General features: G+C 39.7%; 2 protein-coding genes across 4 annotated transcripts; one reads left to right on the top strand and one right to left on the bottom strand.

The window, feature by feature from the left end:
• The first annotated feature begins 144214 nt into the window (after window positions 1-144214).
• SEC61G (SEC61 translocon subunit gamma) lies at window positions 144215-148086 on the top strand. The gene is made up of 4 exons (XM_054059846.1): window positions 144215-144306; window positions 145832-145931; window positions 147109-147211; window positions 147979-148086. The coding sequence occupies exons 2-4, from the start codon at window positions 145838-145840 to the stop codon at window positions 147986-147988; spliced, it is 207 nt and encodes a 68-aa protein (XP_053915821.1). The 5' UTR covers window positions 144215-144306; window positions 145832-145837; the 3' UTR covers window positions 147989-148086.
• Window positions 148087-148222: 136 nt separating this feature from the next.
• TPK1 (thiamin pyrophosphokinase 1) lies at window positions 148223-451332 on the bottom strand. Of its 3 annotated transcripts, none has more exons than XM_054059842.1 (8): window positions 451142-451330; window positions 394574-394648; window positions 335383-335452; window positions 306694-306766; window positions 273785-273880; window positions 255594-255740; window positions 210025-210136; window positions 148223-149710 (listed from the first exon to the last, which is right to left on the bottom strand). In XM_054059842.1, exons 1-8 carry the CDS (start codon window positions 451182-451184, stop codon window positions 149592-149594), a joined length of 735 nt encoding a protein of 244 aa, XP_053915817.1. In that variant the 5' UTR covers window positions 451185-451330; the 3' UTR covers window positions 148223-149591. The 3 variants fall into 3 exon arrangements, with proteins under 3 accessions (XP_053915817.1, XP_053915818.1, XP_053915819.1); XM_054059843.1 differs by lacking the exon at window positions 451142-451330 and adding an exon at window positions 450912-451002; XM_054059844.1 differs by lacking the exon at window positions 273785-273880 and having other exon boundaries at window positions 451142-451332.
• Window positions 451333-492657: the final 41325 nt, after the last annotated feature.

Raw genomic sequence — 492657 nt, 5'->3', positions numbered from 1 at the left:
CGGAAAGTATTTGTCTGTTGCAAGTTATTTATTTAGTTGATTCTCTGAATTTATAGTCTACTTTGGTGGTGGGTACATTTTCATGTAAATTTTAGCTTTCTGTGAAAAGCACAGAATAGGCTGTACTGATAAAACACATTGTTTAACTTTTTTCCAGAAACTGTGTTTTGTTAAAAAAAAAAAAATCCAGAACATTCTTTCCAATCTGTTTGGATATTTTGAAGTTGAAACAATTAAACTTATATTCGTTAAGAATTATTTTTATTTCTAGGCTTCTTTTAATATTGTTCCTAAAGAAAACATCTTACAGACAAAATGTGTCACTCACAGAAGTGATTCTTTCTAAATTTTTGTTCTCTTAAAAAATTCTGGAGAAAAAACTGTTCTGCAGGAAAAAAAATTCAAAACCTGGCAGCTGCCAAACAACCAAACCATCAGCTCTTCAGTAACCTCTGTGTACTAACCAAAACTAATCATTTCAAGAAAGAGCAATCATTGTAAACAAACCTGCAGCAAAGCAGAGGGCTGGACTAATTGTCAGATCGGGCCATTGGCATTCCAGGTCGTAATTGGGTCTGTGGTCACTGGAAATGAATGCAGCTGGTCTTGGCAGGTCACTCTGTCAAACATTTGCTAAGAGATGCACATGAGTGCTCTTGTTAGCTGTTATTTGCAGTTCAGGCTTTAGTCAATATATTATAAATTGTTGCTGAAGTCTCATTGTTGGTAGTTGCATGGGGCTTTCTGAACACAACAGCATGAACGCGTGCTAGATAATTTACAATTCATAATGCTTTCTAAACAGAAGAGGCACAAAACATGGCTTAGTAGGAACTGCAGACAGAAGCTTGGTGTCCTGGTCACATCTCTGCCAAGGATTTGCTTTGTATCCTTCAGCAAAGGGCATAACCTTTGATCCTGTGCTTTGGTTTCCTTTAGATAAAGATATATACTTACACTTTATAAAGTATTTTAAAATATATGTGAAAGATAGGTTGGATCACTACAGGGTAAGCACACAAACAAATATATACACACCCAGACAAGCCCTAGTGACACACAAAATGCAGACACTCCCATGCACAGAAATGTACTGATGACCTTAGGCTAATGACTGAAGTCTGGGTGGTGCTGCCAGTATTTGCAGAGCACACACTCAAATAGCTGTGCAGGTCTGTGCAGGCAGCCAGTGAGCACTTTTGCATGACATTGGCTAGTGTGGATGTTCCTGCGTATGCTGAGCCATTCGGGGTAACTGGCAGCTTCTGGGATGCTGCTGGGTGAGCAGCAGTGCTAGCTCTTCTCTAGAGTCAGAGGGGAGGGTTAGAGTCACAGCAGAGAAAAAGGGCAAACATTTCTAGAGAGCTGAGATTTTTATGTACTTACTTATCATAGCTGCTGCCTCCCTTAAAGCCCTTATGTAACTAACAGGAGCCTTGCTTAACACAGTGCAGCTGGTGGCCAGTTTCCAGAAGTATATCTTGTTTAACACTTTCTGCAGCAGTGAAGGGCCTGACTTCTTCCACATAGTTTTAAATTACTGTGTTTAGAAACACTGAAATGAAAAGCCTTGGGAGGAAAAAAAGGAAACAAAAGGAAAACCAGTCATGGAGAAGACAGATTTCCACAACCGTAAGTGCAGTTCTAGAAGCAATCTGAAAATAGTTCCTTCTAGATGGGCCCACTGTTAGTAGTTTTCTCACTTCCAGAGTCCTCTCACAGGTTATTAGTATTATTTATCAGAAACAAATCTCCCAGGCATACCATATCCTGAGCACATGGCACTGCAGCTAGTTCTGCTGAGAGCTTTACCCAAGCAATAAACCCTTCACTGACAGACACCTCACAGCTTGAAGGCTTACAGCAGCACGTGTGTTGCACAACCAAGTCTTGTTTCATGTATGGCTTGCTAGATCACCTATAGACTTGTGAAGTTATGCTGTTCTTCTTTAAAACTAATAGCTTTACTGATACTCCTGCTGCCTATGCACGGAGCCCTTCCTCCAAACTTCATGCAAAGTTCCTGTCCAATCTGAGGCAGGTTGTTTCAAATCTTTGCCATCCTCGCTAAGCCAGTTAGCACTGACAGAACAGTGCTAGCTGAATCACTTAACCTGCAGTGTTCTGTTTGGAGCCCTCAGCTAAATGTTACTAAATCCATAAAGGAACAGACGTATGATAATTTGCCCCCCTCCCCCATTATTCTGCCTGGTCTGTACTTTTACCCAGATATGAGTTCAGTCACTTGTGAACAGTGCTATTAGTGAGCAGAGACAGTATTGTGTAACTTTGGACCTATCCTACCTCATAATCGGGGCTCAAGTCCAGAAGTTATTCAGAAACTTTTTATAGCAGTACTGTAAAATCAAAACAAGACCAAAAACACCCAAACAACAATCTATGCCTGAACTCAACTACTCCAGTATGCTTCTGGCTATTCCATAACCGGACAAATCAGTCTAATTTCTCATTGTAAATATTCAAACAGGAAGCAACTCTGCAAGCTACCAGGTTGCATTTGACCCTGAATAAAACTGCTGCTGTATCAAGTAATTCAATCCTAAGCAGACTTATAGGAGACTTAAAGTTCATTTCATATGCAAGCAAGTAACTTTATCACCAACTTGCTTGATTGCTTTGTCTTTTAACATGTTAGACATTATGGTATCTTCCCAAATTTCTCTTCCAGCAGCACCACCCTCCCTGCTACTACTAACACGTCAGGCACTGCTTCTAGTTTGGTGACTGCTAGTTACCAAAAATAAAAGGTCCTTTTAATCTGGTTTCTGAGAAGAAACAGACTACGTACATTAGGCTAACTTTAGTGTTCTGTGTCCACCTGTACCCACCCCCCCAAACCTTAGTAAATAAAGGTTCATGACCAATTTCAATCAGATTGTCTCAGCAGAGAAAGAAACCCCACTAAGGTGTCTGCAGAAACTAGGACTGTGGTTTAAGTCTTGTTAAATACTAGAAAGACCCCTCAGTGAGACAGAAATGTTCTACAATGAGAAAGCTTTCCCCTGAACTTGTCCTCTTCGAACACCAAAGACTAGAATAAGGAAACAGATTTAACTCCTATTGGATTCCTACATATTTCTTTAATAAAATATAAATTTATAGGAAATTATGCTTCATTAGTTCATTTGTTCTTGGAACTACTCCTTTTAATGTCCTCAAGATACTCATGAATTTTTCAGATTTGTCAGAATTGCTCAACAAATGTTTGTAATAGTTGAGAAAAGTTCCATTTCCAGAAGGTCTTTCAAGCAAAGGCTCCTCTGCGTTTTTTGATGATTGGCATTCTGCATTTGCCCAATGTGACTCAGTGTGGGAGTATCTCTCTTCTCTGAATGGATGACACAATCTGTACATAGGACAACAGTGCCTGAAGAGAAGATATCACGTCACACAGAGGAAAAGATAAAGAAAGGAGAATGCTCTAAGAGTTAATCTGCTTCAGAAATGTTAAGCATGCTCTGGAAATATTATTGACTATTTCTATATAGGAATATAAAAGGTCTGAAACTTTAAGAAATGAAAATAGTGATCAAATTCACCAACAGATCTTATACTCACACCTTCTTGGCACAAAATAATTTCCTATTCTTTTAATAAATTCATTTAATGAATGGATTAGTATTTTTATCTAGAGAAATAAACCTCCCCTCAAATATTCCTGCACAAGTGTGATAACTAGTTGAGTTGCTTAATGCATTGCAAGAAGAAATCAGATGGTGAATACGGTACAAAGAACGCAAGTAGACAATCCAGTGCACTTACTCATGAGAAGTCAAGTGAAAAGGACTTAGCAAACATGCTTGCCAAAACCAAAACAAACATTCCCAAATTACGTCAGATCCAATACTAAGCCCACAACCTCCAAGAAATGGGATGACTGCAGGACTGCAGAGGGCTGGCGCTAAGCCCAAAGAGGCTTTTCCCATTAAGCATCTCAACAGAGAACTCATCTCACTCATAAAACAACTCACATGAGGGTTACTGCCTTTACAGAACACACAAGAAAGCTTTACCATTCTCCAGTCTTTCACTCCAGGAGGAATAAATGGTTATGGAAGCACGGCTTTAAGTCCGTAGAAGTGCTTGATCGACATCTCCTATATTTTAATACTTCAGCCATAAGGTTTTATAGACACTGGAAAATGTAGACACACACACACAAAGGGTTAAAGCTAGTATTTTTCTGTCCAATGAGACTATTGTAAATCATGCATTTTACTCTATTCACTGCATAGGTTGTTACAACCTCCTATGGTTGACCACTTGGTCACTCCAGACAGACGAGCCCAGTGGCTATAGAATATGCCTAGCAGACAAAACGCATGGGCAACTAAGCATCAGCCACCCCACATTCCCACTGGGGCCAAAACATCACAGCCTCTGTTTGCCAAAGTGTGTAGGTGCCATGGGGTTCTAATTGCCTATGTGAAATTAGCCTCTTGACTTCCCAGAGCAAAATGTACCCGTCTGTAAAACCAGTCATTAATTCTTACTTCACAAGAGTTTTGTGAAATTTTAAGGATGCTACTTAAGGCCTTTACCTGAAAAATGCTCTCAATGAATTATTATGGTTCATTACTAGGCTTGAATTTCTAAATAACAAAAAAGAAACCTTGGTCACTTAATTAAAAGGTGATTGCATACCAGCACAGACAAATAATTTGCTTCCCAGAAGCTAAGTCACATGAATTAGGAATATAGAATGCTGTGGCTCTTGCACAGGATCTATTAATAGACCTGCTTACCTCATCAAGAAAATTTAGTCCTTATCTGGCTTCTTTCTTGTCAGGTTGTGGTAAGGTGGACACATCTATTGAGTGTTGGTCGTCTTCTCCTGAACTGCAAAGTGTCAGGAGGATGGAAATACCCGCTTATCATGGCTTCTTCTGGAAGTCCCGGTTGAGAAAGAACAGTAGGCAAATGAGGTGCCCAGTTGTTTAGAGGCCTGAACATGGGCCCATGAGACCCAAGAAAGTCTTTCCTCTCTGAAAGAGCAGCAGACTTTGAAATCCATAGAATCACTTGCCAGCTATACGGGCATTTAAAAAAATTTTGTCCAAATGGTACCAACCTCCATGTTCAATCCAAAACTGCAACTCAAAGGAGATAAGTGAGTCTCAGGAGGTACAAATTATTCATGATGGTCTGTTTACTGAGTCTGTAGCATACACAGATAGGATTCTTCTAGTCAAGCTTTTGCAGGTTGGCTATGCCAAGTACCCTTTAAGTTGTTTCGGCCTCTAGAGCATCCCCTAACTCTCTTCTTGGTTCCCATGCTCTAATTTCTTTCAGTACTTCCTTATATATCTTGCAACCTTGAAGTTTTTCAAAGGTGTTCAGTACTCCAGGGCCTTGAAACTCTTCCGTGAGGGCATTTTATGATGCTGTCATCTGATATGGGAATTACTTGATGTCTGTCTTGCTGTCTGGCATCCTTCTGTGAAGCCTATATGATTCTGATGCATGATATCAATGTTGTACTTTTGCTATTCATTGGACTTTGTCCACATTTATGAATAATAGTTTCAACAATACTTCTAGTGTGAAACCCATGATATTTGGTATCTTTCTTAAATTCTGTACCTCAGTTTAATAGGGAATTCCATTCCATGCATTTTTAAAGAAAATGCCGTGCTTATTGATGTTGTAGGAAAATTTCAATATTCATATTGAAGTGGCTGGTAAGTAAATAAATAAACAAAAGAGAGAGAATATGATTCCTAAAACCAGCCACACTAATTCTGTATGACAGAGTTTTGAAAGTCTGAGGCTTGCAATACCAGATACAGATTTATTTGTACAGATACAGGCAGAAGAGGGAGGAGGGAAAGGGAATGTTGTCCCTCATCCCTGGGATCTGGGGTTGCCCATGGTCATCTTCCACACAGAGGCTTCTTCACCTGATGCATAAAGTTCAATTTAGTCGTGGGACAACTACAAGGATGAATTGTGGGAGGCGCCCCCATGCCATTCCATTCATTGCTTCTCTGTGAGGACTGCATCTAGAGGAGGCTGAGAGAAGGGCATGCCGAGAAATGTTCCCTGAGAAATGTTCCCTGCTGAATCATTGCTCAGTTTCAGTAGTGCCAAGCAGGGAATCAGATTGCCATGCACAGTTCAAAGCACATTTTATACAAGAATAATTGAAATCTGTGGCCAGGTAGCCTTTGAAACTTTTCTCCCACAATATAGTAAATCTTTTTCTTCTGTTAGCAACTATTTGTACTACATTTATCTGTGAGAGATGCAGCTCATTTTTCTGTTAGTCATTTTACGATTTGCTGCATTAGAGAATGCCACCAGAACAAATGCTGTTTAAAATCCCATGGAGTTCATGATATGATTTGGAGATCGGAAAAACCCACTTTGCCTGTGCTTTGCCAACTCTACAGTAGCATAAAGCTGAAAACAGACATCTGAACATTAACTGAGAGAATGCAAAAGACAATATTTTGCACTTATCAGAGGCTTACTCAAGTTTGGAGAGGTAAATTTTCTCATAGCTGCTTTCAGAAATGTCTGCAATGAACTCAGCTGTGCATAAGTACTTAGTGCTTTCGATACTCAAACTTCAAAGAAAGGAAGTAGGTCCACAGATATCATTCAGAGTTAAACATTGCCATCCTTGCTCTTATGCCTAACAAGCATTGTACAGGTCAAGGTGAATTTAAGCAGCTGATTCTTACCTTCTGCAGTTTAACCTCAGTAGCTTACAACCACACCAGACAGAACTGCAGATTTCAGTTGACACCTATCCTAACCCCTAAACATCGAAGCCTATTGAATGCTGGGGAGGAATTCTCTGCTAAGTAACTCACCCAAAAATAAGCCTGGCATGAGGCAAAACTTGGGCACTAGGAACAGCATCTTGTCCTAGTCTAACATCCACACAACAACTCTGGAGCAGTGGGAAATTCTGTAACCACGTTGTAACCACTATGACAGTGCATAGGTTAGAAGAGCAGCCACAGCATCTTGTTCCATGTGAACCGAGGAGTGGACTCAACCATAGCCTATAATCATCCATAAGGGGATGCTTAGGACAAATCAACTCGGCCATGGTTAGATGGTTGCGTTTTGGACATTTGAAAAGGATTCCTTTTCTTTCAAAAGAATACATCGTGGAAGGGCTTGCTGTCCACTATAGCCAGGACAGTACTCCCCTAGGTAGGTTAAAAATGTAATTCCACCACGAATCTTGAATATCTTATTCCTTTTTTCTGCAAGGAGAATAAAAGCAATTCTGCTTGCATTAAGTAACATACCTTCAATAATACCCACTGCTCAGTACATCTGTGTGTGTATATTTCGTTACAAGCACATCCACACTTCAGAATTATGGTAGCACTTGTATATTCTTTCAAGGTGGGTTTCCTTTGTTCCGCTGATAACTTTTTCTCACTGTACATACACATGTATGTGTCCAGATATCTCTGAACCACTGATTATCCAAAAAACCATAACTGACTGTCTCGCTATGTGAGAATAATACCATTTTCCACATAATCCTGCTATATCTCATACTATAGTTTCCTAAGGCAGTGAGATTAATGTAATCACACACTGCCTGTATGTTTATGTGTATGCATAACTTGAGTCAGTCTCCTCCTGTAACCTTTAATCCTGCAGGCCAACCAGTTCAGTTTAACCAAGACACGGCAGCCTCAGATGTTTCAAGTTCTTCCAGCTAGGCAAATAGGCAAGCAGATAGGGAAAAGAAAACTGCCATGAACTCTCCCACTGAGAAGGCTACAGCATGGAACTGTGCCTGGGTACAGTGTCAAATGTTCGGAACTCTGTAGTCCTGGGGAAATAACTGGAATTTGCATCTAATTAGACCACAGAGAACACTACTGCAAGACAAAACCATAGAAAACCAGACTACATCACCTCCACAGCTCTTGGTTGAGTTGGGTATAACCTAAATATGGGTTAAGGTTTAGGTTGCCTCTCTCTCGAGCCATGGACACTGCTATGTTCCTTGCTCAGGGGACACTTAACCCAATTTTTACATCAATGAAGCCTACTGAATGTTCAAGGAAAATTCCTTGCATAGCAATGCACCCCAAAACAACTTTAATGAAGCTGTGGAGCCTTTCTGTAGGCCTAAGGGTCATCATAAAGTTTGCCCAGGGAAGTTGTGGATGCCCCATCCTGGGAGGTGTTCAAGGCCAGGTTGGATGGGGCCTTGGGCAGCCTGATCTAGTGGGATGTCCCTGCCCCTGGCAGGGGGGTTGAAACTAGATGATCTTTGAGGTCCCTTCCAACCGTAACTATTCTATGATTCTATGATTCTGTGATTCTATGCTTTGCAAATTAACCTCTGATGGTACATGCCCTTTTCTCTCCTCTTTATTTAAGGTGCTCAGTAATTTACTACCTATCAACGACTGAAAATTACAGTATGTTCCAAGCTGTGCTTTTGGATTCAATGGTGGAAGAGGACAGAGCGAAGCTCGTTGAACCCTGCCTGCTTTAGCTGCTGGTGGCTACTATTAACTTAGGTCTAAGATAGCTCACACAGGATACTCAACTCCTCCTTTCACTCTGCTTTGTTCTGCAGTCCAGGACGCTACCAACATTATCAAGGCTATAGAGGCCCTATGTGTAAACAGATGCGTTTAAATGTCCTTTTCCCATTTCCTAAGCAACAGTCCATTTTTCTCTTGTGCTATTGGGCTGTTCCACCCCTTGTCAGAGGCCATGTTGGCCATTCAGCTGCACAGCCAACCCATCTGCAGGCAGCTAAACCCGTGAAAAAAAACATGCAAGAACTCCTACCAACTCATCAAGCAGCATCACTTCCTCACACCTAACTGGCTATGGATTGCTCTGTCTTTCTAAAACAAGTACTAGAGTTAGATCAGCAAATGTGGCCTTCCATCAAGGGCCTTGTTCTTATAACAGCACTGCCTCCATACAGCCAGTAGGAAGTGTTCTGGACTTTGTAGATCACAGATTATCTCAAGCTGGAAGGGGCCCGTAAGGTTCATTGAGTCCAAATGTGGCATCCAAAGAGCATCATGCAAATGTTTCTTGAACTCTGACAGGCTTGGTGCTGTGACCCTGGGGAGCTTGTTCCAGTGACCAACCATGCTTTCAGCGAAGAACCTTTTCCTAATATCCGGTCCAAACTTTCTCTGACACAGGTTCATTCCATCTCATCATGTCATATCACTGGTCAACAGAGAGAGAAGATCAGCGCCTCCCCCTCCGCTGCCCTCCTTGAGAAAATTGTAGACTGCAATAAGGACACAATAAGGTCCTCAGCCTTCTCTTCTCAAAGCTGAACAAGACAAGTGACCTCAGCTGCTCCTCCTAAGTCTTGCCCTTGAGGCCTTTCACCATCTTGGTCGCCCTCCTCTGGACACACTCTAATAGTTTGATGTTCTCCTTCTATGAAGAAGCCCAAAACTGTGCACAGTACTCAAGGTGGGGCTGCACCAGTGCAGTGTAGAGTGGGACAATCACCTCCTTCAATAAGCTAGCTATATCATGCTTGATGCACACCAGGACATGGTTAGCCCTTTTGGCTGCCAGTACACATTTGCCATCAAGCCAGCCCCCCAGATCTTTCTCCGCACGGCTGTTCTCCAGCCTCTCATCCCTCAATTTGTATATATAACCAGGATTACCCTGTTCCAGGTGGAGAATTTTGCACTTGCTCCTGTTAAACTTCATATGGTTGCTGATTGCCCATCTGTCTAGTCTATCCACAGAACAAAGTTATCTTTGTTCCTGCTTTTGCTGTTAACATATCTTACAACCCCCTTTTGTCCTTCACAGTACTGGCCAGCTTGCAGTCTAATTGCACTTTGGCCACATGAATTTCTCCCTACAGTGGTCAATAGCATCTCTGTTGTCCTTCCGTGTTGCCTGCCCTTGCTTCCAATGTCCAGACATTTTCCTTTTCTGCCTAAATTCTAGAAGATCCCTGCTCAGACAGACTGGCCTACAGCCTTGCTAGCTTGACTTCCCACACTTCAGAGCTGCCTGCTCCTGCGTTCTTAAGAGATGGCTCTTAAAAAGTGACCAACATTCATAGACCTCAATACCTTAAAAAACAGATTCTCAGGGGACCTTTCTATCTAGCTCCTTCAGCAACCCCAAATCTGGTCTTCCCATATCCAGGGTCAAAGTTTTGCTGGCAGTTTTTCTCTTGTTATCAGTGATTTGAAAGTCAACTACTTGGTGGTCATTGACCCAGACAGCCACCAATCACTGCTTCACCCATGAATGTTTCTCTCTTTACAAAAAAGAAATCTAGGAGAACATCTTTTGAGTTGGCTCTCTTAGTACTTTCACCAATAAGTTATCTTCAACATGCTTCAGGATTTTTCTGGACCTGTTTGTGTCCACTGTATGATGTTTCCAGTTGATTTCTGGGAAGTTAAATTCACCCCTGAGGGCAGCTGATCTACAGATATTCCTTAATTCCTTATAGAATAAGTCATAGGTGTCATTGCCTTGATTGGGTTGTCAACAGTAGACTCCCACAACATTTGCTTTCCCCTTCATCCTCACCCAGAAGCTCTCAACCAAGTTGTCCCCAGCTGCCAGTGCAACCAGCTGCCAGTGCCAATACAACCCATCCCTTACATCCAGGATTGCCACTCCTCCACCTCACCTGCCCTGCCTATCCTTCCTGAAGAGCCTATAATCATCCATCACAGTACCTCAGTAACAGGACTTATCCCAGTAGCTTTCATTTATGCCTGTGATGTCGTACCTCTGGGACTGGGCCAAAGTTTCCTGCTCCTCTTTTTTTATTCTTCATGCTGGGCGCATTGTTATAGAGACTTTTCAAGTGTGCTCCAGTGTACTTAGCACATTGTGGAGCAGGCTGAAGGACCCTTGAATACTGGCAGGCCATCCCATGGCTTATCACTAGTGAGCTTGGTTTTATCTATTTCTCCCTTCAAATCTAGTTAAAAGTTCTTTCAATGAGCCTTGCTAACTCTTACACAGAGATCTTTTTCCTCCTTTCAGACAGGTGTAACCTGCCTGTTGCTAGCAGGCCTGGTGTCTTATAGGCCATCCCATCATCAAAAAAACCCCAAAATTCTGCCAATGACTCCAGTCATGGAGCCAGGTATTTATCAGCTGTGTCTGCCTATATCTTCCAACATCATTCCCTGCAACTGGATGGATAGACAGAAGCACTGCTTGCGCTCCTGAACCCAAAGTCCTCAAGTCTCTTTTGATTGCCATTGGACTTCATATTGTAACTTTGTCACTGCCTACATGAAACGCGATAACGGATAATAATCCAAGGGCTATACCAGGATAGGAAGCTTTCTTGTAACATTTTTAACTCAAACCCCAGAGAAACAGTGGACTTCTCTACAAAGTAGTTCCAGTCAGCATGTTGGGCATTCTGTTGTCTTTAGAAGAGTCTCCTATGCCAATAACCCATCTCCTTTTCTTAATAGAAGGAGTTTTGATGTGGGGTCATAGGCTGAATTAATCTTGGCAACACCTTTGATGATCCTCAAACCTGGATCATCCTCGTTATTGTTTGCTTCCGATTCCAGAGTCTCAAATACGTTCTATAAGTGAAGAATAGAGTTTAAATATTGCTCTATGATAAGTACAACTTCATTTTTTCTTAGCAAGATACCTAAAATTATATAGCCAAACAACACGCAAGATAATCCCTTAGCAAAATTTCAAATGAACGTTCCTGCCAAGACCCATGAGAGGGTCAGAGAACAGCAAAAGAAGGCTTGCTTCATGAGAGAGGATAAACAAGGGTGACCCCAGTGCAAGCAATGCTCTTAACAACTAGGGTGCCGTCCTACAGGGCATGAACAGGGTGAGGATCACATGCTCCAGTGACAATCTCCTACAGTACAAGGTGATGGATTGGGTCCAGGGGACATTCCAGGCGCCAGCAGCAGAAGACAAAGCTAGGGGCCCATTCAGGACACCAGGTCAAAACCAGAACTGAATGCAAGCATACCCACAACATGGTTGAAGTAAGAACTAATGGCCTAGGACTGCACTTAAAGAGGCCTCCTGTGCCCTTTGGCAGAGGGTGTGTATGGGGTCCCAGGTGAGGCTAGTCTGGGATCTTAAGGTCTATTAGTGCTTTAAGGGCACTGAAAAGAGCTTGAAAATTTGCCCCCAGTCTGTTATCAGGACAATATCTATTGCTGCTTACACAGTTCCCTCTCTGTCCGCTTATCTCTCTTCCCAGAAGTATCTTCTGCACAAAACCTTCCATGGTCCAAGATTAGGAGTATGTGATGGAGGATCACAGTGTGTGCCTGCACCAAGGAAAAAGGCTCATCAATACAATATGTGGAGCCATAGAAGGTGGCATCAGTTAGGAAAGAATGATTCAAATGTAATGGATCACTACCCAGCACTAGAAACTATCTGCAGGACAGAAACAAACCCATAGCTGATAAATTTTGTTTTCTGGGTCAGCAAAGCAGGTCTACTACAAATAGAACCAGTTAATTGATCAGCTTTTTAGTACAAAACCAAACCAGCCTGCACACCCAGGTTATCTTGAAATGGAAAGCATCCTGTAGATGGGAGGAAAGGGGAGCTGGAGGAAGAATACATGGATGCTCATGTCTTGCTGGATCTTAGTGTTAGGACCTTTCTAGGGCTTCTTTCCACCCCAGGGAGATAGGCAGTGCTCCCAGGGCCTGCAGTCCCCACAGAGATGGCTTATTCCATGACAGAGTAGAGCAATCAGCAAGAAGTAAACCAAATTTGATTGCCAGTAGTGCTCCCCAAACCATGGATGCCCAACACGCCCATCTACTGCAATCTTCAAAGTCAACAGAGGGGCAAGAAAATTCGCAAGAAAACAAGCTTACATATTGTACTTTGATACCATACCAATACAGAGTGAGGAATAATACCTGTTGAATACCTCCAACATCCTGAAGCAACACAACAAAATTCTTCGTAGTGTTTGAACTTTAAAGGGACCATAGGATAAAGTGGTACTGCTGTGAGGTTAGAAGGCAGAACAGGAATTAACTTTTTGGCAACATTATGTTTGCTTGATGATAAAAGGTCTTTGCTATCTCGGACCTGTGTTTGGCAAAACCATACATCTAAGTAGACATATATTTTTCCCCCAGAAGGACCACCTTTGTTGGAGTTTTCTGCCACAATGGCTAGTGGTACTAATATATTTGTGTGAATGCAAGAACTCTAAAGGCAGAGAAAAAAATTTCCCATTTAGTCTATTAGGAAATTTCTATAAAGATGCTACCTAGAGGAACTGCAGAAGAAATTTGCCTTTTTTTCTTGTTATGGTGTGACACAGTGTAGGGTCATGCTGGCTTCGCCTGTAAACTTATCAATAATATGTCATCCTTTTGGAATCTCTGCTTCAATTTTGGTGGAAATACCTTTCTGGAAAAGAGGACTCTTGAGAAAGAAAAGCAGTTGTACAAGATGACCTAATAGTTGAATAATCTTTTCCCTTTAGGCAAAGCATGAAAGAACATGAAAGCTACCAAACAGGGTAATCAGAAATAACTGGAAATATGTGTCCTGAAGGGTGGTACGTGATAGATCCCAAAGGTCACTCAAAACCGCACTGCCAGTTATTTACCTCTTCTAAACTTGGGGGTCTTTGGAGATTCACACTCCCCTTTTCTTTACTTTATTCTCTTTGAGACATAGACACACCCTCTTACACGGACATAGTGCCAGGACATACACAGGTATGTACCATTGATGGAAAATAAATGGCAATATATGAGGCCTAGAGATCCAAGAACTTTCCTGTTCTTATTTGAGGGTATGTTACTGAACTGACGCTCTGCCTTCAGGTATCTACCATACATATGTTTCCCAAAGATGCACACATTATATCTTACTTTGCTGAACATGTGTTCAAGTTGTCTCTGCAGTGCTAATTCAGCATAATGATAGTGGACTGCAGAGACCATGACTTAAATAGGACAATATTAATAAATATTTTGTTTAATGGAGCCTTGTTACCTCACTGCCAAAGAACATGTAAGCAAATCATCATTCATTAGGGAAGCTTGAGTAACATCATAACCTCTAGGACCCAATTTTGATTAAGAGTCTGAAGTTATCTCCAGGCACACATGCAGTGTTTCTTCAGATCTGCAGAAGCACAGAAAGAGTAGTCTTTCCTGAAGTTACTTTTGTGTCCTTCTGCTCTTTCAATGTGTATTTAAATACCAAAATTCCCATGAAAACCTGAAAAGTGACTTCTTAAAAAAGGAACTGGGTCAATGGCTGATCTCATTTACAACTTCATTGACTTCTGAGGTGTTTAATGAGCCAGCAAAGATAAAAATTTGGTTCCATATTCCCAGAAAGGGTTATTGTTAGGAAATCTGAAACCATGTAACCTTTGTGCAATTACCAGTGTATAAGTAATAGAACTGCTGGTGTACAAAATGCTTTTGGACTATGCCCCTGAGACTGTCAACCTTTTCAGAGAACAACTTTGCCTCTTCCCTCTCTTTGAACTGGAATGCAGAAAAATACAAAAAACCCAGAAGAGACTGCGTAGGATATGGGGTAGAGTTAGGGTGAGGGGAGTCAAGCTCAGGCTTTCCTGAGACAGATTAGCAAAATCCTTCCCCCAATACTTACAAGATATCTTGGTAGTCTGGGGGATCAATGGTCTTGTACCAGTTACCAGACACATTAAGGGGGGAGCCAGAGCATCCAGTGGAATAAATTTATTGCAGGAGGGAAACTGGTTTGCTGTAATGGTAGCAAAGGAGTAGACAGGCTGGAGATGGCTTTCGGGGGAGATCTATGCTGTGAGACCACTGCACCACACCTGAGTCAAAAGGACTGCAACATAGCTTTTTGGACCAGAACTCCAGGCTGGCTGGTAGTGGCTGCCATAACATCAGGAAGGGAAGGTACCTAAAGCTTTTATGCAGAAGAGACAATTTGTGGCTGAATGAAATCTCACCTCAGGTGCCAGGATCTGTTGCGAGACTGACAGCTCCCCAGCTTGGAAGTAACAACTGGCAATGTGTACTCACAGCCCAGAAAGCCAAATGTATTGTGGGCTACATAAAAAGAAGCATGGCCAGCAGGTCGAGGGAGGTGGTTCTGCTCCTCTACTCCATCATGGTGAGACCCTACCTGAAGTACCACGTCCAATTCTGGAGTCCTCAGCACAGCAAAGACATGGACCTGTTGGAGTGAGTCCAAACAACAGCCACAAAAATGATCAGAGAGGCAGAACACCTCTCCTATGACAAAAGGCTGAGGGAGCTGGGAGAAGACAAGGCTCCCGGGAGACCTTGTTGCAGTTTTTCAGTACTTAAAGTGAGCCTATAAGAAAGATGAGGGGAAACTTATTGGCAGGGCCTGTTGAAATAGGACAAGGGATAGTGGTTTTAAACTAAAAGATGGTAGATTCAGGCTAGGTAGAAGGAAGAAATTTTTTACAATGAGGGTGGAGAAACACTGGAACAGGTTTTCCAGAGAAGTAGTAGGTGACCCATCACTGGAAACATTCAAGGTAAGGTTGGATGGGGCTTTGAGCCACCTGATCTAGTTGAAGATGTCCATGCTTATTGCAGGGGGGTTGGAATAGATGACTTTTAAAGGTTTCTTCCAATTCAAATTATGCTATGATTCTGTGAAACAGGAATGCTATAACAACAAAACATCTGAAAGCCTTGCAGGGGAATGGTTTTGGTTTGACAGGTCTTAATGAGTCTGCAAAGCTGAATAACTCAAGACTTTCAAAAAAAGAAGCACTTAAGTAGTCTTAAATTCATTTTAGAGTTTGCCTGATTTACAGTGAGACCTGAAGAGCAAGTAAAATATATCTGCTATGCCTGTGTCAGCCCATCATGAAATGCTTTAAAGGTATGTAGTCTTCTATATGTGAAGGGCAAGCTTTCAAAATAAGTCTTTAACCTGTCTTGGAGATGTCTTGGAGTCTTCTTTTCTGCTTTCCTGATGCCCCACATCGAGTACAAGACCTTTGAATAGTAACAAGTCACAGGATATACTGGCAATTTTCCTATTCTGAGTCAGGAGAACAATTTCTTTAACAACGATCACAATGGGACTAGGACTGGTTCCATCTTAATTTGTCACTGAATGCAGCACTCAGAAAGTATATGTTATGATACATATTGCATTCTTATGACAGGTATATCAACTTTCAGTCACATGACAAGAGCTTTACAGAATGATTGCAGTGTACGTGTTCTGAGTTGCATTATTATGTACATACTCGCACATGTAAATATGTTACATTGTTTTTGTGATCATTAACAAGATGTTTATACAAAGCAGACACCAATCGCACATTCAGGCACTGGGGCAGAAATTTCATTGCAAAAATAGGTCAGGCAGGTGTTGCATAGGGTTGTCAGGTTCTCAAAAGCTGTACTTCTAACAGTTAGTGTCTCAAAACCACCCTCTATAGATGTTTGATTCCACCACTGCTGCCTGTATATATGTGTCTAAGCACACAGAGCATGTCTTGTGCAAACAAGCACTATGAAAGAAAACATATCCATGACACAAGTACATCCTACATGTACGTGCAGAAGAAATCTCTTTTCTCATTTATATAGAAAAGTAAGTATCATTAGGGCTTCTTGTTGCTGTTGGACTCTAATCAGTAAAGTACGTTTATAAAGTAGCAAAGAGTACCAAAGGAATATCTACAAAGTGGGATGGAGACTCACATATTTTAGATCTTTCTGTTGCTTAGGTAAGAAACACTGAAGATGAACTCCTAAAGATATTATTTTGAACACAGGTAAAAATGATGTTTTATGGATCATTTCTTAATTTCTCTAAAGTTTAAACAAAGATAACTTTTCTACTTCTTGAAGGCTTTTCTCCTCATATACACATTTTTGAACTGTTTTACCCATGTCTGTGGATAGTTTCCTGTAGCAAAAGCTGACTGATTTGAATACATCTAATTGCAAACATTGAAGAGGTGAAAAGCCAGTGATTTTTTTTTTTTCTTAGACCTGACTGAAATTATTCCATTGAGACTTTTCTTTTCCTTTAGTGGAACAGCTAAGAGCATGTAAACAGTCATGAACTTAACTCTATGTTTAACCCTCTGTAAAAGAAGAGCCTTAAAATTCCACCTGTGAAAGCATAAGAATCCTGAATAATCCATTTTTATATGCATATATATATATATATATACACTCACCAGAAGCTTTGGCTCATCCTCTTTACAGGCAATCAATTATTTGAGCCTTTTGATGAAATGATCTGTGAAAGATCAGTGTTCCAGAGTCCCAATGCTTTAATAGAGATCTAATTATATCTTTTGGGTAAGTGCTAAAGTGATGGATGGAGTTATCAAAAATGGCATTATCTCCAAGTGAAATCACCGTCTTTTTGGTATGCTAAACAGCACCAAATTGGCCAGCTAATGGTTAAGTGGTGTTAAAATCAAGGAACTGATAGGAGCAAAATCCCCAAAAGTACTGAGCTTGCATTTGCCTTTTGGGAGGACAGCGCAGAGTCCAAATGCTTGAGGAACTGAGGTTTAAAATATAATCAGGTCAGAGGTATTATGTTGGGTATTTCTGGTGTAGATCAAACGGAATTCTAAAGAGCTGAATTAATACTTCTGTCCCAGCATGATGCCTACCCCCACATGAGCAAAATCCTGTGAGCCAGTGTTCATTATGCTAAGGTGGTATCCTTTTAACGGCCAGTTCACACGCATTGTTGAGGATGTGCAGGAAGCCCCATGAAACGTGGATTATTTCGTATGAAATGGTAGATTAGACTATTATTAAACATTAGATAGTTTCTCCTAAACTATTTCCTACTTTGACGAGTTCTTGTTGATATACACACATGCAATTATCTTTCATACCCCTTTTCTGTCTGGGAATTCAATCCTCTATGAGATAGCATGCAAGTTGTGGGTGGGTAGGGCTAATGAAGGTGATAGCCAATGCAATGTATTCTTACTGAAGTTCTGTTGTATAAAATAATCTGGTCTTCTATACAAACTCATGAAGTTGTCTAGAGATGTGTCCTGTGTGCAAGTGCTTACTTCACTGGGAAGAGGCTGCCATAGATGCAGCACAACTATGCTAGAAGAAGGGAAACACAGCAAAAAAAGACATTCAAACTCTTCTGTTAAGGTACAACTCCCCTCTCCTGACACTTGGTTCTCACAGCACTAAGTGGAGCAGGCTCTCCAGTTCTCTTTGCCCACTGGCAGCACACACCAAATCAGTGGTGTGCTCTACAGCTCCAGCTACTGCTTCTGGCAGGTCCCCTGACCTCTGGTCTGAGCAAAGCCAACCTCAGGAGACAGCAGAAGAGGCTTGGTACAGCCTTGGATGAATTTTCCTTCCATTCTCACAGATATTTTGTATCCTGTCTTCGTTTGGAGTAGGCAGAGCACTGCTCAGCTCAATCTCATAAAAGGCATCCCATGCCTCTGCCCTTGGACCCTTCCTCATATTAGCACTGAACATCTCCTCAGCCTTTGAAAACTACAAGTTCTTGTTGTAAGAATCAAAACATTTGAGTCTCTACTAAATTAATGCTTAAAGTAAATAGTATATACATACATATTTTCACTTTTTTCACTGTAGTGCAACTATCAGAACAGATTAAAAAGTGTCACTGTCCCATGGGAACTCTCAGACCATTCTGAGCCAGCATTTGGCAATTTCTGATACATAAATTACTCTATTGCTTCCAAGCCTTAAATCTATATTAACAAACACAGGGTTTGCATACATTCATTTTCTAGATCCACAGATTTCAGTCTCTCGCAGAAGTTGTATACTACCACAGGTCCTGTCCTCATCTTTGAGGATGTGCCTCCATGCTTGCTACCACCACAGTCCCCTAAGGTCTAGGGGCAGAGCTGCTCATTGCCATATTTCAGGAAGGCTCGTTGTGTCTTACAAAGATGCAAATTAGTTAATCAGCATTGGAAGTTGGACAGCTAGTTATAAACTTCTTTACATACTCTTTGGCTGTATTGCACTATCTACGTGAGACAGACAGATCTAACTATGATAAAAAAATCTGACCTAAGGCATCAAAGAAGTTGCTGTTGATTGGACTAAGACTGGACTGTCAGTCTGGAGTGCCAGAAGTTGTCTGGGGTGGGAAGAAGGCTACAAGACCTGCATCCTCAGCTGACGTCGTGTCATTGAGGCCAAGAAGAGAGACTAGTTCGCATACAACCTTTTGTAAAGGAATACTCTAGCTGCCAACTTTAAACTCCAAGGATTTATTTTAACTGCTTCTCTGTTATTATACGCTCTGCAAAAGCACACTCTGTAATGGGATCCCTGAAAGAAACTCCAAAGGGAGAAAAATTCCAGCATATTTTTGTTTGCACTCACAGATACAGGCAGAGACCAAGCAGGCCATATGGTGCAATTTTGACAACTCTCATCCATCAAACCAGTTAGTCCCTCTAGTACTTCATACACAAATCAGAAAAACCACAGGCTGGGCAGACATGAAGCTTCCTGCCCAGGAATGTTTGGGCTGCAGAGGAGTAAATCCTGGCAGTGGGCAAGCAAAAGTTAGCATTCAAACAGAAGTCTGAGATGTGAGGCTACTTGCCATTTAAGGAGTTTGGTGTTTTTAAGTATGTCTGAGAAGAAATGGAGGTCAAACATCTTTCAGGTATACCAGTATAACTCCACTGACAGCCCTGGGTTGCGCTGGTGTAACCAAGTGTAGCCTTCTAATTACACATGCTAAGTAGTGCAACAAAAGGCTTCATTCGTCCTTACTAAGACTTAGAGAATATTAACTAAAAAGTCTATTTGTTTCCAAATGAGTTGGACTTTCTATGCTATTTGTCATCATGTGTGGGGCACAATAACAGACCTGCTACTAATTTTTGCAAATATAATACTATCATTCTACCTGGAATTTCTTAGAGGACTCCAACTCGCAACTTACTTTCTGGTGGAGAGGAGTTACAATCAGTCCACTCAGGTATATTTCGATGCAGTTCATGGAGACAGAAATTGCTTTTTTTTGTTGTGTTCCCAACCTAAGGTGTCTAATGGGTGAGCTTTATGAATTATCATCAAACACGGGTGAGCATAAACTCTGATTAAACAGTTTGCAGATGCCTTCATTTAACAGTTTGCACAGTATATCCCAGTAATGCGATATGTGAGTTTTTTTTCTAGGAATTGGGAAAAGAGTATGAAGTCAAATAGAACTGAGCAACAAAATGCTACCCAGTCTTTTTTTCTTTTTATTGCACTGGATGACCTCCAGAGGTCTGTTCCAATCTAAATCATTCTATGCTAATGGTTCCTTCCATGAGGTTTGGGTTCTGTCATACACATTCAAAAACACAGAAGAACCAGTGTTTCAGCCTTACTCATGTCCTTTAACTTTTCACCCAAAAATCTCTATTAAAACTAGCAAGACTGTTGATGGAGTGAAATTCTACTCAAGGTGAGTGAGGGTGTCACAGAATCCAAAATTTCCTTTATGCTTCTAAAATGTAGTTATGCGTATTTGTGCACCAGTCCGTGCTCTGTGTTTGGAGGTTGGCAAGATGAAAGCAGGTGTGTTACCTTTCAAATATGCTCTGTGACTAAACACGTTTCCCCAAAGGAACCAGCCCAGTTTGCCATGAGTTTGTTATGACTGTTAGCCATGACTGCAGCAGAGACACGTCTTTTGGGTTTGATCCAAGGCCTGTGGAAATTGGTGGAAAAATTTGCCCACTTCCAAAGGTGTTCAGAGAGAGCTTTCTTCTCCTATATAGTATGAATAGTATTCTACAGTATCACGCTTGAGGCAGATAATTTTTAGGACATGCACTGCTCTTTTGTCCGTACAAGAAGAATACAAATTTTTGGCATTTACTTAATAAATCATAGCTGGGTGGGGGGAGGTATGAGGGGAAAGACACAAGGAAATACCAGGTGGAAGAAGTGGTCAGAAATGAAGAATTTCTTCAGAATTGTCATTGGAATTTCTCTTCACATACTAAGACAAATGATCATACTGTTTTCGCCCTTCCACTTTGCTGAAGAATGCCCCTTAAAGCACTGTTTACTTTCGTGAGGGAGAGGTGCTTCACAGGAAAAACCCAGGACCAGCGCAAACAGGAAAAAGGTGAGAATGAGCAGAAACAGTTGTTCAGACTTGCAGAGCTAAAAACCCCCATACAAACCCAAATAAGACACATGATTAAATATGTGAGAACTGTCTCAACTCTTTAATAGGTTGTTTGGATTAACATACCCACAAGGAAGAAAAAGACACCATTTGTGTCTGCAGTCCAGGTGCTCGACCTCCCTTAGCACTGCTTCATGGGAAAGAATGTCTCCACAGATACTGTAGCTGTAGCAAAGGGCTCTGTCTGGAGAATGCTGAGGGAGATCTACTGAGATGGAAAGGCCTGAAAAACAAGAATAAGAGAATAACACAGGGGCCCTGTCCTGCTCTCGCAGACACATGCCCCAAATTTCCTCTGCCCACCAGTACAGCCCTGAGGTCAGCTTTTGAGTCAATCAGCCACCAAACCAATTAAATTCAACTGAAATCAAAACAAGAAATAGGAAGTTGTCCATTTCAACAACTACTTTAAAAACAGACAGGCCATTAACCCTTGTATTTCAGAGACATCCTTTCTTCTTGTGTAGTTTGTCCATGACTACACATATTGCTGCCAACTACAGTTAAAATTTTTATGTCATTCGAAAATCCTGATCTGTGCTCCCTGAGAAGGTCTTCAACAGGCAGCAGTTGTATGGCACTGAGGTATGTGAAACTTGGCCATTCAAGCCTCAAAAAATCAATATATAAATGGACAGTTGGACATGCCCTTGGATCTTTTCTGCCTCACAGCTCTTGCCATCCCTCTGGTACAGACAATGTTGTCCGTGTGCTGCTGAGCGGTCCCATCAGAAAATTGACTGCTCAAGTCCTTGTTGTGCAGATCCTAGAAAGTAAATAAAGCTGTGGATGATATCTCTCTAACTGCTTTCAGGTCAATTGAAGAGCAGCATAGGCAACCACTTCAACGTTGAGGCCATCTGAGAACATATAATCACAATCCATTATCAAATCTATAATTCTTCAGGAGCTACCCATGGTATCAAAGACTGAAACATTCTGACTATGAATCTTCTAATTCTGCAGTAAGAAATATTTTTTTAGTAAGTATAAGGCGTGCCATTTTTTTCCCTCACAACTTTATGTACAGGAATCCCGTGCAGGTTTCATTCAGACCTTTCACACCCTACAAAACTCAGAGATGCTAAAGAAGCTGCATATAAAACTTTGCCAGGATGCATTACCCCTCTAACATTTATTCTCCACAGCTCTCAACTGAGTTTATGGAAGTCCAGCTCTACACCACCAGAGCCACTCCAGCTACCAGCTACTAGCGACAGTAAGTCGCTTGTTTCCAGATGTCTGCTTTTCAACTTGGATCTTTTCAGTGGCTAAGCACAATCTTTCCTTCTGGCTCTCTTGTGGTAAGAGATAAGGATTTTCATCTCCTGAGCAGGGATTCAGAGTTCTGCTCAGTAGATTCAACAGCATATTTTTTTATGAGTGGAGGCTGTTTTCCCTCCTTGTAGATTTGTTAATCCACCTCTTCCACATGGGTTTCTCTTTTTCTGGACTGTTATAACTTTTCTCAGATCAGAACCCATGTAGAAATAATCACTGAGCTGCATTAGCTCAGCACAAAATATTACTGCTCAGATCCAAAGCAGGTTTGTGAAGGAAATTTCTCTGTGTGCATGCTTACAATTCTTTCTGACAGTGCCTACAGAGTCATTAATTATGATCAGTCTTTGCATGAGCAGCCTGCAGAAAAAAACATCTTGGGCAGTGCTGGTGTTTCCCCTGTGTTGCGGACATGAGTGTGATTAAATATATTCCCAGAGCACTGTAGCCTGATTTTTTTTTCATAAAAGCAGCCAATAATCTTAGATGTTTCATCTGAGACATCTGACTTCCAGAGGGGAATGTCAGGAATTTCTGAAGAATCAAAACACCATAGCCAGCATATGTTTTGAACTGGGCACCCAAAACAAATGGTCACTTGGAAGTAGGCTGCTGTTTTCTGAACACTCCCTAATATCTCTGAATACTCTGACAAAGAATTGATATGTCCACTTTGTTTTGCAGAAAACTACAAACTTATTGGAAATACAAGGCATCAGAAAAGAACAATAATAAAAGCCTGTTTGCCTATTTGATATCCAATTGTAACCAAAAAAAAAACCCAAAGGCAGTCTTAGCTCTTAAAATAAGAAAAAAGTTTCCAACTCATCCTGTCCAGCAGCATGTCCCTGGCAGAGCTGGGGTTAAGACAGGCCCAGCCAGAGGTACAACACCAGCTCCCAGCAATCAGCCACATCAGTATTTACTGCCAAAAATCTCTGGGATCACTACGCCTGTATATTTGCTATTCTGCCTAGATGGCCCTCAGCGAAGGACTGAGATAGAGCGCTAGAGAGGGGAGAAGGGAATGCATTACACACACACCCAGACAGGACATGATACCTGGGCTCCACCAACTGGTTACCAGCTCTGGGAAGTTTGACCTTTTATTTTAACTTTTGCTGACTCAGACCTTACTACTGACAGTTCTGCACCTCCTGAAAGCAGGCTCCGGACTTCGCGAAAGCTAAAACCGGAGCAGGGGAATTCTTGCCCTTGGCATGAACAGCAACCACAGCAGCTGGCCAAAAATATTATAATACATGGGAATCTGGCAGGTGGCTCAGCACTGCATAGTTTTTGGGAATATATTCTGTATTGCCCAACAAAGCAGGAGACAAGAGAAAGTACATTTTGCGAATGCTGCAGAGTGATAAATGAAAGATTTAAATAATATAAAAGATACCATCCATGTTTAATGTTAAACATAAACCTCATAAATTACTACAAAATCTTCCTATTTCCCAAAAGCAAAGCAAGATAACTCTCAGGGAAGGGATACCATGTACATACCACAAGTTCTTCAGATGGCATAACGGTTCAACAGGAGATCATGCTGCTGTGAATACTAGAGGAGGCATTTAGTGGTCTGTAGGCTCTGGAGCTCTGTTAGCAAGTGCTGTTTTCCATGCAGAAGATGAGGAAAGACCTCCTAAGTGGGCAGGGTTACCCCAAGCCTTTGCAATGTGGACAGTACTCTTTGAAGCCTCGTTGGACTTCTCAGGTATTCCTACTTCTCCAGAACCACTTTGATACTTACAGATTCTGATCTAATTGTACTTAATGTAACAAGTTGGATTAAAATTCCCTGAGCTGAAGACAGGGCACTAAACCATCATCGAAAAGATTCACTTTTCCCCCCCATCCTGCTACATACTTCTAGAGAACTTCTAGAGCCTTTGAAAGTAAAGAGGAAGAATAGTGATAAAACTTACTAAATATCTGTGTATACCATCAGTTTCTGAAGAATTCTCTCCAGAACAAATACTACAAATATTTTGGCGATATTTTGTGATATTTCACTGGTGGTGATGCTCACCATTTAATACAATGATATTCTTAAAATCAGCACTACACCATAACGTTTTGTGCTGGTATCAGCCCCAAGAAAAGCCAGCTTTCTACAGCCCCCATTCTTTTGAACAGAACATTAAAAAGACACTGATATAAATTCTGTGAGTTTGTCTTGCCTCAGCAATGGGTATATGTGAGTAGATAGAACAAAAAAATTAAATTATATCCTGGAGAAATGGATTCACCAAAAGGATACATCCTTTAGTTTTTAATTATTTTTAAAGCCCTTCAGTTAGAATTAGATTAATACAAAATCAAATCCAATAGTAGGTCTGTGATCAATCAGTGAGCACTTCCTATACGTCAGCATACATACATTTTTACACATGCAATGTTGCAGTTAGTCAGTAATTTCAGGGTTAATTTTTCTGTTGCCTAGATGATGCCTGCAAGACTCAGTTCTTGAACTATCATCGCTGCTTCTGTAACTATATTTATTAGCATGTGAGGGTTATCATAAACATCTTTAGTCAGAGTTACAGCTTTTTGGACTTATTTTACCCCATTTCTCATTTCTGAAAAAAGTGAGGGGACTTCTAGGCAAAAGCAGGGAAGAAAGGCTGGTTTGCAGTGTAATGACGTGCTTCCGTTCTCCTTGGCTTTGTTACTTGCAAGACAGAACACACTGAGTCTTGCCACAGGCTCCATTTTCAATCGTATTTGGATGCTTTGTGATTCTGAGAGTGTTTGCCTTTTACGAATGAGGCCTAAGGGACTCTCATATATCACTTAACGCTTCATACAGGTACATGCAAGATACTACATTATGTTGCAAGACACTACATTATGTTCTAGGTTCAAGCACAGGCTCTGTGATTTTTTTTTCATGTATGTCTCCTTTCTGCTCTTTCTATAAATGTTTCTGTAAAACCAATGCCTTTAATATCACCATGTGTTTGGACACAGAGATTGCAAACTCATTGAGAACCAAGGAAATGCTGCTTATAATTTAACTGTTTTACAGTTATTTGTTTCAACATTTTACCCTTATTCAGCTTAATAAAATAATTCTATGCAAGTCTGATTTTTTCAGACATTTGATCAGTCCAGCTTGCCTGCTAAAAGTGATGTTTGACTCACATCCTGGCAACAGTGTTTATTTGACGTGCATTGGTGAAGCACTCTAAAACTCAGACTATTCCAAATTTAGCCTCCTACATCTGTGTGTATTAGTGTTTGGGTGAGACTGAATTATCAGCTTGTGTTAAGTGGGTGACACAAGATGATCAGTGCACCTTTGTTGTTTAATTACAAGATTAATGCTGAAGAAGCCTTTAGAGGGAAAATATCCATGGTCCTCATGAGCTTTTTTTAGATCTGTTTACATTGGGCAGCTTGTGCTACATGAAAAATCCAAGTTACTTTAGACTGTGTCCTCAGCCAAACACCAATTACCTTTGTATTTCTCTCCAAATAAAACTACTTGCCATAAATCCAAACCTATTAAACATGCACAGCTGTGAAGTTACAACCATTCCTACACCCAGAAATATTAAACCATTGGGCCAAATTTTTTTTTTGAGGGATGCATACCTGAAGAGTAATCAGCAAGGAGGGAGGCTGGCCACATGCTAGGTTTCATATGGGAATGCAGTAGCAGGACACTGTGGAGAGGGGAGTTTCTCATTAAAAGTAGCTGTGCTAAACCACCTGAATCGTTCTTCCAGGGCATAATGGGTGAACTGCAATGCAAGAATCTTGCCAAGGAGGAACCTTCAGGATCACAACAGCTTCAGTGAGAGCAGAAGCATCAGGAAAAGGCTCCAGCCAAGCCTTGGGCTGGGATTGTCTATTACTGCTAGTTTCTAGCAGTTTCAGGTCAGTGATGTATTCCTTGCTCTTACTGCCAGAGGTGGAAAGATCTGGGCGTTAGTTCATCCTTCAAAAACAGGAATGAAATTCTCTGGTTCATCATTATAAGAAGTTAGAAAACATGTAGCTTCTTAAAACAACAGTGGCTAAATTCGCTTTATAGGCATCTCCTCAGTGGCTCTATGACCCTACACAGGTTAACCTGCATGTCTTATGGTGCTGTGTGCCACCGCTAATCGGTTTTGCTCATCGGTGGAAGCAGCAACCACACTGTTGCAGGCAGCAAGAGGGGGCAAACATCTTCACCATCACCCTTTCAACATTACCATTGCTTAAGACATCTCAAATGACTCCTGTGTGTCTGTGAGTCGGTGGAGTGCAGATGCAGGCTAAGAAGACATCTACTTTCTTACCACATATATGGTAAATTAGGCTGTATTATCACTGACCAGTGGCAGTTCTGCCCCATGTTGTGAGGAGAAGGCAGCATCTCATCCCTAAGAGCCCATTGCCTTGATGATGGTCTCTTTCTTCTGGTTGGATGAATGCAACTGCTTCAGGAGACCTAACCATTCCTGTTTTTAGTGTATACAAAGACATGGAGGATGAGGCTGCTAGAATTCACTTTTGCTAATCCATTCCAACCCAAGACAATCTATCTTCAGGTCTCAGCGTCAATCTGATTTTGGAATACATAAGATTTTGCCAAAAACCAAAGGATGGGTAAATGGCAGGGAAACAGCCTGAGTTTTTAAATGAAACTGCTAGCCCAGTCTCTGCATACACTCTCATTTCACATGACACAAGCAGGGTGACACACAAATGCCTTAGTGCATTCAGAATATTTCTTTTCAGGATGAAAGTTTAAGTATTTCAAGCCAGAACAGCAAACCTGGGTTTCTCTGCCAAGATTTGTTGCATTTTTCTTTAATTAGAGCAGCAGCCAATAGGTTTAAATGTAAGAACCAATGAACAGCTTCCCTACCTCTCCTCCCTCTTTGCTGATGGTCTGAATCTTCAAGAAACAGTTTCCTGGTCTTAGTCTGCAGAGCCTTTAAGCACACACTTATCTCCAGCTAATGCATTGCAGTCAGTTGTGTGGTGCATGTTTGCCAAGTTTAGCGTGCACTTAAGTGCTTTCTGGGGTGGAAGCTACAATGTACTTGGTTCACAACTCTGAAAGTATGTGATTGCAGTGAATTTATCTCACATCAGAGAGGATTCTTTTGGGGAGGTCTCCTGTTTAAACAAGGGTCCATTGGTGGTTTTGAGGCTTCCAGATCAAAGCAGTTATAAAAAAATGCAAGTATTTCAATGTTGCACAGACATAACATTATGTGTTGTATATGGTTTGCAAAGTGTGGGAGCCTTTTGGATGAAAGGTACTCTGCATGTATACAATATCACCATCATCATTATAAATGCATCAAAGGCATAGAAGCCTAAGTTGATTTATTATGGGCACCTGTCCCCGTATAATTTTCTAACACTGCCTGCCTGGGTGAACTGATGAGATCTCCACTAAATTGGGGTAGCTTGTCATTTTATTGAGATTGAAATGGATTTTCTTGCCTTGAATTCCTGGCAGAGAAAAAAACCATGATAAAAACGTAATGGCTCACAGATAATAAGGTTGCATGTCAACTTAAGCATAACAGACACACAGCTGTCAACATTTTTCTTGTGCACATTTACATTGTTTAATTATGAGATGAGCAAGGCCAGGATGAAAGACAGAACAGGGTCAGGGTGTTTCCCATTTGGCCCCCCAGAACACACTTGGGATGCTCCTAATAAACGTGGTTCCCCTCATACTTTACAACAAAGAGAGAGATGGGCTCCCTGGCAGAAGGATATGCAAATAGTTTGCCTTCCTTCAGATGAGGAACACTGATTATGTTCCGCTGAAATGGTATCTAATATGGGCGTTTGTATATTCTGGCATCAATGTGGAACCACATGTCCTGCTGTCATCTCTGGAGAGTTCTTAATCTCCAAGTGATGCATTTTGTGGAGATTTCAAGAAAAATACAGGCATCTTGGCCAGCTTTCCCTCTCCCTGCCTACATGGGAAACTGTAACTCAATACATAATGGCTTGCCTTGGTCATCAACAGCGTCACACTGGCCCAGGACAAAGACCTGCTTGAGCCTTATGGCTCCATGATGCTACTTTGTCCAAGGCATATTAACTCCACAGCCAGCAGCAGCCAGTACAGGGATGTTTTTGTCACACTGGTTTGACTCCAATTCTCCAGCCTGTATGACCAGGTACCCGTTTTGAGCAAGATGTGCCTGCAGAGACTTGGCTATCCAGCTCCAGAGCCAACTACTTCAGTTACCTGATTTAGACTTATGTAAAGTCCCTTAAAAATTATTCTTAGGGAATGAAGGATATCCCGTCTATGCTCGATTCCTTCCTCTCTTGCTCTGTCCGCAAATCTGAGAGCAGTGGAGTGAGCAGCAGCTGCCTGCAGATCATCTGTTGGCAAGGCTGGAGCTGAAATCACATTCTCCAAGTGCCAGAAAGATAGACCTTCTGGAAGGAAGTATCGGGTGAAAGAGCAGGAAAGCAAGTTCGTTTCCAAACAATAAACATGCAGATCGGAAATAATTGAGGCACTAGAACAAGAGGGAGGGAAAACAAAACAAACAATAACAACTGAGCCTCAGATGAACTGGTTTTCCCTAGTAATAGGGAAAGGGAAGGAGGGGGAAGAAGAAAACAAACAAATAAACCAACTTCAGAAAACTCAGAGCTGACCAGAAAAAGATTTTTCACCTTGTGATAAAACCTGAGGAGTTGCTAACTCTTTATGTCCATTCTCATGGTGACAAGCTGGCATCATGATGGTTCTGGCAAAACAGACAAAGTCTTTCAGGAGCTGCCTACTTGCTGGCTGACCTACCAGTGAGCCAAGCAGCTAGTTGCTTTGCCTGGTTTCCTTTTAAAACGCCAAAAAATTTAATGTATTTCAACAGAGCATTCAAGTTCTACAAACTCACCATCTTCCAGCAGATTCTTGTCTGATCGGGAGATTTCCAAATGTCTCTGTGATGCCAGACAATTACAGCTATAAATATTTTTATTACTGTATACCATGATACCATTCTGTAGAGAGACATAAAGACAAGGAACAGAATAACCTAGCTACTACAAGAGAGCACATAGGCTGTATATGAATGATAACCTCCAGTCTGCTCAGTGGATGACTTCTAGGTCTCTTGGGATGCAAGGGAAAGAGGGACAAACAATGTTGGGGAGCAAACACACAAACTAGAGGAAAGTGGGAAAATTGACTGCGGCTTCATGGGATGCAACATACAGACATAAAGATACATGTATCACGGGTTTTCTACAACACAAGAGGTATTTTCAGAACAACAAATTTAGGCACCCAGCCTAGCTAGTTAAGTTACCTGACTTGCCTCCTTAAACTCTCTTAAACAGAGTAACTTTCCTAGAGGCAATTCAGAACAGGAGCCTGGCACAGACTTACCGAGTTGCTCCTGGAAGCGAGTGTCTCTCTCCCCTTCTCTGTTTTTCTATTGACTGCAGAAGGAACCTGGAGAGCCTAGCCAGCTAGCTCAACCAGCCAAGATGGATGGCTAAATTTGGGTGGTCTGAGCACCTCCACTCTGCATGGGGCCTGGATTAGGATTTGACATTTTCTTTAACATCTGCATTTGCTGAAAAAGGACACCATTGCTCTTCCGTCTTAAGGTTGTCATGCTTCAGATGAAATATATATTTATGTATGTTAGACATACTTTGTTTTGCACTTGCATATAGGGCATGGAAGTGAAAAATCTAGAAGTGTGATGTGTTCATGAAGTGAGATGAGGGTTAAGTTCATAAATAACCTAGGAATGACCAGAAGTTCACATTCACTTTGGGTCATTGCCTGTATCGGAGAACGCATCTTCCTGCCTTCTGAGTCACAGGAGTGAATAATGAATATCAGTGAAAGCCCTGTGGGACTATATGAATGATCTGGTATTGTTCACTTGTTGTTCACCAGCTTTATAATGATTTCTAAGTCTGTCTGCTCTCTGTCTGGTTTTTGCAGCCTTCCAAATCTGAACATGCTTCCCCAGCTTCAGCTCACTTTATTGCATTCCAGCACACCCACTTTGCGTGACATACCAGTTACCTTCAAAAAAACTTTGGGCTAAGTCTGCAAATACTAATTCAAAAGTTGTCATTTAAAGAAGCAAAGCATTTCACTGCTAAGAAGTCTGAAGCTAAGGTTTCAATAAACATCTAGTCAGAAGTTTCTTTCAGACCAACAAAATAATTTGCAGGTGGCTCTCTCCTGCCTTTCTAAAGCTGGCCTTCAACAACGTAGGCTCAGACTAGATTAGGAAGTTGAATCATAAATTATTCCTGAAAATTAAGCCAAGTCACTTTCCCGTGGTCCTGAGACCCCAGTCCTCATTGCAGCAGGGCAAGCTGCCTTTCCTGTGCCACAGGTAACAGTCTGAACACAGTGGTAACCTCCAATCACTTGTCACACAGAAGGAAGACCGCTGGACAAACCAAGATGTGGACAAACCAAGCATGTACATGGGAGAAAGATGATGCAATCCTGCATCTGGAACCTCAGTCCCTCCCAAGGTGATGCAGAATCACCAAACGAGTCATATTTTTGCTGCCCAGACCTCTTGCCACCTCTTGAACAGATGAACCTGTTAAGGATAAATACATATTTATCATCAGAACAATCCAAGCATGAATCTAAAAGGTCAGGGAGGGTAGGTCTGTTGATGAAGATGGACTTAAGGTTACTAACTAATTTTTCGAAACAGAATCACAAAGATTCTGTATCTATGGGTGGGAAGAGAGACAGAAATGTTTTCCAGTCTTGAAAGAAATGCTATTGCATACTGTTTCTTCCCATTTCCCCCAGCTCAAGAGTCATAAAAGTATCCATGTGTCAGAGAGGAATAATAATAAATTTTCCCGTGCTCTTTTCACCTGATTTTCATTATGGGGAACACAAGACCTGTAACTGTGCTAGTGTATAGTCCTCAAATAGGGGTAGGTCTGAGAACATCTGGCCTAGTCATATCATGCTTGGCACTCATGAAAATTCATATATAAACTCTAATAACCAAGATCTACTGATAGGCAAAAAATGCTGAGATTGTGTTGTGTGTACTTTGGAAGAAGTAATTACATTCAGTTATATAATCAGTTATACAACAAACGTTCTCCTCAAAGTAAATGGTAGCTCCATCCATGAAGACTTCTGATGTGGATTCCAAGAATTTACAATAAATCAAGGCAGAAACAGGCTTTTTTTTGGTGGTGCAGGTTGGAAATCTCACAAGGAAACAACGTTTCCTTGAAAAAAAACCGCACAGCTTCAGAACAAATCCTTTGTTTTTACTGAAATTCTACTGAAACCAAGACTTTGAGTCACACATGGGTCCTTGGAGAGTCTGAGGCCAGTGATCCCCAGACCCTTAAAGCAGCTCACATATTTATCTGCTCCTCAGCCACATCCCTCAGCCCCAGAGTAGATGGGCCCAAGGGTTGCCATCCTGCTGCCAGAACAGCTAAAATTAGAGGTTTTCTGGCTCCAAGGCTCACACGCTCAACAGCTCTGCCATAGGAAAAGGGGCTCTGGAAGCTTCTTGCAACCACCCTGAGAGATTAAAGTTTTTGAATACTGCTAAAGCCTGGAGAGCTTCCACGTTGATTGCAGAAAATTAAATAAAAGTTGGATTCTCATAAGAATCCAAACAAGCTGAATTAAAATAAGAAATTTACCTGCAAGCCTCTGCCTAGTGTGTGGCATTCTCAGCACCACTTGTCTCAGCTTCCTCCAGCCCAGGAAACTGTTCTGTCAGTACACAGGACAGGACGATCAGCAGGTGTCCGTTCAAACCAGAGAGGGCTATGTCTAACCGTATCAGTCAAGGATGTAATCAGAAAGATCAGTTTTGGGGCCAATTAGTGTTATATAAAAGTAACTTTCCCCTGTCACATCTGGGAAGGTTTAACATATTTACTGTGGTCAGTGCTCAAGATCTGTACCATGCAAAAAGGAGTAATGTAAGAAAGAGAAGCCAAATCTCATATTTTAATCCAAAATCTTGTGCCTTTCCTAAAACAAAGTTCCAAAAAATGAATGAACTATTAAAAAGTTCCAAATAATGAATGAAACATTAAACTACTTGAAATAAAATGTGAGGACTTTGGGAGGAGGAAAAAAGGGGGGGACCTTGTCTAAAATCTAGCACAGGTAGCTTGATTATCAACAGAGTTTCAAGGATAAAATGTGCTCATTCCCTTCTTGTGCTACATGATTGCAAGATCTGGCCTGCCATTATCTTAATATTCAGTCTGGTGACCAGCAGCCAGAAATATTAGACTGAGGGTTTGGTGAGAAGTTTTAGGCCAACTGATGTCACCCCTCAAATCCATGCAGAAGAATTTAATTAATTTTATTGAGGTTATTCTGAAATTCTGTTTCTTTTGTTAGTGTGTCCTGAAGTCAGTAATACACTTGAAAGCACATGCATACCTTTAACTTTGAATGCTTGAGTAGCCCCATTACCTTCAATGAACTCGTATGAGTACTATATTGGGTCATGGGTACACTCTCACTGGCACAACAGCACTGGCTAAAAGAACAGACTTAGTTTCTTTTTTTTTTTTAATTAACAAGAGCATGACAATAAATATTCTCTAAATTACGTCCCTCATTAACCAACAGAGGCATTCATTTTGGTGCAGTCATTATTTCTACTTCATGGTTCCAAATTGAAGGAACGTTGTTCTTGCAACTTCCATTGTTTTACATAGTTCTCCATGGTGACCTGATATATCTCGAGCTGTAATACAGGGATGTATTTAAAGTCTTGCCTTGTTTTGGTTATTGACATACATCATTGCAGAAGCCTAGAAGACCGCCTGTCAGAAGAGCATCCTTCACAGGCTTAGATCCCTGGCAGTCCATCAGGATTAAGTAAAACTGAAAATTTTCATTGCAGTTATCATATAAATTTCTCCTGGTGCCTTTAACGTTTCTCTCAGAGGCAACATTTTTACAATTTATCTCCTGCAGATCAGCCTTCTTCAAAGAAATATACAAAAACCCTATTGTCACCTTCAAGCTTGAAGCCTTATAAGTTAACACAGTAGTTCCCAACATTGTGAAAATATCTAATTCAGTAGCCACATTTGTAAACCAAAGATTCTTCTTTCATACCAAAGCAATAACAAATGTGTTTTCTTGCTGAGTGAATTCCACAAAATGGGCTACATCTGTTTATGCAAAGTTGATTTACTTCTCCTGTTCACAGATAAATGACTTATTATAATGAAGTTTTGCCTTATTTCCAGTATATGAATTTAAAAATACGCCGGTTAAATATGACTTTTTTTTTTTGTGAGATTTTAATTTTATGACAATAGTGGGAAACTTAATACATTTTTTAGCTGTAGCTTTTCAGGCATCATCCTTTTTTTCATGGTAAGGTGTCCCCTCTTTCTAATGCTGAATTACATTCTTGAATTTTTGTTAAACATATGTTAGGGCTTTTTAAAAGACTAAATACCTCAGTTTATAAGTATGCATCATGCAGACAGTATACTACGTATTTTGATTAAAAAATAAGTATACAGAGACATTCAGTGGTTCTGAAGTCTACAATAAGTCTGGGCTTCGATCAGTCTGAGTTAGTGGGAGGTGTCCCTCCCCATGACAACAGGGTTGCAACTGTATGATCTTTAAAGTCCTTTCCAACTCAAAACATTCTGTGATTTCATGAATAAAAGGACAGAAAAGCACATCGTGGATCAGAGGTGGATTCCCTGTTACTGTAGAACTGTATAGTATAATCTGATAATAATAGTATAGTATAATCTGATAATAATAGTATATAATAGTATACTGTATAGTATAATCTTGTTTATAAAACTATCTGTTCCTGTTATGAAATTATTTGTTCTAACTATTGGAAGCCTGGGCAGGAAAATACCTTGTAATTTACATGTTAAATGCATTCACAGATACGTACATATCTCTCTTTCTCCATAAGCACGTGCATGTATATATATTTATGTAGCACTGAATAACATTTGAGAAAGTGCCAGTCTATATGGACTGTTCTTGATGCCAAGAAAATAGTTAAAGAACAGTTACAGTTATTTTCTGAATTGTAATTACAATAATAATACATGGGCTTGAAAAGGGGCTATGCTAATGTTTTTGACATAGTGTGCAGCTCTTCTGTTCACTTTAGGCCTGTAACAAAGCTCTTAAACATATGCATAAATCCCCAATAACCTGAATTGAACTCCAATGTATGTTTAAGGGCTTTGCATAATGGGCCTGGAACTTGAGAGGTCAGAAATGGCACTTCTACTTCCCAGAAAATACTGATATTTTAATATTTTTCCTGTTTGTAGTGGGGCAAAAAGATGAAAAAGTTTTGCAAAATAAACACTCCAGAATTAATTCTTATAGCCAAAACTATCGATTTCAAAGAGATTTAACAGCTAAACCATTCTAAAATAGTAATACAGAAATTCAATTTCATCTTCATAAGATCAATAGAAATAGAATATCTAGAACAAAATATATTGATTCTAGCCAAATAAAAATTAATAAATTCCCAATTTAAATATCTTCTCAACACTATAAAATCAAGATAAATTCAAAACCACTTTCAGTTTCAAAAAAGTACAGACTTCAATTTAATCTTTTCTTGAGGTTTTTTTTTAAACAAACAAGCCAGTATTATTTGTAGGTTTAATCATGAAAAACAAATCTCAGTATCTGTCCTACCTCCAGCATTCCCACTGGGTTTCTACAATGCCACAGAAGTTGAGCTGTGTGTTTCTTTACATAGTAACTAAAGCTCAGGATGCACTTTTTGTGGCTCCAAGTTATGAATCAGTGGCTGGGTAGCTTTTACAATGGAGTTCAGGTGACATTGTGCCTAGAAATGCTGCATGTAATTTTGAGAATAACAGAATACTTGAAATATATCGACTTTGTGCAAAGAAGAGCAATGACAATATGCACTGTTTGAGCTGGGGAATCACACGCAATCAAAATTATGTATTAAAAAAGTGTGATTCACCCAACTCTCATGAAAGACCAGGCTTGCTCACAGCAAGGTATTCATCCTCCTGTTATTATTTATGCTGCAGTAGTCCCCACAAGCCCCAGGTTCCCATTGTGCTACATACTGCACAAGTACACAGCGATCATACATTTATTTATTTATAGGGCATTAGATTTCCCTGCTCCTGAGTGAACAGGTAAAGCAGTGGTTACTGACAATGCCATGTATACCCAAGCAGCCAGCCACAGAAAGTAATTTCAGCCTCAGCCTTTGTTTTAAATAAACACCTGCATTTTCATATGGAGAAACACATTTGTTTCACAATGAGCTGTCACAGCATGTTTGCCTGCTAATGAACCAAAAGCTCTCTGAATTCTGTCTCCCATCCTTCCTACACTGCAATTTTGCCAGCCCTGACTGTCCCTTTTATTGCTTTTTTTTCTGTTTCGTAATTTGTTCGGCTTTTTTTTTTTCTTGAACAGCATATTCTTGCTGAGCCCTGCAGTGACTTTGTAATTCCCTCATCATTTACTCCTGTGAGTGGCTGTGTCTCCATCCACAGCAGAAAGCAGCAGATGGCTATTGCTGCTATGTGCAGACAGGTAGTCTCTATTAATATATAATAACTTCTCTATATAATAATGATAATATAATAATTTCTCTATATAATGGAAAAATATATTTAGTAGGCAGGACAGAGAGCTCAAGACAAGGCTGTTTGTCTCATCCAGGACCGTGACAGGGTACCATGCTCTGTGCCTCTGTCTGGCACATGGCAAAACACTCCTCACGCAAACCAACCCTTGCTTTTAGTGTCATAAAACACAGAGTCAGCCTCTGCCTTTCTGTATCATCTTGAACTGCACTCCAGAGAAGTTTTATACAAGAAAGTCTGTTTTCTTTGGGCTCCTTGATCGAGACAAGTCCTTTGACAATTGTAGCATTTAACCTTTGTGCTCCCTGAGCTGCTCACAGGGGAGAAGCACATATTGAAATAGTGGTGTTATGCAAGCACAAAGTTTTGTTAACCTAGGAAATTTCTCACGGGGCCTATTATACCATGCGAGGAAGAACAACTGAGTCATTTTTCAGTATAGGACCTAAAGCATAAAAATAGCCAAGAAATCCTTAGCTGGAGAGCTTGCCCCAAAGTCATACCTCCTCCTTTCCCTTCTGCTTTCCCATTATGTGTGGGCTTTCCTCTGCGCTCATTAGAAGTGTTTTCCTTGCCAGCGTTTTGATGCACATATCTCACCCTGGACCTTACATGACAGCAATGTAAAGGGGCTCCACTGGCTCCCCCTCCTTCCTCCAGCTTAACAGAGCAGATGGGTCTGCCTGGGCAGCCCCTGCAGAGCACTGGGGTTATGGAGGCTGTGAGGGATTCTTGCAGCTGGGTCTGGGGTATGGTAAGCAAGCAACACGGGGAGGGGATGGGGAGATGCTGTGGAGGCTTTTGCTCAGTGGTGCAGGGACATACGGGCACAGCGGTGTCAGTGCCACCAGGGACATACGGGCACAGTGGTGTCAGTGCCATCATAGGGCATCTTTATGGGGTTGCCTCATGAATGCTCATCACTTCACAATAGGAAGTCAGAACCACAGGTACTGTTTGAGCTACACAAACAATAGAGAAACAACAACAAAGAAAAAAAGTTCAGCAATTGCTTGGCAGCTTTTCCGAGAAGGGTACTGAAATCCGGTAAAGGCAGAAGGGATGGCTGAAGAACCTCTCTCTCCATCCCCCCTGCTCTTCTCAGGAGTCAGCCATGCAGCCCTCAGGCAGTCAGCATGAGCATCCCATGTAAGTTAGCACCCAGCAAAACACCCACCTGGAGAGAGGGCAGGTGTCAAAGCCCTGCCCTACCTTGCAGGACTAGGCAAGTGGGAGGCATGCTGCCAGCTGCCAAAATCCTTAAGCTGGCATGATGGTGCTTCTGAGGCATCACATCTGCCTCCAGTGTAAGGCCACCAGCATCATCTCCCCAGAGGGTTGCCTCTCAAGAAGCCCTCCATGGGACAGCTCACAAAACCAAATGTCTTTAAACTGAGACTGTATCAAGCATGGACTTTGTTCCTGCAGCAAAGTTTTCCTCTCAGCAAAGTTACTCTCCATTTTGTCAGTCACTCCTTGAAACTAAAAGAACTTCATGAAAAAATAATATGGAAGAATATAGCAAGCAAGAAATGTCTGTGCGCACATCATGTTCCCTTTGAGGCTAGACTGCTGTTCCACTGCGCAGACCTAGGGATCAAAAGAACTCCTGTATTAATGTTAAAAAGAAGAGGAGGGAGGTGCTTTTGGCTGGGAGGTATAGGATGCAGGGCTGTGACTCAGTCCTCCCTCTGCCCTGTTGCCAGCCAACAAGTTACCCCTAATCCATGCTCCCCAGGGTCTGCTCTCTGCCTTCGTTTCCAAGTCTTTCAGGCAGACCCGACACATGGGGATGCCAAGTGCAGCAGAGGCTTTGAGACTCCTCCTCTGTGTAGGTAAGAAATTAAAAGTAGAATATTTCCTTTAATCCTCACCATGCCCCAAACAGAATTACACCAGTTTACAACAGGTTAATTGAATGTGGAAGAGAGAAAATAAGACAGAGATATCTGATCAAAGTTCTCAGCTGGAGGTCTTTTAGACACTCCGTGCCATTTTTACTGTACCACACACCCATATTACACTTCCAGGGATATCAAACAGCTAATATTAACAGCATATAGTGTACAATTCCCACAGCAGATTTTAACCAAGAAATTAAATAAGAATCTGATTTGCTTTGAGTTGTGGCTGAATTTAACCCTTGGACTTCAGATTAAATTAAAAAAAAAAAAAGAAAATTCTTTATTCGCAGCTAGATATACTGAGGCTCATTGAGATTGAAAGGATTGGAGTGGTTTTCTTGCTACTTGATGAAAAAGCCAGAAAACCGTTTTTAAGCTGCTTTGAAAGACAAACTTAAAAGAAATACTTTATTACCAGAGGGGAAGGTGGTAGGGTGGGATAGGATTTTCTTCGCCTGTTTATTAAAAACACACCTTGGGCACCATTCTAATCTGATTTAAGCATCACGTGAGGTGCATTTATTACATGGGAAAGTTGCCTCAGTGCTTTCACTGAAAGAATTTGGACCCCGCCTTCAAAAATTACTCTGCATACAGAGGAATCTCCAGCACATGGGTATTAAGCACAGGGAAGGGAAGAGCAGCCAAGAAGTAAAAAGGGGAACATCTCAGGGAAAGTCATCTGAAAAATAGCAGGAGGTACCTCAAGACTCAATGAGCAAAAGGATGTCCCGCTCTTGAAAACTGCAGAGCAATGGCAACCGAGAAGGGCAGGACCACTGTTAGAAGGAAAGGGAGAGGATGAAGAGAAACCAGTGGGGTCTGAAAAATCTTGAAGCCGTGCCATAAGACTGAGCATATCATAGTCATCAAAATAATACGTGAAACAGCCAGCCATTCCTAAATGTGCTGAAATGCTCTACTGCACAGTTTCAAGGCCTATAGCCTGGAGGTGCAGAAACCTCAGAACAAGGGATAGGCAGCATGACTCTGGTCTTCCAGCTACAGCAAGAAGCATCTGTGTCCTCAGGGTGGTGGGACTCCTGTTTCACAATAAAGGCAACTGGAAAACAACTTGCAGGGGATAGGCAGGGAATAAAAGTGCCTGGTGATAACACAAATAGGGAGCATCTAACTGAAGCACCTCGTCGAAGGTACAGCAAGTGGAGGAGAGCAGCCTCATGCTGCAGGGTTAACAGTCACCTGGTGAAGTCTCCTTCCAAGCAGCCAAATCCATGATGGAGCTATGAGACTTGACATCAACAAGCTATGCGCGTGGGATGGGGAAGGCAGTGCAAGAGAAACAGCCAGGTTCTCATGTAATCGGCAATCTCTGCTCCAAAAGAAGGAGTTATTATTAAAAAATAGCCAGTTTTCTGGGCAACAGCCCAGGGCATTACTTTGCTAGATGTTGGTGGAAATCGAATCCAGCTTTTTCCCTTTGCTGCCAGCCAAAGGCATTGTAATAGGCTTCCCATATCACAGTTCCTCCTCTGTTCAAGTAATACAGTTTGTTAAATCATCCTAAATGTCTCCAGAGTTAAATCCCAGCCTTTCAGAACAGATCAGTTGATTACCAAAAGACTTGGCAGGTTCAGGACAGCACTGCAACCTTAGCTGTAAGTCTATAGTAACTGTCTTGAAACTGAAGGGTACTCTAGGTTCTTATGAACAGATATACTTTCTCTGGAAAACAATCCCTACCAACCTCTGTGCTGCATGGAAAAACATTTAGCCCAGTGTCATCCTTACTCACAGCTGGAATGAGTCTTTTGCGGTGTCAGAAACCCGTTGCGTGGAAGCGGAGGTGGAGAGGCTGAGGTTATGCCTACAATAGCCAATGAAGGAGGGGCACGATGCATGCGAGGGAAAAAAATATCACAGAAGTATCATTTATTATTAATGTTCACCAAAGCTCCTTAGGACCCAGGGGGAGCTGGGACACCAGAATGCTGAGTACAGCACAAGGCTCTGCAAGGCGATGGGGTGCTACGTAGCAATCCCCAAGGTTCTACAGAAACCAAACACACTCTCAATGCAGCACTATCCTCAGTCAATAACTGAACAGCTTGATTACCTTGAGCAAGGTACTCTGGTAATGTGGGATCCTGCAGCCCAGTCTGTGCCACACCAGCTGCTAAAGCCCTTGCCAAGGGTGCTCAGCCTGGAAAACCACTGGCAGCAGCAGCGTCTTAGACTGCAGCATTAGAATTAATTTTCTAGTTTCCCTCCCTCTGCCCAAATCTACAGTTTTTTAGCCCAGCTAGCAATGGAAGAACTCCCTGAATAGCCTAAGCAAGAAGTGCTCAGGTGAGGATGCACATTCTGCTCCCTGCTGTTGTATTAAGCAACTGAATCAAGGTCAGACTAAGTGAAATCATGCCCCTTTTGACGTGATACCTACTAGAATTAGTTCTAAAATTGGCCAAGTCATTCTGGAACTTGGTTATGAACTGTAGACTGTTTTGGATTTATTATTCATGGGCTTGCTGCACCATTATTGTCCATTTATCAAGATCAAACCTAATAATCCATAATACGATGTGGAAATCCCACATCTCAGACAATGGAAAGCTATTTCAACAGGTGAGGTGATAATAGTAGCAGCATTTTATGTCAGCCGCTGAACTGCATACTACCTCCCCAAAAAGATCCTCTATTTACCCTAAATTAGGTGCAAAATATTTAGCCACTGCCACATTAGGGTATAGGATTCCTGCTTCAGGGATAGAAATCCAAAGCCAAGTCTACAGATGACCAAAGTACCACCTAAACGTTGGCAATAAGACATATATGTAGGAGATATTGATGACCGTATCTGTTGCCAGCTTCTAGTCCTGTAGACACACTCCAAAGGTGAATTCAGGGCAATCATTCATGCAAAAATATTGTTCTCACTTCAGAAGTCATGTGTAAACAGCAGAAATCCCAGAAAACTCTGTTAGGAAAGAGCATCAGGAAGTGATCTACATTTCCTCTTGCATTGAGGAAGAATAGCGTGTACCTAGCTATCCTGGTTGTTGATTTTGTGACTGAGAAATGCATATTAATGTGAAAGAAACCACATACTGACATTTTATATTACCAAGTTACTACTTATAAAGCTAAATGGTCCAAAAGGGCAGGTTGTGGTTGCGGCAGCCAAGTGTATTAATTACATCTTTGTCTGCAGCTTAAGGGATGCATTCTATCGCACAGGTCAGACTTTCCTGCTGCTAGTGCCATCAAAGAATTTGTATTTGTCTCCATAATTCACTTAATTTTTCTGGCAAAACACTGCATTGAGAATTACCTAACACTTCCTCCTACATAAGTTCCTTACAGTGTACGTGGTAATAACCTACCCTTTGCATACAAGCATTTCCTTTTCTGTGCATAGATCATCCTTTGAAATCCAGCCTAATGTTTTCTCCATTGAAAACAACTATCTTATGTTTCACATGGACTTCACTGTGACTGCAAGGCATCCTGGAAGAAAGCAGCAATGCAGAGACACTTCCAACTCGAAGTTGCTTCTTTCTTACAATATGAAATTAATGATTTATTATGAAACTAGTTCTTGCTCAGCTAATCTGACTGTCAAGGGGAGAACAGTGCCTTCCAGTCTGCTGCATCCCATCTTTATGTAGGTACTCCAAACAGCTGAATCACACAGGGGAAGACCTATGGTTTCAGCAGCTACTGGGGAAAACTCAACTCATGAGCTGTTTACTGCTCCACCAGGCAGTTTGGTGAAATATACTGTGGTACAAGTTCCATGAATTAGTGTCTGAATGCTTAATGGCAAACTGCATGAAAATGAAAAGGAAAGAAACGTAATAAAAATAATTAAAGATAAGGAATAATAATAAAAGTGTATCAATACATTATAGTCCAAACACACATCACAGTTTTTGACAATCAAAGCTAAATGGATTTTCTTCAGACTCTTCTCAGACACAGAGTATTCCCCTTCTGATCAGAACCAAGTACATGTAACACCATAGCAGCGCTTTGCTGTGTTTCAAGATGATGATATGAGCACAGAAATAGAAATCACAGCTCTGCTATGGAAGGATTCATTCTCAAGGATACTGTTACCCCTCCAACACATTGCCAGAAAGTGGTCATGCAACGGGAAGCTAAACTTACAAACGCTGTATCACATACACTCTGACAAAACATTGGTTCATTTCTGCTGATTCAGCTCACTGTCTTAGCCTCAGCTGCTATATCAGCTCCTGTAATGACAACATGACTTATGAAGAATTCTCATTCACCGTTATCTTTAATATAAGGAATATTTAAGAGAGCTATCTCTGTGAGATAAGTGCTTCATAAGATTGGTTTCCTGAGCTGGAAAATGACAGAGATCTCTTTTGAGGTGACTCTGTTCCATGATGACTCAATATATCACCTTCGTTTTATACAGAAGAAATCAAAGATTTTCAAAATAAGGTGACTTGCCTGAAGTTACACAGTGCTAAAAATAAAAAATCCATATGTCTCAAATATTGGTATTTTGCATAGTACTAACATGCTTCTTCTCCAGTCAAACAATTCCATCAGCAAGAGAAGATATATGGGCTTTATGAGATACTGGCTCCTCACATTTGCTTCAGATGAGAAAAAAAGCCATGGTCTAGCTATGAAAAAACTCAGTCCTCCCCACACCTACCACCGTCCTACATACCTATATTAGCACAGAATACACCAGGTTAATGATTTTCCACTAAAACGATTTCCAGCCTTCTAACTGTTTTTTTTAGTGATGGTTTAGCTTTCTGATCAGTGAAATTTCACTTTATTGACAGTACCTTGCTTTCTTATTTACCTGTTGTCAATTCCCTAGAAAGTAGCTTCTGGACCATGAAGGCTCTGCCAAATGCAGACTGAAACTATTTCTCTTCAGACCTGCTTGTCAAGTGAGTTTATGCCCCAGTCTTTTACACTGCAACATAAATCCTACAATAAATCCGAACCAAACTTGTACACAAGTCGACCGGCTTACTTCCAGAGTTTATCACTTCCTGTCTTATCATATCTTCGCTATCTTTGATTTACATAGCACTTGTCATCCATAAGGATTTTATTCTAAGATGCTTCTGGGTCTGCTGCAGACATGCCTGCTCTCCCAGCACAAAAACCATAGCAACTGTGTCTCCACAAACATTGCCACAGAGAGGAAAAAGAAAATAATAAAAAAATAGAGTATTGTTTTTTACTAAGGTTATTAATTCTAAAGCCATGCTTCAAAATGGCAAATATCATAACCCAATTATACCTGTTAAAGGCTCCTATGAACTACAAAGAAGCAACCAGTAGGCAACATTTTTGAGCTGATACCTTAAATGCCTTAAACAAATACCTTTTTCTCCCTAACACAGACTGCTGCAGAAGGATGTCCCTGCAGTACTTTCCTCAGAGAGGCAGCAAATCTTCTCTGCTTTCATCCACTGCTGAAATGCAGCAAGCTGCTTTTGGGAAGAACCAAACTCTTGGGCATGGTTTGCATGACTATCACTCTCATCCCTGCACCATCTCCCAGAGCAACCCCGAATGAAAAAAAAAAAAAAAACCCAAAAAAAGATGCTTGCTGTGCCACCAGCTGTATTTCATCTGCAAGATGAAGAAAATAGTAACTTTTTATCAACGTAAAATGTCTGAAGGTCTATAAGAAGACCTGCAGATCTACAGTTGTTAACACAGGCCACAGAACAACCATCGCTGACTACTGATTATAAAGCAAAACTGCTCTGGGAGAAGAGCCAAAAATAATCATAATAACTAAAAGTATATATATAAATATAGCACGTATGCATGATTTTTTTTTATTTAAACAAAATCATTTTGTAATTATTTGATGTTTGGATTTTGCTCAAGAAATGAGGAAAACTTCATCTTGTTGTTTCCCCTTTCTAAAAATATGCTTAATTTGGAAATGAACAGATAAAACTGAAAAGCTACTGAATGCTGAGCAAGTCTCATCTCTTTGACATTACATCTTCCATACTGGTGCTTCCCCTTCTGACTAAACATCAGTCTTCAGCTTGAGATCCCAGACATCGGGTCTGGCTAAGCAGCTGCCAGTTGACCAGATACCAGGTACTGGTAACCTCCAGTGAGGGCTGTAATGGCACATGCCTTCAAGCAAGGGTCCTCCTGGGGCAAGATGCTGCTAGGAGCAACGTGCTTCTAACGGCCCTCCCAGCACAGCAGGGTCTTGTGTGCTCCTCCCAGGGGCAGATAGGGAAAGAAATGATTTCTCTCCCTCCTAGATGTCACTTTTAACATCTAGCATGACAGAAGAAAAAAGGAAACAAGTTTTAAAAACATTTCCCAAGTCCGAAGTGCAACATTGCTTCAGATAAGAGTCTGGAAGTCTAGTTCTATCTAAACTATCCAGATCTATTTGGTTTGTAGCAAATGAGCTGTGAGCTTCCCAAGAAAATTGCTTGTTACGAGGTTATCACTATTACAGGGAGTGGAAGTAACAATCCAAAGTTGTTAGTCCTGAATCCCATGCACACAGGTTCAGGAGGCACCTACTATTTGATGCACTGACTGCCATTAAAGAAACCCCAAGAAAACAACAAAAAAGTCTGCCTATCTTCTTTTTTCTGCCTTCTCCTCCCACTTCCCCAGTCCTCTCATCTCAGTTTGGAGCCTTGTGTTGACATTTAGATTCCTGTGCAGTGAGCGTAAATGTGCCCCTGCAATCTGGTAGCACCGTACATCCACTTTGCACAAGAATAAATTATTTAGCAGGGTTCCAGACAGTAGCAATTAGACCATGCACTCTCTCATGAAGACATTGCTTTTTGCTCTTGTCTTGTTTGCTTAATCAAAAGATTACTGCAACTAGAAGCATGTGTTTGTTCTTTTATATAGGAAACATAACACTACTTATTTCCTTCCCAAGAAGCCACAAATGCTGGAACAAACATTTCTTTCACAAAATTATTGCACTTCTGTTTCTTGTCCTGTTTGCGGCTTGGAATTTCTAAAGGGCATAAAATAATGGAAAAGCTACAATGAACACTTCAGGAAAGTAAAAAAGGAAAACAGTAATTTGAATTGTCTCTGAAAGTAAAAATTATTACACATTTTAAATCTCTTCAGCCACCTTGCCTTTCTTTGCAGTCACAGAGACTGTCACTCAGGGCCACCCCTAAGGCTTCACAATTGGCACTTTTGAAAGGATACGACATTTTGATCAGCTTTGACATATCACTGCAAAGTGGTAAGGAAATAAATCTATATTAACGGTATATACTGATACGGTTAACCTGTCCTCTACTTTTAAATCAAGGTATCAGAACTTGTGGCAGAGCTGTAAGCAGTTCAATAAACTCTGTATTTGTGTAGTTCTTCTCTGTGGATCCACCTAGTTCCTTTGCCAGAACCCAAACAAAGCTCAGCTTCTAAGGTGGCAATTGCATAGGTCTGGGGAAAAAAATTTCCTGATCTGTGACAAGACGACCAAGTTTGATTCATTAGTGAGGTGAAAAAGCAGAAAAAACAGGCTTTGTACCAGAACCATGGTTCTGCAAACCATGATTTGAGTTTCTGAAATCTGTTTTGCACAGTCTAATCTTGAACTTATTTTAGCTCTGAGTCTCCCAGGGGGCATTTCTGGTTATTTTGAGGATTTCTTACGGGTAACAGCCTTGGCATTACCCTGTTTTCTATATTACTCAGTGACCAGGAAGCTCTCTATTGAAAAGCTTTTTGCTTCAACAAAAATAGAAGCAGAATTTGATGCATGCGATAACTGGAGACCAAGGGTGAAACTCAGCACTTGTGGGTCTTTATGGAGTTTTGATCTCAGTCTTATCCATGTGATCAACAACATTCCTACTCAGGAGTGATGGGTGAAAGGAATGAGAGGCATGAGGAAAAGTCTTTAAAAGAAAAAACCCAAATAGGCCAAGTTTCGCTCTTGCATGTGACATCCAACATGCCAGAAAAAAAAAAAAAAAGAAAGCTTCTCCAGACATACTCAGACTACTGCAATGAAGATAAATCAAAATGTTTTATTTAGCCTTTCATCTTTGTGGTTTGTTTTCTTTTTTTTTCCCCCAACTAAAAGCTTAAAAATATAAATTCTTCAAGGCAAAGAAACGATTCCACGGTAAAATGCGATAGATCTTTTGTAGAAGTACCTCAGGTATACCTGCTCTATTTTTATGGAACAGATTGCTCTTTCATTGTCTTATACAGCATTTCTTTCTCAACTACGTGCTGAAAATGGGTAGCTGTATGGTAGCTGAGTGAATGGCAACACCAGAACTAGAGTAAGAAGCTCAGGCAACTACACAAGCACCATGAGCAGAGTTTTTTTAACCTATGGTAAGAGCTCGCAGAGCAAGTACCTGAATTCAGTCTAATAGGAGTACCAATATTCTTAACCACAAGTCAGAAACCACTAGATAGATCAGTACACTGTAAAGGTACTGTCAGTGGTGACTGAGTATTTTTTTTTCTGAGGAGTTTTGGGTTTTGTGGTTTTGATCTTTTTGATACATAGATGCCATTATAGGAGAAAGTTTTTTTTCTCCACTGGAATTATCAAAAAAAGTCTGTCTTTATTCATTATTTTTACATTTTTCTTAATAAAGAGGTCATCTACAATTTCTTATTTTATATTTTTCTTCCACAGAAAATCACTTACAAGACATGAAGAAATGACCTTCGTGCTCCGTAAATCAATATGACAGGTGATTCAATCAGCCACATACCTTCCTTGATTTAAGCAGCTGCTGACTCCTACAGAGCATGCTGAGTGCAGGTCCCAGTGGTCCTACAAGTGATGAAGAAAGCAGCAGCTCTGCACTTTTAAAACCACTGAAGCCTGGCTGAGGAAATCACTGACACAAGTGAAACAAAAGGGACTGAATTTGCATGAGCTGCTGGCACCGCACACACCTCCACATCGCACTTTCTCACTCTGCATGGTCCATCAGTATCACTAGAGAAGCTGCAACCTCTATGTAGTTTTTGTTCCTATGAACTGATACTTGAGTCCATGCCTGCAATTTTTGTGTGCTTCCCAGGAAAGCACCTCATGAACTTTAAAAGGAAGAACTACAATGAGGGTAGGGGAAATACTGTTTAATTTCAAATGGAAAACCAGACAGGCTGCTGAGCAGCGAAGAGAAATCTTCACCTGGCAGGACAAATTATCTTTAAATTCAGAGTGGCTCATTATATCAGAATGACTCACTGCTGAATTTTTATGGCATTGCTATGGGTTTATTCACGTAGATATAATAAGAATATTCAACAGAGCTGCTGAAATCTAAGCCAAGATAGAGTTTATGCCTGCAACCAAGAAGATGCACCTCATCTACTCAGGTAGTCCATATTTTTCCCCTCACTTGAACTTTATTTGCGCATTGCTGCCTCAAAATACCCTGACAGTTCCACAATTCACAGTGCCTTTTCTAGACTCTCTTAACTTTAACCCTTCAAGCCACTAAAGGATGCAGAAAGAAAGATTAATGAACTTTCCTATGAGAGCTGAAAAGTCCCATCTTTGAAAGCAACTCACCAGTATGCTCCTAACACTGCAAAATGTACTTTGAACAGTATTTAACAAGCTTTGAGGACTGGCAGGTTTTATGCAATTCCCTAGAATCAACTCTCTGACCTTCAGTACTGTTTTTTTAATAAAGGGCATTGTACCGATGAATTCCCTGAAAGGAAACAAAAACACAGAAGAAAACCCAGAAGATTATCAGGCTTATTTCCATAAAAATATTTAAAGTCACCTTTTTCTTGGGAGAAAAGCAGTGGAAAAGCTCTGAAAAGAGTATGGAGTAATTTCCCTAGATCCTGTAACATGAGATCTGGCATACTGCCTCAGACAAAAGACCTGTCTAGCCCAGTGTCCTGATTTAAAAGTACAAACAGTGGAAGCACAGTGTAAAAGCCCCATCAAACAAAACAGATATTTATATAAGGTATTTGTCAGAAAACAATTGTGATCACAATGCTCTCCCAATTATTAGAAAACTAGTGCTTCAGGGGAACATCTGTACAGTGCATCCTGATCCACAGCATTTGGTAACTGTTAACAGGCCTACTCTTCATGAACTTCCTAATTTTTTTTTTTTTAAATAATTTACAGTTCTGTACTCCAATATGTCCTGCAGCTATGAGGTATGAGAATACTATCATAAGTTTCGTTGAAGGAAAAAAATAAATACATTCTTCACTGCACCATAATTTCATAAAAAGCTTTTCAGTTTAAGACAGAAATATTAAACTAAGTAAAGGTAAAGGGATTCACCATTCATTTTCCCTGCACCATTCATTTTCCCTGCACCATACATGAATTCACAGAACTACTTCCCCACATCATCTTTCATCGGACCTGAAAAGTCCTAGTCTATCTGTTCTTCCTTGTTTTGAAGACATCTCATACCTAGGATAAGCCATGTTGCACTCATCCATATTTATTCTACCTCTATTGCCTGTTTGAGTTGGGTTGTCCCAGCATCACATGCAACTGCTAAGCTGTAAGCACAGCATAGCTTTATCTATACATTTACATAATTTCATGTCTTCCTTTTGTTGACAGACCTATGCCCACACATGCAGAACAAGGGACAACCCTGCCTCAGGTGGCTGCACTGCTGTCAAACCTCCCTTACCTTGCCATCTCTTGTCTCCCTGCCTCAACATGCGGCCACCATCCTGATGGAGTGGCAGCCCTCCTGCCATCACTCCACATCTGTACCAAATTCAAGCCTTAGGGTGTGCCGATGGCACGAAGAACACACATTTTGCCAAGAAGGAACAACCGAGATTTCATAGCATGGGTCCTTCTGCCGGCTCCCCCACGCATGATTTTGATCAAGGCTTAATTTGGGGAAGTTTTGTGGCTAATACTACAAAGGAAATCAGGCTAACTTACTACAATGGTCCTTTTTGGCCTTGAAATGGAAAACGACTGTGGTTCACGGGAAATTTGAAGGACACATTCCTCCACCTGCTGGAGGGAAAAAAAGAAAAGAAAGGAAAGGTCTCTAATCCCTTTCTCTTACGAATTGCTTTCCTTCCACTCACCATGTTTTCCATCATCATTATTTTTCCATGGAGCTGCTCTTTCTGATACCTTATTATGATCTTTTCTCCCTCAAATAAGCCCATTTGGCTTCAAAAACTAACTGGCAGAGGTGAAAAAAAACCCACCGACACAGACATGAATATTAATAGTGAGCAATGGTGAACATGATTTCATGCTTTTCCTCTTTAATTCCAGTGCATCAGCTGTATTACTGTATGCTGTTTAAACTCTATTCCACAAAATGATCCGGACTTTAGAGGAACAGTTGCCCAGTCCTGATTGTTTTAGGCATGCTTCTAGTCTCTTTCAAAGTCATGGGTTTCTGCTGGATCCTCAACTTGCAGTGGGAAACATGTAGGTATAAAAAGCAAAATATTGAAATGAACATTGGTTCCTCATTTGGGATAAAAGATTCTCACCTTCAGTGCATCGTTTGGGCAAGAAATCTCTGGAACTAATCTAAGATCAGATAGGTTGCATGAGTACAACATTTCATGCTTTTTTTACTTGGACAAAATTAGTATAAAACATACACAAAAAACCCACGGAAAATATTTAGGAAGAGCACATGGAACATGCCTCCCAGCTGGAAAGCTGACTTCCTTATCAACCCTAATCCTCAAAGACAAGTTTAAACCTTGGAAGGAGAAAGACTGCTAGTAGGATTGAGGGTGGGAGGGTAGAGAGGAGAAGAAGTGGAAAAATAACAGAGAAAGGATTTATGGTACATTTGCATTTAAGTCCATCTGAACCTCAGGCAATAAATGATTCTTGATTATTCCATTTTAGTAGTTGTATAAGGGATTAAAGGCTACATTCTTATTTGGATCAAATTAATTTAGTTTTATGGATGTAAACAGAGGTTTGTGTGAGGCAAGGACCAGAGCTTTCTATTTTTCTAGGTGTGTAGTGGATTCAGTAGTTTTCCCATTTTAAGCCAAAGAATGGAATAATTTTGGGGTGAATCATGAATGGATTAAAGGAAGAACATAACATGGGAGCTTTTGCCAATGCTCCAGCTGCTCTGAAATGACAAGTTCTCTGGGCTGAAGCTACAGAGAAACATTCCTGTCTATCACTTCATCTGCTTCAAGGATTCCCGAAGAAATACATCGCTACATTCCAAAAACTCAGTCATTTGTCCTGTATTGCTTAATTTCTTGGAATATTTTTGAAAGCTCTCTCATAAAGTAACACTGAGGAAATGAGCAGATGAAAGAGAGAACATATTTCCAAGGACTTAAATCACAAAATTTTTCTTGGAACCATGGAGATGATAAAGACTCTGCTTTTTCCATAAAATCTGTAAGACATTAGTCGCAAAAAAAATCTAGTAACTGCAGTGGCATAATGAGCTGTCCAGACGTGGTACTTTCTCCCTTTAATCTTTTTTCTTTAGCTAGCAAGATCCCCACTAGGAAAGAAACACACACACAAGGAGACAACCTTGTGTCTCCAAGGCCCTTACTATGCATTGTATTCAGATGTGTCTTTCCTCTAAAATAATCAGGTGTTTGGTAACTTAGCATATATATGCAAGTCATTTGAGATGGGAATGCCTGTTGCAAATGGGAAGCTGAGACACAGCTGGAGCCTGGAAAAGGTATTTAAGGGCTTAAATACCCTTGAAATTAATTATTTCATTGTGTAATCTTTTGGTTGATCTCTGAGTGGCAGTAAAAGGAGATTAATCTGAATGTTAGGAGTCACTAGTAACCACTGGCTCCAGCTTCTCCCAGAAACCTGGGAAAATTGAACTGTTCAGTGCTCAGAGGAGATAATCTTTCTCACTTGAGAAGGATATATTGGGCAACTGTATAAAGGATTCCTTATGAAAGAACAGAAAAGGACAAAAGGAAGAAAATCAGATTATACACAATACCAGCTTCTCCTTTTCCAAAACTTGGAAATAAACACGTGAAAGTCCCCCTCTAGTTTTCTGCTGAGGACTGGCTAGGACAGTTGGCTACTTCCTCTCAAGTACAGGCATCTCAAGTGCAGCTGGAGGTTGCCAAGTCCCAGGACACTGTCACATCACCTCACAGGACCTCAGCCCTAGCCCATCCTACATAGCTGCTCCTTCTCCGCTGATCACTCTAGATAACTTCCCACTCCTCTGGCTCTTCAGGAGATGTAAAGACTAAGACCAGCCATTTTGCAGAAGTAACATTTTACAAAAACTTACTCTTTTTATGTTTTTTTAGGGTCCAATTTTTGCACTCTATCGGTACCAATGACAGCCCTGCATTAAGGTGACTCCAGCATTGCTTAGAAAGTGTTACTTGGCTCTCATTTTTACCCTCGATATTGCTCTGCGTGAGGATGTGTTTACATTTACAACAAATTTGTTCCCAAATTTGATAACACAAAGAAATGCAAATCAGACGTTTAAGGCCTACCCATTCTTTTAATTTACATCACTCCTCTTGATGAGACATCACTGGACTCTTTGCCAACTCCAGGAATTGGAAGATCAAACACTGGACTACTTTTTCATCTGAAACACGCTTTTCACCAAAGTAAAGGCAGCAAATGGAAACGCAAGATGTAAGCCACATATTCTCTTCCTCTGCAAATATAAGTAGCTTGTTCTGCTGCCTGGTAAGTCAGGTAGATATTTTTTCTACCAAGCAAAATATTAATTACCTCTTTCATTATTTGAAATAAAAATATCCTTCTTTCATTGTAAAAAGCAAATGCTTCCACACATTTGATCATGGGTCTTACAGAAGGGTTTTAGGGGAAAATGGGAATGATCTAACCATCCTGAACTTCTCAGAAACCTTAAGGATTATATTTTTCTTTCTTGATCTCAGCCCACAAACACAAGTACAGCTCAATCAGCTGATAAACGGTGTAATAAGAATAAAGGGACAATAGTCTCACAGATTAATTCAACCACACATTGTTAAGAAGAAACAAGAGAGGTTTTAACTTGACTTGGATTTAATCCTCATTAACATCTTTATTTGGTTTGGATGCAGTATGAAGCAGGAGCATGGGGACAAGGAGAGTGCTGGGGTGATTCTGATCGCTATTCTCATTAGAGATGGAAAAATTAATTTTTAAACACGGGTGTTCTGGGCATCAGTAGACAGCATATAACAAAGCATGCTTTTCAGAGCTGGATGAGAGGTTTTAACAGTAACTCCACTCTTTTGTGTGGCATGTCAAAATTCATCATATTTGTCTGAAATTTTAAATACCTTAGGCTAATCCATTTTAAGAAGGCTTATATTTCTTTCTTTAAAAGCTCATGCAGGATACTTTTTTCTACTTTTATTTCATCCCCTTAACAACTTGAGAAATAGGGGATAGTGACAGTAAATATTATGCATGGAAGCGCAAATGATCAGGAAATGTAGGGCTTTTTCAATCATGTCTGGGCTTCTGGAAGTAATTGTCAATCTATTTATTTCAATATAATCCCTGTCAAACATGCCGCACTTCTTAAAATTCAAAACCTTATTTTGGGACTCTTTAGGTCCAAGACAATTTTAAAAGCCTAGTATCAGTTTGAGAAATCCTGTCCTGAAGTGGTATTAGCTATTTAATCCTCCAAACATCTGATAGATGGATGGTTATATGCAAGGTCTTCTAGCTTTACAGAAGAGAAAAGCAGGGACAGAACATAAAACAACATGTTAACAGGTAGGTGGTGCTTCAGAGAATTGGCCCACAGGCCTTGTCCTGTGAAATTGGTACCCACCAAGTGAGTTCCCAGCCTTCCTCCATACTGTCACTCTTCCCAACTTAAGTATGCATGGGCTGGGATCAGGAACCATGTCAATGAACCACACAGCAAAAGAATAAATGAGGTTTATTCTAGCCTATTTCCAAGTTGCAATTGGTTTACAGCAGAGAAAATACACGTGTGCACGTGAAGGGAGGAAAGACAACGTAGGAAGAAGCAGGAATCAACAGTAACAGAAGGGAATAGTTTAGAAGAACATTACTTGCAGACAAAAGATCTGAGCTGTCAATGCCAGAATGAGAACATGTAATTTCCTGACATTCAATCCCAGGGGCTTGCGTGATACAGGTTACTTTTTGTTTCTCCCAGTTTACCACCTGACCTTTCTACTCTGTTCTTAATATCACTCTCAAACACAAAAATTTCTCTTCTATCTGTCCTGTACACAATTCTCCTCATTTTCACTGAGGACATCCAGAGGAAGTCAAAAAAAGTGTGCCACAGAGCTGAAGAACAAAGAACATCTTGGAGGAAAGAAAAATTGCCTTTTCATACGGCAATCATACGTGGAAAACAGCACATGGTATACACAATTAGAATCAGGTTTCCAGAGTTTGTGAATGAGCTAGGTAAACTGGGGCCAGGTCCTGACCAAATCTGGGCTGAAATTCCAGTGACCTCATTCCCTTTCCAAGGGCTCCACAAAAAGGTTTGTGGATTATTTCAGTATTGTCTGGTTAGATACAGTGAAGTTAGAAGTAAATGATGTCAGCAGATGGATTTTATTTTGCTTTTAAATTAGGAAATATCTTAAGGGATTAAAGTTACAAGTGCTCCAAGGTGCATGTTATCCCATGAGGCTCAAATCAGGTTTTTATGTAAGAAATGCTGCAACACTAATTACTATGATATTCGAATGGCCTGTTTTCTCATGTATAAAACACAAAAAGTTACCCAAAATGATGAAATAGATGTGCAGTATTTCTCCAAGAAACTTTCAGCCTTCAGGCAGAGACAGGAGCAACTGTGGGATCTGAGAGTAACGAAGGGGGAATTCAACAGCGAGTGTAGTGAGATGCCTGGAATTTTTCAGGTGGAGAGATTAAAACACCGCATATATGGGGCCACTGACACGAGCAAGACAAGCTGCTAGTCCTACCCATGCCAAAAGATTCATGGTCCTGCTCTTGGTTCTCCAGATAATCAAATGACTTCAATTCCGAGGACTACCAGGCTGTCGTTGCCAAGCTGGATGTTTCTGCAAGGGCAGCCATAGTTTTGTGGACTCCCTCTGACCATGTACACTTTGACAAACCTTCTAGTTTTCTTGGAGGCCTTTGTGGGCACAACTGAGGCAGGGAAGATACTCCAAACCTCAAAACAGACTTCAAATAACAGCTGTGATATTGCAGCAGGGACCCAAACCAAGCACATTCAGAGATTTGGGAACAAGAGTCACTCCTTCAGCAGCTGACAAGGAGAAAGCAGAAGAGACCACAACACTGAGAGCAATGTCATCTACAAGTTTCCCATTCAAAAAGTCCTCCAGAACACACTCAAGCCTTTCAAACTGCAGTCCTTTGATGGTTACAAACACTGTTGCACCTCAGTTTTCTATCACATTTCACAAGGCTTTAAAATCTTTTTCTATAGAAAGCTATGTATTTAATCCTTTTAATCCCTTCAAGTATATTTTCTGTATTCATTATCAGTTCTGATCCTTGAATCTGAGATTAAATTTGTATTGCAGAAGGGTCTAAAGTGTTGCTTTTCAGTTGTATTTTATTGGGAGCAGGGGGGAACTCAAGTTTAAATCACTAAAATAAATAACAAATGACCCAAGCAGCAGTTCATTAAGTTCACAACACTAGAAGTTAGATTAAGCTATGGATTTTCAAAGGATGAAGCATGACAAAAATTGCAACACAGATCCAGTGAAAACAGTCTGCTGAGTCCCTAAAGAATTGCACAGCTGTTTCAGGTGGTCTACATCTATCTTCCCTGGATGCATACTTTTATCATTTTCCCACAATGGCATTTCATTTCAGTTTTTCGACCTCCTCCCTAATTCTTTGCTGCCTCACTCCTTAAATGCCTGGTTTCTTCTCATGCTCTATGAAAAGCAAGTCTGAGGTGGTCGTAAAAAGTCACTGAATTGAAACAACTCTACTGCCCACGAGACATTCACTTTGTATAGGAGTGCACAACTCTCTCCGTAGTTATATGTGGAAAAAAAATAGGGGTGCTTGCTAGGTGGTTTTCTGTTCTCCCCCAGCTCACTCCCTGCCTTTTTTAAAACTCAGTTTACAATATGATTCATGGCCCAGCCTCAAACATAGGTTTACTGCTGCAACTCAGGGAGAAGCATGGTGGAAACTGTGGCCTTAGTGGTTAAAATACAGAGTAGAGGAAACTGGGATCTGTTGAGTTACCTGAAATTACTTTTTAAATGATAGGGAATAAAAAGTTAACTGTCCTGACTTTAGCATGAATATATCCTGTAGGTTGAGAATCATAGATAATATGTATTATATTGCCAAGAATTTAAAAAAAAAAAATCCAAAATCCAAAAAAGGAATTCCTTTACATGGGAGAAGAGCAATTTAGGATAACCCAGTGCAAGCATGAGGGGGAAAGATGCTTGGTGAAGTTTTATTCTCAATTCTGTCTTGGTAGTGGGCATGTCCCACTTGGCAAAACAGAGAGACAAAGTTCACACACTTTACGTTGTATTTCAGAAGTAATCAGTTACCAGGCCAGCTGACACAAGGTAACCCATTTATTCATGAAAACACTTCAGCTGCCTCACCTCGGAACCTGAGGTCACCAATCAACATCTTGCTTAATCTCACATCCCACCAAGACCTCATACGTACCACCCTCACATCCCTCTCTCTCATGGTTCACTCTGACCGAGCACAGCTAGAAGAAAAAGACAGTGTAGTGGGAGTGATTATCATGTTCCCAGTCCCCTTTTAAGCAGTAATTCAGCAGTCTGAGAGTGTCTATTGTGTGAGAGAACTGGATTCAGTTCCTTCTGAAGTTCCATCAGAAGAGTTGTGAGGCTACCTTTCCTGATGCATGGAAATCTTTTAACCCAGACTAGGAGACTGAGGGGAGGGTATTCCCTCACTCCTCTCTGCTGGAGTGGGCTAGAGAGGAATCAGACATAATTGTTCCAATTATTAGTAAAAATGACTCAAGAGTTCTGAAATCAGTTACTGGAGTTCTTAGAAACACACATAGAACTCTAAGCCTCACAATAAAACAATACAATGTAAGTGTACCTGTGTTAACTGGAGCATCTGGCTCCAATGCATGCACTTGTTCAGAAGTCACGCTTCTTCTTTTGCTGGAAGAGCTTAGCTATTTGCTTTGAAGCTCAGCATGCAGCTAATGGAAGCAGTTATCACTAACCACTGCATGGTCACAAACTCTTTACACATTTTCTCTACATCCCTCTTATAAAATATTCCATCCTCTTGTAAGCTGCTGCTCCAGCAAGCTGCAGCAAGGTTTTGTGTGAGTGTGTGCTGTGCTTTGAATACAGAATAAATAGTTGAGTTACTGTGTCAGTGTCTCAAGCATGACAGGTCTTAACTGCATATTCAGGGTTTGCTTCATTTATTTTCAAAAGCCAAATAATATGCTAGCAAGTCATTTTAAAAAAAACCCTGATGACAAATTAGCAACAAAGAGTAAGTAGCGTCATGAATAGGAATCTCTGAACTATACAAAGTTTAGTCTCACAACTTAGTTTAACATGCTATCCATCATAGACTCTGTGAGGGGCATTAGTCATGAGCAGTATTTTCATCTAGGACTCTGAATGTCTGTTGAAATTATCCCTGGCAGCTTGACTGGAAGAAGATGCCTTTTAAAAACTGCACTAAAGACGTAAGATACTCAGTAAACACAGATGTGTGTTTTGACAATTGTAGAGTTGCCCGATTTAACTTCAAACACTAACAGCACTTCACGGGCTCCCCCTTGGCTCCCTCCTTTTTAAAATAAAATAAAATAAAAAAACCAAGCATCTTAGGCAGCAATTAGTAAAATCCCAGAGCCTCAAAGCACAGTAAAACAAACCTGTTGTTCTTAAAATCCAGCCATTCCAGATAATGCAGACCAGAACACATCCTCATCAGTAGTAAGAATAGATGAAGAATAGGTCAGAAGCAAGGGAGAGCAAACACACCTTTCAACCGGATTTTAACCTCGCACTCAAAGTAAGAAAGCCCCAGCAGTGCTAACAGCCTCTGAGAATGAAGAGAAGCTGTCAATAGAGCAGAGGACACCTTGCAAATGCCAAAAACGGGCAGCTCCACCACAGTGGCAGCTTAGAATAGACAGTCTCTCAGATGGATGCCTTTCCCCAAACATCTCTCAGCCTCACAATGCCATACCTTGCTAAATGGGATCTGCCTTGCCTTGTAGCTCCTGTGTCTTTGACAGCACTATTTGCCCAGCTGGTGACAATTACACCTGGGCACGTACTGGGACACTCCAGCTGGAAGCGTGTTTACTGCTCTCTCGTAATGCTGCACAAGCCCCTGAAGGAGAGTAAAGCCAGTTGTCGTATTGACAGCAGTTCAAAAGAAGTTGGAGAGAGGATGGTAAACCACTGCCTTCAACACTGCCACTGTAAGCACATAGGAGGCCATCTAAGAACCTACCCTTTTATGAAACGTACACAGCTCCATAGGGAGGATGAGCCAAGACTTCTTGACACATCCATCATAATAATCTCCTAAAAAGACTTAAGTGGTTGTTCTCTGTCTTTACACTCAGGGTAGGAAGCTGCAGCAGGAAGAGATGCAAAACTCACAAACCTAGAAGAATGCGCGAGCGCTGCAAGTGCAGGGAGAAACATGGGTGTGTGCAGGGTATTCTTGATGCTCAAATACCAATGAATTGCCCTTTACTATTTATCCTCAGTGAAGCCTCTCTTACAACCAGCAATGCTATAGCAAAATGGAATGCAGGAGAAAATCCGATGTTTTACAGATTTTTATTGAAAAGAGATTGAAGAAGCAACCAAGGTTCCATAGAAATTTTTCAGTCTTTTTTTGATCAGAATGTGATGTGGAGATATTTAACTGTATTCAGTCTGTGGGGTTTGCCCTTCAGTGCTGCTCTGAAAAAAAAAATCTTATTGAGAACTGAATTTTACCATTTGTACTGGCCCAACTTCTCCTGCTTTTCAGAAAGTACTAATTGCACACAGCTTGTTTTACTTAGCTTCAGATCACTCCCCAGGGAACCAATACTTCTCATTTCAGTGAACAGAGCTGAAGCTGAGAAAACGAAGCCTATTGTTACTTGAGCTCAAGAGGCAAAAGATGTTTGGAAGTTTTATAAGTTTGGCTTAGAAGACGAGAATCTTTCCTACCCTTACCATCCACTGGGACCAGCTGAACTACAGGCTTATGCTTTGATAACACGGAGAAATATTTCTTTCACGACTGCAAGGGCACCACCCTTCTCAAAACTCCTCTGTCCATTAACCAGAGCTTCTTGGCAGATTTGTCAGTGCAGTTACAGTCCATCTTAGTACAATATACCATGTGTCCTAGATGTTCAATTCAGACCAAGTATAAGTGAGCCAAAATTACATCTCAGCTGAAAAACTATCATGCCGCTGGGAAAAGTGAATGCAAAAGGTTTCATTATTTCTAACGCACAGTTTGACCCAGCATTCCCTAAAATTAGAATAGGTGCTCACACAGCTGTGAGGTTGCTGCTCATGACATCTCTTCTATCTCCATGGTATACTAAAGAATTTCCACAAAGCAAGGTACAAAAGTAAGCCACTAGGCTGATGCACTGTGCACAGCATTAACTTGCACTCACTACAACTGTATCTCCATTTCCTAACAACCAGGTTTGCACTTACTGGAGAGCTGGAATAGGTAAATCTTCTTAATCCAGTGGAAAAATCACATACACCTGGGAAAGCACAGGATTCCACAAGATATGTTGCTTAAGTCCATCTTCTGATCACCAAAAAGCCATAACTTTTGCTGCAGACCTTTATCTTTGCTTAAGCTAAGCCATCATGAAGCTGCAGGACACCCTCTGTAGTTCACAGAATATGCTTGGAGGAAATAGTGGCAGAGGAGCAATGAGTGGGCAGCACTTCTTCATCAGCAGGTCTTCCTCCTGTTTCTGTGTTACCACTCCTCTTACCTTCCTGTTAAAGGGGCATCAGTTGAGCTTTTTCTTTTTGTATTCCCTGCTGCCCACATTTCTCATTTGCATACAGATGGTTGTTATCCTGTGGGACTCATGACAGGTGAAGCAAAATGTGGGTTATCCTGGGAGACCAGATCTGGTCACACTGCATCTCAATGCAGGTCTGGGGTAGGATGGAGCCTCTTAGTTACAGTCCCTCTCTTTCACAGCCCTTCCTTACTTGGGAAACTGCCATGAGGAGTTGAGGAGATGCACGATCAGACCAAAGGTGTTTTTTATTCACGTTCTGGATCCTGTTAAAGCTTTTCTCTGATCAGCAGTTGATTTAAGACATAGCATTTGGTTTAAAGTATTCTCAGGGCTTGATAGTTATCTTCTTGGCTTGTTTTGAACCTGCCACAAAAATAAATGGTATTAGCAAAACCTGGAGGTGTCTTCAGTGCATTTGGAAATTGAGCTTTAAAATCTGTAACTGTTTCTCACTTTACTGTAAATCAGCCACCACTCACATCAGCCTATTATACTGAATAACTAGCACTGGTAGTTCACTTCTCTAGCGATGAATCAAGTATGGCTTTCCACCAAAGGCTTCAGATGCTGTATTCTATCTCCTGAATACTCAATAATTTTGACACACAAAAATTTTTAGGAAGTTTATGTATTAAAGCTGAACCAAATGGAGAAACACCTTTATTAGTGCTAGAAATGGCAAAGAAATGGTGATTACACTAGCACAAGCAAAATGTTGAAAATAGGCTCTAACATGGTATTTCTACCTTTACTGCAGAAAGGCACCATTTTGAAAGCTTTTTACAATTATAAGCAATGAAATTTTTCAAAATGCTGCTCAGGAAATACATCCTGCCAAGAAAGCCCTAACTTAGGGATTTTGAAAAACATTTCTCTGCACATGGTGAACTTTGGATTTCTGACAGCTCATACATCAGGCAATTCAAAGCTTAGAGGTCCGCCTCGTAAGAATTGTTTTCGTTCCCTTTTTTGGCTTTATTATCTGGCTTCTCATATGAGATTTGTGATTTTAAACAAGCCTTTCTTTCAAAACAAGACATTTTTCCTGCTGGAATTCAAACAACAGTCACACAGCACTACAAGAATTATCCCCTTAGACAAATGTCAAAATTTATAGCAACTCAAACCAAAACAGTGTCTACAGTCTTCAGTTCAGGATTACAATAAATAAAACCCAATGAGGCTGTGTAAAAGAACCTGATTGTGTATTTTATATGGGATAGCATAAATACTTACTAAGCAAAACACTAGTGTTCTGCATAAAACTGTACCTCTGTTGGTGTTGATAGGGATCAGGCAAATGGGCACATGTAGCTAAGGGGATAAAAACTTTATTTGCTATAAATAATTCAGCAAAACTAGAATAATTTTATATTAGAGCTTTTAAAATAAAATGTCTTTAAAATGTATCTATGTCTTTTGTCAAAAAGTAAAATTTTTAGTTTTTGAAAGGAAGGTTCTTCCCAAAGATATGAGAAGTGTATCTTTAGCATGACAATTACTCACTAAAATTTTGGGGGTTTTGTTATTTTTTCCTTCTCTTCTTCTGTGAGAACAACACTTGTGAGAAAAGTCAAAGCAGTATTTGGTGGTTTTGAATTATTTTTCTTGATTTCCCATAGCTTCAAGAGAGGTATGAGGTATAGAATTAGAAGTGTCAGAGAGTGAACACATTCCCCCCCAAACCATTGAGATTGAGGTTAAAATTAGGGAAAATGTCTTTCAGTACATAAATCAGAGGCTTTATATATAGCTTTCTACAGACGTACAGAAAAGAATATGTGCAATGTGATCACTGAATACTGTAGAAATTGAAGTTAAATTTACCTTTTTCAGACAGTGTAACCTTAGAGTATCATCACTGAAGATAAAATGTTTATAGCTAATTTCAGTGTGGCAATAAGCACAGCTTGGTCCATTCTCTCTTAAGGGACCCTATACTACATCTTCTCCATAACGTGCTTGTAATTACTTTCTGGCCCTGATTTTGTCCTTTGAAACTAAGCAGATGGTCCTGCCACCCCACTGTCCCCTTCTCCATGAAACACTCATGTTGGCAAGTGAGTCCTTCATAAATTGAGCCCAGGACAGGGTGCTCACGGTGACAGCTGTGGGACTAGCTAACCCTTGACTAATGGGGCATTTGTGATGGCTCTGGTTTCTAAAGACATTGACAGGATTGGAACCACATTGACAGCCCTGGAGGGAGGTCTGGTGTTTCACACACATTGTCCAGTACATCATTTTTACATTTGGGTATCATGCATGGATGCACATATGGCTCTCCCCTGACATATTTTGAGCCATCATAGCGCTTGGTAGTGCAGGTGCATTCCCTCTATACACTTTGAAAAGAAACAAAACCAAAACACAAATCCAGGTAATGGAGGTCAGAAGCAACAAAGTCAGTGCTGAAAAGCAACTGTTAAAATAACGTTCTGGGATACTGTAATTCTGAGGCAAAAAAGTTTGCAAATGGCACTCTTTCTTCGTGATGCCAGGTTTCTGAACTGCCATCCAAGAGCCAGGTCCTTCTGTCTGGCCACCTGTCACAAGGTGCTGCAGACTGAGTGGTGGCCTCAGAAGAACTTGTGCACCATCACTCGTTTTGCCAATTTGCCATGTACTGCTGGTTAGAGTTTGGTGGTTTGCAAGAGAGATGCTGAATGCCAGTAGCAGGAATAATGCATTTCTCATCAAGCAAAGTGAGCAGAGAGGACAGAAACCAGCTCTGTCAAGTATGAAGATGCTATTTTAAAATAAGAAATACCTCAGAGGAGGACCCATTTTATGACTTTGTGTAAGGGTGTTTTGATAAATGTGGTCGAGAGACAACCTGGGGGTTTCTGTTCTTTAAGTAACCTGTTCCAGCTGTTGCTGAGCCTTATTTCCAGGTCTCAGGTACCTAACAATTGACATGTATTAGACCATCTGTTTTTAGCATTGTACCAGAAATTGAGATAATGGCCTTGTTCTACAGGGAGCACAACCTCTGAAATTCTGCCTATCTGTAGACAAGACCTGTACAATTGACAAGGCATTCCTGTACGCAGTAGCCAAGTAAAACTTCACACATTTCAAATACTATTGCTATGCAGAGTCACTCTTTAGTTGAGGGCAGGCCTGTCCCATCTCTCCTGCCTTCCAGCTGCTTGACTCAGTATGTTAGTCGAGTGAGCTCTCCTAATTAATCAGATGCCAATTCACCAAAATAATGACTTTCTTAGCAAGAACTAAGCTTAAACTAAACATATTTTGCAAGTTATTTGTCAATGCACTAGATCAGTTATTCATTAAATGCTTTTCTGTTGTTTTATTTTTTATTCATGGTTTTCTGCTGCCCAACCACAACTCTTGGCACTTCTACAATTAGCGTTTTCTACACTAAAAAAAAAAAAGTGACTTTTCTGAACAAGTGTTCAGTTAATCATCTTTCTATCCTTCTTCACAGAGGAGCAGGAAGCCTACTCAACTACTATGTAACAGTCAGGGAAGCAGAAGTAGGGAATTGAAAGGTTTTGCTCAGACTTACTGAAAACAAGAGACATCTTTTTGGCTTCTGTGATGCAATTTTCTTGTAATTAGAATAAAGTCCTATTTTTTGATATTGAAGGGCACTTCTCTAAGAGCTCTGAAAACTATAGATATGCAGACTGTCCTGAAACCTTTTTTACATTCTAAGGAGATAGGGATGAGAGGTGAATGCCAAGTGATTTGTTTTTGCAGTGTGTGACCCATATATACAGAGAGAGAGCTTTCCTCTCCCTAAAACAGAGAAGGGCTTTTTTTAAGGCTGTTAAGTTTGAACAGACCTTTCTGAGATCAAACTGCAGCCTTAAACTTGTTCAAAAAGGGCTTGACACCCCTTCTTAAGCTTGTCACATGTGCTCCTTTTGGTGGAAGAAAGTTGATAAGAGTAACTAAAGAGTTTATAAGAAAGAACCCAAACATAACGCACTAAACAGGCACCTGCTCTACACACACAAAACAGATGGATTACCTGACACATGCACAAGCTGTACTGCTAACGTTTATCCTGCTAATTTTGATCGTGAGCTGATAGCTCAAGGGGACATGCAGAATGTCTTGAACCTGGCCTACAACCAACCTGTGTCACTCCAGATCCCATTCTTGGCAGGAAGTTGAACAAATTAAAAAGCACAGTGCTGCTCCCTGCTTCATTTTATTTGGAAAAATATGATCTAAGGCTGACCAAAAAAATCTAGAAGTTGCTAAAACCATTGGAAAATGTATATATTTGAGTGCTTGCTAGAAGGGGCAGGAGATCAAAGTACATGGGAGTCAAGAAAGGATTTGTTAGAGCAGGTGAGTGAAGAAGAGGACAGAACAGGTGAGATGATCAAGTCAGGGGTATAGATTATGAGATATGAGATATTTCCTGAATATTTACATCCTGAATATTAAGACCACTGAGGCCTCTGGACAGACAAAGGCCACGGCTCAGTAGATCAGAACACAACAGGGGCTGGATGCCTAGTCCTGGAGAACTGCTCATTTGGGGGTACCTAAAGAAAGATGTGCCATCACTTGGGCTTGCAGTAGAACACATCAAGAATACATGAACAGCATCTCACTTGTGAATAGCTTGGATTAAGAAGCTGGATCAAGAGGAGAGTAGCTGGAACTGATAGCTGATGGAGGAGAAGGAACACACCTCTCCCATGCTTTTGGTTTCTGTAACCACTCTGGGATAAAATGTCTAAGGCTTCGCTATACAGCCCAGGACTGTAATTCTTTTTGGTTAGTAAGTTATGAGGAACATACACTGATTGCTTCAAAGCACAACTATAATGACTATTCAATGTCAAAGGGTAGAGGGTAGAGAAGGAGAAGCAGATATAGGAAGCAATGCATTTTCTACCAATAGTAGTGTCTTGGCCATATACATTCAGTTCCCATTTTTCTGCAACCATTTACCCATGGCAAGAAGTTTGCTGAGACCTGCTGCTGCCACCACCACCTCTGCTGTGCAGCACAGTGAGGAGGCATGATGGAGCTCCTTCACAGGCATCTGGGGCTCTTTCTTCATACATGGCCAGGTGAGACAGCAGGGCTCTCCCATCTGGCACAGAAATATGGCCCAGCCACATCTTCTTTTATTGTGTCTAAACTGTGCTCCCTTGTAAGTATAGCTCTTTTCTGAGTGAAACCACAGCTACAAGTCAGTCCAGTGAATGTAGCCAGAAAGTTATCACTGCTGGCTCCAGGGAAAGGGCAGCAGTAGAATCATAGAATCATAGAATGCTTTGGGTTGGAAGGGACCTTAAAGATCATCTAGTTCCAACACCCCCTGCAGGGCCATCCCACCAGACCAGGCTGCCCAAGACCCCATCCAACCTGGCCTTGAACACCTCCAGGGATGGAGCATCCACAGCTTCCCCGGGCAACCTGTGCCAGTGCCTCACCACTCTCATGGTGAAGAAATTCTTCCTAATGTCCAGTCTAAATCTGCCTCTCTCTAGTTTGTACTCCTTCTCCCTGGTCCGATTTTCACAAGCGTTTATGAATAGCCCCTCCCCAGCTTTCCTGTAGCCCCTTCAGGTACCAGAAGGTCGCTGCAAGATTTCCTCTGAGCCTTCTCTTCTCCATGCTGAACAAGCCCAACTCTCTCAGCCTGTCCTCATACAGAAAGTGCTCCAGCCCTCTGATCGTCTTTGTAGCCATCCTCTGGACCCATTCCAACAGCTCCAACAAGTACACCTCAAACTACTTTACACGTGCTACAGTTCTGTTATCTCCAGGTTTTTAGAGATGCAATACTGAAATATCTAGCTCTTCTACCATTCCAGAGGTGAGAGGTTTGCTGAAAGGGCTGTTTCAGAAGGCAATGAGACACTGTGGAATAGCTTTAACTTATTGGTAACGAAGTTTACTGCTAAAAAGCAAAGTTCTGAGGCTGCAAACCCACGTCACAATGGTTACTGTACTTCTCAAGCCCGCAGGGGAGATACTGTCTCTGCCAGCCCTTCCTTGGCTTCTACAATTCCAGAGGCCTCATTTTATTAGCAGAAAATCACATCTACTTTGCCAGTTTACAGAGTCAGAGAGCCAGTCGGTTATTTTTCTCTACTGCACCAGCTGTATCCTCCACAACATAATAACACAAGTGAAGGTTTGCTTCTACTTTTCGTTTCGTTTATAGATTGTGTATAAATACAATGCAAAGAGAAGCACTGCCTATGGGAGCATTGATTGAACCCCACAACAGCATCTCATTTGCACACACATGTGACTGCAGGTTGGCTCATACTGAAGGCTACTTGCGGTAATTAATTCTGTCGTATTGTTTACAACTCTGTTTCTGCATTTTGCGTAATAGCCTGCGTTAGCAACTACTGCTTTGGATTCTTAATGTGTGTCTGATTTAAGGAGACAGATACCTATATGAAAGAAGCCGGAAGTGTCAATAGAAATTGTTGGTGCTTATACATACTGAGAGTGAGAACCACTGTTGCTTCTGCTGCTTGGAAGAAAACTGACATAGGTAAAACCAAAGTATTAATCAAAGAACAAGGACAAACTGGATTTTCTTCTGGACTGATCAAGAAGTATTGGTCAAAACTAAAAGTTCTCACTCCCTCTTCGCTGCCCCCACACACCCCACTATAATAATCCAGTTGGCCTGTTAAAAATGTTTTATGAGAAAGCCTAGATCTTGGTCACATTCAAGTGCTACATGAAGTCTCAGACCACTTTATCATTTGCCCATATGTTCTTTATTAGAGGGCTTGCACTGAAATGCTTGTGCTCCCTGGCTTCTCATTTCTACTCCACTTCAAAGCTTCTTAATTACAAAATTCTTCTGCTCTGAAGATTTGAATTTTGCTGCATTTTAAAAGAATGCAAAATAATTATATATCAACTAATGAAAGATTGCTCCTTAGACTCTTGACCCCTAAGGAAGTACATGGTATTCATTCTGTTATTGAGTCTGAAGTCTTTTATATTGTTTTGAGCTTAGCGTAAGCAGCTGTCTCAGAAATCCCAGTGGGAAGAACTAATAAGGGAGGCAGTCAATACAAGATGCTGTTGATGAAACCAGCATTACCAGAAGAATCCCTGAAAATGAAGTTCAAAACTATGCACTCTCAGCTTGGTCTCACTGCCTTCTGGCCAGCTCACCCCAAACCCACAGGAGACGAAAATGTCTTCAGAAGGGGACATCTCTGTAAACTGGGCTTCTCCTGCACAATTCCTGCTATGGGCATGCCTCATAAACATTTTCACCAGGTGTGGCTTCCATCTCCTGTCACTGCAAACGAGGATATGTTTCCTGGGGGGCTAATGAGTAGATGGGGATTGCAATTTCCTTCTTATACGTCCACCTGTTTCTAGCGACAAAAGCAGTAATGATCAGAAGACCATCATTAATGGTCAGTATAAAAAAGGACAGAATTAATTGTTCCTATTTTAGAAAAATCAGACCCACACAAGAATTCCTTCTTCAACAGTGGAAAGCTGAGAAATGCCTGTGTGACTGTTTAGTTTCTTCCCCAAACCAAAGTGAAAATTTTAAACCCAAAGCCATTATTTGCTTCCATTTACAGTAAAGACCTTTCTGAACTTTTCAGGCTCTTAAAATTCTCTCCTTAACAGTGAGAAATTTAACAATTTTCAGGATTATGAAAACAGAAGGAACTTACAGAGTTATATCCAAATGATAATACAATAATTTCAATTCAAGGGAGTAAATTTTTCCGTTTTAGCATCCTGCCCCATAACACACCCCACCCTTTTCTACAGACTTGCCAAAATGTCATTCCTTCCATCTGAGCTACTCCAAGAAGAAAATGGAAGTAACTATTTCCCTCTGAAAAAGCTGACTCGGGAGAAAATGTTATCCTTTTGAATATAGCATGCAGCTTGCTATCTTATCAGAAGCTAGATGAAAAAATGTCTTGGAGACATTTCCTTTGTTCAGTACAGTTACAGGGAGCTTCAAGACAGCTCCAATCCAGTCACTGACAGATTGTGGGGTTTTTTTCCGAGTTCTCACTGTCTGCCTTCCATTTGATCCCACACTACTCTATAGAGTATTGACTTGGCCATAGTCTGATGACTGTGGTTCTCTGGTCTTGTCAGTTCAAGGGCAACCAGAAGTGCTCGGCATAGCATTAAATAAACCTTTATCCTTTTCACTAAAGTAAGTGACTATCTTATAGTCATTAGTATAGCCTAGAAATAGAACAGGGGGTTTTACAGCCTGGTACCTCCCCCTCAGTCAATGGAGGCCGAAGTCAGGCATCCCTCAGGGATTTGCGCTGCTGGTGATGTACACATTTTGACAAGCGCTGCTCTGGTAGGTCACCCCAGCCATTTCCAGGTAGCCCGCTTATGAGGGCTGAAGTGCCAATATAAACATTGAAAAGAGCACGTGGTTTACTTCTGCTGGTGTATGGAAGAGGAAAGAAACCTCACAGCATGAGCTAGCCAAAAGCCAGAATTCATTCTGTTGTTTCAGCTATTTATTTGTTTTTGATCAAAGTTAGTACTTCATTTCAGGAAAGTGTCCAATGAAACAAATGAAACATTTGTTTCAAAATAAATTGCTTTTAGACCAAACTTTGGATAACAAGCTTCTGAATGAAGTGACCTTTCCTAGCAATTGGTAAAAGAACTGCCAGCAAGCATTAAAATATATTTTTCAGCTATAATTTGAGACACAATAAAGTAAGATACCTTTGGAGTGTACCTGGTTTTAGTCTGGAAGGACCCTTGTATCTGAAAAAGCTGTTTCAATGTGAGGCCGAGTGAGGGAGTACTGATAAACCCACTCTACCTTCAGAGTCTGACAGTATCTACAGAGTCTTGCTCTAAGCAGAAAATTCGACCCCAAACAGAAATATCCTAGGAGCTCACAGTCTACTGGGGACTGTGTTACTGGTAGAGAGGTTAGACTAGACAGATAGATGCTACAGAGATGAGCAGCAGTATCTAAAACCCCAAGGTACAGTTGGACAGCATCTACGAGTCAATCTGATCTACCCAGCTACTTCTAAAATGCCATGAACTCAGTATCAGGATACCAGCTCCATAACAATGCTAGAAGGCAATAAATTCAGCCTTTGATAATCAACAAAGAAAGCCATTATACAAAATTCATAAAATCTCAAAAATTATCAAAATTCATAATGTATAACAGGAACATGTGGGTATGGAGGTTAATCTAAGTCTTGTGCATCATAAGGCTCTGCATCTTTCTAAATCAAGATGCTACTCATTTCTCTTTTCTTTTCAAGTAGTTCATCTTTATGCACCAGCTCTGGTAAAATGTGCTTACTTCCTCATGCCCCCTCTCTCCCACAATGACTTTCACTGACTGATTTTGAAAGGAAATGGTTTTTTTCAGGGGCAGAGAGCACAGGATTGGGGCTGCCAGCTCTACACAGCCCTCAGTTCCCTCATGTGTTTCCTTGGCTGGAGGCAGATGGTGGTGGGGCTCTTGGACAGCCAGCGAGCAGATGATGAGCTCAGGGTGTGCTGTCTGCTCCAGCACACTGCACGGGAGCCAATCTGAGTTCCTCAGAGTCAATCCTCCCGTGGCATTTTGAAGCTTGCTCTAAATCTGGGAAGGAGATAATGAGGCCATAGCTGACTGTGATGTGTTTTCAGCCTTAGAAAGCTGATTAATATCTTCTTCAGGAGTGAGACCTTAATGTAGGAACTCTTGGCAACCTAATGAACATCCATTTATTTTTAAAACGCTCCAGCATAGGATATCAACAGCATCCAATCTTATGTTAACAAAATGATCTTATCGGGCTTTTTAATATTCACAGAAGCATTAAAATTCAAAACTACCATCTGCACATCAAATTGTAAAAGGCACCAAGCCATAAATTGTATTTTGACCTGGTTAATATTCCAAACTGTGTGAAGTCACAAGACCTTTAGATATGCAAGAGCAGGGATGACCCCACTGTGGAGAGACATGGGAGGTGATTGCAATGGAGAGATTTTAAATTTGAGTTTCCCAGAAGTCTGGAAACTGTGAAGACTGAACATTGCTTCGGAGTCATCATTCCCTTGTGTGAGGCATTTAGTTCAGCGCCCTGAGCAGACACTCTGTGCTTCTCATTCCCAGTGGCAGACCTTTCACACTCGGCTAGTTTGGAGAAAAAAAAATGGAATATATTTGGTGGAACTTTCCACATACATGAATTCTTGGCTGGAGTTAAAGCAGGAGGAAAAATCTTAAACCATTGAAAAGGGGGTCTTCTAATAAAAATCATGATTTAATGCATAACAGCAGGTTGCCTCTAACTGGGTTGTACAAGTGTCACTGCAAAAAAGTCCAGTGTGAATATTTTAGTCTCTGGGTCAAATGCATTAGGGTTTTCCATCATCTTCCGGAGCACATTGCGCAGTTCAGGGGCTGTGGCAATGGAAGGATCTCTCACTTTCAGGTGAGGGCATAAAGCATCCTCAGCCTGTCCTCCACAGGCGAAAGGGAGTCAGAGCCCACCCAGAAATCACTGCCAGTGAAGAATGCAGTCTAGGATGCCCCGCTGTGAAAGTGGTTTGTTTTGCACAATAGTATTATGAAAGATGGCATACTATATAACTGTTTCATTCTTGATCTTCTATGGCTAGTGGGGAATTTAACCTTTAGGTCCTAAGCTGCTCCCTGGTGCAACAGTCTTTGTCCTCAATAACCTCATTGGCCATTTCTCTCCATCCAACAGACATTTGGAAATTCCAGTCTGATTTCTCAAGACCTCCTAAAAAGTGACTGAAGCAATAGCCCCAAGTCAGAGATAATGACAAACGCCTTCCTGGCTTCAGAAAGGATTTTTTTAACTTAGTCACAGTGTAGTTCATGTAACTTGGCTACTTGTGGGAGCAAAAGGAAGGAAAAGCCAACCTATATAGTGGTTTAACATGGACAGGAGGAGAAACTGTTGGAGCAGCTGCTGGAATATGTCCCAGAATCATTATGCTGCCTGAGAAAGGTCTTGTGCACCCCCTCTGAATAGTAAGCTCTGGAATGACATGCCCTTTAGCCTTGGGCAGGCAGGTGAAAAGTGCAAGACTGGTGCTATCTGCCTGTTGGTCTGTGCAGTAAGATACTTCGCTGGACTAGCTGAGGAATGTGCCCTGGAGTACATCGAGCAGAGATGAACCCACACTGTAAACCGTAGTTCATCCCAGCCAAGATGATTTAATTCCTTCAGAGCTTGCTGAGGTTTCTGCTTTTTGTATACCAGACAATGTCACCCTTTCAAGTCACAGGCAGAAGCTTCCCAGAATCCAGCAACATTTCCTCCCTCTCACTGGTAAATGCACACAAAAATATCTTCCCACATGTCTGGTGCAAGGAGAACCAAGTATTGGGTTGCTCATCCTTTTAGCTCTGCTCTTACACAGCTGAACACGTGCTGTCACTGCAGCTCTAAACACCACTTCAATACACACTGCTTCCCAGATTCAAAAGCCATTCACAGTGGGGCTCCAGACAGGTCTGTGGATGCTTGCCAATGCTCAGGTAAAAGTTAAACGAATTGAATAATGTTTCTATGGGTGCTTTGAATAGTTTTTATTTCAACTGGTTAGGCTAAAAGTATCTTTCCTTTAATTTTAGGGCACGTCTACTACCTCAGCATAGATTTAGAACGTTTTCCACATATACATGCCTGTGCTTTTATTGGAGAGTTACATACCTTATACAAGGCTAAGAGAAGCAGATGTAGCAGGTATTTTCATTCTCCAAGCTGTTAAATACATCAAGCTCTAGACAAAGATTGGTATTTTTCAACATGTGCATAAAATTAATAGGATTCATGGGAAAGAAGTCAAGGCCACATCCAAGTTTAGATTCATGCTGCAAATTATACTTGAAACTTGATGATGCTGGGACCCCCACGATTAGTTCATTCTTACTAGGGAAAAGGCTGACTGCAAAGGCCATTTGTGCCAGGATTTGACAGAGATTTCGAATGGCTTTGCTGGTCGGCTTGAAGGAACTAAATTGCATCAATGGGAAAGTGGGGGAAATAGGGGAAGATGGCTGTTGTGGAGTAGTAACTAAGTAGGAAACCTCAAAACAGTCAAATCCAAACAGCCAAAGTTGCAGAATCTGTGCAAAATGGCATTGAATTTGGACCGGGGGGAGTGAGGGGGTGGGGTACATTCAACGTCTTTCCCCTCTTCACTCTTAGGGGCTCTAAATCTTCTGTTTCCTAGTGCTGTGCCTAACAACACTTTGTGTTTAGACACTTTGAAATGAAGATTACATTTTGCTCTAAGTAACATAACTTAGAGCAAACACTAATTTATGGGAAAAGCTTTATCCCCTGTTATCTAGTCTAGAAAATAGCTCATATTTTAAGATGTAAAAAGAAGTGTTTTCTCACCATCCAGAAATATTGTGCCCAGTCCAGAATTCAGGAAATCCTGTTATAGAACACATAGGAGATGAATGTCAGCTTGACCTTTAGGAAGTAGATTTAACAGAAGTCACATCAGTCAGAAACATTTTAAAGCAAAATTAGCAGCATGGAATCCTGTGGAGTGACCTGATGGGGAAGCACATGTTTCTTTTACAGCCTGACCTTCCAGCACTGGAAGTTTAAACAAGTTCAGACATTTTCCCTGGCCTTGGTAGTTAGCTTCTGTTATTGTATGTCATTTCACTATGAGCTGTACAAAATATTTTCATGAACGAAAGAAAACTGCAGTTTTTCTTCCATGTGACTTTTCCCCCATAATATAAATCTGCTATTTGTCTAAAAACCATTAGGGACCAAAATTTATGTAAAATCAGATTCTAGTTTCCTTTTTTTTCTGTTCAGAACAAATTAACCAAACAGAAACAAAAGCCTATTAAATGAGCTTCTTCTGAACTCATTTTTACTGTAATCACATATGAGATGGTAGGGAACTGTCAAAACTAGACAGGTAAGTAAATGTACAGAGCTTTCAGAAGACAGCAAAAAGCTGAGCCACAAAGAAAGAAGAGATCAGGAGCACAGTATCTAACAACTCTCCTGGGAAAGGATTAGTGACGAAGGTAATAGGATTAAAGAGGAGAGGACCAAGCATCTTGAGGATTATTTTTCACACTCATTTTCCCTAGACTTCCGGGGAGGAGGAGTGGGGGAGGGCAGGGAGCGTTTCTGAAAGTTTGAATAGACTGAAAGGGATGGGATGTGGAATCTGACCTGGCATCCTGTTCCGAGGGCTATCTATGATCTATGGAGCTGACATGAAAGGTCCCACACATTACATCTTACAGTAATGTTATTGCAGCTGTGAAGAAATCCCAGTGTCTGAATTTCTGGATGATTACAGATAGATATCATGACCTGGATACAACCTTTTGGTATGACATTTAGTAAACTGTGAACCTACCACGGCACTCAGGAACAGAATTTCAAATCAAGAAGTGCTAGTTTTAATTGCTCAGCACCCATTGACGCTGATAGGGATGGGCAATTAAAGCAGAATATAAAGCTCTGGAAATATGCCAGTCCTCAAGTCCTCACTATGTCAAAATCATCATTAGACTGAATTCAGCATTGGCATGGATGACCAAAGTCATTTGGGTACACACTCTTAAATGCAATTTAATCTGAGCAATGACTGCAGTTTAACCCATAGGCTTTCCATTAAAACATATTCAAAAGAGAGCTCTTATCTCTTCTTCTGGCATGTCTAGCAGCAAAGCTAGACATAGTAGTTAAAATATATGCATGTGTCTCACTAAAATAATCAGATACAGTTATAGTCTTGTTTCGTAGAATATGCAGTTAGCTGGAAGAAAATGGTCTTTATTTTTACCATTATCATTGGACCTTCTCTGGACACCACATTCATCACAAAACCTATTCTGAATGAGGAAGAGAGATTGTCAGCACACTTCTGATGAATAGTTAATAACATACTAAGAACCAGCCGTCATATTTTTCCCCCCCCCTTTTAGCTCATGAATTGATTTTCTTCTCCTGCTTTGACTTTCTTCCATTAATAAATAATAATGATTTTGAGCCACTGGGAAAGCTGATTGAAAAAAAAAAAAATCAGTATCCCCTAATGACTGTTTTCTCAGCACTGATAACCTCTCGGAGTTTAATTAGGCATGCTGCAGACATGTAATGAATAACCAGGAAAACAGACATGACTTTTCTTCTTGCAAGGTGTTCACACACACACAAACACATACACATGGAGAGGAGAAAGCTCATAGCTTGTCTCTGCTGCCTTTCTCAGAAATGTCATTAAGCATTTCCCTCATCTGACTCTGAAAAAGATTACCTTCTCAGGCAAGAACAGCAAAGATGAAAAGAACAGCTGTTCTCATCTCTTAAATGCCTGTTGTGAAAGCAGCCTAAAAAGTACTGTCTAGAAAGGGCACTTTTTTTTTCAGCATACTTCTGGCACCATCACCCTGATGCGTCATTTCCACTTGCCTGCTAAAACAGAAACACAATGTGCTAACGCACTTCACGTGTACAAAACGAAGAGGTCCACCGGGCAATCAGGACACAGGATAGCCATCACATCTAGCCTATGATCTCCTTTTCTCCTGGGAGAGGTCAAATGATACAACTGATTTTCTAGACTAGGAGATCTAATTGCATCACTCACTATTATCATTGTATAGCTGCTCCCTGTTGTGCCTAGCATCACTGAATTAAAACAATTGTTTCCAATCTTATTCCTCCAGCTTCCTCTTTTTTTTTTTTTTAACAGTTAATTGGTCTAGCTATCAGCAATTTCAGGGGTTCATTATTATTCAAAGTGAAGTTTCGCACATAAGATAGAAGGCTATTTTTCTTTTTGAAATAAATCCAGCTGACATTTGCTTAGCCAGTTCTCAGCTCTACAAGTAAAACAAGAGAAGTAGCTTTGTTATTTCAGTCTGGTTTTATCATCTCTCAAGGCCAGTTTGAACTAAAAAACAAACAGGGAGTCTATATACTGGACTTTGCAAATAAAAAGGCCTTTGAATAGCAAAACCGGTAGGCCAAATTCAGTGGTTAAATGTCAGATGGTTCAAGGTTTTCATAGTTGCAAAAGTCTGAAGTTAAATCCAGCTCTGCTTAAATCAAAATCAAAGACTACAGATGACATCAATTTCATGTAAAGCAGTCAGCAGGAAGGAGAAACTCAGCTGAAAGTTAAATTGGAATTAATCTAATGTAACATCCCTGGAGGATTCTTAACTGTGAAAGACTGTTCCAGAAAGTAGGAAACAACCTCAAATGGAGCTAGGGCTTTAGAGAGATCAAAGGTCGATGGAGTTTTATAGATAATAATACTTTTTCCACAGAATCTTGTAGGCACTTCTAGAGCATGCTGATAATTGTATCCTGTTACAATATCCTACACATAGATTTAAAATTAATAGAACTATGGAGCTTTCTATTACATGCCATAATTCTTCCACAATGCTCTTATCTAAGTCATTGGATTGGGCTTGGTGACTCACAAACACTGGAAGTGACTCATGCCTTCCACTGAGATCACCATTACAACAGGTAAGCCCTGAAGAAAGGTACTGCTGGCAGGTAGGCAGGGACAGGGATTCACGCATGAAGACAAGGAGACTTCTTTCATAGCTGAATGCTTCTGATCATTTTGGCTGTGTCAGAACAAGATAATAGCAGTGATGACAGTGCAGAGACCAGCCAGGCAAGGCTCAAATCTGGTTGAAAAGTGGATAGGAAGGTTCATATCCGCTGTCATACAATAGCGTCCAATATCACTTTGACAGTTTTGATACCGCCATAGAATCAGTGACTACTAATGATCGAGATTTTCACTAGAGATAAATGGTTGAGACTACCTCCTGAGGACAGTAGTAGTCACAGCAGGGAGAAGAAATATTCTACCACTGCACTGCTTGCCTAGGCATTGTACTGGAAACCCACTGAAGATAACATACAATGAGAAAGATGCTCTCCTTTCCTCTTCTTCCAGTAACTAATGCAGAATCATGATGAGCCCTAATGAGTTAAAATATGGACTGTATGGAAAATGGCACAGTGCAGGTGGTCTGTAACTTGAGATAACTTTTGTCCTGGCTGTTAAAAAACGGGTGGCAAAACAAAATGTGAGTAGAACTATGTTGGTTGCTGGAACATGCATCAGGAGTTAGGTACTTTCCTGTGGTGTTAAAAGGGTACTTCTACCACCTATGCTGGATTCCCAAATGGCAGTAACTTGAACGATTTGCACCAGAGGTACACCACTTAGAGATCTGTCATGGAAAACTATTTAATTTTCTTACTGTATCAGTGGTACATGGGCAGTAAAAACCAGTTAAATATGTTAAAAAAGCAGTGAAAATATGCTCACATAGCAACCGAGAAATGGATTCAAGGGAGAAAGAGGAAGGCACATGGAAAACATATTTTCTGCATGAAGTAACTGTTCTTCCTGCTTAAAAAAAAGTCTTCGGGGTTCAATGAGGAATTTCAATAGAAATCCCAAACGTTGTATTTCCCTTGAGCATGTTCATTAAGCAAGTACAGGCAGATTTTCAAAAATACTAATTTCCCAACAACGACTTCTATTAAGGATAATAAGACTTGCTATATGCTAAACAAATTAAAGATGTAGCAGGAACTGGATAAGAAAGCAAAGCCTTCACAAACATAGAAGTGCCAGGGATCTGCCAGTGAGCTCAGTGTGGCCACTTCTCTGCCTCTTCTCTTATGTCAGTGCTACTGGAAACATTTGTTAGATGAGGCAGACATTGTGGGCTTGTTTCTCGTCATAGTCATACAGCACCTAATCCTGAGAACTATGGAAAACCATGTCATTATTTGGTTTAATCATATCTACATTGATCTGACACATACATAGAGGAATAGGAACCTGGCCCTGAAACTCCACATGCCATGTGGAAAGAAAGTCACTTGTTCAGCACCAACAGCATGCTCAGAAAGTGCCAAGAATCACAATATATTAATAATATTTTCTTTGTGGCATTAAGAAGCTTGGAACTAGATCCAAAATAGCAAAGAAGTGCCTTGGAAAAAATGTCCTGCACTTTCACTGCCATCATATGTCATCCTGCCAGCATGATTGATCCTACAGAAAATGAGCCAAAATAAACAGTGGGTGATTTCCTTTGCAATGAAGACAATAAAATATACTTGCCATTTGAAGCAAGAAATAAAGATGGAAAGAAATAGCAAAATTTAAAAAAGGATATTACGAAGTAAGTGAATTTCTTGCAAAGACTTGAAAATAGAATGAAATAATTAATCTCTATGATCAAGATTATCTCAATAAGTGGTAGGTAAGGTAGTCTGATAACAGCAACTGTTGTTCCTAACTAAATCAATAGATGCCTCATTTAAGCCAAGACACTGCCTACCAAAATTTTTGCATTGTCTTAATTAAGCCCGGTATAAGGAGCGAAGGGAGGAGAAGAAGAAGAAAAGATAATCACAGTTTAATTAAATTGACACAACTATGCTTTTAGAAACCCCCAAAGGCCCTGCATTTAATGCTTATTCCTGTTGTGCCTCTGTTTGGAAGAATATCTCAGTTTATCCCATCCAGTATACAGACACAGGTGTTGCCGAGGCCCTTTAACAGGCAATCTCTCTCTCAGTGAATGCTCAAAAAAATACTACAGCTCAAGCCAAGCCTAAACAGGGTAATAAACTGGAAACAGGAAAAGGAGGCAGAGGATTAACGATAGGAATACGTGATTGAAAGCAACAACTAAGAAGATAGCAGATCACATGTTTTGGACCTGATGACCTTAGAAGTCTTTTCCAACCTAAATGATTCTATGATTGTATAAAGATTCTAAATACAGATGTAAATAAATAACAGAGGAGCCAACAGTGTCAATGAACGGCAGCAATAATATCTTCTCTGTGATCCCAGTCAATGTGTTAAATCTCCTTTTCCTTGGGGAGATGGGAATTAAAGCGTCTCTTGATATCACAAGTTGGCTGTAAAGGTAAGCATATTGCAAACTGCAAGGCGCTCGTATACAGGAATGATGAAGGTAACTTATAAGACAGGTAGAGACCAGACAAACCCCCATATATAGGCCAAAGTCTGGCAACGTAGAAAGAACTCCCAAAAAATGAAAGACAACAGATCTGTGGTCGCAGCTGGTATGGGGCCTCCTTCGTAGTTACAACTTTCTCTACAAATTAGGAGTCTAATACTGCCATCATCTAATGCTTGCAGACATCTCCCCTGTCTTATACATTACAAATACAGATGATTATGAGAGGGCAGGTTGCAGCAGCTTTAACCTTTATTGTCCATTCTTAGCTAGGCTCTACAGCTATCATAAAACATGTTAGTGTAAAGCTGCTTCAACAGACCATGATATGTGTAGTAGAAATCCTTTAGCTCCTGATGTTACAGACACTGCTGCCTTCCTGATAGTTTATGCTCCCGGATCCCAGCCTGCCTTGGAAACTCGGAGTGGTTTAATAAAAGCACTGAACCAGTCTCATTGACTGAGCTATAGAATATGCAGCGTAGTGCTATAACATCCATACTCCAACACAGGAACTTCCTGTAAGGTTTTCCTGGAATCATGTAGGTTTATAATTGCCAGTATATATGCCATACATATGTAAATGTATATATGTATACATATACACAGGGAAATCCATCTATAGTATTTTAATTTAAAATTTTAATTTAATTTTAATTTAAAAATTAAATTAAAATCCTCTTGCAGATCCAAGCAGCTGGAAGACGTTCTTTGGTTTTTCCATTTTCCTTTATTTTATTGGTTGGGACATCAGGGTTACATACTGGTTTTAGCCTCTTCCTCTATTAATTCTTTTTCTTATATCTCAGTCTGTCTCCTCCTGCTGCATATTATATGAAGGACAAACATGTTAATAGCATCAAGAGATACCAAATGGATACTTAAGAAGATTAACAGGCATGCACTCACATTAACCTATATCAGCATATTCCATAAGGTTCCATTTTACAAAGTTCTGTAAAATAAAGTTACCAGGCCAGAAACTAAATTTCTAACTATTTAGATCAGATACTCAGCTGTAATTCATGCAAAGTCAAAATTCAGTGCAGGAAACTGAAGCAGGGGGAAGGAAAAAGGAAAGACAAAGAATTCAGTAGAGCCACTAATTACCTGTTGTATTTCAACAGGGGAGGCACATAGGAAGGGAATTAGGTTACATTCAGAGAATTTGGATTATAACCTTTTTATAAAAGGCCATAAGATACTATGCAGAAAAATCAAGAAAAGGAAAGCTCCATAATGAAGTCATTGTGATATTCTGGTTTGGTTTGGGTGAGGAAAGGGGGAGAAGTATCTCACGGGAAGTTTCAGCATTTGTCACAAAAAATTATTTAAAACCAAGATGAGTTTCAACTGCAAAGCTGAAAACATGGACCTGGAGTTCTGCAAAGCTCACAGATGTTTGGCTCCAAAGTTTGGTTTAAGCTCATCTGTATGTAAAAAGAGTTGAATTAACCCATTAAGATTCACTCTAGCTGCTATTATAAACTCGTTTTGAAAAACAAAAGAAAAAAAACCCAAATGAACAAAATAGGGCATTTGAGATCTCTAAATCTAATTGAAATGCATCCAGATAGGTTTGAATATCCACAAAAAATTCCACCTGACCTTCTAAAAGTCGCTTTTAGACAAAGAACTTGGTGTGGAGTCACCCATTATTTTAATTTGCACATTAAGCTTTCCATGGTTGCTTTGCAGAGCAAGAGTTGCTGTAGTGTTTGATAGTCTTTCCACTATACCCCTCACACTTCTGTTTCCTGTATTGAATCTTAGTGTATTCAGGCCACTATCCAATTCTTCTTATTTGTATCTTTCTTTGATGCAAAACAGGAGCAAAAAGCAAACTACCACAAACATGGTTGATGTACTGAAGAACAGGAGGTTGCACCTGGAAATGTTTGGAGAGGAGTGAGGAGATGATGCAGCAGGAAATAACCATAACAGTACTCTTTCTCACTATGCACTAAGCCAGGCAGGGCTGTCAGAGGGACTCCTGAGCCCAGGAGATTGCAAACAGCTGATGATCATCAATGCCGATACCATTCAGAATCTCAGGTCCGCCCCAGCTGCTACAGAGATGAATGCAATGGCTCACTGCTGCCCACAACAGAAACAGTGTGTGCTCTGTATTCAGAGAGAAGAAATCTAGACTATCAATCTGAAATATTTTGAATAAAACAACTACTGCTTGTTCAGTGCTGTGGGATTAAAATCTCTCTGTTCAGGTAACCATATAAACAGCCTGTGGTAATGGAGCATGGGTCTGTATATACTCTAAGTTGGTTTGAGTCCCGAAGGGCTAGCTAGACCTAAGGATTTGTCTTCTATTAGCCATATCATAGACGTACGTCAAAGCCTTTCTCCAAAAGTAAGGCACATACATGAGTCAAGACCAGCCTTCTGCATCCTTCCATGGAATTAGTAGAAGCCTTTTGTTTAGCTAGCAGATTATTCAATCAATAGCCAGATGCAGTTTGCCATTCCTTTCTCACTTTGCCATTCTCTTTCCTTTTGACCCAGTCCTGACCTTAGATACTCCCAGGGCTGACAAATGTAGCAAAATGTGTGGCCTAATCCTCCTCTGCTACCTAGGTGCTTTGAAAGACCCATCATGGCATTTCACTTCTGCACCTAACACCACATGTTCCTATGAATATCAGATGACCCCACTGAACACCTGTGGCCCATCTGCTGGTGGCCTTTTACTCTGCAGATTTCTAAACCCAGAAAATATCACCCAAACAACTTGCAACTTAAAAGTTTTTAAGAAAACAGCATGATCTTTGTGGCCACAACTGGTTGAGGTCAAGAGAGATCATAGGATCATTGCATAAATGAAGTTAAAAGGAATATAGTAGCCTATCACTCAGTTTTTAGTGGCTCAATCCCACGTCAGCACTAGAATACTCAACATCTCTTAACAGGAATTGTCAAAAAGTATTCAGGTAACACATTGTGCATACGTGCCTGTTTCTGCAGATACAGCTTCTCTTTTGCGGTCAGGCTCTGGTAAGCGTAAGGATCTTGTGTATTATCCTTAATCTTCCCCTGTGTGACAACAGGAATAGGTCTCAATCCAGGACTGTGAGCCACATTAAGAAGTCAAAGAAATAGAGATGAAGTTCTGGACATCGATACAACCCTGCTAATATGCTGAAAGCCATATAGGCACTTACCTCATACCAAAGAGGATGGCACTGAAGCTGTCAGCTCATATTTCTCTGACACCATCAGTCTCAGAGTAGTAGCTTTGATTTGTCACATGAAAATAAGCCTTGGAGAACTGGAGGATGGCCAGACCTGAAGGCTTCCATTCCTACTTGTTCAAGGCTATATTCGGCTAATAACCTACCCAAGGTGCACGTAGCAGCTTTTTCTGCACAGCACTGCTCTGCTTGAGGGCTATTTGCTGTTGTCTCATAACTGCCTTCAATGTCTGCATAATTTATCTCCACTAGCAAGAGATATAATCTTTACTTGATACCTGACCGATTTTTTCAGTTTCTTCATTCAATACCAGGCAGTCAGAGGTATTTAGAAGAGTACTCAACTAGTGGAATGGTGTCAAGCTCAATAAGTCTTTGTAATTCACCTCTTGGTAACGTGTGTGGCATACTGCCTGATCTGGAGAATGCACAGACACGTGGATCATCTCTTGGAGAAAGAAAAGATGGTTAGCTACCAGTAACTTGAATTCTTTGAGGTATGCTATCTACATGTTTGTTCACATGCTGTCTCACTCACCTAAACTATCGCTTGGATTGCACATTCAAAAGAGCTCAAGGCAAGGAATTTCTCTCCTGGCCCATGCCTATATCCATAAGTTGGGGAGAGCCTCAATCCACATCCACTATTGCTAAGGATAAAGAACTCAAGTCCTACATCCTCTTGACTCACAATCACACACATAAAAAAATCTAGACACAGACAACACATTTTGAAGAGCTTTGATTGTAGAAAAGTGCCACCACTTGGGCCTGAGACCACCAAATGGACTTCTTTATAATTTAATACAAACAAGGCTGCTTAGATATTCTCTAGTTTAATTAAATGTATTGATTCCTACCCTATATGAAGGAAAAGCTATAAAAGGTTGCCAAACAATTGCAGTCTATAACTTTGTCCAGGATTGCTGTAAATTTCACAGATTTGGTTAAATAGCTAAGCTCCATGAAGTAATCCTGGTTTACATAGCTAGATAAGCATAGATTTTGAAGAAAGTACATTATATCTGGACTCACTCAAAGTCTTTTTTTGCAGTGGACCGGTCATTTCTGGGAGAAGGAACTAAAATAGAAAAGTAGCGTGCAAAACTGGCAGCATTGCTGACCCGCAATGAATATGCTTACAATTATTTCACCGTTACATTACAAGTATTTTTAAGTGCTCCTGTGAAAATCCTGTATTTCGGAAACATCAGGAAATCTTTGCATTTTGAGTGAAAACTGAATCCGATTTTTTGATTACTGAATGAGTAATGGAATTCGAGGAAAACAACCCCTCATATGTCTTCTTTAGCTTGAAAGAAGCATTGGTCTGTCATTGGCCAGACTTTCAACTTCCAGCTTCTCCTGCTGACATGGATTACACTCTGAGAAGTATAATTAGGAATATGCTCCTGTGGAATCATCTAGGGGTATAGCAGCCTACTGAAAAGTATCTTGAGCTTCAAAAAAATCAGAACAAGATGGCATTTTTAAACCAGAGCAACATGGCAAGACAGGCCTTTATTGTTACCTTTTCTTAGATGTTATCTGGCCATGCTTTCTTCCTTTCCAACCATCCTTGGCAAAATAGCACAGTTGATCCAGGCATGGAGTAAATCTTGAGAGCCTCAGACATTTTCTCAGAGGAATGACACTGCAATCTGGCTAAGGCATATAAACGTTTGGGTACCTTGAGGGCCTCTGCATTCCAAGATAAACAAAGCAACAAGCTCTTAGACACACCTGCTGCACTCAAGTGCTGGCAAACTATCAGGCCTCTCTTCCTGTAGGGAGACTTGGATAAATAGCAGCCTTCCACAGACTGTAGTTCTTCTGTAGGGAGAGGGTAAAGACCTCTTCAGCTGCCCTTCCCAGCTGCTAGCCTAGGAGCTGTGACCTCAAGCTTCCTCCTTGAAGCCTGCACCGATAGGTTTTTCTGCCTGGCTACGGTTTAGTCAGCATCTTATTTATACTGTTGATGAGTAAATGGATTTTGTTTATATCAAAGCTATCTCCCTTGCTATGAGCAGTAATAATACACACCTATCAGAAAATATGGGCATACCTTTCCTCAGGGTGAAAAAACCCAGCTTGCTGTTGACGCCTCCTTATAATGTCAGTTACTTAATTGTAAATATCATGCCCAATCATATTTGCAACAGACTTTGCAAGCTGCTGATCTTCATGTTCTTGTAGGATAAAATCTCTGCTCAGAAAGCAACTCTGGCTAAAACTATGTAAATAAATGGATTCTTTATTTTAATGCCTAATTTCAGTGCCTTGCCCCATGTTAAAAAGATAAAAAAATGACCGCATTAGAATGTGAGTTAGAAAAAAATACCGTGTTTCTTTTCTGGGTAGCTTTTAAATCTCCTTTCTGAAATCACAGATTTTGAAAAAACTGGTTCAATGCCTTAATTTTGAAAACACTAAAAGCATATTTTGACATTTGAGATTTTAATTTTCTTTTTTTTTCTAGTAACAATGAATAGTGAGAATCCTATCTGAAGCAGTAAATTTGTTTCAAAATACAATTAATTGAGGAAGAGTTTCCTACGTGCAAACTTGCTCAGTGCAGGCTTTTGTGCAACAGCAGCCTCCCAGTGGACCATGCTGATTGATTTTTCCCAGTTCATACAGTTCCCACAACAGAGGCTCATCACTGACTCAGAAGCCTTTTAGTCTTTTTGTTCTGGAAGATTGTTTCATTTCTTTGATGCTCATGTGGTTACTTTTGATGCATTCAGTAGTGTGCTGGCATTTTCTTCCTCTCAATTTTCTAGACCAGACATAACTGAACAACTCACTGCCGAGTAGTATGTGACATTCTCTGTACCCTTCAGACAATTCTCCTTGCTATAGAAGTTACATTCTGTTTTCTTCCCTTCCAACTAGCATATTCACTTCTTGTAAGCTACAGCTTTTATTTCATTTCACTCTTACCAGCTTGTACAAGAAGTCAAAGAGGGACCTACACTTTGGGGTATCCAACCAAGAGGGTCCAACCTTCTGATCTGAAGTTAACTCACTGCCAGTAAAATCAAACATACACAATGAAGTGTGCATTATCATCCTTGAGAGGTAATTACATTAAAAATGTCAATTTCTGTAAAGCACAAGAAAAGTTGTGAAGATCTGTCACCAAGCCAGAGCAGACATTCTATCATATTTCTTTCTTATGAAGAAGTAGATATACCATAAAATCTTCTATATGTTTCACTGACAACTTCCCTGGCAGAACAGGTAACAAACATGAGTTATGAGATTAAATAGAGATTGGCACCATCATCTACTTTCCTTTACAGCACAGCCAAATTAAATTTTGTGCTGTTGACCCTTGCAGCCAAAATAAATGTACAGCTGGGCCAAAGTTGCCTGGTGACTTGAGTTTGCTTAGCTTTGCGGGGGTTAAGGTTGCTTGGAGTATTGCAGAGGTGTGTCCTTCAAGTCTGCAGGGCAAATGCCTTTTGCAGAAGCATGCTTGTGTGACACACTACACTGAGCACCAAAGAAAGCAATGTGAAATTACAAAAGAGACATCTGGAAGAAGGAGAACAGATCTGGACCTGAGAAGAGATACTTCTTTCTCCTCTTCCCTTCCAGTGTCTATGGTGTTCTCTTTCTCCAGTAGCTAAAAGCTGGGTGTAGTAAAGTTAAAACTATAGCTAGTACAATGTTTGATTAATGTTCTGTGTGAACTTTTTGCTTTCTTTAGAGAACATCTTTTATGCTAAAGGAAAGAAACTACCTGACAGAACCTGATGCTCAGCTATGGTCTCCTGATCTCAAATTTGTGACAGAGCTGATGTACCCAGAGCACTTGGGAATATAAATACCACCTGTGTCCATGCAGCTTTCACAAATCATATTGCACTGCTTTCACATGCCTCTTTTCTGAAGGCAAATGGGCATGAGCCCCAAACCAAATTCAATTTTCAAGCAAGCCGTTTACATTCACAAGAAGCAACTTGCTTAATTGTTCTGCCTCATGCATATTACAATGAATTCTGGAAAGCATCTGGAGCCACCTGTATTTTAGGTAGCCAAATAATAAAGACTCTCTAGTACTTTCCAGTGTTGAAGAGAGTGTTAAAAAGAGAATCAGACAAAGGCCGAGCAGATCTCATGATGCTATGTCCCTCTGTAGTCTTGTTTAATTCCTCACTTCCCCTCCAGCCCACTAGCTAACCTATCCACTTAGGTTAAAATGCTTTGCCAGTCTGATACTGCAATCACAGACAGAGCATTCCTCTTCCTTCTCCCCAGTAATTTTGCAATAGCAATTCCCCTTCAACTGTGGATATGGTGAGTACATGAAAAATACTCAACATTACAGGTTCTTTACGGTGCTGATTAGAAATACAAGCGATGCTATTGGGATTCCCTGAGAAAGTCTTTGAAAAGGCAGCACTTTCTTTAGGTTGCAATCACAAGGTAGTGAAAACAACAGGCAGCAGTACTGTATGCAGCTGTAACTCACTTAGAGAGCATTCTTCCTTTCCTTGGAGCTAATGCTAGGGAGAAGCTGTTCCATCACTCTTTTGGATTGGTTTATTGCAATGCCCTTTTCTATTTTGATCAAGTTTATTGCCACAGAGTGAGTTATTTCAGATGCCTAGTTTATACAGCACATGTTGAAATGTGTCTTTGTTAGCCTGTAGAAGCTTCGTTACAGCTCTGAGTATTATATTAGTTGTCCCTATGAGTACTTTTGATCAAGAAGAGTTCACATCTTGTCTTACATATGTATGTATCTTGAATAGTAATGTCATTGAAATTAAGTAAAGAAGGGTAATATGTGTTACTCTTCCTCCCTCTTTTTTTCTGCTTGGTTCTTTATTTTGAAGGTGTAGAGTTACTCTGTTACATGGTCCTGGGTAGAGATCAAAAACATGTCATCGTTCCCCCTGGTTCTCCTGATGATAGACATCAATCTTCCTAGACCCAACAAGCCCAGCAGAGAAGCAGAGCTCTCTAATATCGGTTTTTGTTAGAATGCATGGAGTACAGCGGTGCAGATCTGGCTCTGAACACGTCAGTCAATAACAATGGAATGAGGTCTAGTGCCTTCTCTTCTCCATCTTCCTGTGACGCTTACCTTTCCTATGGTGCTGTTGGTAAGTATTCACGTCGGATTTAAGCTGATTGGACACTGAAGTCAGTGATGATACATGCAGGTGTCAGATCTCCTGGAGTCCTTGCTGTGAAGTACATGCATTTGCCTTTTGCAGCCAGCAAAACTCCCCTGAATAACTGTATCCATGTTGTTGCTGTAGCTATTACTGAGTTATTACGGTCACTGAGTTTAATGGTCACCTGCAAGGAAGGACAAGCTGTTAAGGCAAGAAGGTCAATATTAATTACCTTGCAGCAATCCTCTGAAGGTTATCATTGGACAAGACAGAGCCTGGGTTAAGGTACTGCTGAACTGGTTTCAAAGAGCAGGGTAAAAATCCAAGAAAGCACAAAACCAAAGGACTCTTGCTTTATTGAGGACATCAGGCTCTTGGCCAAGTGCAGAGACTGTGTCCATGCTTTGTATTGTGCTAACAGATATAAGCCCTTGCCTCTGTTTCTTTTGACCAGAAACGCTGCAGCAAGAACACATCAGTAAGAAGTCTGACAGATGATGGGGAAGGGACATGTCCCAGCATAAAGTACAAGAGCAGATGATAGAGAGGGAGATTGACAGAGGGCTTATTCAGCAGCCTAGGATTCCAGATTAGAGGACCTGGACTCAATCTGTTGGTCTTCTCTTCAGTTCCTGTGTCATCTTGGACTAGTCAGACATTCTGCCTCCCCGTTGAAAAAGGTGGCAGACAGCACTTCCCAGCCTCACTGCATGTTTGTGAGGATGTGCTCAGGCAATATGTAAGGCCACAAAGATGGTCTCCGAGTTTGTTGGGAAGTGCCACTGCTAGAGCAATGGACCTGCGTATCACACAGCACTACCAAGCTGCAGCTTTAATAGTCCCTTCCCTCCCTCCAGCCTTCAAGGTATCTATCAAACTGAAGATACAAATACCTTTCTATTTAGGTCAGATGCTGTGACTGCGTTAGGAGCTTACAAAGGATTCAGACAGCATATCTTTAAAACTAGAACATAAAACTCTGTCAATCAGCCACTCACTAAAAACCAGTAAATGAAGTTATAAGACCCATCTTTTAATTACCAAGAAAACCCAAGTAAGTTACCGGTAATCACAGTATATCTTCCAGTAAATGAATGTCTTTTAGCAACCAATGTATCTTTACATTCTCCACTGGAACTTGGTATACCATTGGGACAATAATTCTGGAAACAGCCAGCTACAAGATAATCACCAAAGACCACTGTGCCATGTGAGATTTAAGCAAGTACCGGTAGTTGTGTCTCACTCCTAGATTACATGCACACTTGCTGAGATTAGTAGCAAAAGCATCATCAAGGGTAATGACATCAGGATTGAATTTTGCTTGAAGATCTGACAATGCTTTGCAGTTTAGTTGTGAGCCAGTTCCCTGAGGGCCACAGCTACAGAAAGTCCAGCTTTCTGTCAAGTCCTTGCTCTTCATCCAGAGCATGGCACAGTGTGAGTGGTGAGAAAGCACATAGTCTTACAGCTCTGCCAGAGATCACTGGCGAAGACCAAGAACACTGCAATTGTCAGGCAATGACAGCAACTTGTCAGGTAAACGCAATGGAGTACCTTTTCCTAGGCAACATTTTTAATTCAAACTAAAATGGATTCACGTCACTCAGATCCAAAATTCAAAAGCAACACAGAAATCCAGCCTATCATTATATTGGTTTGATACTACTGAGGATGTATGCCCTTTCTTAAAAAAAAAAAAAAAAAAAAAAGCCTTCAGCAGAAATTAATACCATGTAACACTCTCAGGATGAAGATCCTGTCTTCTCAGTACTTCTCAGTACGAAAGATGCAGAAAAGGAATAACTTCACACACAAAAAAATCTCTCTGCATTTGTCTATGTATTAGCTTGCAGTAAAGAAGCACGCATTGGATATTTGAAGCAATTCATCCTGGTAAGGCAGAAAGAACTAGCTCACGCTGAGCATGTGGTCACATCAACCACCTTCAGAAATATGCGATGGCCAGCTTCCTCAGCAAGGTCTGGTGTATGGTGAGGAAGATATCAGATTGCCCATTAGGTAAATAGATAAAACAATACAGCCACCATAATATCTCATGTTGTGTTGAAAACAAGCCTTTTTTCAGTCATCGTTTTTTCCCAACTATTTTGGTTGAACCACAGCTGGCTACTGGCTGGCCCACTTTGCCTGCATGATATCTAGGCTCTCGGACAAAATTTTGTGGTCTTTGGCAATACATCTGTGTGGAAAATCAATTCAATAAGAGGAGACTCTCTTCCTGAGTATCTTAGAGATACCCACATTTAAATGTTGGGCATGTCAAGACTGCAGAATACGGGCACAGGCAGCTACACACAAGTACCTTAGATGAGCAGCCTTGGCCAGGTCTCAGAAAAGAAACAGTGAGGCAACTTGCAGTCCCCTTTGCAAGGGCTGATTTATGTGGAGTACAAAAAAAAAAGCATGCCCTCTGTTTCATAAGCACAGTTCTCCTCTGCTTTCTCCTTCAGTGACTCCTTGTGTGCACGTCTGTGGTTTGCATGTCCCCAGCCAAGCAGCGGGGCTGCAGGGGGGCATGGAGCCGGCTTCCCCCTCCACTAGCAGCTTTGGCCCAGAGATGCCAAGACAGTAACTCCTAAACAGCTCAGACTATTCATAGACCTTAAAGACTGCTTTTATAGACAAAGCTGCATGTAGGAAGCTGGTTAGCCAGCTTTAACTATGAATAAATTCTATGTTGCTGTATTTCCTCTAGACAATTCACCTTTGGGGCAAGAATGCTGCATGGGAGTTTCAGCTTTCAATCCACATATTTGATAAGAGATGGTGTATGGAAAGAGGCTTCTCTTATGATAATACCACCTTTTCACCCCTTCCCCAGGGCAGCTAAGCTCACGGTGAGAACTAATGCTCATCCTGCAAGGGTATCGGCACGTTGCAATGAAAAAGAAAACGTAAATTCAGTTTTCTCTTTTTACACATGCCTAAGCTGTTGCCTGCGCACACCAAAGGAAGACAAGATTAATTTTCTCCCAGCCTACACCACATAGGATTTTGTTATCTCCAGACAAATACTGGATCCCAAACAATTCAACCACAGTGAATCTCCAGAGCCACAGGTGCAATATCAACCCATCTGTACAACTAAAACAGGGCAGAAGGCAGCCATAAAATATATACATTTAACTTCATTAAGCTCTTCCAAATAGCAACGTGTTTAAATAACTTCTGTCTAAGCTTTTGGCTGCTAGGTCCCATGAAACATTAAACCAACCCTTTATTAAAAAAGAAAAAAACATTTTTGTCTAAATTGCCTGTTCTATTTCCCCCAAGATGCTTCAGTTCATTGTGTTTGACCTTCTTTAGCCACTCAACAAATCCTTATATTTTAACTTTCATAGTCTGACCTTTCTTATTGTCAGTTGCTTGCTTGTTAACACTGACTGCACCACCCAAAGGCCTCTCTGGAAAAATAAATACCAAATCAAACTTTGAAGGACTTACAGAGAAGAGATGTTTTGGCATATATTGTATAAATCTCTATCGTGCCATCAAAGGTACAACAATTACAGAGGTAATTTCCTCACCCCTCCTCAATTTTTCTGCACCAAAATCCGTAGGTAGAAATCATTTATCACTGGTTACATCTGCCATATTTCTTGTTCATGTCAAAGCAGCACGAAAAAACTTGACATGCCCTGTCATGAAATTGTCTGATATTTATCCTGTGCAAGAAGGGAGGAAAGATGGGAAAGGCTGCTATTGATCATTCATGAGGACAGCATCATCTCCTGCCTGGACTAGAACACTTGGGATTTATTTATTTATTTATCCACCTGTCTATTTATTCATGTAGGATACATTCCTATCATCCTATCTAATCCGTGGCCGCACATAATTGTTATGTTGATATCATAACAAAAAAAGAATGAAGTATTTGAGGAATGAAAGTTGGATGTGAATGGATGCAAGAAGACACAATCATGGGACATTCCTTAGATCCTTTCTAACAGTTCTGAGCAAAATTATTTTCACATTCCTTTGGAGTTCAAGTGATATCTGTACTATAAGTTATACAATTCTATGACATGGAGGGTAACTAGGATTTATGCAGTCTGCTAAAATCTTGCAGTGGGTGTCAAATCTACATTTAAATTACATAAACATTCAAATGTGCTTACTTATTAAGTAAGGGCTGAACCTTCTGTGTTTTTTCACCTAATGCTTCCTCTGTGTCTGTAGCAAGAAGCAAATAATTCGTGGCTTTAGTATAGATATATGTAGAAGCTGTACTTTGGTTTTTTGAGAGCAACAGCTGGGAAAAGACAGTATCTGTCACCCAAGCAAATATACGTATTTCAATATAATACATATAGAATATATATTTTCTTTTAAAATACTGTGGGGAATTTGGAATATATAGTATGAATAGAGGAAAGAGGAGCTTGCCAATAAGGAGCAGTATTTGCACAATTTGAATTTCTGACACTCTTGTATCAGAATGAATTTTTCTATCAACTGAATTTTTTAGTGCAACTACATGCAAGACTCTGCAAGTTAACATTGATAGAATTTCTTCCCCAAATACTGTATTAAGTCACTGAAAAGAGGTTGAAAGCAAAGACATAGTGAGGAAATAATTTTCCAGCAAATTAAAGTGTAAGTAATACGAAATATTGATCTGAAATCACAAGCCCATGAGAATCTTATTTAAAAAATCTTCCTGAACTGGACAACACATCTTTTCACATAAAGCCGTACAGTCTTCTATATGATACCTGGTCTCATCAACCCCAGTCTAGTTTATTATTAATTACTCCTTACAGATGCAGCAATAGCTGGGAAAGCTAAATGAGGTAGTATATCTGCTAGGTTTTTCCTTCGTATTAATCTCTTTTATGTCTGAATTAAAGCCAGAGGCTATGGAACTTAATTCTATGCTGGCCATGCCAGAACTGTAACAACCTGTGAAAACTGCAACCTTGACAAAGAGAATTAATCACTGCTTACATGCTTGGGCTTGTGAAACCGAGCAGAGGTTTACATCAGTATGAAACATATTTTTCTTATGCTGATTGAATATGTGAATCTATGTGCTCTCTCGTCATCTTGGCACCATGAAATAGGGATCGAAAAAACCAAAACTTTTTACCACCTTTCCAGAAGAAATTATACTTGCCAAGCCATTTGAATTACAAAGTCAAAAGATTTATTTCTGAAAGATCAAATGAAGGAAAGGAATTTCAATCCAAGTTGTTACTGAGCCACTGAAGAGAAAGCAAAATCTGGCCACGAGGCTGGCAATGTAGTTACCCCACATTGTGCAGCTATGTTCCTACCCCACTCAGTGCCACTAAACTCGGTGCAGAGACAGTACGGAGTCAGAGAAGACTGCTGATGGTTCAGAAAGCCCACAGTATGACCTGGAAGCTGGTTACTAGCAGTCTCTGAAGCTAGGTCAGGATTGTCATCTCTCTAGCAGGCAGGATCCTCCACACAATGCTGATCCAGAGCACTAAGCCCATCTTGGTAAGCATCCAGCTCAGCAACAAAATAGTCACTCAATGCTGCTTCTAAGGTCATAGTGGTTAGAGCAGCCAACTGGGGACCCAGTCTCAGCTCCTTCTGCTACAAATTCAAACTACTCTGCCATTTCCCAGGCACATGCATTCATCTATCTACTCAATGAATAATCCCTGTTTAGGCTGTGGGATGAAACCAGGCTGTTGTGTAGCTGGCAGGAGCCGTGGGGCAGAGGCAGCTGAACTAAATGGCAGACTGATGCTAGCCTAGAGCACTTAGCTGGAGCAAAGTCCTAGGGAATCTGGTCTGAGCTGTCATTCCTCATACAATTGTATGTGTTTAACTCATTTTATCCCACGTAGTAAAACTTGAAGAACAGTTTCATGTGGTAAGGACCACATTGCTTTGCACCTTCAGTCTTTGCTTATTTCCTTCTCCTTTCAGCCTGCTGTTTACATCCCTTGCTGTCTGTTAGTCAAAAGCAACCTGAAGGTTAGGGTACTCTTTTATGATCTGTGGGAAGCAGGAATAAATCTCTTTGCCCTGGGACAGGAAGTGATGCAGATGGGTCCCTTCTTAGGTAAATGCTGAAACAATTAGACAATTACACAAAACAAAGGAAACAGAATTCCTTTTGTAGTCAAGAAGCTATGGTTGTTGGGCTTTGTTCTCAATTACTCTCTGCCTGCAAACACATTAAGTCTATTCAGAAACTTCAGCATTAGACCAGATCCCTCTCTGTCTCATTTCTGAACTGCTGTTGTACTAGGTAAGGTGCTAATCGGAAGATCGTAAGTTTTTAAAGTAAGTGTTGCCTCTTGCTCTGTGTTTGGGCTGCATTCACACAGAGATATTGAAATACCCTTGAGGATCTGGATCTGAGTGCCTGTTCAATATCACAGAAGAATTTGCCTGGTGGAGGAAAGAACCAAGCAGAAGAATTTCCAGTCTTTAGTCAATTATTAATCTGTAAAAACCTCTACTCCTAAGAGTATCAGTTTCATGCTACACCCAGGTTCATATTTTCAGTAATTTACTTTAGATTAAAGAACTCTAAATTATTAAAGTGAGACCCAGTTTTAATTCTCTGCACATCTATTGAGGACTGCTTATTTTCACTTTCTCTATTAATTATTTTCACTTGTTTTCATTTAGTAGTGCAATAAGTTAAATGGTTTACATAACCTCGACCATTACCCCTACACTTCCGTTCCAGTTCTTCCAAACATTCAACATTCTCCTTACTCAAAAATCAATAAGGACATGCTTTTTTTTTTTTTTTTTTTTTTGGAGGGGGGGATTGCTTTGGGGTTTTGTTTTTTTCTTTCTTTTTTTTTAAGTTAGGGAAACAAGAATAATATACAGCCTCTACAAGACATTATGTTTCTAAGACAGCACTTCATAGGTCTCCTTTCTAGTCACTACAGACACTGCAAAAACTATGTTGATTATCCCCGCGGTCAGAGAACATTCATTGATATTTAAAGCAACAGATACAGAAAATTTGATATCTCAAATCCTCAGTGACAGACCAGGCCAGTAAACTGCTACAATGTACCCATGATCCTTTATTTAAGACAATATTTATTTTAAAGGAAGATGCCTTAATGGATAACTGTGAAATGACAGAACTCTATGAAACATTTTTGGAAACTTCACTTACAGCTCTTCAGCTGCTGGGGTTTACTGACAGCCTTCCCAACGTGTTACAGTGCATTAAACTGCACAGGGATTTGCCCATGAGTTGCGAGAGCATGTGCCGTTCTGCAATACAACAATTACCATAGTCAGGTCTCAGTGCCATGAGCAGAACACTGAGGAGGACTGTGGTTCCTCTCAGGTTAAAATTGAAAATCTCTGCCTGTAGGCTTAGGCTTAAGATAACTGAAGCAGCTCAGCTCTCAGCAACTTTGATATACAGGCTTTTTGTTGTTGTTTTGTTTGTTTGGTATGCCTGTGTCTTCCATAAAGCCAGCCCGTAAGTACACCTCACATCAGTCACGAGGGAGAAAGTTCAGAGAGGGGGTTTACTCATACTCTTAGGGCTGTTTGTCCTTTTCACAGCCCCTAGGATAGCTTCATTTCTGGACAAGTGACTAAGGTGTGAGACATAGGCAAAGAGCTGCCAGCTTGTGAATGGCCACCAAAAAAATTGGGGTGAGTAACCGTGTGGATGATGATATTAAAGGAAATATGGAAGGGGGCTGAAACGAAGGACCCTCTCTCCTAGACTGAACCATCCAGCAACCCGGGCAATTATATGAAGCAACAAAGTCTTTGCCAGACTTTTCAATGAATTAGCATGTGACTTCCTTTGTGACTCAGAGTAAGCCATAGAAATCACAGGAAAACTGTAAAGCAGGAGAGTGTCTTCTAATGTAGTCTCCTGGCACATCATTCAGTGAAAGATACAACAAAATATCTTTTCATATTCTTATAGGAACACCCACATTTAAAAACAAAACAAAACTATATATGAACAGACCAAAAAAAAATCCAAAAAACCAACCCAGTTCCTTTTTAATCTTAAAGTGTTGGCAGCTGCCTCATGCCACAATGAATGAGGGTTTATACCTTCTATACATAAGTAAAAATATCATACGTGCTCTCATTACACCTATAAACATCCAATACTCCTTCAATTCCCTCTAGTCTTTGCTTTGATTCAGGCTCAGAGCTTCCACTATTTAGTTAAACTCCATGTTGCACTTCACCTGTAACAGGATCTTCCCTGTCAGGGAGGTTTTATATGGGATGGGCATGTTGTGGCCATGTCGAGGCAACACCGAGTCTCTATGTCTGCTGAATGAGAATACTTGCAATCAGGCACACCACCAGGCATCACATCTGCCAAAATGCAGGGATGACACTGCATGACCACACCTCTCACTGCAACAACATGTTCAGTTTTGCTGAGTGTTGAAAAGCTTCCTTATATTCTTTAGGGTATGTTTACACTGTATCTGTAACTTAAGAACCAGACTCAGAATATGCCTCAGAAAACAATGCCTTTGATGTGACAAGTCAATCAAACAACAACATTTATCTGATGGATTACAAAGGAGGGCTCTTAAGGATCACAAAGTATTTCCCCAATAGCCAGCATTTATTTGGAGAGGGTTAATTTCTGGAATTACACTTTCCCAAAATGGAGTCACTGCTTTTCTAGTTTAATAATTTACACATTTGGAAGTCTTTACTAATACTTATTATTTGTAGGCTGATCTAGCAGAAGAGGATGAGCCAGTGATTAGGATGCTGCCTGAGACCCAAGACTCACAGAATGCCAACTGTGCGACAGATTCTTTCTGGATTTTAAGCAAATCACTGGATTTCTCTATTTTCTTGTAATGCATCATAATCATAAAGTGCCTAGTGGACAGGGTTGCCACAAAGACATATTCTTTGGATCAGTTTGGCAGCTATAGTCACATAAAACTGCAAGATATGTTTAGGACACAGAAGGAAAGAGAACCAGTAATCATTACACAAGAGAAACCAGTTTCATATGCAAGTGATGTTCGTTGCTTACTGGAAATCTAGGAGGATTCACAAGAAAAAAGTCCTGATCCAGCTGAAATCCACAATGTGGCTGAGCTCACTGGGGTTAGGATTTGATTTTCTGTATTTAAAATAAAAGCAGCACCGTCTGAAGTAGTTTTGAAATCTTGTCCTCGGGACAGGGCTCTCAACTGGCAGGTGTAGAATAAACCTGTGTAGCCCCAAATGACCTTACACCATTATGTAACGTTATAAAACATATTTGCTTTTCCCTCCGGAGAATGGAGTTGTAAAAGAACCGATTTCCCCACTGCCAAGGCATTGCATAGCCCTGCCTGCAGTTATTAACTGAGATTGTGTTTCTGTTACATGTCCAGGCTTTTCCTTTCTCATGTGGATGGGTTTGATTCCCACAAAAGAGTTTGTGAGCAAATGATTACACTCTTTACACTTTGCACAGAGGTATGGAAACCAGCCTACTCTGTCCAGGCTGAGGAGTGTGTGGGAACTGGGCAAAGTGGACTCATATTGTCCTTCACAAAAGTTTGGTGCTGGGTGCAGTATTAACCTCCAGGATGAAACATGGCAGTGAAAGCCATGCAGGCATGACCTTGAATAGAGCTTTTTTTTTTTTTTGCTTTTTTTTTTAGTATCTTAATCATCTTCTAATTCAAAGATAATGGACTGACTTACTTCCTCTCCTTCCCCCTCCTTTATTTTTAAATAAACAAAGTTTTATGACTCTTGGGAGAACTCTACAGGTTGAGTAATGACCACAGAAAATTAACTTTTAAAAATGTTGTGGAAGTGCATTCCAGGACACTATCTAACTGGGTCTGCCATTCAATTGGGGTTTCATTTAAGAAGTACAGTGTCCAGCCTTCACAGATTTCTGATTCTTTTAGCCATAAATACTTGGATCATCTTTATCCTTGCATTATCTAGTTATATGCACTCTCCCTACCCTAAATATCCCACCTGCATAGCCTCATGATAACCCTTCAGACACTTCATAGCCCTAAGGCCTTCCTTGGATAGGTCAACTCTATCACCATCAAAAGAAGGAGCTCAGCAATGCTTTGCAAGATGCAGAAGCACTAACTGCTTAGCTCTGCATTTGCAGAGCTAATTCCTTTCCCAGATCCTATTATTAAAACATGGCATTAAAAGTGCAGACTGAGTGGAGTAATTTTCTTCCAACAGAAAGATCAAAGCTGGGAAAACATTGGCTACAGTGATGTGCAAAAGTTATTGTTACAAATACCGCTTGCTAACTAAAGATTTGGGGCTTCTAATCACATCTACTGGAACAACTCTGTTGATGATGGGAGGAGTCAGGTTCATAAAACAATCTCTCAATTAAGGCACAAGCAGTCTTACACAGAAAATAAACAATAAAGGGAAGCCTTACTGTATGGAAGATGGAAGTAACATAAAAAAGCATGTGTGTCTCCAGCCTTGAAGGTGAAAGTGGGCCACCTCTACCTAGTCTGATTACCACAAAAATAGGTGTCTGTGTCAGTCTTTGTGAAACATGCCATGAGGAGTTCAGTCTTTTGGATGTGAGAATATCATCATTTTTTTTGCAGTTTTATTCTCAGTAGGGCCTCAGCTCTGGAACACAAGTCATTATGTGAGAAGTTCAGCTCGCATTTGGAATTATAGTCTTATAGCTATACAGAGAAAAAATGGGAGGGGAAAAAGATAGAATCATGAACATTCAAAATCAGGAGGGTAAAAATGTCCAATCCCAAATATAAGCCTGCTCTTCAGTTTTTTATATCTGGGAGCGATAAAACTAATGACATAAAATTACAGTAATGCCAGCTACAATCAAGAACTGTGTGATACTTTTGTCAAGACAAAGGTATTAACGCAGCTGCCCTGGCACATTTTCCAGCTTTCGTCCTCCCAGTCCTTAGCATTTAAATGCTTTCCATTAGAAACAGGCTTTTTCTTCCTTCTGCCAACAGAGCCTGGAAGCTGACTTGGCAGAGCACCGTACCCACCATGCTCTCCCTTTTGGCTATAGGTGAAGAGACCTCTTTACACACAGAGCCAACTTCTCCATTCACTTGATTTTCCACGGGTTTAAGTTACTCTGTGTTCTCCCTGGTGAAAGAGCAGATGTTGGCACAGGGCTGCGAAATACTTTGCAGCTCTTTAACATGAAAGATACTGTTAAAGATGAGGTGTAATTATTAACCCGTGAGCTAGAGGAGACTGTCTGAGAATTTGGAAGGAAACCTAAAACTTGTAAGCAAGATCAAACTAGTCACCCGAGGGAGGGTAGAGAGGGACAATAAAAATGTATTTCACAGGGCAAAAAGGCAACTGCAGTCTTGTTAGCGCATGCTAGCAAATGCACCCATTTCTTTCATTTTCCATCTGAAAATTAAGGTTATTATGAGGCACATATTTCCTTTGTCATACTTCACCAAAACATCTGGAGCCAGACTCTACTAAATGATACTCAGAATCTCAGCTTGTGCCTCTAGGTATCTTATTAAAATTGGTCCCACGTTTATTGTTTTACTCTCGCTGTGGTGTGAAATGCATGTTCTCGCATATCTGACTAACAACTGATAAACAATGTGAACAGAGTGAGCCTTTGTGCATGAAGATGATTTGTGATTTATCAGGTACATTTATCTCTTGTGTTTGCTATAGCTCAGTTGTTCTCTCCAAGGGCTGAGAAATAGCAGTTGGGTGCCCTGAGGGCTGGACAGGTCCTTCTCCGAAGCCTCTGTCTTGCACACTGAGTTTCTCCAGCCACCTCAGGCATGGGCAGTGGGCTTTCCGATGTCTACCCATTCCAGCCACATTTGTACATCTCCTCCCGTTTGTTTCCGCTCCTCAACTGCACACATCCCTGCTGCTTCTCCACTGGGGAAAAACAGCCACACCACTGAAAAAACACAGGCTCTAGGCGACTAACAACTGGTCCAGCCTCCTTGCCAGGACCCGTGGGGAAGGAGGCACATTCCCTGCAGGGCTGCATGGGACAATGAAACAGGGATTTGTAAACAGCACTTTTTAAAATGCAAAAAACCACCACCACCACCAACAAAATCTTGATCACTAGCATCCAAAAGGAATATTTAATTTCCCATCGAACTGACGCTCACCTATGCCTGCAGCAAGAATACCACATCCTTAACACAGCATAATCAGCACCAGGACTGTAGCTCCTGGGAGAGGTCACGGCCATCCAGGTAGATGAAGACTAACTGAGTAAAAACATTTAAAATAAAACAAACAAAAGGAGCCTATACTTCAAAATGGAATATAAACATATGTTGGAAAGGATAATTTGCTGTTATTTAACCTGCTGTAGTAACTTGCCGGGCTGGCTGTACCTTTTAAAGTTGCTGCATGGGTAAGTTAGAAGGGAGTTGGATTCGAAAGGTGAAGTAAAACACAGATTGCATGGTACAAATTTCACCTCGGGCAAAACTTTATGGGAATCTGATCTGTTTCATTCCCCATCCTTTATTCTGTCCTTCCTAACATATGGGAATCAGACTTAGTTGTTTTGCAATGAGGTTTTGATCTAGGATGAATGATACTTTCAGCTTTGTCACTGACCCTGTCAACTGCACTGAAAGGCAAATTTTTCAGTCTCTCTCTGCTTCAGTTTCTTTGTCTGTCCAGTGATGATAGTTTTGCCAGCCTCATTTGTTCAAGCCTCTAACTTGCCCCGTGATATCTTTACAAGAAGGCTTGTTTCAACATGTAGCAGAGTCTTTTCCCCCAGTTGCAAGTGGCGTGCTGAGGGTTACACTTGCCGGTTGGGTGGCATTATCACAAAAGGGCACTGAAGACCTCTGAGCTTAACCTACTGTAGACCTGCCATTATAGGGGAAATGGGCAGTTGAGTATGGTACTACAAGCCTATCTGAAAAAAAAAACAACTCCCTTTCCAGCAACACAAATCTGCCCTTTCTTCTGCATCTGAGAGCAGGAATGTCTCCTATGGTTACACTGACACAGACAAAATTAAATAGTAGCCCTCACTGTTTTCCATAATTAATATTCTTTCCTCACACTGCCTCTGCCTCCTTTGATGACTTAAACACAGCTGTAATGAAACACCCTCTATGCTTTGGCTTCTTTTTCAGTCACAGCCTCAGAAAACCCCAAACCTTTAGTTTGTTCTATGACTTTCAACCATATTCTCCTCCTTCCACAACATACAAAAAAATCAGTCAGCAACCATGACCTGCTCTTTTTGGGCAGAAATATTGTCTCTTGACACAGTTACAACACACTTCAACAGCTCTTCTTACTCACTCATTGAATTCAAATAACATTTAAACAGAACACATAGAGGAGCAGATCACCAAAGGTGGCAATTCAGCAGTGACTTCAGTTACCATCCACTGTGATGAAAGAATAGTCAGCCATGTGCAGACGTGAATCCTTCCCACTGAATCCTTCCTTCTAGCAGGATATTTTGGAATTAAGCCACTGTTGCTTCCCTATCACCAATGCAGCAATACTAAAAAAATTAAAAAGAAAAAATCCCACCCACTGAATGAACTCCCTTAACGGGAACCTCTGCCCATTTGGACAGAGCTGCCTCTCAGCACAAGCAGCTTTTGTTTCATGGAGGCTGCCAGGTATTGTAAAGCTAAAATTCCTGTTTGTACTTATTTGAGGCACAAGTCCCAGGACAGCAGAGCAAGGGAAGAAAAAGTAGCAAAAATACATACTCCAAGGGGAAAATAGCAGTTGATTCATAGCTATTGCATATGCACTTATTACTATTTATTAATAAACAAAAAAATCATAATAAATAGTGCCTCTTTTAATTTTTGTTATTCAGATCAAAAAAAATTATACCACCGCTCAAGGCAAGATACTAATATTGCTGTGTTATCTTCTATTGTAAGGTACTGTTACCCTTCCATATCTCTTATTTGTTCTTAAAATTTTGAAGGTTGTATCACGAATACTGATTGAAAAATCTTATAAAATCTATAAAGTGAAAATGAGACCAAGCAGGAAATAAAGGGTTTTTTAATAAGCAGTGATGATTTGCTGAAGAGCAAATAAGGGTAAGTAACAGCGATGCATTATGCCAATGCTCAGCCAAAGAAAGGGTACGAACATTTTGGCACAGGAAAAGGTACACTTCCTAGGAGATGTACAGGAAAGGGGAAAAGCACAAAAAGAATTTCCAGGCCAAAAAGAAACTACTCTCACTTGCCTTTCCAGATTTTCTTCCTGCCTCAGCAGAAGTCTTATGCTTTTTTTTATCACTGTTTTCATTAATTTTATCTACCCTCTTAATATTCAGCTCCTACATTGCCCTTCACGCTATCAGACATGATGAGTCTCTCTGTAAAGGTGTGGATTAACAGGTCAAGGGAAATGGAAGACTCGGGACATTTGTCTCTGCTATGGAAGATACTGACAATTTTTTTCAATTGTTCAAGGACATAAGGGAAAAAAATAATTAAGTAAACAAGGGGAAGCTCCTTGTTAGGTGTTTCACAGATCAGTACCTATGTTCAAGTATCACAGAAACAAGACAAACATTATCAGCCACTGGTGAGCACAGATGTGAAAAATGGTATGCAGGCATGTTGTGAAGGTTTACAGTAGGGAAGAAAGCTATTCTGTTTATATGGACACCTTGTGTGATTTCCCCAGGCAAAAAGCTTTCCCCTCTCATGAATGCCTAAAATATTCATCTCCCTTTTCCTACAAACTGGGATAGATTGATCCAGCATACACAGTTGTCATGAAAAGATGGGTTTTCTTTTAATTTTCCTAAAGCTGAGCATACATTTTCAGATGTGTTGCATCCAATAACACTTAAGCAGTAATATCTCTTTTCTTTGGATTGCTGATAAAAGTTGCATCTGGTTTAAAATACACTCTAAGGAGGTTGAGTGTGCTTTTCATCAACAAACAATAAAAAAATGTAATTGGACATTTTCTTTCCTAAAACATGCAGCTGTTTTCATGTGCTACTCAAATCTGATAGTTTAATGATATAACTTGTAGTATGTCGTTTAGTAACTACAGATGCCCAAACATTGTGGCAGATACTGTTTGTACGTTTATTACACAGATCATCACGTCCTGATGAAGCTGTCTTTAATACAAGTCTGACAATGCTGATGTTAAAAACTAACAAAGCCCTGAACAATATTTGGGAGAAACAAAAATATCAACAAGGGTGATATCTAACATTTTTTAAGAGTTGGAATTTCTTCTGCCTAAAATATGCTTGTACATCGAGAAAAGGTTCATCCCAGATGAGTACAGAGGTATATCATGCAAGGTCTTGCAAATCATGCTCAGAGGTACTTCTGCAGCTAAAGAGAAAAAATGGCTTTCAAATTGCTATGAAACCAGGCTGTTCCCAAATGATGTCTTCCCAACGACATTCTTTTAACAAAACATGTATTTCTCAAATCAAAATAGCCAACTGGAAGAGCTTAGTTGGGACAAACAACAGTACATTTCTACCTCAGTGAAGGTAGACATCTGCAGCTCTACATTGTCAGCAGGGAAGTTCTCCAAAGCCGTACCACAGTGAAAATGGGCCAGGATTTATCTCTGTTGAGACTGTGTACTGAGGTGGCATCTTTGGCTTGTAATTCTGGTATCAAAGTGGTCTTGTAGCACATATAGGGCTGAGAAGCCACCCCAGATCCTATCAACACAGTGCTTCTCACAGGAATTTCAGTCCCGTGAGAAAAGAAGATTGAGCTGTGTGTGTGTCCTTCACTATGATGATAAACAGAAAATGATGTGCAGCCAACCATATATATGATTGCTAGCCTGACAGAAAAATAATCCACACTCAGTAATGAGTTGGACTTGAGGAAACTGTGCATCTAGAAGGACACAAGACTACAGGATCAGGGAAGAAAGCAGGGAGGGATGTTACCTAGAAATTTAATGCCAGTAGGAGGATGGGACATAATATAGGCCAGTTGCCCTGGTAGCATCTGTATATCAAATATTTAAAATGACTGTTCGGTAGATAAGAAAAGAGCTATTCTTGGAATTGCTAAGATCTTCAAATATGCATTGCTGCTCACTGTCTCTTCCTTCAGGGCCCAGGTAATAGCCCTATCCTGGCATTTCTCTACAGTTTCACAAGTCTAAATTAATTTTTTTTGTTTGGCAGATGACCCTTAATAAAAGGGCCATACACAACATGAATGAGCACAGCTGAGGAAACTGCAAATCACATACACTGAGCTGTCAAACAAATGCTCTGTAATAAACTTCTCAAAGCAAAGTAAGCCTAAGAACAGCTTGTATGTTTTATGCGGGCCCCTTAGCGTGGGGTATCTTGTACTGGAATAAAGAAATGTGCAAAAATACCTTAATTTGTGAACTGATCGCTTGCCCAATGTGAGTGTAGCAAAAAGTCATTGTTATTGAAGAAGGGGAAAGACATACAGGCTGTTTTTTATTCACATTTCTAAAAGAAAGAATATTTGCAGACTTTAGATGCTTACTATCCTGCAGGCTGACATAGGATCTGTAGTCACAGCTTACAGAAATTGCTGTAGGACTTGTCTGCCATCATCTCCATGGACAGATCCTCTGTTAGCATTACCCAGAAAGAGGCAGACATAGCTGGTGGTAGTGCATTCAGAGCCCCTCATCTAGCATCAAGAGTCGTATTCAAATAAAGCCTTTTCATCTGGTCATTGGTGGAGGTAAGATGTTCAGCAGGGCATGCATCAAAGCTAACATCCACAGTACAGCAGTAAAAGAGAGTTAGAAATCCTTTCCAGCCTCCAAACAGAATATTTGTTTTCCCAACACCATCCATGGACAGCTAACGCAAAGCTGAGGTTTGTCAGCTATGTCTGGGTTTCAGTCTGCTCACACACTCTCTTTCAAGCTGGTATTTTGAATATTGCACTTCCCCTTCATAACCCTGCTCATTTTTTGATATATTTATTGCAAGGGAAGGTGTCTTGCTGCTGGTGTAATTACAGGTGCTGTGAGAGGGGCAACAATCCTCTCAGAGGCAAGCAGATGAGCACTTCAAGATTGCTTAAAGATCATTGCTTCAGGGTATAAACAGAGGGCAACTGCCAGACCACTTCAAATTATATTGCCCTGTGGATGGAGGTGACTGTGTAAACCTTTTCCCTGGTACCTGTAGCTGTGACTCCATGCGCAAGAGATGGTGGTCAGGTTTGCCCTGGTAGCAAAGAAGTCAGGGATTTGGTGTGTCAACAGGGAAAATCTCAAAACTTGATGCTGTGTTATGTTTCATATTACCTGCTGAAGCAGATGGAAGGTATTTATTGCATTAATCAGGAATTCCTGGATGATTTTTTTTTCACTTTGTCATTAAGAATTAATTAAGTTTCTTTACCAGACCACAGTCTCTTTGGTTTTTGTCTTGAGAGTAAGTATCTTGCTCTGTTGATACAGGGATGAAAACACAGAACCCTACTTTGACTGAAGACCTGATCTTCAGAATTTTTATAACTGTATCCAGCAGTATGAATCAGCACCACTCAGTCAGCCTCTGAAGTGAAGGGGAAAAAAGCCCATCCTAACTCTTCCCCACCCACTTCCACCCTCCAACGCATTAACGTTTGACAGAATCTCAGTCTAGGCACCAAAACAGCTCTTGGTTGTGGAAACATTAGCTCTGCTCTGCTATGCTATACATAGTAAATACAGATTATAAAAATATCAGTATATTAGTAATGCAATGAAAAATATATTATAATATATTATTTTATATATAAAATGCAAATATATTAGGACTGCAGTACCTTCAGGCTATGTGACATATATATGAAAATTAAAAATCATGTCTGTGTGTGTATATATGCACATATATAAAAAATCCACACAACCTTGCCTGGGGAATTTCACAACTTGCAGTTTGATCTGTAGGTCTCACATTGGACTGAGCTTTTCCAAATGCTTGGGGCTGTGCAGGGAGCGTGCAGTTGTGTGTACAACCTGGGGATCTCCAGTAACACCTAAAGGCAACTATGTCACTGGGAGCCAACGGACATAGCTAGTTTGGGTTTAGAGTTTTCAGCAGGTTAAAAAATTTTCAGAAGTCACAGTTTTGAGAAGCAAGAAAAAAAAAGAATTAAAAATTTCTGAGTCTGGTAAATGCTTAAATGAAAATTAAACTTCCTGGATAGTATTTATTCTTTTCATTATATGTGACTTTCCATTTGCAATTTTATTGTAATAGTCTTCACAGAGTCAATGGAAGGGGAAAGTGTTATGTATAAACCCCAACTCTGTTGTCAGACTCGGGGTATGACGTTTTTATCTTTAGGAATCAGGAGGAAAGGGTTGTGTCCTTATTCTAAAGAAGCCAACGAGTCCCATGGGAACACAGGTCTGCTAACTTTCATTGCTGTTTAGTTTGGGGTCACTCTTAATTTCCTGATCTTAACAAGGTTCGAAAAGAAAAACATAGCTGATCAAGTAAATTTCATCTGCACTAAGAGATAATATACACATAAGTATATATTAGAATAGGACACAACAAAACCACACATATTCACGTATATATATTGTCCTACATTAATAAACATCTTTGTTTCAGAGAAGGCCAAACAGCTATAGGATACACAGGCTTTTGATAAATTTGTGTAAATATCTTTAGATGTTTTTGTAGTTAACATTGGTTACATAAAACTGAGATTAAATAAAGAAGTAGTTTGCAGAGGGTTTGATTTTTCCCTTTTGGAAGACAAATGAGCAGGATTTCTGGTTTTGAAATACTAGCAATGGGCTAGTCATGGATAAACTTTCCATTGAGATAAGAGGACTCTGAAGTCCAGTTTCCCAAGTGGTGTGAGAACAACCAAGAAAAACTATGAAACTATGAAACTCAGTAAATAATGATAGATGAGAAAAATCCTGTTTGGGCAGAAAAGGCTGGGGACGAGGTGGGAGTTAAGGCCTGAAAAGTGACCAAATGCGAGATATAACAGGTTTGAAGGGAATTTCTGACAGCACAGACAAGATTTGGCACAGCAGGGACTGCTGGTTTTAAAGCTTTTTAAAGAATAACACTTCTAGGGAAGAACACTACAGCAATAAAACACTCACTTGTAGACAAGGACAAACTTACACTACACAGATACATGGTCTCTGAACCTGCTTTACCTGATCTTTACGACTCTGAACAACAGCCTGTGTTATCATAGCTTTTATTCTGCCAGACACATATCTTCATTCAACCCTTTTTTTGGAAATTCATGCTAAGTCTAGGCACTGCAAAGACACGATTTCAGATCGGTGTAGAGACCTGCCTTTCTCATCTCATCACCTGAAGGAAGATATGTCGCAGGTAGGTGTGCAACAACAGCAGCCTGAACACAAAAGTTGGGTAGCTTTGGCTTTAAATGGAAAATGGGACCAAAAATAAAGCCAATGTATGCATCCTAAAAGCATAAGTAGGCATATTTGGGGCTCAAAACCCAAAGGCAGATCTGCATATCTGAATCTAGGTACACACCAAGTTTGCAAAGGTTTGGAATAACATAGGGCATTGCTGAAATACTTTAAAGGGCTCTGCAGTGCTCAAGCAGAATATCAACAGCATGACACAGCTGTGACCACAGGACTTTTCCGGATGCTAATATGAGACTTGCTCTTTAAAGAAACATAAATCAGAAGGCAGATAGTATTTGGCAGGGATTCATATGCTCTCAGAACAAGAAATACTTATCACGAGTGCATAGACTTTGGAAAGATGTAAAAATTAAACAGAAGTAATGTTTGCCAGTTTACAAAATGTTCTGTTTAAATATTAACATGAAAGTACTATATATAATGAACGTGCTAGGATTTGAATTTCAATACAATTTAACATTATGTTGTGATTTACACCAGGAGGCAAAGAGTTACTGAAATAGTTAAGCAAAACAGATCAATGCGTTTTATGAGGCCTGGGAATTTAATAAGCCACAGGATAAATATTGACAAGCTGCAGACAGGTGGAACAGGTTTGTAAAAAGACATAAAATGACTGTTCTAAGGTTCAAGAAACCTTGAAGTTTACTAACGGGTTGTACAAGATAAGTTCTTGGTATGCTGTCCTCCTGCTAAGTAAGGTCAATCAGGCTCAAGCCATGCAAAACAGGGATGGCTTTTAATGTTCTTCTGAAGTAACACTGCCATCTAGACGTAACCTCATTACCCAGGCCTGCTGCTGCTGCTCATCTCTTATTTAGGAGATGCTGCCAACCGGATTAGAGCATAACAAGAGCAAAGCATGCTGTGCAAAGCTTCTGTAACTGAAGGTCTGAGTCCAGCCTCAGGCATGTGCTACTTCAGAGGGAAAACAGAACCTCTTAAGTTCCTCAGTCTGGTGAGGTAGGGGAGGGCTGAGGTACCGATGTGCAGTGGAGAGCTGGGTGAAACTTCAAGCCAATTACATAAATGGACTGAATTCCATTTCATGCTAAGTGTATGTAAGGAAAGATCAGGCTACTCTGCAGTCACCATTAGTGATTGCAGACCATCACCTTGGGATATATGCATATGAGACTATGAAGTGCTTAGAGTATCAGTATTGGCAGCCTCTCTTGTGAAGCAGGCAAGTACTTTTGCTACCTGGTCCCACTGAAGAACTGAGGGCAAGGCAGTCTGGTTCAGCTCAGGGGAAAAAAGTTCAGACAAAAAACCTCCTGTAAGACTACACGAGAATGAGACACTAATAGTTCATAAGAGTTGGACCTGTTCAACTCTGAGTCTGTACAAGAGCGCAGACTCACCACCTGTGAGCTGAAACACCTGCCAATGGGACATTTTCATATCTACATAAGGTGCTGCATTTTACCCATGAGCTGTGGGTTGTGGATCCTGAGAAACTGAAGATTCTGTTCAAGCTTGGCTTTTTAGATTTCTTAAAGCCTCTCTAGCACCACACTTTAACCAACATGCTCTTCCTGAAGTAAACTGTTTTCATTCCAGGCACACGCATACTCCCCAAATAGGCATATATCTAGATCTAGATGGGAGAAGGAAAAGGTTACGTTGATTTTTATAGCCCTTACCCTTTATCTAAAGGGCATGTAAGACGACAAAGCAAACCAGTAAGAACTTCTGTTATGAAGCTCCTACGCTGAATCCCTTAATGCATGTTTGCTTTTTCTCACTTGTAATACGGAAATAGCATTTAATCTTTTAATGCCTACAGAAGCAACTCCAATTTGCATTGCTTAGCAGAGGGAATAGAGCACTGGCCCATCCACTGAGCCTCACTCTGCTTGTATGTAGAAGATGAGCTGGAAATGCGTCACTCTTCTTACATAACACTTCTGATTCATGTACATAAATAAGCAATGTAGCTGGCTATTCTATTATTTTTATTCATTGTAGCTCTTAAAAGAAAGCAGAATCGATACAACTATGAAACAGTATGCTAGACTTTAGCTGATCAGCCTCTGAATATATGACTTACACTGTCCTTAGCCACAAACAAGGTGTATTGATCAGCAATTCCAGGCTTTGCTTGAATGGGTAACAGTTAGAAAAACCATTCTGGTACATGTTTGATGCAGACATTAATTCAAAAGCATAACCAGGTAGGCAGACCCCGCACAGAAAGTCTATTTAAAGGCATACCCCTTCAAATGCACAGCAGAATTCAAATTTGCAAAAAAGGTAGGAAACACAAAAGCAGAATTTCACTAATGTCGAAAAGGAAAAAAACACACACAAAAAAAAGGATGGTAGCCTTTCACAGAGCCTAGGTCTTTACTACCTCACAGCACTGTTGCAGAATTGAATGTAAAAATGTTATAGCCACCAAGAGTGAAATTATTCAGGATTAGCAGCACTCTACAGAACCTCAAAATAACATTGGAGCTGAAGGACAAGGCAGAATAAACACACAAGACACCAGGAAATCAAATAGATTGTTGAATCTAATTTTTTTGTGCCTGCAGCACTGTGTAGTTTCGTAAATAAAAAAAGATATCCTCTGTTCCCAGGCCAAGGGCAGTCACCTTGCTATGACTTCTGATCTCAAAGGTCTTTTCCAACCTGGTGATTCTATGACTCCATGCCTTTTTTTTTTTTTTTGGCATTCAATAGAAAAAGCCTTCAAAAGGGCATGATCCCTTTATTGAAGAGCCGATATGTAATACTTGCCCCTCAGCCGCAAATAGGGCTCTCTGCCTCCCTTCCTGCTCAGGAGTAGCCTTACAGGCAGATTTCCTGCCAGCGTGGTCACACTCAATGTGGGAACATCAGACGCAGACAATGAGTGTTTAATAAAAGCTTACGAGGTTTGTTGTTTTTTTTTTTTTTTTTAAATTGGGCTCTTTTCATTGTTAATGCAATAATTGATTATAGTTCAAGTCAAATGCGGTCAAAATTTAAAACAAATCCTATAAAAGCCCTTTCTGGGAAGTTACAAGGCATTGGAGCAGCCAAACATTTAAAGAAATAATCCCCCGTGTTTCTCAAGACAAACAAATGGCTAGCCCAAGGGTTGCCAGAGAATTCAGGGCAAGGCAGAGCAAGAGTGGCTCAGAGCTCTGTTAAAACACGGAGCAGATTTTCTACTCCTGAATTCTGCTCCCAGCCAGTGCATTGCTTTTACCTCCCATCTGCTGTGACCACGCCTGGGAAGTAAGCATCTAGAGGACAGTCTTTGTGTAAGCTGTCCATTTTTCAGAGAGAGAAAACGTGCATCTTCCACATTTCAAGATGAAGAGGTTAGAGAGAGAATTAATGATAAAGCACAAATAGCATCCATTATCTCCAAGCATTCACCAAGGCAAGTGCCATGCAGAATATCCCAAGCATTACACTACTTCAAGTGTTACAAACCTAGCAACAATGTAAACTACAGATTTCTTGGTTTATAATGATTTCTTTCTCCAACTCTCTGTATGGCTTCAGTGGAAAGTTTAGGATTTTTCTCCTTATTTTGGGTTTGTGATAGTTTCTGTCCTCCGTTTTAACTGCTTCTAGCAAAGTTCTTTAATCCTCTGCTCCCTTGCTGCATGTAGAACCATGAAATCAAGCTAAACAAGGACAACGTCTTTTCACAGGTTTTAAAATGAGTAAGTTTCCCATAAAAAGCAAGGAAGAATCTGTAGAAATCTTGCACCATTCTTTCTTGTGGTTATTTGAATGTATTCAGATATTTAAAGAATGTGTCTTCAGAGAGCTTGTCTCTCCAGTTTTCCTGTCACAATCACTTGTTTTGGCAGCTAACATTTTTCATGCGAGTAAGTTCAGTGACCACTGTTAAACAAATTAAGGACTGCGATCGCCTGTGCGTAACTGTCCACATCACTAAACCCACAGCTCTGACTGGTATTGACACATTAGCCGGAGACTACAGAAATAAAAAACATTGTCTGTCCAGAAAATGGTTTTAAAAAAAAACAAATAACAACATCAGGGTAGTATAGAGAAGTCTGTATTTTTTACTATTGAGATAATGGGGGAATTTTCTTTCCATCAGTTGATTTTTCTAGATACGTTCTTTAACGTATTATTGAGGTAACAATGGTCAAGCTGGCAAGTTCCTACTAGTTACCAATGCAAACCTCCCAAGCCCTAGCAAAGGTGTGTTTCCGTCTGTGGCAGTGGGGTTATTTTCTCAACTGCCTATCTGGGTGATGAGACGTTTTCTTAAATTCTATCTCCCTTTCATTTTCTGCTAGTTCCTGTGGTAAGGTCAAAATCCTGGTGATTTATGACCAGTTACCAAGGGCTGGATTTGCAGACAGTGGTCCCACCAAATCTGACAGTTCCAGCGCTGGAGGAGGGTGGCAGGTTTTGCACCCAGTAATGGTTTAATTTATATACTCTTACCAAAGATTCAGAGTTTAGGTAAAAGCGAACCAGAGCAGAATAAACCAAAATCAGAAAATTTATTTGTGTAGAAACAGAACCAAAGCCAGTAATTTCATGTTCCTTTGAGCATTTTGTGTTTTCAAAGACCATTCAGAAATCATGTGCTGGCATTTCCCTACACACTCTACATCACTGAAACTACCTGCTGCTACCTCTCCTCAAGCAAGATCATCTCAAATTCCACCCTTCAGGGATGTTCTTTGCACCATGGCATTCACCTCTTTCATCAGGGTCTTGTCATAGACTTGTGCATTTCCAGCAAAACAATACTTGTAGTGGAAAGCTTAGTAGATGCCCAAGATTTACCTTAACATTCATTTATCTCCAATTAAAAGATTACCTCAAGTGCTGCTGTGGTACAACCAACATTCCCTATGAGGGTTTTGCCACAAAGCCACTGTAGGTCATCGTTGGTTTCCTCAGAAGCCACCAGTGCCTCAAGCGTAGTTCCCACTTGGAGAGCTCCCACATCACTAGCTGGCTGTGCCGGGACATGAAGTGCTTGGCTTTCCGCACCCTCAAGCTATAGGAGGGAAGGCACCAGCATAATACCACAGCCTCTTGTTCCCAGGTTACCTGCAGAGCCCTCTGCCACTCACTTGTGGGCCTCTCCCTCTTCCATTCAGCGCACCAAGGGATGCTGTGCACCAGGGCAACTGGTGTCTCGCACGAAGGGCTGTAAAGTTTTGCTGCTGCAATGGCCATGCAAGACGATTCACACACGTTTTATGTAACAGATTGTCCTTGCCTGTGACATTCCTGCTATACCCAATCCGCTAAATAACACATGGTAATGACAAAAACCTTGTGCAAAATGAAGAAATCGGCTGATGTGGTAAAAGCACTGGTCTGTAACAGGACCCTGGATAATGAGACCATGAAGAGAGAGCACTAGGGTCACCCCATTAGATTACATCATACTCAGTGCATCATTACACCTGACATTTCATCTAACCTGTTTAATACCTCTACTTATAGTATGTTTGTCACACAGCTTGGGATCAATTTCTCTTATTACTAGGCACTCCCCCTTACTGTTTAATCCAAAGTCTGTTTCACTCCAGTCACTACAATGATTAAAAACCCACCTATTATTGTAGTGGGAACACCAATTCATTTGTCCTACTGCAGTTATATTTAGAGCTTAGGATGCCCTATCTACCTACATAATGTTCCCTTCTGCTTTCAAGAGAATACAGTGGTTTCCTCCTAGGTTGTTCTGCAGACTTATATTGCACTGCTTGATACAGTGATCTTGCCTTGTAAAGCTAAAGAAGGCTATATAAATAATTCAGCATGAAGAGAACAGAGTGCCCTGAAATCTATCACACCTTACAGCTATCGCTGTCTGAAAAAAAAAATTTAAAAAATTAAATCTGCAGAAAAACACTTCGTTAGCTTGGAAACACATGCCATGATCTGCTTACTTTAACAGAGAAATTTCCAAAGAATTACATCATCTGAATTAAAAATGGATTAATTTTTCTTAGCATGAAAATCCTTTAGAGTCAACAAAATCTTCCTTTTTCATTATCTAGAGAAACCCACAAGCTGGAGAGAGCTCTACTCAATTCTCCTTTAACGAGGCACTCCAGTCCTCCATCCTCACTGCTACCTATGGGGAGTGGGCTGGAAGCCCAGGAAATGAGGAAGGAGAAAGCGAATTTCTCCAAGAGGTGGCACCAAACTGCCGTCTGAGGATCCTGCAATGGAGAACGAAAGGTCCCTCCTTCTCAGTCTGTCATAGACTCCCCACTTAAAATCATTTTCTTATTTACAGCACATGGAACAGGTGAGAAGGACAAGCATTTCACATGCAGACAGGTTCTTATAAAATCTGAGGTACCTCATAGCAGAAAAGCCCCCTTGGCACACTTTCACTCTCAGCCTCTCACCCTCGTGTGAGTAAATAACTTGCTGGACAGACTGGCTCAATTAATTCTTGTTGAAGTCAAAATGGCAGAAGTATTCTAGTCTAGTTCTAAACCCTGCAGAATCAAAATTCAGTATCATTTATATTTTAATCTACTCAAGTTTTTATGGTCTTGATACAGAAAGGAAATAGAAGATATCGAATCACATGGACAAGAACATCAGAAGGAACAATGCTACAGAATCCAGAAGTAATTTCCCTTCTCTTGTGGTAAGGAAAGATTATTTACATTAAGTATTTCAGCTGCTGAGGGTGTGGACAGAGAGAGTCAATAATTCAGATCTACTTCAGCAATGTGTAGAAGTATGACTTGGTGATGTCTTACCTCTTATATTGACAGTACTAGTTTATATTTTCTAGTGGTCAGCTAATATTGTTTCCTGATGCAACTTTCTTGCTCATGATATGAGCTATTATCCAGGAAGGCTGCCAAAATAGAATTGTTTCCATGATAAATCCCACCCACATCTGAGGTTACACATCACAGCTGGAACTGTGATTTTATAACTACTAAAAAGAAGAATCAGCCAAAATGGTTAGAAGTTCAGCAGCATGGTCTCTGTTCTCACTGCAATATCTGTACTGAGCCACTGGCTTCGCAGTGCCGTGGGAGAGATGCTGGCCAAGCATCCTGCAGATCCTACAGAAAAGTTAGCCTTGCCAAGGAACACAGCTGGTTTGACAGAGCCTTTCCACCACCTTAGTGGGATCAGGGGATAATCCTTTTCCTCAGGGGTCACAGTTCATTTTTCCATCACAAACACGTTACTGGATTACCAACTGCCTGTAACATGCAGCCTGTGAGACTGAAAAAAACATATATCAGAAATGATAACGACCCCCAAAACAAAGTCATGACCTAAAAAAGGGCAGCATATATCTGCCCAGATCACCTTTCTGGTTCAGTTTAACAGCCCCCAAGCTTGCAAAACCTCTACTCCATTGGTAGGATTGGCTGTGGCTGTTTCATTTGACCCTGAAAGGCTGAAGAAATAAATCCCATTTGGTTCACTGGAGATCTACAGATCTGGAAAGCTGTGAGGGTTTTTCCCCAGGATGAGGAATGGCAGGAATGTGGCACACTCTTTCACTTAGAGCTTTTTGGTGGAAGCAGAAAAAGTAGTGGGGGAAGAAAGTAGAGACTTCCTCAGTAAGCCCTTGAGTATAAGCTATACAAGAATATGATCAGTATTGCCAGGTCTATGGAAATAACAGTAGTCTAAAATGTGCTCTGGCTAACTCGTTCCTCAAATTTTGCCCTCAGTTAGGTAGGGGCATTCTGGCTCACTAATCATGCAGGGAGTGGTGGGATCCTACAGGCCACCTAAGAAAAAGAACAGCTTGCGGCATCTCCAAGAAAACTGGTTGGTTTGTTTTCCTCCTGCAGGAAGGAGGGGGCACAAAGACCATTCTCTCCATCCCTCATTGTGGTATAACAGAAATCCAGATTGAAGCCAGAGGATCTCATACACTCTGATAAGTTTCTCTGATCATCACAACTATTATTTTATTACTATTATTCTAAATAATTCTAATAATATTCTTAGTAATTCTAAATTACTGTCCTCTATGCAACAGGTATGACTGAAGTAGTACTCTTATAGCTATCTTGGTTTTTCTGTTTCCTTCCATACAAAATGTCTAACTTAGTATTGCTCCAGCCCTCTTCATTTCCTTTCCTGAGAGAGGCATAATACCAGAACTACCAAGAGAAAAATCAAAAGTGGTGCCTTAATATGTTAACAAGGATGATTTGGCAAGGAATATTACACACTCTTTCCTCTCTTCTTTTTAGTCAGACCACAAGAGGTTTCATCACAAGATGTCAGTAATCCAAATTTCTACCCAACCCCAAAACCAACCTTTGCTTTTTTCTCTCTGAAGGTGGTCTGTCACTGGGGCTAACTCCATCTGCACGTCCCACACGGCCACATCACTGAACACGGCATCCTGACTAACAATGAGTAATGTGAAGACACTCATGATAGTATGATTTACAACTCTCCAATATATTTCCCTTACAACCACCTCTGGTCAAGCAGCAGCACTGAGCTGTACTGCAGTGACACCCAGCAGCATTGCTTTGGATGGGCATGCCATGTGCCTGCCCTGGCCTCTGCTGCCACGCACAGGCATGTATGTGCCTCTGCCCAGGCTGCATGCAAAGCTGCTTTTGCAGCACTCTTTCATGATTTCCCTCATCCAATCCAAGGAGCACCTCAGTTTTGATGTGTAAAATGTTAACCCCCATGTAAGGGATACGTGGCGAGAAAGCTAGCTCTCCTTCGTAACGTGTAAGAACAAGGAGAACCTGTGTTTTCGGCCACAGAAATTTGTATCTGCTTTCTCCAGTCCCTTTTAAAATTATAAATGTCAGTCTGCATTTATTACTAAATGCACAGGGAAAAAATGGCTTCTGCTACGTACTGGACTGATTATAGATAACAAGCTTCTAGTGATGGTGATTCATTGCCCTGAAATGATTGTCGAGGAAAGCCAGACACGGGGATTACTCTCTGGCCCTGAGCATCAAACTTGCTCATATTCCTTTCCACTAAAGTGTGCAGGCCCAGCTGAATACAGGATTTCTCAGGCACTCCAACCATGTCCCAAAAAACAGTACCCTCAGCTAAGAGGTGCTTTGGCAATGTATACTGCTTTACAAGGTGCTGGCACATTTAACATCAACAAGGAATGCAGAGGACAAAGTGCTTCAGATGTCTTGGAGGTGGAATACAGGAAAGACATCCTTTTCTGAGAGCAGGTACTGAAACCTTGGTAGTTGTCACCAAATTCAACTACTTCTCCCATGTTCTGGAGGGTCCTCTTTCATATTCCCATTCAAACTAGTACCTAGAGAGCTGTGCCCAAGTTTTATAAAATACCTCAGAGCTTGGGACACCTTCTGTCTCACTCTTTCCCTTCCTCTCACTCTCTCACACATATGTGCAGAGATTTTTAAGTAATTGCCCCCTGTGCCTAGACAAATGCCCATCTCCCCTTTCTTCTGATCACATAACTCCTTATTCCTTTCTTGACATCACTGGGCCTCAAAAAAAAGAGAGAAGAAAGCACAGTTATACACATGGCCAGACACTACAATACCCCCAGGGGCTATATGCTATAAATCCATCCCCTGAAGGGAGGTAGCTCTTCTCCCAGACTTTTATTCCCTGGACAAGCAGCCCAGCCAGTGCCTATCTCAATTCCTAGTTGCCATGGGTATCCCAGCATAACAGGAGCTGCTGTGGCCTGAGAAGGCACTCTGGAACAGGTCCTCCATCAGCGTGAATAGCCCTGAGCTACTCGGTAAAAGGAGATCAGCCCCAGTTTTGAAAAATTGAGACCACAAAGGCAACAACACTGGTCAAGCCACATTACAGTTATTATTGCTTTTAAACTCTAGCCCTTACCCTAAACTGATTTTTGCTCCCGCCTAGGAAGCACCAGATCTTCTCCCCACCTCTGAACAAAAATAACAGCTCTAACCTCTACCATTATAATGGACACCCGTTGGGTGGGGGACAGACAGTACCATACCCAACAACACTCATTTCTTATCAATTTTTTTCCTCAGTGCTGTTTTGAGTGCTATCATAACACCAAACAACTTCCACACTAAAATACAAGAACAGACCATGCTCAGAAAGCCATAGGAGTAATTTGTCAGGCACAAAGGCAAGACAGAAATAAGCCTGCTTATCATTACTCTTATGCATTTTATACATCTCCATATGTTTAGGAAGCCTTCCACCCCCTTTCTTACTGAGTCATAAAAAGACAGGAGTACCTTCCTGTATAAGCACAAGACTCTCTCTAAATAAGCTCCATACCACTCATAAATATAGAAGAAAACAACCCAGGTAAGAGTTCCTCCAACAATGCCCCTGAATAAAACTGACAGTAACACTTTACACAACTATTTCAGCAGCTCCTAACCACTCCTTCAGCAAGCAAAGAGCTTCAGAAGCTTCCATCCAACCCAACTGCCTCTAATTCCTCTCTCCACTTGAAAAGAGGCCAAGAACTCCTCTCTTGTCAAATCCCCCTCCTGCCAACAAGCGTCACCTGAAAAAGCCTCCTGCCACAATGAAGCAGCAATAATACCAGGGCTTCTGCTCTCCCATGTCAATTTGTGGGTCTGAACGTTCGCTTGTTTTTACTTTGGGATGCTGCATATACGATGAACCCCAAAATACCTTCAGCCAACTTTCACAATACTTGGAGTTCACAGTATACTTCAAACCTCTTGAAGCAAGTGATTAAAAAAATAATCCTCAAAATAAGTTGTTAGATGCTCCTAGCACTCACAGTTGCTAAGCTTGAGAAGAAGAGCCATTTTGACTAAAGGCTCAGAATTGAAATAAAGACAGCCAAAAAAGTTCAAAATACTTTAAATTTAATCATTTTACAACTATCCCATGATTTTATTTTATTTTACTTCAAAGACTGAAGTCCTGTTTTTTCATTTTTTTTAATGGCTGCAGACCTCAACAACTGACTATTAAATAGGTATTTTAAGAGTAAAATCTAGAGTTTGAGTGGCAAGCCTTCAGCATAATACGTGCACTCCAGGTGGCTGAAAGCTAGTGTTTGTAAAGGGACTTGCTGACATCAGGATGCTCCCCCCATCCCCTGCAGAGAGTGGCTTGGACAAGCAGGATTTCTTTTGAGATTTCAACCAATTCAGACACTGATCCCATCAAGCTACTATACATCAGAAGCACTATACCATTCAATTTTTTCTCCAGGCCACATATTCACTTTGCCATCTTTAACTCTCCTTTAAATGCCACTTTTTCCCTTCAGTGATTCCCACCATTGTTTAACCCCTAAGTCCCTCATTCTCCTGGATAAGGAGCCATTAAGAGTGTCAGATATGTACAAAGATTGAAAGAAATTGAACCTACACGAGAACTGAACCTTGACAACTGGGACTGTCTTTTCAAGGTCATGTGAGCTTGTATGCGAGTGAAAACATGATATGGGAAATGCTTCTAATATTTGCTTTAAAAAATACAGTTTAAAAGATATATCAATTCTGTGTGTCTGCTTTTGAAATTTTACTTTGAAGGCAAGAGCACTTGCAGATGACTCCAAACTGAGCTCACCTCATCAGTAAACGTTTCTCCCTTGTTTGTTTTAAGATCGGATAACAAATTACACCTCGGACCTCAGAGGACCACTCTGACTCAGAGGAGTCCCAGTTAGGCTTTGCGGGACTTCTCAGTAAACTTTCTGGTCAGCCTGTACTTCCCCCAGGATTCAGCCCTTCCTCCAGGGCTTCCTGTTCTTCTGCTTCTTTCTCCCACTGTCTCCCCATCACAACAATAACATTGGTCCTTTCAGGTCACTCCTCTGAGTTATTTGCAGTTCTCCAGAGAATATTTTGCAGACTGACCGAGACTCTTCAGTATCCTTCTGAAGCACTACTTCATCAGGAAGCACAAGGTCTTTCCCTTTCCCACAGCACAAGGTCTTTCTCCTTGAATTTCCCTTGCTTTCCAACATGCTGCTCCTGAGATCTCTCCAAGGTTTTCTAAGGCCTCTCTTGTTCTTTCAGGACTTTCTTCTGAGCTTTCCCTTGCTCACATGGGAGCTCTTTGTGCAAGGTCCCCAGCAACCTGCGGCTAGTAACCCAGGAGCTGAAATGCTTTCCCTCCACACTTGTATGACTCTGCAGAATTCAGGTCAATTTTTATGGCCTTGTAACAGTCTCTGATGGCAGCATTTGGCTTTTGCAACTGTAAAAAACATAAAAAGACACTGGCTTCGTTGACACACAAAGTACTAAGCTGTGGGTTCGGTTTGATGGCATCAATGAAGAGCTGAACAGCTTTTTGAAATTCACCTATTCCCACTGCATCAAAAGCCACCTTTTTCTTTTCATCAGCCTGCTTCATCATATTGCTGATTACCTCCAAATTATCAACTCCTGTCTCTGGGTGTTCATCCTCTTCTGGTTCAATCTCTGTTTGCCTCCAGTTTACTCTCATCCTTCCCCAGCTCTTCACTGGCTTCTTCCTCCCTCTCAAACTTTGCCTGAGCCTCAGAGTCTAATTTATAAGCGAATGAAATGTTACTGGCAGTCTCTTTTAAACACCCCAAAAGCTGGAGGGCTTTTCCTTAGACTGTATAAGCCTGTGCTAAACTGGGATTGAGTTTAATACCTCTGTCGCTGTCATTAATGGCCATAGTTGGCTCTTGCAGCTGCCAAAAGACACTGGCATTGTTGACGTGTGAGCTGTCAAGGTGTGGATTCAGTTTGATGACACCAGACAGTATGACAACTGCTTTCTGATTTTCATCTTTAGCTAGGAATTAAAGGTTTCACTTGGTTTTTTTTCAATAATCTGTTTCATCACCTCCTCCCATAGCCCTACATTTTGTCTCTTTTTTTTGTGTGAATTATCTGTTAGTGGATCATTGCCTCCTCTTTGGCTTTTTCCAAACCATGCTCACTCTCAACTTCTAGACTTTTTTCTCTGCTGTAACTAGCTCCTTTTCATCTGTTTTGCTTGAAGTAGATGGTAAGTAATTTTCTGTACTTTCTATGGATTTCCAGAGAAAATGATGATCATCAGATGCCATTATTTTCCTTGAAGGCATGGTGCTCAGATCCTGGAAGACTGATATTACACAGAATTTGTTGTCACTGAAAACAGAGGAAGAAAGATAAGAAGAAAATGGCTTATCTCAGAGCTCTGACTGTTAAGTTAGTGTCAGGTATACGTGGCAAGCTTCCCCGTTCTTCCTTCTGTTGTCTCCCTGCTGGACCTAGTTAATGCATTAAGACCTGTTGCAGGGTCCCTATGATTTCAGGAACTAGAATAGAATTTATCACTTCATATATTGTGTCATCACTAGAATCCTAAGATGGCTTCTTAAAGCTGTATCACACAGGAAGGGGGTCCTGTAAATTTTCTTCTTCAGTTTATTGCACATTTTGTACTTCACAAGTGTACATGTGAGCATTTCTGTGTGTGCATGCCTGTTCCAAAGAGCAGATACAGGACTGGAGAGTCTGTTTATTTGTCTTCACATTTAAACAAAACCATCTTTTATGGGCCACAGCTGGATTAGAATTCTGTGTTTAGACATGCTTTGGTCAAGTATTTTCCCTTACAAATGAAAAATGAAAACTAAACAGCTTGTCCTGACAGTAACACATGCCTATGGGCAATATGAAGACCCAAAAAAATGGGCAGCACAGTTGCATGGGATATTCTTTGTTAGGACATTTTCGAGAATTTTGTAAAACTAACTCTTTGTGAAGTTTACACTCTGCTCTCATATGATTCATGAAGTTTGATAGTGCTTCTTTTCAAATAAAAGGTTTGTTCTTTTTTATTTTTCTGTTGTTCCTAAACCCCACCTGTTTATTCCTATCAATTTCAGCAGCTTACTATCTTGCCCATCCTAACAGATCTCAGTCATTCTTTATTTCCTTTCACTCTTGATGTGCTTCTTCCCTTTTCTGAAACACCAAGTCCTGGAAACCTATTTCTTAACCTGTGTTTTTCTTCACACACCATTGTCTTCTTTACTAAATCTATCTTACAGACTTCAAAAAAAACACATGGACTTGAGGCTACATTGCCTGTGTGTATTTCAGTCCTGGAACCACCTTTTCTAATTTTGCTAAAAAGCCAACTCAGAATTATGTTTGCACAATCTGTGCAATATCGATCAGCATATGCACAGCAAAAGCCAGCAGAAACAGAGCAAAAATGAACAGTTTGGACAGACTCAAGAAGTAATGCTGATGTCAATGATATTTACAGCGAGATTGAGTGCACCCTCAGCAAGTTTGCAGATGACACCAAGCTGAGTGGTGTAGTTGCACACCAGAAGGACGCGATGTCACCCAGAGGGACTTGGACAGGTTGGAGAAGTGGGTCTGTGAGAACCTCATGAGGTTCAACAAGGCCAAGTGTAAGGTCCTGCACCTGGGTCGGGGCAATCTCCATTTTCAGTACACGATGGCGGATGACGTGATTGAGAGTAGCCCTGCAGAGGAGGAATTCAGGGTGCTGGTTGATGAGAAGCTCGACATGAGCCGACAATGTGCACTTGCAGCCCAGAGGGCCAACTGTATCCTTGGCTGCATCAAAAGAAGCGTGGCCAGCAGGTGGAGGGAAGTGATTCTGCCCCTCTATTCCCCTCTTGTGAGACCTCATCTGGAATACTGTGTCCAGTTCTGGAATCTTTAATGTAAGAAGGATATAGAGCTGTTGGAATGGGTCAAGAGGAGGGCTACAAAGATGATCGGAGGGCTGGAGCACCTTCCCTACGAGGACAGGCTGAGAGAGTTGGGCCTGTTCAGCCTGGAGTAGAGAAGGCTCAGAGGAGATCTTATAGCAACCTTCCAGTAACTAAAGGGGGCCTGCGAGAAAGCTGGAGAGGGGCTATTCATAAAGGCTTGTGGGGATAGGACCGGGGGAATGGATATAAACTGGAGAGAGAAGCTGTGGCTGCCCCATCCCTGGAGGTGTTCAGGGCCAGGTTGGATGGGGCCTCGGGCAGCCTGATCTAGTGGGATGTCCCTGCCCATGGCAGGAGAGTTGGAACTAGATGATCTTTAAGGTCCCTTCCAACCCTAACTGTTCCATGATACTATGATACTCTGCAACAGAAATTTCTTGATTTGCCACATCTGCAGAACTCAAACAAAACACAGTTAACTGAAGCAAACTAAATGTAATCTGTATGCCTTTTCGCAGTCTGCGGCTGTCACTGTTTTGAGGATAATGCCATCTAGTGAGACAAAAGGCTCAATGTCCTGTTCACGTTCCTTTATAGGTACAATTCAGAGCATCTTAGATTTATCTGTTTAAATGGTTGCATGAAAAGTGCACCACAGGAAATAAAATATCTTCACATAAGGCCATTTATATTTTTTAAAGGCATGAGACTAATGGATTTCTCAGCAACACCTGAATATTCCATTCAGGGGATGATTTTGTTAACTCTTCTGGACTTGCCTATTATACACCTATATTACAAAAATCATTGCAAATGTATTTTTTTCTTTATGGAGTAATTTTCAATAAACACTACATTTTTCACCGGTTTGCCTCTAAAAAGCTATCTGACAATTGATTATGAAGACAACTGATCAAATAAAAACAGGTTTCAAAGTTTATTTTATTTCTGTTGTCCTATTGACTCTAAGAAAGGCTGTCTGCCTGTTAAGCACTTTCTTTTAATCCATATGCTATGATCACACACTGAGAAATATAAGAACATATGTAATACACATTTATGTCTGCAGTCAAACATTCCTGGGCTGACACATCCAAAGAAATCTTAGACCAAGACTGAAAGCCTCCAACTTCCACACAGACAAAACTGTCCAGGCAAAAGAAGAAAATACATTTGCAAGAAGAATGGAGGCAGAGATGCCTTAATTATCTGTAAAGACTTCAAACAGGTCGGATGCTTCTCTTATACATAAACCCTTTGCACTGCTGCATCTCATAGCACAAAAGCCACCACAATCAGCACAGGGAGGAGAGGATGTGGCACCTTGCTAACGCATGAGGCTGATACGGTTACAACACAGGTGTCTTCCTTTGCTTTTTTCACTTTCAAGTCTGCTCCAAAAGTTCAGGTTGATGACTTTATGCTTACATTAGGCTAAAAATATTCAAAATTACAGTAATTAGGGGTAATTGCAGAGAAGGGATGCAAACATGAGCAATATGGGTGAACTGAGATTCTATCCCTGACCCCAGTGGCTGGAAATATGGCTTATCTCCGTCCTTGGCTCTGGAGGAGTCTGCATGTATCCCTCTGGCCAACATGGCCTGGGTAACAACAGTGATAAGGCAGGAATGTGAATATGTGTGTGAATAAAATACCTGTAATTGTTCTGGGAGAAAACTGGTAATGCTAGGAACAATCTGTCAGTGCCAAAACCTGCCTGAGACAACCATCAGATGGATTAAAAAGTTACTGGAAGATTTTTGAAAGAAGGCATCAGCTTGGAAAGAAGTATTAAAGTAGTCTGGTTGTTTGTGGCTGTGAGAAGCAGGACTGGAGCAGTGGTCAGATAGGTGATGGTATGGCCAGAAGCTGCCCCCTGTGGGCACTGCCGCCTTGGAGAGCTGCCCTCGTGGCACTATGAGCATCCTGCCTCTGACCGTCCCAGCAATGGGGGATGTGAAGTGTGCTCCTCTAACATTGACATGGAGGTGCATGTAAACAGAAATATGTGCTCATGTATGTATTCGGGATGAGCTGCAGAAAAGTGCTTAGAAATCCATAGGTGTTTATTAACATCTTGTGTCTGATATTGGGATTTACCTGTTACATTTCTCATACTGATCCCAGAAGTTTAGTTCAAAAATTGTTGGTTACTTGCCATTAATAAATCAATAGGACCTTGAGGTCTGATTCAGAACATGTGAGTTGACCGTTTTTTCCCTGAAACAGCAATAGCCTGTTCACCTTGGTAGATTGGTGAAGCTCATATGGACATTTGACTCGCAAGGGCTGATGCATCTTCTCAGATGTATGAATTGTTCTGATTAGAACACCTTCAAGTTCATGGTTGCAGCACCTACAGTCCATGATATTTAGCTCCATGAAAGCAGTACGTACCCAGCAATGCCTGAAATAAACTTCTGGTAGACACGTATACATTTGTCACTCGTGGTTTGCTCTTTTATTTTGAAAAATTGCAAGAAGGATCCCCTGACAGAATTATGACTTCACAATTCACAGCTGTTATTCATGCTCTCTCAAATGTCACCAACAGCTGCAAGGGTAGCCAAATGCAGTACTATAATGTGATATTAAGCTCAGCTGTAAACAAACAAAAGTTGTTTCCAAACAATGGTATAAAAGGCAATAAAGCTGAAATAACCCTGAGTATTTTAAAATCTGAAAGGATATAAATCAGTTGAATTTTTATGGGATGAGATGCATATGAAAACAGAAAACTTCAGTTATCCAAATGTAATTCTTATGTGTATGAATAAATTTAAGGTTTTCAAGTACTGTTTGTGTTTTCAAGTCTGCTTCTATGCAATGTTGGATTCCTGGTTCTTACATTTAACATTCACAGAAAGACAGGTGCCCCTTCACACAGTGCCCTAGGATCTGTCACCTCTGTCACTTCAGAACTGCCACAGGCACGCTGACAGTCAGATCCAGAAAGGGTCTTAGGACACAGAGCCAGACCTGCAGGCACGGACTGTGTGAGGTTCATGTCACGCAGCACTCAGGCTAGCAGCCATGCTGACTTGGCTGACAAGAGGAACATACACGCTTGCCTTGGGGCAGTCAAATGACTCCAAGTGTTCTTTCCAGCATCTGGAAATATCTTTGATCAGTGAAAAAGCATCAATTCTTGCAATGCAGATACCTAAAACTCAGAAACATCTTGTGATACACTTTGAGAAACATAATCACTGCCACAAACAATGCTAACCCAAACAATCTACTTCCAAATACACAATCTGATTCTTACAGTCTGCAATGGATCTCCACTCCCCATCTTTTGTTTCCTTCAGCGCCAAGAAGTTGCTCCTTGAACCTGTCTCAGTCTCCTTAAATTCCAAGAAAATCTTAACTTCTTGAGTTTTTTTCTGAAAGAAGTATCTGGAAAAATAATCAGAAAGGGACACTGGAAAAAGCATTCGAAGGCCAAAGGCTGGATGATCAAATCTCAGGCTGCTAAGCCCATTTGTTGGGACATACTAACAGCCAGTCTCCAAAAAGCAAACTTTACTGCGACAGGCAATGATGACATCTTTTTCCAAACTCTATCCATATACCTCAAAGGTTTGGGCTGGTGCCAGAGAAGCTTTCAGAATAGCCCCGTTTTCCGTGGAGTCATGTGAACAATGTGTCTAATAGGGTGGAGATGGTGCCAAATGTCTTGATAGTGCTAAATAAGGTCAATGAGAAGCTTTTGTCCACCTCTGGCAGATGGAAAAACTCCCAAGGGTAGCCACAGAATATGAATGCCATCTAACTTTCTACTCTGAAACGGACCCTTCTTCACCAATATTTGGAGATGCCAAAAGATTGCAATCACAAAATTTCCCCAGCACCACAGTTTTAGTTTGGCACAGGCAATGTATCACTTGAATCAAGGAAGTCACCATTGCTAGACAACCTTTAAAAAGCAATGTCTTGCAAACTCTAAATTTTCAGTGAAAAATTCTGAGAGAAAGATAGCTACAGTTGGCTTAGTACCCTAATGACTCATCTGGAGGAGCACAGCTTGAAAGTGCCCAGGAGGTTCACAAACCTTGGAGCTGTGAAATGCCCTGAAATTGTCTGTCCTCTTCCAGGCTCTAGCTCCTGAGACTGGCTGGGACAGTACTGTACCAAACAACTCTCACCGAAGATAGCCAGAAGCTGGATTTTGTCAAATGGGACTACCTGTGGCTAGCAGGCTAGCATTTATTAATGCTACCTTACTTACTAGTAAGGTCTGGGATTAAGGAATGGAATAAAACATCTTCCACTCCATGGACTGTTCCAAGGACTTAGGGCTATGTTTGATGAGGGTGACAGCATTTCAAGCAGCTCCAAGGTAGTTCAGGAGTCTAAGCACAGACAAGTAAAGATCAACCTACAGGGGTAATTAAGAGCCAGAGAAGACAGAAGAACCTCTGCTTTCAGTACTGCTTTGAAGGGCCAGCAGAGAGTTTGAAACCAATATAGACAACACTATAAATGATTTTAAGAACAGCTATCTGATAAGCAAAATGTACAGATAGAAAATGCAACGCTTGAGGAGTGTTAGTAAGGCAGGCCAAGGCCACATTACTAATTAACCATAGATAAGAGACTGAGCCAAGATCTAATGCCTAGGAATAAGGTGAAGTCCTGGGTTCTCCAAGAAAAGAAAGCAAAAATGCCCCCCAAAACAAAGAGGAACTGACAGAGAAATGCAACAGCCCACCCTTCCATTTAAGCTGAGTGGTGGGTGGGTCCACATTTCAGACTGAAAGGACTGACCTCATTAGCAGACCCCAAAGAAGATAACCTAGCTTCAGTGCTTGTACACAGATACCCCTATAATGCAACTGTACATTTAGGCAAAGCACTTGGGAGTGCAGTGAAAAATTTTTTTAATTACATAAAGGAGATTCACCACATAGAATGGGTGGGAGTTTTATATAAAACTTTTTGAAGTCCAAAAGGAAGCCCAGCCCATTTCTTATTACCATATATCAGTGGTTGCTTCTTAATAACTCTAAGACTGGAACAAACTGGTGTTTGCCATTTATTTCCAGAGAAGATCACTACCCACATGAAATCTGCAAGTGATGCCAACTGTGGTTTCTTATCTGTCCCGTAAGAGAGGACATGGAGCCTAGGAGATCCCATATTACTCAAGTCCTGTCAAGCTCTTGGGGCTTATTAAAGTCTTGTCCATATCGAAAAACTTCACAGAGATTATATATTTGATAACTTATATCCACTGTCTCCCTTTCAGGCTGCAGCCCTGTGAAGTGAGGCATTCACTTCTCCAAGGTAAAAGAACAGAGAAAGGCATCTTAACTATTTTCTACGTACCATATTTTGCAAGTATTTAAAAAGCCTGAAGTCTTATTAACACGACCTCTCTCAATCCATGACAAGCTACAGAATGCCATTAAGATTAGAACTACAAAGCTGTTGATGTAATAGAAGACCCTAACTTACCTAATTGAAGTTGTATATTTCAAAGGCCAAGGGTATCAATCATGTTGAAATGACAATAACAAGGATTAGTCAGCCCCTGAAAGCCTTACATCTATAAAGCAGAAAGAAGCCTTTGCTTTCCCAGCATTTAATATCATTTTAATAGCTTAATGATTAACTCAAAATTAATTACACCACGTTTGGTGGCCAATATGGTAGTTAGGTTCATGTCTATAAATGATTTAGAGGAGTCTAAATATTGGTCTATCTACACTGCAGCCCCAAAGGAATAATGTGAAACTCTCCAAATGTACAGATTAGCCACCTAATACTGAAGTCAAAGCTGAGTTACTGACCACCAGGCATCTTTATCCTGCACCCAAGGCAGAAAAGGCCCCTGAAGAGCCATCACTTCTTCAGCTGTGCTACCTAAATAGCCTGGGGAGACGGAGACAAATATTGCTGTACCCTGAGTCAAAGGATAGTTTTGCTTTGCAATTTAATTGCCAAATGGAATTAACCTAGAAGTACAGAAAGAAGTATTAGAAGAAAATGAAACAAAAATAGTTTCTGTACCTTTACAGTGTAACCAGTCCATCACTGCTTTACTTTGCACTTTCTCTGGCTCCTCAGCTCATAATTTCCTTCAGCTCAGACCTTTCACACCAAACACACTAACCAAAATTTCATTTCCTTTTACTTACATTACATAACATACCTGAATTTTCCCTGGCTCCATCACTGAAGGAAACACAGAGCAACACGTCATTATCTTGTTCCTGCAGGTAGGATGTGCCGGGGAAGGTCATGGAACAGGTGATCTTGAGTGATATCACACAGTACAGACAAGACAATTGGGTGAACAGGCCCAGTCAACGTGACTTCATGAAAAGCAGGTCCTGCCAAATTAAGCTGATTGCCTTCTAGGTATGACAAAGAGACCCGCCTGCTGGATGAGGGAAAGGCTGTGGATGTAGTCTTCTTCGATTTCAGTAAAGGCTTTGACACAGTTTCTCACAGCATTCTGCTTTGGAAACTGTCAGCCTCTGGCTGGACAGGTGCACCCTCTCCTGAGTGGAAAAACTGCCTGGGCCTGAAGAGAGGTAGTAAACGGAGTTAACTCCAGCTGGAGGCCAGTTACAAGTGGGGTACCCCAGGGCTTAGTACTGGGTCCAGTCCTGTTCAATGTCTTTATCAATGCCCTGGATGAAGGCACTGAGTGCACCCTCAGCAAGGTTTTGGATGACACCAAGCTGGATGGAAGCATGGATCTGCTGGAGGGTAGGAAGGCTCTGCAAAGGGATCTGAACAGGCCGAACCTCTGGGCTGAGACCAGCGGCATGAGGTTTAACAAGACCAAATGCCGGGTCCTGCACTTGGGGCACAACAACCCTGTGCAGTGCTACAGACTGGGGGAAGAGTGGCTGGAGAACTGCCTGGAGGAGAAGGACCTGGGGGTGTGGATTGACAGCTGAGTGAAGATGAGCCAGCAGTGTGCCCAGGTGGCCATGAAGGCCAATGGCATCTTGGCTTGTATCAGAAATGGCGTGACCTGCAGGTCCAGGGAGGTTATTCTCCCTCTGTACTCGGCACTGGTGAGACCACACGTCGAACGCTGTATTCAGTTCTGGGCCCCTCACTACAAGAAGGATGCTGAGGCTCTGGAGCGTATCCAGAGAAGAGCAACAAAGCTGGTGAGGGGGCTGGAGAACAAGTCTTACGAGGAGGAGGCTGAGAGAGCTGGGGTTGTTTAGCCTTGAGAAGAGGAGGCTGAGGGGAGACCTTACTGCTCTCTACAACTACCTGAAAGGAGATTGTGGAGAGGAGGGAGCTGGCCTCTTCTCCCAAGTGGCAAGGAACAGGACAAGGGGGAATGGCCTCAAGCTGCACCAGGGGAGGTTCAGACTGGATATCAGAAATTTTTTTTTCTCAGAAAGGGTTATCAAGCACTGGAACAGGCTGCCCAGGGAAGGGGTTGAGTTACCATCCCTGGAGGTATTTAAAAGACGGGTAGACGAGGTGCTCAGGGCTCAGACGAGGTTTAGTGGCAGATAGGAACGGTTGGACTTGATGACCAAGGAGGTCTTTTCCAACCGGGTGATTCTATGATTGTTCAGACCCAGGAAGCAGGTCCTCGCACTCAGCCTTGCAGAACCTGATGAGGTTAGCCCAGGCCCACCTATTCCGTGACTTGCTATAAATGCATGTGCAACTAATTTTGGAACTGGAACCTACAGTTCAAATACTGCTCCACGATACCGGTCACACAGGATGGAATTGCAGCCTGTGGTGGAAACCCAACAGCCTCCATTCCTAATCTTTACCAGCGGGATGGGATATGGCTTCTTTCCTGCAAAACTCACATCTGTGGAACACTTCAACCCAGGCTTTTAATACCCACCTCTGACTGCTAAAGACGTGACTGAAGGTTGCTGGTCTATCTAAGCAAAGTCCAACTAGGTAGGACTGATGGCAAACGTGGGCACATCAGCTGCATGATGGCCCGTAAGGAGCCTACAAAGGCTGTAATTCCTGTGGTAATGGGAGCATAGGATGTGGAAAGCTCCCTGTGTTTTACTGGAATAAAATGTTTCTATATTCTTCACATCCATCCCTTGCCTTAAATGAAACCCACAAAACTACAATAGCAGCAAGAGCTGCAGGATATGGATCTGTCTCATGGTCCCTGCTTGCTGGGGGGGGAATCAGAGTTTTAAGCACACATGGTTCTGAAAGGGGAACCGGCTCCCTGTCACTAGAGCTGCGTGAGCTGTGCAGCTGTAAAGCTTTATTGCTCCCTCTCCTTTTTCTCCAGTCATTTTTTCTGGCATTCCGATATGCTGTGACTGAGCAGGGCAGAGGGCACTGAAAGAATGAGGGGCTAACACCGCCCTCTGCATCTTCAGTGACTGTGACTGAGGAGGACAAGGCTGAGAGCTCCTAAACCTGTAAAAGCTGAGAGACCAAACAAATTCAGAACACTACGTTGGAGTGATAAATTAACAACTATATTTATACTCTGAAAACAGTTCTATAAGTAATCAAACTTTCGCAGCCAAGTCCATTTACAGAATGGGGGAAGGTTGCAGGGCTTCTGTGGGCTGTTGGTTGTGCGCGTGTTCTGTCAGGGGCTGACGAGAAGCTGCTCTCCAGTTGCCAGCCACGTCCAAGAACATCGCCCCTCACGATGTGCCTGGGAGGCAGGCGTGTTTGATGTTGAATGACAAAACTGAGGCACATGCTTGACACCTTGTTTTTCATCTTCAGGATTTCATTGCTGTCGCGATCAATCTTTTCGCTGTGTTTCTGCTTCTCCTTCTCTGTGGGCTCCAAGTCCAGCGAAGTCACCTCTTGCCCCTCTCTCAGGGTGCCTCACCTGCCCTCTCCGCTCCGGCACTGCCAGCTGCTGCCGAGGGCCTGGGTGTGATGGGTGAGGATACCCCAGCTCCGGTGGTCCCGGTGCCATCTCTGGCTTGGATGGCTCCTCCAGCCCTGGCTTCCTCAGACCCAGCTCATGCATCTCCTATTGCTGGGGCTTCTCTGATCTTGGCAACTTCATGTCTTCTGGCTACGACAGCTCCATCTCCTCCGGCGCCATCAGCTCGATCACTTGCATCCCTGGTGCCTCCATGTCATCCAGCCATGCCTCCTCTTGCCCTGGTTCCTCCATTTCCTCCATCCACAGCTCCCCTGGGCCTGGCAGGTCAATCTCCTCCATCTGCATCTCTTCCATCTCCTCCAGCTTCACCTCCTCCATCTGCATCTCCTCCATCTTGTCCACTTCCACCTCCATCATCTGCATCTCCTCCACTTCCATCATCTGCATCTCCTCCACCATCTCCACCTCCATCTGCATCTCCTCCACCATCTCCACCTCCATCTGCACCTCCTCCACCATCTCCACCTCCATCTGCACCTCCTCCACCATCTCCAGCTCCATCTCCTCCATCACCTCCCTTCCTGACAGCTCCACCTCTCGTCCGGCTCTGGCTCTGCCCTCTCGCCGTTTCCCCTGTCGCCTAGCAACGGGGTTTGGCCCCGCCCCCCGCCATGGCCCCGCCCCGCCCGCCACTCAGCGCCGGGGTCTCTCGGGGCTGCCTCTCCGATTGGCTGCGGGGAGGGCGGACGGGTCTCTCTCGGCCAATCACAGCCGTTCCCTCGGTTTCATTGGCCCCGGGCCCATCCTCGCAGCTTCTGCAGTCCATGCTGCCCCACCGGCTTGAGACGTGGTCTCGGGCACGGTCACCTCAGCTCTGGGGTGGTGGGTGCGACTGGGACGGGTGCTGTTTAATGTCTTCATTGATGATATTGACAGCGAGATGAGGTGCACCCTTAGCAAGTTTCCAGATGGCATCGAGCTGAGTGGGGCACTTGCCACAGTGGAAGGACGGGATGTCATCCAGACGGACCTGGACAGAAAAGGCCCCTGAAGAGCCATCACTTCTTCAGCTGTGCTACCTAAATAGCCTGGGGAGACGGAGACAAATATTGCTGTACCCTGAGTCAAAGGATAGTTTTGCTTTGCAATTTAATTGCCAAATGGAATTAACCTAGAAGTACAGAAAGAAGTATTAGAAGAAAATGAAACAAAAATAATTTCTGTACCTTTACAGTGTAACCAGTCCATCACTGCTTTACTTTGCACTTTCTCTGGCTCCTCAGCTCATAATTTCCTTCAGCTCAGACCTTTCACACCAAACACACTAACCAAAATTTCATTTCCTTTTACTTACATTACATAACATACCTGAATTTTCCCTGGCTCCATCACTGAAGGAAACACAGAGCAACACGTCATTATCTTGTTCCTGCAGGTAGGATGTGCCGGGGAAGGTCATGGAACAGGTGATCTTGAGTGATATCACACAGTACAGACAAGACAATTGGGTGAACAGGCCCAGTCAACGTGACTTCATGAAAAGCAGGTCCTGCCAAATTAAGCTGATTGCCTTCTAGGTATAACAAAGAGACCCGCCTGCTGGATGAGGGAAAGGCTGTGGATGTAGTCTTCTTCGACTTCAGTAAAGGCTTTGACACAGTTTCTCACAGCATTCTGCTTTGGAAACTGACGGAGATCAGCTCACAGGGACGCCTAAATCGACAGACGGACTACCGCTCTGGTGGCAAGTAGCAACATTTTATTCTCCAAACGGAGTTTTTATACTCTTCTGGTTGAGATAATATCGTACTTGTATGCACTGTTTACATACTTTATTATTATTCTTGTCAGGAGAAAGCAGGCTCTACAAGTTCTACAAAACAAAGGTCTACGTGTCTGTCCAGAGTTCACATAACATCCTTAACTAAATCTGCAGGTGTTCCTGGACTGTATACATTTAGCTTGGGCCCTGGAATGGGGAGAAACACATTATACTGCCAAGAACCTCTGTGTCAGCATCCTCCCTTCCAGGAGGAGCAGCTTTTAATCTCAGCACAGTTTTCTGTTATTGACCCTTTCAGGCCCCACAGAACACTGCTCTCAAGGCCTCTGGCTTCATCATTCTGCTTTTGACCCTTTCAGGCCCTCAGAATGTATAATGGTTCTCCTCAGGAAACTGTCAGCCTCTGGCTGGACAGGTGCACCCTCTCCTGAGTGGAAAAACTGCCTGGGCCCGAAGAGAGGTGCTAAATGGAGTTAACTCCAGCTGGAGGCCAGTTACAAATGGGGTTCCCCAGGGCTTAGTACTGGGTCCAGTCCTGTTCAATCTCTTTATCAATGACCTGGATGAAGGCACTGAGTGCACCCTCAGCAAGGTTTTGGATGACACCAAGCTGGATGGAAGCGTGGATCTGCTGGAGGGTAGGGAGGCTCTGCAAAGGGATCTGAACAGGCTGAACCGCTGGGCTGAGACCAGCGGCATGAGGTTTAACAAGACCAAATGCTGGGTCCTGCACTTGGGGCACAACAACCCTGTGCAGTGCTACAGACTGGGGGAAGAGTGGCTGGAGAACTGCCTGGAGGAGAAGGACCTGGGGGTGTGGATTGACAGCTGAGTGAAGATGAGCCAGCAGTGCGCCCAGGTGGCCAAGAAGGCCAATGGCATCTTGGCTTGTATCAGAAATGGCGTGACCTGCAGGTCCAGGGAGCTTATTCTCCCTCTGTACTCGGCACTGGTGAGACCACACGTCGAACGCTGTATTCAGTTCTGGGCCCCTCACTACAAGAAGGATGCTGAGGCTCTGGAGCGTATCCAGAGAAGAGCAACAAAGCTGGTGAGGGGGCTGGAGAACAAGTCTTACGAGGAGGAGGCTGAGAGAGCTGGGGTTGTTTAGCCTTGAGAAGAGGAGGCTGAGGGGAGACCTTACTGCTCTCTACAACTACCTGAAAGGAGATTGTGGAGAGGAGGGAGCTGGCCTCTTCTCCCAAGTGGCAAGAACAGGACAAGGGGGAATGGCCTCAAGCTGCACCAGGGGAGGTTCAGACTGGATATCAGAATTTTTTTTTTTCTCAGAAAGGGTTATCAAGCACTGGAACAGGCTGCCCAGGGAAGTGGTTGAGTTACCATCCCTGGAGGTATTTAAAAGACGGGTAGACGAGGTGCTCAGGGACATGGTTTAGCGGCAGATAGGAACGGTTGGACTTGATGACCAAGGAGGTCTTTTCCAACCGGGTGATTCTATGATTGTTCAGACCCAGGAAGCAGGTCCTCGCACTCAGCCTTGCAGAACCTGATGAGGTTAGCCCAGGCCCACCTATTCCGTGACTTGCTATAAATGCATGTGCAACTAATTTTGGAACTGGAACCTACAGTTCAAATACTGCTCCACGATACCGGTCACACAGGATGGAATTGCAGCCTGTGGTGGAAACCCAACAGCCTCCATTCCTAATCTTTACCAGCGGGATGGGATATGGCTTCTTTCCTGCAAAACTCACATCTGTGGAACACTTCAACCCAGGCTTTTAATACCCACCTCTGACTGCTAAAGACGTGACTGAAGGTTGCTGGTCTATCTAAGCAAAGTCCAACTAGGTAGGACTGATGGCAAACGTGGGCACATCAGCTCCATGATGGCCCGTAAGGAGCCTACAAAGGCTGTAATTCCTGTGGTAATGGGAGCATAGGATGTGGAAAGCTCCCTGTGTTTTACTGGAATAAAATGTTTCTATATTCTTCACATCCATCCCTTGCCTTAAATGAAACCCACAAAACTACAATAGCAGCAAGAGCTGCGGGATATGGATCTGTCTCATGGTCCCTGCTTGCTGGTGGGGGAATCAGAGTTTTAAGCACACATGGTTCTGAAAGGGGAACCGGCTCCCTGTCACTAGAGCTGCGTGAGCTGTGCAGCTGTAAAGCTTTATTGCTCCCTCTCCTTTTTCTCCAGTCATTTTTTTCTGGCATTCCGATATGCTGTGACTGAGCAGGGCAGAGGGCACTGAAAGAATGAGGGGCTAACACCGCCCTCTGCATCTTCAGTGACTGTGACTGAGGAGGACAAGGCTGAGAGCTCCTAAACCTGTAAAAGCTGAGAGACCAAACAAATTCAGAACACTACGTTGGAGTGATAAATTAACAACTATATTTATACTCTGAAAACAGTTCTATAAGTAATCAAACTTTCGCAGCCAAGTCCATTTACAGAATGGGGGAAGGTTGCAGGGCTTCTGTGGGCTGTTGGTTGTGCGCATGTTCTGTCAGGGGCTGACGAGAAGCTGCTCTCCAGTTGCCAGCCACGTCCAAGAACATCGCCCCTCACGATGTGCCTGGGAGGCAGGCGTGTTTGATGTTGAATGACAAAACTGAGGCACATGCTTGACACCTTGTTTTTCATCTTCAGGATTTCATTGCTGTCGCGATCAATCTTTTCGCTGTGTTTCTGCTTCTCCTTCTCTGTGGGCTCCAAGTCCAGCGAAGCCACCTCTTGCCCCTCTCTCAGGGTGCCTCACCTGCCCTCTCCGCTCCGGCACTGCCAGCTGCTGCCGAGGGCCTGGGTGTGATGGGTGAGGATACCCCAGCTCCGGTGGTCCCGGTGCCATCTCTGGCTTGGATGGCTCCTCCAGCCCTGGCTTCCCCAGACCCAGCTCATGCATCTCCTATTGCTGGGGCTTCTCTGAACTTGGCAACTTCATGTCTTCCGGCTACGACAGCTCCATCTCCTCCGGCGCCATCAGCTCGATCGCCTGCATCCCTGGTGCCTCCATGTCATCCAGCCATGCCTCCTCTTGCCCTGGTTCCTCCATTTCCTCCATCCACAGCTCCCCTGGGCCTGGCAGGTCAATCTCCTCCATCTGCATCTCTTCCATCTCCTCCAGCTTCACCTCCTCCATCTGCATCTCCTCCATCTTGTCCACTTCCACCTCCATCATCTGCATCTCCTCCACTTCCATCATCTGCATCTCCTCCACCATCTCCACCTCCATCTGCATCTCCTCCACCATCTCCACATCCATCCGCACCTCCTCCACCATCTCCACCTCCATCTGCATCTCCTCCATCTTGTCCACTTCCACCTCCATCATCTGCATCTCCTCCACTTCCATCATCTGCATCTCCTCCACCATCTCCACCTCCATCTGCATCTCCTCCACCATCTCCACCTCCATCTGCATCTCCTCCACCATCTCCACCTCCATCCGCACCTCCTCCACCATCTCCACCTCCATCTGCACCTCCTCCACCATCTCCAGCTCCATCTCCTCCATCACCTCCCTTCCTGACAGCTCCACCTCTCGTCGGGCTCTGGCTCTGCCCTCTCGCCGTTTCCCCTGTCGCCTAGCAACGGGGTTTGGCCCCGCCCCCCGCCATGGCCCCGCCCCACCCGCCACTCAGCGCCGGGGTCGCTCGGGGCTGCCTCTCCGATTGGCTGCGGGGAGGGCGGACGGGTCTCTCTCGGCCAATCACAGCCTTTCCCTCGGTTTCATTGGCCCCGCGCCCATCCTCGCATCCTCTGCAGTCCATGCTGCCCCACCGGCTTGAGACGTGGCCTCGGGCACGGTCACCTCAGCTCTGGGGTGGTGGGTGCGACTGGGACGGGTGCTGTTTAATGTCTTCATTGATGATATTGACAGCGAGATGAGGTGCACCCTTAGCAAGTTTCCAGATGGCATCGAGCTGAGCGGGGCACTTGCCACAGTGGAAGGACGGGATGTCATCCAGACGGACCTGGACAGGCTGGAGAAGGTCTCAAAATGCCAGGTGGGGCACAACAACCCCGTGTAGTACTGCAGACTAGGAGAAGAGTGGCTGGAAAGCTGCCTGGAGGAGAAGGACCTGGGGGTGTTGGTTGACAGCTGAGTGAACATGAGCCAGCAGCGTGGCCAAGAAGGCCAATGGCATCTTGGCTTGTATCAGAAACAGTGTGACCTGTTATTCTGCCCCTGTACTTGGCCCTGGTGAGACCGCACTTCAAATCCCGTGTTCAATTCTGGGCCCCTCGCTACAAGAAGGATGTTGAGGCTCTGGAGCGTGTCCAGAGAAGAGCCACAAAACTGGTGAAGGGGCTGGAGAACAAGTCCTATGAGGAGGAGGCCGAGGGAACTGGGGTTGTTTAGCCTTGAGAAGAGGAGGCTGAGGGGAGACCTTATTACTCTCTACAACTACCTGAAAGGAGGCTGTAGAGAGGAGGGAGCTGGCCTTCTCCAAAGTGACAGGGAACAGGACAAGTGGGAATGGCCTCAACCTGCACCAGGGGAGGTTCAAACTGGACAGCAGGAAAGAAATTTTCACTGACTGACTCAGACACTGGCAGAGGCTGCACATGGATGTGGTTGAGTCACCATCCCTAGAGGTATTGAAAAGATGGGTACCTGACATAGTTAAGAATATGATTTAGTTGCAGATAGGCACAGTTGGACTCGATGATCTCAGAGGACTTTTCCAACCTGGTGATTCTATAATTCTATGAAACAAGGCTTTTCTTCCCTAAGCACCAGGCATCTTCCCAGAAGCTAACTAAAGGGTAGAGCAGGATATTCTTTTACAGTGAAAATCAGGCTTAAGGGTGAGAAGGGACTGACTAGGCTAAAGGAATGGTTACAGACAGGATGCTTGTAAGCGAGCTGTGGTTGAACAGTTATGAGCATCGTGTGTTTTTGCCTGGTATGGCTAAAAATGTGGAGAGAGAATATGTAGCCTCCTTAGTCCAGAAAAATCTCTCAGGCTATGTTTATCAATGATATTGTTATATTACATATAGTTTATTATTTTACAGTATTAGGTTCTTACATGTATATTTTTATGCAAGAAGAGAGCAATATTAAATTCAACAAATAACTCAGAGAGGCAGACAATAACACCTTGTGATATCAATTTCACAGCTTGACTTAGTATTAGGTTCTAATCAGGATTACAGTTTTCAGATGCCTGGAGCAGGTATCTTTACTCCAGCTGCATAAACACAGAATAATGAAAATTAATGATTTATACTTATGAAATACATAAAGGATCAAGTTCTCTGTTGCAGGTAATAAGGAAAAGTGCTGTTGACTGCACATGGAAGCTGTAATATTATAAATGACAGTACCAAACATCTGCCAGGCATGTTTAAAATGGATTTTATAAAGGTATGCCAGATTTCATTCACATTATGCACCATGAATCCACTAGAAAAGAGATAAACAATCCAACTGATATCAGGATGGCAGTGTGTCCACACATTAAGATGGATACAAGGTTTGAAGTACAGTTTGGAGATAATCATTTGGGCAAAATTATTTCATACTTGACTAATTTAGCTAATAATTTCAAAAAAGTGCTAATTAAAAAATGCCTGGGGCTGTCATTTGCTGCCAAAATTGCAGAGGTGCTGCCAGTGAAATATTTCCATGTAATTATTAAAGAAAGTATTTGGACTGGTTCAGGAGTTGGAGAACAGACACAAACTTACATTAGGGTTATCAAAACTCACTTTTGAAACTTCCTAAATCTGATTACTCCAACATTTTTGAGTTTTACAACACTAACTCCATGACTGAGAGAAAGTGACATCTGGGTAATAAAAGCATTGCAAAGTGCAAGATCCTCAGGTATTTATTTTTTAAACCAACACCATCTTGCAGGCTTCAGTTCTTCTCTCCAATGATGCAAGTAATTGATTTTTATCTTACTGGGAAAGGAAATGAGAGAAACAAGATTTACAAATATTTAATTGCCTCCAATTGCAACCGTTACTGATGGAGCTAAAGAACTCCTGGCAATTTTGTGTTGAAAAACTGCTGGATACATTTGTACCAGTTGAACAGAAGATTATTCAAATCCTTTGCACCAATAAAGTCTTGGAGCATTACTGGTGAGATAAACAAGCAGAGTAATCCACTGAGCCTTATTCCCTATGCATGATCAAATAAAACTCACCAAGCCTGCTGCAGATTCGGACAACAGTGAGAAAAGTCTACAGCTTCTTCATGCTGTGAAAAACAGTTTCTCCCTCAGCGTGCATGCGAGGAGAACTGTGCACTCAGCCACTGACCAAGGAAAACTGTGTCTCTACTGACTTAATATTTTCAGGTCATTCTCAAGACGCCTTTAGAGGATTTACAGCTCAGAGACACTATGTCTGCTCGCTGAACAGTAGGTCCCATTAAGGTTCCTCAGACTGAGCACCTAGAAACTCAAATAGTCAAAAGTCCCAGATTTCTTTTTAGGTAACACACAAAGTGAAGATTTATGAAGGCAGAAAGAGGGGAAGGGGACATTTTAAAACATCTTCAAAAGAGGTAGGAAAAAGGTACATTAAAAGAAAAGAAAGTTTGCAATTTTAGTTTTCTGAAGTTCAGGAATGTTCTGCATCCCCCTAAAACCTTCTGGAGCTGATTTTCAGTTCTCCCATACCCAAGCTCCTCTGGATACTTTTATGCCCAAGTTATAATGTATTTACAGTGTGTTTCCAAGGCGTTCCTTGTGAAAGCACAGGCTGCTAGTGTGCCTGAAGCAACAGCTCCTGCCCAAACCAGTAGCAAATCAGTGCCTGTTTGGCACAGGCATTTGGCGAAATTCAGGAGACCTCAACAGTATTACGAAACGTGAACTCATAATAGCTTAATCTGAGCCAAAGGCAAATGTCCTACTTAATCTGAAAGACAGGAATGAAGGCAGCCAAGTGATTTTACATAGATCAGTTGGAAAAGAAAAATGTCAAAACTCCCTAGGGGCAAGTATGCTATTGCCCTTTTCAGCAGTAAGAAGCTTTTCTTCTGTTTGTCCATCTCTACAGTTTCAGTTGCTTACTCTGCTCTATCTATCAGATGGCTCCCATTCTCATAAAGCAGTGGCTCTCAATTTACGTTTTTACAGTTTTCCAGTAGGCAAAGGCTGAAAAACTTACTTTTAACCTTCATAGAAAGACATGGCATTCTGGCCCCCACAGGCAGCTGGGGTTTTGGACATGCAATAAAATAGCTTTTATACCAAAAGATATATCATGATAGCAGGACCATAGTCCACCTCAGCTGACCCCACTACCAGGACAGAACAGCCACCTTGAAGTAGAATGTGTATTAAAACATCACAGAAAGAAATTACAGTTGTAGTTTATTGCATTTCTAAAATAACAGAAAGGGGTAGGGGGTAAGCTTTACAAACTGAAATAAGTGCAAGTTTTTCAGAACAAAGTAAAACAAGATCTCATCCTAACAGCGAGGCTTTTAATTAACATTTGACACCACAGCCATGCACTGATGAACTGCTTGCTTATGGTTACTGAAAAAATTGGTTGCTCTGTCCTCTTGGCTTGAAGCAGATAGGGACCATGTTCAATATACTTGAAAAGATGATTCGCTTCCATTTTTTGCTGCTATGTCTGTACCCGCTATATGGTTGAGTCTTATCTATAATACATGCAATCACTGCATATTTTTGAAAGCCATTTTTTAATATCTGAATACAGAGAAAGCACCTAAAAAATGTTTCTGCTGACATAAAATATTCTTCTGCTAGAAAAAGAAAGCTATCAATTCATTTTTAATCAAACTTTGTCCTCAGCAGGTTAAAAAAATGTCTTAAGGTTAAGAATATTTCCAGTTTTAATTTAGCTTTCTTTAAAAACATCGGAGGTTGTAATTAGTATTTACTGACATAGTAGTTGTGTTATTATGGAGAATTGAGTAATTTGTTTTGTATGATACATGAAAATCTTCAGATGGAAACTGCAAAGGTGAGGACAAGGCCTGTATCATCAGTTGCCATTTACCAGAACAATATTTAGAGGCAACATTCTCTGGCCCACTGTTTATCAAATTTACTTTTCTTATTACTTTATTTTTGTTGGAAGAGCCCCAAAATAGTGGGAAAACAATATCAATTAGAACAAAAAAACCAAACTGTGAACTTAAAAAGTGGTGAACAAAGAAAGAATTGAGAATTGGCTAAAATAAAGAGAAATCACAGCCATCAAGGCCAGAGCAAAACCAAAACAATATCACAAGCATTGAATCAGAGAAACTAGTAAGCATTTAATTTTTCTTTACCCCTCAGACCTGAACAGCTGCTGGAGGCACACCTGTTCCTCTGTTAACCTCTCTATATTGCTTTTGGTATCTAGAAACCTTATCTTCAGATCTTTTTAGCTGGAGGCATCATTTAATGAAGACATTTTAGTATACTGCCCTTGTTTATCTCATACTGCATCTATCTATCATTATTTAGATACAAATCTTCTGAGTGCTCTCACTAGGTCTTTCAAATGAAATTGAATATGGACTTTATTTAAAAGGTCATCTTTGAAATTATACACAATAAATCTAACACTGGTAAAAATCTATTTTAACAGCACTCCTCCCTTATCCCCACATTTCACCACCATTGAATATTAAGCAGCACAAATCAAAAGATGGGGTTTGTTGACTGCTTCAGACTAGCGACATTTGCTTTCACAACCATGGCATTAAAGTCCAATCTAGTGGCATTTTTGTAATTAATGAGGCTAACGCAAAGACATGGACCACAAACGCTTCATCATTTCCTTCTGAACCCCAAATCTGAGCTATCATTTCCTTCCTAGCATTAATTCCTCATTTATGTCCTTCTCCTGCATCTGTACAGCTACTGAGGAGGGAAATCATCTTTCTTCCCATCGTAAATCATGTAGATGTGCTTATCAAGTCCAAACAGAGACGCAGGGTCATTTAGGAGAACAAAAACCTAAAACAATTTTTAAATGTCAGAAGCACATAGATATTCCAAAGGTTCCTCAAGTTATAAATTAATCAAACATATTTACGATAATGTAAAATTAAGATATAAAAGGTCTCATATATCTTAGCAATTTCTAAAGACTGAATTTTATGGTCATTTATTCATCAGACAACACCAACTGTCAAGTGATGGATCATTAGCACGACTTCAGTCAATGGGGCTACTGTGCTGCGTTTGCAGATCTGAGGAGGCATGTATCCACAGCACTGTGCAACAGGCTGTTCTGTCCAAGGAGGTCCCCTAATGTTTTTCCCACACCATCACCTTGCTTTGTCCTCTCCCTCTTCCATCTCTGCACTCTTTCCTTGTTTGGGCTGTAAATTTAACATTGTTGCACGGCCTTTTTTTCTCTGCTGTGCCTGTTTTCTGTCCCAGAGCGTACCCAGATGCCTGCTGTCTGCAGTGGTCTGCCTTCCTTGCATATTCAAGTCTACAAACAGCCACCCTCCCAGTTTTCTTAGTCTTTTTATTTGCCTTTGCTGCTTCTCAGGATAATTATTTTCCCCATAAATTTGCAAGGGCAAGTCAGGTTCTGTCCCTCAAACAATCCATCCCTCCCGAAAACTCCTCTGGGAAAGACTGATCTTTTGCCTTGCCTCATTCCAATTCAAATGCTGCCTTGTGCCCTGCCACAAGGAAGGCATTTGGAGGTGCTAGGCAGAGCGCTAGCTGTGCCTTCTGCCCATCTGCTCATCTCTCTGGACTTTCCTCAATTCCTGCTGCCCATCATGGAAAGGGAAGGAGACAGATCAGCAAGACCCCATATCCCAAATGCATCACCTTTTGTGCAGCCTACCTACCAGGTGACCTACCCGGATTACTACACCAAAGTATATTCTTTGTATTCCAAAGTACACAATGGGAGTAAGTATTCCAGTACATGATGGGAGATGATGTGGTTGAGAGCAGCCCTGCAGAGAAGGACTTGGGGGTGCTGGTTGATGAGAAGCTCGACATGAACCGGCAACGTGCACTCGCAGCCCAGAAGGCCAACTGTGTCCTGGGCTGCATCAAAAGAAGTGTGGCCAGCAGTGTGAGAGAGGTGATTCTGCCCCTCTATTCTTCTCTTGTGAGAGCTCATCTGGAGTATAGTGTCCAGTTCTGGAATTCTTAACATCAGAAAGGTATGGAGCTGTTGGCACACACTCAGAAGAGGGCTACAAAGATGATCGGAGGGCTGGAGCACCTCCCATATGAGGACAGGCTGAAAGAGTTGGAGTTGTTCAGCCTGGAGCAGAGAGGAAGGTTCCAAGGAGACCTTATAGCAACCTTCCAATGCCTGAAGGGGGGCCTACGTGAAAGCTGGGGAGGGACTGTTTACAAAGGCTTGTAGTGATAGGACGAGGGGCAATGGCTGTAAACTGGAGAGGGGCAGGTTTAGGCTAGAAATAAGGAAGAAATTTCTTCACAATGAGAGTGGTGAAACACTGGAACAGGTTGCCCAGGTAAGTTGTGGCTGCCCCATCCCTGGAGGTGTTCAAGGCCAGGTTGGATGGGGCCTTGGGCAGCCTGATCTAGTGGGAGGTGTCCCTGCCCATGGCAGGGGGTTGGAACTAGATGATCTGTAAGGTCCCTTCCAACCCTAACTATTCTATGATTCTATGATTTTATGATTCTTCTAAGACATGGGCAGTACTCCTCAAAATAAGAAAAGCAGACTTCCAGGTGTCTCCACTCCAGCATGTAGAGAGAAGAGCAACCCACCTCAAGCTGCTGCTGAGGCCAGGTAGCACCAGCCCCCAAAGAAGTCTGAGCAGGAGCAATCACTCTGCTCTGCATGTTTGCCTGGGTGGGGGTCAGACAGTAGGGAAAAATGGGGCTTACCTCCTGCACAGAAGCTTGGAGGCCCATTCAGAGAGAGCTACTACTCTGTCCTCACTGTGCCACTCAGGGATTTCATATGTGGCATCTCAGCATGAGCCTGAGCTTCTTCTGACACTGACAGTTGTGTCTTTCCCCCTCTCCAGCTGATCTCCCACTATGTTTGCTGCAACTACTGACAGCTCTCTCACTGCCAGTCACCCTGCCATGCTGTGTGGCCCTGGTGGGATCTACCATGAGGCAGGCCAGCAGCATGGAATGGAAGAGGCTGAAGTGGAGATTTATCTTGCTCCTCCTTCTAAGCATTGGCATAAACATCCAGATCCAGAGGGATGGATGTTACACAATAGCCTAATGTGCCAGTAGTTAAAAGCAGATATTTATCTTTCACGTCCTCCATAGAACAAGAAAAACTACAAATCAAAACATGTAAACAAGCAAAGTAAAACTATCATCAAAAGAATTCTCTCATCCTTGGATTGAACAATAGGATGGGAAAGAAAACTCAAAACATGTGGCTCTAGTTTATGCAAAATGAATATCCAGAAGCAAATCAGCATTAGCACACTACAATATAGCATAACAACTGTCTTTTCTCTGTTTAGAGAATGGTTATTTACTGCTTGGATATTGTCATAAATGCAGACTTGTAAAACTGTCAAAAAAAGTTACATGTGCAAGCACACCTCTTTTTTTCCCAACCTTGGAAGGACCATGAGGAACTAGAAACAAAACACCCTAGCAATAGTCTAGCCTTTGATTAAAAAAATAAACATGTGGCAGACGGAAGCTTTTTGGCATCTTCTGTAAAGACAGATGACTCTTTGTAAATATATACATAACATAGATGCTCTGAAGACCAAGCCTAAATAACAATATGTTGAGTTCAAGGTCACTAAAAAGATCCAAATGTTAGAAAAAAGTTTGGGGAAGTAAATCCTGTCTATGCACAAAAGAGGACTCTGTGTCTGCCCCAAGCTGCGGAAGTCCAGACTTGCAGCCTTGAAGGGAAAGAAGATCACCACGGGAGAGTGAGGTACAGCTGAGACAAGGGACAATCCGTATCTTCTACCCCACCACAGACAATGGATGGTAACAGACCCATGACAACCAAGTCACGTTTTTAAGCCAGGCAGTAAGTACATGCTAGGATTCTCCAGAATGTTTCTCTGCAGTAAAAATAACATAACACAGAATTGAGGGAGGGAGGCAGCAAATGCTTTTTAATCATAAGCTAATTCAACTAGACATCTATGTCACTACATTGTTTCACATACGCGTGTCTTCTTAACTCAGGTTAATTTTTTTCTATCACTGCCATTTGCTTACAGGAACAGAGTGCTGTGGAAACCACTCCTGTGCAGCGATGGTTCACAGCAAGGCTCATCATGCAACACATTTCCTCTGATGGTTAAGTCTCTAGCATTTATCTGTGACGCTGAAAGGAAAAAGCAAACAAAAATATAAACAAAAAACCCCATCAAAGTCAACCTCCACACACTGACTTTTCATGCAGAGGACCAACAACCTGTTCTGCCCCACCATGCACTGTGGACTATAGTTACCAGGCCTTCAGCTGCTTTCCATAGGGATCTTCCTCTCCCTCTGTGGTGAGACAACTCATCCTTGCAGACTGCGAACTGACCTCAAAAGTGAGAGACAAATGACACACGTCTGTTGTGGGAGGCCTAACTGACTGTGATCTTTCTGTGCTGGTGTGCCAATGGAAAAGGTCCAGAAGAATCTGGCCACCAAAATTACAGCCCCATCTGAGGCATAATGCTAGATGAGGTCTGATTCAAAGCAAAATCCAATTCAAAGTCAGGCTTTTGGAGAAAACTTGTAGAGAGCCCAAGGCAATGGCCTCCCGAAAGCCAAAGAGGAGGCTCGTGTTTGAAGATGAGTAATACTGTGAGACCTGCCCTGTGGGCAAAGACAAGGAAGGTATCTGCCAAAAAAATCTGTGGAATATCCAACATACCCTTTAGAGTGATGTGATTACACTTTATCTGTCATGAAGGCTGTCAGCAAAAAGTTAAGCCCAGAAAATATTTTGTGCGCACTTAAAATCCAACTTTACTCCAGTGAGTTGAGATCAGTGAGGCATTTGCCTAATTTGACTGCAAAAGCTCCATAGCCTGACTGAATAATTAATAAGCTTTGGATACTCCATATACACTCAAAAGTGGCAGCCCACTAAGAATAGGGTTCTAGACTTAAAGTAATATGTAAAGCAAATTAAGGATAAAAATCAATAAATGTTAGCTTTGTTCTTCCTCTACCTGTTACATGATCCAATTTTCCTTTCAAAAACAGCAAGGAAGGACTCACTTTAGCCCGTGGCAGCCTCTTTTACCCCCTCATGCAGGAAGTGTTCTACATAACACCCGTAGTGCTAAAATATGAAAAGCTTTCCCATTTTTAAGTACTGTGCTGCACACTGCTTTACACAAAAGAGCCACAAGAGCCAATGTTTGCAAAGGTGATGAGCTCCTGTTGTTCACAATGGCTTCAGTGCTCCTACAAACCAATAGATGTCTGGCTCACGGGCAAACACAGAACAAATTTTTCATGTTGGTTTCCTGCTCCCCTCCCCTTCACTGAACACCATTTTTCACAGGTCTGTTGGTATCACCTTCCCTTTATTTTTTGCTACAAGGCTCTCAGATGCTATATCATCTCCCCAGGGAAGCGGTAGATTCCTCTACACTGGACGCTTTTGAGGCTCAGCTTGACAGGGTGCTGGGGCACCTCAGTTAAACTGTGCGTCACCAAACCCCTTCCAGGCTGGCATATAAAGAGGAAGAGGGGAAAAAACAGAGAGGAAGAGGAGAAAAAAGAGTGAGGAAGAGAGGGAAAAAATAGAGAGGAAAGGGGGAAAAAACAGAGAGGAAGGGGGGAAAAACCAGAGAGAAAGGGGGGAAAAACCAGAGTGGAAGGGGGGAAAGACCAGAGAGGAAGGGGGAGAAGAGAAAAGGGAAGAGAGAAGAGAAGAGAAGAGAAGAGAAGAGAAGAGAAGAGAAGAGAAGAGAAGAGAAGAGAAGAGAAGAGAAGAGAAGAGAAGAGAAGAAGGGGGAAGAGAGGAGGGGGAAGAGAGGAGGGCAGGAAGAAAGGAAGGGGGAAGAAGAAAGGAAGGGGAAGAGGAAAGGAAGGGGGAAGAAAGGAAGGGGAAGAGGAAAGGAAGGGGAAGAAGAGAGGAAGGGGAAGAAGAGAGGAAGGGGAAGAAGAGAGGAAGGGGGAAGAAGAGAGGAGGGGGAAGAAGAGGGGAAGGGGAAGAAGAGAGAAAGGGGGAAGAAAGGTAGGGGAAAAAGAGGGGAAGGGGAAAAGGGAGGACGGGGGAAAAGGGGGAAAGGAGAGGAAGGGAGGGAAAAGGAGAGGAAGGGAGGAAAAAGGAGAAGAAGGGGGGAAGAAGCCAGAGATAAACAGATTGAAGACAGAAAGACAGAGAGAAAGAAAGACAAAGAAAGAAGAAAAGATGGAATGAAACCAAAACAAAAAGAGACACACAAAAGCCCACCCCCATCGCCTCCCCCGCCCCGCCCCCCTCGGGGCCCGCCGGGAAGGGGCGTGACCGCGCGCGCGCGATTTGCTGTTCCCGCCCCCCCAGTTCTCGGCGACGTGTCCTTCGGGGCGGCACAACCGGTAATGGCGGCGCGGGGGGCGAGGAGGGAGGGGAAGGGGAGGCATAGGATGGTTTGCTTCGGGAGGGACCTTAAAACCCATCCAGTTCCAACCGCGGCCGTGGGCAGGGACATCTCTCACTGGATCAGGGACTCAAAGCCTCATCCAGCCTGGCCTTGAAAGCCTCCAGGGATGGGGCAGCCACTGCTTCCCTGGGCAACCTGTGCCAGTGCCTCACCGCCCTCACAGGCTCTGCGGAAGGATCTGAACAGATTGGATCCATGGGCTGAGGCCAATGGCATGAAGTTTAACAAGGCCAAATGCCGGGTCCTGCACTTGAGGCACAACAACCCCGTGTAGTGCAAAAGACTAGGAGAAGTCTGGCTAGAAAGCTGCCTGGAGGAGAAGGACCTGGGGGTGTTGATTGACAGCTGAGTGAAGATGAGCCAGCAGTGTGCCCAGGTGGCCAAGAAGGCCAATGGCATCTTGGCCAGCAGGTCCAGGGAGGTTATTCTCCCTCTGTACTCGGCACTGGTGTGACTGCGCCTTGAGTACTGTGTTCAGTTTTGGGCCCCTCACTACAAGAAGGATGCTGAGGCTCTGGAGCGTGTCCAGAGAAGAGCAACAAAACTGGTGAAGGGGCTGGAGAACAAGTCCTATGAGGAGGAGGCTGAGGGAACTGGGGTTGTTTAGCCTTGAGAAGAGGAGGCTGAGGGGAGACCTTATTGCTCTCTGTAACTACCTGAAAGGAGGTTGTAGAGAGGAGGGAGCTGGCCCCTTCTCCCAAGTGACAGGGAACAAGAGAAGGGGGAATGGCTTCAGGCTGCACCAGGGGAGGTTCAGACTGGACATCAGGAAAAAAATTTTCACAGAAAGGGTCATCGGGTGCTGGCAGAGGCTGCCCAGGGAGGTGGTTGAGTCACCATCCCTGGAGATATTTAAAAGACGGGTAGACAAGGTGCTCAGGGACATGGTTTAGTGGCAGATAGGAATGGTTGGACTTGATGATCCAAGAGGTCTTTTCCAACCTAGTGATTCTATGAAAACATTTCTTCCCAAGATCTACTCTAAATCTTTCTTCTTTCAGTTTAAAATCATCCCCTCATCCTATCCCTGCACTCCCTGATGAAAAGCCCCTCCATAGCTTTCCTGTAGATCCCTTTAAGTACTGGAAGCTGCTCTAAGGTCTCCCCGGAGCTTTCTCTTCTCCAGGCCCAGCAACCTCAAGTCTCTCAGCCTGTCCTCATAGCAGAGGTGCTCCAGCCCACTGATCATCTTCATGGCCTCCTCTGACCTTCTCTAACAGATCTGTGTCCTTCCTGTGCTGAAGACTTCAAAACTGAACCCAGTAGTCTAACTGAGGTCTCACAAGAGCAGAGGGGGAGAATGTACAAAGTGGAAGTATCGTCCAGTTAGGCTGGAGTATGACATTTAAAGTTATTTAAGGTCTTTACAAATTTTGTAGATAACAGCTCCTACTTCTGTAATTTAAAGATTCTCTCTTTATATGTAGAACCACCAATACTAAGTACATTCCTCTTTGCAGGTAATCATGGATCAGGTAATGCAATTCGTGGAACCCAGCCGTCAGTTTGTGAAAGACTCCATACGACTTGTTAAAAGATGCACCAAGCCTGACAGGAAAGGTAAAGCACGCAGAACACAATCCTTATTTCATCTTGCGTCTTACTGTCTATCTTTCCATACATCACTTCTGTTGATTCAGTTGTTGTGAATGTTTCTTAGCCCCCAATATGAATTTTAAACTTGAGTAGTTGTCCAGTTGGTAATAGGTTTACAGCTCTGGGTGTAATAGACTTGAATGTGTCCTTATCTGGTATGTATGTAAGTGTTTGAGTGGTATTAAAACTCACCTTATGAAATATTTTAAGTAGCTGAAATTAGCCATTTTGCAACAGGCAAGTAATTTTCATGTTGTAGGTAAACTCATCTGAGAAGAAGTTGCATGCTTTTTGAAAAGACAAATGCAGTGGTCAAGTTTGACTTATTGCGGTCAACTTGGGCGAAATTCTAGAGGAAACTGTTCCATGATCTTGGAGGACACATTTCATTTTGGGAGACTCAAAAGGAGTTAGGATTGCTTTTTTGCAGTACTCATTCAGTACTTCACAGTTGTCATTAGCTGCCTGATGGGGACAGGAAAAACTGTTGCTGGAAGTATAGAAGAGAAGGTTCTGGACTTTCTCAAAGGCATTAGAGAGAAGCTATAACTATAACCAGAATGCAACTGGTTGTCCTTACTGGTCATAGTTATGATGCTTTATTTACATGCTCAGGATGAACTTTAATGAAATCTTTTGCGATCAGTAAGAAACTTCACTGTCAGACTGGCACGGTGTTGACCTTCTTAGTAGACTTCGTGGTTGCTGTCTTAAAATAATTGAGACTGTCACTTAAGTACTCAGTTTTCACAAGGACTTAAGATGCTGTCTTTCTACGACAGACATAAATGCAGCTTTTCCATTTTTCATACTGTATTGGGGATTATTTGCAGGGTTTGTGGGGATATGAAGGAAGTGTAATGGAATATTCCATAGATTGCTGTGCATTGTATTTCTGATTCTGCTTATTATTTAAAAATATTAAGATTGGCCATGCTTTGTGGAAAGCAGCATCTTCTCTCTTAAAAACTTATCTGTCTTCTGAAAAAGTGGGTTTGTTTCTGAACATCAGTGCAGTCTACTTTTGAACTTCTTACTGCTTTCTGAAGAGGAAAAATGCAGTGCACATCTGTAGTGTACACCTCCTTTATGCCATACATGAGGCTTCCTAGACTAAGTTTTTGTTTGATTGTTTTTGCAGAGTTCCAGAAGATTGCGATGGCAACAGCAATAGGCTTTGCGATAATGGGATTTATTGGTTTCTTTGTCAAATTGATTCATATCCCAATCAACAATATCATTGTGTAAGTAAATCTGACCTTCAATATCAGTAAATTTTGCATTCATTCAGTTTTAAACAGAGGATGTTAGTGAGCCCTACAGGATCCATGTGGCTTTGGCATCTGAGCTTTTCACATGTTGGTGTAGTATGACAGGTATTACTTGACTGACTCGATCAAGAAGTAAGTTGCTAATTTAGCATCTGCAAAATTAGATACATAGAGTATCAGGTTTTTATTGAGCATAGAACATTTACCTTATTTGGGTTTTGCGTAGTCTAACTGTTTCCATTTTAAAATTTGAGTATCCAAAGAAAATGCATGGATGGTAAGTTAGAAAAAAACTGAATGACTTTGCTGGAAGATGACAGGGCACAGAACAGAGTTTGTCTTGTTTCATATACTGAGTGCTAGATCTGTTTGCAATTTTGTTTTACGTGTAATTTCATGCTGTAAAATACCTCTTAGAATGAATGTTGCAGCATGAAAAACTTAAGGTTCATGGCAGCCATGGTGCTGACATATTAATACTACCAGTTAAAATTCCTCAGATTCTCCCTTTTCCAGCACTGGAACAGGTTAAATACTATCCCATGACTGTGTTATGTGGTTTGCTTATTCCTGTAAGAGTAGTCCGCTACGCAAGGAGAAATGTTTGAAAATAGGAGATAAGCTGTAGTGGTAGTAAAGTTGTCCTAACAAGGCAGCTTTGGGAGAATAAATTAGACTTCAGATGGGATCACTTGATCACCATTGATTAGTTGAAACTGATTACTTTGTTCTCTCAACAGAGGCGGCTGAACATTCATCACCAAGAACAAGACGATGTGACAGTTGCTGCAAAGATTTCATTGCTTTAACTTGTTTACTATTAAATGAGCTCAGTTTGGGTTTTCAAACATTCTTGTCATGTTATTCCTCTTTTATAGTGTATGCAAGAATACCTGCATACCTTACAGGTATTTTTGTAGTAGTACTAGAGTGTGTGTTTTGTTTGGTTTTGTTTGGTTTGCTACTTCTTTCAACCCTAATAGAATCATTCAGGTAGGAAGGAACCTTGGCAGGTCTCTAGTCCAACCTCCTGCTTAAAACTGGGTCTGTGTTGCATTCTGACAAGGTTACTTAAGGCTCTATCCAGTTGGATATTGAAAACCTGCAATGGTGACAACTGTACTCCTCTCCTCAGAAGCTATTCCAATGCTTAATTTACTGCTTAGTAAACAGTGTTGTTCCAGCAAAAGCAAGAGAGCAAGAAAACGGCATTACTGTATCCCCTCAAACAGCAATTCAGAAGTCTGTCAGCTGGAATTCTTGTCACTAATTTCTGGAATCACAATCATTACCCTTAATTCCCATCTGCATTTGGAAATCCTGTTAGGTTTTATGTAGTTTACTGGTAAGGAAACTTCCATCAAATAAAGAACTTGCATTGCCAGTCCTTATTCTGATGGCGTAATTAAGGGAAGCAAGACTTGGTTACTGAGATGTACAGTTTAAGATTAATTTAGTTGTCAGAGATACTAAGCACTCCTTCAGTGAATCAACAACTTGCTCACACTGTTGGATAGGATATACAGCCATTTTGGATATTGGTTCTGTAAGAGAACTGCCCAAAGAATTATAAACAGCTCTGCATTTGTTGACCTGGAAGTTTACATTATTAAATTAGTCAATGTTTTGATTTTAAAAACTAACCTTGCAGAAACTAGTAGATGCAGTGCTCTTCCTCTTCTAATCGAGTTTAAGAAGTTTGTATTTCCTTCCAAATGTAAGCATTTGGTATTTGCAAAACTTAAAACTCTACTTCTATTACAGATTTTCAAAGCACTTAATGCTGGGAAATACTGATATTACAGCAAACCTAAAGATCTTTCAGTACACAAACTTACTTCCTAAGCAGAAAAGTTCATTTATTACTTTTCTGGAGAAATCTTGACCAGCACTTATGTCACAATCCAGGACAGAAAAATGAGATTAACTCCTCTTAGTGCTATCACCTTCTAATATAGTTACAGTATGTGCAACTATGTACTAGATTTCCTTTTGGCAGAAGGGGAAAAAGTAGTAAAGTAAAATATTAAAAGCAAGAGTAAAATGCTTTGTAAAAATAATCTGAAGTAAGCAGAAATAAGAAGGATTTTTTTAACATTCACTTGTTTGTGATTGTATTGGGTGGCAGCTCGTGCGTCTTCTGATTAAGTAGTATGAGGTACCAGAATGCAATACTCAGGGCTAATAATCTTGATTTCATCTCAAGTGACTTTTATTTCAAACTTATTTTCCATTCAGTACATATAAACCACTGCCTGCTTATATCTTTCAGAACAGCTTTACTGTCTCAATTCAGTAAAATTTTGCAGTCACTTCAGTTGAGTCAGACCAGAAAAGGCAGCTGTAGCTCATCTTATCCTTTGATAGCCATTGTCCACAGCAAAGGCTTGTCAGTCTCGATGGTCACAATCCCGGAGTCATCATAGGTGTTGGAAGTACTGACAAGGGTTCCAAACTTCAGCACCTGGTTAGCTATGAAAAATAAGTAAGAGGCTTAGTGATACTCTTGAAACAAATGCATCAATGTGCATTTATTGTTCTAAAGACTGCTGCTCCTGCAAAGAAGGAAAAATAAGCTGAGTAAATTTAACCCAAATAAACAACATCTAAAATAGCTCTGTTAAATATTAATTAGAAGGCTTTTATGAGACTGTCCAATGACCTGTAGAGGAAATGAATTAATACTTACTTCCCAAATTAGCCTTTTGAGTTTACAGCACATTAACATGCAAGCAGATTGTTGAATGTCCCCCAGAGTTTCACATCTGGAAATTTGTACGTCATTAGCATCAGCTCAAGTACCAGTGCTAGAAAGATACTGAAAGTAAACCAAGACAGAGGATCTTACTGTAGTTCTAAACATGGGATTTGGTTTAGCTTAGCAGCAAGCCTATAACCTTTTAAAGTGTGAACGGTTCTAGAGCAAAGACCAGCAGTTGAAAGTGGTATTATTTAACAACTTTTGCTTTGAAGCAACTGACTTGCACCTTCTATCACATGCCTAGTGAGGCAGGTGTCCACATGCTTTAGAAACCAAGTGGCACTGCTGTAACAAACAGCTAATGTCAATTCTAGGAGAGCTTAACGGTGCAATTGTAGTGATAAATTTGGAATGTCCACGAAGTTTTAAACAACTGTTCTGTATTGTTTTTGCTGATGCATTTTATGGGTTATATAGACTTCCTACAAGCATAGGCCAAAGATAAAAGCTGCCCCCAAACCAAAATATGCAGTTTAATGTTCCATTTCCTCTCTTTTGGAGATAGCATTGCTTACATTTTGCTAACTATCCCAAAGGCACTCTTAAGACCAGTCAGTTCTGTATTAATTCTTGTTCTCATAAAGGTTCAGAGTAAGAACTCCAAGACTGTACTTAGTTTTACTGTTAAAGAACCCAAGTGACAGCTCTTGTTCACTGCTGCCACAGAGTTACGTTTCCATGGAAGGTAACATGGAAGGCTGCAGCTGTGGAGATTTGCTCAGGCAGAGCAGCAAGTCTGTGTGGCCTGTCAGAATTTCCAAATTGTGTATTAATACTGAAGGATGAATCCTCTGGATTTGCTCTTAAGTAGCCCATGGCAAATGGAGATGTTCCAGTGATGGAGAGGTGTGCAAACCAACACATTAAGCTCTATTTCGTGATTTGGCACAGGAGACAAATATTCCAATTGTAGAAGTGAACATGGGCTATAGTAAACTTAGGTGTAGTAATGATTTATTACAGTGCATGTTACACTGTCTACCCATTTCTGGAAGCTGCACAGGAGGAACTGATCTTGCCAAGCTCTGTGGCTTGAAATTGAGAGACAGGCTGACATAAGGCAGGACAGATAGTGTGGGTCAGTGTCTTTTCTGCCACATCTGCGTTTGCTGCTCCTTTTTCCTGTTCCCACTCTTGTTATTAGCCTGAAATGAGCTGAAAAGAAGGTTCCAGCTGCTAGTTGTCTTTGGTTGGAATGAGAGTAAGACCTGAGTTTCACTACTGCTTTAAACTGAAGAGCCCAGCCATATGAATCTCTCGGGAGCTTGGAGCATAACTGCAATGCAGTGTGGAAGTTTAACGAGGAGGAAATAGAAGAAAGTACTGTACTTGATCAATAATATATCGAAAATAAAGGTGCTGGATTCTATCAGAATGATTTTGGACACACAACAGTACTAGGTAGGCTTCCAGACAAATGCCGGAATGAATGTTGTCAGCAGAGGCCGATGGGGTTATGTCTTGCCAGAAACTGATGCACTGGGTGGAGTTGCCAGAGAACCCAGTTTTCGCTCTTTGCAGTTAAACAGCTTATTTAATGAACACACGGGCAGAGTACTCTGTGTACAAGTTCTCCCACAACAGCCTTCCAGTAAGTGTTATGGTCAAGTTACAGATCTTTCCAGTCAGTTTTAAGTAAGAAAGAACTTTACAATTGTTTAAAATATTTGTTGATGCACAAATTACCCATTTTTGGTTACTATATTGTGAAGCTTGTAGCAGAGAGAGGAAGGACTTTATGGATCAACTCTTCTTCTGTATAAACCCACTCAGTATCATTTATTGCTTTTTGCTCAAGACACTCAGAATAATTCTTAATGTTTCAGCTTTGCATATGAAATGAGGGCTCTGTAGAAGGCAAGAATTAAGAACAACATGGCAGTTTAATGAAACATAATCTAAAGCAGTATTTCTTCATGCATAAAATTAAGTTAAAATCTTGCCTTCCCCCCCCCCCAATAAAAAGTTCTTGCCCACTAGGTGGAGCCTTTTATCTTCCTCTGATTTTCTTCTGTGCAAGGATCACAGTTTGAAATTCTGAAGTGAAAAAAAGGCAGACTATGAAACAGTACTGCTGATTCACGTGGCTCAAATGGACTTATTCCAAGTACTTGGTTTCACAACCAGCCAACATTTCAACTAACATAATTAAAAATGCATGTTTTGCATTCAATAAATGATCAGTAATTAAAGTGCAAAACTAGGTTTAAGCCAGTAAAGGAAATCAGAGGATGTACGTACCTACTGCTTGTAGGAAAGCTTCCTGCTGTGTCAGGCGTTATGACACAAGGTTTACAAGGTCAAAGTAGTGAGAAGTTTTATCAGTTCATACCTATTCCATTCCTTTTTTTTCAAATGGCTTTCAGTCTTATTTGTTAAGTCTTAGCAAGAGCTTATGCCTTGTGAAAAAGCCTATCACAACCCCCCTCCATTCTTGCTATTGAGATTATTTTTCTGAAGTGCATTCCAAAGAAAATGAGCTTTCTATTTTCTCATATTTAATATTTATAGTTTTGATGGCTAGCAAAAATTATTTTAATAAAGAATTCCACTTTGTGTTTGTTTTCTTTTCTTAAATCTAAATCTCAAAACCTCCAGGAATTTTAGAATTCTCTAAAAAAATTTTAGTTCACTGAAAATTTTCTTTTAGACAAACAGTAGTCTTTTATTTTTCATGAGAACCTTCAAGAGCTGATTTGGATAAAACCAGAAATGATTCATTAAAAAACAACACCCTTACTTCCAGCAGCATTAGACATTTCCCCTCCCCACCCTGTGAAATTTTGCTTAGCACTTTGGTTCCAATTGAACTGTTTACTGAATTGACTGTTGATGAGAAAAACACTCTACCCAGCTCCTCCAGTGGAGCTATGCTATTTTTCATTAGTCTCCGTATCTAAAGTCAGCGTGTCCCAGCGGCACTCAGCTGAGGTGGCCAAGGAAAGCCATGGTCATGAGTGGATACATGAGAAGGTAACTAGGTAGTAGCTCTGTGGCGGGTTTTGAAGTCTGACTGGACTTTTAAAACTAAAAGCAAATGCGATCCCTGCCTTTTTTTGAGGGGGGAGAGGGAACCCCTCCAAAATGGAAAAAAACCCAAACCCATAGCACCAAAATTTGTTAAGAGAAAGCTTTTTATGGTGTGCCCTGTGTTCTTATCAGTAATGAGAGATTCTTATTTCTGTCTGATGGCTTGCACTATATCACTAATTCAGACCTAAACAAAGGCAGGGCTTATTTTGATGGGGTGGTGGAGGAATGTTTTCCTAGCTGTTTTTATTTCGTTTAGCAGGTGGTTGAACGTGTCAAAGTTGAAGAACATTGGAAATAATTTAGAGAAGAAATGCGATGGCTCATAGGTGAGCTTACCAAATGAGCATAATCACAAAGATCATTATTTCTTAGATATCGCTTTTGCTGACTAAATTATATGACAAAGGACCTTTGCCCTATAATTGTCCCAAAGGACATTAACCTGGCAACTGCCCACTTCCAGTATTTTATTGCTCATCTTTTGATATATATTTTTTTTTTTAGATACAGAATTCTGAAGATGCTATGTGGGAAATGTTAATCTCAGATGTAAGATTTTGAAAGTTTATATTCCTGTGGTTGCCAGAACAACATTTGGAAATAGGAACCAAATGCACCCTATAAGTAATCAAGCTATATAAAAAAACACAATCAGCCAACAAAGCTTAAACATAAAAGGGCATTTTAAAATCTCTTACAATATCTGTGTCTCCACCATGGTTGGGAATTTTATATTTCTGTTGTCGGTGCTGAGGGTGACATGTTCACTCTTGCACTGCACGCTTTCAGCCTGGAAACGGAACAAGTAGCGTGGACTCTCATTATAACTAGATTGGTCTTGTATTAGGCACTGCAAAAACACTGACTCTCACTATCCAGTTACTCCTCTTAATAACCGTATTCATGATGTAGTAGACTTATTATTCCTACGACTTCAATGTACTATGAGATATATGTAAATTCAGTGCAGCAGAAGAAAGCTTATACCAAGGCCTCCTGTACTTTTTAAGCTGCACTTAAAGAGGGCTTGATGGAGGCACATACAGAGAAAAGTTTCTTCTTAAATGCATCATATATGGTGAAAGCAAATTATGTCATTAACTTAAAAAACTTTATTGGACAAGCAGGCCCTCTGGTTGGTTATCCCTACATCTATATCAAAACCACAGTGGGATCCGGAAAGCTGAGAGGCATTTAACTGCCGTATCTAATGGTCATGCTAGAAGAGGAGTTTACAAGGTGCAAGTCCTTCTTTACCAGAAGAAGATTTAGTGAAGGAAGTGATATTGGTGTGAGAACGGGTGAACACTCATGCTACATGTCTGTTTGCAAATACATTTAGGCTAATGGAAACCTTTTGGAAAGCCCTTGAATGCAGTGGCATAGTGCAAGGGTCCCCACTTCATGGGATTTCACCAAGTCAGTCACAAATGACTGAGAACAAAACACTGTCATGATAAGCATGTCCCATATAAGATATCATGATATCTATACGATGCTTCCTTTTCTCAGCTGTGTGTTTCAATTACTTCCTGAAATATGTAAAGTCACACCTTGCCTATTTCCACCACCAAAAATAGAAATAGGCACAGGAATACAAGCAGATTGCCACTGCTGGCATGGATGTTTGGAATATCAAAATAATTAATTATTAATGAAAAGCTTTATTATAGTGAATGTAATCCTTTTCCCCTTAGGCAAATGCTTCATCAAAATGATAGAATATTAAGATCAATAAGCTGAACCACAAGATAAAGTGAAATACTGAATTACCATTTGGTATCCTATTACAATTTATCTGGAGAGGATTTCCCTGAAGTTCTGTGTTAGGAGCAAAAATCTGCATTTAAATGGAGATGCATTAGTAATGCATGAGCTAGTACTTTGCAGGTCACCCTGTGTCTGCAGAACAGCAGCATTAATTTTGCTATTTAAAAATATAAACCAAATAGTTTATAGCCCGATTTTTCTTTTATTCCTCCTAGTTTTACACTTGTGATTAGACTGACTTCACTGGAGTTGATCTTGAATTACACTGATGTATACAAAGTTAAAATTGGATTCTTGATCCCTATGCAGTGGAAACTGCAAAACTGGAAGTTGTAAATAACAGTAATTTACAACAAAACATGAACTATTTTCAATCCTGACACAACACAAAAGTGCCATAAAGGCTTGCCTAGTTTGCTGACAGGGGATGGGTCATGGCATGGATTCCTTTAGAGCCAAGAAGAGTTTTGAATAAGGAGAGATTGCATTGAGCAATTTTTATAACTATTGTAATTTTTGGTACCTGATTTTGTGGCACAGAACAATGGTTTTGTAGTCTCAACAGATTAGTATGAGCAGGCTCATGAAAGCGTCAAGATGATACGGGGTGAAGGGGACCCAGTAGGCCCAGCCAGGTGGTTATTCCACCGGTTCAGATGCTGGCAAAGACTCTGGGCAGGGGCTCTGCAGCACAGGCTGCCTGGCCTCACATGGTTGGGAATTCAAGAGGTGATAACAAAAGCACTGGCTATGAAGGCCTACCAATTTCATCTAAAAAGAGAGAAAAATACGTTAACAGAACTGTGTGTTCTACCCTGGATAGAAACCACTCGTGTTGGGTAAGCCTTCAGAAATGCAAATGGATGTCAGAAGTTTTCACTTTTATTCCCAGCCCACATTTTTTTCCCACATATTTTTCTAGCTTTGTGATCATGATGATACTGTAAGAATAGCTCAAACTCCTCCTGTCACATCACCTGCTCAGTGGCAATTTAAAATGCTAAGCTGATATAAATGATGCTAAGAAATAGAGCGCCTTCTACACTAATGTCTCTGCTGCTATTACTGCTTCACCAAAATCAACAAGAGTCATGAACTGCAGGAAGTTTGTACGGCAGCATTTTAGCACTACTAACAAGATATGTCCCAGCATTTGTTCCAAATCATTTTAGCTGCTTAACTTCAAGTGGACCAGAAAGTCTGACACGGAAACTTTATATACTATTTCCAGTAGTGCCTTTCCAGTCTAGATGTGCTAAAGCTGAACCAATACTACTATAGCAGAAGTGATTTACCAAAAATGTAAGTATAGAGAAAGTTGGGGAACTAGCTGGTCTAGAAGACTGTTTCACTAAGCTAAAAGCAAACCTGGGTTATGAAGTAATTTAAAGAATTTATTTTAGCCAGTAAGAAGTGGAGTGTTTACTTAATTGTTGATGCTTTCCGCTAAGTTTGTGTAATGTTTATTAAACTACTCAGAACTCTGAGGGGCTGTACAAGTGACAGGTATATTAATAATAGTCTTACAGCACTAAAGAAACAGCTGCAGAAATAAAATAAAGCTTCAGTTTGACAGTCACTACTGTAGAGATCTTGCATATAATCTAGACAAAATAACTTGTTGCTATTTCAGTCTGTCTCTATTTCGTGTTGTGAGATAAAGAATGCTATTCTCATGAGAAAAAGGGGCAAGAGTAATGCTGAGATGCATCAGCTAATGAATTGTCTTAGTTCTAAACATCCATAAGATGCCTCAGAGTGCACATCATCCTATTACACTGCCATGCTTTAGAGACATTACTTAGTCACACAAAACTGAGAATGGCAATCTGTTACAACACTGAAATCCAAGATTAGCTAAAAACAATGGCATTCTGTCTTGGCATGTAGGTCTGAAGACCTGGTTTGACATGACAGCAAAGAACCTTAAAATACTTGCTATTTTGAAAGCTGCTATGCTGCCAAGCTGATACAATGCATCTAACGGTGAAATACATTGAACTTGTTAGAGGAAGATATCCAAATCATCCTAGCAGATGACCACACAGTGCTGCAGAAAGGAGTGAAATTCCCCATACATTTCTTGTCATCAGGCTGTTGGAGACAGGGAAGAGAGATGGGGGAAGAGGAAGAAGAGACAATCTTTTCCTGACCCAGATCTCAGGGCTAGTAGACTATGTCCATGTACTTAGGCTTTGAACAACTTGGCACTAGAAAGCTTTTCATCACAACCAGATCCAGGACTGACCCTGATCAACCATCTTGCCTCTAGCTACAGTCATTTTCCAGCGCTTCATGTAAAGATTAAAAATAAATATGCTTCCACAGAAACTTGTCTATCCTTCAGTGGGGTTTAAAGCGTGTTATTAGTTAACGAGAACACAAAGTTAATTATTTTTTGCTCCTGCTTCTCGGAATCATGATAAACCCTGTCACATTTAGATTTATAAATTCCCAAGAAGAGGCAGCAATAGAGGATTTTAAAACACCTAAGATTCTTTCAGCTTCTGTATGGTACCATTTTTCCCATCATTTGCAAAAATGTGCAGATGCAAGTTATTCCTGTAACATCCAAACTGGACCTTTAACTGAAATACAGGTATATAGATATTTGGTCAGTAAATACCTACACAGCTTGGGTTAAATGGAGATCTTGTTCATCTGCTCCACAGAGCAGAACAGCAACGCTGCCATGAACACTGCACATCGGTCTCAACCAACTTCTTCTACTGCTTATCAGTGCATAGGAGGAGTCCATAATATCAAGTCTTCCATCAAATTTGCTCTGCTTCCCTTCTTTGTGGTGGGGATGCAGTTTTCCTAAGGGAGTTGATCTAAAGCCAGTCCCTAGGCAGACCTTAAAAATAAATACAAGCAAGCTAGTTTCTCCTCCTTATTACTGCTGTGAGCACTAGGTCAGCTCCACATCCAGAGTCCTATTCTGCCGCACAACTTGCTCTGTCACTGGGCTCCAGTGCAAAATTAAATTAATTATAAAAGATCTGTAAAGCTCTGGTCCTTAACTTCAACTTCATGTTTTGTAGGGGCAGGACGCAGAGCAGCTGAATGGTTGCGGGTTGGAACCAATATTTGTGGCAGAACAAAGGTGCCTGTACATAATGTGCAATGTTACAACAGCGAAGACCAAAGCAGATCTTCTGAACTTTGTGAGAGGTTCAACACATTGCAGATTTAAACACTTCTCCTCAAGTCCAGTCTCCACCAGAACTGACCCAGCCCACGCTTGCTCTGTTCAGTCTCCTGGATGGCCCCCGGGTGCTGCAGACTCTACACAAGTTCCTAGCTGCCAAAGCTCATGCCAATCAAGTTGTCAGAACATTAAACTGTGCTGGAATAATGTATCTGGTGCTTAAAGAGGTCCACGAGGAAGCAAACGGTTGCCGTCACATCTGAGCACTGGTCAGGGTGCAGAAGAAGATGATGCCTTCTGTGTGCCCTGCCACACTGAATCCCAGAGCAGCTGTTTGCACAGTGCTTTCGGAGGGCAAGGGTATCAGCAGCCTTGAATGCAAGCAGCAGCCCCACTCAGCTACTAGCACTTTACTGCAAATAACTGACTTTGAGCAAATTAAATCCCTGACAAATAATTTTATTATGCAAGCTTTAATAGCAAACAGCACCATTTCCTAAAAGAGTTTTATGGAAATATGATATTACATTTACATGGAAAAATGAAAAGAACAAACTAGAATATTAATCCTTATGCACAAAAGGCATCATCAATAAAGCAGCTGTGCTTTTGTCTAAAGCATTTCTCTGGAAGTGGGTAATTATTATTTAAAAAACCCACACTGATCTGCTCCTGACAGCTCACAAGGTACATGTTCATCTACTTGCTCTCCGTGACAGCTGATCTATTCTGAGCACAGGTGACTAACTAACAAAGTCTATTATACTTCTAATAGAAAAGTAATTCCATTTATCTTTACCCTTCCTAACAGAACTGCTTCTTTTAACTGCATTGGGGTAGGATGCTGCAAGAGCTTTCTAAAATGTGGTTATTTTCACCCCTACAATTGCTGTGCATTACTTAGAATTTTAGATTGCTCTGCTTTCTTCAGGAAAAACAATTAGACACAGATAATATCACCCTGAGGATGAAGCAAAAGCAATTATTTCTGTTACAAAATGTCCCCCTAGATCTGCATGTGAACAACTAAGCTTTTTGATTTTTAATTTTATTACTCTGTCTTTCTGCTAACAAATAATTAATATGATTACTAACACCCTATGTAGCTCTAACGTCTACACTATTTCAATTATAAAGCCATTACTGATGCTTACTGATTCTATTCCATTTATCTTCAAACTTCCATGGTAAACTTACAACATTTGTTGACATTCATGGAGCTGCAGCTCCTCTAAACTCCCTCAGAGGAATCCAGCAACGTGTATCTGTGCCACCCCTGAAACAGAACATGAATTCAACAGGAGACTGCAAGCCACGCCACGCTGTTTTTAATTCAGAGTCACTCAATTGGATTAGATGGCTCTCCATGCCCTCCAAAAAATAAAGGATTTTTAAAATAGTGCAGCCCACTGTGTCTTTGCAATCTTCCTTCTTTCTAAGCTACAAAGTCAGCTTTTAAAAAGGATTTCCAACAAAAATGTACCTTACGAAACAGCAAAGCCTATTTTAGCTAGCAGTAGCTGCTTCTTCCACTTCACTCACTGTTAGAGCACTTTGCTTCATGAAGGACATGGGACTGGAATCTGCCGTGTATACGAATCAGTAAACCAGTGCATATGGCTCATTTAAAGTTTTTGTGTGTTTGCTTTTGCAGTCTTTTACTAGGATGCAAGATTCAGGTTTGTTGTCAATGCTGCTGAATACAAACACCTTCTTTAAGTTTGTCCCCAAAATTAAAAAAAAAAGCCCACAAACCCAAAGATTCATCATTAAAGACAAGTCCTAAGTCTCATCGACCGTCAAAGACTTAATTCAAGTGGAAAACTAGCTACTGGGGATTCTTTAGTTGTGCATTCCGGAAAAGTTCGATTGATTTCAAGTAACGATTTCCAATACAAACAATGCTCTTCGTGTTGCTGCGCTTCCTCCTCCTGACCTTTGAAAGGCCTTTTTTTCCCACTCCCCTGCTGCTTTTGCAGGCTAGTGGTTCATCCTCTGGATCTAGAAACATGTCAAGCACTTCAGGGGCTGTGATTGTTAAGAATTCAATGGTTTGGGGGATGTTCTCTCCCACTGCTTCTTCTCTGGAGAATACTATCTTAGCAAGCCTAGACCATGCTTTCTGCCTGGGCTGAGCAGAATTAAAGGCTTCAGCATTAATCATGCAGCACCATCTCAGGCATTGCCCAGGCCAGGTGATGTAAACGTTTGACCCTTGAATGCAGAGGCCAAATGCATTACTAAACTAATGTAGTGCTACATGATGCAAAGACATTAAAGTTTTAAGAGTGCAATTGATTATACGTAGTTCAACTTCCAAACACGTTGGTCAAGATAGATTGCAACAGTCATGCCATGGAACAGTGACGCATGTCAGTGGGCTCTCTAGTTGCACTGTACAGAGGACTTGACATTGGCTTTTAACGTACCAATAAACCACCCCTAACACACTGCAAGTAGTGGGAAGGAAAAAGAATTACGAATCCAGTAGTCATGTGAAAAAGACTAAGGCAACTACATTACAGCTTGTCTACTTCTGCCAACACCAACTAATTTCTAGCACTTGGGGCTGAAAGACCATGACGGCTGCAATTGCCAAGTAAGGAAATATATCCTCAAACAGTCTTTTTTGTTTTAGGCTATAAGGAGCCTCTATAAAGTGAATCCGATTTATAGCCAAGGATGTTACTTATCTTGCCTGAAATTACTGCCATCTCCAAACATTCATCATTCCTCATTAATGACCAGTGTCTGAAGGGTATTGTAGGAGAAACATTCCTATCAACGGCTAAGGATGCCACCTTTCTGGATTTTATTTTGAACTCAAAAGCAAACTTATTAAATATGATTGGATCTTATTTGACATTGCTTTTCCCATCCTGGCCATTTGGTATTCTCTGCATTTTCCACTCTTTGTTTCATAGTCATTTAACAAAATGTACAATACCTAGCAGAATTTCATAGACTTTAACATTCTGACCAATTGTTTCAAATCACCAGATGTGAAATACTTTATTATTTTGTAAATAGGAAAATTTTACTAAACACAATATTATCTTGGAGGAAAAGCAAATTTTGCTAAGAATTACTTTAAAAACAATGATAGCAACTTAAGTTGCTCTTAAGTTCGTATCTTTCTTAAAAGTATCTGAAGGATTAAAAATAGCTTTGCAAAAGGTTTCCAATTAATCTGCCTTCTACAGTAGTCTAATGCAACTTTTTAGAGGTGTGATGTAAAAGTTCAAAAAGTAAATAAGTACAGTTAAAAAAAAAATAAGAGTATGAGTGAGTATCTCTTTACCCTGAGGGAAGAATCATAGGTGTAAGAGTTAATTTCCTATGTTGTTTTGAAGCTTACTTTAGGCATGTTTGCTTAAGATTGAAAAAATTCCAACAACATGAATTTCTAACTTCAAATAAAGCAGATCAATAATAAAGAACACAATACTTCCAAATTATGAACACACCTTTAACTACTGCTATGGGTTTCCCTACCAACAATTTCAAGAAGTCTGTTGCATAGTGCATGACGGATGTATTTACAACTAGTGGTCACAGGAAAAACTTATTATAGCTACAAATCCTTTCATTTGAATTCTTCTGTGCTCTACTATCTTAAATGTTCTACAACATCCAAATAATAAAACCTAAACCTCCAATGTCTACACGCTTACAAAGCAAGCAGAAGTACCCAAGAATATATTGACACATCTAAAGATTAATCCTGGGATATTCCAGTCAGAGTAGATACTTCTCATAATGAACCAAATGCAGAAGTCTCAAAGCAAGCAAGACCTACAACCCTATTTCACTTCTTGGAAGATGCAGATAAAGGCACATATTCCTTCTAATATCATAACTTTAGGAGTATACTACTACAAAACATCCAGCCATATGGAAAAGGCCAGTGTATCTCTGAGGTAACCCTCAAAACCTCGAGATGTTTCATGCAAGTTTTGGACTCAAGATCATGATTTGTGACACTGAACAATTATATCCATTTTGTAATTTAAGGCATGGTCACCTATCAAAAGGCGCCTCTGTTATGGAATAGGCAGCACTGCTCTTCTAAAACCAGGCAGGCTTGTTTTAAGACCCATCCAAATAAGACATCATGTATGCCCACTACAATGCATACTTCATGAGACCAAGGGAAGCACTTTGCAGTGATCCTTAAAATCAGCCACGAAGAAAGTTTGACATGAGATTAAACCTTACTGGAAGGCGGGTATAGGAAACACCAAGTAAAACACAAATATTTCCAGGCAGAGCTGAAGAACCTGGTAAGGTCTGTGCTGAACTATTACAGATGAGCCCTGCAGCAATAAGGTCCGTAGATGGCAAGAAGTTTGTCATGTCATGTGCAAGCATGAAACCTGGATGATACAGATTTTGAGGTACAGGGCTCATTTAAAGACACATAAGTAGAAAAGAGAGAAATAAGGTGTCACGCCTAAAAACTCTGAGCAAAAACATGGTTATATGGCCCTTTGAAAGGGGACCCATAAATAGTCACAGGATTCTCCAGCAAAGCAGACTATCTTTAAAGAAAGCCAGAATGCTGCAGAAAGCTCTTACTCAAACAAACCTAAAATCAATCAGCCATAAAGGATGCCTTACCAATGTTGTACACACAAACTATACTGGTAGTGTACCAAGGGGCTTGAAAACAATACTGTAGAACAGATAAAGTCCCTAAAATCTATCATTTTGAGAAAGGGAAGTATTACTACCAAAGATTTAACAGTAGAAAAAAACATCTCTTAGAAAGCTTGCCTTGCTATAGCACTCTAAACTCACTAAATGCAGTTTGCTGGCAATATTCTGTTGCCCACAGGTAAACATTCCTATTAAGAAGTTTTGTTCTCTCTCTTGGATCATGGACTTCAAAAGTCAGGGGATACTGAATGCTACACTGAGACAACTCCTGTAATTTGTAGAGGAGAGAATGGACAATATCATTGATGTAGCGTAATGAGCCATTTCCCTCTTCCCTACTGTGATTAATGGTGTGGATAGGAGGTCTGCTCCTGAACTGATAGACAGGATTCTGGCCCTGGAGGCATGCCCTATATATAGCGCTGTGTGAATACATGCATGAGAGATTGGCAGGCAGAAGCGGCTCTGGCAGCCTGTGTTATTGTCCAGTTTACTCTTTCCTGAGCTCCTCCAGCTTGCACAGTCTGTGTAGCCTCTGGGAAAGCAGCTTTAGAATTGGCTTACTTGATGGAAAAAGCTGCTCTTCTTGATGCATAGGATGCAAAGTAATGTGACAGTGATTGACAGCTGGGGGGGGAAGAAGAGAGGGAAAATGAGCTAAGTCAGGGCATTGTGTGAAGGAGCAGAAAGGAAAAGGAAAAATAAAGCAAATTCCTCATTACCACAGTACGTGCACAGTGGTGGAGATAAGAGTTGCTGTTTTTTATAATAATAATTATTATTATTAAAATCAGTTAAGTTGACACACATTTATGATGATATAAATAGTACCTCAGTGATTACCGGATGTTTTCCTTCAAAACTTATTCTTCTCCAAATAGAAAGTAGTCAATAAGTTCAGGAGTCTGCCAGTCTACTCCCCCTTCACATTCTGTAAACAGGTAATGTAATGAGAATATAACCCCCGGGGCCTAGTCCTATCTACTCTTCCATTGATACGCACTATGCTCCCCATGCCTACATTTAAGGGGAGCCAGAATTTGCCTGCCAGCTTCTTATTCCCTTCTGCCTTATGCTGTGGAGCCAATTGTAATTTTTATTGAACAGTGCAATTACATTGCAATATACCAGGCAAAAGTGTGCTACTGCTTTTGTGCTTTCTTAGCTCAGTTCTGAAAACAGAAAGAAAGAGCTGCAATCGATACCATCAGCCTTTTTCACATTAAACCAAAAGGTAACATTCAGAGAAACTTCCTTCCATTAAAAATATGAGGAACTCAAAATCTGGAGTCTCTCACTTTTTTCCTTTAGGAGATGGTACATCCCCAGCAGAGACATCCCATTTTAGTTTATCTTCAGCAGATTGTTAGGTTCTGGACCACTAGCTTGGAAAGCTGAAGTCTTGGGGAAAAAAAATAACAAAAAGGGAAATTATACCAACGTGAAGATACTTGTGGCAAACCCAGAGATATTAAGATACATCAAGGAGGAAAGAGCTTATTTGAATGAATCCCAACTGGCTTTTATTCTTCGTGCTGAGTAAAATACCCACTTCCAGAGCTCCAGGAGACATGCTGGAAACCACAACTCATTGCTATTTGGAAATAAAAATTTTACTAGCGTCTTATAAGAATACGCCATGCTTGCATTCAGCCTAAAGGAACGACCACCATCAGTAAACAGGTTATGCTATAGTTTCCTTTCTGTTGCATATGTGCATGCAGCTCCGTATAACAAAGTCATAGCAAACAAGGTTTGGAGATGACATGCATAGCAGTTGTCTGTCTGTCAACACAGAAACCTTTTCTTCCAGGACAGGAATAAAATGTTGGATGTTTTATGATTAAATTCATACCTTTTTACAGTTGCTAGTATCAGACCATAAGCTATTGCACACTCAGTTTGATGTAGCATTAACATCGCTATTTTAATAAGTTCTGCAAGGAATCATGACAGCCTAAAACATCAAACCCTCTCCTCAAAACCCCTTAATTGCCAGTGGGACTAATTTCAGTGTATGCCCCTCTGAAAACCCCTCACACTTTATAGAAGGCCGTAGTCCAGGGTCATGTTTGCAAAAGATCTGCATGTCAAGATGGGTCATGACAGGTCAAACTTTGAATGCATTTCCTGCTTTGAAATCACCTAGCGGAACTCACTACCATTCCTTTCAAAGATCAAGTTCAAGCAGTACAAATCTTCAGGCATTTGAAATTTCAAGACACATGCATGCTCATCTTTAGGAGAAATTCATACCTTATTTGGACCTTACCTAGTTGGTCTAGTTTACTGTTCCTTTCTGCAGGCTACAGTTGAGAGAGGTACCAAATCATGTGCTTAAGCTAAGTCCACACAGTCGTGTCATTGATATCCTAAAAACCTTAGCACCCAGCCTGTGTTGTGCTGAATTAAAGTCCAAAGGATTTCTTTGAAAACCTCTAACCATATAACATGATGGAAAAAGGACAGAGAAAATTGTAACCTCTGATAACAACATTTAGACCCACTAGTGCCTTTAATTCTTGATTGAAAAAGCAAGAAAAACAAGATAAAATTTAGTCTAGCAAAGCCCTTCTACTTTTAAATTAATCTCTCTATTTGTAACCTTAATAATAGTAAGACACATCAATAATAACATGGTATGAAAACTGCTCTCTCTTTTCCCCAAAGCAGTTTTTCTTACAATGATTATGGTAATTTTTCTTGTCTCTTGATTAAACGAAGGTGGCTTGCTTCACTTAGCTATAACTCGCTCGAGCCAAGCTGGCTTTACGTTCTGGCAGACACACAGAACTCCAAAACCGAAAAACCTTTCCGAAGAAAGAACTAGCATTCAAAAACTACTCAGTCTTGATACTGTGTAGTCTTTTCCTCTTTCCTTGCAGCTTGGTTATGGAGGAAGTAAGTTTTTTTACTTGTCGCATTAAGCCAAAATTGGGTTAATCTGACCCTAGTGACAATGAGCCAATTTCAGGAACATGTGAAGGTCCTGTGCTACTTTTCAATAAATGGTACATGAAGGAGTTATCTTCCCCCCAAATCTCTCAAACAAATTCCCACCCCCAGAGATGTATGTTTAGAAATTCACCCTATGAAGTGATCTAGACATTCTGATGGCCGCAATTTATCAACATAAATTACTGCACTTTCACAGCAAAGCATCTGTCATAAGAAAACACCATGTGCCTTAAATTGCCTGCTGCCCTCTTCAATAATCAGCCTAGTTTTTAAGATCTAGAGATCTGCTGGTAAAGGACACCTCGGTGCATACAGCGACAAAAAAATTGAGTTTCATACACATCACTGGAAATGTCTACACGCTGCTCTATTAATCTTTAGATTGGGGTCATTTTTCTCTGGAGATGTGCTAATAGATTACTTTGAGAGAAAATGGGGAAGAGCACCCAGGCAGGGGCCTGCTTAACACTAAACAAGCTTACCTCCTTCCTTCTTGGTTTAATCCTAAAAAGTATCAAATGGCCAAAGCTACTGTTAACTCTGTATTGACCACCACTGATGCAAAAGGAGTGCACAATGTGTTAGTCACACCAGTCTGCCCCTACATTTTCTCAAGTACCCTACACCATAAGACCCATGTTGGCACTGCTCCTCTTCTCTCCCTAATTACAGTCCATTTTGCTGGTTCCAGCATCATCACCCATCTACCCGAGAGCTCTTCAAATCCCTTACCCAACCTCCTTTGCATTTCTCTATATTTCTGTTTTCTCTGGGAACCAAAATCTACTCACTTCTGGAAAAGCACAGGAGAAAGTGGGCAGGCTCTGACCCCTTGTCTTTTCTCCTGCGAAGATTCGGACTGTAGGTTATTGCAGATAGAAAAGACTTTTTCTCCTCTTCTTCCTCAATCCCTCTGAATGAGTCTCAACATGGTCCGACACCTTCAGTCCCACATTTTAATGTTCTTTTGGTTTAGGACTTTTAAAACTATATGAGGAAAAACATACCTGAAAGTGCCTTGAAGGGACTTATGGAGAGAGGTGGCCTCATGTTCTTCAGTACTTCTGCCAGTCCTGATTTTTATAGTATTTATTCTCATGTGGGCTTTGAAAACTGTGAGCACCAGCAGCACAGTGAATGCCACTGCTGTGTTTAGGGGCACACCACCACCCACAGAGCAAAAATAAGGACTAGGAACTGAAATCAATGGAGTTCCCTGGATGCAAACAACCAATACCAATGCAGTGCCCTGCTTTTGCTCTTTGCCTTTGGAGGATACTCACTGGGTTCCTCCTCTTTCGCTATATGCCTTTCATTCTGCACCCAAGAAGATGGTCCATCACGGTAAAGGAAAAGCACATTGTGCTTTGCCACTGCTGTATCAGTTGAACTGCCTGTGGGGACCATATCTATAGTATTAAACTAAAGTAGTCCCAAGCTGCTGCATGGTATGCTGGCACCCAGACTGCCTCTGCATGGCTCAGAAACACCAGCACAGGAAAGGACAACTCTGGGGTTTAATGAGATTGCTGCTTTGCATCTCTGCAGCTCTCTGGTGTGCTTGTATCTTCAGGGAGCCTCAAAATTAAGATCTACAGATGTATTTCTCTCCTTTCATGGTAACCTCAAAACACTTCCTCCTGTATAACACACTACGTACTGGCAATGCTGAGGCTGAAGAGTTAGGTTTTCACTGCGTCTTCCTCCTTCCAAGATATCAATGTAAGTTTTATGTATTATTGCCCATACAAGTTTCTCAGAATGCACCCAACTTTTTTTTAAATGACGACTTAATGTCTTAAAAGCTTTAGGATTTCTATTATCAGTTAGGAAAAACTACAGAGAAGGTGGCCACAAATGTGAAATTTTTGGGACAACACAGACTGGACTTTACTAAGAGAGAAGAAAGGTATTTATTTGAGAAATAAATTAAAGTTTTACCAGGTAGTCCCATATATAATGGGACAGTATAATAATAACCAATTTTAATATATTCTTTAATGGTCCTGTTCTAGTTCTCATTTATTTCAGTCTTGAATCCCTAAATGTCACTTGTCCTGTGGGAGACTATTCAGACCTCATTGATATTAATGGCATCTGCCTCACAGAGCCAGCAAACCCCCACTAGCATCAGACATTTAGAGCTTTAGAACGGGAGGCTCTTCCATTACACTGTAGCACAGACTGTGCGAAATTCTGCCTCTCTACACTCTGGAAACACCTCCCCAGCTTCACAGCAGGGATGACTTCCTCATTGTGCTGTTTCTTGCTGTTCAGATGCTACACACAGTATTTTGCAGAATTTCCCCCCCCCCCCCCCCCATCAGGGTTATGCTAGTCCCACAATTTCATGGAGGGAAAAGAACTTATTCTGCTTCTTTGCTGAATGACAAAAGTCTGCACTGGGAACATGTTACAAAAAGAGACATTGAGAAAGAGCAACCATTTATACTGGTCTTACCTGAATGCCAAACAATAGATAAAGTAGGGTTTGGCTGCCAGCACATCTGCACACGACACTTTGAGCACAAACTTTGAAAGTGTTTTTTTACAGTAAATAGGTCATAATCTTTGTTTCCAAGGCACTGCACAGAGAAAAAGCAAAACCAGCTGGGGCACCCACTGACATTAAGGGAGGTAGGGTGAAGGTAAGTCGACACTGTTTACCTCTTCGTTACAGCAGAGCATCTGCCACATCATTAATACTCCAGTATGACCTGCTCTCAGAGCTGTGAAGGCAGCAATGATTAAAGCCAGTTATGACTGGGGAAAACGCATGTTACACTGACCTCAAAAGTGTAACTCAAAATTTATGCTGCTACACCCACCAGCTGAGTGGTCTACACTCTAATTCAAGGAACCATCTGCAAAGATGTAGGCACAGTACCTGCACAGTTTCAGGAGGAGCACCCTGGGCTTAGCAGCAGCATGACAGGGAACAAAAGATGGTCTACTGTCAACTCCTCCTGCCTGAAAAAACCAATTTCATGTGAAGCTTATGACCTGGAGGGTAAAAAGTTCCTGAACCTAGACCTTAGAGAGGCCTCTCCACTGACCCAATCAGCTGTAGCAACTCAAAGAAGCCACCACAGGCTGCTCAGGGCAGTTTTCCTATAAACAGACAGCTGTGAACATAGGAGACTACAGTGGCTTCCTGCCAAAAATCTGCATTTTAATAACTTTGTAATTGCATATTTTTGCAATCTGTTGACTCTGACTTATTTTAAGAACATCCAAGGAGTAAAACAGTATCACCACCAGATTTTCTGGTACTTTACATTTCATAATGAAGTTTGCAACAACTCAGTAATTACTGCGAATAATTCATAATAAGGGTTATAATGATGTGACACATTTTAGTGAATCCCTGAAATTTAGGATGTTTAAGTGATAAAAACAAAATAAAAATTAAATTCAATAGTAAACATTAAAAGAAAAATAATTAAATTCCATAATTAAAAAAAACAGATCACGAACCCAGTCTGGGTGGTGGTGGTGTTATCAAGCTTGTACAATTTCATTAGAAGTGATTTGCTTTAAAGATGAAGCATAATTTTAACAAAAATGGCCGTGATGCTGCAAATGCCAGCAGCCACAGGCAAAGCGTATCAGGAAGCTCACTGCACCATGGGACAACTCGTGTGCAATTACTTGCAAGATTATTTGCAAGATTAAAGTCACTGCACTGAAAGAAATAGAGTCATGCATGCCTCGGCTCACTGTACCCTTTTCATCGTCCAATATTCTGAAACTGTGGTCCCTAAAGCAGGCTTCCAGGGACAGCCACAAGACACCTAACTCCAGTATTTCTTTCATGCACTAATATGGTCTGGGATATCTTGAAAATCTTGTTTTACTTGAAATTGAAATAATAGGCTTTTTACATCTTCACTCTATACAGATACACTGACTGACCATTCAAAGACAGCCACCTGAACTCCAGTGCTTAAAGAGAATAAGGCTTGTCGTTCTATTTCTTGAGAGGAAGAATGAAAGCCCAGTTCTCTTTACCCCTTTTCCCAAGGAGGCAGCAGGCTGAAATCAAAATCAAATCTCCCGCTTCCAAGACTGCCATCTAAGGAACTGTCTCATGATAAACCAGATAAATAGTCATGACTGAAAATGTACATCTCCAAAGCTTGATCAACAAAAATAAGCAGTGACTGACTGCTCTTCTTTCCCCTTCCCGAAAAGCAGCTACAAAAGTCCTTCGTGGGCAGGTGAATTCACCAGCCCCAGCATAGACTGGCGGGGACAGTGAAAGACTGCCAGAGGCATGCTTTAAGGTGCAGCTACACAAGCGTACAGCTCAAGATGTGCAGGGCTTTTTATCATGTCTTGCCTCTCCCAGAGCTGTCATTCCTTGCCATTAGAGTTTTCTTCCTTAGTAAGGCATACATGTTTGCTAGCAAGAAAGGGGAAGTATGGGTGACAGATTTGCCACATACAATGATACGCAGATGTGATTTTCATTATGCTTTACAGAAGGAAACAGTGTGTTTTAATACAATTCTGAAGAATGTAATAAATGCAAGGAGGGTTTTTTAAAAAAAAAACAAACTTGAAGGTTTAGCAGTCACCTTCTTGACAGCTTGTTGCAATTATTTTTCTGTTATTCCATGAATCTCCTAAATACTCTCTTCAATAGCCACTACAGTTACCTTAGCCCTCTAGTCTGAAACAGTCCAAATGAGGCCTCCAATGTACAATTTTTAACAACAATGAATGAAATACTGAGAGAAAACAAACTAGGGTCACAAGTATTTAATACTGGCCACTAAACACAAGAGAATAAACATAAGATCCTAGAAGGATGGCAGTCGTGGTAGAACAGATAGATTCATGATATCTGTGGGATGCACTCCCCCCGTTGTCCTAATGCCACGACTTTTCTAATGGCAAGGGAAATGTAACAGTCTTTTCATCTCCTTGACAGCTCCAGGAGGCAAACCAAAGCTTTATTCACTAACATATGTAAAGTAATAGACAGTGAAAGACCATTCTTGAAAGAATCACTCATCACTCGTCCACTAAAACACCTTCATTGTTACGGCAACAACCGCAACACTTTCTAGTAGAGGCTTCCAGCAGCTGCTTTGAGGCTCAGTGATGCCATAGGAACAAAGTAACATTTAATTTTACTTCTTTATTGGTAGGTGGGAGGGAAGGAACGTAACAAATGACCCCTGACATAAGGCATTTCATGGAGAATTGACCAGTTTGGATTAATGGCCCTTGGCTGCATTTGAGCTATAAAATTTTTCAGCCAGCCATTAATTTTCAGGAAATGCTCTGTGCCTCAGTCATTATTACTTAAGTAAAAACATATATTGTATATATGGTCAAATCAAATCGTGGCTAGGATTTTGTCAAGCACAGATAAGGGTGTAAATTTACTATATTAGTAAAGCTTTTCCTTTTACATTCAGATAACTGTAGTTTGTTAGTGGAAATGACTGTTAAACATGCCCAAAGCAAATGTCCTTGCTTTGTCCCTGCGTAGAGTGATCACAGGATTAGAAGCCAGGATAACTATTAAAAAAAAATAAATAAACCATCATCAGTTACCTTAATTTTTCTGTTACAATCATGAAGAAAAGTAGTGTACATATACATAAGTATTCACTGTAATTACATCCAACAATATGTATACTTATCACACAAAGATATATACAGCATATTAAACAGAGTGTGGTGCGGTATTTTTTAATGAATTTGGGCTGACTGCATTAATTATGCTTGCCAAAGCTGTAAATGCATAGTGCAGATCATCCTAAAGAAAGGCTAATAAAACTTTCCTATCACACTTCTTTTTCCTAGATTTGCCACACACTGTAGGAGCACCGATTTATGAAAAAGGAGTTTAACAACATTTTATTGAAGCTATGGCTTGCAAGCCTCAGTCTGTAAGGCCAGGTATTCAGCTTCCATCAGTGAGACCACACAGTGATTTGAGAAAAACTATAACCAATAAAATTTTAGAAGCCTCTATAAATGACTTAAAATAGATTTTCTATACAAGTGCCTCGACTCGAAAATCTAACGTTAAGGTCTGGGCCCTTGATAGGTATACGGTCCAGTGTAGTTAGTTTTAATGTAGGCTTTTTCCAATGGAGAAAAAGAATTTATACGTTTACCAGAGATTACAAAACATCTATGTAGAGCCAAGGATGATCCACGGATATCTGACTTTAAAATCTTGAACACTTTCTATATATACAGAAGAGATGTTAGTTCATGTCTGGAGCTGTTTTACCTTTATGAGAGGCACTGTTTTTCTTCCAGCCAGCCCTGAGCAGCACATCAACTGGGGCAGGCTGTATCCTTAGGTGTGGCCCCACCGAGCACGCAGCAGAGCACGGATCAACATTAAGGGGACAATAAAAATACAGGGAAGCTTCCCCAGCAGTAATAGGGGACTTATGCCATTCCCTGTCTCTGAAGAGAGGCAGGGCTGGAGATCGAGCTCCATACTGCCCTTCAGCATTTGAGGCTGACAGGGCATCTGCAGTGTTACTCCAACACTCCTGATGGGTGATACTGGGTTTTACGCTATTTTTACAATAGCACTTGTAGAAAATGAAGGAAAATCTGCATCAAAACCACCGATTTATTGAAGGGCAAATACCAATGTTACTTACACTCAAATGCTGCATTTAATTTCAATTCACGGGCATGCTGTCTCTAACCTTCTCTCTCACTTCCCTACGCTGTTGCTGGGCTCCTCAGCATCCTCCCTATGGTGTCCTTGAGGTACTCTGACCATTCCTCCTCCCTCTCAAAACCAGCCTCCAATCTTCTCCTCCTTCTCCTGCATGGGCAGGCATGCTCCTCCATCCAGTTACCATACTCATTGCTCTCACACTCCCTTCCCATATCAAGAAATGCCTCTGTAGCAAAACAACACCCTGAGCACTGCAAGCTGCTCAGCACCTGCAGTTTGTCAAGTAAGAAAGGAATTTGTCAAAAATACATGAAAACAGGCCTGTTCTAGAAAGAGTTTCAGCTTTCCAAATAATTTGCTATTCCTAACATCTTCACAACAGTCTGCCTCATGCCTTGTTAGCTCCATAGACTGCACAAAGACTTTAAAGCGGTGTGATATTAAATGCTTTAAAAGATGACAAAACCAGGAAAGGACCCAGTGTAATGCGCGTTTCATACTGAAACACAACCAGTGAAATGATGACTTACTGCCTCCACACTTCACGGACTCATTTGAAACAAAGGAATTAAAATTGCATGTTCTGATTCACCTTGGCCTTCTTCAGCCTTGTACTTAATGTAGTCACTGATATGCAAACCAATTTTATCAAGTCTCAAGAGATTATTCTGGCTGCTACTAATGACAATGAAAAAAAAATCAGGCTTGATCAGGCTCTGACACCTAATAGCTGCCTATTCAGCTCTGAATTTTTATTTCCTAGCAACTGCTTGTTTACAGTGAACACACAAAGCCAGCCAAGAAGTGTTTTGTAAGGACACAACACTGGATGAAATTTATCCTGAAATTCTAGCCCGTGTCCACCCTAGGAACCCAATGCATCACAACTGAGAAAGCAGTCAAAATTTTCTTTCCTTTTTCATTCTTTGTATAGAAATGAAACTTTTTCTACACACTGTGTTAAACCATTAAAGAATCAGAAAGCAGGTATTAATTTCTGCCATGAAAGCAATAAGCAAATGTAGCAAATATTTTATGCTGTAATTTCTGTAATCAGCACAGTGAAAGTTGGTAAAAAATGCATATCCACCTTAAAAAGCAGTGAAAGCCTATAATAAAGGTTAATAGTAATGATTACACTTAATTCACCAAACAGATGAAGTGTAAGAGATCACAGAGTGTGAAAGGTACAATTCAAACAGCCCTAGATTCCTGGAAAAATATATAAACAATAGAGAAGAAAGATATATTTATATGACATGGATTTTAATTCTTTTCTGAGTGGATTAAGGCAGGAAGACACTATTAGGCAATATTGCCATGTATGCTACGTGCACAAATGTAGTTGCGAAACAATTATCCTTTGGATATGCAGATGCAGCTAATGGTCAAAACCAGACATCAGAAACCAGTATGTCGTATCAGCATTTCAAAGAAATGTATCAGTTGGAAGACAGAGAAAACAGCGGTACTGTTAAAAAAATAAACCCTTTTTTTTTTCAAAAGGAAAATGCTTTCCCTAACAACGTGGCTAGAGGGAGATAATAGCACTGCTGTTATCTGTTATGTGACTATTGTTATCTGTTATGTGACTACTGTTAATGCATATCCACTTGCTTCTATTGCTATATCCTCCATGCTTCATTTTTCTCTGTTTGTCCATGTATTCATTACTTTTTGTGAATCTTTTTTCAAGACTGAGACCCATTTGAGACAGGGCATGTACATACGGTATATGTCCATATACTGCTTCTTCAGGCTTTTGTTATAGCTCCTAGACATGCAGCGACTGAAAAATAAAATTTCATCAGCTTAGAAACACAACCCATGAGATATAACACAGACAGATACCTGAAGTGTACAGTTTGATTTTAGAAGTATGAATCCAAATACTTCCAAAAAACTATAGCAGTAATCTGTTCTACATCTAAGCAAACTAAATATGGATTAAGGGGTGAAAGAAGTAGTCTTCATTTCAAAGACTTCTGGAGATTTTTATCTGCAATGGTTATTAAACATGGTTATCAGAGGGAAATTGTTAAGTATGTCTGAAAAAATCAGGCCAATGAATATAGGGCTTAACTTTGGGGCACAAATAGAGGTAGCATGGGAAATGCCTGATTGAGGAAAATACCTAATACCTTTTGCAATTTAAAACTGTACTATACTATTCTTTTCCACATCAGCCAAAACACCCTCAGCCTCCTTATGCACATGAAAAATAATCTGCCAGATGATGAGAAGCAGTTATCAGTTATTCATGTATAATGAATCCGTTGTGCTTGTAATTAATGTATTTTAGCTTTAAAGCAAACTAAATCTATAATTAATAAGTATTTCACTATACTTCCTTGTTTGTTATAAAAAAAAAAAAAAACCACCAAGCAGCCAAAGAAGAGCTGTATCAATATATATTCTAGTAGTTTTCAAAGTTTTTTGGCCTAGGTTATAACATAATTAAAGATGGTGGAGGAAAAAATTGCTTATAATGCTTTGAATGATATCACGATGTTATCAGCTTGAGATGATTAGCTACTTATTAATATAATGCTGAAGTATTTTTTCTTACATGTCAGTCCTCATACACATTTGCATACATACATTTAATATATGCATGCACATCAGGAAAGAAAACAAACCTACTGTTAACAACATCATTCAGTCACTTTCAACTGAAGCTGACAATGAACATGAGAATCATTTGCTTCACTTGTACTCATCTATCAAGATATAATTTTAAACACTCTCTTAGCAGTCATATTTTTCTCCTGCTTCCTTCCTCTTTGATACTGAGGGGTTTTGAATCAGATCCTTGAACCACGATTTTGCAAATAGTTTTGCCTGTGGAATATTCTGCACTTGACCCTGTTTACTCCAGCAGCACTGAAAGGTTTCTATCTGATGCACAGCTCAAGTTGTGGCGATGCTGAATTCAGCACGGATGCCTCAAAAGCTGTGAAATCTCATAAGGCGAGAAACAGCATGAGCTTACTTGATCTTGGTATTAAGGCCTTTTGTTCACTCCTGAATGAACAGGCACTATAGGTGAGGACTTTGATTGGGAAAGAGAAATTTCAGGCCAAAAGCCTACAGTGAAAGGCAGTCTCCAGAAAGGTTAATGTGTTCTTCAGAACAGCAAAGACAGATTGCTGCTCATGAGTAGCACTGCGATCCGCTTAGCCGAGGCATACAAAAAAAAATTTCACTCCTTCTGCTTCCTGATGCCTTTCATCACTCTTTATGTAGGAAAGTAAATAGTCGATGCTCGCCCAGCACCTGGCCAGTCATTGCCCTGATCATAAATCAGAATAAAGCAAACATCACTTTCTCCACAGTGCAATCAGGACACAAGTTCCCAGTTGATGGTGTTTTCAGCTGTCAGGTTTCCATATTTATCTTGTCTTTTGGAAATCAATCCTATACAATGTAAAAGTGGAGAGGTGGAAATGAAGAAGAGTGAAATGTGCACGGTATCACTCCTCAAATTTACTTATCTTTTAAATCCATAAGGCACCTCTCACACTCATGTAATGAGCAGGTTATAAATAATAAAAAAAAGGAAACAAATCGTCCCTGCAAAGTAAAAGCAACAACAAATCTAACCCTTTCAGACTACTAAATGCTAGAAAAATGCATAGAAAAGAAAACTCCTCTCTTAAATAATTTAAGGCAATGTATTTATGCCAGTATAACACATTAGGCATGCTTTCAGTATTAAAGGGAAAAAAAATTCCTTAAGACTCAAGGTATAACGGAAAAGAAACAACAACAAAAACATTTATAGTGGAACAAGTCTTCCTCGCATGGAATCAGACCTGTATAAATAGAGTATGTTTACAGACCTCTATAAAAATACGCCATCATATTAGGCCAATATTAACTGATGTAAAACTTCTGCTGCTATTGACACATAATTGATAAAGCAATCTATTTTCAAAGACAGTTTGCATGGGTCATGACAGACTATTTTACTTCCAAACACTGAAGTGGACCAGCTCCCTTTTAAGTGGCCCAAGGAAGATTTGGAGATAAGCAAAGTTAAGGGCCTCAGGACTTCAACCTGTGTCAACACACAAAGATGAATATATGTTTTTTTTAAACTTTGACAAACTCCTCTATACTGCTTTAGCTCTGTCTTATTTGCATTACCTGCTATCACCTCACAATCAAGCACAGTGCAAACGCATTAGAATCATGAAACTTCCTCTGCTAGTCCTGAAAGTAAGTATTCATAACATTTTCTTTACACATCTAATTTGACGTCTAAGTAAGAACAACTCCAGAATCATACAGAATAAACCCACCACTGCCTAGCACCACAGAGGACCTGAGTTGCCCAACTTTGAGCCTCTAAATCATACCTAAGCTAGAAGCATAAAATGATTCAAAATAGGTGGTGGAGATGCCCTTAATAGAGGTTTCTGGAGGACTCTTCTAAGCCACTTCTGATTCAGTGCTTATGACTTCCTTGGAGATTGTAGATCATAAGCCTGTGGAAGTGGAAGGCCCAACAGCAGTGATATAGAGAGGTGTAAATAATTATAGTGTTCACCTCAAAAGTGAAGTAATTCTCTTCATGTCCTGGATTCACGGAGTACCAGCATGCCTTTTAAACAGACTTGAAACGTGTGTTCCTCAGAAGGAGAGGCCAGGAATGGAGAGAGGGATATTTTCTTCTCTAGTGCAGCTCATTCTTTTCAGGTTCAAGAGAATTCAGTTTGGTTTCATCTACAGAGGCAAATTTCTAGGGGAAGCAGACCCTAAATAGCTTTCAATAGGAAATGCCAGCTGATATTAATTTTTGCCATTTCACCTGCAGATGCTGTGGAGCAGAAAAATCAGGAGACAGACAAAACACAAGTGAAGTTTAAATGAGTGTGGTGTGAATCATGACTGTAATAACCAGCTCACCTGGGGCATCTCTCCTATGTGTAGAAAAAGAGCTCAATCAAAACAGTCTGGTACAAATGGTGTGATTTTATATGGAACGACTTAAGCTAACTCAACCTCGTATGTGAACATTTTGTGTTGATCAAAACCTGAAAAATCAATGCAAAATGAAGATTCAACTGGTCAGGCCTTGAGTAGTGGCAGACCCTGACATTTAGGATCTGAACAGGCAGATGCCTCCTTTTCAGGTAAGCCACGTCTCCAAATCAGACTGCTCATTTCACTTTCTTGACACTGTAGGTCTTCACACTGATTGTACCTTACTCCCTTTGGACCAAAAAAAAAAACCAACCAGGTTAGCTCAGCCCAGCAACTGAAACTGTTAGAGCTAACCTGGCCTGAAGAAAATCACGAAGCACACAGGTGCCTTGCTCTGACAGCAGACTAATGGAGTAGCAAATCCACTGGGGAAGGATTGGGTAGTGATACACCTCTCCCTTGGCTGCATCAGGACCACACCATGGCCACAGCCTCAGAGGAAGATGCAAGAATTTATACAAAGGGCCTGCCATGCAAATCCATTACGATGGGACAACCCCAGGACTCCTCCTTCCTTATCTGCATTTGGTGTCTTTGTAAAACAGACCAGGCTCAATTCCCATGTGCATGCTCCAGTTATTTAAATGCTTAAAGCATATACACAACCTTTAGTGAAAAGTTTTTCTTTTTCAACAAAGCACAGAATTACAGAAGCAAGCAGCTTCAAATAAAATCAGTAGCCTGCTCCATATATGTGTGATAGGTAAATGCACGCATGGGAAATGTGAATCTCTTTAACTAATTCTAATATATATGATACTTATTAAGTAAAGACGATTTTAGGTAATAAAACTCAAAAGATAAGAAAAGCCTTTGTTGACAAAATAACTGGTGTATTTCCTACAATAAAGGGGTCTCTCAAAATTCTTTGGGTTCACATCAGACTATCCCTAGCTGCTCTTGCTCTTTCCATCTGCTTTTCTCTCCCACTTTCACCCACAGCTGACTGAGCATTGGCTCTGCTTGGGTTAATCGGCTCTATTTTTAATCTACTTCTCATATGCTGGACAGGACTGAGCTATACTTGGGGAGAGCTGTACAAATACAAATGAAGTGAATAAAAACAGAACAGCTTTCCTTTGCTTATAAAAACTTACGTAGGATGCTACAACAGGTATTATATTAAAATTTAAAGTAAATAAATGTAAGCTGTTCCTAGCATAGTAAATACGATATTATTCTTCGTTTAACCTAAGGATCTAAAAGAGAAGGAAAAAAGCATAAAAGAAAATGGTCACAATGTCTTGGTAAAAACAGTTACTTGCGCTAAGAAGCTAAAGCAATACTTCTACCCTTTCTCCTGGCTGATCAACAGGCAGTAATTATTTGTTCATTAGCTGTTCAGATCACCATAGTTTTGTGATGGGTTCAGAAATGACTGGGGAGTAGACAAAGAAATATTTCTTGCAAGAAATCAATTTGGCTGCTCCAGGAAAACATGATTAATGTTTTCTTGGGATGCTGCCTGCACTGGAAGGGCAGCTATGTCTTTAGATATTATGAATATAGAGTGCACTCCTGCTATAAAACTCTCTCAAGTAAAGCCACCTATGACAGAATTACCGACCTGTCAAACCCCACCAATTTGCCTTGTAATACCAAGACCATCCAAACCATGCGAGTGCTTACCAAAGCTGCTGTTTCTCACTCCTCCTGCTTTCAAGGCCACATGCCCAGTAGGAGGCATGATGAGGCAAACAGGGGTTTTATCCTTTCTGCATACATGCATAAACTTGAGGATCTTAAGAGAATAATGTAATGAACTACAGTCAACCAGGTGGTGAACACACTCTTACATTAAACACTTAAACTGCTCCAGGCTGGGGGAGATGATTCAGGTTTGCCCTTCAAGGAGAGAAATACAGATCATTGTTTGTCCAAACAAATTTACTGCTTTGGAAATTGATTTTTGAATAGTTTTCTCAGGATTTTTGGACTTGACTACAGGTCTTATCTCATTGAAAATTCACCTGATAGCGTGATGACAGCATATGTTTATACTTTCTTAGCCACCAAGACATAGATGTACACTTGTGCATTTTTTTGTATGCAAATATCCACTTATATAATGTAAATTACCCTAGAACATAGCATTGTGCAAGACCTTTTTATTGTTAAAACACACCCCAAAAATACAGACCACAGAGCATCTAACTTTTTCCACACAAGAAAAGACAACACAGATGAATACAGAAGTTTCTTATTACTACAAAATCAGATAATATATTCTCAAGATGTCAATTGAGTGATAAAGCACAAGTAACCATAAAGTATTTGGCAACTTTTCTACAGTTTGCTGTGCTTCTTTATCCAAGATATTTTTATGTGTGTGCAAATGAGCACATATATTACCTGATTTGTCATTGGCTTATCTAAAGCTTGACATGGAGTATAAATTGTTAATGACGTGCAAATAATATACTAAGAACTGTCAGAAGTACATAGTAGGGCCAAAAGTCAGCATAAAAAGATAAATAGGGAGACTTTCAGTGGCATCTTCTTTCCATCTATAAAAAATTAGTTCACTATAATACTAGTAAAAGCTTTATACCACACTGAAAAGGTGAAAGAGTAACCAAATCCTTATTTCACATGCAATAGCACTGATGAGGAAACAACTAGGATTCCTTAAATGAAACCTGGAAAGGTCAGTCCTAGTCCTGCCCCCAAAGCAGAAATCTTCAGATTCTCATGTCCTTGAGCACAACTGTAGGCAACAGACCTCCAAGCAGGACATTGCACTCCAGTGCCACCTTTGATTTTACACTGCATTTGCAGTTGGATACACTAGTTATCGTGAATAACGGGGAGTTTTTTTGTTACTTGCATGAGGAAGGGTCTTATTCATAAGCACCATTGAATATTTACACATCAAGATTTGAACAACAGCTGTTTTAGGCCTAGAGTTTGACAAGGATTACACCTCTAATGAGAGACTAAGAAAACTGCACTCTGCAATGCAAAGGTATATCACAGGGAAGGAGGGAGGGTAAGAGGTACACTGTCCATCTTCTTTCTTGGGACCCATTTGGATGCTGCAGCTTCCAAGATAAACAGGAAGATGTTGATTTCCACTTTGTGTCATGATGTACAAATTGAAAACTGTAGGGACTAAAGAAGGGACTAAAACTATAGAAGGGAGAGGACATTGAACATCTTCCCACATTAGACACGTGCGGGTATGTGAGTCAGCATGGCTACTCTCAAGATGTTATGGTTTGAAAACTCCCTCTTGCATAAAATCCACATCAAGCCCATCCTGGCTTCTAGCAGTTACAAGGTAAACCAGAAGGAACCATATTGAAGCTGAGCAATTTATGATTCACACCAGTTTAAAGCAAAACAAAATAAAGTAACCTCTGTAGCCCACATCTTATGTACTCCTTGTAAATTTGTGCAACAGTAAAAGTTTATCCAACCTCCTTGTCTGAGGAAATATTTACTTTGTAAGTGGCACATTTCAAAGTCACATTTTACAGCCAACATGTGTTTATACTGAAGTATATCACATTAGCAACTCTTGGCACACTGGTCTCCTCCTACACACAGTATCAATTCTCCGGCTAGCAAAGCTGTCCTACTTCCTTGAGACTTCTATGCTTTGCATCAATTTTCTATTTCAACGCTCTCTGACCGAGGTTTAACATCCACTAGAAGCCCTTGCTTCAGCTACTTGCAACTGAGAAAGACACATATTTTACATGAACAATTTTTATTCAGTTTGCAGGAACACTGGTTTGTGAAGCGCAGTGACAATTCAGCGTTATTATATGTTGTTTCCTAAACCATGGGCCATTATTATTAATACTGAAAAAATTGTTCATTAGTACTTTTTGAAAATAACTCTTTTGCTTGTACATGGATTCACTGAGTACTCAGAGAAACACACAAGTGACAATATAAAGAATGGGTGTGACCAGCCAATTGAGGTGGCCTAAGGCCATGATAGCAAAATGCAGAAAGTGAAAATAATAACAAAACCAGAAATTTCCAAGTGGTGAAGTTTGACATCCTGCAGGTTAAATTAATTCAACCGCAAATTTCTGCATTAAAGGAAAACAAATTAACAAGAAATTTGTCCAAAATGCTGTATTTGGAAAACATGCCGATTCAGCAAGTTAGGATCTGTCAAGTTATTGCCACACATTAAGTCAGCAATTAACTTCTGGGTTCTAAATTTTCTTTTCATATCCACTGCCATTCATATGCAGAAACTCACAGTGCATTGTTTCTACTGCCTCTGTGGAAGCAGACATGCTCAAGAAATTAGATTTAGTCAAGAGACGTGTTTATGGCACAACATTTAATTTTTATTTAAAAGTAGAAACATTAATCTTGAAGTCTTAAGGACATATATTTATCAAGCAGGAAAGGGGAACTTCCAAGGTATCATGTAACAAACAAAGAAATAAAATTAGGTGTTGAAGAATATGACATCTATTAATCCTGACTAGAAACCACAATCGTCCTATCACCTAAGTAAAGTAAGGATTCTTTTCAATACAGTTGACTTCAGAAAGACAAAAACATAACTATTGCACTTGCTGAAAAACCAGCGGAAAAGCACACGATAAATCGTAACATTTCCAAGGCTCTTGACGATCCGTAAGAATGTGCCAAGGCACGGAATCAATAGGACTCATGTACTTTTCTGTCATACCTTCAAAAATCTTTCAAAATACTCCAGTAAATAGAATTGTTTTTTCCAAAACGTGATTGAGAATAGGTTGCTCTCAGGACAGAGAAGAGCTGCCACTATCAGGACTATTGGTATCTTGGAAGTAGAGAGGCTTGCTTAATATCCAAGATATGATGCCTTACATCAGCTCTTACACTTGCTAAGTTGCTAGAGAAACTGAGTTTCAGGGAAGGGGAACAAATTACTTCCTTTACTTTAAACTGACTTTGAGGACCATTCCTTATCTCCCTAAGGAAGTGGAGCAGGGCACAAAATGATGTTGTTTATTTTCCAGCAAAGCTGAAAATGAGGAAGGTGCTAACAGTCAGATTACTGAGTTCTTAATTCCCTGTTCTAGTGTTCATTCTCATAATGTCCTGGATTAAAACAAATAAAAGAACCTACCAAACATAGATAAAAACTCACAACAAAGAGCAACAACACAGAGTAGATATGAAACAGGAGTTAAAAGAAGTTGGGAAAAGCAAGGACCACTCCTCTCCACACTTGACATGTAAATTATATATTTTTTCATCATTTATGACAGATTTCAAGGAGTACAAGTCTTCTGAATTCAGAAATGGATTTTACAGAGATTGATAGCTTTACTAACTACTGAAAACAACAAAATAAAGCACAGATTTCAGAAATGAGGGGAGTCCAAGCAGGGCTGCTATTAAGCTCAGACATTTAATTTAGCTTCCGTTCTAAAAAAAAAAAAAATACCAGAGGAATAAAGTCCACACTATCTTGCTGGGTATATTTTTGCTTTTGCAAAAGTGACCTTTAAAGTTTATTATAAATGCTCTTGATTAAATGTTCTGATGTACAGCCAGAAAAAACATAGAAAAGGAAGTGCTGTATCTTTTCCATTTTCTCAGTTGCACCAATTGTTAATGAAACACTTTAGAAAGAAAGTCTGTTGCATTAAGAAAACATTAAGAAAGTGTTTGTCAGCGCAGTAATGGTCATCTTTAGAGATCATCAAAGGTGTGAGATGGCAACCATTCTCCACACAGCCAGTTCTGCGGAGGACACAAGGATGAAACAAATGTGCACTTTTGCACCCTTTAATGAAAATCCACTGAAAATATATAAAAAAAAAAGAATGATGGTAATTTATAAAGTAGTACTTCTGAACAATATTTCACTCAGGAGAGGAAATGGGGATGAGATTCATCTGAGTAAGCAAACATCTACAATGCCCTCAGGCTGTAGCTTTATAGAAGGTGTGACTCAAAGTAAACACATCCGGAGTAAATCAAATAAATGATGCTCTCAAACTGCCCACTCGTCTACTAAGCATAAAAGAAGCAACTGTGAATAGCTAGCTGCAGACTCTAATGTTTGGCAAGATGAATCACAGCATTGGTATCTACATGTCCACAGCAGTGTTGTTAGGAAAGGCAATTTATCCCTTAGTCCCTTGTCCCTTCTCCCTGTGTTAATGTTGTATTTCCCACATATTTTCCTAGTTACAATTTGAGAGAAATGCAATAACTACTCTAAGTGTGAAGTACCTACATCAAAATGGTCTGTAATGGATTGTGTGTGCATGTATGGATCCCTGGATCCCTTGCTGTGCAGGCAAGGATGCAATGGTATTCCATCTGATTATACGCACATCATAAAAATGTCTAAATATTGTCAAAAGCAGCCTACAATACTTTGAATAACATCAACTACAGCTGGAGATTTACATCCATCTAAAGAGCTACTGACAGTTTATGAACTGTATATTGATGGACTCTGAATAAAGAGTGACCCCAGTTTCCAGAGAGACGTTCATTTTCTCCTGCACCAGGAATTACAGGCTTCTCCAGTGGAACCGTATTGCCATTAGTTCTCTTCATCACCCACCCAGAACAAGTCCTCAAGAAGTGATGTGGATCAGTGCCAGGCAAAGGACGATGTAAATCACCCCCCAACTCTGGCGTTGCACTGGAGGCTCATTTAAAGTGCAACAGGGGGAGGAGTTAGAAGTCAGATTAATATTAAATGAATGAAAGGACAGTTATTACACTAAATGTGACATTTGAGAAATTGTGTGCTAAACAAACAGAGAAGGAAACAGAAGGCAGCCCAAGCTGTTTTGCCAACTCTCACGTGCACATATATTAAACTTTCAACAAAACATTTTAATCATAATTCTACAGTAAAGCTGGCAAGCAATTCTCAACTAGACTCTCTTCCCTCCCTTTCCCAACCTTGTCTGGTAGCACAAGCACATTTGCAGCTGGCCAGCTGTTAACCACTTCATGCTGTCACGTGGAAAAAAAGCATAATAAAACACACAGACCAATAAAAACCAGTGTCAATGGTGCTGAACATGTTGGAAAAAGGCAAGTTCCCATGCTTCTGATGTAGCAGAATTTTACAGACAGTTTAACCAGCTGTCCAGGAGGGAAATAATAATAATTACTTGGGAAAATGATAATGGTATGGGTAGAAAAAGGACAGGGTAATTAACATTGAGTTGTCAGACTGCCGGCTGGTGTTTCTTTCAGTGATTTGGAGTCCCACCTCTCAGTAAGCCACGGCATTAGCTTTACAGAACAACACAGTACCACACAGGACAGTGTGTTCTTCTATGGTCAAAACCTGGGTCAAGAACCTCTGGCAGGACTTTCTACATTTGCTAGTATGGACCATTTTCCTGCTCCCCTCTCTAGTCATCACAGTTATGAAGACAATTTTGAAGATGTGCACTGAGTGAGACAGGGAAAATGCTACCCGAACAGCTTTCAGACGCAACAGACACCTTATCTGTCACAATGACTTGTTAAACAGTTGAACCTAAAAGGTGACAATTAAATATCAGCACAATCATTTACCTGATCATTTAGCAGAAATATCAAGCCTGTCCCACAATCCAAACTGCCTCCCACGCAGTGCCAGGTAGAGAATTGAATATTGCAACAACACAAAGGGAAGAACTGCTGTTTCTAGTCTGTATGCTCATCTTCTCTCCTGTTAAAAGATTAAATTAAAAACTTCCTTTCTTTTACAACTTGCTAATGTGAAAAAATTATTCAGATTTAAATAGAATACCACTTAAACTGTTACAGTTATTCTTGTGTAATTCCCTGTATTAGCTGAGAGAACCTCTTTGTATAGCTCAAATTTACTTGGTCAGAGATATGAGACTAGCTTAAAAAGCTTCAGTTTCTAGGAGTGAAAGCATCTAAAACAGTGTTACTGGACCAGTTTGGCTGTACTGATATAACCAGAGAACATGAAGTCTGGAGGGATATGAAGTGAGAAGCTATGTTCTACAGAAAGTGGGTAACGATGCAAGCAAGAGAGATGATGTATCTCTGCCCTATGGTATATTTTATAAAACGGGCAGCTGGAGATACAAAAGAACAGGATGTTTCTTTTACAGATCTCAGGCCAAGCCTTCTCCTAAGGAGTAAGGTGAAGATGAGTTGCAGTCGAGGACTTTCCAGGACCCCTCAACCTGGCAGTCAGAAGGCAGGAGCTCCCCCAATGCCTGCCTTCTCCCACCTCCTTCGTGTCCTCAGCTCGGCTCCTTGCTAGCTCTGCAGAGACCTTCATCTTTTTTTTCCAGCTTTTTGTCCAGACCACACTACCCTGTGCATATTGGCAGCTTATCACTGCTTCTTTTGCTGACTGCATTTCTTCTTTGTGGGAAGCTGGGACCCACGGCAGGGATCGCTTTAGGAGCACTTGGGGGCAAGAGCAACACAGGTGGATGGGAGCAAAGCGTAGGAAGGAAAGACTACTAGGGCTTGCGTAGGATGAGGACTAAACCACAAGTTCTGTTCTTTTTCTGTATCATTTAACAGTTTTCAAAGATTTCAGGTTCTTTGATATTAAAAACAAATTTCATGCCTGCAGAGCTGGTAATGGTCAGGCAGAACAGATGTGTAATACAGAAACCTAGGGCTGTTCTCTCAGCAATACTGCTTTTTCCATCATACTCACTAAGAATACAAGCATTTTTGATGCTTTGGCAAGGCTTCTGTAACTATTAGGTACCTTATTTAATAACAAATGAAGGACCAGTCTTAGGAAGTGTTCAACAGAAGCAAAAACAGTGTTGTATTGTTTGTATTCACAGCTGCAAATGGAGATCCACCTGTGATCTGAGACAGCTGAGAGAATAAACAACTCTGAAAACTCAGGTACATAACCTTGCAACCTTCATAGCTCTGTTAAAGCCCTTTATGTTTCTTTTTTAAATGCCATTTTTCCTACATATTTTTGACTTCTAAATGAAACAACCATCCACCCCATATTCAGACTTGTCATTGAAAGATTGTGTTACAGCTGTGGCATCTCACTGAATTCAAAACAGTCTGGGTAGAAGCAGTGAGAAAAATATTCTTTTTTTAATGCTCTGATACAACCCACTGATTGTGCCATCTGTCTGACACATGATGAAGAATCTCAAAACAGAGAATAGCTGTGGGGGACATGGTACAGTATTTGTAGATCTATGCTCAGTAAGAGATAAGAGCTTGTATTAAAAAAGCAAATTCGGCTTCTTTGAACACAATATATTAGATATGCAGTATGTTTCCTGCATGAAGTGAGAAAAAAGACTCCAGAAGATCTGTCCAGATGGAGGGGGAGAAGTACAGCCAAAGGCAGGACAAGAAAAAGGTGCTTGTTCCTGTGTGAAGACCATGTCCATGCAATCTGCCTATCATGATCATAAAGGAAGATGCTGGGAGTTTTAAAGATGTCTTTCTGCAATGCAGGAAGTCACACAAAGGATAAAAAAATGCACAGCTCAAATTACTGTGGAAAGAGTATGCAAAACTGTGCTAATAAAAGTGACAGAGCTAAGTGCTTCAGCTAAGTATTTAATAGGATTGTAACAGCTACCTGCATAAATCTGTCCATACCAAATATCAATTATGTAGGGATCTGTCTCACTGCAATAATTTCTCTAAATTGGCTCCTCACTGGCGCCTCTCCAATTATTTTTAGTAGTAAGGATAGTATGTCTTTATCCTTTCGATTGGCATAGGACAACATATCTTCAAAGAGTTTGATATATTTATAGGTCATTCCACCTTAGAAAAACCAGTGGGTATTGCAGGAATTTTAAAGACTCAGGGAGAAGCAGCAGAGACCAGAGACAAGCAAAAGCTACTCCTCTGGCCTTCCGGAGTACATAAGGCCAGGTGAGGACTGTGTAGCTGGATCCTCTGCATGCCCTTTACATGCGGAGCCAGCCAAAGGCCAGAGAAGTAACTTTTAGGCTATGGAGATTGATGGTTTGTTCTCAGTTTTCCCACCTGCAGAGCTCACAGTCTTATGCTTCTCCCTTCTAAAAATGCATTGCTAAAATCCTAATCTGTAGAGCCAGCAAGAGCCTTTCAGCAGCACTGCTGTTAAAGCTGATGAGAACTGAGGCGCTTTGAAATCATTATATGTTTAAGTACTTAAACAGAGTGAACACTCTTTCCTATACGCTTAAAGCCAAAACTACAACCTAAAATATTCAATGGCAATTTTTCTTTTTCCAGAGAATTTAAATTATACAGAATTGTAATTACAGCCCATGCAAACACTGTAGATTAAATAAAGAACAAGTTAGCTGCCTGTGGTTTAATTAAAAAATCTTAAAGGTTTCAGTGGAAAAGGCAAAGGGTCTTGTAAATGTAGCAAGACATACAGAGAAACAAATACCTATGACCAGCTTTGTGAAAACAATGGAGCAAATATAGTTCAAAACCTGACCAATGGCTACTGTATTTTTTCTCAAAGTATCCCAGCTTGTCTAAAAAATCTACAGTTTGCATTCTACACAGCGAGAAAATCTGCAAGATCAAAATTCTACAAGAATTCAAGAGGATAAGAAAGATGTAGTTCTATGCAGGAGGGATTTACAGGTTATTAACATAACCATCCCATCAACTTACTAAATTCAGCTTTTCAAAATGAAAAACATATGATTCTCCCAATCCTGAAAAAACTACCTCTTGAAGGAAGCAAGACAGTGAGAAGATGGGAAGAGAAGCAAACCAATGCAGAGTGCAGTCTTTTGCCACAGTTACACAGCACATCCAGTGACCTAGTCAGGAAAACCACCGTTATGTTTTGTATAGAAATTTTCAGCAGTAGATCTCCCAGCACTTACAGGATGTCAGTGGTATTGCTGATGTTTTTGAAGTAGGGGAAAAAGAAGCATGGAGAAGCATGCTTGCAGTGGCCCAGGGTTATCCAACAAAACCTGAGCAAATGTCCAGTCTAATGATTCCTAGAACAGTTCCCCATCCACTGGACTATGATGTTTCTAATTTAAAAAATAACTGAAAAGTTTAATGAAGTATAATGAAAATAAAAATCTTTTTCTTATGAGGTCAAATCCAGACAGGTTATTGGAACAACTATCCAGAACACAGGTAGTGAATATTCATGGCAACAGATATTCATGTTTGCATCAGATCATAAAAATCACAGAAGTGCTAAAGACTTTGTACCTAATGAAACCTGCATCCTTCTCTATTTCATAATTCTGCAAGAGGCATGGGAAAAATCCAGTGTTGAAGAGAGTGTTTTTTTAAAATGAAGGGTCCTTTAGAACTTACGGTAAATACTATGAATTATCAGAGCTTTTCCTGACGTGGCAGAAGCACCCAGCAGTTCCTAAACCATCAACTGGCTAATTCTGGTGATAAGTCCTTCCTCCCCGTTCTGACTGTATACTGGCAACACAAATTACTTGTCAGTATCATTGCTTAGATAAGTTATTTCTTTGAAAATATGTACATTAAACAACAAAGTAAGGCTGATTTAATGTCAGAAATAATAACTTTCAATATAACCTAACTCAGACACTGCCTTTTTTTCAATGTATCTATAAGAATAGGGGAAAAAAACCCACTTTAAAAAAGGACTTCCTGGGCTTAAAAATATTTTGTCTCAAATGTGAATCCAAAGAATAATGAGCATCTACACAACACAACTCAAATACACTCATTATATCTAGGCCAGCCTGTCTGGCATCTCTGCCCCACTTGCCTGTAGACACAGAGAAAGGTTTTAGATTCTCTGGTTACCTAAAGCTGTGGTCTAATTTCTGAACTGATTAATAGTTCATCTTTAAAACACCTAAAGATCCAGCTGTGATGTCATCCTTTCCGGAGACACTTCTCACCCCAAATTTCCATTCCTACCTAAAAATGAGGCACCGCAGCTATTAACTTATTTTTCCTGCAAAACATCACATTGATAGATTCACTTGTTGTAGTGAGGAAAAACAAACTACTGAGACATATCACAAGAATTTTATCAGTCTTCTCACTAGTTAAGAAGCTGCCCTGAATACCACTATACAGCATAGCTTGAGTTTTTATTAATACTGTCACTGAGATTGCCTCTAAGTTATTTAAGCATTTCTTATCTATGCCTGAAAAAGGTTTAGAAAAGATATGGTATTTACCTAACATTAAAAGTTGCTTTAAATACATATTTTGGGTTTTAGGCTAAAAAAAACAGCCTTAAGTGTTGATTCTAAAAGGAGGAAAATCTCAGGAAAACAATAAGAAACTAACTGTATGTGAATGTAAAATAATGATGGGACACTAAAACACATTCTGGATCTCTGGAAGCATCAGGTTTTTCTCAAAATTGCCCATAAAACAAAAGCAACAATACGATGTACTTGGAGTTTCTTGTCATCTTAGAATTTCAGTGTGCTTTTATAAATACTAATTAATTAAACTTCAAAGGGTTCCTGTGAGATACAGTAGGTAGTATTATTATAGCTATTAAACACATATAAACTAGAGTTGCAATGTTTAATTATATTCAGAGTTGTTTCTTTTTAAATTGGTTTTGCTCTATAAAAGAAGATGCTGATTGTCTGTTACTTTTAGAACAGGTTTTTATGAGTTCAGTTTTTAATAGCCAAGATTTCATTGCACCATGTTTGCACATGCATTTGCTCATTTAGGGCTTAAAGATACACAGCCAACCAAAAGGTGGTAACATTCTGAACAAATTGTTTGTGAAACAAACAAGCCTTAAATCAGAACTAGAAGAAATTACGGGAAAGATCACACTAATCTCACCAAGATTCTTTTTCCTGGTTTGTAATTTTGGTAACTTTCTAACCAAATTAAAAGGTAAGAACAAAACTCTTCTAATCTAGGCAGTTCTGACACAGCTAGGATATTTCCCCAGGGAAATATTGTCCCAACTCCTAAAGACTAACTATATGCAAGGAAACACAAAAGATATCCAAAGAAGCATTTGTGTCTTTTCTATTTTAACTATGGACGGTTCCATTACTCCAATTATCTCCTCTTTTGGATCTTCCACCATCCTCACATCAGGAGCATCCATGACGGTTTGCATCTGTTGTAGGCATTGCATGTTGTACCTTCATATGTTATATGCAGCCAAGGACAAAGCAATCAGCTAGGATTACTTGTTGCTGCCTGACACTCACTTTGAAGGAACATAGTGTAGTCACATACAACCAGTGCTGAACAAACCCCAACGCCATATCTCAGCCCAATGTGCTCCGAAGTGAAACTGTGCATTGCAGAAAGCAGCCCTTTCACATCAGTTTTTGATTTAGCACCATTTAGTTTTGCCAAGTATTCCCAGTTGGCTCCTAAGTCTGCATTTCACCCTAGTTTCAGAAGAACAGGATGTATTTAGTAATTATTTAATTGTAATAACCAATTGCCAAGTCTTTCAAGAGCAGGCAGAATAATGAATATGTATGTGTTCCAAAATTAAAACACACAAAGCAATATAATTCCACTAATCATAAAATCATATAATAGTTAGGGTTGGGAGGGACCTTAAAGATCATCTAGTTTCAACCCCCTGCCATGGGAAGGGACATCCCACCAGATTGGGCTGCCCAAGGTGCCCTAATGATTACCTTTGCTTTGATACAAAAATATCATCTGATTATATTGGCTGACCTGCACAGAAGGATCTGATTTGTCACTTTTGGTTGTTCAAGAAGCAAATTCTACATCAAAAAGTATCTGCTTTGCTTTGCCTCTCAGACAGTGGAGTTCTCATGTAATTATCACTGTGACTGTCATTCCAAGCCAGATTAGTGACAGTGGAGACTAAAGTGTCATCTCCAGGCTATGCCAGAAACTATATATTTGAATCAGACTCTACTAGCTCCAGTGAGCCTTGCTCTGACAAGGAAGAAGGTCTAAAATACTAAGTACCATAATTTAATGCATTTTTCTTTCCAAGACAAAACACCGCATTTTCAAGCCATGGGATGATTTTTCTTCTTCTTCTGCACTGCAATCAGCAGCTTGGAAATTTCCTACTATTAGTAGAACCACTGATTAGGGTGCAGGAGCTCCTGCATCATCTCTTCCCATCAATTTCTTTTCAGTATATCACATAGGAAAAGTAAGTTATTTCATGTCACTCCTTACATATCACTCTTCCAATAGGGGCAACTTGATTTCTGAAGTCTAAGACCTTGCACTATGCTGATGAACGGTATTGCTTACTACGAAGGACCCGCTGTTTCCCTATCTTTCTGTAAGGCCTGGGACCAAGATTGAGAAACATTCAAGTTTGTAATTTTCAAGTCATGGGCTATTTCTCTTCCAATATAGGATTATGCCTAAATGGTGGGGAAACAGACTTATTTAGGCTACAGAAACATAAAGAATGGGCAAGAAATAGGATGCGGATGGTGCAGCTCATGCAACATAAAATAACACTGCAAAAAGGCAAAGTTACATAGGAAGCACTACTTTTGGACTAGAAACTGCATTTGCTTGAGGTCAATCACTGCTCTGCTGGTGCTGATTTAATATTTACCCTCAAGGGTTTAGTTTTGGGGAACAAGCTTTCTGCCAGAGTCAGGAGATACAAGTGAAAAAAAGCTATGAGCTACTTTAAATAAATATTTAACATTAATTCCCTGAAGGTATATTTCTCCAGTCACCATATAACTAAATGACTCTGATAATTTCAGTTCATTATCCCATACATATATATCTCCTGTCTATGCTTACAGACATACCTCCTTCCACAAGTGCCAAATTACAAAACTAATGTCCAGAATACTTCTCTTCTGCATATGGGAAAAATTCACAACCCTTTGTTGGATGTTATTTCGATTACTTTCCACATTAGCTCTGTAATGCTTTAGTCAAAGCATCTGATTGAAAAATCAGTCCGAAAGAAGGTTTTCTTTTCCATGGTGATGGCTAGGTGTATGGATCTGAAAGGCATCATCTGCCTGATGTTCCTTGGAGGCAAGGTGCTAAAATACCAGGATATTTTACAAAGATGTAAAAAATAACACATTTTGTATCCTATAGCACAATTCAATTGCCTTTCTAAATTTGAAGTTAAAATATTTTACAGATGTGAACTCATGGCAAGGCAGTTGAAGACAAACAGGTTCTTGAAATTTTGGTTATTACACAACAGGCCAATGATGACAAGAACAACCAATCAATCTGCAAATGACAACATCAGATGAAACCCCCAAAGTGGCATTTCTTCCAGTATAAAATATAACCTGCCAATGCTGGATTTTGCTACTACAACGTGCAAATACATTTCACTCACCTTCCTTTCCTATCACCTTGTATATAAATGTTATGTAGTAGCATAAAAGCTATGGAGATATAACGGCTGCGGTAAGAATTTTGCAACCTTATGCTCCTGCCAGCTGCTACTATATCTGTAGCAAAATAAAGAGACATTAAAGCCTTTAGAAAGCACTATCAAGTGGCTATTATACTGTAGTTTTACCTTTCAAGTCAGTGATGCAACATGCCAAGAAGGTACCTATGGAACATCTCATCTGCAGTTTCAGTCCTAAAACTGATTTACATAAAAGCCATTCTAAAATCAACATGGGCTAGACAGAAGCTTTGTTCACAACTATATCTTGTCAAAAATTGTTTCCTTTGAGCCAGCAAAGATTATATACATCAGAGAAGATACAAATGGGCTGAATTTGAAGAGAACTCAAAGTTAATTTAATTATTTCTCAAAGAGGGCTTAAGGAAACAGTAGTTTCCACCTGTCAGTTGAGCTGCACTTGTGGTCAGCAACCATGCCTTCACAAGAGTATTTAAGGAAAGATCAACTTCCTAAGGCATAACATAGCTATTGTTTTCAGTTATGTACATCTCTACTCTTACAGCTCAGGATTCTAGGGGTTCTTGTTGCTGAATACCCTGCTACACCACACGGCCTCTGGAAGGGAAGCTACAATCATACCAGTTTTCTGTTAAAAGAAACCTCGAGAGAGAGTAAGAATGGAAGTCAACTTGTTCTCTGCTTGAGACTCTATGCTTTGGGCTTGTAAACCCACTTCCATAGATGCCTGTACATCTATAACACCACATTTAGAAACCCCGACCAAAAAGCAGGTTTTCAAGTAAAGGAGCAAAAGTCCTCCTCTGCAACCTTTGCTGCTAAAGCCCATTAAAATGCGGAGGCAGACTCTCAATTGCCGAGTTTGACAATTTAGTAAGCAATCCGAGTCTGTATTTTACAGCAGCCCAATACCGCAGCCTAAAGATGCTAAAAAAGATGTGGCAGGTTAGATGTTTTCAACAGAGATAAGCCCATATTATCACCACGGTGCAGGCAGTACATTGCACTGGGGAGTGCTTTCTGAAGAAGGGCATATAATTCTAGTCCTCTGTCCAAGAAAGGACAATTTAAACTGCAATGATGAGTTCCTAATCTGGGCAGAGGTCAAAACAGCTTGGAAGAGCAGGGAGGCCAAAAGGAATAATATAACTGCTCTCTTAGGAGGAAACAGAGTTACAGACTCTAAGGGTCAAAAGAACACATAAGCAGCCACTGCTGTGTTCCAAGGCCGTATCTTATCAGGACACTGACACTGGAGCCCCAGGCAATAGTCCATAATGGGTATGTAGGAAAGAATTTTATAGACAAAGAACTATGGTATTTCCCTCAGCACAACCTTCCTCTAAGAACCTCCAGCTTCAGAATTTCTTGAGGTGGAAACTGTTGCTGTGTTTCTTCCTTAACTTGTCAAGATCGTTCTTTCTTAACTTGTCAAGTTTTCTTCTCAATCCATTTATATCCGTGGTCTGCACAACATCCTGTGGCAATAAGTTCCTCTGCCTTGCATGATGGAGTCTCGCTCAGCATTGCACAGCATGCTTTCTTGCAGGATTAAAGACTTGAATCAAATTATTCATATCCTTAAAATTCCCTCTAGTAACACTCAACCCAAGATAATTTCAGTTCTTGGGCAATGAGTTATCTCAAAGGTTACCTGAGTGAGTGCAGGTGCTCTCACATTGACAGTCAGTGGTTAAAAGGCTGGTAAAGCGGAGACCAAATATTATGTTTTTATTTTAAGTTTTTAGGAAACTGAATTTAATCCAATTTTCACACTTAGACAACCTCTTTACATTCAGGGATGGACACATACTAAATGACCAAGAGTTGACATATGTTCTAAGAGGCAGTATTTCCAAACATAATTTCATTTAGATACACTTTGGAAAAGTAACTATGTACAGTAATATAAAATAAATCTTAAAAATATACCACAAAAAATTAATTCCTTTATCCTAATTTATTTCTATTGAGATAAAAAAACAAACCCAAAACCCAGGATAATAGGATTCCTACCTTTGATTAACTTTACTTATAATCTCAGACCAAACAAATGCTCTGTGACTCAGTTTCCTCATTGAAGAGATTGGGAATGAAGCAGTTTCTCTCAACAGAACTGTTTTCCAGATAAGGTAATGCACTTGCTTATGGTAAAGCAGCTATGTAGATTGCTCATAGTAGGCACTATGTAAGTGCAATGAATTATTTCCTGCTGCTTGCCCGCTTCCTTCTGCATGAAGGAGGGAACATGTCATTCTTCTTTTTATTAGGAAATGCATCTGGGAGCTAAATACACTGGTGACTCTGACTGACTGATTTGGTATGTGTTTATGCAAGTAAGCAGCAAGAAACACTAAATCAAAGCATAAGCAAATCTCAGACTAAATATGCAGATGAAAGCCTAACATACACTAAAAATCATATGTTCCTGGAATTAGTATTCAATTGGTAAAGATCTCAATTTTATTTTCTGGTTTAATTTTCAAATAATTTCAGTACTAAAGCTTAACTGCAGACCGCACAGGGAAAAAATACTGACATGGTTATTTTCCCCAAATGTAGAAACCATCTGTTTTGAAGTTCTGTGTGGCTAAGTGAATTATAGGACACACAGACCAGCTAAGTACTTTAATACATACAGAACACCTTTTCTTCAGTGCAGGAGAAAACTGTCTTTAGCTGAGCTGTTTTGCATGGCACCTCCAATTTATCCCTTCTCAGTTCTCTCTGGCATCTGTATTGCTGCTGCTAGGGTAACAATCACATCAGGGTGCTCCACGAAGGTTAATGCAGACAATAGCCTGGCAGCATTTGATGTGTAAGCAAACAGGACTACCGTTTCCCTTGCATCTAAAAGGTCAACACACCAAAACCTAATTCACTTCTTTTCTACAAGCCCAAGGGCAGGCACATGACAGAAAGGCCAGCAAGTTCATTGTCAGTTCTACAATGCCACAGAAAAAATAACAGAGTTCAGCACTGCAGGTGAAGTGATGTAAAGAAACAGAGCAGGCAGCAGAGGCTGCTAATGGTCTAGAGCTTTTCCCGCTTATATTTTTCCTCAGCGAATAGAACAAATTATGTAGAATGAAGACTTAGCTTGTAATTTAATTAGTACAGGTTACTTTTTGCGTTTTATGGTACACAAAGAGCTGATATTAAACTCAAGCTGCTGCAATAAAAATCCCTTTAAAACACTCTAACTACCAAATGTTGTTACGGTGATTAATAATTAGCAAATGGCAGGTGACAAATCAAATATAATTACAGCATCATCCAGATTATAGAAACTCCTTATCCCACTCTGCTTTTCTGGGGCCTTTCTTGTTTGTCTCCCTGCTCCTATCAACTTCCAATTATCCAAACATACTTGTTCTGTCCCAATGATTGGTACAATGAGGGTGTAAAACATTCACTCCCATGGCTGTCAAATACTGCACTGTAAATATCTTCTGGACCTGAATGATCTACAACGCAGAAAAAATTCACAAAGGCTGACTTTAACTTGAAGACAGGATACTGGAAAGTCGAGAAGAAAGGCAGAAAATGCAAGAAGCAATAGAAGAATAGAGAGAAACAGTATCTCCATCTCTTCTTTTGAGCAGTGGGTCTTCCTCACCCAAACCATTGTTCCACACTGCTCAACTTCCCCACCTGCACCTCTCCTATTAACCCACCTTCCCAGTTGCACTTGTATTCAGGCCCTGAATGTCAGCTGGAAAAAGTTTGATGCTCAGCTTATTGATATCAATGGCAAAGTTCACCAAGTACTCAGGTGGTGGCTCTGGGGTTATCCCAGCCTACAATATCAGGCCCATATAGTCTTTAAAGTATTACAGTTTGAATTCACATCATCATTTTGTCTATAGGCTCCATCCTTGCTAAGGAAGAAAGTGTTTACAATGGTATATAATGATAAACATATAAAGCCATCATCAATCATTCATCAGTTACAATTACCATTTGCATCCATTTATCTAATCACAGCCTGCAGTAACTGCTGCACTTAAGCAGTTCAAAACCACTTTAAAGATGGAAATGTTGAGGATAACTGCTACATAATTACCTCCACATTTTGTAGCACTCTGCTAACTCATATTTCTGTCCCTTTTCAGGTTTAATGTATATTAAATAAAGAGGAATTATTATTTACATACACCCCCACTCACCTACACACTCACATGTACTGACTGTGACAGTGCAGGTGAGAAATGGCAGGGTAGTCTCATAAACTCTATTTAACGTGCAACTTCAGCTGTCTCAGACACTCAGTCTCCTAGTCTATCTCCACTGCTAGTTAAAATACATTGAATTTCACGTCTAACTATAAAAAAAGCCCAAAGATTGCTCTCTTTTTTCCCCTCCTCCTTCTCCTCTGCAAGATCACCTGCCAGAAAATTATTTTGTATCTGCCCTGGATGTCAGAATTCATTCTCGGACCTCCCTTCCCGTTTCTCTTTTTTTCAGCTCTGCTAATTTGAAGATGCCAAACAGTGGGACCTGAGCTAGTAACAGCTTAAAGGTCAGATAACTTCCGTTGTTCAGAAACTAGACAAAAGAGGACAGACAAGAGTTTATTCTGCAGCGACTACAGTAACTTAATTTGCTATATTGCATACGTAACGGATTCCTGAGAATGGAAGGAGTGATATTTGTGAGTTCTTTCAGCTTTTCTATCTTTTTTTTTTTTTTAAAAAGAAAATTATAATAATCCAGCTTTCTACTCCCAAATTAACGTTTGTCTGAAGAGGACTCTAAAGAGCTGGGGGATTAAATCCAACTTTCTCTGCAATTCCAATACTACAATTCCAAAAAGTGAAACATGCAAACACACACCGCCTACTTCACAGTTTTTCTCTACAGCACCTGCTTAGGCAACAACATAGGAGGACACCCTCCCCTTGTCCCCCACATTTAAACTGACTCTTAACAGAGAGCACCGCTGACATGTTGCCTCACTATACCAAATGTTCACAACATGATCCCAAATGAACTTCTTCCTTTCTGGTCTCTTCTCTCATTTTTCCACTTCTGTGTGTCTTTCTGTATCTGCATCTGCGTCTGTGCCAGTGTCTGCTGTAGCAGGTTATGTGCTTGCTAGGAAAGATAGCTGCAGTTGCAGCATTTCGAGAAACAGCTGTACTAAAAAAAAAAAAAAACAAACCAAACCAACAAAACCAAACAATGTAGGCTTCTAAGAGAAAGTTAATAACCGGTGTTGTTGATGAAGCGTGGCCTACAGACATTGCAGATTACGACTGAAGTGGATGAGTGCACAAACCACCCCCTATTTGGGTATCCTGGGTAGCAGAATCAACTTCCCCAGCAGCTGCAGCAGAGAGAGAAGGACCTGCAGCCCAGCACTTCAGCGAGAGCTCAGTCAGGCCCCAGGGCTCTTGAACTCTCATCCTCCAATTCTGCAGGCATTGGCTAAAAACTTCTAATACACTCTTTAGCCATGAACTTCAACTTGTGCTGTGACAAAAAAGAAGCAAACCAACAACAACAACAAAAAGAATCAACCGAAAACCCCATAGAATGTATGAAGTGCAGGCTGCACAACCTATTCTGTAGATGGCACTGTATGTTAAACAATAGTTTTCTTCTTTCCGCAGCACAATTTCTGAAGATAACGATCCCGATGCAGCCTCTAACACATACAGAGTATGCATTTATTTAAAAGCAGGAATATTTTCATGGTAATAACTATCAAATGTAACTCCAGAAGTCATCTCCCAATTGCAATTAATTATGGTTATCCCTGTGGTATGTGATTACCAGGCAGCACTGGGTGCACTGTACAGACCCAGCGCCGTAGACAGTCCCTTTCCTAAAGAGTTAACAAGACAAACAGTAGGAGAAGAGAGACAGTATACTAATGAGAGCTAATGATGTGTTCCAGCCCTACTGCTGGATCCCCAGTCTGGTGTGCTACCCGCTGAATCAGCAACCGGAGCTGTGCCATGATGACAATTAAGTTTTTATGGTTTTTTTGTTTGCGGTTTTTCATTTTTTTTTTGTTTAAGAGACTGCCTTGATTATCAGTAACTTCTGAAGAATTTGTTGAATACGGTATCAGAGGACGTAGACCACAAAATTGGCAGAGACATTCCAGAAACGCAGATACAAAACCAAGACTAAGAAACAGGCAAATCATTTAGCCAAGAAGTTAGAAAATGGCATAAACTGAAAAAAGTTAATTTCATGAGAGCGAGTAAAATTCTTCTGAGGTGATATCAGCTGGGACTCTAATTGTGGATGCATTAAAAGGAACATAAGCTAATCTAAAGAGTCACTGACAACAATGTTTGCTTGAGATATTTGGGATGTAAAGTTAGTTATCAGCAGGAGAGCTCCCAAAAAATCCAGGACAAGTCTTAAATGGTCCAGGGCTGCTCTAACACAAACACACAGGATAACAAAAGGCAGCAGCAAACAGGAAGTGACAGGCATTAGCTCTAAAGAACCAACCAAACTTCCCACTGTATATTGCAAATGAGCAATATAAATCTCTACATAAGCTCACAACAGAAAGCTGCCTTTCAGAGTATTGCCAGCATTTGTTGATTTGCACTTGCCAAAAAAACAGTTTGCCAGGCTTTTGGAATGTTAAAAGGTAAACACGGCAACCCTTCATATTTTAAAACAAGAAAAGGAACAATACTTAATTATTCTAGTACAACTAAGATTTATGTTAATGTTCGTATTTCATACATTTCAGCCCATAACACAATGTAGAAAAATTTCCCTGTTCCCTAGTGAGTGCCTTGCATTGGCTGCATCCAAGGTTTTAATGTGAATTGAAAACGTTGCTTTACATACAGCAGACAAAGCCACAGAAGTGTGGCAAATTTTTAGTACTGTAAAAAAAAAATAAAATAATTCAAATCCACTGTGGTTGAATTATTCTATTCAGAGTGTTTTGTATTCTTACAACTGTACAGACATATACCATATTCCAATGCTCTTGGCTATTTTAATGAAAACTTTATGATTGTATAAAAATTCTGGTATGTATCCAAAAACATTTTTTCCAGAACACTCACATGAAAAATTTGCTTGAAGCATGGACCTGACAGCTGTATTAATAGGGTACCACATCTGTTGAACTGCAGGTAAAGAAGCCAGATGTGAGAAATATTTGAAAGTCATTTGCCTTACAATGTGTTCATACTTCGCCCAGACATTCAACAATAAAATCAGAAGGAACACATGTAAATTACTACAGCCAACCAGCAACACATGAAAAAAAGTGCAGAGCTAGAAAAGGGAGCTTTATAGCATTGGGGAGTGAGAAGAGATATCTGAATAGGAACTGGCACTGACGGCTAACCCTGGAGACTGAGATTAAAGTCGCTACCACCGTATTTTACATACAGAAAAGCCATTTCAGGCATTTTTGAAGGTTATATCTCCCACTGCAGAGTTTAACTTGTAGTAAGTACTTCTGCACATGTTTAAATTTAGCTACTGAATGATCTTTTTATATTCCACCGAACTAGTCACATGTACGAAAATACATGGATATCTAAAACTTTTGATGAGTTACTTTAGAGGCTTAAGTTTAAGTTACCTTAGAGTTCAGTGAAGGAAGGGAAAGAGGCACCTCCAGATTAACATACAAATATTAAAGTCAGTGCACAATTCTCCTATTAATTCCACAAACTCAGTATTAAGCTCCAGAGTTTTTATAAACCATGAATTCTTCAACACCTATTGAATATACAGACTACAGGATGGCAATTGTGTTTACAAGGGTTTTACAATGATTACTTGGGGATAAATTTGGAAGAGTTACTTTATTTGTGTGTACCAAAGCTATTTATAAATTGTGTAGGTCGACTGAAGCTCACCTTGTTAAAATATCCTAAATCATGAATTATGTCCATGTGGAAAACATCTGACCCAGCTTATATGTGACACAGATAGCCTTTTTAAAATTAAAGCTATTCTGTCCATTACAGAACAAAAGAATGAAATATATGGGAAGAGAGCAAGGAATAACTAATTATTCTTTGAGTTGGAGAGAGGATTGTTTAAATTTATTAGGATGAAAACTAAAATTTGACATGTTAAATGAATGGAAAACTGACCATGCTTCAGCTTCAACTGACTAGACCTCACAGAATGTCTACAATATTATTAAATGATGATTGGAAATATAAGACCTGTTAAAAAACCAGAATGTTAATGTTTAAGCTATCATCATCCAATTTCAAAACAGACCAAAGAAATACGCTCAAGAATACTGAGTCATTCACACCACAGATATTAATTCTACATTGAGCTTTTAAAAGTATATCCAGATTCACGGCACCAAAGCTCTCTGTAGCTGTGTTTTGCCTTTTTTCTTTTTTTACTGTATCAATGCTTTATAAAATGGAAAAAAACAACCCTGATATTTCTCTCTGTAACTTGCTTTTCTCCCAGTTTGTTTTTATAAGTAAACCAAACCTTATCTTTTTCTCCAACTGCTCTGCTTTAAATCAAGAAGCAAGCTCCTGATGAGTGTTCACGCAGCTGATTAGAAAATTGTCTTATAACCAGCATCATTAAGTAGCATGCCAATCAGTGGCGATGCAGTGGTACTGCTGGCGCCTCTGTAAATTAGAGTTATGCCCTACGCTTGGGAAACCTAAACGTGCAATTCTGAGATTTCTTATTGGCAATTAGATTATAAGTGTTGTGTTCCAATGCTTAACAGCATGAGAATATATTTATCACATACTGTATCCGCTGCACACAGAAAGGAAAAAAAATTCTAATTGAAGCAGACTTTCGGAAGAAACCCCCAACACCGAAAGCTTATAAAAGAGGGACTTTTTTTAGGTTTTTCAGGAGTAATGCCATAAGAAAACTACATGGATTGCAACATCTCTTCCACTCCGATTTATTGGATTTACTATTTTTTTTAATGACATGTATCACCATGCACTTAAAATATACTAAAAATAGTTGGACTTGTTTGAAAGGTTTCATTAGTTTTATCAATATTATCTTCTTAAATACAAGGAAAAGCTTCAAAATCTAGATAGCACAGGAAACTTGGGTACCACCTACTAAAGTAGACTTGCAGTCATACAATGTGCCATGCTATATAGTTACCTGTTAATAGCACATGGACCCACATTCACCTGGATATAATGCACATGGAAGATGACTCTTACAAAATGATAAAGCTGCAAAGTCATGGAATGACAGAATTAAAGTTTGCTGGTGAAATTTTAATTGAAGTTCTTTAGCTTTCATCCTTTAATTATACAGCCATATTAACCAAGCAGGCCAGACTCTGTTAACAGCATTCTCTTAACTGACACACTTTGAGCCCTGATTCATCATAGGTCTTTATGCCTTATTTACTGCATAGATTTAAACTGTATTGAACACATGCATATTAAATTCCTCAGGGGCTTCTGTATGTTGCTCATTACAACAGAATTGATAATGCCATTGCACCTGCTAAACTGTTCCAGAACAAAGGCACAGACACATTAACGTCAGAAGTGTGTATCTTAAAGATGATACCTGCACTATAGAGGACCAAGGTAGGGCTCTCAGGAATGTCAGCGTGCTGACAGCTTAGCTGCAGTGCTAAGAGAAATTTATGGCCAACTTGCAAGTAGCTAAAGTACTTGCATAGAGGAAAAACTCCAGACGATCAACTGCCTGAACCACAAGAAAATCCCACATTTCAGCAGCCCTTCACCTCATTCCCCACAAGTGCCTCAGTTTCTGCAGTGGGAGAGGCTGATGTTGTACACATATGCAACTTTGACTACAGCTCCAGGTTCGCTCCCAGAGAATACACCTGGGACATTGAATGATGCTGGTGTTCTGAATCTAAAGCCAAAATTACATAACAAAATAATAGCTGATTTTATGTCTCTGTTTCTGTTTTTCCCTGATTCCAGAGTCTTGAATTGGTAGCCATAACAGTGCAAGCAAAGACTTATCCTTCTTGTTGTCAAATGAAATGTCTAATGCCATCTTTTGCTGTTGGATCAATACCCAGGCAGAACCTGTGGACAGGCCTGCGTCACTTGAGCTGACCAGTTTACTGATAGTAAAAGTATGTTGTTATGCCCAGGCGGTAGTGGAAAATGAGGGAGATTGCGAACAGCAGAGAAACAACAAGACTGAAAAATTTTGGTCTCAGTTCAGTGCTTCAAAAGGAAAGATGTCAACTGTCTACCTAAAACACCTCTGTTCTCATTTTCTCAATCTTTGTACTCCTATCTTCCCAGATTTTGATATTATCTGCCCTTTTTTCTCTCCAAAACATGTTTCTAATTCCAAATGAGATCTCCTCACATTCCAGTTTTGCCACTCTACATCCTTTTTCTCCCCTTTTCCTGCTGTTGCCCTGACTCCACCATATGTATTCACTGCTCAAAAGAAGCCACAACTGTTTCTACAGCAAGGTATGTACTCAGCTATCAGAAATCTGTATTTTCCAACTCACCTGAAAACAACAGATTTTCTTAGTGGTCTGTAATTGGTACATACATACATCTAAAATTAATAATTTCAGAGTACACGCACTGCAGTCAATTATGGTTTATTAATTACACACCAGGATGCCATAAAGAACTTACAGCCAAAACACAACAACAAAAGCCAGTGATGACATCCACCCTCTCCAGAACTTCATGTAACAGCAATCAAAAATCCACCTCTTCTTTTCCACAAACATCTAGAGGCAGAAACTGGAAGAGAGGAGGGACCCCTCAGGAACAATGTGCAAAATGTTTACAAAGGGAGCAGTGAGCGAAGAATTGAGACACAGTAGAGGGAGTAGCCAGAATTGTTTGCCATTAAGGTACAGGAATAGATCACTGCAGAGGAAATAATTTCCCTCAGTGTCATGTTTTTGGGGAAAAGAGATCAATCAAATAGACCAGTATGTACTAAAATATAAACAGCAAAAAAGGTCTGTAAACAAATAGGAAAGTGGGAGTCAATTCTTAATGGTAACACCTACCAACATGAATAACTGCTCAAAAATCTGAATAGCACATTTGTTCATTAACTGAGTCATTTTTTAACTCTGGGAGACTCTAGCCAGACATGATTGATTTGTCCCCCTACTGGTCCTTGCCCTTTTGTGGTTCTGCAAAGACATTGGGAACCTGCAATAACTCACCACATGCCTCAAAGAGCTTTCTTGTTTTTTGAAATCTCTTGGCAGTGTGACATTTAAATTTATTATGGCTGATGTGGGGCATTTAAATATGAAAACAATTAAAGTATATTTGCAAGGGATATGACAAACAAGCATTTGTACTCTGGCCAATTTTTCACTGACTTTCATTCAAGTACACCATTATGTTTCAGCTTTGCCTCTGCAACTGTCTAAATGAGATGATTTCCCAGTATCCATATGGGCAGGTTGACTGATGAGAATGCCTTTAGGGCTAAATGTCTTTAGTATAAACTCAAAGGTTTCTTTTTTGGACAAATTCTGCCCCCCACACTCACTAATGAAAATTCAGAGCCACAGCTGAAATCCACAGAATTACTTTGGACACCTACCAATCTAAACAGCAGCTCTGGGGCTGTGAGCAGATCACACTCTTCTCCAGAAAGGTGCTTAGTCTCTATCACACCTATCCTTCAGTCGCAGCAAGTTGCTTTTGATTTTCAAATGGCTTCAGTATTCTCACCAACCTACTGCCACCAGAGAGATGAGGATTATCTGCACCAAAGATGGGATGAAGCAGAGCGCTTATTTCCTCATACCTTCATATCACATTTCCATCAGCAGAAGGAAAGACTGAAGTAACAGAGGAAATACTAGGGAAACGAAAGCATTCTGCTCTCTTGACAAGCCTCTCACCTCTATATTAATAATGAAATCAGTTTCCATAGTTGCAGTGTGCCATGACAATATAGCTAGACATAAATAGGTGTCTCCAAGTTTACTTCAGCATGGTCTTACTTAGGCTCTGTAGAGCTACATGCTCTGTGGACAGCTGAGCTGGAGCAGTTCTTTTTATTCTACCCCTTCCCAGCAATTGCTGCCTAACCCTGCTGCATGGAAGGATCATATATGCAGCATGTCCTGTTAAAAACGGCCACCCAGCTGAGCTAAACTTACTGCTAGAAGTGGTTTGAGCTAGTTCAGAACTATGGTACTCTCAACGAATTTTTCCTTGAGTGGAGCCTTACAGCAGCAATGCTGCCCCAACAGTGTGATCTGGAACAGCCTATCTATTTATCGCATTAAAGCAGCCTTTCCAAACCAAATGTCAGGACCCTGCTATAAAAGACATGGAGCCTCCCACCAATTCCAACGATTTGTTGAAATCTGTTGAAATGAACTGAAAGTGTGACCTCAAATCCCCATCTCAAGACCCTTCACAAAGTGTAACTGGGTTTTCAAGCTGCGGCTCAGGAAAAAATGCAAATACAGCTTTAGGGGCACAGCACAACCGAGGTCTGTGTTCATCAGTCCTTTAATGTATACCAAATGTCTTTTTGTTTCAAAATTATTTCACGCAATGCTAAGCAATGCCCTCTTTGTTGCTTTTGCCGACTTGCAGTAAACCAGTGTGAAGCCAGGCTGCCACCATCAGAACAGCTGCTTTATTGGAAAAGTATTTCAGCAGGCCTTGCCTTGTAATAAATTATGTGACCCTGGATGGCAGGCAGTAACTCTCCTGCAGGCAAATAGCTCACAAAAGATTAAAATCACGCAAAGCTTTGGGAGCAGCAGCATCATTTCTGTCACCCTGCCCTCCCCAGGGTCTTACAGCTGTAATCAATAAGGGAAAAAATACATCATTGAAGCTCTGAAGATCAAACCCAGTTGGTGGACTGGTAGTCTTCTACCAGTGAAGAATGTGAGAAGAAAGGAGGGAAGGAGACAAAAGCAGAGGAGAAGGAAATCTAGTCATGAAGATTTTTACTCTGCCAGTGAAAACAGAGCTACTCCTGGGAATGCCACTTAGTTTGCCTCAATCAGAATGAACTGGGGCAGGAAAATGTGCCATATAAACAATTCCAGTTATAAAACATGTTATAGAGTGTTTATACAAACAGCTTTGCTAGCACACAAATACTTGTCCTTTGTCCTAATTCACAGCCTTTTCCACAACAGTCTCTCACCCTGTGACTTTTTAAGGTGTGAGGTACTAATTTTCTTTTGCCTTTTCGACTTTGCATTTTTCTAAGATATAAAACTCCATTGCTTTTGCAGTCTTTTTGTTCCATTCACAAGGAAACATCAACAAAACCCAGAAAACTGTGAAAAAAAAGCAGTGTAAACATTTCAATTTTACTAACAATGTAAACGGCATCCAAACCTTTTTGGATCCTGTTTATCTGCCTTTGAAGTTAGTAGTCAGTGGATGCTCTGTTGATACAGTTAGAGAAAAGTCTTGCACTCATTGTTATTGCTATTTCATTTTGAAGTGAAATGATAGTGGCACTCTTTTGAATGGTAGTAATTTACAGCAATTTAACATCCTGCCTAAAAAAATAACTTTGCATGAAAATTATCTGGGAAGCACAATCACGTACATAGACATACATGCTGGTATTTTCAGTACAGGTATGACATATAGCACATAGGTATGAAGAGTAAATTAGTTGGCAAGACTATTTTCCACAATAATTTTCCAGAAAAAGAACCATCACCTAGAAAAGCCTACCATTACTGTCCAACCTCTTCTATGATGAACAGTGCAACTGATTTCTGCTTTCATTCTTATTCAACTTCCATGAAAGCACCACTGAGGACCTAATGAAGAATGCTGGGTAATTCTGGTGTTATTGGATTTTTTGTTATTTATTTATTAGACATGGAGGCTGTTATCAGCAAGCAGCCAGGTGAGTCAAATCAGATAAAGCATTATCTGATTCCTGTGCTGTAAATCAGATTTTAATAGAGAAAATATCTGTATCCCTTTGGGAGTGGAAAGAATATGTTTATAATGTGTTCTGAATGTGTGCTGCACAATAGCAAGTATGGATAAAAAATACTTTCTCTAATCAATTTTCCACTTTCTTCTCCAAGTTCTTTCACCTAGAAGATGAGAACTAAAATAAATGAAAGATCTTTTTGTGCCAAGTGCTTGCAAATAACTAAGATAAGATAACCGTGCATAAAAGCATGCATACATGTTGCATCTTCACATAGATACACAAAAAAATACTGAATTCTGCTATATTAAAAATATAATCAAGACAACTTTGTTTCTCTGCTGGCAGAATTGTTTCCAGACTTTGGGTACATCTGATTCAGCCACTGGAACGACACCTTTGGTAGCCTATTGGTCTCCTATGCTGGAGAACAAGTCTTACGAGGAGCAGCTGAGAGAGCTGGGGTTGTTTAGCCTGGAGGAGGCTGAGGGGAGTCCTTATTGCTCTCTACAACTACCTGAAAGGAGGTTGTGGAGAGGAGGGAGCTGGCCTCTTCTCCCAAGTGACTGAGGACAGGATAAGAGGGAATGGCCTCAAGTTCTGCCAGGGGAGGTTCAGGCTGGACATCAGGGAAAAAAATGTCATGGAAAGGGTCATTGGGCACTGGAACAGGCTGCCCAGGGAGGTGGCTAAATCACCTTCCCTGGAGGTGTTTAAGGACGGGTGGATGAGGTGCTGAGGGGCATGGTTTAGAGACTTATAGGAATGGTTGGACTCGATGATCCAGTGGGTCCTTTCCAACCTAGTGATTCTATGATTCTATTCTCAACCCCAACAAAGCTTCTGTCTTAGGTATTTATGCTTGTCTTTTTCTATTCAGAAGTTTCTTGACAGGACCCGCAAATTAGACACAGATAACGTTTGACTCCTCCTTGAAGGTTTTACAAATTTTAATCAGCAGAGTAATCTAGGTTGCTTAGACAGACATCAGTGTTAAGCATTAAAAACTTCATGCAAAGCCACCTTTTTCCTGTAATGCAGTGTCTTTTGAATTTTGAGTTGCTGGAAATTGTTTGCAAAATGAGGGCTCCTCTCTCACCTAACACACCATTTTTTACTGTTCAAACAGAACCTAAATTCTGGAATTAGTTTATTGCCGAGACACTTAAAACAAATATTTTTAGGACTCAAACACTACTTTTTAAAAGCAAATTTGTTAGGTCATATTCAGTTAATTCCATAACAAACTGGAGAAGCAGGCCTTCGTGCCATGTTTGGCTTAAAAGCTATGTTACTTCAGTATCTTAAAAGTTATGTTACTTCAGTATCTTCTCATTCCCTTTTCTTCCCAGATGAGCCTTTCTCTCTCAATCACAATTTACAGGAGGACTAACATTTTTAAATGTAACTGCAAAACTACAAGCAGCACAGAAGTCATGAACACAGTGAAAGCTAATTTGAAACTTGAATGTACGGCTTATTAATTAGTGAAAAAAATCCAACCAAGTCACAACTAACCGCATGCTGGATTTGAGATATTGGTTTCCCTTTTGGGGTGATGTAACTACATTTATCAGTATCTTAACAATTACCTGATTAAAAATCTGTATTTGCATGAGTAAAGGTTATCTCTAGTCACTTGGGCACAAGTATTTCAGATTGTGCTGACCTTGGTGTCTCAGATAGATTAAACAACTTCAAGGAACACTAGATCATTTTTGCTTGTATATATCTGTAATGATAATGCAAAGATATAAATGAAGGAACTATGACCTGTGAGAAACACGAACAATGAGACTGAAGGTGTAGCCTTTAAGGGGGTGCAATGATCACAAAAAAACCCACTGCAAAGGTCTGAGGTTTCCGCTTGGAAACAGATAGCAACAAGGCCTGGGAGAAGCAGATATGCCATGTAAATATAAAACAAGTAAGAAACTGTCACTTAAATACATTGTTATCCCCCAGGAAAAAAAAGAAAAAAAAGACCTAATTAAGCATAATAAAAATCTCTGTAGGTCATCATCTAGCTATTCCTCAAGTAACCTGAAGCAGTATTACAGCAGTAGAACTATAAACTTAAAAAAACCCCCAGTATCTCAGCCCAATCCTAGATACAAACTTACTATGTGTTACCACTGCACTTCCCACTGCCTTCTCCTGCTGGAACAGGTAGAGGAGTAACCCCTTTCTCTTTAGCTTCTAGCAGATCAGGCAATCAGAATTTGGAAGTAAGTGTCATGTAATTTGTGGGAGTGGACAGACCATGTTTAAAACCACCACCTTTCTAATAAGCACCTCGTATCACTAAACTAAAGGAAAATTCTGATGCAGCAGAAAAATAACTTGTCTTTTAAACTAATAATCAAGAAAGAACTGTAACCTTACAGCATCTACCACATTTTGATTTGATACCACGTGCAAAATGACACAGGCTTCAGAGATTCTCTCTTCATTAACGTGAGGCTTGTTTGAGCTTCTTTCACTTCATGCTGGAGGGCAAAACATTGATGGAGAAATGAGGGACCCCTCAGTACAATGGGACACAGAATTCATTGCACAACAGGAGATGGGCAGATGAAGATGCAGTTCCTTACTTGTCAACTGTACTTATCCATACAAATGAAAATATTTAACTCTTTCAGATTAAGAGAATGTCCCCTATACAATACATACAGCTCTTACAATACAGTTTAAAAGGATGAAAGCATTACTAGCCAGACAGCAATTTTCCTGGCAAGCCTCTCATGTCTTGAACTCAATGCCATATTTATATTTTTTACCATTAGTGAGCTACTGACTGCCACCTCCTTAACTGCACATGCTCAAACTCTCAGTGGAACAAGACACTCTCTAGACTAGCATGTGTGCCACTGGCTGGCACAGTGCATCAATCTCAGATTAATTACTAATCAACGAGGGCACTGCACTGTAAACTGTGAGAACCATGTGCCCCTTTCCATATGGGATGGCTCTAAAGTCTTGGCCATGTAAATCAGACTGCAAGACACGAGGCTTTCAATTACTGCTTTGCCTCCCTGAAGTTTTAATGAATCTTAATCTAAAATATCCCATTATTTTCCTGAATAAACACATTCTGAAGGACTCAGCGTGGGAGGAAGGAGGATGAAGATTGTTTCAAATTTTTTTGGTCAAGAAACCTCCATTCTCTACAGATGAATGTCTCTGTTCTAGATCAAATGCACCTTTTACCACTTTAAAATAAGAAAAAGATCTGTTCATTCAGAGTTGACAAACAGACAATATACGTGAAGCACTTCAGGGAAAGCGAGGTAGCTTTAATAATCTGTATCACATTATTATTTGTCTGTTGTAACTTTATGGCTTATAACCAGGAGTTTAGGCACTGGCAGCTTCCCCTCCCTGGAGGGCAATGTATCAAGATGGAAATGCATCATGACCTCAATAAATGTTCTATTTAAACAGCACAATGACCCCCAAATGGAAAACACATTTCTGCCTGCAATATCTCAGGTTTAAATATATTTCTCCTTCTTGTTTTAAAAATTCATTTCTAGGAAAAAATGGCCTGGCGGAGATTCAATTCCATGTTCAACCTTCAGACACATAAGGCTCTTCAGCACTGGTGAGGCTAAAGTAAATGTGCCTCTAGGATACATCAAACCCACTGTCCCAAAGGTATCTGACTTACCCAGGTTCCACTTGAGGCCTGTCGTGGTCACGCTCTCACAGGAGTTCCCAATGGGGATGAGGCCACACCAGTCACCTTCCAGTCCTGTGTCCACATGCAGCTTATGCTTACCCTGTAAGACACAAGGGCCTCTGGAATCAGTGCTCATCAGAGACCCAAACAGCATTTGCCAACAGACCTTGCAAGTAAACCAGAAAATACTTAGATGGATATGGGTCCAGAATGTCCCCCAAAGCCTCAGAAATATTTAGCATTCATGTCGCTGATGTTTATAGAAGGAGGAGAGACATGTGCTTGCATTCTAGACCTCAGGGATTTCAAAAAGTTTGTTTCTGGGCTTTTCTAAGTAGAATCTGGCTTTTTTTTTTTTTTTTTCCCCTGTCATTTTTTGAAGAGTATCTATCTGTCAAAGCTAAGCTTTTTATTCCTGTGAAATGAAGGCATCCTGACCCATTCATTCATTTTTTAACTCATCAAAGCAGCTGTGTTTCACTTCCTAACAATGCTAGTGAAAGCATCACTGAAACTCCTTCACTATTTTGACACCATCTGTAAAATTTCATGTACTTCTCCAGGCATGTACTCTTCCTAGAAGGGAGAATATGTGCAGAAACTTAACAAAGTGCTAGAGAAGTTAACCTAAATATTTAAAGAGATATGTCTGAACAAAGAAAGAACAACAAAGTGAAAAGAACCCCACAATTTTTGTACATCTAAGATAAATTTATCTTGTAACTATCAAGTTCATAGGATGCAGGAGAAGCAACAGCTATTTATGGTGATGGATTTGTGACCAAGATCTTAATTAGTACTTACAGACCCTGTGTGAACATCTTGCCAGGTGCTAGTATATGAATAGTTGCAAGGAAGAGTAGATAGTGGAAATCTTTTGCATAATAATAATAATAATAATAAGTTGAATGCTTGAGTTCTGGCACAATTTGTGTTCTAAGAAACTAAGAAAGTGCTTATGAAAACTAATAGGTTGGTGCAAAAATAATTGCCACTTCTGTCACTGTAAAATGCGATGCTTATTTTTGATTAAACTTTTATTTAACTGTGTTCATGTAGTACATCATCTTAAAGCATGCAGTTTGCTCTTCTTATTTATGATAATGCCTTTGGTTTCACTGTTTATTCTTTTTTTACATTACACTGTCACATTAAAGACAGAAAAAAGCAAATTCAAGTGATTTTGTTGTAAGGGTTCAAAAGGGGACCTAGAGTAGTGGGAACTGCTATCAATTTCAACCAAGCATTTGGCCAGGGGACTGTCAACCAATGTACAGCTCAACATTGGTTCCAAAAATTTCCTAACGTAAAGAGCCCTGAAGATGAGGAGGATTGCAGATGTCCTTCTGCTATAGGTGACAACCAATCAAGGGCCAGTATGGAAGTGGATGCAGGTAAAACAACTGAAGAAGTTGCAGAAGAACTAAACATTGGACATTCAATGGTTGTTCAACATTTGCACTAAACTGGAAAAATCAAAAAAGCTCAAAAAAGGGTGCTGCATAAAATGAATGAAAATACAAAAACCCGCTGCTATGAAGTCTGCTCTGCACTTCTTTTGCGCAACAATAATCAATTCATTTCTTGATCGCCCTGTGACATCTGATGAAAAATGGATTCTACATGACAACTGACAACATTCTGCACAGTGGCTGGACTGAGGTGAAGCACTAAAACACTTCTTCAAATAGAAGCTGCATCAAAAGAAGGTCAGCAAGTGGAATCATCCAGTACAACCTCTTGAATCTTGGTGAAACCATCACAGCAGAGAATTGCCAGGAAACAGCAGTGTTTATTGCCAGGAAACAGACAAAATGTACCATGAACTGCAACATTTATGTCCAGCACTCGTCAAGTGAAAAGGACCAATTCTTCTCTATGACAATGCTTAACTGCGTGTCTCACAAATGACTCTGCAGAAACTGCATGAACTGGGCTACAAAACTCCACCTCACCCAGCTGACTCACCAGATCTCTCTCCCACTGATTACCACATTTTCAAGAATCTTGACAACTTCCTGACAGGTTTTCCACAACCAAGCAGCAGCTCAAAACAGAATCACAGAATAGTTTAGGCTGGGAGAGACCTTTAAGTCCAACTGTAAACCTAACGCTGCCAAACCCACCGCTAAACCATGTCCCTAAATGCCATGCCCTACATGTCTTTTAAATACCTTCAGGGATGGTGACTCAACCATCTCCCTGGGCAACCTGTTCCAATGATCGACAAACCTTTTGGTGAAGTAATATCTCCTAATAGCCAATCCAAACCTCCCTTGGCACAACTTGAGGCCATTTCCTCTTGTCCTATCACTTGTTACTTAAGAGAAGAGACCAACACCCACCTCATTACAATCACCTTTCAGGTAGTCATAAAGAATGATAAGGTGTCCCCTCAGCCTCCTTTTCTCCAGATTAAACAGCCCCAGTTCCCTCAGCTGCTTATCATTAGACTTGTGCTCCAGATCCTTCATCAGGTTTCTTGCCCTTCTTTGCACATACTCAGCAGCTCAATGTCTTTCCTGCAGAGTAGCTCAAAGTTGAACACAGTATGTGAAGTGTGGCCTCACCAGTGCAAAGTGTAGCAGCATGATCACTTCCCCACACTATTTCTGATATGAGCTAGGATGCCGTTGGCCTTCTTGACCACCTGGGCACACTGCTGGCTCATATTCAGCCAGCTGGTGACCAGCACCCTCGTCCTTTTCCACCAGGCAGCTTTCCAGCCACTCTTCTGAAGACCTGTAGCATTGCATGGGGTTGTTGTGGCCCAAATGCAGGACCCAACACAGCCTTGTTGAACCCCATACAACTGACATCAGTCCAACAATCCAGCCTGTCCATATTCCTCTATAGCGCCTTCCTTCCCTCAAGCAGATCAATAGTCCAGAAGAATTCATCCATTCCAGGACCTCAGAATTCTACACTCAGAGTAGACTTGTTTCTTGTTGGCAACAATGTGCAGATTCTCATGGTTCTTATTTTGATTAATACATTTTACTCTAAGCTGATTTATACTGCTTTAAACTTAATAGTTAAAGCCAGCAATTATTTTCGCAGCAACCTAATACCTACAAGAAAACAGCAAATGCGAACCAGTGACAAGAAGAGCGGAGAAATCACCCTCTAGTTTCTTCTACATAGGTCATTTCTTCTTTGAATGGGCTTCATCTGGGGGAATGTTAGGGTCCTTTGAAACAGAGGTCTCTTTGGGGTTTTATTTTATTCTCTTGTGAATGCATAGGCTAGTTAAACCCTTGAGCATGTCTGTTACACACAAATTCTTCATCACTATAAATAAAATCAGAGATGCCTATTTATTAATTACAAAGATAAAAGAAATCTCTGAAATCCAACGAGTACTCAGTGAGTACTTCGTTAAGCAAGAAACCAAGGCTTAATACGAAAAGAGAAAAGAAGAGCTGAAGCATAAAAATCAGGGAAATTTCCCAAGAAGGAATCAGAATCACAGAATCACAAGGTTGGAAAGGACCCATTGGATCATCGAGTCCAACCATTCCTAACACTCCCTAAACCATGTCCCTGAGCACTTCATCCACCCGTTCCTTAAACACCTCCAGGGAAGGCGACTCGACCACCTCCCTGGGCAGCCTGTTCCAGTACCCAATGACTCTTACTGTGAAGAATTTTTTTCTGATATCCAACCTGAACCTCCCCTGACGGAGCTTCAGGCCATTCCCTCTTGTCCTGTCCCCTGTCACTTGGGAGAAGAGGCCAGCTCCCTCCTCTCCACAACCTCCTTTCAGGTAGTTGTAGAGAGTAATAAGGTCTCCCCTCAGCCTCCTCTTCTCCAGGCTAAACAACCCCAGCTCTCTCAGCTGCTCCTCATAAGACTTGTTCTCCAGCCCCCTCACCAGTTTTGTTGCTCTTCTCTGGACATGCTCCAGAGCCTCAACATCCTTCTTGTGGTGAGGGGTCCAGAACTGAACACAGTATTCAAGGTGCGGTCTCACCAGTGCTGAGTAGAGAGGGAGAATAACCTCCCTGGACCTGCTGGTGACCCCATTTCTGATACAAGCCAAGATGCCGTTGGCCTTCTTGGCCACCTGGGCACACTGCTGGCACATGTTCAGTCGGCTGTCAACCAGCACCCCCAGGTCCTTCTCTTCCGTGCAGCTCTCCAGCTCTCACAAATTTTCTTTCTGGCAATGTATTTAAACTTTTCTCTTATGTCCTGTTGTCTCATATGCTCATTCCAAATGCCCTTGCAAAGATAAAATCTCTAGTTAGAAAGTCGAAACTGGAGGCGAAGTATCTTATTGCTGAGATGTTGATGTCTGAGGCGTTCAACAGCTTCTCCTGTTAATGTCAAATGCATTATGAAGAAACAACTTCAATATATGTCATGCTCTCAGTTAACAAATGAACCTTGGAAAAGTTGTCAATTAGGGAGTATCAGACTGCATAGCTTAAGCCTGTTTGATTGTTTGCAGAGCAACAAGAAAACAAATCCAATATCATCTATCTTCTCAGGGTGTCCAGCTTCACGTGATGAGCCGTGTAGTTCTACAGTGGTTGTGAACACTTGTCTGCCAAATCCTAAGGCGTAACAAATTCAGGCTTGATAACCTTTTAGATGTGCAATATGCCACGCTACTTCTTTCTTGCAGCATGGAGGGAGGAGGAAAGGGAAAGGAGAGGTACAAGTACAAACTTTCTTGTTATACAATTGCAGATACTGTCTATAATGCAGCTTATGATGGAGAGTACGAAAGGATGGGACTACCTGTGCCCAAGAAATGTACATACTGCTGTTCAGAGCTACTCAAGGAGAGGAACAGACTCACTACATTTATGAGTTAGTTAAAGAATATAAAAAGGAGAGGTAAAATTATCTGGCCTGACAGAGAGAACATAGTTAAATCCTGTATTCTCAAAATCTGTGTCTACCTACTATTAGGTTTACATTTACTATTTCATGACATTCTGGCCCAGCTTATAGATAGGGATTCAATTCAATAAGAAATTAATGCAGAAATCTTTCTGCGCTCATTAAATAATTTTTTAAAACAGAAGACGTCATTAATAGAGGCTTGTCAATATCTGGAATTTCATCAGAAGTGTTTCAATGTCTGATACTTCACTAAAATCCCAGCTCACATGTCCTAGTGATTACGTAAGAATCTTGACTTTCTTCCCTAAAAGGACATTTTCTAGCCTTCAGTTGTAAAGAGAAATTTCAAACTAGGAGCCCAAAGGGCTAAACCTAAGGCAGCAAGCAAACAGGAACAGAAATATTAACATGTAAATTACTTTTTAAAAAAACACCTCTCAACTGTTAAGCGAAACTCATCACTTAGTGATTGCTTCACTGATATTACATGAGACAGATTATAAGAATTTTCTTTAAATAAATCAGTACGAGATCTTAAAATTATTTGGGACAGAAAAGGGAGTTGATTGTTGGGAAAAAAAAAACAAATGAAAAAAAATGACCCAATCTTTTTTGCCAAAAAAAGATTAATCAGCCAATGTGTTTGCACAGTAAAGCTCTAAACTCGGAGCACTGTGAATCTGCCATGGGGGAAATTAGGTACTCAAACTTATCGTCAAATTTTCAAGTATAGATTTTTCATCCGAGCAAGATGGAACTGCTATTTGCAGGAGGAAGGGAGGATCAGAGCATGTCATTTGCAAATACAAGTAATAATTTGTTCTATTTAAGTCTCTGTGATTAAATGAACAATTATATACAAGTACTTAAAATATGAAACAGTTTTAAGTTTCTCCAGAACTTGAAGACCCAAAATTAGGATTAAAATGAAAGCAAAGTTTGACTAAATAAATCCCTCCTTATTAAGTCTTTTTGCCTCTGTAAGAAGGCAACTGAAAAAAAAAATCCTTTTGACTTAAGAATCAAATATTACCATGTTTGAATGATACTGGTAATAAAATAATGGCAAATAATACAGCTGTATTGATTCTTATCTTATTAAGTCAGTTTTGAAAAACATTGATCAATCATCACCATTGATTTTTTTTCTTCATTTTGTCTCTGATGCTGGGAAATAAGATCAATTTCTAAGTTCAGCAATAAGAAGAAAATGCCAGAAGATATTTTCAAGAATGCTTCATCCATATAGGTTAAACTTTTCCTTTTGATTCTGATATCTTACATTATAAGAAGGCATTTAAGCAGTAGTGGGTCCTGATGAGATGCATCCCAGAGTCCTGAGGGAATTGGCTAATGTGGTTGCCAAGCCACTCTCCAAGACATCTGAAAAGTCATGGCAGTCAGAAGTCCCTGGTGACTGGAAGAAGGGTAACATGGTCCCCATTTTTATAAAGGTAAGAAAAGATTGACCTGTCACCCTCACCTCTGTGCCTGGGAAGATCATGAAACAGATCCTCCTAGAAGCTATGCTAAAGCACATGGAGGACAGGGAGGTGATTAGTGGTAGCCAGCATGGCTTCACCAAGTCCTGTATGACCAACCCAGTGGCTTTCTGTGATGGGGTAACCATAGCAGTGGACACGGGAAAACCAACAGATGTGATCTATCTGGACTTCTGTAAAGCTTTTGACACAGCCCTCACAACATCCTTCTCTTTAAATTGGAAAGATATGGATTTGATGGGTGGACTGTTTGGTGGATAAGAAATTGTTTGGATGGTCATATTCAGAGAGTAGTGGTCAACAGCCCGATGACCAGATGGAGATCTGTGACAAGGGGTGTCCCTCAGGGATCCATACTGGGACCAGTGCTATTTAATATCTTCATCGATGATATAGACAGCGAGATTGAGTGCACCCTCAGCAAGTTCACAGATGACACCAAGCTGAGTGGTGCAGTTGTCACACCGGAAGGACGGAGTGTCATCCAGAGGGACCTGGACAAGCTGGAGAAGTGGGCCTATGAGAACCTCATGAGGTTCAACAACACCAAGTGCAAGGTCCTACACCTGGGTCAGAGCAATCCACAGTTTCAATACAGGATTGGGGACGATGCGATTGAGAACAGCCCTGCAGAGAAGGACTTGGGAGTGTTGATTGATGAGAAACTTTATTTGTGTGCACTCGCAGCCCAGAAGGCCAACCGTATCCTGGGCTGCATCAAAAGAAGCATGGCCAGCAGGTTGAGGGAGGTGATTCTGCCCCTCTATTCCTCTCTTGTGAGACCTCATCTGAAGTATTGTGTCCAGTTCTGGAATCTTCAGTATAAGGAGGATATGGAGCTGTTGGAATGCATCCAGAGGAGGGCTACAAGTGTGATCAGGGGGCTGGAGCACCTCCCACACGAAGACATGCTGACAGAGTTGGGCTTGTTCAGCCTGGAGAACAGAAAGCTCCGAGGAGACCTTATAGTGACCTTACAGTACCTGAAGGGGGCTACAAGAAGGCTGAACAGGGACTGTTTACAAAGGCTTGTAGTGATAGGACGAGGGGCAATGGGTATGAACTGGAGAGGGGCAGATTTAGACTAGACATAAGGAGGAATTTCTTCACAATGAGAGTGGTGAGGCACTGGCACAGGTTGTCCAATAGGCAGCCTGATCTGGTGGGAGGTGTCCATGCCCATGGCAGGGGGGTTGGAGCTAGATGATCTTTAAGGTCTCTTCAACCCAAACTATTCTATGATTCTATGAAATATACTCCCACACCAACACTGCTTTTGCTAAGGGAAGACCTAAAGCCATACTTGTTCACTGTCAAGTCTCCTAACTCAAATGAATAGAAGTCTGATTGCCAGGAACTCTTATACTGAATCCTATCCAAGGCTGTGATCTGCTAAAATCCTTAGTCAAAAATTTGCAAACCTAAAAGCACATGAATGGCATCAAAAGAAAAGCTGATAGCTTCTATGCATGCACAGATACCCCACATGCACTTCATAAAGTAAAGAGAAAATTATTTCTCTAAGTGCTCTCCAGGCCAACCTGAATAAATGTATTGCAATAAATGTATACTCTAAAATAGATATAAGTGACAAATATGTTATGAAAGAGAGAGAATGAGGACTGATCTTCAGTGCTGCATTCTAAAGGCACCTGAAGAAAGAAAACATGGAAACTGGTAGGCTGAAGCAGGACACAGAGGAGAGTCATGAATCCAGTGAACAAGATGCTGGGAAGGAATAAGGAATTAAAATTAAGCTTTGAAAAACATATAAAATGATGTAATAAACAGATCTTTGAAACTGCTTAAGTACTAGGACATGTGAAGGGTAATGGACAAGGAAAAAGAACGAGTTACAGATTAGAGGACAAAGCAATCCTTATTCTAATTTTCAGATAGAATATCTGCCCTAATAGCCTGTCCAGTATAAATAAATCTACTGAATAGCTTAGCTCACAGAAGTCACCCAATTTCTAAACAGTATACTGTCACCTGTGCTTGCTGTGAGATCTGGGAATACAGACAAACAAGTTTCTTAAAATCTGGCCAACTGCCCTATGATACCTCCTCCACTTGGTTGTTTTCCATAATCTTTTGAGAAAATCTCTTTTTATATCAGCTTTATTTCAATGATTACTCCATAGATGGCAGCACACACTTCAAAACTACAACAGCAGCAAAAAACTAAATACAGATGTCATAGTATTACCCAGGGAAAAGCCAAAAACCACAATCTGTTTTAGTACATAAACATCTGGGCACGGAAAATGGTATACAGATAAAATCTCAGGGAATGGTTAGAAATCAACACAACTGCCAAGGACTGTAGTAGAGGGGAGGAGGAAAGGAACAAGGATGAAACTAAGCTGAGAGTATTTATGTTAAAATCAAATAACATGATTGGCAATAAAGTAAAAACAAAGTTCCAGAATATTTCTACTAATCATTAGTTGTGTAAGTGCTTGACTTAACAATAATAAAAGGTTTTAGACTGAGATTCTGAGCATGATAAATACAGTCAATTTTTCTAAAATAAATGTATTTAATAAGAGCTACTTTATTAGAACCCTAAAATATCATTAATTGTCTTTTCAAACAAATATACATGGTGCCAAGTTGTTATTACATGAATGCTATTCACAAAATGTTATTTGAGCCATCCAGGCTTTTTTTTTTCCCTGTTGAAAACAGAAGTATGTACAGTTCTAGTGAAAACTGAGAAGTATAAAGCTCTTATATCAGTGACTGCTAAAACTCATATGGAAAATCAGTACATTTATCTTACTTCAAAATTATTAAGAAATATTAAGAAATGTTGGATCAAATCATGTTGATCCTTACTATAAAATATTCGCGGTGCTCCTGTGCTGAAATGGATAGACTTCAGTTTATCAGTTACTTGCAAGACAAAGTCCCCCCAAGCCTACTCTTCAAGAGGAGTACTTCATAAAATGACAACTCTACAGTGAGTAAAAACCCAGGCAGTAGAGAGAAAATAAATTACATTCATTATTAGACCCAATTAATGAACACATCTGTTTCAAACCAATTTATGACAAAGGTATAGAAAGAAATCTCTGCAGAGGTAAGTGCCACTAAACCAAAAAGATTTACTATACCCTGTGGTTATATGTTTAAGTGATTGCTACTGTATATCTAATGTACAAATTAGCCACAAAGAGCAAATGATCCCACAGTTTCACACATTTGCACATGAACTTTTTCTGTAGGCCTAGAAAAACCCTCCTGAGAGTACGCTTCTCATGTCATATCAATGACATGTTTTACTGAGCATGGTAGATGCATCCTTGTTTGCCTGCCACCTGTTGCAGTGTGAGCAAGTAAACCAACTCTATCTTTTCTGACTGACAAGAAAACAGTCATCATGTGTGTAAAAAATGTGGAAATATACTTCTCTTGGGAGACTTCAAGCAGCTAAAACCGCCAGCAGTGCAGACACTGCTAACATGCCAACAAATGAAGTGATGAAAACACTTTATTAGGAAATAAAATAACTGAGAATACAATAGCTACTTTAAAAGGGAGCTTGGGTGGTTTAATTTCTTTTCACAGCTATATCTTAAAGACTGACAAATGCCGTAAATACTGATTTTTGTTCTACTCTGAATACTACCCTGAAGAAAAACTCATTCTGTTTAAACTTCTCACTCACAAATGACATTCAACATTTTCTTCAGTCTACCATAAGTCAATGTAAAATATACCACAAATGCAGCATGAAACTATGATCATCAAGAACCAGCTGGTCCTCCTTTAAGTTCAAGCAAGCCTTACACTGGCCCAGTGTGACATTTTATCCTTGAGCTTGTGCATTTGCTGCCCTATCCTCAGTAGGCCCATCATTATAGGTTTAATTAGCATTTTTAGCGATGTCTTAAAAAAATCAGAACGATTTTCTTTATATCCATTTATGAGACTACAGAGCATAATAGATTGCAGATAAGAGTGAAAAGTAGACAAGCTGCTGACGATTTCATATTGCCTGTATAATTATTATGCAATGTTGCAGTTAAATTGTCAATCTAGAGGGGCCTTTACTAAAGGCACTAATATTCTATAATTCCTAAGTGATGAAAATTACGGCATAATCTGTCTCACCATCCACCAGTTCATAATACATTTAGTGTCTCTGCTTATTGTTTTTTGTGCATTTCTACAGGGGAATAGTCCAGAGGATCTCTACTGCCTAAACTACATTCTCTTATTTTCCTTGGTATTAGAGAGCATGGGAGCTAATTTAAAAGACAGGATATTGTTCATCTCACTTGTGGCAAGAAACAATTTCTTCCTTGTGGCACTGAATATGTATTGCTGGAAGGCACCTTTAAGCTATGCAAGAATACACAGAATTTTTGTGGGAGTAAATAGTACTAGTTGTTTTTTGGGTTTTTTTTTGCTTTGTTTTTTATTTAAGTGCATAGGCTCTGTTGCTACACAAGAAAAAAAGTGCGGTTAACAAGTCTAATGCATATCAGTATTTACTACAATATGCTATATAACAATATTTTATATTTTTTTTCTTGCTTGGGTTGCTCTGACCAGGTTGTTTTCTCTATTTAATAATTCTCTAATTAATCTGTCCTCCCTTTCGCATAGTTCTTCACAGCCCATCCTGCGATGAAGCCTATCATGTCCTATTTAGTAGGAAGAGATTAATTGATTAATTCTTCCTTTCATCAACTACTGACCATCTGAATCTTGGCTGGCTATTGTAGCAGGTGCTTTTGTGACTTCCTCTAAGATTCAAATATGTCTACCTGTTCTCAGACATCTTCCCAGACATACTGGCAATTCTCCACAGCTTTCTTCCTGTAAATTCTCACTTGGAAATATTTGCTACTACACAAGTAAGAGAATGATCAGCACGCTGGCGATCAACATTTTCTTATGTTTTCTTGTACTCCTAAGTCCACATGCATGTCATGCTCTTGCTTTTTCATGTATTATACAATGCAGCAAGTTACGAGCCCACAAATCCTCTTACACACCAACATCCTTTTAGTAGAATTGGCTTCATATTTGGGGCCTCCTTGTTCATAAAAATCTGGCCTCTGTATTTTCTTTGGTGCAAACGAACTGATGGACAGAGTTCTTTGTATTGAGTGGGGTAATCTCACATACGCTCTCTCTCTCTCTTGCATTTCTGACTTTTACTTTCACAAATCTCTAGGTAAGAAAGAGAAAGGCTTGGGATTAAGTGAACAATGAACTTTTGAAACAATTTTCAGCATCCTCCTTCATCTCCATTACAGGAAGGAATAATTTGCTGTTATTATAAAAATATCATTGACCTAGGTAAAGAATCTGTATCTTTTTTCAGTAGGCAAGGAAACAGATTCTGCTTTATAACAACAGGCTTTGAAGAAGTGCTATGCCCCAGATCTTGTGCTAGCAATGACTGACTGTTTCTCTCTACACCTGTGAAATTCAAAGACCTATTGCTCAGGTCAGGAAAAACAAACATAATTAAAGAAACTTCAAGCTGGCCATTCAAACATTTTTTTTTTGTCCCCCCCATCTTCTCTCTATTTTCTTGTACAGATAAGTAGTCAGTTGGAGATTCCAGTCCACACAAAAATCCACTGTTTTCTTGGAGCATATGGCGGGGAAACAGAATACTGCACTACCCTGAATTCCATTTGCCTTCTTTATGAATCACACTTGGACAGGGGTGTAAAGTTTATTTGCAACAGCTTTTTATAATGGATATAGCCTCAGTTCCCTTGCATTTCAGTGCACCCAAGTCATCAGCGTCATCAGTGACAGATATGGTCCTCAGAATACAGAGGAATATTCACAAGCACGCTAAAATAATTCAAAGTAGGCCAACCCGAGTCCTAAATCTTTGACAGTAATTTCTTACCATAAACAAATACAGCCAGCCTTTCATCTTTTCTCACAAAACTCTGAAGGTCTGAAAACTGAATGCTTCTTTCCAGCACCCCATTTGTCATCACAGTTATAATTCTGAGGGAGCATCCCTAAAGAATTATACTGGTACATTTAAAACACCACAGAAAGGATTAAGGAATTGTGTAGCAGACAATGAAAGAACAAAATCCCATGTGGCATTTACCTTCTGCCTTCCTTAGACCTACATGGAGAACCTCCAATATCCTCCAAATGAGCATTCAAAATTATCAACATGCCAATAGTATACTCAGACTTAGCACAACACGGCGAGGTTAAATTTTTTTTTTGCATAATGAGAGAACTATCCAGCAGTGCTGCTACCCTGGATTGCAAGAGAAAAAATTTTAAGCTACTCACTTAACGTCCCCTGGGAATCTGCTTTTGAGGGCTTAGGAGTCCACAAGTGCTGGTCAGGTTTTAAGAACCACCTTCAAAAAGGAGAGGAGGATGGAACCCCACTGTGTTGGAAGTCGAACAGACCAGCCTGGCTGAACAGAAAACTCCTCTTGGAACTCAGGAGGGCTTTGCCCAATGTTTGCCCTTCCTATTGGAAAATCTTTCCTGACACACAAGAATGCACTTGCCTTTATGGTATTGAGGGCTCACAGTCACCCTGTGACCTACTCCATCTCAACATTTTGATTAGGTTAGGGATTAGGGTTAGGGTTTAGGGTTAGGGTTGAAGTTAAGGGTTATGGTTTAGGGCTTAGTGTTAGGGTTAGGTTTAGGGTTATGCTTAGGGGTTAGGGGGTAGGGTTTGGGACTAGGGTGTTAGCATTCTCAGTGTGAAGAGACAGCATTTGAATGTGTCTTTAATGTGCTTTAACTTTTGGTCAGCACTGAAATGGTCAGGCAGGTGGATCAGATTGTCATTTTAGGTCTCATCCAATTGAACTATTGTATTCTATTCTTTGAAATCCTTCCTATTTACTGTTTGAGTATAAAAGAGAATTCAATCCCATGAAACAGGGGACCATTGTAGAACAAGTTACACAATACCAAATACAGAGTGATATAATGCAAGAAGAAAAATCCTGACATAGAAACATAAAATAAGCATCAACAGAATGACAAACTGCTGTAAAAGCAATAGAGAGCTTACCCTGCCAAACGCAGAAAGGCTGGAACAGGCAATACTGCCTATTTAGGCCCCTCGACTCACACATATTGCATTTACCATCTATAAAAAAATTTCAGTCCATTTCACAGAATACCAAGTCTGAATCCATCTTCTGGAAAAGAAGCTGAACCATCCTAAAAACCAGAAACTTGCTAGGTCAAATCTATTCGCAGCCTGTATTAATGAGACAGAAGAAACAAATTAGGTTTTCCACCATGGAAGTGTCAAAAAGAAACATAAAACCAAGTTAGAAAGAAAACATGGCCAAATCCTTGAAAAATCTAAAAGCTAAACAATTTATTTCAAGCTATTTAAAGTAGCAATAAACCTCAGGAGAACTACAAATTGATGCCTTTCATTAAATAACACATACTCAAGAACCTTTTATGGCATTAACAGCATTACTCTTGAATACTAGATTTTCTTCCTTCCTCACGTTCTCCAGCTACATGCACCTCTTGGAAAGCCACTCACATGATTTCATTGCTGCTTCTGCTCCATGAAGCAAGATAACTTTAGGCTAGTATCAGGAGAGAATTGCATTGAGGCCACATAAGATTTCAGAATAAAAAACCTATTCCTTGCCTCAGAACATTATCAGAAGCAAGGTTGTGGAAGTTTGCACATCAGGAGAACTTTTCTGCTAACAGAAAATACACTGTCTTCCAACAAATCTCTAAGGTCTACACATAATACAAAAAGGAATTTGAATTTCTGTCTGGTTTTAAAAAAACTAGCTGTTGTCCTGGGGACTGGATAGGGGGAAAAGGCGACTGTCAAGTTTGCAACAGTAAACACATGGTATCATCTGAAAATTAAGTCTGTCTATTTAGTAGTGTTGATTTTGGACCCTCAAATTCTCTACACTCAGCTCTTCAATTTAAATTACAAATTATGATGAATGAAACACAATACATACAGGTATATTATTTTTCTCAGCTTTACTATATGCTTGTTAAGATTTTAGCCAAATTTCATAGGGGCATAGATGGATTGAGAATTATTTATGTGAACAGTCAGTCATCTTCATTATATAAAACCAACAGTGTGTAGATGTCTGTGAACATATCTATCTGTTCATCTGTCCATACCTCTGTCTGCTTTATGGAAAAGAAGTTTGACGTTGAATAGTATGACAATCTTCTATTTGATGACAATTTTTCCTCCTAAAATATATGCATGTGCACACACTCCCCTCAAAAATGAGCCATAGTGTTCATTTATTTTCATCCCTGGGCTGGGCTGTGTCTCTATTTCTCCTTGGCCAGCATCAGCACCTTTGAGTGCCTCGTTTGTCCCCTACAGGCAGCAGCAGACTCTTCCCCAGTGCTTCTCTCTCCACTGCCAGCTTCCCTGTGGAGGCCACAGTGAACATACATACCATAGACCTCATGGCATGGAGCGTAGGTGAGATGACATTAGGGCAAAGCAGGTTTTTTATATAATTTATTTTAGGCGGGTAGAGTATCCCTTCGTGGTCCCAGCCCCCATCCTCGCCCTCCCCACTCTCAATCAGGAAACTCAAACGTGAAATATAGGAGAGTCCAGAACAGGAGAGAACTTTTTATTCAGCACTGAAATGGGCTACTAAAAGCTTCAATAGGAAACTCTTACCTATGTGTATCACAGAATCACAAAATGTTTTTGGTTGGAAGGGACACAAAGACCATCAAGTCCAATCCCCTGCCATGGACAGGGACACCTCCCACTAGATTAGGTTTCTTGAAGCCCTGTCCATCCTGATCTTGAACATGTCAAGATCAAGGAATGGGGCACCCACAACTTCTCTGCGCAACCTGTTCCAGTCCTTCACCACTCAATGTAAAATACTTCTTCCTTATATCCAATCTAAATCTACCCTCTTTCAGTTTAATGCTATTGACCCTTGTTCTGTCACTACAGGTCTTGGTAAAAATGCTCTCTCCCTTTCCTTCAAGACTCCTTGTATGTCAAAAACGCCACAACAAAGCCTCTCCAGAGCCTTCTCTTCTCCAGGCTGAATAACCTCAAATCTCTCAGCCTTTCTTCACAGGAGAGGTATCCAGAAAACCATTTAGCTCAAAATATAGAGAACTAAGCCAGAACTGATTTTGTGAGGACTGCATAAAAAAAAACCAACCAATAACAAAACCCCCCAAAACAACAGCACTGAGAAAAAGCAGATAAAGGTTCATTACTTATGAGTTTCTTCTGACTTCTCATTTCAGAAAATCAAGTTTAAAACTATCTGGAATGTATTGAAACCTTGACTTGATTGATTAAATTCCAACACAGGCATCTCTGAAAAAAAAAGTACATAATTTAAATGCAGACACTCATGTACATACAAAAAATTTGCAGCCAGACCCTTTCCAGAATCAGAGCAATCAGAGACTACTGCTCTACAGTGTTTCTTGCAAATGAGAAGCTCAGGAAACAATGCTTTTTTGGAATTTTTTTCTGGTATGAGTCTCCGTCCCTCCCGTCATCTCCAATAGCTCTATTTTACTCAGCAAAGACTTACAAATTTGCTTCTTAATGACCATGACTTGAGGCAAACTGTAGAGAAGACTACAATGCTTCATTGGAAGGACAGAGTCATCACAACCTCTAGATAAAAACCCAACCTCTTTCATAGGTGTTTTTCATGAAGGTTTTTGGAAAAAGTTCAGATTGTTTCCTGACAGACTATCAGGGCGTGAAACACTCCTGTATGGGTTCATGAGCTACAGATGGCTGCGTCACACCGCAGTGAGAGTCGGGGAAGAACCACCACCAGAAAGGCTCTGAACTTCAGTGCTAAAGGCTGGACAAACAGCAATGAGGTACTTCCTCATTTAAAACAAACACTAAACCTCTACAGCAGAGATATATGACAGGAACTGATCCGTGACAGGCAGCTGACCATCACCATAACAGTTACAGCCCTTCAGCGGACATCTCCCTGAACAGTTGTTACTAGTCAACAATCCCCATGTGACCCTTTAGGAGGGCTGAACATAAAATTAGCCACGTGTGTTCTGGCTACAATGCCAAGCATGGTGGCAGGCTGAAAGCACAAAACCAGCTTAATGGATTAACAGATTCTCTGGAGACAAATCATTCCTTTCTTCTGATTTTTTTTTTGGAGGTTTTCAGAAAATAAACGAAATGGATGGCAAACACAGAGCTTCAAATTTTGGTGCAAAGTATGTTGGTTAGTCAATATGGCCACGAAATAGTAAGCATGTCAGACTTTAGAAACACCCTCAAGAGAAACATACGCTGTTTTAAAATATAATTCACCTTGACTGTTTTGTTAGCAGACAATGAAACAGGCACTCCAGATTTCTTTGGGAAGGGAATGGTAGAAGCCCCCTCTCTAATATGGTATCTCTGAGATGACATACAAGACAAAATACGTTATCAATTTTGCCTGTGTCTGGACAACAAAATAGTCTGTGCTTGTTGTAGGTCTCAGAATGTGGCTTGGAGAAGAGTTATTTGTGACTACATTCAAATGTGCACAACTTGTATATAATGTAACGAGCACTCTTTGCCTCTGTCTCAACTTTAGACCAAAAAGACACTCCAGACAGTAACTTGTCTTTTGGGGATACAAAGAAGAAAAAAAAAAAAATTGAAGTCTACCTTCTATACTTGTACAACCTGGTTTTCTTCATGTCTCGTCCTCTCTTGTTTTCTCTTAGGATAGCTTCACGACAGCATCTTTTCAACCTCAAGGACCAATAAATTCTTGAGATTCGTATTTTCTGTGAGTGTCAAGAAAACACTATTTCTGGTGAAAGCCATCACTGTTTTATCACTAGTGGTTGGTGAGGAAACCAATTCATCTGTTCATTTGTTCTCAGCCACCAGTCTAGGATACCCCCCAGGTTCTGAGAATGCCAAAAGGGTGTCAAAACCCAGCAGGTTTTAAGTTTCTGTCACTCAAATCCTCACCTTGTCGGCTGGTAAAGACATTGTAAAAGCCCATCAAAATACATGTTTAACTGCATCAGGATTTCCTGTTGCCATATCTGAGCCTTATGTTTCATGCTAAAGATTAAATGAGATTCACAAATTTTCAATTTTAGATGAATTATCTTTCACTGGTACAATTGAGATTCAGTCGTTTCTCCTATCTGCTTCATGTCTTGGAAGCTTGCACTTACATTTTAATCAGAAAAAAAAAAGGAATAAGATTTTAGATCTCTAAATTGCTTCCCATTGCAAATGCAAACATAGCTAGACAGCAGAAATGTCACATTTAAGTGTATTGAGTAAGACTGGAGAAGTAAAAGCAAAGTTTTTGGGGGACATCAAAAGTTTTGGGGCTGCAGAACTTTTATCAAACTGGAGTGAAACTGCTGGCAAACAAAAATGATAAGGTTTTTGAGAATTTAAATAAGATTGAGAAAGAAAGCTGACAGGTGCTAAAGAGCACTCAGGTCAGACACAGACATCTGCCAGGGACATCAGCAACATAAAAGTAACTTTGAATCGGGTGGTGGAGGACAAGACAAAAAAAAATTAGAATTGAAATGAAGGAAGTACAAGCTAAAATCACAGAAGTAACTTCCACAGAGAAAAAAATCCACCCAAGGGCGATAACAGATTTAAATAAAAGTATGCTTATATATAAAATAAGGGAAAACTTGAATAGCTTAAGCACTGAAATAGAAAGATATATACTAGTAGGCTTTTACTATTGGCGCTTGATAGTGTTGTTACATTAACATTTTGTTTTACATCAAGGAGGTCATTTTTTAAACAAAGAAACAAACAACCCCAGAAAACCCAACCCAGCATGGACTGCCTTCACATACTGTGCTTTGACTCACAGTGATCTGAAGCAAGCAAAGCAAACTACTTTTGGGCAAAGCTAAACTGCAGGATGTTCTTCAGAAGAGTACCTAAAGCACTCCACTCAGTGATAGGCATTCACATAGTCACAGACCGAGACTGGGACTACTCTGAAATAGAACACCCCAAAATATGTGCAGTGTGGACATCAGCCACCATGTAGTTTCAGCTCCAAGAACCTCCTTCTACCAGTCTGTACTGCTTGCTAACATAGACACAGAGCCTGGAGATTAAGAAGGTCTAAGAGAAATGTGATAATAGTTAGAGGGCAACATCATCTGCCTCCATGGAAAGTGGCAAACTATTACATTCAGCAAGATTTAGGAAGGCAAAGTCTTGACGTCTTGAAACAATATAAGTAATGTCCTTTGCAACAATTTGTAAATGTCATACAGAGTTATGATACAGTCTATGAATACTGTGATTTATCTTAGATAGCACATTTTACAGAAAACAGACAGGCAACAAAACACCAGCTCAGGGTAACAGTTTGAAACTGTCGCAATAAGATGGAGAGATGAACAGCTGCAAAGATTTTATTTCCTAACTCTAGGCAAAAAATATTGGTTTGTAGGATGTCAGATAAACTTCTGGATCCAAACAGTTTTAATCTGGTTGTATGGAAGGCCCTGACACTCTCTGGCAAGGGGTGCAGGCACTTTGGAGGAGCAGTTGGCTAAAGAACTCGCCGAGGGTATTATATAAGACACATCTGCCAACACCAGATAAGATTAAGGCTAACCATTCGACAGAGCTAGAAGCAGCAGACAGTGGGCATACCAGCTTCCTTAAATGTTTTGGTTTTAATGTTAAACTATGCAGCAGATTAAGGAGAATGTCTGATTATTATACTTACTGCTGGCCATAGACTCCTGAAAGGAGGAATTGCACATGCACAACTGCTAACCCCGAGTTGACCCAGCTGCTGATTGGATCCGCTGGCTTTACAGTACATAAGACAAGAAGATAGTCCTGACTTATTTCCAGGAAGCCTACACCTGGTTTAAGGAGTAATTGCAACCCAGCTGCTACCCAACCCCACAAAACTGAAAGGTAAGCTTCTCAACACCAAATTTATAAAATGCTGCATTTTCTGACCTGTTTACAAGTTAATGAACACAATTCACACATTATATTTCAGCTCCATTTGAGCTTTTTTCATCTTCTCTATGTAAACTTCTTTCTTGCTATAAAATAAACTAAAAAAATAAAAACAATACTGACACAGGGCAAAAAAACACCAGCACCAAACAGGTCGACCTGCAATCTCTCCAATGCCCAAGCTGGTGCCTTTCAAAATTACTACTAAAGCTGGGCATGGCTACTTGGACATACTGCCAACAACTCCCACTACAGTCATACCTGCAAGCGAGTATATAGATATAAATAATAAACCTACTATCATCTCACACTTACCGACACTTCAACTTTAACTAAGGAATTAAAAAATAATCAGATCAAAGAATAAATAAATAGCTTCTTGTTTACCAAACCTCTCCCCTTCTCTTTCCACCTGAATTATAACCCTATATGTTTCTTCATTTCAAACCAGAGTATACATGGTACAGACTCGCATTGCTTTAGAAAAAAAACACATTTTTCTCTTCAGATGTGTAAGGGAAGCCAAATTCAGATACAGTACAATCAGAAAGTTCAGATCCAACCTTAAATCCAAGCTTTCCTCAAGCTTTCAATGCCAAGATACAGAGTTCTGGTTTTCCACTACTGCATACTACTGCAAAGTGTGAATCATCACAGAAAGCTGCTCTCAAATCAGCGCAGGAGAAATACCTATGGAAGACGGTACATCTAATTTAGTTCTATAGTAAATGAATACAACAGAAACAAAATGAGAAAATACAAGCATTCCAGATTCCTGTGCACAAAATTAAATACGCATCTCTCTATTATTTCTTCTATACAGCCTCTCTGCCTGTCTGGTGGATGTATGAACAGCTGCAGAAACTGAAACAAGACCTGCATTACACTTACTGCACTGTAATTTCCTGAGATGCTGGATTGCCTACACTCTAGATGTCACTCATAACAGAGAGCTCTCTCTCTGAGGGCCCACTGGCATCTGGGAATTCCATCTAGAAACTTATTGGCGGTTCTGTTTTACAAGGGGGTTAATTCTCCATATGTCTTTTCTTAATGTCAAAATCACTAGCTGCTTCATTGCTTAAGCCCTTTTTCTTTTTCACCTGCTATATTTGGAGCTATCAACTGTGTAATCCTTAAATTTTGCTTCACGATGCGTAATTGGTAGGCAGTTTTCATCAAAGCAGCTAGTGATTTTCGCAGAGAATTTTAAGAACTCTGGAGATCTTTCAACAAAGAAAGGGCAAGACCTAACAAATCTTAAACTTGAGTTATTACCCCTAACCTAGAGTTACTGCAGCTACATCCAAAAGAAATGTGTCAGTAGTTAAAACTTTTACACTTAAAGTAGCAAGCTTGATTTCAGGATATTGCATCTTAAACTACTAACTGGTAAAGCTAAAAATGCCATTGTGTTTCCTGACATCTGCAGCTCAGGTAGCCTTAAATCCACTCTAAGTTTGGAGGTTTTGTTTTAGGTACCAAGCAATTTGGGGTACAGCCTTGATGCCTGCTCCTTTTTCTTATTGGTGTACTTTGTGTCAGAAGATATAATATGTATGGATAAAATTTAAATATTTTCAGACATCATAGAATCAAAGAATGGTTTGTATTGGAATAGACCAGGAAGGTCATTTAATCCAACCACCCTCCAATGAGCAGGGACAACTTCAACTACATCAAATTCACCAGAGTCCCATCCAACCTGACTTTTAATGTTTCCAGGGATGAGGCATCTACCACCTCTCTAGGCAACCTGTTCCAGTGCTTTACCACTGTCAGTGAAAACAAATTTCTTCCTAAGATCTAGTCTAAACTTCTCTTTTAGTTTAAAACCATTACCCCTCCTCCTATTGCTACAGGTCCTGATAAAAAGTTCTTCTCCATCTTCCCTCTAAGACTCCTTGAAGTACTGAAAGGCCACAATAAGATGTTGGAATCTTCTATTCTTCAGGCTGAACAACCCCAACTTTCTAAGCCTCTATTCATAGGGAAGGTCTTCCAGGCCCTTCATCATTTTTGCGACTCTCCTCTGGACCTGCTCCAATCGGTCCATGTCCTTCCTGTGCTGAAGAAACAATATTCCAGGTATGGTCTCATCAGAGCAGAGGGGCAAAATCACCTTCCCTGACCTGCTGACCATGCTTCTTTTGATGTGGCTCAGGATATGGCTGTCCTTCTGGGCAGCAAGTGTACGCTGCCAGCTCATGACCAGCTTCTCATCCACCAGGATCCCTAGGGTCCTTCTCCGCAGGGCTGCTCTTAATCTCTTCAGCCCCCAACCTTTATCAATACAGAGGGTTGCCCAGACCCAGGTGCAGAGCCTTGCACTTCACCTTGTTGAATGTCATGAGGTTTTCACAAGCCCACTTCTCCAGCTTGTCAAGGTCCCTGTGGATGGCATCCTGTCCCCTCAGGCATTTCAATGTCACCACTCAGCTTGGTGTCATCTGCAAACTTACTTCATATATCTCATTTGCATGTTCAATGAAATGTCTAAGTAGTCAAAGCTTAGGTTTGTTTTTAAAATTAGAAGAATCAGAAAGAGCTCCAAATAAACATTTGGCTATCATATACTCTTATGAGCTATTCCAACTGTCACTCAATGCAATGCAAGTCTAGAAGGCAGTTTAAGTATAAAATCTCTGGACAACTAGTACTGCCTTTTCTACTGGAAAGTTTGTGTACACAAGCAATCACACACTGCACACAACTTTTGCCTCTGCTCAAAAGCAGAAAGGTTCTGTGAATAACTAGCCTCTTTGCCCAGATTCCAATATCAGCGGTAAATGCATCTAGTGCAATGTATTATCTGAAATTATATTGCATTTTTGCTGAATCATCTATCTCTCCACAGTGTATGCAGGCATGCCATACAAAAATGTTACTGCGTATGGTATTTATTAGCATAAATCTCTATAACCCACTGAAATAAGTTTTCTTTTAATGAAATTCTACAGTTTTGAACATTCAACAGTCCATTCTATAAATTGAGTGTAGTAAAACCTGGGAAGTACAATTTCTCCAAACCCAAAGGTGAACTCTTCTAGAACAACTTTCCATACCACGGTGTCAGAGACTGCATTTTTGCCTATATTCCAAAAAGGACATGCAATAGATGGCACATTACCTACATTTACATTTTGATTCGTTTTTCAATTGTAAATACTGCTAACCTGTAATTTTAAACATTTAAAGACATCTAGAATGTGATATTTAGACTCTTACGGTATGTAAAAGCCCTAAGCCTCTGACTGCACGACACAGATCCCGATACAGATATATATCCATAATCCCATTCACACCACACACATTTTTAAATACTATTCCGATGTTGAAAAGGAATGAATCTTTGCTTAAGAAAGATAAATTGTAAGGTATTTTAAGTTAAAGATGAGCTGCTATACTGTTTAAGAAAAGGAAATTCTGATTACAACTTGAACTGGTTCACTGTACATTGAAGCTTGACCTCAGCATGAACATGGGCAGTACAGTAAACACAAGATCTGTCCTAGGGATATAAATGTCAATTACAGGAGAACAATACTGTTCCGAAATCAGTCCACTAATTAATCACATCTACACAGCTAAGAGATGAAAAACTATTTGCTGTAAACACCTACTTGTTCAGCAAGAGAGAAATAAGCATCCCTTTCTTTTGCTTCCATAAGAATGGCTTCTGACTCTCAAAAAAAAATTGTGTGGCTGTAAGATGGAGATGCTTGACAGCGGCCAAAAGCAGAGTTCACCATGGGATCTTACTAAAGACAAGCATGCGTCAAATTTTAAAGTACTTCTTCCTTCATTGGTACAGAGAATCTTCATATTGCATCTCAAGAATTTCTTCTTCACTGCTTCCTTCATATCATCATGCAAAAATATTTCAAGAAATTTCCAAAATGCATAATCTTTTAACACTGCCATCTGCAGAGCCAGCACAAAATGAACAAATCTGTTCTGACTTTGTGAATGAAAGATTCTGTTTCAGTGACTAGACTGTCTGCAGTAAATGCCCATTAACCAGCCAGCTGATAATGTTTAATTTTCACCATCTTCCCCAAAACCTCGTTAATGACTTCTGCAAATTACTGGCACGCAATCAGTCTCAGTTTGCGTGAACAGTACTGTATATAATTACGCAGCACAACTAAAACTCAGCAGGCTGTAGGCCAAATCTTCGTTTCATTGCAAGGCAATGTTTTACCATAAATTTCAATGACTGGAGGATGGGATTTTTATTTTTATTTTTTTTTTACTTCCACAGATTCATCCAACAATCATGGATTTGAATCACTACCAAAATACACTGCAGAGGCTTCAGCAAACTTCAGACTTGAAAGATTGAGGAAATCAACGCAATCTAGATCCTTAAAAGTCATTTAAGTTTCTACTTCTGGCAGCCCCTGCCTAGCCCCAAAGGAGAGTTGCTCATTGTTTTTAATTTAAAACACAAGATTCTTCCCCCTCCCCCGCTTGGAAAATTCTCACAAGGTTCCCTGGATAAATAGGAAAGTCAGCTGGCAAGCACCACAGGTAGGCGGGTAACCCATTCAATCTGTTCCTGCTTTCAGACTCACTATTATTAACCAGAGGCAGAGAAAGGCACCACAGGATGCTTTTTCTGTAGCTGTCTAAATATCAGTTCCACAATACCTGCCTGATGAGGAGAGCTCCCTCACCTGCTGGAAAATGAGAAATAAAAATCCCAAACCTATCCTGAGCAACATGAATGACTCTATTCATTTTCATATTCAAACAAGATTATTGGTAATTGCCTCTGCACGCCACGAACACACTGATGCTGATGAACCTCACGATTCCATGCAGCACATGGGTCTGCTCAGCTTTTCTCCCTTGTGTAAATAACTCTTTTGACCCAGGTTTCACATTCCCAAGGAAATCTCTTTCCATTGTCTGAAAACCAGCAGGTTTCATAAAACTATAAGCAAGGGAAGTACGAAAAGTGTCAATCAGCAGACTTAAAATCTACTTGTTGTCAAGGCAATGCAACATCTCTCACCAGCAGTCACGTAGCTCTTGCATATTACATCCGCCCCCATGCAACACTTTGTCTGTCCTCCAGAGCCCAGAAAGGCTGAGTAAAGAAGCCAACAGTGATTTTAACAGCACACAGCAGCAACAAACAGGCTCTAGGATGGAGGTCTTTATGGAAAAGCTGTGTATGCAGAGGGGAGGGCCTGACTCACATGGTAACTAAAAGCATCTGGAGCTCTCTCTCAGGTGAAATCTCTGAAAAACACTTCACTGATTTGAAGCACCAAATCCCTTTTCCACCATCCTGAGGGGGCCCTAAGGCACTACCAGCCCTGACCGTCCCTACCAAGCTCGCTGGTGCTCCCTTACTCCGTCTGCAGCTCAGAATCCCACATCATGTCTTGGGGCTGTCCTACATCCTGTCTTGTACCCATCCCCAGGGAGATGTCCGATGCCCAGGGCTGGGGCTACCGCCTGGCTGGGGTGCGGGCATTAGTTGAGCTGCCAGACCCTGCCTGGATGGGGCCCCCAGAGCACGAAGCCCCAGACCTCACCACATTCCACCACACCTCGATGTCTGTGCTTTCATGTTACTCCTAAGTAAAAAAAAAAAAAGAAGGAAGGCTCATGAAATTGGGATATATAAAAAGGGGATGGGGAGGAAGTTTGCAAGTAGAACTCTGAGGTCTTCCTAGATGAGGTTTAATATTCCTAAAGCACAAGATCAAAATAATAATAAAAAAATCAGATTCTCTTGTATCTTGAGTAGAAATAAAAGGTCACAAAATCATTTGGTTTTCCCACAAAAAAATTAGACCAGCTACCAGTAACTAATGGATCATCAAACAGAACATTTGTATTTTATTGAAAAAGGACATCTTCCAAACCATCTTTTATTCATTCTTTTGCAGAAGTTGTTTCATTTTGTCTAATTTCGCAATATTTAAATGAAGGTCAAAAAGGACTGTCAGTTACAAAGTTATTCAGCTGAGTCCACTGCATTAATTACAGACTGCATACTGCTGTACAAATTATGCTTGAAATAAGAATGAATGAGAAAAGCCAAATTAGTGTTTGAAATATTTATCTGAAATGAAGATTTCTGCATGCCTTTCTAAGAAAATCAATTTCCAAAATCCAATTGTTTTTTTTCTTACAGTGACAAGTAACCAGCCAGCAGTATATTGGTATTTTATTGATGGGTACATTAAAAGAGCACATACAATTTTTTCTATAGACTCATTTACAGCTTTTTTTTTCACGTTTCCTCATGTGACATTTCTTCAGCAGATGTCTGTCCCACCTTAAACTTTGTAAAAATAGTCTTGGTCTTGAAAAATCTGCTTTGATTAAGACATCCTTCTTTTAAACTGCAAAAGTTCGGAAACCACTTCACCATGCCACTGACTTTTTTTTTTTTTTGCTCCCAAATACTATAACCAACTAAATTAAAAAGACATGCTTCTTGGAAGCAGACCTGCAGATGCCCCAGCTTTCCTAACCACTATGGATGCACTGAAATGTAGAAATTAGCTTTCAAGTCAACATATACAATCCTTTTCCCTCATGCACTACAGTTTAAACATCTGAAAAGTTTTATTTCAGAACGGTTAATCATCCGTGAATATTTACTTATAAAAGCCTGCTTTGTTCAAGAGAACCTAACTAGACCATAAAAATTTGCTTTAGGCAGAGACAAGCACAAAACAAAACTTAATGATTTTAGTTTGTTTCCAGAATAATAAAAATTCATTTGAACATTGCTAAGTCATTGACACCAGCGGGTCCAGTAAAAATAGCTTTTACTTTTAAATTAAGTTTTACCAATCAGAGTGTAAAGATGCCCAACTGCTCTGACATTATGTTAGGTCTAAGATGCTTCAGACAATAGTATGTCTGATAGAAAAGACTTTTCTAGAGGAGGGAGGGGCTCTTATTACAAAAGGGTCCTGTTTTCATACCTCACAGATCAGAGCTGTCACTGGAAAGAAAATCTGTCGTTGGTCATGCTCCTATAGTGTTTCTTCTCCATATCAGTGAAATTTCCGAGGGGTGTTTTCAAGTACACTCTGGACTCATCTGCCTCTCCTCTCACTAACATCACCATCAAATTCTTTGGCGCCCAGTGGAAGCCCAGATAAGTCACACTCCACATCTTTTGAAAAAATGTTAACAACGACTTACACATACAAAATTGTTTTGAAATAGAAGCTTTCATTTTTCTAATGCCACCATCTCTGCCTTTTCCACTTATTTTTTTCTTTCTTAATTCAGATGCATTGGCTGGCTGCCTAAATCATTGTTTTCTCATTTGGTCCAATACAATTATTTGTAGACAGGTATAAGAACAGTGATCTTTAGAATCAAATAGAACTTTTGTATGGTGATGTTATATGGACAGGATATTTATGTAAAGGCATGATACGCTATTCTACCTGTAAAACTCTCTACCCATTCATTTCTACACCACACTCAGGCCTATAAAAATTCCTTTAAGAGTTCTTTTCATATAATTTAGAAACATAGAAACTGCCACAATGGAACTGTTCATTTGCCAGAAACAGGTGTTTACTTACAATGTACCATATATTACCCCATGCAGCGCTACAGGCTTGGGGAAGAGTGGCGAGAAAACTGCCTGGCAGAGAAGGAGCTGGGGGTGTTGGTTGACAGCTGAGTGAACATGAGCCAGCAGTGTGCCCAGGTGGTCAACAAGGCCAATAGTGTCTTGGCCAGTATCAGAAACAGCGTAGCTAGCAGGACCAGTGAAGCAATTGTGCCCCTGTATTAGGCATTGGTGTGGCTGCGCCTCGAATACCGTGTTCAGTTTTGGGCCTCTCACTACAAGAAGGACATTGAGATGCTACAGCGTGTCCAGAGAAAGCCAACAAAGCTGGTGAAGGGGCTGAAGAACAAGTCTTAAGAGAGGTGACGGGGGGACTGAGATTGTTTAGTCTGGAGAAAGGGAGACATTTATCACTGCCTACAACTACCTGAAAGGAAGTTGTAGAGAGGTGGGTTTTGGTCTCTTCTCCCAAGTAACAAGTGATAGAATGAGAGGAAATGGCCTCAAGTTGCACTAGGGGAGGTTCAGATTAGACATCAGGAAAAGTTTCTTTACCAAAAAGCCTATCAGGCACTGGAACTGCTGTCCAGGGAGGTGATTGAGTCGCCATTCCTGGAGGTGTTCAAAAGATGGGTAGATGATGTGCTCAGGAATATATTTTAGCAGTGGACAGGTATGGTTGGACCCAATGATCTCAAAGGTCTTTTCCAACCAAACGATTCTGTGATTCCATGATATGTATAAAGCATCTCAAACTCCTAAACACTGCTGTCATATCCTACCAGACATATAATCCATACATAGATTAGCATAGATTTCCCACACCTTTATTCTCTTCTTTCTGCCTTCATTTCTTCTTTACGCTTATCTTTGTTCACTTCCCATTCTATTTTTACTTTCTTTATCCTCTGAATACTTTTTATTTGTCCTCTACATCAAACAGAATGTCCTGAGAGCAACATGAGCTAAATATGTTTGAATTTAACTATTCATACTGCACTAAGCATACGGATTCAAGCCTACAACAAAGCCCTCTTATCGGTGAATAAGAGAACAGTCCAAGGCCTTGGACGAAGCCTCCAATGTGACCTCCCCAGAACTTGGAGACAGTTCAGATCTAACCTGACCTTCCCTAATCATGACCACACAAGTACAAGTAAAACTCATCACATTTTAGACAAGAGTTAAATAAGAAAGGTATAAAATTCCAATAAATACTTTAAGACTGAAGAAAAACAAGACATGCATACTAGGGACAAGCATGCAAGTAATTTGACAAATGTAAGTTTTTTTTCTTGACTACTCAGAGTGCTAGCGATGCCAGTAAGAGTTGTTAAGCTAAGGCATGTCCAGGCAATATTTCTCAGCTTGGTATAACATTTTGACAGGATTTTTAAGGCCTTAAACTTTAATGAATATGGAAGCAATAATAAGAATGCACAACATATGCAGCGTGTATTTGGTGCCTAATAGGATGTTTTTGTACCAGAATGTGTTCTGCCTGTAAACTCCCAAACTGTGGCTGGGTAGGCTAATGATCTCACAAATGCTCTTCAACTCAATTCTTTAGTATAAAAGTCCACACGGGATTTTTACTTGTGTATACATAAATACACCTGTTATGTCCTACCCATCATAAATATCAATCGGGCAAGAAATAAGAAGTCAAACATCCTCATCCATTCTCAAAAATCGCAGTATCTCATTTTCACCATTCAATACGCACACATACAGAAAATGCAGGTGTTTATTTCTAGCATTTCTATTATAGTAAATTAAACCAAAGAAGGGTTAAGGAGCTGCATGTGATAGAAGGGTTCAGGTAGCCTTTTAAAAAATTATCTCTGGCAAATGAGGTCCTGTCTCCCTGCAAACATCTGCATTCTTCTGGGCAGCACAATTACACAAGTGTCTTAGAGAAGTGTTGGACAGAGCTAAATATTCTCCTTCCTCTTTCCAATTAGCTTTGTCATAAACACATGCACTTTCCTGCTGATGCATAAAACATGTCTGTTAGTCTGAGCAATGCATCAGATACAAAAAGTCTTAAACACTGCACAGCTAAATCTTTTTAAAATTCTACTGAAAGCAGCATACACAATCTCAAAGTTGTGCATATATTTCTAGGATAGATGTTTCTGGGATATTCCTGTTATACAGCAAATGTTATATTCATTTTTCCTTTTAAAAAACAGATACAGGTAGACATCTGGAGAAGACTCTAAGTGTTTTAACTCTTTTACTTTGCATTTTACAAGAACAGATGCATCTTTGCACTTCTGTCTACATGAAAGCTGCATTATAAAATACTCATTCAGTTTTTATCTAATTTATCTTAATATCATAAAAAAGAAATATCCGTTTGAAACAGGAAAAACATAAATCAGTTCAAATAGAGTAGCCTTCAAGTAATTTCCAATAGATAACATTATATCGCTTTTTCTCCCCCATAATAACAAAAAAGTGGCACAAAACACTGGTCCTAGATGGCTTATAAGCATATTATTTCCATCCATCCATCATATTCTTGAAAGCATAACAGTTATAACACCATGGTTAATAACTTCCTCTTCAAAACTCACGTTCCATTTTTAAGAACATATTATACGTCTTAATGAAATTGAGAAAAATGTTCTTTACTGGATAAAACTCAGTTTTTGGAACTATGCAATTTGCTCCAGGTATGTAAGGACACGTTCTCACAACAGGAAAAAACCTTAAGAATTTTGGAAGGTGAAAAGTCCTACAGTTAGTGAATCTTAATTTTTAATCCGTGACTAAATTTATCATTGTGATGTATTTATAGTTACAAACACAGACCTACAATCTCTAAAACAAGCTATTCTTATTGTGTGTTACAGGATTTATCACGTTTAAGTGATACTTCTTCACTGAAATACATCAGCTACTGTGAGATGAAATTAATTCTGAGAAGCTGTATCTTTTACTCTGGCTTTGGCGCTCACTCATTTTGACTGTGGCCCATGATTGCCATGATTTTTCCCATGATTTTTCCAATCTCGGATTGGAAATAGTCAGAGATAGCACAGTATATACAGAGGGTGGTGCATGATCCTCGCACTGAGATTTTACCGGAATGTAGTGCATTATAAGCACACTCGTGAATATTTGCATTCATTTAACATAAATTCAAAACCAAACAACAAAGCAAGGAATTGCCAAGAATAATTCCGTTTTTCCCCAATAAAACAAACAGAGAAGAACACTTTCCTGTAATTTTGTCCCCTACATGAATAAACACTGCTTTGGGGAGCAGTCAACACCAGAAGCAAAGTGAATATAAGTGCCCGAGTGCGTGTGTGTAGGGAGAAGCTATTGTATTAATATTATGTAAAAGAATGCAGGAAACCCACTGCATTTAGACATTTATTGGGCAGTATTTCTCTGAAGTTGCACCTGAACTGGGATGGCTGAGACTCCAGTGGTCACCGCAGGAGTTACTGCAGCTTCTGCTGTAGTCCAAGCTGCAAGGAACACCACGGATACTCTGAAGATCAGGCAGAGATGAGATTTGCAACAGGTAATTCTGCTATGACCTTGAGTTCATTTTAATCTTTTCAATCTAACATGGAGCCAGATTATGAGCATCTCTTATCATTTTCCATAAACAATACAATAGGACAACAAACCCTTCACCATTTTATCCCAGTAGATAATTACCATATCCATACTCTGTTAGTACTTTGTATAATTTATTTCATCCTGTCCTTCTCTTCCCTGTCTAAAGTTCATAGTACTTTCCTCTTCAGTCCTTACACAAACTGCAAGATCTGCATTGGCTTTTTCTTCTTTTTGCATCTTCACACCAATTTTACTATTGACCATTAAGTGCAAATGCTCTCCCTCCACTTCTGAAGTTATTGTCTAACTTGTCCTAGATTACACAACTAACCCAACACTTAAAAATCTTCCTCTGTCTTCTCTCTATAAAAGGACAGACATGATTCTGATTTTCTCTTAGTATATTCAGTCTCTCCCTTTTTGTGCTGAACACTACCTTTCAAATACTTTATTTGACACATGTACATGAAGAATCTTAATTTCAGGAAAAAAAAAGAGAAAGAAATGTATGCTGGTTCTAGAAAACTGTGGCAAACAAGCATTCAAATTCTATATTTTAAAAATAATTTCAAGAAATTTGGCCTCTCTGAAAATATAGGTCATCAGCTCTTCAGAGAAAGGTAAGAATCAATTAGTTGTTTAGGGATTTATAGAACATCTACTGTTGGAGATTAGTTTGGATAAGAAAGGGGGAAAATGTGCATGTCAATCCATCCACAGAAGTTTATCTGACTACATAGTAAAGAAGCAGCAACAAATTGCTATGCTTGAGTAGGCTGTGTTCATGACAGCTCATTGGACTGGGACATGATATATGAATTTCCTAGAAACCTTACAGAATGAGAACAAACCTTGCTGTAAGCTTTGTTATGTGATATCCTAGGATTTTCTTTTGCTTAGTTGCTTATGAAAGACTGCGATAGCTGTAGTCATTTCCCCTTCTGCATTGCTAACCTACACATCTCTAACGCATTAAAAAAGGCAGCAGGGAACATACATCCATCTTCTAATGTCTGCTGTGGGCTGCTTTGTGTTATGAGAATCAAAATAGAACTTGTAATATTCTGATGAGGTGAAAAATGTTCTGCCAGATGGCACAATGCTCCCTGCTCATACACAGGGGCAGAAAACTAAAAGATATAAAAAAGTAGAAATTATTGTTTCTAATAATTGCCTACTACACTCTGACTAACTCTTCTTTTCTTTTGTGGATATTGTTGTTCATTAGAAGTAATCTGCTTTTTTATAATTGTCATATGTGTATATATATATATAAATCTGGCCAATCTAATGACATTCTCGGATTCAGATGTGAGATTTATTTCTCATGCTTCTTGGAAACTGAGATTAATTAATTTATACTTATAGACTTCCTTCACAATTTTTCCTAAGGAAGTTAGGAAGAATTTTTGACTAGTATAGAAAAGTAAGCATTTATGATTTTTCTGAGAGTATTAAGTACTTTCAATAAAAACCTCCATCATCTCTAAAGGTCACTCCTAATCAAGTCACAAGCACCAAGAAGTGGGACAAAAGGTCCCAGCTGACAGGTCACTTGGAGATAGAAACCTTGAAAACTGGATTAAATTTTCAATATGGTATTGACTCCCTGGGCAAATAATTTCACTTCCTCATGCCTTTGTCTCTCTTTCACTGTAATATAAGAGTAATATACCTTGAGATTTAGTGAAAGAGTGTGACATGAGATGTAGTCTGAGATTCACTAATGGAAGATATGAAAAGGTAAGTAAGTTATTATTCCTTGTCTTACGGATTCTTCTAAAAATAACTTCTTCAACTGAAGGCTCTGTTGGTCAGCCACCTTTCATGATAAAAATTTTTGAGACTACACATAGCCCTAATAAACTGATTTTGGTATGTAATCTGAAGGAAAGAAATCATGGTACTTCACTACCTCACTCTAATATAAGGCTGTACAGACCATTATCAAGCATGTCTAAGCACTAGGCTTATTTTCCTATTTACTTCATCACCATTTTCCCCTGCTCCAAGATGACTATGATGTTGGAATTATCAAAACAATCAGTGAAAAGAAAGCATCTTCAGTTAAGCAGCAGCTGACTTACCATTAGATTGCTATCCCTTAGATGGGAAAAAAATTCCAATTATAAAAGCAGCCTTAAAATCACCTTGCATCCCCAGATTCCTGTGGAGAAACATTGTCAAACTTCAAAGAGAGAAGATCTTGTTCTCACTCCCCTAGCTGAAAGCGAAGTTTGCATGGGAGCAACCAGATGCAGGCTCTCGGCAGGAGACACCTCTGGGCTTCCAGAAGGAGACACCAGCAGGGTGTCTTAGACTGCCTCAGAAACGTGAGCTCCTACCGTCTTTCATGATAAGAGATTTTAACATCATTATGCATAGGTTTCCAAGTGCTACAAAAATGAGCAATTACATTTGCTTCATTATCTGAAGACCATGGCTCAGGTTGATGCTTATGAATGTTGCCGCTCTTGCCACAGAAGAGCATAAATTATGAGGAGGAACTTCTCAGCTGCATGTTTGAATTGTATTCCCAATGTCAGGCAGCTCACCATAGTGCTGACAGTTATTTCTGACCATTTAGTGCCTTTTAACAGACTACACTAGATAGCTGAAACTGATTCACTTTTCCAGGTGACCTGGAACAAAAAACTGAATGTTTAAGTATTTTTACCTCCTTAAGAGTTTTCTGGGAATATGTTTGATCATTCAATGTGCTTCCATACTGGAAGCACTTAAAAACTTCCCAGAATATTGTTGAATACCTGTTTTCTAAATCAACAGCTTCATAATACCTCCCTAAGGAGACACAGAACACACTTAGTACAGTAATCTGGAACTAGGTTGAAGTACAAAAGAGAATGAAAAAAAGAGAGACGTTCATGAAGGGCATTACTATTCATATATTACAACAGAGATTACATGTTGCCCTCATACTTCCGCATCACTGATTGCTTGTGAACAGGTAAGAGAGGAGATCCATAAGTCAGACACACGAAAGACCACAAAGTGACACGGGTTGAGTGGCATTATTAAATCAGTTGACATCATTGAGTTTACAGAAAATTGATAAAATATGTGTAATAGAAATGATGAGCTGCTTTCTTTAACTGCACAGGTCCTGAAGCATATCTTCATTTTTGTCATCTGGCACAATGGAGTAGATGGATTTGTTTATGATAGCTCAAGCTGCTGCTCAAGAATTCTGCCTGTGGCCACCCATCTTTAAAGTTTCACCTGATACTCTAGTTATAGTGAATACCTTATCAATTTATTCCTAGTTCTCAAGTTCCTCTAATATAAAGGGGACAGGCATCTCCTCCTTAAAGAAATTCATGAAGCCCACAGCTAATGAGGCTTTCTGCCTTTGCCACAGAAGACTAATTCCAGACCTTCAGCTGCTCCCACTTTCTGAAGTACCTCCCCAAGCTGAAGAAAAACTGCTGGTGGTTACAAAGGAAAAAAAAAAAGGTACCAGAGAGACTTCCTCTTTTCCCTGCCAAAAAGGAACACGATAGCTGAGAAAAGACTGAACAAGGTGACCTTATTATTAAGAGCCTAAGGAGAGATACCTGCTGCAATGCAGCTTTTAGATGCATATATCTAAATATCTTTAAGTTGCTATGAGGTAGGAAGACCTCAGACTCATAATGCAATGGCATATTTCATTGCCAACACAGTGGTTAGTAGTACAGAATTCTGCAAGCTAATTATTATTCGATCTGATAATTTATTCTTTCATCAGAATAAAAGGATTCCCCTCTGGGAGTAGCTCCTTCTTCTCCCTCAGGTACCTGACATTGCTGAAATTGAAGGCCATAATTGAATTAACAATGGATAGGAACTTTTAATGAAAATTAACCATTCAGAAGCAGATGTTGATGCAGATACTCCCTGTGAAGCATCACTGGCTGTCATGTGGATGGGAAAATGCAGAGACATCTTAACTTGGAACTATACACCAGATGAGATACTATACTTAACATCTGTGGACCACAATTCAACAAAGTGCTTAAGCACATGCTTAGATGTCATTAATCTGCCTTGCCATATGCTTAAATTTATTCTCTATTGGTGAGATTACTGGCCAAAAGTTATACACTTTCACACTAGTAAAACTTCCCTGACTGCTAAACCACCTTTGGATATCTGTGATTTCTTAAGCATACACAAAAGCAATGCATACAATTCTGGCTATAGTAAATAAACTTTGAAAGGGAACTACATTTGTGAAACAGACTCTGTGCCTGGGGCTAGAACTAATGCTAACCATTTGCAAGCTGGCACTGCTGAAATGCTGGCCACGGACCACCACAGCTCATGTGACTCATGGTTCAAAATGACTAACTCGACTGCCAGGCTTCAAGTTAAAAATCAGAAAATGAAGGACAGTTGGAAACACAACGCCTACATAAGGTCATTTTCTGGCAACTTCTGAAAGTTTCATGTTCGTTTTTTTGGGAATACAGTTGGGATAATAAAATCAACATAGTGAGCTCTGTCAACTGTTCCCCTCCTCCTCATTATTCCCTTTTGGAAAGCTGTTGTGGAATCTCATCAGACCACTGATTAGGGACTTTCTTCTAGTTTTCCAATGGAAATTTATCCATCATTAGTTTAAAGCCATCTTGTACTAACATTGTCCTTGAGTTTCAACACAGTGTCTATCTCCCTGGCATTTACTTAGTACATTCAGAGATAGCAATCGTTTCTCCTTTCAGCATTTTTTCTGAGACATTACACAAGAGACTAAAACCAATCTCCTTGTAAGGTAACAAAAGCCTGAACAAAGGTCAGACTGAACAAAACTGCTATTTCCGACCATGGCCATGTAGTCTTCTGTATCAGGATATTCCCGATTCTCTCAACAGATACTTGTACAATGGCTCTAACACACCTATTCAATTTATCTGTGTCTCCACCAGTTTCCCAGAACCACTTAGGTGGATGGGGATCTCGGGAGGTCATTGAGTGCAGACTTCCAATGGGATTTTGAACACTGCAACAGATGGAGATTCTCTGGACATTTTTCCCTTGTAGTTACCCAGAATCTCCCACTTCAGTTTAGGACCACTGTCTCATTCTTCTGCCATGCATTTCAGGAACAAACCTGGCTTCATCTTCTTGCCAACCGCCTCATAGATTCTGGAAGATTGCTATTAGGACTTCTCCAGGGTGAAGAAGCCCAGTATCCTCAGTCTCTTCTCAATGGGCACATGCTTCAGCCCCCAATCATCTTGGTGACCCCCTACTGAACCTGCTGCTTTGACATTCAGAGCTGTCTCCCACAGGATCCCTTCTACTGTGAACTTGCTCATTCCCCAAAAGAGCCATCACCCTTTTCTTACTTGCCTATGTTTCCCAAAGAGCTGTTATCTCCCTACTAGGACTGAGTAAAACACTATCTATGCTTGCATGTAGGTTCATCTTTGCCTAAAGAGCTCTGCAGTCTGTCTTGATTTACTTCAGATTTTCTTTGGCAGTGTCACTGGTGTTCACCTACATGAATAGAAAGAGGTAACAGTTCAAGGGTCAGACAAGCCTTAGCAGTCTCTCCACAACATCCTGGATGCAGGCCCTTGCCAAGCAACACAACTCTTGTGAAAGCATGGCTGGTCAGCAGACAGGTTCTTTTGTCTCCTGCAGAAGGGTACCTCCAATCACTGTTACTGGCTGCTTCCAGGTGCTGCTAATGCTCAGATGGTTCTCCCAGGAGCTTGTTCCCTTTCATTGGCTATTAGGGCACTGCACCAATTCCGTAAATTCAGATTTGAGGATGGAGAAGAAGCCTTTCTCCTGCTGCCAAGTCACAAGCTTCCAGCCTCCTTTGCTGGCTTTAACAGGAACTCATTCACTCCAGATATCTTGATTTTAGGGTTAGGAGTAGGAAGCTCATGTTTCATGGAGGCCATAGAGTCCAGATGCACTTCTGGAAAGTATTTTAATTGCAGCTGACATGAGAGACACATTGTAGTCTCAAAAAGCATAAAAAAACTCAATCTCTGATCATCTCCTCTTGGAATGTTTCATTACAGCAGAAAGTGTTTTGAAGTAATGTAACAAGTTGTTACCAATAACTCGGAAAATAACTCCGATTGCAAAGTAAATCATTTCCTATTGCAAGGCTGAATAGTTGCAGCTAAATCTTGTTTATCGGGGTAGTACAGCATTTTCCCTAGAACTCAGATATAGCTAAATATTATCATTCTTCTGCACTGATCCTTTTTTAACAATAAGGGTAAATGTAGAAAATCCATACATTGACACCATTGCCCTGGCAGATACCGAAATAACAATGACACTGTAAGGGACTGGAGAAGCCTAAGCAATTTCCTAAAGGAATTGAATTTAAGAGATAATATATTTTAAAATATAACCGAGGCCAAACTATGGATGCTCACCTTCTGCAACTTCAGCAAATGCCAGTACTCAGATGTAAGCAAAAAGGATAATTGTTAAGTTTTCCTCAGGAATCTATCAATGCTTCAGGCTTGGTCAAGCATTAAGTATTTAGCATTCTGAATTTTTTTTTTTTTGTAGTAGATAATAATTTATCATCTACTATCATTTCAATTTTTACTGTCATTTACGTTCCATCTAGGAACAACAATATTGATTTTCCCTGCTATATTTTTAATCGTACACAACAAAATGTTTTCCAAACATTCATTTTCTTTCCAGAGGAGGGTCTGTTATATTACAGCTTCTGGTACCTGTCAAGTTCCCTACAGAACTTTCTGTAGTGGAAGGGAGGGAGTGAAAAACATCCAATACCCCCAAAACATCACTGAATACTGTTTAATACTGTTTAATACTGTTTAATACTGTTTAATACTGAAAGAGGAAAGTTCTTCCTACAAAACTTTGGAGAAATTCACCTCAAGCAAGGCAATAGGACACATTCAGAGAGTCAGTGTCATGTAGTGGGTGGCCCAGAATCCTAGAACTTGAAAAATGTGGGCTAAAACAACAAAGCTAAATGAGGAGTTATAACTCAGCAATCATTTAGAGCAATGAGAAGGCATGCTGCAGTAGACATCATGCCAATAGTTTTCAGTAGAACACAGGTGAGGCCCCTTTGGTCATTGGTACAACTGCAGAATCAATAGGAAATACTGCAAGACAAAGAGGAATAGATGGAGCCAGAATGACAAAAGAGTATCGATGAATTAATGCTTCATAGCATACAATTGTAACTGCTGAGAGGAGACAAATGCTGGGAAAGATCTGCAGAACAGCAGTGGCTGCTTAAGTTAAAACAAGAATATTTTTCACAAAACTAACCTAAACAATTAAGAAATCCCGATGCACCAAGAACAGACAGCTGATGGGGTACAAAAACATCCAGGGGAAGCAAGGGGAAGGCAAGGAAAGAAGAAGAAACAGGATTAGAAAGAGAAAATAAGATTTTGCTGTATGACGATTAATCAGTAAAGGGAGTAGCCTCCAATTAGGCAACTCACAGAAAATGTTCATAATTATTGCTCTAAGTCCCCTTAGTCCTTCATGTCTAGTGGTTAACCTTGAAATTTCAAAACATTGTATTACTCCCTCTAGGTGTCAGGTGGTAGACAAATGTTTTAAAACACAGCAATAATCATAAAAATACTACAAAATCCGTCTGTAAAACAGTAGTCTAAGACATCTTCATACAGACAAGCATTTGAATAGTTTTGCTTTCTTAAAGTACAAAAATACGGCACCGTATGGAAAGCTTACTAAATTATGTACAAAGTATTTAATTCTGTTGATCAAATTTGGCATTAACACGATTTTAAAAAGCTTGGGAATTCTTTAGCTTGCTACAAAATCCCCATGTAGGATCAAAGTCCTACCTGGAAATAAAACTGAACAAAACTAAAATGAACACACACATGCAAGAACAATCCTGCTTTGTCTTGTTTAGTTACAGAAGAAAGATTAAATGAAAACACAGCAAGTGAAAATACTGCTCGTCTTCCTTAGCTCACCACTATCAGCACAACAGAAGAAAATTTTACCAGCTTCCCACTGATCTCAGTTTAAGTATCAGCTCCTACCAATGAGAAAATGTCAAAGACAAATGTTCTGTGTGATCATTTAACATAGAGCAGGCGACTTGTGCATGAGGAGAATTGCTTTGCAGTACAGAAAATTATTAATGTATTGCTCACAAAAAAACCCAAAGCACCACAGCACTGCAGAAAGAAGTTTGTTCTGGGTAGGGATGAAAAGAAGGATTAAGACTTCAAAGAAAACACAAGCAATTGACAGGTTTTTGGAAAAAAACACGGCTCTAAGAAAATTAGCTTTGTAACTGAAAACTTCTCGTGGTTTCCATAAAGCAGCAAAATAAATATTATCATATTAACGAGATCATATTACAACAGCTAGGGGCAACAACAGAGAGCAGGAACCTTATTGGAAGAGGTTTATTTAAGATTAAGATTCTCTTAGATGATCATCCATCAGCTGCCATAGCAACTAATTAAAAATCGTGAGAGCAGAACTGCTGAAAGTTACCAAACACCAGATATTGATTCAGAAGCCAATTGGATGACTCCAGAATTTGGAAATACATAAGTAATCCAATTAGACGCCTTACATCATCTCTTGCAGACAACTATTAAGACACAAATTTAAAAACAGCTGTGTGATTAACTATCCTGCTATAGACTATTACTTATTTCTTAAGAATTATGAGCAGATGAAAATCTCATTTAGTGAAGACTACACTTCCTCAGTTTGCAATGATGGTTTGGTATTTTCCTTTCCTCTCCAAAAGAGAAGTATTTTTTTTAAAGTGGTTACTTACAAGCTAACAAATTGACTTATGAATTTGTTGTAATTTGTCTAAGCAAAGCCTGCAGGTCTAACCCAGACCATTCTATGACTCTACGATAAGACTTACAGAAAAAAATATTTCCCATACGTCTTCATTATACAGTAGTGATCCATAATTATTAGATGCCATGGTCTGCAAAAAAAACCCCAAAACTCCATAAAAAATCCACACAATTCCAAATATTTCATAAAGCTAATGCAGACTCCACTTTTAAGTGATGCTAAATAAATTGCTTAAAAGGATACAGTGTTTCAAAAGCTGATTATTATTTCTAAGATCCTACATAAGCTTTGTCTATTTCATGCTACACATCTGCTGATGCTGGAATAGAATAAATTAGGAAGAATTTTGCTATCCTTCTAAAATTTTCCTTTTGTGGCAGTGAGAATCAAGACTGTGTAAATCTTACCCAGCTTAAGACAGGATTGACAAAAAATGAATTAAATTTGGATGACTTATACCCAGCAAGACACAGAAATCTTGTGGTAAACAGAGCAACACCACTTCATAGCCATAACTTATCATGAAATAAACCTGAGTCACTTTGACCTGGAGCCTTTTGAAGGCCCCATTTACAAAGACTCACTACAAGATGGCATAACATGACCACATAAGAATGACTGAATGATCATTAGCCCAGATGGATTCTCCTAGGGAAGAAGAAAACCAAAGGCTTTAACTCTAACAGTTTTATTTAAGAACAGAGGTTGATCTGTAACCAAATCCTCAGTTTCTTACCAAAGAAAGAAACTAAGGCAGCTATACTATCAATATACCATTTTTTGTTGTTGTTCTGAGAAGCTATTTAAAAGTGCTACTGAAGCTCTGGAAGCACAAACCTCCTTTCTGCAAGGGTTTCTGTGAAGGAGTCAGCCTCCCAGAGAAGGGCTTGAGTAATGCCCTCCCACTGCTGATATTTTTGCATTGGCAGTGTTTCTGGCCAGCTGAACAGCTGGCTTTCTCATAGAAAAAGTCACAAAAAGACGTATATCACAGAACAAGAAGTTGTATATTTGCAAATTCCATAGATGCTCATTCAAGTGACCCACAGGGAGTTCAAGGCAGAGAGACTCACTACTTTGTCTGCTAGTTTAAGTTCCAACAGTGCTCTTTGCGAGCAGACACCAAACAGGAAAGAGCCCTTTAGGACAACAAGTATTTTAAGTACTAAATATGTGTTTAAATTTATATATTAAATATATGTTTAAAACCTTTCCTTGGCAACTGGGACCTTTTTGCAACTGCATCTACCCACAAAATGCACTAAATAATACAGTAAAACCAGACATTAAAGGTTGGCCCCAAATTTCCAAAGCACAAGTTATCCCCCAGACGAGGTACACTCACTAAGGTTTTTCTCCGCTGAGTGTCAGTGCAAGCAAAACCTGCTTCTTATGCTATGAGGCATAAGGCCAGGACTGAAATTCAAAGAACTGGCTTCTGGAAGAAAACTCAGAAATTGCAGGTATAAACCCTGAACCTCTCATTAAACTTTACAAGCGTAGACATGAAGCAAACCAAATAACATTGGCACAGAAAACTGCAGCAACAAACTCCAAAGCTTCCAGTGTTAACACGTTCCCTCACTTATATCTATTGCAGTGTCTCCATCTAGGAGCAGACCCCCATGCCTAGTCACTCCACCTGCATCTGTAAAATGTCTCAGGTAACACTCTCCAGACCTCAAGCCAACTGGCACAGCACTGCTTATATCCGTATGATTATTCCCTCTTGCCTCAAAAACAAGGTGGTACCATCCAAACACTTATTAAGCAGCTACTGACCTGTGTTAACCCCAAACTGTGCCCAGGCACTGTCTGTGAGAATGATAGCTGGTTCCCACCGAAACTGTGCTTGGGACACCGCTGACTAATTAGCTGCAGAGCCTACTGTATGGCAATATTTATGTTAATTAAGGGCTTTATTAATGCTGTTGTTAGTATTAACATAATACTATGCTCTACCTTGGTGCAGAGCTGTGGATGTAACAGCTTTTGTAAAAAGCTAAACGACCCTCACAGTACCCATCCAGAGAAGGATGTGGAGTTTATCCAATTTACAAACCAGGAGGCTGTGATATCAAAAGACTATATAATTTACTTCTCTGCAATGAACTGGTAGTAAAGAGCCAAGAATAAAAGATAGGACTCCTGATTCTTATTGCTCATATTTAGCTGCTGGACTACTATTTATGTTGTTAAATTATTCATCATTTCTACAGGGAAGACAGGCACGCACTCACAAGAAAAGCTGTGTGCAAGAAAAAGGGTTATCAAAGTATTCACACACTCTTTCAAAAGAGTTAGCTAACTGACAAAAATATGCTGCTGTAACACATTTTCATGTGTAGGTAGCAATCCTTCTCTACATCCCAGGGCTGGAATCCTGCACAGGGAAAACTGAACTGTTCAGTATAATGTAAAAGGCAGGCCTCATTAACTCTTGGACATCTTCTCATTTCTTGGTCATAAATCCTATTACCTTGTATTACAAACTGCCATAAAACCCACAGATAAAAGATAATTTATACTCAGTGTACAGAAGCTAATGTTTCTGTACTCCTGAGAAGCACACAACCAGAAAATGAGAAAGTATGTATGTGAAACCTTAAGCCATTCATATTGAGCATGGCTAGCATGATAAACATGACTCTAAGGGCCTAATGCTCTTCAGCCAGGGTATATTCTAATAGTAATTGATATTATCAAAATTTCAAGCATCAAATGTATGAACTGTTGCATAAAATATCCTGCTTATAAAGAGTAATTACTCCTTATTAAGAATTCAGACTTTCCTCCCTCCCCCCACTACAGAAAGAAATATGATGGCTATTCAGAACAGCGATAATTCTTCTAATTTATCTTTTTTTTCCTTTTTTTTTTTTCTTTAATTCCCATCATCACACTAGAAAATGCTTCAGAGCAAGCATCACCTCCTGGAATTCTTACAGAGTCTCCCTATTTCTGACTCCTAATTAGTGTTGTAGGGCACACAAAAACTAACAAACCTTGGAGTTGGCAAAATCAAAGGCATCTCAATCTCTTCTTTGCTTTTTCTATGAAGTAATTTAAAGTCTTTTGGACTTTGGCACTGATTTTAACTGTGTTGCTTATCTGCTCAAAGAAATATTTTGCTTTGGTGAAGACTAAGCAAAAGCAGCATTAAGTTTAGGCTCTTCACCATTAGTTTTCCTTTCCTATTCAGATGAGAAAAAAATCTTTCCCTGTCAACTTACAACTTCTGTAGCTACAGGTTACGTCCTCATTGTTTGGGCCTTTCCACAGGTGCATCTTGTTTCATGCCTGCTTTCTTTTCTTAAATGTAGTAATTTCATCTATATTGGAATTAATTTATATAAACGTAGATACCTATAGTGCATACCTAGACTTCAGTCCACCACCCAGTATCTCCATAGAGTCCATGGAGAAAGGTATTTATAGGATGTAATTTTTCCCATCTTTTTCCTCTTCTCTGCCTCTCAGCATAGTTCATCCTTACAGGTCAGAAATTAATATAAAATAATTTACTTCCTTGTAGTTTTTTTCACTTTTTCTGCCAAAACATTTTTCCCAATATATTTCAAAAACTTGCACTGTCTGTCCATATGGTTCCTAAGAGATAACATTTAAATGACAATTACCCTTACATTCGGTACCTTGATCATTTTATTGGTGGATAAGAAAAGGCTTTGTTCACCTGGTCCTTGCTTGGCAGTCTGCAGTTGATTCCAAATTAGGTGTTGTCCTTGCCTTCTTACTCAATCACCCTGAAGACTTTAGCAAATTTATAAACCTGTTTCCTACAACACTGTGGACTTTTACAAGTCTGTTAAATATTTATACATTTCTTCTGCTGTACACCTCTGTATCAACATTGTAATAATGTGAAATAATATTTTTCCAATAGATTTTATGATCTATGCACTTAGATATCCACTCACACAGTCTGCCTTTTAGTTTCTGCATCAGTAATTAAAAATTCAGCACTTTAACTTGTTATCCCCCTTTGTATTCTTCCACGCGCTGTTAATGGGATTACCAGTTTCCATGATCTATACAAACATTTTAGCCTCTGCCTAGGTACATAGGATTGAGAACCAATACTAGTCTCCTGCTATAGTGAGCAGAGGGCTAATGTTATTTGGAAGGAAAAATATGGTTACATTTTGCTCACATATTTTATTCAAAGAATCGAGTAAAGATCAGATTCTTCTGCTCCAAGAGAGAAAAGTTTCAGTTCTACATTTTATAGAAAAAGCAAGATGCTCTTAACTTTATCATTTGCATTAGCATTTGAATCTTGAAATGTTGCTTTATTTGTTGCACAGTTTCCAGACTCGCATTTCAAAAAGTCAATGGGTCTCCCACTGTGTTCAGCTCCCTCCTACCTTGATTTTAAATTACAAAGAGGAGAGGGGAAAAAAGAGACAATGCCATGATTGTGGCTGTTTACAAGAGAAAAATATCACGCTGAACTCTGTACAAAAAAGAGTATTTTCCAAGCTTAGGATGCTCATTTCTTCCTGCGTATAAACTACTGACTTGATTTTTATCTAAATTATGCAGGATTAATGTTATTATCTGTAGGTACCACGACAGTTGACTGAAGATGCTGACAGTGACAAGTTTAAACCAACAATGAAAAGCAATTTTGTGCCAAAGTTAGCATTAAGATTGTTTAAAAGGCCTGCCACTTATATGTGCCCTTTATTTCTGAATGCTAGAAACAGCCTGATGTTACAGACGTCAGTTACTGGCAATGAAGTTGCAATGCAACCAGGAATGGCAGAAAAAAATAATATCCTGTGGAATCCTCCCTGCCAACAAAAAGTACTATGCAATGCTTCTTGTACGGCATTATTAAAAAGAGAACATAAAATGTTTCCTGCAAGCCCAACCAATTAACAATCTGCCATTTAAATGCACAGATCATAATTTTTTTTCAAGGTGCAAAGGGTTTAATTATTTATTGAAGCCTCTTCTGAAAGCAACCTTAGGCATGGCATTTTAAAGCCACTTATAGGAAAGACGAATGGAAAGAATTAAAGCCTTTCCAGTCCAAGTAAGAGTTTTATAAGCTAAATTGGGCATTTTCCAACTTATTTCAGCTTTCAGTATGTTCTTAAAAATATCCTAAAATTAATTTACAGTGGTCAGTGAAGTACTGCACCCACAGATCAATCAAAAGCAAGCTGCTACTCACTTTCAGATTTTAACCACAGTTATCCTTTAGCCCTCTTTCCCTCTCAACTCTGCTGTCTCTATCCATTTAGCTGTGCGACTAATGATCACAGTCATTCTTCATCGTACTGGGAAATGAACTCCTGTGCCTACTATCTTTCCTGCAGTCACAGTGCTTCAAAGTTGTTAATACAGCATCTGCCCCTGTGGATTTAAATCTATAATCTCATAGAACCTTATTAATGCTTTTCTCAAATTACAATAAAGCATGTGTGGTGCAGGGTTTTGTCAAATTTGTCTGTGAATGTTATTTATTTTAATGAAATCAGCTTTTCAAGATAAAATGGGAAAGTTAGTTAAGCTTCTAGAAGCCCTGACATCAGGATATTTCCAAACAAATAAATGAATCAGTGGTAGAGAAGACTCTTTGATGCTTAGATTTGCCTTTAATTTAAATCTTAGAAGAAGAAGCCTAGCAAGATCTTCTGTGTGTGTTGTTTTATGAATCAATAAATGGAATAACAGACCTGAAAAAACACAAAAAAGTACATCTTAAATAAATTCCCTCGTTGATCCTAGCTGGATTCCCATCATAATGAACTGCACCACTCAGACCACATAAGAGCTCTGCCTGATGTGTTTGTCAGCAGCTCCCTCGTATCTTCCTTACAGCTTTCTTTTGTTTCTTTTACCGCAGACATTCTTACTTCTACTAAACATGCAAAAGGGCTGTGAGCTAAATTTATACTTTCTGGAATCTAATTAAAAAGTTTTAAAACTTTAATTTATAACCAAAATCCTATTATTTACCCAAATTCAGCTTTCATAGCTTCCAGATTTTTACATTCCTCCCTTTTAAACAAAGCTATACTGAATAAATTAAACAACTTTTTTGTCGAGGCATGAATGCAAAGCCCATCATTTGCTGTCCACTTTCCTGTGACATATTTTATATTTAGGCTATAACCTTACAGATACAAGTGAGAAAATGAGCATTTAATGGTGCAAGAGCTACAGGGTCAGGGTGGGTGGGAAGGTCAGTTTTATTATGAAAAAATTTTTAACACTTACAGGTTGAAGCAGGTAAATCAGTGAGCACTCTTGGATAACTATCACTGGAAAAGGAGTGATAGTTGTTGCATGAAAAAGTGTTTCCACTGATGCCATTATCTGGTCAAAGCGTCCTCCAAGTCCACCCAAAGTCACAATCAAATCAATCTAAAAGATAAAGCAAAAATAGTCACCAAGAAAACTTTCAGGCATCATATCTAGACACTGAAAATCAACAAGAAAATCACTCTGGGGGAAAAAAAAAAAAAAAGAAAAAATAACTACTGACTATACAAAAGCAAACGTCAAATACAGTTATTTACTCCCATTACAGAAAAATACCATTATGCAATTTTTGACACTGAGTTTAAAGCTCAGTAAATTCATGGTCAACATGCGGTACTTTTAAAAAGGACATAACCATTCTCCCTAAAATATAGGCCAGTCTTTGCTGGTACTTATCCATCTGACTCAAATATATATGCCTCCACACCTAAGCTCCTCAGCTAAGTGTGGTACATCTGAGCCTTAATATCTTTCATCCCCAGATCCTGCCATCATTTCAGTATTATCCTCACAGTTTACAGAGCGAATAAGGAAATTTCAGGCTCGGGCCACTGTACATCATTCTTGTTCCTGACCCACAGGACTTTGGTGTACAAGCAATCCCACTCACAGGTCAAGGTTAAAAGTACTACTGAAGTAGGAGGTTTCATTCCAAACAAATGGCATGTCATCTCCCAGCTCTCAGGGACAGGAACAGGAGCACTCTCCCAGCCCCAGACCTGCAGAGAGCGCTGCCTGACTGCTTGCATTAGGCTAAGGAGTTGGACTGCTACTGCTTAATTCTCTCACACTCCATCAAGCCTCTGAACACTTTATTTCCCATAAGCTGAAAGGGAGTATTTAAAAGCCTTGGTTAAGAGCTTTTGGGCCCTCAGATAAAAGGTCACTGAGTGCAAAGTATTATTATTATTACATCAATAATGTGGATCAGTTACATTCAGTAATTGAATTTTAAAAAGCTACCAATGAGTAAGTCATATCTAGAGCCTCAACATATTGCAGCTCTAAAGTCTTTAGAAGCTACCTTGAAAATGGCCATCTGGTGAAGTTTCCAACTTTATAAGGCTGAAGTCTACGGCGACTGTAATTACATGAAGTTTTACTCAACCCAGGAGCTACATAATAGTGCTCTGTGTATCTGGCATTATGTATTAATAGCATCAGTTTCTATTTTTATTATCAGGGTGAGGGCTTCATGTTTCTGTTAAATACTGGTTTGCACAGGAATCAAACTCTTTTCCTTTTGGTAAAGAATTATACTATCTTTCTCATCACCACCAGGAAAATACTTAAGAAGCCAGAATGGATCAATGTAACACATTATATTAACAGCAAACCCTGAAACAAAAAAACTATTCTTGTACTGCAGACAGCATGTATTTTCCGTGCAGATTACAGATCACAAAGACCTAACATACAGCCAATAGAATAAAAAAAAAAAATCCTTAAAAAGAAGACAAAAAGGCAAAAGGTAAAAAGCATGTGATCCCAGCTAAGCTATAATACATTTTCCATTTTATTGATCCAGTGTAGAAACAAACTGCTTTTGTTTGACTGGCAATGACTGTGACTTAAAAGGGTGGATCAATTCTCTGAAAATACTGCTACTAAAATGACCCATTAACAACAGTTCCCCACCAGACAACTAGCAGTAAAAATACTCCCCATCCTGTGAGAAACGCTCACGATTCAAATAGGTAAACTGAGGCAAGCATCTTGTGAAGCACCATTATTTATTTATTTATTCATAACTGCAATCACGGGAGCGATTCCCTTTGGCAAGAAGGAAAGGGCTCAACTTTGTCAAAAAATAGAGGGTTTTATTACTGTTTCTTTCAAGGCAAGACAACCTTCTTGCCAAATTTACAATCCCAAAGCTATTACAAGGCAGTTACTAGGCTAATTTTTATAGATTAAATTTCTTACCCAATCTGTTGTTTTTAAGTATATATATACATATATATATATATATATATATATATTCCTAAGCATAACTTCTGCTGTACCAGAACGGTACCAGAAGATAATATTTCTCACATTATCTTATATATTTATTTTCTCCAAACTACTTGTTCAGCCATTTCTGAGTGGAAAAACAATTTATGCAATCATATTTTGCAAGTGTGCTGTAAGTTCAACACAGCAAGGCCCTCCATCTCAATGCTAAAAGTTCCATTTTGTAAAAACACAAGCAGCCTAACTCTCACAATCCCAACAGAGACTATGGGGAAAATCTCCTACATTAACCTGGAACCACAGTGAAGTTAAGATGGCTTTGCAAAGGATCAGGATCCCCACATATGTTGTTTTTCTTGTGAGTGACGGGACTGAATCTTAAATATTAGCCTACCGTAGCCTTCAAAAGCTGATCAACTACGGTAGAGTTTCTTGGTGTATATATCTCACTATAAACAAACTTGTTTATTTTGGCCTTGATGTTTTCTACAGTTTAAAAAGTAACAATGGAGGAAGCAGAGTTATGGCTGAATCGTAATTAAAATGATGCAATAACATTCTGAATGTGTCTTGTTTCCCTTGTAAAACTGTCAATCTGTCAGACAAATCCTTCTCTGTTATTCACACACATGTACTTATCACGAAGTACAGGACCTATCTGAAATAATAAAGTGCTCATTGGCTGCATCTTTGACAGAGTACTGCAAGTTGAAGAAATGCAGAACAATTTCTGTATTTTAAAGGAGGACAGAAGTGATTCCCAAGTCCTACTCCTTTCGCAATAGCATCGGTGCAGTGATTTTGTGGACTGGTGTCCAAAAAGTAATGAAATAAAACCAATCTAGCACAAAGCAGATCTGTTGAAAAGGCATTCGTAAAACAGAAGTTTGAGGTTGGGAGAAGGGTAATAAAGATATCTGAAAAGGGAACGTAGCTATTATTTAGGGTTTGCATGGCTTGTGAAAATGAAAAGTACGAATATGTGACAGGTATGCAAACAAATCCAGCTGGAGTATGAGAGGAGTGGAGAGAGGAAGCAGATAAAATTCTGCACTTCTGTGATGGTTGACAATCCTGCCTTTCACCGCATAGTCTTGGTAGCAGTGACAGGCATCCAGACGTAGGATTTTGAAAGCCTCTATTTCAAGGCCTACATATACACACTTCGTTTATTTAACAAAAACACAGAGATTCACAGAAGTCCAACAAAAACTTCAAAAGCTTTTTCATCCTAAAGCTATTCCCTCTGTTAAAAAAAAAACAACTAACCACCAAACCAAAAAAAATCCCACAACACAAAAATCATAACCTAATGAAACAATCGTTTTCTTCCCTGCAATCATTGCTCCTCTCATTCTGCCAAGCACTTAAGAAAATGAATGTGCCATGAAAGCACATACACGACTCTTGGTCATTCCAGAACCCAAGACAAAGTGAATGTCACAGCACAGGGCATTTATATAATCCCACACTTCAGATAGGAAAGGCCATTGATTTTTCTACTATGATTTCCTGTGTAACACAGGCTACAGAATTATAATGTTAGTGCTAATCAGCCCAGCATTTTACTAACACACTGTACTTCAAATGAAATGTCCATGCTTCACTCAAATGTCTTGTCACTCGCCCCCTTACACAATTTGTTTTCACACAATGCCATTCATTTCCTGAAAAAAAGGATATAAAATCCTAAATAACTACAAAGAAAAGCTTAGATCATTGCAGTAACAGCATAGAAGGCACTGTATTCCCTTAGACTATCTATAACCTGACTGAAACACATTGCGCAGTGTCTTTAAAGGTGATTGAGCTTTCATTTATAAAGAGCTGAAGATCTAAGGGTAGGATTCAGTCATCTTTAAATGATTTACTTACACATTAGTATCTCTTGAAGGAGTTTTAGGAGTCACTACCAAACGACAGGGCAGTTAAAAAGAGAAGCACAAAGAAAGACTTTGTCCTGGCAATGCAGGGATGTATTTCCACCTTGTCCCCTAAGGTGTAATTAGAGGGTGCAGCAACCTAAGGGAACTGAGGCTGCCACCACATCAGAACGAAGTCACTCAGGTTCTTGTTTTCACTGTCACAGAGACTACTGAAACGGACAACTTGCCGTGAACTGTTTGCAGGCTTGCTAAACACTATCCTTCTGTGAAAATTGGTCCAGCTGACATCCCTTTTACTGATATGGATGGGTTAAATACAAAGATTTTCACAGTACCATCGAGGAACTCTTATTTAAGAAGGGTGAAAGGACAAAAGAAGCTGGGAACTGTCTGGAGTGGGTGAAAAGAGCACAGTATCTAGCTCTGTAACGTCAGCATTGCTGTGACATCTAAGGACGAAGTCCAAGGCCCTAACTGACAGCAAAGGATGCCCGTTCTTTTCAAGACTGTGCTTGTTGATCAGAAATCCTCTCCCCAAGGTACAGGTAATGGCTTTGGATAGATAACTCAAAGGAATTCTGTCCACACAAGCTCAGCTTTAGCCAGATCACCTGCAAACAAACAAACCTAAGCCTTGGAGAAGGGGGGTAGATGAAAGGGAACACATTTACTGACAACAATCAGTAGCACTGAATTAACCACAAAGACCTCCCCTAAAAGAAAAAGGGAAGGCAACAGTAATCAAAATGTCATAAAATCTCTGGAGCAATGAATAAACCTTCCTCCTTCTGAGACCAAGGAGACCATCTACTGCTAACACCCAAGATATTTCAATGCCTATTATAGGTCAGATATTGTATCTGATTCGAATATAGCTTTCTTTTATCACCTTCTCACTTCACTGACACCTTTTTTTTTTTTCATATTTCACAGCCTTTCTTTATCTCCTACCATGCATAAGTCTATACACTTAATTTAAAATTTTGGAGGAACATGGTACAAAGAATAAAACTATTGTAGTAACCTGCATAGTATATTGAAATATACCATAGGCCGAGACACTTATGTATTTAAGTACATTATATGCTGAAAAGCAAACAATTAAGCAGTAGTGTGAATGCTACGTTTATTATCACTTTATTGCTTTGACGTTTTATCAATGTTGACCATTTCACAATAAAAGTATTTTTTTCTCCATAAGGCAATTTTGACAACTTGGAACATGGTTTGAAAAATCCAGATATATCCTTTCTGGTCTCTGTACCAGTTTTGGAACTGAAGACTTCAAAATGTAGCAAGCGCTTTCCTTGATAGCAAAGGAGCCAGAGTATATTTCAGCTCATGCTCCCATAGCCGTATTAGAGCTCTTGTATGGGCCAGATCACAGGCATTTTTTTATATCAGCCACAAAACTGCAATGTAAATTTAATGAACTACCAAAATTCCACAACCCAATGTTGAATATAGAGCAAGATATTGTCTATTTTAGTTGATAATACTGGCTCTCTGGCTCAGTATTTTATATAAAAGGTATGGCATTTATTTCCTATGGGAATTATATGCCCAGCCACACAGCAGCATCTGAATATTGCTCAGGTAAAATCCTCTTTATTCTGTCTGAAATTTGCTCATTGCTTCAGCCATCTGACTCTTCATAGGAATAAGAGCTCTCAGCTGAAGGCTGTTATCCTGTCTGTCCGAGATGATAAACTTCAACCAGCTTCATTGTCACCTCACCTCATTAACTTTTATATTATACAGTTCCAGCTCCTTCATGAAGCATTTCTTACTTATGTTCATTTTCTTACATTTTTGCCCTAGTGTTCTCTCTATTGGTAACCTTTTTTATTTCAAATAAGAGGTTAATTCTTTCCATTAATGACAACAAGCACACAAACAAATTGCTTTTGTCTGTTTTATATAAGTAACATGTATGATGGTAAGATGGAAAAGGCAAAGATAATCTTGAAATCCAGTCAGAGGAACATTTTAATCTTGGTTCTACTATTGACTTGGTTTTATATCTCTGGTCAAATGACTTGATTTCTTCCCAGTGCTTTGGCTTTGCTCTGTCCTGCAGGTAAATGATTTGAGGGTGTATGTAGCATCATCTGGCAGAAATTTTGTGGAACATAAACTTCATAGCCATTGACTTCTTTCTTTCTTACTTACAGAAACCTCATCTACAAAATCAACTTGAACTGCAGGACTCTAAGCAATCTGAATTTCACTGCTTGCTCTTTTGCTGAATATTCACGTGTGACCTCGATCAAACAGTACTCCTTGTGCCTCAGGTAGAGTAGGGACAGCAATCACTCCTGCTATACCTGTGCTGGCCAGGTGGAGCTCAGCTCTACAATTCGTGATGCGTATGAGATCACGGTCATTGGAATTCCTTATTGTCTCAGGTTTTCTGGGTGAAATGTTGGTCACTATTCCAGACCATGCTGTGTGAGTAGGCAAAAGTACAGTAAAACTCTTACAGCAACGTGCTCACTGAGGCTTTGGAGGAAAATGTGTGTTGGTTTTGACCCTGATGCATTTATTCTGTGCGTGAACAAGGATTCGAGGACTATCAATCATGTGTCTTCTGAAAAATTATAAAATCTTCCTGTCTTTTAAAACAGGATGAAAAGACATTCACAAACATCAGACCAACATTTCTGCTCCCACAGCTGAACGAGCATAGTTCCGTACGTACTGTGGTATTACCCCACAGAAATATAAAACCAATCACTGCTAACTACCATACCTTTATGAAAATAAGCACTAGATTTGTACTAACAGCAATGTAAGACGACCTCCAAAAATTATCCTAAAATGGTCCAGAAAATCTCTCTAATGATCTCATATCCAGTCACATCTAGTGCCAAAAGCTGTTTGGCACATGCTGTGTTTTTAATCTCTTTGTATACTGCTTCCAGGAGTAAAAAAAGGAAAAACAAACTAACCAAAAACTCCCAGCAATGAACAAGTTTGGGGAGAAAAAGAAAAAAAGTGATTCTATCTTCTTCAGAAGAATCTGTTCTTTGTGAGCTTTGTATTTCACATTTCACTTAACTCTGGCTGTCAGTCTTTACTTAGAAGAAATCCAGAGTGTAATCCAAATGTAGCTTTTACAATGCCTTCAGATGTGTATGTATAAAGCCAAAGACATTTTTTTTTTAAAATATTGCTGTCCATTTTCTTTCAGTTTGCTAACCAAAACCATTACTACACCTAAGGACACTTATTTATATTCAAAACCACAGCCAAGCAGCAGCTACAAAATGATCATTCAAAATAGCCTTCCCTCCCAACCCTTCAATATGCTTCCACACTGTCACAAGGTTAGCTGCCACACATTCCATGCCAGCAAGACCCCCACCCTGCAGTGTTGACGCCTGTTTCCTGCACTCCTCAACTATAGCCAGCAGCAAACTGTGTTGAAGGTTAACCCAGCCCTGCAGTATCAACAGGTGGGAAGGGCACTGCACAAGGGAGAGGCTCTTTGCTGTGAGGACTCTCCCTAAAAGCCTCTACTATCACTTCAAAGGGATACAGACCATAATCCAGATCAAGGAGCGTTGCTGGATCATGGCTCTTGCTATAGCGCTCTGGCAGTCTTGTGCAGGAAGGTCCCTGGCTACTCAGGACCTGATGGATCAGAGGCATTTTATATTCTGCCTGCTAGCCCACAAACAGTGTACCTATCCCAGGACGGAGACAGGTACGGTCGGAATTGATGATCTCAAGGCAAACCAAATGATTCTATGATTCTATGTGCATCTTTGCACACCTCCATGTGCCCTGACAACTTCTCTTTGATTCCTTTACAGTCCTGTGGTGGGTTAGCCTTGGCTGGCAGCCAGGCACTCATCCCAGATGCTCTCCCACTGCCCCTCCTCAACAGGATAGGGATGAAAATAAAATGAGAAAGCTCATGGGTCAAGACAAGGACAGGGAGATCGTTAATTAACAATTACCATCACAGGCAAAACAGACTCGACTTGGGGAAAATTAATTTAATTTATTGCCAATTAAAAATCAAGTTAGAGAGAAAATAAAAGGCAGAACTAACGCCACCTTTCTGCCACTCCTTTTTTTCCCAGGTCCAACTTCAGTTGTTAATTCCTGACCTCTCTAACTTCTCCCCTCCTCCTAGTGGTGCAGGTGAATGAGGGGACTGTGGCCAGTCCATACCAGTTCTTCTCTGCCTCTCCTTCCTTCTCATGTTGTTTCCCTGCTATAGCGTGAGGTCCCCTGCATGGAGTACCATCCTTCAGGAACAAACTGCTCCAGTGTGCCCCCACAGATTCCAGGCAGGAATCTGTTCCTGCGTGGGCTCCTCTCCACAGGCTGCAGCTTCCCTCAGGACACATCCACCTGCTTTGGTATGGAGGCTTCCACCAGCTGCAGTGTGGGTATCTGCTCCACAACGGTCCTCCATAGGCTGCAGGGTGGATACCCTGCGTTTGCTTTTCCCCTACAGACCACAGCTCCTTTGGGAGATCCCCACCTGCTCTGACAGTGGCTCTCCAGGGCAAACTCTGCAAATGGGGGCGTGACCAGAGGCCACCATTCCCCAGCTCTGTCCTCAGGGCTGGCAGGGCCGTTTCTCACACTTCTTCTCTCACCTTCCACTGCCAGGCAGTATTTTGCCCTTCCTTAGCTGCACTTTCCTGAGGCACTTGTCTGTGGCTGCAGTGATGGGCTGCACTGTGCCGGCTGGAGCCACCTGTGTCATCACCTCACAGAGACCCCTGCAGCCCCCGTCAGCACCTGGGCACATAAATCTGATATGAGTCCCCAGTTCAGCCTAACTAATACCCCTTATCACTTGACTCATTATTTATGCTTCTCTAGAAGGCCAAGACCAACACAAGCTGCGTCTGCCACAACCGCCTTTTCTCTCTCCATCACAACTTCATAGAACCACAGGATCATAGAATGCCAGGTTGAAAGGGACCTCAAGGAACATCTGGTCCAAACTTTTTAGGTGATGTATAGTTTAAACGAGATGGTCCAGTACCCTGTCAAGCTGAACCTTAAAAGTGTCCATTGTTGTATGCTTTTGTTTCAGCTGCTGCCCAGGTGCTGCTTTGGAACCCCTGGAAAGCCTCCAGAGGAAGCTGACCAAGCCTGGAGTATTTCGAGGCAGCGGAGTGGTTTGCTATAGAAAAGGGTCATTGTGTAAAGCACTCTATCAACAGCCACAGGGGCTTAGACATGGATAAACAGAGAAAGCCAATCTCAACACTATGACAGGCAAGATCTTTTCCCATGGCTTCTTAAACCAGACATGTCTTTTCTTTAAAACTAATCTTCTGCCTATTTTAATTTCCATTCTGTCATATTAAATTTAGGTATCAAATTTTAAGGAAAGAATCACAGATTTTAAGGGAAAATATTCTGTACAAAACACAGAAAAGGAAATTAAAAGAAAATAAATCTCAATTTTCACTAAAGAGTGAAGCTATTTTTTTTATTTCATGTAATTTTAAACTATGAAGTTTGCATAACGATACCACAAATATTGCAAAGCTGTAGGGCATCCTCACTCTCCTGAAGCAGCATCGTGGAGGAGACAATGGCATAAAAGGCATTTGTGCCTAACTAGGACGAGACATTATCTCTGCTATTTAAAAAGTTTAAATTTGGGTTCACACAGGTCTGAAGATCTCCCGACAGATCCCAACAGAACAGTAATATTTTCAGCTGGTCTGAACATTAATCTTCATGATGAACAAGGGGATAATAGCCTGTCCTATTATACTCAAGGGACAGATATAAGACTTGAAACTAAGGATGGAAAATTTTTCCCTGTGTCTCTCAGGCCCTATTCTGTGGATAGTTCCTCTTCTGAGTGATTTCACTGAGTACTTGGGCAGTACAGAACTATTATTTTCTTTTCCGTGGGAGTGCAGATTTGCAGAAAGAAATCTTGAATTTATATATTTGTTTCTAAGAGTCTGGAGATATTCTGATATTGAAGGAAGTAGGTTAGGATCTTGGATGCCAATTTTCCTTTGCAGAGCAGGTTCAGTATCTATGGCCGGTAAGCTAAACATAGCCTGAATAAAGTCAGCTTACACCCATTACAGAACCTATTTTATTTTTCTACACTGTCCTCTAGACCATATAAATTTAGCCATGCACTTAAAAATAAACGAAGCATGATTCCTTATACTGGAGGTGCTTGTGAGGCTGTAAACATTTTATGCTCACATTTAATTTGCACAAAATATTGAGTTTTAATTGTTCAGTGCTTAGTTGTTCAGTTGTTAAAAGGGAAGGTCTATGTTTTTTTTTCAGCAAGTGGTAGAGACCATCCCCCAACTCTCCGCCTTAGTGGTGACAAAGTCAAATTAAAAGGTAGATGAATTAAAAAAGAACAGCGTGAACATCAGAACTAGCAATGTCTGGTAGCCAGTGTGGCTCTGTTATGCAGACCCTTCAATCTTTACCTCTGTTGAGATTGTTCTACTGCCTTTTTCTGCAGTGGGAATACTGTAGGGGCCTTTCAAGTATTACCAGGCTGCCTCATTTTCACAATATTTGTGAAGAGTGAAATTACTTTAAGCCCTTCTGCCCCTCTTGAACACTGCTGATATCAGTCAAAAGGCCTGGAGTTAAGGGTCCGGGAAAGTCAAGGGACTGCAGGCTAAACCATTTCTATGTAGCACCAGCCACATGCTTTTACTTTGCAATAGTCGTAATACCTTCGTCTCTCCTCTGTCCCCAATACTCCTTTCTAGATGAGGAAAAGAAAAAAAATGGCAAAATACAACGCAGCTTCAAAAGATTTGACTAAATATTACAATTCCACTGTTTCTCTTGACTGTTCAAAGGACATATGATGTTACAAAGAGGGAGAAAATGTCATGGGGGAAAAAAAAGGAAACCGAAGGCAGTAAGGGAATGTTCTTATATACAGTACTTAGGTTGAAAAAATTTCCTCGAACAGGGTAGAAAAAAGAAGCCACGGGAAAAGGTTAATTTGTTGATTCACCTACTGCTTGAAGGACCAGATCACTGCAGTTCATGAAATGATGAAACTGTTCTCTCTATAGCCAATGTTTCTACACTCATTAATATAGAAAACTCCTAAAGGCTTTCACCAAACTGTCTCACCAACAGCCAAAAGCCTGTCATTTATTCTTGACAAGCATCTCAGTTTAGTAGGAAGAAGTCATATTTGAGATGTAAAAAATCCCTGACTATTATAATCTGCAGTTAAAATTTGCTGCACCAGCACAATTCTCTTAATGTGCTTAATTATAAAGAAAAACTGTACCTCCCATTAACTAAGCTGAATTTCATAAAAATACTCATAATGTATGGGAGATTTTGTAACACCACAGTATTCATGTGCCAGGCAGAAAAAAAATAAATCAAGTTATTCATGAAAATCTTAGGCAACAAACTGAGCTCTCAGTTCCTGAGCTGCATAAAAATACCTGGTGTCAAAACCTGCCACAACATCCACCTCCAAGACCCTGTCAATGTAAGCATAGCAGTCTTTTGAGAACAGTGGTATGTCAGTGCAGCCCGACCACTTCCCCAGCAGGGAGGCAGTTCCATCAGCAATAGCTGCTATCAGGGGAAGCTGCATAAACTGTGCTCCCTGTAAAGCAGAAGGGGCTGGACTGATTTAAAAATCTGCGGGGTGGGGAAGAGAATCACCTCTCCTATGAAAAACAGTTACAAACAGGACAAAACTGGACAATGCAAAGGGAACAGTAAATCATCTGTAGCAAGCTCATGTTTTCTGTTTAAAATGTATTCACCCTTTGACTAAGCTGAGAGAACGGTAGCTGGTTGCGTGAAACCTAGGCTTCCTTAATAACTTCCATAGTGTTGATAACGAGCATATCCTTGATCTCTTCATTCCCTGAACTGCCTAAATAAACAATATTTCTCCCCTTGTTCTTCCCCTCCTCAAAGCTGGATATGGGGTTTATCTTTTCAAACAAACAAACAAAAATCAATGCATTCTTCAGAAATCCCACTCTGCTTCTGCCTTTTTTCTTTACATTATCTTCATAGATCAAATACAACCCTGAGGAGTATACAAGGATTACGTAAGAAAATTTCTTAGTATATGATGTACTGTGTTCTTGCATGACATCCATTTTGCATGAAATTATTCTAACACAAAGATATTGTGTTTTGATGCCCACATCTATAGTGGAACAGGTACACAGTCTGCTTTCGTTGCATGAGATTTGAGTGTTTCTTTTTGGAAACTGGCAAGCTCTGATGTTCTGTATTACAAGAAATATACTTTACCATACCTTTATAATGGAAAGCCTCAAAATTATTTGACAATAGGAAAGATGAGTTAGATACTGCATTCCTGGAAGGTGGATTTAGACCTTAAGAGTCAAACCAGTCAGCACTCAAGGATATGTCTGCACACCCTACAAGAGGGATTTACTCGTCTTGAAAGGCATTATGAAATTCTACATTTTAGAAGTACGAATTAACAGGAAACATTTTAGATCCATTTGTTTCTTTCTGATAGGAAAGTTTTATGAAGAGGATTACTATTAATAACTCATGAAAATCTTTTGATACAGCACTTGACAGTATAGAAATCTTTTCATTACATGTATTTAACTTTCCCAAAAATATATCGCATTTGCATTTTCTATTCTCTTCCTTTGAGGCATTAAGAAGAAGAAATCAACAGTGCCACCAAAACTGAATAGGTGCATTTTTAGCCCTGCCTTCTATTTGGAATTTGGAGATAGAGCCACAAACTTCAAGGCTCTTCTGAAAGCTTCACACTCCAGCTCCATGCTGGAGTGTCTTCCAGACTGCCTCTCCCCCTGGTATTTAGATACTTATCTGTTCCCAAATCTAGTAATGGCCTGTCCTCATTCCTAGGCTTTCCTTTAAAAGCTATTCCCACTACTGCTCTGGGTTCCCAAAAGTTTTCAGAAACGAAAAAACGTAGTGATCCAGCATGAAATGACTATTAATGTGAGCAGCAAAATTATGACTGAGTTGGGAACTGAATCTGATATATTTACTGTTACAAAAATGTCACGTCATCAGGAATAACCTCAAATAACAGACAGACAAAACCAAAGCTAAGCCAAACAGAGCCTGGTACTTGCAATAATTATGCTCTTTCTACATGGGACTGTTCTTTATGTAAAAAAATATTCTCTTTTAATGTATTTTCTGAGTTTCATTTTAGAATATTGTCTGCTCAGGGTCTTTTTCATCATGTAAAGACAAACTAGAGTGCTTAATAAGCTATTTGAACACTGCATAGCTGAAGGTGGCACATGAACATCACTTCATTGCCTTCTCTTCCACACTTCATAAACACAGGAATTCACTAACGTGTTCAGTTCAGTCTCCCTCAACAAAAAAGAAACTGGACTAATTCAATGCTTTTTTCTTTCAAAGAGAAAAATACTTGCATTCACTTAAAAATAGTAATATCCCAGATTGCTGATAGATTGAACCTTTAAAGTGTAATTTTAAAATGGAAATTTTAGTATAGTATCCCTTTACTGCGAAGGGTTTTTAGGATGCGTTGGTTTGGATTTTTTCACTTTTTCATATTGACACTGATGCTTTTATCAATTTAAACACACTAACATTCAAGCACTAAAAGGCATGTAGAGTTCAATAAAATTCATTTTTTTTACCCTCAGCTCATATAACCAAATGAGCTGCTTTAACTTTTTTTAAGCAGAAAAGATAATAAAGTTAAATGAAAAGTTCTACAGCTTAGTTTTAAGATTAAATGGTATTTCAGATGAAACAGTTAAAGAAAGCAGAGTTTGTAGCTTTAGGATAAAGATAATGGCTTAAATATATCTTTACATTATGGGGATTCTTCTTGGAGCTGCATATCGATATACACACTTCCACTTCTCACTGGCGTGAGCTGCTATTAGTTCCCTATGAGTCAGACCAGGGACATTGTTATGAAAAGAGCACCTAATGAAGACTGGAGACTGGAGGATCATCCCCAACTGCACCACTGGTATGCTGGCAGACTGTGGACAAGTTGTTTCTGTACTTCTGCTTTACGATCTGCAAGCTGAAGATAACAACACTCCCTTTTAATGCAAGATCTGTTGATATCTAAATAAGAGATATTGTAAGCATGCCTACCACCAGTACAGATGGTTTCTTGAAATAGCTTGTGCTACATGAGAGAAAATTAAGAACAGAAAGTAGTACCAGGGAGAAATTACTATAAATAAGTGTACATGAATGTCTGGTAGTGAAGTAAGGAAAGTACTCACATAACTACAGAATGTATAAAATAGTGATTAAAGCACTATAAAGAGAGTGTTATTAAGATATTGAAAAATCATCATATAGGACTAGGAATGTATACTGCCAGAAAATTAGTACTTTTACCTACATACGTGCACACGCATGTGTGCGCATACATACTCACAGTCATGCAGAAAGAGAAAGAGATATCTATCAGCCTTTAAGCTTGAAAGAAACTGCAGGAGTCAGATTCTGTTGGTGATGCTTCACTGCTTCACCCATCCAATACAATGCAATTCACAAATGAATTAGGGCCGTTGAGAGGAAAAATTAAGACTGATTCTAGCTTGCACATATAAAAGGTACTGCTTGTTCTAGCTTTAACTGCAGTATGTAATTATAAATACATATAGTTAGGTGACTTCGATATCACAAAAAGATCCCAATGGTGCTTTCTGCATGGCTTGGCTAAGCAACAAGTTTATGCAATACAAACTGAAATCAATGACCCTGAGGATTCACAAACTATTCTAAAATTTTTTATTTGAGACATAAGGAAAAAAACACGAATTTGGCTACTTATTCTAGAAGACAGAATTGTTGTTTACACCAAACAAGGAGTTCAAAAACTAAGAAGGTTTTTTCCTTCTCCCAGATTTGTGTCCAGTTTATTCCCACCTGCAATTGCATCTTTCCTTGTGGTAAAGGCAAAATCTAAGCTCCTTTGCAACATTCTCTCCAGTGGGGTCACTAAGTGTCTACCTCACCTTCATTTTCACTCAGGCAACCTCTTAGAAAGCTTTTTGACATTATTATCTTTAAGTACTCTATTCCTCTGTTTGAAAGTTATTTGTTCAAAAGCTATTTGGTGAGCAAGAAGGAGGAGAAGGGAGGTGCAGAGGCATCAAAAGTAAATTACGCAAACTTAATTCCTTTGGAAGAAAATACTGTCCCTATATACTCACTTAGGCTCAAAAACCTCCTTTGCATAGAACTTCTGTAGAGGTCACTGACAGATCAGAGTAGAAACTTTATCTGTTCAGCATAGCATATAAATGACAATTTATTCTCTAACCAGCAGAGGAAGATCTTTCAAATACCTCAGGTCCTCACAGCTGAATTTCATCCAGACGAAATATGTCACAGGGCTGTGCATCCATGGTATATATTGAATGTAATGAATTTCCTAGCTTAGCAGATTGCTACTCAGAAAGAGCAGCAAACACAGCATGACTGTGCTATCCATTTTTTTTAAGATACTAAAGAGATATTTTCCTTGTTTAGTAACTTTAACTATAAATCACAGGGAAACAGATTTCTAGTGTCTCTTTGGCATATTCCTCTTCGACAAGTGCTCTGGATAAGCCAGCCAGAGTGTATAAAAATCAAACCTGGAGACATGTATTTTTTTTCCTGGAAACAGGAAATTTCCTAGTTAATACTCTCAGATAAGAGAAAATCTCTTTTGATACTTTTTTCCAGAAGGAATATAAAACCGCACATTATGACACGCGAGTTTGTACTTCAGGTCAAAAATGCAAATGCAGATCAAGAACCCCTTCTCTATCCACTTCTAGTTTTCAGACCTTGTCCCTTCCTTTCTTGTCAGTTGTATGTCCTTCCCAGGTGACCACAGAATTCAATGGCAGCTTTCTTCTCTGAAGAAATCTGCGTTCTCCTCAATGATTTTAGATCTATGTCTTGAACAGTCTGTTTTCTTGCACTTGACATTTATGCTAGAATACTACCCTAAATTAAGCGCAAATTTAGGTATTCAAAGTGGCAAGAGTTTCAGAGGAGCCAAGTGGTTACATCCACAAACTGAGGTCAGTAAATGTTTTAAGTGCTCAGAATCTCTGTTACTGGGGAACCAGGCATTAAGCTAAGCACTGCATTATCAGGATATCCAGAAGAATCACTAAGCCTCCTACCAACAAATTACACCTGCTGCTTCCAAGCAAAGGGAAAAATGGAACCCAAAATAATAATTTATACTGTTGTGGTATAATTCTGGGTTCTATTTGTGTAAGTTTCATATATTATTTGCCTAAGTTGAATGAATGACTTCTTAAAATTTCTTATACCAAACAATGCTGAAGATCAAAAATAAAAATGCATGCTTTAGCTAGTGTACACAAGTCAGCTGATAGCATCTTGTTATGTTTTATGGAACAGACATTCCAAGCAAGAAGCAGCTATGATTTAATGAACATGGTATGTAGTTTTAGAAAATATACATATGTTACTTATTGTACCTCTGAAAAACTCAGATTGTATTTAAAGAACATTTTACATTTAACAGCATGAAAATATAACTGAAATTCTAGGTTTAGGGCCTTGGCATAAGCTCTAAAAAATTACTGCAATTACACTCTGTCTTGCACTTTACAAAATATCGTCAAGGATCACAATGCAGTTTCCTTTAACCAACTTAACAGAGCTTTACCTAGGAGAGTGGTCAAAGACTTCTAAGTTTTACAAACAGGCTACTTATTGTTGAAACACATCTGTAGCTGTCATGTCCCCATTGTTCTTATTTTAACCACACGTTGATTAACCATTATAAAACTACTGGTGATAATTTAAAGAAAATCCCTCTATAGCAATAGCTGGGATTTGATAATGAACTGAATCTAGGAAACACTAAAGTTCTCCTTCATTCTGAAGGTAATTCTGTTAAGACAGAAGCATCTTACTTGCCAAAGTCAAAACAAATCCTAGGCATAGGTGGCTTATCTGTTCCGCCAGCACTCATTATCATTTGTGTCCTAGATGGCAAGACAATCCTCTATGCTCTTGTGATGATAAATTACAGGCGAAAAAAAACCCAAGCTATCATACAAAGAGATTCCTGGCTCACAGCCAGATAGATAACGAAGTGTATGGAGAAACCCTCCCATCTCTGTCTGTACTGATGGTGAAAAAACTGATGAATAACAGTGTGTATTGAAGGTGGCAAGAGGAGATGCACTTGCAGATGGGCATTGTGCAACAGCACTCTGAAATATCCCATGGACATATATTTCCTTTAGAAGAGCAAGACATTCAAAATAGCTTAAGAAAAATTGGTTAATTATTTATCAGCCTGGAGTGAGGAAAGAGGGAAGAGGGAGTGATATTGGCATTTCTATTTCTTGCTGCTTTGTTGGAGTACAGTGATCTCAGGAAGTTAGGTAACTTTCTGACCCTGCTACAATGAAAATGGGAAAAGAGGAGGCTTGTACATCTTCCATCTTGTGCTGTTGTTCTCATTTTCTTACATGACTCTTGCCCTCTCTGTTGGTAAAAGGAGGCCACAGGTGCTTCCTCTCAGTTCCGTTCACCCACAGGTAAAGAGCAGAAGAGAGAGCTCAGCCCTTATGAATTACTGTTCCACAGGGAGAAAAGGGCAGCTATCTCAAAAGCACATCTGCCATTGACTCATCTTGTTGGAAATTCCCAGGGAATTTTAACATTGCATTTCAGAGATGAAACAAGTGGGCCTTTGAAACCAAGCTGTGGACGAGGAGGGGGAACATTGCCTCCTTTGCTTTTCCAGTGAAATGAGCAGCTGACAACTCCATATGGCTCCTTTTAAGTTTAGCACACTTTTTGCTCTGCAAAGGTTCCTTTAGATTCCCAAAGAACCTTTTGCAGAAGGAGGTATTGCTCACCATATGTAATTTTGGCAGGATAAGTATCTCCCTCACATCTCACCTTTGGAACAGGAGAGAAAGATAGTGAGCATCAAGGCTCAGTGCGCCAAGACTTAAAAGATATATATACATGCTGAAGTGGGACTCTTGCTTTGAACACCAGCCACAACAGCTCTTCTGCACTTTGGGTAGTTCATTAACAGAAATCAATACAAGCAGCCTTTTAAGTAAGCCAACGCTTGTTCATTGACACAAGGTGTAATTCCTTTTATCAGAAGCATCAATGCTTACAACGTATGCAGTAAATTACGGCAAACCCACAGAATGGCAAGGCTAATGAAAATATTGTTTCATTTCAGTGCAAACTTAAAACATAAACCTAAATTCATTGAGAGGAAGAGTAATTACTAAGAACTAGAGACAAAAGATGTGTTGTGTTTACCTGGAGTCCCTTCTTCTGTATCTTTTTTTGGAGTATCTGAAGGCACTTGGTGAAATCTGTGAGATCCTGATCCATGGTCTCAATTAACTCACACCCCTAGTGCAGAAGCAGCAAAATGGAGAGAAAAAATAATGTCAGTTATCTTTCAATTTCTAGAACTAATGTTATCTTTAGTGAAATTAACTGCAGTCAACAATTCTCATGTCTTTGCATGGAGACTCAGAAGTAAAGGACTATAACCCATACAGAGCCCAAAGACCAGAGCTCCCAGCTGAATAAATTATGAAACTGCAGTTTGATAGGCACAGGAGTAGATGTTAAAAGCCCATTGAATACATTTGTGACTTTGGATAAGCATTTTCTACAATACTCTGCTGGATGGACAAGTACTGGTGTACTGAGCCCTGGGTGATCAGTAACGTTCCAGAATCAGGTTCCAGGAAAATAACCATCCTCTCTGGTGCTACAGTTAATACTTTTCTGTTATGTATATTCAAACGTATACAAATGTAAGCATACAAGCATTCAAACTTAGTGGAAACAGTGCAGTTTGTACCAGTTAAATTGCAGTGATACAACAATTGCCTTGCACTTGGGGTAACTTGGAGGAAAGGACCTTAAAGTGGAGAAGAGTAGGAGAACTGATTTCTTAACTGAGACCTAAAGCAAGTCCTAAGTCTCTGACAAAAAGCTGAGTGAAGAAAAGTGAAGTATACCTACCACATAAAGTCACTATTCAAAGAGGTTTCAAGGATACAAAATACCTATACAGCATCGTAAATTAATATTAGAACCATACATGCTGGATTTAGAGGTTCCCTTTCCTACCACTTCAAGGTCTCCTTAAAAGCCTCCTACCTTTGTCTTTATCTGACAGATTTTATGTTTGTGCTATACATGATAACAACTGATAAGAGAAAAGCATTCAGACTACAGAATCTTTGTATGTGTGCCTGTGTGTATAAAGTACATTACTTTGTTACGTTAGGAAAAACAAAACAAAACAATCAATCAAAAAAGTATTAAAGTTGCCTCTAACTTAGTGGCAAAAATAAAGGTACAGGGGACAAAATATCCCAGATCAGTGCACAGTTAGAGGATTGCATGCAACAAAATAATAAGCCCCCAATAGGAAGACATTCACTCTGACTGAAATGCTTCCCCACACAGCCAGAATGCATATAAAACCAAATAGAACTCTAATGCAGTAGGGGGTTTGGATGAAGTGGAAGAGATAAGGCAGGAAGTAACAGCATGCTTTTTATTATATCCCTTCTCCTCTCTCATCAAAAACTTCTTAAAGGAATTCTGGTTAAGAGCAGCAGCCCTTCTGATACCTGATACTGCTCTAAATAACTTTTCAAGTAGTAATAACAGCCCATAGATGTGAGACATCATATAGCCGTACCAGCACGTGTAATCAAAGATCTCCCCTGCAGAAGCGATGCTGCTGCCACCACAAAGAAGCCAGGGAAAATACAGCTGGAGCCTGAACTCAGTGCTAAGCTTCAAACAATTTGAATATCTTCACTCTTCAGGAAAGGCTGAAACTTAAAATTGGCAGAGGGAGAAGTGACACAAACCATCTGAAGTCTGTAATGAACATGTGAGTTGTGCGGTGCCAGCAGAGACACCAAGGGAGCTCAGGAAAGGCATAGGGATATTCAGGCCCATCCAGAAAACTCACAGTTAGACCTGAAAACTACTGAAGGGAACGTGTTAATCAAAGCCCCTCTAAATGAAAAGATGTCTCATTCACTAAGAACAGGGTGCTCTCAGACAGTCTTGTTATCAGTACTGATGGTGGCAAGAGAGACCAAGCTGCAAGAGACTGTGAAGAGACAGAATCTCTGCAGTCTTTCACAATCAGCCTTTGAACAGCGTGAGAATGTGACAGATGAAAACTATATCATGGCTGGGACAGTTACTGCAGAGCATAGGAGAAGAGAGAGAACCTGAGTTACCAGCTCTTAAATTAGCAGTGGAGAAGGAAGGTCTTCTATCTTTAGCTAGGACCATTCCTTGGCCCCACAATACTGGCAGAAGTAAGTGGCTTACAGGTACCAATTTATAAATAAAAGATTTAACCCCCACTGCCCTCAGGACTTTGAAATATTCCTTCCTGCAGTCATTGACAAGCCTGATCTCCTCCTTGGACAGTCAGGTTTTGGCAGCTGCAGGCAGGCAGGCTGTAAACCTGCTTTCCACCCAGGGAAGACCAAACTGTCTAACATTTTTTCTGAGAGATGATCTGCAACAGCTAAAATTATTTTATTATTTTATGCTTTCTACTATAAAAAAACTTTCCACTTGAGTATAGTACTTGCCTAGCTTCTCAGGATGTTATTCAATAAGAAAAATATTTCAGAGCAACTACAAGGTGCTACCAAGGCAAGATAATGTCAGCATGGTGGCTGGAGAGCACCAAAGCTCTGATCCGCCACACATAGCCATCCTGTTCAGCCTGGCTACTGTCTCTTGCACATATTCACAGTGGGAGGTCCCAAAGATGCATCACAGAAATGCGAACTAAATGTGTAAACAGGATGTCAAATGCACAATTCATTAAAGGCAGGCTAATATACCTATGATACCAGGCCGGTACTCTGGCAGCAGTAACTAAAAACAAAATCTTGGCTTAACAGTAGTATCCTGAAACTGTTTACTCACTGTCTGCACCTTTGACACTTTATACAAGTACTGCTATAGATCATAGTGAAAAATACTGACAAAGTCCCACCATTAAAGATACCACTTCCTACAAATTAAACCATGATTTCTCATTCTCTTTCCACATCAAGGAAATAATCAGTTCTGGAATTGGCAGAGATTTTAGATTTGCTCCTGTTGCCACAAAGGCAAAAAAGACTGGTGTCGTCAGAGGTCAGATAGTCCTGGGGAACAGGACATTCAGCAGCATTGCCATTGTCCTGCATTCTCTTTACGGCCTCACTGAAATGAATGTCTGTGCAGTTCATATTCACTGATGGTAAGAGTTTTAGATAAATCTATTGCTTCTGACATATCAAATTCAATATTTGATACCACAGAACTGGATGACAGTTCAAATGCAGTTCTTGTCAACCTTCACTGTATTATTCCCGAATGACAAAAATCTTCAAGACAGAGCTTCACGATGCAGCTAAGATTTAATGAAAGGACTGATGCTTGTAGTTTTATAGATACCTGCTCAACTTAATAACATTAACCTTTGTTAAGAAAGTTAAAAAAGCAAAACAAATTTAACAGTAGGAAAGGTTAGAAAAATCAATACCACACAGCAGGAAAGACTAGATTGCATCTGATGACGAAATAACTTCATTGAATAATACGATGAGGCACACAGAATTCCGTTTTGCCTGTTCTGTCTTATTATAGCAGTTACAAGAGGCAAATTGCTAAAGACAGAGTGTGCCAGACATATAATAGGATTATTGAACCCTATATTTTAGACAGATACTGAAATCAGACAGACACTGAAATGTCAATCTGAACATCTCTGCACTTCTCTCAGTTTTAGTAACATTACGCATCACAGCATGTTGTATGACTGAAAAAAAGCAGTGTGTAGATGTCCATTTCCCTGCGCCCCTATTAATCTCTTATTAAAAGAAAGTAATGTTTGTTCCTTCTTTAATCTTTCTGAGTGTAAGAATATAATTAGGGCAGAATACATAAAATATCCTAATTCGTACTCTATCTCCGAGACTCTGCTAAATGACAAGCCATTTGAGTCTATCTTTTGAAGCTTGCATCTGGCTGTGCTCACTCAGTGCAGTAGTGACATCCGGTTCAGTCTTCTAACAATCCTTATTGCCCTGAGGGCCAATTTTAAGGCATCAATCTCAATCTCAACACAGAGGCCCTTACACTTAGTATTAATAACAGACAGAGGAAAACCATATATCCTCAAGTAAAAAAACAAAAGAAGAGAAACAGCTTATAGAGCCTTTCAAAACCACAGGACAGACAAATAAAGTTTAAGGAAGCTATATAAATTAAATTATATCTCTAAACAATCTCCTTCCCCTAGACCTCGTCTGCCCTCTCACCTGCCGAAACAGTACAGCACTGTATAAGAGCTATATCACAGGACTATTTCCATTGGAAAAGATTTTTCAAAGTCATCTGCTCAAGGGTAGGTTAGATTAGCTCAAATTGCTCAAGGTCTTTTCCATTATAGGTTGAGCATCTCCCAGGATGGAGATTCCACAACGTCTCTGGGCAACCTCTTCCAGTGCTTGAGTACTTGCAGTGTTAAACCGGGATCTCCTATGTTGCAAATTGTGACTGTTGCTTCTTTTCCTATCCCTGTTTACCTTAAAGAAGACTCTAGTTCTGTCTCCTCTACACACTCTCATTAGGAAGTTGAAGACAGCAATATGATCTCTTGTTCACCTTGTCTTCTGGAGGCTGAACAAACCCATTTGCCCCAGCCTTTTCTTATGCATCATGTGCTCCAGACTTCCTTAACATACATTTCCCTTACTTGTACTCTACGGGTATGTGGTATTTCCACCTCAAAGATCCTGACAGGCTCAATTAGCAGCAATGTGGTAAAGGGTTCCTAGTTCTCTCTTCTTCTTAATATAAATTTCTGGGCCCTGGGGATTTTGGTCATTTTGCCCTTCTGGTAGCCTCTTCCACTTTTGCTCACTTGGAGAATAACCTCAAATCTCTACACTCTTCGCACAGTAGCTGCAGTCACCTGAATGTTTTAAACCCTCAAATATTTTCATACCCAAACATGCAGACAAGTGTTTCAACTCTCACTTGAACCCAATGCAGCTGATACTGAAAAACAACTGTAGGAAAAGGCATACACAGATCCAAATGAAGTGCTGCTCTAGACCAAGCACTGATGTTCAGAGAAGTTCCGACTGCAAGTCTTAGATAAGGCCTATCCACAAGGATAAATATGTGGATGTATCATCACACAAGTTTTACGGATGACAGACATTATGTTCCACTATCTTGTCTATAGTAGGAGGGTGGTCTTGTGAGAACAGAGCATTCAATCAGTATCAGAAAGAAAAAAACTGGTCTGGGAAACGTATCTTGCAGAGATGGCAGTCATCCAGACATTACTCATCCTTATTGTTGGTTCAGGGTTTCACAGCTAACTGAAAACAACTCTCCCAGAACGGAAACCAAGTCTTGCATTGGATAAAGATGGAGTAGACTGTAATGTCACATGGGGTTTCTGAAAACATTTAAAGAGAGAGGATTGGAGAATGACAGACAGAACAAGAACACCTAGCTTGAGCTACTGATAGGCATTAACGCCACATAGATTTTCTACAGGCCGTAAGATACTGTGGTCTGATGTAGTAAGATGGCACCAAACCACAGAGCTGGTTTATTTCTATGAATTACAAATCAGAAAGAAATTAGTGAATTGAATCCTTTTGCATTTTGGGACAAGGATGAAAGAATGAAAGGCAAAGAAGTTAAGTGCACTGATTTCTTTTGGGAGTTTCAAGTACTGTTGAACAACAAGTATTGAACAGCTGCTTTTTTATCAGCTTAATTGTGTGAACTGTGCTTTCATTTTTGCAGTAGACAACAAAAATCTGTGTAATTGGTTAAAATTATTTTCGATATTTCAATAGGAAAAAATAATTAAGTGAAATACATTTTCTTTCAGTGTTTGGACTCAAATTTGGCTTACTGTCTGGCATCAGTGCAAAGCTAATACTGTACAGATTGCTTGGCCCTCAGTTCTAGGCTGGATGATGTTTTGACTCATCCAATTGCACATTAAGTGGCACTGCCATTCAGAGTAACTCAAAGAATTTATTAATCATGTTGAATCATATGCACTGGAAGCAGGATAACAAAAAAGGAATGTTCAGTTTTGACCACTAATTCTAACTTTATATAGCACCACTTGATTAACTAAACAAGTACTATCCCGCGGCCTGAAACAAAACTAGTGAATACATGTAAACATATGCACAACTCTGCAAGACAAAAGCTAAGTGAAATGGACAAATTTGACAAGTGTTTAAAAAAAAAAAAAGAGAAGAGCTCTGTAGTTGAAACTTTGACTGCCACAGCTGCAGCCTCTCCTCCCTTCCCCTATTTCTATTTTGATATGGTCTTTTTCAGAGTAAATCAAATGTTTCCTGTTTTTGTTTTTAATGAGGCAGCATGTGGCTTCTGGTGGAGGATAGCTTTTTTATACCATACATTTGATGTTGACGTAGCAGCAATGAAAGGGTACTGCATTAATTAGGTTGCCTCCTTTCAAAAGAAAAGTCTATTGTTAATGAGATCATGGCAATTACTTAAAATGAACAAAATAGGAGTCTCTTTAGTTGGTATTTGACCAATATCAAAGACAGCCAACATGCCTTCTTTGCCACCTATCATAAAATGAAAAGCAGAAAACCAAAGTTTCTAAATCTTAGAAACCAAATCCAAGCAAAAAACCCCTCACAAATGTAAAAAACCAAACAAAATCCAAACAGCACAGCTAACATTCCGTTTGCTGGCTAAATTCCTAGTATTTATCTCTACTGAAGCAAATCCTTCTGGTTTATTAAGTTTGGTGAATGAAAGCAAACATTAAATACTCACCCATAGGTTAGAAAGTGCAATAAAATATGTCATTGCAACAGCTTTATCAGAAAACCTCTAACGTCTTTCAAAACATTTAAATCACCAAGCGAAAAGTTAAGATTCTTGACTGAGAAAACTGAGGTAGAAAGATCTGTCAGGAGCTGCAGTGTCATATATACAGGCTGTATCTCTCTGTACCCATTTCTGGCATTTAAACAGTAGACCTGTATTTCTACAACCCAGACATGTTATTTCTCCAGTCTGATGATTAAATGTGAGCACAGTGCAGCAGTGACAGTCACCTGCTATTTTTGGATCTTCTCTAAAATTTCCCTTATGTGCCCTTCCTTGGCTGCAAAACAAAGCTTCAGAGAGAGGAGATTTGATTGATGGCCAGGCTCCCTCCATATAACCAGTACTGTGAAAAGCTTTTGCCTACCAAGATGATTAGGTCCTTTGGATCTTAATCTATTGATAAGAATTATTATGGTATCTTGCTTTTCTTAGAGATTCACCTGGAAACAGCAATTGTTGCTCTATTTGTGTGCACATATGTATGAAGATATTGGGTAAGAGAAATTATCACACCAGATGAGAGACACTCTAAAGAACTAAAGTTAATCAGCAGACACTATATTTGAATCGACTTCAGTTTCCAGACATTGACAATTCTCAAGAATCATCTGAAGGTAAGAAAACAACGCAAAACCAGCAGTGTTTGTACTGGCATGCTTTCAAGGATCTGGGCTGCCAATTTTTAGCCACCCTAGACACTGTCTTAATATGATCCTTTACCAGCAACATGGGGACCAAAGAGCACTGTGACTGTGAAAAAGGGATAGAAGACAGCAAAACAGATGTTTACCTGGACGGCATTTCTAATCATTAAGCTTATTTAAATATATATTTGACCAGTATAGCTAGTCTGTCTCTCTCTCTTGCATTCAGGCAGGCTTTATGAGAGAGAATTCTTGTTCCCCAGCTAGTATCTACCAGTAAGTTCTTAGTTTCAGAGATACATAATTGATCTGAAAAGAATTGGGACTGTAAGAGCCGAGCTGCATCTCGGGTATCGATCACTGGACAGAATTAATTGAGACCAGGCCCCAGATTTGTGCTATGCTCAAAAAAACACCCTGTACTTTCTTGCAGAACTCTGTCTATATGTACAAGATGAGTACAAAGATTTTGATTACTCAAAGACAGCAAATTGAAAAGAGAAATATCCTTCTATTGTAGATAAAACAGCAAAACTTGTGCAATCAACACAATTTAGTAGCTCATTTTTCTTTCTGGTAATGGAGTATTAATGAAAAAAAGCAAGATTAGTCCCAAGTCTCATCCTTCAGGAAAGCCACTGATTAGTTCCCACTGCTTGTTAGTTTTCTTATGAATAGCCATCTGCCTTTGATCTGTGTATTAAACTCTAACTTGGCTAGGTATTCTTTGGTTTTTATCTTTTTTTCCTTGTTATTGTCCTATCTGACAGTTTCTAAAACGTCTCAGACTTGGCCGAAGATCTGCATGTCACAAGTAACAGCAGAAACCTTCTGCAGAGGGAGTTCATTCATATTCTGGAATACCCCATCATTTCAGGCTCATTTGACATAGATCAAAAGGAGAATGCTAGACTATATGTATTCTTAGCCCAATTCAGCTCAGCTTCTTTGTTCAACATTTTAAACAGTATGGCTGGCCCTCTTCCTCCTCCCTCAGTTTCTCAACTCTCTTTCCAGTCATATTTCTCCTTCTCCATGAAGGGAATTGGCAATTTAAATTTATGGATCCAAGGATCATTTGGGAGAGGCATATTATATAAGATTTCCAATATGCGCTGAGAAAGGCAGCAGGTTTACATCACCAAAGCTGGGTATCTCCCAGCACCCCTACACCAGGTTGAATTCCTGCTTATCTATTTATAGGATATAGAAATAGTAATGCAGAGTGCACTTAACACTTTATTAGGCATAACAATACATGTCAACTCGATGTTAACTACAGACAGAAAATTAACACCTAAAAGACATGTTGCTTTTGGGAAATAACTGGAGGAAAATTCCTATTCCATGCCGCAACGGATTCCCACGTCAGAACCACCAATGTGTAAAGGGTTCCAAAGTCAAAGGGCACATTGGTATTTATTTAGCTATTAGTGTTGTGTATCAAATGGAACTTTATGGGTCCAAGAATTATAATGAGCGAGTAGATTTAGCAAATGCCTAATCTTCATGTAGACCAGTGGAAACAAGTTTTCCGAATCCAAAAATAAAATAAAATAAAATTGTTCTGCATTTCAACAACGATATTGCAATGGTAACAGCAATTAAAATAAACAAATAAACAATTAGTTAAAAAAATATAATAATAACCACTACCACCACCTCATTTTACAATCTTTTTCCACCAAAGATCATCAATCCACCTGGGAGCAATACAAGTAACTGACATGCTGACATTTTGACAGACATAAGGGAAAGCTCAGAAAAATTAAACCGCTGCCCAGCAGAGCAGTTCTTACTTCATGACTAGCAAGTGTTCCACTGAATATGAACACATTGCCAAGTGAAATTCGGGATATTTACTTTATTTCCACATAACTGAGGTAGATTCTTGTATAATAAAAGGTCACACATCATATCTACGCAGTTGCTGCATTTTTCACTTGTGTAGGGCTTCAACTATTCTGAATTGAAATGATAGGTTGCTAAACAAATGTCCAGTCTTCAGGTCTGAGAGTGCTTCATTACTTGGTAAAGTGGAAAGCAGTTTTATCTTCCAGGTATACTTCAAGCCCTGCTTTTTAGTGGGCAGAGGTTTCAGGTTTAGAAACAGAGAACACCTGGCAATTGGGCCATACGTACTTCTTCCCATCTAACTTTTCCACATGATATATAAACAACTACTCAAGGGATTGTTTAATTAGATATCAGAACATCCCAAGATTTGAACAGCTGACAAACATTACATCAAACAAAATAAATAACGTGTAGCAAACTAACAGCATTGACTCTGCAAGCCACATAGAGCTTTGCAATACGAGAGTTTGCACTGGTACACCACAGGTGTCTCCTACAAGGATATTCCTTTGCTTTACATAGTGACAGTGATTTCTGAAGTCTACCAGTGCCGCTTCTACCTCTCCTCAATCACAGCAATACTCACTAGCAAAGGTAATCTAATGCAATGTAGTAGATATAGACAGTATAAGAGGCACTAAGCAGTCATCTTGTTCTACAGGGTCTGTTCAGAACTCCCTCCACTAAGCATCCTGTGAGCTATGATCAGTCCACTGGATAGGTTATATTTCAAGGGATATATGGTCATCTCTGGAAAGCAAGGGTCCTAATCTGGTTTCTATTAATGCTGTAATGTGTATGCCTTAAGTGAATTACCCTGAATACCTATGTGAAAGCTGAGATCCCATGAACCTCTCAAGAGGTTCAACAAAGCCAAGTATAAGGTCCTGCACCTGGGTCCTGTACCAGTTTCAGTACATGATGGGGGATGATGTGGTTGAGAGCAGCCCTGCAGAGAAGAAACTTGGGGGTGCTGGTCAATGAGAAGCTCGACATGAGCCGGCAGTGTGCGCTTGCAGCCCAGAAGGCCAACCGTGTCCTGGGCTGCATCAAAAGAAGCGTGGCCAGCAGGTCGAGGGAGGTGATTCTGCCCTTCTATTCCTCTCTTGTGAGACCTCATCTGGAATACTGTGTCCAGTTCTTGAATCCCCAACGTAAGAAGGATATGGAGCTGTTGGAATGGGTCCAGAAGAGGGCTACAATGATGATCGGAGGGCTGGAGCACCTTCCATACCAGGACAGCCTGAGAGAGTTGGGGTTGTTCAGCCTGAAGAAGAGAAGGCTCAGAGGAGATCTTACAGCGACCTCCCAGTTCCTGAAAGGGGCCTACAGGAAAGCTGGGGAGGGGGCTATTCATAAAGGCTTGGGTGATGGAACGAGAGGGAACAGGTATAAACTGGAGAGGGGCAGATTTAGACTGGACATTAGGAAGAATTTCTTCACTATGAGAGTGGTGAGACACTGGAACAGGTTGCCCAGGGAGGCTGTGGATGCTCCATGCCTGGAGGTGTTCAAGGTCAGGTTGGATGGGGCCTTGGGCAGCCTGGTTTAGTGCGATGTCCCGGCAGGGGAGTTGGAATTAGATGATCTTTAAGGTCCCTTCCAACCCTAACTGTTCTATGATTTTATGATCTTCCTTAAAGTGACCAAGAGCAGAATTTGGCCTCATGCATCTGTTATTGACAAAGGGCAATGGAACAGTCAGGGCACATTCGTAATTCAAAATGCAAGCCACAGTCATTTGTGTAAAAAGCTGTAAGTGGTTTGCAGAAACTGAATGCAACAAAAAAAAAGCAGACTTACATATTGTACTAAAATATGGATGCAAGTGTGAATAGAAGCTGGGTGCACACATGAGGGCAGACTGGCCTAAGAGACTATCTGGAACACACAAGGATGCCAGAGAAGCCATTTCCTTGACTGCTGCCTAGACAAAGCATGAGGCAGAGGAGCATCCTGCTGTGCTTTGAGCTTCCCATCAGTTATACAGGCTAACATGATTGCTGTGTGAACCTGACCTAACATCCATTAATACCAATACTCAGGACAGTAAGGCACAGTATATAATAAAATTTCCATAACGCACTATTCTAACACATAATCACATCTGGTAGCTTCTCGTTTTCTGCTCTCCTTTGTTCTATGTACCCTCTATTTTAAACTACCGCTGTTAGAAAGAAAATAAAAAAAGATATCAAGACTTGCTTGTGCATTTTGATCAGAAACGTAAAAAAGCTTACAGCTTGAAAAAGCTGTGAGAAGAGACATCAGAAGCTCAGCAGGGCTATATGAGCACTTTTTGAAGGGGAAATTTTAAATTTTTTTTTAGCTCATGCAAGTCTTGCACACATATTGATTATTTTTGACAGTACCTTGCCTGAGCTGTGAGTCTGAAGCAGATCCACATGGAGACAGCAAGACATGCAGATATATACTCCCCCAAATTCTGAAGTTTTCAGAATATTTGGGTCTTTACTAGCTGGGGTTTGCAAACAATGGTTATGTTTTGACCATAGTCAATACTGTGTTTGCAAACTGGAGTGAACCAAACCAAGTTTTAGTAGGCAAAAAAGCTCAGCCTAGGCTCTTCTTGAAAGCTTCTTCTTCTCTGGTGGGTTTTGCAGTCTAAACAGATCTGTGGCAAATACTGCCACTGTTCATGGAAAGCCAACTAAATAATTCATAGCTAAGTAGGTTTTCCCAATGACCTAGTTCACAGCTAGGCAGGCTACGTCTGCGCTGAGCAGGTACAGTGTAGCCCTATGAGCAAATGCCAGACCTTACTCTACCACTCAAAAGCCTCTGCTCATAAAATAGTTTCAAGCAATGATGAACATCAGTGACTGCTCTTTAAGCCATTCCGTTGAAGATTCACCACACATTTCTGAACATTTGAGGACACTTGCAAAGAAAATGCTGTCTAAACATTTTCCAGGGCTGGATTCGCTGTGAGAAGGCAATGAATACACTAACTGGATGATAAAGCATGGATACACTAACTGGATGATAAAACATGGAGATTAAACTAACCTTCTCAGTCATACTGCCCATCTTTCTAAAGAGAAAGTTTTCTCCGGTAGACTCCCAAGGATTGTGTTTGGTTTAATTAAAACATTTTTCAAGCCTCAGGGGTTTTGCTTCTTTCCAGCAGAAAACTGTACCACATCATAACAGATTCTACTAGGTGTTTCTCCTGGTATTTACCGAAGTCTCTTTTACACAGCCATATGCCCCCTTGCATGTAGGCATTACATAGATACATATTCCCAGTCCATGTGATGCCCAGTAACACTCATTTTCTTTCCTAGTCTTTCTTTAAGCTTATGTTTCAAGATCCCTAGCATTCAGAGAGAGAAAAAATAAAAGTAAAGCCTGTAGATAAGCAATAGCTGTGGTATATACAAAGAAGCCTTTTTCTACTAACAGAAACAAGAGAGCTGCTCTCCTTTTTTTCAGGAACTCATTGTGCTTTTCATTCCACGATGAAATGGCAGTCCTGGGCCTGAAGTGGGCCACAAAAATTATGCGTTGAGAGGCTTTGCTTTTCAAGCTGCAGATCATATTGTAAAAGTCAAGAGATTCCAGTACATTCACACACTTAACTGTTTTCCCTTAGAAGAGTGAAAAGCCCCCTTACACCTTTCATTCCATATCTGCCACTAGTTGTCCACCCATAGCATCTGAAGACAACACCCTACTTTTACTATGCACTGCAAATTAGTCATCTCTTTACCCATCTTCAGTTTTATAATCTCTATTAGAAGGAAACTGTCTTGTGATCAAGGCACTGAGACAACATTCATCAACTAAGGGTTCAGCCACTGATGCTACCATATGGGAACCTCACATGATCTGGACAAGCAGTCAGTGCACAGCCCTACAGTAATGTTTGGGCACTAAATGGCTTCTAGCTTCTGTGGGTGTTAGGCTTTAATTTTAGCCTTTCTCTATTTCAGTCCTGAAAGTGTGCAATAAGTAAATACGTTTAGCATGCACCCTGAAAATAAGTGAATAAGCATCAAGAGGTAGTCTATATGGCGACAATATATCATGATACAGCCGTGTAAGTCAGCCATAATCCTAATAAGATAAACAACTGCTTAAGGCAAACACCTACCTCTCCCTGACAGTTTTTGAAGACACAGACATGCATGAATATCTGTGATTTCCCTATTTTAAAATTCTTTAAATACTTAATTCCTTCACCTTGACTTTTACAAAAAAAAGAAGGTAGCATAAAAAAGGTAGCAATCGTCATCTATTCTACATCCCCATTTAGCCATCATAGAAGCTTTTGCATCCTTTGGAAATGAAAAAAACCCTAAGCACTCTAGGATAACATGCTGCATCAAGTAAAAATAAAAATAGCACAACAGAGGAAGTATACAGCTTGCTTATTTTATCATTTGAATGACTCATGTTGGAGACCCACAGTGGAAATGGTTTTACAGCAGATTTAAAGCAAAAGCTGTTTTTCCAATCAAATTACATGAAAAGAAGATAGCTGCTTAATACTGTCTTCATGTAAACTTGAAGAACCACTGTTACACTTCTAGATATTTTACGTGAAGTCACTACTTTTATTCCCGAGGTACTTTAATGCTTTCCAACTTTTTTGTGCATGTAATGCAAATGATATTCAACACTGCAGCTTTTTTAATGTGACAGTCAAAGACAAAAATTGCTATCTGACTGCAGTTTAGTGGAATGTAAAACACACTGGTTTTGATAGGTTCACTCAAAAAAATCCTAGAACTATGGTGATCAATTAATACAAACGATTATTAAGCAAGTAAAGGATTTGGAAGTAGAAGAGAAAGTATGGAAGTAGAAGCGAACCACCACAAACTTAGGTAAGAATATATCATTAAAGAGAAACTTTCTCTTAGGTAAGTTTTGTGAAAGACCATAACACAACCTCTTCTGACAACAGAAGCATTTTCCTTCATTCCTACCAAGCTCAGCCAAAATTTTGCTAATATTTTAAACTTCAAACAGTGTTATAGCACCAGACATTTTAATTAACTACTTACTGGTTTAAAATAATTTGACAGAAGGTGAAAAGAGCTCATTTTAAAAGGAGCTAAGCTTATCATGTGCAAGAAGAAATCAGTCCCTCATTCAAGAATAATTAGTAGGTCACTGTAAATAACATCTGCATTGTTACTGTAAATAATTTTGGTGACAGAAGGTACTGCCATGCAGTCTGATCAACATTACCAATGAAGTACAGCCAATTATTTTGATATGTTTATATGACAGATTGCAGTTATTATTCAACATTAGGATGTTTGATGTAGTTGCACAGGGCTGCCATCTCCAAACTTTTTGCACTGTACTCTCAAAAAAGCATCTCTGCAAAAATTAAATTGAGGTGAGAAACGGGGGGGAGGGTTTTCTTTTACTTACACCATGTGTATTCAAATTCAAGTTACATCTTCTCTTAACTTTCAGCAATGTGCAACTTATCTTGACATCAATAAGAATTATCTGTGCCGTGCCTTCAGCATCGTCCATCATCACCAGTCTGTGCAACCAAAACTCAGCCAACATCTATACTTTGCAGGACACAACATCAAATCAAGCTTCCTTCTCCTGCTGACCTGGAATAACTAAGAGCAAGATCTCCCTTTGTTTCAGGAGAATATGCCATTTTCTCCAAGCTTTTTCGAGCTGACAAAGCACAGTTGCTTTATCTACAGGTCATTGCAAAGGGGCCACAGTAATTCCAGTCACGTTCTGTCCCTGCTGTTAGGCCAACAGTGGTATAAGGTGCAGAGCTTTCAGTCTCAAGGATAGGAGACTTCCACAATACTTGAAATACTCTATTAGACTTCAGGGCCAAACAACTATAATGCAAGGCATTCAGCTGTTTCTTTCTGAAGACATGGACTACTTGAAACATGCATATCAATAAATAATTTGGAAACAATAAGCAGACACTAGAAACATATGCCAGGACACATTGCTGCGCAGACTGTCCTAGGTGGGTAAAGCAGAGGACATAATTGTAAAATTCAGAACGCAGTAAGAGACTCCCAAGCAATACAGCTGATTTGCTGCTGAGATTTGCATCATTCCATGTTCATCTTCCATTTAATTTTTCATAGTATCTTATATGCTTTGAGTAATTAATAAATTATTGCCTTCAGACACTTATTTTTTACATACCACATTCACTTCAGTAGGAGACCTGCAAGCACCGTCAACCACCACCAATCACTTTGTTGTGAACAGCCCATGTCTGAGAAAGGTAATGTGCTGCCTGCTTCTCTTGCCCAATTTTCTTTCTTTAAAAGCAGTGCACCTAATAGGTATTTAATTCTGAATCCCCCTATCACCTTGATAATCTCCACTGACTCAAATAGAACTTAATGATCTAAGAGGATATGCCTGCTGCACTACTCAGTTCTTGCTTTTTCTTCTTCCATTCTAAATACTCAATTGTTTCACTTCCCATGTTTCAACTCACTTTTCTAGATTTCTAGCTCAGAAGCAGAAATAAAAATAATACCAAATGCAAAATGTGAATGAAGTAGCGATCCACTGTTCCCAATGGTGGCCTCTTTCTATTCAATAGTGACCCATTCCTTTTCTTTATAACTTAGTTTCTCTGTCCAAAGCTTTTGGTCAAAAGCTGCTTCAGACAGGATTCAGTGTGTCAGTACCTCAGCCCTCCAGCCAAGCTGTGGCAAAGTCCAGCTCCTTTGTAGGATGATCGTCTCCCAAAGCAAAGCAAAACTTTGCCACAATGAAAGCTATACTCTGCCCAAGCTTGCAGCTGAACAGTGTCCCACCAGCTATCTTTCCGAGTTATCCCCTCCTGGCCTGTGTAACTTGGGTTCTCATTGCCAGCCTCCTCTGTGACCAACAGAAGGAGAGCCATTCATCTGCCTGGTCAGCTCTGAAATAAGTCTATGTTTTTAAACACTTAGAAGTTGTCTCCAACCTCTGTCTTGGCATTATCAGGAGAAACAACTGGATGGAATAGACTGACTCAGACACTGATTAACACAGTACTGCACCCATATATCACAATACAAGGAGGGGGGAAGGGAAGAACACATACCCTACCTAATCCTTGAAGATCCCCTTTACTCAGTTTTCCCTAGTAGTTGTGAAAGAGGATGAATGTGTGAACTGGTTCTCAAGAAGGACTCAATGATGCAAGCCTATAACCTGCAGACACAATACAGGGAAAGGCGAGAGTTTTTTACCAATCACTGAAAACCTCTGACAAGGCAACTTGTGTTGGAGGGAAAACAGAGTCTTTGCCTAAATGGGGAGCACAGTCCCTCCCTGGAACTGCTCTTTTAACAAGACAGAGTCGGGGACAGGAGGAGAGTTAGGGAAGAAAACAGCCTAAACATATGGGTCTCACAGGTAGTGTGCAACCACAAATGTTAACAAAAGCCTGTTACATTTGACTTCTAGATTAAGTGCAGGCACGTAAAATGAAATCAATAAAACAAAACGGACAAGGGAACAAAGCATTCAGAAATACATGGCCATGAATCAATGAGTTAATAAATTGACCTAGCAATGTTGGACAGTGGTTCCTTGCAAGGTATCCCTGATAAACTGAAATTGCTAGTGATGATCTGTATTATTCCATTTCCTGCAACTGTGCCTTATCCCTAAGCTAACATCATCCCCTCCTCTGTTAGTGATTTATTGTGTGCCATCCTTCTTCTGTACAGAGATGCAAAATAGCACTAACAGGATTAAATCAAGCACCTGCTTTTGAGTAAGCTATTTGTAAAACTCGAGGGAGGCAGGGGTGGGGAGAATGATCACTGTCTATTTGATTGTACCACAACAGTAGCTTTTCTTGCTCAGTAATGCTTACAGAGATGGCTTTTTTAGGCTGAAAAATGAATCACAGTAGACTTTATTACTTCCCATACTACAGAATGATAAAAGGCAACTAGTGGAATAATTACATTATGCTATAATTACACATTGCAAGCAATTGTCAAGGGCATGGCAATGCTCTGGAAGTACTTTGAATTCTAAACATTCAGTGTATTTCTCAGGCAGTTGTTAAGGGCTTTCTTGCATTGATTGATTCCTAGCCTATGACCTATAAGCACACAAGTGAAATCCAAGAGCACAAGCAGTGCTCTCTTCATGGCAGCTCCGTGCAGAATTGTTGCAGACACCTTTGTATCATGTTCTAAGTTTTGGCAGCACTGCAGGTCATGTTGCACACATGCCCAGGTCAATCAGGATAAAGACATCCCAGGGGACACCTAATCACCTCAAAGTTGGAAACAAAGCCCATGTTGGCAGGGGAGGCTGGGAAGAAGAGAAGAAAGGAGAAAAAACCAAGGAATGTTAAATTCCTTCCTCTGCAGGAATTTAGCCAGAAGCAGTAAGTGACAAGAAGCAGCACTTGACAGCCTGTAGTTCAACCAGAAACCAGAGAAGTCTGACAGACAATTGATTCTGAAACCAGTATGAAAGGAAACATTATATTTGATTGGTCAGGACAAAAAAAAACATTAAAAAAAATCAAGATTTCTTTCATTGTGTCTCTTATCCTACCTATGACACTATAACCATGTCTTGTCTTAGCTGATGAAAATACATTCTCTCTTTTTACACTGTTATCTCTACAGTACTTGACAAAAGGGTAACAAATATTAAAGAGCAATAAAATATCAAACGCAACAGGTTTATAACCTGCTCCATAACCACAAACTGGACATTTGATGTGGAAGCTGCTTGATATTGAAGGACAAAAGAGAGAGCAGATAAAAATCTGCATCTGTCTACAGCAAAGATGCATCTCTACTTCACATAAGTTTGAGCACAGTCCTTTCAGGATACTCATACAAACTAATTGGATTACCATCTCTGTAGATTGTCCTGTATGATGGATTGTTTGAATTTCTAACTAAAAATTTACATGAAACATGGTGGCTGGTTTATCTGTAGGTCAAAACGGAGATTTGATCTGAAAAATTTGTTTGTACTTCTTGTAGTTAAAAGGCACAGAGGTTTGAAGTTCCACTGAAAAGTACACATTCACTGTAGTATTCACTCATCTGCATTAGTAGTTAATTAAGTGAAGAGTGAACTTCAGCTCTGCAAATATGAAGATTCTATTTCCCATGAAAAATCCAGTGTTACGCCTTACAATGCACCAGCAGGTATAAAAATGCAATTCAATTAATTAAAAAAACATGCACACATGTTAGCACTGTTAGTTCATCGAATGTTTAAAAAAAAAATGCCTAAGATCTTTATCTATGAAACAGATACATGTTGATGTAAAAATTCGGGACATATGCTTTTGCTCTGTTTATTCTATCTTTTGCTGGATTCTTTAGAAATCACTAAAAGGATTTGCGGGAAAAAATCCTGGAACATATTTATGCCACTAATCAACTTAATTTTCCAAGACTGAAAAAGGAATGTTGGCATTAATGTTCAAGTTAGGCCTATTCTCATCCTACACTATTTAGCAAGATTTAATCTAGGAACTGTCAAATTAACCAATAAAGTCATTAAAGTGAAATACACGCTCTCTCCACAACAGATGCAAATCACATCAGGTCATATTAAACTGGCTATTAAAAACATGCAGGAGAAAAACAACCCAATGATTGTAAAATCCAGTTTTGCTTCTAATCTATTTATTACTGCAGATTCAACAAGTTTAAGAAACAAACAAACAAAACAATCACCTGCACTGTTTCTGCTTAGTGATTAGAATTACAACAGGAAAACCGTTATGTCTGAATTCTGTTCTTTAGAGTCAAGCTGGTTTCACCAAGGTCACTGAAGCATCTAAACTCATGATCCAGAAAAGAAAAAAAAATATTACCTGAAAGAAAGGTTCTTTCTCAGTAAGCTGTCACAATCAGCTTAACCAAGAAAAGAGTTGTGATTCTCAAATAATGACACACCTATCCCCCAGACATATCTGTCTAAACATGCTTTTAGTCAGACTATTAGTTTTTATATATATGTTTATATACATTTATATGTATTTTTTTTCCTAGAAAATGGTGAAATGATGCCTCTCATTCACAACACGATGAGATTTTTGGTGTTTTTCCTTTTTTGTTTTAAAAAAAAAATCAAACTGCTTTCATATGGAAATTGTATTCATATTATAATAAAACACACACAACCACCATTTCACATTTTTAAAAGCAATAGAAGATTTTCATTGAAACGTGGGACAGATAGGATTGTCCTCTCTCATCAAATTCAATCCAGTACTGCCACAGGAAATTCAATCCAGTACTGCCAGAGGAAACATGACTTGAAATACTGCTCATAAACTTTCAAGCCTGTGCTTTAAAATCATTGCCTTCCTCTTCCCCAACTACAGTCTCCGGGAAGGCTCATTCCTCTGATGGAGAACAGGACACTTCTAATTTGCAGCTTGATTTTATTTGAGTAGATCTTAAATCAATACTATGTTCTCTAACCCTTGTGTTTAGTCCCTCTATATATTTATTTTACTTTAATTTCATTAGCTAAACAATGCAAGTTAGCCTTTTTTTTTAAAAAAAAAAGAATAGGCTGCTGAGCCCCTTAGCAGGCATTTTTTTGAACCTGCTCAGGGCTTGGGTTCTAGGGTTTATGGGAATAGCACATGTTGTTCTAGCAGCAACATCAAAACTGCCTACACTGGCACTACGTGAGATCCTCCTGCTGGCTATGACTCCTTCCTTCATCACAGGATCATCTTTACTCCTGCTGCTGCCATATTGTAAAGGGAGCACATATCTCCAGCATCATTAAGACTATATCCTCTCCTGCATGTGTCATTCTGAGCTGGAGCTGTGTTATTTGGAAACTGAGTCTCCTGACCATCCAAACTAGGATGCTAACAGGAGGGTTAGTGGGCTTGTAATCTAGTGTATAGCTGTCGCCTTCTGATAACAAGTGATTGTTTTTCACTTCCATGTGCTCCTTCCCATTAGCCTTTTCCCCAACTTCTACTATTGACTTCTTTTTTTTCAGAGATTGTATACTGAAAAATTATGTGCCACCCACCAGACAGGTATACTTGAGTTTTACCATTTGAATAGCATTTTTTCCCCTCATGCCCAAAAATGTAAACCCAAATTAGCTGGGTTTGTTTGTAGTTTCATCATAAACACATAAAGTTATTTCACATTAACCCTTACTTTTCATTCCTACTATTCCTGAGTACTGCATGCCTTGTAATATTTCTAGTACATCCTTGCCTGTAACTTAGCTGTATTTCTGGTAAAGCTGTAAAAATCTATTTGCATACCCATAACAATTGTTTTCGTTCTTCTGTTTTTCTGCTAAGGTTCTTGTACATTAGTCAACAAAGCATTTGAGCTACTCCTCGCTGATCTTGTCCCATTTTCTAGCTGGATTATGCATGTTGTCCAACTACCGCTCCAATCAACATTAAATAGCACTTCCCTCCGTTCCATGCTCTAACTCCCAGTTACATCTTCATCCTCTACTAAATGAAACAATCTTATATGCTATGGAGACATAAATAAGTTTATCTGACCACATTTTGCATTTAAAAGTGAATTGATTTACTGGATGCACGTGGTTGAACTCAGTAGCTAGAGATAATATTGATCGTTTCTCATCACCAAGCCCTTCTGCACTTCATGAATAGTACTTGTTATCATCTCATACGTCATTTTTATTCACACACTGGAAGAGAAAGTAAACTACTCCACTTTTTTCAAACCTAACAACTGAACTGAAGTAAATAATAATAATAATAATAATAACAACAACATCATCTTGGACTCTAGTAGTCATCAATCAAAAGCTTCTTTAGATTACTCTAGCTTCAAATGCTAGAGTAAAATGTGGCCAGTTCCGTCTATTCCCCTTAAACTTTCAGCAGCTCGTATTTAGGAAAGCTTCTTTATTTACTTGGGATTGTTTTAAACTAAACTGATAAATTTAATAACAGTGCCACATTTTTCATTTTAGTTAGGTCTACTTGTCAAGAAAAAATGTATGAATTTAGTGAAATACAAATCCTATGTTTTTATCTTTCAAGTCAGTTGTATTTGTTCAATTTAGATTTGTAACAGTAATACAAAAGGTAGCTGCTAAATACTTACTAGCCGCTGAAAGCACTATATGCTTCTAAAGCAAATACTTACAGAAGTGCCTGACAAGTAAGGTTGCAAAAACTTTATTATCTGCCAACATAGCAACTGGAAGAGACCTCCAGCCTCATCACAGTTGCTGCCTGCTGTCCTAGGTAACTACAGGCTAAACATCCTTCCACGGAATCATCAAAGATGGGATCCCTGCACTCAGGCACAGAATTTGGGGTTGAAATGATTGTGATTGCATAGCCTCATTAATATTACTTTCAAGGACAGGTGGCCATTTAGAAAGTATGTCTGCATACTGTACAACTCATTATTGCACAAACACATTTAATTAATGCGTTCTTGAAGAAGCAATTTCAAAGCCTGGCTCTCCCATCTGTTTTAATTGAGATTTTTGGGTCCAACTGTAATGCTCTTACTTCCTTCACAACTCACACAAAACTCCCAGCAAGAAAGGCTTAAATGCAGTCATTTTAAATTAGTGAATCATTGGAACTACTTCCAATGGGAGGGAAGAAAAAAAAAAAACCCAAACAAACCAGGACAGTGCGGTGAGAAGAAATAAATGATCTATTGACAGACAACAGGACAGGAAGGCATCTTCCCTTGGATTGCCTTCTGTGCAACTTCCTTGAAAATGAATTTAACTAAAGGAGACACAGTGGAAACACCAGTAAGATGATTTAGGGACAGTTCATCTTTACAACATTTTCTGGTATTTTATCAAACCATATCAGATTTACCCTAACCCTTCAAAGCATCTCGAGTTGGCCACAAAAAGTACATCATGTAAGTGATAAATAGCGCTCCCTATGGAACCTTAAACCTTTTATACTATTTCCTTCCCAAATCTAACCACTCATTGTATGCTGGTGCCTACTTCCTGCTTCACCACTCTCCTCCTGCCACGGGGAATTCTGAGCTATTCCACAGCATCTATACGCCGTAAACCCATACCTAAATTTTTCACATTATATAGAACTATATAGAATAAAAATGTCAAATGCAATTATTCTCTTTCCCATTATATCACTTTATTTCTCTACCTACACATCTACTTGCACTTCAAGTCTGTGAGGCATTTAGGTATAGCATTGATACAAAAAGCCTTACAGAGGGCTGCCCTGTATTCTGTACAGGAGGGCACAGTCATAGAAGAATCACTCTAAATGCTGTGTAATCTCTGTTTCATCTAACAAGATGTCCCTGTTCAAAATCCCGAAAGCCGTGCAATTTGTCATTGTCTTAAATAAGCTGAAAAGTTTACAAATTCATTGTTTATTTCCCTTTATTAACTCTAAGAGATGAACCGAGATAACTTTTGGGCTTCTTTCTGCAGATGGTTGCCTTGGAGGGGACCCATCCTCAACATGGTATAACAATCAGCAGAACTGCCATCGACTGGGATGGGAACAGCACTTCACACCAGGACACTGGCCGTGCCTCCTGCGGAGCTGCTGCACAGCATTACGCCTTCTGTAGAAGTCTGGTGCCAAGGACAACAATCAATGCTTTATCACAGACTCCAGTCAATTGGAACAAACCAGTTATCCCTGATGAAAAAGTGTTCAAAAAGTCTTCCTAGGGAAGCAGGAAGCTTGCTTTACATTTAAGGCACAGATTTGACTTGTATTTAATTTAAGGCACTGAACCTCCGATGGCTCACAGCTAGTAGGGTGCTCTTCTACAGGAAGCAAAGCAGAAAGAAACTCAGTTTGACCACAGCCAGCTATTGGCATTGCTGGGAGCAAATTAATGCAGATCACATGAAAATAAATGGAAATGGTAAAACTGGAGGGGAGGGCTGTCTCCCATGCTGGACTGTTCCTAACTCTTCCCAGACTGTGGGAATGGCTCTGTGGCAGCTGCTTGCTACCCAAGGGGCTGCAAACCACAACCAGGGCAGTACACTAAGGGTGGCACAAGGAGTGAAGTATATAGTGCTGTTTAAACTCAGTAACTAAAGGCAGGATGCATGCTTGAATCCATAACTGCCTGTGGCAAGGAGTTGGCTTGTTCAAATACTCAACAAATTACAAAGTGTATGAAAACTTCTCCACTCCCCTCTCAAAGTTGAAGCCAAACGTATTTTACCTGGAGCATGTGTGAGTTGATTCCTTTGCTGTTGACAAAAACAAATCCCTTGCAACACTCCACCCACAGACCAAGCTACACTTGCTCAACACCTGGTGGGTGCTGAGCTCTTTTATATCAGTAATGGAGCTTTTAACATTGAAAAGCACTTCAAGGAGTTTCAGATCTCCTCCTTCTGTTTTTTTTCCCATCAGTGGGAGAATAAAATGCAAGTTGAACTGTGAAATTCCCAGTTTCCTCCAAGTACATGCTTCCAGCCCAGGATGAGCTCAAGATATTGAGCACATAACCTTTTCAAAGAAAATACTTTTTAAATCACTCTAGAGACCTTCCCCCACACTCAGCTATGTAAGCAACTGTTGAAGCCAGATCAGAAATGCACCTCTGGAAGTATGTTGGGTATTGATGAGTACATTTATTTGTTCCGAAAATCTGCGACATAGAGCATACAGAGCACATTCTGATGCCCAAATGCATTCCTCTACTGTTCCTGATAAAATTTCTATTAGGAAATGTATCAATTCTGAAGAAACACACCCATGACTGATTTGAAGACAGAACAGATACAGTCCCCACCCCTGTGAGCACTATTATCCCATGAATTTGCCTAGGCAAAGGCTGACACTTTACCTCTCAGAAGTATTTTTGAGACAGGATTTAAATAAGTCTCCAGTGGATGCAAGGAAAGTGGATAGGGCCACAAAGACCATTACAAGGCATTATTCCTTCCCTCTGTCCACAGCAAGCTCCTCAGTACAAGCTCAGTGCTAGAAGTACAGCAGCACCAGCTGGGACCGTAATACCCAGCACAACTCTTCATCTGTTGCAAACTCTGAGCTGTCTCTATAGACAACTCCAGCTTTGACTTCTTCCTACAAATAACAATTCAATAGTAATTAAAATACAAAGTATCTAAACCACTGAAGTACAGCATCTATATGTCACTATATTTTGAAAGAGTAGATGATGAATAAAATAAATGCAAGACTCCACCTTCCTATTGACATGTCAAAAGACTGGCTTTTAAATGCCAGGAAAAAAAAAAAAAGGAGCTGGGTCACAATTATATCCCATGTTTAATCCCTACTGTTCTCTAAACGTGTTCTCCCACTGCTGAGCTTAAAAGGAGGAAGGTCTTTTCAGCTCTCAAAAAAAAGGCTCTTTTTGACTGCCACATTTTTATCAATTAAATGAATATCTGGTAATGTAAACTAACAATTTAAGGTAAATTGCCAATTCCTTACTTGAAGGGTTATTATCAATTATGTGTGAAGTAAATACTTACTAAATTAGTTATTTCAATTGCATTAACAGTTGCTTAGACACATGATATATTACAGCAGCAGCTGCTGTAAAATTTGGAGAAAATCGTCTCAACACGTGTAAATTTACTGTAAATACATTCCAACTTCCAGTGCAGTTGCTTACGTTTTCTGTTCTTCACCTGATGAAACTTCTATCAAAGCTTGGTCAATAAAGGACTAAACACAGGTCCTCCTATTTTAACTTCAAAGAAAAACATTTGAAAACAGTAACACCCCCCACTCAACCCAACAACCCTACACTCATTCCTAATAAGCTGAAAATCTTACTTTGAGATTAGAAAAATATGGTTTCCATGCACATGTGCTTATCTTATCAAACTTGCTTCTTCACAGCTACAAAAAAATGACAGCAGAACTAATTTGCTGATGTTACAGGGAAATGTTTCCATTTCCATCTAGTTCTCTTTCCTACCCTTTTGCTGATGTTACCTTTATTTTTGTCTTATCTTTTTCTAACTTTTAAAGAGTCTCTGTGTTTTTCATTCCTCATTTTCCTCTCCCCTGACATATAATTTTTCTCTCTTAGCTCATTTAATCACACAGGGGACTGTTCTTACTTCTAATTATACCTCCAAACATATTTGGGCTTAAGAAACTTCTATTATTTTTTAATCAGAGACCATCATAACTTCTTCAAATGAAGAAATCTAACAGCACACTAGAACATAAACTAACTCATATTGGTCCTGAGACTTACTGGATTTCAGCTAAGCTTCTTGCTCAGTCAGCCTATCAAACCTTCATCCAATCCCTCTTTGTTGGGCTCTACTGAGCACACTATGGAAAACAGCAAAAATGAAACAGAAAAGCAGATCTTCAAATGCTTGCTGATGACAGTGAAAACAGCAAGAGCTCAAAAGAATATAACAGTAAGGAAACACATGACAGAAAAATAAAATGAGAAAGTACCAGGAAGGTAAGTATGAGAAATACCGCAATTTGCAGAGCTTTCCCCACCTTGCTGTAATTAAAGCTGCCAGAACTTGCGTTCTTTCATTCTCCTCCACTCCCCAGTAATAGTATTTCTTTGCCACTAGTGGTCTTTCAAAAATTATATTTTAAGTTAAACTTCCTCCTTGTATATATGAATGCAACTCTTATCATCTTGCAGTATTTTGGAGTGCAGCTATAAAAAAAAAAATTATCTCGTATTTTGCATGTTTTTTGACCAAATGAAAATTCAGTATGGAAAAAATACCTGTCTGTGCTCCAGAAGCTGCACTTCAGTTTTTCTGTGCAACTCCACCTCTGTCTTGGTTCATATAAAAGCTCCAGACAACTTTAACATTAACATTTCTGTGGTTAATTTTATTAATAAAGGCAAGCTCAAATGTGGCAGATTTAGCTCATCGTTCATTTAACTGATAAACTACAAAAGCATTTAACTTTTCTACCTGAACACATAATTGTATCTTTCTTTTCTATTTGGAGGCTTGTAGAGCACTCATCAGTCTGTATGAATGCAAACAACCAAATCTGGATTATAATCCTTGAAGTTTTGTAATTGTATTGCAGCAAGTGGAGTGGAAACACCACCAGGGCAACATTACAGTAAGTAAAGATGTGTTAGCCCTGTACCATGTAGCCCAATATATTATACCTTTTTAACCTCAGAGTTGTATCAAAGATGAAGAACCAAAGTTTATGGTGGCCTTGGTGAAGCTGCCTCTGGAGTTTGGAGGTTAGGGATAATGATTCTCCACAGTCCGCATACTCCTTTTAAAGCAAGGTAACACACTCTCTAAAATGCTTGCTACAGCTCCCTGAAGGCTTGTCAGAAGCATTCTTCCTCCTCCTCTCCAGCCCTACAGGAAACCGTCCTACTTTGAAAAGAGAACAGACTGCATCTTCTCAGTCTGCTTCTGAAATTAAAGTTGCCTCCTCCTTGACAAGATGTGCAAAAGAATCATTCACAGAGGCCGCCAAGCCATTTCTTAAAATTCTTAAAAACTGTAGCATCAGAATTTTGGACATCTTTTTCTTGGTTAATGATCAGGTATGTGTTCCTGTTGTTGGCCAGAGTTGTATGTTAGCTAAATAATGGGGTCCCCCCACATCAGAATCAAGCTTATAAGTCCCACAGAGCATTTGGGCTGAATTTGAGTTTGCAGCAACATTTGATTGAGCTGTTGCACTGTGGGTTCTGCAGCTTCGTTGGAAACTGTTCTAATTAGCAGTCCATAGGCATGGGCTCTTAATTCCCTAAAATGAAAAGATGGATATATAAATCCCTAAAACATCCCTTTACATCTAAAAAGACCTATCATCTGGGTCTTCAACCACTAGTAACATATTAAAGCTTCTCTTCTGTGTGAAGAGGGTTAATCACGAAATAACTCTGTTCAATTTCCTTCTCCAGATTAAGCTGTCATTGTTTAAAACACCTTTTTTCGTTCCTTGCACTGGAAATGAATTCAATACACTTCTATTTTTTAAACTTTCCTGTTATTTCCTCCATCACAGGCTGACAGACCAGAGTAATGACTTCTGTCAGAGATTAACACCCGATTAAATTTTTTAAAACTCTTGGAAGTAACTCAAATGTCTATTGCAATATAGATTCTACCCTTTCTCCTCCTCGGGCCATAACCAATGAAAAGGAGAAATAAATCTCATGCTGCAACATAATATTAAACTGAAATTGGATGCAAGACTAAAATACCACCAGCATAATTTTTGTTATATGGCGCACTGTTTTCTTGCATATTCTACTGTCAGAGAGCTGAGCTTCAGTTAAGGCACTTGTGAGAAGAAAGAAAACAACTAGTAACCTGCAAACTGTCATTTTGAACCTAAGCATAAGAAAGACAAACCACCTCTAATAAAAGTCTGATCTCTTAATTTCTATATGCTGTCTCCCAAAGCTACATAACAAGCAGCAAAATACTGCAAAGGAAAATAGAGTAGCGCTTTTTTAAAGAATGAGAACTTGGTCAAATTGCATTCTCTGTTCTCCTAGATAAATTAGGGCCTGACTCAGGTCCTAAAAAATGTATATGGTGACTCTCAACGACCTCAAAACTTGCTGAATCTCAATGATATTGATCTTACAACACAAGCAGGACTTAGCTGTTTCTTTAGGATTGGAAGGACTGATATGCAACACTAGGAGATAACAAAAAGAAAACACATTACTTTAAAAGATGCAGAGCTGTATAACTAAATTTGTTGTTTTGTCTTTTTTTTCCCACAAATGTAATTTGCCTTTAAATAGATATACTGTTCTCTGGAAACTGCTACCTCGGTGAAAACATAAAGAGTGATATTAAGGACTGGACAGAGATTTTTTTTTCAATTTTGCTTCTTTGCTGGCACAGAAAAACAGCCCTGAAATCTTTCGCTTTCCAGAGGACTGTTTTCAACAGAACTTCACAGCCATTATACAAATATTAACACAGCAGGGCACAGAACATCTGAACAGGTTGTACATGATTTTATGCCAAAAGTTTGGCGGCACATGCAATATTCCACTGGTTTAGCTGTGCACACACATGTCCCTACATACGGGACTGCTAGGCACAATCATACTAATACAATCAGAATGCGAGTGAAAAAGTGGTTCAATTATGTTCATCACTCTTTATCACAATATAAAAAAATCAGAACAATCAAAAATGACTATTGAAAGTCATGCTCAAAACCAAAATAACATCAAAAAGACAGATTTTCTCCATGGTAAACTCTTAAGCTAGGGAACACATCGCCAAGGTTTTTGTGGAAACTTGCAACCTCATCCACATAGTTGGAAGAAAAGTGTGTTGACTAATTTGGGAAAAAAAAAAATCAATTTATAAAGCGATTAAACACATAGATACCACCGTTGACCTGGGAAATCTTTAGTGGGAGATGAGAAAAGCATATCAAAGAAGCATCACTGTGTGTATCTATGCTTTCAGAGGTATACTGTACCAGCCCAGCTAAGATCAGACACTGGCTGAAAGAACCTCTGGTCTGACCCATTGTGACTGTCTGTCATGTTCACCTTTACAAAAGTAACACTGAGCACAGTATCTCTTACAAATTTATGACACTTCTGGAAGGTGATGATATAACTATAGTTTGGCATGAATGAGAAACCCACATAACCCAAATCACATACAACTCTCTTGGAAACACAATCTTGACAGGACCTCTGACATACTATTCAAGAATAGAACCATTTTATGAACGCTTCTGTTGAATAATTACATGAACAATACATACAGAAAGCTTCTCTATGTATTGCATACACAGTCATACACAATTTGAACAGGACCAACCCAGCCCTATAAAACATTTTAACTTGATGAACCTCTATCTGTGTTAAGACATTGAGGCTCTTTTAATGAACTTACGTCAGAAAATTCATTAGAATTAGAAAACAATTACAATTTATAACTTTGCTACAAAGTCCAGGTGGCACCTTTAACCCACCAGAAGCTGAATTGAGGTAGGCACAGCAGTTTTTATAGTTGTCAGAGAGATCTTCTGCAGGACACATAAAACAAGAGATTGCTTGAAAGCTTAAGTGGTGATTGTCAAGCCAGTTCAACAGCAAGACAGAATTGTTTCAGATCCACAGGCACAACTTTTACAGCTCCTTCTAAAACCTTAAAACCTCTCACAAAGTAATCAGGACCTGAAAACAAACAATCTTTTTCTTAGAAAACTGTTCAGTCTAGCAAGAATGCTTTAAATGAGTCAAACATCTTAATATTTAAAGTCCTATCCTGTATTTAAAAATAATTTTAGAAAAAAAAAACCCTAACATTTAGGATAAAAAGGAAATCAGGACAGTCACAGGAAACTCAATGGTTTTGTATGTATTTAAATAATCATAATCTAACTGAGGGAAATCAATTAACATTGTGATTTCCCAAAATTATCAAAAAAATTGGCCTCAGAAAGCAAGAAGGGAATACAATACTATAACAGGCACTTTTGCAAAAAAGCATAGAAGTTAGAGAGCTACAAAAACACTAACTCACTGCTGCAAATACATTTTGTAAATCTAATTACAGGTGCATCATCATAGAACAAAAATACAGTACCCACACCATACTTACTAAGCATTTCTACAGCCCTGATAACCATTTAGCCCTGGAAATGCAATAAAAAAAGGAAAGTGCTTTGGCTGCAGAACTGCTGGCAAAACCAAGCAGCCCTATGGAGCTTAAAAAGAAAAGAGAACAGGAAAAACAGCAGACTGGTAAATAAGTTCACAGCATTTAATTACAAATCTGAAGCAGAGCCTACTAAGTCTACAGAAGCCTTTTAAAGCACATGAAGTTTGCCTAGTAGAAAAGCCAAACTGGATTTTTAATAAATAGCATAATCTGGATTTCAAAGGCCACTGGATTCAATCTTCCGCTTCTAGGCGTAAGTACAGATTTGGTATAATTTTAGATAATGTCTTTGGTCTCAAAACTTCAGAAACTGAGCCTTGTTTGAGGCATAACAATACAAATGGCTGCTTTAACTTCAAAGTGATGTTTAAAAGATTTCAATAACAAAAACATTCAGCTAAAGCAAGAAACAGACAAAACTGCAATGACAGAAATCTCGCAAGTCCTCCCTGCTTGTGCAGTGTCATTCCTAATGCACTTCAGACTACACAGAGGAAGACTGCGAGTGCATCTTTTACGGGATCATTCAAATATGCATATTTATCATGAAAGTACAAAAACTCTTCTCAATAATTGTTTTAACAATGACAGAAAATATACAAAATAAATAATATTGAATTGTTCTACTTTCTCCTTCATTTATAGTTCAATGTGATCTAAAAAGGAAAATTTAAACATGATATTCCATTTCCAGTTGTGGTGCAGTTTTACCCAGTTTTAACATTATTTAACTACTTAAGAAATGGGGAAAATCATCAGTAATTTTTAACATAAAGAATGACTATGTGTACTTACTTGACAATCCAATGAGGCAAACCCAAGACTGTAGAGGATAAAAACTCAAGCTGAATAACCCTATGATGTATGTTAATTTATTCTCTCCCAAAAGCATAGTACGCATAACCCACCACTTAGATGTCCCACTCATAATTCTATTACACAGTTACTTTTCAACACAACTGAAAAAGCAGTATTTTTGGCTCCGTATCTCTTCAGGATCTATAGCATGTTGCATCTAACAGAGATAAAATGGATCTACTTGCTTCATAGAATCATAGAATAGTTTGGGTTGGAAGGGACTTTAAAGATCATGCAGCTCCAAACCCCCTACCATGTGCAGGGGCATCCCACTAGATCAGGCTGCCCAAGGCCCCGTCCAACCTGGCCTTGAACATCTCCAGGGATGGGGCATCCACAGCTTCCCTGGGCAACCTGTTCCAGTGCCTCACCACTCTCATGGTGAAGAAATTCTTTCTTATGTTCAGTCTAAACCTGCCCCTCTCCAGTTTATAGCCATCGCCCTTAGTCTTATCATTACAAGCCTTTGTAAACAGTCCCTCCTCAGATTTCTTGTAGCCCCTTCAGGTACTGGAAGGTCAAGATAAGGTCTCCTCAGAGCCTTCTCTTCTCCAGGCTGAACAACCCCAACTCTCTCAGCCTGTCCTCATATGGGAGGTACTCCAGCCCTCTGATCTGACTTTGGAAATTGCCTGGAATATAGAGAGTGCTTTACCGATCCAGTCACTTTACAAGAAAAGAAGCATATACCTCATTCCGAATTCTATGTATAATTATATTTTTTGCTCAAGATCTCCTGAGATGCCCACTTGTATTTACCATTCTAATTTTCTGACTACAGAAGTTTAATAACAAATGCAAAAAAATGTTTTTCTTACCATTTACACCCAAATTTACAATTCTAAAGTCAAACTGTGTTTTCCTCAGTCATATATGAGGACCCCGAGCAAAGATTCTGTAGGCTAGATTATGTTCTTCGTTACACCTTTACAATCTTGATTAAATACTGCTTCCTATACAGCCTGTCAGCCCAGCATTTGTCAGCCCAGCATTTGCACGGGTGTATTGACTCCGTATGAAGCAGAATGGTTCACTACACATTCACAGAGGAGAAATCAACACATCAAAAGTCAACTACAATGGAGCTGATAAAAGCAAGGGATGCTATGGCCACAAAAGTAATCCCCATGAAAAAGTGCAATACCAGTTCAGCTTAACTTATCTCTTTCCATATCCTATCCTATTTTCCCCCCTCCTACCTCTTCCACCTTCCCTCTCCCTGTTCAACAATCCTTAAACTGCATTCTTTGGCAGGTCTCACCTACCTACCAATATGCAGTTTATATATAAACATTAATACCAGTGTCCATGCCAAACAGAGCAGTGTGTTTTGCAATTTCCCTGTTTTCTCACAGATCATGAATTTCAAGTCTGTAATGAACAACATTAATCCAAAGCTTTTTATTTTAGTTTCACTTCCGAAGCTGTAACCTAAACATGCCGGAGCATTTTTCTTGCAGACCTCTAAGCCCACTAGAGTACAAGGTTCAAACCTCTCGCAAGCACAGCCTGCTGCAAAGGCAAGCTGAGACAAACCCTGAATTTGTACAAATCTGCTGTCCAAGATCTGAGCACTGCACTCAGCACAAAAGCCTATACAGGCAGGTAGGTGAAGTGTTAAATACCAAATAGTCACCTAAGGGCAGACCTGTGAGCCCCAGGAACTAAAAAATGCATATTTACATTAATGTTGCTTGCTGGAAATGTGGTGGCTACATGGGAATTAAATTAATGTATGCAGAAATTTGTCCAAAAACCCATTAAGGAGGGCATTCCACTAGTGAAGCGGAAGTAGCCGGGGCGTAATTCAATGCTTCAATGATAAAAGAGACAGATGTCTCCATTTGCAGCTTCCTGCTAAAAAGGTAAAGCCGTACAATGTAAAAATCACACAGAGAACCACTCTCTAGAAAGCCTGTGGGTGCCAGCATGTAGGAATCACAGGAGATTAATCTTTATCGCTTTATATCTCACTGAACAAAAGAAGTCACTGATTTTTCAGGAAGCTTTATCCTAGTTTCTAGTTGCATTCATCCGCAGCAATGTACAAACCATTTCTTGAGCTGGTGCTATGAAACTACACCCCATGCAGGACTCGAGCAGTACCACACCTTCCACGTTTACTTTAAGCATTAGAATGGAGCCAGGGAAAGCGCAACATCTGAGCTTGAAAGGTGCTTCACATTAAAGGTGTTTCACATCTGAAGCCTCAAAGAAACCAACTGAGTCAGAATCATTTAATGACTAATGGGTTGGATCCTACAATGCTCTCACACACAAACTCATTGAAGAGATTTAATTTACCTTGACCTTGTAGTACTCCTTGACTTCAGGCTGGATGGAATCAAAATCACCACTGATGTAATCAGGCAAGAAGCTGAAAGGAAAGCAATGAGCAGTGAAATGAAAAATTAATCCTTCTTACTACATTTAATATTTAGTTTCTCAAGAGCACTAAGGGGTACAAGCATTAATCTCTCAAGGGAATAGGAGTTAGCTAAAAGCATATTAAAAAAAGAGTTGATATGAGGTGATACAAAATAAGGTAACAGATGAACTGTAAAACTGGTAAATCTAGTGCCCATTTGTTGCTGAGGGAGCTACACATCACTTAGACGCTTATACATCTCTCTGGATCAGTAAGGCAAGACTTGTATCAGCATGGTTCTAGAAAGGCAACTCTCAAATATCTTTCAAATGTATCATTTAGTCAGCGAAGTATTTGAAAAACAATATCTGAGTGCTGTACAGCAAACCTCAGAGGATACTGTTTGACAGACAGTGATGATGCTTCTTGGACAGAATACATGAGATTTGTATTTTAGTTGTTACTGATATCATCCCATTTCTGCACTTCTTGATTATTAAAACCACAAAATATGGAAGCCAAATGCTGAGATTTTTAAGTCATATCGTGGATGTGCAAAATGTGTATGTAGATGATATCAAACCCTAACCATCATTTGTACCATAATATTGCTGCAAAGCACATAGAAATTGTAACATTGCAATATTTATCTCAACTTGCTTCGTTTTGTTTTTTGAGTGCAGAATGCTTCAAAATATTTACTGTATAAATTCTTATCAAATTCAGAATGAAACCTCAACTGCGCTACAGAAATAACAGCTTGAGAACACTTTTTTTGGAAAAAAACCCAAACCACTCATGGAAAAACAGCTTTTCATCTTGAAAAATTCCTGGAGTTTTAAGCAGCAGCTAAGAAGGAAGGTAAAAGTTGTCACTGTTAAACAGATAAGGTTGAGCTGAGTTTTGAAATTAAAGTTGCCATTTCAATGGTTTCTAACAAATTAAATACTTAACTCCTCCAAGGTTACTATACTTTATGAGCAGTATGACAGTAACTCAGCTCAAGATGAGTTACAAGGAACTGGGCAAAGCATACTGGGACATAGTTTTCTACAACCTCATTTTAGAAGAATGCTGCAGGGGGTATCCACTCCTCATATCAGTAAGCTTATAAAAACCTCATGATCTGGCTGTGTTAAAAGATTTCAAAAAATACACATTGTCACTTGCCACCATTTTCTTTGAAAACTGAAAGCTGCTCCAGCAGAAGCTGCTGAGTACAGTTGTTGCAAGTTCTTTCACATGCAACTAAGGCATTTCAAATTCACAGCTCTGTGCTTTACTAAGCCTGTTTTAAAAGGATATGTTCTAAAAATAATCTCTCAAAAAATTATCCTCCCCCTTTCTCACAGCGTGTGGAAAGGTGGTCCCTTCTGTATTGGGTTTTACCAAGGACACAGAAACCATCCAGAAAAAATGCAAATGCTTCAGTGCTATATTTTAAAAACTAAACAGAGAATTAGATTTGCTCTTTCATTGTGAAACTGACCTTTACAGCACACAAAAAAATCTTGTGTTTTCAAAATTAAAATTTTGAATTGCTGCTCTTTTACCTTCCTACAAATCTCCTCAATGAAACATTTACTGAATACAATAAACCTAAAAAAATACAGGTGCTCTCTTTCAATTTGTTATTTTCCTTTCATTTTTTTCCGGATTGAAACAAAGCCACTAGAAGTAAACTCACATTAGGCATTACAGTGATGGCCCCAAATGCAAGCTCAGGATGCAGCCCAGACAGTTGGGAAGGAAAAGCGACAGTGAATTGTCCCTGAAAGCCAACTTAGTATGATATACACATCCACTCTGATGAAAAAGCTGATGTCTTAGGGTTGTTTATCTTAGTGAAATGCGGTAGATAAATCCAGAAGTGTCTTTGTCATTTTTTTTTCTCTACAGTAACTACAGACTGTAGCACTTTTAAATAGTCAACCTTTTCTCCCAAGTGCTTCAGGAGGCATAACTGGAAGCAGAATTAGCTAAAAAAGTATGTTCTCTGAATCAAATGCTTCTGCACAGCTTTTGCTCTCATCCAAAGTAAAACCATTTCCATGACAAAAACTAACTGAAGTTCTGTCTGAATTTTTATAAGCAAAATAAACAAGAATCTTGGTTGTGCTTCCCACGTGCTCTGTCAGGGCTCCTGGCTAAACTGCCTGCACGGGTCTCCTGTCAGGAAGCCCTACGTCCATTTTCAAAGCATTCTCTCTAAGTGGCTCACCTAGAGCCACCACAAGGCCAACAGAGTGTAAGGAAACATGGCTGGGAACTGCCAACATTTCAAAAAGTGTAAGCCTCGCATTAATGAACACGGCCTTTTCCTAGAATAGCATCAATTCTTTTTTCTCCTCTTCTCCTTCCCTTTGACAAACACCAGAAACAAGGAAAATACGTAAAGACACAGCCAATGAATTAAAAAATAATCCCTTAAAAGAAAATCTCAACTTGCACCATTTGCTTTACAAACATCATAAAACATTTCAGCTGCCTCATCCAAGTGAGTGGAATTTAGTCAAATCTCTTCTCTTCTCCAATTAACATAAGTGAAGAAGAGTTATTCTGTGCAGAGCTGCACTAGGCTGACTAGCCTCGGAGGAGGTCAGCACTAGCTGATAACAGAAAAAAATATAAATAGTTGAGAGAGAGATATGGGGGAAAAAACCTAAATTAAGGTCACTTAAGAATATTTTGTAATAATCAGTTTTCTCTTGTTTGGTTTGGTATACTTTAGTATTTACTCCAGAGCACAGCATGGCCTGGGAAAACATGCTCTGAAGAATCACATATCAAGCTTACGACTCTGTAAGTAGAAGAAATTATTTCAGAAAGAAGTGGCAAGAAAGGCCCCTTCAAAAAAATTTAAAACAGCAGCCCCTATTTAAATATGGATTAAAATCAGGAGTTATATTAGTCAAATATTGTCAATAATTGTTATATTAGTCAAATAGTATATTGCCCTCTGACTTCAAATTCATGAATAATTCTTATTTTGTAGCATAACTGTACTGAAGATTACGTATATTTCAGTGATATATGACACATATCCTGTAATGGAGGGGGTTATCTTTTTGTTCATGATGGCAAAAGATGTCTTTTAATTCCTTTTCAAAGTGCAATTTAAAAAATTAATTTCCAAACAGTCCAGATGATGCAGTCTACTGGATTTTAGAACCGTGTTTCACCAGTCTCATTAGCTATTAATTATGCCTACGTTTCTCTGCTGCTTTACACTGACATTTATGAGGAGTGAGTTCTTTCTCTTCACATTCTCTTTGCTTTTTGAGGGGTTGAGGTTTTTTGTTATTGTTGTTTGGATTTGGGTTGTTGGGGTTTTTTTTTGTTATTTTGGGTTTTGCTCCCATGAGGGTATTTTAGAGCCATAAAGCATCAGCCTAATTTAGAGCATGGAGTCAGCAGGGCTGTGATTGCCTTCAGATAAGGACGTGAAGGCACTTCCATTGCAGACTGCTTATGTTTCATGTATATAACTTCTTTTAAAAAAACTGCACATAGTTTCAATATGAAACCTTTAGAGGTCTAGTTAGCTTACCAAGAAAAAACAGCATTATTTCTCAGAAATTTTGAGATGGATCTCAGCTAAGGGATTTATACAAATTGGATAAAGGCTGAATGTTGACTGAACAGTTTTACGAACTCCCAGGATGCTGAGCTGGAGAGCAATATAAAAAGATTCCAGCACGTTTGCCATAGTTTCAAGGTACACTAATGAAATTCTAGTCACCAATAACTGACTCTTACCATAGACAGAGACTACAACATAAATAGAAGCTATTTAAACTCTGTGGTTCTCATGCTAAGTAAGCACAACTGTGCCTTTTGCCTTCAAGAAACCCATCTAATGGACACAGCTTAATTCAAGAAGCAGTTTTATTTTTAAATATTCAACACTAATGAACAGCACGTTCAATTTAAAACATCAGGATACTTGGTTCTTTATTCACTTATTTTAAGAACTCAGTGTGAAGTGGTAAATACACATTTTTACACAGTTATGGAAAAGAAAAAAAAACTCAACATCACATTTTAGCAGCTTGTAATAAAAAACTATGCTGCCTCCTTAAATAAATTGCTCTGGCATAACTGTTCAGTTCTATCATTAATTCAAAGTTACAGTTTCCTAATACTATTGACTTTTCTTGTGATGTAGCGCCTTTAGCACATAATTGTCTGCAATTAACCTTTTTTAAACAAATGTTAACATCAGAGACATGAACATTTAAAGGCAGTATCTGCGGTATCCTTTGCTTCCACCAGTTACAGCGTAGAAAACAATCCCACACAGCCAAGCCGAATGTGTCCCAGCTGTATCATTCAAGGGCAGAGTAGATTCCCTATGCTATTTTTCACTACTAAAAATAAATTTCAAAACTGGTGCTTTTTACCCCAGACTAACAAAAACACACAAGCTACTTCCTAGCAGAAAAAAATACGATGAAGATAAAATGTTGCAGACTTAACATGAAGCAGTCACTAAAATCAGCTTTGACTTTCATAAACGTCTAAACGTTGGAAATACAGAAGATAAAGGATTACTAGCGTTACTTCAGGAAAATATTAAAATCAGAGTTTAACAAAAAAAAACTCCAAGAAACAAAAATTAATGCCCCTATATCTAGATTTACTAACTGTTAAGATGCACTTTCAGCTTGTCCTCCTGTCACTCTTGACTAGACAGGTGAGGGCTGTTCTCATCAGAAAGGTGTTAAGTCTGATTAAATCTGTCAAAAGTATACTGTTAACTGCTGTGAAGATCGAAGTGTCTTTTTAACTCCCAGAGACACATAGGGCACAAGTAGATGCCATTTATGTATTGTTTCAAAGCAACATACTCAGATACCCATTTAGCTCTACAGAGATGAGTTCCTGGGGAAAGGAGAAATGTAAGACCATAAGCTATACTCAGAGTTAATGTCTATTCAATGTATAATCTAAATACCTTTCCAGTATTACCTGCAAGGTTACCAAAAGTAAAAGTGACACCTGAATCTCAAAAGCTGAACACTGAGTACCAATGCAATTTAAAGCACTTCAAAATGACCATAAGCATTTTGTTTTGGTTCATCTTGAATAGACCACACTAAAGATTTCATATCTTACTATTATCATCAGGCCTTTCAAAAAACAGCTAAAGCACAGTCCTTGCCTCCTGCACCCTCTACTTCCCAATCAAGACTCCCTTGAAGTCAGCTAGCTTATTTTTTCATACTCCATGGTTCACATCATATTCGTGTTAGGGTGGCACTGACAATGCTGCAGTTCTAGTTGCTGTATGAATTCAGAAAGAAACCAAAAAACACCCCAAGTGCCCATTAAGACCTTCAAAGGCCTTAATAAACCTTGATGTTCATTATGCAATTGCTTACACAGAACATAATTCCCAAACAACATTTTGTACATTACAATAAATCCAGATGAGATTTAACAAGATTTTATATTAAAAAAAAAAGGGCGATGACGAAAACAACAGTACTGCAGACCACAGTTTAACAAAGAAAGCAAATATATGCATATATCAGGCCATACACAGAAAGCAGATTTGCGTGACCTTGCCAAAATTCTGTGCACAGACTGTTACCAAATCTGTGGATTACCATCAGGTAGCTCTGTAGTTAAAAGTACTTAGCAATATTTGGCAACCTTGGAGAACAGCATTTTTATTCCTTACTTTTTAGAGAGCATAGTGTTAAAGAGCATAAAAGTATTATTTTATTTGCAAATGCTGTGACTTAAAGAAAAAGATAAAAAGTGTGTGAAGATATGAGGGCAATAATGCATTCATTTATGCTTGCCTGGTATGCAGTGTCACCTTGCAAATAAAAAAAATATCTGAAATAAGCTGGAGAACTTACTTTCCTCAGCTTACTTTCCTCACACTGCTATGCAAAGCACACATCAGGGGGACATCTTCTGCAGGGGACAGCCAACTCGCTCCCATTATTGTTAACAAAAATTAAGCAGCTAACGCCCTGCCTTGAAACCTTATCCCTCAGTGACAAAGAAAGTGTTAATGATAGCTCCAGCTGCTGCATTTTTCTTTTTAATTGTCAATATCTGAAACTTTTCTCCAGTTTCAATCAATACAGTACAAATTAAAGTGATGCTCCAAGATTTGAGAACTGCTCACTTGTTTTCCATGGTGCTGAACATCCTCCTGTGTTCTCGAAGGTACTAGTACTTCAGGAAAACCCCAGTGTGCACAGGAAAAGTAACTCCCAAAGACTGCTGATAAGTACCCGTGGCTTCTTTTTCATTACTTACAGACTGGTGTTTCTTAAAATAAAGGATACATGAATGTGATCTTAGAGGGAATTAAACTGAAACTATTCAGCACCTCTTAAAAGACACTCAGTATCTCACAGGCTTAAGCATGATGTCCTCCTTTTGGATCCTGGGCAAAAGTAATGAAAATAAAGGGGACTGAGTTGTGAGTTTTCATCCTTGCACAGGGCAGCATGGCTTAGGACAGCATACTAACTCAGTGGCAGAAAAAGCACTGGTGCCTAGTGCCTCAGCATGTGTAACTCGCAAGCACATGCTTTTGAAAGCTGGCGAAGCACAAGTACTCGACCGGACGTGCCAGACTCTAGAGTTCTAGGACATGAGGCCAAAGGAAAGGGAAGAGAGAAGATGAGAAATACAACGAGAACTTCGGCTGACAGGTGAGGGTATCTGTCTAACTGAGGAGGTAGAGGCTTACAAGACGTCCAAGACTGTTTCCATCCTTTTCATGTCAAAGTAAAAGATGACAGAACTTGCCCTTAAAAATTGAGAAAAACCAGCCATTAGATTAGACAAAGATAAACTGTAAATTGTTGACGTTTTAGGCTGCATGTGAGGAATCAAAGGGATGGAGTCTAAAACCTGGTCAACTTAGATTGAAGCAACCAAAACTAAACCAACCAAAATTTAGATACTAGTCTCATAAAGGCAGCACTAGAAGCCAAAGCTAGCTCTATGGAGAGTCTATGGAGTCTCTTTATGGAGAGCCATCAAAGTTAGATTTTGCTGCTCCGTGGTGAGAACAAACTTTTCCAAGACAAGATGAACAACTTCTCTTCATTCTCAGAAGAGCTAGAAACACTCACATTATATTTTTCCCTATTAATTAGAGTTACTAACAACCCCTACAATGTGTCTCAAAAAGTCATAATATGGTTTTAAAAGTCAGTTTAAATGACCATTATTTTACCCCTACTTGTACTTTCTATGAACTTTCACACTAGTAAGAAGACATGTGGAAGATGTTCACTGTGATTTCCTTGCTTCCAGAACTTACTTACTCTCACCTGAGCATCTTAAGTACCTGCTCTGAGTTAGCACCAGTTTACATAGTTCCAAAGCCAGGGATGACCACCTAGACAGGAGAGGCTGAGTTTGAAGAAGTCCTTTGCTTCTTCAAGGCTTGAAACTGCAGTAAGTAGCTTGCAGTAGTAATTCTTTAGAGCCCTTTCTACATAATGATGAGTGCAACGAGAATGAATTTATCCCCTTACTGACCAATCTGTTCCAAGCATGTAAGGAGAAATGTGAATGTTTTCAAAAGTCTTAATTATGCTTCTCCTGCTTGGGCCTGCATTTTATTTTCTGATTTCCACGTGCACATCATTTTACAGGTTAAGTTTCTGTTTCATGGCCAGAAAAGAGACATCTTGTCACTTATCTATAAGGAGAAAGACCAGCCATGAAAGGTGAATTGCCACACAAAAAAAATATTAAAACCCACTTACTTAGAAGACATGAAGTCTTACAGAGAAAACTAGAACATCTGACAACACCACAACTACTGAAAGGCAAAGTTGACTCCCATATGGTTAGTGAAAATGTCTTCTGTCCTGGGCTCTAATTGCCTGTAGAGCAGCCACTGAGCAAATTCCCAATTCACATTTGTTTTTTTGTTTGGTGAAGCTATAGTTGAGTACCTTAAATATCTGAATAAAATTTCTTCAGGTATTGAGCATGCACACTGATAAGGTACATAACATTTGGTAGAGAAACAATGTGCTGAAAATACTTCGGCCTCACAGAAGAGCAAAACTTATCACTTAATCTTTCTAGGGAATGTGAGTCCACAGGGCAAGGAATGGAGAAAAGACACATAAGGGCAGACAGCTGTTTAAAGTGTTGTCTGTGTATGCCTGAAATTTGTTAAGTCACTGCAAGGCAGCAGAAGTTCTATTAAACTTTTTGCTGCTGACCTCTGTTGCAGCTTCTCCGGAGCTGACAGAGAACCAGGATATTCCACCAGAGCATTAGCATTTCAAAAGGTACCTACACCTCTTGCCCAGCACAGCACAGAAGCATTAATTAGACAGAGCAGAAGATGAATGCGCATACAAAATGAGACCTGGGCTCTATTTGATGCTAAGTAACCTTTACCAAAAAGCATCCTCACTTTCATTAGATTAACTCAAGGGAGTATTCTCCCATTTCTACACAATTTAGTTTTACAATATACAATCCTATTTCATTTTCTGGAGCATGTGATTTAGACAATAACATATTGCAAAGTATAATGGAAATTTTTTTAAGGTTAGTACTAATCGCAAAGGTGAAAGGTAGACCTCCAGAGCTCTGAAGGAACTGGTGGAAAAGCGTTCAGTATACCAGCGTCCCTGTCTTCAGTGAGCTGGAGCACCACAGCAGGGTAAGGCTTCTGCAGCTGACAGAGAGATCCTTCTCACTTTAATCCTCGTCTTATCCTTCTCACAGCATCACCACCTCCACAGAGTAAAAGTACTAGTACGGATATTGTAGTTAGCAAAATCAGCATGTTTCCCGTTGTGAACACATGCAAGTGGTTCCCTCTTTCTCAAGTAAGATTAGAAGTATTTCAAACAATCATTTTCGTGAGCATAGCTGCAATTAAAATGCCTCTGATAGAATTCTAATTAAAGAATAAAAAGCTCTTTTATAGTTACCTGACATATGGATGAAATTAAGAAACAAAATAAAGCTGTAACTCTCCTGGTTAAATAAATCTGCCTTCTGATCACTACCTGATGTACTCAGTTTAAATAGTTTTTCTATCAAAGTTTTATTTGTTCTGTGTTTTTTAAGGAACAAACAAATACCTCCTGCTGTTTTCTTCTGTAAAATGTTCAAACTGGTACAATAAACAGGTAAGTTCATACCTGTGTTCTGCAACTCAGTAGATGCAAAAGGATGTCTGGTTGACAGTGATTTGCAGGACCTAAAGTTTTATTTCTTTCTACTGTTCATTAGTGAACAAACTAATGCAAATATAATGAAACCTAGCAACATAAGGAAACCTAAGGCAACGCTACTGTGGCCATTATACAGGCCATCTGCTTTCCCAAAGACTGACTCTCCTGAGTGCAAGGAAACATGCTAATCCTGCTGTTAACACCTTCCTTTAGCTTTGTTGCAGTTTGATTCCTCCTCCTGGCAGCCAGCACAGCTTCCAATATCCCCTGAAGAAAAGGGCAGAAAGCAATTATAAAGCCATGATAGCCAGTGCAAGGCTGGGAAACATTCCCTCACAGGAAAAAAACCCCAGAATTTTGCACTAGCCAAAGCACCCTGCCACATCCTGAAGTGCTTATTTTCCAGAGCTTCCTTCGCCCCCGAAAGTGCCAGCTGTCACGGAGATACTCAGAAGGTACAATTGATTCCCATCTTCAGCTACTGTCTAATGCTAGAGTAACTTACCAGCCGCTAATTGGACCAAGAAAACTTACAGAACTTGAGGATCAATTTTATATTAATTATTTCATAATTTAACCCACAGCTGTTAAATATTAAAACCATGAAACAAGCCATCTTGCCTCCGATATTATCTCATACCTGTACAGTTGCTACTAAGGCCACACTGCACTCATTTGACCTACTGATACTTCACTTGCTGCTTATTAAACTGACTTTACCAAGGAAATACAGATCCTAAGGACAATGTACAATCGCTTTCATAACAACTACAGGAGTCCGTGCTGTTTTTTATCTCTGGTTCAGACTTAGTAGTCCTAACTTTCAAGAAATAACTAACACCAAATACATAAATGCAGCAAGAGGTCAAGGTCAGCAAACAATGCTTTCTTCAGACCACATTAGAAGCCATCTACCACTGTGAAGTCTTAACTACAGAAATCACTAACAAGCACTGGGAATTTGCACCTATGTTCTAAAATCCTTACAAGGTCCCAGTCCTTCAAACCCACTGATGTACAACCTCGGTCAGCACATGTAACCAGCAGCTCTCATCTCTGGGGAGAGGTAAGCTCTGCATCAGCTCCATCTGAATCCAGCACAGCTGTATGCAACACAGCTGGTGAGTCAACCACAAGGAGTTCAACGCAGAACTCAAATTCAGAAGCAAATTCAAGCTTATATTCAGACTTTGCAGATCAGAAGAAGATGTAAAATTAATTTATTATATTTTACTACATTTGAAACTAAGCAATTTTCCAAATAATCTTTGTTACCACAAAATAAACCAATGAAACAAAACAAGAAAGTGCAAGCATGACAAAGAAAAATCAAAAGGGCACTGTAATGGTCTCCAAGGCTATACTGAGAACTTGACTGACTGAAGAGAATATAAATCTGAGCTAACCTTAAAAAAGCTCAGAGAGCGGTTTTAGAGAATCACAGAATCACAGAATCACAGAATCACAGAATCACAGAATCACAGAATCACACAAGGTTGGAAAGGACCCATTGGATCATCGAGTCCAACCGTTCCTAACACTCCCTAAACCATGTCCCTAAGTACTTCATCCACCCGTTCCTTAAACACCTCCAGGGAAGGCGACTCGACCACCTCCCTGGGCAGCCTGTTCCAGTACCAAATGACTCTTACTGTGAAGAATTTTTTTCTGATATCCAACCTGAACCTCCCCTGACGGAGCTTCAGGCCATTCCCTCTAGTCCTGTCCCCTGTCACTTGGGAGAAGAGGCCAGCTCCCTCCTCTCCACAACCTCCTTTCAGGTAGTTGTAGAGAGTAATAAGGTCTCCCCTCAGCCTCCTCTTCTCAAGGCTAAACAACCCCAGCTCTCTCAGCCGCTCCTCATAAGACTTGTTCTCCAGCCCCCTCACCAGCTTTGTTGCTCTTCTCTGGACACGCTCCAGAGCCTCAACATCCTTCTTGTGGTGAGGGGCCCAGAACTGAACACAGTATTCGAGGTGCGGTCTCACCAGTGCCGAGTACAGAGGGAGAATAACCTCCCTGGACCTGCTGGTGACCCCATTTCTGATACAAGCCAAGATGCCATTGGCCTTCTTGGCCACCTGGGCACACTGCTGGCTCATGTTCAGTCGGCTGTCAACCAGCACCCCCAGGTCCTTCTCTTCTGTGCAGCTCTCCAGCCATTCTTCCCCCAGTCTGTAGCGCTGCATAGGGTTGTTGTGCCCCAAGTGCAGGACCCGGCATTTGGTCTTGTTAAACCTCATCCCATTGGTCTCGGCCCAGCAGTCCAGCCTGTTCAGATCCCTTTGCAGAGCCTCCCTACCCTCCAGCAGGTCGACACTTCCTCCCAGCTTAGTGTCATCTGCAAACTTGCTGAGGGTGCACTCAATGCCTTCATCCAGGTCATTGATAAAGACATTGAACAGAGCTGGACCCAGTACTGAGCCCTGAGGAACTCCACTTGTGACTGGCCTCCAGCTGGAGTTAACTCCATTGACCACCACTCTCTGGGCCCGGCCATCCAACCAGTTTTCAACCCAGGAGAGTGTGCGCCTGTCCAGGCCAGAGGCTGACAGTTTCTGAAGCAGAATGCTGTGAGAAACTGTGTCAAAGGCTTTACTGAAGTCCATGAAGTACAAGAAGTTACAATGGCAGTGGTTGTGCTGCTATTCTTGTTTCCTGGACAATATTAGCTTCAGGTACAAGGTTGTTAAACTGTGTTCAAGAAGCAAGTGGGTGTGTGCATCCACCTCCCCCAATCCATGAGTCAGGCTACAGTGCTAAGGTGTGTTTTCAGTAAAGCAAGTAGGTATGTACTATTATTGCTATTAAGGCTTTAGTAACCAGACTGTGGCTGTGACTTATCTACCACATTCCTACTGTCTGAGGCTTAGCCGGTTGTTGTCATTAATGATTCATCAAAACCAAGAAAATCACACTGTGGAAGGAAGGTGTTAAGATGAACCTGAGCCAGATCTCCAGTTTGTATCTGCAGCATTTAGTTTATTGCCACTTCCCACTATAGTATAATATTCAGAGCACAAATGACAGCATTTAGATAACTACCTACCTGACAAATAGCAAATCCAGGCAGGTCAATGTATAGATTTAGTGCTTATTCATAAATGGCATTCATAAATAACAATCACAGAAAAAACTGCAGACACAACCGAGGCATTAGAAACATTATAAATGTGCATATGCTATTACAGAGTTCTCTATTCTCAATCTCTCCTTTCACCAATCCTCCTCTATCCCCTCTTTTTGTCTATGTGGGTTAAAAACACTCTCAGACAGAAAAAACCTCATTCTGGATAAGTAGCACATAGTCCAAAGAGCCCCCATCTTGAGCCCTGTACAAGTAATTGTCTGTCAAGTAGAGCAGCTGAAAAAAACTTTAAATGTAAATTGTGGTGCTGTTGGTGCCCTGCTTATTATAAGAAATGTATAACAATACCCCTTGTATCAACTCATAATTTATTCTGATTAAAAATATATATATTTATAAAACCCTTAACTGCTATCCCACTGAGTTCTATTATTGTCATTACCACTTTCATTTAATCTTTTATTGAATTTCAACACACTAATTAACTTTTCTTATAGAATCAGAAATAGATCTTAAGGACACAGCTCTACCTATAAATAATACAAATGTGATGATGAGCTCCTATTAAAACCTATTCCCTTTGTATATACTTGTATAGTAGTTGTTTGTCAAGGAAGACATTCAGTGGTCTGATATCCCTGCTGCCATCTAGAGCCATGTATGCTGCTAGAAAGGACAGGAGAACTCTGAGTAGATGCAGCATTGGAAATGCTTTGGAAAAGACTGGACACAGAACAGTTGAGGATCAGACACTGAATTAGTGTGTACTGAGATGCTCCAGGAGTAGCCTGAGGACCACCACAGGTGACATGATGCAACATAACTGTCATTAGAGATGTCATTTAATAGAAGAATGAGGTTCTGGATGAGAGTGTGGCCCATTCCTCAGTGTGACATTCACTACTAGATAATTTTTTCTACATATTTTAATACCAGCAGGCTATTAATTCACAGGTTAATAAGTTTTTGAAAAATGTGTGAAGTTGGGAGAAGTAGACTCATCTACCCGATTATGAATTAAGAGACATATTATAACTGGAATGACAGAAAACCTCTCACTGAAGTTACTTTCGCAATTGTGCTCAGAAAGAAATGGAAAGTCCTCCTGAAGATAACAGAGAATATGTCATTGTAAGCAAACCCACCACCTAGGTTGTTAAACCCCTGGTTAAGCTCAGATGCAAAAGAAGCCTGCATTTGCCAGTTACAGCCAGTCAGTTAGTAACATACCTGCTGATATAAAAAAGCACACAGATTTTGGACCATTCCCACCTTCAAATTCAGTTCCATGCACTCTAGGAGGTGCCCCACTTCTATGTCTCTCTAGGTGGCAATGGCTAGTGCGGTTCACACTCTGGCAGTTTTTGGGAATCCCATCACCAGTGTTTTTGGCAACGTGGCTCCCTAACTTTCTAAAACACCATCTCTCTTACCTAGGTCCGTGATAGAAGGGGAGGTGGTGAAGACAAACTCCCCACTCAGAGCTGTTGGGATCACAGCCGGGTCCAAGGCCCAAGAAGGTGAGGCTAGAGCCATTGGTGAGCCAATGCAGCTTTTCCAGAGGCCAGACTGTGGAATCAATGAGCCATTTCTTTTCAGCTGCACTCCTGGCTTATGCTGGTACATGGAAGAGCTGATGTAAGAAAAATAATTCACAGAATTTTACAAAATGTATGTTCCTAGATATGTGCCTTTGCCTTCTCTAGCCCAAGAATTAGCAGAGACGTGAGCTTTCCCCATTCTTTTCTGTCAAAAGATGGCAAAACCAATTTACAAATGCAGCTTTCAGATTAAACAGAAAATTTAAATAATTAAACCTACTTTTAAAACACAGAAGTAAGGAATTAAAACTACAACCCATGCTTTTGAGATTAAAATCTATCACTCTTTAGAGATAACAGAGCAGAGAAAGCCAGTGTGTGAAGGTCTGAATCAGCTGATTTACAATGATGACTGGGGAAAAAAAATAAAGAAAAATCTACATTTTGATTGACAACATCTCTGTGGCCCTGTGCCAAGGGCCTGTCTAATACACTTGAACATGCTGAAATATTAAGCCTCAGAAGCACAAGAACTAAAAGAGAAATTTTGATGAGCTCTTAACCAGGGTCATGAACATGATTGTATTTCTGCCGGTGCTACTGAAAGAAGTCAAAATTTGCCATGGCTCTTCCAGTGTGAACGTGAAAAAGAAACCACTTTCTGCTCTGAGTAAAAATGAGATCCTGAAGAACAGGGAAGGTACCACGCTATTGATGAAAGCTCTCTTCAGAATGTCAGGAATGCTATTAGAGTTCTTGAAACTACTCCTGAAGTGTATTATGATCACATATATGCACGACAAAGGTGACCACTTAATCCTTTCTGTCACAGGCAAGTTGGAGAATCAAAATTACACTCACACGCAAGAGTATTTTTCAATAGAATATGAAATAAAATACTACATTTGCAGATTATTTTGTCTTTGCCCTGTGGTACTGCATTATATACCAAACATTCCTGGCCTCTCATTCATTACTATTTAATTACAACAGAATACCTTTCTTTCAGACTTAATTAACTTCCGAAAGGAATTTGTGACCTTGAAACCCTCCTGCACAATTGCAACGTGCTGTTTGAATATTGCTGTCCCAGGAAACACTTGTTTAATGCTGAGCTCTAATGAAATGCACAGGATTTTAAGAGGAAAATGCAAAATATGAGAACCCTGTATGTGGTCACTTAATGAGCAAAAGCTAGATCATATCAATTAGAATCATAAATTGATACTAGATCAACATTAAAAGATGCCACAAGAGTTTCCCCAGAGGACAGGCTCATTAGAGTAAACATGACTCTCACTATGGGGCAGTGAAGAGGGAGGAAGGAAACAGGGAGGGATTCGCCCGTGTAATTCCTATTTGTTTAAGCCAGATGAAGCTTAAGTGTCCCACCAAGCCCAATGACAGTCTATCACAGTTCCAGCACCTGTCTTTGTCAGAAATTGCTGTTCAGTCTGAAACATTTAGATTTTAAAAGGAAATCAGAGAGTAGTAACCTTTTCACAAGATGAGAGACAGAACCACAGCCCATGCAGTTGCTTTCATTGCTTTGCTGCAAAGCTTCAGATGATGGATCAATGTCGGCCCCTTGGTGCCAATCAGAGTGGATGCTTGCAGAGTGGGCACAGGTTCACTAACTCACTTGCTAGCAATGTTAACTCTTCAAAACAGATTCTTCATCATCCTGAGAATTCCCTCTGAGAGCTAATGCCCCTATCAATCTATGTATGCACCTCACGCAACTCTTTCCTGCAGAATGTCCCCCAAAATCACATTTCTGCAGTCTTCTTTTTTCCTATAATTAAAAACAACAGAAGGAAGAGATATTGACACCCACCTCTGTCACTTTGTTAATTAAAAGTATTTGTTGTCAAACCTTGCAGATGATCTTCTAACAAAAAAATTGGCACTGAAGCGTTTACTGATTCTTTCTTTTTCAGTTGTATTTTTGGGACAGTCTGTCATTCTCTTACTGCTCAAAATACCTTAATGCACACAATTCCAATCTGATCTGTCACCAGCATTTAACACGCCTGCTGCAGCTTATAAAATTAGAAAACATCAATCCTCCCACAGATACTGCTGGAACTTGCAGAGGCAAACCACATTTTTGTCTTTACTACTATAGAGACTTTCTTTCTTTCTTTCTTGTGACAGAATAACGGTTGCTGCACTGGAGTTATTAGCCTGTTTTATTCCAGAAACTTTCCTCTTTTCAGCTTTAGTACCAAACCCATTTTCATACCTTTCCTTATACACTGTTCTTCTCTCTCCCTTCCAATTCTTGCCTTTTTAAGATTATGCATGTGCCAACCGTCACCTAATCTGTTTAGCTCTCCTAAACACTGAGGCAAAAGCTCTTCTAACAAAGAAAGAGATATTCAGAGTTCTGTTGCATCAGTGTGTAAAGACCATACCATTTCAAGCCCTTGCAGAGTGACTTCACTTCTGCACAGAGGCAATGACAACCACAGGCACTCCTCCCAGCGCCCTGGCCCACAGCTGGATGACCAGCACTCTGAACAATGTCATCGGGTTTGTAACGCACACCAACTGAAAAAAGTAAAAAAAAAAAAAAATAAAAAAAAAATAAAAACCTACTACTCACTTGTGCTTAAAAAGTTAAAAGAAATAATAATTAAAAAAAAAAGCTACTACTCACTCACGCTTAAAAAAAGAAAAAGCCAACCTAAAAATTCTACTGCACTCATACTTAATATTTTATCCACTGACATTGCTACCCACTGTGTCATTGTTTCATACATCAGGCACTCTAAAAAAACATACCTTTCCTAACCCACTGATCCTTATCAATCTTCTTTACTGGCATCCCAATAGCTCTCTCCACTGAAATGGGATAATCTAGTCTAAAGCCACAAATACCAAATACTGTCCTCAGATAGTCACCCTTCTTTATCCATAGTTCTTATAATGACTAAATGAAGGGGAACATATGATTATGATTATTATTATATGATTATTTACTACTTCTACTCTTCTTCACATTCCAGACACCTTTTACACAGAGATTGAAATACTTAAAGACTCGCTGAAGGAAATACAGAACAAACTGCATGCACATGTGTAATCCGTCTCATACAGAACACCTTATCAACACATTCCCACCAGACACATCATGCGGATACCCTAAATAGGCCGTTAAGCTTAATTTCCAAAGAAAGAAGAAACTTATCCCATCTGAAGTTTCTTAACAACCAAGGAAAGTGTTGTGACAGTTTGAGAATCAAGCAGCTTGTGTAGGCGGGATATCCCTCAAGAGTTACTTGTCCAAGAACAATTTATTGCTAGAGGATGAATTTCATTCCTGGTGTTATCACTTCCAAAGACTATTCTACATATTTTGATCACTGTGTGGGCACCACAAAGTAATTCCAATAAGCAGTAACAATTTCCAACTATTGCCAATGCTGGGTTCAAATCTGAAATCAGAATAAAATATGCTCAAATGCTATTTACACAGCTAGAAGTTTTCAGTTTTGTTTTAGTTTTTAAAAGCTCACTGAACAAAAAAGGGATTATGTCCCATTCTCTGGAGAACCTCGTTACTGACAAAGTAGCAGCAAGAGTCTCATTCTTGCTTCATCCATTTCACAGGCTGTTGAAACAGCCAGTACCAGGTTGCTGAAAACAGTCTGTAATGGCAGTTTCCCTGCTTGCAACCACCGTGGAAAAGTGATGTATTACATAAAGCATTAATTACATTGAAAGAATTCAAGGTAGTATATGGAGAGTGTGCAACTGCTTAGATATCCAGAGCTTAATCTTTTCCCAATTAAGTCAATACAAGCCTCAAATCTGTAGAAAAGTTGATCTGGGTCCCTATTTGTCAAGTACAGGCCTTACCTATTCCCGTGTTGTGGCATTAAAGAAGAAAAACTAAACATTAAAAAAAAAACCGAACCCCAAAACACCACCTGTGTTAAAAGCTCTGCTGAAGTTGCATGGAATCTTTGTTTCCCCACATTCACCAACTGCATTTCAAAATCCCAAACAAATCCAAAACCTCATTTCTAACAGAATCTGCATGCAGTGTGCCCACAGAGGTAGTCATTGGTCAGCTTTAGTTTGTTGCTCTCTGTCTAGGATAAAACATAAATTTCAACCACGGTGAGCTGTATTCATTCTCAAGGATTATTTGTTTGACCTCTATTTTGTAGTCAACTTAGTTCAACATTCATTGCTACTCCGAGGAACAAATCAAGACATCAGTCCAAATCCAATAAAAGCTGTGACTTTTTACCTGAATGCATCCCTTCCTTAGTTCATTTCAGTACTTTCTTTACACAGTACGCACATATATAGGTATTTTAGCTAAAAAGAACTACTGCAGGACAGATGTATATTTATTCTGAATGTGTTCATGACCAGACTCTCTCACACCAGACACCCATTTTGCTGGTATTCTGAAATTGTCTACTGCTTTCTTCTCTCATCTCACTGAAGTTCACTCTTCTAGGTGTATCTTTGCAGTGCGAATGTGTTTTTGAGGTGCTTATACGTACACAAGTGCTTTCAAAAAGATAAGTGAAATGGAAAATATTTGCAAATAGAGGCATTGCCTACAGCATACAGAACAAGTTCACTCCGGTATCAGAAACCATCCTACCAACTTAGGTGTGTTTCTGCCCAAACACTCTCAATTTCTTGCACTAATGAGCCAGAGCTGAATGATGTGCTGATACTGGTCCAGAGTTCTGCACAAACACCAAAACCGGCTTGTAGGAAGACTTTAGATTTGCTTGTATGGAATGTCCCACACAGGCAGAGAAGCATCCTAAGTCAGCTCCAGTGGACCTCCATGCATCCTCATTTATTTTAAGATATCCTGTAACCTGGGATCCAATCTACCTTATCAGTTTCACATCCTGCCACATGATCTGATATCATTCTGCTCAATTATTTGGGATCAGTAGCCAAGATAGTTCTGTACCATCTATGCCATTTCAAACCGCCTTTTGACGATCTTTTAACATCACTGCTCCCTGTATTTTCACTTGTTATATAAAAGGATCTTTTTTCCCTTGCTCAAAACTCAGAATTCTCTACAACTGACATTCAATATGTTTCCCAGGTACATTGTCTAAAACTTCTTAAAAATAAAGTCTACATGCAAAGCAGAGACAGCAAATTATCTCTTTTTAAAAATACAACTTAGTCAAGGCATTACAAGACCTTTTCTCCAACATTTTGCAAAAATAAAGTCCAGATTGGCACTTAAATAAGGCAGAGAGTACTTTGCTTGCAGAAGAGTGTGCACACCCAGGAGCATGATTTTTCTATGAACTATGAGTTGAAGGAGATTTTAGTTTCTCTGAACATAAATGTATGTATGAGCTTTTGTATACATATTATCCACATGCTTGATCAAATTATTTCCAGTAGCGGAACAAAACTAGCACTATGATATCTCAGGGCTCTAACTTTTTACTGAGGATTAATCCTTCTGTCTTCAATTAAGGAACATGTAGAGCTGCCAGGCAACCTTACCTAGTCCAACCTATTCTTTGATGCTCAATTCTTCATTCAGACAGCTTTGCAACTGGTTCTGCACTTTTTGCTCCATGACTTGTCCTCGTCAGAAGAGGCACAGAGTACTCATCATTTGACCCTAAAGAGTTAATTTATCGACTATTCTTATTTATCAACTGTAATAGGTAGCATTGGTCATAGTTTGGGAGCACAGCTCCTTGTTCTTGATAGCCTTTTCTGCGAAAACAACTGTGGCACAAAACACTTTAAAATGAAAAGCTGAAAGAGTCCATTTGTAAAACGAAAACACTCCTGGAATATAACTAGACTTAAAAACAAATCTTAGCAGAAGAACTAGAAAAAAAACCAGTTTAATTATAAATGGATTTATATTTTAAGATTTTTCTTCTCGTTATATTCTATAATGCATAAAGTGCCCCATTCACTAGCTACTAGCTTTACTAACACTAAATTTAAACAGACTTGAAGTATATAATCATCTGTTCTCAAAATAAAGGTGCCTGTTTGAATGCAAATTGTTAAAAGTCAGAAGTTCTGGCTTTCATGTATTTATAATAAGAGAGCAGAATCTACTGAAGAAAGAGAATAGGAAAGAAAACCAAGAAATAAACATCCAAAATATGTTTATGCTCCAACAATCACTAATAAGGTTACTGAAAAAGCATTTTAGAGACAGCAAAAACTAATCTGAATAATTTATCTATGGGTGTTATTTGTATTCAGTCCCATTGTGTACTATTCTGTAACATGAATCACCTTCCCTGGAGGTGTTCAAGGGACAGGTGGACGAGGTGCTGAGGGGCATGATTTAGGGAGTGTTAGGAATGGCTGGACTCGATGACCCAGTGGTGCCCTTCCAACCTAGTGATTCTATGATTCTATGAAGTCAGATAGAAGGACTATATCCACTCTCTTCAGGAATTTTCTAGACTAGGAAAAAAAAACCAGTAGCTGAAGAAGTGAACAGGTGCTATGGCACTAATAATCCTTCTGTAAATCTCTGAGGGGCAACAGAGCAGATCAGACAACTTCAAGGTCATTTATTAACATTCATTTTAAAGCACCGTTAGCACATGTATTTCTGCCTTTCCAGATGAACACCGATATTGGCATTCTTAGTCTTAACAGAGCTGCTTTCAAGACTAAGACTGTTCTGGCCAAGTTCAATATAAAGTTAATATTTTAAATTTTATATGACAAGTACTATTGCAGCAAAGACTCAAGCCTAGTTTGAGGTTTGTAAGAACTTTCTAGTTTTGCTTTGTTTCAAGCACAGGAAAACTCCCACCCCTCAGCCCACCCAATCACTTGTAAAAAGTATTTCTCCATAAAAGCAAACATCCTAATTCTTCATTTCTATTGATATTCAGAGATCCAGAAGAAACACAAGCATACATTTCACCCTAACACTACATACAGAGCCAGCTTTCCCTGGATCCTGACAATTACTCCTTAGGCACTACGAACCGAAGCACTATAAAGTGCAGAGCGCTCTCAGGCCAGCTCAGGACTCTTTTCTGAGCTACTTTTTCCAGCAGTGGCTCAATGCACAGATATTTTATCACTACAGAGTTCTAACTTCTAGCATCGGGGTGGCCATAAATGATTTTTACCATGTCATAAAGCCAGAAATCACCCAGACGGTGATGACATTCCTCTACATACAGTACACTAGGGGCACAGATACAGCTATTTAAAGAAGAAGCTGAAGCAATACAAACTCTCTGATTGAGAGACCTGGGATTAACTGAAAGTGTCCCTACATTCTCCTTTCTTCAGCCACTTTTTTTCCTGTTTGCTTTTTTTTGGTTGGGTTTTTTTGTTTGTTTGTTTGTTTGTTTCCAGAATTACTGTTCTGGTCTAATTATGACCCTTTATTTTCCTGGTTAGCTACAGTGCTCTTATTGGGACAGCACAGTTTTATGGGCAGAGCACCTCACCGGCAGCCAAGAGATCTAGTTTCTAAGTCAAAACTGTCCATTTTTTTTTGGTATTTGTGCATCATTCTCCATCACCCCAGACTTTTATCCTGGCCTTCCCATCTACTCCTTAACAAGATTAGGATAATTCCAGAAAAGAGTCTCACACTTAGGTCTGTTGATGTGGCTAAAACAAAAGAGTCCTAATGCTGTCTTTGAATGTGTGAGGTATCTAAAAAAAACCCCAAAACCAAAACCAGAAACCAAAAAAGGAAAATATGTGGATTTATGCCAAACTGTGCTGCTACTGCAAGTGCTAATGGAGCTAAAGTCTGCCTCCACCTAGGACTCTCCACTCCTTATTAAGTTCCTTACTAAATACTGATTTAAGAGGAAATTACACCCAGTTCCTTCATAGGCCTAGATTTTAACAAAGAAGTGACAGAAACTCTGATGAGACCATGTGAACAAGCACATCACTTTAGCCCTTTTTAAGGGCTACTGCCTGCATTTCAAGGGTCACTGAGAATCTGAGATTACTTGATAATTCACAGGATGACTTCAAGCAAACTGAGAACAAAAGAAAGGTCTAGATTCCCAGGTCTCTGTTTTAACCAGTAGACAATACTCTCACCCATATTCTAAATGAAACCTGGTACACCTTCCTCTGCCACTTGTGAGTTCAATTAATTAATTTCAGTAATCATGTTCAGAAGTTCTACCTAACTGTGCTCTATTTTTTTTTTAAAACTCTTTCCTTGTAAAGAATGCATGGTCCTGTACTAAGGCAGAAACTCAATTCCAGTGTCTCCTGAAATAAAAGAAATGAGGCATGCATGTATTCATGCACACACATGTACATAGCGGATGAAAAGCTAGCCATTTCATAGCTTCTGTAAGAGCACAATGACAGTTAAGTCTTTCTAATAGTGGACTAACTTTCAGGAGTCACATCAATGGGCAACACAGTCACATCCTATCATTATTGGATATAAGTATTAATATTATTCTATAATTTCCATCTTGACTATCAACAGCAACCAAATTGCAACATAAAGAGTAACCTAATATCAACTAAACACTGCTAATTTTTGTAAGTCCACCCGATTTTTTTTTTTTAAAAAAGACATGTGATTATCCCACTTGATTTTCAGGTTGAGGGTATGGTAGAAAAGCCCTTATCTGTTTTCTGTTTCGGTTTATGGAATATAGTAGTAACTACTACTAGAAGCACCTCCAAATAAACCTAGCTTTTACAGCTGGTTGCTAGTGCCTCCCTCAAAATGTATCTCCACTTTGTGTGACCTGCAAAATACAGTACTCCTGCTCCTCCTAAAGTTCTCAAGTAAATCCAAGCTATGGTTATGGAACTCCCAGATTTCTCTTTTACAGCATCTGGTGACTAACTGCATAGAAATAAAGCACTACGGTGACTTAGTCAATAGTTTCAGAAGAAAATGTACTCCCAGTCTGGCTTTATACTGCTGTTTAAAATCAAGAAGAACCCAGCAGTAAAGAAAAGCACCAATGATTTTCACCTCTCATCATTTGTGTGAGCATTTGATTCAGAGACCCAATATGCTTGATAAGGCCTAGTGATGTTATTCCCCTATTCAGGAAGTGCCTCCCAGTATAGGAAGCTAATCTTGGTTTAAATTGAGGACTGAATCTATGAGTATCTCTTGATATTTGGCTCCTGATATCTCAATTCATAGTTACTGAAACAAACTTTGAATTATATTTGCAGTGTATTTGAAAATGTAATTGAGTGAAAGTAATTAAATTGAAGATATAAATTGAAGGAAAAAAAACCCAAAACCTAGATGATCTTAATATATCTTGAGAATTTCTCATTGGCACTACCTGAAACAAATATATTACGAAAGTCTAAATGGATTCATCTTTCCAAACACTGAGAGATAAGTTGCTTTGGATTTTTTTTTTTTAATTTGTTGATGTCTGTCTGTTTTCTAAAATAATCTAGGATTTAAAAGTGGGTCTCAAGTCAGGTATTTCCTAGAGGACTGTGGATAAGGACGGGTTTTCTGAACACTCCTGCAGAATTTATTAGGATAAACTCAAAATCCTGAATTTGATCTTTAAACACTGCTACAGTTTTTAGGTCAGGCAAAAAGGTCTGACGTAAAAGATTTCCTAAAGCCATTTGACAAATAAAGCACTGCCTCAGCTTCTAACTTCCTTGGCTTCCAGATCGTAATCCCTCAATTCCATGAACTCTTCAGCACCAGCGGCAATGGGAAAGCCATTTCAAACAGCCTTGACCTAACAGTTTCAGAGGCCATTTTTCTAAAAAAAAATTACTGAAACATATCTTTATATCAACATTAATAAAGCAAAAACTTCACATTTATAACTAGCTCACATCTCCTCAAAACTACATTGAATAGATTTTAAAAACAAGAAAACACCATTGCACTCTCCTAGACTAACTCTATACTCAGAAAATCTCATTCAGTGTTTTCTGCATCAGTGCCCTACATTTTGCCTGCATATAAGATAGCTTAAAAACAATATCCAGTTTAATCTGAAGAGTTCAAGCAAAGAATTCCTCTCAACCCTACATTAAGCTACATCAATGGCTAATTACCTTCATAAGTACCCTATTTCTAAATCCAATATGGAACACAGTGAAGTATATATGAATGTCTCACTCTATAATCCTATTAAGGACCCACTTTTCCATGAGCGGAAGGTTATTCAGAGAACAAGACAAAAGATCTCATTTCACATATTGGTGTTGCTAGCTGTTGCCCTGCTGCTTCTTTTTTATGACATTGACAATGGAGACTGGTTTCTAAAATAAGGCAAATTCAGTGTGATTATAGCCAATTGAACTAGCCAGCTAAAGGAAGACAGTGTGGCTGGTGAATTAGCACTACTAACGCTCACTGATTGCCTAAACACATACATGAAGCCATCAAACTACACAGACTACGAGTTATCATTCCACCTTTCATACAAGCAAATATGCAATTATTTTTCCTCATGGAAGGTATGCTAGCTTAGTCTTCCTGTTCAAAGATTAAGTCTATTGCTTTCTTTTCAAACTTTTCATGTAAAAGAAAGACCTAGAGAATGGATGCAGCGTGGGGAAAATCCCGATGAGTTAGTGATCTGTGTGCAGTTGCACAGCTACAATCTTGTTGGGATTGAGTATTAGAATGAGGAGATGCAGACTGTATAGGAAGGACAGCATGGGAAGATGAAGAGGAGCTGTTCTTTATGTAAGAGAGTAGCTACAGTGCCTGGAGCTCTGCCTACAGATGGATGAAGCTGGGCAAGGTAAAGCCCAAATGGATACGAACCTGGATAGGGATGTCAAAGACGATTTGAAGGGCTTCTATTAGTACACTGGGGACGAATGAAAGACTAGAAAAAATCTGAGTCCATTGCTTGACAACACAGGAGACCTGTTTACATAGGACACGGAAAAGGCCGAGGTACTGAATGCCTTCTTTGCCTCAGTCTTTACTATCAAGATCAGCCTCCACGAATCCTAGGCATCAGAAACCAGGGGGAAGGACTGGAGCAAGAAAGATGTACCATTGGTGGAAGAGGATCAGGTCAGGCAATACTTGAGCAATGTAGATATACTATATATATCTACATATATACACATACATATCCACATGCCCAGATAGGATACACACGAGTGCTGAAGGTGCTGGTTGATGTCATTGCAAGGCCACTACTACACTAAACTTCAATCAATCATGGTGATTGGCAGAAGTGCCCAAAGACTGGAGGAAAGCAAATGCCACTCCTGTCTTCAAGAAGGAAGACTCAGCTTCATCTCAATGCCTGGGAAGGTGATGGAGCAGCTAATCCTGGAAACCATTTCCAGGCATGTGAAGAATAAGGAACTCCTGAGGAGTACTCAGCATTGAAAAGTTCATGGTATTTCTAAATTTATTCATTGATACGAGTACAAAACTCAGTAAGTGTAAGCTGTACAATTAAGATTTCTATTTTCCACTCCAGCTTTTCAACACAAAGCCTAGGACATAGAAGAGTTTGTTATAGCCAAGTTAAAGAAGTAACATCACCTTGTACAACTAACATCTTTGTTTCATTCGGACTACATGGCTTATTTAAAACCTTGGGGAAGGAGAGTGGTGTCCAAGACAAACTGTATGTAGCAATCTGTGTTCCTTGTAAGTTGTTTCTAAATTTTTTTTTTTTTTTTTTTTTGAGATCTGTGCTTGAAATGTAGCACCTACCTCAACTGGAAATGTTTAAAAAGTTTGTTCCTAATGTTCAAACACACATGTGGAGTTTCTTGGAGTTGCCTCCCTGCATGCCCAGTTCAGAGAATAATTACACAGTAGCAACTGAATTTTGCGCATTGCCTAAATTCACCTCATGTGTGTTTTATATGCAGAAAATGCTACATTAAAATACCCACCATTTTTCAGTTTCACTGCTACTCTTATACTTTATGCCGTTCACAGAAAGAAACTGGATGTGTAGCAGAATTGATGTTATTATTGATTGTAGGCAACCCATGTCATGTCATACAGTAAGTCTGATATACTGAAATACTAAACAGAATCACAGAAAGACAGTATTTTTATGATAGGATCATCTTTCCTCTTATACAGCCACTGCTCCCCTCCTTGACCTGATGCTCTTAATAGTGCAAAACCTGAGTACACAATGGATTTGACATCTCTCTGGAAAATAGCATCTGAGACACAAGTACTAATGATTGTTTTTACAGGTGCCAGTACAATGATAGTTTTCGATGCATCTTCACCTTCATACATCCCAAAGACAGTGACACACAGGTTAATCAATGCCTTAAGATTTAATCAGAAAGTGTTGAGAAAGAAGTTGCTATAGTGCGATACAGATAAGCGACAACCTAACTCTGAAGTGGATAACAGTGCTTCATAGTTATTCAGGATATATTCAAGCACAACAGGACAGGCAAGGCAGACAGAATAAGGCACAGCAAAAAACCCGTAAAGATCAGTAATTCACATTTAAGTCTGATTACCTGGAAATGTTTAGCAATCAAGAATGGTTTAGCAGTAATCTTTATTTCCAAGTGGCAGCTGATGCTAATGAAGAACTGGTCTAAGGAAAATAACCTTTCTGGACTGTAGAGCTGGAGAGAGAAAAGTAACAGCACAGAGTCCACCCCTTCGTCCTGCCTTTGCTCTGTCCCCAACACTGACAGCTCCCAAGGACAGGCCTCTCGAGAGAAAAATTATCTTGCCCTTTGGGTTGCTCTTCCTGCTGTCCCTGCTCTTCACCTTAAGAAAGAGGGAAAGAAGTATGGAACTCTAGCCCTTATTTTTCTAAGATTTGGAAACTGACTCTTCAAAATAGAAACAATTAGTTCACTTATCTCTGAAGGAAGACACCCCTATTACAGTCCCATATTGCAAGCGGTCCTTTTCCCAGAATGTTATATTTATTCCCATTCTAAAAGACTCTTCACACTGTCACAGTAGTGGAAAGACTTTGGTGTCACTGGCAATCAAGCCCCAAATATCCATCAAGTTCTTCATTTATATCTCTTGGGTATAATAATCTCTCTATAATTAAAGGACTATAGTTTTTAGGTTTTGATACAACACAATTAGCAATCAGGTCTTTGAATAAAGTGAAATTATAAACCAAAGGTTAAGACAGCATTAAAAAAATTATTAGCATGTCAGTAAAGTCTGAGCAGACAGCTCTTCAATAACACTGGACAGGGAATTCAAGAGAAAATACTTCAGAGAAGTAAATGAATATTATTTCCAGCACAATGATTTCTTTAATGACAAAAATGAAAATTATGCAAGTCCTTTTTTCTTGTTTCAAAAGAAGCACTTTGAAGGTACAATATACCTACCCAAAGCAATTAAGATGAGAAGAAAAATAGAGAAAAAGAATACTCCAAGGGCCAAGTATGCAAGACTGAAAGAAGTATGCAGTCAAGGTATAATAATCCATTTTCTGCTGAATTATATTTGTTTAATATGAACATAAATGTGTGTTGAAGAGATGAATGGATTACAGGAGAAGGTAAAATGAAAGCTCTAAAGGTTGTTCTTTGGAAAACATCATCATTATCATAGAGAACTGTTTGCTGCAAGTTAAACAGATTCCTGTTTGATTTCAAGATTAAGTTGTGCATGACTCTGTGAGTCACTACTAGAAGAAGAGAAATAGAATATTCTTCTTCTGAATAGAAGATTTCAGAAGGAATATTCCTACAACACTTAGCAGTTCTTGACAGACTCCAGTCTTGGTTTTAGCAGCTGTAGATCTCAGCCATCAAATGTCTTAGATGTGACAAAGCCAAAAAAACCAAAAATTACGTTAACTTTTACTTTAAGAGTATAGCGTTCCACTCCAGCTCTGGTCTTTACTTTGAAGGACAGCGGGAAACGAAGTTGCCTCTGGTCTCTGCCATATACTTGCTATGAGATGAACCACAAAATATGTGTCAGATCCTTCTGTATGAACAAAATTGTTCTTAATTTTGTAAGTTCTACTAAATGAGACTGTCTCATTTGCTTGCCTGAAGAGTCAGCTTTATTAATTTATTTACTTTGATTAAACTATTCATTTATGAATTCTTGTTCAAACCAACTGAAAATCCTTAAGTCAAGCACAAAGGATCCTTAGTAACCTCAGATTACGTAGCATTCCATGGTCCCACTACAAAAATGAGAAGCCACTTGAATGCAGAATTTTGCATCGATACCACAGCTCAATGCTTCTGCAGCAGAAATCTGGGATATCTTACCATTTTAAATGCCATTACAGAAAAAAGAACATGTTCTCCTTTCAGCCATTTTTCCCCAGCTAGCATACACATTTATGTTCATCTCTGTACTTGCCTTTGGTCAGATATGATGCTTTGATGCTAATTTTGAAACAAATCAGAAAGAAAAGTAGACTTCCTATTTTATTACCTATCTTACTCCAAAAAGCAAAAACATTTCCTTTAAGGCCTTGCAAGGAGGAGGAAGAGGATATACTTTGCTTCAGCTCTTGGTAAGAGGCATCAGATGCTTCCCTACTTAACCCTTGCTGGGGGCACAGCAAGTTTTTTAGAGGTTGCATCAAGTGCCTAATTCTGATGGATGTGTAAAATAAGACATACTGAGAGCAAAGCTTTCAAGAGGAAAAAATACCAGTAAGCTTAAGGAAAAAAAGGCATTTTAGGCTGAGTGTGTTTTTAAAACTTGTAGCTGGGAATGTAAATTGAAGATAAAGTGGAGAAAATATTGTACTACTTGCCACATTCATTAAAGTGCTGCGCACAGAGCAGGCATCTACTTCAGTAATGAACAGATCCTATTCCTCCACATTTTACTTTCACTGAGAAGAGATGAGTTCAAGTTTATAGTTACCATACCTGTCTTGGTTTCCTTCTGTGATGTGATAGAGACGATTGGCACCTCCATCAGCACAAGCTCTCAGTGCAGCTGCAAGTGAAGAAACAGAGCATCGATGTATTTGTACTGTAAACAAAATCCCACAAACAGTAACTCCATTACAGATACTTCTATGTAAACTCAGTATTCATTGCAGAGTAGGGAATAAACTTGAGCTCTCATAAAGCTTTTAGCTTCCTTTACTTGACTAAGTGCCTTATTTCTCTAAATAGATATTTGAACTTGTTTTATCAGACTGGTGTCAATCTTCATCCAACTGTGTCACTGTACTTTACAAATAATTTATATTTCTAACTATCCTAAACTACTGCCAAATCAGCTTAAACTACATGGGGGGGCAAGTGCTCAAAACTTGACAAGGACCCACGCCCCATGTATAGGCATATACATGTTTGAACAAGTCATAACTTGTACCTTAAACCAAACACCTCGTCACTCAGGCAAAAAGGTTCACAATAGTGGCTCTATAATGACCTGCATGAAAACTAGGAGTAAAACGCAAGGCATGACAATACCCATTTTCTCTTTTTTTCCCTTCCTATGACAAAAAAATATAACTCTACAATTCCTATATTGTTCCACAGACTGTTTGAATCATCTGATACAAGGCAGATGGGTTAGGTCTTGGCTTTAAATCTTGAACTATCCTGGTACAAAAGGCACAAACCCACAATAATTTTCAGTGCTTCCACATAACTTAGGGATTGCAAAGGGCATGTGCCACTAATTCTAATTGATTTAAGCAAGTACAGACATGCTGTACTCTTGCGATCCCTTTGTTTATAGAGACCTAAGTCAGAGAAAAGTCTAACACTATTATTACAAAATCAGACAGAAATCAGTATATGTTATTCATAAGCTTCCCTATTAATCATCATTTAACTTCCATTAGATTTTTTAAGTATGATAAGCCATTAAAGACTGAAAATGACCATCTTGTCTTAGCAGTCTTTATCAGTTTTGCTGCGAGATGCACAAGTCAGATAACCGCAGCAGATAAGACAAAAGATGCTGTCACTTCTACGGTAGAGCAGAGTGTTCCTTCCAGGTCTGCAGGCAAAGAGAGACCAAATTGGTAGATGCGGGAGGGCTGAAAGTCAGGCGACAGGGGGAAGAGAGGAAAGGAAAAAGAGGAGAGACAAAGAAAAGAAACAGCCTGCCCAACTTTTGGAAAAAAGCTATAAACAATCAGATCAAGCACTTCCTGCTGCTGAGAATCCAATTTTCAGCTAAAGCCATTTCGCTTTGGTGTTTATTTCTGAGTCAGAACCAACTCTCAGCAGTGATACAAACCTACATTTTCCCTCTTGGCACTCATTAGGTGGGCAATCTGTGTCTCCTCTTAGCTTAGCCATCAAGTTAGCCAGCCTATACAAATTAGGACAACAAAGTTCTTTTCTGTATCTGCTCTTATCTTTAAACCATTACTTCTTATGTGACTGCTGAACTCCCTCAATAAGGTATGTTCTGTGTAGTTATATCTACCAGGCAGATGACCTTAGCTGAGACATTGGAAAAAAAGGAAGAAAGCAAGGCAGAACACAAAGCTACCTGTTCATCACAAGTAGCTTTGGGTACAGCAGCTTTTTTCCTGGAGGGCAGGAGAACTACCACTGCACTCCTCAGTATGTCGTCTAGCACTGCTCCTGGTCCAGCAGCCCCTCTTCTCTCTTGTCCATGGTATTACAGTACCCACTATGGCATGCACTACCTTTCTCAGCCTTGTTGCACAGACTGTGGTCAGTTCTGTCTCCTTATCCTACTTCACCCACTCCTTCTAGCCACCATCCCAACCCATATTAACAAGTCAAGGTCAAGCAGATTTGATCCTGACAAATCTTATTAGCTGAGACAATTTACAAATTATGGTAGCTGGCCAGCTATTTACCATGCTTATTCACTGCTTCAGGCTCTTGCCAGGTTCCTCACCCATCCTGATGAACATAAACATCACACGACAAAAAGAACAAACTTTCATGCCCACTGTGTTTGACTGGAAGTTTTTAACTTCTCCTCTCACTTGTGGTTACAACCAAAACTGGATTAATGTAAGCTCTTTCAACTGGGCATATATGTTAACTTCTCTCACAGAGTTCAGCTCACATAGAATTTAGTAATGGTCCATTGCAAGAAAAGTGTTTAATAAGTGTCCTTAAATTAGCTATTTGGGCCATCAGTTTATTTAGCAGATGTAAGGCATCTAAGCAAGGCCTTGGACCTAAGCAATTACAGAATCTTTTCTCTCTCCTTGAGCTACAAAAGCAATTCACCAGTTGAGACGCTCTTTATAACCAAAACATTAAGAATGTTGCAGAAACATTGTTCTCTGACTTCAGGTATAGAACTTGCCTACAGGATCCCTTCTAGGCCAATGAGAGCCCCAGATTTTTCCTTCTACTAACAGAGATTTTCACATCTATTCTCCCACATTTTAAACAAATAAGTGGCTTCTGACTTTGGGGGTAAAAAAAAAGAAGAGATGAGATACAGAAAAAGAGAGATGAAAGAGCCTATCCTTAAACTTGCTTTGCACTCTCAGCAAGTTTGCAGATGACACTAAGCTGGGTGGAAGTGTGGATCTGCTGGAGGGTAGGGAGGCTCTGCAAAGTGATCTTAACTGTCTGGACCACTGGGCTGAGACCAATGGCATGAGGTTGAACAAGGCCAAATGCCGCGTCCTGCACTTAGGACACAACAACCCTGTGCAGTGCTACAGACTGGGGAAAGAGTGTCTGGAGAGCTGCACAGAGGAGAAGGACCTGGGGGTAATGGTTGACAGCCGACTGAACGTGAGCCAGCAGTGTGCCCAGGTGCCCAAGAAGGCCAATGGCATCTTGGCTTGTATCAGAAACAGTGTGACCAGCAGGTCCAGGGAGGTTATTCTCCCTCTGCATTCGGCACTGGTGAGACCGCACCTTGAATACTGTGTTCAGTTCTGGGCCCCTCATCACAAGAAGGATGTTGAGGCTCTGGAGCGTGTCCAGAGAAGAGCAACGAAGCTGGTGAAGGGGCTGGAGAACAAGTCTTATGAGGAGCGGCTGAGAGAGCTGGGGTTGTTTAGCCTGGAGAAGAGGAGGCTGAGGGGAGACCTTATTACTCTCTACAACTACCTGAAAGGAGTTGTGGAGAGGAGGGAGCTGGCCTCTTCTCCCAAGTGACAGGGGACAGGACAAGGGGGAATGGCCTGAAGCTCCACCAGGGGAGGTTCAGGCTGGATATCAGAAAAAAATTCTTCACGGAAAGAGTCATCGGGCACTGGAACAGGCTGCCCAGGGAGGTGGTCGAGTTGCCTTCCCTGGAGGTGTTTAAGGAACGGGTTGATGAAGTGCTTAGGGACATGGTTTAAGGGAGTGTTAGGAATGGTTGGACTCGATGATCCAGTGGGTCCTTTCCAACCTGGTGATTCTATGATTCTATGACTCTATCGCTGTAAGACAGTCAGAGCCTTAACTGTTGTAAATTATCTCAAAGGACTTACCACAAGTTAAGCCTGGCTTATTACTCCAGCTGATCTTGCTATTTTAAAAGCAAGTGACCAAAAAATCAAACCAAGCCAAAGTATCACAGAACAAATCAGTCTTCAATCAGCGCGGTACATGTAAACTACCAAGATTCTTCCGAAGCTGCCTAAGCAGCACGTCTATGACACCTGCATGCTGTTCACATGGATACAGAGTTACTATCTGATATCTCAAATCAAAATAGTTGCCTTATACAACTGCAATTTAAAACTGCCCCCCCATATTTATTCTTACAAGCAAGAATAAATAATAGTTTAAAAAATTAAACTTCAGTAGCTTTGTAAAGTTATTTAGAGAAACTATTTATGAGGTACTCGTCCTTTACCAGGAAGTTAATAACTTACACTGGAATGAACCAAAGCCTCAGGTGCTTTAAGTAAGTAGCATGTAATTAACTGATTGGCTGGAGGCTAGTAAATCATATTATTTCTACAGCCATGAACCAAGCCTTCCTTGATAAAAAGTAATGATATATATTACCTGGAAGAAAATGTATCATTATTATCTGGAAGTGCTTAAGGAGATAGTCAGCAACTTTAAGCTTACAATGCAGATGGAAAATTCTCTATGAAAAGATAATAGGAACTGATTTTATATAGTGCCTTTTATATTAGAGACAAAATTGCTTTACAAACAACAATTTGGCCAAGGTGCAGCACAGCAAGCATGTAGGCAAATCTAGCAGTCTCTAGGCACTTTGCAACAGCTCACACAAAACCTCATTAATTACTTCAGCTGAAGCTAAAGGACTAGAATGAGACTGGGGCTTTGTTTCGCTTGTCATCCTGAAAACAGAAAGACCTTCCTCCATTAAGTTTACAACTTACACAGATGAAAGAAATAAATGAAAAGGTGGAAAGTGACATAGAGAGATGAAGTGCTAATGGTTACAAGTGGGTCAAAGGCAGGTTATCTTCCAGGGTGACCAAAACAGATGGTGAGGCAAATAGAGGGAAGAATAATTAAAGTCAGCAGCCAAAACACAGAAAGTCTTGCACACACCTTCTCTTCTGACCCAAAAGTTTCTTTCCCATTATTGGAGACCCCTCAAATTTGCCAGCTGCACTGCACATGAAAGCACTCTCTAGCTTATGTATGCATACATCAGACAGAACTAAGTCAGAAGAGACATTCTCTAAAGGCTTTTAGTGAATCCTACCTCTGTGAATTGAGCCACACTAATGAATGGTCATCCAAATAGCTCATTGAGCTTTGACGGGTCAGGAAGACCAATACCTAAAGCAAAGATACTGTGATATCACAGAATTACAGAATCGTTTGGATTAGAAAAGAACTTTATGATCATTGAGTCCAACTGTATACTTAAAACTGCCAAGGCCACCACTAAACCATGTCCCTAAGCACCACATCTACATGTCTTTTACATATCTTCAGGAATTGTGACTCAATCGCTTCCCTGGGCAGCCTGTTCCAGTGCTTGACAACCCTTTTGGTGAAGTAACATTTCCTAATATCCAATCTAAACCTCCCCTGGCGCAACGTGAGGTCATATCATTTGTTATGTGGGAGAAGAAACAAATACCTTCCTCACTACAACCTCCTTTCAGGTAGACAGTGATAAGGTCTTCCCTCAGTTTCCTCTTCTCCAGGCTAAACAACCCCAGTTCTCTCAGCAACTCTTTATAAGGCTTGTGCTCCAGCCCCCTCACCAGCTTTGTTGCCCTTCTTTGGACACACCCTAGCACTTCAATGTCTTTCCTGTAAAGAGAGGCCCAAAACTAAACATAGTTTTCAAGATGCAGCCTCACTGGTGCCGAGTACATGGGGACAATAACTTCCCTACTCCTGCTGGCCACACTATTTCTGATACAAGACAGGATGCTATTGGCCTTCTTGGCCACCTGGACAAACTGCTGGCTTGTATTCAGATGGCTAGCAACTGACACGCCCATGTCCTTTTCAGCTGGGCAGCTTTCCAGCCATTTGTCTTCAAGCCTGTACCATTGCACACGGTTGTTGTGACCCAAGTGCAGGACCTGGAACTTGGTCTTATTGAACCCCATACAGTTGGCCTCAGCCCACTGATCCAGCCTGTTCAGATCCCTCTGCAGAGCGTTCCTTCCCTCAAGCAGATCAACAATCCTGCACAACTTGGTGTCATCTGGAAACTTACTGAGGCTGCACTCGATCCTTTCATCAAGATCATTGATAAATATATTAAACAGAACTGGATCCAATAATGAGACCTGGGGAAGACAGCTTATGACCAGCCAACAACTGAATTTAACTCAATTTGCCACAACTCTTCAGTCTTGACCATCAAGCCAGTTTTTTTATCCAGTGAAAAGTACACCTGTCCAAGACATAAGCAGCCAGCTTCTCCAGGAGAATGCTGTGGGAGACAATGCCAAAGGTTTACCTAAACCCTGACTAAACAAGATCCACTCAAGACAACAAGGGATTGATTCCCTCATCCACCTTGACAAAGGAGATTAGGGTAGTGAAGCAATACCTGTCTTTCCTAAACCCATGCTAACTGAGCCTGATCCCCTGATTATCCTGTACGTATTGTGTGATTGCACTCAAGATGATCTGTTCCATAACCTTCTCTGACATCAAGGCCAGGCTGACAGGCCTGTAGTTCCCTGGATACTACTTGTGGCTTTTCTTGTTTATGGGTATCTCATTTGCTAATCTCCAGTCAATTGGTACCTCCCCAGTTAGCCAGGACTGCTGATAAATGATTTTTTGAGCACTTCCACCACCTTCCTCAGTACTCGCAGGTGGATTTCATCCAGCCCGGTAGGCTTGTGAGTATTTAGGTGGTGTAGCTCTATGCAACGGGTAAAAGAGGAGACCCATGCCCTTGTGGCTGCTCTGCTCAGCTGCAGAGCCCCAAGGTACTGTTTCATGCTTGTATTAGAAGAGATGACACTAAAAACACAAGGGCACAGGAGCACTGCAGCACCAGCTCAGTGTGTGAATCTGCATCCTTAGCATTACCACAAATCACAATCTCTCCAACCTGAATATTCTGTGTTGAGCTCAACTCCTCAGAAATAGCTCCATCTCCCAAATTATCACCTTTTATTCTTCCTTCCTTTCTGACATAACTCGAGCGTCATTCAGTGAACTAGGGAATGGAGACAAAGAATCAACTGTTTCCTTGGGCTGCTTAGTAGTGAACTCAATGCCAGTGACAATAATTGTTACCAAAGTTACTGGGAGTAGCACATGTTCAGTCCAACAGCATTTAAAATTACAGCAAGAGTGAATAACTTTCAGCTCCACCTGTGCTGAGGAAGAGTTACATCAAGAGCATATTATCAGCCCATGATATCTCTGAAAAAGTTTCTCATAGGTAATGTGAATGAAGAAATCAAAATCTTTCTGAGTGATGTCCTTCATTTTAAATAGTATCTCTTCTGCTAGGAACCAGAGAACTATTTCCCTTTAATGACCAAAGTTGAGAGGCTAACTTTAGGGCTAATCACTTGTGGATATGTTTTTATAAAAATTATTCTAACAAAAAAATAGTTAAAACTATTTATATTATGGCTATATGTACTGTTTTTGGTAAATATAAATAGCTTCCCGTCACTGTGAGACAGCATATGAACAGCATATCAAACACAAAAAGGAAGGTCTTGGCTCTGACCTAATTAGTCCTGAAGCTTTTTGCAGTACAGAGCAAGTATTTTATCACATCTTCAATAGCCCTGCAAATTCAGGTGAGGAAAAAGACCCTACAGAACAGATTCAACTCTTCCAGTCTGAGTAAGATGAGGGCATAAAAAGTGAATACATATATATAGTGCCAATACCTGGGGAAGAAAAGCATAACTTTATTATTCCTATTATTATACCTATTCTATTATTTCTTGCAATTAGCATTTTTTTCCAAACAGATCTTGAAATTAATCCATGTTTTTTGCCTAAATTCAGATTTATGCCATCTCCCCTTAAACTGCCGTAGTATATCCCCTCCATTCCTTTTCTAATTTCACACGACTTCTTCTAGGTATGCAATCTGCTCCCCTCATTCATTTATTGATTCAGTAACTTGGTAACCATAATTAACCTGCCAGCACAATCTACACATAAGAGAACCCTGCTTAATTAATGACTCGGAGTGCTGGTAGTAATATGTATGTGATAATACACGGTAGCTATGCAGAGAATTGCTTTGCTTGCTTGATACATTTGGCTAACACATTTTGGTCTCAGCATTAATAAAAAGTACCAGTTGCCAGCAACAAAATGCATAATCTGTATTTATGCGCTTTCTCTTCTTCTCCTTCGTCCTGCAGAAAGTTCAAAACCATGTTTAACAAATCAATGGCTTCGTGTGGCTACAGACTGCTAGCTAGGGGATATATTTGCATTTGAAACTATTCCCTCCCACCCATGTGTTTCTGCCTGTGTTATCAGGTCTGAATGCAACTGCTATGGTATATCAAGTACAGTGCACTGCAGACATCTCTCTTCTGGTCATCTGCAGCTCTGTTTAGCAAATCAGCTGTCAGGCCATAATAGTTTTCTGCTTTGCAGTTGGACACTTGTCTTACTAAGAGGCTTTTTTAACTATTTCAAATAGGTCTATCCTTAATTTGTCTAAAACTGAAAAGACTTCACTTGTCGCCATTATTTTAAATCCGAAACAGTGCACAGGGCTTTCAATAAGCATGATGGAGAGTGTCACTCGTTCTCAGGATATTCTGTGGTTCCAACTGAAATTAGAGATATACAGGTGCTTTGTAAGTTGCTGCTGTAAGTGCATATTGATGCTTCTGTAATCAGCTGTAGCAAGAGCAGTCAGCCCTCTGTAGCAGTACTCAGCATTTTCTAGGATGGAGCCCATTCTTAGGAATTTCACCCAAAGCTCCTCTTTTTTTTTTTTTCTCTCTGTTTTTTTTTCTGCTGTTGCCAATTTGCAATTTTTCATGCATATTTCCATCCTGGGAACAAATTTTAGTTTTACAAATGCTCCAAGGAAACAATGGTTGTTATTCTTAAATCATTTGTGTACCCAAAAAAAAGCCCATCAGCTACAAATGTCTCATATCTAACTTTTATATCATCTGTATCACACAAAGAAACCCAGCAGTCCTCAAGTAAATGGATCATCAACACTGGAGCCAGCAGCCTGCTTCCATATGGACTGGATTATGAATCCCAGATGAGAAACTACATCTAGTAAGGTAATTGTGTTTCCTACAGTACTGCTATGCTTCTGTAATCACTCAGCTTTGAGCTGTAAGCATCACAGAGATCTCAGCTAAGCAGAAGTAGGATTCCTTAAGTAATTAAATATGAGAATACAGGGAAGGAACCAATGTGCTGATGAATTAGGAAATGGGGTCACCAGCAGGTCTAGGGAGGTTATTCTCCCTCTGTACTCGGCACTGGTGAGACCGCACCTCCAATACTGTGTTCAGTTCTGGACTCCTCACCACAACAAGGATGTTGAGGCTCTGGAGCGTGTCCAAAGAAGAGCAACGAAGCTGGTGAGGGGGCTGGAGAACAAGTCTTATGAGGAGCGGCTGAGAGACCTGGGGTTGTTTAGCCTGGAGAAGAGGAGGCTGAGGGGAGACCTTATTACTCTCTACAACTACCTAAAAGGAGGTTGTGGAGAGGAGGGAGCTGGCCTCTTCTCCCAAGTGACAGGGGACAGGACAAGAGGGAATGGCCTGAAGCTCCGCCAGGGGAGGTTCAGGCTGGATATCAGAAAAAAATTCTTCACGGAAAGAGTCATTGGGCACTGGAACAGGCTGCCCAGGGAGGTGGTCGAGTCACCTTCCCTGGAGGTGTTTAAGGAACAGGTGGATGAAGTGCTTAGGGATATGGTTTAGGGAGTGTTAGGAATGTTTGGACTCGATGATCCAGTGGGTCCTTTCCAACCTGGTGATTCTGTGATTCTGTGATTATTCTTTTCTCCGAGAACTGAATCAATGCTGAGCAAAAGCCACACATATATAACACGTCTCTCTAAAAGGTTCACACAGAAATGAAACACAGGGAAAATTAAACAATTTCTCCCACAGACAAAACTCTTCCCTGAATTTTAGCCAAAACCAGTTAGAGAGTCAATAAACAAAGACTTACTTTAAAAATAAAAATAAGAAATCTAAACAATTTAAAATCTTAATGCTCACTTTGGGGGGGGCAGGGGGGAAGGAATAAAAGAATATATTAATCCTTTTTAAAACAAATTTTTAAGTACCAAAAAGCACAACTGCCAGCCAGAGTATCAGTAAATGCAGTAGGAGTAATGTGCTGTCAGAGGCAGGAAAGCAACTGTGTTTTCACTAGACTGAGCCTCTGGACTATCTTCTAGTACACTTCTATACAGTGTTCATTACCATGATTCATATTCAAGGCTGCTTAGTTTGGAATAATCTCTTGTCAGGTGTTAGATTTAATATTCCTACAACCCTCACTTAGGATATGACTTTCTCTTCTCTTTCCTGTCATCCCTCTCCTATTCTGTCAAATCCAGCACTAGCGCACTGCCTTATGCCCATTGCTATCACTAGGTCTGCAAGCAGGAGCAGCCCCATGCTCTGTCACAGCTAAAACTAACATGAAAGATCCCAAACATAAAACAAAGTACTTGTTGCTAACATTTCAGCTAAAATCTAAGTGACCTTTTCATGACAACGCTACATGGTTTGATGCCACTTGGGGAAGAATCATGAATAAGTCTATTCTTTTCATTTCCTCTTTATTTTTTTTTTTTTGTTCTCTGTTCAAAAGATGACAGCTAAAGCAATAATGTAACATTTATTCAGCTTTTCATTTGGCCCTGAGCACACATCTATTATTATGAGGTAACAGTAAAAAAACACTGATTAAGGCACACAAATACACACACACACAAAGGTAAAAATGCATTGAAGTGCATAATGTTAATCCTGACTTTTTCCCTGACAAACTATTTTTTTTAATATCTTTAAAGAATAATTTGTCAAATCAAAGATCCTTACAAATAAAACAAACTGCTGAAACATAGGTGGGAGATGCTACTTGTGCCTTAAATCCTGTCTTTGCCAGAGTGAGAAGGAATCCAAGCTCCCTACAATCATCCACTTGCATCTTATTGACATCTGGTCTCTGACACCAGGAATTCCCCAGAGATTCACAAGTACTTCCTGCAGTACCATGTGCTGGATGTGCTGGCCCTGGGGGTAGGTTGGATCCTGTTTTGCAGACTAACACACAAGAGCTTCAGACCTTGCTCTAGACTGTGGTTCTTCCCCAGAGAACTTGCAATCGGTAACCAAAATCTCTCATCCAAACATCGCCTATGTAATCCCTAGTTGCTGATGAAAGAACTGCTGAGTCTCAGGAGTCAAACCCCGATAGACATCATGCCGGCTATCCTTCATAACACATCCCATCAGGTTGCGTTTCAAATACCACCTTCTTTCATTGCTTCGCAAGCACAACGCGCCTCACTAACAAAACTTTACTACAACCCGTCTACTGATATCCTATATATAAAACAAACACATATATCAAAACATAATTGAAGGTAAAGTAACTCAAAGAGTGTACAGCTAGCTTTCTTCTGCATCCATTACCTGATTATCAAGTGAAATGGAGAGGCTTCAACATCAATTTTAATTCTGAAGTTTTTGAATTATATTGTTTAATAATTCAGTGTCACATGCACTGACTTCAAGGTTTGGATGCAACTTTTTATTTCTTCATTTCATATTTTCCATTGGTGCAACATTGATTTCTGACATAAGGAAGACAAACAGCTACAAACATGATGGAATATCCCAACTGCATGCAATCTTAATTGCCAGTCAATGTGGTTACAAGGAAAACTTTAGTAGCAAGATGACTCTATTCCAACTTAGGAAAAAATGCCACAAAAAAAAAATGACCTTTATTAGCATTAAAACATACACATTTGCACAAAGGATCAGACTATAATGGGGAAAAGTGCTTTTCTTCTGATCTGGCTTTGCTGAGTCAATGCCAGCAGCAGCCTGCAGGCAATCTTTGCTCCCTGCCCCATGGTGAGCAGGAGGTGGGCAGGCAGGGCTGCAATATGCAGAAAAGGGTGGTAAGCAGTGCCGGGATAGCTAAGAAGGAGAAATAATCTCTTAGTCCTATTGGCCACCCACAAAACTATATTCCTCATCACAGCCAGAGTCAGTGCTGTTGTTTCTTCTGCTTCCACTGAATAATATGCATTAACAATTCAAGCCAACCTGCAACTGTAAAGCAATGAGCATGATAAGTTCATATTCATGTCTATGATTAAATATTTTCAGCTAACACATTTATATTTCAAATTTTCTTTGCCTAAATTAGATTTGCAGTAGCCTGCAACTCATCAAAAAATTAATCACATACTTATTTTAAATAGCACAAAATATATTCATCCTCATGTTACTAAAACACACACCGTTCCTTAGCAGCCCAGAATAGATTTCCACACAACCATTTTACATCAGTCTAACAAAAACTTTTGCGTACCAAGGAAATATCAGAACTCATAAGAGTCAGTAACTCCCATTTTGTTAAAAGACAACTAGACTATTACAATGCATAAATTTCTGAACCAATCAAACTTGCACCGACACATTTTTGAAAAATTACTTCAAACTACTCAGAGGAATAATCTTGGTCTTAAAGTTTTCTGGAAATAAGTATCAAAAGGAGGGACCAACAAGCAACTAGAGAAGGAAAAATTAAGATGATAAATACAATTTCACAATGCATGTGGAATTGCTCTTTATAGTATATTTTCTAATGTCTTGATGATATACAGCTAGCCTACATTTACGCTACATAGTCTTGCATACAGATCATTTACCCTACCCTTAAAAGATAAATTGTTCAACAGATTTTCAAGGAAACAATCATATATTTAGAATGATTTGGGTTGGAAGGAACCTTAAAGATCATCCCTTTCCAGCCCCTCTACCATGGGCAGGGACACCTTCCACGGGATCAGGTTGTTCAAAGCCTCATCCAATCCGGCATTGATCAACTCCAGGGATGGGGCTTCCATGATGTTTCTGGAAAACCTGTTCCAGTGCCTCACCAACCTCACAGGAAAAAAATTCGTCCTACTATATAATGTAAATCTCCCCTCTTTCAACTTCAAACTATTGACTCTCATCACTGATAAAGAGCCCTTCCCCAGCTTTCTTGTAGGCCCTCTTCAGGTATTGGGAAGTTGCTATAACATCTCCCTGGAGCCTTCTCTTCTTGAGGCTGAATAAGCCAAACTCTTTCAACCTGTCCTCACATGGGAGGTATTTCAGCCATCTGATCATCTTCGTGGCCTCCTCTGGACTCACTCTAACATATCCATGTCCCTCCTGTGCTGAGGACTCCAGAACTGATTGCAGTACTTCAGGCGAGGTCTCACAAGAGCTCAGTAGAGGGGGAGAATCACCTCCCTCACCCTACTGATCACACTTCCAATGCAGCCCAGGATACAGTTGGCTTTCTGGGCTCCAAACACACATAGCCAGCTCATGCCGAGCTTCTCATCCACCAGCACCTGCAAGTCTTAGGCACTTCCTTTTGGCTAAATTTTCCAAGGTCAAGAAAGAAGGTCAGCTAGTATAAACAGGCGTACAGACATAAAAGACGGAATAATTTCATCAAACTTCTTTGTTATTTATACTTAAAGGCAGAAAAACATATAAGGAGGACAAAATATGGCATTTGCATTCGTAAAACAATATAGAAGGTGCAAGTCAACTTTTTCAAAAGAAATAATCACAAACAACAACTATTTTTTGAATGGTTTTGGTCATCCTGACAAAATGATATGTTAAATCATCACAAGACACAAAGAAAGCTTATTTAGACAGGCAAAATCAGCTACAAATCAGATTAGAAACTGTAAGTCTGAGTGCATCTGAATTGTCTTACATGATGCAAATGCATCACCAAATGCAATACAGTCCTCCTTGGGAGAAAAAAAAAAACAACATCTATGCAAACCAACTGGTTATGAATGTAGATGGCATAGTTTCCCAGTTCATAAAAGTGATGATGAAACAGGTGCATTGATTTCAAAACCTCTCTTTAATGAGTCTATAAGAGAACCTTAAGATAAAATTTCTAAATAAAAATATTTATAGGAGGCAATCTAGAGTTTACTGAACAAAACTGAGTGTATATTCTCAAGGGGAATAAAATTCTGTGTAACAACTCTCCTCATATCAAGGCTGCAAACAGATTGTAAAGAGCTGCAAACAGAATCAGAGACTGAACTTACAATATACAACCTGTGTATTATCCACCATGTGCCTGTGGGAAAAACACCAGGCTATATCTGTGTTCAACATGTCCTCTTTTCCTCCCTCTGAGACTAGAAAAAAATGCACCACCATCTGTCTTGTGCTGAGAACTTCACTGAAAATTTTATTTTCAGTTTCTCCCGAGGACACGCAATTATAACACAGCTTTCCAGATGACAGTGCAGCTGAGGAATATAATGCCATTAGTTCATCAAAGTCCTGAGATGGTCAATATCCTGGTTATCCTTAAAATAGGAAAATTAGACACAAAATCAAAAGGTTCACGTGCGTGCTATACGAGGACCCAACTCAATGCTTACATATGTTGGTGGTTTTATGCAAAGCTAGTGAGGACCTGAAAACCCACTGGACAGCAGCAAAACACAAGACTGAATCTGTGAAATAATAAATTTACTGGAGGTAAACCCAGCCTTTCAGAAGATTTTTAATATAGGGAAGTCCATAATTTAATACTGGTTTGGAGACCACGAAGTCCGGATGTTATTAAGAAAGCCACCCAACTGGTAAGCCACGTTATATCAGTAAAACATAAGATCTCTCTTGCAATTTTGTTCTCCCATGGTAAATGCAGAAGTCCCAAAATCTTAGATTTGATATTCTTCCACAAGAAGGTGTGAAGGGAAAGGGAACTGAGAGGATGCTGTTCACCTGCTGGCCTTAGGTACCCTGTCTTAAAGTAATTAATTTCTAGATCCTGGTGTTAATCAGAAGCAGTTCTTGACTACACATGAAAAAGTATCATGGCAGTTCCCTAAAGCCTCTTACAGGGAAAAAGGCTTCAAGGGAAAAGAAAAGTACAGGCTCAGTGGGAACTTTAGCCCCCAAATTTGGGACTGCTTAGTGTTTTAGGAAAACTTATAAGATTCTGGACTATTAAAAAACTATTTTTATCACAGCAGCAGACTGGTACATATGGAACTTGCAGTTACAAAGATTATCAGTACATTGTAGATTATTTTTTTCAAAATGCTACAGAATTACAGCCTCAGGTCTTAAATTTCAATGTGTTACAATGATAAATAGCTCTAAAAGGGCAAAATGGAAGAATATTTTTCTCTCATTTTGGTCCATACTTTTTATTTTGAAGAAGAGAGACTCGACTTAGGCATATATTAAACTCTGAAGTTCAGAAGTGAATTCATGGAAACCATACAGGAATTCTTTGTTTTGTTCAAATTACCGCCTGTCTAACTGTAGTGTAACCAGTTTTAAATGAATGCTAATATGGAAGTGTTTTGCCACCCCTTAACCATAAGCCAAACCATTTAATCTTTATTGAACAATAATATTGGCCTGTTCTTTGGGGCTATTTTCTCCTTGTAGTTGAAACCTTTGCATTCAATAAATAAAATCTTAGAGTTAGCACACCTGAGCTTATTCTGAAAGTCTGCTTTAAGAACACATTCCCAGTGAAACAAACAAGCAAAACCCCCAAGACACAGTCTTGTTTAAATGGTAATTTCAAATTGTATCTCCTGGTTTTTGTTCTCAAAATGGTTCAAATAAAAACAACCCAAACAACTATATAGTAGCTGTGAATCTTTCTAGAGCATGTGTTCCTTTTCAGTGTTGCTACTTAATTGGAAATTATTGCCCTTTTAAATTTTCCATAGAAACATGGCTTATAAGCATGGGATAAAAAATTATCCTGAGTATATCTAATAGATCTTTATTTAAATCAGTGAAGAGATGGCCAAAAAGAATATCAATTTTCTATTTAATTTACAAGCTCTGTCCATAACAAACACTTCATTATAAGCAACAGAAAATCTTAGAAGACAGGATGTTCAAATGTGATTTGAGTACTGCACCATTCCCATGGTCCCTATCTACCAGATGCGCTGGAGTTTAGCACATGACATTTTCATTTAAAGTAGTGTGCTCCAGCACTTGGCCTGGTTTAAATCAGTATTGCCAGCAAAGAGCTGGTAACATGTTAAAAAAACCCTTTTATTTGTTTAATCTGGATTTCATCTTTCATAAGCCCTTGGAGCATCCTACAGTATTACTAGCTGTTGGGCTTTGAAGCACTAGAATTACACAGAAGTCAGTCTTTTCAACTGTTTCTTATCTCCCTGCTTTAAAAGAAGAGAATTCCTGTCTTCCCCAGGTACTTAGTTCTCTCTCCTTCTGCTCATCTGTTCTTTACCAGGTCCTCTGCTAGGTCCCCTTGGTCTGTTCTAAGGGACTTCCCAGACCAGAGCCTTACACGTTGAATATTAGTGTTAAAAAAAAATTAAAACCACAAAAACAACACTGAAAAACCCAAACAAACAAACAAAACCGCGCCAAGCACATAGTGTGTGTAAGAAAGGACTTTCCTCAATTCACCTAAAATATTTATTTCCTCACTACTTTTTACTGTAATAGTTTATTTCCAAATGTCTGTGTTGGTCATGCACTACCTAAGACCCTTGAGGTCAAGTTCAACCAGGCTACTTCAGCAACACGTGTTCAAAGAAAGACACCCCTTCTTAAGAGGTACGGTGAAAGGACTTCTCATATTCTTGATTTGATGATACATGACCAAGCCCCAAAGGCAGATGTCTGTCTTCCTGTAGTGTCAACCACCACTTAACACTGGGGAACCGTTCTCCCTAGCAATAAAGAACAATAGCAGTGCCCTGATTTCACACTCACCATCACGCAGTGGTATAAGACATCTTTGAATCCTTGATTCAGAAGATGCTACATGGTAGCATCTTTATTTATCATAAAGGCAACAAGTGTAGTTTCACCAATGAAGAAAAAGATCTGCTGTTGCTATGCTTAACCTGCACAAGACCTTATCACCTGCTTGAAGCAGTCAGTAGAGTTTCTAACGGATTTCTAATGTAATTTGGAGGGCGGGGAGGAGGGGTTGCTTAAAAATGCAATAATTTTCTAGAAAAGATGAAAATACACACTTTCCACCTGGTGCAAAAATTCTACCTCCTTTCAGCAGCAGACAAGGGTCAGAGTGAGAAGTCACCGCTGACTCTACACTCCCCTGCCACCACAAACCAAAAAGCAAGCAGGGGGAAGAGACACCCATTTGTCAGCAGGGAGACATTCATCTGGTTTGGAGAGTAAAGAGTGGGGACAGACAAGAAACTGAATTATACCTGTTTTTTTCCTCCCAGTCACCTCACATATAATGAAAACAACAAGCAGTCTTTAAAGAAACATTTAGTTCCTGAGAGAGCTTATTTCACTGAGGCATTCCCAGTCTCTTCTCTTCTAAAAAGGAATAACATCACCCATACAATAATAAAATGATGCAATACGCATTTGGTAAAAAAATAGAAACAAAAAAAGAGAGCTACTAAACCACTGTTCTGTTAAAAATAAGAATGCTAATAAAGAAATCTTTATAGAAAATGAGATAACTAAATGTACAGAAAAATAATTAAAGCTAACCTTTAAACTATTGTTGCCATCTGTAAGAGACTTGCTGCAAACTTTAATAATATTGCTGGGAACATCAGTCATTTTGTTCTTGCTGAAATTCATTTTTGATAATGCAACAGTAACATCTCAGGAATGATATTAAGTTTCTACTTTGTATTAAAGTAGAATTGTATTAGCATGGTACAGTATGTGCATCCCTGCTGGGATTACTTTCATGCTGCAGAAAACAATGTTATTTTTCTATTACTGAAATAACTCATCTATTTTGACAGTGGAAAATATATTTCACTGAACTATAAACTAACAAAATCTCCCATCTAAGAGGGTATCACTAAAGTTTCTCTTCTGGTGTACTTTCAAATCCTAGGCAGCAGCAATTCTGCTAATTTTTTTGCACACCCATTTGATTTGTGGTGTACCTGTGAGCCTGTATACTAAAGTTAGCATTTCCAGTCCCATTATTCTTCCTCGGTCTTTGGTGAAACCATTGGGAAATCTGCCTGAGGAAATCCCAAAACATTGTGACTGACAGTTCTGTGTCTTTCTGAACAAAATTCAAGCGTCCTCCTTCCAGGTGATCTCTTGATCTGGACTCTGCCTTTGACTACCTGCACTCCAAGAAAATGAGACCCAAGGCAGCTTGGGGGGAAGATATGGGGTTAGAGTTAGTTTACATTCAAACACAACTTTACTTGACTGGCATAGTTTTCTAAAACACTCAGTGTCATCCTAACTTTTGCTTTTCTCTTTAAATAATGAGATCACTGGTCTCCATTCACCTTTCACACTGGTGAGTTCCCTTGAACCTTCCCCAGGTGGCCCGATTTCTTGTCAGGGCATGGAAGAAACTAGCTTTAATGGGGATTTAAAAGGGGAAGAGCAGAGGAGAGAGGAGTCATCCTGTTGATAGAATTTGCCTCTGGTACAAGCTGCAAACAGTGCAAGATAGAAATTAGTGAGGTTATGAGAGATAGGCCTGGAATCAAGTCTCTCACTAACAGATTAAGCCCCCCACTAGTGGATCAAGACCATGGTTAATAAATACTGGTACTTTAGCAAAGTCCAGATTTTAGCCACATAATTCAAACCAAAGTACGTATTACCAAACACATATCATAATTAGCCCTCACTGAATGATGTCTAATTTACAGTGCAATTTGTATCAGTTCTGAAGCTGATCAACAGACCTTCCTCACACTGAAGCCACAAATCACACCACACCTGCAGACTAAAGAAGCTTTGATAAAAAGAAATTGTATTGTAATATAGGTAGTGCAACCGCCAGCATGGGGATTGAGTTTGGGACTGGCTCATTTACACCATGTGGGTTTCAGCTGCTGGTTCGAGGTGCATTTTTTTTCTTTAGCAATAATGATTCAGGAACAAGATAGAGAACTTGAATTTATTCTAGAAAAGCTACTAGTAATATATTGGGGTGCAGAAAATGACACCTTTGAGCAAAGATCTAGCTTTCTGTCAAGTCTGCCCATGGCAGCAGGTGTCGCTGTAAGGCAGAGGTATGGTAATTAGTAAATTACTGGGACACAGACAAGAACAAAAGCAGACAAAGATGCTTTGTTGTACGTGTTAAGAACATGGAAATTCTCGACAGCTGGTAGCTATGCACACTTTTTGTGCTAAGTGTTTTGGTTGCAAACTTGATCAAACAGCAGATTGCTAGTATACACCTGCTTAAAAAAAGTATGGAAACTCTTACTACTGAGGTAACAGCTTGCATAACAGCATTCATTACGTGTTTTTCCATTTACTTACTGAGTGCTTAGTCCTCTTCCACACATTAAAGATTTTGCTGCTATTCAGGGCAAACAGAACTCCATGCAGCATGTAGTTAAGCAGTTCTGGAGCAAGGCTGGTTGTTGATTCCTCTGTTTACAGCTGGGAACTACCCAAATGGTGCCTTTAAATTCCTGCAATGGGCCTTTTAGGGCTAAATTCGTAACATAATTTTTTGTCACTAGCATCCAGTCCAGGTTATGGATATTGGATCTTTTAGGGAGCAGAGTCAGCTGGGTTACACCCAGAACAAAACAGAAGGCCAGAAAGCCTCTTTGTTCTGCTCTTCACTTGTGTGCCATTTCAGCCAGACACTGTTCCAGTGCACCATTTCTGACCTGCTTTGGGTCCTTTAGGATTCTGTAATGTGTTCCCTTCCACACTGCCTGGAAATTGCATAGGCCGATGTCTCCCTGACAGGAGAAGGTTTTTTTCAGCAGGGTTTTCAGCCTGCTGTCAAAGAGTCTTTCCTTTCTACTCCTTCATGCCTGAAATATTAGCCTTCAGTTACTGCTGACACACAATGGCATTTTCTGCCACAGAATTGAGCCGTTTTACAAAGAAACTGTCAAAGAAATTAAGAACTAGTCTTCTACTACAAAGGCTGACAGGACAAAGCAGTAATTTAAATAATGACAAGGGTAGAAAAATGCTAACTCATAGTCCGGAGAGTGCTATAACAATGATGCCACCATTCACTTGGATGGAAAAGAAGGCTGTTCCTGCTTAAGAATAGATCGTACAAGGTCTTGACTTGCCCTAATGGCTATAAACTAGGGACAGAAAAGTCAGTGCTCTTATCACTACTACCAAAACCTACTACTAAAGGTGCTCATTTATTTTAAAAAATAAGAAGAACACTTACAAAGCAGATTTACTTTATAGTAAGAAAAGGTTTTGTAGAAACCTGAAATGGGCCCTGGAGCAAACCCTGACTGTGCTGAGTACCTGCACTGCCTGCAGCCAGAAACGATATGCAGATCAGTCAAACCACTGGGCAAACTCTGATCAAAGAGAGTTTCTCACAGACAACGTCCAATCATTGCCTGGAAGGAAAAAGGTAAAATAGCTTCTCATTGAGGAATCCCCTTTAAGCTGCAGGTAAGAGCATACTTGGGGTTTTTTTGTGTTTCTTTAACCAACAGAAACCATTTCTACTGCAAAGGTTTTACACTGGCCTCTGATGCACACACATAGTTTTCCTGTGGGAAGGAGTATAAGAACTTGGAACCTGAACAGAGTCACTCCTCCCCCAGTGAGGCACTGAGCTATTTCACACTGAGCCGACACCCCCACACCATTCATGACAGTAACACATACCAAACAGTCGGTTAAGGGTTTTCCTTGTTTCCTTTTCCCATTTTCTAAACCTCTAACTGAGCTGAACCTGCTTTCTTCTTCCAGGCTCAATCCCAAGCTCTTCTCAATGTGCTTGTAGCAGACCATTTGCCCTTACACAGGGACCTTCCAGAAGCCACAGCAGATTTGCCCTCTGAACAAGCAAGGTGGTTAAACAAGTGCATCAGGGCACTGTGGGGCATGAGGCAAGCTATTTTATTCCTGCTATTAGTCAGGCTCGCTCTCTTTTTTTTTTTTTTTATTATGAACAAGACTAGGCCTAATAGTTTTTGTGCTTACAGTGGCTGGCACACTGTAGGACCTCTCCAGGCACTACCTTAATAAAACCAAGACAGACAAAGTAAAGAGGAAATGGATAACATAGTATCACGATACCCATGGGAAGCAACCTGTGGGTTGCTAATATGCGTTCCTAATGCAGGAGCTCTCTCTTACTTACATCTGTACAATATCTAATAAAATACAGTCTCTGGGGAAGAAACTCATCATCTCCTTCTGTTCCTCTATGCACGCATGACCTCTTCTCCTTTACCAGCTCAGCAAAGACCATGAGCTGTGAGCCAAGAAAAAAAAAAAAGGGGACTAAGATTATGTACTTCGCTGTGGACGGAGATGGCCTCACATGACTGTGACTGATCAGCTAGGCAGAAGGTGACAGGCACGGAGGTCTACTTCTGCAATAGTTTCCCTGGGAATACTTGCTCCATGAACTGAGTAAGGTGTGCAGCCACACCACGGGCGGGTTCAAGGCAAAGCCTGCAGTCACAGCCCTGCAGAAAACGCTCAGGCTTGGGGAATGTAACACTTCAGTGTTACATCCATCTTAAGAGGCAAAATCAAGCTCAAACTCTGAAAATACACCCTGAACCAGGGGAGACACAACAACTTATGTACCTGCACAGTGAAGCAGATTTAGAGAATGAAAAAAACAATCCTGCAGACCACAGTCAGGGAAGAATAAGGTTGTAAAAGGTCTTACTTCACATCAAGTTAGTGATTACAGTCCAACAGGCACCAATTTTATTTAAAAATTGGATTTTGACTGTCTTCATATTTTTGAAAAAGATGATAGAATTGCATGAACTGTTAAAATTTTATTTTCCTTGTACTTAAGTAATAAGATTTTGTATACATAACATGAATGTATTGCTTGCAATATCCCTTTGGTAGATAAGTTTCAAGGAAATTTGTTTTGAAAACATATTTAGTAGTAAAATCAGAAACCCATTTTCAAACTGAACGCTTCTGTTTTAAAAGGCATGACTTAAAGAAATGTTTGTGGTAATGTAGGGAAATGCAATCACAATGTAAGAAAAAAGGAGAGTATTATATGTGTAGTGAGAAAGAAAGAAAGAATCACTGCTCAAAACATTCAATATATTTAGTGCATTTGAAATGTTTGTTGGTTGTAGCATTAAAGCATGCTAAATTTCCACCCAGTTTTGTTTTTTTTTTTTTTTTTCTTTTCCTGTATTTGCTATTGTGTGGCAACATTAAACTGGTCTTTTTAGTAGTTTTGTCATTTTAAAATATTTTTATTCTCTTCTTTCATATATTTGCATGGGTTATTTTAAAAACAGTGTAAGCTTTAAGCTGTCAAACAGCAAAGCGGCCCTAAAAGCCAAACTACATTTTGTTACTGCAGTTGCCAAAATAGCAGAAGCGTGTCTTGTGGGTGACCGATGGGCATGGCTCATAGTAGCATGGCCTACATCCTGGATGGAGCTCCAAAATAAAGTGAGCAGTGTTGCACTAAGTGTAATTCTCCTGCAAGTCAGTTGCATCAAGTTTCCAAGCTGTCCTACACAGAACAGAAAAGTTTCAGCTTTGGCTAATGTGAATCCACATAGCTATAGCTCTTTAAAATCCCACTGCCAAGAGAGCCCCACATGCACTGTTTGTTCATACTGTACATTATCAGCCCTCAATTTTGAGACCTCTATTATCGTAACAAAATCCAAAGGAGTTTTATCAATAATAGGGCACTCAAACCAACAGTGAAAAGACAGCTGAAAAGTCCATAAACTTGTATCTCTAAGATACCTGCCAAGCCTGAAAAGTCATGTTAATAAAATTCAGAAGGACAAGCAAGGTACAAGAGGCTACTGAACCATAATTTCTCTGTTTTCACTGAATCATTTTAAAATATACATTAAAAAAATCTTTCATCTCAACTCTATTTGTGGGAGTACATCATCTTTATCAAAAAGCTGCTATGCCCTTGACAGTAGGAAGATCAAAGTGTGGTCTTCAGTATCATCCATGGTATCTTCTATAGTGAGGTTTTTCTTATTTATGTTCAATTGCGATCAGTTACTCCAGCTGTACCTTCTGCATACATTCACTAGTCTTTGCAGTTAGTATATGCTCCTTTTACTCAATATTACCTCAAATTAAATACTTTTCTCACAGAACTGTTAAATTTGGTGTCAGAACCAGGCTACCTAAATGTCCCGGTGATCTAGAAGTCAAGAAGCAGCAGCAATCAGTGCTTCAAAATGAACTTTCTAAGTAAAATACTTCGATAACAAGCAAGTTACTATAACACTGAAAGCAATGAGAAAATAAAAATATATTTTCTAAATTTTCTTAGAGAAATTTTCCTTTGCTTTTCAACTTAAATTGAGCAATGAAAAGAGACTAAAGGATACACTTAGTGTCTTCGCAGTGCAAAGCTGAAAAAATAATATCTGGGAAACAGTCAGAATCAAACTTTAACCAAAATTTCCTATTTCTTCTGATAAACTAAGCTACAGAGTTTGTTATTTGGACCAAGGCACAGGATGTGATTGGATAAACGAGAAGCCAAATGAATCTGTTCCCACCTCCTCCCCATTTAAATACAAACATCTTGCAAGCCCCAAATTACCCAAGTATAAGCCTATTGTACTCCTAGTCTTCAAAAGGTTGTCTCAGAATCTCCCTTTCTTCTCTCTTCAGCTCACCTTGAATCTCTCTTGCCAAGATACTGTTAATGTAGAAGGAAAATACATATTTAAATGCCTCTCCTACTAATCAAATCTGAAGAAATAAAAAGGCATCATTTAATCATTAGTCTGAATGAAGAATGACGGTAATACAGACACGGAGGAAGTCTAAATAAATAATTTTATTTTTGTTTGGTTTTTCCCCACCTCTAACTTAAGGGTGACTGTTAAACTCACTTTCCTCTGTCATTTGAGAGTTATGTGATAACCCCAAACACATGAAAATAAATTGTTTACTCCACCTCCTCCTGTTCCTCGGTGCTCTCTGCATTTATGGTGGTTGTAACTTTGCTACTCGTAAAGAGTGACAGAGAATGCAGTCCAAATGCAGCAAAGTCAGCATTAACTAATAAAAGGAAATCTCATCACAGAAGGAAAAAGTTATCAGCAAACTTAAAACCCATCTGAAATTAACACACAAATCCACTTCCCAGCAGCCCTGCAGTATATTCAAAGCAAATTCCCTCAAGGAGTGTTCAGCTTATAAAAGTGGATGATGGAAGAAGTGAGGAGAAATAAGTAAAGCAGGAGAAACTCTCTGTGCATATTTATATACATACATTTTCCTTATTGGCATAGTCACTGGACAAGCCTATTGCCTACAGATTTAAATATACAGCTTATCATGTTATTTCTTGGGGGTTTTAAATGTACTATTTCTACTACAGCTTCCGAGTCATTGAACTTAAGCATCTGAGGGAAGAAAATAAAAAGTTACAAATATTAAATTATTTTTAACAAAACTAGTTCAGGCAGAATATCACTTAAGACCATTTCCAAAGGAACCAAGGCAATCCACACAAGTTTAGCACTCACAAATTACTTTCAAACTGAAAGAAAATGGAAATTATTCTCTCACAGCTCATGCAGATCTAACAGCATATTGTATTTGATTATTGTCTCTACCAAGATTGTCTACTTTCATTCCAACATCTTTGGCAGGATAAGTCTTTTGAATCTACTGGAATCTCTAAGGACTGCCTTAAAAAAGCCCAAACAAACAAAACCTCAACAAAACATGTTCCACAGTTTTTATTTATATGTGTACATCAAAATTTATTCTATGCATATTAGCATTGTATATATGCTAGCAAGTTAAAGATTTTTAGCATTTTTCCTAACAAGAGCAAAAACTTTTTTAATTTATGTAAACTTCCTTTCAAATCAGAAAAACAATAGCTATTGTCAACATAGCATCTTTTCAACAGCAAATGCCATTTCAGTAATATATTCATTAATATTTTAGGTATACGGAACTTAATATCAAGTGAGGTAAAATTCAAAGTAATAGGTTATGCATAACTATTTGAAGAATATTAGTATAATAATATTTGCTTATGAGACAAGGAAAAAAAGCTCTTAAGTGAAATTTCTGCTCTTTCAACAATGTTTCTCACAAATACTTTTCAATCATATATATTTAGTAGACTGGTTAATCTCACGGAGATTCTTTTAATGCACTGTAAAAAGTACTTGAATCATAGAATCACCAGGTTGGAAAGGACCCACTGGATCATCGAGTCCAACCATTCTTAACACTCCTTAAATCATGTCCCTCAGCAACTTATCCACCTGTCCCTTAAAGACCTCCAGGGAAGGTGACTCAGCCACCTCCCTGGGCAGCCTGTTCCAGTGCCCAATGATCCTCTCCGTGAAAAATTTTTTCCTGATATCCAGCCTGAACCTCCCCTGGCGGAGCTTCAGGCCATTCCCTCTTGTCCTGTCCCCTGTCGCTTGGGAGAAGAGGCCAGCACCCTCCTCTCTACAACCTCCTTTCAGGTAGCTGTAGAGAGCAGTAAGGTCTCTCCACTCAGCCTCCTCTTCTCCAGGCTAAACAACCCCAGCTCCCTCAGCCTCCTCCTCATAGGACTTGTTCTCCAGCCCCCTCACCAGCTTCATTGCTCTTCTCTGGACATGCTTCAGAGCCTCAACATCCTTGTTGTGGTGAGGGGTCCAGAACTGAACACAGTATTTGAGGTGCGGTCCCACCAGTGCCGAGTACAGAGGGAGAATAACCTCCCTGGACCTGCTGGTCACACCGTTTCTGATACAAGCCAAGACGCCATTGGCCTTCTTGGCCACCTGGGCACACTGCTGGCTCATGTTCCATTGGCTGTCAACCATTACCCCGAGGTCCTTCTCGTCTAGGCAGCTTTCTAGCCAGACTTCTCCTAGTCTGTAGCACTGCATAGGTGCTGATATAATCCATCAGTCCAGAGAGCATCCCACAAACAGGGTGCTGTGGTTTCACCAGACCAACACACACTTCTTCACGACAAAGGGTAGCAGGACTGGGTTAAATGTGCACAGCTCCAAAGGGGAGTGAAATGCAGTAAAGCATTAGCATTATGCCACCATCATGAAGTTAAATTCAGTTCAGATATTGAAAATCATTCACACCACTAATGCTGCACATTCACAGAACCTGAAGGAAGCCTTCTAGGAAGGACATAAGTATAGATCTACTCTGTGATCCGTAATGTAACATGCTGCCCAGAGCATACAGGCACATAAGACCAAGTACCTGACACAGGTCCCCAGATGAGGATGCAAAATACTCCAGTACATAAGCAGGCACCACTAATTTCACAGTTCGCCATACACAACAAATGCCACCTTAAATTAAGACCATGCCATTTTCAGAGAAGTGACAAAGTCATTTTCATGCTCTCCAGCAAGCTTAGATGAACAATGTTCTTCCCATCCATAATGTGGAAACAAAAAAGCGGATATTATTTTATGAGCTACCATATCTGTTTAGAAATCTGTCTTTTTTGTTGTTGGGGGGAAAAAAAACAAACCAGAAAAAAACAACCAAACCCCCCAAACAAACCCTAGTAAGCTGAAACCTTTGCCAACCAACCCAACAGGATATTCTTACAGAGTGCCAGAGGAAAGAAAAGTCAAGTCCTAAGCGCATTCCATCTTTTCAAGTTCTGCTGTTATAACCACAAGTATATATTTTGCTGCTGGTATTCTGTGATAGTGATGTGTTAGCACATCTTCTCCACTCTTTTCCTCACTTCTCCTGTTCCCCCTCCCTCTCATTCAATTTTGTGTCATGTTCATTTTGTTTGTTTGTATAAGCACAGAGCAAGTGAACTGAGCCCACGTCGTCAATTAAACCAAAGTCAATTTGGAGAGAAGTACAGAAGGTTAATTAACTGCTAATGATTTTGGCATCTGTTTAGGTTAGTCCCTTAACTTAATTTATTGATGTGACAGTATATCAATGTGCCATGATTTATAAAAGACACTTGAAAAGTAAAAAGGGTGGTCATGCAAGATTTCAGAGTTGCACATTAAAAATATGTACAGGTGTAACAAAAACTGTTTTAAAGGAACACTATCAGATTACAAACATTAATGTCACACCTGAAACAATGTATTAGAGGAAAATTGACCTGAAAATCAGTCAAGCCCATGAGAGCCACAGAGTATTCTTTGCTGTTAGAAAAGTGTTAGTACTAATGTTCCTAAACATGGGTTTAGAAACTTAGTGCCAGGATGCCTTTTCCAAAGCCCTCTCCAAGATAATTTCATGGCATACCCTTATGCAGTGCCGCAGATAAAACCAAAATCAGGGACACAAAACATCGAGGCAGATTTGAACAAATGCTCTTAGAATGAGTACAAGGTAAGCTACGGCACAAACAGCTGAACTCAGTATATTTACTTCAAGTTAACTTTTATGTAAGAAATTAAAGCCAACTCTGACAACAGCACGCAAGGATAAATAAATACATGATTCTCAACCACTTTCAGTCACGGGTCAATCTTTCAGGCTGAAACATTTGAGCACAGTCAGGTCAGGCTCCTCTGAAGTGTAAGTACAAATCACAGCGTGAGTCAAGGAAGCCACTTCTTCCTGCTGAGGTGGGAAGGCAAAGTGGCATGACTTCAAGGAAAATGTGAAAGTTGGCTTTGGGTAGCATTTAGGACGTTGAACAAAAGCAAATATTAACACCTGTGGCGTTTTTTCATACAAGGAAAAGGTGCTTTCTTAGCAACTTTAGATTTTGTACATGCAACCTCTGCCCACTCACCAGAGGTCACAGCTGAGATGAACAGGTAACAGGCTGGTGCTCAATACCATAGGGTGACAAGAAATCACACTTCCATTCATCTACGCACCAAGAGCTTAATTAGGCTACTAAACAAGAGCTTTTGGGGATTCCAGCAGAAAATTATGATATATGTGAAAGACTCCTATGCTAAGGTTCATGCACAAATAGTACAGGAGGTAGGGAACCTCAACTAGAAATGTTCATCCAACTACAGTCCTTTCTTGCTTTAATAGTGATATTGCAATTCCACATTTCAACTTCTAAAGGATCGACAGTCAATTACGAACCCTCCCATAATCAAGATATTTAAAGAAAACCAAAAAAGAAAATCTTGACACATTTTTAGCAGACAATCTGCAGTGCAATTGCAGAACTCAAGGTAAAAAAGAGATGGAGATAGCAATCAGCATTTGCTGCAGTAATACAGTGGACCTGAATGAGAGATAATTAAGTTAATAGTGAACTTTCACCCAAATCAGTTTCCTCCATCATTAACAGGCTGTAACCATGACAAAGGTAAATAGAAGATGATGATAGGAAATAATTCAGAAAACTGTTTTAAAAATAGCCCTATTGGTACAAAATACCATATGGCTACACTACCATTATATATAATATATAAATTCCAAGGCAGATACATTTAAAGAAGTGTGGATGCTTAACCAAGACCCTGAATCAAGGGCTACAATAAATAAAAGATTAATGATATTTATTATTGTTTGGCGAAGATGCCCACAGAAGGAGTTATGCCTTGCAGAAAACAATGAAGTAAAAAAGCACACTCTCCAGTGAACTTCCACAAAATAATCATATTTGCAGACCTTATTGGTCACAATAAATATTAGAGCAGCACCTATCCAAGGTATAACAATAAAAAGTCAAAATGTAAACCAATGCCACTACTTTCATTCTCATCCTTTCACCGGCTAAGAATCAAAGGAAATCTAACATACTACAAACATGACCAGTGTAAACAGAGCCTGGTGAGAGCTGCCTGTGTGTTTGTGCACAATCTGTTGTAAGAGGGAAAATACACTTTTCTCTCAAGCTCTACTAGACAGATCATACTTGTTAAATAATATCTGAAGAGGAAGAATGATGATCTTGCTTTTGCAGCATGAGAATGAAATATTGAGGTAATATTAGGGCTTGATGATCTTAAAAGTCTTTTCCAGCCTAGTGATTCTAGGATTCTAATTCTCTGGTCTTCTACAGCCATATTGCTCGTGTGACTACAAGGAAGTCATTTCACACCTTGATCCTTTCTTCTTCACCCAATTCAAAGTACTTATACTGCTAAACCAAATTGTAACAACAAATGAAAGATTGTTATTTGCTATGCACTGCCATGTACTATTATTACCCCTGAAATCATATGTATGCAAAAACTTTAATATGTACCATGCCACAAACAAGTCCTTATTGGCTAGAAACTTGTAAAGAATTAGCACTGCAACAAACACAAAACACAAAAGGGGCACAATAGATTCCAGTTCTCATTTTGTTCTGTTGTATCCCAAGGCAGCTGTCAGGAAGCGAAAGAGATTCAGCAGCTTGTTTCACACTTCAGGTTTCTACCTGTCAGCCACAGCAGCTTCAGCATTGCTCCTGTATTAGAGTGATATTACACTACACATATACCAACTGTGCGGGCACAGGCATACACTCCCACAGCTGCAAAAGAAAGCAGTGGTGGCTGCTTAAACAGAATTGCTAGGTCACCCTGAAAACAAGCTGCCACCTGCTTAGTCCTGTCTTCAAATTGAGAGGTAGAACCACTGAGGGATCACTGTCATATGCAGTCTCTCCATTCCTTAACAGATACATAAGGACTATTTATCTCATGGCCCTCTAAATGGAAAACTTTTGGTTTGGCTCGTCAGATGAATGAATGGAAGTTCAGTATGATTCCGCCTGAAACAGTGATGGACCTCACGCATTACCACCCTCCCACCACCTGAATGACAGGTGGCTGCAAAACTTTATTTCCTCTTCTCCTTAGCGCTCCTGAGCCCCCAAGTACCCAAACCAGACCAAATCCTGGTTTTTTTTCTGTGGCACACTCCTTCTCATCTTGCACAAGACACAAGAGTGAAACTGAGCTGCAAGCCCGGGGAACTGCTACTCTCATCTTGTTCCCTTCTGGCAGTGGAGGAATGTTGGGAAGGAAGACAAAAATAAAAAGAGAAAAGTTTCCTTTTACAACTCCCATTCCCTCCTATGCCAGTTGTACCTGGTGAATTCTTTCCTTAAGAGAAATCCCAGAGGTTTTCACATCAGGCTTTTACAGGTTGTTATAACACGGTCTGACTTAGACTCTGAACACACCTCTGTGCCCTCCCAAGTTTCATGACATGCTGTAATAGTGGACAATAGTCTAAAACCAAAGCATGATATAGAAAAGGTGAAAGTGCTTCACTTGCAGGTTTCAGGCACTACTGGATATGCCTTATTGATCCACTCACACACAGCTCTGAGCTGTTATCAGACAGCTCCAGGAATGCAGCCACTCAAGGCCAATACCATAGAAAAGGCAAATATCCTATTAGCTGCAAGATCTTCTTGCCATTTTGAAAACCATTCCATTCAAACCCCCATCCTCCTATTTGCTAAAAGCTTGTTTTGAAATCTAAAACTAATTATTTACTTGCTACTCCTGCTGCTTTTGCCTCTCTCCCCCTTTTGATCATTGCACAGCAATAGCACTGCAGATCCACTGTTCTCAAAGGTGCAAAGGTGGTGCTTCTTTCTGCTCAGACCCATACCAATAGTCAAGTTGCTTTCTAGTTTCACTTTCACAACTAAAATACCCCAAAACATGCTCCCCTTCAAAAATCCTAGGGAGTTAAAGCAAATCAGTTTGGTTTACCTTCCTCGGTAAAACGCATACAGCTTTGAATGCTACTCAAACTCTCTGTTTGGAAGGTGCTGAGATGTGTGGAAGAAGGCTGTGGCAGAAATGTGTATTCTCCTTTAGAAATTTAGTCAATTGAGGAAGACCCGGCAGTCTAACTTCAGAAGTAGAATCATAGAACCATAGACTCATAGAACAGTTAGGGTTGGAAGGAACCTTTAAGATCATCTAGTTCCAACTCCCCTGACATGGGCAGGGAAATCCCGCTAAATCAGGCTGCCCAAGGCCCCATCCAACCTGGCCTTGAACACCTCCAGGGATGGGGCAGCCACAACCTCCCTTGGCAACCTGTGCCAGTGTCTCACCACTCTCATAGTGAAGAAATTCTTCCTAATGTCCAGTCTAAATTTGCCCCTTTCCAGTTTTTATCCATTCCCTCTGGTCCTATCCCATTAAGCCTTTACAAATAACCCCTCTCCAGCTTTCCTGTAGCCCCTTCAGGTACTGGAAGGTCATTATAAGATCTCCTTGGAGCCTCCTCTTCTCCAGGCTGAACAAGCCCAACTGTCTCAGCCTGTTCTTGTAGGGAAGGTGCTCCAGCCCTCTGATCATCTTTGTAGCCCTCCTCTGGACCTGTTCCAACAGTTCCATATCCTTCTTATGCTGAGGATTCCAGAACTGGACACAGTACTCCAGATGAGGTCTCACAAGAGAGGAATAGAGGGGCAGAATCACCTCTCTCGCCCTGCTGGCCATGCTTCTTTTGATGCAGCCCAGGACACAGTTGGCCTTCTTGGCTGCGAGCACACATTGCCGGCTCATGTCGAGCTTCTCATCAACCAGCACCTCCAAGTCCTTCTCCTCAGGGCTGCTCTCAATCACGTCAGTCTCCCATCATGTACTGAAACTGGGAATTGCCCCAACTCTGGTGCAGGACCTTACACTTAGCTTTGTTGAACCTCATGAGGTTCTCAGTGGCCCACTTCTCCAGCCTGTCTAGGTCCCTCTGGATGACATCCCATCCTTCTGGTATGGCAACTACACCACTCAGCTTGGTGCCATCAGAAGTAGCTGATATGGCTCTTCTCCTCATGCTCACTAGCCTCCATGCATATTTACTTTTACCTTAAAAGCTTAAATGTTCCAGGAAAAAAAGCCCAACAAATTAATCCTTAGCTTGCAAGTGAAAGCAAAACCTCAGACGTGGCCAGCTAGCTCAACAGCAGTATGAAGCTCTGCTGGCCTCAGCAATTAAGTATCTGTACTTCACACGGTGATGAGAATGAAAACACATAACCCCAAGGCACATCCCTTGGCAGCATAAAATTGACGTATACAACTTACTACAAATTAGTCATTTATACCTATTCAGTGCTACTGTGCCCTCAGGACTTCTGATTGCTATGTCTTCACCAGATCCACCACAGAAATCCTGAGCAGAAACCAGGAGTCATTAGACTCCCACCAGTGTTGCAGAATGGGCATAAATAAGGAAAATGAGAAGTCTGCAGAGAGAGGCATGAGACTATAGCTCAGGGTTTGCTATGCTTGCTCTGCAACAGAGCATCACATACAACTACAGTCTTCCCATTGCACCAAAAGGTTTAATTAATCAGCATTCAGATCTGCCACTTGATTTAAAAAGCAATATCAGCCTACAGATAGCCACCACAATTACTTTCTGATTTATTAGCAATTTCTGTGGATCAGGATTTATTAGGATTTCTGTAGGCCCTTGAGGAATAGTTTAAAATAGGGCAGAAAGTTTTACAAGTATATATTCTTTTTCAGATACATGATAATAATAACAAGAATATGCACAGAAAGTTTCAGGAGGGACTTAGATTGATAAGAGAGCAGATGTAATTGGTGATCTAGAAAACAAACATAGCCTGGCTACAGAAGAGGCTAAGGCACTGCTGTTAAACAAAGCTCTTTTTCTGAAAACTGGCTGTTTATAATAAGCTCTTATTTCTCATGAAACCTTCCTCTTGACCCTATATTATTTTTTTAAACGACACTCAACTTGAAGCTCGCTATTAATGACATTTTGATAGGTACTAATCTTCCCTAATCAACACTAGCAGAGACCTACAGTTTCCTAACAGAAGGCCAATACTTGGTGCTTAAAGCTGGGACTCTTCTGTGTCAATTAGTATCCACCGATATTATCCACCTAAATTATTATTGAGACATTGGCTTTTTTTTTCCTTTACTCTCCTACTCCTCAGATCTGAAGGGAAAGCAGCCCATTTTTGGTTGCATATCTAATTTTCTTACTTTTTATGAAATACAGGGTGGCCTTTTTTTTTCATGAGGTATTAACCCAAGTTGCCGATGACATGGATTTTGAGCCAGGTGGAAAGGAGAGAGGGAGAGAAAGAAGAGAAAGCTGCATCCAAAGCTGAAGAAGCTCTTGCAGAGAAATAGGATAGCCAGCCTTCTTATTGCTCAAAATTGAAGAACACTATATTGCACTATCAATTTTTTATACAATGTCCAGCCAGAAAAATTGGTTTACATGGTAACAGATACATAAAAACCATGAAGAAAATATTCTCTGTGGGACTTGCATCTTCAGCATATGCTCTACAGACTTTAGTTTTTTTCTGTTGCAGAAATTCAGGGACAGATACACAGGGGAGTACCCGGGGAAAACAGTTACCATTCAGACCTTCATAGCAGGTACTGTCATACAAGGATTCTTGGGGGAGGAGAGAAACAATTTGAAGGGAAAGCTTCCAACAGGCTATGTATGCTTTTACATCCAAAGGCAGTGGTCATGCTTGAAGTGTCTCCTGACCCACCATGTTTGCACCCAAAATAGATTTTTCTTTTCAATTGGATTACGTGATAGCCAGTAAGTAAAATAATGCAGAGGCTGATAATTTAGGAACGAAATATATGTGAGCTCCATAAAACAAGACAAGATGTCAACTAAAGATTTAGCTGTTACTGTTAATTAGTGGTATCAATGCATGCTAATAATATACAGATTTAAACTGATGTTAACACTACAGCATTTCAAGCTCTCAAGATATCTCATGGTAGAAGGTCTGTGGTTGCTTAACAAGACAAATGCAACCCATTGCATTTGCAGCCCATTTGCTCTGGCTGCTCTTCAAACAGTGAATTCCCCTAGGCCCCTGTTTTAATCTCAGACACGGTTTCTTTTCCGTAGACAGCCTTCTGTTCCTTGCATTAAATATGTTTCTCTGCATCCACGGTCGGACAGCCTTTAAGAGGCAGGCCTTTCTAGATGCGTTTCTTCCATCTTTGACCCTATGTTTGTCCTTCAGGATAAAGAGTGTTGATGAAAACTTGGGGGGGGGGGGGTGTGAGGCGTTGTGAGCACTAGCAGGAACATGCAACTTCTGCTTTAGTCCTCTGTACTGTGAGACAAATGTCCAGATTCTCAGAGACAAGCATTTTCGTGCATTGGAGTTGCCTTAGAGACAGATGCTATCTTGAATAACAGTTCGCATAACCTTCCTGATTTCATTGCTTGTGTTTTCTACCCTTTACCCACCCCTTCATCCCTGCTAATTTTACAGACCCATTTTGATAGTCCCTCAAATGATATTAAAGAAGAAGCCAAAGGTTAAGGTTCAATATCATACATTTACTTAGATCTTAGAAATAGAGATGCTACACATCCAGTGCCAACATCTATAAAAGCCAGCTAAGGGGAATCTTGCTTCTTGCCAGTCAGCCTCAACATGCTGGCAACACTTGTACCCAAAAGATTAATGGCAAAGTCAACTCTAAGAACTGCATACCTCCTTATGTGTTCCTGACAACAGGCAGAGGGGCAGTTACTCCAATATGCTGCAACATTTCAATCCCATGTGCAGTTTCAGGTAAGAAATTGCCATTTGTCTTCATTATGATTTGGAATTAACTCTTCATTGAGAGCAATAGGCATGTTGGTTAATATGCATGTAGAAAATATATTATTCCTAGATTAAACTTCCTTTAGGAACACAGTTTCTAAAGTACAATCCCCCAAACCCAAATACACTGTTCTCTGTATGCTCTGAACCACCTTCAGAGCACTGCCAAATTTGAACTCTCCTTCACCAAAAAATCCTAGGACAAGGAAGAGTATGCCTTTTTGTTGCTTATTCTCCATTTATTTCCAATGCCACTGATTGCTTCTGACCAAATCTTTTTTTAAAACACCATCGTGCAGTGACAAAAGACCCTAGAAGATTACACTGAGACAATGATGGAAAATATAAGCAAATGAAGAGAGTTTACAATTAAAGCATTCAAGAACTATGGATTACAGAATCTAGATCTAATCCTGGAACTAGACATTAGAAAAGAAATGCACTGTCCTAGCCCAAGTGTAAATTTTTGCTTTAATTTTGTCATTCTGTCTATTTATACTATGAATATTCATGCGTTGTTATAACTAAAATTTAGTGCTTGGCACAAATTAGGAGGTTACAATTGATTTGATTATTCCTTATATCACTGCACTTATAGTTATATCATTGCATAGCTGGACAGGATTTACTTACTTAGTGCCTAGCTAAAAAACGTAGGCATTAGCTCTCAAAGAGAAAGGTTTTCCTTTTTGTTTGTTGCTGTAGGCTGCATTACTTAGTTTTCCCACAGATGCTCATATTATCTGATGTTACTATTCTTTATGTCATTCATAATCTGAGATCATAAGGATGGTATCCATGAAGAAATCAGGTAATCAATTCAGTCTGATCATATATTTAATCTGGGAGTGGGATGAAGAGGTCTCTGTTCTTTTTTTCTGTTACAATGAGAACCTGCACACTTTTGTCACGTGAGAGGCACTACAAAATATTCCCACTCCCTCTCTTCTATGTTGCATTTGCTGCACAATTGACCATTTGAGTTAATACCACATCCGGGAGCCAGACATATTTTATCTCAGATCCATTAAACTTGCTTCCTACACAAATCAGGTTGGTTTACGTTTCTGTTAAACCTACTTACTCACTTATTCATCACTGGCTTTTTATATAGCTAGCTGTGATTTAGTCCTTTGTTCAGCCATTAAAATGTTCCCACGAAGAGTACAACATAAGCGGAAGCAATAGGATATTAGCGCATACTACAACTCACTCCATCAATTTATGTGCTGAAGAGGAGTTTGGAAACTCCCATGAACTTTAATAGGCATTATGTACACAAATATCTACTGCACTGCTGAGATATTTAGCCTCCTTAAACCACAAAGGCATAAATCACCTACTTAAGCCACAGAAAACACTGAGCACTGAGTATTACTGCAATTAGTGGAATTTGTATTTCCAAGGCAACTTCGTGTAGAGGCCCCACAAAAGAGAAGGCACATAAAAACATTTAGTAGTGGTGAGCTTTATATGTGTTGAGTAGAGAGACTGTAGTCCCACCTTTGACACAAAATATGTTTAATTTATGTATGAATGCATATTTTGATATTCTGGATATTAAGAATTCATTTCTGAGGTCTGGATTCTCTTATTTTTTTTAGGAATGCTAACAGCCCCTAATAATAAAGATATGAAGAATTGCTAAGACATTTTGCACTGCTACCAAAACCGTGTGTCTGTGATGATACAGCTCCCAAGAAACCACATGAAATAAGATCAGCACAACAGAGATGATGTTCTGCTAGCCACTTCAATTGATAGAATGAGCAGGAAGAATTAGCATTATTCTTGCACAACTACCTTTGGCCTTTTTAGTAGGTACACAACACTTTCTCTCCCCACCCCCATTAATCTCCTTCAACCCATAAATTTATTTCAAAACACTTTATTCATTCCAGATTTAGGTCTTGTCATTCTCATGAGTCTCAGTCTATTCACTGATAACACTTGACTTCTTACATTCACTATTCATTTATGTATGTAAGCTAAAACAAGGTATTTGAAAAAGAGTTGCATTTGCACAAACACCCTCCTCACTGCTCTGGCGAAGGTCTCCTTTACATTGCCGGAGAAAAGAGGCAATTTATTATTATTTGATTTATATGCCACTTTCACATCCTATTTTCAATCTAGACAAAATGCTGTAGATGAGTTTTAGCACAAAAAAATAATAAATATTCTTGATCAAAAATTTACAATGCTGCAGTAACTCCATTTATCCTCTATGAAGAAAGCTTAAGATCCAAGCCAGTTTTTTCTTCGTAAGTCCTGCTACAGTTTTCAGTCAGGAAGCTGTGATAATATCTTGATAAGTTTGATAAAATTACTATGTTGCAAAGTTGCAACTTTGCAGACATTAAGTCAATGAGTCTAAAAAGAACTTTCCACAAAGCCTTCATCTACCATTTTCCTGCACAGTTTCTGTATCACCTTATACACAGTCACTATAAGCAGATGGCTTCCTCCAATGGTCCAGTAATGTTTCTTGTATTAGGTGACAAATACCACCTTTTTGAGAATCAGTGGGCTAATATGACACTCTTTCACTCATGACATTAGGTACTCACCGCTTAATTTGGCCTCATTGCTGCCTGGCTCACACAACTCTATCAGGAAAAGGTAAACACGTTAAAGGGATTATTCTTTTCTCCGTCTTCTAAAAGAAAAATAACTCCCTCGGGAGCTACAGCCTTATTACTGCACACATACTGGTCTATGAGACCTGTTAGTCACGCACAGCTTTGCCAATGCCATGGGAACCAAGACTCCTTTAGAGGTTAAATTTCCAGCTGTAGCTGCCTTCAATAAAGTCAAAACTCAACCCACAACAGAGGAATAACATTTATTACTATTTTAAGTAGGGAAGACTCACAGTGGAGACTGAAGGAGGAGAAAGAAAGGTTTGGCTGCCAGTAAGGTCAGAGTAAAGATAGGTATACAGCATTAACAATGCAAAACACTCAACTCCAGAAGTTACTTCCATCACTGATCTGCACTTGACAGTCTTCGGAAATCATCCCAGGGAGCATCTACTCATTCACTGCCTTGCCCAAGATCTACAGCTTTAGGCGATGGCTTTTTATAAGCAGAGTGGAGTGAACCAGTAGAGTAAATTTCTGCTACCTTTTGGTTTTATTATCTGAGGTTTTATAGGAAAACACACAAAGCCTTTTTCTTTCTAAGCAAGAACATCAGGAAATCCATGCAGAGACCCAGTCCCTCTTGCTCAATATCTCTGAGGAGTCCAAATGAGCAAACCACTTGCTTTTGTAAGTGCAATGTACTATCTCACGGCACATTGATACAGATTCTGACATATTCAGCTACTGACTGGAAGTGCTAGAACATACTTAAATTTACAGAAGGCAGTGAAAGTGAGCCAAAAGGTGTTATAAAACAGTCTCATCAGCGACACTCTAGTGAGCAATAGCAAATTTTAAGGCCCTGCCCATCAAATGGCCACCAAAGGAGCAATCTCTGTTTTGCATAGAATCCTTTTATGATGGCCTGATTTTTATATATACAAGCAATTATTATAATGAATCTCTGAATAGACTTCTTCAGATATTATACAAGCATTCTTCTCTTTCACAGCCAAACCTGTAATGAACCCTGGAATCTCACCTGGATGCACAGAAGAAAATTTTGCTCTCACAATGAATGTTAGTAAAGACTCAGTGAAAGAGTAAGCACTTCTCATACTTTCTATTATGCTTTCTAGACAGTTTGCTTGTAGAAGAAATTAAAATAAGGCATTTATTTCAAGATTTCACATGGATGAATTTTTTTTTCATTAAGAAAAGGGGAAAAAAAAGCAACTCCCTCCTCCTCAGACAGCATTTTTCAGTTTTAGTTGAACTGCAAAAGCATAACAGTGCACATCATATCAGCCTATTTTCCTGTTCAGCACTCCATTCTTTGTGACCCAAATTTAATTCTCACTGTTGTTCATAGAACTGGAATGAAAAGGAGTAAATCATCAAGGATATCGACATTTTTTCTTTTTTTGTACTACATAGTTCAGCTTTGTTATGGAAGCCATTTGTACAGTAGAGAAGAATAAGTTAGATAATTTACAATAATATGCAACAATATCTAAAAGCCTACATTATTGTACTCAATTACATTATTTTGTCCTACCTTCCATTATGCTTTTCTGCTCTGGGTTTTAATTATTTCCAGCAATCACTAATGTGGTCAGAGACCATAACAAAATTGGTGTATACAACATCCACTAAAAGATGAGTCAGTCTTCTTATAGATTATAAAGGTTTCAAAAGGGAGCTTTCCACTCCACCTCTTGAACTCAAGCCTCTTCCTTTTTTATTCTTCTAAAGAGTACATGCATATAATTGTTCAGGGTTTTTCTTGCCATTAGCCAAGTTACATGACTTCATCACAAAAAGAAAGATACGTTCTACTTTTGCTACCTTCTTGGTAGCTTAAAACAAAGCACTTCCTTTCTTCTGTCACTCTCTCTATCCACTTGCACTTAGCACACATTGATTTTTACCCCATCTTTTTAAAGGAGTGTTAGCCATCACATCTTTGTTTTGTTTACTTTCATCAATATTGCTGTGAACATGTATCACACTTGAGAAGGAAAAAATGTGGGGGGGACGGGACACTGACTGGGAGTTAACCATTACAGGGGCGGGGGGGGGAAATGGCAAACATGAACACTGCTATTCTTCAGTAACAAAACTTCTAAAATCTCTTTCCCATGGCTGTCAATCAGTGTTTTGTACAAGGTAGGTTTTCTGGTGTCTAGTAGGAGGCTTATGCTATAATTTCACTGAGAAGTTAGGTCAGGAACTAGCAGGAACATCAGTCTCTCTCTTTCAACTACCTACCTATATTCACAAAGCTTACCGCGCTTTATTATTTTTGATACTTCTATCCATCTTCCAAATTTGTATAAATTGGTCAGCCAATTCAAAACTTATTTTGGAAAAAAACCACACAGCACAATCACATATCCTTTAGGTGATATAAATTTATACAGATAGTGAAGCAACAGACAGGCTATGCTATTAATTCTCAGCAGTTAATACAAGCTGGCACAAAGAATTGCAACAACCCTCCCAAGAACAGGTTCTCTGCACCTTTGCTTGTGCAAGACTATAGCACCTTAACTAACCTCGGGCCACAATGGTGTAGTTTATGGGAAAGCATGAACTGTGGTGTGGTAAAGGGAGGTTGTACATAAATGCTTTCCACTGTGCTGCAACCAGAACAATCCAATGCTTTCCTGTTTACCCTAATAACAATGATACTGAACAGTCAGCTTTGTGAGGATATCTGCTTTTATTTTCTTCAACAAACTGTTACCTGCTATCCAAAAAATATCCAATGCTGCCAGGCTTCCTTTCATGCACTGGCATCCACTAATACTATGATCAGCTAAGGAAGAAAGCCCTGTACCTGTAAATAAATCAGCTAGGTTTCTTAACAGCCTGCTCATTTGCTCTATTTCAGTTATCTTTAGCCTGTCCCAGATAGCAACTTTTATTTGATGTTATTAGGAATTTTTTTTTTATGTATTGTCTAGTGACTTTTCACTACTTAAATTTATTTTTAGCATTAAGCAAGCATTAGTCAAAATACAACAAGTATCTAAATTAATACTGTTTCAGGTTGGAGGTACTTAGTATCATTAAAAGGGGAGCATCTTGTAATTCTTCTCCTATGTGTGTTTTACTTATTTTCTTACTTGTTGATATACATAGAAATCTCCCATGGCAGTAAGCTGATTAGTGATAGAAATTACTTGAACTCGCTGAAGAAGCACTTTAGAAAGCTGCTCAACCAAAGAATATCCCACACATGGATACTATAAGGATTGCTAGTACACAGAGTGCCTCATGCTACCCTATCACAGTACTGACCTAAGAGAAAATGTAGATGGAAACTTTCTAGCCATCAAAATACATAGTTTCGTACTACCAGATAGCTCAGAGCACCACTGACTTTTAAGCAGACAAATTATTATTTTAGGTTAGACATTTTCTAGAAGATTACTGTGCTCCTTATTACAATACATGAAAAGTGTTCGGCCTGTCCAGTGCATACCCTTCACTGAGGCACTTGTTACAACTGTAGTGCTATGTTAACTACCTGCACAGACTTAAATTTGCCCGTGTTCCTATAAAAGTGCTCCTACTCATAAGCTGGTGAGGTCGCCCAAGCAGCTGCCAAAAAAAGCTTCAACGTATTCTTTAATTACAACACTGGTGAAAGAGGGAACTGAAGTGTAAATTTGATCTGTTAACTCACAGCAATCCTTGTGCATAATCAGCCCTTAACTCAGCCAGCCTGTCTTTCATAATCACCAGCACTGTTTTCCTGGGTAAAATGACTTTGATCTATCAGCATCAGACAAGCTTATTTCATATTTTACTGAGTTAGTCCAGGTGCAAAAATAATCTCCTACACATACTTCCTTCATCATGGAGGTAAGGTGGACACAAATTTGTGTATAATTATGGTTGCATAAATTATAGTTGCATATACAGCAGCACTATAGAAGCCTAATTAGTCCACTCATGATTCCCTGTGGGAAACCTTTTTATTTTTGGAAGCAAGACTGTGCTGCTTTTCAGAGGTTGTAAGCATTATCTGAAAGCTGGAACTAAAACACACACCAATTGCATTAAATACTCCTCATATTGACATAGTTATTTAGAAGCTGCTAGTTAATTGAAAAGCTGAATACATTTCCTGGTAAGTCCATTTAAATATGAATCACATCTTGTTTGACAATTATCAATTAAGATATAAGATTCTGACCTTAAGCAGAAGTCATGGACACCCCTGGTGTTAGCACCCCTTGATTGCTCAAGCATGATACCAAATTGTGAGTAAATTTTTGGTGATAGAGTAACAAAATATCCAAATATTAACTAGTTATGAAGCAGGATGTGAAGAAAAGGGTGGTCCTGTGTGAGGAAGAGCTGTATCATCAGAAACCAGGATGAAGGCAGGTAGGGAATGTCAGAAAACGGATGTTCTGGCCAGCCTCTGTGTACCACATTGGAGGCAAGCAGAAAAAAAAAAGCCCAAAACTGGGCTCAGAAGTATCAAGGAGACTAAAGGTTCAAATAGGCCTGCAGACCTCTATCTGTCCTGCCTAACTGATCCTAAAAATCTTTACATAGCAGTGAAAGGGACGAGATGGGAGACTACTCAAGAGGGTAATTCCAGTCAGGATGTTAGCACAGGCACTCCAAATCACCTTCTGGAGGTTCTTTTGCACTTCCCTTCATTGTGAAGGACGCCTGGGTAGCTAATGTAGGTGCCTCAAATCAAAAGTGGTATTTTCAAGAACAGCTAGATTGGTCCTTCTGTAGCAGTATGTGCTTCATGACTGCCATCAACACAAATGATCCTACTGCAACACAGAAGGAATGGGTCAGTAACCCCACATTACAGTAATTACAACAGTAAATTGGAAAAGTCCACGGAAGTCATGCTGTGAAAAACCTCGATCCTCATGGAAAAAAATATTTTCTTTAAAAAACAAAATGAAATTATTGTCAGTCAATTTATTTTCATGCATAGTAGAGCCATTTTATCCTATGTGTTATATAGCCCTGTTCCCCAGGTTTGTTTCTTTTCCATACCAAAGCCCATTTCACCTAACACAAGTGCTACACATGAAAACACTAAACCAGGTACTTGGTGTACTACTTTTCCTACAATCCCACATGAGAAGGGACAGGAAATGCAGCACTAGAACTGGCACCAAAAAAATGATCTAAAGGATCACAGCATCCTTTTAAGTCAGTTCAACTTACCAACCGATTAATCAAAAAGCTCCTGCTAAAAGACATTCCACTGTCAAAGACTGAAGGTTTTTCTTCCTCACACGACAGTTGATACTGATATTGGATTATTCCTTCCCTCCATGGACATCTTATTCCCTCTGACAAACTTTCATCTTCCTGCAAAGGGCAACTTCTAGCATTTTCAGCATACTTTCTAATAAACCATATGTATTAAACCAGCTGCCTTGAGGATAAGGAAAACCTCCTAGTGTCACCTCCTCTCCCCTAGAAGGGGTGTCACTGGTTCCTACCACAGAACTAAGCTGTTACCCGAGGAAATCAGCTAGCCCTAACCCTCATAAAGAGGCAATTTATCCCACTGCCAACCCAATTACTGTCACAAAGTTGTGCTGGTGGCAGGACAGGGCACCTGAGAAGCCCCTTGAGCACACAGGATCCATTTGGTAGGACAAAGCACACTTCAGAGGGCTTACGCCAGACTTCCCAGGCTTACTTGTCTCACCAAAAGTGCAGAGAGAAGTTCTAGCACTCTCTCTGTCCTCCTTCATTCAAGGGAGCTGATGCTTCCCTACTGTTTAAAATTCTTGACCCAGCTGCCTTTTCATTGCTACTATTGGACTGTGTTCTGTAAATTATGTTAGGTGCTTGTTTATTCAAAACATCCACTATATCTCTAAGCCTCCCTTTGTAATGAGCTGCCAGCTTGCCTCTCTGTTCAGCTGATTCCCATTATCTGGGCTCCCCGTCATCTGAATATATTTAGTCTCACCCAAGTAGTTTTGATTACCAAGATTCTACTACAGTCTAATTAGTGACATTTTTATTACTAATTTGTCACTCAGACACTTTCAGTCACATTAAAAATTCCTACTAGCTTCTCTGAAATTGCCATCTACTTGCAGTCTTTTTCTTTTCACACAAGATCAGCTAAGCATTTTTATTTTGCTGGATTCTTGGAGGACTTTTAAAGAAACACTTAGGAAAATTGTTGCAAGTAGACGGAGACTTTGAAGCACCGCAAAGAGGATCCAACCCAAGGAACTGATATGTGGTATTTTGCCTCATAGACTTTGGTTTGAATACCACCAAGATAGACATAAGAAACACTTGGCATCTTTACATCCTTTCTGGTTTGTTTCTAAGGTGTGGAAGTGATTTTGATCCAGGTGAAAACGTCTAAGAAACCTGGCACCACCACAGCAGTCTGATTCATTGTGTGATTTGCAGTCACCTTACTATTCAGTGGCGACTCTGTGGTAGCTCCTAACAGTACTAAACTTGTGGCTGGATGAGTCGTGTCAGTCTGAGGAGCTGCAGGAGTGCACAAAAAAACAAGCAGGAGAGGTGAAGCTGGGCTTAGTGAAAGTCTGCCAAACTCTATCTGAAACTCAGTCCCATACATCTGGAGTCAATACAGAAATCAGAACAAAATGTATGTGTTTGTATAACTCTCTTTTGAGCTCTTCTTAGTGCATCTGTCCTCAATTGAATGGAAAATGGGTTTGCACACACATATTGTCTGGAAAGGAATGTCTGGAAATATTGTCAGGGTGACCAAACTCAGGCCACACTACTGCACCTGCCTTCACAAAGCTCAGAATTTGAGACATAATGTCAACCACCAGGTTTAAAGCCAAAATATAAGCCTTACTGAATAGCACACACTGGTGAAGGGAGACAATTTCTAGAAACACAGGACAGCTAAAAATTAAAATTGCTAACTCAATATTATGCTTTCTTCAAATAAAATCTGTCCTGGACTTAAGAATGCATCCATACATCTCTTACAAAGGGTTAATAAAAAATGGTAATATGCATCTTATACGCACAAGCAGTATGTTTTGTAACTGTTAATTACATAGATAGCTGCTATTATAAATAGTTCAGAAGCAATCCATTAACCAGATGGCTTTTAGCAAATCAGAATTTATTACTCTTTTATGAGCTACTTATAAAAATCTAACTTTCAGATAAAGAATGTGAAACAGCTGAAGCAGTTGTCCATATCTGCTTCCCACTGCAGCATCTTTGAGGGTAGGGAGAAGGGAGAAAGGCTTGTAGGTTTGTGATTTATTCTCCTACACAAACTGACATCCAAGACGGTATGCCAGCTCACCACCCATAGTCCATCTTTAAAGCAATAGCTGTTAAGCCAAGATTTAATGAAGTCACAGAAAAGTTAACTAATGGTTTCAATGCTTTACAGTGTTTTGCCAACAAGAGCTCAGGAAGATATATCTGCCTTTACTCTTTAAACACTAATAAATCACACAAAAAAAGAAGACAACAGCATTCAGCATGCACTGCCACACAGCCATATACAACCGTCACAGCTGATGAAGGCTTTTGGCTTCTTACATTACTGTACCTTACTGTACTGTCCATGTAAGTTGTGGAGGTATAAACTGTGATGAGTGTTATCGCTTGAATAGTCCTCAACAACCACCATGCACAAAAATAAAAGTTGCTTTGTATGGGTACTCACATCTTAGCACAACAGAATCTTTTCCCAAGCTTAAATTGTTAGAGGAAAAGAAAGCCTGGGAATCTCAGTTAGATGAACATGTATTTTCACATGATTTGGGTAGGATTTTCCAAAAAACGGAAGGTGATGGAACTTGCCAATTTTAAATTGAATATGGACACATAGCTTCTCCAGGCTATTTGAAAAAGCATTCTTTATGCTTAATTATCTCTGGATATATTAATATTTCAAGGTTTCTCTCAGAATGCTCAAATATGTCATATATTCCCCATAAAAATATGGCGTGCCAATCTGCCCATTCAGCTTTTCTCTCAGCTCTTCCTAGTGTGGATGCAGAATGCCTTTTCTAAATGAAATAAGCTGTGCTACAGCACTACCAATAGACTGAAACAACACTGAAAAAAACCGGCTGTTTTAATACAAGTAAATGAATGGTTGTTTCTCAGTCCCTGATGAATCCAGGAACTAATTGTTTACTTCAGTACTGTATTTCAAATATTGAATAAACTGAAAGGTATGCCAGAAATGGTTTAATATTCATCACTTGTTGCTCAGAACACGTGTCTGTAACTTGGCTGTTGTATCGGATGCTCCTTCCTGCTGTTTTCCTCAGTGTCTGGAAACATTTAGCACTTTAGAAAGACCAAGACAGGGGATTTACTTGCAGTATGAATTCAAACACAATCCTGTTAGCGGCTCCCATGCAGAAGATCAGGTACTATGTGAGAAACAGAAACACCCTTAGACATAGGAAAACCTCTGTAAGTGGTTTAAGTGACCTTCTGTAGAAACACATGGCTAGACAATCACTTTTCCATGTATTGAGAAAGAGAAAAAATTCTTCCACAGAGATGTCACGGAAGGACTCGGTGCCCTGATGCAAATCTATCTGTGTCCCACTTTCATACCCTAATTTTTTTTCTGGATTCCCTGGTGCAAGGTCAATAGTTCCTAAGTGATTGCAGAAAAAGAAATCACTGCAACTCCCAAGACAGCAGAGGATCTGACCTCTCCACACGGAAGAAAAGCGAAAAGGGGAAATGGATTTGGTTTCCAAAACTGAAGCTCAAAAATCTCCAGCCTATATCAGCATGGTTTTGTCCATAAATCAGAGCATTATTTCTTACCATTCTCTGTAATTCCAATGACTTCAGCATTGGAATCCAATCCACTGATATCTACTATCTATTAGTGTGTAACACATGCTTCTACTTTCCACATGAACGCCTACCGTGGTCTCGCAGTCTCAGTAAAAATAAAGGAATGTCCATGCAAGTTTGTCCTCTACAGGCTCAATAACTGTGCCTATATATGAAGAAAAACACATTATTAAGCCTGAGTTGCTTCAAACAACCACATTAATTTGCAGGAAACAGTAATATTCATCTTTTATAATACAACGATAGGTAAAGTATCTCAAATAGACTAGGAATAAACTAGGAATAAAAAGATTAGGAGGCTTAAAAACAATCCCAAAAGATTCCAAACAAAATCTTTTATAGTTTCTTTTTAGCAGTGTATTCACTTTGCAGGTGATGATTGTGCCATTCTTCTGGAGCTGGGAATGAGCTGGATATGTCTTTACTATAGTGAAACATGACACACAAAATGTAAATCAAATTTGTTGCCCCAAAGCGTCTTCAAGATCCTTTTCCCATTTTTATGGCTAGCAAGATGGGTATTCAATTACAGCATCCTGTACCGCCATGATAAAGAAGTTCCCTAGACAATGTGATGCTACTGCAATCAGCAGGGACAAAGGCTCTATGTGCAGTTATTCATGTTATTTTAAGCAGTCCCAGAAGGGACAAGACAGCACACTTACCAAAAAAAAATTAAAAAAAATTGCTAAGACTTGCAGCAAACTTCAACAGATTTTGCACACCTCTAAATTTAATATCTAAATGAGAACAGCAGTAGCATGCACTTGCTATATAACAGAAACCTCTTTTAACACAGATTTATTACACTAATAACACTACAGCCTACCCATTGTCCTGCACATTTTGAAAAAGGACACTAAATATGTATATTTAAATTGCCAGAGATGAACAGTGGGTCACAAACAAATCTTAAAATGTTGAACTGTGTCAGCCAAATTGATTGTGCATTTATTATTTTTACCCTTTCTTAAACATTTTTGCATAGTCAGTTCTGCTGCCAAAGCATTTCTAGAAGGTGAGTACAAAGGATATCAAGCACTTATCACTGAATAAAATATAACGGATGCATTAACATTCCCTCAAATCTATAGATCTAAAGAAAAAGCAATAAAATTAAATGCATGATTTAGAAGTGAGCTTAAATACTAAACTGATCCTAAATTCAATGAGGAAGGCAAACTTCACAAATCACTGCCAACAGCTTTAGCAATCTCCCTGCCAGACAAAAGGTCAACTTCAGATGCCTTGTTAATATGTATCTGGCTTTTACAAAGTTCTGAGAGTGTTGCTTGATGACAAAGATGCATAGGCCTACAAACGGAGAGGTGGTCAAGGAAAAAGGCAACCAAGGCAAGTTCAAAATCAGATGACAGCTTTGCAGTCTCCAGGATCTTATCCTCACTGTCCTTCCCCTGTTGCTAAATACAAAAGTAAGGTTTGAGATGACTAGTGAGAAAGACTTGAGGTGTAAGACAGACAAACTGAGACAAAATAAGGCAGGTAAACTTTAGATACCAGCTGCCACAAAATTCATTTGCTCTTTTTTTGCTGTAAGCAGGGCAAGGAGATGGACTTAGAAGAGCAAATTACCTCACATCTGGGCTGCTATTCAGCCCTCCCCACCTCCTCAGCTTTAGGTACCTAGTGGGTATATCTACATTTCTGTGGAAAGCCACAAGACAACAGAGGTCTCTGTTCATTAACTGAAGAGGGACAAGCTGTCACACTGACCTAAGAAACTCCTGTTAAGTATCCCAAGTTAAGCGAGCTATAACTGGGGGACCCAGTGAATTACTACTTAAGCAAATTCAGAAGTGCAACTTTAAACGTTGCCAGTGTGATTTTTAGTGAAGATCTCCTATGCCTCATCCACATTCTTACACTTTCTTCTCTTGCAGAAAGCAGAGGGAAAGGCAGATTCACCAAAAAAAGGAAGGTTGTGGCTTTTGCCAAGCAGTGACTAATATCATAGTTATTTATATTACAGCAACATCAAGGACAATGTATAGACAAACTGAAAGAATCAGTCCACTTCTCATAATACGTTGATACTCCCAGGAATTAAAATTGATTGTTATCCCTTTTTGTCTGGCCTAATCTTATTTCCTAAAAAGTATCTATTATACAGTAATGCTCTATGTACTTGGGTACATTCCTCTTCCTCTCCCTCACCCCTTCTCTGTCCATGCCTTTGCCCACTCTTCTTTCCTACTGTAATTTTTGAAACAGTTATTCAATTTCAAAAAACAAACCAAACAGCACAGTCTCCAAGATACAAACTTCCTTCCACTATGAAAAACAGGCAGGTAAGTAGAGTGAACCAAACCAGACAGTTCTGTGAGACATTCATAGGCATCAGCGGGCTCAAAGTTCTTGGTGAGACAATATTCCTGGCAGAACCTTCTTCAGGTGGTCTAAAGCCTTTCCTGCAATTTAAATACACCTCTTGATATCACACAACAGCCTTGCATACATTTGTCACAGCTCAACTAAACAAACTGACACATGATTTATGCCACACTCAGGTCAGCTAATTTGGCAATGACCAAATGCTGTGACTTCTTTAGGACATTTTGCTAATATTAATCACTTTCTGTAGAAATGTCATTAAAAAAGATAAATAAATCACATTCCAGATCTGTAATTACTTCACAGCTTTCGAGCAGCGAAAAGGTCTAAGCCTGAATGACCACAGAGGCTCCTCAAATGCAGCATCCGTCACAGAGGATACGATTTTCCACACCCTATGAAATTAACATCAATTCCATCATTCACTTCATTATCATCTGGAAAGAACAGGATCAACGTATACTTAAACAGGGGGAAAAAACCCTATGAAAATCAGAGAGAGATCGTTTCAATACTTAGTCATTGATGTAGGCTTACCTCCAAAAAACTTCTCATGACTTGAAAATTCTTAAACTTGTAGATTTTACAGATTGAGAGAATATACCACACTGTTGCCTTGTAAGGCTTTCTTCATGGTCATGCTCTGTCTGAAGAGTAAGGGACTTAATATTTATCCTCCTAGGAATAGAAAGTATAATTCTCATTCCCTTTATCTTGGATTAGCTGTCAAGACAGTAAGTGGACTGTTCAAACATTCAGTATTTTCGGTGGGTTTAAATGAAGATGAAACATAGGCTAAGCTGTTAAGAAGTGCTGCATGATTGCATGCCTCAGTTGCCCAGTACTCGGCTTCTCTCTCAGTCCTGGGTGGGTAAAAAGGAAGGCTGGAATGTGTTTTAGAGGGAGGGTCACTGTCCCCTTAAAGCCATAGTTTATTTAAGATGACAATTTGGGCAATCAAAACCAAAATATCATCCAAGTCTCTTTCTTTTGTAAAGGCCTAGACGAGATACTACACTTAATAGCGCTTTCACTTTGTAACTCAATGGACTTCAAAGCAGTTTTGTCTACCTTAATCCTGTATTAAACATTAATTGTGTTATTTTGTTGAACCATATATTTTTACAGGTTGAATAACTTATGCAATTTTTTTGTAAAAACCTTAACATAATTATTAAAGTGTAGAATTAGCATAGCCCCAAAGTAATTGTAAGTCATTGTGGCAGCATGTCACAGGTCTGAGCTCTTTCTCAGGTCACTAATGTTATTGAATAGTGCAGTCTAAACGCACTCTGAGCTTCTCCAGTTCTTTAACATCAAAATATCTGGTGCCACTTCAAAGACTTGCAAAATCTAATCAGCCCCTCTTTCTCTGTTCCTCTTCAAATGAAATCTATTTCAAGAGTGATGTTCTAGACTTTATCATCTAGTCTAACCTGGCTATTCATTATTCATAGCTTATTACAGCTCACAAACACCAACCTAATACTCTGGACTACTGGAAGCTAGGAGCCAATGCAAATTGCTTGATGCAAGTAACATTACAAAGGTTGAAAGACAAGTGTGTGTTCAGAAATAAGCAAAAAATCTTGCTACCTGCTGAACAACTCAAAAGTTCCAAGGAGCCAGACTCTAAACACAAGCAGCAAGGGTTTGAGGTTTGAAGGAACTGATATTTTGAAAAAGAAATTCCAACAGAGTAATATTCATACTCTACAGGACTGAATTAGTTCAGTGCTAATGAGACTTGCATTGAACAATCATTCTTGTGCTAACAACACCTTATCCAGGACATTTGAGCTAACACGAAACTTATTTTCAGTGAAAAGAGGAGCAGGCCCTCTCTAAAGCAAGATTTATATAAGGGTCTGAGCCAAATTAATTCAAAGTAACTAAAGGAACATTGACATCAAGAGCCTTTACATCAAGCTCCTAGTCATAAAGTTTCCAAGAATGGAAAATGATAATAAAACATTTCTAAAAATTATGGGTTGTCCCTGCTGTTTCTGAGGTCAATGAAATTTTCCAGAATGAGAAACCTATAACAAATTTTCTTTTTCCTGCAATATGATTCACTGTCAAGAAAATTGAAGTTGGCTTCTGTTTGTCTTCTCAGTGTATTAGATAAAGAATTGATAACTTGTGAGAGAAAAGGTGTTAATAACCACAATATTTGTTCTACTTTTACGTGCTAAGTTTTCGGCAGGTGTAAATACATGAAACTGAATCAAAGTCAAGAGAGCTTCACCCACTTAAATAAGCAAATCTTTGCTGCAATCAGAAGCAAACAATACAAAAAACCCAATCCATTCTCCAAGGTTCTAATACGGAACTGTTCAAATAGTATGGATGTTCAACAGCTGAACCACAGGAATAATCCCAGTAAAGTCATCAGGTTTAACCGCTGATTTGGTACCACTAAGTATTCTTTTCTTCTGACTCAAAACATTAGTGTCTCCAAGTACACACATAAAGTGATGAGCCTTCCAATAACTCTTGAAAAACTCTGGTCCTTGCCTAGGAATAAACACCCACCATGATACCAAACTCAAACTATGGACTGCTATATTCTAACAAAACATTCTACCTGTACAAAAGAGCAAAGATAGTGAGTAGAGCAGAAAGGTTAACTATTTTCTGACTTACATTTATTTAAAGTCCAGTTTTAATACTGGATAATATGGGTGAACACAAGACAGTATGTAAGGCACTTAGATAAGAAAACTAGCCATCCAACATCCATGTTCTCAAACTACTGATGTCCTTTCAGACACTGAAGACAGTGAAGGATGCACAGTCCATCAGCCAAGTAACCAATAAGTACTAGCATATTCTCAAGTTATTACAGAAGAGTTAAACTATTCACTGGCTGAGTTACTCATTATTACAATCATGGTAATCAAGTAATCAAAATCTTTAATATTCAAAGGCTGGAAACATAAGTAGCTTTAGGTAAAATAAAAAGAAGAAATCCATTTTGAAAAGGCAATCACAATTTGAAATAAGCACTGGACCAAAATTAATGCTGAGGTGTTTGTAGCAGTATAGGCTTTTTTTAAAAAAAATTCAAATAGAAAATAATAAAAAAGTTTCTTTACCCTTAGGCAACCCTAGAGTAAGAGAAAAAGAAGACTATAAAACAATGGTTTGATCCAAAGGCCATCACAGCCAGTGAGAAGACTCTGACATAAGTAACCATAGATAATATCCATCTTTTACAAGACTTTACATCTTCACCCTACTAGTGGATTCATGCTAAGCCCTAGCTATGAAAATAATACCTTTGCCTTGTAGTGACTCCCAGAGAAACAATCTTTTTAAACATGCCTCACTGTGTAGCCTGAGGCAGGGAAAAATCAAGTGTTCCTTTTATGGGATTAAGAACTGTCTCTTTTCTGTCACAGGTCTTCCTTATGCTAACCCTCATGCATTCACCCCTGCTCTCTACATGTGTTGCCAGGACCATTTATCTTGTTGAATCACTAATAAAATGAGCTATTAATCATCTTTTTTTCTATAGCATTATGCTTCCCTTTTAGCTTGGGGTGCTCTAATGCATTCTCCTGACAATATTTTCTAAAGCTCCTTCTTTGAACTGTCCTCTGGGAAACATCATGGTAACAGGATATATAGTATGATACTATCAAAGACTTCTATATAGAAACTCTTTTGACAATAGAACTCCCCTAATGGGATTTGCATCGCAGCTCAATAGCAAAAAAGTGCTGTAATACCCTTCCAATTTTTTTTTCTTCTGTTGTAATAATGTTATGCTTTTCACTAGTACTTCAAAGTAATTCTCTGTTGTTCTGTTACCCTGAACTTGAGCTCAGCAGGGCATAGCTTTTCAAAGTATCACAATTTTTTTTTCATTTTTCAAACAAAATCTCAAATCCATCTAACAAACAAAAATTCATTCTAGATCTTAGAATTTCCTGGTGCTGGATTTGCAGAGAATTAAAATAAAATTAAAAAAAATGCAGTTTAGTAAGTCTCAAATTTCATCTAAAGACTTTACTTCTATTACAGTTACTACTATGGTGAGAGAACTTGAATTGTGTGAAAGGCCTGGAAGATCAGCTCTTGTTCTCAGCTTTGCCAATAACTACCTAAAAAGCCACACAAATCAATGAGACTTACATTTCCAAATGTCCATACACTTGGGCTACCTCTTGGTAGACCCGATCCCAAAACAGAAAGCTCACAGTATATGTGTCATAAATAGAAGAATTTATCTTTGGAGTTTTAAACTTACTTTTATGAAGATAAATGTAAACCTCCATCTCAACAACGAAAATCTCGTACAGGTCAAGCTTATACACTGAATCATGGGCAGCAAACCTTGGTCTAGAAAAACTCTCTTCCCCAAATCCCTGCTAGTGCAAACTTAGCATGTTTTAAGATCCAGATATTACTTAGTCTCCAAGCTTAAAGCATAGTGTTAGTCAGACCTAATCAGGGCCAGGTTTTCTTTTTTCCTAAAGTATATTGTAGATGCTCTACTCTCGAGAACACTTGAAATAACATCTCTCACACTGCTGTAGTTGAAGGACATTAACTCACCGCATGCAGTCTGACAGCAGGCACACCACTGGAAAAAATTCAGTTTAAAATCTACATTGGGTGGCACAGAACAGCAAATATAAGTCACTAAATATAAACCAGAAATTATATTCTTGTTTGATTCAAATATGGGAAAATGAACTTCATTGTTGACTTATCAGGAGTCTAATATTACTCAGGGGAGAACAGAGTAGTTTAGCTGAGGCCAGCAGTAAGAGTTACTGCTAGTCTGGATGCCTGCTGGAAAATGCAATAAAGCATAGAAGTCCATGTGACATCCCAATCACCATTTTTATGAACATTTTCCTATTTATTAATAGCAGCTGCTCTAAATTCACTCAAGTTTTACACCAGCTGCCAATTCTGGGTCTAGTACAAATTTGAGATATATTGCAAATAAGTTCAGCTAGAAATTAAAAGAAAAGGTGAGAAAAAAACACACCATATGCCAACAAGGCAAGTTCATTGCTGACAGGCAAGAGGGCAAGTTAATGGCTGTACATACAAATAATTCCAGAAGTGTAGGTGAGGTCAATCATTAAGACAATGGAGGAAAAGGTATCAATCATGGATAAGAAAAAACAGCATCAGGGAAAGTCAGGTTATTTCCTCCCATTACACCACCTTTTCTCTGCTCAGAGACATTCAAGATGTTCCAACTATCTGTTACTTTCCTCTCAGTACATTTATCTGAGCTTTGCATTGCCACTTGTATTTATATCTTATTTACACTTATAAACAGCTCTTGGACCTCAACAGAAGACATTCAAAATATTACTCACCATTTATACTGCAGACAAAAGCATATGGAACATAAAATGCATAGAAGCATGTGGCCCTCAAAGACAGATGCCTCTGAAAATCATGATACAAATTAGCACCTTTTTTACTTGATTACTCAGGAAGAGGAGATATTTCATACTTTGCAGTCACCTCCAGCTGCTAACAATCCATTCCTTAGCAGCATTTTGATCAAACAGTAGGCTGACCTTGTCACGAAAGCCTCACATTCAAGATACTATTGGATAAAATCCAATAGTCACTTTGATTGTTGTAAAATGGCTATTGATAGAGATGGAAACCTGAAAAACTCAATTTATGGATAAGTATTCGCAACAGATGTAGTGTAATAAAATACTGTTTACATGAGGACAATCTAACACAGTTTGGATTTGAGTTATTATACTGCTGCAACAGAAGCCTGCTTGCTGTTATCTCAGTATACAGACACCCCCAAAAATACAGAGGTGAAATCTCTAGAGTGAGCAACATTTCTTTTTCTGGAGTTCTTCCATGTTCGTGATCTAAAACGTGTCATAAAAAGCCTATATACTATACATATACAGCAGTGGCTGGTAGGGCAACATAATAAGGAGACATAGACAGACACCAAATTCCTTCACTGAAAAGAACAGCCCATGAAAGACACTATTTAGGGAAGTGCTCCTGAAGGACAGACATTTTTGCAGCTCTATCTCATAAATGTCTCCTTTCCATCTGCTCATCCAACATTAAATACATATCTAACAAGTCAGGATTCAGTCAGCCCATTCCAAAAGGATGAACACATCCAAAAGGATGTTGGTTGTTTATTCTAGTACATCAGCCAGGGACATTTTGTAGTATGAGTGGCTAATGTTTAAAGCAGTTTGACAAATTCTGTTTGATTAAAAGCTTTCACAGAAAGCCTTTATTGGCAGACAAAGATCACAATCTTTTTGAGGAAGGCACAGAGGCTAATGTACTACTACCATTGTAAGAACTGAAAAAAATCCATGGACATGTTTCCTTGCTATAGAGCACAAGTGTAATAGTCTTCCTCTTCAGCCAAGCAGAACTGAATTAACCAATATTTTAATTCTACAACTGCAGTTACCAGTAAACCCATGGATATAAGAACACCCAGCCAGAGGTTAAAGGTAACTAAGGAAAACCAAGATTGTAGCATGTCTTTCTCCATAGCAAATACAAAGACGCTATTTAATGACAAACCTGCCGTTCCCAGAAATACAGCACTGATGGGAACTTCACCAGACTGCTGTAGAATGTTGCCATTTTACACTGATTCGTGAAATAATAATGTTATTTTTCAGAGTTTAACTTCTTGCTTTTCACATCTATCATTGTCAATGTTTAAGAATGGAAAACACAATGCAGAGCCATTCAGTGTGGTACCATCAAGTGACGATATTTGGGATCACAAAACGTTGGAATATTTGAGTATTATTGCTTGTAGGGGTAATGTTTTCAGAAATAAGAAATAATTTTGAGAACCTGAATTTGAGACAACTTTACAGAGGTGATTTCTTAGCACTGAAATAACTTTGCCCCTTTCCTGGTACTTCACTAGAGATACATCAAAAAAACAGAAGCACTTGCGATCACTAGACTCTGCTGAAAATCTTGGCATAAATAAGTCACTGTATTTCTGATTAAAAATGTTTTAAAGAGCAGAATCAAAATCTCAGGAACTTCTGTTTACTCTCTGGAAAGCCTCTTTTCTTTTCAGCAGCTAAAACCTAGACCTTACTACTTCTCAGCCTTAATGTAGAGATAGCTTCAGACTTCCAACACACAGTCATTTCTGTTAAAGATATATTTACATTTGAAAATACTTGCAAAGTAGCCCTAGAGACTAATGTAAACTGGTTTTTTTCCCTTGACTTTTTTTTTTTCGTTAAACAGTAAACCAGGGACTAGAAACATCACTGAAATACAGGCAGGAATTTAGGACGTGTGACAGGATTATCAAGCTAAGGTCCCCACTGGGTCCAGTGTTCCTTATAGGAACCTCCTGGACACAAAAATGAGCCATTCTGAGAAAAACAGGGCCCTGTCTCTTGCATGTATTTTCCACAATTAGGATAACTGGGCTCTGCAAAGGGATTTAGGCTCTGCAAAGGGATCTGAACAGGCTGGACCGCTGGGCTGAGACCAGTAGCATGAGGTTTAACAAGGCCAAATGCCAGGTCCTGCACTTGGGGCACAACAATCCTACGCAGTGCTACAGACTAGGACAAGTCTGGCTAGAAAGCTGCCTGGAGGAGAAGGACCTGGGGGTCTTGATTGACAGCTGACTGAACATGAGCCAGCAGTGTGCCCAGGTGGCCAAGAAGGCCAATGGCCTCTTGGCTTGTACCAGAAACAGCGTGGCCAGCAGGTCCAGGGAGGTTATTCTGCCCCTGTACTCGGCACTGGTGAGACCACACCTCGAATACTGTGTTCGGTTCTGGGCCCTTCGCTACAAGAAGGGTGTTGAGGCTCTGGAGAATGTCCAGAGAAGAGCAACGAAGCTGGTGAAGGGGCTGGAGAACAAGTCATATGAGGAGGAGGCTGAGGGAACTGGGGTTGTTTAGCCTGGAGAAGAGGAGGCTGAGGGGAGACCTTATTGCTCTCTACAACTACCTGAAAGGAGGTTGTAGAGAGGAGGGAGCTGGCCTTTTCTCCCAAGTGACAAAGGACAGGACAAGGGGGAATGGCCTCAAACTCCGCCAGAGGAAAAAAGGAGAAAAATCACATCGGGAAAAAATTTTTCACGGAAAAGGTCATTGGGCACTGGAACAGGCTGCTCAGGGAGGTGGTTGAGTCACCTTCCCTGGAGGTGTTTAAGGGACGGGTGGACAAAGTGCTGAGGGGCATGGTTTAGGGAGTGTTAGGAATGGTTGGACTCGATGACCCAGTGGGTTCCTTCTAACCTAGTGATTCTATGATAAGGACTGCAAGGGTAGCTGTACAACTCCCCCTGTTTCAAAATGACTGCATTAACAGCTACAGTCAAGGCACTTTTGATAATAATGTTCCTAGACTTGTGCTTGCTCATAGTCTATTCCCAATCCTCTGCAGCCACCTCACCTTCCCATATGGTCTCCCTATATCAGCTTCACTTACCGTGAGACCTTTTTCCTTCCCTATTCCTCTTCACTGATCTATTCTTCTCCATTTCTCTCACCATTTGGTTTGTCCCCTCGCCATTATACCCAATCCAATAAATCCTTCAGTGAACTACCATTTCTTTCTGCCACGTTACCCTTCATCCTGCTATTGCAAACTATCCCTTCTCCACCATTTCATCCATCCTGCCTTAAGAACTGCACTAATACTGTGTAACTGTATGTACCTAACAAAAAGGGAACATGTTCTAGATTGATTTGCTACAGTAATGAATATAATAGGCTAAAATCATGATAGTCTTTAGCTTATACTACCTTCCTATTTTCACTTATCCAGTTTATATGGTAAGATTGTTAAAAGCTGCTCCCTGGAGTGAAGAAAACAGATTTCAGTGTCCTTCACAAAGCATAGGTAATGGAGTTTATGCAAACTTGTACAGATTGAAATAATTCTCTTCAAAGTATGTCAGTAAAAATAGATTTCATACAAGACTGTAATAAGACAAAGGCTAATTAGCTGCAACCACTTTTTTTGTGAGGTCAAGGAGTTACACCTGGGATGATTTTAGCCTAGAATAGCCACACTTATCTATGTGATTTTTTTTTTTCTTTTAAACTCAGGATGTATCACATCACACCTTTATTTTCACTTGATGTTAAAGCGACCAGGCTAATGAAACAAGTTGTTTTGATAGGACAAAACCTACTTGAAAATAACACTTATGTCTCAGCATTCTGTACTCGGTATAACACCCAAGATTGCTGTAACTTAGACAAGTCAGTCAATATTTTATCTTTCTCCCTCTCACCCCTCTGGATTTTTCTCTCTCTTTTTCCCCCAGTTTGTGTAGCTGGCAATATTCTGTGGATCAACAGCTCCATTGTTTCCTTCTCATCATTTTTTTTATGATATCTCAAGCATATTCAGCTGGTCATCAAGCACTGTTTCTAAGGGTGTTTCTTTCTTTCGGGACTTCTTTAAGTTCACATACCAAAAACCCCAGGTTCTTGTAGTCCTGCAACAGCTTCTCTGCTGAGACTTCTTCAGCAGCAGAATCCAGGAGGCATAAGATTGTGATACCTACAGTAGTCCATAAGGATTGTCAGTCAGGTTTTGTGAAAAACTTGTTGTGGATTCACTGCAATTTACCAAAGCTGAGAAGTTTTGAAGAAAAACATTTTGGGTTTACTACGTCACCACCTTCCTCTGTCACTTTACTTAGACAGAAAATATTAACTATTTCTGGAAATAACCTATCAGCAAAAGTTTTATTAGCTTAAATAGGATTTCTGCTCCTAACTTTCACACACTCTTCGAAAAACTATTTACAGCACCAGAAATTGCTTTCAATACAGTTATTCTCACAGGACAGAAACCCATTGAGATAGTCTCAAGCAAGACATTCTGTGGTCCACTCAATTTTATTCAGCTTCCCATTCCAGCCCTTCATTGAAGCACTACAGCTCAGGGCTCATTAGTGTTACAATTAGAAGCACTCCATGCCCCAAGGGTCACCCTTGCACAGGTTTGATTGCAAAAGGAAGATTTCAAATTCCAAAGAACAGATAAAAAAAGTCTGATTAACAGAATACAGCATAAAAGTAACCCACACAAGGTACTACTGCCTTCAGTAACTGTGCATGTTTAGTTTGCTCTCACTTTTTCAACCTCAACCCTCAAATCACAGGAAAGGTGGGACAAAGAAATAAGATAAAAATGCTTACCCTTCTTCCCTTAGTTATTTAATACAGGGTATGTCTTTCAGTGTATCTTTTTTAATCAAAAAATATGTAGAATTGCATCTAGAAAATACACTTGACAGCCCTTCCACTGAGCACTTCTTGGGGCCATTTTTTGCTGATATTGCAAGCAAAAGAGAGCCCATTCAGGGTACAGTACTCATTCAGATGCTTCGAATCATCCAATGCAAGTGTCTCCCTTCTTTTCCCACTCCTCTGCTTACATAGGCAACTTTTAGGTTTACAGGAATTAAGTGGTATAAACACATCCTTCCCACTTCATCCCTTACTCCAATTCCTTTTAACTGTACAGCTACCCCCTGCCAGTCCTTATGCCTACCGTGAAACCAAATAGCTCTATCTGCTCCAGTCATTTAAGAGGAATCTCTCTGCAAGGTTCCCAGCCTCATAACAAGACAGTTCCTGTTGTTTGTCAGAAAGCTTCTGAAGGACTACATTTCTGTAGTGGAGGAATTAATAGCTCCAAGCTTGTAAAGATTTATCTGTCTCCACAAAATGTCAGAAAAACTTCAGCTATCATACCAGAGATGATGATTAGCATTGTGCATATTAAACAAAGGGGTAGTGAAACCTGATCTGCATAATTCCAACATGCACGCAAATTCCCACTGCTTCCACAACATAATATCTACACGGTTCATTTTATTTTGATTAAAATTAACACATTTCACTGATGACCTTTAAAAGGACGCTCACTTCCAGTCTCCTAAACGCACCATTGATCTACTACACTTTGTCAGCAGAACAATGATCATACCTAAGATGCCTCTGAAAAGCTACAGTCTTATACAGATCAGTTCATAAAGTTCCCACTGACGTAAGCAATGCAGAGACAAAGAATTTACATAATCAGCTCATTTGCTGCATTCAGCAACAAGGGACATATTCTGCCGATTCACACCCTCCCCAGAAGGTTGCTCTAGTTAGGAGGAAATTGCTACATTGCAATTCAACAGACATGAAGCATATTAGCTGGGTAGCGGCTAAGTAAATAACCAAATGAAGATGTATGCAAGTTATTATTACCTTTGCTCCACAGACAATGAAAATGACCTTTGTTGAAAGGCTGGTTCAGAATCAGAAGGCAAAACTTCAGGTTTCCTGTAAGATAAATGTTGATTCTTATTAGTAAGGATATTGATTTTTTCCCCTTTATTTTCTTTATTTTGCTTTTCCCATTTTAATTATAGTTCAAACACCTCAGAGCAACTCCACCAATTTCCTTGCTTCTTAGGTTTCATCACTTTCAGATAGTAAAGCTGCCAGAACTTCATTAGAAGCTTTTTACTTGGTAGGGTTTTGCTAAACTTTTAATTTATAGGTGACTTTTATCCATTGAAGGCAACCCTCAACAGGACTCCACATCAATATAGCACTCCTATTTAATCTCCCACTCACTCCTGCTGCCTGGATGCAGCATTTACTGATATTAGCTTCGCCCTGGCCTCTATTAACAGGGAACGCTGTAACTGCCTCCCTATGAAGCTGTCTGCAATCTAGGTCCAATATTCCTCTCTCCTGGTGAATGCAGAACTCTTGCTGCCATCAGTGACTTCTGTACCTATGCTTTCATATCATGAGAAGCTCCAATTGTGATAGATCCGCTGTGGTAGATGTTTTAAAAATACAGAATGAAAGGACAGGCACAAGGAGCTTAAAATCACAGCTGGTAAAAGCAAAAGGAAACTCTAACCTGTGTTATCTAGGTAATAGTACAGATTGGAAATCTCAGTGGATTTAACAGCAACCTGAACGGATCCAACAGTCTGAATAGGCTGCTAAAGCCTCCTGTCCTAGCAATATGTCCATTGTGGAAGGTCGATAATAAACCTACAAATATAAAAGACTTAAAATAAAAGGATTTATGATATGACAGACTTTGGTTTCAAAGAGTAAATACATAAATCTTATGATGGTTTCCTGTGGTGGGATTTGCATTATTTCACTTCCTAATTAGCTTGCCAATCATACAGTGATACAAGTTTCCCCTGGAGCTTGATATCCTTAGGCAATCAGATTAATGAAATATTATTTGGTCATGTGAAGCCACTGTAATTGAAAAAAAGAAAACCTCTATCACTAGAAAGCCTTTTGAGCTTTTAAGCAGATCCAGTATAGCAAGAGGCAGAAGGCTCGGGGTCAAGCCGTGGCTTAAGCCATATGATGTTACTAGGGAAAATGCAGATGGCGAAACCCCTGAAAGTGCAGAAATATCTTAGGGTGAGAGTAGGAAGGGGACAATCTTTAAAACAACAAATTAAATGCGTGATTAGGAGCATGAAGTGAAGGTTAGGAGATTGGGACACCACTATTCTCAACTTTTGAGTGACTTAGGGTTTCTCCAGTGACCCATTCTATGCCTTAGTTCCCTAAGCCAGAAATAACAGTACTGTCCTTCTTCATAAGTATCAAGAGAAATGCTACTGAAGACCTAGATAATTTTACTGCAGTAAAAAAGTCTACATGTTTATCACAGCTATCTTCTGCGTGGTGCTTTCAAATACCTTCCCTCATGTCTTCCATTTGCATGTCTGCTGACACGCTACACGCTTCTATTTAACTGATTATATATATATATAGGGGAATAAATTTACTTAGAAAAGAATGGAGGTGTCAGAGGACCAAGTAAATAAAGGAAAGTGAGAAAAATCTTTTTCTTTTCTTAGTCTGAACAGTTCTGCATTGTCCTTGAACTTTATGAGAAAAGCAGAAAACAATACATTCAAACTAAGTGCCAGTTTCCAGCTGCCTCACAAAATGGGACCTCAGCAGCAGATCTCCTAATGATGGTTAAGTGAGAAAGGCTGCCAACTCCTTATATTAAATCTAATCATCTAGTGATGCCCTCCACCGAAGAGCGCCAGCAAACATCACAGGTTCTTTTACTGTTACAATAATTCAAATAGACGCGGGTGCTGTAAACCTATTCCTGCTGGTGAATCACAAAAGGCGTTTCTGTGTCTGTTTTAGACCCTTAACCCATATCAGCATATGAAAATGCAGAAGACTTTTAGTGTTTTTTTGCACATCAGGAGGACTCCTGTTATATAGCAAGATACATTTTTTAAGCCAAAGTTTGGCTATGGGTGTCCACAAGGAGAGTTCAGAGGCAGATTTTCAGAGAGCTGGTAGTTCTTACTAGTTCAGTTGTTGCAGAAAAACAAAGAGGCAGATGTCCCCAGCACATGCAATCAGGAGGGGGAGTGCGCTTTGGGTTAGGCTTTTTTTTTTTAAGCACAGTTATGGGCTGAAAAAGTGGAAAAATGGAAATTACCATCTCTCCTACTTGTAGAAAAGTGAATGTCCCAGTAATTTGAAACCCCTGCAATTAATGCATGATAAAATGCTCTGATTAATGCTACCAAAATGAGCCTAAATGTCAATATTTTAATGGTGCTCACTGAGTTAATATAAAGCTGCAAAAAGGGCTGAGTCCTTGGTAGATGTAAAACAGTAATAAAATTGGACTGCAATAATTTACAGTCATTGCCCTAAAAACTATTAATAAATAGGGACTTCTGATAGCAAAGACCACATCAATGGATAGAATATGCAACATCCATCACTCTGAGAAAAACTGATGAGGGCTCACTATGCCAATGCTCCGAGCACTCTACTGGCTATTCGTTTGAAAACAAATCTACTTCAAAGCCATTTATCTTTAAAAGCCCTTAACAAATTAGGAAGCTTCTATCTCCTGGACTGTCTGCCCATACATTTTTCACAAAGATAATTAGCACTCTGACCCAACCATTAACAAAATTGTGCTCTGTTTGGACTAAAGGGAAAGAGAATTCTGTAAGCAAGAATTCAGCAGCAAAAATAACTTGTCCCCAGATATGGTAATCTCTACTGAGGAAGCTTTTGTTGCCTTTTTGTTAGAGGCAGAACAAGTTGGTCTCTTGCATACTTTCTTCCATTTTTAGTATAATTTTCTCTTTCATTATGTGCTTTTCTCGAAGCTTTTGCAGACTGAGCAAATTCAGCCATCTGCAGCACAAGCAGACAAGAATAAATTCCTCAATACAAAACCTCCAGCTTATTCTTGATGTTTACATCAACACAGAGAACGAATGGAGCCAAGTCCCACAATGCTAAGTCCTCTTGTAGAGGAATTAGCCATGTAGTAAGGCCCAGTTTCTACAGTAGAGAAAGATAACTGCAGGAAATTTTTACTTGCTTTTAGGGAACCAACTTTGTTCATCTCCAGTCATACTTGCTTGTTTTCCTATTTGGTGCTGATAAATCCTGCAGTCTACAGGCACAATTTAAAGACATGTGCACAACTACATCAACAACCAGTTACATGCAAAAATCTATTTAAAAAAAACCTTTTAGCAGACTTGGTAGATTTGGATAAAGCTGGACTATTTTAATCCTGTCATAAAAAAAGAACCAATTTCTTACTTTTCTTAGGCTACAAATCAATCAACAATCCCTACACATCCCACTGGGACCATCAGTGAATAACCTCATCTGTTCTGAAAACTTTTTCCCCTATCTGCTTTCCAACTTTTATTTAGCCACACATCTTCTTTGACAAAGCTTTTCTCATGGTTGCTTAGGAAGGACTTTAATCAAAGGTGTTGTGAACATCTCTGACAGCCTATGCAATGCCTTTTTACCCCATTTTAACTCAGTTAGAAGAGTTATAATATATTTTAGAGCACATATTTGCTATTCTAAAAGTCTTCTTGGCTTCTCCCTGTCATATCATACTCATCCAGCTATTCTATAAATATTTATAACATCATTATGCATTTTTTTATTGATTTCCCCTTGTCACATGCCAGTCTTCAGGCTGTATGTCTGTCACAAAGCATATTCAAAAGGCATATATATTTTTAAATACAACCTTTACTCAGGTAGCCAATAAAATAATATATGACCCTTCTTTGTTTCCCTTCACTGTTAGAATAATGTCACTAGAATTTATTCTGCATACTGTGAGCTTCCTGGCCATTGAATTTTCCAAGGGAAAAAAGCTTTCACTGCTTGCAACAAAAAAAACCCCAAATCACTGCTATTCCTAGTCTTTGTGAAACAATATAAGCAGCAACAAACAATGAGGGGGATACACTGTGCTATGATACCTGCATGCCCCAAGATGCTAATAAAGTCTGACTCCAAAGTCAGAGCTTCAACAACAGAAAAGAGCTTCCACTAAGCAAAAGTATTTGTGTTTTACTGTTTCCCTGAATAGGAGTCATTCCTTTCTTTTCCAAAGTTCTAATAAGAATGTTCCATAATGAGGCAGGTTTAGCACAGAGGAAGGAGGAAGGAAGAGACACGTAGTACAGGGGCAGAGGGATTTTACCATTAGTAAAGTATTTAATTATTTTAATTTAGAAAGTTGAGAGTAGGAGGGTAGTTACAAATTTTCAGAAAATTTCTGCATGGGTAAAAATACATCCAGATAAGCAAGACACTAATCAAGATGTCTTGAAAAGATACCGCACAGATTTGGGTTACTTGTATTCCGGTTCACATTGGTGGGAATCCAAATATTTAGAGAGCTTCTGTGAGAAAAAAACCTCTGCATGATCCCATTGAAAATTTCCTCCTGCCCACGTCACTGCTCTAAAATCAGTCTGCTTCACAGGATTTAAATTATAAAAAAAGATGATTTGGTTTCCAATATCATCATTCAGGAAATTCCTGCACCACAGATTCCATTTTTAAATGAACAGTCACTGTCTACTTAAATGTCAGAGTACGTGGGAACAAACAAGGCATATCTTTCACAATTCTGAAACAGCAACACTGATAAAAGACAGTGGAGCAATAAGCTGAGGCAGCTCTTCATATGGCAGTTGAAGTTTCTTTTTCTGCTGCAGAATTCGCATTGAACTGGTGATTCTAAGAATTCCACACAAGCCCTCTTTAGTGGGAGCCTATTATAATAAACTCTCAAGAAAGCAGTTCATGAAACCAGCAAACATAACAAAATAACGTTCATGCAGAAATACGTGGAGGCTATTGTTATAGATCAACAAAGGACAATTACTAAAGCAACTTGCTATGTTGTCGATCTGGCTTTGGTGTCAGTTTTGTATTTGCTTGGTTGGTTAGTTTAATTAATACATTCAACTGTCTTATTTAATTTAAAAACTCTCTACAAAAAAAAAAATCAGAAATTATCAGCTTTTACTTTAAAGGTTTTCTTAGCATCCTGTTTAGGTTGAAAAACTTTGCTCCAGTGCAGTGCTAAGCATCACTAAGTCAAACAAAAGCTAGAATGGTAAATTCCAGTATTGGTGAAGCAGATGTCACTAACATGGTATAAGGAACACAGGATGAAAAACAAATGAGGTTATAAAGAATGAATTATGGCATCAAGCAAAAAAAACCCCATTCATTATAATGAACTGAAGTGGACAGCTTTAAACACTTAAGGAAAAAAAGATTTTATTACTGATATTCCTCAAATCAGGAACACAGCTATTTAAATATACTACGCTATTAAGGTATCCCACATTCTTGCTTAAATGAAGGCTCATGTAGAAAAACACCACTGAACACACCTGAAATATTCCAGTATTACATTGGTGAAAGAAAAATGATCCTACAATGGCATCTTTTGCTGTGTCCAATGGCAATGCACAGAATATGGGATTTTAAAACTAAAAAAAAGGAGTATAGGGGATCTGCACCAAATCTACATAATTTTCTGCCAAGTAAGCACCTGTCCCCAAAGGTCAAGTCCAAAACTGATGCTCTGGGAAGAACTACTTGCTAGTTTCTATGTTATTGCTAGCTAACTGAAGTAGACTGTTTCGTTCAGAACCTGGTTTAAGAGGTAACAATCACTTCCCAAACATATTCAACTGGGACAGCCTCCCTGACAGAAATTAAGTAAACATTTGATTACACAAAAACTTAGGAAAATTAGTCCATCAGACTACGGTTCATCCACTGCTTCCTGAAATGGTTTCTTCATAGTGGTTTCTTTAGTTTTTGGGGTTTTTTTTTTTAGATACTGATACACCACCACCTGTAGTTTCCTACCTGATACACAGATGTAGTTCCTAATAGGCAATTTACCTGCCGATGTAGCAATTACTCTTGAACCCTGACTTCTGCCTTATAAGACAAGGCTCTGGTTTTATCAATAAATGTCTTTGGCAATTCAATGATAATGCACACTACCTACATCGATATTAACAAGTAGCATGGCACAATAAAATCAATATAGACCAAAACTGTTGATGTTGAAGCAATGATATTCACACTATAGGTGTTTTGGAAAGAAATGAAGAGAAGGAGGCTACTTCATGTTAGGTTTAGTCTGGTTCTGTAAACTAAATACCCGTCAGCAGTATGAGGGCAGTATGTGCACTCCTGGAGCACATTTTTAAGTCTCATTCAAAAGGAAATTAGGTTACATATTCCAAAACCACTCTGCAATATAAAGCAAGCACAGTAAATACGTAGGATAAGGAGACTTGCTTCAAAAGCATATTCTTGATCAAAAATAAAATGCTAATGTAAACATGCCAATAGTCACATGGCTTTGGTTTTATCAAGTTTTAGTTTATTTTTTTTTAACAATGTCTTTACCAAACTAAGATGACTAATGCCATAAGATCAGCCTAATTTAAATAAGCAACAGATTTTTGTAATCTTATACTCATCAAAATTTGCCCCTAACTTTATACTGTTATACCTAAGAGGCAACCCGACACTTTTATCTGTGGTGTAGGGAAGGTGGGGAGGAGTGTTAACCCAAAACTTGAGCTTATCTGCACTATACATTCCTGGAAAAGCACTTAACATCAGATTCTAAGACACTACTTTTTAAAGGTTATTTTTCAGACTAAAACCTCACTTTGAACTGAACAAATAGTGCTTCTTATATAAAAATGCTCTTCATTCCGCCTTTCTCTTTCTTGAAATGTTTTCCCCAGCAGTGCTTCTATTTATTTGGAAACCCAGTGCTCTGCTGTGATACCAGGGGATCTAAAATTGATTATTTCAAAGTTATGCAGTCCACCTCAACACCTGGAAATCTAATGTTTTAAATGTTTCACATTTAAAATGTTTCACAACTCCTGCAGAACTGCTACTTTGAAAATGGAAATACTTCTTTTAAGTCTGTCAGTAAAATCCACTCCCTACATCTGTGCTTTTCCTAACAAGGTAGTTGTCAGCTTTAATTCAGAGAAACAGTTAAGCTTGGACTATTGTATTAATTATAGCCACTACTTATAAAACATTGCGTGGTTGCATTTTACCATATTTAATCCCAAGCCTCCAAACAAGCTATTTAATTTTCCTTGTACAAGTGACAACTCCAATAACAAACCAACACAAATTATGCAAAAGGATCACAGACCTTACAAACATGTTCTCAAACTTACTGAATGTATAAATCAAATATGCATACCCAGCTGCTTTTTGTGCAAATGCAGTGTTATCCCTGTCAATGCATTTTTGTGTTAATTTTTTCATGTAAATTCTATTGATTTTTAAATATTTTACAGCTCTTAATTCTCCAGACAAATTCCTGCAAGAAGAGTAGGAACAAAAGGGGATTTGTGCAAACAGTCTAGTTGAAAAGCTGCAATGTGGTACTCTCTAGAGAGCCCTCTAAAATAATTTATTTGGATGAATTCAAAACAACTGATTTTTCACAATAAGCCACAAATATGGCCATAGACACAAGATAATATACCTACATTATTGACCACTGCTGCTCCTAGAAGGGTGCTACACCTTGTAGTAAAACTTGTCAATTAATTCCGGTGTTCCTCTAGAGGCTCTGAGGGATGTATTTTTCATCTCGGTATGCAATGGAACATTTCTTTTCATACAAACTCCTAGGTGCATTTCTGAGTGCTTGGGACTTCTGCTCTTTATGTGCCAAATATCTCTGTCTGGTCAAGCAGAATAAGATCACACAGTTCCCAGTAGTCAATCTTCAGGTTTAGATAATTTGTCCGGCATCACGAAGCAACTTCATGGCAGGATTCAAGTCTCCAAGGCAACAATGGACTGAGTTGGATCATGAGAACTGTCTCCTTAAATATAAATCATAACAATCACACTTATTCCTATAATATAAATGGAAATGATACTTGTGCCCCATTACCAACTCTCATTTGAAAATAAACCCATCAGTAACCAATCACTTTGGGGATGCAGCAAGGTAACATAAACCCTAACAGGGTCTTGGAGAGACCTACTGACATATGCATCATTTGCTACTGGAAGGCCTTTAACTTGGTTTATCTCATACCCTTGCTGCTTGTCTCTAGAAACCTTGCTAGACCATCCATCCATCATTGTGCGCTTTGCGTAAACAGGACTTTCATTTCAAGCCGAGCACAACAACAGTCAGAATTAGTTGGAAGCAGCAAGGGGGGTTTTAGCTGAGATGTTATCACCTAATTAGTTATATACACTACTAGTGTTCAAGACTACTGATTGGACTCAAATTGCCCAATGATCCAAAAAAAAAGAAAGTGCTTTCTGATATAGGCACAGACGAGTAATGGCCTAGCAGTTTAGTCAGAAATATTTCCTTCTGTGGTATGGAAAAAGTAGTCAGCTGAGGCTGAAGAGATGGGAAATCTAGTCTCCGAAGTTGCAGAATCTGACATGACTATTCATATTTCAGATAAACTTTAAAAGTGCATTAATTAGAATTAGAATGCAGAATTAGACATACAAATTTGATATAAAAAATATTGATAATGTTATGGTGAATTCAACTTTCCTTTTTAAAATTTCTAGGCACAGAGTACTGAGATTGGAGTTTAAATCTACATCGAAGCAAAAATGAAAGGAAATGCAGAAAGAATCTATGAAATTTCCATTTCACCTTTAGGCTGAAAAATAAACACAAATTACTACAAAACACTATCTTCTAGTTTTAACTTTTTTTCCCTTAAAAAGATATTAAAATATCTTCACTTTAGAGAAACTTTAGGAACCACCAATAGAACTTTCCAGCGCCTCCAAAACTACTACTACTATTCAAGTAAGTTTCAACCTTAAAAAAAACCCGCAAGCCAGTTGCTTACTTTCTAGTTGTTTAATAGCCATGTCTGTCCTTGCATTTTAAAAACACAGCAATATGTATTCACACATTGTTTGAATACACCACACTAATAATACACGTTATCTGGGATGTCTCTATTTCTAGGGATACAACTAGGCATACAAACTCCTCTGCTGTCTTCAGCCGCTATCATCACCTCAATCTGCTCGCTGCAAGAGGAAGGTGACTTCAAGGAATCACAAGGCAGAGAAAGCAGATAACAGGAGTCTCTTTGGGCGAGTTGGTATAAGGCACAATACCCTCAGCAAACATACAGCTGTGCAAACAATATAATGTCATCTTTCTTGACCTATCTAGGGCAAACAGATATCTTCGCGTATTTTCTATAGGATTAACAAAATTTAATAGATACTTAATGATTTACATATTACCAACCAAAGAGTAAGATTGACCTCAACACTTAAGTGCCACTCAAAACCACTGCTCTGCTGCCACCAAGCACCCCACAGACACTTCAATTATTGGCATTAACGTTTTCCATGCACATAAAAGTCTGATTTCTGTCTGCACTGAGATGCACTGAAGTCTAAGAGGCTGAAGGAACCCAATGCCTCCTCTGATCTCAAAACACCACTGCTCATATTTCTCTACTGATCTCATTTGAAGGTCACATTTGAAGTAGCTGTTCTCAGAGCATACCTAATAGATCCAGCTTCACAGTGTCAGCCATCTGTTTTTTAAAAAACAGGGAGGAGCTATACCTCTTATCAGCACAGATTAATAGTTGGAGCACTCCCTCAGGAGGCTGCTGACCTACATTCAGGTCCGTTCTCTGTCAGAAGGAATTCACATCCAAATCCCACTACAGTCAAGACAGCGCTGTCCTCGCCAGACATGATGTTATTCTTGGGGAAGTAGATCACTCCCTCCCTGCTCCAAAAGTCAACTATATTAATTGCAATATTTTCATAAAACTGTTAAACAGAAGGAGCATATGAAAGTCTGACTCTGCAGTCCACTGAAACGGATACAGTTTGTTCTCCAATGTTTACCTATTCAAACCTTCAAACCTTGAATAACTGCTCCAAATACCTCACCACAGTATTACAAAAACATACCCACTGCTGCCTTCTTTCCAACACGTGACATGCTTTCAGAGAAAAGTGTAACCTCTGGCTTTGTAGGATATTTTTCAGATAAGAAGAGTGGTTCTCTCATTATCTTCTCTCATTATCTTCAGAAGATTTAGCACGTGGAGTCACAAAAGGAGGAAACAACATCCTGCAGCACACCTTAAGATGTCTACATCCCACAGAGCAGGGTTTTAGATGCTTCATTCTTCGCATTGTTCATGGTATTTCCACTGTAAAGCTCGCCTGATTTCTTCTTAGTACACTTGTTCTGATGGATTTTACTCCTCATATATAGCAAATTCTCCCTCTGTCCTGTATATACAGCCCAACTACCATGCTCAAGACAAGTATTCCATGGCCAAAAGTCTCATGTGCATTTGCTGAACAGCTAAACTCCAGTATAATGTTATGAATAGCAGACAGTAATGCCCCATTTACAGAAACAGGAAAATAGGCATTATGTGACTACAGAAAGATCACACCCTTATTCAGCAAATTAGCAAATCCTTAAAACCCAAAAGACGCCTTCTGCCTCTCAGCTTGATTTTGTAAAAACATTAAAAATTACAGATGGCTTTTGGCCAAATTCTAGTTTGGACAACTTTACAAACTTCTGTTTCCCTATTTCCCTTCCACTATCCTAATGAAATACAGTATTTCTTACTGTTCTGAATTCATGTTCTAATTAAGCACTTATTTAACTGCACATAGCATTCAACCTAGCTACCATGGACTTTGGAGTTGTTTGGTATTTGCATTTAGAGGGTTTACTGTGTTTAAGAGAGTTGTGTAAATTACGAGTGATCTTTGCAACCATCAATTATTTACTCTTCAGATACAACAGGTGAGATTGATGAGAAAACTCCCATCAAATCCCAGGATTTCACTTCATATGCTTTGATGAAAATCTGTGCTGCGGCAGTAGGTTCTGCAACAACTGTTTCCTCTTTGGGCTGGATATCAGAGAGGCATTCTTGCCCAAATCACGTTTTCAGTTGTGCAGTTTTCCCAAAGCAGATTCTTCTGTACTTTGAAGGGAGAGGATCTGATGCAAGGTTCAGAATAACCCCCAGAAGGTTAACAAGGGCAACGGAGGCTTTCACGGTGATCAAAACAACAGCCCACAGAAGAGGTAGACGTGGTGAGAGAGTGTCCAGGTCCCCAGAGTGAGGAGGAGGAGAACACCTTCCAATATTATTGCGAGAATCCTTTTAACAGATGTAGGAAGGGAAGGCAATGACTGTAATTTGCCAACAACTTTAATAAATAATTAACTTCTAAATAACGGCTTTTGGTTTCATGAGCTTCATTTTATTATTTCTAGAGTTTTTACCGAATGGAGGCAGCTGAGTTCTGCTGCCTCTTTTAGGGCATTCTGTAACTTTACATCCACTAGTGGCTTCCCTTTTTTAACAAAACATTTTTCAGACCTACTTCTATATAATTTTATAAATAGGTAAATCTACATCTGGAGAAAACGAGCTAAGATAAACAAAATGAAAGCTAAAAAAACCCTAAGGCAATGAAAATTGCATTACATTATCAGCCATGTAAGGAATTTTTATGTAACCTGGACAAAGTTCCTCTTCAGATTTCACTCTGCAATATGTCATTGTGTTGCATCTGGCAGAAAAATAAGACCTAAAATCAAAGTTCTGTGGACTGAATAGCTCCAATAAGCTATTTGGTAGGCTTACTAAAATCAGGAACTGGCGAACATTGTGTTTTGGAACAAAACTATTGGGTGATAAAGAAACAAATGTAGAACACTGCCAGAACATTGATGCTTCTTCCAGAGTTATAAAAAATTGCTTTATGTTGAAAATTTTGGAATGAGAGTTATTCATCTTTCATCTAACTTTAAATAAGATTTTAAAAGAGTTTTGCAAGTAAATGATCTGATAGTATTATCAGGAACACTTTGTAATCTGGTGAACAGGATAGCATATCCAGCAAATACAGGCTCACAAGAAAGTCAGTCCCCCAAAGCATGCCTGTAAGAAGGGTAGTTGCACAAGCAGACCCACCAAATCATTAGCACAATCTGTTCCCATAAGACAATTGTCACACAAATAAGGTTTGTTAGGTTTAGTCACTACACAAAGTATGATAACTGCTTTTATTATAAGCCACTTGTGCTTGTTTATAGTCCCCTGTTTTGACATGCTGCAGATCATGTATAATTAAAGAGAGCTGTTACTTTCTTCCTTCCTCCACAATACAGTAAAGCCTGTAAACAAAGACAAGCTCTGGGACCATTAAGAGAGGCACTTGTTTGCAGACTCTCTTTCCAACCAGCTCCTTCAATTTCAATACTAAAACTGTCAAGCTTAATTAAGAGTTATGGGGCGTAACCATTTCAAAACCATAAATCCATACAGCACAAAAGTTACTTGACTGCCTTAGTGAACCTCTCTTTTTAAATAAGCAGTATCTCTTTCTGAGACCTAATTTAGGTTCTGTATACACAACTTTGTATTGTAAATATCTTTATTGCTTCTCCTGCAGTGAATATAAAGACAACCATAAAATAATTTCATCCCAATGTCTTCTGGTTTATTTGAGTATTTAAAGTGGACCTCAATGCACATTCTAATGCGTACACTGCCATTCTGTCCAAATTCACCACAGCTATTTGTGATCCTTCAAAAACTCTGCAGAGAACTGCACTTCTTTCCAGTTACTTTTATTACTTTCTTTCTAAATTTGCTTTGCCTTTTGAGTGTGCACAGCTGTCCACACGTCCTCACAGCCTCAAGCAGAATGATATGGAGAAAGAAGTATTAAGACTTCACTGACAAACCATCATCCTTTAAAAACAGCTTCAACATTCAGCACACCCAGTCTGAGACAGCAACTACCCACTCCACAAAATCCACCCAAATGACACCACAGTGCAGGCTTAGATTTAAACCTTAAAGTAACTTTACCCATTGCATGGGAACTACACATTTCCTTCCATTTTAACAGTGCTTAGGCCTAGCACAGGAACCTTGGCTGGATCAGAGTCCTACTGAGCATGAGATCAATCCACAACACCCAGTGCAACCTGGGTCATGTGGCACTACCTAATTTAATAGATAACCGCGATCACTACTTCAAAAGCTTGAACCTCACAGTATTTGACAGATTTTAAAATCAATGGAATTTTGCCATTTTCAGTGTTATAGTCCCATGTACACTCTTACCATTAACTTTCTTTCATTTACAGGGATTTTATGTCCTTTACAGCAAAGAAAGAAACTTGAAAATGAAAATCTTAAAAGCTTAAAAACAGAAGGGTGATTAAAACAGTATCACATCTATTACTAATTCTTAACCTAATGATTTTTGTAATAAGATCACATAAGGAAACCTTCGGTTTCCTTCATCTGCTTCATGGACTAATAGAGTTCTATTTATAGAACTGCTGATCATCTAATGGGGAGTCTACAGCCACCCTTAAAATAAAAGTTTCCTTAAAAATTTGTTTCTATCTTGATGAACACTTTTTTATGTGTTAAGCAACATTTCAGTCAACTTAGCTGTAATTTCCTCTACACAAGCAGAATTTAAGCAGACTAAACATTAGCTGTAAAAGACTTCTTTCAGCTGATTATCAAATCCAGAGAGGGACAGAAAATACACCCTGACCAGTGAGTTAATACATTTTGGATAAAGGTACTAGGAAAAGGAGCTAAGCCTCTCTCTTCTTCATTACTCTATCTGGAAAACGTGTTTAATAATAATGCTTTGAACTTAAATTTCCATTTGTAGATTTGAAATCACTTTACAAAGGTGCATAAGCATTATTATTCTCATTTCACAGTTGGCCTCACTAAGTACAGAGATTTGTAGCAATTTGTATGAGAAGCGGTGCTCTCTAGTGAATAAGTTAAGAGTCTGAAATTATCTCCCCAGGGTTTTCTTCCCAAATAAGCTGCAAACTTGAGTCTACACCGAAACTCACCAGGGCAAAACTAGAGACAGTCCATCTGAAATTGGTGGGTTTCTGCATGGGAATAGGAATCCAGGACAGAATGACATGACACAGATCTGAAGAACTGCTGCTTAACATTGATCTAGTCTGTTAAAATTCACTTTTCTGACCACTAGGGAGATGGTCATCACAGAAGTCATCACAGTATTCAGACTCAAAAATATGCAAAGAAATGATTTATCACCTTTTCAGAAGGAAAAGGAAATAATAGGATACGTAACAGTGGACAGTCAGGAGCTTGATAAAGAGATCTCCTTAATCACCGTCATCACACATTTTCCTCATCTTTTGCTGACAAAAAGTCTTTCCTGCAATAAGAGTTTTTCTTTCTTTATATAATTCCTTCTATGCACAACAGCTCCTGCACATGGCAGCAACTGTACCTATAGGATTCAAATTTTTACATGGAAAGCAGTTCTGTTTGATAAATCAAAGGATTGAGGAAAGTATTAAGAGTACATCTTCTCCATTAACTGTAACCATTTTAGAATCTTTTATTGTCAAATATCACTTAGGTTAAACTTCAACCAACATTTCTAATTTCACACTGAATTAAAGGCTAAAAATGAGGTAGTAGCACCGTATTTTTATTTTTTTTTTTTTAGAATTACAGGAATGATAAAAATCAGGCCTATAAGGCTAACATGTAGAAAAAAAGATTTTTGAGGTTGCACTTTAAACTACTATCTATTCTTCAAGAAGCTGCTTACTTTCATGGTCAGGCCTAAACCACAATGGCCCACAAAGTCAAAAGAATCTCTCACTCTTATCAGCTTCAAAACTACTCCATTTTTTCCTGCAGTTGGCCAAAAAAGGACACCAACGCACCAACAGGTAGGAGATTAAGCCAAAAACACATATGCAGACTTCTAACTTTGCGTAAACAAAATTAAAAAAATTAAGTATTTGCAGAAACAGCATTTTCAAAAAAATAAAATAAAAAGGCAATAGTTGACACTGAAGTCGATTTGCTTACTTGTATTTTTCTCAGCTGTAGTAGCCTGTACATGTAAAAATTGTATGTAAAGGAGATATGCATGCACAAAAGTGAACTGTGAAAATAATCTTAGTCTTTTAAATTCCATAATACTTTAGTAAACTTTATATGGAATATGAGTGTGAAATAGAGAGATCAAACTGCTTTTCCAAGCCCAATCTTTAATAGAAAGAACAGAAGATGCCAAACTGGAATTCTAATAATTCAACATTTAGCTACAGAGGTTTGGCACCCCAGCAAAATTTCGTAATTCATAGTTCACAAGTAAAAGGTCAAAGGGACTATTAAATAATTTCACTTGCATAACAAAAGAATCTTTTTTTTCATTCTCTAACACTCTTTTTAAGCCCAGAAAAGTGTGTTCAAATTAGTCTGAAAAAATCAACAGATCAAAAACTGACCACGTTTTTCGTAGTTTATTCAGGACAGCATCACTTCTCTCTTTGTGTAGTAGTTTTGTGTCAAGGAATAAATCCATAATGGATTCAGGCTGATTTGTACCCAGTGCAGTAACTGCTATGCCATGTCTTAGGAGATTTAACAATACTTCTTTACAGTTATATCTCTAACACTCCTTGACTAAAAACACAGTTAGTCACACTTTAACACATGAATGTATGTCAATGATGGTGACAGGGAAGAACAAAAACTTTGGGTCATATGCATAAGCCAAACACATTTAGTTTGACCACCAGCACGAAGATCTCATGATCAGTTCTACAATACACCACAGAAAGTGAATCTTTAAAGAAGGCAATCTCACTGACAGCTCCTTTCTCTCCCCAGCCAGGGCATTACAATGTCCACCTGAGAGCATTTCTTCTACGCCAGACTCATAAGGTTAGAGAGGATGTCACAGAGGACGTGCAACTCTTGCACTTTGCATAAAAATTCACCAGAAAAGAGAAGCTGCAGAAATTGTGATCTGTTCTTTTAGTGTCCTTTTGTGGTTAAGAACTTTTGCTTCTACTCCACTGTAACAGCACTACAACCAAATCAAGGTTTCCTGTCAACAAGATCTACAAGGAATACACATTACTTTCAGTTTAACAGCTTTCAGGCCTCTTACGCCACCTCCCACTTCCTCCCTAAAACCACAACTGAGATCTTATTGACTAATATGACAATATCTAACAAGGGTATAGCTGATTAATTGTAGGTTTGATCCTGTCTACAATGCTCATATGCCAGCACCTGGTTCACTTGTCTAATTTTGAAACAAAAGGTAGCACTGCCACTAAATACAGATGAACTGAGGAAAACATATCAAATACAAGTTTTTACTTTAGAAAGCATATTCAAAGAGCATCTTGAATTATGGGCAGAATGAAGTAAAAGAAGGATGAACACTAGTCCATTCAGGACTATGTTGATTGTCCAGTTCTCCATGTGAATATAAATCAATCTTTAATCAACATTCGTAATTTCTGCATCAGGATAAATTTAGAGGAAGCAGTTACGGAAGCATAAAAATTGGTATGTGCACACACCCACACATACAAAAAGGCATAATGTGCTGTACGGGATTACAGCTCTGTATTTAGCTGATGGATTAAGCACCAATAAATTAAAAAAAAAAAAGAATATTACTTTTCTAATAAAAAGTCAAAGATTTAAAACAGAAGAGCCTTTTTAATGAAAAACAAATGGCATTTAAAACTTAATTGCTCTCTGGTCTAATAAAAGAGTCAAATCCTTTGTTTAAAGAAAAGAAACTAATAATCACAGACATTGATATGCACAAAAGAAACCGCTTGCAATGCAACAAGTCCTACTTGGTGGCAGTCTGACTATGGCAAACAGTAGTAGTACTAATGGAAGTACAGGCATGCCTAGAAGAAAACAATTTAAATCAGATTAAACTGAGGGACCATTAACTTTTTCTTTTAAGAACACTTCTAAAAAAACCTTAACAAATGTAAACACTCCTAACTTTAGTGATTAATAATTAGCCAAATGTAAACAGACTTTTAAGGACCCTTATTACATAACAGGGTTATAAAATTTGGACAACTTTTTAAGATTAAGCACAGACTTAGATGGCACATGGCTTTTGCTGGCACTGATACAGACTTTGCTGCTGGGCCATCACCAGCATGACTCATGGAGACTCAGGAAGCACTGGGATGCTGGCGCTCATGACTGGTGACATAGTCTTGTAACCACACAAACATTTCACTGGCACTATCATGTATTGTCAAACCTAAACTTAGTGAGCACAATCCCTGCCCTGTCTCCAGGACTGTCGCTAAGACTGAGCCCTCTGTGGAGGTCCCACACCCACAGGCAGAAGTCTGTGTTGGTTTTCTAGAGGGCCACTGTTTCACCCTATGTGCCAACTATAAGTCTGTCTAACTTCCCTTCACCCCTGAGTCATTTTTCCTGATGCAAAGTAAAAGAACAGGCTGTTTTGATCACTAGAAGGAAATTTAGTCAAAGACACTCTAGACAAGAAGTGTTTCGCCTTCCACAAGGCAAAACCGGAAGATAAAGTAGCAAAGCAAAGTAGCTCTTATGCTGCATTGCCTCTCTCAGCTTTTCCTTCAGACCCAGTATATTGACTTTTAGGCTCATCCTATCCCAAAACTCTCCTGCACATAGTCTTATTATCTTTGAACATATTGGAATAATCAATACCAACACAAGTGTTCACACACTAGATACCTTTAACAGTTGCATTTGATGGACTTACACAAACCACCTAAAACCAAACAAAGCAAAGTCTCCCTTTATACTACTTTTTAAAAAGATGCATCAACTTCTTACATCTTAAATATTTTAAAAGCATACCTTCCCTTCTTTCCTTTTTTGCTCTAATGATACTCAGATAAAACAGGTCAGCAACACTTCAGATTTTTTTTTTTTATTTTCCAGAGAGAAGATAATGGTTTATATGGATTTGCCCTATGAACTATAGTATGCAACTTAATGAGGAAAGTTTCACATCTGTAATTTTTAAATCGATGAAGTTTCAATGAAACATTTTTACTTCTAACTCTGTATTCCTTAGAAAGCTAAACTTGCCACCATATTCAATATAATAACATTACATGTGGTGCTTGCCATGCAAAAAATTTCCTGCTGGGGCCTTTTTTTTAAAAAAAAAAGTAAGTAAATCTGTACTTCTCAAAGCATTTTGAAATTCAAATGACAATTTAGTGGACTGCTAAGTATACCTCTATAGACACACAAATAAATCTTTTCTTCTAAATTTCTTCTTAATCTTCTTACCTCACTGATGTGGAATGCTAAAAAAAAAAAAAAATCACATAATTTCAGCATTAAAAAAAGTGATTAAAATGCCCCATTTGGCACCAAATGCTACCATCATAAAAACAAATGAAGGAAATGAAATGTGTTTCCACCTTTTGAACACCCAGTTCAAATCTAAAAGCCATGAATTTCAAAACACTGGGGATCTAAACTGAGTCACTAACCAAACATTCTTAAGTGACGACAAAAAAATTGCATGTAATGTGGTGTGACCTCCAAAAACTGGAAAACACTAACACTCTAGTGTTCCTTTAAAGCATATTTTTCAAAAGCTCTAGTGTTTTTTTTGTTGCACCTGAAAAACAAGGATACATATATGGACACTAGGCAGCTATCTAGAAGAGGGAGTGCCTACAAAGCCACCAGCCACAGAACCAAACAGCAAGTCTACTGCAGCACTTGCACAGTGAGTTAGGCTAGATAAGTTAAATGAATACGACATAAAAGGTGGTGACTTTCCAAATGAATCGGTCCAGCGTATTTTTGAGTCTGGCAGCCTATCACTTCAACTGCTCTGCATCTTCAAAACAAACCCAATCAAACAACAAAAACTACCCACTAAATTAACTAAATCCATAAAGGCATTAAGGTTACTTGGCTGAGATGGCTGTTTTTACACAAGGAACAGTTTTGCACAGAGAGAGAGAGAGTAAGGGCTGCATGTGACTTTCGGGTACTTTTTTTAAGTCCCAAATGAACAACAGCCAAGCCACATAACTTCTCATCTGAATGCACAGCAGCATCCCTAATGTTTCAGGTCAGAGAGAGTTGCTACACATATACACCATGGCACGCATTCTGCTCTAGTCACGTGGCACAGTGATGGCCATGGACAAGGACAGAAGTAAAACTGCCTCTCCCCCCAACATCTCCCCTTAACACATGAAAATAGTCAAAGTGTTCTTGTGGCTTCAGCAGCTCTTGCGCCTCACTGTTCATTCTCTCTTTTTCCAAATGCCACATGGCACTGCCTTTGCTTCCATATCTGGCCATATCCATTCCACAATACATTCTCCGGACCCATACTACATAAAAGCATCTCCTGCCGCTCCCTCAGCTAACTGTTCCGCACCCCTGTCCTCACTTCACCTGCTGTCCAGAGCTTCTCGCTGCATACGGCCCTCCAGACCAGAGCCTCTGGAGTATCACCCTGGTCCATTAGCCTCCAACCACCACCAAAACAGCTGGTTCAGCTTCTGGAAAGATAGTGTTGACATGAAGACTGTGATTGGAATTAGGAAACAGGCAGAAATTCGGTATACAGAAGAAAGGAGGGCTGAAAAGTAACATCATGTGGGTCCTGATCATACAGATGGAAAGATGGACACCATATCATACGCAAAGAATTGGGTCTCTACAATCTAGTAGCATAGCTTATCTCTCTCTAATAACATTAGATATTATCCTAATAGAAGCAGACTGTTCACATAAGGCCAAAACTAAAAGCCAAATAGGTGTGATTCAGTACAGATTGCTAACTGGAAGAGTCTATGAAACATTAGAAAGAAATTCTGGCAATTTTAAGTTTACTAACAGTAAGATATTTTAGAATTGTGGCTAAAAGGGTGATGCATTTGGCAGCTCTTTGTCTTGAAAAATGGATCAATCTACAAATCATTTTGTTAAACTCTTTTTCCCAAAATTCCGTAAACAAAGACCTGTTCATACTTCTGCAAAGCTCACAGTAGTATATTGCAGCTCACCATATCAAACTTTACCTTTTGCAAAGCAGATATCAGGACTAGAAAATATAATAGCACCTTTGTTTGAGAGAGGAAGTGCAAAACCTGGCCCATGACCCAGCTCCACCTCGTCTTCCTAAACCACCTTCCAAGTATGTACACTTCCAACTCTTATGGAATTTGATTCAGGGAATGTAGTGAGTCTTGGTGAAGGTTCTGGGCAAAAATATTGTTTTCAAGTAACCCAGTTCACTGCCTGGGCCAAATGCAATCTCCAGCTACGTAAAGAAACAAGAGACATAGCTGTCAAGTAAACAAAACTTAGAAAATGGTGGTTGTAATTCTCTATTTTCCTATCAGAGACCCTTGTATTCATTCTATCAATATATTACAGACACACTATATATGTTTGAAGACATAAAAGTAGATCAGTTGGAGAGACAATAAAACAGTATATACTTATTAGTCTCCAGTTTTGTATGTATAAACCAAACTGATGAAATCAAATTAAAAAAAAAAAGATATTGACACATCTTAAATAATGTTCTTACAAACTGGTCAAAGTACTGTGGAGTTGTACACAGCTAGAATTTAAAAGACTAAGATAAATGCGGGTTGTTGAACTTTTCACTAAATGCAGCAGCAGCAGCCTCTTTTAACCTGAACTCTCCATCACACATACATTTCATATGTCTGATACTCCAGTGGAAATGTAATTTGATGTCTTTTGAAAACAACACTTCACTATGACTTTAAATTATTCCCTGTGGGGGACCATTTTACTCCAACATACTTTGTTTACTAGCTCTGCTGCTTCCAGCGAGCTGTTTGATAGATGCCAAAGATGAAGATGAGCTCTGTAATGCACATTTTTGGATGACTGAAGACACAATTCTCTGCCTCTTGACATAGTTTCCCAAATGATCATGATTCTTAAAGCATTCATTACTGTGTAGTAAGGCAATCTATAGTTCTGTCAAATCATGTTATTTACAATTTATGGAGAATAAAGAATCTAAAGGAGAGACACTTCAGTGTGCTAAATAACACATACAAGGAACAGTTTCTGCTCTAATTTTTTTTCTCCCCAGTGACCTTGTTATCCTTGCCCTTAAGCAACAGAGCGATCATTAACAAGTCACCCTCTTAGAAGGGGGAATGGTTGTTGTACAGTAAAACACTTGGATATCAAAAAATAATAGCATTCTAAGATTATAGGAAAGGACAGCCTTTTGACAAGAAGATAAACAGTTACTATATTTTTATTCTTTCTTCACACATTCATACTGTATTATTAGTGTTTTTAAAGTAACAGCTATGGGCTCCAATGAAGATCAGTTTCACTGTAGTGGTACTGCCCAAGAATATAACAAGAGGTGCTCTGGATTTACAGAACTGATTATTAACTAGATATAATTGCCAAAAGGAGAGAGAAGAAATACAGATCAAGTCACTGGAGCAGAGTGCCACTTGCCACATGCTTTGAATCATGCTAGCAGCACATACAGACACAAAAAACTCATCCCCTGATCATTAGAAAAGTCCAATCTTGAAATTCTATCAAGACAAACCCCTGTTGTACTTCTCAAGCAGCTGGTCAGGCACACAGGAAAGTTATAAGAACATGAAACAAAGCTACTGCAATGACTTGAGGAGTGCATGCTGATCCTACTGGTTTTTAAAGCACCAAAACATCATGCCTCGTCTACATCCACAACTACTGTCAATAGTCATCATTCAGGATGGATTCTTCTTTTCCAAAGAAAACCTTTGTCCTTTCTTTATCTCAATAATGGAATAGTAAGCTTTGTGATAAAACAAAAAATCCATTTATTATCAGAATAAACATGTTTTTTAATAATACAATCATGACAGACCTGCCCAACATATATGTATATTTTACAAAAGAGAATACTTTCCTGCCACTTGCTTTTCTACTGAGAATCCTAACTAAACAAATAAGTTTTGGCACATATTTTAATAAACTACTACAGTTTTTATTGCTGCTTTAAGATGTTAAAAAGATTATGACTACCCTCCCAAATTTTTGCCATGTGAGTTATGTAACACTTTTCAAATGTGTAACATATCAATGACAAAGGCATACACAACAATGTCACTCCACAAAGGTCTGTGCTAAGAAACAATATTCACCTGTCTGCCTAATCTGCTCCTTTGTCAGACTTCACCAGCAACACACAAAGATAAGCAGGTTTATACAAGAACTCCTAAGTCTTTTTAAGAGAAAATCAACTGGGGAAGCTCAACCTACTGCCAAGTAAACTACAGAGAAATAATCTCAAACCAGTTGTGTGGTAACAACCGGATGCAAAAGAAAAACAACTAGGATCTAATTATTCCTGGGTTCATTTCCATGTCCGCTTTGGATGGAAAGGACAGGCTGAGAGAGTTGGGGTTGTTGAAGAAGAGAAGGCTCTGGGGAGACCTTATCTCAACCTTCCTGTACCTGAAGGGGCCTACAGGAAAGCTGGGGAGGGACTTTTTACAAAGGCTTGTAGTGATAGGATGAGGGGCAATGGGTATAAACTGGAGAGGGGCAGATTTAGACTAGACATAAGGAGAAATTTCTTCACCATGAGAGTGGTGAGGCACTGGCACAGGTTGACCAGGGAAGCTGTGGCTGCCCCATCCCTGGAGATGTTCAAGGTTGGATGGGGCCTTGGGCAGCCTGTTCTAGTGGGAGATGTCCCTGCCCATGGCACGGGGTTTGGAGCTAGATGATCTTAATGGTCCCTTCCAACCCAAACTATTCTATGATTCTATGATTATAAGCTGATCAAAAGGATATTGAAGCAGATGCCACATTTTACTCACAACATAAGTCAACAAAATTACACATACATGACAATCTTGAACTTCCTGAACTGGCATCTGAAGTCCTGGTGACAAATGGTTTCATTTTTTACTACAGTAAATCACTGTACCCTAGTGCACTACATTCCTAACCAAAGGTTAAGTCCAATAACCCTTCCTCATCGCACACATCTTAAAAATAGAGCTACTATGACAAAGATGATTTGATCTCACACACCACTCCAGGGAGCCAATTCTGTCATCTGTTATTTACTATCCATTCCCAATCCACCCTGGTCCTTCTCATTCCCTACAAAGAATCTCTTCTACAAATCTTGGGAACTATTATATATCTGATACCAGCTTGCTCTCTCCTTAGCAAGAGGCTCTTCCGAGCCTCAAGGATGACTTGAAACCTTTCTCAATCATTACATGAAATCTGTGATAAAATGAGATGCAATTGTTACTGTTAAGTAATGTTCGCAATCAAGATTTTGTCTCAAACTCTGCACCTGTGAGTAATTTCCCAGAAAAAGCCTTTTCTGGCTTTAAATTTCTCATATCTCATCATTAAATGATTATGGAAACAATTTTTTACAATTATTTTCCATATGTTTTTTATTTAAAAGCACAACTCATGTTATTAACTGCGGAGTAAATGCAGATCAATCCACTAAGGGTTTCTCCTGCTTTTTCTGCCATTTATGCTCCCTTTCCTCAGATTACTCACTTTGCAGAAGTTCTCCTATAGCAAATTAGAAATGGGCAGAAGGAATGCTTCATGTCCCCAAAAATATGACATATAATCCTACTGGAATACAAGACCCAGGAAAGGTTTGGAAGCAAGGAAGATTTTCTCTGCTGTTTGGATGGAAACAAAAAAAAACAAAATCAAAACAATCAACAAACCATGAGTAAGGAAGATGTTTGGAACTGAACTGTTTATGCTCATTTGTGAGACTATTATCTCAAACAGCAGTCTTAAGGAACTGTAGGATATTAGGATTTTAGTGGTTCTTGTCCTTTTTTCTCCCCTAAAGCATAATACCTATACACTTTCAGCATGCCTAGGCCAGCCAAGATACCAAAGCGCTTTCAAAATTCCCAGCTACACACCATATGGACAGCACAAGAAGATGATCTTTCTTAATATGGTCACCTGCATTAAACCCCGAGACTGCGTAATGCCTCCTGGCACCTCCACCAGGGTACAGAAAAAAAAACACCTTTGGCTAAGCTAAAAGCTATGTATAGTGTGCATCTCAGAAAAAAACAGCAATGCAATGGGATACACAGTGAACTAAAAATCAATATTCAGTACAACATTAACCAGAAGCAGCAAATGGTTTTAAATCAATGTAACCTTGACTAAAGCAAGCTCAAGTGCACAGAAGAACCAACGGTGTTTTCCCCTAAAGAAGCTTCATTGCTTTATTCCATGTAACTTTACAACTGATATTGTTGTTAGTCCCCATGCAACAACCCAAGTTTGAAAGGAAAAAATGGGCAGAGAAGGAGCTTAAGCAAGAAAAGATATCCCAAGCATGAAAAAGGATCAGACAGATGCAAAATATGCTCAATGATGTGGGTGAGTTCTTAGGAAATCAATGGAACATGAGTTGAGTCAGGAAGGGTCCCAGAGGCACCGAGAAGAAAATAAGGCTTGGTGCGAGGTGAAGGCACTTAGAAGTTTCAGGATGTTCCCAGCTGGGACAGAAAGAACTCTTTAACATCCACACTGTCCTTAATATCCTTCACACAGACACTATGTCCTGTTATGCTTTTACCTGTTAGACTGAAGTGTTCTCTATGAGGAAATTTCTGTCATACTCTGCAGTCAACTTGTCTTACAAAGCAAAACAAATACAGCTCTGAGTATTCATTTTAAGTATGCTTCCTACTTTGATACTTCTTACACCATCCCTTATTTCTCAGTGCTCTTCTCAATTAGTAGACATCAAAACTGGACATAGTGTTTAGCACAAGCTCTAGTGGAGGACAAAACCACAGAGAAGTTCCCTTGCACAGAAACAGTCCCTGCCACAGCACTTTGTTGTGAATTTATGTTCAGCTAAGTTTCTTTCAGAAACATTGCTCTTCATTTTGAAGTCTTCCTTTTCTGAACTCAAACATTTTGCTCCTGACTTTTACATTGGATTGTATTTAATTTCAGTCACTTAACCCTGTCTGTCTATGAGTAGTTCACCTACAAATTCAGATACCACTGTAGCCAGTTCTCTTCCTCTTCATTACTTACTCCCCACTCCATCAATCTCTGTGTCCATAATCACTCCCAGCAATAATTCGGCATTTTCTCCATCAAAGACAAAATATGACGAAGTGTAAAACCCTGCAAGATTTCCCAAGGAGCACTCATATTCAGCTGTATTTTGAGACCTGTCATAGTGTCACTCTTTTACCTATATATAATACATACAGCACAATGATTTTGTGCTATTCTGGGTTTTAAATCAAAAATACCTTGGCATACGTCTTACAGAACTCTGAAATATTACACAGCTCCTATAAATGTTCTATCCTAGCTCTAGTTCATGTGACAACACCTTTGTCCAGAACCCTCAGTTACTGGCATTTTCTGAACAGCATTTAATTTAAGTGTAGATTTAAGGCTATAACTATTACCAAAGTATGTTTTGTTGGGGTTTTTTTGTAATATATATACACAACTTTAGATTGTTTCTATTTGCCTTACAGAACATATCTATAGATGTATATATGTTTAGAACCAAGTTAGTTTTACTAAGACCCTAAAAATAACTCTAAATTATATGCGAAGAGGTCTAGGTTGCATCACTAACTTATAAGAAGGAATTTATGCTGCTTTCTACATTTTGGTTGCAAAAATGACATCATCTGTAAGGTTTCTTTTTTTAAGGTCAAGCAACAAAAGGCTCCACTGTGATCAGCTTTACCAAAGACACATAAGTTTTCCACAGAAGCAACTGTCCTGCTCCTCAGAGGAATAACAAGCAAGGTTTGCTAAATAATCTAAACAGCATGGATGCCTTGGAAAAAACAAAAACTTATTTTTTTCTGTCTGCGGTAACACTATGGGCCAGAGGTATATCCATAATTTTAGGGTGCCTAGTGACAGGACCAGATGCAATGGACACAAACTGAAACACAAGAAACTACCTCTAGACATTATGAAACACTTTTTCACAGTGACAGTAACCAAGCACTGCCAATGATTGTCCAGGGAGGGCAACTCTGCTTGACTAGATGGACTAGGTGGACTAGATGACGTCCAGTGGTCCTTTGAAGCCTCAATCCTTCTGTGATTCTGTGATGTAAATGTCTTATCAACATTGAAGAAGAAAGCAATATTAAAATTCAAAACGTTAAGAGTAATTTCTGTTCTGTAGACAGAACATTTACATTTGCAACAATAGCTGATGCTGTTTTATGAGAGACTGATGGTGTAAATTGGAGTACGTGAATAAAAATTGGTGTCGATATGCTGCTTTAATCTTGTTGAACATCTGTTGTGTTGTTATCTTATATATTTTGTTCAATTCCCTACCCGAATGTAGAAGGAATAGAGTTCAAAAGATTGCTCTGAAAAACAGTACAAACAGCGTCATGGTCAGTACACGAGCAAATATTACAATCACAGAATAAAAGAGGAATCTCAATGGGCTACCAGCGAAGGATAGTTTTTATCTCAAGGTTTCACAGTCATTTCCCTATAGCAAAGAGTCCCTTAGCATGGTGTTATACGCCATCAGTTTGGCAATATCTTGAAATCAGTCACAAAAGAATGTAAGTTTATTGACTCTGCACATTTAAGTAGAGAAAGTCATATAACTCTTCCGAAGAAGCGATGAGTACAGAGTTATATAAATTCAAAAATTAATGGAAGTATAGTGCAAAAGAAACTCATGGGATTCCTTCAGTTTATTTCAAAAGGTTGGCAAACTTTCTTTAGTTTCAGTTTTAAGCAAACACTGCCAGGCTGAACAGGTCAAAGAAGGTTGGATAGAGTAATTGAATATAGTTTAAGAACATGAGCAGTTTGTTCTTGCTGATAAATTAGACAGCTGCTCTGAATTACATTTCATGCTGCTTTCACACAACAGCTAATTTCCTCCTGCTAGTTCTAAAGCTACTTGGAACTGTACACAATTAACTCCACCACCTTTCCTTTATCCTTCAAAAAGCATCAATTTTGTTTGCTTACAGTAAGTTGTCTACATATTTTCCTTTCTTCATCTACCTATAATAATATGAAGAATTATACACATTCGTAATAGAATAAATGCATTAGCAGCAGAATGTAAGTTCTAAAATCAATAAGTTACGTGATATTTTTAATGAGGAAGTGTATATTCTTGCACTATTCTTGCACTCACGTCATTGCAAGCTCCAGTGAATTTCATTGCTTTCTCATTTTCAACATATTTTACAACGTCAAGTGGGTTTTTTTCCAGCTATTTGAATAAATAGGACTAAACTTCAATTTTTTTGTTTTCAGAATATATTTTACACTTTTGTCAACCTACTTCCAATTATTATGCAAATTGTATTACAGGTGGACACAAAATGAAGCTACAGTCTCTTTTACTGAAAAATTTAGGAAAAATTCACAGGAAAGTCATTGTGATAAAGAACATTTACAGATAATAAGGTTGCACAGCCACAGTTTAATACAAATATACAAACATAGAAAATTTTAGAAAAAATACCTCTTCAAAATGGTACAATTAATAGTACCACAGTATATGTATGGCAGAAGAGTAAAATACTTCTTTGGTGAATGACTTAAGGTCCTTGAAAAGAGACAGTAGTTTTTCTGGGGAACAGCAGTTAAAGCACATACATAATTTTAAACACGGGCTTGAGTTCTCCCTTCTTCTACAGGCTTGAGTGGGACAAGTGCATGTGCTGCACAGCTATATGAAAAGGATGGGGCATATTCGTTTCTTTCAAAAGACACCTCTAAGAACTTCATGCCTAATGCACAGAAGGCAGCTGTAATCCTTTCACTGACTTCAATGGACTCTGTAAGATGTCAGGCGTTTAAACAAAATGCATGAAGTGTATTTTAATTGTAAATACATTAATCTTATATAAAGCCTCACACTGACACATACTTCTCACCTACAGGAAGCAAGCTCACTTAATATGTTCTGTAAAGTCATTAATTCTGTTATTATGATAGTTTCTAATGATGAAAAAATATGTATAATTTTGGTTTATAGGAAATCTTTCATGGCAATAAAATTCTCATGGTAAATAAAAAAAAGACGAATTTCTGTTATTCTTGTAGTTATGATGAAACAAAAATATATTCCCTTAAAGTTTATATTTCATTTTGGCATTGCTTTAGCAAATTGTGAAGGCAAATGTTAAATCAGTTTCCAACACACTAGGTCCTGCATGTTCAAAACAGATACTGCTATAACAACTGTAAATTGCTCCTTTTCCTGCTTTCTTTACTGTTCTGTTTAAGTCATTGTTTAATTTGCTTCAATAAATGTTTGATGCTAAAAAAATAAAAACATGAAAGAAGAAAAAGCACCTCACTTTAGATTCTGCTAAGTCATTAAAAAATGGAATGTGTGAGCTGAAAACACATGCACCAATTCATTAACCACATTCTCACAATTTAACCAGCTTCTCCAAGTAACATTTGAATAACATCTGTTCACAACAGCATCCATCCATACTGATATGTAGGCATTTTTTCTTTTTACATGCTCAAAATGCAAAAAGATAATGTCTAAGTTAGTTATTCAGTTGGGGGGAAAAAAATTAGCCCCAAAGATGCAGGCAAGTATTCCAGGTGAAGTTACTGGGAGCTGTGTTCCCTTATCTTAGGCTGACTTTTGACGTTAACTAACCATTTTCTCCAAGTGAAAGTACTTAGCAACTTAATTTTATAGTAGGATTCGGTTCAGTTGGTTTTGCTATCTCCCCCAAGATATCTAGTTTCTTATGACAATTCTCAGGCCAACCACAATTGATGGACAAGTACTTTTTGCTAGAGACATGCGAGTGCTTTGGTACAAAATCCAGGTATGGCAGATTTCTATAATGTTAGTTAAAACAAACCAAAACACCACCTTCTGTGCAGAAGTGACTGTGTGGATACTCTTGACTCATCATAAAAGAAGATTCAATTACTTAAGATTTATATATATTTATTTGAAACCAACTGACTTTCTGCTTTAAACTGCTCTCTCTCATGGCATATATTCTTGCAGCTGACTTCAAAAGCCAGTCACACAAGCTTTTAATCCTAATCACTGCAGAAACATTTTAAAGAAATGGAAAACTTATGAAAATAATACACATGTACTAGTATAATTAATTATTTTGTATTATTCTGTACACACTCGATAGAAACATCAGGTCCCAGAGTGAATTCTTGTTGGCATATAAAACTTTTCATACCTTTTCTTATTTCAGACTGTCTCCTGCATCTTACTAGGGGTGGCACGCACTTCCCCTAACAGAGGTACTATTCATGATTTAAATCAGAAGTAGTAATTCACATTTTTTGTTGCTGTTGCTTTTTCCAGGAAGAAGCGGTTTCAGCTGTGCACTGCCATCATGTATGTGATAAGAGCTTTACTACTATCAGCTGTTCTGTGTGTGAGAACAAAGATAAACCCCCAGTCAGTTATTTAAAATGGAGCAGGTAGAGAGAGAAAGAAATAAAAAGGAAAAAAAAAGAAAAATAAATACATGCAACAGTGACAGACACAGTTGTGTTTAATGCCTTCCAGCATCCGCTTGGAAGACTTCTAAAGCAGTCTCACAAAAGCAGTCTTTCTTTACAAGTACTACCATGTAACAGTTACACAGGATAATGCAATCACAACATGGCCCTTTGTTGTCAGAGGAACTTTACAGCAGAGTAAAATGCTACAGATGGACAACATACATTAAAAGAAATTTGAGCAGTAAGCAAACTAAACAAAACCAGAGTGGCCAATTTCAGAGACTTTCATCCAAAGCACTGAGTAATATTATGGATGAAGTCACCATGCAACAAATACAGCAAAATATCCCTTTTTTAGTATCACAAATCTGTGATTTATTGATCTCTCGCATAATTTGATGGAGGAGAAGCTTTTAATTAAAAGAAGTGATTAAGTGCAAATCCTTCCCAAGCCTTTCATGAAAATCTTGCTTCAGAGCCACAGCAAGGCTGAGTCTGCAAGCTTAGAAAGAAAAGGTGTATTCACAGTCTGATCAGTTGCACTGAGTTAAGATTCTGTTGGAAGATAAAGGCAGTTTCTAGTTCTCAGTAGGAAAGAGCTGACAAAACTACCACTTAAGAACACTTCTTCCTCTGGCAAAATTAGCAAAGCTGCTATTATTACAGCTTTCAGAGAATTTTGGTGGATTCAAAATTATGGTAACACTTATTTTTGTTTTATTCATTCTAATGATAAAGAATTGAATCTTGCTTAAATGAAGCTATGCTTCCACAGCTGGAGCAGGGTAAGGTGCAATAGAAACAGATGAAAGTGAATATTGTGTCTTACTAAAAGGCGACACCTTGGCACCACAGGAGGCCTTCTGTTAAAGGAGGTTCAGCCTTGTAAGTTAAGCAGATCAGTGATGTAACTGCCTTCATTTCAAGGAATAAAGTGGAAACATCTTTTTTTGTTTCTGTACCATTTTCTCATAAGTGAACCCACATAATCTAGCTTTCTTATTTCTCATTGCTCCTAAAGCAGCCGTAACATGATGGGACCTATGATTTTCTTAATGAACTTTTCATAAGTTCCTTTTCTATTTTCTGCAATAGGTTTTCCTTCAAATTTTACTTTAAACATTTACTTGTATACATCTGTAAAACTTTTATTGCTATTTGTATAGTAATTGGCATAAAACATTAAAGCCAAAAACATAAACCAAGAAAGAAATTCCTTCATGTAAAACCTCAACCATGAAGAAGATAAAACAACAAACACACAGAAAATTAAGCCAGAAAGGATCTTAAGAAATGATTTAATAAGGCTGTTTAATCAAAGCCAGAAACAAATATACCTAATGTGAAAAGACAGAAAGTAGAAAGTAGAAGCAATGCCATAAATTGTACACTGACTGAAACAAAACTGAAGTTCCAAAGTCACACAAAAGAAATGAACTTACTGTTTACACCAGGATGAGCAAGGAGACTCTCAAGTGTATGCAGTTACATGGAAAAGCATATGAAACTGGTAAGACTGAAATCAGTAGAAAAGAAAGTGGCTTGGACAGAAAAAAATGGATAGAAGCCAGATCCAAAAGGAAATGAGTAGACATGTACAGGTATCTTGTCACTCACAACTATATAGTAGATACCGATTGATAAATGGATTAGTTGTTTTCCCCAGTGCTTCCCTGCACACTGCTTTAAGATCAAAATGGGCAGACGTGAAACAAAGGTGCACGAAACAAAGTCCAGAAGAAACAGAAGTCTGTTGCCTTAGTAACATAATAAGAAACATGATGACAGAGAGCACCTGGAATAAATGGTTTCATGCTAATATCAGTACCCAGGCTACATAAAGCTAAGTTGAAGTCATGTTTAATACTTCACATGTGCTCAACTGCCTCCCAGGCAGCAGGCACCCTCATGCTAGGAACATGACTAAGGAGGTTTTTTTAAGTGCACTATCCACAACCTTGAGCAATCCTGTGGCGTGGCTATCTTGAAGCTGTTCTGCGTGGTACAAAGAAATAAAAGTCCCTTGGAGCAATATTGAAAATTAATTACTCATCTATGCGCTACTCGTGAGTCTCACTTCTCTTGTTCTGACACGAGTTCTGACCCTCAACATATGAATCCTCTTACAGTAAACATTGTTTGCATTCCTACACTACTATAAAAACTGTTTTCACATAAAAATTCTCCACTATCTCAAGCTAATATTCACTTTTTTGGGCATAATGAAATGTAACACATTTTTGTTGGTGAAAGTTCCAATACTCCAGTCTGAAGAACTCTAGAAAAGTACAATGTGTTGTTACTGATAATTCCATTTTGTAGCAATTCTGCTATATTACTCAACTAGAATTCTGTCTGAAGAAGTCAATGCTAAATTTAAAAATCTCTTCTTGTTTGCATACAATTTACAACAAGGTGACTTCATGGATTTCTATTTAGTCAGTCCTGATTTGCATTTTAAGAAAAGCATTACATTTGTCTGGCTGGAAATCACACTGTGAGGGCTACTGCATTGTTCCATTGCACAGCTTATAGCACACTTTCAGAAAGAAGACTTAAAAGCATCTACTTATGATGTCTGCAGTCATTCTGGAAAACATGGCATTATAAAGTAGAGAACTGAAGCATACTTTGGTGAACATGAATTCACTAAAGGAAAATAATGTTTTGGAGTTGGGTTTTGTTTGGCTGGTTGGTTTTTGTTTGTTTGTTCTCCTTTACTGATTTGCAGGAGAAGAAACTTGCAACTGCAAGGGAATGTGACCTGAAGCTGCATCTTATCACTTAAGCTACAGAAAACAAGGATGAATAGAAGGAGGCTAAGCAGGGCAAGAAATTGGCTACTGGGCAACTGATTGATTTCAAAAGGACATGTACCAAACTGAAGAAAATGTTATTAACATAGATCCTCAGGGATCAATGCTGGGACTGTGGCATAAGACAAAGTTTACTAATGGTAAATTCAGAAGACATTGTCAACACAATGAAAGAGAAAGATACTTCATGGAATGTAATACATGTCTTTGAAGCATGAAATAAGAATAGCATGAAACTCGATAATACCAAAAGCATTAGAGATGCATTTGAGTGTCTAAAATAAAAAAAATGTGCTATATGCTGGGAGTTCATCAATGGACAATGCATTATGAGAAGTACATACGTATGCCAACTGGTCACAAGATGCTACAAGTCACACAAAGACAACAAAGTTGTAAAAATGGTAAATGCAATCCAAAGTTGCATTCCTCCTATGGAAGATTCCATGCAAGAAAGTAAGATTAAAAGGAAAATGTTCACACATTAATTAATAGGTATAAATTATGCAAAGATGAACTTAAGAGGTGGAATTAGAAGACAGATCCTAGATATTAGTACAATGATATTTGTAATATCAACCAAATAGGAGAGAGTAAAGGACAAAGCTCCCTGCTGTTACCTAAAAAAACCTGAGCTACTTAAAAGACATTACAAAGGATTACATTGCGCATGATAAAAATTGTCAGCAATTAGATGACCCAGCCAATCTTTTTAATTCTTGTTACTTTTACAGTGAATTGATCAGCTAGAAAGTAAGAGTTGCACTCACTGCTTATCCAGAGAAATATATTATTTAGAACATTCATTAGTAGAACTTTTGATTCCAAAACAAACTTAATTCACAAAGTAATAAACTGCCCTACCCATATCTATTTATAAAACTACATAATCTCACACTGCATAGTATAAAACAGCTTATCAACTCCCATACAGGCATATACTCCCTATACTGACAACTATCAGAAGGGAATTTGAATCCAAACCAGACAGTCAGTTCAGCAACAATCCTGTGTTCCAGCACTACAGCTGGGCTCTGTGAGGTGCTAGACTTCAATAACCCATCTGCTTTTCAACACAACGTCAAGAGACTTTGTAAAATTGAGAGCAAAAGAACAACCATTCACTAGCTATACAGTGGCAGTTGCCCTACAGGGACACAAAACAAAAGTCAATTTTCTTTCTTTCTCAAGGCCCAATATTGCATTCCATGGTTCAGGTGACTTCTTCATTAGCTGTCATTTCAGTAAGTTCGAACAATAATTAAAACAAAGAGGACATCTTGCTCTGTCATTAATTATCCTGAGATTTGCCCTTAGTGGGGCTTTTTCCATTTTCGGTGCATAGCTTTGACACATAGTTATGGGTATATTTACTTTTTTTTAACTGGAAGACTGGTTAGCAAACAAGCCAATATCAGTCTGTTCTGAAGGGAAATTTGTATTACAAACTGTAATGCTCTATGTCTCAAAATAAGCTTGTTTTTTTTTTTTTAACACACCTATAACTAATTACAGCTTTTTAAAAAAAATAAGTCTAGAATACTGTGTGTTGCAGCTACAGTTTTTTTTATTTTTTCTGAGCTCACATTATCAAGTAGACACTTTGCAAATATACTGAAAACCTGAAAGTTAACCATCCACATTGTAAGCCATATTTGCTTTGTTTTTACAGTTTTAATCTCTCAAGTAATAAAAACCAGAACTATTCAGGCATTGGATTTTGTGGGTTTGAGTCTGTGTTTTTGTAAGAGAGAGCAGGATCTAATCACTCTCCTGCATCATTTTCCTCAGCACTTTGCCATAATCATCATCAGTATAATTGTATTGCATTTATATAGAGTTTTCCATGCAAGGAGCTCAAGCACTTTACAAAGCATCAAAGAGGAAAAGCTCTTCTATCCGTTAGCTTGCTATGAGATGTTTTCATTTCATAAGGAACAGTTAACATGTGAAATGAGGTCTGCATGAAACATTCTACTATGCCCTTTAAGATCTCACATGCTGATTATTTACTGATGACAAAAAACTAAGTAGTGATGATATAGTTCTTGTAACAAAGCAAGAAAATGAAATTCATTGTACTGAAAATTATTCTGATAAGATTTTACCGATATCAGAAGGATCACAGCCAAGCCCACTAAAAGAATGATGCACAAAATACTTACTATGTTACCGCATACTAATTACTAGTACCTCAAGAACCTTTATGCAGGATGAAGTAGCAGAAAATTCAACTCTGGATAAGACTAGTTCCCACAAATACGTTTTCACAATGTAAAGAGTCCTCTGCAGTTTTCACAACGTAAAGAGTCCTCTGCAGAGAGATTTGTACTTGTGTATGTATGTCAATGTAGTAAATCCTGCTGTCCTTCTGCTCAATGACAGTTTTGCCAGTGATTTCAAAAGGTACAGGACGTATCTTCCAATTCTGAAAAATTAATCAAAATGTAATGTGGATGCATTTATCTTGACTGCACCACTTCCCCGTTCCCCTTTAAGTTCAATGAATTGTCCAGCATCGTGGTCCCTCACTGCGAAAACCTTAGTATCTGGGGAGGGGCCATTCTGAACTAACCTGAGCCTTGCACACCAAAGCAGATCAGGAGAGCTCACTTGGCCACCCTGCCTTGGTTACCTGGGTGAGGCAACCTCCAGCAGTGACAAACTGTCAAAAGGTATGACTGGGAAGGCAGGTTAAATCTGAACCCAGAACAGTTACTCCTCCAGTTAACAGCAGCCTGTACCTTTAGTTCTTTACAAATTAACTACTAGGTACTGGGGAGAAAAAAATATAAAAATCAAAGGTCTGTCTACTCCATTGTTCTGACTCTGGCAATAACAAACATTAAATGCTTTGGGAAGAGTACAAGAAACCAGGTGGGCAGGAAATGATGCTTGATGCTTCTTTTCTTGTATCCTTCAGCACCCAGTGGGCAGGAACTGAACCAGAGGCTACATCTAGCCCCTGCTATTTATTTCTCCATCATTTTCTATCATCCCTCTGAAACCCTTAGTACTTTTAATTTCCCCCATATCTGCAGTAGTGATCTTGTCCAATTTAATTGCACTCTGCACAAAAATGACTACTTTTGCTTCAAACCTTCTATGCAATCATTTCATTTTACACCCCCAGTCCTGACACTGGGAAAAAAAGAAAAGAATATATAAAAAAAAATCCCCAGTTTGCCCTTTTCTTGTACTAATTATGATTTTACAGGCTTCTACTGTATTTTCTTACAGTTATCTCTTTTCCAATCTTAAGCTATAGTCTGTTTAATCTTTTTGCGTGGAAACACTCCATACCACTGATAGTCCTTGTTACCCATCTCTATACTTTCTTTTAGTTCCAGCTGTACAAAACCGAGTCTGTGTTTCCCCTATACATTCAATTTTATCTAATCCGGCTTTTATCTAACCCAGTAGCGAACACAACTCTCACTACGTTCAGCGACCTAAAGCCAAACTTAAGTATGCTCATGCTGCACTACGCCTATCTGAAGTATCTTAAGAACGGGTTAAATGACTTTAAAAAAATCTAGAAACTACATACTTAGTGCTAGCATGAGCAGGCACAACTATATAAAAATTAATGAGGAAATGCCATGACATTCCAGGTAAGAATCTGTCATTAGACGCATCTTTCTTAGTTAAAAATGGACAAGGCTTAATTATGTATAGCCTGAAAGCATTACTTTCATCTTATAATTCACTATAAGGTTTGTACAATGCACAATAATCTTCTGTACATGATTGTTGGGCAAACATATGAACATTTATAGAAAAGGTATACTTAGCTAAATTACCTTACATTGCCTTACCTTTCTTTTTGAAGTACAGGTATAAACTACTGCTGTCTTGGATTTTACATGAGGATATTATTTATAGAAGTAGTCTCTCCTTAACTGTCAAGTTTTTTGCTGCCTTACAAAAAAATACAAGCAGACATTAAATTTAAAGCACATTGGAATGAAAATATTTCTATGAGAAGTACATCTATTTTATCATGTAGCATCAGCTCTGAGTTTACAGGAGAAAAAACATGCAGCAGATAGAGCAAACTAGGAAATTTTTGATGAAACATCTTTCTGTCTCAAAATAAATACTCATTAGCAAAACAAATTGTTCACAGAAAAAATGACTTTTGATGAACGTTTGTTTTTCAAATCTCTGAAGCTGTTAAACTATTCTAACTCATCACTCCTCAAGCAAAATATTTCATTGTACAAGAATTTTCACTATTAAAGCATGAACTTCAATGGTCACCATTCAAATGAAACATTTTAAGATAGTTTAAATGAAAATGCTTTGCTTGATCATAGCTAAAATATAGGGATGTTTTCAAGAATTCAACTTCTTGTCCTAATTTAGGACAAAGGACTCTGAAAAATCTGCATAATTTTCCAGGAGAGAGTAATCTGCTCTCAACCCAAGTCCTACAGTAAAGGCACAAAGTTTCTGTGAATACAAAGGCTCACCTCATCTGACTCTTCTAAAAATGATACATAGTGAGTATGGCAGAGCTCCTAAAAAGGAGTAAGGGGAGCTGTGATCTTCTAGAGCTTCACAGTAGCAGCCAACCTGCTGGTTTTAGGGTGGTTGTTTGGGGTTTATTTCTTTAAAAAAATGCAATATGTTGTATTTTAGCATCAGAGATCCATTAAGTACCACTTTAGATGGGAATTTTTTTTAATATATCTGCATCCACGACACATACATAATACTTGTCATGCTTAGAACTTGACTCTGCAGCACTTTGTTCCTGCCAGAATAACCAGACTTGCAACAAAGACCTAAAGATGCAGTGAATAAATGGAGTCTTAACATAACTTTCTTGGCAGAACTAGATCCCCTGCAGTAGCACTGCATCTCCCAACAAGAGTTTCCAGTCTTCCAGTATCCACAAGCGATCTTGGTTGCATACTGCTAAAATAAGTGACTGGAATCTGAAAAATCAAGAAGTATGTCACAATCCAAGATACATCGTGCACACACACAAACAAACAGAGAATAATATTTCCATTAAAGGTGTAAAAGCGAGATGGCCAAAGGTGACATGGTAGTCTATTATGATTACTTCATTATATTTGTGCTACGTACTTTCTGTAAGGAAGGGAATACTGAAGTGTATTCTAAGAGCTAAAACATGCCTGCTTGCAGCATCTGTTTGCTGTCTACAAGGCCTAATTCTTCCTGATGAATGTAACCAACAGAAAATGGCAATAAAATATTTACTGGAGGAAACAATCACTATACACCCCTCTTCTCCTGTAAAACCACCAGCCACATCTGTTGTTAGCACATCAAAAGTTACTGACAATTTTAACTTGAATTTAGAAAACAGCACTCTGTTATTGTGTGGTAGTTGATTTTTTTGTTTCATTGTTGTGTTTTTTTTTTAAAAAGACCTATATTGCCTCTAAACTCCTAAGCTTTTTCACCAGTGGGAAGTACAAAGATTTTCAGTAATGTCTGAAAAGATCACCAACTAGTAATACTAAATTGCATCAACTGTCTTCACAGCTTAATTCTTACAGAAAAAAACCCAATACAACAATATAAATGCTAATTGAGAAAGTTTTGGGAAAGATGCTGCATACCATACAACTACATACACAGAAAATTAATTCTGTAGATGATGTGGAAAAGATGGCTTATAAAGTTAACGAGATATTACTCAAGGCAAGAGAAACAATTAGACTATTAACAGTGAAGATAAAACAAACATTTTGCCATCACATATAATGAAACTAATTAAAAGTGAAATGAAAATTAAGATGAATATGAAAACAAAACAAAAAAGACAAAAGGCCATAGCTCACAGATTTAAAACTCAAACCAGTGTGTTCAAACATGAGTACCTCTAAGAACCTGAACGGATTGTAGCTTATCGTTACCTATTTTTGCACATACTAAGCCTGAAAGATCTACCCTTCTTTGGGCATAGTTTGACCTGCTCTTTTTAAGAATAAAAAGAGATTTTATGGGCACCAGAAGCAAAAACTAAAAAGCAAGGGTTTAATTGCAAAGAATGAGTGCTGTAAAAGCAGTAAGCTGTGTCATACGCTTAGGTAATCATTCTGAAAAATCTATAATGTTTAAAAGGAAAGATTCATCTCTGAGGCATGTTTCAGGCACATGCAACAACAAAGTGAGTGAATCTATAGCTATGTTTGTATTGCTGTACAAAATGCTTCTCTGATACTACAGAAGCATGACAAGGGCCAGATCCAATTCTGCTTACACCCCTGGTCTCATTCACAAAACCTGATAAAACAATGGGGAGCTTATACTCATCAAGACATTTTATACTATAACCAGTCTTTACTACTCAATGTGATCACCAGCTGGGACTGCACACAAACCACTCAGGCCCCTTGGGTCAGAAGGGCTTTTTAAGAGAAGCACAATCCTGACTGGTATCAAGACTGTGATTATGCCAACGTATTCTTGCCATGCAGTCATTCGTCAGCCTTCTTGGTTCTTTCCCCATTTTTCATCTTTGCTTCCCAAGTATTCTTTTGTCATTCCTTTCCTCCTTATCCTCTTCCAGCACTCTGGAGATCCTCTGATTACCTTTCTCCTCCTGCTGTTTCCGAATGATCCTTCCACTAGTAGCCTATCAGATGATTCTGTACTTGTCCTCTGCTGCTGGCTCCATCTTTTTAAAGTTTTGCTCTTGAGAGTCCTGCAACAATTTCAGTCTGCAGGATCTGTGTAAGCCATGTGAATTTTCAGTACTTTCTGTTAAACCATCCCATATCTATGAAAATTTCACACTCGTGTATATTTTCCTTAAAAATCTCTTTAAATTTGCCTGGTGCCACAATACTACAGACACCGATTGGCGGTTAAGCAGTTCACAAGCAGAGATTACTACTCACAGTGCTGAACACAGTCATGTCACCTTAAGTTGGTGTTTCCCTTCTCTCTTTTCTCATAGTTTGTATTAAAAATATCTTAGCTGTTATCTTAAATTAGAATGTGAACAGTTTTGAATAAGAACCAGTATATACGTTTATTTCCACTAGCCTAGAGGCCTCATCTTTCAGGACACATTTCAATACAAATACAAGCTTTAATTTTGTTTTTAATAGCCATCAAACTATTCATATAAGGATGAGTATTCCTCATGCTCAGAAAAATATAATGAGATAGCGTGGAATGTCTTAGGAAAAACTCCAGAAGCTACAAGAAAGAAAAAAAGAAAACTAAGCACAGAACATCCTAAAATCAAAGTTCCCTCATTGCAGAACATGCAATACAAGTAAATAATGATACCCTCTCCTGTTGTTTAGAAGCATCCCTTGTTAATTTAGCCATTGAACAACTTGGGACATTGTCTGCATAACATCAAGTAAACCTGTAATGTTATATAAAACACAATTGCTTAATAATGAATTGTTGAATAGTGTGTTCTCAAGAGAAAAGGAATAAGCATTTTCCCAGTAATTAGGTTTTTAATTCTGATTAGCCAGCCTATACACTTATCCTGTATGTTATCATGACCAAGTCTGCATAGCATCAAGTCTCAGCCTTCAAAAGTGCCACAATTACCTCACCAAACCGAATCACATACAAAACACACCTCTTCCACTAAGGTTGACAGGGAACTAACTAGTATGTGCAGAATTCTGAGCCACCTACCCAAAACAGAACAGTGATAGACAAAGACACAACATGAGATTCTCAGAGGAGCACTGTTAAATTAGCATACTGTTCTGTATCAAGAGCACTGCCGTGGATGCAACAGTCCTCCTTCTTTTCACCCCAGGGGGTTATATGCAGCATGGCACTGCAAGCAGCATTACCAAAGACAGAATTTAAGGTGACTCAAATGTTAAGAACTAAATAACAGTAACAGCTGTAAAGATAATAATATTACAACATGTAATGTTTTTTGCATGTAATTCATTACATTTAATTTGAGTTATACCTATATTTAAAACCCAGAAAACATGATCAGCTTGAGTAGCTCTAGCAAACATGCTGGAAGAAGTACTTGCAAAGAAACCCCTTAATGGACTGTATCTGTTTTACTGCAATGCAACAAGAGATTCTACTCTCTCTTGCTTCCACAAGAAGCAATTAAAATATTAAAGAAGTTTTTACATTTACAGTGAGTTAATCTAAAAGACTATTTGAAATTTGAAAAAAAAAAAAAAATGGCTATAATTGAGCAAATTTAAACTCTAAGAGGAGAAGCACAATCTACAGAGGAATCTCCAGGACCATCTGGTGATACGTGCACTTGAATCACATGCACTTTTACGAGCACTGCAAAACACGAAACATATTTCAAGCGATCTCTATCTCTTGAAAGTGAGACATTGAGAAGAGGAAGACAGTTTCTGAAATCTTACTAGTGACAAGCCATCGATGTGAACAGTTTCCAAAATTTCTCGCCACTGTTCAAATCAGGGCCAAAATAAGACCTTATATGATTTTTCCACTGATTTCAATGTTATGAATGCTAGCATTGGAACGTGAAAGTCTTGCCTCTCACCGTTCCATTCCCAGTAAAAGACTGTCTCAAAAAAAATGCTAGATAGATATCTGGAAGGAATGATTTTCAACTAGTTTAATTATATTTGTACAGAAAGCTGCACGGACACTCTTGTTTCAGCTCCCACTGGGTTTACGTAGGTTTATTTAAGTTCTTTTTCTTAGGAACGCATTTAGCTTGGACTGATCAAGCTGCTTTCACATCACAAAACCCAGTCCATGAAGGGATTTATAGAAGTTTACCTACACAGTGCAGCTCATGCCTTTTAATAAACTTTCTCAAGTGAACAATATCAAACTGCTACTTGTCTCCAAATTCCCCAAACAAATATAAAAGCAAGGTGCATTCTTTCCTCTCCAGCACAATCAGAGACACTACTGACTCAGTGATGCTACTTACAGATAATACCCTTTTTATTCCTAGTATGCTTTTAAGGATCCCCACGGAAACTTACCCATTTCTAACAAATTACAAGAGTGTACAGCTGGGATTTTAGAAATATTTCTAAAGAAGCCTCCCAGAGAGAAAAGATTTGAAAGACAGTACATTTCATGATGGCCCTGCAAAGCCAGTAGTACACCACTTATCCTGAAAGAAGATAGGAATACGCACAATAGGTGTTCCTAAATGTAATTTTAGCAAGAAAGATCCTTTTACATATAATCATGGTTGAAAACATATGTGCATTTCATGCTTCCAATAGGATCAGATAAAGTCATAGTTATAAAAAAGACAGGTTAGACAAGGCATTGAAGGGGTCATCAAGTTTCCAACAAATGAAATAAATACAGCTCTATGATCTAACCAATTAAACTCTATGAACCACTCAAAGGTAAAATAACCAGCATTTTCATTAAATGTTCTGAATTAGATAAATTAAATCTCCTTTTCTGGACACATTAGATAAGCAAGCACTGGAGTGGCAATGCCTAGTTTCCAGCTCCTTGACTTTGTTTTCAAGAAAAATCAAACACCATACATCACAGGGGACAGAACTAAAAGACATAAGATAGAAAGGTGATGTCAAACAGGCTGTATGCTCACTGGACCCCATTTGCAATCTCAAAAGTAGCCAGATGCATTTGGTAAAAAGCGATTGACATTTATGTTTTCCTCAGTAGACCTAATTAGGTTTGACATACATCCATTCACACTCAAACAGGCACAGAAACCTTCAAAGTTATTTTCCAATTATTTCCACATACACTGCCTCATTCTGAAAGGACTAGGAATCTGAACTTTCAAAAGATGCTACAGGTGCTGCTCATGCATCTTCTCTCAGGATTCCTAATAAGAAAAATGTTTAGTATTTAAAACTCATGGTTTTCAATACAGGAATTCTAATCTCAGCCTCTTTGATCCCATTTTTATTTGTGATTGACAGAACTTTTAATCACACAAATGGTATAAGCACTGTTCTAATACTGTAATATTTTAATGTCCCAAAAGCTAGACCAGTTCATAACACTATTAAAATGTAGTAACAGTAATATCCATCTAAAAAGTAAAAAGGTGCTAAAGGATGGTAAAGTAAATTTTTATAAATTCAAGACATTCAGATAATACAGCTTCTCCAAAGAGATTAAGAAAGATTAAAGTTAAAATAAAGGTCACCTGAAAAGACACACTGTATTTAGCACAGTATCATGGGGGTGGTGGTAGAATCCTCAGACCAAAGGAGTCTCATAAGTTTCTCATAAAAGCAGAGCTTGCTCTAGCCTTATATAAACATTTTTATGAAACAGCAGCAGCCCATCAGGAGTCAGCTGCATTTCCACAATGGTAGCTTTAGTTCTGAAAAGAGACTGAATTCTTAACTTAGTCCTTAAATTCCACAACATTCTGGATCCTGTCTCCTAAAAATACTTCTTCCTGTGATTTTGTCACACATTTTGTAATCTGCTGTATCATGAACTGAAAACACCAGTCAAATCAAAAAAGCAACCAACAGACTACCTCAGAAAAATGAGCTAAAAAACCCAAATACCTTTGTGGCACCTGTATCTTTTTTATACCACATCTGTTCAACTACATTCCCTTTGCTTCTGAAGATGGCATTCAAACTGCCAGAAGCAGAGGCTACAATCTAAGAAGCAGCAATTACATCCTTTCTGAAAGGGTTCAGGGACTGTTTAGGTTCTGAAAAAGTAAACAGTGTTACCTTGAAATCTGCACTCAAAATGAACACTAAACAGAAAAAGAAAAATCAGTACCATTACTACTACCTCAACTTTCGAGCTCTTCAACAGGTCAAAAACTATCACTGTCTCCAATTTATTGATGAGGAACTGAGGCACAACAATGCCAAAAGCTTTCTCAACATTAGGTAGAACAGGACTCAGGAATAAGAATGCAAGTACCTTCAGATTCATGATAACTGGAAATGAATAAACAGATAAAATGCTACAGTTTGCACTTCACTGCACACAAGAGCCTTTCCCAGAGACACCTGCATAATAGTGGAATAACCAGCAATATTAATGCTTAGGGCAAAAAGTAATTTAGTGGTTATGAAGAAAAAAAAAATACAACTTTATACATAACACCTAAGAAACAATGAACTTGAATGAACCTCCGCAGTGTCAGGACAAGACCTCCTTAACACATACAAAATGTTGTAAAACATTAGTATGTCAAAAACTAGAATGAATTATCAGGTTTTTAGAACATCATAAGAAGAGAATCAGAGTGTTTTCTAAACAACACATGCCTAGCTATCTTTGAATTCCCATATAAATGTAATGATCTGCATGACACCTCTTTGGCAAAGACCTACTTTTTTAGCTACTTATTTAGCTGCTGAGATTTTCGGCTGCCAGTGCTGTCAGCTACAGCTCTGCACAGGCTCTAGGCACCTCCATGTTTAGTAGGACTCCATGGAAGTGCTAGGCTCAGCCAGGGGGCTCCTCTGTGCAAGACGAGATTTTAAAGCATTCAAAGCAGGAACAGCATTTTGTTATCTACCTCCTCTACCACAGATCTCCCATGAGGACTTGAGAGTGCTAAAATAATAAAGAAATTATACATTCAAAGTTCAGACTTCTATTTAAATCTAAACTTCAGAAGTATAAAGCTGCACGTAACTGCCTTCCTAATCTAGAGTTTTCTATATTATATTCAGAGAAACTTACTGTATCCACCTCTGTAACATACCCTAGGTATTTTACACTGTTCCCCACTGTCTTATTCTGGAAGTCTGACAACATCATTTCAGGATTTGGTGCCGATGCTAGCATATTTCAAAGCTTAAACTCATTCACCTCATGCTCCACTCTCACAGGAGACTGCATATTTCCTTCTATCCTCTAAGGAAGCTCATAGCTTGAATGACAAAATGTCAGGAACAATTAAGAAAACTAGTTTTATGCCCCTGAAGAATAAAATGTCATCTTTGTCCCGTCAGGCAGAGTGCTGTCCTCTAAATAAAAAATAGAGTGGCATTCAGCATCCATCAAGTAAATGCAAGCCAACACACCATTTAGAGGCTACTTGTATTTAATCCTGCACCATGCTACATTTCTTTCCTCTGTTGTTTTTTTTTTAGATGTTACCTTCTATATCCTCTGTAGTCAGAGCCTACTGTGAGAATTGTAGCAGAAAACATACTAGATTCAAACCATCTATTCCCTTCCCTAGGGAAATCACCTATATCTTTTGCTACTCCAGACTATTCAGCGGTTTATGATATAGCAGTCCAGAATATACTCTTCCCCAGTTTCCTCCTCTGCCTCCTCTTCTCCCATTACCATCTTGATATATTTTATTTCTATTAAGCAACTATTATGAACTACCACCCACTGGTATTTGACGTGCATATCCAGGACCATCAAAATAAATTAAATGTGCAGACGGTTAAGAATAATTCATAATATAAACACAGCTGTTTCCTGAATCAAAACAAAAAATTTCAGTGCCTTTTCCGAAGTGCTAGAGTCTTCTAGGTTAGTAGCTCAAACTTTAAGTAGACAGCAACTAAAAGAACCCAGCCAACACAAAACAACCCCACAGTTGTATAGTAAGAATATAATTTGTTTCAAGGTCTAAATTTGTGTGCCAAGATATGTGGTGGAACCAGTGGTTTGTTGCATACCACCATTCAAGTGCTGACATGTTTTGACAATGCTGCCATCCATTCTGATTTTTAAAGCTGAAGAAAGAGTGGATGTTCACCTTAACCATTTGTCAACACAGCAGATGAACACATTGCACACAGATTCCATAACTAATGTTCTTCACATCACCAGGAACCCTGCGTTTTGAAGCATGCTTTCTCAATGGAAATAATAACGACGTTTAAATTACATTGGCAACAGGGTTTGTCTCTATAGCGACATGCACAAAAAGTAAATAAATTAATTCTGTCAGTATAAAGTGGATTATATGATAAAGAAACTCTTTGTAGGTGCACTTTTTTTGCTGTTTTTCCCTCAGAAACACATGCTCTGAGTTTGTGAAAAAAAATTAGAAGCCATTTTCTGACAGAAACATTCTTTCTCAAAAACTGAGGTTCCTTTTGGACACCAAGATAAAGCAGATTCCTAGAAAACACCTGTCAGTCTCTAGAAGACACTTCTATTTCTTATCAATACAAAACATCATAAGTAAAAATAAACAGAATAAGAGAACTTGTTCACATTTTTTCAAAGTAATCTCTCTGAAACTTGTAGAAATTCAAATACCAATTAGCAGCAGTATGGAAATCAATCAAATTAAGTCACAGAGATAGATTTCACTGTCTGGCAAATTTACAGCAGTTGCTACGCGCAGTTTTCACTCTATCTTGGAACTTATGCCGCTTCACTCCTCATAACCCTTTTCACATATTTGTGTACTTTCAGTGTCATCTGTGATTTTGCTAAAAATCATGTTTGGATAAATACTGTTATTCTACTACAGTAGAAAGCATCAGTAATTTACAGAACGGAAACTTCACACCACAAGACTAAATCCTGCTTGTTTGAGTAGTCCAGCTGCAGTCAGGATAACTACCCAAGTGAGACGATCTGCAGAAACAGCCTGTCCTCAAGCGCCTGATATACATACAGGAAGCTCTCTCTGATTCTACATATATGAGTCTTAAATACACAACTCAATCTCCTACACTTTTGTACATCTAAGTTTTGTATATCTAATCCATTCCTCTGCCCCTAAGTCGAATCAGGTCTCTAGATAATTCCTGTTCATCTATCCTTTAAAAAGGAATGGCTCCCAGTGACAGGGACAACTAAACCTTCTCAAATAACGCATTCCAGTGTCTCCTCCTGCTACTTATACTTCTTTCCTCTACTACCTAACTTAAGCCATCTTTGCTGCAGTTGAAACTCATTTCTCACCCATCTGCAACAGAACTAGTGTCCATTTCCAAAGTCTGTTACATATGTTCTTGGTGAAGCTACGAATGGGACAATTCTTCTGTGCAGACAGACTGCCAGCTGCAAAGATTCTTCCACTGAATAGAACAGCAGGCTTTCTTTCCTAAATTTTCCTCTTTTGATAGGCTCCTCCACTCAAGAAAAGGAACAAAATTCATTCTACCTACTGTTTTTACCATAAGACGATGAGCATTTTTCATATGGATTTGCCATTGGGGGGAAAAAGAAAATGGAATATTAAGCAGCAAAGGATCAGACTACAAAATTACATTTATAAACTCTAACAAAACATTACAAGCTTTTCCTATTTATTCCTAAATTTAGATTTCCTCTCTGCTGTTCTAATTTACATTATTTGGGCTGGATAACTGCATTATTTTACAGTTCAGTCCCTTTGTTAGTACTCTGAAGCCCTACATTTATTCAGTTCCAACTTTGTTCTCAAAGGAAACTGGCTATTTATTTCAGCAAATATACTCAGTAAATGTAAATCTGGGTGAGAAACAGAATAGTTGGGCATAACGTTATGTAAGTTCAGCACACCTATTTGCTCTGCTGTCTAAATTCAAGTCTTTTCTTCCTCCTTGTGGGAGATCTACGGAAATAATTTTAAAGCTTTTGATTGTTCACAGTAACCAGCAGTAAATTTAGCACACTGTGTCGAATAGTCTCACTGCAGTAGGAAGTATAACTACAGGTCTGGGTAGGGCTTTTTTTTTTTTTAATTTTAAAAACATAGCACACGCTTAAAACGTAAGGAGGAAGTACAGTCCCCTGAATTTCTGAATCATATTGCAAGAGTCCAGAAATCTGTTATCAGTTCTCAAAGACCTCCTTTGTAACATGAGACCAGCCACCTGATACTCCACACTGCATTACCCCAGGATATATCAGTCCCTTTCTTTTCCCACAAGTCTGTCTTCTCTACTCAAATAGTGAGGAAAAGAAGTCTCTCCTTCAGTGAACTGTTTCAGATTTATAGATTCAGAGGCCAGAAATGATCACTGTGACAATCTAGCTCAGCCCTTCATGTGAAGGATGGCCAGAAATTCATTCTTGTTTCAATGTAAGTATGACTTGCAACTGATTTACACTGATGAAGAATCCACCTCCCTAGGTACAATGTTCAAATGGTTGGTTATACTTTCCCATGTTAAAAATCTGTACCTAATTCAAGTATGAATTTGTTTGGCTCCGGTGCCAAACCTCTGGGTCCTGTTCTGCCTTTATCTGCCTGACAAAACATAGCTACCGCAATACCAATGCAAATAATAAATTACGCTGTGTGTTATCTAAACAGCAGTCCTCCTTAACTGCACTCCTGGGACAGCTCTAACACTACCTTACTGGAGCTAGGTGGCACTTAAAGCTTTTGGCAGCAAGTTTGCTATCAAACATCTGTTGTGACACCCCTTTTAAGCATCCCTTCTCCCACACCATATGGCCATCTCCACTGAGTGGTACCACAAGGCCATGACCCAGCTCTCATCACTCCCTGTCCTCTCTGGGGAAGCCAGACACTGACTAATAATTTCACACAGACTTTGCACTCCATCAGCAGGAAAAATAGCCCACTGCAGTGAAAGGAGACATGTAGAGCATGTCCGTATTGCAACACACTGCCCATATCCCTGTCAGAAAACACTCCTTGAGGAGGTGTAGAGTTCTCTAAAAGAAGGGATTTTATATTCCCCTAGCATTGTTGTTGCTCCTCCCAAGGCACAACTGCTACGCTGTGTATATAAAGCCTTATACTTGGGTATGAGGAAAACCAAAACAGAATAAAACAATAATGGTCACAGAAGACAAAGCAAAACATTACATAATAGATCGAGTTTTCTACTGGCTTAAAGGGGTTTGTTGGCACAAAAATTTAACTTATGACATGACAGCAGACTAAGACAGAAGAAGAAATTCTTCCACAGGCTCAAGTGACAAAAATCCTTACTACCTACAAGTCAGGTTAAGACAGCAGCAGTACTACTACTGACCAGTACAGTAATCTGAATGGAGACACGGGGAACAAGAAAATAGAGTTTCCAAGTGAAAGTCTTACAAGTCAGCTCAAACAAGAACATCTAATGTCGGTGATTTTATTTCCCTGCACATACAGTACTAAATGTCATTCCCACGGTGGATTCTGGGAAAAAAGAGCTAACAGGAAAGCACTCTCAATAACAGCAGGAATATGCTGCCACCCTTAAAAGATGGGATTGCAGACAACACCCTTCATTCTACTTCAAATCCAGTCAAAGTTATTTCATCAGCTTGAAGCAAAGTCTTGTGGCAGTGACCTCTCAAGAACTGTCAAAAGTCCAGAACACCAAACTAAGTTGCTGTTAACAAAAGTTTCCTCAATATTGCCCCCTTTTAATTTTTATTTTTTTATTATTGGAAGTAAAATAGAAACTGAGTTCTACTTTACGGAGCTTGAAAGGTGAATTTCCCATTTGCAGCAGGAAATAGCAATATGGAGAAAGATGCTTTCATAGCAGAGCTTAATCACCTCCAGTATGCCCAGGTCAACTCATTATGAAACAAAGTAGTCACACGCTGCCCGAGAGCTATTCCTGTTGCATCTAAGTCACAATACCACTTCCTTTGGAATTCCAGGTGTCCAAGCTGCAGATCTTCAGCTGCTTGACTCAAGTTGCTCTCCTTAACATTTTTTCCTTTTGGATTCACAAAACAAAATACTGCTTAGATGGTTATTAAACGTAACAGTAAACTGGGCGGTGAAACTGCTCCACGCAGGGACACAAAGGGCACTGGCAAGGCTGTGCTTTACCCTGGACAGCTTGCAGATCACTCATTTCTTGAAGTGGAAATATTGCCTGTGTTAAAGCATCTGCATTAGATGCTTTCAGTTACACCAGACAAAGATCTTGATAATTTGCAAGCAATATTGCAAATTATACAGAGGTCAAACTCTTTAGTACAAAACTTACCTCAGCCTTCAGGATTTCCCACATTCATAAAACTTACCAAAGGTGCAAAGTCTCAAAATGGAGCACCTGGAGATCCACTCTGTATTTGCACAGCTGTTCTGTGACACAATTTAACTTCAGGGAAGTTTCACGTGACTTAAGTCACATCAGCTGCTCAACAACTGCATCCTTTGGATTCACCCCTGAGCAACTGGATTATCAGCCTATGCTTAGGTCTGGATAACACAGCAATGCTAGACAGCTAAAACAGCTCTAAGTATAAAAGTAACAAAATCTCACACATATATATTAATACACAAAGATTTCATCAACTTAACAGTTCCTTTTTGCTATGGAAACATACATGCTTGTATAAGCATGTATTTTAAGATAAAAGAGTGTAGGTTTAGACTAGATACTACGAAGAAATTCTTTACTGTTAGGGTGGTGAGGCATTGGAACAGGCTGCCCAGAGAAGCTGTGGATGTACCATCCCTGGAGGTGTTCAAGGCCAGGCTTTGAGCAACCTAATCTTGTTGTACAAGATTTTAAGATCCCTTCCAAGCCAAATGATTATAGGGTTCTATGATATAGTATACATAACTGTGAACTATATTCGTGGGAAGAAAAACAAAACAAAACAAAGAAATCACCTCTACTGACAGCCTTTGCTGTGCCTCCACCAAGCAGGTCCACAGACGCTCTTACTGACACTGTCACAGAAGTAGAAGCTTTCCTAGATGACCAACTTGAGACCCCACTACCTTGTAGCATCAACGTATTTTCCTCTTGCAGCAAAACTAACTTTGTGTCAGACACAAAGACAGTGTTCACCACCAAAACCACTGAACAATTTGGTCAAAAACTGTATGTATAAATATTTCTGAACTACTCTTTCATTGCTGTGTTGCCCAGGAACAATGCTGACCAGATAATTTGGGAAAAAGGGGAGGGGAGGGCTACAGCAAAAGAAAACAAACCAAAAAACAACCCAAAACAGAACTCACACCAGGAGTAACAGCTACAAAAGCGTGAGGGGACAGGCTCTGCTCCTGCTGAATTCACTAGCCAGCTTCCCATTTATTCCAATTGGCCTGATAAACCCATGTGTCCCTCCAGCTTCTGTCCTGCCAGACAGGAATGCTGGCAGACAATCCATCAACATAAGCTACAAAGAATCAGCACTAGTGCTGAAAAAATTTGACTGCCATTCAAAATAAAAATCAAAGCTAGGAAATGACAGGAAAAGCCTTCCAGCAGCTTGAACTGCAACTGGATGTAACAGCAATAGCTTTACTTTAAAAGCAATCCAAAAGCTACTATGTGTACTCTCTATGTAAAATTTAACTAACTGAATGTTCCTGTAGCAACTTTAAATTCTCAATTCTCTTTTTAATTACGCAAAGAAAATATTACGCAAACACTGTTAATCATATTTCTCATGTTTAAGGTCAGAGTTGGATGGAAAGGAGAACCTGTTTCCATAAATTACTTACTTGTAACACAGCACAGCTATAATTTACAAAAAGAAGTAAGCCAAAACTCTTAAATTAAAACCGGTTAACCTTTGCTGTGATCAGGTATAGTCATTTTGGTGGAAGGGACAGAAATAGTCAATTCTTTTCAATCTTGAAATTATTTGGCAATAGATCATATTAGTTTATCTTGCCAGACACAGTACAAATTCCTCTCTCTGTATATATCAGAGATGGGGAATGTTCTGTAATGTACCAACAAGCAAGTGTATATCAGTAGTCTCTCCTGTTGATTTAATATATTTTTTACTGGGTAAGATTTTCTACTGGGTCTTTGGGTTTTCTTGTTTGTGGGTTGGTTTTTCTTCAGGAGGAGGGGAACATCCCCCCTCCTCTCCTTTTACCCATAGTTCTCAAAAACAGGGCTTTGAAAACAGCATAGATTATTTTTACTATGTCACACAGAAACAAATTTGTTAAGCTTCTAGCTAGTAAATTCCCTAATCCCTTAGGTTACATCCTAAAACTCACTAAAAGTGAAAGCTGCTGAGAACTGACTTATGAAGAGAAGCTTCTACCCCTTTTATTTGTTTTCAGGTGGATTTTAGGTTATCTGCCTTTTTCCTTTTTAAGGCTTTGATTTTAGGTTTTATTCTTGATGCTGCTATTTTCCACACAGATTAAGCTTTGATTAATGTCTCAGGATGTTCAAATCTAAAGCAAATCCACAAGTATGCCTAGGATTTGTTATTTTGGATCTTGAAAATTCTGAAACCTCTATGTATTATGTTTTTTTCCAGTGTAAATAAACTGCCTTATTTCTTTGCTTCTTATTCAGCTTTTCCATAAATCAGACTTGGATGAGCTTTGCATACAGGAAAAAGTCTCTTTCGCTTTCCACTTCCAGAAAGTAAAGCTAGCTTTTACATGCACACTCCCGCACACCCCTATGTGTCAGCTATGCCCTATTAGTGACCGCAAGATACAGAACTATCAGTACACTGACACTGAACAAGATAAGAATCTATCATCCACACAAACAGGAACCAGCTTCAATGCCAACTCATTTCAAAAGAAGGCTCTGTGTGTGTGTACAAAAATAAGTAAATGTATATTCATATTCCTGTTGGCTCAAATGGTAAAAGATGGCTTACCCATTCCAAATAACACACCTGCATACAAAGCATTTTAAAAAAAGAATTAAATAAGTTGAGAACTTCAAAATCCATCAGTCTCTAGATGCAAAGACTGAAAAGAAAGCGGTGCAGTTAACAGTGATTATGTCAGCTAAATGCAATCTGTAACACTTCACTTATAAGTGCACCTTAAGTGTAAGTAATCTACACAATAATACTTATAGAACAACAGCTGACCCAGCCCAGCAGATTAGCACCAGCAGGGTCCAAGGCTGACTGTTTACATCTACTTCAAAAACATGTAACTCAACTAAATGAATGGTGTTACTACTTATATGAAATGAAAAGCAGGAGCAGGTCAGCAACGTCCACATGAAGAAAAAGCATTTTAAATGTGTTTCACTTAAAAAGACAGAAGAGTGTAACAGCCATATGGAAGTGCTTGATAATTTCACTGAGGAACCAGTGAAGTAGTCTTAAAGGACTGACACCCCGATAAGATTTTTTTCACTTGGGTAAACTCAATCACAGTTTTTGTACCATCTGATTCACTGAAAACATCACTGGTCTGACCCAACAGCAGTTGCAAAATCCTGTTCAACTACAGACCTATCCAACAGTCTGGGACTCCACTCCTTCCCATATCCCTTTCCTGTTCAACAGCTAACAGAAACTATGTTTTCTTAATCCCATGAGTGTCTTGATTTCTACCACACAATTTCACATATTAGACTGCAAGATGATGCATTGTAGAGACCATGCAGAGCTCTAGTGAAGGGGTATTTAGATGGTTATTAGCACTTACACCAGGCTGGAGGTCATTCAGTGAATGGCAAACCTGTTGCTGTTTTAAAAATAACTTGCAGTCCTTAGTGACAGAGAAAAGGGAACATTAAGGAAGAAGTTAGGGCCCAAGGCATTTAAAAAGGAATATGGTGATATAATCCTTTCTGAGGTAATGTATTCACAGTCAGTAACATTTCCAGAGAAGACATATAGTAAAGCAAGAGACAATCAAGCACGCAGAATGATGGAAGAGCGTTCACAATGCATTGTTGCCTCTTCTTGTTCTCTTTGCTTTAAATTCAATGCAGAATTTTATCATCCCTTTGCACAAAGAGACAACTATATATTTCCACAGAATTCTGAAGCAGTCTTTGTCCTGTCTGTTGTGGCTCTGTTTCTTGTGACATGGAGATGACCTTGCTTTAGTGAGACAAAGCTAGCCCAACCTCTTCTCAGCGGACTAAGTCTTAATTACTAGTTGTCAACGCAGCATAGTTTAAGGATGCATGCGGTCACAAGACTTGGGGCGTGGGGGAATGGAGAGAGGGAAGAACCAACCCTCTCTGGTAGCACAGGCTCCCTGTTAGTCATAGGAAGGTCAGGTCCAGCAAACCTTCTGCAAGGCACAGAAGGACCAGATTTGCTACTGCTTTGCAGTCCTTCCACCTTAACAAGACAAGACATTTGTATTGGGAGCTGTCGGATTATAAACTGAGAAAGGTATCCTCCTTCTCATCACTCCAGTAGATAAAACCAGTAGTGAGCTGCACTTCAAGGACTGTGCAAGGCAAAGAATCATTAATCACATCAGGAGATGAGTGAGAATCAGGCTGTAATATGCCACACAATGTAAAATGTTTCCTATGAGGAAACACAGCTTAGTAAACTGGCACTCTGCCCTTCTACGAGTCTCAAGTGGTATTCAGGGGCAATCTGACTAGATGATGCTACAGTACTTCCACTCTTAAGCAGCCACAAGAATAGCATACTCAGCTCCTGAAGTTCATGGTATTAAAATAATAAATTAGGAACTTGTCTCTCTGCAGAAGTGCCTGCAGCACAGCCTGGGACAAGCAGCAGGAGGCAACAATGGTTCAAGAAAAGGGTATAAAAGGCAGGAGGGAAAAGTCTAGTCTATCAAAGGATGCTCCAAAAGAAACAAAGCTACTCTTGTCATGATTCACAGGCCATCATGTGACATTATAATGAGCTTTCTACAACAGCTGCATCACAGCTTCACCCTGCGAGGCTTCTGCCTGACCCTTTCGCAGCATACAGGACTACAGAGTGAACTTCTGTGAGCCTTTTAAGGGTTGTTTCATGAGGAAATAAGAACAAATTGGTTTCAGTATGCAATACTTAAATTCAGAGCTCAATCCCAGTTTAAACTTTGCCTTGTTACCCTCTCTAAACTACGTTGAGGTAATCAGCACGATTCTGAAGGTCATTGCACAGCGTTCTGTCTGTAGTACGGTGATTTTCAACTCTCTTCCAGCTGCTTGACTGAACAACACTAGAAGTCGAGGAGCATATTAGTTAGCACAGCAGCATTCAAATATCTTCTACTTGGACTTCAACCAGATGCTATAGATGGATATGTACAATCTATGTAAGAACTTCGTCTAACCACACTAACTGAAATTACCAAGGTAAACATGGCCCTGAAAATTTTAATTCAGGTAACTAATATTAGGTTCCAAAACACATAAGTGTTTCGCTCTATTCCATATAAATATTACCATAATTTTTTAACAACTTCAAAAAGAAAAATAAAGTAACTAATAATTTCCAAACGTAGGAGACAAATCTTCCACATTCTCCCCACCATAACATGCCACTGGGTTTTCACAGGGCTTCAGAAAGCAACCAGAAGCACAATGTACACTGCTCTATGTTTATGTCATTAAAGGCAAGGGGACAATATCATAGAAAAATAGAAGGTCCTGAGTTGGAAAGGACCCACAACGATGATCAAGTCCAATTCCTGTACCTGCACAGGACAACCCCAAAACTGACACCATGTGTCTGAGGGTGTTGTCCAAACGCTTCTTGAATATTGCCAGCCTTGGCACCATGACTACTACCTTGTAGGGTCTATTGTGTAACCCCAGGTCTAGCTTCCAAGAAGCATCATGTTCTACACAGATTAGCTTTATATTATCAGGATACTTAGATACATGTCTCACTGAAGCAAACAGACGGAGGAACTACTGGTACTTCCTCAAGAAGGATTTGGGAGCCTCATTTACCCCACCCAATTTTGAACACTTTTATTTCTGAGCTCCTCAGTGGGATACCACATAACTGTGGATTTGCAAAATGAATCTGCTCAGCCTTGCATACTTTGAGCAGACTAAACCAACTGGAAATGTTGGTATTGAATGCTTGTAACAATGACAAGACTCCAGAGTAAGTACCGCTACGCATTTCATAGACACGCTGCCCTGCATAAACAAGTCAATTTGTCTACTTGTAATGATCATTTCTTTAGAAGAAGCTGCCTTCTTGACACTCAGCTGAAGCTTCTGGTCCAAGAAACCATGAGTCATCTTGAAAACCAGAGATGTGTGGCAGTCCTAACACCGTACAAATACCTATCAAAAGCAACTACCTTAGAATATAGATAGTGATGCCTGTTCTTCCTCAGGGATAAATTCTTAAGAGACTTTTGTCTCACCTTGCTATATACTTCATAAAGTTATTCCTCATTTCATACAAGAGGATATCACACTACAATGAATCAAAGTCAACCCGTTAAAATCTCATCTCCATGTTCATTTCCTCTTTCTATCCAAAGCAACGATGCATCTCAAAATACACACACGTGTATGCAGAGTCAAATACATATATTTCTGTCAAGAATGACTCGAGTGCAGTTTTACCTGTTACTAGCTTTGAACACACCACAAAGTTTTTAAAAATTAGAGCAAAGTATGAACTTAAAAAAATATAGTAGAAAGACCTTAAACATGCTTTTAAAATGCTAAGTGTAAAAATGTATTGAATTGTTAAAAGTGCTCATGCTGTTAAACTCTTCCCTTCCTCCTGATCTTACTAGTAAACAAGAATCAACATAAACCTCACCACAGCAGCTTAAGGCTCGTTGCCAGAAGAGTAGAAAAGAGCAGTGTAAGTTAGAATTCAGCTGCTATGCTGGAATGATTTTTAAGGAGCTTTAAAATCACATTACAGAAAATTAAAAATATTTACTATTTATAACAGTACCACTGAATAGCAAATTGAGCCCAACTGAATTAGATATTGCAAACACGTATTGAAGAAGAGGTGCCTTCAGCATACAAGCTACGCAGATGAGTCAGTGCTTATCATACGTGCTCTATCCTTTATAGAGACGATGAGGTTAATGATACACATTCATAATGCTCACTGCACGGGGAGTCAAAAAGACTACACAAAAGCAGAACACCCAAGAACAGCCTGGGAAAACCTAAGGAATCCCCAAAACAAACCCAAGGAACCTGCAAAAGAAACCCAAAGCTCTGCCTAGCAGAACTGAAGTAACAAGCTGGGTGAGAGTGCAAAGGCAGGATGCTCAGGAACTTGGAAGCCAAAAAGCACAAGGAGGAAACCAAGCCCACAGGTTTCCCCTTGCCAAAAGCGACGTTTCTCTGGGGCGCTCTACCCTGCAAATCAAGGATACTGTGGCAGATACCATTTAAACTCAAAGGGGCTGCGTTTCAGATGCAAATTTTAACGCTGAAGCGGTAATAAACGAAAACGAAAGCGAGGGAACCCCCGGGCTGGGCGAAGATGCCCTACCGGGCGAGCACATGCAGCGCCCCGGGACAGGGGGTCTCGCCGCTCGCAGCGGAGCTCGGCAAAGCGAAGCTCGAACAGGAGGCCCCGGGAGGTTGGCAGGAGGGGAGCGGCGGAGCCGGGGCGCTGCAGGGCGGGCGGCACACCCCCAGGTCCCAGGAAGCACCGCCCGGGCTGCTCCGCCCACGCCCCCCCACCCCGCGGCAGAGGGTTGGCGGGGGGAGGCACCGTACCGGCGGGCAGGAGGCAGTCCAGCGGCGTGAACCTGCGCTCCATGGCTCACGGGGGAAAAGCACAGCGAGCTCAGCTATGCGGTGGGACCGGGGAGGGAGATAAAGAAGGATGGAGGGGAGCACACGCTTCCTTCTGCGCTGGCTCGGCACCACGCGTGCAACCGGGCGGTGGAGGAAGGGGGGTGGGGGGGAAGGCGAGCCGAGCGAATCGATCGCCATCCGTGTGTCGGCGGTGGATTCAGCGGCGGGGAGGCGGGGCGGGGGCGTCAGCGCCGCCCGCCCGGAGCCGCGGGAGCAGAGGAGGGAGGGATGCGGATCTGCGGTTCCACACCCGGGCACAAAGCCCGGACAGAGAAACAAGCCAGCACAGGACTCTGGCAACCATTCTTCCGTTTCCTAAGATCATAGTATCACCAGGTTGGAAAAGATTTCTTGGGTCATCGAAACCAGTCCTGTCTGCCACTAAATCATGTCCCTGAGCACCTCATCTACCCGTCTTTTAAATAACTCCAGTGATGGTGACTAAACTCCCTCCCTGGACAGCCTCTAACAGTGCCTGGTCACCTTTCCTGAGAAAAATTTTTTTTCTGATATCCAGTCTGAACCTCCCCTGATGCAGCTTGAGGCCATTGTCCCTTGTGCTGTCCCCTGTCACTTGGGAGAAGAGGCCAGCACAGTCCTCTCTACAGCCTCCTTTCAGGTAATTGTAGAGAGCAAGAGTGTTGCTCTTCTCTGGACATGCTCCAGAGCCTCAACATCCTTCTGGTGGTGAGGGGCCCAGGAACATAGGATTCATCGTGCGGTCTCACCAGTGCCGAGTACAGGGGCAGAATAACCCCCCTCAACCTGCTGGCCACACTGTATCTGGTACAAGCCAAGATGCCATTGGCCTTCTTGGCCACCTGGGCACACTGTTGGTTCATGTTCACTCAGCTGTCAACCAACACCCCCAGGTCCTTCTCCTCCAGGCATCTTCTAACCACTCTTCCCCTAGTCTGTAGCACTATAAGGGGTTGTTGTGCCTCAAGTGCAGGACCCAGCATTTGGAGACATTCTCCAGCCTGTCCACATCCCTCTAGATGACATCCCATCCTTCCACTGTGGAGACTGACCTGTCAGAGATTGACATAAAACACGCCTGCCTCCCAGGCACATCATGAGGGGCGATGTTCTTGGATGTGGCTGGCAACTGGAGAGCAGCATCTCATCAGCACCTGACAGAACATGCACACAACCAATGGCCCACAGAAGCCCTGCAACCTTCACCCATTCCGTAAATGGACTTGGCTACCCCATCTGCCTTGGTGGAGCAAAATAAGAAAGTTTGATTACTTCAAGAATTGTTTTCAGAATATAAATATAGTTGTTAATTTATCACTCCAAAGCAATGTTCTGAATTTGTCTGGTCTCTCAGCTTTTACAGTTTTAGGGAGCTCTTGGCCTTGTCCTCCTCAGTCACCATCACTGAAGATGCAGAGGGCGGTGTTAGCCCCTCATTCTTTCAGTGCCCTCTGCCCTGCTAAGCCACAGCATATTGGAATGCCAGAAAAAATGACTGGAGAAATAGGGGAGGGAGCAATAAAGCTTTACAGCTGCACAGCTCATGCAGCTCTAGTGACAGGAAGCCGGTTCCCCTTTCAGAACCATGTGTGCTTAAAACACTGATTCCCCCCCAGCAAGCAGGAACCATGAGACAGATCCATATCCCGCAGCTCTTGCTGCTATTGTAGTTTTGTGGGTTTCATTTAAGGCAAGGGATGGATGTGAAGAATATAGAAACATTTTAGTCCAGTAAAACGCTGGGAGCTTTCCACATCCTATGCTCTCAGTACTAAAGGAACTGTAGCATTTGTAGGTTCCTTACAGGCCATCATGGAGCTAATGTGCCCAAGTGTGTCATCAGTCCTACCTAGTTGGACTTTGCTTACGTAGACCAGCTACCTTCAGTCCCGTCTTTAGCAGTCAGAGGTGGGTGTTAAAGGCCTGGGTTGAAGTGTTCCACAGATGTGAATTTTGCAGGAAAGAAGCCGCATCCCATCCCACTGGTAAAGAATGGAGGCTGTTGGGTTTCCACCACAGGCTGCAATTCCACCCTGTGTGACCAGTATTACGGAGCAGTGTTTGAACTGCAGGTTCCAGTTCCAAAATTAGTTGCACGTGCACTTATAGCAAGTTACTGAATAGGTGGGCCTGTGCTAACTTCATCAGGTTCTGCACGGCCGAGGGTGAGGACCTGCTACCTGGGTCTGGACAATCATAGAATCACCCGGCTGGAAAAGACCTCTTGGATCATAGAGTCCAACCGTTCCTATCTGCCACTAAACCATGTCCCTGAGCACCTCGTCTACCTGTCTTAAATACCTCCAGGGATGGTGACTCAACTCCTTCCCTGGGCAGACTGTTCCAGTGCTTGATAACCCTTTCGGAGAAATTTTTTTTTCTGATATCCAGTCTGAACCTCCCCTGGTGCAGCTTGAGGCCATTCCTCCTTGTCCTGTTCTTGGGAGAAGAGGCCAGCTCCCTCCTCTCTACAGCCTCCTTTCAGGTAGTTGTAGAGAGCAATAAGGTCTCCACTCAGCCTCCTCTTCTCAAGGCTAAACAACCCCAGTTGCCTCAGCCTCTTCCTCATAGGACTTGTTCTCCAGCCCCTTCACCAGCTTTGTTGCTCTTCTCTGGACATGCTCCAGAGTCTCAACATCCTTCTGGTGGTGAGGGGCCCAGAACTGAACACAGGAGTTGACGTGCGGTCTCACCAGTGTAGAGTACAGGGGCAGAATAACCCCCCTCAACCTGCTGGCCACACTGTTTCTGGTACAAGCCGAGATGCCATTGGCCTTCTTGGCCACCTGGGCACACTGTTGGCTCATGTTCACTCAGCTGTCAACAAACACCCCCAGGTCCTTCTCCTCCAGGCAGCTTTCCAGCCACTCTTCTCCTAGTCTGTAGCACTGCAAGGGGTTGTTGTGCCCCAAGTGCAGGACCCGGCATTTGGAGACCTTCTCCAGCCTGTCCAGGTCCCTCTGGATGACATCCCGTCCTTCCACTGTGGCAAGTGCCCCGCTCAGCTCGATGCCATCTGGAAACTTGCTAAGGGTGCACCTTATCTCGCTGTCAATATCATCAATGAAGACATTAAACAGCACCCGTCCCAGTCGCACCCACCACCCCAGAGCTGAGGTGACCGTGCCCGAGGCCACGTCTCAAGCCGGTGGGGCAGCATGGACTGCAGAGGCTGCGAGGATGGGCGCGGGGCCAATGAAACCGATGGAACGGCTGTGATTGGCCGAGAGAGACCCGTCCGCCCTCCCCGCAGCCAATCGGAGAGGCAGCCCCGAGCGACCCGGCGCTGAGTGGCGGGCGGGGCGGGGGGGCGGGGCCACGGCGGGGGGCGGGGCTAACCCCCGTTGCTAGGCGACAGGGGAAACGGCGAGAGGGCAGAGCCAGAGCCCGGCGAGAGGTGGAGCTGTCAGAAAGGGAGGTGATGGAGGAGATGGAACTGGAGATGGTGGAGGAGGTGCAGATGGAGGTGGAGATGGTGGAGGAGATGCAGATGAAGGTGGAGATGGTGGAGGAGGTGCAGATGGAGGTGGAGATGGTGGAGGAGATGCAGATGAAGGTGGAGATGGTGGAGGAGATGCAGATGGAGGTGGAGATGGTGGAGGAGGTGCAGATGGAGGTGGAGATGGTGGAGATGCAGATGAAGGTGGAGATGGTGGAGGAGATGCAGATGGAGGTGGAAGTGGACGAGATGGAGGAGATGCAGATGGAGGAGATGAAGCTGGAGGAGATGGAAGAGATGCAGATGGAGGAGATTGACCTATCAGGCCCAGGGGAGCTGTGGATGGAGGAGATGGAAGAACCAGGGCAAGAGGAGGCATGGCTGGATGACGTGGAGGCACCAGGCATGCAGGCGATGGAGCTGATGGCACCGGAGGAGATGGAGCTGTCGTAGAAAGAAGAGATGGAATTGTCAAATTCAGAGAAGCCCCAGCAAGAGGAGATGGATGAGCTGGGTCTGGAGAAGCCAGGTGTGGAGGAGGCATCAGAGTCAGAGATTGCAGCACGACCACCGGAGCTGGGGCATCCTCACCCATCACATCCAGGCCCTCAGCAGCAGGCAGCAGTGCCAAGGCGGAGAGGGCAGGTGAGGCACCCTGAGAGCGGGGCGAGCGGCGGCTTTGATGGACTTGGAGCCCATGGAGCAGGAAAACCAGAAACACAGCAAAAAGATTGATGGCGACAGCGATGAAATCCTGAAAATCAAAAACAAGGTGTCAAGCATGTGCATCAGTTTTGTCATTCGACATAAAACACGCCTGCCTCCCAGGCACATTGTGAGGGGCGATGTTCTTGGATGTGGCTGGCAACTGGAGAGCAGCATCTCATCAGCACCTGACAGAGCAGCATCTCGTCAGCACCTGACAGAACATGCGCACAACCAATGGCCCACAGAAGCCCTGCGACCTTCACCCATTCCGTAAATGGACTTGGCTGCCACGTCTGCCTTGGTGGAGCAAAATAAGAAAGTTTGATTACTTCAAGAATTGTTTTCAGAATATAAATATAGTTGTTAATTTATCACTCCAAAGCAGTGTTCTGAATTTGTCTGGTCTCTCAGCTTTTACAGTTTTAGGGAGCTCTTGGCCTTGTCCTCCTCAGTCACCGTCACTGAAGATGCAGAGGGCGGTGTTAGCCCCTCATTCTTTCAGTGCCCTCTGCCCTGCTCAGCCACAGCGTATTGAAATGCCAGAAAAAAATGACTGGAGAAAAAGGGGAGGGAGCAATAAAGCTTTACAGCTGCACAGCTCACGCAGCTCTAGTGACAGGAAGCCGGTTCCCCTTTCAGAACCATGTGTGCTTAAAACTCTGATTCCCCCCCAGCAAGTAGGGACCATGAGACAGATCCATATCCCGCAGCTCTTGCTGCTATTGTAGTTTTGTGGGTTTCATTTAAGGCAAGGGATGGATGTGAAGAATATAGAAACATTTTAGTCCAGTAAAACGCTGGGAGCTTTCCACATCCTATGCTCTCAGTACTAAAGGAATTGTAGCCTTTGTAGGTTCCTTACAGGCCATCATGGAGCTGATGTGCCCAAGTGTGTCATCAGTCCTACCTAGTTGGACTTTGCTTACGTAGACCAGCTACCTTCAGTCCCGTCTTTAGCAGTCAGAGGTGGGTGTTAAAGGCCTGGGTTGAAGTGTTCCACAGATGTGAATTCTGCAGGAAAGAAGCCGCATCCCATCCCGCTGGTAAAGAGGAATGGAGGCTGCTGAGAGTTTGTGTATAGAGTTTCGGTATCGCTCCCACCTCCCCACCGGGGGCAGCTCCTCCTCCAAGCAGCAGCAGCGGAGCTGTGCCCGCTCTGCTCGCGGTCCTCGGAGCTCGGCGGAGGCTCGGGGGATGGGAGCGGGCCCCGCAGCAGAGGGCAGCAGAGCAGCGCAGCCACCGCCTCCCGGCCGGCAGCCGCTGGGTCGCACCCTCCGGTGTCCTCCGAGGGCTGGGAGGGCAAGGTGCCGTTTTAGAGGCGTTTGGGAAAAAACAGAGTGGTAGTCGATGCAGGTTTCTTCAGCGAAGGGGTTATCGAGTACTGGAACTGGCTGCCCAGGGAGGTGGTGGAATCTCCATCCCTAAAGGTGTTTAAAAGGCGAGTAGATGAAGTGCTCAGGGATATGGTGTAGTAGGGGACCTGTACAGTTGGACTCGATGATCTCCAAGGTCTTTTCTAACCTAGCAATTCTGTGATTCCTGTCAAATGGGAGGGAAGCAGGACTAAAACATAAGCCCCTTACTCAGTCTGCAGTGTTAGTCTGAGTTTCACACTCTTGTTTAGGTGACTTCAGTGTTTGAGCGAGGCTGGGCCACGTTTATCCTAGATAATGACGCGACTCTGCAAAGGCTGTGGGTGCAGCTCTGGCTTGAATGGTGCAAGCACCAAGCCTTTGCTTTGGACCGTTCAGGTAAGCTGCCTTGCTACCTGTAAGAGATTACACTCTGCAAGCAGCTGTAATCTACAAAGTCTGATAGAAATTCAGAGACATTGGAAGTATTCATGTCTTGACAATGAGAGAAGTGAGATGTTATTGGGAAACAAGGAACAGATATTAAGGACATCAAGAGATTTACTGTCATTTACATTATAGAAATAGAAAATGCTTTGTTTCACTTTCATGTCATTTCAATTTTTTCCCTTCTCTGCTACCTTGAATTCCAAAGGCTATTAGGACTTCAGTATCATCTCAGAATCCTTCTTTAAGCATGTTAAGAACAAACAGCATTAGGAAGAAACAGCTTGTCTCTCCAGAGAAGGGAGACTATGTCTGGACAGCAGTGCAGTTGACCTGTGCCTCCTCGTCTTAATTAACCATCTCCTGTTTCCACTCTGGTTTTCTTGTTCCCCTTCTTTCAATTTTGCTAGGCACTTCCCTACTTCTGGGTAAAATTCTTAAAACTTCTCCACTACAGCTTATTTTTCTTCACTATCTTTTAGTGTCTCTACATTTTTCTTTTGTTTGTTCTCGGGGAGTACCATCTGGTACAAGTAGTTGCTGATAAGCAGCAGTGACTTCTTACACATGAGAACAGCCATACTTGCTCAGAGGGGGAAGGCCTATCTCAGTCAGGGCCCCATTCCTTCAAACTTCCCCCATTCACTTACAAGCCTTCCTCCTCCTATTCTCCTTTGCTCCTTTCCAAACCCTTTTTTCTTTTCTTTTTTTTTTCTTTTTCTTTTTTTTTCCGGTAAATACAACAATTTCCATCTCTCCACTTCCTTCATATCTGACAAGATGCTTTTTCCACCTCTGTCAGGCCTGAGGGTCAAGCAATCCTTTACCAGCCAGGTCTGCAAAAAGTAATCTTACCTCTCCCTGCTAATTGTAGTGATGCATGATTCATCACAATGATAGCATTACAAAGAGAAATCTCTGTTGAGAGAGCAGGCTGATATCCTTTAAATCATTTCAAGATGTGCCAGGGTCTGCAGACTGCCAGCCCACTCCACAACTAGGCAAGGGGCAAACAATTCAGATGCGCTTTCCCTCCCTGAACTCTGAGGTTCCTTTCACTGCCCTTTCTTTCATATATGAACCTCTTATCCACAGTATAAAGCTCTTTTTTAAGAGTCAACTCCACAGGAATAGCTTTGGTTGATGCTGAAACACAATGATCTCTAAGGCAGGGCCCGGCAACCATTTAATACTGTTTATCGGAGCCTAACAAAGGTATCTAGTAGAGGAAGTTTCACAGAGGCAAAATGAATAACTCCCCAGCTTGGCATGTTCTCTTATAGGGAGTCCATTAGGGACAACAAGTAGGCAGGAGGCTGATTTACTTTTTTTGAAAAATAAGCATTTTCACCTGCCTTTTGCACTTTACCTCTGTGCTAAGACATCGGTTGAATTTTCCTGTGAAGGACTACCACACAAGGAACTAGTGATAGTTTTTTTCCTGTCATGCATGGGAAATTCCTCAGGAAACATTACGCCTGTTTTTTTCAGATACAGCAGGATCTCAAACCAAACCAAACAAAATCCTTCTCCCTTGTTCTTTTCCTCTGCTTGTATATACCTACATTACTTTGCAAGGCTTGCAGAAGAACATGCAGAGAGGCTATTCAAGAAAGACATCCCAGGAGCACTGATCTTATGCTTTGATTACTGCTGTCTCCTCTGATTAGCTAGAAAGAGGGCAGGTGACCTCAACCCTAAGTGAGAAAATAAACAGGCAAGCAGATGTAGTTTCTGAGTGACAGATGAGGCTGTCTGACAGAAGAAGTTTCTAAATGATTGGCAAGGAAGGTTGAAGGACTATTCAGACCTTTTAAACCTCTTGTGGTAAGTAGCCAGCCGTTTATGCCTCTCACCTGTTATGTTTTCAGTTAATTTTGTGCAGACTTGGTGACTGGTCTGTGTATAGATAAACTTCAGTTTATACGTATAGTATTTATATATACAAACCCCATTCTTAGCAGACACCAGATAGCTGCTCCTTCTTTAGAATACTATTCAGAGAAGCACTTGATTGGGCAGTTTCTATAGAGCACAGTTATGACATGACTAGCACTGCACTTCAGCATGACTAAAACTGACCAGATGGGAAAACTTAAAGGGTCATGAGAAGAGCAGCAGCTTTTGTTTACACCTCCTGGACTTACCAAGGAAAGAAGAGGGAAATCAACATGAATTGCAAGGGGATTTAAATGGGCTTTATGCAGCAGGGCTAAAGCCTGCAGGGTTTGCTGTGTTGCCTTAGGATGATCAATCTTTTCATATCCCAGTGCAGATATAGGGCCAAGCCTACCTTATAGCAGCATTAGTTGCTTTCAGAATTTCTTTCCTTCTTTCAGATAGCCCAATCTAGTTGAGAATGAAAAGTCTAGACGTGTTTGATGACATTGGCGAACAAAATGATAGGACCTGTCTCTAGCATTCACACCATAATGCCCCTCCCCTGGGCCAGTCAGATTGGCTTGGTAATGCCAGACATCATCATTTAATACTTTATATTTTGTGCCCCTTCCCTTCTGCCATCCTTCACCAGAATAGGAATCCTATCTCTGCCATATCTCTGGGTACTGTTCAAAAACTGCAGCAGATTTCAATGTTTGGCAATGGGTATCTGAAGCCTTTTGACTGGAAAGTGTGTAGGATGAAAACTGCTCAAGTGCCTTCAGAGGTCCCTCTTGGAGATGTCTGAAGCAAGCTGCTTGTAAAGTAGGGGGTAGTTGTTCCTCCTGCTATTCCAATTTTATTGCTAAACCAGAACGATCTGTATAAGGCTGGTAATCAGCTTTTATGCAACGTTTAAATGTTAAGAATACTTTTTCCTTCTCCCCACAGCTTAACTTTATATTAAAATGAACCTAGAGTTAAAACTAGCTGGCTGAGATGGTTCATTCTGGTACCTATTTCAGTATTTATGCAGAATAATAAGGTTGAGAATGTTTAGCTAGCTCAGCTGTCTGATTGTCTGAACATACCTAAGTGCTTTATAATTCAAAAAATGCAGGCATCAGTAGATAAATGGGATGCTTTATTACAGACATTATATCCTTGCAATTCTTCTGGGCCAACAATTTAAGTCCTCACAACCTCCTTAAAACTCAAACACCAATTTGAAAGGTACAATCATTCAAGAAAAAAAAAACCAAACAAAAAGACCTGAAAATAGTCATTAACGTACACAGGCAGAGTCTAACACACAACACTCTTCAAGTCCAAGTCCTAGAACAGTTAATACAGCCTACTTCATGTTTGCTTCAAGTCCTGAAGAGATTATAATACAGTAAAAAAATATAATATTAAGTGCAATCTGTTTCTGTAGTGGAATAGAGCAGACTGGAGATGAACCTTATGAATTATATCAGGTCACACAGTAAACAGAAGAAAATAGTGGTATAATAATCCTCTGGGTTGCCAGGTAGGATGGGGTGTTTGGAAGACAAGGGTCTACTACTGGCATGTAGACAGAAAATACAGGGACCCGTATGCTCGTATATATATAATGACTTTGGAACTTGCATACCTTTGTGAGATCTGGTTTGTAGCATTCAATGTCTTTGTTTCCTCATTGGTTTAATGGCATCAACGAGGTATACCCATACTTTTAAATCAACCTGAGATCGACAGCCAGATACAAAAAAATCTGTATTACTAATGAAAAGACAGATGGCATTTGTTTATTAATCAATTCTGTGCAAATTGTGAAGAAGATTTATTATGATCAACAATATTCTGTCATTAAGATGGATGAAAGGTAAACTTTGGAAAGAGATTGTGTATTGAAGTGTTAACTTTTAGAAGTAAGAAATTTTCATCAAATTGGCTGCTATCAAGTCACTATGAACAACGGTAAACAGAAATTGTGTAGTCTAATAGCTATGACTATATTCTTGACTTCATAGAGTCAGGAGATTATGCAGATTGCTGAGATGTTAGACAAGCTGTTTGACCAATCTCTCTAAGAGTTTCTGAGAGGCCTTTGCTGTGGCATCCTGGCAACACAAGAAGAGTTAAGAAGTAGGGACAATGCAGTGAGATGCTGCCCTTTATTCCGCCTGGAAGGATTGTCTTATTTTGTCTGGCGTGTACAGGAATTCTCATTGTCTTCTCAGTGTGGGACAGCCAATGTGGAGGATCACTCTACGTTTTCCTCTCAGGACCATGTCCCCAGCACAGTTTAATTTCTCATGTAAGTGCATTCCACAGCACCATAAAAATGCTTGTGTTTTTAGTTCTTAATATCTTTACCCTGAGTCTTGCTATCTGCACTATTCCTGCAAACATAGCTCTCTCAGCAGGTGGCACAAGAAGGCAGCATTTAGAAAATTAACCTTGTGCATTTAGACTGGATATGAGAGCAAATGGGGTGCTCTGGGATGCTAAGATCTGATTACCACTGTTCTGCATCTCTGGCTGTGTCCATGTGCCACTGCGTTCAGAGTGAGGCAAAGTAAATTGCAGTAGCTTCACATAGCAGTCTACCATGTTCTCATCCCTGTCCCATGGGCATGAAGTGGTCTTGTTAAATTGCAGAGGGCAACCTTTATATGCAGTCATTTGAGAATTCAGGGCAATCAGCTTGAACTTAAGGCTGTGAAGATCAGAGGGTGCATAGCATCTCAGGACAAGAACAGGGCTAACTCCTGCTCACAGATCATTAGTGTCATTTCTGTCTTGGCTGGTCTAAGTTTGGCCAAGGCCCCCATGGTGTTCTCTGTGGTGATGACTGCTGGAGTGATGAAAAGTGGGGCCATTGATTGCTGTCATTTATAACTGTATTGACCTCTCCAAGCCACTGTTCTAACTCGCCAAAGTAAGGGAATAAACTATGAGTCCTGCACGGATCTAAATCTGTCAGGGATTATGTCATTGTGAGGGGAAGCCACTTTGAGGGATCTCTGGGATGGAAAGGGTGGGCTGCACCCACCTGCTTCAGTGTCTTTGTTAGGTTCTGTAAAAGTGGCAGCAGCACCATCTGATGAGCAGTTTAAAAGGCAGCAATAGAGGAAAGATGATGGCTGCTATTCTGTCCCATTAGTCTGAACAAAGCTGCCGGAGCTGTTATGCCTTGCTTGCTAGCTTTGTCTTTGGGTCCTAGATGGAGAAAAAAGAATGTCCTGCTGGGTCAGAGGGCAGCCCTCATAAATTTGCTTCAGTTGTTATGTGAGGAAAACAAGCTTTTCTCACTTGCACAATCCTTTTCAGCAAGTGCATGCAAAGGCACTTGCTAGCTGGAGATGCCTGCCATTAATGCTTCTTTAATTGAGAGAAAGAAAAATCCTGAGAGACCCTATGGAACAATGAAACACCTGCAGTTAAGAGCATCATGCAGGGCACAGTATATCATTCCTTCGTGTGCATTAGAGGCCATTACTTGTGGACATACATACAAATATGCACATAAATACATTGCATCTTCTTTTAGTTTAGTTGCTTAAGTTAGCTGCAGGCTGACATATGATAGAGTTCACGTTTAAATCTTCAGAGTAAAAGACTTTGAAAGCAAACCTATTAAGGTTAATAGAATGAACTTACAATGCCCACGGTTACCTAGGAGGGGGGAGTGAGACACTCAGTAAATTGTTCACCAAATAGCCTGTCACCTCTAGGTCTGCAGCTCAAGGCCTGCCAATGGATCATTCTATTATCCTTAATGAGCTTAATTTTAAAGTGGTATGCACATCAAATGTAAAATATCAGTGTTAGTTTTGTTATCTGTAATCCTGCATCTACCTTAAATATGCTAATAAAATGTGCAGTCTAAGAAAGTGCAAAGGCATTACACCTACAGCCTCTGCTTAAAATGTCTAAAATTTAGAACAAAAAGTATTCCTATTCGTTAAGCTACTCCATGCACAAAACCCCCCAGTACAGTATGTACAAACGTACAAAGTAATTTCTAGAAAATGCATTCAAAATTGAACAAACTTACCAAGTTAGTGGTTTGAGTTTTTTTACCAACTTGATGAGAAAACAGATAGCCATTTACTTCAAGATTTAAGGTCAGATTTTCTAAGTTCCTAAAATGCAGATTAGCACTTTATGAGATTTTTGCTGTAGTTTATTTCATTCATCCTTTAGCACTTCATCACCTTAGAAAATCTGTTGCCTGTGTTTTAAGACAGACTTCCACATCCAGGTGGCCTGCTCATGCATTTGATGAACGATGCAACAAATTTCTACTCCTGTATAGCATCTGCTTTTCCTTCCTTTCCCTTTAAGATATTGTGCTGAGTATACCACAATACCTATCACATTTGCTTGATGCCATTTCAGATATTTTAATTCCCTTAGCCATTGCTGAAGTTACTCCCTCCCTAACAGTGTCAAATCATGCCCAGGCTTCTACTACAGGAATGTTCTGAGTCCAAAAGGGACATTGCTAAGAGGCTTCTCACCGTGATATCCAAACACCAGTAAGGAAGGTGTTTCAAATTGAATTTCAATATGTATCAGCTCAGTCAGGAAGGCATAATCACTAAATATCACTGAAGTGACATTATTCACATTCCAAGGTTCTAGCTATGAACCATAAAGGACAGACAGGATGTTGACAGCACAGCTGGAAAAAGGAACAAATCGGTGAAATTACTAGCACAGAGCTCAAGGGTATTCTCTCCCTCTGTATAACAAGTGTCAAGTGGGACCAAAGCCAGGAGGAGAGACCAAGCCTAACAGAAAGCCTGGGCAGCCTTGCGACTGCGGAAGTACCAAAGGGTAGCGTAATTCTGGTGAACTTAGTTGTAGGTTGATGTTAGCACGTGTTCATTTGTAAACCAAAGTTTATCATATCCAAAGCACTCCTTGTGTAAACATGACATGTACTTTTGTCTGGCTTATCCTGGCTTATTAGTTTTACCTGTGAAATCTGTTCTGTAGACTTCGATAAATTTACAAGTGTAACCAAGGTCTGAAATCAGTGTATTTTAAAGCACCAAGCTGTATTGTTTTAATTAGCGTTGCACCATGCTACCTGGCAGTTTTATTTAAACTAATGCAACTTCATGTTTAGGCAATTCCTTTAGCTCAATACTCCAAAGTGTTTAAGCTTTAAAAGGCTTAAAATTAATACTTTACCTGAACATTGCTACTGATTTGGATCTCTATAATTTGTATAAAGGTTCCTTTATTCTTGTTTTCTCTTGGTTTACTACTAGTTTCCTCATTCCTTTCTTTTCCTCCTTGCTGCTCCACTAGTTTGTCTTTCTGTCTTTTGAGTTCTAACCTTGTCTTCTGATGGACCATCCTACCTAAAATAATGGAGCAGAGTGACTTTAGCAAAGCTGATTAATATTTCCTGCATTGGCAAGAATTGGAGGGGGAATATCACCTACTTAAAATGCTAAGCCAAAGATATCTGTGTTGCACTTGAGGCTATGCACTGCAAATAGTGTATCACAAGAAAAGGTAAACTTGCACTTGGGGCACAACAACCCTATGAGTGGCTGGAGAGCTGTACAGAGGAGAAGGACCTGGGGGTAATGGTTGACAGCCGACTGAACATGAGCCAGCAGTGTGCCCAGGTGGCCAAGAAGGCCAATGGCATCTTGGCTTGGATCAGAAACGGTGTGACCAGCAGGTCCAGGGAGGTTATTCTCCCTCTGTACTCGGCACTGGTGAGACCGCACCTTGAGTACTGTGTTCACTTCTGGGCCCCTCACCACAACAAGGATGTTGAGGCTCTGGAGCGTGTCCAGAGAAGAGCAACGAAGTTGGTAAGGGGAGAACAAGTCTTACGAGGAGTGGCTGAGAGAGCTGGGGTTGTTTAGCCTGGAGAAGAGGAGTCTGAAGGTTGACCTTATTACACTCTATAACTACCTCAAAAGAGGTGGTGGAGAGGAGGGAGCTGGCCTCTTCTCCCAAGTGACTGAGGACAGGACAAGGGGGAATGGCCTGAAGCTCCGCCAGGGGAGGTTCAGGCTGGATATCAGAAAAAAATTCTTCATGGAAAGAGTCACTGGGCACTGGAACAGGCTGCCCAGGGAGGTGGTCGAGTCACCTTCCCTGGAGGTGTTTAAGGAACGGGTTCATGAAGTGCTTAGGGACATGGTTTAAGGGAGTGTTAGGAGTGGGTTAGACTCAACTCATCGATTGGACTCGATGATCCAGTGGGTCCTTTCCAACCTGGTGATTCTATGATTCTATGATTCTTTGCAGGGAGGAGGAAATTGCTGACTCCCGATGAAACTTTCCTAAAGATTTTTAGTCTGGGATATGACTCCTGGCCTAGTTCAATATCATTTTAATGTAGGAAGTAATTATAAAAGCTGCAGATCTTTCCTTTCTGTCCCCTTGCACCCCATTTTCCTCATGTAGTTATACTCTGGCTTTTACTCCAAGTCTGTTATTTTAAGGCAAATCTGTCGGTGGAGCAATGACCTTAAAACTGCTTTAAAGAAGAAGTTGAGAGGCCATTAAAACATTCTCAGAATGTTTCAGGCTGTGAATTATGTTTTTGTTTTTACCAGCTGCATCATTAGAGAAACTGATTTCATAATATAATGGATTTGTATGCCCCAAGTAGAGGAATTGGTTACACAAGGATATTTTATAAGGAGAGGGAGAAGGCTTGTAGGCCAATTTTAATATTTTCTGAGATTTAAGACCAAAACAAAACAAAAAAAACCCCTCAGTTATTAGAGAGTTATTATTAGAGAGTAAAGATCTAGTATAGGGTTATTTACTTCATTTTCACTGTGGAATGTTTTACCACTCATTATAATGTAAAATACTTATTCTGACCATTAAGGCGATGAAAGTGTGGCAGATGTGAGGAAGAAGTAAATATAATGAGTACAGTAAATAACACATACACTACCAAAGGGCGGACAACAGACCGTAATAAGTTATTACATTCTTTAGTGCCTATGATAATTTAAAAGCATCCTGTATGCTGGAGTACAAACTTGCCATCAGAGCATAGTATGTTGACTCAATAGCAAATCAAATGAAGAGAACGGTATGAAAACATTTCAGAAAATCTCTGTCATTTTTCAGAAACCTTATTTGTAGAATATAAGAACAAGAAATAACGTCAGTGCTATTTCTTGATAGGTTAAAATGATGTTTTAATCTGGTTTGCAAAGGAAAAGATGCTTTTCGAGATTCCATGAAGTAAATCATGAGGATCTGTACACATGAAATCATGTGGGAAGGTGAGAAAGAAAGAGAATTTGGATATCCCTAGCAATTACTGAATTTACAGAGGTCTAATAAATTCAAGCTTTGACGAGGAATATCAAGAAACAGGGAAAGACCAATTTATCCTTAACATAGATAATGTCAGGCTTCTGCTAATTGAAGAGTGATGCACTAAGCTTTGTGATGCATCAGCTTGTTAGGATCAGAACATGTTTTAGCTAACAAGAAAGAATTAAAATTAGTTCAGTACTTAGACAAGATATGTTGCAAGACTGGTCTCTTTTTTATACTATATTTTATATGTTTCTACATTCAAACAAAGTAATTTGTTACCTCAAATGCAACTATTAACTATGTTAATTCAGCAGAATATAATGCACCAAATTGACTATTGTGTTATTTTATGGGCATCAAAATCTTGTTTTGGGCAAAAGTTAACACACTGTGTATCTACTGAGCTAAGAATTCATTGTTACTTCAGTTACAGTTTTAGTAGTCCAATAGTCCAGAATGATCTCATTAATATAAAACAGCTTCATTGTTGGTGCAGTTACATTTTCTATCTAGAACAGCCTAGTAACAATCCTGTTCTCTGGTGTTATGTCTGTTTAGGTGTACCTCTGGGTCGTAAGGTTGACCATTTCAGTCTCCCTTGTCTCTCAGTGGTGAGGGGGAGTTACAACATGCCATTAGCATTCTGAAGTCCTTGCTAGGTGGAATTTTCTTCCTCTTCAGTCTTGGGTCTGCTTGGGACTTATTTTCATAGAATCACAGAAATCGTAGAGTCACTAGGTTGGAAAGACCTTAGAGATCATCAAACCCAACCGTACCTGTCCACTATTAAATCATACTCTAAAGCACTTCATCTACCCATCTTTTAAATACCTCCAGGGATGTTGACTCAACCACCTCCCTGGGCAGCCTGTTCCAGTGCCCAAAAACCCTTTCAGTGAAGAGATTTTGTTAATTTTCTCATCCCAATTTCATTCCAGTTCATCAGACCCCAGCCAAAGTTTGGAAGTTGCACAACAGCCCCACTTAATCAAAGACCTGCTGCTATGTACACAGGGACAACGGCGTCAGGCCATAAGACTCACCAAGCTGAAGCCTATTCAGCTTAGGCACCAGTCAGGTGTCTGCTGGCAAGCACTAACCAAGCTACAGCCAGCCTGGGCCAAAGCAAACACAGTCAAGTCCTGAGACTGTACTGTCAGGTGAACATAAAGCTGTAGCCTCTTATTAGTAATTGAGAAAAATCATATTCACTGCCTTAAAGTGGCCCAAATAATTTTTACTGGGCTACAATTTATGCCATATATAATTAATTAACATATAAATCAGCCAGTATGAAGATAAGACGGTTGTTAAAGAATGGCTCTTTGAGGCTGTTCCCCAAGGTGATATCACAATGTCTGTCATTCACATTATCTCAGTTATACAGTGGGTGTGATGCTCAGGAAGTCTGTCTCTTGTTACAACTGACTTTGATTTTAAAAGCAAAGACAGTAGCTCATAATTTGCCTTTTTTCTCTTTTCTATTGTGAAGTCAGATCCCTTCAGTAACTTTATCTGCAACTCTGTAGAGGGATGGACATAACAACTCTAACAAACTTAAAAAATGAACAATAGTAATGAGAATTTCACTAAACTGTAAGTTTAATGAGGTAGGAAATCTGGCTTCATTAGTTCCAGGGTTCACAAGACTATTTAATGTGTAGCGCCTCAGGCTGGATAAAATTTGCTCAGAGCCTTTCCTAGAATGGTTACGCAAATTAAGATCCTCTGTAGAGCTCTGATGATGGAAGGGAGCTCATAGAGGGCTGCAGTGTGTACAATCCAAGGTTATTCAGAAATCCACTGGATTTGGGGAAGATTTGGGGAGCTGAAACTCTTTTCTTACAATGCCAATTAAAATAGGGGAAAGAACACTGCTACTGAAAGTTTTTCCTATCCTCACAAAGCAAAGAACTCTGTCAGAATAAGGCTTCAATAACTCTTGTACTAGGTTACAATATAATAATTGTGAGGCTTATTTTGCTAAGCTCTTTTGGTAGTTAAAAAGAAATCAAGCCTCCAGATTAGTCCTTTTAAGGGTGCAATAGCTGTCAATCCAATGGGACTGCAGTCCTTCCCAAAGAGCTCAAATTTCAATGTGTTCACTTCCAATCTTCCATCTGAGAGCACAGTATTACTTTTCTTCTTGGGTGCCTGACAGTGAGAAAAAAACTGAGAATGTGTGTAGAGTGGGTATTAACAGTATCATCTAGCAGGAACTCTACGAGTGCTGCAGGATCAGAAAACATTTATTTGCCTATCCAGTGGGAGCTTTAAGACAATTCCCGAGTATCAATCCCTTTAGATAAAGTGAACAGGTAGGTTAGAAGGAAAGGCAACTATGCACAAACCCCCTGGAATAAAGTATTTCACATTCTCACGTAGTCCTTAAGGCTTTAACCACTATCTTAGAAATGAGATAAGAGCAGGGCATGATCAGTGGACAGATCTCCCATTTAGTCCATGAACAGAGTTGTTTGATTCATATGCAGAAAAGGCTGGAAAGTACTGTGTATTCCTTCCGAGTACAGAAAAAGAGGATACAACAGGCAGAATATTGCTCTTTGTGTTTTAAAGATACATGCACCAGTAAGTCTGGTATCACAGCCATTTGTCTTCTCAAATGACAGCCTGAGAACATCTTTCCCCGCTCCACTCTCCATCCCACCCATTCACTTCAGGTTTTTCTGCAGTCAGAAGTTATACAACTATCTAAATCTGTAAAACAGCATGTGTTGCTCTTTCCTTTGCTTTGGCTTATAGCCAGCAGTCTGATTATTTTGGACACAGCCATTCATACTACCATTGCTCCTGACAGAATAAATGATAATCACTGCTCGTTTGTCTCCCAGTACTGAAGCTGTGTAAATTGGGCCATGGCACCATTCAAGTGAAGAAGAATTTTGGCAGTTCCTGATTATTATTCATTTCCACAGCAACTTCTCATCAGCAAGTGATGTCCACACAGTGATGAAAAGTGGGCTTAAATTTGGAATTTTATTAGTGTTTACTTGCAAATGCAAATTCCACTTCCAAAGACTATTGGGAAGGTATTAATCCTCCTACCAATATCTTTTAAAACACGTTTCCACAGTGAGCCGATCACAAACCGGGTTCTAATCGCAGTGATAATTTAAAACAAGCTCAGTTTAGTCAACTCTAAATTTACAGCAGTAACCAAACAGAATTTCACCCCTTAATTAAGCCTGCACTTGAAGTTTGATTCAGAAGAGTGTCTGAGTGCACAATAACACTGAAGCCTCCTACTAGGGTGCTCAGCTGGAGACTCAGCTTCTTGTCTGTACTCCAATGAACTGATGAATCGTCAAGTGCTTTAGACAAAATGTGAACAGCTTCAAAAAAAAACCCCAAGATTTCTCTTAAAGGATTTTCTATAACTCAGTTAGAGCTTCTTGAAAAATAGAAGGAGTCAAGGTTAAGGTCCCTGCTTTCATTCTAGAAGAGGGAATCTTAACAGTCCTGTACACTTATAATTTGAAATTACTTTGTAGCTTCTGCAGAGAGTAACTGTGGGTATAAAAATCTATTTGATATGAGTAAAGAACTTATCTCAGTTTTCTGTTAATCTTTTGTGTCTGGTCTCCATGCTTAACTTTATTACATCACCTCTTCTGTCAGCAACCACCGTAGCTCCCTTCTGCTCACCAAGGAGACAGACAGATAAACAGTTTCAAAAATAGCTTTGTTTGTGTATGTCCATGATACAACAACTTCTTCCCTTCCGTCATAAAAATTTGAACTTATTTATTCAGTGTTTTCAAAACTATCTGTCTTGGGTTTCAAAACCTAGGGAAATTCTGATGCAGGAAGAGATGCCATAAGTGGCATTTCTGGAGAGTGATTACTTCTGAGAGAAATTAAGGTGAATGCTTCAAGGAGAGGGAAGTCAGGAAAGTGCTGCATAAATGAACATACAGAAAAAAAAACTCTATAGTGTTTGTAGGAAAAATGAGAGCAATAAGAAAGCTGTAGATCTAGTCCTTTGTTTCCTATCTAAAATAATTGGCAGGCCCTCAGATCAACATCATGAATTAAGAGTTCTCTGTTGCCATGAGACTGGTGAGAGCATTAAAATGTAAGGCAATTTAGTATTTGTTAAAATTGGCAAACCTTCTCATCTAAATCAATGTAAATAGGTTCCACCAAGTCCCCAGTCAACTGCCTCTCTTCAGAGTGCATCTCCCTTGTTACAGAAGAACAGCAAGCACTGAAAGTTTTGCTAAGCGCCAGCTGAACTTTAGTGAATAATGATCTTTCACACTTAATGAATGTTCTAGATGCAAAGGATTCCAACATCTTGTAAAAAAAAAAATCACCTATCCATTATTGTATTTACCAGTAAAATAAAGCCACATCTGGAACAATATGTAAGGTTACTTTGCTACTTGGTATTAGGTGCAAAGACACAAAAGCAACAAACCAAAGAATTAGGTAAAAATTAGTTTAACTGCATGCAGAATAAAGGTATTGGATCTGAAGTCCCTGGTCAGAAGGGATAATAATCTTGCATTTTTCAAAAAGTGACTGTAGAGGTGCCTAACAGTAGTCAAAATCCCTCATGTGTATCTTATCAAAGAGCTAGTGCCTACAATGGGTTCTTCTTTACCATTTTCTGTAGTTCTCATCCCTGATTCAGAACGAGGAGGGCTCTTATAGTCCTGAACCACTATCATCCCCTAAATCTCAAGTACACATCAAGGCAAAGTGTTAATTCTTTTGTAGACTATAAATGGAGATAGGTGCAAATGGCAAATTATAGACTGCTACATAAGAAACATCTAAATGGTGTCTAAAATGAACTCTCCCATATTTCAAAAAATAATCTATTTTTACCACTTTTACTGCTATAGTAAACTACAAAGCAAATTAATGCAATACTACCCTTCAGAAAAAGGAAATACACACTGATGGATTTAGCTGGATATTAACAATAACACAACCAGAGCTCTTTTATCCATAGTTCTCACTGAAAGCCACATAACAACTCTGAGCAAAGTCTTTTACCTCTGTTTACAAAAAACCAAAACCAAACCATAACAAGACAACAGCCACCCCTCCACCCCATCCCCCCCAAAAAAAAACCAAGTACCCCACAACAAAAATAACCCAAAATAAAAAAATTGGGAGGTTGTTGCATTTTATAAGGATTTGTTACATTCTGATTGTTCTATGGAAAAAAAAAAGACCTCTAATTATATTAGTCATGATGCACAATGCTGCATATATGTGATTATAACTTCCTTCAGGAGTACCTTTTAAATGAGATTTTAAATCCGAGATACTTGCCTAACAGATCTTTGTTATAAGGTGCCATCAAAAGATTTATGCTTTAATACACTTCCAGGCATTTTTCTTCTAAAGTGTTCTCAATGCCATTTTTGCAATGTATTTTCTGAGATAGGTTACTTTATTCCATGGTGGGCACAGGCTCAGAGAGCCAGCTAACATCACAGGCAGAAACTTTGAGTCTAGCCGGCAATGTGAAAAAATACACACTGAAGGTGCACAAAGTTTGCATAGGAAAGGATATGAAGTTGCCTTATCAGAGCTCTTCACTGCTGTTTTTATCCAAATGAAGGTGGATGCGTAGAAAACTGTGTGCCAGAAAATACATTTTTCCCTGTTTTTTGCTAATGTCGTGCATCAGTAAAGAGATTTTTAAAAAACAAACAAACCATAAACCCACACCATGTTCTGAGTGAGAGGCATCTTTATAGTGAGCAAGTAGCAGCTAAACTTGTTAGTGGTGTCTTCCTGCTTTTGAGATTTGTTCTTTATTCTTCAGATCACAGATAGAGAGTTCATGAAATCTTTGCCAGGCTACAAAAGCTTGCCAATTAAGTCCAAATGGAAATATTATGGAGAGAGGAACAGTTATCATAATGACAGATGTACTGTACATAACAGATAGCAATTTACTTCTTCAAGGGTAATTACAAAAGCTGTTGGAAAATAATAAGGCTCTTATTCAGCCAACCAGGAAGATAGAAGGCAGCTGTACAAATACCAATGTTCATTATGAAGTGCAGCCAAAACTGAAAGCTGAGGCTGAACTCGGCATCCTGGAAAAAGTTGTGTAAGATGCATCATTGCTTCCTGATAGAACTACTCGAAGGTGTACACACAAGTATTTGGAAAAGGATAGTCAGAGAATAATTACAGTGGTTGGCGATTGAAGTGGATGTATTGAGAGGTGTTACAGGAGTTTGTCCTGGGCCTAGTCATTGTTTGCAGAGATGCCAAGGATGAGGAAATAGAGAATATGCTTATTGTATATTCTGATAAGCTAACGGTGGATGTAACTGCAAGCAGACTAGAGACTGAGGCCATAATTAGAAAGGAAACAAGGCAATTGTGTGACAAGAAGTACAAGATACAGTTTGTCAGGAATGGTTGATTTCACCCATAAGACTGGAAGTTCTATGTTTAACCATGGAAAAAAATCTGGGTATTAGAGTAGATTTTGAAGAAGTGAATCAATGGTGGTCTCCTATTACAAATAAGGTAGGCATCATCCTTGGGACATGCAAATGAGAGTGCTGCCTGTCAGCATAAGGATATATTTTCACATCACTCAGAAACTGAGATAGATGGCCTAGAGTGGAGTTTCTGGCCAGTTTTGAGCATGTTTGTTAATAAAGATGGAAAGCAGCTGGGCATAACAGTGGCCTAGGAAATATAGCTGAATAAGTGAGGGTTGTAAAGACTACAGAAAAGGATGCTTACAGTTAGCACAGTAACTATTTAAATATGTAGCAGGCTGTTGCAAAGAAAAGCATGTCCTCCTCCTTCCCCACAACAGAAAGGACAGGAAAGAATGGATTTAAACTGCAGCAAGTAATATTTATTAGCCACTAGGAAAACAAATAGTTATGGTTAAACAGTCTAATACACTGCCAGGCAGGACTAGGGGTCCTTCATCAATGGAAGATTTTAAGAACAGTTTGTCATACTAGAAAAGCTCTACGCACAACTAATACAGCCTTGGGAGAAAACAGATTTTATTTTCCTTGATTTTATCCTTCCATATACACACATATCATGCATCCCTTGCCTTTTATCCTACTTATGTGCCCACACATATCATGCTTCTATGCATATTCATGTTTGAAAAGCAAATTAACTTGATCAAATTTGATCAAATTAATTTGATCACTTCACAGTTATCTGCTCTTTTGATTGTTCCTATACTACGATTTACTTTCCATATATCTGGGAACTTGCAGTAGTTTTTGGCTTCATCTTCTTCATTCCCCACTTCCCTATTCCTTCTTTACAAAACAGCAATTTTTCTTCTGAAAAAGTCAGCTACAGGACAATGGACAAAAATTAGAAACCAATCATTTCCAATCTGCAAGAATGAAGGGTAGGAACCCAGGATGTATTTGTCCTGTTTTTTCTATCATTCAAGTTGACGGAGACCAGCTCACAGGGACGCCTAAATCGACAGACGGACTACCGCTCTGGTGGCAAGTAGCAACATTTTATTCTCCAAACGGAGTTTTTATACTCTTCTGGTTGAGATAACATCGTACTTGTATGCACTGTTTACATACTTTATTATTATTCTTGTCGTGAGAAAGCAGGCTCTAAAAGTTCTACGAAACAAGGGTCTACGTGTCTGTCCAGAGTTCACATAACATCCTTAACTAAATCTGCAGGTGTTCCTGGAGTGTATACATTTAGCTTGGGCCCTGGAATGGGGAGAAACCCATTATATTGCCAGGAACCTCTGTGTCCGCATCCTCCCTTCCAGGAGGAGCGGCTTTTAATATCAGCACAGTTTTCTGTTATCGACCCTTTCAGGCCCCACAGAACACTGCTCTCAAGGCCTCTGGCTTCATCATTCTGCTTTTGACCCTTTCAGGCCCTCAGAATGTATAATGGTTCTCCTCACAAGTCACATTTTTTAATGTTCAGTAAAGATTTTTATAAAATCATTTCCAGCTGTGAATTCCTCTCCTTTCCTGTCCTTTGACACTCAGAGCGACTTGATTGCCCGTCACTTCAGGACAAGTCTGATCACAGGCTGCTGCCTCTCTGCTGCTTCCTCCTCCCCACCCCGCCGCCAGTTCTCCTGCCAAACTAGACCCTTTTGGTTGCTCCACTTCTCTGCTCCTCTGATGTAACTTTGATCATCGTAGGCTCCTAGTACAGTTGGAAGAAACATAGAAGCATTTCTAGCGTACAAGTAAGACTAGCTGTGGCTCAGATCTGCCCTCTGGGCCAGGGCTTAGACTGTGAACTTGCCCCTAGGAAGTACCATACCCTGAAGGAAAATACATTGAGTTACCCTCAGAAATCTTTTTTTTTTTCCAAGACAGAAAGTCTTCCTCTGTGGTAGAGACATCCTCACACTGTCAGTTAGTTGGGCATATGCTAGCTGCTACAGGGAGAGAGTGTTTTAGACTTTTAGGGAATGTCTCCCCTTTCGTACAGAGCTCCTACAAATAACTTACGTACTGAAAAGAATATAGGCTCCTAATGGAAGCCTTCTAATCAGAGATTTGTCCTCATAGGTGACAAGGCCCTGACGGGGCAACTGGAGAGCTGCTGACAGATGGCATTGCCTAGAGGACAACAGAAACTGAATAGGCTATGGAGCACTGAGCCTTTAAAAAAGCCCACAGCAATGCAAAATGTTAAGTACCTTCTCAGTAGGGAGCAAGCACCTAATGAAATGGGAACATTTGATAACCCAATAACAGATAAATAAAAGACAGGTAGCTTTATATTACATGGTTTTCTGGTGACATGATTTATCATGAGAGCACAGCTCATCTGGATAAAGACGTTACTAGAATATTTGTGTTTATTTCCTTCTAATTTATGGTGTCTGTGTTATAAAACAGAATTCTCAACAACACATACTAATAATTTTTTTTAAAAGTTTTATTGGGCAGAGCTGTATCAAACAAAAAATTGCAACTGTCAATTATTTCTTCTCTGCTTGAAGCAGATCCTTTAATCACTCAGATTCTGTCTCCTCGGTGGTTGAGTTGAATAGTTTGCCTTTTAGGATGAAAAACATACATGAATTTAGAATGTTATGCAATGTTTCTGGATGACACTTTCCATACCCATACAAAAAGTAATTATTGGGGCTTTTCTTACCCTCTCTTAAAAGAAACCACATTCAGCAGGATATTTCTATGTCTCATAAAGCAGTACACATTCAAGCTACACTTGTATGAAAACTTCCCAGCTGCAGTTGCACTTGCATTTGTGGTAGCAAAAGTATGCATTGTAGTGGAGTTTTATGATGGTGTCATCTCTACTACTTTTCAGAGTACTGTGGCAATGTACTGATAACAAATGACAGCAGCCAGAATTACCTGATTGTGTTAAAAATGGTTGCAGTGTTTACATAAACATTAATGTAAACACTAGATAAAGTTGAGGCAGTTTAACAGGGGCTTTGAAGTTTTATTTTAAAAATTCTCTTTAAAATCACCTATAAAAATAAAATGTAATTTTTGAATCATAAAATTTTCATGTCATCAATGAAAATTAGGTTGGCACAAAAAGAATTACAAATTAAACCATCAATATTTTTGACAGCTAGAAAAATGTAACTAGATGTTTCTTCAAAAGAAATCTAAATCACTCTAGTCTCCTTGTGTTGTTTCAACTATTGTTTCTCATCTGGTCATCTGTTTTCTTTTGGAGATGTTTGCCCCAATTTGTCATTTTTTTTTCGTAAATAAATAAATAAATAAATCAAAGAGCCAAGCCCAAGTTCCTACCTCTGGCAGTGATTACATTTTATGTCCAGAAAGGAAAGCACTGTTGCCACCAAATGTATCAGATGACACACTGTCTTTTCAAATAATTTTCCTCTGCCAGCAGAGGAGACTGCCCTGCTTTCCTACAAGGTTACATGCTTGCTAGGCAGAAGTCACTCCATGAATTGGCAGATTAGCTACAGAGTTAATTTCTTATTTCATATGTTTTCCTGTTTATTTGCAGCAACTCTGTTCCACCTCTATATGCCCCAAAAAATGGTCTTTCATCAGAACACACTCCAGCATCACAGATTTTGAAACAAGGAAATAAAAAAAAAAAAATCCAGAAGTCTTTTGCTACCAACACTGCTATCCCCAAAAGTTATCTAGAACCGTTATATACCTCAGACCCAGATTTACAAAATGTTAACAACCCCTACTCTCCTACTTATCAGTCATCACATCTGAACACCTCACTTCACATCCACTGGTGGAGTCCCCAAAATTGCTGTGAGTCCTTGTAAGGTTTTGCATTGGACTCCATACCAGATGGCATTTTGTTATACGGTGCCTGCTGATTTCATTAGAATTGAACTGGGTTTGTGCGATAGGAAGACCCATCTGCAGACTCAAGTGTAAAAATTGAGTGTTTACATACTGTTTTCAACACTCAGATTCATGGATAATTTTTTTCTTGTTTTACAACCGGCATTCATTCATGTATTTTGCAGCAGTTTTAATGTCAGAAATTACCGGGATCTTTGCATTTTGTAGCTGTCTTATTCTTCCAGGGAACTGAAAATAACATGGAAGTGATTAGAAAGACTCATGTCTTACATTCTCAGTCGATCCTTTTCAGCTGTAGCATTCTCCAAATGTGCAAACACAGAATTCATGAATTGCGTATTGATATAAATTATTGAAATAGCAAAGCATTACAGTTGTTCCTTCCTCTGCTGCAATATTAATAAATGGGATTTGTGTGCTCTAGCAAGTGTAATAAGAGTCTGCATTTCTCTAGCAAGTTCTCTGTCACCTCTGAATTTTATGCAAGGCAAATTAACTATTCTTCCAGTTTCTATCTATGTTTTTGTTTGTAGTCCTTCCAAATTCTGATTAAAGTGTATGATACCCAAGCACAACAGCTCTAAAAGAAATTCACTGTTTGAAAACATCCACTTCAGATCACTCCTGCTTCAAGTGCTGCCTAGGTTGTGTTTCATTGTCCTTCAGATACTCTCAGTGGTCACCATTTGGTGCCTACTGTTCGCATTAAAAAGCATACAAACATGCACCTCATTGCCCTTTTGCGAATCTCAGGAGAGGAGTGAATTCCTGAATGGAATTTGCTGATGATTACTCCTCCAAAGCTGGATCTTCAGGGAACAGCAACAGTAGACCAGCAGAGAAAAGCTGTTGTTGTAATTGTGTCACAGAGAGGGTTGAGAGATGTTTAATTACCCACACTTGAAAATCTGGCCAAGTTCTTGTGGAGTTTGTGTCCTTGTAATGTTATACTCTTTGGAGTGTAAGGTAATACTTTTTTGTGCTTTGCACAAAAGTAATGGGAGGTTTAAAGTACACATATGCCATTAGCCTATCATGCTGTACATACAGGATGAGAGGGAGTACATACTACAAACATTTCAGCTCTTAGTGTTTCATGATTCATTCTTGCTAGGTATATTGGACATTTCAAGATTTAATTGTTCAGCTGGTTAGTGGGTAGTGGAGTCAATATGGCTACATTAGTTTCCCTCTGAAGTCCTACTAAGCTTGTAAGACTGCTAAAAATAAATCAAAGTAAGGAAAAAGAAAAATAAATGAAAGAAAAGACATAAAGGCAAAAGGGACAAAAAATGTATAATAAGAAAAAATAATGACAAAAGTGGAAAATAGATTCTCTGCTACCATGTGTAGATTTCCTGTTGGCATCCCTTTAAGGTAACTAATGCATGCATGAATTGCAGTTTTAGTTCAGAGTTGACAAAACCTCATCCCTGACCAAAGCTTTGCAGCCCTTATCAGAATAGTAACGGTCTTCTGTTTGCCAGTGCTATGAACCACAATACACCAAGCTTGATCCTTTATTAAAAATAATTGTCACCTTTCTTCCTTTCCTTATTCTGTGAAAGATATGTGTGTGTCACTCAAATTTCTTCCAGCTCCAGGTACTTTCTTATTTCTGCTCAACGGAAATATAAAAAGAGCTAAACAGGAGTAACATCTCTCCCCTCTGGTGTGCTGCAGCAACCAACAGTTGGGATGCAAGATGGTGATGTACCATGTTCTGATGTTCCTAAGGGCAGGCAAAGGAGTTCCCTGAATTAGGAGGGGTTTTTAGGGGTAAAAAATAAAGAAGTGTTCTGACTGAAACTAAAATTCAATTTTAAAAGTTACCAAAGAAAATTCAAGCAATTCTACTCAGCCATACAAAAACCATTCAGGAACCTTACAAGGAATGTCTATCTCTTTAAATTGTCTTTGGGTAGGTCCGCGTTAGGGATTCGATTTTGATACGGAAAGCATTTCTGAGGCGCATCTCCCAGTCATCACCACATACTAGGCTTTGATGCACCTCATGGAGTTGCCTCAGTGTGCATCACATGAATTCCTCTAGGACGGAACTATATCGGAAGATATACTGAGAGAACGAAGTGCACCCAGACACTCCTGTTGTCCAATCCACAGGACCAGATTAAAGCTAGTCCAAAGAACAACCCTTTTTGCCCCTCTCAGCCTCACACCCTGAACCAAGCACAGTGGATGCGAGATGCTCAATGCCAACTCTTTCACCCTGCAGATCTACTCACTTTACACTGCATTACCTGTTGACATAGACATAACTTTTTTGAACTGTCATTTTCTTGGAAACACCATTCTGTGGCTTTTTGTTCAGTGCAAATAAAGTTAAAATTTCCTTTGCACATAACAATTTGGATATAAAATACCCGTCCACAATGTGGCATGTGTTTTTTTCCCCGGCTTTCTACCCCATGTAGCTATTAAAGATCAACCCTGCACTCTGGTTAAATAGCCCCTGTGACCATATCCTCTTTGTAGTCCATTACCGGCTGGTTAATAGAGATTTAACTTTTAAGTCCTATATCTTCTAAATCAATTTGGTCTAAGTATTCAGGCCCTTCGACTCTGGCCTCTAAACTGCGTTCCCTTATGTGCATTTGAGTGCTGGCACCCCTTGAGAAAAAAATATTTCATGGTCCAACTACTCAGGACCTTTAAAAATCAGAGCAGAACCACTGAGGAAGCTAGGGAAGAGAGAAGGAAGTAGTCACACCATTTATCTTTAAGCGCAAATTTAGATGCCTTCTACAGTCAATGGATAGAAGTAGAGATGTTCCAGAGACCAATTCTGGACAACTAAATTAGGCTCGTTTTCTGAATTGCCCTCAAAAGAAGTATTTACTTTTCACTGACAATGGAGGAAGTCCAGGGAAAACAGCTGGTAACGTAAAATCACCACGTAAAGTCATGCTGTGTGAATATCCCTCCATATCGGGATTAGAGCCAGAACCATGCAAACATACACATGGCCACTGAGAAGTGACACATACATGGAAGCCATCCTATCCCTTAATTGCCCTGGTTTGTTATAGTTTGTCTCTCTTTCCCAGCTGAAACCATCATCCCTGCCCTCATTTAATTTAAGAATCCTGCTTGTTCCCCTCACCCCACCATCCTTTGTGTGATTGCTGGGAGGAGGATCACTGGAAGTCACTATCTGACTGCTTATCTCACAGTGCTTAAAATCACTCAGCATGAAACTCTTTAGGACTGGCTCTTTTGCTAAAAAAATAAGGATGTAATGCAGCACAACGATAACACTTCCAGTTGGAAAAAAAAGATTGCAAGCATAATGTTTTTCTTCTCTATGAGCAATGCACACCTTGAACTGAATCTACCAGCAAATCTGTGGTGAATTTGCTCAATTGTTTTCATTGAAAAATCAGGTGGAAAAAAAGACTAAACTTTTCAACAACAACAGCACTAAAGCCTCTGCAAATTTTTATACTGATGTGAACCTCTGACAATTTTTTTTTTTTCATGTGGCTCTTTTGTCTTAGCTGGAAACACATAAGAGTCTGGCTTCATAGCCAGCTTGAAACAATTCCCACTGATGTGTTTCATAGGTCTAGCAAGCCAACAGTAAAAGATATTAATCAAGGTCCCATTGAAAACTGAGGCAGATATATAGTAGGGCTTTCAAAAAAAATCCGATTTGTAATACAGGCAAATATAGGCAAAATACCATAAGCACTTACCTGCATGAGTAACAATCAGAAGGAAAAAGGACTTAAGTCTTGATTTTATTAGAACTGCGATCTGTCAGATTGTAGTCTCAATCTAAAAAGACAACTTTTCAGAGAAATCAAAACTCTGGTTTAATGCGAGTGTTTCATGAAAAAAAAAATGAAACCAGGGATACTTTTGAAATTATTATACTTGTTCTACTTTGCCATTGGTAGAAAGGGATGTCAAATATTACACCAAAGACAACGGTGACACAAGTACTATGAGTTTCAGGACAAATTGTTTCAGGAGTTGAACACTGTGCTTTGGAGTGTGGACTTTCAACTATTCTAGAAAACCAACAAAGCTAGTTAAGATTTTTGCTTTCACTTCTAAAATGAATAAACAGCACACTTAAACTATGGCAAAGTTCATTTAATTGTATATGCACTGCTTCAGCATCCCCAGTGAAAGATACTGTACCGTCTGAGATATCCTTTCAGCCAGCAAGCCAGTAACCATGTGCCCACACCTACGAATGGCTCTGCAGGAAGCTCTGCAGGAGCTACGAATGGCACTGCTGTATTGTTCAATCAGTACAAAAAGACCAGTACTAAGCACAGAAGTCTTACAGAAATCATCACCCAAGAAATGCTACTTTCTCTTTTGAGTTCCTTTGGATATGGGTTATTACATGATTCATTAAAATCTGTTTATAATAGGAATTTATAACTGTAGATTTAGGTAAAGTCTGTATATTCTATTTTCCATGTGAAGTTTTTTAAAGTTAGTTCAATACCAGATCTGGTAAAATTTCAGGTGATATTCAATAAACTCCTCTAATTCTATCCTTGTTCCACAAAGTGGAATTTAGTACTAAATTTGTTCTATGTTTCCATAGGGTTATAGCAGAGATAAATTTGGCCAACATGTATTCATTGCTCTGCTAAACACATTACAGTAACTTTCTTGTGGTATTGCATGGAAGAGCAAAAAATAACTTGTTTTTTCCAGTATCCTCATCTACTTTTATAACAAATATCGTTGGTGAATGTAAATTAATGGTTATTACAGCATCTGCTCTGCATTTCACTTTTTTTTTATAGTGAAAGGCTGACTAGACTTCTTATTTTGATATTGCAATAGTAACACACCTGCTGGAGCCAACTATATTACTACTCCAGGGAAAGATGGCTAATTGCATTTTCTGCCTATTAGAAATAGAGGGGTTTAGATTTAGTATTGTCTTCCATGGGGTTCTTTAAACATATCAAAGCTTTCCAAAACCATAAAAATCCCTCAGTCTTCCTTACTGCCCACCAACAAAATCTCTACCAAAATAAACTTCTTCGAGACTGAATCCAGTCTCAATAATGCATTTTTTATCTAGAATAACAAATGTTCCAGCAACTATGGTAATAACGATAACATTAATAAAGTCTTCCTTACATGTACTAAAATGACATTTTGGAGGAGGGCTAATGCAGTGTGAGCTGTAAGACTTAAATCTAACTCCCAGACTAGGATGCAGTTTTACAGACATAAAACTGCAGGTTGTAATTATTGGCAAAAACAGAGGAAGAGTCAATTTCTCTTTATTTCAGCAAGGAAAAAAGGTAATTAAGTGCGAAAAGTTCAGTTTAAGAATACAAAACCTTTTGCACATACTTGATAAAGAAGCAGGTACTAAGCACGGTGTCAACTGGCTGGTGGGTGACTGGCTAATAGCTTGTCAAGGGAGGATTCTATTAGTAACAGCTGATCTGAAAGAAGGGCCAGGAATTCTGCCCTCCTACAGTGGAAGGGGCAAAAAAAAAAAACTAAACAAATTTAAGGAAGGGAGGCAAAAGAGAAGGTAATAGATTTAGAGCCTTAGTCTTTTTTGTTTGTCTTGGCAATAGGCAGTTTTGTTCTGTGGATGACACGGAAGGATCTGGTTAATGTGCCTTTTAGTCACCACTTGAAAAAATAAGAAACAGGTGTTGATGACATGAGAGTCCTGGAGGGACTATGGCAAATGAGAAGCAGCAGTGATCAGGCACCCACAGTATGAACAGCTGCTTGATGAGGACCATAAAAAAAAAAAAAAAAAAGAAACAAAACAAAACAAAAAACCTAACCAAGACTAGAGGAAAGAATAATAAAAGAACAAGAGCAAAATGAAGTCAAAATATGGAAATTAGGAGGTAAAGCCAAAGGCAGCTTTTATTGGCCAATGTTACAATTATCAGTGAGGCCATTAACAAAACCCGCAGTACTAACCGTAAAAGCTTTTCACCATTTTCCCAGGTTCCTGGGACTTCCTTCTCTTGCAGAATCAGAGTGCTACTGTGCAGGCTGCAACAACAGTTCCAGCATGCCTCCTACCACCCGGGGTGAATTAGGAGCCTCATTTAACTGCCTCCACCTAGACAAGAGGGAGGATGTTTATATTCTGGGTGTAGGAAACTGGTTTTGAAATCCAAACTCAACTGCATAAAATTGGCTTCCATACAGTTTCAGGCAAGTGTTTCCCTTTACTAAAGTAATTGTGTTGCATAATCTGTCTTAGAGTAATACATCCACCAAGCATCTTGGGTACTTCAGAATAGAATGAAAAAAAAAAAGCAAAACCCCAAATATCTTACAATGTTTTTCAGTATCTGAAGCACACAATTTGCATTCCAGCATATCCTCTAATGGCCATATCCTATAATGTTTACCTGTATAATGTGTTGCTTGCATTTATTTCTCTTATTGTTAATGCTAGTGCGAGTCATAATTCATTTTCTCAAAGTATATGGAATAACATGGTTATAAAGACAAAGTAAATAAAAGAGATGTGGCACTGAGTATGAAAGTGTGAGTTTGCACTGAAACTAATATAAAACTAGCCTACCTCTACTGTCTTCATTTCACATGCAGGCACAATTCCCTCTTTAAATACCACCCCTACCCCCTGCCAGATGCAAGCCTGTATCTTAAACTGTAAGTACTTCAAGTTGGGACTATGATATTTGTGCAGTGCCAGAAAAACATCACTACTGTTTTCATACACTATCACTGTAGGGCAGAATCCTATGAGTAAAAATAGCTAAATAGAAAGAAGAATAAACTGCATATAGATGAGAGGGGAAAAAAAAAAAGAAAAAGTATAGGAGTCAGACAACTAACAAGAAGGCTTGAAGGCTCTTCAGAGATAGAAATGGTAAATGGCATCTTACTGTTTGTCTGTAATATCTACGTGTAATATGAAGGCCAGTGCAAGATCTCTTAAGAGACCTGAGGGTGTTGCAGTAATACAAATAAGAACAGCTTCTAGTTAGAGTCTCTAACCATTAATAGTGATTATTTTTTTTTAGGTGAATAAGCCTTTAAGAATGGATGTGATGTTACAATGGCTGTACTGCAAAATTACAAACCCAAAAATAAAATAGTTTTATCAGCAGAAGGAAAGGTTTTTTTGGGTTTTTTTTTTGCAGATGTCTTTGTGGAATTGGATTGTAAAATACAGGGTAGAGAAATACAAAAGAAAAAAATCCAGGTTGATTCTTCTTGAAAGGCAACATACTGCATTCTAAAATACCTGAGCCATGACCAAAATAAGACACAACAAACGCCTAGCAAAAGGCACTTTGGATAATAGAACAGTTACTTGCCACCAGGAATAGTATTTTACAAAGGCTTCCTTTTCACTAGCCCAGAGTAGACAACTCATTTTATCAAGTGCAGCAGTGCTAAATGTTTGGCTCTCTTACAGGGCATGAGCAAGGTATACTGCTGTGCATCGTCACCAGGTCAGTGTCCGAAGGAAAAAACAGCAATTTCAGAGACAGAGCCTTCAAGGACAAAGTATTCATTTGTTAGGTGATGAGGGTGAATTAAAACATCCATCCACTAGCAGTAGTTTAAGGAAAATTGATCTAATGAGGAAGAATTGTAAAAATTACAATTAGAAGAGAATACGCTATGTTATGAAGGAGATTAAGATACAGCAGGAGGAAATGAATCCAGTCTTCTGGCTCTCCAGGGGGCTACCGGCTACTGCTTTGCTTTGTTTCCATTCAAACATCTGTTAAACGGGTATAATAATTCTTATGCACTTCACAGTAATGCTTAATTACTTGCTTAAAGAGTGACTGTAGATTTTAAGTTATGTTGTGCTAGAAAAGCACATCCTGTAACAGAAAACTTACTCCTTCCGAGTTCTGTTCTATCCGGGCCTTTCATTTAAACTACAAAAAACTGTATTGTTAGGAGCAGTGCTAAGATGGAAAAGCGTAGGTGTTTTGAGGAAATGAAGACTTCTGCTTCTTTAAGCTATGTAGGAGCTATAGGTCTAGTATCCACTTTTAGCTCTTCTCCCTGGGCTAGTCCATCCATGAAGCAACATGATAAATCACCAAGAGGTTACACAGTGGCCCTCCATAGGAGATCTGATTTGGACAGGGAGCCTGTTTCAAAAAGAAGGTAGACCTTGGGAAGCATCCACTTGAATTTCCAGACAAAACATTTGGAGTGGTAGAAGATTGCTTTTGTTCCTTCAAGGGAAAAAAAAAAGGAAAATTTCCCACCTATACAACATATATACTGTAAAACAAATGAGTTTTTTTGTTTGCATGCTACATGTTAAATTTATACATACATGTATAGAGGTATGCATGTGTATATAAATATGGACAGTTTTGACAAAGAAAGCAGTTCAGACAGTCATTACATTAGACACAGCAATAAGTAATACATCATATAAGGAGTAACTATGTCAGACAGCAGATTTCTGCTGCTGAACTCCAAGTCTGGCAGACTTACACCTTAGAATGATGTCTTTGAATTAGCTACCTCTGCAAGCTCCAGTGGGAGCCATCCTTCTGGAGACATAATCCTTACCTCAGGAAGCACAAAGTCACTCATCAATTATATAGGAAAAGTCTCATCAATCCAACTGGGGAAGCAATTTAAGGCCTTTTTTCTTCTCTGGTACAAAATAAAAATTGAAATTATGCTAAACTCAAGTTCTCTTTAGGGTTAAATGCAGATTAGTTTAGAGTAGCTGAGCTGTGGTATCAGCGGGTAGCACTTGCTTATTTTACCTTGACTGAGGCAATGAAGTAGTCTCAGTAGTGTGGTTTCCATAGGTGGGATAGGCTATATGTATGCCCACAGACTTATCTCAGCTGATGAATGACAACTTCCTTGGCTATTATAAATAGTTAAGTTACAATGTCTCTGAACCCAAATTTTTACAGCAGAGTAGCGTAACATACAGTAAACACACAGAAGTAGATTTGCCATGGTTTTGGCTTTATTGAGATTTCTTTTTCCCACTGCTCCAGATGGGACATACAGCTAAGGAGCTTACTTTTTCCTTAATTCCACCTGCTGACAATATTAACTCTTAATTGTTACGCTTTGTTTGCCCAAAAAGTGACATGATGCTCAGACTTCTCAAGAATCTTCAGAATCCTAATGATATCAAACAAACTCAGGGAAACCAAAATTCTAATAAAATTCACTCTACTTGATTAGTCCTTGATTAGTGCTTTAATTGTCTAACTGCAGACAACTAGACTGGGTCGTTTAGCTTAAATAGCATAAGACACAGTTAAGAAGTGCAACTGCAAAGGAGGTAGCTAAACTGCAACAAGTGCTAGAACAAACCAAACATATGCTCAAGGTCCTTCACTGGGGAAAGAGAGAGGCTCTGTTGTGCAAGCTGGAGCCGTGATCCAAAGTAGAACTCATGAGGTGTTTCACTGTACCAAAGCTTAATCAAGAGATCCTAATGCAGCCTAAGCCCGTTAACTCCAGACACGCATGAAGTGTGAAGCTACTGCTGCAAAAAGAGGTGATTGCTGTTTTGAAATGCATAAACAGTAGCATTACCAAGTGAGGAATCGAGAGAGTAATAACAGCAGTATTTTATATCAACTCTGTGAAACCAGGTCTGCAGCTGCACACATCGCTCTAGTGCCGCCGTTACCTTCATTCTGTTATGCCAAGATTTATTTTGTAAGTCAAGTTGGTACTGGTGGAAAAGCACTGGCTTCAACCCAAAATATGACATAAATCAGAAAGAATCCAATAAGGGCAACTAAAGCAATAAAAGACTGAAGAAATACATTCAGTGCAGACTACCAGGAGAAATGAGTGTGCATTGCGTAGAGACAAGAAGCCAATGTGATAACATGTATGTACCTGGAAAAGATTAACTGTGAGGACAGATTATTCTCAGTCATGAATGTGAACACGAGAAAAGAAAAATCCCAACTAGTTTCCGAACATCAGAAACCACAAACAACTGTGTTCTATGGATTTATGCATAAGCTTCTATCTGGACTCATCAGCACAAAATCACACATCGCATTTCTCCTCCCAAGTCTCCTCTCAGTACTTAGTTTTCAGGGACTCTGTATTTCGAAGGGGCCTCATCGAAAAAGTGAGCCTGAAATTGGTAAATAGTTTTAAAACTATTAGAGAAGATGTGGAACATGACAGAAAACCAGACTACTAAACACAAGATTAACAATAAGAGTATTTGACTAAATATCACAAAGCTTTTTTAAAAAATAAACTGGCACTATGTTAAATACCTAAAATACGTCACAACAGGAAGTGGATAATGGATTCTGGCATCTCCTTATGCCATACTTGTATTATTATAGGACGTTCACCTAAGAAAAAAGTTAAATGGTCCTGTCAGCTCTGTTTACTTCTAACCCTAGATCTCTGACACTTGACAAGACAATTTTTGAGGAAGGCAAATTTTAAGGGCTGCCAGATTGAACTTGCAAGACCTGAACTGTTCACAGCACCTAACGCTGAAAAGAAAGTCCAAAAGATATAGGCGTACTGTCTGAATTTTGAAAAGGATATTGGCAGCTTAAAGCACAGGGTCTTAATGTGATCATGCATCAAAACCCACCAAGCAAGACTTAAGAGAGCCAAAGCACAGCAGGTTTTTTTTACTCTTTGACAAAGCAGTTTTGTAGCACCAGCATGCTTTATTGAAGTTTGTTGCAAGAATCTATCTGTTGTCAGTGACATTTTCTGTGGGAAATAGTAATAAATGGATAACCTTAGCGTCAGTAGGAAAACACTTTGTTTGGCCATACAAAACTAACTGCAAGATATTTAACATTATTAGATAATGTCCGCTGCAACAGGCCCACCATTTGTTGAATCCAAACTATTCAGTTGTCTATGCCTTGCACACCTTCTCTCTAAATTGGAGGGATATGGATTTGATGGGTGGACTGTTTGGTGGATAAGAAACTGGTCAAATGGTCACATTCAGAGAGCATTAGGCAAAGGCCCGATGTCCAGATGGAGATCCATGATAAGGGCTGTCCCTCAGGAGTCTGTACTGGGACCAGTGCTGTTTTAATATCTTTATCAATGATATTGACAGCGAGATTGAGTGCACCCTCAGAAAAGTTGCAGATGACACCAAGCTGAGTGGTGCAGTTGCCACACCAAAAAGATGGGATGTCATCCAGAGGGATGTAGGCAAGCTGGAGAAGTGGGCTTGTGTGAACATCATGAGGTTTCAGTAGAGGATGGGGGTTGATGTGATTGAGAGCAGCCCTGCAGAGAAGGACTTGCGGGTGCCGGTTGATGAGAAGCTCGACATGAGCCATCAATGTGCGCTCGCAGCCCAGAAGGCCAACTGTGTCCTGGGCTGCATCAAAAGAAGTGTGGCCAGCAGGTTGAGGGAGGTGATTCTGCCCCTTTATTCCTCTCTTGTGAGACCTCTTTATAGCCTAATTGAAATGCATACCGATTTCTGTTCAGAGAAATCATTGTCTTCTGTAGGTTACTTCTGACACACTTACTGCTTGGCCTTACATGCAGTTTCTGACATGATATGGCTGACACCAATTTCCCAGGATGCTATCCCTGCCTCAGTCTACTTAAGCCAAGCTCCCAGTCAGCCCAAGTGTCTTATCATTTTCTTGCTCTTTGCACAATGTGTATGTTTCTTTTCTGTGGAAGAGTTAACAGGTTTCCACTGTGTAGTAGGCCCCAGATATAAGCAGAGGAAAAAAAAAAAAAAGACAAATCACTTAAATATTAAGTAAGGTAGGGTAGAACGCTATGTAAATATGTGGTTGGTTAAAACGGCTTTAAGAAGTGTTGCAGAAGGAGGGTTGTTTCCCAGTTACTCCTCATGCCTTGTGAGTTTATTTTGAGCTTCTGATTCCCCTATTAAAGAAGAAAAATGAAAGAGGCACTTACCTGGAACTTCGCAGGCATTTGTTCACATGGTAGACCCTGAACAAAAGCAACACTGATGAACTGCAAGCTGGCCAGCTCTTTAAATGCAAACAGATGAACAGCAGGTGTTGTTATCTGCCAAATGAATGTAGAATTTGTCCCACTCCATCCAATGTTTTTTTGCCAGTTGCTGTATGCCAGCAGAGCACATGGAGATCTGAATCAGATTCATAGGATCATAGAATGGTTTGGGTTGTAAGGGACCTTAAAGATCATGTAATTCCACTCCCTGCCCCCTTGCAATGGGCAAGGGCACCTCCCACCAGATCAGGCTCCCTAAGGCCGAATTTCCTCCTTATGTCTACTCTAAATGTTCCCCTGTCAGTTTATACCCATTGCCCCTCATCCTATCACTACAAGCCTTTATGAACTGTCCCTCCCCAGCTTTATTGTAGGCCCCCTTCAGGTACTGGAAGGTCCCTATAAGGTCTCCTCTGAGCCTTCTCTTCTCCAGGCTGAACAACGCCAACACTCTCAGCCTGTCCTCGTATGGGAGGTGCTCCAGCCCTCTGATCATCCTTCATCAGCTGGCTCTCCTTGATCAGGTGGCCTGTAGTATACACCAACCACAAGATTCCTGTTGATTCCTTGATCTTTTATTCTGACCCACAAACTTTCAACCTATTTGCAGCTAGTCTTCAAAGACAGCTCTTCACATTCTATCCATTTCCTGACATGGAGGGCAATGCCTCCACCTCTCCTTCCTGGTCTGTCTCTTCTGAACAGCCTGTAGAGCTCGATAGCCACACTCCAATCATGGGTTTCATCCCATGACGTTTAAGTGATGGCAACTAGATCACAGCTTTCTAGTAGCATGGTACATTCTATCTTTTCCTGTTTGTTGCCCAAGCTTCGTGCATTCGCATAAAGGCACTTCAGCTGGGCTGTTGATCACATCGCCTTCTTAGTGAAAGACCCTTTATTTCCTTTAAGGTGTTTTGCAGAAATTTCCTTCTTGGCACCTACTACCTCAGGAGCCTCCAGCTCATCTCACAGGACTTCAGCTGTGCCACGGCATCCCCAGCACGCCCCAGGGCAGCAGGTAGAGGGCTCATACCAACACCCCATCCCTCCAACCATTGTGTGTCCTCCCGATGCTTGTCACAGACAAAACTGAAACTATCTCCCTCCTCCTTCACATCTAGTTTAAAGCCCTATCAATGAGCCCTGCAAGCTCCTGAGCAAAGACACTCCTCCTCCTTTGAGAAAGGTGGCTCCCATCTGATACCTGTAAACCTGGTGCCGTGTAATCCATCCCATTGTTAAAAAACCCGAAGTTATTACGGTGACAGCAGCTACAGAGACATGTATGGAGCCATCCAGACTGGACCCATCATCTGATCCTTACAATGTCACCACCCGTAACTGGAAAAAGAGAGGAAAAAAATCACCTGGGCCCCAGATTCCCTCGCTAGACAGTGGCTCATTCCCACACTCAGATTACTCTAGCAGTACTCCAGTAACCTGGGGATATATTGTAGAAGAAACAAAACTTTTTCAGAGACTATTTAGTTTACAGGGGAAAGGAACACTTTTTTTTTGGTGTTGGGATGAAAGGTAGTTAATACACAAACAGGATGGATTATTATTATTTTTTTTAATAAACACAGGCTTAACCTGAAAGGAGTTTTAGTCACAGATCACTATTTTCAAGTGTTGTGTACATTTGCCAGACCCAACATGGGTCTACTCTACAATCAGATGCAGGGATTTGCAAACCTTTGCAACAAAGAACTATTATCCCACAGCATTTCTTGTGGGCTCCTATGCACTTGTCTTATCAAGCTTTTTATTAAAGATGAAACAAAGCCAATGCAAATGGTAAACCGCTATTTAATAACTAGTGGCTTTATTACTTGTGATTAAAAAATTTCACTGGGTTACATTCATCTCACATTTGGGAATATGTAGACTTGGAGAGAGAAGTGGAGGACTTCATAACTGATGTAATTCATTAACAAACCATTTTTGTTTGAATGCAAAATGTAGAAAGCATTAAACACTGGATGTTGAAGAGTAATCAGGAATTGTGAAGAATTTTTTTTTTTAAATTGAAAGCAGCTGGGAAAAGAATTGCAAAACCATAACAAGGTCCTGACTTAAAGAGTTGTAGTTGGACTCCTACTTATTTTATATGGCAAATAAGCTACTTAGGAGACTGCAGGACTATCAGAAAGTAAAACATATGGCCAACAGTAAATAAGATGAAGCGCAAAAAGTGATGGGTTTGTCCAAAAGAATGGCAAACAATGCAAATCCAGAGCCCTGCAAGGACAACTTTAATTTTTCAAATCTGACTTTGGTTACTGTCTTCTTTTGACAGCAGTAGCATTGCAGTAGTTGTGATATGCTAATATGTAATAAATCCAAGGCTGTAAGGAAGAGGGTAGAGATTTTGACAAATAAGAGGAAGACAGAGACAAACTTTCAGGCACAAATGCCCTTTTTTCCAGGTATGAAATAGAAGCAGGAAACTTCAAAGTCAAATTCGAACTGAAAACAGCTCCTCTGAGTTTTACACAGATTATATCTTTCAGATTAGGACGCTGTGCCTATGGAGCAGAGAAAGACAGGCATAAGATTGTCTCTGTGGGACAGAAGCAGAAAGGTATTTTTTGTGGAATATAAATGAGGCCTCAGAAGTAGGGAAAATTATAAAATCTCCATGAAACAAGTATCACTAATGAATCTGTGGTTTTAATGCCTAATAGAGTCAGGAGTTTTTGATTTATGCTTATCTTTAGGAGGTATTTTGCATGACATGTTTTCGAACATTCATTGTAGTGAATGATAAAAAATGTGCATTAACAGAGATATATTCTGAATCTGATGACAGATAATTTCTCCAGGAAAAAAAACACCAAAACCCCAAACTTAAAATGTCTTCACCTTTGTAATATTATTTCCAGCTAAGACCTTATAAAGGCATAGAAAGGACATACTCCAAGTAGCTGCACAATTGTGTTATGAGTAAAAATATACAGATTACAGCCAGGCATTGAAAGGTTTTGAAGCAGCTGCTTTTCCCACATGGCCATGCAGCTAGACAACAGGAAGACAACTTGGGAATCAGTTTCAGACCCTACATCTAAATTACTAGCCAATACTGTCTCCTTTTGTGCTTGTAAGAGGTTAAATTCGCCCAATCCAAATATTTGCAAGGAAGATTCTAATGGAATTTATTATAAATAGTCCTAACAAATAGGGATTAGAGTTTACTAATTCAGTTTTAAAGAACTTTTCAAGAAGGCATTAGGCAGATTTGGGTAATTATTTTACACACTCCATCCTCCTGAAATTATAGCTGTCTGTGACCATAAATTAAAAGAAGAGAAAAAGAGTTAGTTAAATTTATTAAGTGAATAACCTCTTTCTCATAATGATAAATGCAAATTATTATTTGACAGTCACCTGAGGACAATATACATACGACAGGTGTCATGGAAGCATGTAAAAAAATTAGCATAAACTGAAGGCATTTGATTTAGTGTCCAAGGAAAGATGATTAAATACCTGCAAAGCTGACACTGAGAGCTATATATTTATCTGAGAGATTTTGAACTTTTTGGTCCAATGAAGATTCAAAGGCCCTCCAACTCTGATGTATTTATGGAATTACTACACGAAAGTATTTACTGCTTTGGAGGCAGAGATCAATAACAGATTGTGAAAAGCCCAAATTCGAAATATCTTAGACTCAGACAAGCATTCAATATAGAGTTCATCATTATATACTTTAAATTGTCCAGTATAAAAGAGGCACTGATGTCTGACCTTCACTAGTTCCTGCGTGAGGAGAGGAAAAAAAGTTACATTTACAGCAAAAAAAGGATGAAAAAAGTCCCTAGAATTGCAGCGGGAGATTAGGCACACTAGTTAAAGGTGATTGATGGGCATTTCCAAGCAGGCCTTGGCAAGGCAACACAAGGCCTGATGATCCTTTATAAATAATTTGTTAATGTTCAACTGCATTAGCCTTTCTCCAGACTCTATGATCCTTTGTCAGATAGCAAATACATGTTGCACGTGTTAGGTACTAGCTAAATTACTAGTCTATGTGTAGGTGTAGAT

This window comes from Cuculus canorus, chromosome 2 (assembly GCF_017976375.1).
Source record: "Cuculus canorus isolate bCucCan1 chromosome 2, bCucCan1.pri, whole genome shotgun sequence".
Classification (NCBI taxonomy): domain Eukaryota; kingdom Metazoa; phylum Chordata; class Aves; order Cuculiformes; family Cuculidae; genus Cuculus; species Cuculus canorus.
This window is presented reverse-complemented; position numbering and strand designations above follow the sequence as displayed.

What these genes read in the sequence shown, in the direction of transcription:
- SEC61G (XM_054059846.1), top strand. Translation starts at nt 145,838, where the DNA reads ATGGATCAGGTAATGCAATTCGTGGAACCCAGCCGTCAGTTTGTGAAA. An exon ending in CACCAAGCCTGACAGGAAAG is followed by an intron (nt 145,932 to 147,108) that starts GTAAAGCACGCA and finishes TTGTTTTTGCAG; the next exon opens with AGTTCCAGAAGATTGCGATG.
- TPK1 (XM_054059842.1), bottom strand. Translation starts at nt 451,184, where the DNA reads ATGGAGCGCAGGTTCACGCCGCTGGACTGCCTCCTGCCCGCCG. An exon ending in AGGAGTACTACAAGGTCAAG is followed by an intron (nt 273,881 to 306,693) that starts GTAAATTAAATC and finishes CTTCTGCACTAG; the next exon opens with GGGTGTGAGTTAATTGAGAC. An exon ending in TACAGAAGAAGGGACTCCAG is followed by an intron (nt 255,741 to 273,784) that starts GTAAACACAACA and finishes TTTATCTTTTAG; the next exon opens with ATTGATTTGATTGTGACTTT.